Genomic DNA, 573,266 nt, shown 5'->3' on the forward strand with positions numbered 1-573,266 from the left:
CCAGCCAGTGACGCTTAATGGTGGGACACCTACTGCTTGAGACACTGGTTCAATTCTTCCTGGGTTGATGTAGACATTTGGGGATTGGACCTAACAAGCAGCTATAAAACTCCTTCCTTATCTGCCTATTTGGAGTAGGTATATAAAAAAGATCACTTTATAAAGATCACCGTCTCGTTCCTGTGTAACCATCCCTTCATCCCTTCAATTACATCCCTGTGTAATTGCTCCTTCATCTTTTCAATAACTTCCCAAATCACATCCATTATTTTCCCTTTTTCTTCTAAGGGTATAAATTTGGTGGCAATTCTTCAGATAATCCAGCTATGTTGTTTCCTTGTCTGTGAAATAATATGTATATAGTGCCATCTAGTGTGCAGAAAGCAGAAAATTCAATGCAAGCAAGATTCTTCAATTGGTAAAACATATGTTGAGTTTGGGAAATGAAGAGATATAAGGAACAACTATTACCAAATTCGTTGATTCGAATCATGTTTGCACCTCTATGAATAACTACTTGTTCCAGAGGAAAAGACTTGGCTTATTAAAAAATTCAATGCTTATTAAGCCTTTATGGTTAAACATAGAGATTTTTTCTAGTTTTTAATTAGAACTTTGGAACAGTCATGGGCCACTGCTTCTTATATGGTCAAATCTTAAGTTAAAACAAAACAAAACAAACAAATTTTCATTCTTTAGCAGAATCTTTTTTTTTCAGATAATATATTTTCTCACAGATGTATGATACAAGTAGATATTTATTTCCTGTGGAAAATGTTACTTAAATAGACTTAAATGGACTAAGTTAAAACTTTTTGGAGAGACTCCATTAGAATGTGTTCTGATTTTTGACATCCAGATTGAGGAAAACGTTCCCCCCGGGTCCTTGCCAGGACCCTTGGTGGTCCTGGAAGCCTCTTCCTTTGACATCATAGCCCCCGGGATTTTGTAGGGAGGCAGAACTCAGTAGGACTGCTTCCTTTAATAAAACTGGTGAGCGTCCATTTCCAGTTAGGAGGGCAATGAGTGTTGCTAGCTCCAGAAAATGGGGGTAATTCTCAGATAATATTAGCCTTCAAAGTTTTGTTACGCATGTGAGAAGTTGTGATGCTTTCTACTCTCTGGGTCACATTTACCCACGTGAATTGTCCTTCTTCTTTGTATCCCGTCCTGGCTCTCATCACTCTTTTCCAGAGAGGTTTCTTCTCTACATTCCTCATCTGAGTCATTCAGCATCTTGACCTATCACCAAAATTCGATGAATCCAGAATCTCTCTCCAACTGCAACCTCTGTCTCAAATTCCAGCTCCACCCGACAAGTGGAAGTCTCTATAGTTTTTGTCATTCAGAATGGCAGACTTTGCCTCTCCCCAGAATGATCCCCATTTAATCCATGCGCCAATCCTCCTCGGTGTGTTTCATGTCCTGTCGATGCCCACAGCCTCCCTCTTGACTGACCACTTACTCTTCTCTGCCTCCCACAGCCAGTCCTCCCTGGTGTAGAGATTGGAAACTTCACCTCATATGCTCCCTTTCCTCTTTATTCTTGCTATGGGACCGGGTAAAATCTTCTCCTGTGACTCCAGACGTTCCCTCTCTGTTTTACACGGTCCCATTTATGACTACTTCATATTCAGTATTTGGAAGCTGTTCCAGTCTGTTATGGAATGAATTGCCCCTGCCCATTCATCTGTTGACGCCCTAACCCCAGTATCTCAGAATGTGACTGTATTTGAGGGTCTTTGCAGAAGTAGTTAGGAGGGAAATGAGTCATGAGAGAGCGTCTTCTTATTAGAAGAGGAAACTGGGGAAGCACAGATGCAGAGGCAAGATCATGTGAAGACACAGGGAGCACACCCTCAGGCCAAGGAGAGGGGCCTCTGGAGGAGCCGCCTGCCCACTTTCCTCTCAGAGTTCTGCCTCCACTGGCCTTCCGACTCACACTACGTCATCGCTTCCCTGGGTCTCCTACCTGTCAGCCTCTCCTGCAGAATTTGAACTTGCCAGTCCCTGCATTTGCGAGACAATTCCTTAAAGTAAATCTCTCTCTCTCTACCTTTCTCTCTAATGTACACTCCAAGTTAAAACCTGTAATTGTTCCTTTTTAATGCACAATGCAGTGCCAAAGCTTTCCACTAGTATTCAGAATCCTCCATAGCAACGCCCCTAAGTCCCAGTCCAACTAATTTCTTTCTTTCAACTACCCGTTGATCAACATGCTGAGTGTTTATTGACGACCAAATGTTTAACTCTTCACAAACTTCTTCCTGTGCTTTAAAAGCATCAACTAGATTCAGACTGGACTCAAGTCTAGCAGGTGCCCTGGTGAGGGTGGGGGTGGGGAGTGGCGCTGTAACTCCCCACGGCTGGTGCTGTTTACAGGAGGAAGGTTAAGGGAGGAGCAAATTGAGGGAAGGCAGGGACTCCAGAATTGTATTATTTGGGTCATGTCTGGCTTGAAATGCCTCAGACATCTGAGGTGAGATGACAAGAAAGCAGAATATGTTCCAATGGAGCTCTAAGGTTAGGATGGGGCTGGAGATAGAAAACTGAGTGATTTGCCTTAAAATGCATTTATGTAAAGCCATGGGGTTAACACCATGAATTTAGATGTGTGATGGTCCTTGAGCCAAAAGGAGAAAATGCTTCAGAAGGAGTTGGTAATAGGCTCTGTGAAATAAAGGTTCCATGTATGGGATGGCTGCATGAGGAGGTCCAAGGACCCACTGCCCAGGGAAATAAGCACAACTGATGAAAATTAGCTTCTTAAAAGATTTAAAGCCTCTAGGAATTGTCTTGAGTGCACCCAGCAAATACATATTTATTCCAAAAAATACTCAGTCTTGGTAAGAGCAGTGAGTCTGTGGCATGAGCCCTACAGCCTGCTCCCTCCTCCACCCCCACCAGGCTCAGCGGGGCTGAAAAATAGCGAATTTGGAGTCCACTGTACGGTCCATTAATTAAGGCTTCATCTTTCACTGTGTTTGAGCACGTTGGCCTTTTCAAAGCGTATAGAGAGCTTAAACCCAATTATTTTCCATTTATGCTGCAGTACTTAATTTCACCGCTTGTAAACCCATCCTTTTTCTGAATTGATCTGTTAGAGATGTTTTAATACTTCCTATTTCACCTTACACGTATTAACCACTATATTAACCCACTGTATTAACCATGGTTAGCACTGCTTTTAAGTAAGTGCTCATACATTTGTAGAATTCTAACTTTAAAAGAAAATCTCTTCTTTTTGGTGAATGAAAAACTCTTTGCATTTCATTTACAAAGCTCCGATTTCAGATGTCTTCGTCTCCTGTGCTATGTGCATAGTTACAAGGGTGAACAGGTAGGATGTTAGTGACCAGGTACAGGTAGGTCTTTGGAAATTTACCAAAGTTCTCAGTGTTGATTTACTGTCTAATGAAATACAGACAGTACTACTCACCTCACAAATGTTATTACAGAGAACAGGAGGTTCTCTTACAGAGGAACCTAGGAGCTGCTCAACAGAGGCTGAATCTCCCTCCCTCTCTCACGGTAGGGGATGCTTGAATCTGCATGAAATGCTAAGATCTGCTTTGTCACCCAGGCTTTTATCGCTTAGTAAGAATGACCAGCTGTTTGGTGGTTTCTGACTTACACATGTGAACAGTTAACGTGGCTCATTAGTCACATTCCTGTAGCTTCAACGGACAGTTAGTTCTCATACGAACCCCTTGCTGCAAAAGCGTGCTTTCTGAGAAGCTGGACTTGCAGATTCTCACCAGGAAATGCAACTTCTCAATGCATACGTAAACCTTTGAATAACATATTTCACTATCCCTTTAAAAAAGGTATTAGGTTTGTACAGAAGTAACTGTGGTTGTTTCAATTATTTTTAACCTGTTAAACCACAATTACTTTTGCACCAACCTAATATTTAATTCCATAACTCATTTAGTGGTCTTCAGTTTAATCGCCTTCAGTTAACACCTGGCTTATTAAGCATTAGTAATCTTTATTAACATACTGTTCCTAATCGAATACAAAATAAATCATTACAAACTGAATACAAAATAAACTATTACAAACTGTCGTCACAATCATCAGTAGATCAAAGCCACGGGGCAAATGGGCTAGCTATAAAACAAAAAGTTTATTAAAAAAATAGACAATATGTAAACATCTTTTTCACTCACAAGGCTTCATAATACAGCATATTAGGCCCAAGCCTCACCTCTGCAGTGGGAGCACCTTAATTGTTGACTAATAGAAATCAGCTTAATTTATCTTTCAGTGAGCTATTAAGTCTATACGAAAATAAATAACCAGATTCTGCTAAGTATACACAGAGAAAATCGCACATGTACAATAGATCTCGCCCCAAAATAGCTATCTGCAGTAACATGTGAGAGCAAGTCCTTAAATTGCAATTATCTTTTTAAATAGCTTCATTTCTAAATTAATTACAATGTAGAAATGACTAAAATAAAGCTCAACGGGAGCAGGAGTAGAGTAGAGGGACAAGACAGATGACACGCTGCACGCCCCCCACCCCACACAATGTTTGGTAGAAGCAAAACTGAGAACCCAGTTTCCGTACCTCTTCTTTCATGTATATTGTAGGCACCCCCTCCCTTTATTTTTGGCTGGAGCTTACATGCCCGGAAATGACTCAGTACAAAGCAGCCAAACATAGTTTCAAATGAGGTAAAATTTAGAGGAAACCAGATCACGATGGTCTAATTCAACAGCCACCCCAAAATAAACCCAAATCATAGAATGGACAATAATAAAACAAAATGCAATAAGTACCTGAGATTTTGCTGCAATCTTAAACACAAGACTGTTTTCTTTAGGGCAAAATGTGCTTATGTTACTATAATCCTTTTATGCCCTGCTCGTCATCTGCTGGGCCACACCTGCTACGTCATTGAGATGTTCCAAAATGGCCAAATAAAACTTCCCTTTTTCTCTCTATAGGTATTTTATTGTAATTGATTTAATTTAAATTTCTGACATTTCAGTTAGTAAACCTTAACCAAGGTAAATTTTTAAATAAAATATCAAGTAAAGTTTGTGATTTACTTTTTCACTATATGGAAAAATTTAGACATTTATTGTCTGTCATATGAATAACCATATTCTAGTTACAGCAGGGGAGCAAAATAGATTTAGCAAAAGAAACCCAGGCAAATTTACCAAGCTCCTGGATAACCACTTCTGTTTCATAACTCAGTAGTCTCTTCGTATCATCTACGTATGATTCATAAGTCATTCCTTTATAATTTTAAATCATTTAAAATCCTCATCCAAAGGTCCATGTTATAAACCCATATGTGAAAATAATCTGTAATATATTTGTCCTTTCCACCATATCAGCTTATCTCAACAAATGTCTAACATTTGTTCACAATTAAATGAAATGTGAAATAACTACAAAATACTTAAATTCTAACAGCATTGCTATTTCTTGACTTGGCAGTGTTTCTCTCCAATTGTATTTGGGATTATTAATTATGCATTTAAATAGAGAATATCAAACTTAAATGATGTGTTTATAATACATAATATCTGTGTCATTTAAAAATTTTTAAAATTCTACTACAAAATGAAAACACTTTACCCTTCTGGAGACCAAATAAATGGCTCCTGAAGAAGGAAGAACCTTTTACAGTAGGAAGAGCCTATGCTCTGGAGACCAAATAAATGGCTCCTGAAGAAGGAAGAACCTTTTACAGTAGGAAGAGCCTATGCATGAGACTCTCAGGTATACATGATCCGTGCGGATCTTTAAAAAAATCTATTTTGGTCTTCTAATGGTAACATTTTTAAAGTTACATTCAGTAAAACTTTTACAAGTTACATTCAGTAGAATTGCTCAAAGAGAGAAATAGTGCATAATTTAGGTGAGAATTGGGCCTATTTATATATTTTAAACCTGGTACTGAGTTTAGGTAGTTGAAATAGGTCTTGGCATCTATTTTAGACCTCAATTAAAAAAAATAGATACCTTTACTAATATCACATTATTTTTGACTTTTTGTTGCACAAAAGGTGGGAGGGACGGAGGGAGGGAAGAAGGGGGAGAGAGAAAGAGAGAGAGAGAAAGGAAGAAGAAAAGAGAGATGAGAGGAAAGGAAAAGGGAAAGAAAACGAAAGAAGGAAGGAAACAAAACAGTGTACTTCACTGCATTTCTGTGTACTGGCAGACCAGGATCTAAGTGAGAGCAGAGCATGAAAACTGTGCTTAAGGTAATCCTACCAGCATAGTTTTACGTGGCTGCACATTTCTGGTTTTACACCTGTGTGTATTGCAAGTTACTAGGTAGGAATCCAGTGGAAAAAGTACATGCAGACAGTTTACAGTGACCCCATCCATGTTGGGGGAAGTTACACACCCATTACCATGTTAGGAACATGGCCACCGCTTTGAAAACACAGCAGCATGAAGCAGTTCAAAGGTAGACACATTGTTTTAATTTGTTCACCTTAAAAGAAATGCTGGGACAGCATAAGGCACTTAAGACAGAAACTCCTTCTCCAGTTCGTATATGGACGGCCGGCCGCTTCTGCTCTTTATCCTGCACAGAGGCAGCGTGCAGTCCCGACTCTGACCCTCCACGTCAGCGTCCAGTAAGGAAGGCACGTGCGAGGCAGTTCTGCCCCTGGCCCCCTGGCAGCGGTTGGGGCTTGGGCCGGGACCAGCCCCCACGGGGTTGGCCTGTGCGGGCTGAGGTTCCGCTCCCTGGGAGACTGGCAGGGCATCCGCGGGGTGTCTCAGGGACGGAGGGTGAGGCAGTGGCACAGTAGTGATTGCTCTTTGTTTTCCAGGCAGGGTCTCTCGTGGCAGGTTACTGTGAGGGCCGGATGAGGAGGGGGGCGTCCCCAAAACCCACTCAGGTGGCAGTGTGGGGACGCCTGCATCTGAGATGAGAGTCGCAGCAGCTGTGAGAGAGCAAAAACAGTGTGTGATTACACGACCCTGACTTCTAAAACAAGGCGTGTCGGGGAAAATAAGTGCAATGGCGATTCAAGTGGGTAAGAAAAAAATAGCCTTGAACACAAACATTTTAAAACTGTTTGGACATAATGCTTGCTTGATTTCTTATGAAAAAGTCCTGCAAGGCTGGAAAAAAATGCTTTGAACTATGGAAACTGTGTCTGGAAATGGACTAAGTCTCCAACCAAGCGCTTGGACTAGTCGGTGATCATTAGAATTGTTTTATGAACAGGGTAGATTTCAAAATGGATTAGATAAGAGTGAAGTTTGGACTTTTAAAAATGATGGTTAATATGGTTAAACTTCACTCTCAGATTATATTTCAAAAAACTAATGAAAATGGAGAGCGGTCAGGTGTTTACATGTTACACTTTCTCTTTTCCAACTGACTTATTACAACTCTAGCAAATAATTATTGGCTTATAATTAGGAGGGAAAAAAAGGTTTCTTATGGGGTTATTGTGGTAGGATTTCTCCTTGTGCAATTATAAATCACAAATACTTCACTGTATTACAAAAGGGCAATAAACCAATTTATCTAAAGGCAATGAACAATCTGGAAAAAAAATCATGCCTAGATATAGTACTTAAAGAAAGGAGGGAGAGGAAAAGATAAAGAGAATGATACCAGTTTTGGTTTTTAGATACTTTATAAACAACCCTAGTGGAACATGTTACAATCTAAAATGTAAAATTTTTGCACACATGATCTCACTTCATACTCACAACAGATCTATGAAGTAGTTGTAATTATCTTCACATACAGAAGAAATAACAGCTGACCCCCAGGGCACCAAGTGTGCCATTTGACTCTTACACCTGCTAAAATCCATCTGCACACAAACTGAGCCGCAAAGCTGGGTGACACAGAAGTCAGGTGTGACGGGGGAGGTGAGGTGGCCAGTGTTAGTTCTGGCTCTCCCACTCATGACTGATTTGGACAAACGACCTATCTTTTCTACCATGAGGGACGGGACGTAGGGCAGTTCAGTTACTCTCCACATGCTCTTTCTGTTTTAATATGCTGTTACATATTGAAGTTACTGCAATGGAATTATACTTTTCTCAGAATCCAAATGATAGTTAAACTCAAGCCAAATGAAAGAGCAGGGTAAAATTCGAAGACGTATGTGAACAGTGAAAACAAACGTGTAAGTGTCATCAGTTGTGCGGCATCCAGACTGGGAGGCTCCATTCTTATGTCTGCACTGGTGTCTGTACCATGACCCGTTACCTGGATCACTACCTACGTGGAGCCTGAGAAGCACTCCCGTCTGACATGGTCCGTCTGTGGCGTGCTGCTCCTTCCTTTGATGGAGCACCAGGAGGCATGTTCCCACGGGGCTGCTCTACGGAGGGCGGACACAGGTGTCTCCACACTCCACCCTCGGCCTCACGTCTTGGCGTGGAGCTTGGCTCACGACTGCTTCCTCCCACGGCAGGGCGAAACTCTGGAGGAATGTGTGTGCTGCCCTCGAACGAATCTTCACCGTCGGTCTGCAGCAGGCACTTTGTGGAGAGAGAAGGCACAGACAGAAGGCTCAGGGTGCTGGGTGGGGGTAGTGAGGCTGGGCTGCCGGCCCCCTCGCCCGTGGATGGCGGCCTACTGGAGACACTGGCACCACCGCGGGACCTCGGAGCCCGCTGGAAGATTCTCTCGCGTCTCTTCCTTTCTTCCTTGGGCAATGGCTCTTCAGCAGCCTGTGGCCTGTGAAGCTCTCTGATGTCCAGCCCCAGAGCCACCGACGCCAGCAGCACGGTGCAGCCATACAAAGCAGACTCCGTCCTCTTTTTGGGGGGTGACCTGCTCAGAGTATTCGTAGGGGTCACCTGAGGCGTGCCAGCGGCCGGGCTCCCAGAGGCTCCCTCCTCCCAGCTCTCGCTGTCCACTGGGTTCTCCCTCTGGCCATCTTTCCACAGAGGTAGGTCCACGTAGGCTGGACTGGGCAATTTCATTTGCTTTGGTTTTCTGTGTTCTACTCCGTCAGTGCAGAGCTTTGTTTCTTCACAAGTATCTAAATAAAGGTAAAAATAGACACATGGTAGTAGCATTTCACAGTAAAAATCATTTAAACTGTACTGGAAAATAAAGCTAGAATCTAACAAATAAATATTCTAACAGTTGGTCCAGGCGGATCCTAAGGAAGGGACAGGTATTCAAGGTCCCTGCAGAGGAGCCGGCAAGCAGACCACCTGCTGTTTTCGGTCCTTCAGGAAATCGCTCTTCACAAGCATGGAAAATAAAATGATTGCAGAAACGAAGTCATCAAGATACAGAAATGCGCACACAGAGCCAGAAGCCCTGTGGTTTATCAGGCAAAATGTGCCTTTGCCTCAGCTAAAGAAACGTGTCAGGCCCCGTTTCCTGTAGCTGGCCTGTGTGTGAAAGAACCATCATGCATCAGATCAGTGGTTCTCAAAGTGTGTTCCCCAGCCAGCTGTACCGGCATCACCAGGAAACTTCTAGAAGCATGAATTCCCAGCCCCCTCCAGATACGGAGTCACAAAGTCTAGGGCTACAGCCCAGCGATCTGTGTTTTCACGGCCTTTGCTGAAGTTTGGGAGCCACTGCAATGGAGGAAGGTTCTCCAGAGGGGTTCGAGTCCCAAAGGGTAACGGATCCTACTAGCTGAAGAGGAGGCGGTAATTCTTATCAGTTAGGTGCCAGCAGTGAGTGACGGGAACAGCCAACTCCTTGATTGGGTGTTCAAAGCAATCCAAAACAGCGCCTCCAATTATTTTTCTGCTGTTACATCCCCCACTATGGCTGAAACAAGCTCTGTCATCAAGAAAGCCGGATGCCAGCTTTCCCCCATAAGCACATGCTCTTCCCATGGCTGTCTGTTCCTCAGCCTGCCCCACTCTTTCTTCATCTGTCCTCCTTCCACTCTGTAACACTGCTCACCCAGCGCCCTTTGCCCTCACAAGACTCTTTCAGACTACCACGTGCTTGGCTTTTTATCTGCTGAGGGCTCTTCCCTGAGTAGTGCCTTCATCAAATAGGCACAAAATGCACTTTGGTGAATTTGATGCACAGTATATGGAACAACTAACACATAATCAGTCCATCACTTACAAACAGAAGAGGGAAGATGCTATGGCCCGATGACGTCCACAGACTTCTGAGCCTATTGAGCGTTTCCTAATGTGTGCTTCCATGTAGTAAGCATACACTTCCCTCCTCACGACATACACCGATCCATCAGCATCTTTCCCAGCCCTTTTCATGGCCCAGGACAAGCGTTAGCAGCTCCCAAACCAAGGTAAATATAACCAATGTCTCTATAAGGTCGGACAGTCCTTTTAGGACTGACTTAGGCCAACTCTGAATGCTGCTGTGTCCCAGGCACTGGCAGCAGAGTGGCCAGCACAGCAGATAAAATCCCTGCCTTTATGGAGGTGGCTTTCTAGTTTGGGGGTGACAGAGAGCACATACCGTACAGGTACGGGTGTCAATGCAGACACAAATGAATTTCAGATAAGAGCTATGAATAAATAAAAATGGGTAATGAGTCAGCGCGATGGGGCTATTTCAGGAAGGCGTCAGGCAAGGTTTTCAGGAATGGCTCGAGCTGAGACACAGATGCTTAGAAGACAGGTGGGGAGGGGGCCTTGAGGCAGGACAGACAAGTATAAACCTTTCGCTCATCAACCCTTCAAATGAACGGCAGAGTGAACTTGATGGAGACCGAGCTGAGTCAGCGAAATAATATCCTTTTATTTCCTGTACCTGTTCTTTTAATAGGATAAAAATACTCTAAGAAAGTTAAAAAGGATTAAAGGAGAGAAAGCAGGAAAACTTGTCTGATTAATCCCTCTATCGGGACAAACAGTTATAAATAACGAAATATGTACCATAGAAATAACAGGTTTATTAGTTTTAATTGTTCTTCATTAGTCCTCAAAGTGTTTGACAATAAATCGTAGAAACTTGCCTACACAAGGAGTCAGAGTACAATCATAAATCTGACAAGAGAGATGATTTACCCAGGAATTCTGACACAGTACCTGTCTTGTGTATTCCTAAATGTAGTTAAGGGCATATTTACACTGAAAACATGTCCTCATGACAATAACAGAAAAATACTGAATGTGCGTAGTGAGTGATAAAGTGCCTCAGATTGTCAAGTATATAGACTGATTTTCTCTTCCTTGGTGATAACAATTCTTGAAGGTTTTCAACACCTTCCATACCTCTTCAACCTTTTAATATGTGAATATTGAATAGGAAGGCTGAATACTGAAAATAATTGTGATTCATTTAAATAGCGATTCCAATGTATTAGGTTGGCGCAAAAGTAATTGTGGTTTAAAAGGTTAAAAATAATTGCAAAAACTGCAATTGCTTTTGCGCCAACCTAATAACACTCTCCAAGCAGTAGTTTTCCATAACTAACCAGCTTGACAAAATTTCATCACGTCAGGAGGTAGCCATACAGCCAGAAGACCTCACGCTTAATCTAGAGGAATTTCAGCGTGTCTGCATTTTCATATTTACTGTCTCTTTTACTAAATTAAATTGGCTCTGTCTAATTATAACACTAATTTTTCTGGTAAAGGTCAGGAGTGACAAATTCCCAGCAAACAACGTGGAGCCCAATTACCGTCAGCCATGAAGACTTACATGACAGGAACTAACTCTGAACTGAAGTAAAGGTATAAACAACACTGCTACTGGGATGACTATTGAGGCAAAGCTTCTAGAACACTCGGAAGCTAAGTCTAACTCAAACAGATTCTGTTTCCTGAAGCACATACCTGGCTGGTCCACAAATAGTGATGCCAACGGCATGGTTTTCTGGTTTTTTATTAAGAGACTTGACCAAGGACTGTTGCCATCTGAGAGGGGTCTTATTCTACAAGAGAAAGATGTTTATTTTAATATAGTAGAACCACGTGACAAATTAGGTTTTGAAGAGCTAATAAAGCACAAATAAAACCTTAAAACGAGACAAAATATACCAGAGAATTTTTTAGTTGCTTAACTAAATAATAATTGATTTAGTATGATAGACTCATCTTAGAAATTAAATTAATATTCAGGTAGCTTTGTAGTATTCTGATTTCTTTTTAGAACTTAAATCTGGCCAATGTGATATTTTGGAAGGCACTGCTATTTGTCACAGTACATAGTGGAACCACCAGATGTCACACACGTACCTTTCTTTGCAATCAGTTCTTTCCTTCATGTGAATTGAATTTGGTCCCCAGGTACAACCCTTTTTCTTGAAATTCCTTTTTACATCTTCAAATTCTTCTGGGCGACAGACCGTGTTCCTTCCCCAAGTTTTATTGCTTTCATCTGAAGTCACTAAACAGAAAGCATTACTCATTAACCAAGGGGGGAGGGAGATGAGGGTAAAGGGGATCAAATATATGGTGATGGAAGGAGAACTGACTCTGGGTGGTGAGCACACAGTGGGATTTATAGATGATGTGATACAGAATTGTACACCTGAAATCTATGTAATTTCACTAACAATTGTCACCCCAATAAATTAAAAAATAATAACAGAAGACAAATCACCAACAAGAAACTTAACTAGAAAAAAAAATTTAAACTTAAATCAATCAAATCAGTTGTGAAACTATCTTACTCAAAACTTGTAAATGATGAAAAAACAAGAAAACAATGAAGAAATGATTTCTTTCACCTACGAATAGCAAACTTCTTTTTCTAATCATAAAAATAGCAAGAAAAGTGGAATAAATTAGAAGAAAAGACACAAATTCGAGGTAAATTAGTTGCAGCGATCTGATTATCTATTTATTTAACATTTTACAACAGTTAGGATTTCATTTTATTTGGAGAAAACAAAAGAGCCAAATTGAACATTTAAGTTAAAACAAACTTAGTACCCTAACTTTTTAACCAAATTCAAGTTCTAAGGTATATTAAGGTATATTTTAAAATTGTAACTTAAGCCAATTTTTCATTAATAATCAATTTCACTCAGTCATCACAGCACTTTGGCTACAGTTACCCTTGAAAATCTGAAAATACTTAACAGTTTGCCCATGTCTTGTCTTTTTCCCACCTCACTGGGAGGTTTATATTAATGTCTCACGTCCACATCTTGCAGATCCATATATGCTATCCCTCCAGCTTTACATGCATGGAAAGCTTTACATGCTTTACAACTGACATGGAAATAACTATGAAACTGCTATTATTACTATACACTTAGAAACACAATCCTGTAACATATTAGATGTTCCAAAAACACAATTAAAATATCATGACATACCTACATTCTGCAGCCATAAAACATGAGGTACATGTAAAAAATATGTTTGTATAATACACATTTTATTTAACCCATTTTCATTGAAAATTAAGTGTTTATGCATACATGTGTATATCCACACATACACAGAGGAGAAATCAGTAAACCTAGATATCAAACTTTGATTACAGTGTTTACCTTTAAGGGAGGTGAATGCTTATGTAAAGAGGGAAATAGAACTTCTTTATATCATTTTTTAAGCTGGCAGCATAGTGATGCTTGATTTGATTTGCATTTCAATGATTTCTACATTTTAAAATGTGTGTATATATGTACGTGTTTATGGTCTATATGCATGTACATGCATGTGTGCGCACGTGTGTGTCTGACAATCTCGAATGATATGTGCACTTTCATTACGAGTCTTACAGGAGAATTAGAGAGGACTGGGTCAGCCATCTTGGTTTCCCGGAAGCTGCAGAGCAGAGCAGGGAAAGCTTTCGGTTGGAGGGTTTCTCTCAACTACATAGTGTACCAGCGTCTGGCCCAGAGCCAGCAACACTCTCTCAGCTTGTTTCCTCGTCTTCTGTTTTCTCTTCGCTTTCAACGTTAATTGAACTTTTACTGTACTGGAAAGGGGTCAAGAGCCTCCACTCTGGAGACTGTTCAAATCCAGTTTCACTTTGTAGCTGCCGAGTTAGGTCAAGTTTCTTAACTGCTCTGTGCCTCATCGGGAATCACAATAGTACCTACTTGATAAAGATGTTTTGAGAGTTAAATGGACTCACACATGGAAACAGTTTAGAATGGTGCCGACACTTAGCAAGTGTTCAGTGGATGGTAAAGGTCGTAATCGCGCCAGGGGCTGGGTCACAGAGGTCTCTGCCTTTATGGAGCCTATGATTTACTGTGTCTACCTCTCCTAGGCCATCATCTACTCTTCATCACCATGTTTAGTTAGCAGAGCTCTTTAGGTTTCTGTGTGTTACGCAGATTGATGAGTAGAACAGGCTGGAAAGGGGGCGGGTTACTGACATTCACCCTGTATCGACCTCTCTGGAAAACTAAGTGCTCCAAGGTTACTATCACTTATGATACTCTGTCTCTGGGAAACAGGCCCTGGGGGTGCAGTGGCAGCAGGTTCCTGACACAGCAGGAGGCTGTGGCTCACTTTGCCACCATTTGATTCTATTCGACAACAGGGAAGAGGTGGGCTTTGCCCCTTGTTTTAAGACATCAACCATAAGACGTACCTGAAACCTGAAATCCCCAGAGGATTAGTGAATTCTGCTGTTTTTTATTCTCAAAGAGAAGAGTGCCCTAAATATGACATCACTTAACAATACCAATCATTAGAGCAAGCCACAGGAAGTAATAGTAAGAAAAAATGGTAAGAAAAAAATTTGTGCAAATATCAGAAGCTGTTCTTTTCAGCAGACAGTGATTCTTTGCATGATGGTGAAATATCCATGTTTTCATCCAAAGTCAAGCTTACTCTGTAAGGCCCTTCATGTTCCTATTCTTGAAACAATCTTTGGGCTAATCTCTTTGCTGTTCAAGTTCACGGACATGATTTCCATCTCTCTCAATACATACAATTACTCTTTCCTTTAGTTTCAGAGGTTGCATTTTGCTTCTTATAATGCTTCATAATCAGTTTTTCTCACTCAAGTTTACCAACTTTGGTGCAGGGGCAATGGTTCCTGACAACAGCTAGAGGTCAGAGTGAAAGAAGTCCCTTGCCCAGTCAGGTGTGTATGTTAGTGTGCCCTCGTCCACCTGGGAGAGGCAGAATCTGCACAGTGGGTCTAGCCAATGCCACAAACGGCAGATGACAGTGAGAGGCCATAAGTCCACAAAGAGCTTCAGAATAATAATAAAAATGATGATTATAACATCTGCCAACACTTACAGAGCTCTGACCACATGCCAGGTGCCATTCTAAGTGGTTTTTATCCACTCGACCCTGTAACCTGCTATCATGCCCATTTTGTGTGTGTTACGTGCTGTGGAGCCAGCTCTGACTCCCAGCGACCCTGTGAATGAGTGATGTCCACAGGGTCCTGTCCTCACAGCCCTGCTCTGCTCCTATACAGAACAGCTCCCGCAGAGCTCATCTCCAGTTTGCAGAAATCGAATCTGAGGCGTGATGAGGTTATGGGGCTTGTCCCAAGTCACAGCAAGTGGCGGTGGGGTGGAAGCGCAGGCAGTGTGGCTCTAGGGACCCTGCTCTCAGCTGCCACACTATACTGAGTTGTGAAAACGGGACACCTACGCAGGCTAGTGACACAGACACGAAGACGAGAGTAAGCTGTTGGGAGTACCTGGGGACCAAGGTAGAAAGAGGACCAAGACTCAGGCTAACGAACGTGAACAGACAGTTCCTACACACACAGCTGTCCTGTTGGAATATCTGAATTACAGTGTTTCCACCTGTCACATCAGAGAGTGAATGCTGAGGACCCTGATGTTTGGGGAGAAGTGGGTTGCTCCCTGAGATGAACCCCACAATGTTAGAATTGATTTGAAATCCCCAAAGTATTCAATTCAGTACAAATCACGGGCCTCGCCAGGCTTGTCCTGGTGTGAGTTTCCCATCTGAGTGAGACCAGTGTTCCAGTGACAGAATTGTGAAGACAGGACTCTCCTTCACTGTTGGTGGGAATGCAAAATGGAAGAGCCACTATGGAAGACAGTGGTGGTTTTTACAAAACTAAATACGCTCTTAACCATACGATCCAGCAGCCACCCGCCTTGGTATTTATCCAAAGGAACCGAAAATGTATGTCCACACAAAAATCTGCACACGGATGTTTACAGCAGCTTTATTCACAGTTGCCAAAACTAAAACTTGGAAGCAACCAAGACATCCTTCATTGCGTGACGGATAAACAAACTATGGTCCATCCAGACAACGGAACATTATTCAGTGCTAAAAGGAAATTAGCTACCAAGCCATGAAAAGACAGGGAGGAATCTTAAATGCATGTTACTAAGTGAAAGCAGCCAATCTGGAAAGGCCACATACTGTGGGATTCCAACTATACGACATTCTGGAAAAGGTAAAACTGTGGACACAGTAAAAGGATCAGCAGTTGCTAGGAGCTTGGGCTGGTGGGATGAACAGGTAGAGCACAGGGGCTGATAGGACAGTGAAAATACTCCATATGCTATTACGGTCGTGTCCACATAATGGCATTTCAGTCAACGACGGACCCACATATAACACGAGAGTCCTGGAGATTATAATGGAGACGGAAATTTCCTATTGCCCAGTGATGTAACCATCATCATGTGTCAGCACACGTATTCCTCACGTGTTTGTGGTGATGCTGGTGTAAACAAACCTACTGTGCTGCCAGTCGCACAAAAGCACAGCACGTACAGTTACTGTAGGAGGCTGGACCTCTAGGTGTGTGTCCGTGCACTCTGTAATCGCACAAGGATGAAGTTGCCTAAAGATGCATTTCTCAAAACGTGTGCCCCTGGTTAAGCAGCACATGACTGTATAATGTCCGATACACGTCATTACACATTTGTCCAAACCCACAGAATGTACAGCACCAAGAGCGAACCCCGGTGTAAGCTGTGGACTCCGGGTGATAATGGCATGTCAACAAAGGTTCACTGATTGTAACCAACGTTACCACCGAGTCACTGGGTGTTGATAGTGGCGGAGCGGATGGGGGTGCAGTTATGGGAAATCTTTGTTCTTTTCTACTCAAATTTGCTAGGAACCTAAAACTGCTCAAAGAAAGTAATGAAGTCCTAAAGTACAAAGAAAAGAAAAGCATGTGCAGACAACAGGGAAGAGGGCAGAGAACCAGCTGGGCAGAACCAGAGGCGTGGTGACTTCTTGCTCCTTTGTCCCTTCACCAGCGCTGAGAGATAAGCCCCATGCCCTCTGGTTCCTAATTTAATTAAGCCCTTCGTCCACCTGGGCAAAGGCAAGATGCAAAGTATGGCTTCTATGGAAAGCACTTTCTCAGAAAGACAAATTAGTTATAACAAAACGATGGTACTTTAAGTTCTAAGATTATGCATGTATTTAGATTATTATACATTTATTTAGATTATTTTCCTTTAACTGTGAAGAGACTGGTGTCCTGAAGCTTAAAAAAAAAAAAAAAAAGAAAAAGAAAAAAACTGCTGGTGCCAAGGTTTTCATTACCCAACGGGGGAACACACACACACACACACACACACACACACACACACACACACGATTGCAGGCCTGATTAGAGAAAATATTCTTTTGGAATTTTTTTTCTCCAAATAAAGATTGTAAGCAGTGGAGAATTAAATATGGTGGAGAAGGGAGAGGATGTAAATGAATTGATACAGGAATTTAGGCTAAATGCCAGATTAGTCACATACGTATTAGACACACTCTTGCTTAGCCTACTTGTGAGGTTTTTTTTGTTTGTTTGTTTTTGTTTTTTTTATAATTTTACTTGTGAGGGTTTTTGAACTCACTTCTGAAAATAATCACTCATTTTATTTCATCCCACTAAACTCTGATTCAGGGTCTATCTGAAACTCTCCCAGTGCAAAGGTGACAGGAAAATTAACTTCACGTATTTTTTCCATAAAGGCAGAATGCTCTTTCTAAAAAAATACTACAGCGTATTTTGAAGTACTAGGTTGGTCACTAAGAGAGCAAGTTCAAGTTAAATCTCAAAAAGCAAAATACGTTTTTCTTTACAAAACAAGGAAAGCAATGGAAGTCGCCTTGAATTCCTGATTTCATTTTTCAGAATATCCATAAATATGCTACAGATAGAATTAGGTTATGCTAATTTTGTATCCAAGTGTTTAACCCGTTGTCTCAAGGTATGGTCCTTCCTACTCTGTGGCCTGCTCACATCACAAATTGTATAGAATATAAAAATATTGTGAATGTAAGAAAATTAGGTTAAGGAATGTAAGATGAAATTTTGTTTTCCAAATAGTTGTGACAGCTATTACAGAAATGTCATATGCTTAGTTACAACCAGCTACAAAAGCCTGTCTGCTTAAGTTGAATCCTAGTTAATTAATGACAGAAACAGCCCAGAAGGCTGAGCTGGGAGAGAGCTTACGCTGGATGGCTCGCAGCCGAGGGATCACAGTGGGGCTGCTGGGTGGGCTGGAACTGCTGCTGTTCAGACTCCTCCGTTTGTCCAAGTTGGGAGAGGCCTGCACGGTTATTTTGTGCTGGAAATCTGTTAGATGTGAAAAAAAAGGAGGAATTGGGATTTCACGGTTTTAAGTTATTTTCACAGCCATGTCTTTAGCACATAGCAATAAAAGCAAAATTTGCCAGACAGTAAGAATGAAGCATACATATCTCAGCGTCTGTTTTTTACTTATCTTCTATTCAGGGTTCAAATCAATAAATAATAATTCAGAGGCAGTACGTTAGGTAGAGGTAGAGAGAGAGAGAGAGAGAGAGAGAGAGAGAGAGAGAGAGAGAGAGAGAGAGAGAGAGAGAAATACCACTGAGTACTTTAGATTCTACAATCTTTAGATCCAGGAAGAAGGAATTACATCATTCAATCTGACATTGTTAAAAACAAAATTGAATTAGAAGACTGGATTTAGATGAGTCCTGGTTTGTCACTAACAAACTATGAACCTCAAACCAGGAAGGCACCTCTCTGACCCTGTCCCAAGTGTCATAGTGGGGACAACAATACTCAGGGTTGCTGTGGTGATTGAAACAGAAAATGTAGGTTATGATGGGGTACAGGACACGTCATATTTCTACATGACTGCCCACGTTTTACCAAACCTAGCATAAAAATCCAAGTCTCTCTGTTTCTGTAGATTTTCATTTCCTTGCTAAGCGAAATAAGTCAGACAGAAAAAGCAGAGAACCATATGATTTCACTGATATGTGGTATATAAACCAAAAACAACAAAAGAACAAGACAAACAAATGAGAAACAAAAACTCATAGACACAGACAATAGTTTAGTGGTTACCAGAGGGTAAGGGGGGTGGAGGGTGGGAGATGAGGGTAAGGGGGATCAATTATATGGTGATGGAAGGAGAACTGACTCTGGGTGGTGAACACACAATGTGATTTATAGATGATGTATTACAGAATTGTACACTTGAAATCTATGTAACTTTACTAACAATTGTCACCCCAATAAACTTTAATTTAAATAAATAAAAAAAGATTTTCATTTCCTTACAAAGGCTCCCGTGTCATGTAAAACTTACATTAAATACATTTTTGTGCTTTTCCCTTTGTCAGTTTAATTTTCAGACCCTTCCAGGGACCCTAAGTGGATCAAGGAGAACTTTTTGCTCTCCTACAGTTAAAAGCACTTCGTAGTCAAGGCACTCTAGAAATGATAGTTACTATCACCGAACTGTAAGGTAGGGTAGTTGTCATGACAGAGATTCTCTAAGAACTACAGGAATATATGAAAGAAAGAGTAATATTACCAGAAGGGAGAGCAGAGTATCTAAGAAAACTTAGTCAACTGTCAAAAGAAAATACCGAAAACTGACACAGGTAAAGAATTACTAGGTGTTCTTTTGGTGCAGTGCTGAGCTTAATTAACCTTTGATTGATTGCCTATTGATGGGGTTATTTTTACAACCCAGTAGGGGCAGAGGTTAACTTGTAGATTTTGTCTGGTAATAATGCAAATAATTTCTGTCTGGCGAAAAAGACAATCCCAAAGGTTATAGTCTATTGCCACATTGGACAGTCATCAGGTTGGTGTTTAACCTAATGAGCTAATCCTAATATTCTTTAATTAAGTGGCCCATAAATACTTAGCGCCTCAAACTCTCATCTGAACCAATTTTAATTGGTTCCCTTATTAATTAATGAGTCAAATAAAATCTTGGACACATGTTCATATTTGCGAGACAGCTAAAATTTCCTTTTTTCAAAGTGCTACTTTAAAGAACTTTAATGAACCACCTGGTATTTGAAATGAGAAGGAGTTGGAGTTTTGTAGGCAAGACATCAATCCAGTTATTCATGCTAGAAATATGAAAAGTTTTCTTGATATTGTCTTCTCCTGGGCACTCCATAGCCAATCATACACAAAGCGTCTTGTAAATTCCGTGGTATCTATTTTTCTCATAGTTATAGTTGAGAAGTTTATATTCTAGGTTCTGGAGTTAGCAAACTTGGATTTAAACTCCCATTTACTAGCCATATGGATTTGGGGAAAGCAAATTATCCTCTTTAAGTCTCAGTATCTTCACTTACAAGAGTGTAAATAAAATTATTCCTACTTTATAGGACATCTCTGAGAACTTAAATACAAAGAAGTATAAGAAATACTTAGCACAGGATTCAGGACCTAACAAATACTCAATACATGTCTGATTGTTTCTGTTCCCTCCGTCTCCACTGCCACCCTCCTTTCAGGCCGAGGCTGCTACAGTTCCTTGATCCATCCATCTTCCTGCATCTACGTTGGGCCCCTCTGGTCTGCCTCGCAGCAGCTAGGTGTAGTTTTAAAAACACCTGCCTGACCATGTCACTCCCCCACTTCACATCCTCCAGAGGCTTCTCATGATTCTAAAGTTACAGATCAAAATGTAACATACTCTATATGCCCTGGCGAATCTGAGTCGCTCCAGCTCACCCTGGTCACCCTGGGGCAGCACACGTTTTTCTGTAAGTGCCACCGGCAAATGTTTTAGGGTTTGTGGGCCATGTGGTCTCTGTCACAGCGGCTCAAATGTGCAGAGGTAGTAAAAAGCAGTCATCACAGCACAGAAATGAGTGCATTCTAATACAACTTGGGACACTGCAATTTAAATTTCATACAATGTTCGTGTGTCAGGAAATATTCTTTTCAAGTATTTAAAAGTGTATAAACAATTCTTAGCTCGTGGGCTGTACAAACCAGGCTGGATGTGGCCCACGGGGCCTAGTGTGCCAATCCCTGGTCAGATCCCACTGGTCTTTTCTCAGTTCCTGGAAGAAATCAAGCCTTCCTTGCATGTGCTCTCCGCCTGTCCTCTTCCCGCCCCACCCCTCCACCCCCTGCATTTGGTACATTTCTACTTTAAGTCTCAGTTTAAATGTGACTTCTTTAGAAGCCTTCTAAGATCTCCTTAGGCCAGCTGACATCTCTGCTAATCACTGTCATGTGACTGCTCCCTCACAGTAGTTAATAATTATGGCCCGAAAATAAGGATGTTCAGTTATTAGCAGAAGGCTTGCCCTCCCCTAATACAGGGTCAGCTCTGTATGGGCAGGGCCAGTACACCTCACCTCACCTCCATCCCGTTCCAGGCCCACCCGGCTCAGCACCTGGCACATCAAAGGGCCTGGGAACCTTTGCGGAGTGGCTGTCTTCTCTGATTATCAGTAACATGAGGGCAGAACCAGCTTCATTTCACCCCCTAGTACTTGTTCATGGTAGACCCTCAGGTGTTTGTTGAACCAGAAAATTGTACAAGGTTTTGCAACAGGTTCAAACTGATGCTTCAAGTTAATTGCTGAGAAATACAAGTACATGGTAGGGCGGAGGGCGGTCGGAAGATAAAGCAAATGGCAATGAAGTACCAGATGGGGGACTTCTGCCATTTACCAAGTAAGAAATTAGGAAATATGTGGCCAGGCAGAGCTGCTTAAGTAAAGAACAGCAGCAAGAAAACAGTTCAGCAGAACAAGATGCCTGACTGGTGTGGGGGTAGGGAGGTGGTAAAAGAAAGAAATATTCTTATGCATAGATGTGAAAGTCTATTTTAGATGAAGTGCTTTATAAATGAAATGCTTTCATACACTATGAAAGCATTATGTATTTTTTGGTTATATTTTAACTATAATCTTTTATTAAGTGCCACAACATAAATGTGTAACTAAAATGTCCCCTGTATTCTCAGAAAGAGAAAAGCCAAATAGTATAATCCAAAATGACATAAATCTAGCAAAACTAGTCAAATATATTCAGTCTGCTTTGAATAAATGCAAGGTATTAGCCAAGCAACATTTGAGAAGAAAAACCAGATTGAAAGTTTGCCCTCAGCGATCCTGAGATTAAGAATCATTGGAGTGATTTAATGTTTTCTCCCAAGTTTATTTTCCATCAGTTTCTCATTAGCCACACCCCCAAAGTTTCCCAAGTGAATCAATGAATATTACTGACGATAACTTAGTCCCAACACAGACAGAAGAAAGCTAACATAGTTAAGAACTAGAGAGGAAAGCTCACATCTAGTGCCCCTCTAAATTTTTCTATCATCCATACCTGAAAGGAGAAGCCTCATCATAAATAAAATAGATGATTTAAAATTATGTCTGCCCTACAAGACAGTCCAGCCAGTGGTCCTCAAAGTTACAATTTGGCTAAAAGCAAACATCAGAAGAGAACCTGGGAAAGTACTTTTTTCTTTTTCCCAGAGGTTGAAGTAAGATAAATATGAACCCATAGCCTATTCTCACCTCGTCAAACCAAATAATCAATAATGTGTACAATGTACGCATGACTACCCTGTACCAGCACTTTTCTGATCTTGTGAGGGCTTCTGCACGAATCTAAAAAGTCGCAGTAAATTGCAAGGAATCCAGTATTCTGTAATAAGTATTTTTACAGGAGAATGTATTCATACTTCATATAAAACAAAACTGTCGATAGCATTATTTAAATTTCCATGCCATTAGCAGACATCTTAGGAAAACACTAGAATCCCAAAGTACTCTAATAGATAATACATTATAGAAAAATAGAGGTAGATACAGATATATAGATATTTAATGCACATTTTATAAAAGTGTAGTCAGCTCTTGTTCCGTCACCATTCTTCCCCAGTATTAGAAAGAATTACAAAATACAGGGGGCATTTGGTTTTTTCTTAAATATAAAACACAGTAAAGAACTTAATTTGATGAATTAATATATGTTTGCTATTTTCCATTCTGCGTATTTTCTCCTAACACATGTAATCCTTTTATGTTATCATCACAATGTTTTAAAAAATATTTTTAAAAGCTTCCCTAGATGTACTGGCTTATTTTTATACCTGAAGGATTTTCAATCCACAGATGAAAGAAACTGAAGTAATGATATACGGGGGCGCCAAACAAATGTACACAAGTGGACACTTTGGTCAACGTTGCTCAAGCAGTAGTTCGCCATAATCAGAAGTGTCTGGACGCTGATGGGAACCACTTTGAGCCCCTCTTGTGATTGTAGAAGTCAAACGTGACTTGTATTCATCTTTTGTTATCGGTGTATATTGAGTATTACAATTTTAATACAGTTTTCCTTTCTTAAAATGCACATACATTTTTTTGGCACCCTCTGTATTGTGTTGAAGGTGCAAACAGCATCTTCAATGTCCCAAATTAACTCAGTTACCAGGTCCTTGTGGAAGCAATACATTTGATGAAATAGCAGTGGTTTGCTGTTCTGGACTTTCACAGTGCCATGTAATGCCGGTTCAGGGCAATCAGCTAAAATGGAATGCTGCTTCGATTTCAAAGCTGAGAAAGTGCGCTGAGAGTTGGGTCCTCAGCCTGCCATGCACTGCAATGCCCGCCTGATGCAGCTTCCTACACGGAGACGCATTAGGTTGGGACATCACGACCGGGAACTGCAGTAAGCCACCCGAGATACTTACTGGTTTAACGTGTGAGCATCTTGTCCCCCATACCTCCCCACCTCTGACGACACAAAGCAGCTGATTATAGGTGACAGACAAGTACCTTCGGCAACAGGAAGATAGAGTCATACCTGAGGGTAAACTGATTCGGTGTCCGTCTCTGAGCTTTAAACGGCTCCTCCTGAACTTCCCCTTCCTCCTCTTGACGTTGGGCTTCTCCTGGTTTAGCTGGAATATCAGGATGTTGAGCTCCCGCTCCAGCACGTCGATCTCCCGCTCGGCCAGCTGCTGCTCACGCCGCCGGAGCAGCGCCTCCTGGGACTTCTGCTGCAGGGCGGCCCGCGTCAGCTCCTCCTCCCGGGACCGCAGCTCCTGGGACAGACACAGGGCCAGAGGTGTCACCAGCAAGAAGCCCTCCCTCTTCTTCAGCCCCACCGCCTGGTCACCCGGGGCTCACAGCACAGCACTGTCCGCATGCAGACTGTCACAGCCCTTCTGGGCACACCACCAGCTTGGGCTGAAACCCAAGCCCGTGCACACACCTCACCTGACTCTGGGGTTTATGACCCTAACAGAGGCATCGGGAAATTTTCACCTCGATTTCAGCATGTCTCTCTCGTTTCCTCTTGCCTTTATCATCACCTGACACATGAACTGTACATGAACACATAGCAACCAAGTGAGATGCGAATGATCCATTTTGGAATAAAGCCACACATTAGAACTTGGCTAATTAAGGGATAATTATCCTAGTTACAAAAGACTGCAGTTCAGGTTTCTTTGCTTAGGGACTTCTTAGGGTATTTAAAAGTTTGCTTAGAGATCAAAACATCTTGGTGGTGAGATTAAGGGGAAGAACAAAGCTAATGTGTTAGGAGTCAACAGACGGCCCATCAGAAATGAAAATGAGACACCTCTAAAATTATAAGTTGATGGAAAATAAATCAGTTACAAAAAGCTCAGGATCCCATGGATGGGTGGAAAGTATCACTTTATTCACAGATAACATGAATTAACTTTAAAAAGTCTCCCGTCATGATACTTTCTGATTAAAGTCTAAATTCCTCTCGGTTTTGTTTGAGAATTATTGAACTTCTGAGAAATAGAAAATCTGTGAACTGAAGAATACTTTTATCCCTATAAGAAAAAAATTCAATTTTTTGAATAATTCAAAATTAACTCAAACTGAGAACTCTACGAGTTTTTAAAATCACAGCTCTGTTCTTTCATTTCTGCAAAGTGTTTTGTTCTTTATCAGACACATAAATATTCCTGTCAGTCCTGAACTGCTTCCCCTTCTAGTTCCCAGCTCCTAAACGGAGCCCTCACCCAGAAATCAAGGCATCTGCAAACATGGATTGACACTGCTCCAGACAGACTTAATCTAAGGTAGCCTAACACCAAACACCTTTTAGAAACTCCGCCTTCTCAGGTGGAATTTTGGCTCTGAGGCATGAGTGCTGCGCAAACATGGCATACTTCATACAGTCAGGCACACCTCTCACCGGCCCCCCTCAAACAGATGATGTATGAAGAAACTAAGATGGAGGCTTGTGGAATAAACCAGAGTTGAACCTGGGACTAAAGTGCCACCTGAGTCCCACCAAGCACTTGCACTTTTATAGACCGGCTCAAAGACTAACTGGAGGCTGCCAGTACAGTTATCATAAAGGAAAATGAACACAGAAGACCACCCTTCCACAAATAAATATGATACTATCAAGAAAAGACTGGGGAGCTCTAAAAACAAAAAATATATATTTATTCAGATCAAACTAATTCTGAACATAGGGTAATTCTACCAAAGTGAACTGAAATTCACCTTTGAAACATTCTTTAAATTTATTTTTATAAACAAACTTCATAAATAGAATTGCAGGAGAAATAATTTACTTAAGACCAACTGATATTCAAATCGCTTTTGTGTACCAGCTGATTCTTACTTACAGAGCAGACTGGTATTTCTTCATTACATTGTACCAGATATAAATTACTATACATTGCTTGAAAAGAAAAAAAGAAAATGTTACATATTTAAAAAAGAAATTCTGGAATCCATTATTTAACTGCTGGCTTTCTCCAACCAGTTTGTCCAAATTGGAGAGATTACTGTAGTGTATTTGGGGACAGAGGATAATTTCCCATCAACTTCCAATTTCGAACTCATTACTGTCTGCCCTTTTGTTAAGATATTACTTTTCAGTGGTGTTGGTATCAATCCAATTAGTTATTGTGAAATGAAATGGCATGAGGAAGAGATAAGGACAGCAACTTCAATCAGGCTTTTTGTGTGTTACTGCTACATTAATTGAAAAAGAAACCATTTTTATTCCAGGTCCCAGGCTAAAATGTGAATCTCCTTGCAATGATTTCATGAATAAAAACAAACAAACAAACAAACACTTGCTTAAGACTTCACAGGAGAAAAAAAGAAAGCAGCCAAAGCACTCTTCCTTCTGAATGAATTTTACAACATTCAAAAGCAACCCCTTTGAATACTTTGAAATTATGAAGCACATACACACAAAATTCTTTTGGTTACTGAGATTACTAAGCAGTAATATTTGTTTAATTGCTTGGCACAGGCCGTTCTCGTAATGGCCAGTCCAGACTCCTGGCAGAAGATGTTAATCATTAATGGTGACTTGACTTCATACAGGGGTTCAAAGACACTTTGTACACCCAAAGCACAAAGACAGACACACGGAGATAAGAAGCCAAGAATTTAGGGAGGAACCAGCATCCATGGAGGCTGCAGTTTACTGAGTAATGCGGAGCAGGGCCAAGTGACTGACCATTAATTCCAAATCCGATGCCTCCTACCTTAAGCAATGAGTGAGCAACAAAGGGAGATAAAGCACGTACCCTGTGCTCAACTCCATCAAAAAAGACGCAGTCATACAACTTTGGGCAAGAAATGTATTCTATATGCGTTCACTGTAAATCAAAGGCTTACGGGATTCCATAAATGCTGTATTTCAAGGAGCACTGTGCAAAAATCACATAAAAAGAAAAAGCAGACACCACCACAGGATAGCTAAAAAGTGAATCTGAAGAATAACAAAGGAACTACTGTAAAACCTCAAAACAGCAAAAGAGCAAAGCTCAACTCCTGAAGCATGCTTTTTCATTTTTATATCACATATAATAAGAATTAACTCATTGGCTATGTCTCTATTGATAAATAATTATCATTAATTAAAAATACTTAAAATAGCTTAAAATAACAATTAATTATTAGTAACATTACTTCCAATTTTTTTCTTTCTATTTTCTTGTTTTTAATTTTCAATTACAGTTGATATTCAGTATTCTATTAGTTTCAGGTGTACAACATAGCGGTGAAACATTGATATAATTATTACTTACAAATTATAAATCCTGTGATTTTAACTTTTATTTTTCCTCAAAGTCCTCTCTCATTCCCCAAAATCTTTTTTTATTTTTGCTATTAAACATCTGATTTTAGAATTCCTGAAACCAATTTGGGGAAGTGTAAAGAAAAAACGATCAATATTTTCTATATCATATTAAGTTAACAAACTGTATTAAAGTTTCCAAGAAACATATGACTAATATCACCGAAAGTAATCCTTCAAAGAACTGCAGGATTTGTAAAGTAATCCAGTCAGCCATTTTCGAGTATCACTGCCCAGAGCCCAGTTTCTCTGTCACCTGGGCCTGGGAACGGTGCCATCACTTTTTGGTCCCAACACTTAACACTTACTTAGCACTCACTAAGGAACAGGAACCTTTGCTCACCTTTACTCACTCAAGCCTCATACTGCTCCTGAGGGCCACAGTGTTCCTGTGACATTTAAGTAACAAGGCCGGCAGGGCGAGGACCGTCTTCGGTCAGCTAGTGGCAGGGCCCCCATGCCAGCCAGGCTGCCTGGCTCCAGTCCTTGGTCTTAACCAGGACACTAACTGTTATGGATGCTGGCGTTCCGCCTAAGGCTTAACACTGAGAAATGGGGAGGGCCTAGCACAGTTCCACTAGCACTACACAGCTGCATGTGTTAGAAAGCTCTTGATTCAAGGACCAAATTTCAATCCAAATTTTGGGAGTATCCACCTAAACAAACAGCCCTACTTCTGAACTCTGAAAACAACATGAAACGTATTTCTTCCCTCATCTACTTGAAGTTTCTTCCAGTACGTGAGGGCAGTCCCCTTACCCCTCGCCCCCCTACCCTCTGTTCTTTGCTCAGATTTCCAGGCCCCTCTCCTGCCTTCCTGGCCATCTGCTGTGCTTGGGAGGCCGACAGCCAAACACAGCACCATGGATGTGATCATGACAGTCAAACGGATTATTCTTATCACATGAGCTCTATGGATTTATCAGCAGTGTCAGGGTCTAAGGTCGCATTTGCTAGTCTTTTATTTTTAAACTTACAAAATACCGAAAAACCTAAGGAAGACAGTGAATTAATTACCTATAAGTCTACTACTTGATAAAAAGAAGACTTTAGGGAAAAAAATGACTTGTGCAGCTTACATATTTCTCTCTAATCTTTATTTTTAGTCATTGCATATTGAAATATTTAAACCGTACTCTCATTTGCTGTGTTAATTGATTTCAAGTTTTTTCCAAAATATGTCAAATCCACAAAAAATAAAAAGTTGATATTTTGACTATTTTATGCATTTAATAAGAATTTGAGCTGCTTTGTATATAAATGACATCATTTTTATGTAGGAAAATTTCAGATATATTCATTCAGATATTTCTGACCATTGCGGCAAAAGGGCTATAATTAGAATAGCAAATTCCCATGCATTCATCATCAATATTTAACAGATGCTAAATATTTACCATATCTGTGTCAGGTCTGTTAAAGTCATATGCTTGTTAGACTCTGATCCTATCCCTGCCCTCTTCAGATTTGCTGTTCTTAGTTGATATGTGTTCTTCCCCTGTCTATACGGTTAGTCTTTTTGTACATTTGAACAGTTTTGGTTTATGTGATTTTATAAATTTATATAAATGGTACTTAATTATTCTTCTGCAACTCGCTTTTTCCACACAATACTGTGTTTGACACACGTAGCTAGACTTCATTCATTTTAACTACTGTACAGATTTCCACTGTAGGAACACACAACAGTTTAGGCACCTGTTCCCCTATTAATAGATATTGGGGGGCTTCCAGTTTTCCACTATCACAAAAATCCTTCAATGAACAACCTTCATTTCCTTGTGCACATGTGTGGAAGTTTCTCAGGAATATACAATCAGATGTTAAACAGCTGAGTTGCATGCCTGCGTTATAGCGTAAGATTCACAATAGAATTCATAACATTTACACCCTTTTAAATTCCCTTTTCATTTAAAATAGTAATAATAACAATTACTAATACCTCTCATTTATTAACATACATATCAGGAGTATATTAAGAAACTTTAGGCTTATTTAATGCCTACCATGTACTGAGTACTTTGTTCAATGATGTGGATGAAAATGGCTGAGAAGGAAATAGTATAGCTCATGAACTTATTATCTAGCAGAGAAGGCAGACCAAGAACAATTAAACAAACAAGTCATAATGACGTGTGACTTAGTGCCAGCCATGTTCAGGGAGGTGCAGGACACGAAACACACCGTTTCTCTGATGCAGCAGAGCCCAGGAGGGGTGGGGCTCTGAAAGACCGAGAAGGAAGGAGCCAGCGATGGTGAGGTGGGGCCGAATGCTGGGGCGACAGTGTTCTGGACAGAGCAGAGAATGTACACAAAGGCCAGAAGTCAAGAGCATGGCATCAGAGGCACTGGAAGGAATTCAGTACGGCTGGGACAAAGGGAGGCAAACTGTGGAAGAACCAAAGAAGTTAATAAGGAAACGGAGTGGGCCACTGGAGCGAGGATGCTCAGATTTGCGTCTCAGAAAGGTCACCGGTCGCTGAGGGGACAAGCTGGGGAGCAAGACTGGACACCCAGCAGCCAGCTAGGATGCAGCTGCAGTCACGCAGGCGACATGAGGACACAGGGATGAGGGGAGCGAGTTACACCGATGGTCTCTGTCACATAGGAGTCCAAGAGCAACATCTTCCAAGGCCTGTGAGACTGGTACTTAAGAGAACAGTAATCCCATTATCACAAAAAAGGAAGCAAAATGAGGGGAGGCAGCGTGGGGGTGAGGAGAAGGCTGACTTCCATATTTGGCTTGAAAATGTACCAAGGCAGCACATCAAGCCCCTTTAAAATTTGTTAACAAGATCCAGATGCCTGCCTGGCCCTCAAAGGACCACTCAAGGGTGCAGACTGCCATCCCCACCCTTTGCACCCTAACACTGTTCCCAGCACACAGTAGATACTCAATAGAGTTTTGCTGGAAAATAATTAGACACTCCGAACAATTTCCCAATAAATATGTATTTAAATTGTATTATTATTATTTTTTAAGAAAACAATCGCACTTTGGGGAATACCTATGACAAACGTATTAGTTACCAATTCAGCCGGGTAACAGGATAAGTAAGCTACTCAATGGCAGAATTTGGGCATATGATGTCTCATTATCATGCACAGTATTACATATAGTAGCCCAAGGAATGTTTGTGCAGAGGCATTCGGACCACAACTCTGCATCCCCTCTTTTGCCCCTTCCTTTGCACTTAGGTTGGCTGTTGGCCTTTGGTATTGTGGCCAGTGTGAAAGTCCAGAGATGCAATCAGAGCCAAACCACGTAAGTCAAGGTCATGTTACCATGGGAGAATGACCCTCAGCTACATTGTAATCCTACCTTTCAGTGTCATAAACACATGGACTCTTTATTTAGCAAAGCATTACTGCCTACTTAAAAAGAATCATAAATATATGAAGTATGAAAATTCCTTTCTGGACAATTATACAGCTTTATAAAGGTTTTATCAAAAACTTGAAGTGTTCAGGGGGATCACTTCATAGACTGTGTAGATGCCTGACCACCGTGCTGTACACCTGAAGCTGAAGCAGAATAATAGTGAATGTCGACTATAATTAAATATATGTAGAAGGTGCCAAAAAAAGTATGCGTATTTTAAGAAAGGAAAAAACGGTATTAAAACTGTAATACTCTATATATACTGATAAAAAAAGATGAATACAAGTCATGTGTACATTTTTTTGGCACCCTGAAAAAACTGAAACACTGAACGGCAAAATGACATGAGTCTAGGATTTAATTTAAAATACCCCGGTTTAAAAAAAAAATTAAAAAAAGATGATAATGGGCAAAAGAGAGGATCAAAATGACAAAACATTGACAATTACTGAAACATGTTTAATGCATACAAATGGTTTATTACACTATTTTCTCCTCTTTTTTTTTTAACATTTCAAAATGATCCTAAATAAAAGGTTCTTTGTTTTCCAGTTACACATTTCGAGTACAGTTCTGTTTTGTTTTGTCTTAACCAGAGGCAAGAATCAATAAATACTGATATCTGAAAATAGTCCAGAATAATGCTAACAGTGGTTCTTGACTCATGTTTTCCAACGCCTTCCTAAATGTGGGTATATTAGGCAATTCACATGTATCTCGCTCACCTTTTCCTTTGTTCTGAGCTCATCAAACATCTGCTGGATTTCCAGCTTCCAGTCATCTTGCATGGAATGAAAAGATTCCTGAGGCATTTCAGTCATGACTGCCCCTTCAATAGCAGTCAGTTGTTCAAGAATTAAGGCAAATGATGGACGAATATGTGGGTCTTGTTGCCAGCATTCTACAATAAACAAGAATCACATTAATTCCATTTCTCAGCATTGTTCAGCTTATCAGCCCATGCTGATACTGTCTGCTGCATATTTTTAAAATCTCCCGATAATGATGTTGACTATTGTATGTTACACAGTGTACACATCAGCAGCATGCATAATAATTACTATGAGATAGGCCGCTTGTTGTCTCTATTTTATGACATCGGTACATGGACGTGTATTTTCCTTGCCTTACCAGGAACTCTGTTTGGGGCCTCAGATGGCCAGATGATTTACTGAGATAGAGTTCCATTACTCAAGAAAACCAAAGTCTCTAAAATATTATAATCACGAGAGGGGTTCTGAGAAATAGCCTAATAATTAAGTAAGCTAACTTGCTGCTTATAAAAAGTTAGTTAATTTTTAAGAGATAAGGATTGAATAGATAAGGTCATAGCAAACCATGCCAGTTAAGACTGTAAAACATTTTTGATCCTTAGGTAGGATTAAAAAATAGCAGATCGGGAGCCAATTCAGTATTGTCTTTGAACTCTGCTCGTGTACTTGGTGAAAACTTTACTACCAGTCAGTTGAATTTTGTACATAAATGAGTCACTGATGAAACTGGACTGTTTTTAAGTTACTTAGACCTGACATCTTAGATCAAAGATAAGGTTTCTAAGTTTTATGTAAGTCCTTAAAAACATTTGAAAATGAGAATGACAGAAGTTACTCTTTGGGTTAAAAGAATAGAGATGTTCCGATGAGCAATTCCCTGTGCCCCAACAGACACACACAGAGACTGGTGCACAGATACCTTTCATGAGCTTGGCGAATGGCTCGGGACAGGTGGATGGGATGGGCAGCGTGAGCTTGTTGACGGCTACCCCATAGGCCACAGCGAGACCATCAATGCCACGATAGGGGACCTCTCCCGTAAGCAGCTCCCACAGCAGGACTCCATAGCTAGAAAGACAAGTTTTCATAAAGTTAAAAGGGTGAGATGCTGTCTTTTTCTTACGACACACTTGGTGGGACAAATGCATCAGTACCATCCTCCTGCTCCTAGGAAGACTCTTCTGACTTATTCCCTAAGTGGCCCTCATCCCAAGGAGAGATGTGGGCTCCGCTAGTTCCCCTCTCAAACACATTCCTTTGCAGAAATCAGCTATGCATTCGCCAGAGGAATTTAAACGACTTCATGAACAGGAAAGCTTAGGAGTGGTACATGGTTGAATTCAGCAGGGTCCACATCAGGCCACACTTTGGGAGTAAAGTGGTTGCTTTGATGTTTGTCCTTCTATCTCATTTCACCACACTGAGACAAAACCACTGGAGGATTGTTAGGCCATGAAGATTCTAGCCCCAATGAAATCTCACACTACACACCACAGGACTGAGATGGAATCACGTGGATTCTCTTTAAAGGTTTTCAAAAGTGTTTATCTTTCTGCCTCTCCCTTCGTATTTTAGGAGACGTGTTACTAATGTTTTGATCATACTGCTTAATGGTAATGGACAAAAGGAATCAACGTGGGCCTCCCTGTGCCAGCTGGTAGCATGTGACATCTTTTTGTAAGGCAGGAGGCGTAAGTGAAATGGGCATGAAAAGCTAAGAACAACTGTAGTTGCTATGATCTCAGAGTGTCAGCAGATGTGATGTAGGTTTTCTGCTGCTCGGGTCTTCAAGGCAAAAGCAGTTCCAAAAACCGAGAAAATACACAGTACAAGGCCTTGTAAATGAAAATTTAAAATGAAGCTGAAGGACCAAATTTCACATCACACCCTTACCACAAACTTGAAGGTAGCATAGAGGAGCCCAGAAATAAGCGTGTATATTACATATATTTCTTCTCTTCTACAATACCAGTCAGTAACTTAGTTTCCCTTTATCTTCTTCAAAACATAAAGTACACTTTAATACACAAAAAAACGGTCACTCAGACGACTCACTTATCTTTAAATTGAAACACAAAACCATATAAGGAATAATCATATTTACTTTCTTTTTTATTTCTATTAACATAAGTAGTACAGTCCTACAGCCGTATTTGCTTGTCTTATTTTTCAATTACAGTTCATTCCATATTATTTTATACTAGTTTCAAGTGTATAGCATAGTGGTTAGGCATTTGTATAATTTATGAAGTGATCCCCCCAGATCTGTCTGGTACCCACCTGGCACTATACATAGTTATTACAATATTATTGACTATATTCCCTATGCTTTACTTTATATCCCTGTGACTATTTTGTAACTGCCAATTTGAATTTCTTAATCCTTCCACCTTTTTACCCCCAAACCCCTTCCCATCTGGCAACCATCAGTTTGTTCCCTGTATCTATGAGTCTGTTTGTAATTTGTTTGTTCATCTATTTTATTTCTTAGGTTCCACATGTAAGTGAGATCATATGGTATGTGTCTCTGTCTGACTTATTTCACTTAGCATAATACCCTCTAGGTCCATCCATGTTGTTGCAAATGGTTAAGATTTCATTCTTTTTTTATTGCTTAGTAATATTCCATTATATGTATATGTATATATACTGAGGGTGCCAAGATGTTAACACTTTGGTCAATGTTGCTCAAGCAGTAGTTGGCCATAATCAGAATTGTCTGGACACTGATAGTCGCCACTTTGAGCACCTCTTGTAATTGCAAAAGTCAAATGTGACTTGTATTCATCTTTTGTTATCGGTATATATTAATACAGTGTTTTTCCTTTCTTAAAATGTGTATACTCATACATTTTTTAGCATCCTCTGTGTGTGAGTGTGTGTGTGGTGCAAAAAAATGTACATACATATTAATAAAGGAAAACTGTATTAAAATTGTAATATTCAATATATACCGATAACAAAAGATGAATACAAGTCACGTTTGGCTTCTGCAAATACAAGAGGTGTTCAAAGTGGTTCCCATCAGCATCCAGACACTTCTGATTACAGTGAATTACTGCTTGAGCAACGCTGACCAAAGTGTCCACTTGTGTACATTTTTGGCACCCCTGGTATGTGTGTGTATACACACACGCACATGCACGCGTATATATACATCTTCTTTATCCGTTTGTCTATTAATAGGCACTTAGGTTGCTTCCAAATCTTGGCTATTAGTAATAAGCCCTGCAGTGAACATGGGGGTGCATACATCTTTTTGAATTAGTGTGTTTTGGATTTCTTTGGATAAATACCCAGAAGTGGATTGCTGGATCAAAGGTAGGTCTCGTTTTAATTTTTTGAAGAATTACCATACTGTTTTACATAGTGGCTGCACCAATTTGCAGTCCCACCATCAGTGCAAGTTGGCTCCTTTTTCTCCACATCCTCGCCAGCACTTATTGAATTATTGAAGATGGCCATTCTGAGAGGTGTGAGGTGATACCTCATTGTGATTTAAATTTGCATTTCTTTAATAATTAGTGACATTGATCATCTTTTCATATGTCTATTGGCCATCTGTATGTACTCTTTGGAGAAATGTCTATTCAGGTTCTCTGCCCATGTTTAAATTGGATTGTTTGGTTTTTTTTGGTGTTGAGTTGTATAAGTTTTCTATAAATTTTGGATATTAACCCCTTATCAGATATATCATTGACAAATATCTCCTATTCAGTAGGTTGTCTTTTCCTTTTGTTGATAGTTTCCTTTGCTGCACAAAAACTTTTTAGTTTATAGTTCCATTTGTTTACTTTTTCTTTTCTTTTGTTTCCCTTGACCGAGGAGACATTTCAGAAAAAAATATCACTAAGACCAATGTCAGAGTGTTTACTGCCTATGTTTTCTTCTAGGACTTTTATCATTTTGGGTCTTACATTTAAGTCTTTAATCCATTTTGAGTTTATTATTGTATATGGAGTAAGATGTTGGTTCAGTTTCATTTTTTTGCATGTGTCTGTCCAGTTTTCCCAACACCACTTATTGAAGACTGTCTTTACCCCACTGCATGTTCTTGCCTCGTTTGTCATAGATTAATTGACCACAAAGGCATGGGTTTATTTCTGGGCTCTATTCTGTTCCATTGATCTATGTGTCTGTTTTTATGACCATGCAGTTTTGATTACTGTGGCCTTGTAGTATAGTTTGATATCAGGTAGTGTGACACCTACCATTTTGTTCTTCTTTCTTAGGATTGTTTGTTCTAGTATTGTGAAAAATCACACTGGTATTTTGATAGGGATTGCATTGAATCTACAGATTTCTTTGGGCAGTACAGACATTTTAATGATGGTAATTCTTCCTGTCCCTGAGCATGGTATATGCTTCCACTTATTTGTGTCTTGGATACAATTTATTCTTAGGTATTTTTTTTATACAACTGTAAATGGGATTATTTTCTTAATTTCTCTGCCTGATAATCGTTATTGGTGTATAAAAATATAATTGATTTCTGAATAATAATTTTGTATCCTGCTACTTTACTGAATTTATTTATTAGTTCTAATGGTGTTTTGGTGGAATCTTTGGTGTTCTCTACATATAGTATCATGTCTTCTGCAAATAGGACAGTTTTACTTTTTCCTTTCCAATTTGGATGCCTTTTATTTCTTTTTCTTTTTTGATTGCTGGAGGTAGGACTTTCAGCACTATGTTTGAATAAAAGCGGTGAAGTAAGACATCCTGTGTTGTTCCTGATCTTAAGGAAAACGCGTTTAGCTGTTCCCCATTGAGTATGATGTTAGCTATGGATTTGTCATATATGGCATTTATTATGTTGAGATATGATACCTCTATCCCCACTTTGCTGAGAGTTTTCATCATAAATGGATGAGTTTTGTCAAACAACTTTTCTGCATCTATTGATATGGTCATATGACTTTTATCTTTCATTTTATGTAGTGTATTATGTTAATTGATTTGCAGATACTGAAACAACTTTGTATCCCAGGAATAAATCCCTCTTGATTGCAGAATATGCTCTTTTTAATGTATTGATGAATTTGATTTGCTAATATTTTGTTGAGGATTTTTGCATCTATGTTCATCAAGGATATGGGCCTATAATTTTCTTTTTTTTGTAATGTCTTTGTCCAGTTTTGGAATCAGGATAATGGTGACCTCATAGAATGAATTGGGAGCTTTCCCTCCTCTTGAATTTTTTAGAATAGTTTGAGAAGAGTAGGTGTTAATTCTTCTTTAAATGTTTTATAAAATTCACCTGTGAAGCCATCCAGTCCAGTACTTTGTTGGGAGGTTTTTGATTACTCATTCGATTTCATAAGTAGTAATCAACTGTTTCAGATTTCCTTTCTTCTTGATTCAGTCTTGGAAGATTGTAATTTTCTAGGAATTTATCCATTTCTTCCATATTGTCCAATTTGTTTGGCATATAATTGCTTGTAATATTTTCTTATAATCCTTTGTATTTCTGTGATCTCAGCTGTCATATCTCCTGTTTCATTCCTGATCGTATTTATTTGGGTCCTCTCTCTTTTTTTCTTGATGAGTCTGCTTGAAGGTTTATTAATTTTGTTTATCTTTTCAATGAACCAGCTCTTGGTTTCATTGATCTTTTGTATTTTTTTAGACTCTATTTCATTTATTATTTCCCTCCTTCTACTCACTTTCAGCTTTGTTTGCTATTCTTTTTCTAGTTCCTTTGAGGTTGTAAGGTTAGATTGTTTCTTTGAGATTTTTCTTATTTCTTGAGGTATGTCTGTACTGCGAATTTCCTTCTTAGAACTGCTTTTGCTATGCCCATAGATTTGGGGTAGTTGTATTTTCATTTTCATTTTTCTCAAGGTATCTTTTGATTTCTTCCTTTATATCTTTTGATTCTTTATGTCATTGTTAACCCATTCATTGTTCAGTAGCATGTTATTTAACTACATGTGTTTGTGTGTTTTTCAGTTTTTTTTCTTGTAATTGAGTTCTAGTTACATATTATGGTGGTTGGAGAAGTTGCTTGATATGATTTCAATCTTCTTAAATTTATTGAGACTTGTTTTATGGCCTAACATATGGCCTATCTTGGAAAATGTTCCTTGTGCATTTGAAAAGGATATATGTTCTGCTGCCATTGGGTGAAAGGCTCTAACAATGTAAATTAAATCCATCTCGTCTAATGTGTTATTTACGCTGCTGTTTCATTGTTGATTTTCTGTCTAGAAGATTTGTCCATTGGTGTGGATGGGGTGTTAAAGTCCCCTACTATGATTGTATTCCTGTCAATCTCTACCTTTAAGTCAGTCAATGTTTGCTTTATATATTTAGGTGCTCCTATGTTGGGTGCATAAATGTTTACTAGGGTGATGTCCCCTTGTTGGATTGATCATTATTTATGTCCTTCTTTGTCTTTTATTATATATAGTCTTTGTTTTAAAGTCTACTTTGTCTGGTATAAGTATTGCTACCTCAGCTTTTATTTCATTTCCATTTGCATGCAATACCTTTTTCCATCCCTTTACTTTCAGTCTGTGTGTGTCTTTCGACATGAAGTGGGTCTCTTGTAGACACCATATGTAAGGGTCTTGCTTTCTTATCCATTCAGCCACCCTATCCTATGTCTTTTGATTAGAGCATTTAATCCATTTACATTTTAAGTGATTACTTATAGGTACATAGTTATTACTATTTTATTATTCATATTTTGATCTTTTCTTTCTTCTTATTCTTCTTAAAGAAGTCCCTCTAACATTCCTTGTAATACTGGTTTGGCGGTGATGAACTCCTGTAGTTTTTTCTTGTCTGGGAAGCTCTTTATCTGTCCTTCGATTCTAAATGATAGGCTTGCTGGGTAGAGCAATCTTGGTTGTAGGTCTTTGCTTTTCATCACTTTGCCTATTTCCTATCAGTCCCTTCTGGCCTGCAAAGTTTCTGTTGAGAAATAAGCTAATAATCTTATGGGAGTTCCCTTGTAAACAACTAGCTGTCTTTCATCTGGTGCTGTTAGGATTCTCTCTTTGTCTTTAACCTTTAACATTTTAATTATGATGTGTTTTAGTGTGGGCCTCTTTGCATTCCTCTTATTGGACTCTGCACTTCCTGGACTTGTATATCTATTTTCTCTGCCAGATAAGATAAGTTTTCAGTCATTGTTTCTCCAAATAGGATCTCAGTCCCTTGCTGTCTCCTTTCTCCTTCTGGTACCCCTATGATGCTCATGTCGTTACGCTTGATGTTGTCCCGGAGGTCCCTTAAACTATCTTCATTTTTCAAATTCTCTTTTCTTTTTCTTGTTCTGATTGGGTGTTTTCTACTTCCTTGTCTTCCAAATCACTGCTGTGATCCTCTGCTTCATCTAATCTGCTATTGATTCCTTCTAATATAGTCTTCATTAATTTTATTCTTTATTTCTGACTCGTTCTTTTTTATGGTTTCTATGTCCTTTTTTATGCTTATAAAAGCATAAAAGCATATGCTTATTGAAGTTCTCACTAAGTTCCTTGAGTATCCTTATTAACCAGTGTTTTGAATTCTGTATCTGGTAGTTTGCTTATCTCCGTTTCAGTTAGTTCTTTTTCTGGAGTTTTCTCCTATTTCATTTGGGACACATTTGTTTCTTGGCTGCCTACATTTATGCACATTTTGGCTGCCTATCTGTGTTTGTTTCTGTGTATCAGATCTCCTATGTCTCTCAGTCTTAGCCGGGTGGCTTTATGTAGAAGGTGTCTTGTATAGCCGAATGACACTGTCTCCCTGATCACCTGCACCATATGCTCCAGGAGTGTCCCTTGTGTGGGTTGTGTGCGCCCTCCTGTTGTAGTTGAGCCTTCATTGCTGTTGGCAGGTCAGTGGGTGGGACTGACTCTCAGGCTGACTGATTGTGAGGATTGGCCACACCCACAGCATATGAGATGCTGTGTTGGAGCTGACCTCACAAAGTGGGATTCACTCCAGTGAGCTCGTGTGACTGTTGTGACCACCCTTTGGGTGTGCTGCTTGTGGGGCTAATCCGGTAGTGCTCTGCTGTGGTCTAAAGCCAGATTTAGGGTGTGTTGGTTTTGGAGCTTCTTGGGAGGTGTCCCCGTGCAGGCCAAGATCAGCCTCTGCCTGTGATTATCTTGGGGCTATGTGATAGGAGTTACAAAGCTATCTACAGTTTCTCACTGCCTGTGCTGGACCTAGAGTTGTGTGGGAGAGGCCACGCTGCGAACCAAGGCTGGCTGCCATAAGATTCAGGTTTGGTACCAGTGCTGAGCCTGAGCCCCTTGAAAAAGTCTCAGAGCACAGTAAGGTCCACCACCAACAACCACAGACCTCTGAGAGTTGTCCATGAAAGACCGCAGCATGGGTTGGGGCTAGTTACCCATCACCGAAAGTACCTCCAGTGATGCATGAGCCAAAGCCTGGTATTTGCAGCTTAAAGAGCTTCCTGTGGTGCACGGGGTGGGGATGATTGCCCGGCCATCAAAAGTGCCTCCAGTGATCTCGAGTTGGGTGGGGCAGGGCCCTAGGGAGTCATCTGGGTGGCACAAGCAGAGTTTACCAGGCCAGTGCAGTTTCAGATTTGGCCACATGGGTGGAGGGCTCAACATAGGAAAGATGGTGCCTGCCTGTAGGCTACACGGAAGAAATGGTGGCTGTCCCTCTAGCCCTTGCCCTGCCACACAACTTAGTCTCTCCCTGTATGTCTCTGGTGCCTCCTGAGTCACTGTCCCTTCCCTGGAGCTTAGGGTGAGTGTCTCCAAGCAAGTGAGTCTGTGTGCACAGATCCTTTAAGAGGATGTGTGGGTTTCTAGCCACCCTCTTATCTCACCCCAGCAGTCAGAATACTCACTGGTTTTCAAAGCTAGATGTTGTGGGGAAGTCTTCCTCCCGACACTGGGACCCTGGCCTGGGGAGACTGCTGTGGGGCTGGGGTCCCTTGCTCCTCAGGGAGGCCCTCCACTGCCAAGATATCCCTCCCCATCCTCAACCACCACACATGGGTGTGGGGCCTGCCCATTTCCCATCTCCAGCCCCCCTATTAGTTCCGATGTGGCTGTTGCTTTCTATCCTTAGTTATAAGACTTCTGTTCAGCCAACCTTCTGATGGTTCTCCAGGTTTATTGTATTATTATTCAGTTATAATTTTAATGTGGTCATGGGAGGAGGCAAGCACAGAATTTATCTACTCCACCATCTTGCCCGGAACTCCAACCTCTATTTACTTTTCTAATGTTTTAAAACTTCATTAGGTTTAAGTTAAAGAAAAAAATGCTTGAATTTTGGATTATCTTCCAATCTTGAGAGATATGGGGATTCACCCATCACAAATACAATGGAAAAGCCTTCTGTGAAGAAGACCTGGTCTGCACAGAGCTGGGAATTCTCTGGACTCCAGGTTTAGGTATTGCTGGATATGATGACTTTTCATTGAAGACTCTCCGTTAGTGCCTCTTGAACTCCAAACTTAACAATGAACGCATTCAGAAAAAGAATATAGAAACCAAAGAATGTGCCAATTGCAGGATCTCTGTGCCCTCCAACTCATGTTCTGCTGGCCCTGAGCAGAAGTGTTTGAGTCCCAGGTCCCCTGAATCTGGGGCTCCTGCTCTGAACTGGGATAAAAGGTACCAATGAAAGACAACTGGATTGAGAAGCAGCAGACTTGAGTTTGAGCTTTGGGAGTATTACTACCTACTAGCTATGTCTCCACTCATAGGGACCTTAAAGTTGACCTTGAGTTAACTTATCTATAAAATAATAGTGATATCTGTTCAATCATCTCAAAGAACTCTTTTATATTTTTATTTAAATTTGAAAAAAGATTTTTTTGCAATCTAGGTACTAAACTTTTTTTTCAGTTACAGTTGACATACAATATTACATTAGTTTTAGGTATACAACATTATAATTAGACATTTATGTTAACTTACAAAGTGATCACTTCATCAGTCTAGTACCCATCTGAGGTCATACGTAGTTATTACAATATAATTGACTATATTCTCTTTGCTGCACTTCACATCCTCATGACTGTTTTTATAACTCCAATTTGTACTTCTTAATCTGTTCACTTTTTTCATCCGGTCCCCCAACCTCCCTCCCATCTGGAGGCCATCGGTTTGTCTCTGTATCTATGACTCTATTTCTGTTTTGTTTGTTCCTTTATTTCTTAAAAAATAAATATATAGTAGAAAATTATACAATGCTATAACTATTAGCAAGGAAATTGCAGCCAATATTTTTCAAAGGTTATCTGTTGAAAAGTATCTATTATCGTTCATAGGTCAATCAACAAAAGTCACCTCAGAACAGGGAACCAAAAAAATCTTAGAATAACTGAAAACCATCTAAATTTAAAGAAACTTCTTTGCTATTGTCATTAGCAAACAACAAAACTAAAACAAACAGTAACGACCATATAACTTTACTTCTTGAAGGTTTCAGAGAATGAGTACTTCAGGATAGGTCATTTTTGCAGAGAGGAGAGGGCTTATCCTGGTTAAAACCAATGTGAAAATGGAACTATATTTCTATGGTATAATGCATATTTTTCTGTTCCCTGAAACCGGGGAGGGAACAGTATAAATGAAGCCCCGTCCTGAGCACTCACGCAGCTTGAAAGGTTACAGCAGTCAGAGCATGGGTCCATCTCAGGCTTGGGGCCTGCGTCTGCTACTTAACTAGTTTTACAACCTGGGGAAATTTAACCTCTCAGGGCCTTGGATACTTACTCTGCAAGTCTGGGCTAATCACAGGAGATACTGTAAAATTCCGTGATAACAGCCGTCTCAGTTACCTTGCAATATAACATCTAGTACGGAGGAAGGAGGTGGCGGACGATGGTCAGTAAGGACACGAGATGGTCAGTAGCAATTACGGGAATATTAGAAAAAGAGATGCTAAAGCAAAGGTATGTGCAATTCAGAGGTGGCCTTCCGTGCCCTTCCCCATCCTGACGTGCCAGTACTCTAGAATTCTTTACTATAGTAATGCGTCCTGCTGCTGGGTGGGGATGTTTAGCTCCACAGGGAGATGGCTTTAGAAGTTAGCAGTCCCTAGTCCTTTTCATAGCATTTCATGCTTTTTATCTTCCTGCTACCTATTTTGTTTCTAGCTGCCCGTTTTTATTACCAGCTTAGCGTCCCTCTCTCTTCTTCTAATAAGCTGCTTTAACTGAAAATCAGATAATTCAGCTTGTAAAACTGAGAATGAGAAATAAACAAATTTTGAGAGATGACCTCTCCAATGAATGTATAGAGTTGAAGACCCATTTTTTGGCTGGTTTTAGAATTTTTTTTTTCTTACTTCTTAACTCTGTCCTATATTTAAAGTAGATGAAGTTGCTCTGAAGCATTTATATAGATTGTACAGTGGTCCCACTGCTCGCAATTACATACTTTGTAAAGGAAACACACAAAATGAAATGGTTAGTGTCTGAGGTAATGTTTTAAATGTAAAATTGATTTTGATGTATTTTATTTGCTTTTACAGTCTTGAAACAAAACTTCTTAGGAGAATCACCTGTTTCACTTAAGTATTTTGGTAGCATATGGTCAGAAAATTACTGTAAGTAAATCAAGGACACCACTTAATGTTTTATAAAGACACACATGCTCTGGCTCTATCAGCAGATGGCCTAATTCATTCAGGGCTCAGGCATTTGTGTTTTTCAGAATGGCCCCAAGGCACTATAGAACCCCTAATACGGTTGATAAATTTCTTAAAAGTCATAAGTAGAACAATTAAATTACATATTAAATGCAGAGGATGAGCTTTAAATTTAAAGGAATTTTTTGGAACTTATATAAGCTAACAGATTCTGCACTGACCCAATGTGTGATTTGGAGAAAGTAACTTCCAGTGCTTCCAATGGTTAAAGGGGAAATTTTTATTGATCATGACTTTGGAAATCAGATAGATCTGGACTCAAGTAGCAGTTCTGTCACTTATCAGATATGGATTCTTAGCAACTGACATTTCCCATTAGCCCTAGTTTTCTCTTACTGTAAAAAAAACCCTGGAATTTTAACCACAACCAGATACCACTTCACAACTACTAAGATGGCTAGAGTAAAAATGTCATGGAACAACAAGTGTTGGCGAGGATATGGGGAAATCGGAGCCCTCATACACTGCTGGTGGGAATGAGAACAGAGCAGCTGCTTGGGAGACTAGTGTGGCAGCTCCCAAATGATGAACCACAGAATTAGCATATGGCCCAGCAATCAAAGTCCTCAGGAGATGCCCAAGACAACTGAAAACATGACCTCATAAAAACCTGCTCTCGAATGTTCAGAGCACCATTATCCACAACAGCCAAAAAGTGGAAACAACCCTCATGACCATCAACTGATGAAGTGATAAACAAAATGTGGTCAATCTACATGATTGAATACGATTCAGCCTTAAAAAGGAAGGGAATTCTGTCACATACTGCAACGTGGATGAACCTTGGGGACAGCGTGCTCACTGGAAGAAGCCAGTCACAAAGGACCACTGTAGGATTCCATTTGTATGAAATGTCCAGAATAAACAAATCTAAAGATACCAAATGTACATTAGCGGTTGCCTGGAAGGAATGCAGTGTTGGGGTGATGGCTAAAGGGTGTGGTTTCTTTTTGAGGGTTATGAAAATGTTCTAAAATTGATTGTGGTATAAAATGTACTAAAAGTTATTGCATTGTACAGTTTAAATAGGTGAATTCAGCTGTTAAACAACAACAGAAAAAAAGCTGGAATTTTAATACACAGCAGTTAATTTTGGAACAATTTCATAATCCAGAAAATTCTCCACAGGATCTATGAGCATCACAGAACAGTAAATAAGCTCCTGGTGCACAGTCACTATTAACCGGAGATTTTCCTTTGTGGTTCTGCTGCTGACGGCATCTTCATGCCCTGATGGTGCAGAGCTGAAGGGAAAATCCAGTAACTTGGGATCCCATTGGGGTCCAGCTTTCCATTCTCAACTGGAAGCTTTAATCTTTAGAGGATGCAATCTATAAATGAAGGAGCTGATCTCAATCTTTTTCTCAAACTCCTTCCATGCTATTCTGTGAATCATGAGGAATCAAACCTTCGTTTAAAATGAAAATTCCCTTTTAGTTACTGACAAAATCTTGGCATTACTGTTAACTCCAGTTATAACCCGTTTTGGTCAAATCTCAGATTTAACAAGAAGACGCTCCTAACAATGGAAGTCATAACAATGACCTTAAGTTACTTGTTCCACTGTGACGATACTGTGATCAAAACGATCAAACCCTCAAAAAGGCCTCCATTACCCTTTGTGCTCAGAATTACTAAATACTTTGGGACTCCGCAAAGGAAGCAGAACAACCAGTTTCTGCAGACGTTTGCAAAAGCAGAAAGCACGGCGCCTACCTCCAGATGTCACTTCCCTTAGAAAACAAGGAAGACTTGATGACTTCCGGGGCCATCCAGGCGTAGGTGCCCGCTGCACTCATTTTGGTGGTCCTGTGCCATTCTCTCGCTAACCCAAAGTCTGTGATCTTCAGCGTTTTGTTGCACATGTCGTCATGTTCGATCTTCTCAAGCAGCAAAACTAAAGAAAAACCAAAGGGGGCATATTTTCATATTCTTAGGATTTTTCACTCCTCATTTTTCCTTTGCATTTACAAAAACAGTCTTCACTGCAGTTGGCATAGTCCATGCACATGAACTTGTACTTTACCATTTTATCTTCCTGACATTACTTGTATCATAACCTTTAGTGGGTCCCGTGTGCCTAAAGTTATACACATTTTAAAAAAAAACAAAAAACAAAAAAAAACACCACATGCAATAGAGCTTAGCATTCTTCATGAGTGTTTTCTTTATGTGAAAGTAAATGATTTCTGGCAACACGGAACATTTACTGGGATAGCACAGGATGAGAAGTCTGTGAAAGTCTACCTGATAGGAAAAAAACAGATTGTTTTTTTTCCAAGAAGTTAGGTCCTCATCTAAATGCAGAGTTTCTTCTATGGAATATATTAGAGAATATCTCAAATAGATGACTTGTTATCATAAATAATTATTATCAAACATTATATTATACTAAATTTGCAAAATGCTTATTGATACCTTGACTTGTGAAGATGTTTTAGGAGATGATTGCTTTACTGAAGCTTGAAATATAGCAAAAAGTGAAAACTGGAGAAACATTATCCAGAGGCTTCCTGGGCCCCAGACTCCTAACCAAATGCAGGCTGCATGGGGGCAACTATCAAGAGAGCTCACGCCGGTCGGTCAGGGAGCTGTCAGGGAACAGTACCTAAAAGAAAAGTGCTCCCCATCCTCCCCACCTGCACAGCCACCTGCCCTTCTCATCCATCACTCCCCATTTGCCCCGCCCTCCTGCCCTTCCCACCTTGGGTCCCTGTCTCCTCTGGTTGATTTTCCTCTGCCTATAACCACGCAGAAATGTTCCCGGGTCTTCCATGAGGTTCTAATGCAGCTACCTATCCAAGTTCCTTTGTCCCATTTGTTTCAAAGGGAATGGTTTAAACTTCCTGTTTTGTCTAACTTGCCTCTTTACTCCTTAAAATCCTGCATTCCGACTTGTAGCTCTGCTCTTCTACTCCAACTGAATGCTCGCTCGGCAGGTCTGCCCTCTCCATTTTCCTGGTCACTACATTTACCTCTGGTCTCACCACTTTAAAATTGAGACTAGCAAAAGACATTCATCATGTTGGATTTTTGGAACATGATCATAAAGAGGGCCATTTTTTCCAGATGCTATTTATAGGGATAATTAATGTTTACTGAATCCATTCTACTTGTCAGATACACTTTGGGATTTTAATCAGATAACCACACTACAATGTTATAGGTGGCATACTGTTAATTATCTGGACTTAATCGATAAGGAAACTGAGACATAGAGATGTTGCTGAGTCATCTGTCCAAAATCACAAAGCTGAGAAGCAGTGGAGCTCAAGCCATTTGACCCCAGAGCCCATGGCCCTAACTATGTCACTCAGTTGACAGATAGTATCAATTTTTCACAAATGCTGTCTTTATCCTTTGGAAATTTCTCTGTCTCTCTCTGTCTCTCTGTCTCTGTGTTCTGGTGCCCATTCTCCTCCTTTCTGATTTCCTGTCACTGCATAATTATCAGCTGATCTAAGTAGAGGCAGTATGATAAAGAGTGTGCACTCTACGGCCAGACTGCTTGGTTTGGAGTCTGTGCTTGTTTCCTTACCTGTTGCGGGAATTATGATAGTATGTACATCACCAGGTTGTAGTAAGGAGGAAACAAATACATGTAGAGGCATTTCGTAAGGATCTCTCTCTCTCTCTCTCTCTCTCTCTCTCTCTCTCTCACACACACACACACACACACACACACACACACACACCTTTATTAGTGGGTTTGAAAGTGTTTTTAGCCAAAATCAATTTCATGGATGTCAAGAAATTCTGTATCTTTTGCAAAGCTTGAAATTTCACTTGGCTATGGATTCATGTTGTATTTCTATCATATCATCAAACGTTGTAAATGTTTGATGTAAAAGTCAAAGAGTTAATGCAATTGGAGAGAACAATACTAGGTTTAAACATGAAAAGATATCTGAGTGGGGACTTATTATATAAGTCACCAATACTGAATAAATATTGTTGTAACATTTCTTTCCCCAAACAATCTACCCGTGAGATTTAGAGAGCAAGGACGCCCTCTTCTATTTTTACATCCATTACATAGATGACAGGTCAGGTTTTAAGGTGGTTATATATCCATGGTTACACAGTTGGTAGATAAATAGCAAGGCCAAATTCTACCATTTTTCCTACTCTTAATTCCCATGCTATACTGTGTAGTGAAGGATGGGGCAGGAGGCAGGGAGACTCACTTCTGTTTGGAGTGGCCTCTTCTTCTTTCTGTCCATCTATACTGTTCCTATTCAAGGTTCAGCTTTCTTTGGAAACTTTTCTAGAGCATCCTACAAAATAGTGACTATTTCATAATCATTCATCATCCATATATTGTTTTGTCAGTTATCTTTTCACTTAAAACTTATGGCCCTAAATTACATACAAACTATTTAATCCCAGGAATTATATTTTATAACTTGCCCCTGTGTTCTCCAATAATATCACTGTACACAGTACCTTGTATATCAAATTTTCAGTGGAATAGTTTTTATTAATGATAATTCGATAATTATCACCAGTTCTAACAAGAATATTGCCTACCATTGTCTGATCCTCTATAGTTGCTTCCACACATTTAATTTCTCATTTGATCCTCATACCATTCTATAAAGTGGGGATTATAACCTCATTTACAGTTTAGAAATCTTATCCAAGATCATATGAGTATGGTTACAAATACCGACCTTGTGTTTGATGCCATCTGCACGACTACTGTGTTTCCCTGAAAATAAGACCTAGCTAGACAATCAGCTCTAATGTGTCTTTTGGAGCAAAAATTAATATAAGACCCGGTCTTATATTATGTTAGATAAGACCCAGTCTCATGTTAGATAAGACCCGGTCTTATATTAATTTTTGCTCCAGAAGACACATCAGAGCTGATTGTCTGGCTAGGTCTTATTTTCGGGTAAATAGGATACCTCCCCCACCTTCTGTGCTACCAATTACGCTATCAGTTATAGAAAGGGGGCAAAACAAGCAGACATTTCATTTGGTATCTTGCTTCGGAGATTAATTTTTGACTTACCCTTCCTTCCATGTCAGCTTAAGGTATATTTATTTCTCAGTCTTTACGCCTCATATTTATCAAGAAAAGTAAATAGCTAACTATGTGCTTGAACCAGAGCAGAAAAAAAATACATATGATTAGCTACATGTCAGCTGTACTACACTTTCCCCTTATAATACTACTAATTTCACTTTTAAACAATGATTATTCTTACCACCAAAAAAGACCCCGGATTAATGATCAAATGGCTTTGAATTCTATAAATCTTTCTTTTCCAGGACACTTTCATATACATTATGCCCTCATTCTTACAAATATCCAAATGGGAAAGTTTGAGGACTTTATGGATTAAAACAGGCATCAAAACAATTCCACGTCCCCAGTCCCGGCCTGGAAGCCCTTGAGAAGCAAAGGACGAAAAAAGGCAACTCCAAAATAAGTGAAAACATAACTAAAAGTGAGAACTAAAACTTACATATTTAAAATTAATTGCATTTCTAAATAAAAGTCATGGTACCATGTGCTGTTAGCAGCCTTTGTACTGATGGCCTCAGAACACCTCCCCCACCCCAAATCCAAAGTTTCCACAGGAGCTAAGAACCTCCACGCTTTGAACTAACAGAAAACAAGTTAAAATAACACTCTGAATGTCAAACGTTTAGAGTTCCCTGAAAGGCCCATTGTTTTGGAGTCTATTTCAGAGGTGTTCAGCAGAATTCCTGAAATTCCTTATCTTTTGGGCAAAGTGACCGAAACCAAAAATAGCTAGTGTCCCAACAGGTAACATAATGGGGCAGCTGGCCAGGTTTCAGCCTAAGGACACAGGTTGGAGGCCAACTTCCGCTTCCTGTCACTCCCCGGGGAGTGTGACAGGCACTAGCTAGCTACCCACCAGAAGGTACAATGTGCCAACCAAGCAAATCAACTTTTTTGGCCACAGAAATGGCAAATTCCTGTTGGTAACCTAGCGACGTGTGCCTGAGCCCCTTTTGTGCGACTTCAGTGTAGATTTCTGATCCCGGTCAGCCAGGTCCTTCACAATCAGCCTTTACAGCCTGTAGTTAGTCTACTTACTCAGCCGTGGGGCACCCCTTTTCCCGGCTCCTTTGAAGTTTCACTTCAGTATTTTCAGAATTATGGCATACAACGTATATCTTTTTAAAAGCAATTACAATGTATTCATTCTATAATCTCAACATTTAGAGGATTGCTATGTCCAAATTCCATTTCAGTCCAATGAGTTTGTTTCAATTAATCTTTAACTAGGTATATATTACCACCAAAAAAAAAAAAAGTCACAAGAAAGAAAACAAGTTGAGAAAAGCAACAGTGTGAAAGCATGTAGTGGGGACAAAGCCCCAGAAAGCAGTTTCCAGGCTCTCGGCCTCACATAGAAAGGTGCTGGCTCAGGTAGTAAATGGCCATCAACTGTGATTGCATGGCCATCAGCTGTGGCTAGTTGGCCATCAGCTGTAACCAGTGAGCCATTGGCCACAAATATAACTTCTGTGGCTAAGCTAGCAGAAAATGGGGGCCAGCAGGAAGATGGGGGCTGAGCGTGCAAGCAGAGCAGTAGGGGTTGAGAACAGTGTGGCTCCTGCTTCCTGTGTTTCCAACCCAGCCGCCAGTGAGAATATAGTGGTCTGACTCCCCTATTTGTGGCTCCGTGGGTGTTCCTTTTTGGCCTCACCATGTCCTGCGTTCTTATGTGGGGAGCGGGAGCTGAGACCCCGCAGGACACCCTGCATGACACATGTATTAACAAACACCCCTTCTCTCGGTCTAAGATATAAGGTGAATTTCAACTCTGAACAATCAGCCATTAACAGTGAATAAATAACTTTCTACGTTTACCAAATAGCGCTGAATTTTCTCACATTTCCTTCCATTTATCCCCTCATACATACACGACTCACTCACTCTCCTGTCTATGGAATCAAATCCAGACCCTCCTGGCTTTCAAGACTCTTCTCAATCTCATTCTAAATGATCTTTTCAGTTCTTTGCACAACTCTCCAAAATGACCCCTACATTCTAATAATTCTGGGTACTAAAAGCCACTTGTAAGGAACACAACACTGCATCAGTCTGTCGCCAGGCCTCCTTGCACCTGCTGTGTGGACCACCTGCCCCCCACCCTCTGGGAAAACCACACTGGGCACCCCACTTCCCACAAGGCACCAGGGCACCAGGGCTCCCATCGGCCTGAACTGAGACCTCTCCCAAGTCCATCAGCCTTTGGGACCTCAGCTTCTTCCATAAGACAAATGGACACCTTTGCCACTCTCTTCTTGCTCCAATAGCCTATGAATCTATAAATAGCATCTCCCCCCAGCACCTTCCTTCCCGCATAACCTCAGCTAAAAATTCTCGGCCTGTGGAATGCGCCTAAGCCATGCCTCTCCCGTTACACGTAAATGCTGCCTCACCTTACTTTTTAGTCTCAACTGCCCAGATAAGTCATAAGCAACGGAAGGAGACAATCTGTGCTTTGTTCATCTTATTTATTCACTGTTACTACACAGCAACTAGCATTTTTGCACGTTCACTGAATATTTGTTAAATGAACGAGTAAATAGGTACTGTAAGGGAAAGGAGTATGAAAAAGATGAGTTATCGTAAGGTTTTTGAAGAGAAGTCACCTGCTCGTTATAGAAAACCAACTCCCCTCTGCCCTCCTGAAACACTATGAGGAAATGAAGACTGTCTGGAGAATGCTTAGAACAAAACCATTATCTGGATGCTGATCCGTCACCAGCATTTGATACAGGTGATCATTGTTCCCGAAACAGGTTCCCCAGGGGCGTCCAGAGCATCACACCCCTCCTGGGTTTTTCTTCCTTTTCTAGCTGCTCCTTTTTCTGGTTCCTCCTTATCTCCCTGACCTCTAATTACTGGAGCCCTCAAGGACTCAATCCTTGGACCTCTGGTCTCTTCTATCAGCATTCGGCCAACCCCAGATAATGGCACCCAATCTCAGGGCTTAAACACCCTCTATATTCTGATGACTCCCAAATGCGATCTCCACCCTGGCCCTCTCCAGTTTATTCTCAGAACTGCAGGCACTGGAATCCCATTCAAGTGTCAGTCAGATCCCAGTGCTCAGTTCAAAACTCTCCGGTGTCACCGTGAAGTCAGTGGCCTGGCGGGACCTACAAGACCCTGCCTGACCTGCCCCCTCTCCCTCACGTCCTTCATTGCTCTCCTGTCACACCGGCCTCTTGCTTTGGGGGTTTGCAATTTCTGTCCCCAGTACAGGGGTGTCTTCACCGGGGGACCCGCTGCCTCACTCCTTTTGATTTTGTTGCTCATCCATTTCTCCTTCGCGCTACAATCCAAGACTGCAAGTGCATCGCACAACGTATTCAGCCTCCTTTCCAACTCGAGTTTTCTGCTAAGCACTTAGCACTCGCCAACATACTGCATCTATTATTACTTATTGTTTAACGTCTGTGTTACCCACTGGAATGTAAATTCCATGAAGAGAAGAATTTGTTTCTGCTGTGCTCACTTGCGAATACCAGCTTAGGAGAGTTCCTGGCACATAGTATCCCATCAATAAATAACTGTAGTATGAACGAACGAGTGAGCTTACTCAACATAAGAAAGAAACTTCTGTAAAGAAAACCTAGCTGTGGTCAGCTAAACTAGCTTCGTATTGCTCTGACGCCAAAAAACAAACACCACTGTACAAACCTTTTCATAGCCACATTCAATACTCAGTTTTAATGAGACAACGTCTTATATTTCATTGTGTGTGAAAGTCTAGTTCTATAGTTCCATCACCTTAGTATTTTAGCAGTCAAGGTATGTAAAAAAAAAAAAAAACGAACTGAGGGAGGACTCTTCCACAACAGTCTATACTAATATACTAGTAAAGAGAAAGTAATATATTTGATATTATTTGATTCAATATTTGCAGGAAACTTGAAACAAAATAAAGTCCTTAAAAATCACATTAAGCCAGTAGTAACTGAAATGTCCTATATGCAGTCAACATACTTCCCCAAATGGCGTCTGATTTGCTCTTTTTCCCAGAGCTTTAAAAATGTACTAGTATTGACCCTGGGAGTGAAACAGTTACAGTAGCAGTTTAATACTTCATGCCTCCTCCTTGACCCTCAACTTATCAACGCAAGTTACCGGCAGACCTGCCAAAGCATGCAGACGGCTGCACTCCTGCAGAGAACAAAGCTCAGGGCTGCTTCCTCATACTGCTGGCTGGCCTGGAGCAAGCAAGTCACTAAACTGAAAAGACCCTCACCCCCAACCAAGATGAAGAAACATATGGTTCTGTGGCACTATATTTTGCAGAGCTTATAAAGGGTTCTAGAAAACTTTTAGGTATCAATGAGTTCACACACACAAAAATCAGGAAATCGTTAAAGCACTCAAAGTGTTTCCAAACAATATACAAAAATGAGCATTCAGTCACCAGCTTTCATTTAGATCGTGTCATACACTTTACTAATGTTTTGATATAAAGCAGCAGTCAGCAAACTATATCCCACAGGCCAAATCCAGGGCAATGCCTATTTTGTAAATAAAGTTTTATTGGAACACAGACATACTCATTTGTTTACCTACTGTCTTTGGATGCTCTCGGCTACAATAGCAGAGTATAATAACAGTTGCAACAGAGACCCTGTTGCCCGAAAAGCAAAAGTATTTATTCTCTAGACATTTACAGGGAAAGTGTGCCAACTCCAGGCACCCACATATCTCACTCGATCCTCACATCACCCCATTCAGAAAGTGGGGGCCCCTGAGCCCACAGCTGGTGAGTAGTGGGGTCAGAGCTCACACCTCAGACATTTGTCTCCCAATGTCACAGGGACAAATTCTTAAAGATACTCCTTTCCCCAGAGACACAAGCCTAGGATAAGCCACCCACACTCTCACCTGGTGCCATCTGTGACCAACGACCCACCATCATTAGTCAATATTGGATTTGGGGTATAGTCTGTCTGTGGCCCTGGAAGAATTCATGTCAGCCCAGATAACCCTAAGAAGGAACCCAGAAATCTGGTCCTTTAAACAGCACTTTCTAATGTGAGCTCTACATGTGAGTCATCCAGAAGCTTTAACACACACACACACACACACACACACACACGCACAGTGGTGCTTCAAAAGCTCAGATGGGTTGATGGGTGGATAGCATTAGATTTGTGTTAAAGCAACTTAATAAATGTTAATGCAGGTGTGAGTGTATAGATGCTTCCTTACAGCTCCTTCAGCTCTGCATGGTTCAAGGTTTTCAAAATAAAATGTTAGAAAAAAATTCATCACTTATTCCCAACCAAAGTCAACTGAATCCGAACATCCAAAGATGAGACAGGAATTTTACTTCTGATGAGCAGTAGGCATGGAGTGCTATCCTCTGTAGTGGGCCATTCTTCCTCAACAGAAATGATCATCTAGTCTCGGGGTTCTCAAGGCGTGGGCAGGCACCCCTGGGACCCAAGGCGTGGTCAGCGACCCCCTAGGATCCAAGGCGTGGGCAGGGACCACAGGGATCTAAGGTGTGGTCAGGGTCCCCCGGGCGTCCCTAAGGTGGCAACAGATTACATACACAATCGTGTATGAACATCCACCCGTCTTCCCTTAAGTCTGGCATTAAAGTGAGCTTCAAAAGCATAGGCAATGCCATTCTCCTTGCTGAAATTGTCTTGGAAAATAAGAGGTTTATTCCCCCTTGAAAATGCTATGTTAACATGTAATGGGTCTATTGTTATTTTTATATTATTCAATATTTTTAAATTTATCACTTTAAATTTATAATATGGTAAGCATCAATAGCTATACCCCACATAAATCAAAGCTTTTTAGGGTCCTGCTAACAAACATTTGAGGACTACTCACCCAGACCATATTTGGAGAAGATAAAAGCTCAGATTCTGGGATTAGAGGCCCTAGATTCATTTCTCTGATGAGCCCAATGACCTTGATAAAGTCTACTAATTCCTGACTCAGTTTCTTCATCTGTAAAATGAGGATAATTAAATTACCTATTTCAAAAGGTTGCTGTGAGGAATAAATAAGCATAAAGTTTGGGCAGTACCCAGCACCTAATAAGCATTAAATAAATGTTAGCTGTTTTTTCCTGTTACGAGTATTATTTAGTTAAAGAACTTAACATGAAGTGATATTTGAAGAAGACGAATTTCAAGAAATAACTAAATTCACACTGACTAGACGTCAACTGTACAGATTTACATTTCAGGCTTGGAAACAAAATCAGCACAGTTCTCCCAGCCTTCCCGGCAACTCCTGCCCCGGAAAATTCCTTCACTGAGGTGTGTCCGCCTTTTGGGAACCCCTCAAGTGCTACCAAGGGTTTGAGGTTAGTCACATTGACATCTGGAGTCAAAATCATCAGCGAGACATAGTGTCATTATTTTCTAACTCTGGTGACCAGAGGGAGAAAGTGCCCTAAATTAACTCACTAAGTAAACAGTGATTATAAAAACCAGTCTCGGTCATAAATGATAAACAATGTACGTCAAACCAATGTCTAAGTATTTTATATTTTATTACTGCCGCACTGATCACCTATGATAGTAGACTCATAAAGCAAATGATCCCAAGCTTGCATTTTTTCTTTGTAGATGTTTATCTTTCAGCATATCAGAGCACTTTTCCTCCTCAAAACCTTCAATGGCTCACTCTTGCCCTCAGATAGTCTACACATCTTACTTAGCGTGGCATTCAAGGCACTCACTCACGTTTGGCACATGCTAAATGCCTGTTTCCTTCCCACTAACCCCCCTGTCTACCTTTCATCCCAGCCACACCCAGCTACTCATTGTTCCCCAGAAATGCCCTTTGCTTTCATGCCAGTATTTATCCAACTGCCTTGGAAGGGTTAAAGAAACATTAAACAGATTTTTTTCCTACAGGACTTCTGTCCATCTCCAAGAGAGGAATTCAGTAGACAGTATCAAAAATCAAGAAATTCAGGTTCAATGAGGTTATAGAACTTGCTTACAGTCACACAGCTCATAAATGATGACACCAATATTAAACACAGGTCTGAATGACTTCCAGTAACTGCATTATTCTAGAAAAATTCAGCACTCACATGGCTGTGTGTAAGAATGCAGGGCTTGCAGACCGCCTTCTGAAATACATGAAGTGGATTTCCCCTCTTCTCTTTCCTTTTCTGTGCTGATGTACTTGACAATGACTACAAAAATGACCAGATGTGTACACTGAAGAGTACGTATGCACAATCCAGAACTAAATAGCTGCCCCCCTCACAACTATAAAAAATGACAAGTGGCCTGTTGATTTTTAAATACGCAAGCATGAAAATGGTGGATAGGGGATCTTTTGTGATTGCTGTTCTTCTAAAAATCTGTCCTTTAGCTGATTTTGTTTCAGAAGTAGATTAGCTCTTTGTCACCACTGGGAGATCCGGGCTGAGCTCCCTGCGCCCCTGGGAACAGGAAGTGGACATGACAAGAAGCTACACGTCTGGAGAAGGAAGACGACACATGTCTTTTAACGATCATAGCATAATTAATAGCTCCTCCAAAGCACTCTTATAAACTTTTGAAGCACCTTAGAGATTACATTTGTAATAATTTTCTCAGATAGTTCCTTTATTTACATTGTATAAATGAGAAAAGTGGAAAAAAAATTAGGTCCCTTTTGTAGTTTCTTTTAGTTAGAGCTCTAAATTGTATTTCACAATAAGTAATCTGTGTGTATCTATAGATTGTAGAAGCTGTGGTAGATAATGTAGGTATAATTATTCCCAGAAGGCTCAAAATATCAGGATAAAAAGTTGCTTAATCATTGAAATAAAAAGTACAAAAGTAAGCAGCTACTGAAATTTGTGGTTCAGCTTCTCAAGGAATGTTCATTTTCTACTTTTAAAGAGGTAGAACACAGTAAGCGACTGTGTTCTTACAACAAAAAAAGAAAAAAAGGAACCACAAATTACACCACTCAATCTTCCTCCCATCCTAAACTACGCCAGAATAAGCAAAACACTTAGACGAAATTCTAATCATTCATACCATCCTCAGCAATTCCCGTATTGTACTATACTGTATCTTCATTCTTCCGGGTAACTTCCTGAAGACCACGTCCTCTGTGGCCCTCGGCCAAGCCGGTGCCTGCTCTGGCCTGGTCAACCTTGACAGCCTCCACTCAGGCCAAGTCTTTGTCCATTCTCCAGAGTAGCCAGAGTGACCTTGTAGATACGGAAATCAGGTCACACCACTGCTCTGAACAACATGCTCAGGGCTCCTGGAGGCGGCACTCCGAGGGGATCCCAGGTGGGGCACCGCCTGCCAGGGCCACGCACTGACATCTGCTGCCCTCTCCACGCTCCGCCTCAGCCTCTGGCCTTGTCCCGAGGCTTCGTCTTCCCTCTACTTGACTCATGCCTCCTCCTCCTCCACGTCTCTGTGCCACTTCCTTAGAGCAACGTCTCTTGATCACCCTGCACCCATCACTGTCTGCCCCTCACCACGCTTTGTTTTCTTGATCGTACTTGCTAATGTTTGCCACTGCCTGACTGCCGTCTATCTTTCTTACCAGACTAAGCCCTGTGCCATGGGGACATTGTCATCTGCTTCGCCACTGTGTCCCTGGGGCCCAGAAGTGACTGGTACAGGGTGGGCACTCAAAATGTGTTGAATACATGAGTTCCAGCTCACGATGATTTTTCCCTGTTCTCATAATGCATATAAAACTGGCCATTTTCACGGTAACCCGAAGTTGCATTGCCTTGTTCTCTAGTTGTTGCATCGAGATAGATTTAGCAAACTGTTTTCTCCTTACTCTGTGTTCCGGGAGGGACAGGGCCTAGTGCATTTTAACATAAATGATGCTTAAAGCTTGCTAATTTTGTTCAACGTTCAATCTTTTGCTCTCTGTTAGTAAAGGGACAAAGGTACACATCACATATCAGCTCTTATTTCAACATAAACACTGTCTCAAACGATACGATAAAGCTGAAAAAGACCGATGAGAAAAACGGAAAGAAAATCTATCAAGAGCCATATCTTCCTTTGACAAATTTAAACATTTATTTCAAACAATAATTTCCACTACCTTGGTTCCAAGTAGTCTTATATTGGCTCCTTGTTAGCGGTGTAGACTACCAAATGAAAATAAAATTCAATATTGATTTTTAAAACCTTGTTTAATTACCATTAACTCACTACCACCATTAGCAAATAACCAATAAAGTCAAACAAAACAGACTGTAATAGAACAAGAAGTTATGGCTTCGCCTATCCTAAGAGAATTCCAAAGCGTCTAGAGTTATTCCCTGAATAAGTAACCCCGCAGAGCCAGGATAAACAATGTAAGGAGCACTGTGCTTTGCACATTTAGGCCCTATTTTAATGTTCATGCCACAGTAATTTAACAGCTATAATAATGGTCATATTGTAACAAATATTGGGCTAAGCTAGTGACCTACCCAATTAAGTCTTTTAAAAATGGCAACAGTTTAAAACAAAACGCAACCCTGCCTCACGATGACAGAAATTCAAATGCTCCAGGAAGTTTAGCAATTTATTTTGAGGGTGAAAAGTCTTTCAAACACTAAGTTGCAGAATATAATCACCTTCAAATTACATAACGTCTATCATGTGCACAGTCGTCTATGGTTCCACTGCACAAATTTTTTCCAGTGTCAATAAAAGCTCACCATAGTTATTATTCCAAGGTCATGTTCTTTTGTTTTACTATTTAATAGTATTCGTTCTTTAAGAGTTTTAAATTTATATAAAAAGTTGATGATTAGAATGTGGATTGTTCTCTCCCTTTCTGTGCTTTCACAAATGCTAGCAAACATGCTGTCCCTGGTGGTCAGCTGACAGGAGCCCCATGTATTACTACAGCCCAATAACACAGACGTTTTGGTCTAACGACCAATCCAACTGAAATCGTTAGCCTGTGTTGGTGATTTGAGGTTGTGTGACAGAATCACGTCTGTAGAATGCCAGGTTCCGGGTGTATCACAGGAATGCTGCGACTGCTAAGAGCTAGAGCACGCAAGACGTTACTGCAGTCCTTAAAATTCCGGGTTCTGCAGACAACTCTGAGCAGACACAGGCAAGCAGGACGTCACGGGAAGAGAGCTTACAGGACTCATGGGCAGGCCACACAGGCTTTGTTCTCTGGCAGCAGGTTAAACGTTTCTTTGAATAAAAGCATATTTTAGGAAAGAGGCACCAATTGGCAGCGAAGACTGTGTCAGGTTTGAAGCATTTACAAAAATAACTACATTAAAATTCATGCTATGTCTTTACTGTACACAGTCCAAAAGTAAATCTAGAAGAATCATTCATGGGGCCTCTGTCAGAACTCTAAGAATACACACTACCTCTGCCACTTCTCTGCCATATTTTGTTAGAATCTGCTCTTGTTACTTAAGCAGTTGCAATCTAATTAAGACGAAGGCTTAGTGGGAGTCATAAAGGAGAACCTAAAAGAAAAGTATTCAGTGCTTATATGTAGTCACCAACACTCGAATTACTTATAATTCCCATAATCAAAATGCTACACTAGTCATTTTCAAGTAAATTTCAGGGCTGAAGGATTCTGAATAGGCAAAAAAAAAAAAAAAAAAAAAATCTACACAAACATACACCAAGTTTATCATTTCTTCGTGTCACTCTTCTTTCTGCAGACTTGGAGAAGGACAATGTTTCCAGTTGAGTTCGCTCCTGTCCCAGCAGGTTTTACAAGGTTGGGAGACACGCAGCTGTGGTAAGTCAATGCCAGTTCTGACTGCATCCTTTCGTAAGATTTCATCTCCTTCTAAGAATATTAAGTGATTTCCCATATTCAAGAACTAACTTTAAAAAGCAGTTCTATTAGCTCTTTTATATGGTGAAACAATTGATGTCTGGTTCAATTGTCATTTTATTGATATCTGGAAAATCCACCTTGATTTCTAAACAAAGTAAATGATACAGGCTCAGTCTTCAGGGTCTCAGGTACCTGTGCCACGACAATGACCTTGCTCTTAATCAACCCAAATACACACGGTGGCACAAACTGGTGTTTCTGGTCGGGAGACTACTCACGGACACTCAAGCCACCCAACCAATGATAAAAGCATACTTCATGTGCAGAGACGTCTGAATGAAAAGACTGTAGAAACGTCAAAGGACACGAAGTCATATTTAAAGTGGGAGAAGGGCGACTTCAATAAGCACTTGAGAAGCTGCAGGAAAAGGGAGTTGGATGAAGGGCACGAGGCCAGAAGGAGGGCCCCGGGTTCCGCGTAATCCGCGGAAGGCCTCGGTTTGCAACGTTCTCCCCAAAGGAACCACTTGCTCTACCTAAAGGCCAAACAGCACCGTTCAGTTTCCAGAAAATCCAGATTGTTACAACTGTTTCGTCTGCAAGCAAGTCTGATCCTCATTTTTTAAAAAGGCGCCCCAAAGCACCATCTCAAGGTACGAGTCACGGGCTCCACATACCCGGAGGTTCAGCGGGCCCCCTGAACCCTGGCAGGCCTGCGCAGGGGGTGCTGCGGGCGCCCACGCTGGCCCCCACGCTGGCCCCCAGCTCCTTCCGCCGGGCCCTGGGCTCCGGGAGCCCGCCCCGCGCCGGCGGGCGGTGGGCTGCGCGGCCCCGGCTGCGTGCGTGCCCCCCGCCTCGCCCCACTTACTGTTGCTGGACTTGAGGTCCCGGTGCAGGATGGGCACGACGGCCTCCTCGTGCAGGTAGAGCATGCCGCGCGCGATCTGCACGGCCCAGTTGACCAGCACGTGCGGGGGGATGCGGCGCGCGCGGCGCGGGCCGGGAGCGCGCGGGTCCGGGGCGGCGTTGGCGGCGGCCAGCGCGCGGTTGAGCGCCCCGCCGCGGGCGAACTCGAGCACCAGGCAGAGGTGCGGCTGGCGCAGGCACACGCCGCGCAGCTCGATGATGTTGGGGTGCCGCAGCATGGCGAAGAGCCGCGCCTCCCGCCGCACGCTCTCGGCCGCCGCCGCCGCGTCCTGCTCCGGGTCGCGGCGCGCCGCCTTCACCGCCACCTCCTGGCCCTGCCAGGTGGCGCGGTACACCTGCCCGAAGCCGCCGGCGCCGATGAGCTCCTTGAGCTCCAGCCTCTCGAAGTCGACGTGCACCGGCGAGCCGGGCCGCGGCGGCGGCGGGCGGGCGGGCGGGCGGCACGGCGCCACGTAGTTGGCGGGGAAGATGCCCAGGCGCCGCTGCACCTGGCCGGCCCACCAGCCCTCGTCGCCGGACACGGCGGCGTCCTGGGACAGCACCTCCACCAGCTGGCCGCGCCGCAGGCTCAGCTCGTCCTCGCCGCGCGCCTCGTAGTCGTACAGGGCGGCCCACAGCCCCGCGCCCGCCGCGGCCGAGCCGCCGGAGGAGGCGGACGACGACGACGCGGAGCCGGCGGGGGCGCCCCGGGGCGGGCACGCCGGGGTGTCGGCCGCGCCCTCGGCGCCCGGCAGGGCCATGGGGGAGGCCGTGCGGGCGCGGGCGGAGCGCGGGACGGCGGGCTCAGCCGCCCGGGCGGCCGCTCATCGTCCGGCGGGGTCGCCGCCGAGCCCCGGGAAGACACGGAGACGGGATCGGGGCTCCGGGACGGCGGGGAGCGCGGGCCCACTACCCGAGGACCCAGCCTCAGCCCCCGTTCCTCCTCGGCCGCCTCTGCTGCCGCCGCGGTCCCCGAGCCCGCGGGCGCTGTCGCACCATGGTGGCGCGCTGGGCCTGCGGCCGGCCTGCAGCTCGCTCGGCCTGGCCGCCGCCCGCGCCGCTCCCTCCGGGCCCGGCCCGCCCCACCAGGACCCGCCCACCGCGCCGGGGCCGCCACGCCTCCTCTGGGGCCCCGCCACCCCGCGCCTGGGGCTGCGGCTGCGGCTGCGGCTCGGCCGCGCTGCGCCCACGTGGCCCGGGAGGCGGAGCCAGCCGGGGGCAGCAACAGGTTTTCCCCCAAGCTTAAGTGAAGCCAAGGATGAGGCTCCCGGAGTTCACGCTTCTCTAGAAGGTGGTGGCGGTGGGTGAAGACCGTCGGGTGCCGCAGGATGCGACGCGAGGGAGGGGTCATGCTCGCGACTGTCGCCGCGCTCCCCAGAACGGGCTGCGCGGCAAATCTGAGCGCGGCGCCAAACCGGCTCACGGGGCTGCCACCTTTCGACTCCACCGCGCAGCCCAGGAGTGACTAGATAGGGAAGGTGACGGCTCACCGCGCCGTGAGCCGCGCGTCTGTGGAGCCCTGAAGCTCCTCCTGCTGGACAGATAAGCCCCGCGTTGGTCTTGACTGTTTCCGCCAATGGGACAGGACTGCCTGTCCCCTGGAACCCACAGGTTGGGTGTAGGAGGCATTGGCCACGACTGGGTGCTAGAGGCTTAGCCCTACATGTTCCCGGAAAAGGGGAATAGCGCAAGAGAGTCTGTGCGCAGGGACTCCGGTTCTCGCTGGCATGCTGACTTTTTATTTACCTGGTATTTACTGGGCCCAGTTCACAGCGGGTTTCCCTTCTCTGCCTCAATCTCCCTCTATCCTACCCCTTATACAGTTTCCGCCACAATCACACACAGACACGTGGATCTCCTCTATATGATGAGACACATGGATCTCCTCTCTATATGATGGAGGTGTTGGAAGAACCCCGCGAGGTGTGAATCCATCTAATTTCACTAATATTTATTGAGCACTGTGTGTATACAGACACCATGCTAAGGATGGGGGGTTACAAAGCCCCTGCGCTAGAGAAAGAGAAGAGAGAATAAAGTTCTGTGGCAGAAGAATCAGCCACATGTCCTGGGCTCAAGTGAAGGAGCCACTCATTCTGCCTGCTCTCGCCCCGGGGAGCTTTGTGGCACATTCCAGGCACTGAGCAAAGGCAGGCGAGTACCAATAAATCGTGGCCCAGGAAACTGCGAGAGGTAGAAAGCTTCCTGTGGCAGGAGATGAGGCTAGAAGAAAGAAGAGAGCCCAGCTCTAAAAATTCTAAAGAAATGAGAGTGTCCTGTGGAAGCCAGAGTTTCCTGAAGTGTGGGTCCTTTACTATCTGCTAACGGAGAGACTCTTTTGGTTTTATGGCGATAAGATATATAACAATGACTCACATCATGAAAAAATGTATTGCCTTTTCAGTTTCTTTCAGTTCTTTAAATTATACCATTTATTGGCTGTGTGACCTTGAGCAAGTTACTTTACTTCTCTGTGGCTCCGTTTCCTCACTGTCAAGTGGGAATAATAATAAATAGTAGGAAGCTCATAGGGTGGTTGTGAAGACTAAACGAGCTAATAGATGTAAAGGCTTGGGAAGATGCTTAGCACGCATTAAGGTTTTAATAAAAATCAGCTCTTCCAGGCGGATATCAGAGAATCAGTAGTTCAGACAGGAGGGCAGGAACGGAGGAAATTCACTTTTGGAAGTAATTCCCTAAGCCTCTATTACACACTACGGAGGACTCTTCTGGGCCATGTAGACAGCAGGGCGACCCGGCGTTTTCCTTTGAGTTAGGAGGCCGGTGCACAGCTGGGTGACGGTTCCATTCACCCTGGCAGACTCTTTGTGCCCTTCCAGGACTGTCGGTGGCCAGCCAGGATGCAGCCTCTCCAGTTCCAGAGGGATCAGGCTGCAGAGCCTTCTAACTTAGCTAAGCTTGAGACCTCGCTTGACTCACACATCTGGTACTAAGTTGTCCACACACCTCCACTCATCCTGTAGACCCTCCTTGAGCCTCGAGCAATGTGATCCCCTGGGACCTTTTCCCCATTTGGGACCTCTGAGTAGGCAACTCTCCTGGAAGGGAGTCTGCCTAAGCATGATTATCCCAAAATTAATCATTTGTTACTTTTGCGTCTTTTTTTAACCCCCCACATCTTACACTTGGGGAAGTAGCGTGGGTGTCCTGCACTGCTCTGAGGTGCGTACTGTAACCACGCCCACTCTGCCCAGCCCAGCACGTTTCCCAGGAAGACAGTAACGCAAAAATAACAGACTGCTAAGACAGAACTTTGGTGATAAATAGATTGATGAAAATAAAAACCAAGGCAAAAAAATGTAAAAGATCAGACAGAGGACAACAGGTTAGTGTTAGGGAAAACAGAGGGAATAGCTGTATGGAATTGCTCTCCTTAAAAAACAGGGTGGGATTTGTCCATGTTGGCTCTGGAAAGAGAACCAGCCCCTAAGAATCACCTCTCTTTGGGAATCTTCCTCTAGTGAATTACCACTGCCCCTATTATCTTAGCTCAGCAGTTCTCCAAGTGTGGTCTGTGGGCCCCAGGAGATCCCTGAGACTTTCTGGGGTTCACTAGGTCAAAACTATTTCATAATTATACTAAAGTGTAATTTGCTTTTTTTTTTTGACTCTGTTGACATTTGCGCTGATGGTGCAAAAGCAGTGGTTAGTACAGCAAGTCAAGGCAATGGCATCAGATTGTACCAGTAGTTATTATTCAATGTCACACACTTGCAGTGAAAGAAAAAAAAAAGACAGGTTCATTCTGAAATGTCCTTGACAGAGCAGTAAAAATTATTAATTTAATTAAATCTTGACTCTTGACTACAGTTCTTTAATATTTTATGTGACTAAATGGGAAATACATATAAAAAATTCTGCTGCATGCCCTAGTATGATGGCTGTTTTATGAAAAAGCACTTCACACTGATTTTTTTTTTTTAGCTGTATGCCAATTTAGTCACTTTTTTTCACGAAACACCATTTTTACTTGAAAGAATGACTGATAGACACATTTGGATATTTGGAAGATATTTCCTTGAAAGTGAACAAAGTGAGACTATTATATCATGGAAAAGCATGAAATTTGTTGTCAATGATGAATTTGAGCTTCAAAGCAAAAATCAGGATTTTGGAAAACTTGTAGCTACTTTTATAATCTCAACAACTTCCCAAACACTTCAAGACTTCTGATAGGATTGGTAGTGATACTAACAAATGTGATTTCTTGATTGTTTAGTGAACTAGGCCAACAATTGGAAGATCTGTAAGTTCTGTGAACCGATATTTTCCAAAGATCAGTATATTTTGATATCACAAAATTATGAATGGATAAAAGACCATTCAAAGTGGATTATGAAATGTTCATTTATAATGATTTCAGATTCTGCTTTGCAACTAGTCTTTAAAAGACCACCACTTGTCGAGTTTTGGAATAGTATCAAAGAATATCCACAATTACCTAAAGAGGCTATCAAAAATACTTCAGCCTTAGAAAACATCAGTGGTGTCCAGAGTTAGGGAGGTGGGAAGAGAGACTGGAAGGTGGCTACAGTTACAAAAGGGTAGCACAAGAGACGTGTGTGATGAGCTGACCTGTACCTTGACCGGGGTGCTGGTCACACAGACGTGCACGTGTGATAAAATCGCACAAAACTGAACACACACACACACACAACTGCATGTAAAACTGGTGAAGGTGAAATCAGTTTACTGAATTCTATCAATGTTGATTTCTTGGGTGTAATATTGTACTGTACTACCATTGGACAAAATCACGTGAGGGCTGCACAGGCTCTCTTTGTCTTATTTCTTACAACGGCACATAAATCTACAATTTATAGATGATGTAATACAGAATTGTACACTTGAAATTATGTAATTTCATTAACAATTGTCACCCCAATAAAAAAAAAGTATTTTTTTTCACTTTTTATTCGTTTTTACTTCCATTTATTATATTTTACTGTACCAAAGTTCATTTTGTCTGCCAGCCAAAATTAAAAATTTTTCACAGGGTGGTCAAAATGAAACGTTGGAATAGTAATTTCCAAGGCTCTTGGGCATATCACACCGCAATACATAATGCCATTTGAACAAACCAAATATACATGTATGCGACCTGTATTGTCACCAGTATTCTTGTTATTTTTCACCATGAACCATGCTATTATGAAACCAGTAATAGAGAGAGTCTGTAACAGAGATAGGACAGAATATGCAGAAAGAAGGGGGGCGTGTCCAACATCATTTTTTTTTTTTGAATGTCAGGCAGTAATCTAGTATTTGGGATATAAAAGTGAACAAAACAAAGTTGTCTATCATCATGAAGCTTATACTTTAGCAGCAGTCGATGAGAAATAAAATATATAAGTAAATTACACGGTATATTAGAATTTGATAGCTTCTGTATAAGAATAAGGAGAGCTGGACAGGAATGGGTCAGGAATGGGGTGAAGGTGGGCTGTTCACCTGGGTGGACAGGGTGGCTTCGTTGACAAGGTGAGATATGAGCAGAACCTTGAAGGAGATAAAGGAATTGGACAAGCAATTATCTGGAGGAAGAATAAGTGAATATATGCCATAAGGGAGTTCACAATCTACTTTGACTTTCACCTTCTCAGGAAGGCCCAATTCAATACTCCAATATTCTAGTTGAGTGACTCTGAATGAAGGCAGTGTGAGTACAAAGTAGCATGAAGTATTAGGTTGGTGCAAAAGTAATTGTGGTTTTTGCATTTTTAACCTTTTAAACCGCAATCACTTTTGCACCAGCCTAATACTTTTTGAATGTGTTGAGATTGTAAATTAGCCTTTTTCTCTTGAATCTGGTTCTCTGGCTTCCTTTTCTTGAGCTTAAAGATGTAGGGGTAAGTAAATAATAATAACGATAATGTAGCTAACGATAAAGTAGCTAACGTTTACTGGCATGTATTGTAAATATTGATGCTTTTAATTCAGTCTATGTGTTGGCTTACTGTTTATTCTCAAAGGTTCACCTGGCTTCTAGCTTTAGACAGAGTAATCGTGAGTTTCAGTATTTCTGTAACTTTAATCAGAGGGCAAGACTAGAGCTTTGCCTGTCCATGCTTAGACAATGAGCTACTTCATTGAAGAAGACAACAATGTAAAAATCCGAGTGGTTTCAGAAAGCCAAGGTCTGTTTTAAACCCTTGGAGATATGCCTTCTGAGGTAAAGCTACAAAGCTCCTGACCTTGGACCTGAGATAGGAAGATTGCTGTTGCCTTCTGAGTTGCCATTTTTGTACATTTTGTCCTATCAAAATTAGTTTTATATTATTTATAATTTACTGGACTCTTTTCAATTGTAATGACTAATGCCTCGTGACCTGCTAGAAATGTTAAACAGGGGACAAAGACGATAAAAAAAAAAGAAAACGAGCAAGTGTTTACTTTTGAGTAAGTGCCAGCAGCCGGCTAGTTACACTGTGAAACATACAGTGAATCATTCTTGGCTAGAACATCTAACTAACTCTTGGACTCATGGGTCACAGGTGCCTTTTACTCTGAACAAATTTACTCTATAATGCTGTTTTATCTTACTCACTCCATGAAAATGATGGTTTCTTGCATATCAGATCTACGGACACACAACACAAGTCAAACTTACACCACTGTTCTTTCTTGTGACTTTAAGCTTTTATTTCAAATTTACAATATTTTTTTAATCTATATATAAAATTAGAAGAATATTGACATGCCCCTTAAGAAAATGATGACTACCATGAGAATCAATGAGATAATAAAATTAAACAGCTCTTTTGAAATTCTTAGAAGAAAAACACTATATAATTCCAAGCATTTTTTTTTCCTAATTATGCTTCAAATATAGACCAATTCAGCACTGATCTCAGGTTTCTTTCATAAAGTGACCCTTTTTTCTTAGTCTTTTTAAATCTTTGCTGAATTTCCTTCCAAACTCTTAAATTAACCCAGCTGACTTTTCCTTCTTTTATACACAAATGTGGAACATACCGAGTGTAAGTATTCTGCTTTACTCCATTCCTGTTTCAGCCATTCCTCCTGCCTCAATGTTAGTTTAATCTCTGTAGGAATTTCCAGGGCCCAGAGCCTGAGTCATGGTCGATTTTATGGGTGCTATTGTTACCTTATAGGGTTGTTTTTATCCAGAGGAGCTGATGAATGTCAAGTACTTTGAAAACTGTAATGTGCCCTATAAATGTAGCCTTGTTTCCTGTAGGCTACTGAATCACAGGATTATATGAAGTCTCCTACTCTTTCCTTAAGTCACTTGATAAAGTTGAGGGATCAGGGAGTGGAAGCTTCCCGTAAGGATCTCTTTCATGGGTTTTTCTTATCTGATAATGCTCTTGGACAAACTGGTTTCTGTAATAACAGTAAGAACACCCTCAAAAAAAAAAAAACCCTTAGTCTGACTCTCTAAGATTTGAAATTAAATAGTTTGAATAATGAAATAATATTGACAAATTACAGTATTATTCATCAGGTAGCGGCGTCTGAGCCCCCGTTTCCACTTATACTGGATATTGACTCCTTAATACTAACTTTGGAATTGGGAACCTTATTTTTCCTACTTAGATGGATCCTAAGTCTGCTTTTTAAAGTGAAATCAATATTCTTTCAGCAGCTTCTTATTGTCTTGATAAGTTGCCTCCATCTCTTAATGTTTTCTATGTTTACAATCCATCTAGAGGGAAACTAGAAAATCTATGTGTGTGTTCTAATTATTTTATACACACATTTAAAAAAATAAAATTCATAGTTTTTAAAAGTTATGTATAGAGAGGGTAATTTGAAAAGTCAAATGTCCTTCTTACTCTCCCTCCATCCCCCAGCCATCCATTTTCTGGCCTCACAGTATAATTTGTATCTCTCTAGAAATAGATTCATACACATATACATTTATTTATACCTTACTCTTTTCACTTAGTGCACCTTGAGGATCATTTTATAGCAGAACATTTAAAGCAGCTTTATTCTCTTTAATTGTTAGGTTGTACCCACTGTATGCTGTATTGTAACTAGGATTTGCAGTTCAACCGGTGGCTTTCGTAAATTTCCAGGATTTTGAAGTGATTGATTTTAGTTGCTTCACCTGTATTTTCATTATTTTTGTAGAAGAATGAGTTTACCAAAGTCCTTACTCTGTGATGACAGATGTCAATTACCCTAGGATCTGTCTTAATGTTAATTAATTAATTAATTTATTTTGGTTATGGGGCAAGGCATTTACTGTTTAGGTGAAGTCCTCCTTTATTACTGAAAAGTTCTTTAATTACAGTTTAGAATCCACTCTGGGTTCCATTATGTCTATTCTGTTCTTCAGGGACATTAATTTGCATAGACGTTGAAGAAAAAACAATTTTAAAAAGTAAGTAATAATAGTCACCCACAAAACACACACACAATACACACTGTCCTTCACAAGACATGAACAAAATAATCAGGTGAAAAGTAGAACTGTCATTTGGGGGCAAGCTTTCTGGAGTACTGAATTCACCCTTTGTTAAAGTTTTTTCTTGCTGGTAATACCAGCTACTCTACTGCAATTTACTGTATTTGAAGTGGTGTTCTGGGGCCACCTAGTGGTACAAACGAGTAAAGACCACTCTGCTTTTTCTTTTCCATTTTTTCCCCTTACTCCTCCTCCTCCTCCTCATAATAATAATAATAATAATAAAATAATAATAACAAAAAAACAATAATAATTGGTATTTTCTACTTCATACTTGACTGTTTGAGTCATAATAGGAGGTTAAAAGAACCCCAAAATGTTATTTATGTTATATGTTCACTCTCAGGCAGAGATAAGCATATTTGAGAAAATCTCAAATTATCTTGGAGTAAAGGGTGAGTTTTATACATATTAGGAGTTTCCCCTAAACACAGTCTTGTTGTCCTCAATTTCCATACTTCTCAGTGCCTATTGACTGAGGATTAGCCTGCCTTTTCTCCGCTTCTCCAAAGCCTTTCTGCTATGCTCTCTGAAATTCCCACGTCATCATGAAGAACTTTGGCTTTACCTCCAGCGCGTATACAACAGAATGACCCCTACCACATGCCCATATCCACTGTGCTGCTGCCCCACTGTGTCCTCCAATCCTGACATTGTCTGTCGATTGCACAATTCCACCTCCTTTAGGAAGACAACTTACACTTCTGACCCTTTAAGAGAAAGATTTCAGGATTTATGACTTTCAAGCTGATATAGGGAAAGTTTGAATAATAAAATATAATCTATCCCCCAAAATCGAAGAAAAAGAATAGAAGAAGCAGAACTAATTGCAAATCATTTATAAGATGATATTATTAAATCCAAATATATTAATAATTACATTAAATGTAAGCAGACCACGTATCTCAAATATAAGGCAAAGATTATCAGACTAAGGAAAGCTTAAAATTTAACTATATGCTGCTTATAAGAGATAAACCTAGAACATAGGGATACAGAAAAGTTCAAAGTAAAGTGATACAGAAGTTATGCCCATACAAACACTAATGAAAGAAAGCTGGTATAACTAAATTGATAATAGACAAGATTGAATTTAAAGCACAAAATTTATTGGAGGGACTCTGCATGGTTATAAAATATTAATTTATTTAGCAAGATATAAAAAACTTTAATTGGATATGCCCATAAAGTGTATGTATATGTAACATTTATATATATATATATATATATATATATATATATATATATATATATAATCTCCAAAAGAATGTATACACATTTTAAGAAAGGAAAACTGTATTAAAATTGTAATACTCAATATATACAAATAACAAAAGATGAATGCAAGTCACACTTGACTTCTGCAATTACAAGAGGTGCTCAGAGTGGTTCCCATCAGTGTAATTTTAATACAGTTTTTTTCCTTTCTTAAAATGTGTATACATTTCTTTGGCACCCTTTGTATGTGTGTGTATGTGTATATATATACATATATATATTGTGCTTGACACTATGTACATACATATATATATGTTTGGTTTTTTTAAAATAATCTTTGCTTTCTCATGTCATTCCAGACGACCTCCTCTCACTGTTCCTCAGTCCTAGGAGTCTTGCTTCTGCTTTTACTAATCTCTGGGTTATTCATCATCCCTTATTTACTTTCTCAGCTTTTCCATTTCCCGTGTAAAATTATCTTTGCCTCAAAGCCAGAGTTGTTCCTTTCTTATGGCTGGACCTTAATCGACATAGGGAGAGAAGTTGGAGATGCGACACCACCAGGAAACCACTGTGACGATTCAGTGAGAAGTCCTGAGGACTTGACGCGAAGCGCTGGTGGTCAGATCAGCAAAGCATCCGGTTAATAACCAGTAGGAGATCAAGTTGATAGGCCTGATCATTGCCTGGATATGGAGGTAGGAGAGGAGGATGAGAGAGAGCAGGAAGCAGGGATAGCTCTTGGGTTCTGAACGATTGGGTGGACTGTAGTTTTATTAACGGAGATCCAAAATATAGAAGGTATAATACAATGGGAAAGTAACAATAAGACCATGCTGAGGGCTTGGAGGTGGGGGCCCCCAAGTGGATAGAAACCTGAAGTTCAGAAAACAAGTTGGGGCTGGATATAGAGATTTCAGAGTCACCAATGTGTGCGTAATCAGTAGAGCCAGGACAATAGAGTAAGACCGTCCCAGAAAACGCAGAATAGTGGAGGAGAAACATGCTTAATTTCCCCCATATTAAAGGCCAATTAGCCAACAGGAACACGTCGTTGGCCCTGTACCTGCCTTTAGATTACACCTGCCTTCATGGCCGCTAAGGACTACCTTACTTGGCTGCCTCTACTTCTTCATATATGCTCACTCTTCCTAAAAAATGCGTGTAGGGGTCTGCCCACTTTAGCATCTTCAGCCCCTGACGCTGCTGTGACGTACGTCACTCCTAACGATGACTCCATCATTGTATTTGGTCTCTTCTGTGGCACTTGACACTATTAGTCATTTCCTTCTGGAATGGCTCCTTCTCCATTTGGTTAGTTGATGATAACAGGTTCCCCTTGGTCTCCTACTCTCTTCCTCTTTTTCTCCTGCCTGTGCCTTTAATCCTTTTAATCTGTAGTCCTTATGTATCCTTACTCCACACTTTTCCAGGACATTGTCATTCCCGTTCATGGAACTCTATGCTGATTTCTCCCAAGTCCATATCTCTGTTTTAGACATCTGTCTGAACTAAGGTCCAGAACCACACTCTCCCTGCCATGCCTCCCAAGTCCCCAGGCAACTCAAATTCAGTGTAGTCATTTTTTTATGTTAAATTGCCTATATTCCGTAATTTGATTAATTTTACAACATAGCCACAAACCGGAAAGTTACCTAATTCTTTTACCTCTACATTAAATTGGTTTCCAAGTCCTAAGTGGCATTTGATCCCTCAACATCATGTCCATTCCTGGTGGTTTGGGTATCCAACGTTCCGCCTGCACTACTGGTGACGCCACATCCATGTCTAACACCTTTTAGTGCCTGTCCATTGCCTTAGTTAAGGTGAAAAACTTCATATGACCTGCAAAACTGATCTCTGCTTATTGCTCTTGTTAAGTTGCCTACTGTTCCACCTCCTCCCTTCCCAGACCTACCTTCTAGGCACATTAGACTGTGCTGACATTTTCCCCAAATTGCCACGTTTCTCTTTGCTCACATTTATCTGCCTAGAGAACTAGTATTTAGCCTTAAGTGCCAGCTCTCTGGGTCTCATTGACACTACCCCTTCTTCACAGACCTGACCCTGTCTCCTCTTCAGTGCCCCAACTCTTATATATCATAAATCTGTATGTGTTGGTTCACAACCCCAGGAGTTCCCTGAGTGAAATTTGGAACCACTCCCCAAACACAGAGGGCAAAGAGGGACCTGACAAGAGGCAGACCACTCCAGATCGGTAGGTGGCAGGATTAATAAACAGGGGAACTTACATATGAGGCTTATGATGGGCGCAGCAAGACCTACAGATCTCTGCACCCACCTGCCAGAATTTTCATAGAAGACTTATTGGGGTTCAGCCATGTATAGAATCCAGATGGTCTCGATAACACATTGCTCTCTCCAAGCTGCACCCTTGAAGTCTCTGCTGGTGCATGAATGGTGAGCTAAACATACATTCCAAGCATGGGACGGGGACATAAGGAGCCTCTGGTCGCTTGCCCCACGTTCAGCTGTTGGGATAACGCGAGGTCACATTCTCTCGGTGAACTCCAACAGCATATACTCCTATGTATACAATCCTATATAGCACAGAGCACGCTGTTTTGCAAATCTTTATTTTTTGCCTGTCTCCCTTTGTAGTTTGTGAACTTCTTCACGGTAGGGACTATATTTGATTTATATTTGTTTTCTCAGTTTTTAGAAAAATGCCTGGTACACAGAAAGTGCTCAATAAACATTGGGTGACTCAGGTACGAGTGAATAAGGGCACTCTCTCGGTGCAGGGATGGACCAATTACATGGGCATTGCTTGTGGGCCTGTACACGACCCCACATAGCGTGGGGCTTCACTGTGGAGTTGACTGATTCATTCATTCATTAAACATTTATAGAGCACCTGGTAGGTTTCAAGCATTGAGGCCGTATGAAAGCAAGTATCCTCTGTGTCTTTAAGAAAATTATTCTTCCAATACAGAAAGCAGCACTGTTACATTTTGGTTAGCCATTCCTGCAGATGGATGCAGAGCAGATTGAAGAGCGGCTCAGGTTGGAGGCATACATACCAGTCTGAGACTTGACTGTGACCTAGTGGGCTTTCATGTCCCAGACCTGCTCCTTGGGATGGACGCCCCTTATTTCACTTCAGCGTAGGAAGGCTGGCATGCCTTCATTGGGTCTGAGCAAGGCAGCCGTGAGCAGATGCTGCTGCAGATCAGCGCGTGGCCAGGGCACGTACAGGGGCCTGTGTTGGAGAAGAGATGTGTTTGGGGCGGATGAGGCAAGCATGATGCAGGAAGGGCAGCTTTGGGGTCACAGAGCCTTCTAGTCCTTGTTCTTCCGCAAAGGCCCTAATGCACACAGGGCTTCCTCTGCTCGTTTCTAAGGAAGACAAGTTCCCTTTTATCTCCCTCTTTTCCAAACCTGTTCTCTTCAGGAATCTGAAACTCATTTACTTTATCAATTACTAATAACGAGGGCTTCCTTTCCTCTTTCTAAAGATCATGAGTTCCTCTTTGTCTCTTCCCTGTCCAAAACTACTTTCAGAAAGAGAATCTGAAATTTATCTACTGTACACTATAAAGGACTAGGAAAGCTTGAGGATGATTAGTTCAGTGATAGCTTCCTCCCTAAGCAATATATGAGAGATTTACAGTAATGTTTAAGTAGCTGATTGATGTCAGGGACTATAGTCTAGGAAATATACAGAAGACAAGCGGCTCAACTGAGGCTCCTGAAATTACTCCAGGAAGGTCGTTGTCTTCTTCATCTGCCAAATTGGACAACAGGGAGGAGGAGGAGGAGAAAAGCTCAGGGAGGGAAAAAGGTCAGTGCCCAAGGTGCAGGTAGAGCTTAGATTAACGGAACGTCCGGGGTGAGTGGTTAATTAGGGAGAGAGAAGCTGGGCAGGCAGCGCTCAGTGGGAGAAACTAGTGAGTGACCTGGGACGGGATCTGAGTTCCACAAATGTTTTGGTGCCGGTGAAGAAGGCAAAGGGGCATGTCCAGGTTTGTCTCTTGGGACTGCGAGCATCTTTCACGCCCCCGAATAGGAGGAGGGCGCGACAAGGAGGAGGGAGCGGGCAGAGGCCGAAGAGGAGGGGCTGGAGGGACTCCCGAAGCCTTCTCGCCTCGCACCGCAGGCCGGTGGCGGGACGGGGGCGGCGCTGGGCGGAGCCTCGAGCATCCTCTGAGCGGCCGCCGCGGAGCATCATGGGAAAATCCTTCCTCCCGCGGACATGGCGTCTACCTGCCCGGCGGCAGTAGCCGGCTCCGGCGCCGCGGTTCGCGGGTCTGGGCAGACGAGCGGCTCGCGCTTCAGTCGCGGGGCGGAAGGCGGTGGAGGGGGCGGCGGCAGCGCGGCCCGGGGGCCCGGCTGTTAAGGCTGAGGGCGCCCGGGGCCCCGCCGCAGCAGGCATGGTGTCGCAGGTGCTGCAGCTGCTCCGGCAGGGCGTGTGGGCCGCGCTCACCGGGGGCTGGTACCACGACCCCGAGCAGAGCAAGTTCACCAACAGCTGCCACCTGTACCTGTGGCTGTTCCTGCTGCTGCTGCCCCTGGCGCTGCACCTGGTGAGTGGGGAGGCCCAGCCCCGAGAAACGCGGGGCGCAGGGAAGACGCCCGCCCCTGAGCGTCCGCCTCCTGATGGAAAGGGCTGGCAGTGAGTCTTGAAAGGTGGGGTGGGGAAGGTTTCAGGAATTTGAGACAGAGAAAGTCCAGGGACAGGGGAGCGAGGGACTCAATAGCAGGAAAAGGTGTCGAAAGGCCTTTGGGGGCCCTGGGACTCATTAAGAAGTGAAGCTGGCAGTTAGCATGAGTCAGACTCCTTGTCCCTGGGGAATGTTGCACCTCTTTTGTAGGTGGACAATCCTAGGCCTCTTGGCTGTGTAGCTTGGGGTAATGTTTGGTATAAGATACTGTGCATGAGAGCGGTAAGGCCAAATGAAATGCTCAAAGCAGACCTGTTTCAGCTGTTAATCTTTCCCCCACCTCCTCCCTTCCTGTTTTGCTTTGAGAAGGCAGGTTCAATTACCAGTTACTCAACCTGGCATTTCCATGCCGCTCTGTAGAGAAAGATATAATCAAGGGTAAATCTAATGCAGTTTGTGCAAGCAAAATATTAGAGCACCAGGTGGGGCTTGATACTTTCGCAGGGTTACCATAATGGAATACCTGCTGAATAACTGCGTAGAGGTCCTTGTCAGGTAAATTAAACATGCCTAATTGAAACAACGGTTAACCTTAATCTGCAAAGCTGTACAGATGAGATGCTCCATGTCTGGTTAAACTTTATGTGCGAAGAATCTCATTTTGATACGTTTATTGAGAGACTTTATTCCAAAAACATGATGTGATCATGTTCTCACAGCAAAACTCTTCGATGACTTTGCATGACTGAGGGATTCTGAGTTGGAAGTTGTCCATGATTTGGCTCCTGTTTACTCTGCTGCTGGCAGTTTTTCCAGAGGGTGGGAAATCTGGCTCTGAAGTCAGGTTCCTAGGTTAAATTCTGGGTCAACTTCTTACCAGTTCTGTGACCTTGGGGAAGTTACTCTGATTTTTCAATTTCCTACCTGTAAAATGAAACAAATAATACTACGAGATGTATGTACAGTGTTGTTTTGGGGCTTACATGAGATACTGTACGTAAACCCATCTGTCTGTCTGGCTTGATCTGGGTTTGGACTCAGTCTGGTTTCAATTTCTGTTTTGTTACTTATCAGCTGCCTGACCTGATATGTGACCTATCCAAACCTTAGTTTTCTAATCTTTAAAATAGATATGATAATGAGCATTTCACAGGAAAAATAAAATTTCATATGAAAAACACTTAATACAGAGACTGATCATGGAGGCCTGTTAATAAACATAAGTTTCTTCTTTTGTGACTTTGTCCATCCTTTTTCCTTAGTCTTTAGGTCCCCATGTTTTCTCTTTGCCTGGAAGGGTAGCATAGCAGTACTGAGGAACACAAGGCTGGGTTCCAGGGTGGTTATTCTGTGAGCTTGAGCTTCCACGTTTGTAAAACAGGGCAAATGGTACCTCCCAGTAGTGCTAATATGAGGATTGAATGAATTAATGAAAGTACTTCTCACAGTATTTGTTTTTCTTTTCTTTTCCTTTCCCATCATTCACTTGCCAAAATCTTGCCATCCTTCAAAGCCCCGTGGAGTGGCCATCTCTGTGTAGGCCACCCTAATTCCATTTAGCTAGAATTAACTTCTCTTCCCTCTTTCCCTTATACTATTCTGGATTTACTGTCAGTACTACAGCACATTATGGATTTGTCCTTGTACTTAGTTTTGGAACATGTGTTTTACCTCTATTTATAGATTATGAGCTTTTTGAGGAATATGGATTTTGATTTTGTTGATTCATCTTGGCTTTCCTTGTTGTACCTAGCAGAGTGCCCTGCCTTTGGCTGACACTTATGTATAATAAACTGGTGGAAGTAAAATCAACCTGCACCTCTTTCTGTTCCAATGAGCATTATACCATCTACATCATTGTATTTGAATATTTCCTGATAATGACAGCAGCATAGTTCCATTTCTAATCTCACTCCTCAGCAATAGCCACAGTAACCTTTCATGTATATTTCTACAGATGGTTTCTATATATATGAACTCCTTTTTATAATCACTATGCTTAAGATTTGATGTATGCATATGATCAGAACCCTTCAATTCTACCTAATTATGCTGTATTGAGTAGTTTGATTTCTACCTTATTTGTGAATAGGAAATTGTCCTTAGTTAAATTCCTCCTTAGTGATATTTAAAAATTTTTGGCAAAATCTCAAGAGTTTAGAAAGTAAAACCCTATACCTTAAGTAATTTTGTTTTTATATTGAATTTTTGGAATCCAAACAATTATACCAAAATTTTTATATCTTAATGCCAGTGTGCTTTTAACTGTTACAGAATAATTTTATGTGAGTGCAGTTATTGTTATGCTGCTGTTTAATATGTAGCCTATCTTATTAAAAAATGTAGTTTATACTGTTTTGGCCTCTGCTCTCTGAATGTGATCTTAGAAACGAGAGACCCTGTTCCCCAACTGAGGGTTCTGTTCTCTACATCTTGGTGTTAAAATATATTCTTCTGACTTCAGTGCTGCCTGAGAATGTTAACATCTGTTTTAGTTTAATCAATTTACAAGAACTTGGTCCAAAAAGATACCTGGCCACTCACTGATAGGGGCTTCCTCAAAGTTCTGTTTTTTAAGGGGCCCGGAACTTTTCTGAGTTTTGCACAATTTCAGCCTGATTGAAACATGTTCAATCAAGACACTTCCACTGTAGGGAGAATCCACCTTTTAATTTAATGGGGACTGTCGTGTGGGGCAGCCTGTGGGGTCTCTGGTCCCACTCCCCACATAAGAACGCGGGACATGGTGAGGCCAAAAAGGAACACCCACGGAGCCATAGATAGGGGAGTCATATCACTATATTCTCACTGGCGGCATCCGCCTCTCTGCAATCCGCTCTTGCTAGCCCCCATCTTCCTGCTAGCATAGCCATGGCAGTTATATTAGTGGCCAATGGCTCACTGGTTACAGCTGACGGCCAACTAGCCACAGCTGAGGGCCATCCAATCACAGTTGATGGCCATTTACTACCTGAGCCAGTACCTTTCTATGTGAGGCCAAGAGCCTGGAAACTGCTTTTTGGGGCTTTGTCTCCATAGGGACTTTGACTATGTACATTACAATTTTATTATTATCTCTAAGCCCCAGAGTTTACTTAGTTCTGGTTGATATTGTTGGAAAGTTATTTATTAGCACTTATAAACTATTTATATATTTATGAGAAATGCTAAAAAATACACACCCAAAACATTAAGCCAGTTTGGGTAATTTGGAAAGAATTTTACTTTATTATCAACCTAATTTTCTTTGAACAGACTGAAAGATGCATTTGTTCTCAGAGCTCTTTAAACTTTTCGTTTATTACACATGTTCTTGAACTTATTCTTTTGAGATAAGTAACCGAGGTTCATGTAGAGCTTTAGAACGGGGCCACCCCGGACATGACTCTGACCCCAGGTAAATTCTGACAGCCCTAGGTGAGTGCTGATCAGTTGTACCAATTGTGGCCTTGTGCTAGTCACTTCACTTCTCTAGGCCTCAGTTTTATCATCTGTAAAATAGGGATAACAGGTTTAATTTTATAGATTTAGCAACTGAGAGAGTACTTGCCCGTGGCCATCTGGACAATAGGTGGTAAAATTCAGAATTTTAGCTGAGGCCTACGGTGCCCAAGTCTTTGGCTTTTCCACCACACTATGCTACCTGAGCTGGTACACATGAGAACATTTGAACCCCTGGACGCAGCGGAGCAACAGAAAGTGGAATCTGATTATCCTGGTGGCAACATGGTCACCCTGAGTGGGGGAAAGTTGAGTCGTGGAGTAAATGGGGTGGAACCTTCACATTCTCCAAGACCACATTCTGTGTGGTTTTCACACAGAAAGCCTGTCTTTTAAGGTTGCAGCTTTATGTTTTCTTTCATTTCTTTTATTTTAGCCAAACTTGTTCTGCTTCCAGTTCTGCGCTTTCGTTTCCCTGAAAGACTTTCTTTGATAAGAACCACTTCATTTCTAATTGCTATAATTATAATTAAGTGGGATTACCTGTCACCTGCTAGCATAGCACTCTATGTGAACCAGCTATTATTGTGACATTGTAACACCTGGTAGGTAACTCTCCTATTAGAGTGTGTAGACGCTCCCCATCTGGGTGCTTAACTCTTCTTCCTCTGGTTTTGTATTTCATTGGCCACCTCTCCTTCTGCTCCCACTTCTAATTTATAAGACACCTTTGTATGAATTATGGAAAACAGGCACTCTTTCCTGGCTCAGGACTTGGGGACGAGCACCCTTTGACCCCATCAGTTGGAGGACTTTGTGCAAGACGCAACCTGCACAACCTTCCATAGGCTACGTGCACTCAATTGCTGTTACTTTTTTGTACTACTTGGCATGCCGCCGTTCCTAAAATGTTACCTCCCGTGCTGGTCAGTCCTAGCTTTTATATTCAGTTTCTTCATAAGAAAGGCTTGTTTCTGCTGTTGAATCCCATGGTCCATACTTTCCTTCTCTGAACTTGTTATCTGGCCCTTCCACCCACACGGTTCTAACGTCTGATCCTTTGCATTGAGAAACGTGATCCTTTTCACTTTCCCCATAATTCACTCGAATGTCTGAACTTCCTTTCTCTGGCTGTCACCTGCCTGAAACAGTGGTGTCTGCGGTTAAGGGGCTGCCGCTTGCGGGTGCTTAAAGACACTCTTCCCCTGGCCCCCCACAGAGGTGCAGACCCTTCTTTATTTGGGCTGAGGGCCCTGCCTGCAGTGGTCTTTAACATCCTGCTGCTGCAGACAGCTCTTTGGACCGTGTGCGCTCAGGGCGTGCTTGCCTGGCGTAAGCACATTTACTGTTACTGCGACGTCCTCCACCCCCAGGGCATCCTAGAGCAGTCACCTTCAGTCTTTCCAGCTAATAGCTCCTATCTTGAGTGACGACTGCCACCCTTCTGCAAAATCCCTGCTGTGTATCCTCACCTTCTGCCATTTAGACACGTGGGCGTCCACGTGGGGTGGTGTTTTGGTCTCTGGCAAAAGGACCATCCCGCACTGGCCTTGTCCTGGGGTATGGGCCTCGGCCACACCCTCCCAAAATAGCACTTTTAAAAATGTTTCTTTCTGTCCTACTGTTGCAACTTTGTGACTAATTTCCTGGGGGTTAAATTCATGTCTCCCAGGCACTCCCACTTCTCTGAGGGTGTTTTGAGATTTTTCCCGGGTAGTGACTTGGATGCCGCTCTCCCCAGACATACTGTTACCTTTTCCAATTGTACTAAGACTTCAATGCCCTTGGTGTGATTCCTTGTATGGAACTGATACTTGTCAGGTGATTATCGTCTGCTTGTAACCATTTGGTCTCTCAAATGATTACTTTTAATGTTACCAAACATTTCCATTTTACCCAGCCTAAATCTCCTACCTACCTCCTATGGAAGAAAAAACAATGGACTAGTCCATAATGGCATCCAGATTTCCCCTTTTATTCTGAAGGATTTTCCCCTGTTGACATATTATTAATTATTATTATTATTTATGGGAATAGGTCATAAAAAAGCCACACCCCCTGAGCACGGCTGAGGCAGGCAGAGTGGTAAGAGCTGTGTGTGAACGACGTCACCTCATTCTCACAACAGCCAGAGAGCCACTGTCCATTGCTCCCCTTCACAGTGGATAAAACTGGCAGAGACGTTGGTTCACGTGCTTCAGGACACGAGGCGAATCGTGATCCGAACAGAACCAGAGCCCAGGCACTTGGGAGTTCTTACCCTCCGGCCATAGCACGTCTCATACAGTGAACTTCAAGATTGCTCTGAGCTATTATTATTTTAAGAACACACCAGTAATATGCTGTGAGAGTATTCTGTTCTAAAGATAGTCGGATTAATTCTTTTTATATATATTTTTTAAAATTGCGATACAATTGACATATAAAATTATTTTACTTTCAGGTGAACAATGTAATGATTTAATATTTGTATAAATTATTTTTTGATTTGTCTTTATGGTTGTGCTATTAATTTGTTATGTTAGGTTCATCTGTGGGTATATAATTCTAGTTTTTCCCTCCATCCTTGTTGATTTAATGATTTTTAGAGGTATAAAATATTAACAGGGTTCAAAAAACACATTAAAATGATATGCTGTGTACTTTCTCAAAAAACATCTCTGGCTGCTGGGTGGAAAGTAGATTAGAGAAGGAGCGTAAGTAGAAGTGGGAGATTCAGAGACTTAGTAGTCCAGGCAGCAGCTGGCGGGGGCAGTAAGATGGAGAACTGGGAATGCATTTTGGTGAAATTTAGTGATGAGTCCATTTCTGGTGGAGGAGTGAGGATGAGGGAGGAATCCAGGGTGATGCCGGTGGTCTGACTTGAGCAGCAGGTGTTTTGGGGGCCACTGACTGAGATGGGGAAGGGTAGGAGTGGACAGTTGGGAAGGACGGAAAACCAAACATGTTAGTTGGGAGTTTCCTTTTAGAAAGCAAAGTGGAGATGCCGAGAGTTGGATATGAGTGTGGGGAGTTTAAAGGAGCGATCTAAGCTCCAATTCGTATTAGATATGAGTTTGAAAATCATCAGGGTAGAGATTATAGTTACCACCAATGGACTGAGTGACAGCTCCTAGGGAGAGAAGAGGGCTAAGCGGTGATGTCCCAGGAGCTCCATCCCTGGATGTAGGGCAAAGAAGAGTGTGAGTGAGGGGAAGCCAGGAAAGCACAGCATCTTAGGAGTAGAAGAAGAGAGTGAGAAGCGAGTAACTGTGGGGAGTGCTGCTGAGAAAAGAGAAAATTGTATGAAGTGTTTATCTCCAGAGAACATTTTAAGTGGTGTGATGGGGAGGAGATGCCCGATTGCTGTGGGTTTAGAGGCAATGGGAGGTGAGGAAATGGAGACAGCTGGTAAAGACGGTTCTTTCAGTAGGGAGCAGGGAAATGGCACAATATCTGGAGGGAGATTTGGATTCAGGAGAGGCTTATCTCTCCCCCAACACTGTGGGAACCTTGAGGATGGGGATGTGATTTGGACTTCCCCTTGGTCCCTGGGAGGGGGGGGTTGGGGGAGGCTTTGTGCACAGTGGATAATCAAATAGCCTTTTCTGTTAATGGCACCTCACTTGATATGGGAGGACACAGTGGCGGTGGTGCGTGAAGCAGCCTGTGGCCTGGCCGTTTCAGTGTACTCACCGCAAGGTTGTGGCCAGGGTCCGCGTCACTCAAAGTGGAGTTTGAGCACCAAGGTGTTACTCTTTGTATTGAATTGCCTAATCGTTGAAGTTGCTGCTGTTTCCAAGATAACCTTTGTTTTATTACTTATGTGGCAATTAGGTATTTCTTTGTGTCATTTATTTAATAGTTTTTCCCTATCATGGGAAACCTGGACTTAAAAAAAGACCATTGGATCAGATAAAAATGATTTTGGCTCATTTATAGATATTAATTGATCTCACATGTAGGAAACAAATATAGACGTTTTGGACTGTGAGGGACCTTAAGACTTTTCTATATTGGATTATGTGTGTGTTGTAGTCCTTTCTTCAAATCTTTACCGTCTCCAAAGAAAATCGAGCGAACTAATACTTATTTCCTATCGATCTTCCTCATCTTTTAATAACTTATTCTTCCTTTCAAGACTACAACTAGATACTTAATAATCAGGGAACAATAAAAATTCCTGACTATCAGAGGTATCCCTGAGCAATCCCTGAAGCAAATATTTTACCAAGAAAATGTATTAATAAAAGAATTAGAAATCCTGTTAGGAACTCTTATTCCCATTTCACAGAAGAAACAGATTTATAAGGCTAAATCACTTTCCCAAGCTTGCAAAATTGTTAACCTGAGAAAAATTTAAAACATACAAACATACATTACTATCATAAATATTTATCTATTCACCAATATTTTTGAGCAACTACTGGCTGGATAGCAGGTTGGGTGTTGAGCGTATAATGCAGCATAAGGCAGACCTGGTATCTGTCTTCATGGAACTTACCATCTTTACATAGCTCTTATGAATAAGAATATGGAAAATGGAAAACCCTGGAAAGTGACATAAATATACAATTGACAAAGAAATATACACACATATTTAAGAAACATGTGAATGATTATTTTACTAATAATCCAAGAAGTATGTGTACATATTAAAATAATATGGTTTTGGCATATCTAGGTAGCAAAGATTTAAAAGGTAATACCAACGTGCTTTAAGTAAATAGGTGTTCTCAAAAACTCAGAGGGATATTGACAGATCCATTGACTGTTGGGAATATGGTGCTGTGAACATGGGTGTACAAACCCTCTTCAAGACCCCGCTCACTTCTTTGGGATTAAAGTGGAATTCTGGATCATCAGGTGTATTGCACAATGGTCAGGCACCTATTTGTAAGTTTTTAAGGAACTACCGTACTGTTTTCCATAAATGATAACTTTTTAAAACAAAAATCATAGCAGCTTCCTGATTGACGACTCCTGTTCATCTCAGCGTACATTAAAAAAAATGTAAATAAAATGTTAACTTTTATCGTGACCATCTGAAATTGAAAAGACAACATGAATCCAGATTTGACTGTACGAAGCGTTCACTGACTAAGCTATCCCCTCAATATTCTTCATGAGAAGAGAAGGGCGTAGGCCTTGGGTAATTGAGGGGCCAGCTTTCTAAATAGTTTTCAGAGCATTTGGGCCAGCAAAGCCTCTCATTTTGATGATCGTGCCTCAAATCGATCTCTCCAGCCTATGGCTACTTTTCCATCTTATTCCCTGTAGCACTGTCTTAAGGATCCAAACGTTTGCCTACCTTGTCTCTATCCAGTACTTCCCTTATGAAAGGTGCACACAAAGAAAGAGGCCTATGAGCTCAAAGAAACCAGAGCAGATCTAATAAGAAATAGACAGCATTCCCAAGGAACGTCAAGTAGCAGGCCTAGGAGAAAACACCTTTTCTCCTTTTCGTTCATCTTACTTCAAGATAGAAGTGCAAGGAGGGCTGTCTTTTGAGAACCAGTAGTATTTCTTGATTTCCCGGACCTCATCATGTTTAGACCCGTGTTTGCAGGGCTGGCCAACCCTAAGAGCACTGCACTGAGGACTCCCTCCATGTTCTGTCAGGCAGTGTCCTTGTGTCCTGGTGTCAGCATGCACTGTCACACTGCGGCCTCCACAAGTTCTTGACCAGAATCCCCGGGACCCAGACTGCTGCTGAGCTCATCCCAGTTTTCTATTATATAGCCTGAAGTTCCAGATTTCCTGAGAAAGTACTAAATATGTTGATTTTTTGTAAAGGAAATTCATGAAATATTATTATTCAGGCTCTGAAAACTTGTACCTTCTTTTACATATGTAAATGTAGAGAAATGACTGTCCTTCTGTATCTTGTGATCTGATTTTTGCTGTACAGTCCTGTTGCCAGCCCCTGAGGAATACTTAGGAAACAAGAGTACAAGTTGCATGAAGCCATTGGGACTAAGCCTTGACACAGATGAAATACTCAACACTTGTCTGTTGAATGAGTGAATGGAGAATGGACGCTGGATGGACAAAGCTGGTCTCTCCTCATTTGACAGAATGGATGAACAAAATAGCATCTATCTTATTTCTGAAGCAAAGACCACTCAGATTGCTCGGTCTGTACCCTGTCTCTTTGGAATAACCTAGGGTTTTCTGACAGTGGTACAACTGGTCAGGCTTCCAGAAATGTGGTCTAGGAGGTTCCACAACCTGTGTCTTCCCCTCATGGCATGGGGACCCACCTCAGACAGACCCTCACAGGCAGAGGGATTACTCTGCATACAGCAGACTCGTCCTGCTTCTCCTTGATGGGTATATACATGTCAAAAGCCGGTGTGAGTGTTATGTTTGGCACATTAATACCTTATTTATTAGGCCACATTTCCAAGTAAAAACATTTTCCAAATTACTTGAAGCTTAACCTCTAAGCAGGAAAACTCAATTTACTTTAACCTCGTCGATGGATAGTTTTACATGTCCCTGACTTTTCTAACAGTATATTGAATATCATTGAACGTCTTTGTACTTCTAGATTTCTTATTATGGTTTTATAGGGATGGCCTCAGAGGTGACTGAGGTTTGTTTGTGTCTCAGAAAGTGATCACAGATGACTTGCTTTTTCATAGTGTTTCGTGTTTTTTAACTTTTTCAACACTATGCAAGCTGTCACTTATCATGTCTTATTACATTATTATGTTTATTTCTATTTATTTCTCCCCTTCTAATTTCTGCTGTGAGCTAGAAAACCAAGTTTATTAGGCTTGTTATGTGCCACCTACATGAATTATGCCAAGACCAAGAGCATAGAGCTTCCAGCTGATGGTCTGAGTGGCTCCCATTCCAATCAAGTGCATAAACTTTATGCTTAGACTTGACAGCCCGCTAAATAGCACTTCCCTTTTCTGAGCCACTTGAAGGAGATAAGGAGTCAAGCAGAAGGAGTCGTACATGACCTTTATTGCAAATGAAGCTATTATGCAGGACAGTGACTTGATCTGCAGGCAGGTGGGCCTCCTAACTGAACCGCAGTTACGGAGACTACCCTGCCTGGTCAGGCCTGGTGTGGAAAGCCTTGAGCCTGTCTGACTTGGGGCTTGACCCTGGAGACTTTGCCTCATGCCCATGCAGCCCAGACACACACCTCCCTGGTCCCGAGCGGCTCCTGAGAGAGAAGGGGAAGGCATGAGGAAGGGGTACCCAGTTCCTGGTACTCAAAACGCTGCTCAGAAACCACTGAGGGATGGGTGAGTCCGAGGTGCAGAGGCCAGCTGTGTAGAGGAAATTGTGTCCTCTCCTGGAAACTGAGGAGTGCGGAGGAATTGTTTCCCTCTAACAGGGATGTGCTTTGACTGCCCAGAGGCCATTACACATCTGCTGAGTTCTTGTTTCCCCGTCAGGTCTCTGAGGTGGCTAGGGAAGTAGCTTCCAGGTAGGAGGAGATGTGTGTACCTCTCATCTGTAGTGTGACCCAGCTGGTGCTTCAGCCTCTTCATTTTCAAAAGGAAAAGAATCATCTCCAGAAGTCTTCCTTAAAATTAGTGTGTGGAAGTAGCTTGATGACATGTCTTTATGAAGTATACATCAATAAAGCTTGGGCTCCCAGGAGGGTCCTTTTTTATGTCTGCATACTGCAACCTTCAGATGTGCTTTTTCTCACTGGATGCAGCATTATTTCTATCTAGTCCTCACTCAGCCAAATTACTGATCTCTCAGGCTACTCAACAGACGGAAAGTACTAAGCCATCAGCCTAAACAGCGTGGTTTAAAATGGTGCAGCCACTATGGAAAGCAGTATGGAGGTTCTTTAAAAAATTAAACAGAATTACCATCTGATCCAGCAGTTCTACTTCTGATATATTAATTGAAAGCAGGGTCTTGAAGAGCTATGTGCACACCCTTAGTCACAGCAGCGTTATTCACAATGACCAAAGGGTGGAAACAACCCAAATGTTAATTGACAGATGAACAGATAAACAAAATGTGTATAATATTCTTCGGTGCAATATTCTTCAGCCTTAAAAAGGAAGGAAATTCTGACATAGGCTACACATAGTTGAACCTTTAAGACATCATGCTAAGGGAAATAATCCAGTCACAAAAGGGCACATACTGTATGGTTCCACTTACAGGAGTACCAGGGCAGTATTCAAATTCATAGAGACAGAAAGTAGAATGCTGGGTGCCAGGGGGTGGGGGAAGGAGGAAAGGGGAGTTAGTGTTTAATGGGGACAGAGTGTCAGTGTGGGAAGATGAAAAAGTTCTGGAGATGAACTTTGGTGATGGTTGCATAACAATGTAAATGTATTTAATTCTACTGAACTGTATATTTAAAAATGGTTAAAATGGTAAATTTTACATTATATATATTTTACCACAATAAAAAAAATTTAAAGAAAAGAAAAAAGAAGAGTGGTGACTGTGAGACAGCTGGAGCTATGAGCCTAGGAGAACGGTGGGTTCCCCTAGGAGGACACTGAATGGTCTGCGTGTGCAAACAGGCGCTAAATCCTGAGGAATCCAGTTGGCGAGAAATACAAACAACTGTACTTGTAATTGCTTAGTTGGCCCTGGCATGTTGTTTTCCAGGAAATTTTATCAGAAAAGTTTGGTCACGTGAGTTATTATGCTAGTAGTTATTTTAATAATGGGTCAGGGAAAAACATTTAGCTTTTCTTTGGCCAAGGATATAATTTTGATAAATGTTGCCTTCTGTTGTTAATTAGAATGTGTTAAAATGATAAGTTCATGGAAACAAAGAAAAAATTATGATTTGTCTTAGAACAAGTAAACCTCTATTTAAAATTGGAGTGTACGTTATATTGCGGGGGGAGATCTATGATATAAATTAAAAACAAATTTAAAAGTGCTCATCCAAGACACATTCCTCTCTAAACTCTCCTCTTCTTCTCACATTCATACTTCCGTATAAGAAGAGAAAATCCTAGAAGTTGAAGATCTTTTGTTGACTGAGAATAATGATGCCAGCAGAAAAATGGCCTTGACAGGAATTTCGGTGACGTCACTGGGAATATGGCCTTGGAGGACGCTGAGCAGAGCTTAATTACAGAGCAGAAAAAGGGGGGGCTTTGGGAGGATGCCCGATTTGGTTTGGAGGGTCTACTGAGGGAATCATGAGAGCAAAGAGTTTGGGGAGGAATAGAGTGGCATGGAGAACATCTGGCAAAACTGTCCCTCTTTCCCTGCATATTTGCAGTAAAACCTCTGTCTCTCACTGTGGCCTGGTGAGGTGTATAGGCTTTTTGGAAATGTGACAAAGTATCAAGTGGTTCTTCACAGAGGATGAGACAATGGCCTGTACTCACCTGGGTTGCAAACTAGATGCTAATCCTCATGTTAACTTCTAACTTCTTGTCTTCTCAATTTCAACATTACCAAGCTAAAGCTGTAGTCCATACTTGGAGGATAAACTAAAAAGTCATATCTCTTCTTATTTTGGCAAGTCAGTGCTTTTCCAAATGAGTTTCCAGGTATTCATATATAGTATTTTCTCTCTCACCCTTCTTCCCTAGCAGTCTCTTCTCAATACCTTAGAGGTGTTTGTTTTTTTCCTAATTTGTCTTTAACCTAATTTGAATGGAAGCTTCCTCATGGAAATGGAACCCCCGGTATTAATTAGGTTAAGCAATGATAGCTGCCACAGTCGGCAAAACCCCAATCTTAGTGGTCTGATGAATCAAACATTTATGTCGCATTCCATCTCGAGTCAGTAAGGGCCTTGTCCCACAGAATCACCTAAGTACCCAGGCTGCAGGAAGCTCTGTGATACTGTGGATGAATGATCTGGAAAACATGGCTTCTGAGATTACCCACTAAAGAGGAGAAGGGGGAGATGGAGGAAGGCCCTAACTCGTGATTGTCATCCTTAGAAGTGGCACTGGCCACCTTTGCTCATAGTCCATTAACCAAAAGTAGTCATTTGGCCCCAGCGCTACTCCAGGGGAGGCTGGGAAATGTAGGGGAGCATGTGGAATATTTAGTGAGCATTGACTCTCTCTGCTACCCCTACTAACTAAAGCACTGTGAAGCCCAAGTTTCATTATAATTCAAACAACCTTTGAACATAATTTTATATGACGATGTACTAATATATTCTCATGGACATTGCTGTGATTTATTCCTTCTTTATCAATTTCCTCAAACTCAATCACTAGCCTAAATTTTTTAGACCTAAAATATACAGACATGTTAAGAAAAAGTGTTGGGGGCACTTAGTGTCCCCTGTCACTCTTTCTCTCTTTTTTCAACTTCTCTGTATACAGCTTGAGGTGCTTCACAGCTTCTCATTAGGATGTGCTGTGTAAATGTGAACTCATCTGCTTCCGGGTAGGGGACCTGACTTTATCTAGCTAGCTGTCATCATCATCATCATGATCTTGTTTAATCTCTCTCATTCACTTAGTTACTAATTTATATTCATTGTGGACATTTTTCCCCATGAAGTAAAAGCATTTCAGTGAAATGAAGTGAAAATTCCTCACTGCAGCTCTTACGTGTTGGTGATAGTTTTCCTCTTTCTTTGTTGTTCTTTTTGTTTGGCTATTCTCTATTAGGAACAGTCTTACCTAGGCGGAAAACCATCAGGTAGGACCATGGCACGTTGTGCAGGGCTGGGTAGGAGTGGGTTTGGGCTGCGCCATTTGTTTGCAGGCCTAGCTGTTTTCTAGGTCGCAGCATAGACTGGAGTCAGCACTGGATGGCTGGGACCCTTCATTTAGGTGCATTGATAAAATGGCCTTGCCGTTTACTGAGGCTGTCCTTTATATCATGTTGGGACACTCAGAGATCCATTTCCCTCCCCAAAGATAAGAATTTAATTTAGGAGGGACCAGAGAACCTGCCATGGTCCATGGTCCTGGGAGAGAACTTGGAATGAATGTGGGGGATCTTATAACATGGGCCAATTACATAGACTCTGGTGGTTATTTTTGTTTCTTGCGGGAATTAGACAGAATTGAGCTAACCTTCACCATGTTCTTCATGCTTTGACCACAAGAAGAAATACATGCCAAAAAGAACTCCTTGTGATTTACTGGACCCAAAATTCATAACCAGAGTCCAGCAGCCGTTGCTGACAGAGGCGTCTTATGCACAGTGTGTATAAGGGAAAAGCCGCAAACTGAGCTGCCAAGCTTCCTGCACTGTGTTCCTGCCACCTGAGCCAAACTTTATAAAGGAAATTCCTGGCATCATAGTTCCACCCATGGGCTGAGACCTTCCCGGTTTAATTGGAGCCACACAGCTATATCCTCGTTTGCATAGATCCCTCTTCAGTCAGAGGGGCTCCATGATGACCAATCAGAATACATATGATTCCGACCAATCAGGATTGCTATTTGGACCAATCAAACTGCAAATTGTATTCCTTACTTGCATAAAAACAGACCAATCAGAGACCAGGGCGGGTCCTTTTTCTATAGAAGCCCACTTCCCCTTTGTTTCCGAGGTGCGCACTTTCAGTTTTCACCAGAGGGTGCGTTTCCCTGGATGCAAACTGTTTCACCTGAATAAAGTTTCTCCTTTTACTGCATCCCAGACTGGGGACTCCGGTTGGCATTGGATTGGTGGCAGCAACTTTTGTGGACAATGCTAAGATTCTTTGTCACTGCTGGAAACATCCCTCTTCCTTTTAGAAGCAGTGCACCCTTTTGTGTGACGGCGCCTGCATCACACCGGTGTGGAAATCAGGGCCTGATGGTGTTAACCCAGTGGGAGAAGAGGGAGGGAAGGAAGGGGACATTGCACCAACCATTCTCCATCCCTCCTCCTCTGTTCTCCACAAAGCTTGTTGGGTTTTGTTGGAGGAAACAGCACCTCAGAGACCTTTCTCTGGGCCTTTAAGACTAGATGGGCAGGAAGATCCGATTAGGTAAGGAAGAAGGGTAGTAGAAAATGCAGAGGCTCACTAGAATTTACCTATTGGTGGTTCTGTGGGGCCCCTGCCTGCAAGTCAAACGTTGGTCATCGATTCCACTAGTACCAGAACCTGAGAAACAAGAACGACTTCAGAAGAAAGACAAAAAGAGGGCAGCTCTTTCTCCTCAGGTATTACGAACAGGAAAAGTTACAAAACGAATATGATTTGAAATCTTGCCCAACTTACGCTCAACAAATAGTCCGTAAGTGCTTTCAGATTTAAAACAAAAGATAATACTGTCAACAAATGATATTTTGTTTTTCCTTTTCTCATCTTTAGGCTTTTCCTCCAAATGCCGTCACTGTGTTTTTTTACTGCAGTTCAGTGACTCTATTCTTCACAATAATCAAATTGGTCAGCTATCGCCTACATGTCATGTTTGATAGAGGAGAAGTAATTCAGCAAAAGCCCTCCAGAAAGAAAGAAAAGCCAAGGAGAGGCAAAGACGCCAACAGTGAACACATAACTAATCCCAAAAGCCCAAGGTAACATTTCTAATTACTGCATTAGTTCATAATTTAAATGTTTTCATTTTGATAAAAATGATTTTTCTCGTTTATTAGTTTATGAAAATATGCCAACTTTTATACACAAATATATACGCTTTTCTTATATGTAAACACACACTTAAGCATAAAATTGATACTGATGATCAAGATGGTTTAACTATTAATATGACCTTAAACCATGCTCTGGAATTCATTTGCATTAGTCTCAGCACAACAAAATATTTTACTTTAGTGGTTTTAGCTCATCATTTCAATGCTTTGTGTGCCAGAGTATTTTCTAAAAGAACCTTGTGTTTGTTAATATAAAAGTAACATATTGCATAGAACTGAAATATTAAAAGTAATTCTCGAGTATCACTGTCACCATTCATGCCCTTATTTCTGATATTCTTATAGTTCCTTAAGAGAACATGTCTTATTTTAAAGTAATGTTTATTAATTACTCTTTCTTAAAAACAATTTATATGCAGTGATTATGACAAAGTGGACTCTAGGAAAAGAATTATTTGGGATAGGTACCGAAAGAGTCAGCATTCTATATGATGATGTCACCACCCTTTGTTTCTCCTGCTGGATTAGCAATAACAGGCCGATGAACAATGGCAAAAAGGAAGAGGCTGATCAAATCTGCTCCGTGCCTCCACTCCCCGGCAGCACCAGAGGGCAAAGCACCAATTCTCCTCACTCTTCAGGGCTATTGGTTAGTGGTCGGTTTTTATGGTTCTCTTTATTTATGTTGCTGTGTGTGGATCCCACCTCGCGTGGGAGTGTGCAGTGGCCGTGGCTGTCGCTTCCATGCACACGGCTTGTAAATACTGGCCCTTGAGCCTGTGGAACATCCCATCAGCCGGAGGAGGCGATCTGGGGGCGTGCTTGGGCCGTAAGATAAACGTCCAGTCATGTGTTGGTAGCACACCCACTGGCCTCCTGTGTTCTGCCCCACCCTGCCGAGCAGGCCGCTCTGGCCAGAAAAGCCCATTTGCAGACCTTCACTTTCCTGTCCCTTCTCCTGTATTTCATCAAAGTCACCATATTTGCAATGGCTTCCCCTGGAGTCAGCATCACCTCTACACTTTAGACCACGCTTGTGTCTTGGAAAATCAATAAAGTCCCTTTTTTCTAGATAAATTTTATGATAAAGTAGCACATCATTCCTTCTCCTTTTTAGTTTAATTACCAAACTCCCTTTTATCATAGTACAGTGGTCTTAGGTATCTACACTTACATATGTATATTTTTGTATTCATTTTTGCTACCCATTTTATGAGAAACTTAAGCACAGTGGACACTAGCGTCTCTTCCCCAAACGTCCTTTAGAAAAACAGTGGCTGCTCACTCCCTGGAAATGCACAATGAGCTGAATCATGTATTGATTTTCATCCTTTCATTTATTTAGGAGTTGCCAGCACAGGAGACAGCAGAAGATCTCAAAGGTAGTGTTTGTTGTCATCATTTAATATTTTATCATAGCATTATCCGGACTGAAAAATATTTTTTATAAAACAGAATGTCAGTGAAATAATTGAAAATAAGAACTGTATCTAAGACTACATAATTATATTTTAACTTAATTTCTTTTGCTCTTAAGTTTAATTATTTCTCATTAGAATTTGTATCTCATGTCTACATTCAAATTGTGATATTTCATTGTCCTTTTTCCAATCTGTGCCTCACTCCGTATCTCATAACAGATATAAAACAGGATAGATTTATCATCGACATACAAACTTTATTATAGTACATTGAAAAATGACAGAAATTATATCAAATTCTGTATATCTGCATTTCTTTCAAGTTACAAATTTTGTTTCTGGGAACTTTCTTTTAACCCTTCAAGTTTTTGTTTTACCTTTTTACTGAGATTTCATTTTACTGTCTTATGAATACCTTCAGAAGACTTAGAAAAGAACTTTTGGAGGCTGAATTAACCCTTTTCTTTACAATTTTTTTTCCAGTACTACTACAAACAGAAACATAGGCTTTATTTAAATTTTGAAAATAGTGTAAAGTTTTATTTTCTGGAAAACAGCTGAAATTAGCACCATGGCCCTGAAAACCTAAAATGAAGTTTCTTTTTTTATCATTCAGCTAATAATATAATAATATATTATTATTGTATATTATTATATAACAATTATTATAATATAATAATATACAACAATATAATAGTATGTATTATATAATATATAATAATATATAAAGGATTACCCAAATTCTTTTTTCTATACTACCACTACTGAAATAAAATAAATATACCTTACTTAGGCTTCAGATATTTTAGTTATTTACAATGTCTCATAGCAGTGTTGTTTCCTGTCAATTTTTACACACACAGCAACAGACACACGTGCTTTCCTCGTGTTAAATTATATCTTCTTCCAGATGAGCTGTACTGCTGCTATTAACACCCTTCTGTTACATCCTTTCGATATCTCTTCTGGCCTTTAAACTTGACCATTTCAGTTGAAACAGTTCCTTCCTTCCTTCTGTGTACTAAGCATTCCAATAAGGGTTTTTGACACGTCATTCCATTCTGAGTCATAACAAGTAAAATGTAAAATGTGCAGATCCATACCTGACTACTAAATCTAGTATTTCTCAGCAACACTGCACTACAGCAATTTTTTTCATACACCAGTCTCATAATATACCATCCTAGTATCCAATTCCTTTTGTTGTTACAATCGACAATGTCTTTCTTTTTTTAACAGCTCTCTTGAGATATAATTTAGATGCCACACAATTCACCCATTTAAAATGTATAATTCAATGGCTTTTAGTATATTCGCAGAGTTGTGTATGTATCATCACAATCAGTTTTTAGAATATTTTCATTACCTTGAAAAGAAATTCCGAACCACTTAGCTATTACCCATTAACCTCCCCATCTCCATCAGCCCTAGGAAACCACTAATGCACTTTCTGTCTCTATAGATTTGCCTGTTCTGGACATTTCATAGAAATAAAACCATATAATATGCATTTTTTTGGAACTGACTTTTTAAAATTTGAATAACATTTTCAAGGTTCATTCATGTTGTAGCATGTATCAGTACTTCATTTCTTTTTATTGCCAAATAGTCTTCCACTGAATGGGCATACCACATTTTATGTTTCCATTTACTAGTTGATGGACATTTGGTTTGTTTGTACTTGTTGGCTGTTGTGATGACGCTTCAATGAATACTCATGTGCATGTGTTTGTGTGGACATGTGTTTTTATTTTCCTGGGTATATACCTACGAATGGACTTGCTGAGTCATTTAGTATGATGCATAGTATTAAACTTAGAGTCATTAGTACTCTATGTTTAACCATTTGAGGAACTGCGAGACTGTTTTAGAGAGCAGATGTATCACTTTTCATTCCCACCATCAATATATGAGGGTCACGGTTTATCCGTGTCCTTGACAACACTTGTTATTGTCTATATTTTTTATTATGGCCATCCTAGTGGGAGTGAAATGGCATCTCATTGTGGTGTTGATTTGCATTTCCCTAATTAATAATGCTGTTGATGTTTTCTAATGTTGACTGACTAATGGTTTCATTTTGATGTTGGTAAATGTCTATTCAAGTCCTTTGCCCAGCTTTTAATTGCATTGTATTTTTGGTGAGTTGTAAGAGTTCTTTATACATTTTGGGTACAAGTCCCGTATCAGATATATTTGCAAATATTTTCTTCCATTCTGAGGGTTGTTTTGTTACTATTTGTGGGGGTCCTTTGAAGCACAAAAGTTCTTAATTTTCATGAAGTATACTTTATCTATTTTTTATTTTGTTGTTTGGGGTTTTGGTGTCATATGTAAGAAACCATTGCCAAAATCAAGGTGAAGAAGATATATTCCTGTGTTTTGTTCTAAGAGTTTTATAGTTGTAGCTCTTATATTCAGGTCTATGATCCATTTTGAGTTGATTTTTTTGTATGATGTGAAGTAAGGGTCCAACTTAATTCTTTTGCTTATGTTTATGAGTTGTTCTAGCACCATTTATTGAAAAGATTATTGCTTTCTCCATTAACTAGTCCTGGCCCCCTTTTGAAAATCAATTGACCATACGTGTAAGGGTTTATTTTCAGACTTTGAATTCTATTCTTTTAATCTATATATCTATTTTTATGCCAGTATCACACTGTCTTGATTATTGTATCTGTGTAAAATGTTTTGAAATTGTGAATTGTGAGTCCTCTGACTTTATTTTGAATGTTCTGGGTTCCTTACATTTCCATGTGACCTATCAATTTCTGGAAATAGATGGCTGTAATATTGATAAGGATAGTGTTGACTCTAGATAAATTTGGTGAAAATTGCCATCTTAACAACATTAAGTTTCCCACGCCATGAACATGGCATATCTCTCCATTTGGATCGTCTTTGATTTTTTTTTTTTTTTGACAGTGCTTTGTAGTCTTCGATGTACATGGTTTTGCACTTCTTTGTTAAATTTATTCCTAAGTATTTTTTAGATGTTGTTATAACTGGAATTACATTCTTAATTTCATTTTAGGTTGTTCATTGCTTGTGTATAAAAATATTACTGATTTTTGTACATTGATTTTAATTGTACAAACTTCTTGAATGCTTATTAAATCTAGAATGCTTTTAGTAGATTCCTTAGGATTTTCTTTTTTTTTTTTTTTTTTTTTTAATTAATTTTATTGGGGTGACAATTGTTAGTAAATTTACATAGATTTCAGGTGTACAATTCTGTATTACATCGTCTATAAATCCCATTGTGTGTTCACCACCCAGAGTCAGTTCTCCTTCCATCACCATATATTTGATCCCCTTTACCCTCATCACCCACCCCCCACCCCCTTACCCTCTGGTAACCACTAAATTATTGTCTGTGTCTATGAGTTTTTGTTTCTCATTTGTTTGTCTTGTTCTTTTTGGTTTATATACCACATATCAGTGAAATTATAGGGTTCTCTGCTTTTTCTGTCTGACTTGTTTCACTTAGCATTATTCTCTCGAGATCCATCCATGTTGTCACAAATGTTCCTATATCATCTTTCCTTAACGCCGAATAGTATTCCATTGTGTATATGTACCACAACTTCTTTATCCATTCATCTATCGAAGGACATTTTGGTTGTTTCCATGTCTTGGCCACCGTAAACAAAGCCGCAATGAACATTGGCGTACACGTGTCTCTATAGAGAAATGCTTTTATATTTTTGGGGTAGATACCCAGGAGAGCGATTGCTGGGTCATACGGTAATTCTATTCGTAATTTCTTGAGGAACCTCCACACTGCCTTCCATAGCGGCTGCACCAGTCTGCATTCCCACCAACAGTGTATGAGAGTTCCTTTTTCTCCATAGCCTCTCCAACACTTGTTACTATTTGTTTTGTTGATGAAAGCCATTCTGACTGGGGTGAGGTGATATCTCATTGTGGTTTTCATTTGCATTTCTCTGATGATTAGCGATGTTGAGCATTTTTTCATATGTCTATTTGCCATTTGTATATCCTCTTTGGAGAAATGTCTCTTCAGGTCCTCTGTCCATTTTTCAATTGGGTTGTTTGTCTTTTTGTTGTTGAGTTTCATGAGTTCCTTGTATATTTTGGATATTAGCCCCTTATCAGAGGAACTGTTTGCGAAAATCTTCTCCCATTCAGTTGGTTGCCTCATTATTTTGTCAATAGTTTCTTTTGCTGTGCAGAAGCTTTTCAGTTTCATATAATCCCATTTGTTTATTTTAGTTTTTACTTCCATTGCCTTTGGAGTCAAATTCATAAAATGCTCTTTGAACCCAAGGTCCATAAGTTTAGTACCTATGTTTTCTTCAATGCAGTTTATTGTGTCAGGTCTTATGCTTAAGTCTTTGATCCATTTTGAATTAATTTTGGTACATGGTGACAGATAGCAGTCCAGTTTCATTCTTTTGCACGTAGCTATCCAATTCTGCCAGCACCATTTATTGAAGAGGCTGTCTTTCGTCCATTGTATGTTTTTAGCTTCTTTGTCAAAAATTATCTGTCCATATTTATGTGGTTTTATTTCTGGGTTCTCAATTCTATTCCATTGGTCTATGTGTCTGTTTTTCCGCCAATACCAAGCTGTTTTGATTATTGTGGCCCTGTAGTACAAGGAAAAATCAGGGAGTGTGATACCTCCAGTATTGTTCTTTTTTTTTAATATTGCTTTGGCTATTCGGGGTCTTTTGTGGTTCCAAACAAATCTGATGATTTTTTGTTCTATTTCTTTAAAAAATGCCATTGGGATTTTAATGGGGATTGCATTAAATCTGTATATGGCTTTGGGTAATATGGCCATTTTAACTATGTTGATTCTTCCAATCCATGAGCACGGAATGTCTTTCCATTTCTTTGTGTCTTCTTCAATTTCTTTCAAAAATGTCTTATAGTTTTCAGCATATAAATCCTTCACATCCTTGGTTAAGTTTATTCCTAGGTATTTTATTCTTTTTGCTGCAATTGCAAAAGGAATTGTTTTTTCTATCTCTTTTTCTGAGATTTCATTGTTGGTATATAGGAAAGCAATGGACTTTTGTACGTTGATTTTGTAGCCAGCAACTTTACTATATTCATTGATTGTTTCTAATAGCTTTTTTGTGGAGTCTTTAGGGTTTTCTATATATAGCATCATGTCATCTGCAAAGAGTGACAATTTAACTTCTTCATTCCCAATTTGGATGCCTTTTATTTCTTTCTCTTGCCTGATAGCTCTGGCGAGGACTTCCAACACTATGTTGAAAAGCAGAGGTGATAGGGGACAACCTTGTCGTGTTCCTGAACGTAGAGCAAAGGGCTTCAGCTTTTCACCATTAATTATGAGGTTAGCTGAGGGCTTGTCGTATATGGCCTTTATTATGTTGAGGTATTTTCCTTCTATACCAATTTTAGTAAGTGTTTTAATCATAAATGGATGTTGTATCTTATCAAATGCTTTTTCTGCATCAATTGATAGAATCATATGATTTTTGTCCTTTATTTTGTTTATGTGATGTATCACATTGATGGATTTGCGAATGTTGAACCATCCTTGTGCCCCTGGGATGAACCCCACTTGGTCGTGATGAATAATCTTTTTAATGCATTGTTGTATTCGATTTGCTAGAATTTTGTTTAGGATTTTAGCATCTGTATTCATCAGAGATATAGGTCTGTAGTTTTCTTTTTTTGTGTTGTCCTTACCAGGTTTTGGTATCAGGGTAATGTTGGCCTCATAAAATGAGTTAGGGAGTACTGACTCTTCTTCAATTTTTTGGAAGAGTTTGAGCAGGATTGGTATTAGATCCTCTTTGAAGGTTTGGTAGAATTCACTGGTGAAGCCATCTGGTCCAGGACTTTTGATTTTGGGAAGGTTTTTGATGACTGATTCAATTTCCTTACTGGTGATCGGCCTATTAAGATTTTCCAGATCTTCATGATTCAGCCTTGGAAGGCTATATGTTTCTAAGAACTTGTCCATTTCTTCTAAGTTATTAAATTTGGTGGCATATAGTCCTTCATAGTATTCTTGGATAATCCTTTGTATTTCTGTGGTGTCCGTGATAACTTCCCCTTTTTCATTTCTGATTTTGTTAATTAGTGTCTTCTCTCTTTTTATCTTAGTGAGTCTAGCCAAGGGTTTGTCGATTTTGTTAATCTTTTCAAAGAACCAGCTTTTTGTCACATTAATTTTTTCTATTGTCTTTTTGTTCTCTATTTCATTTAGTTCTGCTCTGATTTTTGTTATTTCCTTTCTTCTGCTGACCTTGGGTTTCGCTTGTTCTTCTTTTTCTAGTTTTTTAAGGTGTAACATGAGGTTATTTATTTGGGATTTTTCTTGTTTCTTGAGATAGGCCTGTAATGATATAAATTTCCCTCTTAAAACTGCTTTCGCGGCATCCCAAAAATTTTGGTAGGATGTATTTTCATTGTCATTTGTTTCTATGTATCTTTTGAGCTCTCCTCTAATTTCTTCTTTGACCCAGTCGTTCTTTAAAAGTATGTTGTTTAATCTCCATGTATTTGTGTTTTTTCCTGCTTTCTTTTTGCAGTTGATATCCAATTTCAAAGCTTTGTGATCAGAGAATATGCTTGGTATGATTTCAATCTTCTTAAATTTGCTGAGGCTGATTTTGTGTCCCAATATATGGTCTATCCTTGAGAATGTTCCATGTACACTAGAAAAGAATGTATAGTCTGATGTTTTCGGATGAAGTGCTCTATATATGTCAATTATGTCCAATTCATCTAATGTGTCATTTAGGGCTGCGATTTCGTTATTTATCTTCTGTTTGGATGATCTATCCATAGCTGTCAATGATGTATTTAAGTCCCCTAGTATAATTGTGTTTTGGTCAATTTCTCCCTTTAGTTCTGTTAGTAGTTGCTTGGTATATTTCGGTGCTCCCTGATTGGGGGCATAAATATTGATGACTGTTATGTCTTCTTGTTGTATAGTCCCCTTTACCATTATGAAATGTCCATCTTTGTCTCTTGTTATCTTTTTCACCCTGAAGTCTGTTTCATCGGAAATCATTATGGCTACACCTGATTTTTTCTGGGTACCATTTGCTTGAAGTGTCAATTTCCACCCTTTCACTTTGAGTCTATGCTTGTCCTTGTAGCTGAGATGTGTCTCTTGTAGGCAGCATATGGTTGGGTTTAGTTTTTTGATCCAATCTGCTACTCTGTGTCTCTTTATTGGTGAGTTCAGTCCATTTACATTTAGGGTGATTATTGATATGTGAGGATTTCCTGTCATTCTGTCTTTAGTTTTCTGGTAAGGCTGTGTCTCCATTGTTTCTTTGCCTTTTTGTTGTTGTCTGTTATTTCTGTGTAGTGGTATTCTATGATGTTTCCCTCTGTTTCTTCTTTTATTACAGTATATATTTCAGATTTGGATGTTTTTTGAGTGGTTACCCTTGAGTTTATGTAAAAGAAAGTTTGATATTTAGAGTATTCCAGTTTCTTCAGTACGCTTACTTTCTCTATTCCCATATTCCAGTTCAGGCCTTTACGCTCCCCCTTTTTATGTTTCGGTTGCCACAAGTTGTCCCTGTTGATGGTGGTCTAATAGCCTCCTTTAGTATTTCTTGTAGTGCAGGTCGTGTATTAGAAAATTCCCTCAGCTTCTGGATGTCTGGAAAGGTCTTTATTCCTCCTTCATATCTAAAGGAGATCTTTGCTGGATATATTATTCTTGGCTCATGATTTCTGTCTTTCAATAGTTTGAATATTTGGTTCCATTCCCTCCTAGCTTGTAGAGTTTCTGCTGAAAAATCTGATGATAATCTAATGGGCTTTCCTTTGTAAGTTACCGTCTTCTTTTCCCTGGCTGCCTTGAGGATTCTTTCTTTGTCATTGATTTTAGACAGCTTCAATACAATGTGCCTTGGTGAAGGCCTGTTGGGATTGAGGTAATTAGGTGTTCTGTTTGCTTCTTGGATTCGAGGATCCAGTTCTGTCCACAAGTTTGGGAAGTTCTCATCGACGATTTGTTTGAATATATTCTCTGTTCCCTTCCCTCTTTCTTCTCCTTCTGGTATGCCCATTATTCTTATATTGCTCTTTCTGATGGAGTCAGAAAGTTCTTGTAGAGTTCTTTCATTTCTTTTAAGTCTCAAGTCTCTTTCTTCTTCCCTCTGTGTAAATTCCAGGTTCCTATCTTCGATGTCACTGATTCTTTCCTCCATCTGGTCAACTCTACTACCTAAGCTGGATATTTTATTGTTAATTTCTTCTATTGAGTTCTTAATCTCCAGAAATTCTATTTGGTTCTTTTTCAAGATTTCAATCTCTTTTGTAAAATGCTCATGGTGTTCTTTGATTGTGTTTCTGAGTTCATTAAACTGCCTTTCTGTGTTTTTTTGCATCTCGTTCAGTTTTTTCAGAATTGCGATCTTGAATTCTCTGTCATTTAAATCACAAAGGTCCATATCTCTAAGTTCCTTTTCTGGAGAGTTTTCACTTTCTTTCTGAGCTGTCTTGTTGCCTTGGTTATTCATGGCAATCACTGATTTACTATTTCTCTTCCTAGACATCTACAGGAGTGTCTTCTGCAACAGGTTGATAGGTCTGCGAAGAGCTTTTGGAGTTCCAAAGCTCTTTCTGCACCAGATTCAGAGCCCGTTTGTTTCAGCAGTTCTGTTTACTCCTGCAGGGATCCGCCCAGATAGGTGGGGCCAGGGGCGGGGTGAGCTGTGAGAGGTGGTCCAGAGCAATGGCGGCGAGCACCACCACAGCCAGTCCTGCTTCCACAGCTCCCTCCCCTTTGCCGGAACTAGTTGAGCTGCGAATCTGTGTCTGCGGTCCACAGTTCTCAGAGCAGCAAATATTCTGTCCTTTAATCCGACACTGCTACTTTATAGCTTCTAGCACCGGGCAGGTGGGGGCGGGGCGAGCTCTGGGAGGGTAGGGAGGGGGCGGGTAGTCTCCGTGCTTAGGGCTTCCGTTCTCCGCTCGGCAGTGAGGGCTTAAACCACCGATTTCAGCCCTCTTCCCTCAGTCTTTGCTCCGAGGTCTGCCGTGAGCGAGCGTTGGGTTCAGCGGTTTTGTATGCTGCCCCCTCAGCCCTGTGGGCCGTAAGCGGAGCCCTAGCAGTCCGAGTCCTTCCCTCTCCCGCAGCGGCGGTAGTTCCGGGAGCAGCGGGCTCCCAGCACTGAGCTAGGTCTGTGTCCTGCGCCCGCGCGGCTCCGTCTCCGCACTTCTCCTCTCCCTTCTCCCCCTCTCGCGCGATTCACCCACCTGGAGGTGAATTCAGTAGTCGGCCTCTTCGTCTTGCCTGTCTGCTGTGCAAGGAGTCCTTTGTGGAGTTATTGTTGTCCGATTCGTTGTAAATTCCAGGGGAGCGTTACAGAGGCTCACCTCACGCCGCCATTTTTTTCAGGATTTTCTATATACAAAATGATATTTATGAGTAGAGAGACTTTGCTTTCCCCTTTCTAATCTAGTTGTCTTTTATTTATTTTTCTTAACTAATTGCACTAGCTAGAATTTCCAGTGCAATGTTGATTACAAGTGGTGAGAGTGAACATCATTGCCTTGTTTCAAATCTTACAGAGGAAGCATTCAGTCTTTCACCATTAAATATGATGTTGGCTTTGGGTGTTTCATAAATAGCCTGTATCAGGTTGAGGAAGTTCCCTTCTAATCTTAGTATTTTCACGAAAGGGCATTGGATTTTTGCAAAATGTTTTTTAATGCATTTATTGATATGATCATGTAGTTTTGTCATAGTGTCTTTCTTGATATATTTTTTCTTAGTAATACAGTGTGTTTTTACAATTAAAGAGTGTGAAGGGTAGAAGCCAGATGACTATATTCAGTTAGATTTCATTGTTATGCAATATCTTGGTAGTGTCACTTTAGCCTAACTTTTCTGAGTTTTCCAAGTAGGAAATTAAATTAATTATTACCATTTTTGCTTAGAGTTGAGCAGGCACTGAGATATGACATGATAACATGTTCACAAAAGACGCATTTACCAGCCACAATATGACTATTCATTTCTATGCAATAAATTGTAGTTGTCCAACTTTCTTCTCTTGGCTTTTATGATAGCACATTTTCCTGATTTTCTTTTTTCTCAGTGTCCTTTGATTGGTCCTCCTCTGTTATTTGACAACTAAAGGTTAGAGTGCCCCAATATCGGTCCTCGGCCCCTTTATCTTCCTTAGATACCAGATCTCCCTTGGTGATCTCATAGCTAGCTTTGAATATCATCTATGTGATGATGATGAGTAAATCTGTTTCTCCAATTTTGACGTCTCTCTGGATTTCAATTTCATGCATCGAGCTCCTTATACATATTTCCTCCTGGATAAAATGGTTGTTTTTCTAGAACCATACAATCTAGTTCGGAAAATAATTTAAATGTACATAAATAAAACTACAGTTTAAGGAGTATGTGGTAAGTGAAGTTTAGTTTTACAGACATTAAATGCTTAAGAAATTCAGAAGAAGAGAGCTTATTTCTGGTGTAGGTGATCAAGGGGAGTTCCGTGTTGAAGGAGGGGTAGGAAGAATAAAGCCTTGGTTGGGGTCTTCATTGGGTGAGGAAAGATGATATTCAGGTGGGAGAACCATGCCCAGAGGCTGTGCTGGAGTCAGAGCGGGTTGTTTGACTACAGCATGTAGGTAGGGCAGGGCCTCTCAATTCTTTCTACCCAAGTGCCCCTGCAGGCAGAGAACAGTGTGTATGTACCCCCGCCTGCTCCGGGCCCCTACCCTGTGAGACCCCCAGGGTCATAGACTGAATGGGCCTCTCTAGCAACCAGTAATTAAAAAAATACGTTTGTCTTAAATTTCTTTTCATCCTTTTCCATAATATGACCATTTGTTTTGATAATGTAATATTTTATATTACTCCAAGAGTTGTATTATTTATTTTTTCCTCCAATATCTGAGTAAATGAGAAGTTGCTTATCCTGTTTTCCTTGTGGTTTTGCAGACCCTCAATCAATGCATCTTTTGTGCTCCCAGAGAATATGACAGAAGTGAAGGAAGAACTGAAGGCATTTATTCATTGAATGACCATAGGCTAGGGGAGAAAGAAAAGCCAAAACATAACCCCAGAGTTTCAAGCCTAAGAGGCTCGGGAATGGTAGGCTTGTCAACAGGTATAGGAAAGTTGGGAGCAGGGCAGAGCTCACTGTCAGCCACCTTCATAACTAACTATTGTTTGCAGATGTAATTTATAATGTTTTGAAAATACACAAATCACATCAGAAGTGCGAGGTTGTTATTATTGTCCTTGGGTCAAGGCGCCAGCAAGCCCGTTAACAGTCCTCAGGCTGTTACTTTCCTGGTCCATGCTCACAGATCCCCATGGCAACCTTAGAGATTGGTAAAAGTATCCCCATTTTACAGATAAGGAGGTGGAGGATTAGAGTAGTGGTTCTCAACTGGGGCTGGGGGTTTGCTCCCTGGGAGAACATTTGAGAACGTCTGGAGGCATTTTTCATTGTCATGATTGAGGGCAGGGTTGCTGCTGGCACCCAGTGGGTCAAGGCCAGGGGTGCTGCCAAACATCCTACAATGCACAGGACGCCTCCCACAACAGAGAATTAATTATCTGGTCCAAAATGTCAGTAGTGCCACAGTTGAGACATCTTGGTTTAGAGGGATTCCATCACTTGTCCAAGGGAACAGAGCTAGGAAATAGAGCGAGGAACTTTCTGACTACAAGGCCAGATGTGTTGTTTAAATCATGCCAGTCTGCCTCCCAAGGCCACCAGAAAGTAAAAGCTGAAAGTCTGAATTATTATTTTAAATACAGAGATTTCAAGAACAATTTCGCATGAAGGTGATATTTTTTCAATAAGCATCCAATCGTGTGGGTTGCTGGTGCTATTTTTGGTTTTGTTGTTATTAGGCCTTGCTCTGGGCCATTATTCATCTATCTGAGATGGGGATAAAGTTGGTGTTGTTGTTTATTTTAGGTGTCATTCTGTCAGAAGACCAACCTGTAGCACCAGTGTTGTCTACCTCACCTGGTATCAAAACAGAAAGCTTACCTGCTTCTAAAGCTTACGTGCCAGAAACCATGACCATGTCAGCAATACCAGCAAAACCAGTTGTGGCAGAACAAAGTGATAAAGGGAAGGAAAGAGGAGGCGAGGGGCAGCCCCCTTGCCGCCACAGGTCCGAGGGTGGCCTAGTGGAGAAGGATACCTTCAGGAAGTTGCCACACCTGTCTTTGTCTCAGTATGACTTACTAGAAACAGATGTTTCTTTCCAGCCGTGGGGGAGTGAGAATTCAGTCCTGATTCCAGAACCCGTGAGTTATGCCCAGGACTCCATAAGGGAACAGTTGCAAAGCAGGTCACCTCAGGACAGCGTGAGCAGCAGCTGCCCTCAGTGTGACACTGTTATTGCCAAACCTGAGCCTGAGCCAGTGGTCGCTTCTCGGCAGGTGGACCCTCCATCAAACCAGGAGGTGGACTATTCAGATAGTGACATAGCTGTTACTCTCATCGATACTTCTCAACCTGGCGACCCACTGAGCCTGCACGAACCCATTAAAATAGTCATCACCATGAGCAGTACCCCGAACTCCATGACAGACTTGGAAAGCTCGCTCCACCTGAAGGTGACGGGCACTGAGAGAAGCAGGTTAGAGTCTGAGGCTGAGCCAGCTACCCCAGGGGTGGCCAGTCCTGCAAACCTGGAGCAGAGAAGAATTCCTGTCATCACCCTCGAGCTATCTGAGGATGAGGGAGGAGGCATTATGTGTCCAGAAGGCAGTGGAAAGCAGAGGACTCCAGAGAGTCTGAGGGGGGAGACAGACGCCACTCAGCGTTCTGGCGATGAATGTGGGGAGGGGGAAACTGCTGCAAAGGCCTGCAGTCCTCCCCCAGAAGACCACTGCGAAACAGCCCCTCCACTTACACCCAGTGTGGCCTCTGAGTCCAAGCGGGGGAGGGAAGGCCAGGCTCACCTTGACCCCTCATCTTGTAAAACCAGCCACGAGAAGAGACATGCCCGGGTCCTCAGTGTGGATAGTGGGACAGATGTCTTCCTGAGCAAAAGTTCCACAGAAATTGTTAACGATAAAGACAAAACAATACCAACTTCCAAGTCTGACCTAGAGGCTAAGGAAGGACAAACACCAAATGAATCCAACTTCCTGGAATTTGTCTCCCTGTTAGAATCAATCAATAGTTCCAAGGTGGTGGCAACCAGCCAAAGGAATGGCCCAGCAGAGCCGGACAGAGAAAGCGGGCTTCTCACAGGTAAGGTTCTCCATCAGTTCCGTCCTCATGATACAGAGAAGTCAATACATCTCTTTGTTATTTGCCTTCCGTGATGTGACTTTGCAAATAGTGGGACAACTATCGGGCAGTTGTTTGTGGCCTGGCATTGTCACTGGTATTTGCTGATGTGCCAATATGAAGCTATGGGATGAGCATATATTGAACTTGGCTTACCCCACCAGGAACTTTAAGGCATAGAAAGGAATGTTTGGCTGCCCTAGAAAGCCAGGATATTTATTTCCAAGGAAATAAGCAATTATGTCTTACCACAGTGACAAGAACTTGTGGCAGGTGTCTGTCTCTTCCTGTGTAGACTAGATGCATTCTGGGAAAGCTGATCGTAAAGTGAATTTCTGTTAAGGCAATCCACTTTTCCGTTGAATTCCATTATCAAATCCTGTACGCAGAATTCCCTAATTATCCCATGTTCTATACATCAGTATAACAGACACATGGCTCTTGATTTATGCCAGGTACTCCTAAGCATTTTACGTATGTTAACAGGGTGACCCTATACGGTAGCTTGCCCGGCAGGGTCCTCATTTACACTTGTTTTGACAACATAATTATTAGTAGTACCGACTTTCCCTCTGCAAAGCATTCCCATTTTAAACAATACATTATACAATTATTCTCATATTAACTCATTTACGCCTCACATAACCTTGTGTTGTGGTTACTATCGTCATTCCTTTTATAGGGATGAAGCTCAGATATTTTCACTAACTTTCCCAAGTTAGTCTAGTAAGTATAGGAAGTACCGGAACTGAGCTTTGACCCCTGACAGTCTTGATCCAGAGCCAATGCTCATAAAAATTAAAGTATATTTCCTATGTGAATATAGGATTCATTTATTTTCTGATTGCTTAAAATTAATTGCTTAAAATTGCAAAAATTAATATAAGACCCGGTATTATTTTACTATAATATAAGACCGGGTCTTATAAAACATTAATTTTTGCTCCAAAAGACGCGTTAGAGCTGATTGTCCAGCTAGGTCTTATTTTCGGGGAAACAGGGTATCTCTGGGCCTCAGTTCCCACACTGGTGAAATGATGTTACGGGACTAGAGTTTTCACACAGTCTTTCCACTTTAAATGCCTACGTTTCTGTAATTTTCGAGTACAACATTTCTGCATGGGTCTCTGATGAGACGGCGTCTCTGTGGGAGCAGCCCTTGCTGGAGGTTGTGGTGGCACCGGGCAGCTCCTTTCTTTGCGGTAGGGTGCAGCATCTCCTAGTGCCAGCATTGGCCTTGGCTGCCGGCTGTGCTCTGCTCGCGGGAACCGCCAGGGGGCTCTCTGGCCCCACGTTGGCAGCTCCCAGCTATTTGCTCTGGTTTCTTTTGTCTTTCCTACACTCTGCCGAAAGGACTGCCTGCTTGGTGATTGGTCCATTCTTGCTCAAAAATTCATTACGTTTGAATATTTAAATTATGTAAAATGAATGTGTTCTCCATTTTGTGATGGGTGGATATCTGTGATTTTGTATATAGAGTAATAAGAACAGGAAAAATTCAGTTCAACTTTTTAACAGACATGGGCAGTACAAGAAAGTTCTGGTTACTTGGAGGTAAAAAATCTTTCTGATATAAGATTTGGGTATTCGTCATCTATTATAAAGATTCACACACCTGGACCAGCACTGTCCAGCAGAACTTTCTACAGTGATGGAAATATGCCATATCTCTGTCCACCACAACAGGCTGTAGCCACATGTACCTATTACATACTGGAAATGGGGATTGTGTAACTGAGAAACTGCATTTTTAATTTTACTGAATTTTAATTTATTTAAATAGCCACATGTGGCTACTGGCTACCATATTGGGCGACGCTGGTCCAGATGACATGTGTGTCATCCCGGGAAGCCGTGTGCATGGAGAACTGCCTTTGGGACCTAATAGCCCAGGGCCAAATTCTGGTTTTGTGGTGCCACCTGGGTGAGCTTGGACAACTTACCAAATCCATCTGAGTCACAGTTTCTTCAGTACAGCAGAAATAATAATATGTTACAGATTCACTGTGAGGATCCAATTAGAGAAATATGGAAAAAGTCTTGCTATTTGATCAATTTCAGCCTTTTATTCTGGTTCTCCCCTCAGGCCATATGTAAGGTTTATTTGGTTTGTTTATGTAAATTTCTGCTCTTCTTAAAATTTTCAACCAGCCATGTTCAATCAGAAGAGTGTCAAGTTGGAAATCTAGGGGCCGTTCAAAGCATGGATGCTGTGAGGTTTTCTGTGGAAGGAGGAGGCTTGGTTGTCGGGTACTTGCTAGTACAGCAGGAAGGGAGGAGTTGGAGTAGATCATATGCCTATTCCAGGAAAGGACAGAGGTTTTTAATTGGAGGATGAAAGAGAAGGACAATGAGTCTTTTAGCTCTTGCTGAAGGTGGTCAGTGCTAATGATGGCAAATTAGATGGTTTTCCAGTGGTGCCTTATGTCTTAGAGATTGTTAATGTCTTCTTGCTCCTTTGTCACTAAGTAATTTGTTATTTATTGTAATCTAAAAATCCAATTTGGAGTGTATTTATAAAACAACATGACAGTATTTAGTGATATCAGCAGCCTAGAGAATGTTCCCTAATCTTTCTCCTGCTCGATAGTGAAACAGTGCTTGAGACTGGACATGATTGTAAAGATATGTGATTCCCCAATTCTCTCTACTGTACTCTTATTTCCTACCCAGGTCCTCTCCGCAAGGGCTGGAGGGTTTACTTCAGGACTTGGGGATATCCTAAAGTTCAAAGCTATGGAAAACCACACACTCATCCAAAGACTTTAAAACCATGGCTTTGTTTGGTTTTGATACAGCTTTATTTTACTTTGTGGAGATATAGGAAGACCCACCAAATGAGAAAAGCAAAGGCTGTTATTATTCAAAGCCCCCCGTAGCAAGGGAGTCAGCCTTCATCACTTGTGTGTTGGCAGAGACTCAGAGACACTCAGAGGAGAGGGGAAGCTTCATGGTGGAACATGGAAGGTTCTTGGTGTGCTCCGACTGGGGCTATTGGCCTGGGGAAGCTGGAGGCAGCTGACATATGATTGGTTAGAGACGTGTGTTGGGTTTCTCTGATTGGTCCTAAGTTGGAAGCAGGAACAGAAATTAAGGAAGCTGTCAGTTATTAATGAAGTCCTAGTCATTTGGGTGCTGATTGTTATAGGGGTTATTGTTTGGCTTCCTAGAGAGTTTGCCAAAAATAGTGGTCTGACTTCCTACAAATGTGACTTGTACATAGTATATTGGCTTCCTGGGCTGGTTACTGGAGACAACGGGTTGGTTTATGGGGCAGTTGCTGTATATTGTGGGTCAGAGTTTTATTTTTATATATATATATTGTTTGGCCATTGTCCATTTGTATATTCAGTCTTTTCTAGACTTTCTAAGAAAATAATTATGTATTAATGTAGAGGTGTTTACTGAAGAATTACAGTATAGAAAAATTGAAACAATTTAAATTTACAACACTAGGGGTCTAGTTCAATAAAATATACTGTATCAATGTAACATAGAACTAATATTTTTGGATAATATAGAAGAATGTCTAATGTCATTAAACATTTACAATACTTTAAGATAAATATAACAGTTAGAAAACAACGTCCATATTATGACTTAATTTTTGTAAAAAAACAAGTATGTGTGTGCGTAGAAAAAAAGACTGCTATGACATGTATCAAATTGGCTCCTATATCAGCATGGTGGGGTTAAGAGTGATTTAAATTGTTTTCTTTTCTCTATTTTAAATTTTATAAAATTAATGTGTACGTTTTTATAAGCAGAAAAATTCCTAAAAATATGTTTTTAACAGGAAGAGGAAAAAATAGTCTCTATGTTGGCATATAGGAGTAATGTACCCATTTAAGAGAGGGAGAGTCTAAGCTATAAAAAGATGTGAAGAAATGATTCCCAGTGCTTGCGGTGTGAAGGGGCAGAGCTGTGTCAGTGTGCCTTTCTGCAGCTTGTTATGTGACTTGATTACTGGCTGAAGCTATTTGTTATGAGAGTACTTTTTCACAAATGTGTTTCATGAAAACTGTGAAAACTTCTATCTTGACAAGCTGTCAAATGAAATGGAAACATTTTTGTACCAAAGAAATTCTAGTGGTATTTTGCAGATGTGGTAGGAGTGTTTATCTTCAGGACTCACATGAAGACAGCAATGTTTCTCTAATTACTTGAAGTCTAGCGATGAAAAACTTCGTTATATACATAATGATGTCATTTATAACCCAGGGAAGCTAACGTAATTTTGCTTTTTGAGGTTCTAGGCAGACCTTGGTTTGCTTTCTGAATAGCACGTCTTGAAGGGGGTCTGCGGGTTTAAACCACTCAGTTATGGTCTCAGGCAAAATTTTGCTCAGAAGCAGGTAACTATTGGTGTCTTTGGTCATGGGAACACAGTGGCCACTGTGACCCTGAAAGTGGCCATTGGGGAGTGTCCTCAGACAAAGGAGGGATGACCCTTAGGGGCGGATTCCATTTGGGATAATGGCGTAAGCTAAGACTCTTGTTTTTAGCCCTTCATTTAAAGAGGATTCTAAAAAGCCATCTGTACCTGTTGACCTTGGACTTCTTACTCACCTTAAAATATTCCCAGGGCAAGGAGCAGGTGTAGCGTCTCTTGTGTCTTCTTCCACAGTGCCAAGCGTGGAGTTCCAAATCAGCTCTACTTACCAAGTACCTACTTTATTAAGGGACCAATTCTACCTTTAGCTAGAAAATTTTGATTTGGAGAATGAGTGAGAAGGAAAGACTGATAAGATTTTAAAATGATAAATGGAACCTTGCTCCAAAATAGCCATGTTTGTTTATGTAATTTTTTTTTCATCTGATGCTGTCCATTTATGACTAATGAACCTTTCGGGCCTAAGTCATCTAAATTGATGACTCTCAACCTGATAAGCCAGGGTCAATAGAGTCATTTCAGGCGAGTCCCCAAATCAGTACATAAAGTAGGTGGCTGTGAATGTCTAAACAACATGTCTCCAACACATATAGACTCTTCTGTTTCTCAAATATATTTAGGTACTTACATAGTTAAGAAAGCAAAAATGTATTTAAGTGCATTCTGAATTCATAGGAACTACTTAGATTCTTTATCTATTCTTGTTTCAATTTTGGTAACTTATTTCCAAGTGCTTTCATGTTGGTTTCCTACTTAATATTATATTAACACATAAAGCAATGTTTTTCAGATAAGTGCTCCCAGGAGAAAAAGGAGGAAACCCTGGAAAGTGAAAAGCCCAATGGATGCAATTCCAAGCAAGGAAAACCGGACGTGCTAAGTCAAGACCCTACTAGCACCAGCCCTGTGCTCACTGAGCCTGCCAAGATCACGGCGCTGTAAGGATAACTTACTTATTTAGCTTCGTGTTGGTGCAAAGCATGACACAGCCTCACGTACTGGCTGCGTCTTTTCATGCTTTGTTAAGGACAAGGGGTGTTCCTAATGGTTTTTGAACCTTTTATATATGTTAAGTTTTCAGGGCAACAGACAAAGACAGATAATCTACAGGGTAACTTCCCAACAAGATAGCTCTGTTTTGCAAGTGATCAGTGGGCCGGAAACATCTGTGCAAGACGAGATACCTGTGGATGCTATGCATGTCTTCATTGGTGAACACGGTGAGTCTTTAGAGCTCTTTACAAATGAGGAAGAAGGGGCAAAACGGGCAGCTTTTTTTTATCCTTTTTCTAATTTTTAAAATGTTAAATTATTTATTTATTTATTTTTATTAGTTTCAGGTGTGCAGAACAATGCACTAGTTAGACGTTTCACCCCTCACAAAGTGATAACCTCCCTCCCCCAATCTATTGCCCCTCTTGACAAAACGGGCAGCTTTTGTGGGGTTCTACATGCTCTCTCAACCTGAGTACTAGACTTCGGAGCAGGAAGACTTAGTTCTACGATTGTTCACATATAAAGTTCTTAGAACAGAGTGCGCTCTTTCCTGCCTCAGGGCCTTGACACATACCACATCCCTATGTCAACAATGTGCCTTTCATCCCTGGGATCTCAGTTCTGAAGAAAGTTCTTCAGGACAAACCTTTCCTGAACTCCCCAGACGTAATCAGGCTCTGATTTTTGCTATCTGAACTCCCTATCCTTTTCTTTCTTTCATACTATTACAGCTTATAATTATTTATTGACTTGTAATTATTTGATTAGTGACATTTCCCCCCTCACAATCGTAAACTTCAGAAAGGCAGTGGGCAGCACCTAGTAAATATTTTTTGGATATATATTGAAATATGACCTTGATATATTTTTATCAATCCTTGTTATAAAAAGGACTTAAAACAGAAGAAAGGAAGGAAGGAACGGAGGGAGGGAGGAAGGGAAAGAGGAAGAAAGAAAGAAAAAAAGAAAGATCATTAAGTGGCAAGTTCAGAGACCTATAGATAGGATGGGTCTTGGCTTAAGTCTCTTATGGATCAGTGAATGCATGTCATTTACTCTCAAAAAGATCCTACTTTGGATAGTAAGTCACATGGTACCTGATTATAGATCAGTAGTTGTCGTTTAAGTGCTTTTGAATCTGCAGAAATGCAAAGAGACTTTTACGGTGTACAGCCCACCATTGTCAGGGCCTGCAGTGGTGGGTGGTGGCCATTGGTAATGTGTCCCTTGGTGGGAGGGACCTTACGTGGGGTCCAGCCTCCAGCCTCCATTCTGGCTGCTCATAACAGACAATGTTAACGACATCCCTGTGCCACCTGAAGCAGGTACTCCTAAAGTCTCTTCTGGGAGAGACTGCGTGCATTTACTGAGTGAACTGATTTTCACACCTCAATATCCAGACCCTCTTTAGCAGACTCATTTAACTGCAAATTAATTCCATCTCTTGCTTTTCCTCATTACCAGGCTGACACACCAGTCAGTGCGCTGTGCCACTGCTCAGCTGCAAATTGAAAGGTAGGGCCACCGCACATGGTGCACCAGTCAAAACCACACGCTTAATGAGCCTCGTTTTGCAAATGATACAAAAGAACATCCAATTCCAGCATACACAGATCATACTGATGCATGAAGGGAACATGCAAAAAATGCATTGAAGACAGTATATAAAAAGTGAATTAAGAGATGGTACAAATTAATTGATCAAAAGCAATTAAATACTAAGTCACTTCTCTAAGTGCATTATCGGAGAGGTATGGCAGGAAGATTTCCTTAGTTAAGTTACACATTCTGTGGAGAAATATGAAGAATGGACCTAGATTGCCAATGATTTTTATTAAAATAGTTCAAAATGAGTTCCGTCTAACTTGAAGAAAGCATAGGCTGCAATGATCATATGCAAATAACCGTGTAGTATTTTTTGCTGAAATCTTGTGATTTTGTAGGGGAAATTAGATCCTGTTATTTAAAGTCTGGCAATCAGAAAGAAGGCCCTTTCCAGCATCAGCCATCTGAGTATGACGGTTTCTCTCCTGCTGGGTAAGTGAGCTCTGTTTTCAGGTCTGGAGGCTATTGCCTTGCTGGGGGACATGCAGTTTCTTCTGACTGTGAAGGAAGTGATGGTCCTGGAATGAATGTGCTAATACGTTTGTAGGTGTCAAAGCATGTGTGTTTTGTGTGAAGGAAAATCTGACATTGTAGAACAATCAAAACTAAACAGAACCATTTTCGTAATAGCCACTTCCAAAGGTGAATAGTACCTGTGGTCATAAACAGAGAGCAGGCTGGTGTACGCAGCATTGCCCCGTCAGCGAAGATGCAGGTCTCTATACATTATTAAATTTGCCCCAAGGAATGGATTAGAAATATGCTTAGTTGTCATCTGCACTAATGAAGGCTAGCTGTTTTGTAGATAGATTTTTCTATTAATAAACATCTTTTCTGGTTGCCTTTATAATGCATTGAATAACTCTCTTAATTACATTAGTTAAGTCGTTATTCATTTATCTTGCATATCTAGAGCACACAAGGATTACGGGTGGCGTTGGACAAGCCGTAAGTCTTACCAATGGCAGACTGGACTCATAGCTCAGCCTGGACTGGAGGATTCTTTGAGGCGAATCCATGTGGATATGCCTCAATTGCCTGCTCTAGGTGTGGAAGTACATTTTTCATGTACATTTCTTTAAGGCTCTGTGTCTATTTGAGGGTTTATGAGAGAAGACCTTTGTGGTGTACCTGGAATGCCTTAGTCTGCACGCCTGGGGCGTGTAAAGGGAGTTATAGGAACCTTAATTCTAGATCCTGTGGTTCCATGTCCCTTCAAGGTCCAAGTTTCCTGACCGGGTGTGTATGGGGAATTCAAGGGGAGCCTCCCGGGTGCCTAGAATGAAGGCTGTCCTTGTCCTTGGGTTTACCCTTTGCCTCCGGTGGGATTCTGTCCTGTACCAGCCTTTCAGGTTGTTCCCTCCTTGCCTTCCCTGCCACCTCTGACCTACTTAGGAATGCTGCCATCAGCCTTTCCGGTAGATGGGCACCACAGGCGGTGGCTTCCCAGCCACACATTCACAACTGGGCCCCAATCCTGAAGCAGCTGCTGTGTCCAGAATCACTGCCCCGGGGAACAGGCATATTCTCCATCACCTACATGCTTTCCGCTCTTCCTCTGTTTCCCTCAGGTACCCACATACCAATCAAAACAGAAAACAAATTTCTCCTTCTCCAGCCAAAACGCATGGCAGGTTCGCTGTCCCCATCTTAACTCCAACTTTTAGGCTATTCTGTTGCAATGGTTTGATGAGTTTAGTCACCTAAGGTGGCAGCTTTCTCAGACAAAATGTTTAGTCACATGTGAACACAGCTTTGAAAGCTGCCAGATTATCCTGTGATCCTCAGTTGAAAGCTGTAGTGTTTTAATCTAAATTTAGAACAAATGGAAGCCTCTTATTTTATCCCAAAATAAAGTTACACAACTGTCTGTTTTTCTTTTCCTGGATAAATGGACTTCACCTTTCCCATAAGTAAATACTTGAACGACATTTGCCGGTAAAGGTAATGCCAGTTAGCGTAAGGCCACGTGTCCAGAGCCTTAAAAAGCTAAAATATACAGCGTGCAGATAAGAGTTAGAGAGTGGGCCCCACTTCCTTAAACCATGCCTCACCCAGAGCCTCCCGCTAACTCGTTCTCCCTTAATTTCTCTATGAAGTTTCTTCCAACTCTTGTTTTCTTCGTTTGCTCTGCATTCCTTTCCATATCGGAGCTCTGTTCTCTTTAACCTGCCCTCTCTTTCAAGACTGTCTGGGCTTCGGTTTGCCAGCCTGCATTTGCTGTCAGTGAAAGAGCTTCCTGCGAGGTTAAGATGGGCCTCGCTGGGGTGTTGGGGTGCCGACTGTATTTATGCTGAGCTTTCCTGTGAAGCCGTGAGGGGAGTCCCAGAATGTCAGTTCCACCCTAGCTCTGCCTTTTCTCGCACATACAACTGTTAGATCCTTCCTGTTGTTACACACGAGAGAACTCCAAGTCAAACAGGCTTCATCAACGTGGGGATTTTGGGACCATGTAACTGAGATATCTTGGGTAGATGTCTTCAAGGATGGTATCTCTTTCTACATCACACTCCTCCTGTTCCTGTTTTGGTACCACTCTCAGACATCTCACCCTACTGGTTAAAAGATGCCTATAGCCGCCCCAGACCTTATGTCCCCTCATTCAAGACCAGCAGTAACAGCACGCTTCTTTCCCATGAACCCCAATGTAGGTCTCATCACATCTGATTGATTCTGATCGGACCACGTAGCTTGAGTCCAATCACCAAAGCAAGTACTTGGCTTGGGTCTACGTACAGAGCTGGATTTGTGGGTTCCCTCTGAGGTGGGGGTGACTTTTCAGAGGGAGATTTGGAGTAGGGTGGATGGATGCTGGGCAAAATCAACAGATGAGCCCTGAGGACTCTTTTGGTAAAGTGGCAATTGAATTAATTACCGAGCTTCTTTAGAGAGAATTATGATCAAGACTTATGGAAGAAATTTTGCCCTTCAAGAAAAGCTTTATGAAACTAACATCCCTGGTCTTCTCTAACATTCCTGTCTGGGAACATTCTGATAAAAAAGGCCGTGGTCCACTAGCCTCATTGGTGCCAACTTGCCAAGTTCAAAGTCTTTGAGCACCTACTCTGCCCCCAAGGTAATTTGATATGCATTGGTCTTAAGAGTTCTGGAACACAATGGCACAGAGCCTCCTCTCTTTCTAGTCTTCCGAGATAAAATACAATAATATATGTATTTGCTATTATTTGTAGAGTATACATGCTCTCTACACCATCCTCCCTTTGAAATAAGTTAGTCCTTCAGAGTAGACTCTGTTACAGGTGTTCTGACAATTTAGTGGCCCATTGGGCACGGGAGATGTACAGTGCTTCCTGTCTGGTGCATGAGCACAAAACGAGTCACTACACTTAGCAAAATGATAACATTGAAGCTGTTCTCCAGGCAGTTCTGGAAAAGCAGTTAAGGGGCAGCCATCTGTTTAATAGATGCTCTGTAAAAAGGGCTCGGTCCTATGTAGAGTCAGTGATCTTCTGGATTTAAACTGCTGTCTGACAGGCTTACGATGAATATTCCACCAGCGTCAGACACCTCCCCAGACTTGGAGGTGTTAAAAGCTATGCCACCCCTTCATGGGAGGCTAATTTCTTTGGGTTTGTAATATGCCTCAGATATCGTGAAAGCTCATGATGAAATGATGATTTGGGTATCTTTGAACTCTTTCATGAAAGAAAAATTGTTGTAAAATTGGATAAAAGCAAGCAAGTTGGTTCAATGGAAATATTTTAATCCCTGCATTAACATACCTGTGTGTGTCTGTGTGTCTGAATGTGTCTGTGTGTATGTGCCTGTGTGTGTGTCTGTGTGTGTGTGTGTGTCTTTCTGTGTCTGAGTGTCTGTGTGTCTCTGTGTGTCTGTGTCTGTCTGTGTGTCTGTTTCTGCATATGTGGGGGGGGGCGGACAGTTCACTGTCACTTTATGCAGCAAAAGACCCTGACTTGAGGCCGTTAGAAGCCTCTCCCAGCACTTTTATGAGTCACTTTAGGAGATGTTAAGGTGGGTAAGTACTGTATTTCTTCCTGGTAACCTGGTGTTCCAACATTTGGCAATTTTAGAGGCGGTACTTTAATGTTATATCCTTGCCTTTTAATGCTATTAGATTGTGAGTTTTCCTACTATAGTAAACATCAACTTTGATTTTGAACTTGGAAGGATTCCTAGTTGGGGCTGATTCTAAACCATTCAGCCATGGAAGATACTGGAAAAGTAGCCTTTTCCCTGTAAGGCAACAGCCGGGATTGCCTCCAACTAGGCCATTAAAGCACCGATTCTTCTCATTGGCCAGAAAGTCATTCATTGTCATTGTTAAGCCTGGTTGCCATGTGACAGTTTTATGTCCCTGACTCCCAAGTATGAATAGGGAATTGTTTGCAATGTAACTTCCATGTCTCTTTGGGGATTCCTGGAGGAAACTAGGAGAGGAAACAAATTTCCCTCCTTGGCCCCGCTGTCATTGTGGGAACCAATACATTTCTCATGAGCTGCCAAAGAAACAGAAGCAGCATTTTCCGGTTCTACAATAGCTGTCCGTTAATAGGTACCATAGGTAACATTATCTAACGGAGTTCTGTTTCCACCGGAAACTAGAATGAGGGCATGATGACTTGAATTACAGCATTAGGATTGCTACCTGGAAGAATGTGCAGAAGATAAATTCACTTCAGTGTCTCATTGTCCAGGACACAGGGTTGATTCAGTAGCGCAGAGTCTAAAATGAGCTAATCTAGAAAGTGGAAGGTACTGATCTGCCTTGAAAATCGAAGCTGAAGTGGTCTGTCTGGCTGGAGTGTTGAGGGGTTTTTTTGTGTGTCTAAAGGGTTCATTTTGGAGCAGACTTTTTTATTTCTCCTGTAGGTCTTGCAATTAAAGCTTCATAGTTTCTGGGGGTCTTTTGCTCAGCAAAGATTTACATTTCTCTTGTCTATAAATTCTTCCAAGTCACGTGGCAGAGCTCTTTCTGTGGAAGATATGTAGCCATGCTTCAGAATTAATCCAGCTTTTCCAGCATTATAAGCACTCTAATGAAAATGCATAGAAAATGCATACCGCATGCTCTCCAGGGAAATCCTATGGGAAGACATGATATCCCCATGTACTTTAAGCGTCTATTACTCATAAAGGAGACATGTCGTCGACCGAATGGAAGACTCATTCTGGGGCAAATCGTTTCCAGGACTTTTAATTGGGGGATTTCGTACCTCAGCTTCGTTTTATTTAAAAAGTAGAGTAGCTTGGGTAATAAGGTATTCTTTTATTTGTTTCAGTGGCTGTAGCACATATCGAAGCCGGTATTATTCTGACTCTAAGTTGGGCTTATTTTTGAAAACTGTCCTAAATCTCTAAACCAGCCGTGACGTGTACTCCACACTGAAACTTGTGCTTAGTCTTTGTTGCCTCCTCAGAATTATTGCTCTTTTGTTGACGTTAAGCAGCCTCCACGACTCTCATCTCAGTAAGAACGCCCTTATTATTGGGATCAACTCTCAGGAAAGCCCTTTAAAGCCACAATGCTTAAATATGTGCCTGGTTCCCAAAAAAGGTAAACAGGCAGAAAATTGCAAAAATCATCATCTCTTTCTGGCTGTCTTTTTTACATTAGTCAGAAATATAGTGATCCCTGGTTTGGATTAGCTGAGTCAGAATGGTGAGCCCTGAAGTCAGTCAGTTGGGTCTTCAAAATGTAGAATAAAATGTTGTGAATTCCCATAATAGATATGCCCAGTTCTAACCCCTGCAAGTACAACTTGAAAATTTCATCCCTAATTATAAATATCTGAGAGCACGTGTATAGCTGCGTCACCGTTGACTTGCAGAATAGAGTTGTGTGTTACTGCTTTACATTGAAGAACTTTTGTGGGTTCTTGGTACCTTTGATCACACAGAGGTGGAAGTGATCTGGAAAAAGCAGATGACCATCCAGAGCTTTGCCCATGAGGGGTTTCTGCCGTTCCAAATTTCTGTGCCCTCCCTTGTTTTTCAGGTGTCACTCTTGGACCCTTCCACTGTAGTCCTCATTTTGTTTTCTAAGACACATTAGAGAGAGATGTAGTTTCCAACCAGGCACAGAGTTACAAGGATGGAAGGTATATGAGGTTGATTCTAGAAAGACTTCTGTTCTCTGAGACATGTTGTCTGACTCCCCAGGAAGAATCACTGTGACACAGCGGGGCCGGCTTTCGTGGTTATAGCCCCGGCCGCCATACGGTGGCACTCAGCCCCCATGCTGGTGGCCCTGGCGGCTCCTATTCCGGTGTCTTTATCTCAAATGCGCAGATGAATTTTGCTGTCATGTAAAAGGAGAGCTGTTTGCAGACTTTAAAACAAGAGTCGTTGTGAAAATTCTAAATAACAGGCTGTATTTTTCAAAACAGGGCTGCTTTATTTAAATATCCTACGTATTGAACGTGTTGCTGTGACTTTCCTTTCTAGGCTGCCCTCTGGGTGGCTTGTTCCCATGTCCCCTGAGTAAGCTTGAAAAACAAGGCAGGATCGGCAAAAAAAGAGAGGCCCTCTCCCTCCAGCTACTGGGCTGTAATTTTTGAGATCTCTGGGGAAGATGAAGAATTTCAGGAATTTATTTCCATATCAGTGGAAAATGTAGAAGCACAGGTATTTTGATTATTTGTTACTTGTAGGCACTTAGATGAGTGAAAACCTGGGGGTACAATATGGTGGATGATCATCACCCTCAGTTTGGGACCCACCTCTGCCCATATAGAAGTGCACTATTCCGTCCCAGACTAGATTCTAGCCCCTTGTTCATCCTTATTTCCTTTTTGTAGTTTCCACTCTGCCATTGCTCTGAGCTCAATCTAGTTTAGGTCAATTTATCTATGCTATAACCCTGAACCAAACTAGGTTGCCAGAGATTTACCAGAGAGCAGGCTAATCAAGACCAGATGTGTGCGTGTTGCTGTGTCGTGTGCAGAGTGTACTAACTGCAAGCTTGGAGTATTTCCATTTCCATTGCTATTTCATAGGAAGAAATGTCTGTTGAAGCTCAGCACTTTCACATTATATTGATTGATGTGGGGGTATCTTTGGCTTTCAGTTAGTAAAGCAGACTTTTAGATGATGGTGCAGCTCATGGTCCATGGCTAAAAAATGGCAAATAAGCAACAAATAGTCTGAGATGAGCTACAAGTAAAAGAAGATAGGGAGGCATTCTTCACAGGTTGTTAGGAAGACTCCTGTGCACTCCATAATTTTTGTGCCATCGTGGCCTCTCAGTTCTTGCGTGCACAGGCAAGAACCCGTCTCTGGACCTCAGGCCCCCAGAGAACTGGCTCTAAGTAAGGGGTAAGTCCCTATCAGCTGAGTGATGCTTCCTGTAGCATTTATGGGCGCCTGCTGGCCAGACAGGAAGCTCTCTACAGATGACGACACAGGTTCTCTGGTGACGGCATACTAGTCATAAGGCTCAGACCAGGATGTTTCTTAATGTCATCAGGACTTGTCTGGAATATGCAGCTCTTATCAAAGAGGTTCGTGAAGAGGGTACTTAATGTGCTGTTTGACCCCGTCTTCATAAAATCCAAAGAATTAGGTGTAAGTTGAGGGCAAAACACTCTTCCCCCATTTCTGCTAATAGATAAAACTAGATTTCATGTTATTTGTGGGAAAAGCATAGGAGTCGTGCTGCTATTCAATATGAGAATAAGCAAAGTCAGGTCCTATATCAGCAGGATATAAAAAGATTACGTGTGGATGTTCAGTGTCTCATGTCTTGGGGGCACCATGGTGCTTTACGTCCCTGGTCTGATTTAATTCTCACCACGAGCCCTGTGGGGATCTTCCCTATCTTATAGACAAGGATGTGAGGTAGTAGAACAGCATGCTTTTAGTAAGTAGTAGAGTGAACAATCAAGCCTCTTTCTGTTTAAATCTAGATTTCATCCCAAAGATTTTGAAAAGAAAACCAAGCCCTAGGTTTTTACATAGGATTTTTAAATGGCTTGTATAAGAAAATAATGTTATTTATGACTGTTATTTGGCAATCAGAAACATGCTAAGTAACATGCAAAAATTAAGCTGGAGTATCATGGACACTTCCCTTTGCATCATGTTTCCTGGGAGGAGGCCCCAGCAGGGGGCGGGTTGCTCTGAAACAGACAAGTAGCTCCGCGTTACAGCTCACAAGAGTAAATTATAGTTTGTTTCAGTGGCTATAAAGGGCGCTGTACACGTTCTAGATTTTTCTCACAGAAGCACACGTTTTCCTCCCACACCTGCTTGTTTGTAGTCAACACCTCCAACGAAATAAGATGAATCTTTTGGTTTTTGTGACATTCTGGCATTTGCTGAGTTTTAGATTTCTCTGAATTTGTATTAACAAGGCACTTTCAATCCTATTGTATTTCACTCTGAAATGACAATTACAGTGGTCAGTGGTGTCTCTACAAAGTAGAAACGTTAAAATGAACGTCTTTGTAAAACCTGTTTTCTTGCTCTGTTACTGGAGGTTTTATACCACGAATATGGACAGTAGACAAGAAGCAAAAGTACTGCTTACGGAATAATCACCCATATAACAGAAGGAGAGGGTTTTTCACCCACCTGATTTGTTTTTTAAACCCTGACTTTAACGTATGATGTTTCTTAAATGGTCATTTGCAAGGGGATCTTTACTGAATGTATCATCAAATAGTCATAAATGACATCTTAAACAAATGTAGAGATATCCGTGTGTGTGTGTGAATGAATAGTGGAAATATTTTAAACACTGTTCCTATGGACTATTTGTATATTTATGAATATATCAGTAAGGAGTTAGGATAAAGAAAGATCCAAAAACTTGCCAGAGACACATTAAAACGGGAGATTAGAAACCCGAAGGTGATTGCATTCATGCAGTGTCTGCATTCTTGAGGTGGTTTGGGCTGCAAGTAACATGAGACCCAAATTCAAAGTGGGTTAAATAATAACAAGGTGTGTTGTTTCAGAAAATAGGAAGTCGAAAAGTATGGTCAGTGCACTGTTGGTTGGTCATCAGGAAACCAGTTTTTTTGCATCTCTCCCCTCCGCTGTCCTCAGGGCTCCGTCTGTCCTCGGGCTTGTCCCTCACGATGACAGTGTGGCTACTGCAGTGCCCCGTATTCCTTACTCACAGAAGAGCTAAAAGCCCGGGGAAAGATGGCCTCTTACTTTTATTACCTTTTAAGAATAGAAAACCTTGCCCTTCTTCGTATCTGACTAACCTTTGCTCCACGGTGGCCTCTTAGAATAGTGTTCACTCCCATTCCAAAGGCAGGCACCGGCCGGGGTGAATGCAGTACCTGTGGGCGGTAAGTGACCAGGATTTACCGCTGGTGCTAGAGAGGGACCTGTCCCTCTTCCTGAGCACACGCTCTTGGATGATGAAATGAACTGGAGTTATGTCAGCAGGAGTTCTGTTAGAAAGGAATGTGGGGTGGACAGCCAGCATTGTCTCCTCAAAGTTACCGGCACCTGCTCGAAAGGCAGATGGGAAGTGTGTCCTCATCCTTTGCTTTCTGGGCCAAAGGAAAGATGCCAGGCTTGGACTTGCTTCAGGAATTCTGTTCACTTAAGTCCTGTCAATCTATAGGTGATTAAAGACAATACAACCATTTCGATGGAGGGCACAACTGACTTCATAATGTCCTCTTTTTCAGTTACCGGAGGCATTTCTTTTGCCTAATGTGACATTTCTTTGCTTAGGGGTGTGGTGGGCGTGCCGGGAGGTAGCAGAGATATTAGACAACCGCTCCTTTCTGATGGGTGTCTTGGGAATTATCCAGCCCACTATTTATTGTCTTCATAAAATACGAGGCTGGAACCTGCTGCCGCCACCACCCCACCATCACACATACAGAGTAGTAGGGTGGTGCCTCCCTACCCCGTGGCACACGCAGTCGGAACAGCCTGCATAACTTGTGTGTGTGCAAGAGGACCGCCCTTCTGCTGGAAGGGAGCTCGTACACACGGTTTTCAACTCCTGAGTGCTCGGGGATCCCGAGTGCTCTGGCGCGTGTGTATAATAAACAGGTGCCTTCCGGCCTCCGAGTAACCGAGCTTCTGTTTTGCCCGTCTTCAGAGGGATGCAGAGCAGCTCCGCCAGCACGTCCACCTCTGGCAGTCCAGGTCCCTCTTCCGGGGACCACGCAGTCAGTGCGCTTCAGCAGCAGCTGTTACTGATGGTGGCTCGGAGGACCCAGCCGGAGACCCCACGGGTACGTTCCAGGATCGCTGTGTGAGCGTTCCAGAAGCAGCGACCTTGACAGCTGTTTGCAGGATGGATTAGTTAGCAGCGTTAGCAGGGCTTGCCCTGAATTCTGACTTCACTGGGTTGTGGATATGTGATTGCGGGGTCCTCTGTGTACTGAACGAACGTGCAAAGGAACCATTTAGGTAACAGATACCCTTCTGTGGATACCAGCAGGAGGGCCACTGTCTCAATGGCTCTCCCCAACGGATTAGCAATTCATTCACATTGATCTTTGGGTGCTGGGAGCACACATTCCGTAAGAGCTCACTTGGGTAGGATGCTAAGCTTTTTGGTTTTTCATGGTTTAGAAAATATCTGGGTTTCTATTAATTTATTATGGCCTATCTACTAAGCATTCAGAGAGTGTTAAATATAAATGGTTGACTTCGGAGACTTTGTTCTCGGAGGAAACGACATTATCGAGGGGCTTACAATACAAAACGCTCCATTATTTCACCGGGAGGGAGCTTACTAGTCTCCCTTCACTTGTTCAGTAGACCGTCGGTGAGAGTCGTGGGAGGCAGAGCAAAGGTGACCTGGGGGTAAAACAGCAGCCATGAGCTCAGAGCTACGGATTTAGTCCTGGGCCCTTGGGAGACAGAGTGTGGAGAGGATTCCTGAGAAGACAGGACACAGGCCACGCCGCCAAGAAAGGTGCATTTCAGTTGGTACAGCCTGGGGGAGAGGGTTATCATGGGATACTGTCATGTTAGGTGAAGTTTCTTTTTTGTTGTGTTTACCTTTCTCCTGACAGTGTTTTGATTTCTTCTAGAGAATCTCATGAGAAAGTAATACAGTTTTATTATGATTGCTTAACCAAATTTTTCCAAAAGGTGCTTGATAGTATAGTGGGTTGAAATTTATATGCTATTAGTCAGATGTGTGAAAAAAATGTCGTGCTGTCTTCTGAGGGCATGGGAGTGGGGCTGGTAGGAGGGGCCTCGAAAAGCCAGGAAAACATAACTCAGCCTTTTCAGGCTTGAAGGAGTTTTGGTGGCAGCAAGCTTTCCATTAATTCAAAGAATCAGTCTCCAGGGCTATTTTTTTGCTTCCTTGTATTCACTCTCACCTCTCTCTCCTCCTGCCCAGGATCTCTGGGTGCAGAAAGCTTTCCTAGACCCAGAGGCATGTGGAGGTGGGAGGGTTGCTCAGAGGCCTGGCACCAGCCTAGGCGAGCTGTGTGGTGCCTGCAGAGACGTGGCTGCCCCTGTTCAGTTAGAGTGGAGTGGTGAGGTCCACGACCCAGCCGTTAGTCCCCAGCTCTGAGGGTCCTGTGTTCTCTGCCTCCCATCGCCACCAGTATCTTGGAGGCTTACTCATCTATCCTGTACCTCCACGCGCTCCCATGCACCCTGACCCCAGCATGTGCCCTCCATGCCCTGTGCTCAGCCCCCACCTCAGCTGCCACTACGTTCCCCCCACAAGTCATAGTGCATGGGGGGCCCTGAAGAATGTGGGTTTTCTCTGAGAAATTTGCATTTTCCCTGACTCAGGAAAAATGAGTGCGCACTGCATAAAGTAGCCTGGGGGGGTGGGTCCCAGTAGGGCTGGTCCACTTCTTTTCATATTAGGCTGACAAAGCACAATGTGGGAAGTCTAAGCACTCAATCTGGGGCCCCAAGAAGTGGCACCCTACTGTTAGAATTAACTGAACACACTGGTTATCACCACGCCCCCTGGCCGACTATTTATAGAACTGCCTGCCTCAAACCTCTGTTGGTGAAGGGGGCAGAAATCTCTCTGAAGACTTAGTAACCTCAAGATAACTTCCATGGAGGTTTGCAGCCCTTATTGATAAGACATGGAGGGTCCAAAGACCTCAAACCAAAATTTTGTTTTAAATTGGTACCAGGTTGGTGTTGCCTCTAAGTGTCTCGCAGAAACTAGGGTAAATTTTAATGTGGAAGAACAGAGCTTTGATATTGTTCTCAAAGACTTCATACTAATAAAGATCCAAGGAAAATAAGATTAAGTGAAAAGTTATAAAATATACTAGAAAACACAACAATATGAATACAAGCGTGTAAAATCAACAGAAAACAAATAGACATTCAATGAATTTAGAAATTGTAATGATCAGAATCAGAATATGGATCCAGTAGGTCTAATATGTATAAAGAAACTACAAAAGAGATTGAAATGATAAGAAGCAAAAGGGCATATAATGAATGACCAGGCAGATCTGAAAAAGCACCAAATACTAGAATGAAAAATATAATAATGAAAATAAATCTTTGAAGTATTTAACAGGAAATTTGACACATAAGAGTAGAGAATTGGTAAACTGGAAATGAGAGCTGAAGAAATTATTTAGATGTAGCGCAGAGAGACTAAGAGGAAAATAGGAAAGGAGGTGAAGAAGCATGGAGGTCAGTGTAAGAAGGGCCATCGTACTCCTCATCAGAAATCCAGAAGACGGAGGAAAGAATGGGGTAACAAAAACTAATCGAGAATTTAAAGGCTGCGATAACACACAGACATAGATAATGGTATACCGGAAACCTGGTGAGGAAAGGATGTGCATTTTAATAAATGGCACTTCAACAATCGTTTTGCTTAATGGAAAGAAAATGGACCCCTATCCCCATCTCGTGCACAAAAATTCCTGGTCCCCTCTCCAGAGGCAAAACTATACAACCTTAAAAAAAATGATAAAATCAAATGTTCTTAAAACAAGGGGATCAACTGGGATTGGATAAACAAGGCACAAAAATTGCAAAAATTTTGCCCGTTATAGAAAAAGGTGGATAGTTTCATTTTATTTAAATTAAGAATATATATTAATAACACCATAAAGAAAATGAAAAAAGAAGCCATAAACTGGGAAAATATCTATAGTTCGTATCGCTAATGAAGGTTTTTATTCTATTATGTGCACACATACGAGTATATGTATTACACACACATGCACACAGTTGCACACATACCCATCCATATATATGCACGCACACACGTGCACACACACACATACACACACATGTGCACACACACATGAACACATGCACATACATACATATGTGCGCATACACACAGATACACATGCACATACACACATACGCATACATACACACATGCACACATTCATATATGCACATACATGCACACAGATACACATGCACATACATACACTCATGTACATACACGTACGCAGGTACACACATGCATACACATATACACACACATGCATACACATACATACACACATGCATACACACGTGCAGACACAGTGCACATGCATGTACATACACACATACACATGCACACATGTACACATACATACATGCGTGGACATACCTACACAGATACAATGCACATACACATACGCATGCATACACACATGCACATACATACACACATGCACATACATACACACAGATACACATGCACATACACTCATGTACATACATACACAAACACAGGTACACACGCACACACATACATATATACATGTACACATGCATACACATACATACACACATGCACATATAGACACACACATACACATATAGAAACTAATGAAAGACAGAGACCCAATAGAGAAAATGGCAGATGATTTCATGAAGAAAAACGAAAAATGGACAAAGATGCTCAGCTTCATTAATAGTGAGGGAAGTGCCAATAAAAATAGAAATGAACCATCACCTTATACTTAACAGACTAGCAAAAATTAAAATGACCAGACACTGTCAAATTGTGGTGAGGGTGTGGAGCGGGCAGCATTTATAAGCTGTTGGTGGTAGTGCAAGCTGGTAGAGTCACTTTAGAGCACTTACTTTTTTCTAAACTGTTTTCAAGTAAATTGAACATTTCCATAATTCCATTGCCACAGTTATTCCATTTGTGGCAGATGTGTGTATTTCCTGGAAAAGTCAAACAGTTTGTTTCCTGGTATGGTCAGACATTTGTATTCCTAGCAGTTCCATTCCTAGGTGTATATTCTAAAGAAATTCTGCCATATGTACCAGGAGACATGTCCAAGAATGTTTATAACAGCGTGGTAGCGAAAAAGTTGAAAGAAAAATCCCCTAACTATTCCATGGTAAAATGGATAAGAACATTATGGCATGTCCCTATCATGGAATATTATACAACCGTGAGAATGGATGTTCCAGCTACAAAACAGCATGTTCTCAGTCTCAGGAATGTAATGTGGAAAGGAGGGAAAAAAGCAAAAAGCAAGTTGCAAAAGGATACATCTGATACGGGTTTATATCTATGAAGTTCAAAACCATAAAACTAAACTAAACAGTACAGAAGTTTTGGATATACGCATAGTAAAACAGAAGTAAGAAGGGGAATGATGAACACAAAATTCAGGACAGCTGTGAGCTCTGACGGAGGAGGGGAGAGAAAGATTCACGAGTGGCCCACAGGGGACCTCCATGCTAATGGTTATGCTCTTTTCCTCATACTGAGTGGCGGCCACACCGGTCTTCACTGAATAATTGTTCTTTACACCTCACATACATTTAAAAGACATGTGTTGGCATCAACTCAACTTTTAATAAAACTATTTTTTTTAACTTTTTGGGGCATTTCCCCCACCTCTTCCACCTCCCCTCCCCTACACTCTGGTTCAAGCCGTTGTTTCTCAGTCTAGTTATGTGAGACACAGCTCCCTGGCCCGTGCTGGTATTATGGGCCTTGCGCTCCCCCTGACTGAGGTAGTAGGTTGCCAGTGGTTGGTCACGGTAGCCCATGGCAGCACACAGCAGCCCGAGGCAGGCAGGTCACGCTGACCTCCAGCCCAGCTCCAGGGAGAGCTGTTGTTCACAATCATAGCTGTAGAGGGCGCAGCTCACTGGCCCGTGTGGGAATTGAACTGGTGACCTTGGCGTTAGGAGACCGGGGCTCCAAACACCTGAGCCGCCTGGAGGGATGCATGGTACTTGGTGTCAGTCGGTGTAGGGAAAAATACCCTGAGGGACTTCCGGGTCCTCGGCTCTCTCTGACTGGTGCTGCAGGGTGAACACAGTGTGCACCTGACCTTACCGGAAGTTCAAGTGCACCCTCTAGACTGTGTTTAAGAGCACAAGAAGGTAAAACTGCACATTTTTGGAAGATGGCTATGACAGAGGTCAATAGTAAATACATAAGATTTAAAGTGTAATCTTTAGTCTCCCGAGAAATTTAGCAATATGGAACATTTTATTCCTCATTGACAATAAATAAATGAGTAACTATTAATTGGTACTTAGTTGCCAGTGTAGTCTCTGGAAATGCCACAACAGGCTGTTTTAACTACTTCTGTGTCAAATATTGTGTCAGGTGTCAGAAAAGGTAGGTGTGATTTCTTCCCTCTTCTGTTCTGTCCTCAGTGTTCCCCCACCTGCAGGTCACTGTCCCCTCTGCATTTTAGACGTGGAGTCCAGCTCTCTTTTAGGATGACTAGTGCTGGGCCCGGCCTGCATTCAGGGGTTTTGAGTATGTGTGACCGTTATGATGTCTAAGAGATGTTTTCTTACTGGCATTAGGACCCCAGGGACAGTCCACCATGTTCCTTTTATTTTCCTATTCCCAACATCATGCCAAGCTTCTAAGTCACTCATTACGTATTTGTTAGATAAATCATGAAACCTATTCTTTTATTTCAAAATTGAATTCTTTTCCACTGGATCAGAGCCAATCATAGATGAATTTGGGGTTAAAACATTTTAAACCCACCTATTTCTATTTTATTGGCTTAGATATTTTCTATAAATATTTCAGGTTTTCTTACATTGGTCTCCACCAATGGCCTACATATTGGCAATGGAAATCTTTTTACTCTTATTAAATTTTAATATTTATCTCAACATTACATTAAATAACATCCTTCACAAATTGTCATTTAAGATATTTTGTTGAATTCTGATCTTTCATAAGAATTATTTTCATGGCAGTTTCTAGGCCTTAATGAACTGTTTTGACATGATGAGTAGAATAATCTTTATGGTACATTGTCATGGAAATGGTCTGTTGGTAAGAAAGACCCTTGTTGATCATTATCCTTAGAGTACCGTTTTTATGAAATATGTTCGCTTACTTCGCATGCTGTTTGGACTTTCAAATTGTGAGGTATATTTATGGCAATAACACGTCAGTATGAAACCCTCTCCCTCGTTTCTTTTGGTGTCTAACAGCATCTGAGTCAGCATCTAGAAGACTCGTCATGCTCTTCAACGCAAGGGAAATTGAACCGAGAGCAGTTTTACAAGTTTATCATTTTCCCCGGCAAGTGGATTAAAGTCTGGTATGACCGGCTCACATTGCTGGCATTACTTGATCGGTAAGCCTCCCCTAGGAGCCCGGGGCAGAGGGGGGGGTAGGGGGGGCCGGGAGGGGGGAGGAGCGTGCACGCTTGTCCGAGGAAGCCTGCCGCACTGAGGCTCACGGGAACATTTTCACATTGTACACCTCTGTGTGCAGAGTCCAAGTCAAAGCAGTAGGATGCCGATAGCTGTAGAAATGGTAGTTCAACAGCTGAAACGGAGCACCGAGAGTTGGGTAGGTGATTTAGGTGTAAGGTTAGCTTTGGGGACAACATTGTGCATTGGTGTCCTGACAGCTGGCCACGTTTTTGTAGCAGAACTTGAGGCTCGCCGTGTAGCCCAGGGCCTGGCCTGACTGGATGGGGAGGGAGAGGAGGGAAGAGGAAGTGAGTGATGTCTGCCTCTTCCCTTTGACAACTCCAACTGACCATCTTTCCTGTACACCCTTTCCCTCGTTCTCACCGCTTACCATAAAATGTGTGGGTTGGAGATGTGGTGACTGAATGGGGAGGGGTAGGAGGAGGGGCAGGTTGGTTAAGGCATGATGGAGAGGGGACCAGGTAGGGGACTCCCCACTTCCATCACCCGTCCTCGAGGTAGAAAGGACAAGAATATGATCTTCAAGGGCTGTACAGTTCTAACTGGAGTGTCGGTTTGAAAATTCAAGCTACTGTTCCGAACGCTATCATCAGCCAACGCAGTGTCAGAGTTAAGTGCCAGCCAGCGGGGGGCAGTGGGCAGGCTGGTGGCCTGCCTTGCTGTAGTTGGTCCCCCAGTGACTACTTATTATAGTAATGTCTTAAATGGTGTGATCACATACTCAAAAACTATAGTCATGCAAAATTACAACAGTAAATTTCAGGACCCACAAGTCAAGGAATGGAGTTATAATGTCTTTTCTAACAACACTATGTTACCCGAGAGGCACACACTTAAGATGAATGTTTCATATTTAACTAAAATAATTCAACAGAATACATTCTCTTAGGTGAGGCAGTTTTTTGAAATATGTATATTTTTATGTTAAAAAGGAATTATTGAAATTGGACCAGACGGTGTTGATGGGTGGGGTGTAGGGTGGGGTGTGTGTGTGTGTGTGTGTGTGTGTGTGTGTGTGTGTGTGTTTGGGGGAGGGGCAGTCTGGCAACTCTGTACTTTCTCGTCAATTTTGCTGTGAATCTAAAGCTGCTCTGAATAATAAAGTCTATTAATTTAAAAAGTAATGTTCAGGAGTGCCCACGTGCCAGGAATGAAGTAGCCGGTTGTCCCTTTCTAAAAATGATCATAACTTAATCAGAGAGACCAATATGTACGTGAGCAAAAGGTGGTGAGGTGAAAAGTATTCTCACCATCCCTGAGACGGACCCATGTGTACTCCTCACCTTGTGGTCCACACCATCCTCCTTACTCCGTGCCAGCCCCCCCCCGTAACTCCGTCCTGCATCTTGTCCTCCCATAGCCGTCTTCCACCTCCTAAGGTTTATACACTCTCAGCATCTGCTCATCCTTCATAACCCCTCGAGCCCCCTCACATGTTCCCAAACCATCGCTAGCACTCTGACCCGCCCACTCCCGCCCATCTAGCAGCCCTGCCTGGCCTCCAGGCCTCCCATCCTACTGAGGCTCCATGATCCAGCCTTCAGCCCCTTTGTGCCAGCATCCTAAACTCCCTCACTTGTCCCTCTGCACACGCAATGACAACCAACCACCTCTGGGTGAGCCCACCTCCGCCCCACACCTCTGATGCGGAGTGCCCCGGGAGAAAACCAGTCAATGAGACTGGTCACGACACACCACATTCAGACCCTCTGCATTGTCAGCTCTTCAGCTGGAGCGCTCCAGGCTCCTGAAACTAGGTGGCACATTCTGGCTACAGAGAGTAGATGTGGGAACGATTTCCTGCTTCAGCCAGGTGTGACGCACCCTCCCCCGTTTGCAGGAGACAGTGGAGCTCTGTGAAATGCATTTCACTCTTGTGGATGGAAGAGTTAAATGCCTTCTCCCCGGAAACCCCGTTCAATGGCCAAGGAGACCCGATGAGATTACATTTCCTTCATTTCAATAACAGAAATCTGCGGTTAAAATATAGATTTTGTTTATAAAACGCAGGAAGAAGGAAAGAAAGAAACTTCAAAGTCTTGTTCCCAACTATAACGGCTTGCCCAGGGGAACCATCTGCCGTCATTGTCAGTCTTTTTAGAGGCACACAGGAGTCTCTGTTTAAAAATAGACACTTTTGTTTCTTTCATTTTTATCTGTTTACTTTGCGCAGAACTGAAGACGTCAAGGAAAATGTGCTGGCGGTGTCAGTCGTCGTCCTGGTGTCCCTGCTCGGATTTCTGACCCTGAACCGGGGCTTCTGCACGGATATGTGGGTGTTCCTCTTCTGCCTGGTCATGGCCAGCTGCCAGTACTCCCTGCTCAAGGCAAGGCCGCCTCTCATTCTTACCATCACTGTGTAGCCTTGAAATCATGAGATGATGACACACACACTTCTGGTTTTGTTCTAGAGCGTCCAGCCTGACCCTGCCTCGCCAATACACGTAAGTTTCCAGTAAGACCGGTCACTTGTCTTCTTGTGGTGAAGAGAGGGGAATGGCCAAAATCTATTTAAAAGGCAAAAAATATATATATACACAGAGGGTGCCAAAATGTGTATACACATTTTAAGAAAGAAAAATTGTATTAAAATTGTAATACTCAATATATACCGATAACAAAAGATGAATACAAGTCACATTTGACTTTTGCAATTACAAGAGGTGCTCAAAGTGGTTCCCATCAAGGTACAGACGCTTCTGATTATGGCGAACTACTGTTTGAGCAACGTTGACCAAAGTGTCCACTTCTATATATTTTTTGGCATCCCCTGGCACCCTCAGTGTGTGTGTGTGTGTGTGTGTGTGTGTGTGTGTGTGTGTGTGTGTGTGTGTGTATGTAGAGAGAGAGAGATACTACCAATAGAAATATTAGCTCATGGCGGCCAAATTCAGGCTAGATCTGAGAGCGTGGCATGGAGGACAGTGGGGGGATATTCAGGGTGGGGTCAAAGAGTATGTGAAGGGACTTTTCTGTCCCACTGGAGTCGTGTCAGGAAAGACTGCAGCCTGGTCAGGACTAGTGCAGACTCTGCAGTCAGACTGCCTGCGTTTGTTTCCTGGGTCCTCTGCTTGAGTGATGGACCCTGACCAAGATGTATACCCTCGTGCCTCAGTTTCCTTGTGTAGAAGGAAACAAACACGCCTATGGGGATTAAATAATCCATGTAGTGTACTTAAAACAGTACCTGGCACATAGAAATTATTTAAGACACAGTAGCTCTCATTACTGCTGTTACCAGTTATGTAAGCATACATCATCATTCTCTGACAGAAAGCTGAGCTCTTCCTAGCCACATATTCAAGTGTATTGTTGCCTTTTATCCCCATAGCTTTGGACTTGTTTATAACTCTAGGCTCACTGGGCTCACCAATATGGCCTGTTGGTGCTCTGACATTCGACGGGCTCTGAAGCATGCCCAGTTCCCACTGACCTGGCTGCACCTCGCGCTGCGGGTGCTGTGGGACAGGGCCTGGCACTGTGCCCACCGATACCCGGCCACATGCCTCTGCACCGAGACTTCCCAGCTCTTTGAGAAACCTTCTTTCCATTGTTATGGTGAGCTTCTGCGGGCTCCCGAAAAATCCTTCCAGTGAAAGAAAGCTTGGTCTTCCCTCTATTGTGCTTTTCAAAAATTCATATCCAGGATTTAGGACTGCTTTTAAATCTCTGGTAGCTCATGTTTAGTTCATGGTAATTAAGACAAGCTTATAATTGGACGATCACATGGCACACATTGCTATCTTGTTAAATTCCTCTGTTCCCCATAATTGGTTTACGTATAATACATCTTCTTTTATCCCAGACTCTGAGTGTCAAGATAAGTAGAAGCAGCATAATTAGGGTATTAAGATGTATTGTTGTGATTATAGGCAGAAATCTGGGTTAGGCGGTGGGAGAGAGATGCACGGTTCTGAAAGGTTTTGTTCGAGCCCATCCTAGATACCACACCCCCGTCCTCCTGCTTCAGGGAGCAAGCCCTCCTTTCTAGTGTCGCTGTTTCCTGGCTGACAGCAGGGAGAAGTCTTACAGGCTATGAAACATTCCTTTTCTTTGTGTACTCTCAGGAGTAATGCAGAAAATGCCAGTAAAGGTGGATGGTGAGTACAGCTGCATAATCCCTGTGGGTTTGGATGTCCATTAGCAGGACTCCTGTGTCATCACTCTAGGTTGGCGATACATATTGTCTATATTGATCTAGTTCCTGGAGGACTCAATCAAGCTGCTATTCCTTTATCTGAGCAAGCATGTCACAGAGACAGTAAGAAATGACTGCTCTTGCTGTCATAGGAGGCCATCGTCAGACATCTAATGGTGTTCATGGCAGTAATTAATTCGCTCACACGGATTTCCGAGTGGAGTAGTCCCAGATTTGAGTGGGCATCTCTCTAACAGTTCTAGTGAGGAAAGAAGCAGTGGTAGCTAGAAAATATTTCCTCCTGCAATCTGACAGAGCCGTGCAGCACTCAGAAGGCTGCTTTACCCTCTCTGGTTTGCAGATGACACAGCCTCAGAACGGAGGGCGGAGAGAGAACCAGGTCTGGCAGAGAAGTGATTCTTAAGCCAGCCTCTCTCTCCAGCCTCAGTGTCATTTGTCAGGGGCTGTCAGGTGAACAACAGCGCTTCTCAGGACAACATTACTTTGTACATTGGGGGGGGGGGGCATTGTTATAATCAAATCAGTCAGTTCCTGCTCTTAACAGTGATTGGCTGACTTTTCTTCTTTGTTTCCAAGAGCACAGAGGTGGCAAATTGTGAGCATGTTGTTAAAACTAAAAGATTGCAAAATGAAACGATAAAATTTTTGCATAACATTCTTTATACTTCAGATGTAGATGTAGAATTAATAATGATCTGGTACAATTGGGCCTGAACGAAATGCATCTGGTTATAAAAGAAAACAGGTCTAGAGAGCTTAAAAAACTGAGGGTGGGTGGATTCTGGAAGGAACCTGAGGCTCACAGATGAGCAATTGAGTAACGGGCCCTGATGGTATGAACTGGCTTTCACAGATTCATACCAGGTCTAGCCAGAATAACCACTAATGAAAACCCACCAAGCAGAATGCAGGAGGATATCTGAGAGACGGCGAAAGGCTGGGATGCCCTGCGCAGAGCCGGAGTCATGGCCAGTGGGCAGCACCTCGGAAGCTGCATTTTCACCCCCCAGGTGGTGATGGTGGGGGCAGTCTCAGATCATGTGACAAACTGGAAACATGCAGGTCTTGGGATGTGAATCCAGCTGTGTACAAACTCTCGGGTGTTGGCCAGGTTTCTCCTCTGGACCTCAGCTCTTTCATCTGTAAAAGCGGAAATACGAAAACAGGCCTGTAAGGAGGTTAAACACGCTGCTGCACATGAAGTGCTCAGCACAGTCTGTCACCCGGGAAGCCCCTGACAAATGCTAGCGACTCACACGTGAGTAAAATATGGATGATAGTAGCCACCTCAGTGGGACTTAGTAAATGGCCAGCCCAGGGTCCGGAGTACACTGAGTCCTCTGCAGATGTTTCCAGCCCGTGCTCCTGAACTCTGCATACTATTTCCTCGCTCACAGAACAAACTCCAAAGAGTGAGGGCTCGAAATTATTACGTGTTCTAGCCAATGAACTGTGGCTGCTACACAGCGAAGACACTTGGTACCACTTGTAGTTATGTAGACACCACGGAGGATGATTTTTGTAAATAAGCTTTTAATTTGTTTGATTTTTATTTTAGATTTTTGTTTAGATTTTGTTTTAGACTTATTTTAGATTTTAGAGTTACAGAGTAATTGGGACGACAGTACAGGGAGTTCTCACATACCCCATGCCCAGATCCGCTATTCACCCGTGACTCACGTCAGTGTGCTCCATTTGTCACAATCAGTGAACCAATATCGATACATTATCATTAACTAAAGTCCATATTTTACTCACATTTCCTTCGTGTGTCCTTTTCCTGTTTGAGGATCTCACCCAGGACAACACATTACCTTTAGTCGTTGTGTCTCTTTAGGCTCGTCTTGGCTGTGACAGTTTCTCAGACTTTTCTTGTTTGTGATGACCTGGACAGTTTTTAGGAGTGTTGCTCAGGGATTGTGTAAACTGTCCCTCTGTTGGGACTTATCCAGTGTTTATCTCATGATTAGACTGGGGTTATGGATTTGGGGGAGGAAGACCCAAGGGTAGAGAGCCATTTTCATCACATCATATCGAGGTAGATACTACAGCTATCACTATTGATGTTGATTTTGATCACCTGGTTAAGGTCATGTTTATCAGAAGAATGATTTTGAATGACATAAAACAATTCCTCAGTCCACAGTACTAGAAATAAGGTGGTCAACTTAGTTTTAATGGATCTCAAAAGTTAAATAATATGTATTTAGTTGTGTATTTTACTTTGCTCAAAAAGTACTCTCTGCAGCATGGGCCATCCCATGCTTCAAATGTCTTCATTTTCATATACTAGGTCTCTGCCATTAAATCGGGTTACTCCCCTGCCCATGTCTCCCAGTGCCAGGGAGAGGATTGCTAGGGCCATGGGAATAAGCAGAGTGGACCCCTGGACATCACTGAGGGGTACTTTCACGTCCCTCTCACTGCCCCGCGGTCAGACACCTGCATCTGCCCATTTGTCAAGGTTCACAGACCTGAAAGTCAGGAAGCTGGACCTAAAATAAATTGTTCTGTGGAGTTAAATGATAAACTAAGCTTAGAGAAACTCCTGTGGCTATGTCTTTTCAATTTTTCAAGTAGCGTATCAAATTTCTACCATATTGACTCTGAAGTGGTATCTTACTAGTCAAGAGTTAAGAATTATTTGACCCTTTCATTGCTGCATACCTCCTATACTGCGTTGTCTGACATGTTTTGGATCCCCTTGTGTACACTCAGTGTGAGGCACAGAAGGTGACTCTGCCTAGGGTTTCACTGGGGTTCAGCTGTCCACAGGGCAGAGGGTGCTCACCCCAGCTTTCTTCCTTTTGCTCCACATACAAGGGCAACTGAGGTGTGCGGTTAGAAATGTTCAGGACGACTCTAAATAGGTGAACTGCTGAAGCTAAAGTAAAAGAGAACTTAGCAGCAGCCACGAAGAAGTGATACTTAAGTACACTAACCGGTACCATCACGAGACGCTATAAAAGCAGCAAACCCTGCTGGTGATGAGCCTTCAATGGTACAGGGTCAGAGGGGGGCTGGACAAAGCATCAGGCTATATTTGTCTGCACCCTCTAGAGTCCTTTTCAGAAGAGTCGACACTCCAGAGCTAGTACTCCCTCTGTCTTTGCTTTGCGTGAGTACCTCTCGCATCGTGTGTGTAAAGAATGGTGGTTGTGAACGAGGTCTAGTTAAGTCAGGTCGAGTCCTCGGGCCTGGAAGGATCCAGTGCTAAATGCAGTCACCTCCCTGGAGGTTGCTGGGAGCCAGTGTGTAGCAGCAGGCAGCCAGCAGCCAGGCCCAAGTCCTTGCTCCGCCACACTGTTCTCTGTCTGTGGGCAGATTTCTTAGTCCTCGTGCCAGTTTCCCCCTGGGGAAATGAGAATAATGATATGTAGTTCTTAGAGTGGACCAAGGATTAAGCATGTGAGTCCACTTAAAGTAGGCAGAACGCAGGAGAGGCTGGGTGAACGGGAACTGTTGTTTCCCCTCAGACCTCTGAATGTGGCTGGTCGGGCACATGTGCCAGCTGGGCAGGTGTGAGGCAGCTTTTTGAGGCCCCGTGCACCAAGGGAGCAGGGAACGCCCATTTGCACAAAGCTTGGAGTTGGCTCGTGCAGCCACCTGACGTGGCCCAGCTGTGGACAGCCCTGGTTCAGTCGCCTCCGAGGCCCAGTTACCTAAGATTCTCTCAGACACCCATCTTCCTTATAATCAAACCCTTTGTTTGATTGATTGTTTTCTTAACAAGTTTAAAGCATTTGACCATTCTACTCTTGATAAAAGGATAATGAGAATGGCTTAGCCACATGCCCCACCACTCTCCGTGGGGAGTTCTAGAAGTTTCTGTAGATTCTCTCACCTTCCCCTCTCTCTGCACTGAGAGAGTGTGGGCCATGAAATTGCCTGTGACCGTGGGGCTGAGGAACCCAGATGCACACAGAGACCAGCTCTTGTGGAACAGCCTCCGAGGTGCCCCACAGGTGGGCTCAGTGGTGCTTCCCCGTGTATTTAGGGCTAAAAAACAGATGGGAAATAGTTGGATAAGTTTTAAAAGATTGTGATCAGACTTCACCTGGAGGAGCGAGTGGAATTTTTCTATTAAAAAAAAAATCAGTCCTGGGGGGTTTTGATGATTTATTCATATGTGAAAGAAGGAACTGGAAAGCAGGAAAATTTTATTAGGTGTTTTTATGAACCAAGGCAAATAAATGTGACTTATGTGCCACAAAAAATGGTTTGGGGGTCCCAAAATTTTAATGGGAAGTGGGGTGAAGCAAGAACCTGAGGGTGAGGGCAGGCTCTAAGGGAGCCTCAGGTTTTGTCTCATAAATTACAAATGCAAAGAAAGCATTCCCACACCCAGTAAATAAATCCAAGATGATATCTCAAACTTGTTCAAGACCAAAGACTTTCAGTTCCTAAAAAATCTATTTTTAACCTTTTAAAAAAAGGAAGAATCAGGACAAGGGGGAGGTAAGTATTAAATTATATTTACTAAATGCTGTCAGTTTGAGGAGATGTCTCATATGCTTGTGTATTTGTATACTGAATAGTTTTCTGTACCAACCAATTTATTTTGCTATTGGCTTGATAAGAAATGCATTAAGCTTTAACTTGGGCTTCAGTTTCATTTTTTTTCTTAATGCAGAGAAAGTATTCCCATACCCATTAATCTATGACCTAGTTGGATTCAAAAGGAAATTTCATAAGAGTACAAATACTCCTTCAAGACTGAGCCTGGACTCAGGGCCAAATATCGCCAGTCCCCATGGACAGCCTGTATTCCTTCTTATTAAAAGATGGTCTCAGAATAGGACCATTTCTATTATAGAAGCAGTGGCAATTTAAATTGCATTTCTAAATATAACATGTTCAAGGCAGTGACTAAAAATTCACATCTGAAACCAACCATATCACTTTCATCTTTCTATACTCAAAATACTTCATGGATTGCAAAGAATATTCTCCCCCTAACTCATTTTCGTTGTTATTTTGAACTTTATGAATTATGCATTGATTTGGAAGATGTAAATTCTTCATTGGCTTTGCCCCGGAAAGTTGATGTTATATCTTTTTCTTAATCTTTCTATCCATTCATGGAGGAGAATAAAAAATGTTTCTACTTCTCATAACAATATTTTGAGGGCTAAAATGAGATCTGTTAAGTTTTTGGTTCTCCTGAGAGGAAAGTGTACATAAATAGCAAGATTTTTTTTTTAATTGTGTCATTCCATTGTGCTACCCTACGACATTTTATGAAATTTCTGCAGGTAAAACTTTTGACCTGTATTGTCTTGCTTTCTAACGTATAAGAAGATTGAAACCCACACCCTACAATTCTATTTTTTTATTAATAGTGGAGCGCACATTAGACCACGTAGTGCAAATAATAGTTTACATTAGTTTTGTATGTTAAATGAACAGTTCAAAATGGAAGTTTTGCTGTTGGGGAAGCATTGAATTAGGTCTAGATTGTACCCAAAGATGGTAATTAAATTTTCAGGTAAATCTTGCTGAGTCTGAGGGGCATAGCATTCTATTTGATATTCTCATTCGTATTTGACAGAATAAACATCATTTTTTATTTTTGTAGTGTTTCCTGTGTATGAACTATGGAAGGGGAGGGGAGAGAATACGTTTTAGGGTGTGAATTGTATGATATGCTGTACATGAAGACTATGAAGATTTTGTTCTTTAAGCAAAATAAAGGTACCATTCAAAACCTGTGTTTGTTTTCTAGGGACACAACCAAATCATAACATACAGCAGACCAATCTATTTTTGTGTGCTGTGTGGCCTTATTTTGCTTCTTGATGCAGGGGCCAAGGCCAGCTACCCCCCCACTTACAGTGTGTATGGCCTGAAGCTCTTCTCGCCAGGGTCGCTCCAATCAGCTAGGGATCTCTTAATAGGTGAGTTCCTGTTGGGGTTGCGGGGAGACTGCAGAGGAGGGAGGGTATGTCTTCCCTTCATCTTCTGAACCCCTAGTTGGAGAGACTTCTTCACTTGATTACTGAATGAAGAGATGAGCACCCCCTCTTGGCTGGCCTACGTATAGAAGACGGGGTACCAGAGCCTCCAAGATGGAATTATGCTAAAGGGTTTTGACATTATGACCAAGAAGTTGCAGCATCGTGATACCTGAAGACTGGCCACTGTGCTGCCTGGTGTGGGGTGCCAGTGGGGCTCCCCGGGGTGGGGGTGGTTTTGCTGTTAGGGTGGCAGCCACAGTGCCATCTGCATGGCACAGACGCTCGGGTGACACTTGAGTGGGCATGATCCTCAGTCCAGATAGAGTCCTGGACGGGCGGGTCACCCAGCCTTTCGCTGGTGTCCTTCGCTCACCTTCAAGTCTAGGCAGGGTTGGATATAAAACGGTCCATTTACACAAGTGACCTGCATATTATAATGGTTTAGAGCCCGGAACTGGAGCCAGATGACTGGCTGTCTGAATTCCAGCCCTGCCACTTTACTAGTTGTGTGACCTTGAGCAAAATTCAACTGTAATGTAGGGACTAAAATAGTGCCCACCTCAGAGGTTGTTTAGTAGAGTGTATGAGTTGACTATGTTGGTACACATAGCACAGTGGCTGGCACCAGCTGTTAGCTGTCATTGTTGCTGTTGTGCAAAGAGATTCCCCCCGTATTGGCCCACAGCTCTGAGAATCCTTGTGATGACATCCAGAGGTTTGACACACTCTCGCTTGGATCATGTTGACCAAATGAGTGGCTGCCAGAGAGACCACCCCAGACTGTCAAAGTCGTAGGTCCCACCTTAACCTTTCTCTGACTCCCGTGACAGCATGCTGAGTCTCTCTAGTGGGACCAGAAGGGCCTCGAATATGGCAGAAGTTTCCTTTGAGCTCCTTCTAGGTGAAAACTGTAGCAGCTGTTCCCCTGACTCTCCTTCCCTGACACCAGCTTCCATTCCTCTTCCGGCTCTATTGGCAACAAACTGTTCACTCCCCTCCACCCAACCCAGCCACTTCCACCCTTGTCTGCACTTTCAACACCTAACTTCCGGCTCCAGCCGGGGAGGAACAGAGCAGCTTCTTAATACCAAAGGGTTAGGCAGCCAGTTTCAGATACTCTGAGCTCAAATAGGAGACAGAAACATGTTGGAAAAAAAAACAGAACTGAGCCCATGATTACACTCCCCGGCGGTGCCCTCTTGCTCGAGGGTATTTGCTTGCGTCCTGCCGGATACTTTTCACATTACTTTTTCATATTACTTGAAATATCTGTTGGAGAACACATACACCAACAAAGACTTTTAGTCACTTTAACCTTCTTATAAATGAGATCACCCATCTTCCTCCTGAGACCAGCTGCAATGAAGAAGTCATAATTTGCATAGGCAGAGATACCAGGTCACGATTGCCCACACTTTGGAGGCCCATCCTTTCCTGTTGTCATCTTTTTGCAAACAGCAGTGCTGGAGGGCACAGGAGGACCTGGGGATTGGAGGTGGAGAGGCATCAAAGGATTTGGAAGATGCCCAAGAGGCCTTGGCCTGTATAAGAATGTAGTGCACACTCAGGCCTGTGCCTTGTGGCCACCTTCCCAGGATCTCCAGCATGGAGTAGTGTGCATAGCGTCCTAACTCTTACAGATCACGAGGCTTTGCAGCTCGACGTGGAGCCCTAACTGCCGTGGCTCCTCCATCTGATCCTTGTCCCTTCTGTTCCTGTTATGAGGGGTCCCCCACCTCCCGATTCTGCTAGTTAATAATGGCTCATTTCCCCTAACTTTGGTCCCATCTCCTACTCTCTCAGAACCATACTTTTTATAGCACTTAGCCTATTCGAAGCAGTCGGCTTCATTTGTAAAATGTGAGTAACATCTATCTCCCTCAGCGGCTTATGCACTGGTAAAGGCAAGGCAGAGTCCCTGCTTTGTCACCACGAGTCCCCAGCACCCAGCACAGTGCCTGATATGCACAGGCACTAAAGGAGCGTTTGTTGCGTGGATGAACTAAGGAATACAAGTATGCTTTACGTACTAAAGAAATTCATGTACAGGTGAACTTTTGGAATAGTTTCCCTTCATAAATCAGGGAAAGCTTGTCGTTGTTTTGGACGCCAACTCAGTCCTTACAGGAAGTGGAAGCTGAATAAGCACCTTTCGCAGCTGATTTGTGTAAAGAGACTCAAAGGAAGAAGAGCATGACATATGTCCCATTTAGAAATTGTTCTGTGCATGCATGTCCCCCATTCCTATTCTTCTTTAATTTGCTACTATGAGGAAGCCAGTGCTGTTGAATAAGCATAGTTGTGTTGGCCTAGCAACCTTACCATGGCACCCAAATGTGAGATGTTAGTAAGGCTCAAAAAGTGAGACCTTAATGTCCTTAGTAAAGACTTAAGACCTTATTTTTGGCAGTATTCCTTGTTCTAGAATAAGCTACTGGCTGTGCACATTCTCATTTTATTTTTCTTCAAACCAATTCCACTAGCAAGAGTTGATGGGGCAGGGAGGGAATATGGCATTCCTTATCTTTTTCACTGGAAGTCCTTTTCTCTCATTAAAGAGTCTCAATACGTATTTTTGTCTGCTTGTCAACAGTGACGAGTAAAGATAGTGATAAATAATCCAGCAAATTGGCTGAATAACTCCTGGGGTAAAGAAAAATGGAAAAATAGAGCAATCGCAATCCCTGTGGAATGAATGTATTAAACACACTAATTTGCAGTGAGTCAGAAAACATTGTGGAACAAATTTGGAATTACTGGGAGAGAGAGGAAGGCAGTAGAGGCATCTACCATTTTTCTGGCTTTATGAGGAAAAGCAAAGGCAGTTCACAGGCGTTTATTCTTTGTGGAACCTCTTTGCCTCCTGTCCCGTCAGCTGCCAAGGATTCTGAGTGGTAGTTGGCGATCATGGTTAGGCTCAGAGACCTCTAAGGAGAGAAGACGGAATTTCAGAGGAAACAAAAGGTTACTAGGAAGAAAGAGTGGATTCGTTTCCTACAGCTGCTGTCACAAAGTGCCCCCCACAGGTGACAAACAGGTGTGTTGTCTCAGTTCTGAAGGCCAGAAGTCTGAAATCTCTGGAGGTGGAGGACGAGGGAAAGATCTGGGCTTGTAGGTGCCACCTCTCCCTGTGTCTTCACATCGTCTCCCCTCTGTGCGGTCAGTCTCTGGTCCAACTTCCCCTTTTTATGGAGACATGAGCCATATACGATTGGTGCCCATCCTAATGACCTTGTAACCTCATCAACTATCTGAAAAGACCTCATTTCCACAGGTCACATTTACAAGACCCAGGGGCTAGATTTTCAACACATGTTGGAGGGATGCAATTCAACCCATTCAATAAGGAACAAGAACCAAGTGCCTGAGATGCTGTGTACCATCTTGTGGCCGAAGGTACCACTGTCTGTCACACTGCAAGTGGCGAGCATGGTCCTCCTCTGGCTGTCGCTGGGGAACGTGCAGTGTTTCCTAGTGTTGTGTCTTCTTGGTGATCTTGCTGTTATCCACTGCCACTCCTGGTTTCTGCTCAACCTGTCAGAAGAAGGCTGGGAAGGGGGTCAGGGACCTCCAGCATCTGCTGCTTTCAGGCAGAACTGAGCCGGCCGCACTCAGCCTCCCAGGGCAGACGGTCTGAACACAGGCCCAGGGTGGATGAGTCAGGTGGAAACTGGACAGGTGGGAGAGATGGAGAAGCTCCTCGTCATGTGTAATGCAAAAAGAGAGCATCAGAACAACAGGAGGGGGAGGAAAGTGCAGTGACAGGAGGCGGTGGACTTGGGACAGAAAGTGGCACAAGAAGAAAGCCCATCAGTAACAGGGACTAGGTGCCTTTATAAGCTGGAGTGTGAATTAAGGAGATAGAAACGCTGAGGGTAATATTCTTGCATCGTTTCTTTTCCTTTTATGATCCCTTGTATATATTCAGACTACCACTCTGTGCACTTCTTTCCTTTTTAATAAGGAAAAATTCTTTCCAGGAGTGAGGGGAAAGGTCTTCTTAGTCAGCATTCATTTCCTGTGCTCAGTCAGGGACTGGTGACCTCTGGGCCAGGATTTTTATTACTTTCCAATTGGGCAAATGCTTATGAGTGAGACTGGCTTTGTAATTATCCCATGGATGAGAAAGCCAAGGGGTCTTAGTACCGTATTTCAAGTGGAGGTAGTAAAGCTAGAGTGTGCCCTGAGGCATGTAGCCACACGGGCTACCCTGGCTCTGGAGAGGGGACAAAGGAAGGGGGGTGCCCACTTTAGAGAAGAAAGACGTGGGTGCCAGGGATACACGTGGGGGCTTCAGATCATTAAAAGGCTGCCAGGTGGAAAGGGGAGGGGTTTTGTTCTCTGCTATTGTGCACGAGCCCCAGCAGATGGGAGGTGGATTACAGCTCACTGCAAGTGAGAACTGTAGCGTGGTCTGTTCAGAGCTGCACAGTCGTAGCCTGGGTGCCTAGTGAGGCAAGGACGTCCCGGACTCGGGAGGAGCTCAGGTGAGCTGAGACAGCCGTCACTGTTGAAAGGTTCTGTGCACTGGTGGGTTCTGTAGTAAATGGGCTCCATGATCTTTTCAGATCCGAGTTTTATATTTTCTTTTAGTCCTTAAGACCATAACCCTTAACCTACAATAATGCAACTTCAGTACTATAATCCTGGAAGATAAGTGGAGATTTTTTAAACCGTTTCTGGAGTCTGCACGCTGTCCTGTGCACATTGAGGCCTCACGATTCTCTGGTTAGTGTGAAGATGTGGTTCCTGGGCCCCGTGGTTGACACCAGGATGTTAGTAACCCACAGCGATGGCCCGTTGGGGACACAGTGTCCATTCACTCAACTTCATAGCTTTGGGTTTATTTCCATGTTGTTCTAATTCTGCATGCTTTCACTCCAAAACTACAAATATAGTAATGAATATTATTATTCACATTCAACAAAAGAAATCAGCATGTTACAATATTTTTACTTATGAATCTTTCTTGAAAAGAAATGGAACTCTTCCAGAAGTTGCTGCGTTTATGGTAATTATTAGGGAAAATGAGGAGCATGGGAAGAAGTGAGGGGAAATTATAGACCCTCTCAGCAGTATGCTAAAAAAAAAAAAAAGCAAAACTTTGTTCACAGGGAAAATTGCCAACAGCCACAGGGTCTTTATTTTTTACTTTTGAATAAAAATAATTTCAGCAATTTCAAGTGTAATTTTCCAATCGTCCCACTAATGCAACAAGCTTTTTTGGCTGCTGTTTCATCACGTGAACTGCTACCTGACAGATAGGATCCCTGGACTCCATCTTCCCCTCATTCCACCTGCCAGCTTTGATGTTAAAGACTAGAGCCTTCCTCTTCTAACACATCCTGGACACCTAGATCCTGGGACCCTGGTGGCTGTTCCTCTGCTGTTTCACTCGGTTCCAGTTCCACACGAGCAGCCAGAACACCCTCAGCTGGGCCTTCCTGGTGTCTGGCACCGTTTTATTTTCCTCACGCCATCACTGTTGTGCTCCATTTCTCCTCCCTTCACTAGTTCTGGTTTCATAGCTTAATGTATTTCTTACGGATAACACTCTGCCCATGTTTTGCCAAACACTTTCCAGTCCTTGGCCGCCTTCAATGTGAGTTCATGCCCGTACTTTCCGTATAATTCTTCATTCTCGGTGCAGTTTTTGTCACATGCACAGCACTTGAGAAGGTGAACACATGAAATCTCACGGCCCCTTCCCTCTGCCCCTCTCCTGGTCATAGTGTAGCATACAGGCTTCATGGCTGCGTTTTGAGTCCCAAAGTTAAAGAGAAGAAGAGCTAGTCAGTTGTCTTGAAATGATTTGGACTAAAATTTTGATGCTCAGCGATATGTTGCACAATTGAATTTCTATTTCCTACATCTTTCCTTTCAGATCTCTGAGTTCCTTCCCCCAAAATTGAAAAAACAATAAGTTTCTGTCTTATACAGTTATGTCAACAGATCAGTGTTTGTATCGTATTGCCTACTTTGAGAAACATGTTATTTGCAGGCGCTCAGTGTTTTCACAATATACAGTCGTGCAGCCTGAAGGAAGGGGCTGTGTTCTGGGAAGTGCGTCGTTAGGCGATTTCATCACTGTATGTGTCCTGTAGGGCGACTCGCACCCACACATCTGGACGGCACAGTGTCCTGCACACGTGGCCTAGATGGTATATCACCATCGTACAGGCACTTTGTCATTGACCAAAATGTCATGACGCGGAGCATGACTGTAGTTAAAATCTTGCCACATTCATTGTAATGTTTTCCGTTGAACTCACCACATGTATCAAAGTATGATGCATTGGCCCATTTATTACAGCCATGTCCGTGACCTGACATTTTATTTTCACAAAGTTGGAACAGTTCCTTGGGACGGTTGTAGAGGGGTTTGTGCCATAATTACTTTTAACCCACTGTTAGCCAGAGAATGAGACATACAAAGCGCTTTTTCCCGCAATTTCACTTTGGAAAGTTGGCATTTCTGATTTTTCATCAATAACTGGAAGAGCCTCCACGGCCCTCCCTACTTGCACTGTTCACTGTGGTTTATGTTTAGTGTTAGGACAGAGTTCCAGTGTTGAGGCATGTTGGATTTCAAACCAAATTTCCTTAGTTTTATTAAGGATTACCAGTATCAAATCACTGATACTCTATCCAATAAACAGAAATGAAGACACAATGTATTCCCCATGCGAGTTTCTGTGGCTCTGTGATACCCAACTTAAATGGAACTGAGGAAGGGAATGATAGGGAACTTCCTATGAAATGCAGCTCTGCTTCATTTCATTTCCTCTAACAAGTGAGTTCTGAGAAGCACTGAATTATAGCACATGGAGTCTTATCCAATTGCATTGTCATGTTTTGGGGAAGTGGCAGGGCCACCTTCATCTCCCAGGTGAACGGGTCCACCTGAGAAACAGGCCCTTCAACGTCCCACCATCATGTGTGCTGTTCCTTACTTAATCACCACTCTCCCTTGATCCTCTGTGGGAGTCTGGAGTCCTGACTGAACCCTGAATCTCCAATCGACGTTTAGAATGGAACAGACTCTCAGCAAGTCATGTGCTCAAGGGGACAGACACATGACGCGAGGAGGCCCTGGGCTCCCAGTGTTGCAGCCCCCTCCCATGCAGAAAGAGCCCTTCACTGCTGTCCTTGGGTTTTGCCTGTTCCTGTCGGTTTCCCACTCTGCTTTCTCCCACGCTCATCTCCCTCAAGTCCAAGTTGGCCCTTGAGAGCAAGCTGAAGAGCAGTCTGCTCTCTCACTCGCTGCCATGGAGGTCTCTGTTGAGTCCTGGACCTGTCTGTGTCCTTTCCTTGGGCCTCTGCGTCAGGAGCAGCTCCCCGTCACTTCCACAGGCACGTTTTCAGCTCCGACTGCAGGCCGTCCTCCCCAGTGGGCGAGAGGAGTCCACTAGGACTGCTGGGTGGGGTGAGGTGGGCTGTGGTGGGCTGTGGGGGAGGCAGGGCTGAGTGGGGACCTGGGCACAGCTCCACACACTTACTGTCAATTCTGTCTGTTCACTTGCAGCACTTTTATATTGCTCCCCAGCCATTTCCCTCCTTGGGCTCTTCCCACAGATTAATACTTTCTGCATTTATCTCTTGGAACAAATCGACATGCTGCTTTTCGGAGGTTCTGGTAAGTCTTCTACATTCTACTCTTTCTGTAAAGGGACCTGAGATTCAGATAAAGGCTGAATAGCCTCGGGCTGCAGTAAAAGTCTAGGCAGTTAGGTTCTCTTTGTTCCGAGCATGCAAAGTTCTTCAGGCTGGGTCAGTCAGGTGGATGGTGGGCCCATCTGCACACTTTCGGCCGAATTGAAAGGGGCCCATCTTGCTCGGCAAAGAGACATGGAAGAGTAGAAGAATCTCTGCGCTTTGGAACAGCTTTGGGCCCTTCTAACCATTCTCTGGCAAAACCATGTGTCAATATTTGTGAAGGAGCGTGTGTTTGTGCGTGTGTGTGCGTGTGCCTTTGAACATGTACGTGAGTTTGGGGCTGTGGATGTGAGCGTGTGAATGCGACGCCCGCATATGTGTTGTGCGTGGACCCGTACAGACAGGTGGCCTGTGTCTCTTCCTCATCACAGTGATTCTCTTCTGGCCTAGTGTTGGCCGAGTGCTTGAGATTCAGGCCATGGTGGACGGCAGCTCTCCTGACGTTCACCTACAGACCGCATAACTGCTTAACTTCAAAGCTTACACTTCTCTAAACGGAAATAAGCACGCTGAGCTCGTAGGGCTGCCGTGAGGCTTCAGTGAAATCATGCACTAGAAGATAGGTGGTGACCAATTACTGGTTCCACTGTTACACGCGCACAGAGGAGCACATCTTCTGTCTCCCTGTCTAGCCCTACCTCTGTCCTTAGCGCTCTCCCTGTGTCTGTCTCTGTCTGTATCTCTGTCACTTTCTCTATCTCTATCTCTCTCCCTGTCCCTGTCTCTGTCTCTCTATCTGTGTGTGTCTCCGTCCCACCTCTTCCTTCTGTTGAAATCACTGTCCATGATCGTTACCTTGGCTGGCAGCTTTGAACCGTAAGGAGGTTTCCCACCTCCACACTGACACATTCACACGGTCTCCTGAGAATGTCCAGGTCCTTTCTAAATGCCTTGCTCCTGAATTTTGAGTCAAAGGGTCAGTCTCTTTCTTGTACTAGCGGCCACCAGCGCCTTTTGACGGATCCCATAGATGTATTCTCTGCCCTTTGGCAGGCATTTTGTGTTTGCAAGCTGCATCCTTGTCTTCACATTTATTGGTGGTGAGGCTTGCTGGCCTAGACAAGAACTGTTGATGTTTGTGTTGCAGCCGTTTCTGGAATGATGTCGGCTGTTTACAGCGTGGTCCGCAGCGCCGCAGTTGCCACCGTGCTCCATGTGCTCTGCTTCAACGCTGTGAAGGTAGGTGTGGGGACCGGGCCTCGGCCTTCTTGGCCTCCAATATATCAGCTGATGATCCCAGGAAACAAACATCTTCTCCAGCTATGGGAGCAATGCGGTCTGAGCCCATCCGGAGTGGCAGGGCCTGCTGGGGGAGGCCGCAGTGGTGTGAGAGGGTGTTAAGATACCTGAGTTCCCTGGAGCACAAAGCCCACCTGGTCTGGCCCTCCCCCGACCCCCCCACAGGTGTCTCTAGCCCCCTCAGTTAATGACACTGGGAGGGGCTTCAGCTTAACATGACCAATAGGACCGTTTGTTTACCTTCACTTCCTATTGAAATACCACACAAAAAACCATAAGAGGATAAAATTGCACAAAGGTACAGGAACAGACAGAGAACAGGAGAGGATATGACCACAATAAAACTCTAGAATCTCGAAAACAGATGGTCGGTAGACTTATCCAGATGGAAAAAGCTGAAACCTGGCAGCCAGGGAAGGCTGAGATGATGAGAAACATGATAAGCATTAACTTTAGGAAAAGAAGGTGTTGTGTCATAAAAGAAATGTTACGATTTTGCCTGCATGGCTCATCTGTGAAGCATATTTTATATTTATAATCTAAATAATAGTGATATCGATAATGGAAGAATGGGGAAGGTAAAGAGTGTGTGTGTGTGTGTGTGTGTGAGCGAGAGAGAGAGAGAGAGAGAGAGGCGGGGGGGAAGGTCTTAGTCTTGTCTTTCATATTAGAAAGTCAGCAAATAATATCTGAAATTCAAAAAACTCAAGAAATAAAACATGCATGTTATCTGAAAAAATGGAGGAAAACAGGTGAAGAAGAAATAGCTGAAAGGCACCGCCTTCAGGAAGCAGGAATTGGAGTGGAGGGGTGGTGTGGACAGGGCCTACTGCTGTTCCTCTTCAGTGTGGTAGCGCTACATATCTGGTGCCTGGATAGTCGGAGAACAAGCACACGCTCATGACATCCTCAGGTGTGTCTTCAGTCAGTCAAAAAATTAGTTAATACTATAAAGATTTCTTGATTTGTATGAACACCCTGCATTTACTATTTTAAACCACAGGTTATTTTTTGATAAAATAAAAATTAAATGTAAGAGTAAATAAAAGTAATATATGTTCCAAAGGATTTTATCTATCATAGGCCGTTTCTTAACTAACTTTAAAAAAATATTAGTTCACAATTTTATTAAACTCTCAATGTCAGTGGCAGAAAGATAATTGGTTATGCCCTTTGTGGAAGAGGTATTCAACATTCTTACCTCACACTCCTCATGTCACTGCTGAATTATCTGTGGTAATCACTGGCCTAACCCCTTCCGTCACATTCTGTTCCTTTTGTGGAGATACTTTCTTTCAGATTTCTTTCAGATTTCTTTCTGAGGTGCAGGAAGTTTCCTTTTTCGAATGCACAACAGTAACTTATGTGCTGTAATGGCTCTGTTACCACATTTATTCCATCATGTACAACTATTGTTTTGTACTTATATCACTTGTATATATATGTATATATATATCACTTGTCGTATATGGCATTCTTTCTTTTGAAATCCATTCCTTTCTTCTGTCACCAGAACCCACGTATTTCATTCAGGAAGCATACTTGGATAGGTATTTTCTGAGTCCTTGCAATTCTGAAGACCTCTTTCTATTTATTGCCTTTTGGTCAAATGACTGCGTATAAAATTTTTGGGTCACAAGTTTTCATTTGCAGAACCTTTCATATATCGCTCCATTGTGTACCAGTGTTTGTTTGTTTTTTACATATTTATTGTTCATTTATTTTTTTCAAGTCTGGTTTATTGAGATGTAATTTATATATTGCAACGTTCACTTTTTTGACGTACAGAGTTTGGTAAGTGTTCGTACGTGTATGTAGTCATGCAGCCAACACCATCATCAAGTTATGGAACATTTCCACCAACCCAGGGACCCCTTGTGTCCCTTTCTGGTCAGGCTCTTCTCCCTACCCTAGCCTTTGGCCACCACTGATCTGATTTCTGTGCTTATCACTTTTAAAAATCAACTTTATACAGTAACATTCACTAGTGGAATAGACACATAGATGAGTGTTGACGAATGTGCATGGTGACATAAGCGTCATCATGGTCATGATGGAGAACAGTTCTGCCCAGTTTCTCTTCCGAATTCTGGCCTCTCCCCATACCCAGGTTCTTACAGCATGGTCACACACAGGTTTTCCCAGAAGTTTTAGAGGGATAGCCCTTACGCTTAGATCTGTGATCCATTTTGACTTGATTTTTGTGTATGATATGAGGCAAAGACCAAGATTCACCAGCACAACTGTTGGAAAGATTTGCTTTTCCCCATTGAATTCCCCATTTTGAAACTGTCAAAATTCAATTACTGGCTTCCGGCTTCTTGTCCAATATATAAGGAGTTGGGAAGTCGTACTCCCTCCTAATAATACATGGCTAAACAAACTAGAAAATCACCAGCTTTTCATAGATCCATCAGAGAAGCGGGGGAGGGGCACAAATGACCACCTCCAAAATTAGAGAGACAGGTGGACAGAGAGCCATGATTTATCGGGGCAGGAACCCAGGAGCAGCATCTCTGGGAACCAGCACCAGGGCAGGAAAACCTGAACTGTAACTGCCAAACTGCTGGGGGCTCAGTTTGGACAAGGCTGAGAGAGAGTCACTTTAGGGGGGCCCAGTCACTGGGGGGCCCATACCTTTCTGAATTTTATCTCCAAGGGTTCAACCTGGTTCTCACAGTGAGTATCAGAGAGAAGTCCCCTCGTGCTTTCAGCAGGTGGAGGGAAGAATAACCATTTGGAAATACACGACAGTATTCTTATTCGTGAGGACTGCCCTTAAGATTTTACCAGACACGGGGGTGGCCGGTTAGCTCACTTGGTTAGAGCGTGGTGCTAATAACACCAAGGATGCTGGTCTGATCCCTGCATGGGCCACTGCGAGCTGTGCCCTCCTTAAAAAAAAGAAAAAAAAAAAAAGACTTTATCAGTCTCTAAGCTACTGGGATTTGTTTCAGAGCCTAACTGACCTGAAGGCAGGGGCCCAACTCTAGCCCCGCCCACTCCAGCCACTCTGTCCCCACTGGAGGGGGTGGCGCAGGTAGCTCTGAAGCACTTGTGAAGTTCATAGGCAAGAAGCACAGTCTCACTGCAAGCCTGAGAACTAGGCATAGCACTGTAGAATACTTCTCTCCACACACCTGAACACCACATCACTGAAGGCTTGTTCGCCACCGTTCCTTTTACCCAGTACATCATGCCTGGGTATCAAAACATTTACAAGTCATATTAAAAGGCAAAAAGCACAGTTTGAAAAGTCTGAGCAAGCATCAGAGCCAGACTTCGATATGACAGGGATGTTGGAATTATCAGACCATTAACTTCAAACAACTATGGCGAACGTGCTGCGGGCTCTAGCGGATAAAGCAGACAGCATGCAGTAATAAATTGACAGTATATACGCAGAGAGAGATTCTGAGAGAAAACCAAAGATTAAGATTAAAAACACTGTGACAGAAATGAAAGACACCTTTGATGTGCTCATTAGTAGAGTGGGCACAGCTGAGGAAAGACTTTCTGAGCTTAAAGATATGTCAATAAAAATTTCCAAACTGGAAAAGCACAGAGAAAAAAAAAAAAAAAACTGAATAAAAAACATATCCAAGAACTGGGGCAACCACAAAAGGTGTAATGGGAATACCAGAGGGAAAAAAAAAGAAGAACGGAAGAAATATTTGAAACAATAATGACTGAAAATTTCTCCAAATTGGTATCAGACACTAAACCACAGCCCCAGGGAACTCAGAGAACACCAAGCCAAGGATAAATGCCCCCCCTAAAAAAGACCCACAGTAGTACATAGCATATTCAAACTGCTGAAAATCAAAGATAAAGAAAAATATTAAAGCCACCAGAGGAAAAAAACACCTTACCTATAGAGGAGCAAAGACTAGAATTTCATCTGACTCCGCCTCAGGAACTCCTGTGGACTGAATTGAATCTTCCCCAAATTCACATGTTGAACCCTAACCCCAATGTGATGATATTTGGAGATGAAGCCTGTGAAGATAATTAGATGTAGAGAGGTTGTGAGGGTGGGGACCTCATGATGGGATTAGTTGTTAGAAAGGGTTGTTAGAAAGAGGTATTTCTTTTGTTTTCCTGTAGGTGTTGGTAGAATATTTTAGTGTCCTTATCAGAAGAAGGTATACCAGAGCTCTCTCTCTGCTACCATGTTTTCCTGAAAATACGACCTAGCCAGACAATACGCTCTAATGCATCTTTTGGAGCAAAAATTAATATCAGAACCAGTCTTACTTTACTATAAGACTGGGTCTTTAATATAATATAATAATATAATATAATATAATATAATATAATGTAATATAATACTCAGTCTTATTTTACTGTAATATAAGACTGCATGTAATATAATGTAATATAATATAATATAATATAATATAATATAATATAATATAATATAATATTAGTATAATACTGGGTCTTATATTAATTTTTGCTCCAAAAGACACATTAGATCTGATTATCCGGCTAGGTCATATTTTTGGGGAAACAGAGTATGTGAAGATGCAAAGAGAAGGTGGTTCTTTACAAGCCAGAAAGAGAGCCCTCACCAGCACCTGACCAGACTGGAACCCCGATCTCAAATATCCAGCTTCCAGAGTGCCACACATGAGCTGGTGGCCCCAAGTGATGATGAAAATAAAGACATTAAAAAGTTCCACCAAGTGACTTCCCAAACCACTCCATGAGTGGTCGTACCAAAAACCCCACTTTCCATCAGCTGAGTTCTCCATGCTACTGCTCCACTAAAGCACATCTTACTCTAAATCCTTGACCTGCAGTGAACCTTTGTCTTATGCCTCATGCTTCTCAGCAGATAAGGCTCATTTGACAGTGAAAAATAATTCATGGATAATAGAGACATGGTTAACTCCACGGCAGGCAGAATACTCCCATCCTCAGGAGGCTTTCCATGAAAGAACAACTCACGGGACTTCTTAGAATAATTTCTACAGGAGAGGTTGTATGCTCTGAAAAACCCATTTTACTTAACAAGTGCTGAAGACTCATTATTACCAGTTCAAACATTATCAAGAGTAATGTACACTCCTGGGATTGTTAAATGACTTTTTCTTACAAAATCCTTAGATGGGGTTGTAAGAATCTGGTATTGAAGAAGACAGAGTGTTCGGGATTTTTTACCTAGTGCTGGGACAGCTGTCTTCATTCCTTCACCTCCCCGAGTCCGACTCCCTCCTCATATCAGACATTGCTAATTGATCACCGCAATTTCCTCCCTGAGGTCAGTAGGGCCTTAGGGTGCCCAGACAGTACCACAGGCAGCCAGGACCAACTGATCAGATCTCACCCAAGAAACAGAATCTGTTTATCCTGAGTTGAGACTTGCTTGTTTCCGTTTCCTATTTGTGGCATGTTATAGGCGTAACTGTTGAGTCAGAGTAAGTGGATTCCATTTTGAAAGCACACTGCTAATTCTGTGATGGGCATGAACAGTCAGAGGCTCTCGGGTTTACTTAAGTGTTGAAACAGGCTTTTTACCAGATGGAACCGGAGTACTTGGAAAGGTTTATTTCGTTTCAGAGAGGTATTGCTTCGCATAGAAAAAGCATCACTTGCAAGAAATAATATGGTCTGTTGTTACAGATTCTTAGTGTTCTTATTTGTATTTTGAAATGTCTTGGTAAAAAGAGAGCCATTTGCATTTCTCTCTTCTCTTTTGTAAGTCCTCAGGTTGCTAATGGTCACAGATTGACTCTTCTCTCAAACACCTATTAAATGCTGTGAATTGAATGAATGTGGTGAGCAAATTTGCAAGGGGGTACTTGGGAAACAAGGAAATCTCAGCCCTCTTCCACTTACCCAGAGCTGTCATCCCGCTTCTCCTTTAACCATGCTTTTGTTTATGCCTTTTATGCTTACTCTTCTCGTTGCTGAATTGATTTTTTTCTTTTTATGTCTGCACTGTGATGGATTGATGGGCCCTTGTGAACCATTTCAGCCTGTCAGCTGCCTTGCCGAAGGTGGATTTCTCTATATGGGTCTTGGTATTTATTTATGTCCCTTATTTATATTATTCTCATTTGATAGAAACAGATTAAGAGGCTGTGTGTTAATTTTGCTCTTTGAAATATTAATTAGGGGAGAATTTGATTCCTCTTCTAATTTCATATTCTCTTTGACTCATCCAAGATGGTAACAAGTACCATCTGAATGCAAACCCTCGTTGGCTTAAGTATTCGACAGTGATACACAGAAACAACTGGAATGTCTGCTCCCTGGTGAAATGGCTCAGTGGTTAATTAGCTGGGGTTTCTATATGTCTGGGTAAGCCATGATTTCTATTTTTTATTAGCCCTTACAAAGAGATTCCATTTTATTGATGTCCAGGGGACCCAGAGATCGAGTCACATTATTATAATTTAGTGTTTCCCAACCTCCATTAGTGATTGCTTGTGGGAGTTTTCCTATGTTCTTGTAGTGTGAGCTGCAGATCAAACCATGACATTTCCCCTGCATTTAGGATTTAAAATCTAATTGTAGACATGAAACAAGCTCATTGTTCTAGAATAGTTTTACTACTGAAATGGACCTTAGCTGTGCCCTTGTCCAGCCTCTTCCTTTTACTGTTTAAAATGAGGAAATGGAGGCACAGAAGAAATTCGTGACTTACTCAACGTCACACATCATGGATCCCAGATCTTGTGTCTTTCCAATCTTACTTCTGCGCCATCCTCCCTCACACATTGGAAGTGTAAATATATTTTCTAGTCAGAAGAACAATTCGCAGGTATATATGATACCTTGCAAATCTATGTTACTTTGATTTTTGAAATAATTTCCCAAGTGTTTTCTCTTTTGCCCTTTATTATAGATCCATATTATACATCAAGAAGATAATAGCATTTCTCTATTCCAAGTGGTGTGAATCATAGATGCTTAAGTTATTTGCCTAAGGGCACTGGGCTAATTCACATCGTTTATTCAGTTGTGAAATAGATGGTGACACCTACCTCATGTGAATGCTGTCAGAAGGAAAGGAAGGTAAATTGATAATGTATGTAAAGTGTCTAGCTCAAGGGTTCTCATTAAATGGTGTGGTGGGCGGAATTCTAGGTCGCTCCAAGAGCCCTGTCCCCTGGTCGGCCTCGCTATAATTTCAGCCCCTCGAGCGTGGGCAGGGCCTGTGAGTATGATGGGCTGTCACTCCGGTGATCACGTTCCATTATCTGCCAGAGTTTAAGGGATTTTGCAGATGCACTTAAGGTCCCTAATCAGTTGACTAAGTTAATCAAAAGGACAGGATCTGGATGCTCTGGCCTAATCAGACAAGCCCTTTAAAACGAGTCTAGAGGTCAGAGAAGAAGCAGAAGAGATCCCTCCCCACTGTTGGCCTTGGAGAAGCAGACTGCCCTGTTGTGAACAGCCTTTGGGGAGGGACCCTTGTCAAGGGTGTGAGGTTGGCCACTCAGAGCTGGAGTGGACCCCAGCAGAGAGCCAGCAAGAAAGTAGGGACTTCAGTGAGCTTGGAGGAGGGCCCTAAGTCTCAGGTGAGATGGCAGCCCTGGCCAGCACTGTCATTTCAGCCTGACAAGACCCTGAGCTGAGGCCAGTTGCACCGTGTGCAGACTCCTGACCCGTGGCGCTGTGAGATCATGCATTTGTGTTGTTCAGGCCGCTCATTTTGTGGTAATTGGTTACATTGCAGTAGAAAACTAATACAAATGGTAACTATTATAAGCATAAATAGTCAATGGATATGATGAGGATCGTATCATGGTGATAATGTTAATAGTAATAAGTTTAAAAATTAAATCCAAGTTTTAATGTACTTTTATTATACTGGACTTCCGATTATATTCTATGGCTGGGATCATGTCACTTCCATCTGCAAGGCAGTGGGAATGACAGGTCTCTTAGCTTCTGGTCAACTCATGGGGAAGAAGGGAGAAATGGGTGTTAGGTAGGTCGCTAGTGCTTTGTGTCATACTTCCCTTCCTAGAAAGTTTAAAAGTATAATTGATCTCTAAACCCAGCGAATGCTGGATTGTCATGCTGCTCAAGCTTGGATTGGGTGACTTTGACATTGGTGGTTGATACTGATTTGGGGGAGAAAACAGGAAGAATAATGGTAGCTCAGTTGTTCAAAACGGAATTGGCAATTGTTGAGTGAAGATCTGGATTTGGTCAAATCCAGAAAACACAATGAAATCAATATTGGTACGATTTACTGACCATCCAGTTTGGAGTAATAGATAAGGAGAGGGGAGGGTGGGCGCAATAGAAAATTCTAGGCCGGAGTATGAGCAGTGGTGATCCTAGTAGAGATGGAAGACGATGCTTGTCTTAGCCATGTCAGCTGGAGTTTATCTTCTTCTCTCCCTGTGGATAAAAGTCCTCTGGATAAAACTGTCCTTTTGGTGTTGGTTTAGTACTTATTTTTTCTGTATGTAATCAGTTCTACATGGAAAATACAGGTACTCACCATAATGAGTACAGTAAAATCCTCTGTTATAATTAAAATGAGCAATATGTACCTCGAAGGTGTGCTGTGAACTAAATGTGATAATGTATGCAAAGTAGTTAGTCAAGTCACGGCTCACTTACTGTGGTGGTTTTCTGTGTGTATTTTCTCCACTCCCAGTGTAGCCGTGAGCCCCTCAGAGTCATACACTATGGTTTCCATATGGTTCTTTGTATATCCCATAAAAAGTCCAGTGTCAGTAACGTAAAAGGTGTTCTTTACACTTTTGGATTGAATAAATACAGGTAACTGAGAAGAAGACGATAAGAAAGACAGTAAATGTCAATGATTTTCCAAAAGTATATGCATGTGTGTGTATGTGTGTGTGTGTGTGTGTGTGTGTCTGTGTGTGTTATATCTGTGCTGATATACATAGCTTTGGATGAATGGGACCTATCAGTCTGTCTTGGTACCTAATGATCTAATTTTCCTCAGTGCATATTCAAAAAAGTAAAATATTTTATTGAATTATAAATGTATGCATTTTTTACCTAAATGAAAAAGCATATGAAATAAGAAAAATCTACTTTCAGTAAACGGGAAGACTGATTTGTTGTATTTGTTGGTGAGGTTATGCATTTATTTACTGAACACCTAGCGACTACCGACTGGATTAGACTCAGTGCTGGGCGTTGGGGACCCCTCGGGGTGTTCAGGGTGTGTGAGGGACAGCAGCACCGGCTCGAGTGTGCCCAGTGCTCACGCACAAGTGCTGATCACGTGACACCCAGGACAAGGATGGCGAGACATATCTGATTTTAGTGAATTTCTGGAATTTTAAAGGCACAGAGCTCCTTTTACTTAAAGATGAGCTCATGTTGAAAATACACTTACAACTAGGACTTGTATCACTGTCAAAGTGAGATGATTTAGTTCTTATTTCAGGAGGTCTGAAAACCTGGATCTCAGCAATACCCCTCTGTGTAATGGGCCAAGAAAAATCCATTGCTTTTTGCTTAGAAAGTGTGTGAACCTTATGTGGAGGTTAAAGCAAAGTGAGGTTTTGGTCTGTTTGCATTGACTTATAACCCTCGGTTAGTCTGCCCCATAGATTGCACTGCAGAGATTCTAAAATTTCTAAGAAACGAAAATTCTGAAGCTAAGATTCTCTTTCAAGAGTACTTTTACACAAAGCTGAACTTCCCTGTGCATTTCTATCAAAAGAATTCCCAAATGCATTTGATATCTACCACAGAATTGTAGGACTGTTAGACAGTTTTATTTCTACCTCATAAAAATATTTCAAAACCTATGGGAGTTTTATGAAGCCAGCGCTCATCAATCCACATCATTCCCAATTTGGCCCATGAGATGAATCTCAAAGCAATTAGAGATGTTAATCTTGAAGCAAACTATCACATGGTATATACCCTTCATTATCGGTGGGTGATAGATTGTTTAAAACCGTCTCCCTCCAAAGTCTTTATATATTTGTGCATGTGGGTGTTTGTGTGAGTATAATAAATAACGTATATAAAATAAAATTCAAAACTGATACGTACATGTTTAAAATATAACATTTTATTTTTCTTTAAATCCACTAGAAATGTCAGTCAGCACTTTCCTCTATTTCTTTCTTCTTTTCTTTGGAAGATGAGAGCAGTAGAAAGAGTAAAACAAAGCAAAACAAAACAAACAAAACAAAACAAAAAACAGTAGAAATGAACCTGAACACCACACTAAATCTTTCAGATAAAACACACAGTGCATTTGATCGTTTTCTTTCAAAATCCCTTTTCAGGTTCGTTGTTTTCCTCCAATATCAATATTTCCTTCTCTATCCCAAAATAAAATGAAAATGAAAATGAAAACAACCTAAAGTGCATCTTTTTTCTTAACTGTACCTTTGACTTGACGACCGGAACTCCTTCTAGCAGTTTGGCTTCTAGAAAGACCCCCTCTCCCCCATCTCACTGTCGTCCTTTCCCGGGACCTTTCTGTGCAGAGCAGACCTGCCTGAGGAGCCTCTGGAGACGTGAGTCGGCCCATGGGGGCACGTGTGGGGGTGCGGTGGGATAGGTGGTGATGCGTGAGTGATCAGCCAGCACGGAAGTCTGGAGATTAAGGAGAAAATAATGCAAACATGGGGTCTCTCCACCCCAAATCTTAATTCTGTAAAATAATTCTGAATAGTTCCGTCTTGTACTCAATTTGATTTTTTTAGGGGTGTGTGTGTGTGTGTGTGTGTGCGCTAAATTGTGGAGCTGTTCACACAGTAATATATTCCTATGTGATAAAAGCATGAGAAGAAAAGCTCACAACAAGCGTCTCCTTCCTTCACTTCTAGGCAAGCTTAGATCTTAACTTTCCAAGGAAAATAAGTGTGTTTTTAAAAAAAATTTGGAAAGGGAAATGTTAATGTTTCCCTAATTGTAACTTTATTGAGTCATCAATCTCGGGAAGTTCTTCCTTAAATAACATTCAAATTCCATTGATGTTGAAGCATATTTTCTTTTGTTTGGTCTTAAGAGTTGGTGGCACCCAGCTGCCTGTCTTCCCAGTGCAGAGCATTATGGGTGATAAACCATAAAGGTCATTTCCCTTCAATGTATTTTCTTCAAGCTTAGTTTCCACTCTTATCTATTTCTATAAACTTCATATTTGTGTAAGAGCTGCACCGTTAGAATCCCATGCAGCTGAGCCCATCTGCAGCAAGACCAGGCCGTGCTGGAAAGCTGGGTCGGGCAGCCTTGAAGCCTTGCCCCTCCTGTGACCTGCAATGTGCTGTCCCACATTCATTCCCAGTCCCCTTTGCAATCCACTTCTTATTTGTCCTCCATGAAGCTGCCCCTGACCTGTTCCCAGATCACTGCCTTCTCTGGGCGATCGCTCAGGGAGTTGTACAGACATTCAGGTCAGTGGACATGGGCGAGGGCTTTGCCACCTGGTAATCTCTTCTACTCTTCCAGACTTCTCACTTGATCAGTGATTTGAAAGGCTGAGGCTAGCTCAGCTGTGAGATCTCTTTCAACTCTAAAATAATCTTTACTGAAGATGACATGGTTTTTGCAAACCTTGGCACTTTGCTCATGAAAGAATAACTCATGTTGATATCCAAGAAGTCTTTCCTGTCTTGCTTCCTTGAGAAATTGCCTCCTATTTTCTATATAAATAACTGTTGAAAACATGAACAAGGTTAAGAACGTGGAGCTTGAGGGTGTTTCCAGCAGAGAGCCTGCTGGGAATGCAGGCGGTCTGCCTTGTGCAGTCTGTCAAAGCTCAGGTCAGCCCAGCTTCTTTCTGAGAGGGAGCTGTGTGGGGATCAGAGGCTGGGTGAGAAAATGTGAAAAGCGCACTGAGAATATGGACTCTGCCTCCCTATCTCCCACCCTCTTTGGAAGAATGAGGGCTGTTCTGGACTCACTTTGCTTTTACGTTGTTGAAGGAAGTATTCATACCTTTGGTTCCGCCCCTATGGCCACACGGCCATTCATTCATGTCTAACAGTTTATCCCGAAGCTATTGGTTCTGCTAAAAAGAAATCATATGGATGGATGGATGAATGGAGAGTTTTACTAATACAAGACACACACCACGAGGAATGTAACGGCTTGAAATAAATGAGAATTACCCCTAACAAGATCAGTCAGTTCAGTGTGTGCTGCTTGGAATAATAATAACACTTCTTGGCAAGGTCAGAGTCACAGTTTGCCGAGTTCTGTTTCCTTATTTTCTTCTGCCTTGGTACAGAAACAGAAAGACATAAGGAGTCTACAAAAATCATTGTTCTTCCTTCACGTCCTAGAGAAGGACCGGCTACTCTTAAGGTCGATTCTAGTTTTGTCAGAAAATGTGATTTTACTACAGTCCCGAGTCCCCTGATGTGTCTGCTGTGGTCTGTTTGTGCCCCGCCCCCCGAGTTCATATTTTGAAATCTGAGCCCCAAAGGTGGTAGTATTAGGAGGTGGGGGCCTTTGGGAAGTGGTTGGGTCACGAAGATGGAGCCCTCATAAAGGGGATTAGTGCTTTTATAAAAGAGACCAGAGAACTCCCTCAACCCTTCCTCCATGTGAGGTCAGAGTGAGAAGTCGCCAACTATGAGCAAGAAATCAGGCTCTCACGAGACACCAAACCTGCCAGCACCTTGATCTTGATCTTCTCAGCTTCCAGTACTGAGAGCAATAAATTTCTGCTGTCTATAAGCCACCCAGTCTGTGCTACTTTGTTACAGCAGGCCAAATGGTCTGAGGCAGTGTCTTAGTGAAGCGTGTAGCAATAGGAACATTTACTGAGTGTTTTATACTGGCTACAAAGTATTTAACACACAGTAGTTCATATAACATTTACAACAACCCAATGGGGTTGACTATTAAATTATCTTAGACAAGGAAACTGAGGCTTAGGAGCTTGCCCAGTATTTTAGTGCGAATAATCTACAAATATAGTATCTTAGTGCAAGTAACCCAAAAATAATCAACTGAAGCCAGCGGTGCTATTCCAGAGCCAGGCGTCTGACTCCTGCTCTGCCCCGTGAAGGACTGACGTGTGCACTGGTAGATACTTAAATGCAATGATCTGTTCAATTTCCCTTCCGTCTGCCCTGCACAGGAAGGAAGTAACAGTCGCTCACGTCCAGTGTGTTGGTTCTTTACATACTGATTAACCGCCTTCCAGGGCCCGGGCCTGCACAAGGCATTCAGAATCCACTGGGGTAAAACAGACGAGCCCCTGCTGTCCGTGGGCCCATCCCCTCAGATGGTGATGAGACAGTCACGCAGATACGTTACCACGGGCTGAGATAAATGCGGGGAAGCCATCACTCATCTCCAACCCCACTGTTTCCGATGTGACAGCTTTACCTCCCACTCCCTTTTCTACCAATTGCAATTTTAGTGGGTAAGGATGGAGAGTCCCTCAGGAATAGTGAGGTGGGCTGTCCTTTTGCGTTTGCGTTGAAGAGATTTACTTACGTAGAGAGCAAATGTGAGAAGAATTAGGTAAGGGATGTTTGGTATATAAAAGATAAATCATTTAAATGTATTAGTCTGGCTTTAATTTATTTTCTGCAAAGACCATCCATCATGGGTGCTCTTTCTTTTCCAATTAATGAAAACTAACTTACATATTTACAGCATGCAAGGCTGTTTCAAATTCATTAAGTCATTACAGCAATTCTTTAATAAAGGTATCATTGTCACCTTTTTATAGAAGAGGAGACAAGGCCACTGAGAATGTGCTTCCACAGAATCATTCATTCCTAGAAGTGATGAGGGGGCGTCGGCTTCTGCCCACGCGTGTTCCCTTGGCCTTGTCTCGGTGTTATACAGTGACAGTTATTTCCATGGTCATGGTTAATAAATCCTTCTCACAGTGATTCTTTCCCCAGTGTTCCAGCGTTATTCATTTTTATAAGCTGCACAAAATTGTGAATTAAATACAGTGCATAGGCAAGCAGAGAGGAATCAATGGAAGGAAATAGAATTTAGCAGGTTGTTCCCTTTTGGAAAACGTTTTGTATTTTGTATTTTTATTTTTTGTACCAGCCAAGTCTGAAAAGAAAGAAGAGAATCCTTACGTGGCAGCCACAGCACAGAGTAGAGTGTCAGCAAGTGGGCAGCTCCGCCCATGCACAAGCACCTACGGAGCCAAGCTTGCGCTTTCCAGAAGCCCTGCAGGAGAGGGACCATGTTCTGTGTTTTTCTGTGCAGGGCTCCACTTCAAAGCCTCTCTCTTGACTCACTTGAACCTCTGCCTGGCACTGATGATCACCTCACTGTGACGTCACTTGTCGTGCCTTATTGCAGTGATTAATGTGTTCTTCCTGTCCCAAGACCTGGTGTCTGTCCTCATCGCATGTGTGTTCCTCGGGTCCTGGCACATGCCTGGGAAGTCAAGGAGGCAGCACCAAGCAGACGGGACTTATTCTGCTGGGCACTGAAGCATGGGTAGGAGTTCACCAAGCAGAGGGGAGTGGAGTAGGGCCCGAATGGAAGAGTCCTCTGTGCACATGGAACCCTGTATGTGAAGGCAGGGGGCCAGGAGACAATGTGTCTGAATGGCGTTAGCTGCTCTGCACGTCCTAATTGTGAGGAACGTGGCCAAAACGTTGGGCAAGGTCCAGATCCTGATTGGCTTATGTAGCTTCCTGTGGAGTGGATTTTTTTGGGCAATGAGGAATTATTAAGAAGTACTGGATGATGAGCAATAACGTGACTGATCTGCTTTTTATGAGAGGAGAATCACTTGTTATGTGGGGGATGAATCTGGGGTCTGTGGAGCAGGGCAGGGATGTGGAGACGAAGTTCGATCTTCCCACTGTGAAGCTGTTAACAGCAGTCCTGGAAGAAGACTGTGGAGCCTTGCCGAGTAGGATACACTGAGGGGAATAGACAGATTGGAGAGAGATCTAAAGACGTAGCCATGACACGTGAAGCTCAGCTGACTCGGGAGGCAGGTTTCTGGCTCAGTGCACTGGGTACCGATCACCACATGGGGTTGCATTGAACTCTCCCATGTCAAAAATTTTTTTAAATGGCCCAGGGTAGTGAAAAGTGCTCTCACTACAACTCTTGAGTATGTGTTATTCTCCTGTCCTAAGGAAGAGGAAACCAACCCAGTGCTCAGAGGCGTTAAGTAACTTAGTCAAAGCCACACAGCTCATCCATGACATGGCTGGGATTCAAATCCAGGTCTGCCCCGCTCGAAGCCCACCTGGTAAGGAAGTGGTACTCCCCTGGGTAGGTGCCCGAGTAACAGTAGCTAACGACTCTGGCTGACAAAAGGGCCTCTTGCACTACTGAGCTGGCTTGGAAGGAAAGGGCAGTGAGGGCAGTGACTTGGCGGGTCACTGGATGAAGGGGGCCTTTTTTATTTTTCAAAGATGTCAGCAAATTAAGCCTTTTTACAGGCAGCAGAAACCAGTGAAAAGAGAGGATGTCTTTCCTCTAACGGGGGTGTCTGTAAAATAAGGAGGGCATCGTGGGCTGATCTTAGGACGGAGGGAGTGCCCCTCTCCCTTGGGCACAGGAAAGGAAGCCATTGATGAAACTCGAAGGGGCGAAGAGAGAAGCGGAGAAAGCTGTTATTGCTGCACTGGAGACATATGCGCAGAATCGGGAAAGAAGGAATGAGCGTGGTGCCCGAGGCCGCCGGGGAAGTGACGGCGCAGGTGCCTAGGGAGCTGGTCGGAGGCTCACAGGGCGTCCCCGGAGGGGCTGGTGGTGAATAGTGAACGTGGAGCTCGTCAGTCGCCCCTGACTGTCCGGCTACAGGCTCAGCGGCCTCCGTGAGACTTGGTTTCCACAGTTCCTAGCCACGTGCTGTGCTCAGAATCCTAGACCTTCACCGGGGAGGTCTCATGTGGGGACAGAAAGGAAATGCATTTCACTTGCTAGGAAAGTGAGGCCTGCGAGAATAAAACCACTCACCGCCCAGGGTAACATGCTCCACCAGCGTTATCTCTGCAGTGACAAATGCGATATGAGCACACTGGCCTCGCTCACTCACGTATTTGATTTTATGCATAATTAACAACTCTTCCTTCTCAAACAAAGCACTTGGTGAGCTAAGGGATCAAAATCTTGAGACAAGTACTGAAGTCCTTTTCTAGACCCAGCGTTCAGAAGGCATCAGCGATTCCACTGACGGGGACTGACAAGGCTCAATATCTACAAGTTGTCTTCTTTGTGCGTAAAGACGTGTGTTGGCAGGAATGTCAGGGAGGGGTGGCAGGATAGGGGCCCCAGGTTACCCCGCTGCTTGTGGGGGACGCGAATCACCTGTGATTTGTTTGTACCCCCTGAGTGCTGTGTGTTGGTTACTGCATTGGAGCCTCTGTCAGATTAAACCTGAAGTGTCTTGCTGTCTTGATTTCAAACCATTTTTCTCTTTCCTCAGCGGATTGTCTTTAATTTTTACCTATTAGGTTGATGCAAAAGTCATTGCAGTTTTTGCAGTTATTTTTAACCTTTTGAACCACAATTACTTTTGCACCGACCTAATAGTTTCACTTCTGTCTGCTAGTTGATTGGATCTCTTAATGCCATATTTACAAGTTTTATACCTTTTAAACCATTGATGAAATAAACTGAGAAATACAATTCTTATGGGCATTATTAAGTATTCTATTGTATTCAGAAGAGACATGTTTAATGTTACGTCCTATAAAAATCCTAAACTTAATTTCAGAAAAGATTAAGTAAAATAGTTTCAGAAATAATGTACAATTACTTTGGCATGTCCCCACCCCATCCCTTCTCGGAATCACTGTATATGAACAGGCAGGTTTCCGGCCATCACGTGCCGGTGTGTCCACTGGCAGGAATGACTACAGGACACCACGTCCATCAGCGGAACGCTGGGGATGCCCCTAATCGTTTTGCAGAGCGCAGCCTGCTGCCCTGCCCCCAGCATGGAGTGACGGGCTATCTGCTGTCCTTTCCTCAGGAACCATGGAGCGCACAGCACATCCCAGCAATGTTTTCAGCCTTCTGTGGCCTCCTGGTTTCGCTGTCCTTCCATCTGAGCCGGCACAGCAGCGACCCCTCTGTGCTCCTGTGAGTAACACACACAGTGATATACACGGTTGTGAGTACACACTCTGCCCTGTGACACACATGCACACACATGGCTGTGAGTACACCATCCCATGCTGTTACACAGTTGTGGGTACACACCCCTCACTGTCACACACAGAGCTGTGAGTACACATACATGCTGTAACACACCCCACGCTGTGACACACACATAACTAACACACCCCACGTTGTAACACACACAGAGCTGTGACACACACACACTCACACACTGTGCCTGGGTGCTGGAGTGTTGCTCTCTCACTGAGTGGCCACGGCTGTTCAGTGACAATGGCGGGAGGACTCTTTCTGGCTGGGCACTGGGCAAGGGTGGGAGAAATGCAGGGTGACCAGAGACTTAGGGACTTCTGTGCACATTTAACCTTCTCTCTGTGCTTCTGGAATGAAGGGCAGTGCCCAGGACACATGGCTGCTCTGCTTCACCCTGGGGCAAGGTGTTTGAGAAGCCTCATCCTCAACAAGGACCCTCTCTGGGACAATTGAGCCGCTGCCTTAATTCTAGGAGTCAACTGGGAGACTGGCCCAGCGGTACCTCTGAAAGGAGAGGTCTTTCTTTTGCTCTGTTGCTTTTTGTTCCCAATTCGGCTTGTACCCTCTGGGTTTACAGTGAAGTTTACACCGAAGTTTTAAAATGTATTTAATAATAATCCTTAGTCACTTGAAAATATACTTTGCATTCTTCCCTTTGATCGAATCTTTTAAGTCTTCTATAAATAATGGACTTTGGAACTGAAACCCTTTTGTGTGATGCCCAAGTTTCAGGTATCAGTCAATCAGTCGCAATCAGGTGTCATTTACATTGTGTGATTTGTCCAGACTTAAGGAAGACTTTGACGTCAGAGAACCATAGCTGTTTGGGGGCCAGAGAAACCGTAATTTTAGGCTGTCAGGTGCAGCGAGATGAAAGGCATGGGAGAATGGGGAAACAGTTGAATATGGTTTGCACACTTGTTCATATCACACACTTGACTGGGGTGTTGAGTTTTGCTGCCATTTTTTCCTGTGGCTGAAACCTGCTGGCCTGGCAGAAATAGAGAGTCACCCTGAGCCTAGTTAGCTGCGGACAGTCTGGGTAGGATACCTCCTGAGGTACTCAGCTACTTTAATTAGAATGGGATTTGAAAATCAAAACCTTCTCTCTGTGATCACTTGACTACATACCTTATTTCCTTTGTTACGAAGAAGAGAGCCTTTCTATTGTCATTCATGAGGTGAGGTTGTGTACCTTAAACATTGTGATGGGCACATGTTTTCAAAAGGAAAACCTGTGTGTTTTTCCATTTTCAGATCCTTTATTCAATGCAGATTGTTTCCTAAATTTCTACATCAAAATCTGGAGACACTGGCTGCAGACCCTCTCCCCAAGAAGATGAAAGATTCAGTGGTGAGACATTTGTGTTTTATGATGTTTGCAGGGGACTTGCTTGACAGGGCGTGGAGTTTGTGACACACTCAGCTTCTCAGAGGGGCCCTCGCGAGCCGGGCCCGAGAGCGACGAGAGCCGGAAGCCGAGCCTCGTCCTGACCCTGGCATGTGCACTGCTGAGCCGCCTCTCGACTGTGGCCCTTGCAGAGCCTCGAAGGCGGCTGCTGTACTCGTGTCGAGACACTGAGGTGGCCCTCAGCCGATGGCAGTGTGCCCAGGTATTCCAACGAAGTGCGTTGGGTCAATTCCGCCCATGGCTGGCACCAAGTGGCAGATGGGCTGTGCCTGAATGAAAGCCAGTCAAATAAACATTCGGCCAAACTGAGGTGCTGCACACACACTCGCTCCATGCCTTGCCTCAGCTCCTGCTGAGCTCAGAGCACTCTTTCAAGGGTCTTGATTTCAAGGTTGACGTCTGTACAGCCCTGGTGAGGGGCCCTTGGGCTCTATACCTATGTCTGGGCTGATGGAGGAGGGAGAAGCACACCGTACCTGTGGGAGCACATGAGGGGGAGAAGATGGAGGGAAAGAAGAAAGGAAGAAAAGAGCCCAAAGAATGCAAGGAATGGCACTGTTTCTTTGTTCTCCAGGAAAATGGCGGGGCAGTTTCAAACATCCTTTGAGCGGGACGTTGACATCAACCTCCAAAGAGGAGTATTAATACTTGGGAAGGCACTGCTTACTGGTTAAGTAATCTCCACCTGAGTATTGCGCTTGGTTCAGTGCTATTCCTTTGGGTTGTGCTTTCCCTGTGCTCTGTAGGAATGACAGATCAGAGGAAAAGCACTCAGTGCTGTGTTGATTGCAGGGTGCTCTTGCCAGAGCCATGTTTTGTTTGCCCCCGTCTACACAGCATAGTAGCTGCTCAGTGCATTCCACTGATTCAGACGAGGGGTATTGCTACCTGCCGTCTCAAGACAGCGTGCACGACTCTCTGCCAACATGATAACATTTTCAAAATTCCGACTCAGCCCCTGTGCCTCTGAGAGTCGTCACAGTTCCAGCTAAAAAGCATTGCGCCTCATCACCACAAGGGAATCAAAACACAAATCACTTACTCTGAATAAGGGCATGGTTCATTAATTTGAAAAGTAGAGATATGTTCAAAAGTAGGGTAAGAAGTGACACTTCTAGGGCAGACGAGATGGCAGCGAATAAAGAAGGAAGACATTTGACATTCAAACATAGTATGTTGGAATGAGGGACAAGACCAAACTGACATTCCTAGATCAGTTTCTGTGAAAACCAGAGTGGCCCCAAATCTACCCCAAAGTTTTCCCAAGGGTATCTGAGAAAAACGAGCCCCCCTAAATGTTCCTTAACTTCATGACAGAGGAAGATGCTACCGATTTATTGTGGTAAAAATAATGTATGAATTACAATGAAATGCGACAAGAAATTTGCCTCGCAGACACTTGAAAACATTCATTAGTATAATTAGAGGTGATGGGGTAGGTGTTACTTTACTCAGTTTTTATACACTTTGAAGTGCATACCTTGTAGGAGATTTAATATGATGTGTACTCATTTCTCTGAGAAGTCTTCTGGTCCAATTATAATATTTTAATGGGACTGTGAGGTTCAGTTTTTACAGTTTGACGCGTAATACCTTTTGTGCCATAGAGCAAGTATAAAATTTCCCTTCTCGTCTCTGATTTTCTTTCTCTGTGTCTCTCTCTGACCCTCTTATATTCTCTCTCTCTCTTTCTTTTTTCTTAATTTTCAGTTTGTATGGAAAGTCCTGCGGAGCTTCATTAGATAATTTGTCCAGGCTTCCCTTTTATTCTGACTCATTTGGTCTATGACAGTAGCTGGGGGTCTGCATATTTACAAGACCTTCCACTCAGGACACTGCTCTAGAAAAAGGTACTGAGAGCTCTGTCAGTGGGCTTATTCATTTCCATATGAGCAACATAAGGTATGCACAAAAGCTGATTACCATAATTCAACAGTTAATAAAAATGTCAACTTTCCACTAGTGGTTTGCCAGGTTAGTCTTTTTCCACATGCCTTCTCAGCATGGTCTTTTAGCTTTTACTCTCACTCATCTTTATCATTTTCAACACTTTCACTGTATCTATTTTTCTCAGTTTCTAGAGACAAAAGGTGAACAAACAGAACTACGCAATTTTAATCTGTACAATTCAAACAACTTCTTTTATACCATGGGTTGTATCATCTAGATTTTTTGGGCCCCACACTCTCTAAATCTACTGGATGTGTAGTATTGGACCAGGGATGATTAAGCTTTTTAGGGTCAGAACATGAAGTGCTACGTAAAATGTCACAATGGATTTAAAACAGTCAATATACTAAGAGCTAACATATTCATTAACTAAGCATTCATGGGCTCATCATTAAAATAGGGAACAAAATATTAATATGGTTAAATATTGTTTTAGCAGTTCTGGCTAGCTTAAGTTCTGAAAGAGAAACAAATATAGATCATGTTATTGTATTCATATAGAATAAACAGGAAAGTTTATTAAAATCAAATATGATGAATAAGAATTCATAAAGACCATTAGAGACAAGAAAATGTAGAGAAACAAGAACATTCTAACACATGAAAAACAACTTTAGATAATATAATGAAAACATGACCCAAATCACAATAGCAACAAAATACATGAATTGATAATAGGAATGATTTTAACAAGTAGTGTCAGAAGTAAAGAAAACTACAGCAGTCTATTAAAATGTAAATGAAGTTTTGAATAAGTGGTGATGAATAGATATAACCTGATTTTCCATAGAAAGGCTGAGATTTATTAAATGCTGATTCTTATAAGAAATTTGTAGTTTTAATGTAGTTCCAAACAATTATAAAGGAATGTTATTTACAACTTGGAGAAATGATTCTAAGGTTTATTTAGAGGGATAGCTGTTAATTGTTTTAAAAATCTGCAAAAGAAGAATAAGAAAGAAGAACTTAGCACTTTGAGATTTAAGAGTATATTATGAAGATTGAATAATCAAAAAAATACGAGACTCATCCAAGATTAGAGAATGAGATTAGTGAATGAGTAAAACACAGAAATTCATGTTTTTATGAATTTGTTACATAAAAATTAAATGTCATAATCAAGAATTGATTATCCAGTATATGGTATTGAGGTAATTGTTTAGCAGAGGGAGGGAGAAAAGAATTTTATATGCTAATCCTTTTCCAGACACCAATGTAAGTGAGAGACAGAGAGAGAAAGTGAGAAATCAAATGAGGCTTTTCCATCTCTGACATTATGGCAGGCCAAATTATTATAACCAAACTTAATCCTGATTAAAACTAAAAATTCTGAATAAAATATCAAAAGAAGCTCTTCCTAAATGTGACAAAAAATTGACAAAATAATAAGGAATTTACAGTCTATATTTTAATGTCTGGATGGCATAAAGCTCAATTTATGAGTATAGTTTAAAGTATCCTCCAACTGGAAATACCTCATGGCAGAAACAAACATGAATCCTCTCTAGAGGCCTCCTTCCTCCCAGGTCTCCAACTAATCCCAAAGCCAATTTTCTAAGGGAAATGAGCAGCTTACAATAAAAATTTGAAACCGTACAAGGAAACAAGGAGCAGAAACAGGTCTGCAAATACTTCAGATACAGGAACTATGAGACACAAATTTTAGAACCACTATACTTACTCTGTTTAAAAAAATGAAAGGCTTAAAAATTTATAGATAATAGAAAATGTTTCAAATGATCCAGCATATTTGAATGAAAACCAAATAGATCTTCTAAACAAACAAAAGCTAAACCAAAGCAAAAAGCAGCAATTGAAGTTAAAAAAACAAAAAATCCCAACAAACAAAAAGAAAAAAAACAAAAAACTTACACATGGAGATTAGACACCTCTGAAGAGAGAAATCGTGAACTGAAAGATAAAGACAGAAGAAAGTGTCCAGGATCAACACTGCTTGACAAACAATTAGGAAATATGAGAGATGAAGAAATGTGAAGGACAGAGTAAGAGATCTAACATATATCTAATAAGAATTCCAGAAAAAAAGGGAGAGACTGGACATGATCACTGTTTGATGAGATAATATCTGAGAATTTACCAGAATTGATGAAAAACGCTGATCTAGAAATTTAAAACTCCCAGTGAATCACAAGCAGGGTAAATTAAAGAAGAAAGAATCCCCGCCAGTGAAACCCTTGTGCAGTACACTTAAGCCATGGACCATCTTAAAGCAGTGAAATGGACTGATTACATTTCAAACAGTTGGTCACCCTTATTGAGACCAATTGTAGTAGCCAAAGGACAGTTGTTTGGTGTATTTAATGTTCTATAAAAAAAGTAACTTCTGAGCTAGAATCTGTGCCCAGTGAAAATATCTTTCAAGAATGAGGGCACAATAAAAATATTTTAGACAAAAGCTGAGAGACCCTTACTAACAGTAATTCTGATGGATATTCTTCAACAGAAAGTGATTTCAGATGGAAGATCTAATTAGCAAGAAAGAAGAGAAAAGAAAGTGACGGATACGTTGGTAAATCAAAACACATCAAGTGTATAACACCATAATAAGAGTATATGGTTGGCTTAAAACCACAAAGTAGAATTAAAGTATGTGACTACAATAACAAGTTTGAGTGGGAAGAGAAATGGGCTCCAAGTCTTGAAAGTTTTTAGTAATGTCCAGGAGACGAATAATGATATTGATTAACTTTAGACTGTGATGGTTAATTATGCATGTTGCAATGTTTAGTGTAACTACTGAAGGAATAGAAACAGAGCATATAAATCCCAACCCTGTAAAGAGGGAAAAATGGAATAATTAAAAAAATAGTTCTTTATTCAGTAACAAATGTAATAGGACTCCTCTGTCACACTATTCTTAAAATGAATTATAAACCTAAATATGAGATGACAAAACTGGAAAGCACTTATAACCTTAATAAAGGAAGTTGTCTTTATGATATCAATATAGGAAATAATTTTTTACGATAATGCAAAAATTCAAATTCATTAAAATTTTGACCTTTGATTTATCCAGTAACACTAAAAAAGAGACAAAAAGTCAAGCCACAGCATGCACAGTTTTTAAAATATGGATAGTTGTTAAAGCACGAATGTCAAGATGAATACAAAATTCCTATAAATCAATTAGAAAGCCAGATATCTCAGTTAAAACTAAGGCAAAAGATTTGTACATGCACTTCACAAAAGAAGAAATATTAATGGCCAAAAACACTACGATACAGTAGTCTCCCCTTATCTGCGGTTTTGCTTTCTGTGGTTTCAGTCAACCCCGATCCAAAAATATTAAATAGAAAATTCCAAAAATAAACAATTCATAACTTTTAAACTGAGCACCATTCTGAGGAGCGTGATGAAATCTCTCGCTGTCCGGCTCCATCCCACCCAGGACGTGAATCGTTCCTTTGCCCAGCATCTCCCCACTGCATCCACTTTCTGCCCATTAGGCACTCAGTAGCCACCTCAGTGATCAGATTGACTATCTCAACCTCACAGTGCTTGTGTTCCAGTCACCCTCATTTTACTAATAATGGTCTCAAAGTGCACGAGGAGTGATGATGGCAGGTCAGCTATGCCAAAGAGAAGCCATTAATTGCTTCATTTAAGTGAAAAGGTATGCATATGTATAGGAAAAACTATAGTATATATATATGGTTTGGTGCTATCTGATTTCAGGCATCCACTGGGGGTCTTGGAACACATTCCTTGTGGATAATGGGGGACGACTGTATATCCAAACTAAACTACAAAGTAAAACCACACTAAGTTACCATTTCATACCTACCAGACTGACAAAAAAATCAGAAGTTCTCACAATACAAAAAAAAAAAAAAGTTCTCACCATACTAAGTGTTAAAAGTTTTGAGCAAGGGAGCTCTCGTGTACTGCTAGTGGCAGTGTAAATTAAATTAGTTTATCTGTTTTGGAAACAGTTTGGTACTAGAACATTGAAGATCCATATACACTGCAGCCAGCGATTCTCCTAGACATTTACCCTGGAGCACATCTTGCACGTGCGTACCAGAATACACATACGAGTATAAGATTATTCATAGTAGCACCTGTATGTAGATGAGCCAAAGCTCATGGGAAAGTGCACCATCAGCAGAATGAGAGGAATGTGCATAAGTATATCGCAAAGGGAAAGACCTTACTACAGCTCCAGGCAGTGGGTGCGTGGATCTTACCCACGTCATGTGAGTAAAGGAAGCAAGACAAACAAATATCCAGTCGAGTAACGTGGAGGGTAAAAACAGGCAATAGACTAAACTGTTCACACTTGCTCACTTGAGTAGTAGAATCATTTTAAAAAGCAAGGAGATTATTTTCACCAGGGTCAGGATGGTTGATAGGAACCCCCAAGAGGGAAAGGAGGGTTTGTGATCAGGGAGCTGCATGCAAGGGGCTTCTCAGGTACTGGAAATGCTAGATTTCTTGAAGCGGTTGTTGGTTAATGCACCATTCACTTTATAATTAGTTTTTAAATTGTAAATAGGTATTTTATACACTTTTCTGTATGCATAGCTCACATTTTTTAAATGTAAAAGAAATTTTCAGAAAAGATGACATGTGAAATAAAATCAAATATTTGTTCAAATTCTAGAGAGGGAATGATTTTCCAGACTTGGAATGTGTAAAATAAAAATAAATAAAACCCACACAACCCCCCCCCCACACACAAACACACAGACTTAGATTTAAGTACATAAAATATTTTAACTTTGTGTAAAAAAGCAATACCATTCAAATAATTTATTAAAATATTTGTTTCAAATTTGACAAAATCTAAATGTCTTATACCAATAATTCACATAATTTTAAAAACTATAAGGAAATTATATTATGAAATATACATCATTTAGGAAGAAAATATTTAGTACGTAAATATATATCTACACTTCTTGTAAATAAGGAAATGCACATTAAAATAAGATGGCATTTTTTTGGTCCACTCAGTTAGCACAGGATAAATTAATAATGCCATTGTGACAAGATGAGATCTCTTAGACATTGTATTTGTGTAAATTATTACAGTCATTTGGAAAAGCATAATTTATCAAGGTTTGTAAAATATTCATAACCTATTATACAGTAAATCTATTTGTCACAGTTTTTCTAGAGAATTAATTCAAAATATGAAAAAAGATTTAGGTGTATCAAGATAATGATGCAGCATAATTTGTCAGGGTGGAAAAATGGAAAGCAAGCCAACCTCTCGCAGTCAGGGGTGTTGCACTAACTATGTGTAGGTCATTCAGGTTCATTCACTAAATTAATGTTTTGAGTGTCCACCATGGCGGGGTGTGTGTGTGTGTGTGTGTGTGTGTGTGTGTGTGTGTGTTTGTGTCTATAGCATCACAAGATGGCAAATTATTTAGCCAGTAAGTGTCTATTAGTAAATCATATGCACACTGAAAACAGGCATTTATAAAATAAAAAGCCCATGTACATCATGATTACAACTAGAACCATGGTTCAGCATTCACAGGCAAATATGCTGTCCCAGAAAGCACAAAAATGCTAATATTGTTCGTGTCAGGATGTAATGATTATGAGTGATTTTTCTCCTTTCTGTATGTTCTAGAGTGCTGCAATGTTATGTTATCCTATAATGGAAAAAGTAATTAACAAAAAATTGCAGGGACCTAAATTTTGCTTAGATCTTTTGTACTCTCATTTTTGTAAGGTCTAACATTATGCGGTTCACTCTTTAAGACTTAGGATATTTATCGAAATGAAACAGATTCTAAAACTCTTGCTGAAATCAGTAATTCAACAGAGCCATAGCTTTTTTAGCCTTCCAGCACACGAAGGAAGAGAGTAGTACCAGTAATTCTCCTTTTGCATAACATAATGAAAAACTAAGGGAAAACCCACCCCACAGAACACGTGCAAAGAAACACCCTTTTTATTTTGTTCTCTTGATTTGGTGTATATTTTGTGCCAATCCCATCAATACCCTATTACAGTAGCTTTGTAATAAGCCTTGAGATCAGATATTGTATGTCCTCCAAATTTGTTCTTCTTTTTCAAAGTTGCTTATATCTTTTAGAAACAGATATGTAATAGTATACATTTAAATGAGCAAACATTATTTAACTAGAAAATTAATCAAAATTACAAGATTGTTACTATGTCCTGTGGAAGTAACTATGTTTTCAAGGTTACTTCCACAGGACATAGTAACAATCTGTGAGGTCCAGGTATCTTTCACGATTCCTTTGAAGAAATAATATTTTCAAGAACAAAATTCTTGGAACAGAATAATATCTACTCTTCGGTGGCTGTAGGGAAAGGGGGAACCTTTTCCTTTTTATTTTACTAATGTTACTTTCACCAATATTAAAAGAGTGGTCTGTTGTTTCGTTAATTAGCACCAAGAATGACAGCTCTGTAATTACCTACCATTTACCATCTCCTTTGGTGAAGTCTGTTCAAAACTCTTGCCCATGTGCAGCTGGAAACAGGGAGAGTTGTTTGGCTTGTTATTGAGTTGTAAATTTCTTTATATAATATAATAGGTTGGTACAAAAGTAATTGCGGTTTAAAAGGTTAAAAATATTAATAATTGCAAAAACCGCCATTATTTTTGCACCAATAGATTGAAATCTTGTTGGTTATGTTTTGCAAAGATTTTCTCAAGTCTTTGGCTTGCCTTTTCATTCTATAGCACTGTCTTTTGAAGAGCAAATTGTTTCAGTTTTCATGAAGTCCAATTTAATGACTGTTTTACAGTTGCAACTTTTAGTGTCCTATTTAAGAAAGCTTTGCCAAACTCAAGGTCAATAAGATTTCCTCTTATGTTTCCTTTGAGAAATTTGATCGTGTAAGTTAGGTTTATAATGCACATTAAGTTAATTTTACATGTGATGTGAAGTGTCAAGGTGTTGTTTGTTGTTTTGTTTATTTTAGGTAGTTATCCAGTTGTTCCAGCACCATTTGTTGAAAAAAATTATCCTTTACCTCATTTAGAGGAAAAGTGTCCTGTCACCTGACACTTTCCTTTAAAATCAGTTGACCATATATGTGTTGGTTTGTTTCTCGACTCTTTTTCCGTTCTGTTGATCTCTGTGTGTCTTCGTGCCAATCCCATCGATCCCATCTAGCTTTGCAATAAACCTTGAAATCAGATGTTGTGAAAAGTAAAATCTGTTCTGATCCAAAGCAATAAGAAAATGGGCGAGTGTTTTCTGTTTGTCATGCCCAGGCCGCTTGCACATTAAATAAAATACAAACTACACTAAGGCCCCAGGAGATGATTAGCGCTTCACCCTCCTTCGTGGGACCTGGGGGACTCGTCCCCGACCTGTGTTTGCAGGGAAGAGCTGCGCGCCTCTTCCACGTGTAGCAAACCTCTTCTGGCCGTGCTCAGCAGCAGACGCAGGCTCACCTTGCGGTTCCCTCTCCCCATCCTTCGCCTTGTTTTTCTCATGGTCCCCAAGCAGGAGGTAGTGAAGGGTCCATCTGGTGTGTGTGCCATTGGGTATCAGGTAAGCGTGGGCTGACGGGTAGTGTATCCTGGGTCAGTAGGGTGTCACCTGATTTACCTGGGGACACAGAGCTGCTGAGAGAAACAACAGCTGGTTTCTCTTCACAGAAGGACGTCTTACAGTCGGATCTCCTCATCTGCTTGGTGGCTGCAGTTCTGTCATTTGCAGTCAGTGCCAGCACTGTGTTCCTGTCCTTGCGGGTATGACCCACTGACTGCACCCTCCCCGCCTCCTGGGTCCTTCGCGACAGAGCCCGGGGTGGAGCCTGGGTGCTGACGGGGGGGTGGGGCCACAGGGACAAACAAAGTGCCAGTGGGGGGCGGAAGGCACATACCCACGTGCTGGGAGAGTTACTGCCCAGAGGAGGTCTGGGCCACTGCGCAGATGGGGTTCAGTTTGCCCTTCGTCTTTCCCCAATGGGGGGGGGAGGGGGTGTATGTTGTGGGATCCACCGTGAGGATGGTCGGTAGAAGAAGGACAGCTGGGGGCACAGCAGAGAGGGGAGGGCTTACCACAGCACGAGTGATTCATACACAGCCAAAAAGATATTGGAACATAATTTTATTTAGAAATATAAATGTAGAGAAATCTAGGTGGGATTTCTGGGTTAAGGTCCTCACAGACAGTTGCCATCTCTATATAAAAATATTACACACTTACAAACTCTTCCAATGAGGAAAAATCTGTGAGAGAAATGTGTTATTTACCTCATCTTTTAAGAAAATAAAGAAACACAGTATCCCCGTGGGCAGAATTCCCTGGGCCTGCACTTCCACAGGCCACCTCAATGGTTCTCAGTGGCTCTCTGCAGAGGTGGGTCTCATGTGACGTGGAAACCATGTTCAGAGCCTGAAACAAGAACTGAGTCCAGTTATCCCATCAGAGGAAACGGGAAAGAACAGTCTCGCTGTGTTATTCTGTGTTATTACCCTGTCCTGTCTTGAGCTCAACACAGATTTCTTGCTCTTTCCTTGCAGCCTTTCCTCAGCGTCGTGCTGTTTGCCCTGGCTGGCACCGTGGGGTTTGTCACCCACTATCTGCTTCCTCAGCTCCGCAAGCACCATCCGTGGATGTGGGTTTCACACCCCATTCTGAAGAGTAGAGAGTGTGAGCAACGGGAAGTGACAGGTTAGTAATCGGTCCTCGCAAAGAGACGGGGTGGGGGTGGCACTACTGTGTGAGTGCTGAATGCCACAGAGGTGTGCCTTTAAACGTGGTTATGGTGTGAGTTGTATGTTCTGTTCATGTCACAGTCTGTACGTCTTACCATGCTACAGAGAGGGGGTGCCTTGGAGTATATTGGCTTGTTCCCAGAGCAAGAAAGTTGAAGTGGGGTCACTTAGAGGCATGTTTATGAAAATAGCATTATATTAATTGGTTATTAGGATTGAGGAAAAATTGATTTATATCATTCAGACCTGAAGGTCATGGTGTTCTGCTAAAGTTGACTGTGGACCAGGAAGACCATCATCACTTCACCACCCTCCCATCCTCCACAAAGTGCGGGCACATAGCAGAGACTGACCTTTAACCTTCAGTACCCCGAACCCTTGCTTCGCTCACCTAGACCTGGGCTTGACTGACTGACCTGTTCCCGGTTGTCTCTGGCAGGATCACGTCATAGCCTGTAATCCCGACTGTGTCAGAGCTTCTAGATAAAGACCCTCTCAGGAATTTCTCTGCTAAGTCTCCCTGGCTCTGTGATTAGACAGATGGCAGAAGGATTGATTCATCCCTATTTTCATACGCTTCAAAGTTATTGATCACAATTTATCACTAGCTCATGTTGGTAATTTTGCATAGAAGTCTCTAGCCCATTGTAACTTCTCTGTTGTTAAGTGATTGTCTCCCATGTCCAGACACAAGGGGCCATGAGTGGCACCAAAGTCTGCTGACTCCCAGGAATGTGCTGGACTCGGCCAGGTGCGTCATCGGTAACTTCAGTAGACTATTGCGGCAAAAGGAAGGGGGGTGCGGATAAAACTAGAAAGAAGCAAAAGAATCACCTCAGATACCATCAAGAATAGTGCGTTTCTTCAAGAACATCTGTGGGAGGGTACGAGGAGCTGCCTTAATTTGAAATAGCCAAACCAGGGAAACTGTGGATCATCTAGTGGAGAAACGTAATACAATGGGCCTGCTGCCAGGTGGGGACTGGAAGACGGGGAGGGTAACTCTTCTCACCTACAATAGGCGGGCCTTCAGGATCAGCTACATAATTTCAGGTGCTGCTTAAATGCAAATTACCATCAGTACAATTTATCATGGTTAGCTCATTTTACAGTCCACGTGGAGAGAAAGGTCTATCCAAACAGGTGCCTACTTGTGGGTAGGTAGGTAGAGGAACTGATGAAATGATGAATTCTGCAGAACTTCTGCAGTGTTAAGGTCACATGCCCTTTCAAAATGTTAGAAAGACTAAATTTTGGTGAAATTGACAGAGTACTTGGGGGTTGTTATTTTGGCACCACTGGTAAGTAGTTGACAGAGATTAGAAGGGTGAAGACGGTCTGATTCAGGAAACTGCACGTCTGTGTGTGCTGTCTGGACCTTCTCTGCCTGGATGCTTGGGTGTCATGGTGAGGAGAAAGCTGTGAAACAGAGACAATGGAGAATAGCACAGACGAGGCTGGGTCCCCTTACTATGCCAGTTCAGCATTGAAAGGTAAAAGTGGGCACTCCCCTGAATCCAACAGTGCCCAGTTTAAATTAGAATCAGTAAGAATTCGAGAACAATGATGTGAGTGGGTTTGTGCAGTGCCGGCCCCTCTTTGAGGAGAGTTGAGCAGGTGACACGGGGCGTCTGTCCAGGAGGGCTGGCTGGCGGGACAGGCACACGCCACACACAGGCTCAAGCAGAGGCTCTGTGGAGCTTGTCGCTTGCCTACACTAGCTGTTTATAAGCCATCTGAAATCTAGCCAGGCGTAGCCATTTGACAAATTAGGCAGGTAATGGAAAACAGATTGAATTTTAAAATTACGTGTGTGGAAGGGAAACCCAAATGCTTAAAATGCGTCGGCACGACCTTCCTGAAGTCCTGCCCCCCATTTTGGTATCATCCTCCTCTTCCTGCCCTTCCGCCTGTGAGGTATTTCACTCTTCATTTCTTCTGCAACAAAAAACACAGGCCAGTCGTGTCCTTCTTCATGTGAAAACTGCTCACATCTTCACAGGCTCACAAAACATTGTAAATGAGAAGAAGGTAGAGCACAGCAGGCCTAGCAAGTCTGCAGAAGTCACCGGAATCTGCCGGTCCCACCGCGCTGGTGGCCAGTGAGTGGCCAGAACTCAGGTCGCCTCACCCAGTGCAGTCAGGTGTTCTTTCTGCCACCCGAGCAGCTCTCAGTGTCCTGGGCAGCTGGGGTGCCATCTGCACGTGGCTCTCGGCTGTCGGTGCCGTCACTGTGCCGCTCGCTGTTCCCAGAAGAACCCCGTCACTGCAGTCTGTCCTGCAAGTCTAATGTGCCATAGGCCCACGCTTACTCTCCAAAGCTTCTATCCTTGGTTTGAAAGACTTGCCACAGTATGTTCTGGGCATTCCTGTGTTTCTCGAGTTTCTCTCACTGTCCCTTCCTGACTGTTCCTTTTGCCCAGGATGTTTTTTTCTCAAGCCTCACTACCCTTATGCCACATGCAGCATCCCTTAGCTCTCTGTTTAGCTCCCAGTCCCTCCGGAAGTCCTTCTGTGACCCCCCAGGCCAGACAAGCTTCCCGGCTGCCTCCGAGTTTCTCTTTTCATAACATTCTCTGAGATGACGGAACAACATGTCTGTCAGCTCACACTGACCCTCCAGTCCTTCCCGGGCACAGGGCACAGATGTCATCAGCCCTGTGTTGGCTCCACCAAACTTCAAACTTGGTGCATGTACTTTCTTTCAGTTTATTTTCTTTTCTACATGTCTCTGATATGTAATTTTCTTTGATATGTATAAATACTTGGAGATACAAATTTAATTTTGATATAAAATTCAGACTATGATAAAAATGCACCTGTGTTACAACTCAAGTTGACGACTGTAAATTGTAATATATATCTTAGCCACTTGAGTTATTTTTGAGACTGATTTCAGTAAACATTATCCCATCCCAGCCCAACAAGGTCTTTCAATAATAATTAAGCTAAAAGAATAAAATTCTATCACCTATAATGCAGTTCAGCAGTCCCGTGATTCATGGTGGTGATGTGGACATAATTGACATAGTAAATCAGTATCTGTGAAGTTGCTCTTTCCTTAAAAAAAAAAAAATCACTCTATTTCCCACCAATCTAAGTGAATCATGCTGGAAATAACAGAGTAGACAGTGCTACAACTAGCACAGTGTTAGTCAAGTATGGAATTTTCAAGACTAAATGTTCAAGGAGCACTGGATTTTTTGAAAATGAAAGAAATCTATTATCCTGAATTATGATGATGATTTTAGACAAGTGACTTTGTTGATTCACCCCCATCTGTAAAAGAGTAAGAAGTTGGATCTGAATGAAGATTTGTTTTCCCTAAGAACTTTCCAAAGGAATTAGGTCATTTTGAAAGGGAACAATGGGGTTGAGTCACGTTTTCACGTGGTCCTCCAAGGAGAAATTTCCATAATGTTATCATTCTGGGCTCTGACTAGTTTCAGAAAAATAGAAGTGATCTGATTTGATGGCCATACTCTTACCATAAAAATGGTTTAATGGAGCGACAAGGGAGTGAGGTAAAGAATAAGTGCATTGTTGGCTTTCACTTGTTTATTTACTGTTGCACTCAGAAAATGCATGCAAGTGTACTATTCACTAAAAAAGTAATTATTGAGTTTCTACATGATGCTGCCTGTGAACCAGTGAGCTGGGATGACTGAAACACAGTTTCTGTCTTCTATTGGTTAAGCTTTTCCAACCGGTTAGATATGGATACAAAACGGAAAACATATGCGATTGCATAACTTAATGTTGTTTTTGTCTGGTGCGTAGTAGGTGCTCAGTCATATTGGTTGAATGAACAAATGAATGACTAGTGCTTTGTAAGTTCACTGAAGGAAGAGTTCCCTGTAGGCTGAGGTGGGCAGAACAAGCCTTGTGAGGTGGACGGAGGCTGGTGTGAAGGACCCGAGTGTACAGTGAGACACGTGCAAGCAGGCTCATTCCTCTGCAAAAACGGTTGCTGAGAAAACTTAAGCTGTAATTTTGGGATGCATTAGAATAAATGGATGAAAGATTACAGAAATTATTTTTAAAATCAATTGAAAATCTCTTTAAAATTGTAATGTTACAAATTCACCATTATAAACCTAATTCACCAATGACTCATGAATTTGTAATTCTTAAATGAGATTTACTTTGCATTTTAGCAAATCGTGCCTGTCAGTTCGCAGACGGGTGTCTGCCTGTGAGAGACGTGGTTCTGAGAGATAATGCTTGTTCTAATGTATTTTTCATTTATACCAGAGTAATAATACATAGTGTTGAAAATCAAACAGAACAAGTTGCAATGAGAAGCAGCAGACCGCTGCCAACTTTCTCCTATCTCTGATTCCTCCTCTCCAGAAACAAAAAAAAAGTATTTTCTATTCTACATATTTCTTCTGGTAGTTACCGTAATTCTTCCAAATAATGTGCACACTACTATTCCTTGATGTTTCGGATTTACCTATCTACTGGCTTCCTGTTAATGAAAGGTGAGGTTTGATCTCTCTTACCTTCCCGATACATGAAAATTTTCCCTTTCTCCTTTCTCCTAGTATAATTTTAATATTTGTTGAACACATACTTTTTTTTACTAGTAAGTCTACATGTTCACGTCTAGTGCAATCATATGCTGTGATTACATTTCCTTTCTTGGTCGTACTTCTGTTTTTGCATTTGCTAGCCTTTCCCATAGCTATGTCAGGTACTTCTCAGTTCAGTTTCACACAGGCAAACCTGTCAGATAACCTATGAGCTCCCTCCCCCAGACCCATCCTGGGACCTTCTGCTTGTTTCTTTCCTCTTTTAGAACAAAGCTCACCCTCCAGTCTTTCCAGAAAAAGGGTGCATGGAAAGGAAACTTTTAAACTTGGGCTATGTCAAAGTGTTTTAATTCACTTGGCACTTGCTGGGTAGTTTGCAGTGTATATACGCCTGTCAGATGTAAACGTTCCTTTCAGAAGTCTAAGGCAATGGTCCATTGCCTTCCAGCTTCCACTGCTGCTGTTGAAAAGTCTGATGTCTTTCTGACTCCTGGTCCTTTTATATGGGACTAGGTTTTTCCTGCAGGGAGCTTTTGGAAAGTTTTGGACGGAATTAAAGTGCCAAGGCCCAGAGAACAGGCCTTGGAACAAGACTAGGTGGACTCCAATTCTGGCTTTGTCACATATTAGTTGTGCTGAACTATGATGATTCAACTTTGTCGTCTATGATTGGGAGTTCCTACAGTGAAGGTTTGATGGGGGGTGGAGTTAATCACAGTAATAAATGCAGAGCGTTCGGTTTGGTACTGAGTCAGTCGTCCTCCTCCTCTTCCCCACCACTCTGAAATGCAATCATTTTGCACCTTGCTTTGTGCCCCATGTCACCCATGTGGTAGGCGTTTGGTGGCCCTTTATAATCTGGATGAACCTATCCAAGCTTTTGGAATTTTGTGTCAATAGGTGATAGTTCTACCTGAATAACCTAGTTGACAGAATTTCTCGAGTGATTAAATCAAGTGGATAATATACTTAAAAATCCTTTGATATGTTTATAGCTCTAAATAACTGTCTGATTTGGGGACATAAAGGCTGGAGTCTTTGGGAAGTTCTCATCTGTGTGTGTGATGAGGAGATGCCATAGTTCTGGGAAGAACATATTCTTTGCCCCCTTCTTTCCCCCCATGAAAAGATACTAGTAGCCAGAGTTAGAGACTAGAAAACCCTCTAGAGTAGGGGTGTCTGAACTGCGGCCCGCGGGCCAACTGTGGCCTGCAATCCATTTTTAATTGGGCCGCAGCAAATTCCAAAAAATATATTTAGTTTACTTAAATAAACCAGGTGAGGCAATACATACTTCACCTCAAGTGAGTGGCCCAGCTGTTTGTGTATTTTACCGTATATGGCCCTTGGTAAAAAACGTTGAAAAAAGTTTGGACACCCCTGCTCTAGAGCTTCTTTAATTCAAAGTGATTAAAAGAGCTGGAAGCGTGAACTGAACCAGTGCTGGTGAGTTCCGTAGCCTCATTTGCTGAGATGCTTCTCTAGGCATGTTGATTCCAAATGCCAAAGGAGAGCTTAGAGCCCATATGTCAGACAGCAGCGTGTCGGATGGCAGCCTGCCTTATTAATTATTCTCTGTGTTGTTATTATTTCCTGCACATTCTCTTCCTCTCCTTCTCTTTCCCTCCCTGCCGGGCACTGTGCCTCCTGTACCTCACATTCTGGCTGGTCCCCATCTAGTCCCCTGGGAAACTTATCTTTCTGTGTCAGTGTCCACAGGGCCGGAGGGGGCTGCTGAGATTGGCAGTGAAACCAGCTTCACACCACAGCAGGAAAAAAGAAAAGTGGAATCAAGTTACTTCTGCTCAAAGGAGAATGAGGCAGAGGGTACTGGCGAATCAGAGGCCAGCAGCGACCAACATGAAGAGGGGAAGGGCTTGGGCACAGAGCTCAGAGCTTAGCGGTCAGCTGCCAACCTCAGACTCCAGCTCTCCAGCCAGCCCCAGGTTGTTCACCCAAGTGCCCACTGGGGTTCTTTGCACTGCTGATAAATCCAAAACAATGCAGAAATAAAACAAGTGGTCAGTAGTTGGAGAAGTATTTAAAAATGAACCCTAAAAATCAGGAGCACTTTATGATAGGATAATATATGGAGATGCTAGTGGAAAAAGAGAAGTGGTGTTTTAAAGTAATCTTGTAGTGTAGATGACATACAAATCACATTTTACTGGGGGAGGGATTCTGATTTTGTAAGTTGGACACTCACTGAGCGCCTGCCATGTTCTAGGCGCTGGGCCAGGTGTTGAGAATGCAAAGTGAGTGAGAGCAGTCCTTACTCTTGGCAAGGTGGTTCTGCCTAGAAGTGTCTTCCTCCCCGTGCCAGAGTGAGGACATTGGAAAGGTCCCTCAAAGCTTCTTCACGGGAGAATTTTACAAATGATTTCACTGGTGTTTTCAGTTTCAAACACTACGGTTTGGTATTAATTGAGGACCTTTGCATCAAGACGAGAAAGCGCGTTTCTAGAGAACAGACCACGATGTGTGCACACGTCAGTGCTAAGGACTTCCTGCTCGGAGATTTGGCTTAGCAAGAAAGATGAGAGTGAGAATGGCTCAGAGCAAAAAGCAGTTCCCTGTAATAAGGGTGGATGCTCCCAGCCTGGATAGTAATTCCGTTTTGCAGGGTCTCTCTGCCTTGGACACCTCGGGGTGACAGGCCAGTAGAACCGAGTGGCACCCACACTGAAATGCTTATAAGCACGTCTGGACCCTGTACGGCTGGAAGCCCTGTATCCTTGTAGCCTAATCGTATTCAAGACTTGAATTAGAGAAAATATGTTCCTAAAGTTGAAAACATCCTGAGGATTGTTGATTACCTTTTAATTACTGAGGACTTATTTTAGTAACATAAGCATCTAAGTGAAACACAACCTAAAAAGCCTTTGAGAAAATGTAACGTGTTCGGTTGTAACAAGTCATATATAAACTTGTAAATGGCATAGTTAGTTTGCGTTCTTTTTCTCAAGGGCCTAATATTCCATGGAAAAAAGAAATAGTAATGCTAAAGTAATGTCGTTTTACAGTCTCTTTGCATATATGGGACATTACAGAAAGGCAGTTATAAAATATCATTGCAAAGATTTTTCTTTTTAACTTGACTTTGTATGAATATTGAGACAGTTTGGGGACTCAAGAAGCATATTTGTTATGTTATTGCTTTTCTAAGCTTTCCTTTTTATTAGCTTTTTATGGTAACCCCATGAAAAAGGACTAAGTTTAACCTTTTAGCATTCACAGTTCTGGACTCACACTTTTGTTTAGCTTCTTCTGTGTCATTATTCACCTTTTCAATTTGTTTCCCTTCAACTCTCAAACATGAACATTCAGTGCGAGTTCGATTTATCTGTGAAATGTTTTCTACAATCCAGAGATTGTAGCATCTCATTGGACTAAATTACCAAACTTGGTAGAGGGATTCTAGAGATATGTAAGAATTAAACTGAAATTGATTTTCTTTCAATATATGAATTAGCAGAACCTGATGTCAGAAGTTTGGAGTTGGTGATCTCTGGGGTTTGCGCTCTCTCTCTTTCTGTCATTCCTAGACATTTATTTCAGCTCCATTTCCACCATTCCCCACCCCTGCTTTGGCTGGATGCTGTATGAACACCAGCCAGGGAGTCCATGCCTCGGGGTGAATCTTTTCCTAAAATGCTTTTCCCTTAACGCACGGCGCATACCTATGCTCACCGGTGTACACAGTGTGAAATGCGCCCGCTGTCCTCGCGCTGGGCTGTCGGAGCGAATCAGTGGGAAGCATGCAGGTGCTTCTGCATCACATCTAGCTGTCAGCACTTGTCACTGTCATTTCCCCTGAAGCACCTCAGTGCTGCACCAGTGCTGGCTCCCAGCTCAGTCTTCTTCGCGACTCTGACTAAGGGAACTATAAAAAAATAAAGGATTTTATGACATATGAACGAATTGAGTTCTAGTTCTCTAGAAGTTCCTTCATTCTTCAAAGTCCAACATAGCGTCCTTTGTAGCTGTTGTCTTGTAGCTGGGTCTCTAACAGGAAGCCCAGTTATTACCCAAGAATGCTGGGCTTTCGCTGTTCACACGTCATGGAGGCCTTACTGACCACAGCCCCCAGGACTCGTGGCTCCACAGTCAGACAACAGAATGGCGCTTACAGTCCGTGACTTCTTAGAGCCTAAATGTCTTAGCCACATGCCTCAGAGTTGTGTCCGTGACATAGTTTCATACACACGCATACGCCATACCCCCAACCAGGTACCACAGAGAATAAAGGTCTCACTATAAGTATTTTCGCTCTCAAATATTTGGAAAGACATGGATGGTGAATTCAGAGTTTGTTAGTCATTTCTATATTATTTGAAATTCACTGGAAAAATAGCATCTTCTAAGAGTAAACGTGAGCAGCATTTGAAAGTCTGGACCACCCCCCACCCCATCCATCCACCTGGTATCAGGCCCTTCCATGGGATGAACCAGACAAACATTTCTTTTCATTCCAATGTCCTTCCAACAATACAGCAAGATGAGCGTGGCCTATATTTCTCTTCATTTACGTATTTTTACAGCAATCTAGCTAAGGTTGCCATGTTTCTCTGAATTGGTGACAAATGTTGATAGAACTCTGATAACGTATTCTTATAAGCTGGCTGAAAAGCATTTGATATTATGGCCTCAGTGTGACACTGCTGATCTCTTATAAGTTGAGAAATCAGGAAAAAATGATTTTGTATAAAAGGAAACCTCACTGTAACTGGTTGTACTTTATGAGAGATTGAAATGGAGATGCTGTTTAATATGCTACAGTTAGGATGATTTTTGTTTTGTAATCGAAAAACTAATTCCAGTAGGCTGCTTTTTTAGTACCTCTTTGTTCAATTGAATCATTCAGAGTTCCCGCAGCCACCAAAATGGATAAGATAGCAAAGTTACCACACCCTACCTCTAGGCCAGGCATTCTGCAAGGCACTGGAAATACTAAGCCAGTTAAGACATGACACCTGCTCTTGACAGACTCTGTCTAGTGGGAAGATGAATGTGTAAATAAATACTTCCTCTGAGATGTGACAGGCTCTATACTCATAGAATTCACAGGGTACAGTGATGGCACAAAGCAATAACATACTTTGCCTTAAAACTAAGGGTCATATATACACATGTCTGGCTCAGTGTCTGGCAGACGCCTGAGCTGGATAAAGGGCAGGGCAGTGGGCAGCAAAGGTAGGGAAATGGCGGGGTCCACCGGGAGCAGGCAGAAGAGGGGTGTGTTGTTTATCAAGAATTTAAAAACAATAACAAAGCCAATTAAACGTTGGACTCCTTCTTCCTATCACCATGTGCTGATGGTTCTAAGCAGTGTCAGTGTGGGATGGACACTTTGAACCCTCTCCCCCTGGCAGCCACTGGTAGTGACTGTGTTGGGAATGTCAAGTGGGGGGGGTGTCAAGGAAAGCTCCAGATGGCAGGGTGTGTGGTTCTATAATAAGATCAGGGGTTTCTCAAGTAGGAAAGATGGAAAGACATTCCAGGAAAGCAGCCTGCAAATACAAAGGCGTATAAAACAGCTCGGGTCACTGTAGTGCAGGGGAAATGGAAGTTATTTTCAATAAATGGTGATGGTCAATTAAATATCCAAGTGGGAAAATATCAGCCTCAACCCTGTCCATTATACACAATAACCAATTCTAGATAGCTTGCAGATCTAAATGTGAAAAATAAAACAATAAAGTTTTTCCAGAAAAACATAGGAAAATGTAGTCATGATCTCTGTCTTGTAAACAGAACATAAAAGACTCTAAGAGTACAAAAAATGAGAAGTTGAAGCACATTAAAATTGTTTCTTTTCTACAAACAATGCCATTAAGAGTATGAAAAGCAACCATAAAATAGAAGGTTTTCCCAATGCATGTATCTGACTAAAGACTCATACCTAGGATGTATAAAGCACCCCTAGAAATCAGTAAGGGGAAGACATATGATCCAATTGGAAAAAGAACTAGGCACTAGACTGAAGAACCACTTCACAGCAGTGTGTATCCAAATGCCAGTAAATGTACAAAAAGGTCCTCAACTGCATTAGTCGTTGCGGAAATGCAAAATCAAACCATAATATGATACTGCTGGATACCCACCAGTGTAGCTAAGATGTAGGAGAGAGAAAATGTTTTGTGAAACACACGGAAGGAGCTCTCGTTCTGTTTGTGGGAGTGAAAAATCGGCACAAGAACTCTGAAAAATTATCAGGTGGCATCTCCTGGAGCTTCCTGCGTGCTCACTTTATAACCTAGCAATCCACACCTACATAGATACACCCACAGGACCACACATTTACCGAAAGGCGTGCACAAGGATGCTCGTAACAGCGCTGTCCATCAGAGGTGTAGACTGGAAGCTAACCAGGTGCCCACGCCCAGTAGACTGGAAAAGTGGACCGTGTGTGTTCACACAGTAGATTACTGTACAGCAGTGAGAATGGAAAATGACAGCTACACTGAAAAGTGAGTGGATCTCACAGTGTTGAGCAAAGGGCACCAAAGAATATTAGGCCAAACTACACGGTGTTGTTCAGGGTTTGGGCAGTGGTTCTCTGTGGGCGTGGGGTCCTTTGAGGGCATTTCTTCATCCAGGAGCTCGGGTGACATCAGTACGGAAGTGATACTGCAAGTCCTGGGTGTAGAGGACATCAGCTCAGGACAATGGGTGATGTGATAAAGAGGTCCACAGAGAGCAGGTGTCCCAGGGGCCAAGGAACCTGCTAAGGAAATGGAAGAGTCGTGCGAAAGGGTTGAGCACGGGTAGAAGTTTGGGGGTGGGGAAGCTGAGGGTGGAGAGAGTTTTCAAGGAAGGAAGCCCCAGTGATATTTCATGCCTCACAACGGTCCGGTAAGATAGCCTGAGAAGCGCCAGTTATTGGTCAGTTCGGAGGTCTCACGTGGCCTCGCCATTTCTGTGCGGGAGCCACAAACGCAGGGGCAGAAGTGTCAGCCGTAAGTAGGAGACAAGACTCTGGGGCCGCCAGACACGGACAGCCTTTTCAAGAAGCCTGGCTGTGCCCAGAAGCACAGGCTGAGCACTGGGAGATGCGACGTGGAAGGTGGGTGTTCAGCTACGTAGACACTGTGATCTTGCTGTTTGCCTCTCAGAAAGAGCTACCAGTGAGTCAAGGGAGGGACTCCTGAACCAAGATGGCAAGAAGAATGGGATCCATCGATGGGGGCTCAATCTCAGGAGGAACAAGAAGGTGGATGTGAATACACAGAGGGTGCCAAAAAGTGTGTACACATTTTAAGAAAGGAAAACTGTATTAAAATTGTAATACTCAACATATACCGATAACAAAAGATGAATACAAGTCACATCTGACTTCTGCAATTACAAGAGGTGCTCAAAGTGGTTCCCATCAGCTTCCAGACACTTCTGATGACGGCAAACTACTCCTTGAGCATAGATAACATCTCTTAAAATGTGTTTACATTTTTTTGGCACTGCCGGTCGACATACGCGTAGATGAGGGTTTGGCAAAGTAAGGGAATTTGTACCTAACAGCCACAATTTTCTCTGGGAAGTACATGTTAGAGTCATTTGCTTGGGGAGAGTGGAGAGGGATCTTGAAAATTTGTTTTTCTTAATTTTCATATATTTTCACAAAAGGTAAAAACCCTTTTATCTATGTGTAAAATATACATCGTATACCTAGATTTCATTAATGATATATCAAAAATTTCATCTTATGAAATAATCCACTTCTAAATCTACACCAGAAAACATTATACATTGACTATAAGAATATCCAAAGTTGAATTCCTACCCAACATCTTCACTTTTTTGAACTGAATTTTCCTACGAGTCTTCCTCACTGTTTCATTTATCACTAAAATCTCTTTTTATTCTTATTTTGATAAGTTCTGGTTGTATCTCTCTTCCACTTATTAAGCTGGTGTTTGGGTGTTGCTTCTTACTTCCCGTGTCATGAAGTATTTCACCTCCATCCATCCTCACCATTCCTCTCATTCAAATTAATTTTCGTCAAGCCAGATTTCTAAATGCCCAGCCTCCCCTCATTTTTCATCAAATGAAGATAGCTTTTGTGTTTTGAGTCATACAGATAATACATTCTTATATAGAAATGTCAGCCATACTAAGAAGACAGGAAAATACCGGTTCCTGATTTTGTGTGTGTGGTATTTGTGTTTCTTCCTGAGACCCTTTCCATAAAGTGCCAGGGAAGAATGTTGGAAACAGGTAATTTGTATCCTGGTCCTGAGGGGACTGCTCCTTTTATGTCACTGTTGGGTCACTCTGTGTGGTGAGTGTCTAGTATCTGGAGATCTCAACCAGCGGCTTTTGAATTAAAGGGGAGATATTACTTATTGTCACACGTACTTAAAAAAAAATAATTTGATCCATGGCTATTCTAAGTGGGTTTTGTGTTTCTTTCAGATGTCGCCCATTTAATGTGGTTTGAACGACTCTATGTTTGGCTTCAGTGTTTTGAAAAATATGTCTTGTACCCAGCGATAATTTTGAACGCACTCACCATTGATGCATTTTCAATAAGCAACTACCGGAGACTCGGGACCCAGTAAGTGGATCATGGTTTATTCTCATGATTTGATGACAACGTTTTCAAAATCTAGTGAGTTTTCTCTAAACTGCTGCAGAAGTCAACTTCCATGGTGGTCTTTTACTCAAACTTGCGAGAGCTAGATGGTGATTATAGGGTGACTGGGGTGCAAATGAAGTTAGACCTACTTGAAGTGACACCGAACAACTGTCAGTAGATTGAAAATCATCCTGCAAGGACTTAGTCAGTGAGCCCTAAGAATATGACATTTATCATTTGTACCCCTCACAAAGTGATAACCCCTCCTCCCCCAATCTACTACCCCTCTGACATCACATACAGCCGTTTTTGCAAGCACTGACAATGTACAGTTGAGCCCTTGGTTTCATATGTTAAAATTAACTCTGAACTTACAAATGGAAACCCTCTGGATAATGTACGGCTCTGTCTTTCTGGCAAAAGGTTGAAGTTTCTCGTCAAATAAGTTGTTAGAATAGGAGATTTGCTTATTAGTCACGTTGCTTAAACATTGTGTGCCCAAGTCAACCCTGATGAATAATCTCGAGCCGACGGATTCAAACCTGCTCTTGCTTTCAGGGTGAGATGAGGACAAATCGATGAATACTTGCCAAAGACTGAGCAAGCAAAGATCAAAGGCGTTGGCATACCGGGCTTGGAGTGGATTCGTGGTCCTACAAGGCAGACACTACATGAAATGACCTTGTAACCTTCCTGCCTTTATCAGACTCCACCTTCCTTCCAGCTCAGACCTGTTTCAGTTAGGCCAGGGCAAGACGTCTGTGCCTTTTAGTACTTAAAATCCTAGACTTCAGGTCCAGAGTGAAAATTAGTCTCACTGGATGAAGAAGGCAGGTGATGGGGCCACAGACCTCTTATGCAGTTTGGATGGGGCCCAATCCAGGGGATGACACTACATGTACAACCCCTATTGCTTCTCCTCATGGAAGGCGTTTCCACTCTGGAACTATCCTGGCCGACCCCATGATGACCGCCTAGAACAAGGCAGATCCTTCGTTTCTAGAATGGGGGCTCTTAGTCAGAACCAAGGTAGCAAAGAAGGACCAGTGCTGCCTGGGGTGTGGAGCTAAGGTTTCCAGGTTCCCTCCTACCCCCCAGTCGGCATCAGGATTAGACCTCCAGCCGAGATGTAGGTTGAGAGCAAGCAGTTCTGGCTGTTGAACACAAGGCTGGGGAATTAGAGGCACAGAAACAGTTCGGAGAGAGTCCAGTCTGACCTAATGGTACTCCGTCACCCCTGCAATGTTTTCCCAAACACTAAAGTCAGAAAGTAGCACCTTACCTGTGTACCTCCAGGTATTTTCAACTCCAAGATGATACCAACAGAATTATTTTTCTCAGAGCCCAAAGCTGACAGTCCCTTTATATTCCTGAGGCATCCATCTGAAGACTTAAAAAACACAAAAAAAACAACTCTCAAGATTTCAACCACTCCACTAGACGAGCCGTTCTCAAAAAGGACAGCAGGAGGCTGTGTGTCAGTGTCACCCAGAGGCCTGTTTGAAGCTTTGTGAGCGTCGTTCATTGTGACCACTGTACCAGATGGTCAGATAGCGAACTCTTCACTCGCAGTCACTGTTTCTTCGTCAACTTTCAATAGCAAACCCCTAGTAAATGGTAGAAGGATGGATGGATGCATTGTCAAGTGACTGAATCATAGCTTGTTAGGTGTTTATATTTCCCAGTCTGATCTCAATGCGTCTGTGCCAGGCCACTCACTGTTCACTGATTGCTATGTAAGCCTCTAGGAAACCTTTAGTTACGAATCATTAACTGAAGCCATTACTATTGCAATGTTAGAAAGGCCATAACATCACTCGCTAGATCTCCTCTTGTCTTATCCAGTCACCATTATCAAACACAACACAAATGCCATGCATTTTAATGATAGACACAGAAAACAGAAGGTTTAGAATTAGCCCTCATCTAGTTCGGGCCTGAATAACCCAGAAAATCACCCATCTCCCCTGAAAACCAAACTATCCCTAGTCTTAAGATGCTTGTCATTGGGGTCTTTCCAAGGCTTTGGCTGTCACCCTGGGGATGCTGTACCCTGGGCTGGAAGTCAGGTTTTCACACTGTGTTCTCGTCACGTCACGGGCATTAGTTGTCCAGGAAAAGGAAGGCGAGTTGTGGATTAGTGTTCAGCCTTGTGGCAGGCACACTGAGGGCTTCCTGTGAGCATGCATGAAAATGTTCCCTCTCTCCCAAACCTACGTGTAATCAAGGGCCAGTGTTTCTCAGGAGGGCCTGGGGCAAACCTCTCCGGGCATGTCCAGGGGCAGAGTGGAATGACCGCAGACCCAGGGCTGAAGGCATGCAACATGTCAGATCACAGCACAGAAAAATACCAACATTAGATGTTTTTGATGACACGAATGACAGTTTTGCACCTGATGGTGCAAAGGCTTTGAAGCACTTTTTCAATGCCCTCATCTCAGGATAAGATAATGATGATGGTGTGAGGGTCCAGAGCCCAGGAGCCCTGTAGGCTCGGGGAAATTGAGGCACAGCCCCGGTTTTCTGTATTCAGCCTCTCTCTTTCAAGTGCAACTATTGTCTGCAAAGTATTGGGGGGATGGAGGACCTGGTAATATATGCAAAACCCTCCTGCAGAAAAACAGACCCTTAAGCAGGTGGTTGGCCTGTCAGGCCGTCACTCTCACGGTACGTCGGTGGCTCCCCGCTGACCTCTCCGTCTGGTGGAATTGCACACACAGCGCATGTTCCCTACGCGGTTACTAACCCCGTCCCCTGAACAGGGGCTTTCAGGATTTCAGGGTGCAAAGCAGTGTCCTGGTCTGTCTTTACCAGACTGTTTTGGTCAGCTCCTTAACTGAAAAGCCCTATGCCTTGGGAAGAAAATGTTGATGATAGAATTTTCAGCAGAAAAAAAGGGAGACCAGAACGCTTATGCTTGCTGAGATGACACATATGCTGAGAAACACTGGAAGTTAAAACGTAAAAAAAGTAACAATGGCGTTATTAAGATACGGGCTCTTTTACTCTTTTCACAATTTAATACTGACTATGATTACATCACTGCTTCGGGAAGATTCTTTTATAACAAAAGGTATGCACTGCACAGACCTCACAGGGGCAGCGTGCTCTCTGATTCTCACTCGCCTTCAAGCTTTCCACGGGAGCTGTCATTGCAGCAGTCCTTCACATAAGCCCCAAGGGAGTTCTGCGTCCTTGCCGAAAGACGGGACAGTGCAAAGCATATGGTGGAAAGGAGTCTCCTCTAGCGGCAGAGTCTGTACTCAGGACTCCCTTGCCCTGGGTTTCAATCCTAGCTCCTCCGTGACCCCCTAGACAAGTGACTCCAGCTCTGAGACCCAGTTTACTCTGTCAAACGAGGGTAATCATAGAGCCCCCCACTTTGGCTTTTTGTGCCTGCAAAGTGCAGAATGCACAGTAAATGCTTCAAAAACGTTAGCTAGTGTCACTCCCCCAGTAGTTTGCACACCGCCATTGATCACTCTTCTTTCTTTCCTTTCTAACAGCTGGGACATTTTTCTGGTGACGCTGGCTGGCATGAAGCTTTTGCGGACCTCTTTCTGTAACCCAGCTCACCAATACATTCACTTGAGCTTCACTGTAATCTTCTTCCGTTTTGACTACAAAGATATTTCCGAGAGCTTCTTACTGGATTTCTTCATGATGTCCATTTTGTTCAGCAAGGCAAGTTTATTGGCTATTTTCCTCATCTTAAAATTTAAAAGGTGCATTTCTTATCAAATGTTTTAAGAGTTGTAAACATTTTCTTCTTAAAAAATTATAGCATGAAATGAAATTGAATTACATATGCATGTTACACTCTGGCTGCCATTTGGGGAACATTCCCCATGAAATGTCAATGTGCATGTTATTTGCCAAAAATCACTAATTAATATGAATTAGCTGTTAATGTTGCTTGAGATTTTATGATATTTGTCTCTGCTAACAATCTCATTATAGAACTTCCGTAGATCTCAAATGCTCTGAATTAAAGATTAGCAACCAACCTTTTTTTTTTTTTTTTTTTTTTTAAATCTACCATTCTGCCTGTGGAGGTGAACTTGAGACCTGGTGACAAGAACCCGGTCCCCTGGTGCCTTTCCATTCCCTTAGCTTGTCTCAGGTCAAGATTTCACCTGTTATAAAGTTGAACATGGGCCATGAGAAATCCAAATCACAATTCGGGCAAATGTATGCAATGATATCTAGTGTTTAACATGAGGGGGGTAGAACCCTCTGGGTACTCATCAGAGTGTATAAGCCTGGGTTTGTAAACAGAAATGAGAAGGAATTGTGAGTAACTCTTGGCAGGTGACACCATAAGCCAAGTGACACCAAGCTCCTCACGTCCGCTTCCTCGTGTGCTCAGTTTTCCGCCCTCCCTGAGATCGACCTAACCCAGAACATCCCCTCTCTGTTAACCAGTTTTAAAGCTTAAGCTTTTTTTCCCTCCTAAACTTATTTTCTTACCTTTCTTGGAATCAGTTCTATTAATTTTTCTCTTTTTTATCCTTTTACTGGCTTTCGATCTGCTTTTCTTAGGTAACAAATTCAAAACTCTCAGAGTACTCTGAAGAAACTCCAAAAGTACAATCAGCCCGTCACTGCATATGCATTTCCTGTTATAAATCCAGTTGAGCGCTGGTGTTTCAGTTGTCCACATCCTCCTCATGTCACGTGTCATTTGCTCCTTACTCTTCCTTCCACAGCCTGCCCCATTTTCCCAACGGATTCCGGAACCTGGGCCTTGCACCTTTACCCAGAAACATGTTCTCTGTCTGACTTCTGTTCGATCTTGATAAACTTACCAATTTTTCTGATGGTTCAAATCACAGGCTTCCATGCCCTGTTTTCCTTCATGATGTATAAATTGCCATTATCTCACATAAGAAAAGTAAAATGATATCTTGTGAACTTTCAAGCACATGAGGTCATTGTAAATCATGTTAACTGCTCGCAGGGCTAGGAGTGTAACAGATGCACTGTGCTGGGTTGGGCTGAATTCCTGACCCTGCCGTTGTGCGTATTATGACAAGGTGATGTTTGTATTCCTTTCTCAACCTGTTTCTTTTACCACAGAACTAATGACGCCAGGCTTAGCTGGGTATTGAGAGGGTTCGTGAACATAACTATGATAGACCTTTAAGTAAAATGTGCTGTCCAAATACATGGCAGCATTTTTAAAGCCATCACAGTAAAAGAGAAGTAACCTACTGTTAGTATGTGAAGGAGCGTGGCTGCTTTCCACCCTGAACTCGGTATCATCCTGTAAAGGGAGAGGTCCATTCTGTGAAGCGTGGCAGGGAGCGTGAAGGTCTCTCTGGCAACGTCTTAACAGCACGGCTTCTAAATGGTCCTACATGTGCCATATTGACAGTGACATTCATCTGCAGGAACACAGGTGGCCTGTCCCTACTGGGCTGCCTGTTGGTCAGCTGAGAGGCCAGTGCTGCAAACGTGTGGCTGGCTGCGGTGTTCACAGAGAGGCTTGTGGGGGAAAGAAAGAGGTGACGCAGAGCTGTTGTTCATTCTTCTTGTCACAGGGACACTGGGTGCGTGTTGTGCATGAGTGTGGGGCCTGACAGGACACAGTCTGAAACTAAATCCATAGAAACGTGGTTGCTGCAGGCGTTTCACATTCATTCCCATAACCTTTTGAAGCACCAATTAAAACACTGGAAATTTCAAACAGAACCGTGGTGGCAGGTTCTTACTTTTTCTAGTTGAGGGAGCATTAACACATACACTTTGAGGGTCCGCTTTTAGGCTGGAGGTAATAGCTGAGTCTAAAACAACCACAAAAAGCCAATGAGACAAAAGCTAGAAAGATCAGCACAGGGTGTGGTGATCCGTCCTGACACAGCCCTCTCTCCTTCTCATGCCCGCTCGCTCTTCACCTTGAGAGGGCTGGCAGCAGCATGTTTTCTGGCATGAGGAACAGGATCTGATTCCCTGACCAAAACAACTGTACTTAAAGAAAGAGACGGCATTTGACATCTTCCTGGGGAAAAAAGCCAGTAGAAATTAGTGCCAAGACGGTGGTGGCCCGGAGGAAGCCCCCAGCGAATGCTTCCTGGAAAGATCCCGCCTGCAAATCCCGGCTGGTGCTTTCTGTTCCTCCGCCACATTTTAATATGTCTTTTAAAACATGGTCAGTATTCATGTATTTGCTAGAGGCTTTCTGGAAACCTCTAAGATTGTTCTTGAGGCAGTTGTACTCTTCAGTTATTCATTGCACAGTCTGCAATTTCCTTTGTTCCGTAGACTCATTAGAGTCCTGCTTATGACACGCGCTCTCGTCTGACCGTTGTGGAAATCCCTAAGCCTCCCCGCCCTCTTCTGTTCCGCTAACTACAGAATCCTTGTTAGTGAGCCTGCAGCCCACTCCACGGAAGGGCTGAGGACTAATGGAAGCCACTGGAAGGGCATCCAGTGTCCTTGGAAAAAAGGCACTGTGTGAATATAGGACTCGTTGTTATTATAAGTCCGCTGTTCCTAATCCTCCAGGCTTTATGGTAGAAAGAAAGGAGAGACACTGTTGGAGAGATGATCTACAGAGTGAGACCAAAGCACCAGGGGGCCAGAGAATGGAGTCGATGGCTTCCAGGGGGCCCTGCCTGTGTATGGTTCTCTGTTGCCCAGCATCATCAAACCCCCTGAGGTCTCGAAGATGCATGCTGGCTGGTCGCCTCAGTCTGCCAGACCTGGTGGAAATGGGAAACAAGTTCTAAGGTCAGAGCCTAACGGGAAAGATGAATGTGGCCCATGATTAGCATGAGGTCTGGACGTTGCTAGTGGATGGCGTCCAGGGCACATGGTGGGGGCGTGCGGACAAGCAGAGGGGAAGAAGGGCCCCTGCACATCCCATCCTGAGAGGTGTGACACCCCAAACACACACCCCAAGGGGCTCATTGCCTTTGAGAAGTCAGGTCATCCTTCCTCATCCCCCATTCTCTCAATCGCTTTTCTCTTTTTCTTCTGCGCCGTTAGTCATTCTTCACTTTCAAGAATTAATTAATGTAATTAATTTGTGACATTTCTAGTATGCCTAGGTCTTTGGGGGACATTAAGACACGTTCTAGGTGAAGATACTTGGTTGCAAGTAATATTAGGTTGTTGTAATATTAGGAACAAGGATGACAAAGCATCTTTCGTGCTCTCCCACTGGTCCTGAAAAAGTTCTTAGAAACCATCTTGTTCTAAAATTTTTAGTAATTTTTAGTTGTAGAAGCAGGACTTGAAAAATTGCTGCCAGAGGATAATTTCCAGGACACATTAAGCATGAAATTCTACCGGCCATTAGTTCAACATGGGTACTAGCACTTTTATTATTTAGGAAATTAAAATTAATGGGGGAGGTTGTTTCGATATAAAGCTGTATGAATAATTGCACCAGAGCCATGGCGAGTGGCTGTGTTGCAGATGACTGCAATTAGTATTTGAGTTATTTGAAACCAGTTTCTAAATGGCATTTTCTTTGTTTTCTGTGTACAGGTGGAAAGTCTTAAAACGAACCACTTTTGAGGGAAAGCACACTTTTACAGAAGTGCTTGTTTAAAATACTTCATTCACAGAAATGATTATTTATTGTGCCAGGCAGTGTACTAGGGCACAAAGAGGACTAATCATAAGAATGACGGCAGATCCCCCTTTGGCACTCCCACGCGCCAGGCGCTCTGCACACGTGGGCCTTCTCCTTCTCACAAGAGCTTTGTGGCACAGAAGTTAAGTCTCTTGTCCTGAGGTCTCACATTACAAACTGGTAGCGCAGGACTCTCTCTGAGGCTGCCTCCCCGGCCTGGGAATCTGGAAAGAAGGCAGACAGGTCAAGAGATAATTACAGTCAAATCTGATAAGGGAGGTGGCCGTGGCAGAGAACTTGAACTGCAGAAGTGAGGACGGAGACGGGACACATTCGGGAGCTGGTCACCGTTAGCGACGGTTAGGATGTTGGGGTACGTGCACTGTGGCAGACAGAGGCACGCTGGGAGCGCTCTCGGAGCCAGGGCTCTGGGGACGCGGTGGTGTCAGTAACCAGAGTAAGGGAAAAAGAGAAGTTTTGGGGGAAAAGAGTGTTGTTTTCTGATGTGTTGAATTGTGGAATGAGCAGTGATGAGGATCCAAAGTAAAGACCTATGGAACAGGACTTTTTCCCATTTTAATATCTTAATTTACATAACTAATACATAAACGTACGCTCACTGCAATGAAATTAGATAAGAATGGTAAAATATAGAGAAAGCCTATTTTTATACACATCCGTCACTCCTTAACTCCTCTTCTCTTTAAGGATAACCATTGTGAACATTTCAGAATAATTTCTTCCATTCTGTTTTCCTAAATATTTGCACACACACACACACACACACGCACACTATACGCACACACATATAAAATATTGATAGGATTATTCTTTACATTTTATACTTCCCTAGTTTTTTTACTGTCTCTTAGAGAACTTCCATGACATAACATTGCCCCTTCCTTTTGACGCCTGTGTAATATTCCACAGCACACACCATAATTTGACCAGCCATTTCTCTATTGATAGCCATTTACTTTGTTTCCTTTTTTTTTTTTTGGTCTGTGATTGGGACGCTGTGTTCACAAATTCCAGAAACCAAAATGAAACTGGCTTAATATAAAAAGGGAGTTTAATAGTTCACATAACTGATTGGATGATTCAGAAGCTTAAATTACAGCATTGAAATTCTGTTTTTATTTCTCCTTCTCTCCTCTGCTGGCTTCATTCTTAGATTGGCTGTATCCACATGGTGTAACTGGTCACTAGCAGTTCTAGATTTATAGCATTCTTATAGCTAATAATCCCAGAAAGAAGAGAAAGCATCTTTCCTTATTGTTTCAGCTGACATCCTAAAGGAGAGTCTCATTTGTGTCGTGTGTTCATTGATGAAAGAGGTTCAGGTTCGAGAGGGACGCATGTCCTCTAGTCAGTGAGACCTGGACGTCTTGCCCACCCTTGAGTCCTACCTGAACTGCAAGTCAGGGAGGGAGAAGAAGGAGAGCAGACATGCAGTGTCAGATGCCACTGCATTCGACTTCACAGAGATCACAACCAACACCCTGCTGTGATGAGCACTTAAGAAACACACTTCTGATTGCAATTGCTGGGTCGACCAGATGTACATGAAAGGGCCTCAAAAGAGAATCCTTCCAAAGGACTTCTGTTGCCTCTAATAAGAATGAGCAGCATTTACAAGACAGGCAGAAGAGGAAGATGCAGGAAGAGATTGAAAAGTGACCCATGAAACTAGATAAAGTACAGTGTGATGGGAAGCAAGAAAGGAAACGGTTCAGGAACGAGGGACTGGTCGACACTCTCAGAGGCTTCACAGAGATCAAAAGCCAAGGCGGAAAAGTGGATACTGTATTTAGCAATGAAGAGCTCAGCGCTGGGACTGATGGCACAGGGGGCTGGCGCTGTTCAGGGCGGTTCTCGGCGGTCAGGGCCCCTGCTTACTCCTGTCTGGGCTCCCGTTCCCACTGCACTGCTCCGAGTACAGTGAGCCCTGCCAGTTTGTAGCTGACTGATGACATGCATTGGCCACAGGTCAGTGTATTTCAGTGTGGGCATTTTGGAAAACTTATAGCAGGCTATTCAGTGAAGCTGTCTGTAATAGAAAGCTTCACCGTCACAAGCACGTTAAGGCTGTTGATACTTTATTGGCCTAGAAGAGGTGAATGACTTTAGACATGACGTTCTCGTTATGTATAAAAGGTTTCGTCCACTGCCTTTGCCAGGAATAAACATGCTACATATGTGTGATGTGACAGGCCAGTGTACAGTGTTTATTTAGTGCCACCATCTCTCGATGTAAAATACGGGGCTATTACCTACTACCAGAACAGTTCTCCAGCATCCCGGCCAGAGGATCACGGACACAAATGCCGTGTTCTCTCTTCGCGTGCCTTCCCTCTGCCTCCTCTGAGTTTTCAGATGGTGACATCTGCACCCACGTCTCTCACAGGGTCATTACATGGACTCATCATTTTGGCTAAATAATGTTGACTGATGCTCCATTTTCCACTTCCAGTTTATTTTTAGCTGACTTTCCCCTACTGAGTTGAAGAAGGGACTTGTCAGGTTTATTGATCATTTTCACAATTCTGGAATGGTCAGTAAGGTCATGTCATAGTTTCCTCTCTACAAGACATGACTGACTACTGTTACGGATTGATTATCACATCAATCCATAACGCCTAGCGGGCTCTTCATACCCCACCGTGTCCTGTCTTCAGGAAAGTGAAGTAATAAACTCTGCTCTGATCAAAACTTAAGTCACCTGCAGTGTTCTGTAGGAAATCTATCGGTCACATACTGGGGGCCGCTTGTCATTTACCAGTATGGGTGAGAAAGAAATGGTGAGAGAGAAGAGAACTGGGATGAGTAGGAGAAGAATCAGTGCATTGGAAACTTCATCTCCATCTAAATTTGGCAGGTGCTTGGTTGGTTCATTGAACAAATTAAGCAAGAAATAACAAATGATACCTACATTCTTATCTTTATAATTTTATAATAGCTTAAGACTTGTACATGAACTCTCATTACCAGTCTTTTGGAGAAAAGACCATGCCTTTGAGTACGAATCTACTGAATGAGTACTCTAAGGTCTCATTGCATGAAACAGGCCCGTAATGTGTTTTCAAGGGTGTTCAGTCTCTGTTTCTGTTTCTTACGTTCTACTTGAAGTGAGAAGTTCAAGTTACCTGTGAAGCAGTCTGAGAGCAGCTCACATTTCCTCTGTTGCCAGATCTCTACGCATTCACACCCAAGCCCACAGCATTGTGTTTAGGGACTTGCCCTCATCAGGTCTTCGCATTCAACTTTATTGTGATAAAAGCAAGATTCTTTCATGTGCACTTCTATTGTGTCTGTTTATATAATATTTAATTGAAGTGAAAAGTCATTATAATGAAAGTAAAAGTGTCATAAACAGTTTCGGCAATAGGCATAACCACTTCTTGTTGAACATTGTACTCACGTAGTGGAATTGAGCAGAAGCATACCAATGAATGAAAAAATGACCTCCCAGTCTTGAGTGTTCATTGCGTTATGGAATTCATCAATCAGTTTTACAGTGCAAATATAAATGTCAATCTGAAAGTTAATTAGGTGGATTTTAAAAAGAAAGTGCCTCCTCTAGTAAGGTAAGTAGGAGAGAGTTACATTTGCTTTAGTGTTGAGTTATCAGTATTTTTCGGTACTGATCAGTATTCTGCCCAGTCAGAAGTAAGGAGACCTGCAGTATCCCATCATACAGATAATTTGATTCAATTGTTATTATTTAGTGACTACTAGGTATCAGCACTACTAGCTCCTTAGCTGTCTGAGGAACTGAGATGCTTTGGCAGGAATGCCCTCTTAGAGCTTAGTCTACTGGGGGAGACGGGAAAGTTACAGATACCCAAGAGTTACACTAGCTCATCAGGGACTCTGAAATTCTGATTGCTTTCTCAGTTCCTTACTCAGAGATAAACCTTTGAAAGTATACCCCGTATCTTCTCAATTTCACCACCTCCACTGGTGCCATTTTGGTCCTAGCATCATTACCTCTCACCTGAGTTTAATACAGTAAGAAGTGAGGATAGTACAGAGTTCCCTCACACACGAGGCTCAAGTGCCCCTATTATTCACATGTGAGTACAGTGCGTTTGTCACAATTAATGAACAGAATTGGTCTGTTATTATTAACTAAAGTCCATTCTTAACTCACACTCCTTGAGTTTTTGAATTTGATATGCCTAGGTGTGTGTGTGTGTGTGTGTGTGTGTGTGTGTGTGTGTGTGTGTTCAGTCTTGCTTGGGGTTTTTTGAGTTCTGTGGATTTGTGTTTTGGTGTCTGTCATTAATTTTGCAAATTCTTAGTTATTCAAATGTTTCTTCTGCTCCATTGTCTCTTCTTCCTCTGGTATCACAAGTGAGCGTATGTTAGACGTTCAGAGATCGTCCCACAGTTCTTGGATGTTCTGTTTTGCTTTGGTGTTTCATTTTGCCTTTCACTTAGGGAAATTTCTATTGACATATTTTCCAACTCACTGATTCTTTTCTTGACTTTCCAGTCTACTGATGAGCCAATTAAAGGCCTTCCTCATTTCTGTTACAGTGTTTCTAATCTCTTTTATTTCCTTTTGATAATTTCTTCACATTTCCATTCTTTGTTGACATTATCCATCTGTTCTTGCAGGTTGTCTACTTTTTCCATTAGGGGTATCAACACATCAGTCATAGGTGTTTTTAAGTCCCGTCAGGTTATTCCAACATGTGTGTCATATCTGAGTCTGATTCTGATGCTTGCCTTTGCCTCTTCAGACTGTTTTGTTCTTGCCTTTCTGCTTGCCGTTAATTTGGGGTTGAAAGCTGGACATGTTGTATCAGGCTACAGAAACTGAGGTAAACAGGCCTTTGCTGTGGGTATTTATGTTGATTTTATTAGGAGTTCAACTGTGTTTAATGTTTGCTGTAGGTCCCAGAGGCTTCGATCTTTTCTAGTGTCCTTGTTCTGTCTCCTCTTGATGTTTGGCTTCCCTGAAAACTCCCCCTGAGAGCTTGTGTCTTGCAGTTATGTCAGCTGTAATCGAGTGTCACTGGATCCCTGTGGTGTGCTGCTTAAGGTATAAGGGAGGGGGCATATTCTTTTCTCTCCCAATTAGAGTTCAGTCCTTTTTTGGACCTGTGTCTCAGGACTGTCACCTTCATAAGAGCTTCCAGAATGTTGTAGCTCCCCCGCCCCCAACCCATGCACTTTACGTCCTCCCCCGCAGTAGCATTCTCAGTCTAGTTCCTTGAAGCCCTGACCCTGTTGCCTGTGTTTGTTCCTCTCTTGGGTGAGATAAGCTGGAGTGGAAGGAACTCTTCTTCTAACTGGGATAAGGCCAGGCAAAGCCCTTTACCCTTCAGGGTGGGCCATTGTGTTTCACTGTGGTTGTCTTCCCTCCCCATGCCGGACCCAGAAGGGGGTCTTTCCTGGCTCTTCTCCATGAGAACTACTGGATGTTCTGGAGGCAAATCCCATGGAAGTGGGGGTAGGGGGCCTAAGACTGTGGGGCCCAGGACTTTCTCAGTCTCATGCTATTCCACACTCTCAGACTCCAGCAATACATTAGAATCACCATGTAAGAATCCCCAGCAGTTCATGGCTCCAGAACTTCTGCCCCAGGTGGGCAGGTCTCACTGAGTCTGGACCCCTGGCCCTCCAAATTCCAACGTGGAGGTTTTTCCTGCGATGTAAGTCGTCTGATGGTTAAGAAGAATCGTAGATTTTCAGTTTGTCCAGCCTTTTCTTCTTATAAAAATGGGAGTGACTTATAATCTCTTTTCATGTTGGATCAGAAACTGGAAGTCCTCCAAGTATTTTTTTTTAAAACACAATCCACAATCTTGTCCCCGCTCAGAACCCTGAAATGGCTCCCCGCTTCCTACAAGGTCAAAGCCAGCGTCGCTTGCACTGGCCCCAGACAGACCAACACCAACTGGCTTGCCATCGCTGCTCTGACCTCCCCTCGTCTCCCCATGTGGAATCCGGGTGTCCATGCAATTCCTCCACACTCTAGAACCCTCGCTCTATGTTGCCCTGTCTGAAAGCTCTCCCCTGCAGAAATCCACTGGGCTCACCACATCAGCTCTTTCATGGCTTGGCTGGGAGCTCGGCTTCTGCGGCAGACCTTGCACCCAGTTCCACATTGCACCCTGCCCTCCTCCAGCCTCCGCCCAGCCTTCCAGTCCTTTTCTACTGCCCAGTTTTGCCTGTCAGCCATTCATCACCTTCTAACGTGCTTTGTCATTGGCTTATATATCATGTTCTTGTCTTTCCTGCTAGTATTCCGTTCCACAAGGGCCTGATTTGTGTACTGCTATGTCCCAATATCCAGAACAGACCCAGGCACACAGTAGGTACACATAAACCACTGTGGAACGTTGAATGGTGCTCTCTTACGCTGTCTATTCAGTGACTTACCCAGAATCACTCACAGGGGCACACTTGGTCCTGTTCCCAGTCTGCCCAAGCACAGGAGTAAAGAATGGTTTGCAGAAGGTTCGTGAGGCCCCTGCAGGAACATGGCACACCTTCTGGCTCTCAGGGATACACGTTCACTTGCTGCCACCCAGGATGGCACAGGAGAAGAATTTCACAAGCTCAGTACTATGTCCAGAAACAAAGAACGTAGTCCAGTGCGTCTGTGTTCCCAAGAAAATTGGAAGCCCCTTGGGTGGTAGGCCCAGCCCGCGGCTCTGCTTATTCATTTCCTGCGTCCTGCAGTATTGAACGAAATGCAGAGTCACCGTGATTCCTCATACAAAGCCATTGAGTTCAGTTGCAAGTGCAGACATGGGAAAACTGGTTTTTGAGAAATGAAGTCTTAGCTTGGATGTGGTGGCTGGATGGCATTTTATTATTCTGGAGAGATGGTGACTCACAGGGCAGGGAAGCATGGGGAGGAGAGAGTTTCAGATTGAGCATATAGGTCACTTAGAGGTCCCTCCTTGGGCTTTTCATGGTGTGTGTTTGGATTTTCTTGGCTTCTCATCAATCTTGTTTAGCTGCCTCACTGCTGCCTGCTTTCCTGTTCACAGCGGGGAAGTCTGCACATGAGCAGCAGAGCTGGCTGCTGCCCTGCGACTGTGTGCTCTGTGTCCTACCGTCAGCCAGGCCACTCTGGCAAAGCTGAGAGGGGTAGGACACAGCCTGCTTCTCACTGTAGATTGATCTGCCCCACGGTAACAAGCTGATGCATCCAGATGGCCAGCCCATTACATGTGGCCCAACCATGACTTCACTCTTTATGGTGTCATGTCACTGGCCGGAAGTGCCTGGGCAGCCCCAAACATCCTTCAGTCAAGATTTATAACCCAAGGTATCAACTTCTGTATCTTCCACTCCCAAGTATAGCACCCACACACCAGAGAAGAGTTCCTCTTAACTCGAACCACACACGTTGCTGTAATTCATCTCCTGGAAGGGACGTACGGCTGGAAGGAACACCAACAGCTCCTCTATAGTGACAATCAGGCTTTCCTCCCCACGGGGGACTGTTAGCCTGGGATGAAAGAGTTATGCCTTCTTTTCTTCATTTCCCCCATTAGTGTCATGCAAAAGTGTGTTATCCTAAATACATGGATGTAGGATGTTGTTCAAACATCTGCATAGTCTAATGTGTCCCTGCTGCTATGTCAGAGAGGTATTTGTGGCTCCCATATTGTTTAAAAGTCCACCACTTTCTCTATGGAAGGAGACCGCTCACTGGCGGAATGTCACACCCCTCCCATCAGGACAATGGTGATGTGCCTTCATCACGGCCGAAAATTGACTCTCAGAGAGTCACTCTCGTGACTCTGCAGAATGGGGAAGTGATGTGTGTTTGAGGCACAGAACAGTTACTTAAGTGGCTTCTGGGAGTTCAGGAGAGGTAACGACTCCAGACTCTCTTCACTGAAAGAATTTTGAAAACCTTCCTTACTCAGCAACTAGGAGCCCTTACGAGGCTGACCACTGGCACTTGTCATCCTTTACTGGCTGGAGGCTTCTGGTTCGAGAGGATGTTCATATGGGAACCTGCAGATTCCAAATCGTGTCCTCTACCAGGTGCTAAGATTTAGGACAAGCTCTGCGAGGTCACCCACCTTCCCGTCCTTTGTTTTCTTGAGCTACCAGTTTTGGAAGTACTTTGAATGGACCAAACCATGGTGCTTCTGCCTCAGTTGAAGGAAGGCTGTTGATAAGACTGAGAGGGTTACTATATAAGTTTAAAACATCCAGGGAGAAAAAGTGGAGACCTCTCTTATCAGGAAAATCAGTGACCATGGCAACGATCTGGCAGGTAAATGAGAATCAGGAAGTAATGAGAAAAAGTCCACTGTACACATGGTTCTATCACTTGTTGGGAAAATACCTGAGGCTTTTCTTCACTCATTGTTTCACTTTCTGGAAAACAATATCGTACTTGCACCCATTATGCACCCACACCACTTATCTGGAAATAAGTGGACAAGTAGAAGTAACACCAGGTCAGGCCACCAGTGAGCGTGCACTCTGATGGAGGGTGTGGGAGAGAAAGACACGAAGAACACTTCTCAATGTCATAAGTGCATTAAGTAAAATAACCTATATTTATTGAGCACTTCTATTCTGAGTCCTAAGCTAAAATGTTAACATGCAGCATTTCATTTAATCTTCACCATAAATTTCTGAAACTGGCATCATTACCATACGTGCTTTGCAGATGAGAATCTCAGTGGAGTGAAGCTTGTCCAACATCACATAGCTAGTGAGAGGCAAGGCTGAGACAAGCCAGGTCTGTATAACTCCAAAGCCCATCCCATCCTTGTTACCAGGATGCTATACTGCTTTTCATGTGATATGAAGTTATAAGTCAAATACTAGGTGGGCTTCTAGAGCGGGCAGCTACTTAGAGCAGTAGAGGAAGAGGAGCAGGCAAAACATTGAACCACTCTTTCATCCCATTTTCTTTCTTCTATTGACTTATTATTGACTTATTATTTATGCCTCATTTTTTAAGTCATTGCTTTTACATTAAAAATTAAAACTTTAATCAGAATCGACCTTCAGATAATATTCTGCCACATCATGTGTAGTGTAAGGAATTTCAACAGTTTCCTCCCTCCCATCTTTTGTGCTACTGTCCTGCATTTTATTTTCATATATGCTATAAACACATAGTGCATTGTTACTGTTTTTGCTTTAGATCAAAATTGCTCTTTTAGAGCAATCGAAAATAAGAAAAATTGTACTCATGTTTTTTCCATGTCTGATGCTCTGTTTCTTTGTGTATATCTAAGTTTCCAACCTATATCGTATTTCTCCTACCTAACAACTTCCTTGAACAAGTCTTGTGGTATAGGTCTATTGGCAATGAATTCTGTTAGTTTTGCTTGCCTGAGAAGGTATTTCTCTTTCATTTTTTTTAAAGATATTTTCACTGGGTATAGAATTCTTTATTGACAGCCCCCTCCCCAACCCTGTACTTTAAAAATGCCGTTCCATTATTTCTGGCTTACGCGGTTTTTGATGAAAGTCTTTGTAATTTTTACTTTTCCTCTTCTCTGTGCAGTGTTTTTTTGCTTGTTTGGTTTTGGTTTTTTGTGGTGGTCTTTTTTTTTTCTGCCTTCAAGATTTTATCTTCATCTTTTGTTTCCAGAAGTTGGATTGTGATGGGCCTAATTGTTGTAAGATTGGACGTTATTTGTTTCTTCATTTGCTTGCTTGGGTATTGATCCTCTAGGGTGTAAATCTGATCTTGAATCTGTGGCTTGGTGTCTGTCATTATTTTGGAACTTTCTTGGTCAGTATTTCTTCAAATGCTTCTTTTGGCCTGTTCTCCAAAGCATATTCAAAATATGCTTTAATTAGATTTTGTTCAGCAGCTCTTGGACACTCAGTAATGTTTCCTCTATTGAATTCACTCAATTTTATGTTTGTGTTTCAGTTTAGGTCATTTCTCTTGACCTATGTTCAAGTTCATTGGTTCTTTCTTCGACTGTATTAGTGTGATGAGCCTACGGAAAGCGTTCTATATCTGTTACTGTGCTTTGCATTTCTGTCATTTTCTTTTATTTCTCTTATAGTTTCCATCCATGTGCTGAGATTACCCATCTAATCTCCTGTATCATTGCCTTTTCCATTAGCGCCCTTACCATAGTTCCGACCTATATGTCATGCTCTGATTGTTAGTCTTGCTCTGATTGTTAGTTTGTCTTTTAGTATATTTTTCTTGCCTTTACACATGCTTCATCATTTTTGTTCAAAGCTAGACATCTTATAAAGGACCACAGATAATAAAGTAAAAAGATTTTATGCCTAGAGCATGCCTTTCCTTCTGCTAGATTTTTAATGCAGGCCGGAGAATGAGTTAATCCAGTTGGGAGGTTGGCCGGGTTGGCGTTTCTTGTTGCTGTGTTTACCTGCAGGCCACCACAGGCGTCAGAACTCCTGGAGGGAAACCCTGTGGTTAGGTTGGGAGTTGGTGGCCAGAGCTGTAGGTCTGCACCACACCTCAGTGTACCTCCCTGCTTGCTCTTGTGCTTTCATGTACCCCCCCATCAGTGTCTTAGGCCTTTACAGTGTCCCTTGGTCTCAGGGATGTGTCCTTCTGAGTTCTCTTATACCTCCCCCAGCCATAGCTGTGGGTCCAGCAGGAACCCCTGCCCCTTTCTCAGTAGTGGGGGTCTTTGTTGTTGTCGGTCCCTTCCCCCAGCTGCAGTGAGTTTTCACCAGTACCCTAAAGATGGCAGTGTTTATGACCTTTGCTCCACATACTAACAATGTGTTCCATAGGAGAGGTCAGAGAGAAGGCCCTGCAGTTTGGTGCCCTCCACAGGTCTGGTGCTTCCTTCCTTCCTTCCTTCAGGTCTGTACCACTTGATACACCTTCTCAGGGTTCCCTCCACTCTTTCCTGTGAGCATCTAGTGGAGTTTATGGAGAAAGAACCTCCAATATCTATGGCCCCAGGGGATTCACATTGTCCCACTAGCCCACTCTCCACTGTCACCAGGTCATCACCTCTTCTGTTCAAACTTTCTCTAGCAAGGTCTCATTGTATCTGCCCCAAGTGAGTCAGTACTTATTGTCTCCTCTCTCCCTGAAGGTGCCTGTCTCTCCTTAGACTGTGGGCTAGGCAGCTGCTCTACCATCCAATTCTCCAACAGGTTAAAAATAACAGTCATGAATTTGAAGTTTGGCTTTTTTTTCATTGTAAAGGTAGGAGGAATGCTCTTTTCAGCATTGTGTGTCCCAGAGAAGAAACCAGCAGCCCTTTGAACTACTTTTTAATTTTACATGAAACTTTGAGCAATTTGGGATATTACGCAGAACATTTTGACAGCAAGTGACAAACACTCAAAGTTGGAACTATATTGCTTTATGTTGGTAGTATGCCCAAGGGTGGACCTCATGTGAGACCTAGCCGTCCCCACAGCAAACATGGCAGCAGGCTCTGTCCTTTTGGACTCTCTCTCCTGCTTATTTACGCTCAATTCTGCTTGGTTTCACTCTCTGTTCACCTTTTCTCCATACAAGGAACAAGACTGGTGCCTGAAGCCCCACCTTCACACAGCAGCCCTAGTAGAAATAACATGTCTGTGCCCCAGAATTTTCTTCTGCACCAGTGATTGTGCACCAAGGGGCGTGTCAGACTGTGCGCACACGAGGGCTCAGGGGAGTGCCCTGTGTTAACAGCCTCTGTGCTGGCCTTGTACCACCTCTTAGATAAGTGTGTGACATTTGGTTTTAAATTAACTTTTACAGCCTAGATATCTCTCACTAGTTAGTGACCCAATAGATTGTCTAGCCACACGTGGAGTATTATGCAGCTAACTAGATGTGAGGTAGAGCAATTTATACCATGTGAAAGATGTCCATGGTATCTGAGGTAGAAAAGCCAAGTTTCACAACAGTGTGTACTTCTAATTCAGTTTTGAAACAGAGGACACACACACACACACACACACACACACACACACTGCATACGTTCATGTGCAGAAAATCCCAGGAAAGATACCTCCTCAACCAGGCTATTCACTGTGGCTGGTACTGGAAGTTCGGTCAGCATGAGGTGGGTAACAAGAACTTTCACTTTACAATTTATGCAATTCTGAACTATTTGGAATCTTAAAAGTGAGACTATAGACTATATTATTACATTTGTATTAAAAAACAAACAAATTTTGAAAGGTTAGTACTTAAATCAGAATGCTCTGGTTCTGATTTAAGTACATATAGAACACCACTGTATAAATCACCTTATCCCTCTGTGTACAAGATTGATGAAATGTTTTTACAGGTATAAAATCTCAGGAGAGAACATAAGTTAGACAGTTAGGAGATACGTGGGGGATGGGATGGACACGGGGACATTCACAAAAAGGTGAAGGAAAAGCTGCCTCATAGCTGCATATATTAGCATTGTTTGTTTCTCTTACTAAAATGCTACATGGGTGAAAGCAGCGTGTGTCTTTTATAGAAGACTTATGATCTTCGCCGTCGCACCTGTTTCCGAAAGGCAGCATATGCCACCAGTATGATTATAATAGACCTGCCTTAGAAAGGAAGCCTCCAAAACAGAATCCAGACGCTGTCTTTTCTTCACAGGGAAGAAAAGGCTAATAAAATCTAAGACAAAAGTGGGGAAATTGTATCATATAGAGAGTAGTGGGATGAAGGTAAACATAAGGAATTTAAAAGATTGAAAAATTGTAAAGGAAGGCAGAAAGCACTGTGTTTCCCCGAAAATAAAACCTAGCCGGACAATCAGCTCTAATGCGTCTTTTGGAGCAAAAATTAATATAAGACCCATCTTATATTGTATTATATAAGACCCGGTATTATATTATATTATATTATATTTATTATATTATATTATATTATATTATATTATATTATATTATATTATATTATATTATATTATATTATATTATATTATATTATATACCTGTTCTTATATTACAGTAAAATAAGACCGGGTCTTATATTAATTTTTGCTCTAAAGATGCATTAGAGCTGATTGTCCGGCTAGGTCTTATTTTCGGGGAAACAACACAGTATGCATAAACTGTATTAATCCTACCATGTCATTTCAAGGTCATTTTAGGCCGGATGCTTCAAGAACACCAGTTACTTTCATCGTCTCCTGTTTCTCCCATGTTGAGTCCACCCTTAGCTCCTTCTTCAGTGACTCACCTCCCCACACACCTGAGCCTGCACTCCTATTGTCCACCACAATGAGAAACACCCACAGACTCAGAATGACATTTAATTCCTAATTCTCTGGAGTCTCCACCAGACCTTTTAGATTTATGCATTTCTACCTCTTGGTAGATTATAACATTTTAATGTGCAATGTGACTTCATTTGCATTTATGGATACACTAATTAGCAGTTATGAAATACGAACCTAACTAATACTTTCTGTCATGTTCTCCTAGGGGTCTTTATTTTTCTGGCTGAGTAAGGTCAGCTAATCAGAGAATCAGGGCTGGTTGCATTTTCCTTTATTAGCTCCCATTCATTTGCCTAAGTAGCTCACCCCTGCTGGGCCTCTCACCCCTGCATTAGCCCTATTTCTCTTCTTAGTTACAATTTTCCAAACTGCACTTCACAGGTGATAAACTATTACCACGGTTCCTTTCACCTTCTTTAGATTTTAGTCTCCCTTAATAGTTCTGCTTTCACTTTTCTGCTGTAGGTTAATCAGATTCATCTTGGCTGATAACCTTTCACCTGAATAAGCCTGCTGTTTTGCATTTCACTATTAAGTATGGTGTTTACTGCAATGTAGCACTGCAGTAAACCTCCTTTACCAGGTTTAAGGTAAAGCTTTTATTACTAGTTTGCAGGAGATTCTTTTGAGTGAGTGTTAAATTTATTTTTCATAATTCTTCCAGCATCAATTTATTTTTTACTCTCTTCATTTTATGAATTATATTGACATTTCTCTAATATTAAACCATTTATGAAATGAACCAAATTCGATCATGGTGTATTTTATAGATTCATTTTGTACATATTTTGTCAAGGAGTTTTGCATTTATATTGATAGATGAGAACATCTACATTATCCTTTCTCATAACATTCTTGTTAATTTTTTGTGTTAAAAAATAGCCTCCCATTATAAACTGAAAATTTTCTACAATGCACATTTTAAGACTACATCTTTTTCTCTACAAATTGCTTTAGCTGAGCCACACAAGTTAAGACTGGTTCTAGTGTTTTTTCATTGTCATTCCACTTTAAATATTTTCAAATTTTTATTATCATTTATTCTTAGTTAATTCAGCGTTTGTTGTTATTATATCCAAATGCAAAGTTTGTGGTAGTTTTTTGCTATTGTTATTCTGCTATTTTTTTATTATTGGCTTCTAATTTAATTGCAAAGCAATTCGCATAATATAAGTTCTTAGCATTGGTCAAGACTTCCATTTGTAGTTTAGTAAATCAGCAATTCTTGTAAATGTACATATGCTTAAAAATTCTATTGTTTCTCTTGGGTGCCTGCAAAGTTCTAATACACATATCTCTTAGATAAAGCTTTTTAATTCTGTTGGTCAAATATTTTATACGCTTATTTATTTATTAAACTATCATTTCTAAGATATGTGTCTTAAAATCTCCCGCTGTGACTGTGGATTTTTTAATCTTACCTTGTAATTCTGTCCATTTTTACTTCAGAAGTTTAGAGGCTATGCAATTAAGTACACCATTCCAATTATTTTATCTTCCTAATTACGCTTCCCTTTGGTCATCAAGTGCCGCTTTTATCCTATTTATATCCTATTTATATCTATTTTGTCTAACATTAATATAAGTAAACAAGCCTTCTTTTGATTAGGGTTTACCTGATATGTTTTTTTATTCTCTTATCTAAAACTTTCGAAGTCATTTTAATATTTCTTATAAAAGTATCTAGCAAGATTTTTCTTCTTAAAAAAAGATTTTTCTTCTTAATACAGACTGAGAATCTCTCTATTTTAATAGGCAAGTTTTTTCTGTTTACGTTTACTGTAATTACTGATATGTTTTTTTCTATCACATTTTTTGCTTTATATTCATGATGCTTTATCTTTGTCAGCCTCACCCCTTCTGTTGAATGGAATGCACTTTCTTTGATCCCCCCTCTTTTTCTCTAGGCTTTGGAAATTGAATATTGTATTTCTAGTCTTTTTGAGCCATGAATCTCAGTGTATGGTTCATTCCGTCTTTGACATTTTCCTACTCCTCATATCACCATCTTTGCCTCAAAATATCTTCTAGACTTCCCCAATTCTTTTGTTCCCGGCTTTCACCCCACCTGAATTCATTAACCTGTTTCCCGCTGAGCCCCCAAATGTCTTCCCATCTTTTCTACCCCTTTCCCAGGTGCTCAGGACTCCCCACTGCTGAGTACCTCTGACTTTGAACTCAGTTCACCTTTAATTTGGGAGCCAGTTTCTGAGGCTCCTTCCAGTCTCACATGTCCCTTCAAGTTCAAACCTGGTCACGACAAGTTTTGTGTAAAGTTAACTGAAGTGCATTCTTTCTGCGATGAAGACTAGCTGAATCTGACAACAAAATGGAAAAAATAAAAATTGCAAGTGATAGAACTAATCTGGATGACTAGTAAAGCTGGAGCAGGAGAAAAGGTGGCGACTGGGGTTGGGAGGGAAAGTTCCTGTTTAAGCAAATGGAATAACATAGGTGCAGCTCCCTGAGATGTTATCCAACATAAGGACATTCAGTAAATGTTAAGTGATTTCACTGGGGGGAGGGAGTCCCCAGGGGAGAGATGGCGTATGTCTTATTTCAGATGGTATGAGTGAGGAAATGTGTTGGGTTCATCTGTATTTGGTGACTCTCTCTTAAGACGGTTTGTGGATTTACGCAGATTAGGTTTCCTAAAGTATAGCAGCATGTCTATGCATAATTGAAAAGATATTTCCTAAATAGGTCATTCGAAATGAGAGCATTTATGGTGTCTTTTTTTGGGGGGAAACAGTCAGAATTACTCCACTGTGACTTTCATACTCTTTTCATAGTGTTTTCATGGGAAAAGACCCAAATGATTTTGTTTTCTTTTTCGAGCCATACTTGAGTAACTTGTGAAGTTTATTATGCATTAATAGGGCTGAGATTTAAGATCTTGAAAGCAGAACTTTAGTGAGATAAGCTTCATCAAAACAGGAGCCTCACACTGTCTAAGGAGATGCAAGTTCAAAGCGACTCTAAATAGGATTTCTATTCAAAGTGCTTCAGTGCAGTGTCATGCTGCACGTGGCAGTGCTTACTAGAAAGAGGTTGGTGGTATTGTTTTCATTAATTCTTTTCTTAAATGTTTTATTTTATGCACAGTGGCCTAATGTGGCACCTGAAATGACTCTTCATAGACGCTTCATATTTAGGTTTCCTTTTGTGCTTAGACTTTACTTTTTGACGTTACAAATTTTTCATTCTTTCACCTGATGTCACCCTTGAAGAGAAGGACACAGTATTAAAAGGAAGCTATGAAGTTGGGTCTTTTTAACCTGGGTCACACCTTTAGGAATAAAGCATGTAACCTTATCAATCTCCTTGGAGCTGTACACGCAAGCAGCATGGTAATCCAGTCTTTGTGAGATCCACTTGAGTGTCTTCAGGCTGGTAGGGTGGTGTCGTATTTATTAATTGGGTGTGTGTACTGAAAAAGGCATTCCAGGACACATCAGAACCCCTCATCACTGTGCAGTGGAGAAGAGGTCCCTGAGAGTGGCTGCAGCCGGAATTGTCACATCCACACTAGTGACCCTGCCCCTTACTGTCAGCAGTCAGGCCTAGGTAGAGGACAGCTCTTTAGCTGCTGCATGTCAAGCAGGTTTTCCCGCTGCTGTCATTCACAAAGGCCCTTGGCCTCGAGGAGACACGTGGTAAGACTTGATGGTGGGAATATCACCAGATAGAAAATTGGGAACTTTGACTTCTGCTTTCACTTGGGCCTCCTCTGAAGGCTAAGAGGACCCGGACTTAGTAAGTTTTGGAGGGGGATCTAGAATTTCCTGATTGTGAGCTAAGTACATCCTCAAAATAAGACTTGTTCTGACATTTATTTATCACACTCTCCTATTGCACTAACAGTTGCCAGACACTGTTCTGTGTCCTAAGAAAGATGAAGTCGTTTAATCCTCAAACGACCCGTGAGGAGGTACTGTTATCATCCAAGATAGGTGTGAGCCGGGATTCAACCCCTGGCACCGTGCCCTCAAGCCATCATTGTTAAACATGGTGCTGTGTTGACATCTGACACAGTACGTGCTTTTCTGGTGGCTGTGGAGGAGCAATAAATTACTGTGTTGTGGGGGGATACTAAGTATATAAAGAGCTGGCTTCTTCCATGATGGAGAACAGCAGAGTCTATTCTATGAGCTGCGTATTGAAAATCTTTTACAAAGCTTGTGTTTTATTCTTCACAATGTTTGTGAAAACACCAAGGCATGGAAAGACATAGGAAGAGAGCGGAGATACCTGGGGCCTTGGTGGCAAGGTCTCTTGGTGTCTCTGATTACTGGTTTTGCTTATGTGTAAATACAAGTCGCTGTGCTAAGCAAAAAATAATTGTAATAGATTCATTTAATCACAATGTACAAAGTTTAACTTGTTAGAGCTTTCAACTTGCAAATGAGGCTTTCCCTGGGGCTGCCTGTCTGATTGTAGTTGCTATGCCTGACCTACTTATCAGCCTTTTCAAAAGGCGGCTTAAAAACCTCCCAGGATACAGTCATACCCTGAAAACCCAACAGGAGTTTCCTTTCCATAAGCCGTGGTTTATTTTCAGGGCATTGGAGGGGTTGTACATCACATAAGGTAATCCTGCAGTTTTTACCTAGGCATGAGTCACAAGGCTAATTCTTAATACATAGACTAAGAATTCTTAGTGGGGTGACTAGAAGTTTTCGAATCCAGAGGTGTTTTGTCTTAGAGAGTTTGATTAGGCATAAATGAGCAACTTAATGCGAGAGAACCCACTGCCGCTTCTCAGAACTTTTGCTTTGGGTGTAATCTAGACTCACGTGTTTGAATGTCCCCTCTTTTGTAATTAGAATGTTCCTCTTCTGGTTGGGTTAATGGTGGGGATGGAAGGAAATGATATTGGCCTTTAGAAGAAATCATATTTTTCTTTTTTTAGTATATGTGCTGCCGCAGCGAGCACGAGAAATCATAACTTAACAGAAGTGAGTCAAGCGTTTGAATCTGTGTTAGAACTGTCAATCTCTCAGTCTGTACAAGTCACCTATTGACTGGTAAAAAAAAAAAATATGGTGCTGGAGAGAAGACTGTTTTTTATGTGAACCTAAGAGATGTGACCTCAAGCTGACGTAACAGAGTAAACTGCTGTTCTCTCACTTGTCAGACTCTCCGAGACACTGGGAGCAGTGGAGTCCCATCCGGAATGGATTCAGGAAACTTAAACCAAACCAGGATTAAAACTGAGTGGCTTTTCTGAAAGAACTTGGCAGTTCGTTGAAATCAGCCCTCTGTAGTTGATGCAAGACAGAAAAAGAAAGTGGAAAGTTATTAGCATCTGTTTTTCTCCCAGAATTCATACACTTTTTCAGTTCGTTAAGTCCAATCATATCATCTCTCTCCTCCGTTTATCCCTTATTTTTCACCTTTCCTATGTTATTTCTTTCATGTCTTTCTTGCTCTCTCCTCTTCCCTTCCCTTCCCTTCCCTTCCCTTCCCTTCCCTTCTTCCCCCCCCTCCCCCTCCCCCCCTTCTCTCTGATTTGTCATTGCTAGATCTGTGACAAGAGTCCCTAGTGGACATATTTAGACCCTAGGGATTCTCCTACATAACCAGGTGCTTCCAACTCCTTAAGAACCCCATGTCTGCTGTGCCTTTGAGAAAACTCTTACCTTTGGTTCATCTTGTGTGGCCTGTCCAACAATTCCACTTTCAAGTTTTTCTCTAAAATCAGAATATCTATGAGAATATGATGCGACAAGAAAATTGACAGGAAGATTTGGAGAGGATTCTAATTAACCTCATTTTACCCCATCACACTTTCATGGGACAATTCAGAGTAACCTTATCTTTTGGTCCAAAATCACAAGGTTGGCCTTTCACTGTAGGGTTGAGTTGTCCTTGTTCCTTGAACCTTTCCTTAGTGGCCCTACTTCCCCAACCTTTGTCTTCTTTTCATTGTGGTCTTCTGATGTTCTATGTAACAAACACCTAATGAAGCCTAACTAAGAATTCTAGTTTTCCCCACTTTTTGCATCCACGGGATTGGTGGATGTATTTTATCGTCCTGTGTGCTAGCCAGTCTAGGAGCATTGCATTACAGATGGGGAGTGTACGTGGAGTTTGGGAGAACATCCTGGCAGGATCCTTACTGGCAGTATGTACAAGCAACAGTGGTACGCATCTGCATGTGGAATTCCTCAGGCGCTCCTTCCCACAAGACAGACGTCTACAGCCAGGGCATTCCACTCTTCTCCATGCCGCCTGGCACATTCCTATTCTGACTCTCCCCTAAGACCACTGAAAGCATTTGCCCTTCGTGTTCATCCACGGTCCCGTAAGGTCTCTTCCCCCCACCCCCTGCTTCTCCTCAGAACTCAGACTTCCCCATTCTGGCTTGTCTAACAAATGACAAGTTAACAAATGACATCCTATCCGGTGTCTCAAGTCCTTTGTACCTTGCAGCTCAATGCTGTGGAGCTATTTTCCCCAGCAAGGGCAGCTGAAGAGGTAATTTAATACACAGAACTTGAACGATGTCGATGGTGAGAGGTTTTTAATGAATTTCCCTCTAAGTGACCCAGAATGACGGAAGGAAGACCAAGCTGTGTGTTCCTCGGAGAAAGGCAGAGGTACCTATCCGTCTGGTGGCTGAAATAATCAGCCTGCTGCGATTAACCACACAAACTATTTTCTCACAGTCTTGCTGCTGTTTTAAAATATCCTTCCGCAGCCGCCTTACCGTATGGGACAAAGGAAGGTAAGAGCAAGAGGGCAAACAGGATGTTCACCGCCCCTTCCTAACGTAACAGGCTTTAAATGACCTTGACATCACTGCCACTGTGGCTGTCATCTCTGATGAATCTTTTTCTTCTTTTGCTTTCAGCTCAGGGACCTGCTTCTGAAGTTACAGTTCGTCATAACATATGTGGCTCCTTGGCAGATGGCTTGGGGTTCTTCATTCCACGTGTTTGCTCAGCTCTTTGCAATTCCTCGTATCCTTTCTGCTGTTGTTTTCGTCCCCATTTCACCGACGCAAGCTTTTCCTTGACCCCTGGCAATGAAAGGACTTTAAAGTCTTTATGATTATTTTTGAATGGGGGGCGGGGAGGCACTTTGGATTCCCTTTAGGCCATTTAGCCTTAAAAGATGGTTCTTAATTTGGAACTATGCCTGCTTCTTAATGCATATTCAGGAGTTATTTTATTTTTTGTGGTTCTTCCATTTCCCATGCCCAGACCTGCATTAAGACATCCTGTCTGTTTAAATGATATGGTTGACTTGTACAAAATAGTGCCAATTGGTTTGCTGTATTTAAACATTGTGGATAGGATTGGTGAATTCCTCACATTGTTACAGATTATATAACATTGTGTTATGGTATAGTTTGATTGTCATATACTTGAGTGATATTCAAAAACCCAAAATTAGATACAGATAGAATTACCCAAATATTTTTGAAGACTAAAAAAATAATTTGTGGTTTTGTTTTGTGGTTGCTATTAGCCAAGGAGCCTAGTTTTATCACTTGTAGTTTCATTTGGTTTCTTCGTATGTGTTTAAGTGTTGTGTCATGATAATTAGTTTTAATTTACTTCAAAACAAATTCGAGATGCTACTTCTGAAGATCAGTTTGATGCAGTAAAGTGTGTGTGTGCGCTTGTGCACATGCGTGTGCACGGCTGTATATGTGCATGTGTGTGGATGTGTGTTCATGCTTGTGTATGTTTGGGGAGGAGGGAGGGTATAGACTAGAAATCGTCTTGAAGAGAGAAATTAAACAAAAATATTCATGAGTCAGGCCTAAAATTTGCCCTCAGAGGTTTCCTTCCTCTGATTTTACACTTTCTAACTTGGTTTTCCCTGGGTATGTGTGGTTCAGGGCCTTCTGCACCGGCAGTGCTGGAGGAGTTTGCTAAATAAGCAGGTCCCTCAGCCCAGCAGATGCTTTGAAAATCACATTTCAGGGTCGGACTCTGGGATCACCCCACCTTCACGAACCTCCCTGCTGATCCGTATCCCCTAATGGGCGTGACCCCAGGTCTAGGCCCCGACATCCTAGGGCGTGTGCTGTGGGCTCCTTTTAAGAACTATTCAGTCTTTCATATGCAGTTTACGTAGGGCTCATTAGGACAGCCACAGGGAGTCTCTGGGATCTGAACTTTGTGTACAGGAATGGAAACATACTTGGGCTCATCATGAAGTGATAATATTCCAGATTTTAAAAAAAATAAAAATGTTCTCCATATTTATGTGTTAAAAAAAATTTAGGCATACCAAGAGCCTGCCGCACAATGTACATTGTTCAGTGTTCCTATTCTTAGACCCTCGCTGATATTTCTAGAGTATTTCAAGGTTATTTGGCAGAACAAGCTAAGAGAAAAACGTGGCGAAAGCGTGAGCTCCTGCACCACCCTTTCCCTTTAACTGCAGTCATTTTCTGTAATACAGTAATTTTAGCTTTTCTAAACAGGGTCCTTTAAAACAAAGAATGAGGCGATTTTTATTTATTTCTGAAGTGTGCCTAAGGTATTCTGTCCTGTCTAGAATTTGAAGCCAGTTTATTAAATGAAAATTATTAGATTGATGCAGATTTGCGGTTGAGGAGTTCCACTGAGAATTTCACACTTGAAGTTCTGATTCCCCGTTTTATCCAAACTTTGGCCGCAGATAGAGCGGTGGCACTGCTTGTGCCTGTTTACACCTTGTGAGGCGACTTCAGGGACGCTGATTTCCCCGGGTTGCTCCACAGCTGAAGGAAGGCCCGCCTGGCAGCCGTGACCCTCAGCTGCCTGACCTACGTGTGCGTGGAGTGCCCACATGCAAGCGTTATATCTGGCGCTTAATATCTCCTGCAAAGATCCACGCAGAATTAGCATCTCTCAGATTGCAGAGTGCGCATTCAATCTAAGGACTTCCACGAGGGGCACATTCATTCTCTGGAGAAATTGAACACATTTGAGGTGTAGATTCTCCTGGGTGTTTGGTAGGTCTGTTTTAGAACACGCAGCCAACCCTGTGCTTGGCTCCTCAAACTGTCTCTGTCGGTGACTTCCAGGTCCTCCCTTCTGCTAAGATAAGAGCCTTGAGAGTGACCATGGAGCCAGACTGCTGTGGCTGTGTGACAGCTGACGGGGCCCTCAGCTCCCCTCCGCCTTTCCCAAGGACACCTTCCCGTCCTTGAGCAGTTGTAAAGGTAGACACTTGCTATTTGGAGTCCAATATGCCATGCAGAATATAATGAGGTAGTGTAGGAAACTAGAGATATATATATATATATATCCTCCACCAAGGAAAGCTGTCAGGTACCTAACTGCCAGCCCTGGGTCTTAGTAATTTTGAAATATTAATTATTTATCACTGTATTAAGAAGCTGTGGGTTCCATCCTGGCATTGAGAGGGCACTAATTTGCTCCATTTTGGAATTGAATTAGCTTTCAGGCCAGCAGGGCGCTGTTTAGTAAATTGCTTTTTCCAGTACGAGCATGTTTTCTCCCTCGGTAGCCTCTGTTATTTTCTGAGCTTGTAACCCCCTGGGAAAGACCAGAATGTTCACCCTTTTAATATGTATAGAGATCATGCAAGACCATTGTCTTCAAATAATTAGACTCAGCCGGATTAGCTCTGTTAAATGTGTGTGTTGCAATAGCAGCTTTCTACTTGGTACACATCCTTTTGAGCTTCTGGTGATTGTTTGTTTTTAACTTAAAATATTGACATTGATGTTTTCATTTTACATGTACTCAGATGGAGAACTACAGAACAGTATAGAAGCTTTTAAAGGTGTCACCATTGACCTCTGCGGTTGACCCCTTGGCTCTCTCAGTTAGAAATAAAGATGGCTGCGTGTGCCTGCTGTCCAGGAGTTTCTTGGCAGGGCCTTGGCATCAGGGCACAGTCCTTCACATTTGTCCCAAGCGTGCTGTATTTCCTTATTGATCTTCCCTAAATAAAATGACCTCTGAAGCCATCTATTCACTCTTGCGCTACCTCTGACCTGTCTACCACCATGAACTTTATTTATAGGCTGGCACTGCCTCCCTCACTTACTCCTTAATTTCTGAATCATTGTTTCTGGCATTATGAAATGGACGACATAATCTTTGGGGAAATGTTTAGAATTGAAAAGCAGAGCAATGTCAGCCCCTCTAGCATCCCGCAAGCCCCACAGCGCCCTCTGTCATTGGTGGTGTGGCTGCACCCCTCTGCCCTCCTCCTACCCGGGACTCCCCTGTCACCCCACACTGCCTTCTCACATTTTTTCAGTACCTTTACTCAGTGACATCTCCCATGCAGTTCCCTTCTCTCCCAGTGACAAGGTGTAGTTAATTTGGTACGTCTTGTCACCCTGGGTATGTAGATATTTCCAGTTTGCAGATGAAGAGGAAACTGATGGGTGATAATGGATAACCCAGTAGCATACTGTTCTGTAGTTCTCCATTTAAACCTACGTCAAAATAAAAGGAATTGGATTTAAATGGTAACACGGTAGTGATCTTTTCAATACTCAGACAATTCAACACCAAAATGGATTATTAATGGAGGATGTGTCATGTCACTCCTGAAGGTCTTTAGAAGTAAATAGCAAGTAAGTAAATAAATAAATAAGAAGTCACAGTTACTCCTGAGGCAAAACTCTGAGCTTAAATCCCTGAAAATGTGAATGTAGACAGCACAAGGCTCACTCCCTGTCTTGTGCTTATTTGTAAGTGGGGCTCTAAAGATCCCCACATCCACTCCTCCCTTGTCCCATAACTTGAGCCAAGCCACTGATAATGTTGAAAGGCACTTTGGAGCCTGAGTTACTTCTCCTAGGTTCTGATTGTAATGAGACACAGATCCTCCTCACTGTGCCAGGCATTTCCTTCTTACTGTCTGCTGGAACTTTTTGAACAGGGGCTAAAGAAATAAGACCTCCATTTGTGCAGCAGTGAGAAAGAGGCACATGTCCCCTCCAGGTGGGAAGGGCAGCCTTGTAGTAGATCAGATCAGACCTGTAGTAAAACACTCCAAGCCCTCACCCCAGGGGACAAGCGACAATGTGCATTTGTAAGACTTGAGCAGTCTGGCCCCCACTGACCTCTGCCACCTCAATTCCCTCTTGCTCTTCCAACTGCATGGGTCCTGCCCACACCCCTGTACCAGTGATGTGGATGTGATTGACAGCTGGGAGAAGTTCTCTGATGATGGGGTGAGACAGTGGAGGGACCAGCCCTTCTGGGACCTCCCCCAGATTTCCAGAGACCAATTGGGATTAAGCGAAAAGTTACAGCAGTACTGTTTTTTTATATTGAACAATTATGTTTCTTATCAACTTGGGTGTGTAAAAGTGAGGTGTACCAATAAGTGAAAAACCCGTACAGAGTGCAAAAGAAGTGACGTGGCCCACAACTGCTGCGACTTCACGGGTATCTGTCTTTAGCTTAAAATCCAGACAGGACTTGAATTGAGCCTTTGGCGTTAATGTATAATAAAGCATATATATTTTTGAATAGTGGGAAAACATTCTTTGAGAAACAGACATGCGACTTTCCCAACAATGCTATTATTTATTTTAAAAAATATCATTTGATTTTGGTTATTTATAAAGCTACTTAGTACTTTAGTAAATGAACCACCATGTGTTTTGTTCAGCTAGTATGTCTTACTAAAAAGAAACTGTTATTTTTAAACCTGAGATACTAAATCTTTGCATGAAATATACAGAGACTGCTGGGATTTTTGAGTCATTTAATTTCATGGTGGTGAAATGATAACTCGCAGAATACTACTGAAAGTTTTATAGTTCCAAATATGTACATAGAGCAAGTATGTGCCCTTCTTTCTTTTCTTGATGAGAAAATGGCTTTAATGTAAACTAGTTAAAATCTTAAATGATATTTAGAAATAGAACAATAAAAAAAATTGTTTGCCTTAACTCAAAATTCTCAGATTCTGCCATGCTTTTCTTTCAGACATTTGTCACGTCAGTCTTTTCTACTCCATTGAGCCCATTTCTTGGGAGTGTCATTTTCATCACTTCGTATGTCAGGCCAGTGAAATTCTGGGAGAAAAACTACAAGTAAGGTCCTAAAATTGACGCAAACTGGCTCCGCTAAGACTTGTGTTTCAGGCTGCTCCTGACCTTCCTCTACACGAAGGTCCAGCCTTCTTGCTTCACTCTGCTGTGGGCTGGGTGGGGGGTAGAGTGTGTGTCCGGGTGCCTCCCAAGTTCATGGACTCAGCATAGGGGCTTCCGGGGTCTGGAAAAAACATGACTGATCACAGCTTTGCAATCAGGTACTAGCCCAGGTTTCACCAGTTGTGAAGCAACATGGGCTGTCACTGACGAATGCGAGCCATTGCTTTAAGAAAGGTGTAAGTCCATCGTCATGTCCTACGACATGCGGGGATGGCCCCTGGGTGGCATGTGTTCCCTCTGGGAGCACTCTAAATACAGTGTCCTGTACAAACGTACACACGTCACAGCTCAGCATAAAGGAGACCTCCAGTGTTTCCGAGCACCACTAACCTTGTAGAAGGCATGCACTCCTTTGTGACTGTTTGGACCGGTTGGCCATACATTTTCTCAAGCACAGTGATGGAGTAGGAGCAGTCATTTTTTAAGGGAAGGGGAGAAGAGAGGAATGATGGTTCACTAAGTGATTTTCAAGAACTCTTAATGGTGTGGGTGGGAAGGGTCTGGGAGCAGCAGGAGGAGGCGGAAAGCGCCTTGAGCGGCCTGGCCTCTCCTGGGGGCAGAGGAGTCGCTGTGTGGGCCGGGGGCAGGATCCCACTAAGATCTTCTTGGCCCTAATGCATTAGCCATACCTGTGCTGTGCCATATAAACCCGAATCCATCTTCATTTTGCACAGCTCTGGCTCTTTACAGTGTGCCCTTTCTGTGTCACAGAGGCCAACATTGAGTTAGGAGGTCCTCAGCTTCTGTCTCTCCCGCCAGACGGTTTATGTGAGCCTAATACGTGCGTCCTTCTGGGGGTGGCAGCAGCACCGTCAGCCTGCCTGAGCTCACACCTCACCTCTGCCACTTAACACTGGTGACCTCAGGCCTCCTTCTTCCCTTCTGGAAAATCAGGGGGACACATAAAGCACCTCGACCAGCCTTAAGCAAAGGAGACGCTGTGTGAGCCTATGGTGGTGAGGTTCCTCTCGGACTGCTTCCCATTTGGCCCCTGCTGACAAGTATTCCCACAACTGCGAGCATCACCCCCTGTGAGCTCACATTAGGGGTGCCCCGGCGAAACAAGTCAAAGCGCCCACAGCAGCCAGCGGGACATGGGGAGGTGGGGAAGACCTCGTGTTCCCAGTAGTTTCCTCCTGTTCTCTTAGAGGTGGGCTTTTTGCAAGACAAGGAATGTCATCTTGAATTTTACACATAAACAAGAGTCTCCTTTTGCATTTGTCTATAGAGATACCGTGCATGTTTCTAGAGAATAAGAGTAAACCACCAGCATCCACTCATCTTTAAGCTTTTTTAGGAGAAACAATTTAAGGAGCTTTTTGTAGCTCTGAAAATCCCAGTGCAAAGGTTGTAAATAAGAGGAGGGGCACTCTCTCGTGCTTTGTAGTACACGGGAAAGCACAAGATATTTTAAACTTGGTCTTCAGGACAAAAGATGTCTTCCTGTCTCCTGTTCTCTGATGAGTTAGGAGCCAGTTTTCCCGGCCCGACAGGATGTGATAGAAGCAGCAGACATTCCCGTTGAGCAGGGAGGGGTGCTAGTGTCCAGATAGAAAGGGGAAGGAAGGAATCTTTGTGGGAGGTTTTACTTCAGGGGCCCCCCAACATCTGTGCAGAGCAAGTGGCATGCTTTGCTATCAGCCGCCTCACTTCCGGGACCCAGCCATCCTTTCAGCCCCGACGTGAGGGTGTCTGTGTTGTTTAGCCTGGGCTTCCAGAGCAGCAGTTCTGCTTCCTTATTCATTCTCACAGAGAATTGATTCTGCCGTGGTCCACGTTTCCTCACTGTAGCCATCGTCCTGTGGGAGAGGGGCCTACCTTTGGTCGGCCCGTGCACAGGTGTCGGGGGACATCAGGGTCTGTGGGTGTGTGTAAGGAGATCCAGCCTTTGCCAGATCTCGCCTAAGGAGCCAAGTTGGAGAAAATGTTTGGCCCCCCTGGGGGAAGAGTTCCTGATGCAAAACCCAGTCTGTTAAAGGTCTGCTGTCACCTTGTGTTAAGCTTCGGGATCCAGAGTCCCCTCTGCCTAAAAGATCAGTGATGGAATACAGAGCAGTGAGGGTGGTGGTTCCCAGGAGAGGAAACGGCAGGACATCTCATCGGGATGCCTGCGAAGGCTCTGGGAAGCTCATTCTATCTGAAACTGTTGTTGGGTTTTATTTCCAATACTGGGAACTTCTAGTGTTCTTGAGATTGAGAGTCCACAGTGGGTCTTAGCATCTTTTCCTCAGTCTGATACAAAGGAGCATTTATTGTAATTGATTATGTGTAATTGTTTCCTTTAATGTGTCACGTCACATCACATTAAAAGGCCGGCTAAAACTCCTCCAGAGCTTTGGAGAGTACATGTTCCCACGTGGGGGCCCAGGTCCCCAAGGCCCGACCTGGGAGGTGTGTGAGGGCACGTGCTCCCCTCCCCCTGGCCTCCTCTCCTGTCTCCCTTTCCATCCTCTGGTTTTTCTTTCAGGCCTTCTAAAGCTGGCTCTGTTTTTTGCAAGTCTCCAGGGAGCCCAGCACTGAAATGGAGCCATTTTAATACTCTGAGGAACTGCTAAGTGAATCACCAGCTACCTGACAACTGTGGCCAGTCTCCTTTCCCCAGGCTGGGCTGTCTGGAAATCCGCAGACTCCCTGCCCCCAGCGCAGCTCCTCACGGGGCAGAAGACACATGTGTCTTCTGACCTAACTAAGCTGCTCTCTAGCACTCTCAGTACCAGGTTATGTCCTATCTCAGAACCCTGTAGCTCTTTGCTGCCTAGGGAACAAGGAGAAATCCCACACTGGCCCACGCTGGCTGAATAAGTCCTGCATGGACAGAAGTGCTCCATACCTGCCTGTCCAGTGTGAGCCATGCTGGCTACACGTGGCTGTGAGCTCTGGACACGGGGCTAGTGTGACCGAGGAACTGAATTTTTAATTCTATTGAATTTTAATTAAATTTCAGTAGCCAGTTGTGCCCAGAGGCCACCATATTGGGCAGCACAGATGTGGACCCACCTCGGTCTTCATCTCGCTTTCTAGCCTCTTTATACAGTGCAGACTGTGGTTTTCCTGGGCTATGCCCTTCCCTTCCTCCACCGCCCCACGTCCCATCCACACCCACCCACAGTCACAGGAAGGGGCATTATGTCCCACCTATGGATGGATGGGCGGTGAGGGTCAGGGGACTTGTAGGATGACAGGGATCATACGAGGCATCTTGGGAAAATCAACTGCTCTTTGGCCATCAGTAAAGTCTTCCCATGATAGGTATGTACTGTATGTACCACCACATCTGGGCTTGTGTATGCTTCATCTTTGTGGCTCTGTGGCCATGCACACAGTAAGTGTTCTATAACTATTTCTTAAATGAATTAAGTCTGACAGTATTATGTAAAAGAGAAGGGAAATATTGCGTAAAAGAGAAGAAAAAAAAGAGAAGGGAAAGCCACTGTTAAAAAGTTCACTGTTAAACTGATGTTCCCTTGACAAATAAGGGCTTTAAAATCTGGCTTGATGAGCTCTGCCTGGTATCTCCACTTAAACTGCAGGCAACGACAGCAAATGCACTGTAATAGTGTCTTGTGTTTATAAATCCCCTCATGTCAGAGTATTTTAAAAAGCTTTAGAAACACAGTCTGATATTATGATTTATCGTCCTTCTCTTTATACATAAACAATCACTAAATAACCAAACTTTGTTATTAACAGGAAACAGATGTTTAGGCTAGAAAGTACTGGACTCATGTCCGTCCCTTGGTTCTAAAGGAGTTAACTATCTTCAGCCCAAAAGGATGAAAAGTCCCACTGACAGTGACTTTGTTTTGATACATCAGAGTCTTCTATAAAATGGAAAATGCTACAGCGATAAGAAGACACACGTAACAGCTCCCTGAAAGACAGATAGAGCTTTCCTGCTTGCTACATGGCTGTCATATTCTCCAGATTGATTTTAAGACATTAAATCATCTCGGGCATTGTCCTTGTCAACAAATATACAGTAAGTGTCTAGATGAGGGTGCCGTGCTGGGCTTTTGCTGGTAGGAATCACTCTGTGTGATTGGTCTGCAAACACGTCACTCCTGCCTGGTGTATCCTTGGTCCCGCCCTCATCAGTAAGAAGGAAAGCAGTGTTCCTTGATCCTCAGCTCTTCCCAAGGCGGTGACATTCATCATTGAGCTTTATGGTTGGTCAGACCCTTGACTAAAATCCCAGCCTGGTTGTTTGGTTGGGTATTGGACTTTGGGAAAGGATCTGTCTGTGAGCCTCAGTTAACTTGTCTGTAAAATGGGATGCCATCTCTGTGTGCCTCACAGAGCCAGAAATACCAAGTGAGAAAAACATGGCTGTGGTAAATGTGCAGATCTGTTTGCGGCAGCATTCCCATCCTTATTCGCACCCCTTTGTGTTCTCCTTCCCTCGATTTCTATCTTCTTTCATCCAACTTTAAAATTTAGTTGTGTGTAGACACGTTTTCTGTGGCCTTGCTACCCACCTGCAAGGGCAGGGCGCAGCCGTGTCGGCCAGTGTGCTGGGAGGCACCCCATCGCCGTCCGTCGGTCACCTCCAGGTGCTGAGTTGACGCTGACTCTTCACCGGTCACAGAGCTCGCTCCTGTTCTTTGAGCATCACAGCGGCCTCGGCGGAAAAACAGGCTGTCTAATGCACCACTGTTTTGTGGTTTCTCAAACAACAAAATATCCAACTAAAATATTTCACTAGTCTCAGCGGGCTCCCATGAGTCATACTGTTATTTCCTAGCACCTTCGTGGCTGGCACGTGAGGCTGGCACGGACCCTAGGAATTACAGAAGCCCTCTGTGTATGCTCTTCCTTCTCCTTGCTCCCCACTGGGCAGCCCTCGTGAGCTTTGTCTGGCACGGCTGGGGGCTGTTCAGAGAGCCAGCTGTGCTCCTGGTGGTGTTACCTGGATTCCACAAGCACCTGGGTACTCCTGCTGACCCAGCATCCTCGCCGCCCACACAGCCCACCCTTTACGGTTCGAAGGCAGCTCTCCTTCCTTTGACCCCCTCCTTCAAGCTAAACAGCCCTAACTGTTCTTTGTTGGAAATGACCTTGACCTTGGGTGTCCTAGCCACCCTTATCCAGATGTTCACTGGACTGTCCCTAACCCTCCCCTGCTTAGCCAGCTCCAGATGTCACTTACGTGGCTCGCAATAGAGGGACCTGTGACATCCTGCAAGCCAGATGTTCTGTTCTCATTTATGCCTCTTAAATGTAGAGCCTCTCAATTATTACCCAAGTATGGCCAAGCAGGGCTTCAGCATTTGAGCCTGACGTGTGTTTCACTGACAATCCAATTCCCATTTCCTCTATCAACTCTCAACTTCCTGGCTTTAAGTCAACATTTCCGTCCACAGAGGCTGGCTCAGTCGTGTCTTTCCTCACCCCTCCAGCCCCTTAGGTCTGCTGCCTGCAGATGCTGGGCCTGTCACCACCTGGTCTTCCTTCAGGAATTATCGGTGATGCTGGTCAGGCAGTCAGAGAAAGGAGTTCTCCACTTAACACTGTAGTTTCTAACTTTTTCAGAATGGAGAGGATTTTGCTGGGTGTTCTCTGCCCACTGAGCTGTTCAAAGCATGGTTTGTAAGATCTTTGCTTAAAGCATCAGGCTTCTCCACAGGCAATTTTGTTCTTAAGCCCAAAGCAGGGAGCTTATATGGCGATGGGTTCACAGCGAAATGCAGCACTGTAATGAAACTTCACAGTTATGCAGGGGAGGGGTTTATATTTTTCAGCTTGCGATTACGCTCCCCCTTAATGCATTTGGGTATGTTTTCCAAGCACCTGGATGTGTTTATCTCCTGCTGAGATAAAGGTCACGAAGTCCCCTGTCCGATGTATCAGGGCTGCTGGGCTCTCAGATCCACCCCCAGCGGTGTGATGGGACCTGGCCACGTCATTATCAACCCCGGTGAGAAAGGTGGTGGGACAAGGCTGCACCAGGTGTTCACAGCAGCAGCCCCACCCTGCTCACGCCCCTGCTCACGCCCCTGCTGGCCTCCTCCAGTGTATCCATTCTGGCCCTGCACCCCTTCTGGAAGTGGAATTTCGTCTTTCTCTTTTCACAGATCAGAAAAAGGAAACTCAGGGAACTTAAATAATTGCCCAAGGTCACAGAATAAGGTCCACAGCTGAGCCAACAGCCTACCCTAGCTCTGGTCTTTTCCCAAGCCCCGAGCATGTTCCAATATGTCCTGAAGCCTCTCAAATGCCACACACACATACGTGTACACAGGCACACACACATACACACACACACACACACACACATTGGTGAATACCAGCTACAGGGTTTGCTCAGAATAGAAATAGAGGTGCCTTCGTAAGAGCCCTGTGTGGTGGGAGGAAGCTGTTGGAAGGGAAGGCTGTCACAGCCCAGAACCCAAGGTCAGGTGGGCCTTACTCCAGGAGTGGCCTCCTTCAGTCCCCAAGGGAAGCATACTGCATCCCCCTCCCAGAACGGGACAGTGCCAGGTGCTACTGAGGCACACTGTTCCCTGTCACCTTCAAAGTGCTCCTCAGAAACAGACATTGCTTCCACACCTCATTTCGGACCTCTGGAGGGTCAGAAGCAACACAGCTCACCCAAGACTATTCTTAAAACCGTTAGGCTGAGCTTCCACACCGATAACTGCACCCCTGGAGTCCCTCTTCAGGCCATCAGAGAGCGTGGTGAGGGGCCGCTTTGCACAGTCTGGACAAGCCATCTGCTCTTGAGTCTGTTTTCCCCTGTTCCTACAGGAACTTCGTGGTACTTCCCCGGGTCCCTGAGCCAGGGCGCAGCAGGTCTCAGTGGGGCCATCTCCTTCACGAGGCCCAGGTTGTATGTTGGTTATATCCCAGTAGCTCTAGACCCCAAGCAGGGAGGCATGAGGGCACCCCTTTGGGTGTGGCCCTGCCACCAGCACTACCAAAGCCATCTGTGAGAAGGGTTAGGAAATGCCCTCAGCTTTCCTAGGAGCTAATGGTATGCCTTCGGGGATCCTGTCAGAAGGCACCCCCAGTTGTCTGGATGTATATATAAACGTAAGAGTTTTGAGCAATGTGACAATTCTTAGGAGTCACTCTGAAATTGCCTTTGCGTGTGTTGATAAAAGACAGGTGTTTAGGGATTCACACAGCTTAGCTATTGCAGGAGTGGGTCCTGGGTCTTCCAGACACAGCCAGGTAGGAACATGGACCAACTCTTGAACTTTCCAAAAGAAATAGAAGTAAATATACACCAGCGAGAAACATTCGCTGTTATGTAGAATGAAATGGGCATCAAGGCCGCCTGAGCAACCCGACTAGCTCAGAGTTTAGTATCAGTGCCCCCAGCCAAGTGGCTGGGACGTGTAGGCGGAGCTTACGGCTTTGGGGGCCTGCCGCACATTTCACAACAGCCAGAGAGCGGGGACTCCGGTAGAAGTTAGCTCTGGATGAAATGTTTTCTTGGATTTTGGCCACAGGTAAACAAGAAACAGACAAGCAAGTGAAACTGGCCAAAAGGGCCAAGACATAGAAAGGCAAGGTGTGGAACCCAGAGTCCTGGAGAGCTGTTTCTGCCTGGAACTTTGGGGTGTGGGAGAGCTGCAGGAAGGGAGAACCCCCCTCCCACTGGATGTGGTGGCGTGGGACACAAGCCTGGTGCTGCTGACAGCCTGCTTCTCCCCACAAGTGAGAGTGGCCGGAGAATGCCGCACACACACACACACACACACACACAGAGGGAGCCAGGGCCCAGGGACGTCAAATGGTCCTGATGACACCACCCTAGTCCCTGCGTCCCAATCAGCTGTTCAGCTGTGGGAGCCAATAAATCCCACATTTTGCTTAAGCCATTTCCAGTTAGATTTTCTGTCACTTGGACTCAAAAGACTCCTAATAAAAGCAGGTGATGGCTTTTACTCAGGGGATCCTTCCCCATTCCTTTCAATGTAAAGATAAAAGCTTTATCACCATATCATCAGTGTCCCCAATTCATTGTCCCCAATCAGTGTCCCCAAAGAAGGCCAGAGAAGGTGCCCGGCGTCCCCTGTTGTAGGACCAGGGTCGAGCGGCAGACAGGACATTGAGCGTCCCCCATTCTCTGGCTGATGTGTCCCATGTCGCAGACCAGTCTTCCACCTCCCTCTCTTGAATTTCTCCCACTGGAATTCCAGGCCATTGTGTCTGAGAATCTAAATGGTGATCGCGGCCCACCCCGTTTGCTGACAGCTGAGAAAGCTGTCACACACAGACCTACCCAGGGGTGAGCTTTGACACTTCAGGTGTGGTGATGTGCGATTATGCAGATACATTCCAGAAGGAAGCTGCTTTGGAGGCACTCCATCACGATGAGTTTCTCCACCAGCTCTGGTTTGAGCTCATTCAGTATGCGTGGAGCGTGATTCCACTCGGGGTCCTATTACATTTTGCTGAGCAGTTAAAGAATTTGAAAAGTGCCAAGTCGTGCAGTTGACCGTGCGCCTGCAGGATGGCGTCCAAACTGCCCACCTGCTTCCCAGCCGTCTGGAGCAGCTGACTCGACACATCAAGGTCACCCAGGAGTGCAGCTTTGTGACGGAGTCAGGGTGATGGATGGTGCTGGGAGTGTAAGTCTAGTACAGCAGGAGGCCGAGCAGGGGGTCTCAGCTTTTCCAGCTTTTAAGGAAGTGTTGGAGAGGGGATTGATTTATTCTAAACAAAGGGAGGCGGGAAATAGTCAGCTATTAAATCTGCATCGTCTCAAACCCTTTTACTCCGTGGCTTGAGTGTACGTGGTGCACATGGAGGCACTTTAAAGGGTCTCCCCTGTGATCGGCCCACACTCAGTATGGATGGGTGTCCCGGCCACATTCTCCCCTAACGGAGGCCACGTTGGGTCCGAATCCACTTTTGTATTTGAGGCTCTACATTAACACTCGCTCCTTGCATTCTGGTGATCAGGTGGGGCTTCTTTCATCTGCTTTCCCTGAGCATATTTCCAAGGCTGACTTTAATCCTACTTTACTGAAAGCCAAGCCCTGGCTCGGGCTTCGCGTGCGGTTGCTGCTTCATGGGGCCCAGTCTGTTGACTGATTAACGAAAGTAATGTGTTATGTGAACACAGGAAGCCATGCTCTTTTTTTCTTGTCACTTTGGAAACATTCTGCCATCACTACCACTCCGGAGGGCTTATAATGCTTTTTCATGTCTGGATTGCTGGGTCTGCCTCTCTCCATAAACACAATTAAGTAGACTGATACCCCCCGTCAAGTTTTTTTTAATAAAAAATGACCAGTAATGGAAAAAAAAAAATCACATGCAGGAGAATGAGGAAAAAAATATATTACTTGATAAAAATACAGACAATTTAATGTATTAAATTCCTTTTCCATTTTGTCATGTCTTACTATGTTACATTTAAAAAATTATATGTTTTGGATGTTGTATAGTTGAGCTTATTTTCCTAGAGATGGAAGGCTTTAGAGAGAAGGTATACTTTGAGTTTTGGGAGAAAGAAAGAAGATAAAGTTCTTAGTGGGTTTTAAAGAAAAATGGGTAGAAAATGAAGTTCTTCAACAGCCTAATTTTAAGAGCAATCCAAAATGATAGAACTGTAGCTTTCTAGTTAAAATTATCATTGATAAAGGGGAACCATGTGGAAACTTCTAGCAGGTTTCTCACCACTGTCAAAGAACCCGTTTTGGGGAAAAGGTAGGGCATCTGGAGGACGGCTGGCAGAGACAAATGAACTCATTTTCTGTTGACTCTAGCCCCTGTGAGCCAAGATTCCACACAATCTATTTTCGTGTTTGAAAAATCAAATTTGAAAACATTGTCAGGATAAAAAAATACTACTCCTTTTTTCCCATTAAAAAAAATCTATACCCAGACGTCCTGGTGCAGTGACAAAATTATTTTCTGTTCACCCAGTGTCACTCATCCTTCCCACGGGTGACCAGACTGTTACTGGCTAAAGTGATTCTTTCTTTAGTTTTGCAGAAGGCCGTCATAGGCACGAGTCTGTGTTAATTTCCTACCAAAAGGCCTGGTCTATGGTTAGTTGCTGTTTTTATGCACTCAGAAAACCAGGGTTCAGAAGAATTAAGTGATCCTCTCCTTTATACCCTTCATATAATATAAGTCAATAAGCCTGATTTCTGTTACCAACTTGGTTTATAATTTATTAATGTTGCTGTCCTGTTTTGGGAGACCCCCTGCCTTACCGTTAGTGTAGTGTTTCCAGGCCAAGTTATTTTGCACAAGGCACGCCACCATGACAAATGGAAACATAAGATGTCACACTTCCATATAAGGCGTTCCTTCATTTAGAGTTTTAGTCAGTGTAACTGATTTGATAAGATGCCTCAAGATGATTGTAGAATCAGGAGCATCGTCTAAGTTAGACCTGATTTGTAACAGATTTTAAGATGAATGCAAGCAAAGCATGTGCTTCGAGAGTAAATAAAATAGCAGAGGGAAGGTGGGGTCAGTCTCGGCGGGAGACATTGCTAGTGTCATTTTATTCAGTTCCACGTCATCGCTCGACAGCAGAACGGCACCCTGTGGTAATGGCGTCATGTTTGGAGAACGTCTTTCTTCTCAAGCTGCTCTGTCTCCTGAAACAAGTGGCCACAAAACCGAAGGACCCAAGTTAACTCATTAGGGCCAAGTGTCGCTGCACAAGTACCGTGTTTCCCCGAAAATAAGACTTAGCCGGACCATCAGCTCTAATGTGTCTTGTGGAGCAAAATTAATATAAGACCCAGTATTAATTATAATATTATGTTATGTTATGTTATGTTATGTTATGTTATGTTATGTTATATTATATTATATTATATTATATTATATTATATTATACCCAGTCTTATATTATATTAAAATAAGACCGGGTCTTATATTAATTTTTGTTCCAAAAGACGCATTAGAACTGATGGTCCAGCTAGGTCTTATTTTTGGGGAAACACGGTAGCTGTCAGTTCTCATCATCAGTGACTGCCGTTTCCTTTTGCTGGGGGTGGGGGGCTCATCTTGCTCATCTTGACCCAAATTCTGGTAACTAAGAAAAAAGTAAACATGTCCTCATCTCCAGGAGAAATTTCACCCACAACTCTACATAAGGCACTATCAAATAAGTGATATTGGGCCTCTTTTTACCAGAAAGATATAGCACCCAGGAGTCAAAACCTTAAGTTTGTTAAACCTGGTTTGGAACAGACCAGCAGCACCCTGAGACTTTATCCTTACGAATCGGTTATAACCCTCTGCCTCTCTATTTAATCAGTTCTCCATTTGGCTGACTCTCTGACCAACCACATGCAAGTTGAATTTTTTTACTACTATTTTTATTAGTTGCATTTGCAGAAAGAGAAGATACACTTTTCAACCCTGAATATTCATGACTTTACAGTGAATGAATAGTTGGACTTCATATCCTGTATTTGAAATGTTGGATCCTCTTGGGGTTTTTTGGCTGAAATGGGACAAGCGATCTTAATTTGAGATGCAGGCAAGTTAGGATCAGAGATGAGAATTGCCCACGAATGCATTCAAGTCACTAAATTCAGGCCTCCTAGCTGTGGAGATTTTTTTGATGAAACTGTTTAGGTAATTACAGATTCTCATGCATTTGAGGGACATAATGTAGAGAGCTCCCCACCATGTACCCTGTACCCATTTAACAGGTGTTAACATCGTGCAGAATTATCACAACCAGGATATCGATGTGGACACAGTGACAACACAGGAAGTTTCCGTCGCCACACAGATCTCTCGAGGTGCCCTCATATCACACACACTCGTCCTTCCTGCCCCCACCCTCTGCTTACCTCCCGTCCACCACTAATCTGTTCTCTATGCCTCTGATTTTGTCATTGTAAGAATGGTCCACGAATGGAACTGTACAATATTTAACCTGTAGGATCGGCTGTTTGCATGCAGCCTAATCCAGTGGCTGTGTGATTCGTCCAGGTGACTGTATGTGTCCCGAGTTTGCCCCTTTTCTTTGCTTAGTGGTATCCCATGGTAATGGGCGTGTTGTAATCTGTAACAACTCAGCCACTGCAGGACATCCAGACTCTCTGTAGGTTTGGGTGGTTATGGATAAAGCTGTGGACATTCCTCTATGGATTTTTGTGTGAACATAAATCTTCCCTTGCTGGGGGTAATGGCCAGGAATGCAATTTCTGGGTCATATGGCAGTTGTTTTTGTTTCTTTGTTTGTTTTTAAGAAACTGCCAAACTTTTCTCAGAGGAGCTGCACCATTTTACATCCCCAGCAGCAAGGCATGAGAGATCGAGTGTCTCCACTCCTTTGGCAGTACACTGGCGTTTTTACTACCTTTTATTTTAGCCGAGGTGACAGGTATGCAGTGATGTCTCCTGGTGGTTCTCATTGGCATTTCCCAGATGGCTCATGAGGTTCAGCGTCTTTTCCTGAATTATTTGCCTTTGGGATGTTGTCTTCAGGGAAGTGTTTGTTCATGTCTTTTGCTCATTTTCTAATTGGATTATTTGTTTTTTTACTGTTGAGTCATGAGAGTTCTTTATATATTTTATATACCAGTATTTAACATAACACAGAAAGGTACTTATAATATGTTAAAACATATGGGATACAGCAAAATCAGGGTTCAGAAAATCATAGCTGTTAATGTTTGCATTAAAAATAAGAAAAACAAATCTCAACTCAATAACCCAATCTTCCACTGTAAGAAACTAGAAAAAGAAACAAACTAAACTCAAAGCAAGCAGACAGTAGGAGATAATAAAGATTATAGTAGAGATAAATGAAATTACAGGATATAAAAACAATAAATAACACCCAAAATTGGTTCTTTGAAAAGATTAATAAAATTGATAAACCTTTACCTGGAATGACAAAAGAAAGGAAGGAAAGAAGGAAGGAAGGAAGGAAGGAAGGAAGGAAGGAAGGAAGGAAGGAAGGAAGGAAGGAAGGAAGGGAAAAAGGAAGGAAAAAAGCTCAAATTACTATAATCACAAAAAAAGTGACATTACTACCAACCTTACATAATTAAAAGGGTTATAAGGAAGTTTTATAAATCATTGTATGCCAACAAATTAGAAAACCTGGAGAAATCAGTAAAGACACACAAACTATCAAAACTGACAGGGAGAAATAGAGAATCTGAATAAACCTATAACCAGTAAAGAGAATAAATTATTAATCAAAAAACCCAACAGAGAAAAGCCAAGGACCCGTTGGCTTCACTGGTGAATTCTATAAAATATTTAAAGAAAAATGAACACCAATCCTTCTCAAATCTCCAAAAAAGCAGTGGAGGAAGGAATGGTTTCTACCTCATTCTGTGGGGCCATTATTACCCTGGCACCAAAGTCAGGCAGTTATCACAAGAAAAGAAGAACTTAGACCGATATCCCTTATGAATATATATGCAAAAGAATTCGAAAAGTAGTAGCAAACTAAATTCAGCAACCTATGAAAAGGATTACATAACATGATCAAGTGTGATTTGTCCCAGGAATGCAAGAGGGGTTCAATATGTAAAAATCAGTGTAATGTACTATATTCATAGAATGCAGAGAAGGAAACACAAGCATCTCAGTTGATGCAGAAAAATCATGTAACAAAATATGACACTCTTCAACAATAAAAACACTCAACAAACTAGGAATAAAAGAGAATGTCCTCACCTGATAAAAGGCACCTAGGAAAAACTCACGGTTAATGCCATGTATCAATAGCAATTACTCTAGGCATTGTACATATTATATATAAAGGACTTATCAAAGTCGGCTAGTATTGTCACTGTACCAGTTCAAGTGATTTCAGAAACCTTACCTCCCTGCCATGCCCTCTTACTCTCTCCATTTCTAATAGAGTGCTAGAAATATTTTATCTACATACATGAAGACCCACATTGATAGTTGCATAATTTTGGCTTCAATCATAAACTGTAACTTAGAAGACACGTGAGGAAAGGAAATGTCTATTTGCTCATATGTTTGCTTACGATGGTGTTCCATGGTTCATTCTTGTATTGTGTCTTTTTAAGAATTTATCTATTATTTTAGGATAAATCTCCTCTTGACTATTTCTCTTAGTTTTCCTTCACCTGAGAAAACCTGTTTCTTCTTCATTCCAGAAAGATATTTCCACTGGATATAGGATTCTGGTGGATAGTTATTTTCTTTCAGCACTTAAAAAATGTGCCATTTCCTTCTGACCACCGTGATTTCTAATAGTAATTCACTTTTATTCAAGTTATTTGTCCCCGTAGGTAAGTTGTCCTTTCTCTCTCATTGCTTCCAAGATGTTTTGTGTGTGGGTTTTTCTGTTTGTTTGGTTTGGTTTGGCTTTGGTTTTAGAAACTTGACTATGATCTTTCTTGTGAATTTCTTTGAATTTATTTCCAATTTCTCCTCTCCTTATGGGACTCTAATGACAAGAATGTTAATTTATCATCATAGACCCACAGGCCTTTGCGACCGTTCAATCTTTTTCAGTCTATTTTCTCTCTGTTACTCAGATTATGTAATACCTATTATTTTGTCTTCTAGTTCATTGATTCTTTTCTCTGTCCTCTTTTTTAAAATTTCTATTCTGTTCTTTATATGTTCTATTTTTCTTTGCTGAGACATTCTATTTTTTTTGCTGAGTTTCAATTTTCTCATTTGTTTCAGAAGTCTTTTTAATTGCTCATCGAAGCATTTTATAATGGTTAAGTTTAAATCTTTTCAGATAATACTGTCATCTCACTGTTGCAATCTATTGTTGTCTTTTATCATTCAGTTTGAGATTTTCCTGTTTCTTATGACAATAAATTTTCTGTTGAAATCTGAACATTCTGGGTATTATGTTATGAGACTTTGGATATTATTTTAAGCATTTGTTTCAACTGGCTTTCTCTGACACCACTCTGGGAGGAGAAGGGGGACCACTGTTTTGTGACTTCCAGGTGGGGTTAGAGGTCTGGGTTCCCCACTTTGCCTCTGTTGACACTGAAATGGGATGGAGTTCCTTGTGTGCTTGTCAGGGTAGGAGTTCAGGCACCCCACTAGACCCTCAGTGAGAGTTCCGAGAAGGGAGGGGTTGGAAGAGTACTTCATTACCGCTCCCACTGTGGCCCCCTTCCCCTGGGCAATTAGGAAAAGCTAACCTCTCTAATAGGCCCTTTGGACACCGTCCCAGCAGGTGGAGAAGGGGCACCTTATTACTGCCTGGCAGGGTGGAAGTCTGGTTCCCCACTCAGCCTTTGCTGGTGTGGGAAGGGACGGGGCCACAGTTTGTTCTGTGATGTTGGCTACAGCAGAGAGGTTGTTCTCTAAAACTTTTCTGTCTTGGGAGGCTGTCCCTTTACTGGATGTTAGACTAGAAAGAGCAGGGTTTTGTTGGGGCTTTTTGCTTTTTTTTTTTTTTTTTTTTTTTTTTTTTTTTTTTTTTTTTTGCTGCTGCTGCTTCTGTTTGGGTGCCTGTTTTGGGAATATAAGAGGCAAAAATAAAACCAAGGGAGCTGACCTCAGTGTCCTTCCTTGGGTCTTGAGGTTCTTAGGTAGTGTGCCTTGTCTTTACCTTTTAGAAGGTGTTGGGTTTTTTGTTGTTGTTTTCTTTTTTGGGTTTGTTTTTTAAAATATCATATCCAGAGTTTTGATTATACTTAGTGGAGAAACAAGCAAAAGCATATCAACTCCATCTTCCCAGAAGAATACAATAAAGCTGTATTTATTTGTTTATTTATTCATGCTTAGCTCCTTGTACTGCATATTGTATGGTATTATGAGAACGTTATGTGGTGGGTACAATATATGAGGGATTCTTTCACCACAGGCCTCAGATAGACTTTTCACAGTAACATTAGTGGTTAAGAGAATTGCCTCATTATGCCTAGATGGCTGCATGTGAGCACACATACAGACTTACATAGAATCCCAGAAATTTACCTTTAGGTAGGCTACACAGTGCAGTTACTAAGTATATTTCATAGTTTCTCCATAGGAGAGTAGAACGGACCAGAAAAGAGTTGAGATAATATAAACAGAGACAAAAAAGGCTGATTCAAAATCAGTTATGATAGGCTCCTCATGCAGAGGGTGGTATAAAGCTTGGCAGGCTTTATAAGCGTTAGATGGAGAACTTGAATTCAGTTTTTAAATTAAAAAATGAATTACTTTGGAAAGTTGTATAACTGGAACATATTTTTTCTTTTATAAAAATCTGATTTAGAAATTTTCATTTCCAGAGAAAGAGCAAATTAGAGAAGTTCTAAACTTTTCCTCCTGTTACAAGTTCCAGGGAAATGATAGATAGTAAGAATTTCATTTCAATTCATATTTGAGCATGACAAGAAAGTCAGAAAATTCCCAAGGCCTAGAAACGAAGAGGGAGCAGAAAACAGCCAAATCACTGTTGCTATCTGGGAAGGGTGGGGGTGGGAGATGGTCAAGGTTGTAGGTCTCAGTCACCTAGGGGCTGAGATTTAGAAATGTATGCCAGGCTAGGTGATGAGTCCCACAGAGGCAGGGAGTTGGAGCTGTGACTTCCACATCAAGCCAAAACCCTGAAGGCTTCCCCTTCAGTAAAGGAGTGGAGTGTCTAACACAGAAAACGACACAGAAGCCCAACTGTGTCAGCCAGAGTCCAGATGGGAGAAAGTCCCCCTGGAAATGTGGGTCTGCAGTTCAAAATCACACTACCCACATCTGGAAATCCTCCAGTTGAGAAAGTACCTAAACATGGTAGTGGTATATAACACCCCTAGAGTAACTGACAGAAGCAAACGTGAAAGGACATAATCCCAGTTAAACACTCAGTGGAAATGAGCTCTCAGTCTGAACTACAAAACACAGGAGAAAGACATTTATCTTGAACAAGAGCCAGCCAATCAAATAACCAACAGATTTAGACCCTCCAAAGCTACAGATAATTGCACAAATAAATTGGACATATATTTAGAAAGAAAAGTCATCTAAAAAGAAATAAAACCATAAGGTTGAGATACTATGAAAAAGTGATAAACTGGAGCAAATAGATCTTATAAAAATAAATTGGTACAGGCACTAAATGTATAACACATAAGTTAAATAGTCAATTATACACAACAAGAAAGCAGTCTAAGAAAATTGAGCAGAATGCAACAAAGAAAGATAAAGATGCGGAACTATTCCAGAAAGTTGAAGAGACATGAAAAGTGGAATGAAAGCCGCCAGTTACAAATCTAGAAGGAGTTCTCGGAAGAAGGCATAAAGCAAACAGGGAGAAACATAATTTCAAGAGAATATAATATAAATTTTTCAAAATTGATGCAAGACATGAATCCTTAGATTCAGGAATCTAACAAGTCATGACTACAATAAACAAAAATAAACCCACATTTCTTCACACACAATAATGAAGTTTCAGAGCACTACTAACCTCCTAAGTGTAGTCGCATGACTGATGGAAGACTTTCAGACACAACAGTGCAGTCGTATGTATAGGTGTACTATTTTCCAATATAATTATTTGCGTTGTCTCACCCCTTCTTCATTCTCTCTCTTCCTCTTCCCTTCATCTTTCTTCTTTGGTAAATCATTCTTGTTAGATGTTTGCATTTTCTTATGTGTGGGTAGTTACTTAACTACTGATTTCATCTGTTTAATAGTTATTTGTATATTCTGCTCTTTGATTTCTTCTTGAGTTGATTTTAGTATGTTATACTTTTATAGGAAATTACCTATTTTGTTTAAATTTTCAAATTTATTGCCACAGAGTGGTTCATGGCATTCTTTATGATTTTATAATCAGACCATAGTATAATGTGTTCAGAAAGCAAAGAAACAATAAAATTAGGTAACAGTATAAACTATGAAGACAGAATGTGATGAATATATAATGTCTGCACACCAAATGCAAAGACATAACAAGGAAAAAGGTTAACGTGAAAACTTGAAAATAAAAGAATAGGTAAAAATTTTAGGCAAATGTAAACAAATGAAAGCAGAGGTTGTAGTTTACTATTAAACAAAGATTAAGTTGGGATAAAAAAAAATCATTAAGATCAAGAACAATTATAGTGGTGAAGACTGAAATTCACGGTAAAAATATAAGCTATAAATATCAATGCATTAATTCACATAGAAAAATTTATAAAGAAAAAGATGAAAGGAAATTTGATAAGAAATAGAAACACAGTCATGGTAGGAAATGAACTCTCACTTTTTGCTGTTCATGATGAACCAACTGACCAAAAATTAGGTACAGATATAGGAGACCTAAATAGCATAATTAATAATGTAGCTCTAATATATATTACAGAACACACACACATACATAAATACACACACAGAAAATGGGGTATGCCTTTTAAGTGCCCATGGAATATTGAGACACACTGATTATATATTAGGCAATTAAAAAGAATTCCCTCTTCTCATATTTCCTACAAACTACAATAGTTCAGTTTCTGTTAACAACGTGCTGGGTAATCAAAACCAACTTTCCCTACTGAAGGAAACTAAGAAAAAATAAAGATAAAATATAAAGAAAAAAACAACAGCTTTCTTAAAACTATCAACGTACTGAGGAATTCAGGCCAAAATCTAGAAGGCGAACACCCAGCACTTACACCCATTTTCATGCCAAGAGCATCTGCTGGCCCAGAAGAAGGAACAGCCAAACTGAGCTTTGCTTATGGTCTTGAAGAGCAAATGGAAAGGAAATCAGAGCCCAGGCCCATGGAATGGTGGCTACGTGGACAAAGATGCCACACCTTTAATTTGGGATTCCAAACAGCTACCCGCTAAAGTACTGGGAAACCACAACTAAACCAGACCTCCCATGTGGTAGCAAGACTGGCTGTCACCTGGCTGACCTCAGGCAGAGCCCACCCTGCCAGATGTACGGCACCGTTTCCTCAGGAAATGCCTCTTAGTGCCAAGTCACTGAAATGCATGGTCATTCAGCAGCCAGAAGAGCACCACTGGCTTTGCAAGAACTAATATGGTTGTCGGTGGCAGCCAAAATCAAAGATGAAAAACAAACCCGGGTAATCTTATGTATATTTTCCACTTCAGTGGAGTCAGTATTTTTCTATTTAAGCTCTGCTGCCTTGTCATTGTCCAGTTTTCGCTGAGGCTGTCCTGTCCAGGAATAGAATTCCATCTTGGGGTTCTCACCCCAGCCAGTCATACTTCCCCATCAAAAATGGAATGCTTCTACCATATGGAAATGTGACGCAGAATTAAATTATTGTTACATTATTTAAGCTCCTCAGATGAAGCCATATAAGAGAAGGTGTTTGACTTCGGGACACAGGTCAGGAGGTGGTAAGGCAAAGTTCAAAGGGAGGAAACGCTTTGCCATCTGCATTCCATATCAACATGAGGGAGGGAGGCTTTCGAGTAAGTCAGCTTATCTGGAAAGACTTATTACCAGACTCTTGGCCTCTGGCCTTCAGGACACCTAGCAATTCACCATGACTGCCAAGCAGGGGCTAAGAAGGGTACATGCAGTTGCTCACCAAACACGTAGCAGCATCTGCACTCCCCCTGAGACTGGGGAGTGAGATATAACCCCCCCTTTTCTCTGAGCAGCAGATTTGATGTTCATGCAATAGGACAGTTAAGGCAGAAATCCAATTACTGAGCTAATTAGCACCTTTGAATGGTAAGCACCAGGTTTACAGGAGGAAAGCAGTGGAGACGAGCTCAAATGAACCCATGTGGCTGAAGTTCACATGCTTCGAGGCTGGTGGAGAGCCGGAAGTCCCAGGGTGCACAGGCAGCTTAGCTTAGGGACGGCAGGTCAGAATTAACTCTGTATTGCATAGCTTTTTGAAAAGATAGCTTTCCAGTTAACGTAGTTTTAGAAGGTGTTTTAATTCCCTAAGGAGTTTGGTAAATGACTTTCTTTCGGCTCAGTCCCACTTTAAAAATTGTTTATTCCGCTGCTGAAAATTCCATTTGTCCTGGGTCTTAAGGTGAAATTAAAATTCCATTTAGGGACTAGCTCTGTCCACGTGGGATTTCGGCTTTCATTAGAAAGACTTTTGTTGTTCGCTTTATTTTCTGCCATCCTGGCTCTTTTATTTTCAAAGCTGGTCTGAGGGTATTTGTGAGGAAAACTGAAGCAGTGATAGGACAGCGAGCTGGGTTAACGGCCTTTGTGAGACTACTCCTTCTCACCAACTCCAAGGTCAAACAGAGTGGTGCCAAGGTGCTTCTGGAATATCTGAGACGTATGCGGAAAAGAGAATACTTTTTTCTGAAAACAGACCTTTTCGTTTATTCAAATTACAGTTCCATCTAAGTATCTTTTTATCTGTCCTGATTTCCAAGAGACAAGTTCACAAAAGAAGTCTGCATTTGGTGGTTTCTTCTTAAACACCATTACCAACAAGCGTTCGTCATTTGTTAAATCATAGTCTGTCAATGATCGAGGTTAAATGTCATCTCGTAGCAGTGGCTCTCCTTTCTTCTTAGCAGGTATCATGAGAGAGAAAAACTTTAGATGCAGCATTATCTTGACTATTCATTTCTTCATTCAACAAAGACTTACTGAGTGACTACCGTGCGCCAGTTGTGAGCCAGAGCTTGCCTCGTGATACTTAGGCTCTGGTGTAAGAGACAGGTATAGTGAAATAAATGTGGCATGGGCAAAGGCTCCAGAGCCAGCCTGCCTGGCCTCAGCCTGGCTCTACCACCTGTTAGCTGGGTGACCTTGACTTCATCGCACTGTGTGTCCGACTACTTCTCCGTGAGAATGGGCATAACAACAGTACCTTCTTCAGAAAGTAGTTGTGGAGATATGAGTTAATACATGGAAAGTACTTGCACAAGTAAGTGCTACTTACTTCCTTGTAATTACTCATTTAATAATGAGACATAATAATAATAAAAAATTAGCTAACAGGCATAATAGTAAATAGGCATACTTAGACATATAATAATGCCATTATTATTAGTGGTGTTAACCATGCTCCCCAAAAGAGGCACGCTGCGCGAAAGAGCATGTGATGCGTGGAGCTGACCTGGAGCGGCTTTGCTGAGAAAGTGAGACTTGAGCTGATTTGAAGGATGAGAGTCAAGAAGGAAAAGTGTGTGGAATTGGAGAGGGAGTGGCGGACACAGCAGTCGCAAAAGATGCAGAGGAGAGAGGGGTGGGAGGAAAAGGAGGCCTGGGCGTGCTGAACACCCAGCCAAAGGCCCGTGAGGTTGGAGCAGAAAAGGCCGCTGGCCGAGTGAGCAGTGACAGAGGACAGGCCTGCCGAGATCAGCTTTTCCAGATATTAGTTGGACCCTCGTTATATTCAAATGTGTGTGGAACCCTATGTTCAGTGATGTATTTCCAGTGAAAGCCGTTTATTCATGGCTTAGGTAGGTTTAACCATATGAAATTGCCATTTTTTGTAGGTCATAAGTAGTTGAATATCATCAACTTCGTATGGTCGACATCAATTTCATGCCATACTTCAAAGGATGATGAGACCGCCACTCAATATCTGAACTGGAATGACAAAGCTAGTCAGGCACAGTCTCTCTGAGCACAGCAGACCGTGGCACTTATAAAGGGTTTTGGGGACATGTTCCATGCTGGGATTGGTGAAGTTTTAGAGGCATCAGTGGGGTGATGCCATCTGCACAGGCAGTTACTCGGGGAAACTATTGTAGATCTTTCACCCGTCAGAAGTCTGGAGTGAGTCTGTCCCTCACTGGATGACGTTTAGAAGCAAAGGGCCACCATGGGTTGGCTGGCTTTCAAAAGTTGTGAACTGAGGTGAGTTATAATGGAAGAGGTTTAAAACTGGTACTGGTGACCACTTGTTACCACGGCTACAGACAATCTGTCTTCTCCTAAGTCGGTAAGAGCTGTTTTCCTTTTTGTGGTTTAACCTAAGAAAGGCCTGTAAGTACGCACCCAACTCTTGAAAGCAAATATTAGACTACTCCCCATGACTTTCTGGAATCAGATTGAAAAGACGCTTATGTGCGCCCAGCTCTCAAGTTCCGGAGTGACTGGCATTCCGCGGGCGGTTCAAGTGCTTGCTGTTAGTGTTTGAATCAGGTGCTCCCAATTGACAAGGCACAAGGCCATTGTCTCATCCAGAGAACTCATTATCTCTCCCCCACCATGTGTTCCTTGTATGTTCTCCTCTCTTCTTTACCATGAGACCCTCCCTCCATCATTAGATTGGAGTGGACATCGTAATATGTGAGCTCCATCTCCCCTGCGTTTCCCACTCACCCAGCTGATTGTATAAACCAGCTCTCTCACCTGTACAGATCGAAGCATGACCTTTCACCTTTTTGTGGCCCCTTCTAGTACGAGGCGCATGGATAATTCCAACACGAGACTGGCAGTCCAAATTGAAAGGGATCCAGGTAAGAAGATATCTTCCTCCTCTTTTTAAAGACTATTTATGTTGTCATATAGATGGGTTCCTTCAATCCAAAAAGGGAATTAAGTACTCGCTATTTTTAATTATTGTGGAGACAACGCGTGTCTTGGTAAATATGCCGACTCCAAAGCTCATTTGGTTTGGAAATTCATTCCTCCATTATTTAGAATTGATTATAAATAATGAATTGAACGTCTCTGTTAATTAAGCCTGTTTATATTGCATATGATAAATTTCCAATACACACTATAAACCTTGGTATTTTAGCCAAAAAAAAAAATAATTCTTTGGAATAATATCAGCATGTAATATCCTCAAAGGCAAGCCATTCCGGGATCCACGATCCAGCAGTCTTCAGAAATTTCGTTCAGCATTTATTATCTATGGAAGGATTTACCTGCTAGAAAATTATTTTACTTCTTTTTCTTTCCATACTGTATCTAATTCTTAAACATTCTACCTCTTTTTTCCTCATATCAGAATGCAAATTTGAACTTCTCTATTTTTATCCACCTCACTTTCCCCTGTGCCAACAATTTTGTCTGGGAAGAATTGTATCATGCTCATTATCTGTAATTGAATTGCATATACATGATTAATTTGAAATCATAAGTTGAAATTTTAAAATAGCTAGACAGAGAGTTTTTATTTTGTTTTGTTTTTTGAACTTTATGTCGGTACAGCTTGGGGTGGGTACAAAAATCTCTCAAGTGTAGCTGTGGGACTCGATGACATCGCAGGGCCATTGATATTAGGCATAAGGACGGTTTTGTGAGTGCATTATGCTTGTAATTATTCAGAATTTTGTGTCATTTTAACCTAATTTGTGGTCAGTGTGTTCTGAGAAGATCTCCACTTTTACTGGGTTAAACTGTTTTATTTAAACGTCAAATCGTTTGAACAATTGAGCAAAAGGTAATTCTGTCATTCAGGCCCTTCCTTTAGAAGTGCCAGAGACTCAAAGTAATCTCTAATTAGTGTCTCGGGATGTGAGCTGATTCATCGTAGAAAATGAGTATAATGGCAGGTCAGGCAGGCTTCCTCTGCATAGGAAATCAAGCACACAGATACTTTATCAGATGATATGACATGACTCAGCCTGTAGAACAGTTTCTTTCCATTAATCATAATTAGCTTATAAATATACTAATTTCAATTCAGCTTTTAACTGTCATGAATGCCTAGCAATGAACTTCATAATTTGGTAGTATGACCTTATATTGCTTGGAGGTGGATCGGCACACTTATATGGGTACCCTTGGGGTCAGTCTTTACCTTCCTGTCCCCCCAGTCGTGCTTCGGTTCCCATGGGAGGGAGCCCTGTTCAGCCACAGTGTTTATTTATCTCGACCTACCTCCCTGAATCTCTGTCGCCCTCCAGTAGGCAGCCTAGACTGGAGCCTTGAGTTTTGCTTCAGGCATTTTCTCTTCTGGGCAGCATTATGCTTTCCAGAACCAGAATGTACTCCCCAAAGAAAAGATTCTCCTAAAATAAAAGTTGCATGCAAATGTCTCTCCCAGTACTTCCTCCAGCCACAGGACCAGAATCCAGGAGGATTTCCCAGTTTATTCGTTCTTCTCAAAAACGTTTCTATCCTTCATCATTTGAGATCCAATGGAGGGGGCAAAAGGAGTCAGGGCTCAGCAGGGAGATAAGGGAAGTACACCAGGAACCCCAAATTCTACGCTCCCCCAAACACACAAACCCTGGATTTCCATTGTGAAGCAAGGCAACCCATCACTCCATCACTTTGCTATATCCTTCCTGGACTCTTCCCTTGGTGTCATCATTTACCCACCCAGTAAGAATGGCTAAAATTAAACAAACAGTTGACCACACCAATTGCTGGCAAGGAGGCAGAATGAGCCAGACTCTCAGTCATGGAGGGAGAGGGAGGAGGATGCAATAAGGGTACAGCCCTTTTGGAGCTGGGCAGTGCCACTCCTAGGGATTTCCCCAGGAGAAATGAAAACTGTGTGCACACAAACTTCTGTTCGTGAATATTTTTAGTGGATTTACTCATAATCACCCAAACGGGAAACAACCCACATGTTTTTCAACTGGTGAGTGAATAAACAAACTGCAGTACACGCCAGGGACTTGTGCTCAGCAACAAGACAGAACACGCTGTGTGCAGCATGGCGGCCTCTCAGATGCATTTTCTATGGGGTGATTACTTGGCTGTCGGCATTGTTCGAGAATTATAGGATTCACTCAGAAGACTGAACTTCGCTCTGCATGAACTAGCCCTTAGTAGATCGGAGTTTTATATACATATATAATTTAAACACAATAAATGGCATGTATATTTAATAATTTATGTCTATAGTCATATAATATATAACATATTTGTACATAATATATAATGCTAGCAATAATTATCTACATTATAGCATATAGAGAGAGATGCTGTTTCCTGTCTATAAATTATACTCCAGTGACTTTGAGTACTTAACGGGTATGCTCTTAACAAAATTTCTCTTAGAGAAACTGTGCAATCTATGGTGTTATCTACAATTCAACGGATACTTAGTTAGTCCCCACTCCATGTTAGGAATTCTGTCAGGGTTGAGATATAAAATTAAGCGAAATAGACATAGATCTGTCTTCACTTTATGGTGCGTTGGAGAAATCAGATGTTAATCAAATAATCATAAACACATATATACACACAAGAAAACAAAAGTCAAAGTCCAATTGTAACAAGTGCTTCAAAGCACAGGATCATGGTGACAACGGGAGATAGCAGAGGATTTGGCCCAGCCAAGTGGTCGGAGAAAGTTTCCATAAGTGGTGATAGAGCTGAGGTCCAGAGAATAGTATGGTAATAAACTGGAGAGGTGTGGAAGAGAAACCCAGGCAGAAAGATCAGTGTCGGCCAAGGCCGAGGGTGCGAAGCGGTACATGAGTCACTCAGCGGAAGCCAGTTCTGTGTTGCTGAGCCCACAGGGTGAGGTGAGGATGGAGACAGAAGCAGGAGCAGGTGCGTCTCGTGGGGCCACATATCCTGTGTTGGCTCAGGACCATCCCAGCTTATTCCTGTGGATGGTAAAGTATATGAGACCCTATTACAGGTGATGTGAAGAAGTCTCATCTCCATCTTAAGAGCGCTGAGAAGCGGGCTTGAAGGAATGGGGCCAGGGTGTCTGGGGTAGCACGTCCAGCTGTTCAGTTTGTAAAGCTGTTCTGGTGTGGTTTGATAACACGTCCCAGGGAAGGTGCATACGTGAGTCACATGACTACTGTGGTTGTCCACTTGGGAAATAATGTAGCTTGGAATAGGCTAGAGGTAGTGGAATTAGAGAAAGGTAGAAAGATGTGAAAAATATTAAAAGAAAGTAAAATGGAGAGTGCGAGGAATGGGAACAAAGATGCCGGGGTTACGGCTGACGGGCTGTTGGTGCCATTCACTGAGATGGGGAACAGGGGGGGCCTGGCTTGGACATGCTGAAGGTCAGGAGCGTCCGAGACGTACCAGGGAAGGCGGTCAGTACACAAGGAGGTGTACAGGTCTAGGGCTCAGATGAGAAGACTCGGCTGGAGGTATGAGTCTGTAAGTTTTCTGCATTTAGACAGTAATTCAATCCATTTGTGTAGCTGAGATTGCCTAGAAAAAAGTGTAAAGGGAACAAATTGGAGGGTCTCACGAAATCCTCTAAAACGGGCAAAGTATCTAAAAAGTCTGATTTTAGCCTTAATGAAATGCCAACTCACTGTTCCTAGGTCTGCGTACATAGGAGTGAGCATTCACCGAGCCTGTTTCTCGTTCTGTCTTTAGGGAACGATGACAACAATCTCAATTCCATCTTTTATGAGCACTTGACAAGGGCCCTCCAGGAATCCCTCTGTGGAGACTTAATTCTTGGTCGATGGGGGAGCTACAGCTCTGGTGACTGCTTTATTTTGGCCTCAGATTACCTCAATGCTTTTGTTCACCTGATTGAAATTGGAAACGGGCTTGTCACCTTCCAACTTCGAGGACTGGAATTTCGAGGTAAGGATCTCCTTATTGTGGAAGTTGTGGGAAATCAGTGGCTTGACTTCATCATCATGCAAAGCTTTAATAAGACGTCACCATTAAAGAGGAAGAATGGAATGCCTGTCCTGTAGAATGAGAAGTAGGAGGCTTGCCACATCTGCCTGTGTCCAGTATTCTGATATAAATAAGCCCCAGCCGTCTGAAGGGACAGGAAAGTGAAACGTGAAACCTGGTGTAAAGCTTTGGAGGAGCAAGTCAGTCCTTCGGTTTCAAACCTTCTGGGAAAATCTCAGAAGCAACAGGAAGTCGTGGGACATGCGTGGGCTGCATGTGGAGTCAGCCAGACCTGAAACAGCCTGGGTCTGTGGGTCACAGGGGTTGTGTGCTGTGGGCACGTCATTTGTTGTTCTGAGCCTTTCTCTGTCTCTGTAAAATGATGGGTGTAATAAGGATGGCTGCCTCACAACACTCTTGTGTGATTTAAATGAGATGAGATACATGCAGGCCCTGCATGAACACTCATCACTTTGTGGCTGCCGAGTTGTCCTGAATCTTGAAAGTCTGACCCCGGTTTCTCCATTGATCAGATGCTGGCGTACATGGTGGCGCACGCAGGTGGCACATAACGCGTGCTCGTGTCCCTTCTTCTCTGCTCTTTGTTTATTTCTTTGTTCAATACGTGTTTTCCTAATACCTCCCCTGTGTCCGGCAAAGTTCCAGTGCTGGAGATGCAGTGGGTACCTCACTGGAAAGAGCCTCACGCTGATGGTTTTCACCTTCCCTGGGAGGCATGGAAAGTAACAAGGAAATAAATGGGCAAACTAATTACGGCTTGGAGAAAGTGCCGTGAAGGAGGTAGATGAGGTTCTGTGACCATGATCACTGTAGGGGGTGAGCGTGACGAGCTGCTGCGTTACATGGGATGGTCAGGGAAGGCCTCTAGAGGACACAGGAAGAAGGAAGTTCCCGGCCAGGAACCTATAAGTGCCGAATGGATGAGACGAGAGCCCCTCAGAGGGTTCCTGCACCCGCAGGCCCAGGGTGACTAGAGCTAACTGGCATGCTGGCACCAGGTAAGCTGGAGGCTAGGTCACGTGGGACTGCATTTTGTTCTGTGCATAATGGGGAGCCTTGTAGGGGTGCCTGGAAAGGGGAATGACTGAGCTTATTTGCACGTTATGAGATGGTTTGGGTAGCTGTGTAGAGGATGTACTAGAGGGGGGCAAAAGCAGAAACAGGGAGACCACTTAGGACTGGCTTGTAGTCACCCAGGCAGAGGATGGTGGAGCCACAGAAGAGCAGGGAGGTTTGGGGGTGGGGAAGGCAGGGCTGGATGCTGGGGGGATAGGGAGGGCTGGCCATACTCCCCAGTTTCTAGGTCAGGTGCCTGGGTGGAGAGAGGCACATTTACTGAAACTGGGAACCTGGGATTAGGAGAAGAACTTTTGATTTGGGGGTGTCGTCAAGAGCTCCGTTTCGGATATTTTAATTTAAAATGCCCTTGAGTAATCCAAGTGAATATATCCAGTACTAATTGGACTTAGGCGCCTTGTATTCCTTCAGGAGACATTTATTCAGCACTCGTTATATGTCAAGCACTGGGCTGGGTGCTATGAATACAGAAGTGAAGGCCCCAATTAAGGCACTTGGACCCTCGCTGAGAAGACAGACAGGTAACGAGTAATTAGTGACCAGTGAGCTGAGTATCATGGCTGCGCCGTTTGGGGGGCACCACAGGAACCTGAGAAGGGGCCCTGGAATGAGACCGGATCAGCTTGGCAGAGGAGAGGCCACAGTCGAGAGACGAAAGACACCCGGTGTAATAACAAAGAGGCAAGAAGTAGCCAGATGTGGTTTCCAGGTGATTTGGGAGGAAGGGATCAGAGATAATGCTAGAAAGGTGAGTCGGAGCCAGGCCATAGCCAGCCAGAACCTCCCAGTGACCAAAGGGCATCTTTTAGCCGAGAACAAATTGCCATTACTTCACATCTTTAATATCCTACCCTACAGAGGACCGAGTCTTTTGGTTCTGTGGATGAGAATTTCTAAGCATTGTTTTGTGACTATCCATTCCTAAATGAATTTCTCTGGAGTGGTGCATTGCACAATTTAGGTGTGCTTTCTGTGCACCCTTACAAATTTTAGGAATCTAATTTAGGGAGCTTATTTTGGAAAAGGTCACTGGGCTGAGGGAGCAGTAGTCAGATTCTACAGAACTTGAGAAGCAGCGCTTCCCTAAAATTGTGCACAAATGCCAGAAAATGCCACAGGAGGGGGTGGAAATTAAGTGTCTGTGATACAGTAATGCAACAGAATCGTCTATTTTGAGAGTGTTCCCTTTTTTCTGGAATTCAAAGGCAGAACTTTCAAAGTTAGCCTAGTTGAATCTGAGTTATAGTTTCTATCACAGGTTTCATGCGGCTGACAGCTCCTTTAGCAAACTTAACTGACCTTTGAGTTTAACGGCTCAAAGTTAATCAGATTCTAGAACTTTGCAGCACTTTGTCTGCCAGCTCTTCATTTCACAAAAGAGAGGTTCTGCCTAATCTGTCACTTGGAATGTTTTGGTCTCACCTCAAATCAAGTATTTTGGGGAGCACGACCAACCATCACCAAATGTAATGGTTCAAGACAACAAGGATGTCTTATTCTTTCTCACGATTGTGTGAGTTGGCTGGTAGCTTAGCTCTCTGCCGCTCTCACCCGGTTACTCACACAGCTGCATCCAGCTGATAGATGAGCCACGCTGGAATGTCCAAGGGCCACGTCCGGGGCTGGCTACCACCCCTGTCATGGTGGCTCGTCTCCAGGTCTCCACTGAGCCTCTAGTGGGCTATTCTCACCATCTTCACAACCAGGTGGTCTCGGGGTTCCAAAAGGGGAAACACGAGCCCTCCGAGGCCTCTGACAGCCCAGCCTTCAGGTCAGGCACTGTGTCACCCCCAACGCGTTCTATCAGCCAAAGTCACTCCCAAGGTCAGCTCAGATTCAAGTGATAGAAAAGGGGCTTTGTCACATTGCGTGATTCACCGGGCACCAATATACCAGACCCCAGACACCTCATTGGTTGAACTATGGAAGGGGGCTCAGAACTGACGCCCCGCGGGCAGGCACAGGAGAGAGGCTGGGGTTTTGTGAAGTGAGACTGCCCAGGAGTGTCTCCCCGTTACTGCAAGTCTACCTTCCCTCCTCCTGCCAACCCTGGAAGAAACGCACGCCGACTGTGAGGGTAGCTTAAGCACAGTAGCAACATATTGAGAAGAAAAATGCCGGGTGAGCTGCCCCAGTAACGCTCACCCTTGCACAACGTGTTTTCTTTGACCTAGTCTGGTTGTGGTTTGGAGCACAGGACCCCTGAGAGAACATCTACAGCTTGAAAAATCTACATTGTGCCTTTGTTGCAGGAAGAATCCAGTTGACCTAAAATGACTGTTCCGTTTTCTGTTCTTCCCAACACATAGTACAGTGTTCCCAGGAAAGATCTGGTGTTCTTTCTCCTCCTGGAGTGTTTTCTAAGATACTTCTTGGGCATTCACTTTTATTTCCATTCCCTATTTTCCCAGATAGCAAGATTTATTTTGTTCAAATTTAATCTACTTCAGCACAACCTGGGGCAGTCAAAATACAGATGCCTGAGTTCTCCTCCTGAAGCCAGCAGTGGGAACGTAATCTGCTCCCAGCAGAGGCTGACTTTCTCAGGAAATAACTGGACTCCCCAGGGGAAGGCACCTCTCAAAACCAGGGAGCAGGAAAGTCCGCCTGTCTCTCGCTCACTGAATGGGATGCATTTGCACCAACAGGAATTCTTAGCTGCAAGCAACAGAAATCAACTCTGGTAATTTACGCAGGAGAAGGGTTTCTTGGAAGATCCTGGCAGGGCATAGCTTTGCTGAGAAGGCTGGAGAAGCAGGCATGGTGGGTATCAGACAAGAAACATGTCTAACATCACACCATGAAGAGGTCACATTTCAGCTGGTAGACGCAGGCACGACCCTCACGTCATCAACACGTGACCCTGGTATTGGACGCGGCTGGCCCTGGAAACTAGATGATATGCCCTGCTGCTGCCTCCCTTCCGGCATCCATTCCACATGAGCCCTGCTTCTTTGTGTCACCAGCTCATGGTGTATCTGATGGATACATCTGAGATCACATGCATGTACCCTAGGCGCAAGGGAGGCTGGGAAAGTGTCTGACTTTCCAGTTCCTGTAGTGGGAGGTGATCACCGGCTTTCCCTGAGAGTCATAATATGGTCCATTGGTTGAAGTCCTGCTAGCTGCTGTAACAGTGAGGTTCTAGCTCTCATGGCTGATACAACAGATGTGTGTTTTATACTCAGAGTCCAGTCAGTGGGAGCAGGTGGTGGGGCGATGGTTCTGTTCCAAACCACCAGGGCTCCTGACGAATGGAAGCTCTGCCTGTTCCCCAGCATACTGCTTTTGAGGTCACCCTGGGCTTTAGTATCAAGCAGGGGGGATCGTGTGGAAGATTGTGATGCGCCAGGCCGGGACCTGGGATATGTCATTTGCTCTTGCAGTCTATCCTCAAGAATTGACATAATTATAAGAGAAGCTGTGAAATGCTGTCTAGCTGAATACCCAAGAGAAAAAGAAAAAGGCTTTGGTGAACAGTTACGCAGTCGGTGGCACAGTGGGAAATTTCCCAAATGTAGAATAAGGGTTCAGACTCTCGGTAGCCCAGAAGATTGATCTTTATTTGAATAATCAAGGTCCACGGCACATCCTATTTCCATTGGCTGGTACTGTAGTAAGTGATTATACAAATTCAAATCAAGAATGCAAATAAGGAAAGAAGCCATGTTTTCTATTCTACATCTTTGGCCCATGCTCCCAGAATAGAAATAGTTCTTTTCTTGTTAATAAAAGATAACAGTATCATAGCGGCTGCTGCTGTTAGGATTAGACTATTTCTTGCATCGTCCTAACCAGGGAGCCTTTGAGGCAGGCTGAAGAATTGATGGATTAATTCAACGGTTGACGGATTAATCACTGGCTCTAAATCTAAGTCAGGCTACCAGATAATGTACTTTAGAAGGCAAACAGCGTGAGGGGCACCAAGTTCAAGGTTCTTCAAAAGAAATAGACTCTACTGGGTTATAAGTCGCATATAACCTATCATTCCAGTAGGTGGACACAGAAAAATGGAAAAGCTAGAGTTGATTATCTGTTCAATTCATTTCTGTTCTCCTTTTGTCATCCAGGTGACCTAGAATGATAGGTTTGCTTATTTCTGTTAGAATAGGAGAAAAATGAATGAGGAATCACAATGCTGCCAACAAGACAAGCCAGGCAATTGTCTGAAGAGGTGAAGCACCAAAAATAGGAGCAAAACCGAAAAGGCATTAGAGAGAGTCTTTCATGGGATGCATGTGAACTCCAAGCTAGGGCCAGAGCACTCGCCTGTGAAGTGACATCAACCCTCAGAATGGCCACAGTCCCATCACTTCCTCCCATTCAACTGATGGGAAAAGCCAGGCCCCCGGAGATGTGTGTCTCCCGAGGCTCACAGCCAGTCAGTGGCTGAGCTGGGCAAACCCCATGACTCTCTTAACCAGAACTTCTCTTCCTACCTGACCATTTCACTTTCTTTCACTCCTGTTGGGTGTTTGTTTGAAATGCGTACCCTAGTGTTTATTTGGTTTATTAAATGCTAAGTAACTGGGGTATAATACCTTCGATCACATACGCAGCCTTTCAGAAGGTCCATATCATGAATCTAGTTGCAACCCCACCCCCCACTTTATATCAGGATATTCAACAGAGCATCACAGGTGAGGTGCCCCCGTCCCCGATATTGGAAGGACCTTCTGTGGGTACTGAAATCCCAGGAATGATGGCAGGAGGTGTGTTGGAGAGTGGTGGTGAGCCAGAGCCAATACCTTCATGGAAGGACTGGGAATGACCTCGAGGGGTCATGGAAGACAGCCCAGGAGAGGATGGTGTGAGAATAGTGAGAGAATGGCCTGAAAGCGTCAGTGAGAAACAAGAGGACACCTTCCAGCTGCCTCAGACCCAGTGGTGAGAGGAATGCATGCAAACAGCCCCACTGGGTCTCCAGCCAAGCACCAAGGAAAAGTTGAAGAATGGACCTTGAGTTGCAGAGGGCGCAGTGAAAGGATTTCTGAAGTTCATGGCCTGGGTGAGGGTGGGGCAGTGGAAGATGTGATTTACGGAGCAGTGTGGAAATTCGGCTGCGGAGAGTCTGGCTTCCCAGGGCAGGTGATCTGAACCACAGCAAAGCAGTTCTCTCGTGGGAGGTGAAGCAGATGCTGGGTCCCAGGCGGCGACAGTTTTGACGCTGCTGAAATGAAATCTAATTTGCACGCAGGTATGCAGGCAGCGTTCCTTATTCTCATTAGCAGAGAACTGCTACATTTTTATCACAGCAAGGGGTGTTTTCCAGAAATCTTCTTAGGGGAGGTCTTAGGAAATATTAGAGTCATTTGATAAAGTGGGTTTTTAGAAAGCTCAAGAAAAACTATATCAGAATTGAAGGTGTTATGGCGACATTTACATTTCCTATTACTTGTATCACTACATTTTCTCTGTTAATTTATTCATTTCTCAGTATTTTCCTTACAATGAATGATACTGTATTTGTATATATATTCTACATTCCCATATGGTTAAGTATTTCCAGGTTTTTCTCATATAACTTTGTCAAACAAGGGAACATAACCAATATTGATCACTTTGTCCTTTTACTGAAAACAAAGTTGTGATAAGTGCTAAGTTTGCTCTTGGGTGTTTGCATGTGTGGGTCATGACCCCTGTGACCATTAGCCATGATGTGGCGTGTGGCCTCCCAGGGTGGACGGTCAATAAATGTCTCCTGACAACAAACTAATAAGTAATAATGTGAAAACCAAGGCCAGTTTACATTCAGTTCTTTGTTCCTGAAGGCTATGATAACTCCACCAAACCAGGCGATAAGACCCTCAAAGGACAAGCCTACTTGTCTTATTTGCGTCCCTCCCCAGTGCACTGCCCGCCTCCTACAGGGTAGGACACCCTGTAAACGTCGTTGAGTGAGAAAGTAGAGACAGTTAACATGCTCTGAGCACCCGTTATACGCCAGGTGCCATAGTAAGCACCTCACTTATATCATCAGAAGATTCCTTATTAATAACTCTATAACGGGGGTGTTTTTATCCCTATTTTAGACCTGACAGAATTGGGTAAATGAGGTTCAGCAAGTTGCCCAAAGCTTCACAGTCACCAGTGGTGGGGGAGGAGCAAACACCTAGATGTGCTGACCCCAAAGTCCATGGTCTTCTCCCTGGACCCCATAGCTGGGAGGGGAGGGGAGAGAAGGAGGGAGTGAGGGAAAGGAAGAGAGGGAGGGAGGGGGGAGGCAGAGAGGGAGGAAGAATAAATAAGGAGAGAATATGGGGGAAAAAGAATGAGTAACCGTTTTTTAAAAATCTACTTGGTTGTTGAAACTCAAAAACAAGAGTTTCAGCTGAACGTGCTGCTAGAATTCACCATGGCGGCACCCTGTTCGGCAGCTCGGTTTCTTGGGGTCCTGTCTGCCTCAGCAGCCATGAAACCTGACAGCTCTCACGGAGTGAACGTGAAAGGGAAAGACATGGTTATCAGGAGGTCGCTGCACATTGCCATGGGGTCTGGAAAATATCAGAAGACAGGATTTATGTGCCTGTGTGTGTGAAATGTTATCAGCCATCTCATACTTTGACTAACACCCCATAATCACTGGCATTTGGGGACATTTTAAAAATATCTGTGTAACCTAATCTTATCTAAAGCTAATCCAACCCAAACCTTTATCCTAACTGGCTAATCCATGTAGAGCGATAGCTCTCCCACTAATCTTGGAACTATCTAGAATTCTCTCTTCTCTATGGCAACATTTAGGTCATTAGTGATTCCTTAGTTCTTATGTCTGCATAGCTTGAATAATCTGTTAAATCCTTTTGTTGCAAATTTTACCCATAAAATAACAGGTTCTCCATTCAGAATTCTTAAACCCATATTTTTCTTAATTTCAAATTATGTGATATGTTAGTGGGAGAGACAAAGCCATGCTTGTCTGGATAGCAAGTCTGGGAAGAGAAGGGGCTTTCCTGTGGGACGTTAGCAGAGTCTGCATATTTGAACATCAACACTCAAAAATAAGTTTGTGGGAGGAAAGGAAGATAATTTGACTTTCAATTAAATATGAATAGGAAGTACCAGACTTCTGAGGAAAGTTGAGTGCATTGCTTTTCTCAACTGTAAATGGGGCAGGATTGGGGAAAAAACATCATTCACAGAGATAATTATTATATATTATACCATTTCTCATACTTACGCCTCCATCCTGCCCAACATAAGTTACCATGTGTACTAAGCAATTTGGTTCATTTTACTCTCTCAGCTGGGCTGGTAGAAAAAAGCAAATTCAGGCAACTTTTGCTTGTAAATTGTCAAAAGCTCATTAGACAGTGTGTAATAAAGAAAAAAAAATACTGATTTTAAATTCAAAAGACCAGACCCTTCTAGGGGGTAAGTTTCTTTTGAGACTCAGTCTCCTTATTTACGAAAGAGGAAATTATACCTGCGTAAGCAACTTGATGTGTTTGTGTCCAACAAATGAGATGCTTGCTCTCTGATAAATCACTTTTTAAGTTGATAATTCACGTCTCTACAAAAATAGATGATGTTTTGAAATAAAATTTCTCTGAGAAAATCAATGCTCTTTCATTTAAAGGTATCATATCACATTGTAATTCCTACTTGCCAAACAAGTCCTAGGGAAAAAAAATTGGACTCCTTTGGACAGATCTTAAACCAAATTGAGGCTCCTTGGAATATAAAATTGTGATTAAAAAAAAAATTCTGCTGTGTCCACAAAATTAAACATGTTATAAATTATTCCCACATATTTTGTCTTTTTCCTCTACTGCACAGTGGGTCAATCCACTTCTACGTTCTCAGCATGTATTTAATAGCTGCACGAGCCCAATGCTGCTGAAGGACTGGAACTGGGGACTAGGGGACACGTTGTCCAGTTAAATAATGACGACCTACAGTCATCTGGGGGTCCACAGGCCGATCCTGTCACTGATTTTAGTTCCGCTCCGTAACCTCAGTCATGTCACTAGACTTTAAGGCTGGATTACTTTAAAGGGGTAATTCCCACATGAATGTTTAGCATTTAGGAAATAAAAAGTGTAATGGGAGAATCTCTTGGTGACAGCGGCTGTAGTTACTTCTGCTAAAGTGGGGAGGCTGCCATCAGAGACTGGCCCCAAGTCAAGAGCCTCAGCCTTTCTCTGTCCCTGGTGGCGTCAGGGAAGCTAGACTCTCTGGAAGATAAGTCTTTTCTGGGAAAGCTCAATTCTTCAGAATCAGAATTCAACCGCCAAGAGCTTCTAGGAGAGCTGTAGTTGGGCACGATACTAGAAGGGGCAGTCAGGGGGCTGTATCTCCAATAAGAGTTCTCTGGGTCTGAGCCCCATCTCTCACGTCTTGTGTTTCCTACATGTAATACTCATCCTGTGAAGTCCAAACGTTCACGGACTTGAACTGCTCTGAGCTCAGCGGTGACTTACCTGATGGCCTCCTCCTTTTGTGGCCCTAAGCAATTCAGGAATGACTTTAACTGTGACCTCCGAGGGGAATACATGTTATGTAACAATCTAAGGCCCACACCCCAGTGTGTCTCTACATCCCACCCGCAGCATGAAGAGTACTGGCCAAACCATCTCTGTGCCCAACTGGGATCCACTCCATGGCAGAGATTGACTGTATTTTAAGGGCAGTGCAAGCTTCTCTTCTGCGAGTCCCCTCCTGGGGACCTCATTGCTTGGCCCAGTGCATACTGGGCTGATGAAGGCAGTGACCATTTGAAAACTCAGCTCAAATAAATGTCTAGTAAAATTATTTTAAACCATTATAAATTTTAAAATAACACCAATGTAATAATATTGATGATATTTGGGGTTTTCTGTGGATTCCAGTTAGTCAGATTCTTTGAAACAACTGAGCATTGTTTCTCAAAGTACTCATATCAGATAAGGAGGAAAATTGGAGGGCCAAGAGGCTCCGCTTTAAAATATGTCCTGCATTTAGGCTGTAATATGCACATTCTTGCTGGAAAGTGGTAAAGCACGCTGACATTTTCTTTCAGTGCAGGCTTTCTGCTGCAGGGGACCCTTTCAAATGTGTCCCTTTGAAGTCCCCATCGCATAATGGCCCAGCGTCTCCATCACTTCCTCTGACCTCTTGGTAAACAGCTTACATCCTAGTTCCAGCCCCATCACTCTGCACCTGAATTGGGACTGTGGGGGGCTGACTTCCCACCACTGGTTTCTGTACTTGACTCCAGCAAGGCTGCAGGGGACTCTTAAAAGCCACTTTCCCCACATTTCTTTGGGACTTAAAAAATCCCCATCACTTGCCTGTTACCTACAGAATTAGGTTCCAATGCTTCCATAGGAGTCCAGTTTCCACTCCAGCCACCTGCCCTGAGTCCCACCACCCCTCCCCTTTCAGGGATCCTGCCCTTGGCCCAGGCTTGCCAGCCGAAGCACCTCCCCCACAGGAGCACTTTAAGGTAACTGAAGGTTGCCAGACCTTTTGTTCAGGCAACTATCACCCTTTCATGTCCCAACTTTCCCAAGAGAGGGTCCCCTCTACATCTGGCCAGGCTGACCATTGAGGCAGGCACACCTACACCAACCAGCCACACAGAATATCTGGTGCTTATCAGGGAGAAAACATCAAAATTCCCTGCTGCTCTGGACACAGTAATTGTCAAAACTAGGTGGAGAGACATTATCCACCCCAAGGACATGCTCCCCATGTGCACTCTGAGTCTGAACTCTGCCCTCAGGTGACCACGTCCAGACCCTAGGGCTGGACTGTTTGAGCCACCTACAGAAGTGCTTTTTCTTTGTGCTTTGGCCATGTCAGGATGGCTCCGGGGACCTTTTGTTTGTACTTGCTGTGAAATACTATCAAGGATGGTGTTCCCATAATGCACTGTGTTCTCTTCAGGAGGGTCCTGGGGATATCGTCTCCCTGGTGTCTTTGCCAGAAATAACTGTGATCTTTCCAAACAATGATTTTGTCTTAGGACACAAGAAACTATTCAAGTTTTCTCTCTAGGTTGGCTGCTAGAAAGCCTGCGTGACATCTGTGGCCGACCTTTCGTAAATATGTAGTGCATCATAGAACACAGTTAGGGCCCCTTGACATTATTCTGATGTTATCATGTTTTTCCTGTCCCCATTTCCTCTGAAATTTTATCATTTGTTTTTGTACTGTGTATGCCTTCTTAGATTGACTTCATCCCTTGTTGGAATTAAGTGCGAATAAATACGCCAGGCCTGGCCTGTCTCTGGTAGATATGGCAAACAGAGGTTGGGAGTGGGGTTAGTGCTTGCTTCTTTGGAAACAAGAAAAGGGAGGAGGAAAGGGCCAGGTGGTCAGGAGAGGGCTGCCAGCCATAGTGCCAATGGCTGCCCCACATTTGGCCACACTCAGGAAACTATGTGGCAAGACATCTGGGATCTGACAGATTCATTTTCAGTTCAAAACTGAATTTGCACAGTTTTCACTAGGCATTCTGATCTATCAGAACCCAAAACTCCAGGATACTTTCAACATTAATTTTAAATATATTTATTGAATGCCTTCTATGTCCCATTGAGTTAGACCATGAGAACACAGCAACATAAAAGAAGCCAAGAGTCAGTTTCAGTGGAAACACCAGTCAGCCAGCCATCTTGTCATTCATCTCCAGCAGTGATGCAAAAAGTCAGTGTGGGAGAAGTCGATGTTCAAGTCTCCCAGTTGGAGGGAACATTCTCTAAACTGTGTGAGCCTCTCTGAGAAGAATATGGGCCTTGATTCGCATTTGAATGCAAAATTAGTGCCTGTGCAAAAATAGTTGGATGTCATTATTTTCATATTGTTTTACTATGTGATCCTGACTATGTATCTTTTGTTGCTAAGAGGTGGTACCCAGACCTACCTGAACTAAGTGATTATTAAAAATCTTTCGCAGGTATGACGTCTCTATGAAGCTGAGCAGTTCTTCCCAGCAAACTGTTTCCTCAATTGTTCTTTCATCGATGTAGAAATGCTCCCAGGCTCACAGTGGGTGGTGGTAACTTATTTCACTGGGATGGCAGAAATCCAAACTCTGCATCATTCCATGTACACAAGATAGACGCTCTCGCTCTCGCTCTCTCTCGCTCTCTCTCTCTCTCGCTCTCTCTCTCGCTCTCGCTCTCTCTCTGTCTCTCTCTCTGTCTGTCTCTCTCTCTGTCTGTCTCTCTCTCTCTCTCTCTCTCTCTCTCTCTCTCTCTCTCTCTCTCTCTCACACACACACACACACACACACACTGCTCCCATTTTGTTTGATGTAAGGAAAAAAAAAAACTCTGACATTCATCCCAACATGATAAATGCTAGGCCCAGATGGAAAGGAATGAAGGAGGGAGAAATTGGAAAGAAGCTCATATTTTTGAGGCATCATTTAACATTTCACCAGTTTTGCTAATCTATTTGGGGTGAAAAGTCTCCTTTTTGCTTCTTCCTTGTGTAGTCTCTTTCTAAGAACTGTCTTACTTTATTCATTGGAAGAGAGTTTCCTCCTGAATTACATTATTAACTTGCAGCAAACCACTGATGTTGGTGCGCCATCAACAATATCCAGCATATAATAAAAATCGCTGGGTGTGTAAAGAAGCAGAAAAGAGTGATCCATACACAGGGAAACAGCACAATAAATAGAAATACATCCAAAGATGTTGGAGTTAACAGAAAAGAAGTTTCAAACAGATAGTAAATATGTTCAGGAATTCAAAGGAAAGATTATCATAATGAATGAACTGATGGAGATTATCAATAGAAAAGTATAAACCTGAAATTCCAAAAATGAATAAAACAATGTCTAAAATGAATATGTTAGAGCATAGGCTTAACAGAAGAAAAGATCAATGAACTTTTAGACAAGGCAATAGGCACTATCCAAACTGATGCAAATAATTTAAAAATTAAGGAAAATAAATAGAGACTCAGTGATCTGTGGAACAACATCAAACATTCCAACATATGTGTAATGGGAGTCTCAAAAGGAGAATTAATAAGTAGGGGCAGAAAAATATTGAAGAAATATTATTCAAAACTTTTAAAAGTTTGATAGCAAATATCAATCCATAAATGCCAGGGCATGTCAAGCAAGATAAACGCAAAGAAAACCAACCGTAAGCACATAACCATCAAATTGCTGAAAATTAGAGATAAAAAACATAAGAACATCTGAGATTTTTTAAATCATCCTTTAAAAGACCATGAGAAAGTTTAAAAAACACATTATATATTGAGAAACGGCCATATGAATTTTCACAAACATCTCATAAGAAATAATGCAAATGAGAAAATAATGAAATGATGTTTTTAAGTGCTGAAAGGAAAATAAAACTGTCAATCCAGAATTCTACATTTAGGAAAAAAATCCTTAAAAATGAGGGCAAATTTAAATATTTCCAGGTAGTAAACCACAGTTGACATAATCACAAGCTAACATATACTATATGAAATAGTAAAGGAAATTCTTCAAGCAGAAAGACAGTGATAGCAAATGGAAAGTTGATTCTACCTAAAAGAATAAAGATTGCCAGAAATGGCAAATAGGTGAGCAAAGATGTTTTTTCTCTTTAAAAAGCCTTTTAAAAATTGATTGTTTAAAGCAAAATAATAACATTCTATTGTGGGGTTTAAATGTATGTTAGAGTAAAATGTTTGACAATAACACAAAGGACATGAGGGGATAAATATACCATTATAATAGTCTTACATTACAGGAAGAGTGGTATGAAATCAATCCATGGCAGATTTTGATAAGGTAAAAATGCACATTGTTATTCCTAGAGAAACCGCCAAAAAAAAAAAAAAGACATAGTTAACTGATATAATACTAAAAGTTTTTCAGTCAAAAAAAAAAAAAAGATCAGCAACAATGCAAATGGAAAAAGTTGGACAAATAAAAGCAAATAGCAAGATGGCAGATTTATACTCAATCATATAAATATTCACATTAAATGTAAATAGACTAATCACTATAATTGAAAGACAAATTATCAGACTGATAAAAATAAAGCAAGTCCTAATTACATGTGGTTTACAAGAGACATGTTTTAAATACAATGACATAGATAGGTTAAAAGAAAAATGACAGAAAATTATGTCCCTTCCAAACCCTAATGATAAGAAATCTGAAGTAGCTGTATGAATATCAGACTTCAAGATGAGGTGTATAACTAAAATAAAGAAAAATGTTTCATAATGATTGAAGGTCAATTCTTCAAAGAGACATAACAGTCCTAATGTGCACACACCTCCGGCTGATTGTCTTACATGAGGCTAAAACACCAAATACTTTCCTGCAAGGCTCAGAAACAAGGCAACTCCCACCACTTCTATTCAGCCCCATACAGGAGGTCCCAGCCTTTGCATTGAGGTGCCCAAAAAATTAATAATGAAGTCATAAAGATTTTTAAAACTCCTCAAAAGTGTTGCCTATACTTACTGTCTCTGCTTTTTTTCTCCTTCTCTCTCTTGAATTCACTCCACTCGAGTGTCCTTCCCCACTCGTCATTTCACTGCACGTTCTCTTGCAAAGGTCACAATTCACCTCCATGCTGTCAACCCTGTTAATTCCTTCCTCATGTAACTTGACCTGTAAGCATCATTGGACATAGCCGATGCTCCCTCTTCCTCGAAACTCTTTTACTTGCCTTTTGCTACTGACCTCACAGGCCATTCTGCTCCCTCTGTTAGTGTCACCTCCCCTCCCCAGCCTCTAAATGTTGGCCTGCTCGAAGCCTAGTCCTCAGACCCGTTCTCCATGCTATGTGCACTCTCTCCCAGATTACTTTAAATAGCCCATATGTCTGGATAATTTCCTTGATGTTCTAAATCTCCTCCAGAACCTCCCCCCTGAACTGCCCACTTGCGTTCTCCATTTTGTTTAACAATGGGCAGCAAAAACTTAAGCACATACAAAAGCAAATTCCCCATCTTCCCACCGGCCTCCGCAAACGCTGTTCCCTCTGCAGTCTTCCTCTTCTCAGGAAATGGCAACTTCATTTTTCATCTTGACCAGGTCAGAAAACTGAGCTGACTCTTCTCTCATCTTTTTGCCATCCCTTCTCCACATCGGTCAGCAAATCCTGTAACTGCATCCTGTTTGTGCTCTGCCAGGAACCTATTGCCAGCAGAGAGAGGTGGAAGCCATCATGGAAGGCGACGAGGATGATGGAGGATGGTGCTGCTGCAAACCGGGCCACCTACCACACCTGTTGTCCTGCAACGCGGCCTTTAACCTCCGCTGGCTCACCTGGGAGGTCACGCGGACGCAGTACATCCTGGAGGGCTACAGCGTCATAGACAACAACGCAGCCACCATGCTGCAGGTGTTCGACCTCCGCAGGCTCCTCGTCCGATACTATGTCAAGGTACCACCCTGGGTCCCGGACACTCGGCTGGGGGTGATGGGGGCTGGACCAAGGGGCACCGGAAAAGCTTTGCAGACAGCCTGATTTTGAGGCTGCCCTTGGCTTGTGGATTTGAGGCCCAGCTCGGTGTGGGAACCGCTGGTTTTGTGAGAAATCCCCGGGGGCTTTGCTTCAGCCTGAGGTTCATGCGCCCCGTCGCATTCCAGGCCTGGGCTCTTGCCACTGTGTCCTCGCTTCTAACAGCACGTTGTGCGGTGACAGTAATGATGGTGACAGTAAAGTGAACATCCTGAAGATCCTCCCCAGCCTTGTTAACACGCTGTGAGTGTCTGCCCAGGTCCTCTGCTAATGTCCACTGTAGAACCACAATTACTTTTTAGCTCATGATGAAAACTCAGAACCAAAGCCAGGTGATCCCATCAGGATTAGTTACGACAGCCTTTTCTCCTCACTCGTGTGGGGACTAATCACAAATGTTTTCAGTCTCTCGGCACCCATGTCTGCCTAGTGTATATTGTACTCAGAAAACGTGCCGTTTGGAATAGGTCTCCTGTACAACAAGTGTGAGACGTGACCAAGGATGCAGAGTGACAACTGGGCAAAGGTGTCTTCTAAAGGGAAGGGCCAGGGGAGGGCAGCCATGGCTGAGGAAGTCCTCGTGGGAACCCCTGTTGTGGGGAGCAGTTTGCATGGTAGAAGTCCCGACGGTCGACGGTCCTCTGAGGGGGTCCACATGTTAATGCCATTCAAAGTGAGGAAGCTCATCTGTCTGAGACCCCAAACTCCCTGCCAGCTGACGCTGATACGTGGTCCAACAGAAATGAACAAATACAAAAAAAGGGTGACATGGGCGCCTGAAGTTTCAGGAGTTTCAACCAACTGAAAAGGAGGACATTTCAAAATTCAGAATCTCTATAGTGAGGAGCACCAGTAGCTGCTGAAGTTTACAGGAGATAGAAGGACCTTGAAGGTCAGAATGTTAAGTAACTCTTCATTATCACACCCCAAGGTGATTGCAACAAGGAATGTTTGTGAAACCCTTTTCTGGGGCAGAGTATTTAAAGCAGATTTAGCGGTTCATACTCACCTCCTTCGTGTGTGCTAGAGGCATGCAAAAGTTTACATCCAAATCTCCCCCACAGTACAGCTGTTCTGCCCAGCTTCACGTCACCTGGAGCAGATCTGGAAAGCGAATCAGGGACTTGTGACCTCAGGCCTCCCAGCTTCGTGGTTCGTCCCCTCAGCCATGATAAAAGAGACTGCAGGAAGATTTTCACAGTCAACTCTGGGCACACTCGGCATGTCAGCTGGTATTAAATTTGGCGGAGGGCCATGAAGTAACTGGCACACACGTCAGACGTGTCTTTCTCTCACACACAGACAAAGGCTGGTGTGGCAACTCTGCTCCACAAGTACTAAGACCCAGGTGCCTTCAGCTCCCAGTTCCACCATGTTAAGTGACCCCCCCTTACGGTCTAGGCTTCATCGGATGGAGGGAAGGACACAGAAGATGAATGCCGGGGCCTTCACCAGCTGATCTTTGAGAAGGTCCCTGGATGTCGCCACAGTGTGCTGTTGCTGTATCCCATTGGTCGGAAGGTGTCAGATGCCAGCTACAGGGGTCTGGAAAGTGCAGCCTGGGCAGCCACGGACCCAGATAGAAACTGTGCTCATGGAAGGAGAAACTGTTAAATGGCAACCGGCTATCTCTGGCACCTCCTTCAAAAAACAGAGAAAGGGTAGAATATCCCCTTTAGTTCATAGGTGGCTACGGGTTGGGGCCACTGCAGGAGGGCTGGACCCAGGGGCTGATGGGTCACAGGGGCTGGTGGGCCCATGAAGCAAGTGGCCAGGAGTTCACTCTGGAGGAGCAGGTGGGGCCAGCAGTGTGGACCTAGACTGCCACACAGACGAGCCCTGGAGCCAAACATTTCCTTGTCGCCTCAAGAAGAGGTGACTCTTTGGTTCACCATCCAGTGTCGCGTCCCACTCAACAAGGGCAGTGAGGAGGCGAGAAGGGGCGGTTTGGGTTAAGTTTTTAAGAAAGAAACAAACAGAGACTTAATGCTGTTAAATCTCTCCGAAGGCCAGGGGTCTCTCAGTCTCAGAGGACTGGAGCCCTGAACAAAGCCGACTGGAGGCTTTTATTGATAAGTATACAAGGGAGTAGCAGTGTTTTTGGCACGGTTTGTGAGACTCACTTATCACGTTATAGAAACATCCCAAGCCAATTATTTTAACCTTCAAACAGCCGAAGCACAAGTTCCCATGATGTCTTACCTAAGGTCTGTACCTTCTCAGGGTCAAGTTTCTCATATTGTAACAGCTCCGTAGAGATAAGTAGAGAGGACTGATCTTTGTTGTCCTCATTATTTCTCTCACAAACAGCTGTAAGGGAAAAGCCAGGGCCCATAACAGACTTTCCCAGGCAGGGGGAAGAGGAGGCAAGGCCCCTTCCCTTATTCTTCTAAGGCAGCTCATTAGGGGTCCCCACTCGGCTCCTCCTGGCTTAGGTTGTATCTCCCGTGAGATATATTACCTGTCTTTGGCTGCAAACCATCTTTTGGGGACCAGACAGAGAGACATAATGTGTAAACACAAGGATGGAACAGAGTCCCAGAAAGGCACAATCTCACAGACTCTTCTTTCCTTAAGGAAAGACATGGAGGTACAGTTGGCTAGGCTGTTGTGCCACTACAATCCAGAACCCTCCACTGTTGTTTCTGACTGGGTTTTGACCCCCTTCACAGCAGGTGCACACACTTGCTGTGCTCCCCACCCCTACCCCGGCACTGCTGCCCCCTCCCCCTATTCAACTCCCCTGGCTCAGCCCCCATCCTCACAACCTGGGCTCTTCCCAGCTGAGTCACAGGCAGCACTTCCTCACCCACGGCCCTACCCTGGCATTCACCTCCCCTTGCGCTGCAACTTCTCCACTTCACCTTCCAGGGGCTTCCTAAGCAGAGGAGCCACACACCCCTGCTTCCTATTTGGGTCCCCAGAACGCGTGTGACGACTCGCTTGTGGAGGTACCCAGCATTTTTTGGACGAATGAACAAAGGTCCCAGATAATGTGGAATTGAGTCAGGGCCATACAGTCTGGACAGATGACATCCAGATGTCAGCTAGGGTCTCAGGGACCTACTCCAGACAGCAGTTGCAAAAATGGGGTTCAATGCTGAGCCAGTTCTCTGAATCTGGAGCTCCCCATAAACGGCCTTTCCATGGGCCAGCAGGCCACCTCAAGTGGCGCAGAAGGGACAGAGAAGGCAGGAGGTGCCCTCTCTGGGTCTCTCTGCTGGCTTTTTCAGAGGCCTTGGGCACGCTGTGCCAGGACCTGCTTTTTGATGCTCCTACCCCCACTCCCCCCCCCCCCGCCGCCTTCCCTTGGACTGTTCATTGATGTTCATCTTTCTCCTCTCCTATCACCTGGAAAACTGCCTCCCAGTCCCCTATGTGTTGTCTAAAATGGCACTTTGCAATCTGCTAAACAAATCCAGGGTCATGTACAAAGGGCAGAGGGCTGAAGGGGGCCCCTGAACTTGCCCGGTAATAGTTAGCTTGTGGGAAAACAATACCCTTGACTCTGTTTTCAAAGGCAGGGGACTGATGCTAACAGAGTTTCAGGCGGGGTGGGAGAGGCTCACAGTGTGACGGTTTGTTCCCTAACGGGCACTTCTCATGGCCAGGGGCAGACCTGTGACATCCAGTCTTCCCAGTCAGCCAGGTGAAATTTTCTACAGCTTTTGGGCTCGTCCTGCCCAGAAATTCTGATTCTATGGGCCCAGGTAGGCACCAGAGCGCCTGTATTTTTAAATGAGTTTCCTAAGTGATTTAATATACAACTAGGCATGGGAACCACTACAGACATATTTGTGCCCAATAGAAACAGAGTTTTCTGAACTCCAACGAGGTAAGCAGGAGGGGCAGAGATTTGGAGGCAGATGGGTCCCCATAGTCAATACCTGGCACGTTGGCACACAGGCCTATCCAGGCAAGGCCATCTCCAAACACAGGGCTCCCTGCTCCCCTCCCCTCTGGTGAGGGGTCTCTCCGATCTTGCCCTCATTCCCCTGTGCAGTTAGTTCAAGGAGATTTCCAGAGTGCCGAGAGGCTGTTAGAGCAGAAGAAACGGCATTTTAGAGTAAAGATGAATGGATGTATCCTTCCTTGGTCTTGGTTACATGGTGAAGTATTTTGCCTTTGTAGCTCTGAATTGCTTCATGTTTCACGAGTTCAGTTTTACTCTTTTTATTATTTTTTTATTGGACAAGCGAATCAAAAGAAAAAAGAGTTTGGAATAATGCCTTCACAGAAAAGAATTCTTTTTTTTTTTTTTTTAATCTCCTAATAAACTGGGTCAGTTCCCCCACCCTCCCTGAATATATTTGAAATCATTTCGTTCCTGACGACTTCAGGTTTCCCCCTGTGCCATTTATTCATGTTTCAAACCCTCTTTGCAGTCCAGACATCAGCCTTCTGCGAAGGCCTGGTGTTCCTGCGGCCATTGTCTCTGCCTGACTCCTGGAGACAGGAGATGAGCTTATCGCTGGGCTTGCAGAATGAGGAGTAGAAAACCCGGTATGTTGGTCTGCCTGCCAGGGGCCCCCTTCATGGAAGGAGCTGTCTGATAGGATACGCTGATCTGCAATTAAAATGAGACACCGGGAGAATCCTGCTGGAGGAGCCAGACATAGTGAATTAATTCAGAAGAGGTCCTGCTTTCAGCATGGGTCAGGGTATACGCAATTGATTTTCACCATCCTTACTTATCAGTTTTGCTTAGTATTGTATCCATCTCTTCCTAACAGACTCGGAAGGTTTTCCCACTGTTCACTGTTCGTTGACATGTCTCCCTGACAGAATTTCTGCCCAAATGAAGTGGAAATGGAAATTGGTTTGCAACTAGTTGGGGTGGTTCTGTTTTTTCCCAGTGAGAGGACTGGGTACCGAGTCCCCCCAGGCACAGGAAAACTGGGCGTGGAGTTGGGGTTGTTCTCCAAAGTCAGCACTGCAGGATGTTGCCAGAACTAGAGGAGGAAGCTTTAACTTCTGTGATTTGAACTATTCTGACTTCATCTCGAGGGGCCGTTTCAGTTCCTCACTAGAAAGGAATGGAAAGGTAAACGTTCGTCTTCTGATTTGTTTGTTATTCCATCTGGAAAACGTGATCAGGACATATTGGGGAAGACTAGACCAGATGTTTACTAGGCCAGATGTTTAGACAGACCACATTTCGTTTTTCCTTTTGTCATTGTCAGCTGAAAAGTGGTGACTGTGTCTGTGGCCAGTTGTCATTTGCTTGTGACTTTGGGCCGACAGTTTAAACTGCCAAGCTCACAGGAGTTTTAAGGTGACTAGCCATCAGAGAAGCGCCCAGAGTTGGAATTTACACCTCAGGTGTGTCCTCTGGGTCTCTTGTCCCCTCACCCAAGCTTCAGACCTCAGCGTGGCTGCTGTCACTGCGGCCTCAGGCTTGGCGGGTAGCAAGTGACAGATGCCAAAGGTAGCTGTTATTATTATTTCTTTGTAGTGCCTGCCAAGCCAGAGATGAAGGGCTCCACACCCATTTCTCATTTTAAACCTCAAAGCAATGATGGAAAGCGGCCTCGATAGCACCTGTTTCTCCCTCCTCTGCTTTCGGCTTCCTTTGGCTTCCTCCTCCCTCCCTCCTGACCCTGGAGGGATTTCTCAGGGCCAGCACAGGTGTCCTGGGCACTGTACTACAGAGGTGGGAGAACCTGTGAATTCCTGGGTTCTGCTTATTGTCTGGATGTCATTTCTCTGCCCCCTCCCCCCAGTTTGGGGACAGGAGGACTAAAGCCTATAGAGAATACCAGCCACTCTTGGTCCTGACAGCAGAGCGAGGCTGGCCAGGTGTTTGCCCACATCCAGCTACCGCGTGTGTCTGTCTGCTCACCTGCTCATTCTCCTGAAATAACCTGAAACCAGGCACCTCGGCCACCAACGACCAGGTTCCACATCCCAGCCAAAGGGGGAGGACGACAGTGGCTCTGCCCACTAATTTGCATAGCTTGTCCCCTCAGCCTTGTTCCTGTCTGCTCTACATGCATTATCTCCTGTCTGCTCACTGGGGAAGCATGTGTTTTATAACCGGGGAAGGCCCTTCGTGAAGGGTTTGGTTCTGCAGGAACGTGTGTCACTGCCTCTTTGCATCCGACGCCACCCCGCTTTTTCCACCCTCGTGATTTCCAGATTTGTAGCTGGACGGCACGCAAGGCTCCCGGGCTCACCTGAGCCTCAGGGGCACTGAGGAAATGACAGTGCAGTGAGGGGTGGAGGGGACGCCCCAGCACTCTGGTCCGACCTGCTGCTGATTTTGCCCCCGTCAGACCTGGATTGCCGTTTCCTGTGTCACACTTTTACTTCTCCAGGCCGGGCTAGCCTTTTGGAAGGATGGATGCATTTGAGGACTTCAAGCTGGCCTTCAATAAAGCTGTGACTCTGAATAATAAAGTCTGAGGGTGGCGTTTTCCCCACTGGGCCTCTTAAATAGAGTGTCTGGAGGAGAAGAACATGGGTTGTCTGTGAGCATATCACAGACGTCCTGTGTCTGGGCGCCCAGGATTACGTGTGCATGTGTGTTACCATAATTTTACAGCATAAGTACTACCCCGGAGGACTCTGCTGAGTTAGCTCATTCAGCACTCTGGCTGGGGCCAGAAGTGCGTTTCCCAGTCTCGTTCAGCTGGCTCACCTTAGCCTGGCGTCCACAGAAGCTGTGGTAAGCCATGGGTGCTTTCATGTCCTTCCCTCAGAAAGGATGGGGATGGCTGTCGTTCTTTCTTCCCATAGAAAGTCTGTTCTGGTACATTCTGTGAGCGTTCTGTTTTCGCACTGCCCTCTCCCCTACAGTGACCCTTAAGAGAACATTTCAGAATGTCTCAAGTGGACCACCCCCCATGGGGATTTCATGTCTCATATGTCTCTGATCTCAATTTCCTTTATGAGATATAACAAATGGAAAGTCTTTCTGGCTTTAGAATGGCTGAAAACCTTTCTTTCTCTCTGCAGAGTATAATATACTACATGGTAACATCCCCCAAACTCCTCTCCTGGATCAAAAATGAGTCTCTCCTGAAGTCCCTGCAGCCGTTTGCCAAGTGGCATTACATCGAGCGTGACCTTGCGACGTTCAACATCAACATTGACGACGACTACGTTCCGTGTCTCCAGGGGGTCACACGCGCCAGCTACTGTACCGTCTATCTCGAATGGATCCAGTATTGTGCACGGAAAAGGCAAGAGGTAGGGAGAGGCTGGACGCATGAACATCAGCTTCTAAAACAAGGAAACGGGTAAAGCCCATCTTTTTCCTACCCTCCCTGACAGACTGTAATACAATAAAGGAGAGGAAAACCATTGGTATGTGGATAAATGTCTGCTTAAAGAGTACGCAGAATTAAGTGGGAGAATTTATGTACCACGACTCCCATGAAGGAGCCTTGCAGGTGTATTTTCCCTGTGCACTGGACTCAGGATCGGACAGTCCTAAGTCTCTGTCATAGCTTTAAACTCTGGAAACTGCTTAGTTGAAAACTGCTTTTTGAGATTTCTGCACAACGTGTATCTGTGGGAAATATGGGGGATTTACTGCACATACTGAATCGTGGACAAGAAATTCTGTTTGACAATCAGATAGTCCACGTTCCTCCTCAGTTGTGTTTCGCGTGCGTCGGCTCCTGTGCTGAGGAGGCTTCTGGAGATGACGCAGCCTCTGAGACCAAAACCAAGGACAGTGACAGCTCATAAATGAGAGCGGGAGGGCAGGCAAGGAGGAGGAGCGAGGGGAGACAGACAAAGGGGGAGTGGGCTGACCCCACGGTGGCTTCCTCTTTCCTCAGCTGGGTCATGAAATCATTTCATTTTTCTTGCAAAAGACATTTTGACTTTAATTTCTTCTGCCCTTCCCCCCGCCACGTTTTTTAAGCTGACTCTGGATGACCCCCTTAATTTAGTGGTTGATTGTGAACGTGTGATCACTCAGGGGGCCTCCTCATTGTAGGGATAACAGAAACACTCATCTGACCTTGATTCCTGTGCTTCTCTCCCTGCTAGATGTGCGACTCCCCTGCATTGCACAGTGTGAAAGTGGTCAGTGGGTAGTGAGATAGGCAGTGGGCAGTGTGAGGGTGGGCAGTGAGGTGGGAAGTGACAGTGAGGTGAGCGGTGACAGTGAGGTGGGTGGTGACAGTGAGGTGAGCGGTGACAGTGAGGTGGGCAGTGGGCAGTGAGGTGGGCAGTGGGTAGTGAGGTGAGCAGTGACAGTGAGGTGAGCGGTGACAGTGAGGTGGGCAGTGGGCAGTGAGGTGAGCGGTGACAGTGAGGTGGGCAGTGGGCAGTGAGGTGAGCGGTGACAGTGAGGTGGGCAGTGGGCAGTGAGGTGGGCATTGACAATGAGGTGGGCATTGACAGTGAGGTGGGCGGGAGGTGGGCATTGACAGTGAGGTGGGCAGTGACAGTGAGGTGGGTGGTAGGTAGTGAGGTGGGCAGTGACAGTGAGGTGAGCAGTGACAGTGAGGTGGGCGGTGACAGTGAGGTGGGCATTGACAGTGACGTGAGCAGTGACAGTGAGGTGAGCGGTGACAGTGAGGTGGGCATTGACAGTGAGGTGGGCAGTGACAGTGAGGTGAGCGGTGACAGTGAGGTGGGCATTGACAGTGAGGTGGGCAGTGACAGTGAGGTGGGTGGTGGGTAGTGAGGTGGGCAGTGACAGTGAGGTGAGCAGTGACAGTGAGGTGGGCAGTGGGTAGTGAGGTGAGCAGTGACAGTGAGGTGGGCGGTGACAGTGAGGTGGGCATTGACAGTGACGTGAGCAGTGACAGTGAGGTGAGCGGTGACAGTGAGGTGGGCAGTGGGCAGTGAGGTGAGCGGTGACAGTGAGGTGGGCAGTGGGTAGTGAGGTGAGCAGTGACAGTGAGGTGGGCAGTGGGTAGTGAGGTGAGCAGTGACAGTGAGGTGGGCGGTGACAGTGAGGTGGGCATTGACCGTGAGGTGAGCGGTGACAGTGAGGTGGGCGGTGACAGTGAAGTGGGCATCCGGCTGACTCTAAGTCCTGACCATCTTTATGACCTGAAGCACCATATTCAAAATCCCAGGGAATCAGGTCAGCAAGCTCCATGTTACCCCTCTCCTCCCCTAAAGTAGCTTCTCGTGAAATGTTTCCCCATGTCCATCCACAAGAGAACCTGCTTCAGGAAACTGTCCCCGCCCCCGGGAACAGGGATAGGATGACGCCAGTGGGCACCTTAAAAGCCTCCTATAAGTAACTGACTGCACTGGTAAGGCTGGGCTGTTGCGTTGGCCCCTGTGCGCCAGCTGAATTAACATCCTTGCTCTTCAGCCCTCAAAGGCCCTGGACAGTGATGAGGACTCTCCGTTAGTGACCCTGACCTTCGCCCTGTGCATTCTCGGGAGGAGAGCTCTGGGAACAGCCGCGCACAGCGTCGCTCTCAGGTACCGGGCACTGGCGCTGCATGTTTCTGGCAGATTAGTTTCCCCCATTTTCTTTATTTTAAATTTGGACTGCTTATACTTCTTTCAGATAGTGCTTTCCATAATAAATCATGTTGGGCCTGCAAGAAGACTTTCTTGATCTCTGTGATCTTTCCGAGTACAAGATTTGGAAATGGCAAATGTGAACCAGAAAAAACCCAGAATAATGGATACGGGGGCTTGAGTGTTACAAGCGGCCTGGCAGATTTGCTGGGAAGATTACATTAAATCATACAGATGAGTGCCTAGCAAAATTAATGGTGTCTAGCAAAATTAATGCTCGATGTTAGTTTCTTTTCCCTGTTTTTTCTCACATCTATGCTCTAGTCTAGACCCTACTTGCCTGTCTCTGGGGCTTTGATTAATGGGAGGCCTCTTCTCCTGCTTTTTTAAACTCTCTTTTATTGGACCTTCCCCCTCTGTATGTAAACAGCCAGTTTCTCCTTTTGAAGAACCTAAACAAAATTAGGCTCACTCCTGGCTCTTTCACCCTCCCTCCCTGTCATTGAGGTCTTATCTTGCGTTCACAAAGAGCTCTTGACCTTTCATTCCCAAGTGAGACGCTCAGAGCCCCCACTGCCTCACTGCCAGTTTGCCCTTCACTCGTGGCACTCTGGCAAAACTGTTCTGATGGATTTCATCTGTCACCTTCTCATCATCCAAACCGATGGCCATTTCACAGACTCCTCCGATGGCATCTAGCACCATGGACCATGTTCTGAACTCTGCCTGTCCACTAGAGAGTAAGAAAAGGCCACTCCACCCACCCACCCCCCTCACCCCCCAGACGGGGTCGCTGTCTCTAATCACTAGTGAAAGAGAGACCCCCCTCCGCCCATTCAGGTAGGGCTTATATGTGTTTCTCGTTTCTATGGAAAATTTCTTGGTGTGGGGAAAGGAGGAACGCAGAACAATACTAAGTTTATCTTTCACTTCTGCAAGGTGCCAGAAGAATAGGGGAAGGTTTATCTTTAGCTTTTGTAAGGTACAGTCTGTGGCTGGTTTGTAACAGGTTTAATTACAGGAATCGCCATCGCAATGGAATCTTTTTGCTCACTAGGCCTGGATGGGCTGTTCTATGTGATAAACGTCTGCCTGAGTTCTGTGTCTCGGAGCCCATAGGCAGCAGGCTTAGAATCCAACCTCCTAGTTCCTTCTTCTGTAGAAACAGTCCTCGTGCCCCTTCCCAATATGAGTACCTGTTGTAGGAAATACTCTGGGAGGAGCTGACTGGCCTCCAGCCTCCCTTCCCTCCTGGGCTCAGCCTCATGCTAGACCCAGGCAGCTCCCCCATAGTCATTGGCTGTTTGAAAGCCTAACAGAAGGCTAGTGGGTGGCGTTTTGTAACCCAGGACGATGTGGCTGATAGGCAACACTGTTTGAGGAGGGCTTCAGAGGATGGGGGTCCTGAAATCACAAAATCAGTCTTCAGATACTCAGAGCATCCACATACATGTTCTTTGGTTTGACCAATCTGAAGTTTCTTTAATAAATTTCAAATTTTCTTTACAAATTGCACATGAAATGCTTCAAAGATTTCAGTCTTTCAGTTCCGATCTACGATACTTTCAAAGACTTCTTCAAGTTTGCTCTTTGTGTGACTTGTTCGGAGTCCTGCTCCAGGTGTTTCTTGCTTGCTCTGCTTTATTTATTTTCTCCTTGATTAAGCGTCATGCCTACCAGCTGCTTTTTTCAACCTTGTTTTGATGGGATTTCCTTTGTTTCAAACAGCTCCTCATCCTCCATGACAGCTCTACTTTTTCCAAACAGTGATGAGATAAATCTGGGAACGCTCCTCTTGGTATTCCAGAGGAAGGTGTGATTACTGGGGACTGGTTCACTCTCCTAAGGGGTCCCACAGCACAGTGCTTTCACTTCAGTCTTTGACTTGCAGAAGGTAACTGATTTTCCATGCTGCCCCAGGCCAGTGGTTCAGGGTGACGTCCATGGAGTTCTGACTTCCTTGGCTATGTCACGGGGACAGGGACGGATACTGTGAGGGGGAGGCTGGAGCCTAACAGGACCCGACCTGTGCTTCAGCCAAACAGCTGTGCTCTACTTTCCATATGCTGGAGTTCAATACATGGGTTTGCTTGCAAACAATGCTACCAGAGCTCAAAAAATTTTTATAACATAACTTTTATAGATACTGTGAAATTGCTCACCAAAACAAGCTGTCACAGGCTGTATTCTCACCAAGAGTGTGGTGCCATACCGTCACTAATGCTGGGTATTCAATCTTTTAAATTGTTCTAGTCTCATGGATGAAAAATATCTCATTCTTATTTGAATTTATATGTCCATTATTAATAGTGAGGGTAACAATCTTTTTACATATTTATTGGTCAGTTATACTTTTTTTTATGTGAATTGCCTGCACACTTATCTGCTTTACCCATTTTTGTTAGGTACATACTTGTTTTTAGAAGCAATTTGTAAATTTGCTAAAATATTTTCTAGCAAGGTACTTGTGTCTTTGATAATTATTTGTGACATCTTTTTAAATTTTTTATTTTACTATTTCTCAATTTTGTGTCTCTTAAACCTGTTTTTGCAGCTCCAGGGTATAAAAATTGCAGCCTCCCTTTTCCTCTGATACTTCTGTACTTCTATTTCTTTCAATTTAGTTTTTGAATCCTGTTGGGTCTTGGACTATCTTGTTACCATTTCATGGATTCTGGCAGAGGACATGAGACGCCTGGGTCAGAGACAAAGCACTGTACTGCGCACAGCACGGCCTATTTGTGTCAGTTCCCCTGGCCCCCAAACCCACCGGGCTTGGGGACGAGTTTACAGAACCAGCTATTTTGTAGCAAAGAATGCTGCTATTAACCCTGCCAGGGTGCTTGCTGTGAATAGAACTCTGCGGAGCAGCCTGGGCCTTGCATTCACGGCAACCCCGGAGGCTGTGGTGGAGAATCAGGGGACCCATAGAGTATAGGCTCCCAACAACTCCACAGAGAGTATACTGTCTGCATACATGGTGGGAACTAGGGATCCCAGTGTTTTTCCCAAATGGATGGCCGATAGTTCAACACTGTTTGCTAAGTAGCTCGTCGTTAGTTACTTAGTGAAAATCACCACAAACTTGAAATACCACTGTTGTCGCACACTGCATCCCCACACATAGGATGTGCTCCTCAATTTCCACTTCTCTTAGAGGGATCCATTTCTCTACTCTTACAACAAAACCATACCGTTTGTTTTACTAGAGTGATGCATTGTTTGGTATCTGATAAGCTCAGTCTACTCGTCTTTCTTTTTTTCCTTATCTTTTGTAGTTTCGTGAGGGGGTGCTATTCATGCGTGTTTTCTCCTCAGGTAAAATTTAGAATCACATTCTATAAAATCCTCTGTTGCAATTTTTATTGAGATCATATTGAATTCACAGGTTAATTTGAGAAAAAAATGGACATCAGTCAATAATATGGTGTACTTTGCAATCATTCAGTTTTTTTAATGTCTTTCGGTAAAATTTTTTTTTTTTGAGATTTGTAATCTCTTGATGGATTTATTTCTAAGTATTTTATAGTTTTATTGTACTTTTGAATAGATCTTTTCTGCTGTCACATTTTCTTTTTTTTTTTTTTATATTGACCTCCTTCCGGGCACCTCTACTGAGTTCTATCAGAAACATAATATGTCAATTAATTTTCTTTGATTTTTCTGGTAGAAAGACATATTTGCAAATAACACCAATTTTGGCTCTTTCTTTTCTATATCGATAACAATTCTTTTTCTTGTTTCATTGATTATGACCTCCAGAGCAATGTTGGAAGTGGGCATCTGTATTTGTTTCCTATTGCTGCTGTCACATATTACCACAAACGTGGTGGCCTAAAGCAATACAAATTATTCCGTTACAGTCTGGAGGCCACAAGTCCAAAGGGGCTTCCCTCGGCTAAAATCAAGGTGTCAGCAGGGCTGAGTTCCTGCAGGAGGCTCTGAGGGGACAGCCCGTCCCATTCCAGAGGCTGCCTGTGGTCTAGGCCCGTCTTCTCTCTTCAGAGCCAGTGCTGCAGCGTCTGCAAACCTCCCTCTGACCCAAACTACCTTTCCTATTTCCCTCTCTCACTTATAAGGACCCCTGTGATGACATTGGGCCCACCCCAGATAGTGCAGGACAATATCCCCATGTCACAATTCTCAGACACATCTGCAAAGTCCCTTTGCCATGTAAAGTCACATGTTCACAGCTCAGGATTAGGGCGTGGATGTCTTTGGGGCCATTACTCTGCCTATCACAGCAGCCTTGTCTTAATCCAGACATTCATGGGGACAAGTGTCATACATTAGCATTAAAAATAAGGTGTTTAGGTTTCTATTAGACCATTTTTATCAAGACAGGGAGTTTGCTTCTCTTTCTAGCTGGCTAAAACTTTTATCAGGAAAGGATGTTGAATTCTTTTAAAATTGGAGACACACATTCCAATGATATTCTTCTCTTTAAATCTACTAATATAATGAGTTATTTTAATAGAGTTCTTCATGCTCAAATCTCCTTATAATTCTGAGATAAGTTCTACTCGGTCATGATATATTATTATTATTATACAATGATGGATTCAATTTTCTAATATTTTATTTCATATAGTTATATCTATGTTCATACCTTTATGAATGGCTCATGTGCGTGCGTGTGTGCGCATGTGTGTGCATGCATGAGTGTGCGTGCATGTATGTATGCGTGTGTGTGTATGTGTGCTCTGTCCTTGTATAATTTTAAAATCAGGAGTATGCCCTTAGGTACTTATGAGACCTAACAGTCATTCTCATATATGTAATGTTAAAGAGTAACTTACGATTTTGGACACTGACTCCCCAGGTAAATCTTATACAACAGCCTAATGTCACTCACACGCTCTGCTTCATTTGATGGGTCTGTAAGGGACATAGTTTGACTTTACGACAGTACACAGCTCTGATGGATAATCCTTCATAAATAAAAACATGTGCATACCAGACTAGGGAGGATGAGTAAGTGAGAATCATCTTAAATGATAAGCTGAGTACAAGTGAACAAAAGAGAACAAGTCTCTAAAATGTCTTCAAGTAAAATAAAATGTCGATATTTTATTATCAATAAAATAAAAAAATCTATCTCCATAAGGTACAATGGATTAATATGGATGTGACAAGCAAACACTGATCATTTTGGAAATTTGGAGCTTGGGGCATATCTCTGGTGGAGAACTATGACCCCCGCTGCAGAAAGGCACACGGATGTAACGGGACGTTTCAGTAGGAAGTCAAAATATTCTCACTGACCTCAGAGGCTAAGAGGTGGCTCGGTTACCATCTTCAGGTGCATGGAAGGTGATAAGCAGATCCAGCCGGTGCTCTGTTTGTACATAAAAGGTTAGGATGTGTCTGCATTTCACAGCAGCAACATGTTTGCTTGCAGAAGAAATTTTGCAGATTCTTGGTCTAGAATAGCCTTCCAAGAGGATAGAAACTCAAAATAAATGTAATCTTGAAAAGTGACAGGAAACAAGCCAGCCGAAGATGTGCTCCGCCAAGCCCTGTGCTAGAAGCTGAGCTCTGACATATGACCTTGTAGCAGGAGGTCACTGTCATGGTCTGAGGTCGCATCTCCCATTTACTCACCCCTCTCACCCACAGTGGACAGAGAAAAACAGTGCTGTTCATTAACCCAAGACATAATCTCAGCTTCTCTTCCCAATCTTCTATTGGAGATGAGGCGCCAAACGGGCCAGACATCAGACTGGATCATATTATGGACAAGATTGAGGGCCACTTGCCAGACTGGGGTTGGAAACTCAGAAATCAGGATCTAAAGAGAAATAGATAAAGAAAACATGAGGTAAGAATCTGACCTGGGAGATACAAGTTAGGTCACCAAGCTAAAACCAGAATCTTGAATCTTGGAGTCTAAAGCATAGAAAAAGATTATAACCTAGAAAAATGAGTGAGAATTTCTGGGACCTTAAATTGTAACACCACGCAAAAGCTTGCTTCTGCCTCGGCCTGGAGTCCGGGCTCAGCTCTACAACCCCAGGCCCCTGGCTTCTCTGAAATTTCTGCACATCAATAGGAGACACCCAGGATTTCTGGTGCCTTGAACCCAAAACCCCATTGCACCTCACAATTGGGTGCCTTGTTCAGAATATAGAGCTGGGCCCTCTTCCAAACTGCCAGCTGAGAATCTCTGGGAATTGGGTTGGAGATGTAGTTCTGCTCTTGAGCAAGTTGCCGGTCGTTCAGCAGCCCGCCGGACACTGGTCCCCAGCTGGCCTCAGGAAGCATGGACTCTGTATAATAGCAGTTTATCCCATTGATACGGACACTCAGAAGCCTAGATCTGCCAGGTGGTAAAACGCCAGGAGGGCGAATGTATGTTTTGAAAGTTCATCATCAACTCTTGCCTTTTAATTATTTCTTGCTTGGAGATTATTAATTCACAGTTTATTTGGAATTTATTTGAAAGTGTCACTGAAACCCTTTGGCCACATGGTTGCTTTCCGATGATTATGTGAGATTCTGTGCTATAAACACCCGTGCTGATCACCGCGGCCTGTGTTGCTGGGACAGACCAGGGGAAGGTGAGAAGAAGAACAATCGAGGTGCACACCTGCCGTGTCCTCACTGTGTACTGGGGACGGTCCTGAGCTTTACGTGGTTGATGTGTGTCATCCTCTCTCAAGGCCCGAGGGAGGATGAGGGAGGTGCTGTGACTGGCCTTCCTCAGCATAGCCCGGCTGTGTGGACACCTCCCTGGGAGGACAGCCACTCCACAGCGCCCACCATGTGTTCATCTCCCGAAGCTTCCTTGGTCGATGTGCTCTGTGCTGGGGTTTTGCCAAGAGCTGCCGAAGGCTCCTGCTGATGTCTGCATCAGGGCCCCCGAAGCTCACTGTGTGCTGTGCACCGCCTCCTGTGGCCCAGTGCCCTTTCCTATAGGACTTGCCACCACCTTACGCTCTGAACGCCTCAGCTCTCTTGGAGACGCCGTCTGTGTCTTTCAGGACTCAGGTGTGGGTCTCAGAGGACAGATGAATGCTGGGTACTGGGGTGTCCTTAAACCACACGTGTGTACTCAGTCCCCCATTTAGATTCTTGGCAGGCCCTTCACCCAGCCTGCACACTCCCCTGGACAGGCTTGATCTCAAGGATGAACACAGAAAGAAATAGCTGAGGAGGACAAGAGACTTGCCCAAATATCAAGCACAAGAGTCCAAGCCAAGAGCGGAGCTCACACTTGGAGCTGCTGGCTCGCATCCCTCCAGCCCTGCTGGGCCGTGTGCTGCCTCGCCACTAGGCACCTGAACTCCAAACCCAGGACCTGGGAGCTCCTGCAGGGTGCCGTTGCCCTCTTTCTGAGTGCCCCTTTCCAGGGAAGAGGCTGCTGGGCTGCAAACCAGGGGCCCATAGGGTAGCACCCTGAATAAAGAACACCTGAAAGAGCTATCAATACAGCCGCAGTTCAGGATGTGTACACACACCGATCACACGTTGCAAAGGTGCTGGTGAGCCCCTCAGGAGGGGGAGCTGGGGGTGAGTTCAAGAACTACACTTGGTAGTATGTTTACTGTGTGGGTCACCTGAAGCCTTTGAAGAGATTTGTGGATTGTAACACAACCTCAGAGCTGGTCTTTAAGAAGACGACTCCAGTTACACGTTTCAGAGCAAGTCTGGTTTCCCAGAGAGACAGGTAGCCCAGGGGGCAGCCATGGGTTTGCTCTCGCGCTTCCAGGGTGAGACATGACACACAGAGTATCTGTTTCCACCTGTCTCATCTTCATTCTCAGTTCTGACAGCCTGTTTCCTCGTATGTGAAAGGGTAATAATAATACATCTGTATAGGCATCCAGGAGAAGGACATGAACTGACAGAACCAGTGCTTAGTAACCCACAAACCTGCAGAAAAATATGGCATTGTCCTTTCTCTCTCCCTTCCAGTCGCTCAGAGGTGGGGCCAGTCGCCTGGACTGTAGATTTTGTTTTGGAAACTAGCAGGAGTGTGGTCAGCAGTGATGGGATGAATGGTGAGACCAGTACGTACGTGGGTGCTGGATTCCACAGAGGGGAGTAAAGCATGTGTGCCACGCCGTCCCCAGGGGAGGTGCCTGGGATACTGATTTGGGTAAATAAGCACATACTCTCCTAAGTATCTCCGTTACTGATCAGTGAGCACAGGGAAATGGGCTGCAAATCACACGTAATTGTTCGCATGTGTTCTACAAGCTCCCCAACATGTTGCAACAGACTGTAAACACAGAGGATGCAGACCTATTCGGGAATTCACTAAAGTGAACAAATCATTGCTCTGAAGAGCCCATTGTCAGTCCTACAAAAACTATCCCAGCATTAATGCCGCTTTCCTCTGCATCTTAAGATCCATTAAGTCTGGATCCAAGATAATGACCTCAATCGTCCATCCTTAAAATCTGTATCCTCCGGTCGTCCTCTTTTGTTTCTGGAAGAGCAGGGTTTCTCAATAGTGCACTGTTGCCTTTTGGGGCTGCATGGGTCTTTGTTGGGGGGGGGGGCTGTCCTATGCATTGTACCAGCAGCATCCCTGCCTGGCTTCTCCCCCCTGGATGCCAGTAGCACCCCCACTTGTGACATCCAAAAATGTCTCCACACATTGCCAAATGTCCCCTGGGCAGCAAAATGGCCACCGGTTGAGACCAGTAGGAGAGGGTACAGGTGAAAACTGGGCTGAGCTGGTTAGTGGTTTTGAACAAGAGTCAGACTTAGAGGGGAATAAGCAACCTCTGGCTAGATTAGAGCTGTGAGGACTCCTCTGTGAACAAGGAACACTGACAAAGGGAAGAAAAAGAACCTTTGCTCCAGCTGACCACCCTCAGGTGGCCATTGCCCTGGAAGGTGAAGGCTGAGGACGCTGAAATGGGCTGGACCCGTTAAGGCATAAGCCTTAGGCAGACCTAGAGCTGGAGTGTCGTCAGGGGCTGACAGGCAACAGCCGGAGCCTCGAGGCAGAAAGTGGCCGTTTCCAGGACGGTTGTGAACAACTGCGTCCCGCTGTACCCATCAGCAGTTGTGTCGTCATGGCTTCTGGCTGCATCAGGAACCAGACAGACAGTCAGGTTGGGGTCAGTACAATCAGAGGCAGTGTGACCCTGCTGTATGGACCTTGGTGTCTGCTGGGGTTGCAGGGTCCCTCTGAGGCAGAGGCTGGCACATCCTTTCCAGCGTGCACACACGCGTGCAAGCATACACACGTGCATACACACACATGCACACTCAGCTAAAAAGGCAAGACCATTGCTCAAGTCCTGCCTGGAAGAAGAACTGAGCCGGCAGACGGGAGGCGGGGGGCCGACAAGGAAGCCGAGCAGACCTGGTGTGTCTAACAGACTCCGGCGCAGGCTGAGCCATGCATGTGTTCTAGGTTGAGTGGTGTCTTTTCCAGTGAAAAAGAAAATGCACTCAAGTACCATGCACTTCGCCTCATGTAAAGGAGGAGTGTTGCTAGAGCTATTCTTATTTTTTAACTTTGGCACGCACATGGTGCTGCGTGAGCCCAGCCATCTCAGCACCGCACTCTTCGGTTCTGGACACGTGGACGTGCTTCCCTAATATGCGATTGCATGCACATCAGGTTTCTTCAGGGACCTGCCCTGCCCTGTCCCCTACGTAACCCCATGCACGTGGACATGGTTGTCCCTTCACTGCTGATTGCTTGGCCCACAAACTCCATGACCTCTGTGACTGCCATGGTGAGACAGGATGACAGGGCCTGCTTCAGTGTCCTGGAGTGGAGTGGGGGGAGGGCAGCAGAGGCAGGGGTGGCGGCTGTTTTACTCCCAGGAGGGCCCACCTTGACTGACTCAGATGGAACACTGTTGCCCCACTCCAGCTGTTGGCCTGGGGGTGGGGACTCCGTAGAGTCTTCAAAAGACATGGTTCTAGAGCAGGGGTGTCCAAACTTTTTCAACGTTTTTCACCAAGGGCCATATGCGGTAAAATACACAAACAGCCGGGCCACTCACTCGAGGTGAAGTACATATTGCCTCACCTGGTTTATTTAAGTAAACTAAATATATTTTTGGAATTTGCTGCGAGCCAATAAAAAATGGATTGCGGGCCGCAGCTTGGACACCCCTGTTCTAGAGGCTCCAAATCAGAAACGTGCTGCAGGCCTCCTGGAGACCTGTGCTCTCCTCCCCACACCTTCCCCAGCTTGTCACATCCTCCGCCCTCCTCCTCTTCCTTCTCTTGAGGATAAAGGTGGGTGATGAGCCACCTGACTTTTCAGATGCCTTCAGCTTTAATGTGCTGGGGCCCATACCCCTAGTCTAGTGGAATTCTAATCAGGCCTTATTTGCCGCACTGAGAATCATTTTAATATAACAGAACAGCATTAAGTGCTGCAACGAGTCATTTTTCTCTGAACATGGAAATGACAAGTAGAGGAGCTGTTGCTGGGGGTCTGGGTGGGAAGGCCAGTGCTTTCGGAGGCTCCGTGGACGTCGCTCCTTCCCCACTAAGTGGGCCGTCTGTGGTCACCTGCGCTGCCCCTGAGCAGACAGTGGGCTGGGCCTTGAATTCCTCCCTCTTCCTGTGGTCTGTGGACGGTGCCCTGGGGGTTTGACAAGCCCTTTCATCTTCCTGCGCCACCTTCCCCATCTGTACACCTAGAAGAGCGTTTTAACATGCATGCAAGCAACAGGGCATTTCTGGTTCTTTCCAGAATAAGCCCCACCTGTGTTTTCCAATTGAGCTCCCCCTTTGCAGTACTGAGCTGCTATCTCATGGCAGGAGCATTTTCAAACGTCTTCAGTTGAGAGCAGAGAGTCCCCTGGGCATTCACCCTGCTGCAGCCCAGCTCTGCTGTCCTGTCCCCTTTGTCACTCCCCTCTCAGTGCCTCCCAGGCTGCCCCTAAAGCTCGCAGGAAGTCTGTTCTGTGAGGGGGAGCCTTTCAGCAAGGCTGCCTCCTGGAACTCTCTGGAAGGTTCCAGGCTCCTCCAGGCCACAGCACCTGTGCCCCACCTGGCATTTCCCACAGTCTGCTATGACCTGAAGCCTGAGCCTCTCTCTCCAGGGACTTCTGCACGGAGGTTAATGACAGTTGTACATTTCCAACAAAATGCTGAAGTAGCAGTCAGTGCAGCTGCCATGCGCCGTATGGAAGCAGAAGTCTTGCTCAGTGAGCAGCTCATTAAATCCTCACGAGCAGTCGTTCTCAGAGGTCCCCCTTCACGTACACTTTCCTGCTAGCGGCCTATCAGGGTGCCGTGTCTGGTACCCGCCCCATAACCACCTCTCTGGGGTGTCCGAGGCCAGGTTGTTGGAGGCGGCTGCAAGCGAGCCTATTAATGCAAACAGAGGAAAAGAAATGTACAGTTCTTTCCCTCCGATGCAGGACGAGTCGCTTTCCCCCAGGTTCCCTGTGTGCTCCCAAAATGTAAAGCATGCAGATCATGGAAGATTTCCCTGAGTGACTGCTTTGTCCCCCACCCCGACAATGCTCAATTACATGCAGGAAATGGACACAAAGAAGGAAAAACCTAGAAACGTGAGAATCTGGATGATCCTGAGAAGTCGTGTGGTCGTTCATTTCAACCCTTTCTCACGCTTCTTCCACTGGTTATTAAAAAGAGGACGGAATGGGAAATGGATGTTCTCTGAGAATCTAAATGATCAATTTGAGATTTCATTTGGTCTCATTTTCTCTCCATGTTGTAGAATCCAGGTTTTTACGATGAGTAACGTAGCCCAAAACTGAAATACCAAGGAGAAAATAAAAGCGCCTGGGCTGCGCCCCAGTTAGCCCGTCACTGCCTGACAATGGGAGAGCGGGTGGGAACATTGTGGTAGGTTCACCTGTACGTGGTAGGGCAGTTCTGACCAGGATCTCTACTGTCACTTTGAGAGGTCAAGTACGTCAGTGTCTCCTAAATTACTGACAAGGACCATCACATCAGCTGTGCCCAGGGTCCTATGCGGGCTCTGGGTAGGCATTTGGTACAATGGGATGAGGCCAGGGCCACCTTCCTTTTCCTGTTGGATCCGTCCAGAGATAATCAGTACCATTTATGACATGACAAATAGGAGACTCAGCCCTTGCTCAATGTGACAGGATTCTGAACCCTGTTTGTTCAGTGTGAAAAAACAGTAAGTGGGACTTTGTTTCACAGCCTGGACTCTTTCCTGTATGGGCTTCACGCGCTCTTCAAAGGTGACTTCAGAATAACAGCACGAGATGAGTGGGTGTTCGCTGACATGGACCTTCTGCATAAAGTCGTTGCTCCAGCCATCAGGATGTCCCTCAAGCTTCACCAGGTAAAAATCCATTTTGTAAAAAAGTATGAGCCCGAAACATTAGGAAATAAAATAAGCTTTCAGAAATAGGGTCCCCTTTCTTGGCATGACGTAAGTGAGTGAGTTTATTATTTAGACCACCAAGCACTGAGGCCGTTTGGGTAGTCTTGACACTGGCCACTAGGATGGAACAGTGAAGTTTGCCAGAGGAAATGACGTATCAGAAGTGCCCAAACTGTACCGAAAAGTCCTAAAAACACAGGCCACGAAGCTCTTTCTCTAGGCACGTCCCAGCGTTAGGACCATGGGACGAGGCGCGGTCTCCATCCGGGTCAGGATTCCCACAGAGCGGTGGAGAGTGACATGTGGAAGTGCACTTGGCCCTGCAGGTCACCGGCCCAGTAGCCGTCTCACACTCATCCAAGCATCAGCTCGCTGTCCCCACTGAGCCCATGGGTGGACTTATTTCCCCCAGGACCAGTTCACGTGCCCTGATGAGTACGAGGACCCAGTGGTCCTCTATGAGGCCATCCAGTCCTTTGAGAAGAAGGTGGTCATCTGCCACGAAGGTGACCCGGCCTGGAGGGGCGCAGTGCTGGCCAACAAGGAGGAGCTACTGACACTGAGGCACGTGGTGGACGAGGGCACCGACGAGTACAAGGTCATCATGCTGCACAGGGGCTTCCTGAGCTTCAAGGTGATCAAGGTACGGCGGCCGCACCTCTAGGTGGGCACGAGTCTCCCGTGGGGGGATGTGTGAGAAGGAACCGAGTGGTGGTCGGAACCAACGCCCGAGTCCGAGCCAGCATCGCCTGTTCAGACTCGGTGCTGGCAGCGAGCAGAGGTCGGACCCGCAGCTGCGGCCCTGTCAGGGCCACGTCCCACCTCAGACAGCCGGTGTGTCGGCGGGGGCTTTGGCAAGAAGTCCTGGGAGACGCACATACAATACAGGTGGAGGTCAGGACCCAGCCTGTCCTTTACAGGCTTCCTAATTCCAGACCTTTCCTGTAACCTATTTCCCAGAACTTCCTCCCCAATAATTCTCCTTTAATGTGCTTCAAACCCCTGCGGGGGAACAAAAACCCGAGGCCTCCCCATTTGCTGTGCGTTTCCCGTGAAAATGGCATCATGTCCTCTTGTAGGCCCGCCATTCCCGTGGCTACAGACAGAGCTTTAGGCCGAAGGGTCCTCAGCCCCGGAGCAAGGCTCACTTACTGCACGCTGACCCCACGGGCAGGGAACACACTGCTTTTCCCCGTAGGTCAACAAGGAGTGTGTCCGCGGGCTGTGGGCCGGGCAGCAGCAGGAGCTCATTTTCCTGCGGAACTGCAACCCCGAGCGGGGCAGCATTCAGAACAACAGGCAGGTCCTGCGCAACCTCATCAACTCGTCCTGCGACCAGCCGCTGGGCTACCCCATGTACGTGTCCCCCCTCACCACGTCCTACCTGGGGACCCACCGGCAGCTGAGGAACGTGTGGAGTGGGCCCATCACCGTGGACGGCATCAGGACGTGGCTGCGGACCAAGTGGGTAAGGTAGGTCCCCACGGCCAGGCCTTCACCCGGACGCTGGGGCAGGGGCGTGGGGAGCTCCGTGGGTATCGCTGCCATGGCTGCCGCTTTCTCGTGACGAAAACTGCCGTCCCACGTGTCCTCGCGGTGTCAGGGCCTCTGTCGGTGGGGCCTGTTTCCCGCACGCCCCACGCTGAGCGCCAGGCCGGAGTTCCCACACAGCGCTGCATAGCTTCTGGGTCCTTAGCCCCGAGGTCCCACGTCTGTTGCAGGGAGTCGGTCCAGGACTGCCCCAGCCCTCGGCTCTCGTCCCTAAGTCGTCTTCCCTGGTTGTGAGCGTGTCTCTGCTTAGTTGCAATGAGTTCTAGAAGTCTCACCTGCGCATGGCCGAGCTCCGTGTCAGGCCTCCAAGCCCAGGTTTCTTGTGGACGGTTGAGACTGCAGCTTACTCATCACGGCGCAGGGTTTTCATTCATTAGACACTGGGGTTTGGGGACCCAGAGTCCCCCTGTCCACCTGCATCCTAGGTGTGCACTCACCTGTGGCGTGTGCCTTCCATCCTGACTCAGCGTGGGCGTGTGGGGATGTTTGGGTGAGAACCTTGGGGCGCTTCTGTCTCCCACAGAATTCGGAAGGGCTGCGATGCTGGCCCTCGCCCTGCAGGCACCGCGGAGCATGTGGACGGAAGGGGGCGCCCGTCCACAGGCGGCAGCAGCGCCCCGAGTGGGGAGAGCCCGGAGAGCAGCACAGAACAGCCCAGAAAGCAGGGGGCCCACCACTGGTCACCCCAGGAAGGGCCACGGCGGACAGGTGGGTGCAGCAAGGCCTCACAGTTCCTGATAATGGCACCTTTGGTCCTTGTGGCCGACGCGGAGGGCCGTGCGTGTGTCATTCTAACCTCTGAGAGCGCCTTTTTGCAAAAAAAATCAGTATTAGGACAAAGGACGCCCAAAATTTACCAACTCTTGCACGTCTGTTCAGGAAGCAACTCTCTCTTAAATTCAGCTTTTATCCTTTGTCCATGTCTGTCCGTCACCTCAGCCAGCAGCGTCTGTCTGTCCATCTGCCCAGTCTCTCACTTTCCATCTCATCTCACTCATCCAGGGACCACTTCATCCTGTGCCCTTTGTGGCGGCTGGAGGGGCTCTCGATCCCTGGTGGGATTTTCATCTTCCTGCGAGCTGGTCCCCACCCCCCTCCAAGTCTGTGGTGGCACAGACAGGCCTCCTGCCCTCGCCTTCCTGCTCCTCTCTAGTTTTCACCCCCCTACGTTATACCTGACATTTAAAGGAAGAAGGAGCCAGCAGACGGGAGTGGAGGAGGTGCCTCGGTCAAGATCGGGCAGTTTCAAGTTTAAAATCACATTTAAACTACAGCCCCCCTAGTTAGGCTTGACCCTGTGGAGGGGTGGGAGGCTGGGCCAGGTTAGGGGAGGCGACCCTGAGGCTTACAGAGGACGTGCCAGGCGGATGCAGGAGAGACGCACGCTCCCTCCTGGTTCCCACCAGCACAGGGCGCTGGGCGAGGTGGCTTCATCCTTGGTCTTCGTGCTTCCTCGCCATCCAGAGCATTCGGTAAGTGCCTGTCTGTGACTGCTCCACCTGCCAGCTCCACACCAGTGAGTTAGCAAGGGGCAGTCCTGCCTCCTGGAGGCGCCCAGAGCAAGGCTGAGGGTTTAACTGAAATGGTAAGGATTCATTCCAACATGGGAAAGGCTGTAGGTGGAGAGAAGATGATATAGATAGATGATAGATAGATAGATAGATAGATAGATAGATAGATAGATAGATAGATAGGTAGATAGATAGGTAGATAGATAGATAGATAGATGTGTGTGTGAGAGAGAGAGAGAGAGAGAGAGAGAGAGAGAGAGAGAGAGAGAGAGAGAGAGAATAGACAGATGGAAGGAAGGAAGGAAGGAAGAAAGGAAGGAAGGAAACAAGGGAGGAAGGAAACAAGGGAGGGAAGGTTGAGAGAGAGGGCTGGCAGGGTAGATGAGCAAAGTAGTCGGTATTAGCTGCTCAGCAGGGAAAGGGCCCCCTTCCCCAGCCCGGGCCGCCTGCCTGACCCTGAGCAGAGTGCCTGGCAGCCAGAGGCTGTGGCATGTGGCTGGCTTGCAGGCCGGGCTCTCTCACTGCTTAGTTAACAGTTGTTATCGTATGAGAAATATAAGTTTCAAAATCACATAAGTGACTTTACAGATGGGAAAGTTTAAGTAGGTTCCAAATGGAGAAATGCCTGGGTGTCTGGCGTTTGCTGGTCCAGGTGGCTCGTCTGAACCTGAGGGAGACTGGCATGAGGGGAGGTGGCTGGAGGGGCACAGCTTTGGGAGGTGGAGACGGGGGCTGGCTTAGCGAGAGGCCTCGCCTGTTTCTGACCAGTAAGGCAGCGCCCGCGAAAAGGAGAGCGAGTTCTTTCTTCTCTTGAAACGGGGTAATGAGCAGCCCTCCCTCCCAGCCGAGGCCAGCAGCCTCACACACTCATGTGACACACGTCGGAGCAGGGTGTCTCAGAGCCCAGACGAGCTGCCACTTCTGCATTTTTGCTTCTTACAACTGCCCCCACCAAGGGCACTCCTGGCTTCCTGTGCTCTCAAGGTAAGGAGGCATGCGAGCCCATCTGCAGCTGCCAGCCCCAGGCTCCGAGGCCAGTGTGTCCTGCTCCCGCTCCCACTTCCTGTGAATTCAGCTCCTGTTCACGGCATCCCGGCCACCATGAGAAAGTGCAGTAAGCAGCAGCCGCCTCCAGTGCCCAGTGTGTGCCAAACGCAGTCACTTCATCCTCACCCAAGTGACCCTAAGAGACAGGAACTTTCCCTGTTCTTATCTTGTAGCCGATGAATCTCGACACAGAAGTTAAGCCACTGCCTAGAATCACCCAGCTAGTCAGTTCCTGACCTGGGATTCGAACCCAGGCAGGACGAGCCCAGAGCCTGCGATCCTAACCACCACACAGGGTCCCATCACCTGGGCTAGGACGCTGCCTTTCCTTGTTCCCGAGCTGGGAAGGGGCTGATGGAGCCACCACAGCGCCCTCGCTCCCAGCCCTGCATTTGTTCTATGGGCAGTGCCCCTTCCCACCTGACGTCATCCTGTCTCCTGCTGGCAAGGGCTCCTCTTACAACTGGTCTTCCCTCTGACCCACAGCAGGCAAAGCTGGTGCCGGTTCTTCCTGAAGCAGCCAGTAGGGTTACTTTAGGTCCCCACTGTGGGCGGGGGAGGAAAGGGGACAAGGGACAGCCACAGGTCCCTCCCCTTGCTCAACACACTGACATGCCTGCGGAAGGAAGCACTGTACTCTGGGAGTTTCCCTGAGACCTGGTGGCCCCGCAGAGTCAGAGAGCTGGGAGGAGAGAGGGGAGACGGACAAGACCCCCAGTCCCACCCCCTTCATACAAAGGAAGCATCTCTCCCTTGCGCTTTCTCTCTGGCTGGTCCTACAACCCTGACAACCGCACAAAACCATACAGCTCTTCTCCTTACAGCAGCCAGAGCTCTGTTACCTTATGTTGGTTCAGGTCATTCTTCTGATTAAAAAGAGTTGGCCCCAGAAAGTCGGGGTTAGGGGGGCAGTGTACAGGGCTTACTAACCTTGGCCATTAGAACCGTTTGGGACCTAGAGGCTGAGCCCCTTTGGGGTGGGAGCTGGGAATGTGGTTACCTGGCTGATGCAGTTTTGCAGGGTGGTCCCTCGTGTCCCTTATTGTCAGTCGGTGTGTGTGTGGCGCCTGTAGAAATGATGCAGTCGTCATCCATCACTTTAGAGAGGCGGGGTGAAGGGTAGACAGGGCCATGTGATGCCGCAAAGGCAGTCAGGACAGGTGCGCTAAGTGCCCTGCCGGAGGGAGTCCGGGGCGCTGGAAGTGAAGGACCGCACCCTGGACGGGGCACGACCCAGAAGCTCAGCCAAGGAGTGATGAAGAGCGGGTCTGGACGATGAATGTGAACCAAATTCTAAGAACGGGTCTTGTTTTACTCACGGTGCCCAAGGCTTAATTCCCACAACTGGGCACCCACCTCCTCCCTCCCTTGGTCCCGGCCTCAGTTCCCAGCCAAGTGTCCCAATACTGGGCCCTTGCCAGGCTCTCAGAGGACTAGGGTCCTGCCTGAGTCCCCACAAGCAGGGCCCCCCTCCCAAGATGGGCGACATGTGCTGCTCCCAGCGTGCCCAGCACGTCACCCCAGGTGTGCCCCGGCTGCCAGGCACTCAGTGCAGCTCAGCTGCGGCCCGACAACCCGCAGTCTTCTCGCTGAGGTAAACAGTGTATGGCCCAGCTGGAAGGGGACCTGGTCCGCCTGGCGAAGGCTGGCGACCTACCTGAGAGCAGTTAGGAGAGGAGGAGTCTGCTGTCCTCTTGGTGAGGACCAGCCTGTAGGTGACAATCAAAGATGGAGGCACAGTGCCGGGATGATGAATCAAGAAGGGTCGTTCATGTGGTATTTCAACCAGGTTCTAAGGAGGTTTTCCCTGAAAACACCCAGAATTCAATAATGAAAGAAGTGGCAAAGTTAAATGAAGAAACAGTGGTCCTGAGCAGCACAAAAGCATTTAGCATGGTTTGCTCACTTGTTCCATGTATAAAATTAAATTTACCAAAAAATCAAGCGCAGTAACAATAAAAGCAACAAGCAAACCCGAAGCAATGAGGGTGGGGGGAGGGGGCCTCATCCTGCAGAGAACAGACCCTTCCCCACTCACTGACACACAGGGGTCTTTGTCCCTCTCCTTCTGGAATTTGCTGGGAAGCCCCCACCGAGCCCGGGTGGTCCTCCATCCGGCATCGGAGTCGCTGACTCGCGGATGACTGGACCAGTTCTGGGCAGCAGTCAGCATTACGGTATAAATCACAAACAGATGTTTGGCCTCGCCAGACTCTGAATAAACTAACAAATCACCATCTCTGTTCTTAATTCTGATTCATCAGGGCCCCTCTTTTTTCCTTTCTAAAAGTAACTTATTCAACTATTCAGCAGGGACCATCCAGATGGGCTGAGCCCCGGGTGAAAGCCAATGCCAGGGGCTGCCCACCCTCATCCCAGGGAGGGTAATGCCAGCCCTGCAGGGCTGAGTAGCACCATTGCGGGGGTGGGGGCACCCTGTCTTCTAAGCAGACAAGCAAGAAAGATCCAGGTGCCACCATCACAGTGGCCGCACAGCATGAAGGTCAAAGTGAAGCAAAGGGCCTTTCCAGCCAGTAACCTGCTGTGGGCAGGCGTGGGGCTGGGGTGACCCCGGGAATCTCCATGTTAGCATTTGTTTCATAAGGAGTGCTCTCACAAGATGTGTGTCCTCTCGGGGGGTTCTTCTATAGATACACATAAATGTTCTAGAAACCCTGGGTGCACAATTCATAATTTAGGAATTTAGGGTGAGGTGCAACATGGGAAAATACAGTCCTTTTCGGAGCCCACCCTCCACCCCGTCTTTATGGATTGAATGAGCAGCTTCAGGAGACATGCCCATAAGGCAGTTGGTAGAACTGTGACGTCACTAGCTGCTTCCTTCTAAATAGTATTTTAAAATTCGGCCCTAGTAATTATAGATGCTTAAGAGACGCAATTCAGCATTCTGCTGAGCACAGGTTCCCTCCTACCTGCTTGGTCCTTAAAGCTATAGGGGCAGGTCATGCACAGGACATGCATTTTAAGTCGTCCCTGTCCCAGAGACATCGACAGGACCAAATATTTGGGGCAGTCCAACCCCTTTCGTGAAAAAGTCTCAGCAAGAGCTGGGGCCACGAGGGACCCCGAGGGGAGGGCAGCCGGTACAGGGAGCTGGAGCCACACTAGGCAATGGTTGTGTCCCTGGAGGCCTGGGGCTGGCCAGTAACGCCGCCAGCCCGTGGGGGACCAGGGAAGGCTTCTTCTTAAAGATCTGGATTTCAAGGGAAAACGTTTCTAGAAAACAAAGGCCACAACATGAGGCTCCGCCCTTTTTCCTTCCCTTTTTTAAGGCAACTGAAAATGAGAAAAACCTGCATGTTTTCCCTTTATCACTGCTTAGGGGAGGAGCACAGCAACGTGGGTCCTAAAGCAGGAACAAAACAGGATTTGCTCAAGGGGGGCAGGTTATGCGGCTGGTCCCGTCTGGTCTGCCAGGAAGGTGGGGTGTTAGTGTTAGAGCAGGAAAGTCCTGGGCAAACCAGACAGGTCCATCACCCTGGCCACCACACCCACACCCACGCCTCCCACCCCCTCAGGAGAGCCCCTCAGTGGGGCCGGCAGCTCTTAGGCCGGCCTTGAAAGCGGGGGGCAAAAGGGGGTCACCTGGGTTCCGAGGCCCAGGAAGAGCAGGCCGCCCCTCACTGCGCAAACACTGACGTTGCCATGGCCACCTGTTCTCCTTTCTTTTAAAGGCAGGAGGAAAGGCAGGAGTCAGTCTGTCCAGGCACACGGGGGGTTAAGCCAGAGGCCGACCATTTTGAGCTCGTCCGGCCCGATCTTGGAAAGCCACCAGGCCTTCCTGCAGACGTCCTCATCGGTCCACGGGCTGGCCCCGAGGCTCTCGGGCAGCCGGCTGTCCTTACACACCTCTGCCGCGTCCCTGCACTCGCAGCCCCCGCCCGTCACCACCACCGGCCACCTGAGCGTCCGCGAGCGGGCCGAGGCGCTCATCAGGTCCAGCCTGGGCTCGTCCTCCAGCTCCACCCTGAGCTTCCTCTTCGGCAAGCGGAGCTTCTCCAGTGCTCTGGTCATCTCCGGCCTCTCTGCCGCAGAGGCAGGCAGCACCAGTGATACCCAGTCGTCCAGCAGTGTCAACATCATGATGGGCCCCTCGGCGCGGGCCGCCAGCCAGGCCACACGGGTAAGGGGCTCGCGTGTGGGCGGGCTCCGGGCCTGTGGCCCCCCGCCGGGGGCCTGCAGACTCCCACCGCTGTCTCCACAGTGACAGACGGCTGGGCTCAGACAGGACAGGGTTGGCCGAGCTCTGAAGCAGTCCAGATAGTAGCACATGTCCTGTGGGTAATAATACCCAGGTGGGGTACTGTTGTCATCTGAGCCCTGAGCCCGGGGCATGGGGATGTTCTCCACTCATCCACACAGCACAACATGTGTCACCTTAGTCTCTTTTCACGTTAATCTGGCTCCAGAGGACACACATCAACACTGGAGTTCGATCACCACAGATTTCATCCACCAGATCTGATTTCAAAGCTGCCGAGATGTATTTCTACATATTTACTTCCAAGTATTTAAACATTAAAATGGAGAGTTTTGAGGATTTGCCCCAAATAAACTGTTACTCACCTAGAGTTATGAGCTAGCTGATATTAGATGAAAACTTGAGCTTCATAAGTAATAAATACCCAGCAGTTCTCTTCTGTACTGCAGCAGGGAGGGAAAATAGGAGACATCAAGGCAGACCTCGTGTCAGATGGCAGATTCCCCACGCTCCTCTGGAATGGCTGCGCCTTGTCCTGGCCAAGGGTGCAGTACCTGCAGGTGGATGGTGGGGGGGCCTTCCTCCTTCCCACAGGAGAAGCCCTCCAGGCAGGTGCCTGCCCCAGGGGCAATGGCGGCCACCCTCAGCCACCAAGAAACCGAGGCTGGCACGAACCTCCCTAAGAAGAGCCATGGGACTGCAGCAGTGCCGTGCCACCTGAGGGGGTGGTGGTTCCATGGGCTTCCTGGAACCCCCACCACCCACTCCCTTACCCCGCATCACACCAGCCAAGACAGGGAAACTGGTTACTTTTTGGGATTGTAACTCAATTTAGTTAGATAACTACATGTATTAACAAACTTCCTTTTTTTCATTTACTCAATAAAAATGCACAGAATATAATCACACCTTTCTCACACCCCCAATCTGTGTTTAAGACACAGACTGTGGATGTAATTCTGGGATTCTGGCAAATTCTCTCCAGCATGGATGACCGAGCCCTTGGGACTCTATGCATCCAGAATAAAAGGCCTCTGGATTCCTGTTCGGGGTCAAACCTGCAGGACTCAGCATTTGTGACAGGGGCTAAGTGTCTAGGAAGAGACACTGACCAAAACCCAGGAAATTGAAGCACACAAATGACCTTTTACCCAAGGTCATCTTCTCAGCATGTCCAGATTACCACCGAGTGGGTCCCCACTTTCAGAGGCACCTCCCCAGCCCATGTTACGTCCTGCTCCAAGGCCGCCCTTTTCGTCCTCTGTAATCTGACCCGACTTCGGGTTAGTTGGTCAGTACGCAAGCAGTGAGGTGGTAGTTAGAAGTGGCCACACCGGTCTGCTGAGCCATTTGCTTCTCTTTTCTTTTTGGAAGCACTTCTCCGAGCCATGTGAACCCACCGAGGGCCTGGAGCAGAGGCAGCTTCACGGCCGCCGTCGAGCTGAGGGCCTCGGGGTGGTCTGCAGAAGAGCCAGCCAGGAGGACATCGGCCTGGACGACACGGCTTCCCAGCAGAGCGCCTCCGATGAGCAGTAGGCGACAGGACTGGAAGGGCCCCCACGGCCGGGACAGACGGATCCCCACAGCTTCCCCTTTCTTTTTCTCCCTTCTCCCCAAAACTGAAAAGAGCAAATTTGCCACCCACATGAGGCCCTTCCTGTGGAAAAATGAGAGCTGTTGTAGAAAACTGAATAACTTTATCTCAGGATCTTGAAAAACAAAAACCACTTGACGCCAGGCCTCCTACCCCAATGCTGCTCCAGGCGCTCACTGCGCCCAGGGCTGGGACCCGAAGGCACAAAACGCTTTCCAGAACGTGAAGATTCAGACAAAAGCCATGCACCATCTTCACACAACTGGGCGAGAGGGGCACATAAATAACTACCTGATGGCAGTATGACGGCCGCATGTTATGTAACTGGCGTTTCATAGAATCATACCACCGCCGGTCCAGTGCACTACTGTTATGCCCATGCATAAGGAAAATCTCACTTCTTTATAATATTTATGCAGATGTTAAGTATAAACCGGAGACAGCTACATTGCAGGAAACGTGGTAGTGCATGCAGCCCTGTCCACAATGCCCTGTGCCACAGCCAGCTGTCCCTGGAGAGGGGAGTGTGGGAGTCTGGTCCACGTCCACACGAAGCCGAAAGCCGTCCTGGGAGGACATGACGCTGGGCGGGCAGCTTCCCACAGCTGCCAGGCTGGCCCCGCCCCTGTGCCGCGTGCCGCACGGGACCCGCCCCTTGTACTCCAAGCCAAGCAGTCCCTACGGTGTCACTTGCACACGCCTTTGTTTGGGGAATTAAAAGGTTTATAGTTATTGCTGTGTCCAGTTGCTTGAGTGCTGCTGAAACTGTTATTTCTAAAAACTGAATCTGTGAGAATGACATTTGGGCAAATTGTGAGACATCTTTTCCCATCTTAAGATTTCCATAGGGTAGAACAGAAAGATGGCTGGCTCCTTGCTGACAGGAGGCAGGACAAGGGGCCATGGAAATCTTAAGACACAGCCCACAAGGAATGGCATCCATGACCCGCTGAAAAGACCACAGTTAGAAATACTGAATTTGGAAAGTCTTACAAATTTCAAGGTCTCTAGGGTTTGGCAATGTGGGGCGAGGCCAGGGTATTATACGCAATTCCTTACCCCTTGGAAATAGATGGTAATGTGTTTTTTTTTGTTTTGTTTCAGTGAAAAAAAAAATTATCAATTAATAACAATAGGCAGGCTCTGTAGTCAGAGTGCATTATCCTCAGACCAGCAGCCCTGGAGACAAAAACTTGGTCCTTCCGATTTATATGCAGGTGATTGTCGAATGAGGAGCTGATATAACCTCATGCAGTTCTCAAAGTTGGTCAAACCGACTGAGCTGGAGCGCCTGAAATCCTCTTGGGCAACTTTGCGGCCAAACCCCGGGGGCCATATGGCAGGTCCTGAGCTGTGAATGGGGTCTCCCCATGCAGGTGTCTCCTTGAATTTAGTAAGAAAAATGGTGCACACCTGGCCACTCCTTGTGCATCCAGAAGGAAGAAACAGAAAGCCAGCAGGTCCAACAGAAGTTGAAACCTCCCAGGAGGCCGACCATTCGGATGAGAAGGCCAAGGAGCCCTGGGGGCACAGCAGTTCCTTCCTCGGAAATCTCCCGGGCTCCTCCGACTGCTGGTCCACCCCTATCCCAGTGCTCAGTGCTGGCTTTGGGGAGGCCAGGGGAGAGGGAAATTTGTGGTTTAGCCACAACAGCAGACACTAATGTAACGAGTCGCCAGTGAAGGCGGAGACAGCTGTGAGCCCGTCCTGCTACTTCCGCCCACAGGTACGCGTGCCTGAAAGGGAAGAGCGATGTCCAACTCGCCCCATGACTCTTTGTGGCTTTCACAGATGCAGTCACGTTTTTGTTTTGTTTTCTTAATTGTGAAAAACAACTTTTATCTTTACAACTCATGAGCTTGTGTGGGGACAGAGTCCCAGAGAGCAGTTTCCGGGCTCTTGGCCTCACGTGGAAAGGTGCTGGCTCGGGTAGTAGATGGCCATGAGCTGTGGCTAGTTGGCCATCAGCTGTAACCAGTGAGCCATTGGCCACTGATATAACTGCGGTGGCGAGGCTAGGAAGTGCAGAGTGTAGTTAGCAAGTTGGGTCGGTTGGCAGAGATGCGGATGGCAGATTGCGAATCGTGTGACTCCTGCTCCCTGTGTCTCCAACCCAGCCGCCAGCGAGAATATAGTGGTATGACACCCCTATCTGTGGCTCCGTGGGTGTTCCTTTTTGGCCTCACCATGTCCTGCGTTCCTATGTGGGGAGCGGGAGCTGAGACCCCGCCTGACGCCCTGCTTGTCAATCTGGTCTTCAGCCTGTCGGCTGTTTATCAGAGTAGTCCTTGCAAAATACCGTATTATTAGCCCCCATTTAGAAGAGATATTCCTAACGTGACAGTTCTGGCCAGTTATTCAAATGTTCTGCCAGCATACAGCTAGAGTTATTCTCTGCATGTGGATACTGGCCAAAATTCTCTAAAGATAAAACTGTAGTGCTTGCTTTTATATAAATCATGTGGCTTTCTGGCATTATTGATTCTAAATTTTGCACTGTGTTGAAATCGTCTGTCTAGCAAGTAGTTTTCTGAAATCACGCGATGCTCCAACTTCTCTTTGCCCATAAAACGTGCAACGTGACACCCGTTTACTTAGGCCTCTTCTCTCCAGCCCCTCCACCTTTCCTGTTTTGTCCCAAGTCACCGAGCTTCAGGGACATAAGCATGTCATCAGCAGGAGCGCGCGCGCACACACACTCTTCCCAGACAACCTTGCATGAACAGAAAGGGAACGAGGCCCTTTCCACTACTTCTGGGCTGCCATTGCCCCACACCCGGCTTGATGATCTGAGGGCTGGGAATGGGGTGAGTGACTGAACTGCCAACTTTACTGGGAACCTCTTCCTTTCAGTCACAATCAGATTATTCTCTGAATTTAAGATTCACCCATCTCCCTCCATGTGCTCACTCTTATTCAGAGGTGAAAAGAAACAGTTTATAACACTGTGTGTTGACAACACTGCATGTTAAGCGCTGGTGGTCCCATCGGCGACGGGGGAAGATGACAGGATTTAGGACCCTCATTCCTAAATCAACTCTGCTTTGCACCACTCAACCACGTTGTTCTAGCTCACATCCCTCGTGCAGGAGATGCACGTCAAGCTGCTTTGCAAAGCGAATTCTTCCTCGAAGTCTCCACTCATGACCAAATGTCTGTTGGGTGTCTGGGTTTGTTTGAACAGTAGGCATTTCAAAGTCACGTATGGAAGAGAACCCCCACTCTCCACCCCCATGACACTGCACCCTTCCTCTCCTAGGGCACCCCATCGGCTGGGGGCCCCACGGGGCAGAGGTCAGCCTCTCCTGCTCTGGTCCTGGCCTGTGCTGAGTGGCTGTGCGTGCTGTGCCTCGGCGTCTCTTCCTGACCCCGTCATCGCTTCCTCCTTTAAACCTCAGCAGAAGGCTGCTCCTACAGGCTCCGCACGTTTGGCCCCGAGGCAGAGGTATTTGTGAATTCATCTTACCAGATACCAAGAGCTGCCGAAACAGGAAACACTTATTTCTCACAGTTCTGGGGGCTGCGAAGGCCAACATCAAGGTGCTGGCAGATCCGTGTCTGGTGAGGCCACTTCCTGGGTCATCACCGCTGTCTTCTCGCTGTCCTCACATGGCAGAAAGGGCAAGAGCTCAGTAGGGTCCCTTTTATAAGGGCACCAATCCTAGTCACCTCCAGCTCCCAAAGGTCCACCTGTACAGACCATCACATTGGAGGTTAGGTTTCACACATGAATGGGGGCGGGGAGGCAGACATCGGACTGTCACATGATCCTTTGTGAAATTCCGTTTCTTGAAACACAGACTGTGTCTGAGGTCTTCATGCATGCTCCCTGTCAGTCTACCTGACCAAGTAATCTGAGGGTTATTTAGGGACCTTCTCACAGCTGACAGACAATAACGCTCTTTTGACCTGTAACAGCGAGTTCATCACACTAAATGTCACCTTACATCTGGGGGCACATGACACTGAAAAAGACTGAAAGCCTGAACAGTGGGCGTGATGGAACAAGCATGGGCTTCGGAGCCACGTGGGCTGGGCCTCAAATCCTGTACCTGCCACTATGGCCGAAGCTCCCAGCACCCTACCAACGTCAGGGGCCGTCCTGAGTCTGGTCACAGTCAGACTTCTAGGGGGCCATAACGCTCTTACCCTTCCAGAACCACATTTGGCTTCCGCTCCAAGTGCCCTCAAACTAGCTAGTTTACTTTACTGGAATAGATTTCATTGCTTTCCTTCTAATGTAAGACAAAACCCAAGTCTACTAAACAGTCATGACTGAAAACAAAGACAAGCAGCAAAGGAAAGCTGTCCCTTCGGACTTCAGATGGATGTGAACCCTCATAAACGCAGAGCGCTTTCCGGGAGATGGAGTCCCACATCAGCCAGGCTTGGGTGCGTGCGGGGCCTATTGTCAGGGAGCATGGGGACGAGTTCCCCAGCTGCCTCCTTTCTCGGGTCTCCTGAGGGCTGAGTGGGGCTCACTGGGCTGTGGGAGTTGGGTGAGTGGACTTCGGGCAGGTGGTTCCGAGGCCTGGCACTGTCCCTGCAGGAGGCCGAGGCTGGCAGACACAGCTGTGCTCAGTGCCCCCCAGTCCTGGGAGCAGGCTGCAGTCACACCCACCTGTCACACCTGAGCTCAGCCTCCATGAACAACGCATCCGGACACGGACAGTGAGTCGGTGACGCCCACTTCCTCAGACTGGACAAGGCAGCCTTTTTATTAAGGGATCGGTTCACATTCTAGTGGGCCTGCCAGCTGTGGTCCCTCAGAGGCTTGGCAAATCCAGACCAAGCTTCAGAGGGCGGCTTTGGGAGTCAGGGCCGAGGAGGCACTGACAGAAAGGCCTGTCACAGGCGGCAAGCCGTCCCCTCGGTTTAGAAACACGAGTGCTTCCTTCCCTGTCGTGCGCCCAGAGCCGTCACAGGACACCTCCCTCCACAGATGCTGGACCTGGTACACAGGTACAAAAGGGCACACCTGCCATCAATGCCAGCCAGCTTTGCAGCTAACGCTAGGTGCTAAAAAAAACTCCTGGAAGTTCATTGATCTTCACCAGAAATGACCTAAAAACTGTTCATCACTCCAGTACCATCAACCCCTCAAGGGCAGTTTTTACCCTCTATGAATTCTGGGGTGTCAGCAGTCTTTTCTGCAGTGCCCGGCTGTGAGCTGCCCCTTGTCACCCTACACATTTCCGATAGACCCAGCCCTGCCACTGGACTCTCCCCGGGGACGATGCAGATAGCTGGTGACACTTCCTTCCACGATGTGCCTTCACCTCCCTGTGACCACATTCATTTCCCCCCTTTTCTGGAAGGGAAAAAAGGCACAAAGAGGTTTAACAATATGGCCAAAGTGGGGCTCTGAGGTGCCCCCAGGCCAGGGCCTGCTGAGTACCAAAGACCATCACCATTTCTTTCTTTTTTTTTTTAAATAAGAATTTATTTGATCTAAACTGACAGCATAGGCCAGGGAGCAAGATCTCAAATGGTCTGGCTTCTAAGGCTGCTTATCCCTCCCACACAAGGACTCATGTATCTGCAAACATCACATTCATTTTTAATGTATTAAGCAATACACAAACAGTAAGAGATGGATAGGGGAGAAACTAAATGGTTTGCTTTTGAAATAGTATTTTTTAAAAATCAAAGAACATCACTTGAAGGTGCTGGGACGGCAGCTGCACCTGGAAAGGGACTTGGTGCTCAGGACACGCAGAACCAAGGAGGCGGTGAACACATGTATAAGCTTCAGGGGGGGCAGTCTCCATCGAATACTCTGAAAACCACTTCTCATCTCATATTTACCCAAATCACACGCACAACTGCAAGAGGAAATAAACAAATATCTTGGCATAAATCAGCCCCAGTGGATGGTTAGTCTTAAAGTCAATCCAGCATTAAGGCTAATTCGATCCTTTAAACACTTTATGGAAAACAGCTGTCAGGCGCTTTGGAGAAACCTGCAGGCACAAAACCTTGACAGGCTCCTTGGGAACGGGCACATTTCCCCACGTGCAGGAAAGCGGTGACACAGATCAGCTTCATTTCCGGCCGCTCTGCACACACGTCACAATTTCTGTCAAAAGGTGGTTTCTGTTCTCCTTGGTGACCTGTGGGGAGAAGCGAGAGAGTGGGCTTCAGAGTCCCTTTCCTGTCTTCTGTCCTCTGACAGGTCACATTATACAAGAACAGCCCGGAAGGCGGAGGGGCGAGGTGTGTCCTGTGAGGTATGACCCGGGAGGAAGCCCAGCTCTCCAGAGCTCTGGAAGCAGGACAGGTGTCCTGCTTCCCATCCCACCAGCGGCTTCTGCAAAGCGAAAGGGAGTTTCCAACTTGCAGATTTAACCACAAAAAGAGCTAGGAATGAAGCCCGTGCAAGGCACTCTGGAATGGACGATAGGACGCAGGACGGAACACGGCCCGAAGTGACGTGACCTGACAGGAAGGAACTGCCTGAGTGAGCCAGGTGGGCCCTCGGAGAGCAGCTGGCCGTGTCACATCCACTCATCTACTCATCTCTCTATGAACTTAGGAAACCTGAGTGTTGCCAGGAGCCTGACGTCAGTCAACTCCACCTTCGGAAGATGGGGAAGCTGACACCCGAGAAGTCAGGCGTTCTCCTGAGGTCTCAGAGCCAGTGGGGGACGCACTGCGGACGAGACCTCAGGCCTGCGGACCCCACTGTGCTTGCTCTGCAATCGGTACCATTACAGAAGCAAAAGTAACGAAGAGTTTATCGAGCTTTACTTGACGTTTGTCATTTTTCCTTCTTTCACAGCCACAGTCCCAGTACAACAAAAGCATTCTGACTCCCCCGGGGAGCTGGGCTGCTGCTCCCCTCACGGGTGCCTTCCTGTTTGGCCCCACACAACATTCACCCATTCAGCACTGACGGAGTGTCACCCAGAAATGGCAAGGTGCTGCGGGCAGAGAAAGGGCTCACATGAGGGCTTGACCTCATAGAGCTCGCAGACCAGGACGCAGGGACAGATGTGAACCGCAGCATGTACAGTGAATAGTAAAGGACCGTGAGAACGGGGAGCAGGCAGACTGGGTGGGGGAGGGGTCAGGAAAGGTTCCACAGACTTCATTGTCACAGGTGGACGATGACAGAAGGGCACCCAGACGGAAGGACCTGAGCAGAAACTCACGGTCAGTGGGTGCACCTGGGACACCCGAGTGGGTTCAGGGTGGGTGGCGGGCCCTGAGACGGGCCTGGTCCACTGCAGACTGAATACCCCGTGTCCACCGGATGGCCTGGCACACAGTAGGTGCTGATCAACGTCTGATGAGGAAATGCACAGTGGGTTCCTCCCTCTGGTGCCAGCATCCACTGTCCTTTCCTGTAAGTGGCTGACTTTCTTTTGGGAGACCACCCGTCTAAGAACTAGCCTTCGGGGAAGAGGAACAAGCTGGGCCAGGACCTTCCTGAGCACCCGAGCCCTGACAGCACTGAGCTGAGCAGCCAAGGCTGAGGCTGACACACCAACTGCACTGTCCAGACACTGCCTGCTGGTCCCTGCTGGGTCGCTCCCCGGGCAGCTCTGTGCCCCCTGGAATGAGGACCATTAGCTCTGCCTTCAGCTGGAAGAGAAACCACAGCCATGCAAGGCTTTCTGTGCTGTTTTCACTTAAGTTAGCCAAAGTCCATTTCTGCTGTTGGCACTCAAGGAAGCCCTCCCTGTGGAGGGGGGAGGGGAGGCAGCTGGGCACCCAGTACTGGAACTCAGGGGGCTATGGGGAGGGGTCCTGTGCAGAGTAAGGATGGCGGCCAGAGCCCTCAGTTCCCCTTGTCCTGCCCTCCCCATTTCACCAGGTCTCACACTAGGCTCTGCCTGCAGAGTCTGAGAGGCACCTCAGAAGGAGGACATGAGGGGCATTTGGGGCCCCTTCCTCTTCTCTGAGTAGCCCATCACTTCCTTTATACATGTCAGAGAAAGGAGGTGTCGAGCTGGGAGAGGAGGAGTGCAGAGGAAGAAAGAGGGAAGATAAGTAAACGGGAAGTGGGGAGGAGGAGGAAAGGAAACACTCTGTCCAGCTGCAAAGAGTGAACTGTACCTTGGCAAGGGTGAGGAGGGGCAGGTAGGTGAGCCCCACCTCCAGGTGCCCAGAGGATCTGCGACCTAAGTGAGGTGACGTATAATGAAACCAGGTTACCACCGGCTACTGATGGAAACGAGAATTAAGTTCCTAGGAATCGCGTCGACCTTAGGACGCACACTGAACGAAACGTTATCTGCGGACCTGCGCCCTCAGCACACGCTGCCTGGACGATCCCCGAGGATACACCACGGAAGGGAGCTGTCAGACATGCCCCTTGTGCATCTGATGTCACCAGTTCCGTGTTGGGTGCTTCTGATGTCGCTCATTGTATGTTAAGGTGGTGCAATGAGATACACACGAGAGGAAAGGAGCAGAAGCAGCGAGGATGGAGAAGGCGGGAGGGGACCTTCCTCAGGTCATCCGAAGGCTCCATTTCTGTTCCAGAACCATCAGGGGCATGTGAAGGGACATGAAGGGGAGACAGAGGATGCCATCACCTGAGACATGGTTCTCGTGTGAAGGCTGTTTAGGTGACAGAGCCAAGGAATGCAGAGAAATCGGACGTGGCAGGCGTGAGACTTCAGGGAAGACACAGATACCACAGGCATTCCGCGTTTCAGGGAAATGCCTCATCTTCTCCACCACGGCATCATCTGACAACCCTGGTCCCGGCACTCAGCTTTCGGGCCGAGTCACCTCATTTCAACTCCACACCAGCTCGCAGGGTTGTCCCCGTGTCACATAGGAGCAAACGGCACAGGAGATGCGGTTCAAGGACAGATGAGGACAGAAGGCTCATCCCTCCCCAGGAGTCCTGAGTCCCCGCCCTGCCTCCTCCAGAGCTGCTGGGGGCTCAGGGTGGCCCAGCAGGGACAGTGCCTGCTGCTGCCCACATGCACAGAACACTCTCCAAGCCTCGGTTAGATACAAAAAGAATACAAATTAAAACCAGAAAAGCCCCATTTTGAGAATGTTTTCTCATTACAAGTTAGTGAACGGGATACAAAAATGCCCTTCCTATTCTGCGACACCGTTTGGCTGCCGAAGGACTACTGAAGACCACACAGGAGGGCGGCCGTGTGCTCGGGGATGGCGCTCCCGGTCCAGTCCGGGAAGACAAACCCAAACGCTGAACAAGGACAGCAGCAGCGGTCAGCCTCGGGCCTCCCCCAGCACACGTCTAGTCCACTTGCTATTCAACCACCAGAATGAGCTGCAACAGCGTTCCTGAGAGGCTAATTAGACGAGGAAAGTGGGGGCTGGGAACAGAAAAAGGAGCCCAGGAAGACTGCAGAAAGGAACAAAGCTGCCCCACCTTCCTCCTCCCTGCACTGCAGCCTGATGAGAAAGGAAGGCAGCTGGCCAGAGCCTGAGCCCCCTGTCCTGCCCGGTGGCCTGGGGACCAGGCTGTGTCTCCTTCATCCAGTATCTGGCACGCGGTGGGTACGCAATAAATGCTAAATGCTACGCCGAGGAGGGTCTCTGAAATGTAGCTGAGTTGTTAATAAAGATGATGAGGACTCGCCAGCCTAAGTGTCCGAGTCATTCTGTGCCTCGGGGGCCATGCAAGTACCTCGGAGTTACTAGCGACTTGAAGGCCGTAACCTAAGGAAAGCTGGGAGCGTTGGGCTGAGGAATGGGCAGGCGAAAAAGGTCTTTTGGTATACCTCCTGTATGCAAGAAAGCAAAACAAAACCATACGTGTCCTTGAAACTGCATGGGATGGGCTGTGCAGTTTCTAATAAGCAAGGGATTACAAGAAGAAATTAATTTGCAAATGCTCATGATACTAGCAAGTTCACACATAGCAAAAGTTATTACTAGTCTCTTTGTTACATGTTTTGTCTATTTCATTATATTAAACTGAAAAATAGGATCATTCATGAATCCAAAACCTCTAACTCTACTTTTCCTTGAAGGTTCAAGTTTTTCAATCAAGAATTATCTTGGCAGTGCGGTTTTCAGGAACCCAGTGCGCATGGCCAGGGAGGGACTACATGTCTGCGTCCAATGGCACTGTCACGTGGCCCCAGAGGAGAAAGGTGCGATGGCCCTTTGTTTGGGTGTCCTGCCTACTGACTCCTGTGTGTGAGTATATAAAATAGCTTTACTGAGATATAAATCATATGCCATAAAATTCAACCTCTTCACAGGTAGAATTCAGTGGTTTTTAGTACCCTCCGAGTTGTGCTGTCATCAACACTACCTATTTAGAATATTTTCATCACCGCTCCAATAACCCCATTCCCATTCACTACACCTCCTCCTTCCCCTGAGCCCTGGTGACCCCTCGTCTACTTTCTGCAGCTATAAATTTACCTGTTCTGGCCACGGCCTACAGCTGGAGTCACACAATATGTAACATTGTGACCGGCTTCTTTCACGTAGCATAATGTGATAGTAACTCATCCATGTGTCACCACTTCATTCCTTCTTATTCTCAAAGAATCTCCCACTGTATGTATACAGCACATGTTGCTTATTCCTTCATCAGTTGCACATGTGTGTTATTTCCATTTTGGGGCTAGTATGAATAAGGCTGCTATGAACGTTATTGTACAAGGTTTTGCATGAACATATGTTTCCAATTCTCTTGGGTAAATACGTAGAAACGGACGTTATATAGTTACTCCATTTCCTTTTTGAGGAACGGCAGAACTTTTCCACGACTCCCAGCAGCAGGGTCCAAGGGTTCCAGTTTCTCCACGTCCTCACCAAGACTTGTCATTTTCCATTTCTTTCCTTTCTTTTTACAACAGCCCTCTGGTGGGGGTGACGCGGTCTCTCACTGTGGTTCTCACTTGCAGCCTCTAACAACTAATGACGCTGCACATCTTCTCATGAGCTTATTGGCCACTTGTCTATATTTGGGGAAATATCTTTTCAGATCCTTGGACAATTTTTTAATTGGTTTATTGTCTTTTTATCATTGAGTTATAAAAGTTCTCTATAAATTCTGGGATACAGGTCCTTTACCATATATATTATTTATAAATATTTCCCCCCAGTCTATAGGTTCTACTTTTACTTTCTTGATGGTGTCCTTTGAAGCACAAAAATTTTTAATTCTGATGAAGTCCAACTGATCTATTTCTTTTTTCTTTCATCATTTGTGCATTTGGTATTGTGTCAAATAAGACTTTGCCTAATCCAAGTTGACGAACATTTGCTCCTGTATTTTTTTCCTAAGAGTTGTATCGTTTTAACTCTTAAATTTACGTCTACCAGATATTGAGTTAATTTTCGTGTATAATGTGAGGTAAGTCAGACTTCATTCTTTTGCATGTGGATGTCCAGTTTTCCAGCGCCAGTTGTTGAAAACATATTTTTCCTCATTCAATTATCCTGGCACTCTTATCCAAAACCAACTGATCATAGATGTAAGGGTTTATTTCTCGACTTTGAATTCTATTCCATTGATTTACGTGTCTATTCTTATGCTAGTACTAGACTGTGTTGATTACTATAGTAGTAAGTTTTGAAATCAGGAAGGGTGAGTCCTCCAACATTGTTCTTCTTTTCAAGATTGTGTTAGCTGGGTCTTTTTCATTTCCATAAGAATTTTAGGACTAGCTTATCGATTTCTATAAAAACCTCTACCTGATTTTGACCTAGAGGTTGACAGATGTACTCTCACCCCTGTATCTACAGAACAGAGTGGACCAGAGGACCAGAGGACAGCACAAAATTCCTGGTGAGATTAAAATGTTTGATGCTTTGCTTGATTTAAAAAAGAAAAGAAAAGAAAAAAAAAGAACACGGGAGGGAAGAGTAAGAGGAGGTCTAAAATGTCCGAATTGGAGGGAAGTTGGGACCTTGTTCCTATTATTCTTGTGATCTTGCAATCCACATATAAAAACTAAAACTATGAAAACCACTTTATGGAAAGAGCAAGTTTAAATGGCTCTGAGTTCAGAATAGTGAAATAGATTTGAGTTACAGTAACATTTTTATATGGTAGAAAAATCAAAATAATTTCTAGGAATCTGAGTTTCACAGCCCAATCATCTGCACCAGCCCTGTCAGTGAAGGCTCAGGCTCAGGCTTTGGAGTCCGAGCTGTGCCACCTAATTGAATGACCTTGGACAAGTTGTGCGACCTCCGACCGATACACGGAGATGCTGAGACATCCTCAACAGGTTACCATGACAACTGTATGCACTGAGGCAGCACAGTGCTGAGCGCGGCACCCAGATCCCGGGCCCGTGACAGCTGGCCTCCCTGACGACCTCAGTGAGTGCTCAGCGGACTCCAGCTGCGTCCTCGGTCCCCTAACAGGTAACATTCTCCAGCATTTCCATCAAGGAAATAGTTCAAAGGAAATCCAATGACATGTGCTTCCTAAATGCCACTAAGATGACCAAACTCCTATTTTTCCTTTTTTTGAGCAGTGACTAGCAGGGATAAAAATCTTGTTTTCATGCTATTAATTCGAGGACGATGAAAACAGCACACACGGCTCTTTTGAGTATTCTCGATCCATGAAAGTCTCCCTCAGCTGCCTCTACAGCACTTAACATCGTCGGTAAATGTTTTCTGACAATTAGCCTCAGGGAACCCACTATCAAAATAAATTAAAAACATTTTTCATGGCTATCTTTAGAGAGCAATAAACTCTAGACACATGAGAAAAAAATGTAACCAAGTTCTGAAAGAGAAGCGTAACTTTCAGGAAGGCCAGTGTACCGGCACATATACCACAACAGAAGTTTCTAAATTACCAAAACCATCCTCCAAAGATATGAAGGTTAGATCTTTTGTGATAGCCCCACAGGTCCGAGGCTCGACTCTTCACATTTATTTGTTTTTGGTCGTTCTTTGTTGCGTAATTTCTATTGTCCTACGTTCAAATTCACTGAGTCTTTGTCAAATTCACCATTCTGCTGGTGAGTCCATCCAGACTTTTTCATTCAGTGATTGTATTTTACAGTTCTAAAATTTTCATTTGATGCTTTTTTATATCTTCCATATCTTTGCTGAGACTTTCTATTTTTCATTTATTTCAAACATGTCTGTACTTGATCACTGATGTATTTTCATGATAGTTGCTTTAAAACCTCTGCCCAGGTGTTCTTCTGAAAAGTAATGCTGTGTTTACCTGACACTATTGAGAATGGTGAGTCCAGAGCCTATGAATTACTCCGAGTGGAGGAATGTCCCCCATGTCATGGGTTCAGTCCTGTCCCCACATGCAGGATGCGCTCACCCGTTAGCAGGGCGAGGCGGCTCTCCACACTGTATAGAACTTATTTCCTGCCCTGGAATGCTCTCCCTTCTCTTCCCTACTTCCTCCTTTGAAAACCCACCCAAGAACCACTCTCCTCAGGACACCACCGTCCACTCCTGCTGCTCATACAACTCCTCCCTGTTATGCCCCCAATTTTGACTGTCCCCAGGTATGCTTTTCTTGAGAGGCATGATCATGCATCCCGTGTGCCTGTTATGTGGACTGAGTGTCAGGGACAAAGAGTGCACTCAAAACTGGACTCGGGTAACTTCACTGCATGTTAGAAAAGGAAGGACCCAGATACAGCTGATCTAACCCCTACATTTGCAGAGAAGGAAAATGAGATTCTTCATTTATAAAACAGGAACAGAAAGACCACACAAGCCCCAGAAGAACACAAGAGAGACAGGAAGACCGGGGCGGGCTAAGCCAGCTCCTTTCTCTTATATCATCAACCCAAAGCTAATCACTTTATTTATACATCATTCAGTCAGAGCAGTGATTACCTTGCCTGGACAATAATTTCCAGGCTTAGAGAGCAGAGAAAATGTGCTGTTATCTTGAGATAAAACATTTTTTCCTGGACAGAACAGTCAGCTCCCCTCCATCGCACCTTAGGACCTTTAGATTAGATTTGTTTGCAGAGACAGCAATCCCTGGAGCTTAACACCAGCAATTTCCCAGCCTCCCAGCCTGGGAGCTAGCTGGCCTGAAAACTAATTGTCTTTCATAATCTTTCACTACTCATTGCTTCTATTTCTACAGAAACTCTAGAATCACAACTAAAAACTAATATGGAGGCCACGTAAAATAACGGGTAGAAAAGGCAACATAAAACTCTGAAGACAGGTGCCCCACAGACTTTTCAAAGACGCCACTGAGGACGTGACCTTGCATGGCTGTCAGGGCTCAGCTCATGTCAACTCCTTAGAGACCTTTCCTGATCACCACCTCCCTCCCCCACCTCCAGCCCCCAACGACCTCAGTGCCCTAGTTTATTCTCTCTTTATTTCTTGATTCATGAAATTGCCTAACTCTGGCTTACATTTTTCCTATCTGCTCCCCCATTAGAATGGGGGACTTGGTCAGTATTGTCCATCAGCAAGATTTAGAATGATGCCTAGCACAGAGTAGATGGAAGGAAGGAAGTGGGGGAAGCAGGGAGAAAAAGAGGAAGGGGGACGGGAAGGGAGAGAGGGAGGGAGGATTTTCCAAGTGTGACTGGTCTAACCCTAACGGTTGTTTACTGTATCCAAAGTAGCCCAGGATACTTTGGTGATAACAATTCGGACGTCCCACTAGGGCCAGCTGGTCATGGTGACATTTGAACCATGATGTAAGGTGCTCATTGTTGCTCTGCAGCTAGAGCTCACATTCCACTCTCCGATGGGGGTGGCCCTGCCAGCCTGACCTGTTCACTTGGCACCTGCAGGGTCAGTGAACTTTTAAACTGGGGGTGGGAGGAAAGGGGTACGGGCAGAGCTCAGCCAAGGGCGTGGCTATCGCTGGCACAAACTGAGGGGGAAGAGGGCAAGACAGTGTCTGACTAAAGGATAAGGAGCAACCATGGGGAAAGAAAAGGCAAGTATTTAAGCCAACGCCAGCAGCCCTAGCAGAGTCCCGTACAACAGGATTTGCCACTGGTGAACGCGACAAAACTACGCACCTCACGTGCTATCACAAAGCTTCTCCCACTGTAGGGGCTTCTTAGCACAGACTACCGGGCCGCGGTCAGGGCAGGGCCTCCAAGTGCCTGTTGCACAAGCTCCCCGATGAGGCCCACACTGGGCTGCAAACCTCACTGTGCTGAGCAAGACGCCACAGCTGAATCATCCGTGGGGCCGTCGAGGGACGGGCGAAGTGGCCAGTGTGCCTAAGGGACCGAGTGTTTCATCTTATTTAAGTGTAAACAGCAGCTAGGACTGTGCACCGTGCCAATAGTAGTTCCATCATCGTAGAAAATTCTACTCGCCGGTGCCATGCCATAGCACCTGGTAGCCATGGCCTCTCCTCCCCAAAGTGGGTCAGTCCAAAAGGAAAACTTTAAAGTAACAGGGCACTTATATGCCTCTATATACCAGCCTGACGTCACCCTGATTACAGCCACTCAGGCGATTCAGATCCCAGAGAGGTCCTGTGTCCGGAGCCGCTGACCCATCAGACGGCTCCCTCACAGCAGGTTTGTGTTTTAATGGAGAGAGGTACACTCTAAGTGTATAAACTCCTAGAAAATAAGACTCCCCTACATTCTACCGTAAGGGGAAAAAACGGTAAGTTCAAGCCAGAGGTGGATTCTAGAGCCCCCTGCTGTGTGAGGTCCTGCCCGTGTGAGGTCCTGCCCGTGTGAGATCCTGCCCTTGTGCAGTCCTGCCCGTGTGAGGTCCTGCCCTTGTGAGGTCCTGCCTGTGTGAGGTCCTGCCCTTGTGAGGTCCTGCCCATGTGTGCAGGCCTGGGGCCCTGGCTACTCACACTGAACACCATGACGTCGGACCTGTTCCGTATCTCTTCCACAAGGGCCAGCGGTTTCCCTTTGGGGACGGGGATGGTGCCGAGGACCACGATCCCTGGGGTGGACAGTGTGTGACGAGTGGCCTCGATGAAAGGCTGGCTGAAGAGCTCCATTTTCCCAATCTCATCGATGACACACACTCTCTGCCCTGGGCCATTGCTGGAACCTGCCTGAAAATGACAAAGACATTCACTGGGACACCGATGACATACTCAGCAAAGGGCTCAGGGGTCCCGCTCCCCAATCATTCGCCAACCAATAGTCATACCAGGGAGAATCAACCACACTTTGGGAGACAGAAGACCATGTCACAGTCCACACGAAAAATTAACTGGCCACCCAGACTCTCCCACCCAGAACACTCACTTCCCCGAGCCTCCCAGTTTTCCTGGCAATTTGTACTCCTCTAGAAAGGTTCCAGTAATAACCAAGCTTTATATTTATATACACCCAGAAAATAAGCAGGACCCGAATGCCTCGGGATTCAAAGAAATGAATCAACAAGCCTGGCAGCCATTAATAACATTGGCCTCTTCTCTTTCGGTGTCGAGTCAATGAGATTCCCTGTCTGGCAGGAGGACGTAACTGTTGCAGATGAATGCCTGTGTATTTCATATTCTGCGCTATGAGTGTGGTGGAAAGAAGTGAAAATGAAAAGAAAAGGAGTCGCAGTTAAAAGAAAAAAAGTGAGCAGGCTGTGCCCCTTATATCCAACATGCCCTTTCTAATATCTTGATTCCAACTCGTGTCCGTCATTGCTTTGACACCCCACTAGAACAGGTCTGGGGCCAGGAGTCCTAACGACTCCCAGCTCCTGGGACTCGCACCTGTGGAGACCCCCCACCTCCAACGCAGTACTAGGCTGGTCTGTGTGACCACTAGAATACGGCAGAAGTGATGGCACATTGCTTCTGAGGTCAGGTAAAGGGGGTTACTGTTTCCATATTGGTTTCTCTTGATATCTGTTTCTCTCTCCCCCGCTCTTTGGGATCACTCATTCTGTGGGAAGACAGCTGCCATGCTGTAAGGACATCCAAGTAGCTGATGGTCCATGTGGAAAGAACTGAGGCCTCCCACCAACCATGAGAGTGGGTGTGAAGCAGCCCCTTCCCAGTCTAGCCTCAGATCTCACAACCCCCTGAGACACCCCGAGCCTGACCACACAGCAAAGCCACTTCTGGATTCCTGACCCAGAGAATCCATGTGAGACACTAAGTGTTTGCTGTGACAATCCACTGCATGGGGATAATTTGTTACATACAGAGACCGGTAACTAACATACATGTCCTCTCTCGGAAACACCCCCAGAGGAAGCTGCCACGACTTGGAGTAGTCCTGCCACAGCAGTGGCACACAGAACACACAATAGACACTTCCATGAATGCTGAGTGACACATTATAATATCTGTACAGATAATTACTCTGAAGAGTGTATGTAAGCTGAATTACAAAGTACTTTTCATTAAGTTCTTAGACCCCATAAATAGCATCAATCCTCTCTCAGAAGTCATGTCTGAGTTGAGCTCGGTCTGGCTGCACTGCAAACACCAGAGCTGAACTGTCCCTGGTGCAGGGTGGCTGGCGGTGGCAGGCATGGCTCAGGCGGGCCAGGGCAGGTGCCGAAGGCCTGTGCGGTGCACTGAAGGGTGGGGTTTTGTCCACCCGCTGGGAGGGTCTAAATGGGGGGGCTCACAAATCCTACAAAGGCCGTTGGCCCCCCGTGTGGGGTCAAGAACACATGCTACACAACTTTTAGGAGACAAGACTGGGGGTGCTAAAGCCGGCAGTGACTGGTGACTGCAGGGAGCAGCAGAGCAGTGGTTTTCAAACTTTCAAGGAGGTGGCACTCTTTTTATTTTCCTTCCTATTATCCACACATGTCACTTATTTTCTACGCATTTTGTTAGCAGAAGACCAGGAAGGGGGTCCTTTGTGATCCAAGAGAGGTCTAAACAATTAAACTTCCGTGTTTCTAACGCACCTCATTTTCACCTTTCAGTTAGTTATGTGTGTGTGTGTGTCCACACACACACGGACAAGGTCGTATTAACTTTTTCCTTTCCAATGGCAGTGAATGATGCTGCAAAGTTGAGCCGCAGCAGCTCACGCTGCCCTCCACTGCGGGGGAGAAGGAAGAGGCGAGTGTCCGTGGAGGAAGTCACTATTCATTCCAAACTTGTTCTTCAAAAATGAAGGCCAAATTGGGGAGAAACGAAACAGCTGTCAGCCACCTGCTTGTGAGCATAAAAACAGATGATCCCACAAGTGCAAGCCATTCCAAGTGACCAGACTCTTCCCAAGGAGTGTGTGGGGCATTCTGCTGCCTACGGAGACCATGAACAGTGGTGCGCCGTCCTTCTGGAGGCCACCACGGGAAAGTCAAACAGAACTCTACTCTGGCATATCAAAATGACAGTTTTGAAAGCATCAATTCAGACAAAGAGGGACAATACGAAGAACATGTGTGTGCCGGTTGTACACAGGCATCCAGTTGGGCACATACATGTGGGTGGTCCAATCACATGGGCGCGCATGCGCAAGTGCCAGCAGCGGGCATGGAGGAGTACAGTGGCTCTCGGACACCCTTCCCGCCATTCTTCACCAGTCACTACGGACAGCTCACCCACTCCAACTCCCGCCAGAGGTATCGGACACACACACACACACACACTATGTTCTACCAACTCCGAGTGCTCGTGTGCAAACCTGAGCTTATCTAAAACCCCTCATCTGCCCACAGGTAGGGACTTTTATTTATCATCTAGGAACTACTGCAATCTCAAAAAGAAGTCTTGGATTTTTCACGAAAAGTGGAAGCTATTCATGCTCAGTTAACAGACAGCTCTCAGACGTGAAGCCACCGGAAGCCTGTCAACACTCAGCTTGTTTCTCTAAATAACATGAACATTCATTCAAGGGCTTAAGAAAAGAACCACTATTATGTTCAAATTGGGTTTATTTCTATATAAATGCAAGCAATTTTAGAGAAAAACAAAAAAAAAGCCAATGAACAAACAATCCCGTTCGCACTGTCCCAAACTCTGCGCTGAGTTGAGACAGACGCAGCCTCCCGGCGGTAGGGCCCAGGTCTGAGAACTGTCAGGAGCACGCTTACCCCCGGCTGCGGGGACTAACAAGGCTCGGGAGGAACTGGAGCTGATGGCACCGGGTAAGGAGCGCGAGAACTGCGGCAGTTTGAGGCCGTGGGTTCCCATTACGGGCACACTCGGTGTGCGGCGCGGCCTTCCTCCCTCGCTCAGCCTCTCGGCGTCTGTACACTCATCACACTCCTCCCTTAGGCTAATGCTGCAGCCGATCGTACATTTTCATTGTCACAAAGAGTGAGCAAAGCTTTGTGCGGGCGTATTTTAGTTCCTGTGTGTTCTGAGGGGAAAGATGGTTCCTCGGGGTAGAGTCCTGAAATTGACCAGTTGGGGAAGAGAACCATGAATAATGTTACAGGCTGGGCTGCACTCAGCGCTTTGCTTTCTGGAAAAATTAAATAGATTTATAACAACAAAATATCTTGGTACCAGTTATGCCAGAGACCTGAAAATAGTGTGTTTCCTTTGGCCCTTTGTTTGATCTTTAGATGTGCTTGTAAGTATACAAAGTATAAACATAAAGCAATTTCATTTAACCAAAATACTGAACCGAGAGAAAGCTAATTAAAGTGATTTTTGCCTTATTCTGAATGACTCACTTCATCACTATCTCTAGGGGTATTAACGTTAACTGTTTGTTAAAAATCAGCCACACAGACTGCCTTCTGAGCTTGTCGGTCAGGGTCGGCCGGTATAAGTCACGGGAGGAACCGGGCTGCCTGCGGCTGGCAGTCAGGCCGCAGATCTGTAGCCCTGCCCACAAACAGCCACGGAGCTGGGGGCCAGAAAGGCCAATGGTGGGAACAGCAGCCACCGCCGAGCCAGCCCACGGTTCCTCAACCCTCTTACGTTATTAGTTAAAAATGCAGGGCTCCAATTAGCCTTTTAAGTGTGTTTATTCCAAGCCTAGTTTCAGAATCCCTTCAGAATGCAGATTGGTGGCAGGTCGACTGTGTGTCCCCAGGGGATACAATCCAGGCTGGCAGCCAGGACAAGATGTCTAGACAGCCCGACGCACCCGGCAGCCCAGCCCTTCCCCACTGAGGCATGCTCGGGGTGGAGCCCCCCGCCCCCCCCTCCCCCGCCACACCAGTTCTCAGGCTCCTCCTGATGCCCTACCTGGCCTCTCGGGGGGGGGGGGGGGTCCTCCACTTGGCACCTGACCACAGAGTACCACAAAGGCACCCCTGGAATTTTCCGAGCTACGAGAACCATGCTGGAGTGAAACAGCATCCACTAGCTGACTGCCCAATGGATGGAGAGCCTGGGTATCTGGGCTGAGTCTCCATGCCAGGTGGATGGCTCGCTTTGGCCCCGGGGCTCCTGGCAGACACACATCAGAGTGCTGCGCCCACCACCTCACTCACCTCACCAGACCACCCCTGCTTTGCATCCACGGGCAGCCCAGGACTAATGCGTTTTACACACTTTACTGCAGCTGAGTCCTACGTAATAACTTCATGTGGCAAGTGTCAGCCCCTCTGTTCTACCAACAAGGAAAGGAAGTAATTCGTGCAGTCACTGAGCTCCCGAGACAGAGCTGGAGTCCAATCCGACGTCACCTGCTGCCCAAGCTCCCTGCCACACCCTACGTGCATGGGATACCCCCTGCACACTTCCAATATGAAATAGGAAAATAATGAACCTAAGAAATTCCTCTAACCACGAAGAAACTGCCTGGCTTTCCAATGAGAAGCAATAGCAGTTTAGTTTCTAGGGGCCTACAGAGGGACAACCACGAAAACTCAAGTTTTGGATACTAATCCTATTACTTTCAGTACTCTAAAAGAACTATATATTTGGGGTCTCAGAACAATTTCTATCACCAACATCATTTTATCGAGTAGAGCACAGCCCACTTTTGTAGGAGGTGTGACCTGCAGGTGAAGGGACCGCCACCCCCTACCCTGAGCACAGCTCTTTACACACAGGGGCAGACACACGACCAGGTCTCCCAAGTGGGCTAACTCCTGCCACTCCTGCCACGTCCGTATCACCTGACAGTGTTTACAACAACTAATTTGCTTTTAAATTTCACTTGCTTAGTAAAAATTGTAGTCAATATTTAAACTTTTGATAAAAGTTTGGTATTTTTTGATGTGTGATATAGTCTTTTGTTAGAAATTGCCTGGGGGAGAGAAAGCTGATTATTTTTGCTCTAGTAAAATGGTGATGGCTTTTTTCCTAACTAATGAGGTAACTGGATACAAATGTAGGAGTACAACTTAGATTAGGAAAAATCAACCATTCCGGCTCTTTGAGTTCAGCTTTTGGATGCAGTCATATTATGTTTGTTAATTACTACTCACCTTATTGCAGAAAGTATTTCAAAAGGCAGTAGTTACATGTGCTTTTCTAATGAAGTTTTAAAAAATTAGAATCAACTAGGAGAAATCTGGATGAGGAGGATATGCGGGTCTTTAAGTGTCTCCCCATTCACTGCTCCTTAGTTTTAAAGGAAAAAACAGTAAACGAACAGGGAAAAAATGGACAATTCTTGAATCCATCAGGTGACCTAAATCCTATCACCAAACATCACATACCTCCAGATGCCCTGCCCGAGAAAGATGCGTCACCATTTACATGGTTCTGGCCGAATCTAACACAAAGAACCATCAGAAACCCCCCAAAGAGGAATGTCCTATTCAAATTGAAGTGTATTCCTAAAAATGTTAATGTCATAAAAGACAAAGAATGACTGTGGAACTATTCCAGAAAAAAAGGAGATATCATGGCAGTATCTAAGGAGATATGACAACTAAATGTAACAGCTGACCCCAGGTTGGAGAAGAAATGTGACAAAGACCCTGTAAAGTCAACTGACAAAACTGGCATAGGAATGGTAGATTAGACCAAAGTACATTCTCAGAGCAGATAACCGTACAGACACATAAGAGCATATCCTTGTTCGTAGAAAAAAATATACTGAACACTTTGAAGAGAAGTACCCTGGTGACTGAAACATACTCTCAACTGGTCCCCTGCAATTTTGTATGTTTACACACACAAACACACACACACACACACACACAAACAACAATAGGGCAAATGCTAAAAATAGGTGACTCTGGGTAACGGATAACAAGTACACAGGTGATCTTGCAATTTAGTCTTGTAATTTTCTCTATGAATAAAATTACATCCAAATAAAGTTTTAAAAAATTAGAATCAATATAAAAAAGAAAACACTCACATGCACACGTATACTTTCTCTGCATCAGATTCAAGAAAATCTACTCATCACACGCAAACCTCCTCCGGAAGGAGTGCGGGGGCCTAGACAGACACATAGAGGAGACAGCCAAAGGAAGTGTTGGGAACGGGACCCAGTGGATTACCCAAAGGGAGAGACCGCAGTTTATACCAACTCTCCCCCACCGTGTTCTTGGCAGTGGGCTGCAGAATGGTGCGAAGTTATGGAAACCCAAAGCAGAAGCCGGCTCAGCACCTAAGCCACAGGACCTCAGCGAGGCCAGCAGTGGGGACACTGAAGCCGCAGACCCTGCCCAGTGGGGTTAGGTCCCAGGAAGGCTGCCTGACGAATCCTGTAAGACGACTGCAGAGCCAACCGTATACTGAACTCAGTTCATCGCCTGTTCTGATTGACTGCAGGCATGCTCTTACTGACAATTTTTAAATTAATTTTTATGTTTGCACCAGAGAGCTTTTAATTTCCCTGGTTGCAGTTGCAATGCGTGTGACAGTGAGGGACAGAAATAGAAGGAGAGGAGGAACGGGGCAACAAATGTCACATTTGCTAATAAAGGAAATTCTAAAGTGATATTTGGGCTCTTGTCAACCTTTCAAGAATGACCCTGAGTAGAACTGGATTTTTCTAAATCCTCTCTAAAGCCTGGTGAGCTGTAAACCTAAGTGGCACTTCCAGGTCAAGTGATAAAAAAAATAGCATTTCCCTGGACAGTTCTCTCACCTTCAAACGAAGTTTCAAAGATTTGAAGCAAAGTCTTATTTCAGAACCAAAAGCAGATCCTGCTCTCAAAAGCAAACATACACAAAGAGCCTTATTTTGATCAAAACAGGGAAATACAAGGTTCAAACTATGTTGACTTTCATTGGGTGTTCTGGTTCAGGTCACTATTCCTTCCACGGATCTTTATTAAAAACGATACTGATACTGTTCAGCCTAGAAAATAGGGCTCTGAGTAGGTGTCCTTTGCTCTTTAGAACATCATAATCTGTTATTATCTGTTTGTGTCAGTAGGAGATATAATGGGAACCAAGAAAATGTTACATCCTACATCAAATTCTAATAAAGCATTCAGTGGGGTTGTCAGAAGGACCATTATGAAAAAGGCCAGTTATCCTACCAGACTTGATCATCAGAAAACTAAAAAAACAATCCTAATTACAGCAGCATTGGAAAATAAAAGAGACATACAAATAACCTTACCAAAAATTGTTTAACGAAACAAATAAAAAGGGAGAGAAAGACTGTTTTTGAGTGTGAACAATGAAGGCTGTCTGCATAGTTAAGATATTCTTTATATCTAAATAACTATAATTTTGTATAATTCCTATCACTCCATATTAAGACTTTTTATGATTGATAATAAGGTCTTGATTCTACAATTCATTCCAGTTCTACCACGTACAAGCTGCATGTCCCTGGGCAAGTTAATTTCTATTATATGCCTCAGTTTCCTCATCTGTAAAACAGGAATACAGATAGCGTCACTCTGAGGATTAAATGAGTTAGTACCTGGCACAGTGTTTACTCCACCACCACCACCACCATTACCATCAATACTACCACAGTTTGGAAAAATGAACAAATAAGGAAGGAAAAGACAATTTTAGAAGAATAATAACGCAAGTAATCACCATGGTAAGTAACACAGTATGGCACTGATGCAAGAATCAAACAGATCAATGGAAGAGAACAGATAATACTAAAACATTACACACATACTTTTTAATATAATTAATGAAGCATAATAAACTAATGAGAAATGGGTTATTTAATAAATGGTTTTGGTAAACCAGCTAAGTATTCGGAAGAAAATCAATTGAGAGTGTCATTGTACATTATATTCAAAATAAATCCAGATGGATTTAAAACATAAATGTTAAAAAAAAAAGGGCATAGGCAGAAGAAGAAATACATTTTATAACTTGGAATAGGGACAAACTTTCTCAATGTTGAAAAAAAGAAATCACCAAAGTGATAACTGAGAAAAATATAATCGATCAATATAAAAAGATTATTCACCTTATAAAAGATCTCTTTTAAGCCAAAAGAAAAGAAATTGGAAAAGGAATGAATGAACAATTTAGATTAAAAAAAAAAATACCCAATAAGCAACTGAAAAACATTTAACCTCATTACTAACTTAAAAATGCAAATCAGAGCATAGAAGTGTGTTTTGGTATGGAAAACCTGTGTAGTGTTCAGTATGGGCCAAAGTGCAGCAAGATAATCGCTCTCGCACTGGCAGTGGGGTGCAAAGTGACAGCTGTCACAGGAGCACCTCGGCAGCACCAGGCAGGCTTAAAACTCAACACTCACAATCCTTCAGCTCGAATTCTCACCTTCCAGTCCTTCCCGGAGACACAACCGCGGCTGCAGAAAAAGGCTGATGTACTGATGTTTGTCGCAGGGTTACCTACACTAGTGATAAATAACCTAAGTGTCCAACATTGAGGGAATAATGGTTAAATCCATACCGTGAAACATTGTACAATCATTAAAATATCAATTTTGAGGATTCAAGATTATCATGTCGTAAGACCATTCCCGTCTCCCAGTCATACTAAGGGAAAAAAACCCAAGCCTGGAAAACTATACACAGTGTTTTCCCAATTTTGGATGACTGAACAAATAAACTAGGTATAGAAAAGGGGCAGAGACAAACCATGCTAACAGTAGTTAACTCAGTGGTAAGGTGATGAGTTATTCACATTTTCTTTTTAATTTTCATTTTATATTTTTTACCAATTTCCTACCTTGAATATGTACAATTTAAATACTCAAGAAGAAAATAAATGATGTCAAATAAGGAAAGATGTTACCCATGGAGTGAAAAAATTCAACAACAATCAACCCTACAAAGGTTTTTCTATACACCTTACTGAGTCTAGACTGTTTACCAGTCTTACTGGAGTTTTCTTGATTTCCTATGTGTGCCCCTATGGGTCCCCATTCCTGCCTCAGGAAATAAAACTCAAGCCTGTCCTCCAGGCCTGTCCAGAGCCCCAAGCTGCTTCCGGCTGGCAGCCACATTCTATCTCCCAACATAACACGTGTGCCCCTGCCTGCCCAAAGAATTATTTTTACTTTTTTCTTAAGAAACAACTCAAAATATTTTTCACCCATAATGCAATTTCTTACATATAGGAAGCACTTAAGAGCTATTTCTTCACTTGTCAGGGTCTGTGTCTTCCATATCCCAGGCACCACAAACTCACAGGCTGTCTATCTGATTGCAGACTTTCACCTGCCCAAACGTGGTCACCAAAGCTTTCAGTTTACTTTAGTTGGTCAGTCCAATTTCCAGTAATAGAAACTGCCTTTTTATATTCCTCTATTTTTGTTGCATAGTTACTTTCATATTTCTCTCTTTTTTAGTATAAAGACAAAACACTAATTTCTTTTCCTTTCTTCATCCCAATGAAATATATGAGATGGGACAAAAATTTCTGCTTCAGAAACGAAATCCATGACCTTGACTGGGTAAGAACCAGCAGTCTGGGAATTTTTCCTACCTAAAGTATGAATGTGTAGGTTTGGTAATAAAATTGGGAGGTCTGCTTTTCTTTATTTTTTAATTTAAAAAAAAAATGGATTCAATTCTTATTCCAGTCAGCACACGATTTCTTACATAATCTTGCAGCTAGACATAAGAATGTTGTGTGCACTGCTCTCCCAGGATTCCGTCTCCTCTGAGCAAGGTTAGTAAAAATCAATTTTCTGTATTGACCAGGGCCCAAAGGCAGAGTCTTCACCTGGAAGTTCATTTGAAGTATCTCACTTTCCTTTTGAACATTGAAGTAGAGAGGCATGTATTCGATGGGAAAAGAACTAAAGAGAAAAAATATCATGTTCTCTGACGGCTGCCATGCAACACGACGTCCCCAGCCCCGGGAACCAGGAAGTTCCAAGAGGAAGGACTTAGAAAAGAAGGAGGTGGGAGGCGCAGGCACGAGAAGACTGAGGGAGCAAAGAGAAGCTGGGCTCTGAGGGGCAGTAGCCCCCTACCATCCCGGAGTGCACGACACCACCAGCCCTCTGAAATCAGAAACTGCCCTTGGCAGGCTACAGCTTAAATTTTCAACATCCTCTCACTGCACATTTTTGCTGAGCCCTGAATGTCAGAAAAGAGCAAAAGAGCAAAGATACGAGGAGTGTGCCAACCAAAGGAAGTACTAGCCCAGGCTGTTATAGCCCTGGCATGTGTGGGGAACCTGCTCGTATGGCTGGAGAACAGTGAGATGAGGTCGGAGGTTAGTACAGTCAGATAGTACAGGGCTTTCCAGGCCATGACAAAGACCGTGGACTTAACTGCTGGTGCAACGGAAACTTCCAGGAGGTTTATATTGCCCTTTGAGACAGGTCTGCACCAGTCAACTTGCACAAATCAAAGTCGTAACTCTGTAACAGATTAAATTAAACCCACATTCCTTAATATGGTCCTCAAGGCCCTGCATCACACAGCCTCAACCATCTCACCAACCTTGTCTTCCTTCTTCTTCCCCTGCTGACCCTGCCCCAGGGCTAGGAGGCCTCAGTGTATTTGCTCCCGTCTCCAGAATATTCTTCCCAGACTACACCCCCAACACACACACATACCCCAGTATTCTCTCTCCAACGTGATGGTGCCTTCTGATCTTTTCATGTCGATTTAAATGTCACTCCTGAGAGCTCTTTCCTGGTCACCTGATCTAAAGTCAGTTCCTCTTACCTCTGGCACAGCACCTTGCTTTTCCCTTCACAGCGTTTATGACAGTTGTACATTTGTTTAATGCCTTCTACATTTCTCACTAGAATGAGAGTTTTGAGAGAGTAGAAAACATGTCTGCCTTGTTCAAGGCTGTCAATCCAGGATTTAATAAATATTCGATGAATGAGTGCAAAAAACAAGTAATACATAATTAACTAAACCAAAAGTTGGTTCTTTGAAAAGATCAACTAAACAGACAAACTTTTAGCTAGACTGGCCAAAAAACAAACCAACAAACAAAAAAAACCAGAGAAGACTTAAGTAAATAACTAAAATAAGGCATGAATGAAGAGAAAGTACTAGAGACCTTACAAAATAAAAAGGATTACAAGGAAATACCCACCAGCTGTAGGCCAACAAATTAGATAACTTAGATGAAATGAACAAATAACTAAAACATACAAATTATCACAACTGACTCAATAAGAAATTTAAAAAAATCAGCAGACCTGTAACAAGAGATTGAATTTGTAATTAGAAAGTTTCCCATGAAGAAAAGCCCAGGCCCACATGGCTTCACTGGTGAATTCTATCAAACACTCAAAGAAAAAATTAACCAATCAGTTAAAGACTCTTCCAAAAATTAAAAGAGGAAGGAACACTTCCCAACTCATTCTTTGGCATCAGTATTACGCTGATGCCAAAAAAAGACATCACAAGAAAAGAAAGCTACAGATCACATCCCTTATGAATATAGATGCAGAAATCTTCAAAAGAAATTAGCAAGCAGAATCCAGCAATATGTAAGGATTCTACACAATAAACACACAATTTATTCCAAGAAAGCAAAGTTGGTTTAACATTAAAAAATCAATTAATGTAATACACTATATTAATAAAGGACAAAATTACATAATCACGTTGACTCGTAAACGCAGAAAAATAATTTGACAAAACTCAACACTTTTTCACTGTAAAACACTAAAGACCTAGGAATAAAAAGTACCTTCCTTCACCTGGTAATGGCCAAGTACAAATAACCCAAAGCTAACATCATACTTAATGGTGAAAGACAAAATGCTTTCTCCCTAAGATCAGGACCAAAACAAGAATGTCCACTCTCTCCACTTTTATTCAACACTGTACTGGAGGCGCTAGCTAGGGCAACTAGCAAGAAAATGAAATAAAAGGTATCCAAAGTGGAAAGCAAGGAGTAAAACGATCTCTATTTCAGATGACATGATTTTGTATATAGAAAATTCTAAGGAAATCACTAAAAAACTATTAGAACTAATAAACAAGTTTAGCAAGTTTGCAGGATACAAGATCAATTTACAAAAATCAATTGTATTTCTATATATTAGTAAGGAATATTCCAAAAATGAAATTAAAAAAACATTTTGTAAATGTTTTAAAATTAAAAAGACACTGTAAATTTCATTTACAATAGCATCAAAAAGTATACAATAATAAGGTATAATATTATTTTTAAAGGTGCGTTGAGACTTGTATGCTGGAAACTACGAAACAACATTGTTGAAAATAAATGAAAGATCTACGTAAATAGAAAGACATCTCACGTTCATGGATCAAAAGACTTAATATTGTTAAAATGACAATACTCCCCAAATTTATCTTCAGATTTAATACAATCCTTATCAGAATCCTAGCTTCAGTAATCAAGACAGTGTGGTACTGACATAAGAATAGATGAAATTGACTTAATATACGGAATAGAATTGAGAGTCCAAAATTAATCCTTACATTTATGGTCAATTGAATTTGACAAGAGTGCCAAGATAACAAAATGGAGAAAGAATAGTGTTTTCAATAAATGGTGGTAGAACAACTGGATATTTACATGCAAAAGAATGAATTTGGATCCATACCTCATATCATATATAAAACTTAATTCAAAGTAGACCAAAGGCCTAATTTATGGTAAAACTATAAACTTCTAGGAGAACACACAGGAATAAATCTTCACGAAACTGCATCAGGCAAAGAAATCCTTTTTTGATAAACCACCAAAAACACAAACAACATAAGAAAAATTGATAAACTAGATTTCTCAAAATTAAAAACATTTGTGCTTCAAAGGACACCATCAAGAAAGTGAAGACAACTACAGAATGGAAGAATGTACTTGCAAATCATATATCTGATAACAGACTGGTATTCAGAACTTACAAGGGAATCTTACAACTCAGTAATAAAAAGACAACTAAGCCAATTAAAAAATGGGCAAAGGAAATGAACAGACATTTTCCCACAGATGTACAAATGGCCAATTAACATATGAGAAGAAGCTCAGCATCACCAGCCATGAGGGAAACACAAATCAAAACCACAATGTGATACTGCCCCAAACCGACTAGAATGAAAATTTAAAAGACAGACAATAATAGGTGTTGATAAGGATGTGGAGAAACTGGAACCCTCACCCATTGCTGGTAGGAATGTAAAATGGTGTAACTAGTTTGGAAAACAGTCTGATAATTTCTCTAAAAGTTGTACGTAGAATTAACATACGACCCAGCATGTCCACTCCTAGGTGTATACAAAGAAAACGGAAAATGGATGTCTACCCAAAAACTTGTACACAAATGTTCAGAGCAGCATTATTCACAACAGCCAAAAAGTGGAAACGATCCAAATGCCATCAACTGATGAACAGATAAATAAAAGTGGTATATCAGTATAATGCAATACCATTCAGCCATAAAAAGGAATGAAGTTCTAATAGGTGCTACGATATAGATGAACCCTGAAAAAACAATGCGATGTGAAAAAAAGCTAGTCACAAAAGACCACATACAATATGGTTCCCTTTTTAGACAATGTCCGGAATGTGCAAATCTACAGTAGAGCTGTCAGGGACTGGGGCGGGGGTGGGGAAGGAAGGCACAGGAATGAGGAATGACTGCTTAATGGGTATGGAGCTTCTTTTGGAGGTGATGAAAATGTTCTAAAATTAAATTATGATTGGTTGCACAATCCTGTGAATATGCTAAAAAAAATCAAATTCTCCATTTTAAATTGGTGAATTATATGTTATGTGAATTATATATGAAAAAGCTGGTTAAAAAAATAACAGGTAATACAGTGATATGTTTTAGGTGCTCCATTATGTTGATATGACATTTTCCCTTCCTAAACGTTTATTTGTTGTGCTGTGAAAACTGGGTTGAAGTATTTAATGAAAATAGAGGAAAGACTTATCTTTGGACACCTTGGTAGCTGGGCAGCAGAGCCCCCCCAATATAAAGTATTTCTATGTGCGGAATTTATGTGACAAAGAAAGAACTTCTTTATGGTTCAGAGTGACAGCAAATTACGTTGTATATTAAGGATCAATCACTTGAAGACTTTAAAACTATAAAATGCAAAACTGGCCTCCCAGTAAGAGCACAAGGCCCTCTGCTCCAGGGCCAGGAATTCCCACAATGCACAAGGAACAGGTAGGTTCAACAAGCAGAAAGACACTCACATTCCTCAAGACCGGAAGTGCCAACTGCTCAAAGGACGTCACATCCACCACATACTGCCCAACTCGGCATTCCCGTCTTCCTGGCAGAGGCTCTGACCTGAATGAAAAGACAATGAGTTCTCTTGCAAAGACCTCTGCACTGGTTTCTGGCTTTTGGCTGCATCACTGACCCTCTGGCCTTCCACCTATGCTAAAGCCTCCCTAAAAGCCACCTGTACAGAAAGTGCTGGTGTGCAAAGCTGATGTGAATCCATGTCTTCGCCCGAGTGCGCCAGTCACCTTGGTGGGGCCAACTGGAAGCTCGCGGGAGCTGGTGCACCAACTATGTTTGAAAAGTTGTACGAGAAACAGGGCTACGAATCACAAAGTGAGGAGAGCTTATCCTTCAATGGAATCCGTTTTAAGTGAAACACGGTATTTTTATGCTCTGTTTTTCATATGATGGTTTCAATCTGCTTCCTTTCTCCGAGAAATCCACCCAGACCTAAGAGTCTTCAAGACAGAAGACATCACATGGCTCACCCTGTGCCCCTGGGGAATAAAACACCATAGAAATGAAATCTCAGTACCCAACTCTAGATAAAGGTCCTCGCAGGCCGGATAAGGTGACCACATCGAATCCTACTCTTCTCCCTCCCTGTCTGACCTCTTCTGTGTAAAATCCATCCACAGGCATACCAGAGGACTTCAAAACCTCACTGGCTTTCTGGATCAGTGTTGTTTTTCCAACTCCTAAAAAGGGGGGAAAAAAAAAGCCCATTAGAAAGCACTCGCTCCCTTGCGAGTAAGCGCAGCGCTCACTGACTCTGAGAGGCAATCACGGTGGGGGAGAGACGGGCGGCAAACGGGTTTTCTGAATATTAACTTCACTTTAATTCTGATTGCTCCAGGTGTTAAAACTTTTAATTTCAAGTAGAAATAAGCATAACAAAAATGAGTGGTATCTTTATTTCAAATTCTGAAACATTATTAGTTTTGTCACATACACAATCCTGGAACCAACTGGCAGTTTTCTGATGACAGTCTCAAGTGCCATTTGCATCTTATGTGACAAGCTTAATTTTCTCCTAGGTTTGCTCTCTTTCTTGGGTGGCCACACTTTTTCACCTAGGAAACAAAACTGGTCGTGCTCGGGTCAAAGGCTGGGCACTTTAAACCAGGACTTCAACCTTCAAGACACTCTGACCTATATTCAGCCACGGGAAAATCACTCACTCCAGTGGACTAGCGTTGCTGTGGCTCCTGAAAACATCTCTTCAACACTACGAACCCCCTACAAACAGCAGTGTTTACACTTTTTCACAAGAACAATGGCAAATAGCGGTGTTTACACTTTTTCACAAGAACAACGGGATCAGGCTCTCAATCCCTCCTATCACCTCCTCCAGTGTCCCTAAGTATTCCTTCAGCTTCACCCAACCCTTCCCAAATTGTAACTGCATGCCTCCACGCCCTCATCCTGCTCACCCCTGACGATTCCTTTCCTCCCAGCCTGTCTGTCCACTATGCTAACTCTTGTGTATTTATCAGCACCAACAGGTACCACCTTGTATAAGAGCACTGACCACTGACGTAGAGCCAGGCGCTGTGCTAGCACGCTTCACAAGCATTTTCTTGGTTAAATCCTCACAACCATCCTCTGAGGTAGTTACCATTCTTGTCCCTGTTTTACAGATGAAGAAACTGAGGCACAGAGAGGTAAGGTAACTTACCCAAGGTCACACAACTAGTAAGGACCATACATTTTAACAAGGGCCTTTACCTGTCACCATGACTGTTTATATGAGCCTTGTTCCCAAGTACACTTAAATCAGGGGCATAATAATTACCCCAAAACTGGAAAAACAGAGAAAACTTGTAGCAGGTCTTCAACAGGGCTAATTTTGAGATAGCACAGGGATGGTAATAATATTATAGTTCAAACTGGGCAGGTCCACTTACAGGTGGAATTTTTTTGATTGGCCCGAGTACTTCAAACCCGCATCCTTCAAGGGTCAACTGGCAGTTGGGAATGGACATTTGCAGAGTGTTGATTTAAGTTCTACACGGACTTTCCAATGTGAGGGCAGTCAGCACCCTTACCCCTGTGTTGTTCACGGTCAACTGTATTTTTATGGCTGCCCACACGTTTCTCTCCTCCACATCTCACACAAATAATGGCATCTGGCCTTGTGTTACACGAACAGCAGCAGAGGGTCCCAGCCACATGCTCATGGTGGCAAATAGGAGGACTGCGTCAGGTTCTAAGCCCAGCTGCGTCCCTCGGTAACTGCTGAAGCACCTGTCTGGCGCAGTTAAGTGGTAAACTGGCACTTTTCTGAAGGGTAATTTCAGTGTGAAAAGCAGGTCAGGGGCCAGCCGGGTGGCGCAGGCGGTTGGAGCTCCATGTTCCTAACTCCGAAGGCTGCCGGTTCTATTCTCACATGGGCCAGTGGGCTCTCAACAAAAAAAAAAAAAAAAAAAAAAAAGCAAAAGCAGGTCAGAACGCTCCAGAATTATTTTGGTTCCGGATCCTCCATAAAGTCGGCCCTGAGATAAAGACAGGCTGGTAACTGCATTATTAAGCAAGTTACCACTGTGAATAGCTGGAGCTCAGTCCCACTGGGGAAGCTGAGGAGACAGTCGTGGACACGTGGCTCAGAGTTCTCCTGTCAAAGGGATGAGGACACAGGCAGCTTCCTTCCATCTGCCATGGGTTGGAGGCTGCTCCTGGGGGACAAGAAGGCCTGGGCCCATCAGACCTGTCCCTGTGCACAGGGTGAGTGGGCTCCAGTGACCTGAGAAAGCCCTCCAAGGTGGGTCACAGGTGGGACAGCTGAAGTCGGGAAAAATGCTAAGTGCCAAGGAGACGAGGTGGGGCACTGACACATATACAACAAAAAGTGACCCCTTTGACAAGATGCATTACCTGATGGTCTGAACAGGTAGAGCAAATTTAGACAGCAAGCAGTTTTGGTTTGAGTTGGTGTGGGAAAGAAACTGAAGTCAATGAAAAAAAAAAGACAAGAATTCCAAAGGGGAAAAAAAGTTGTACATAAAAAGAAATGATATATTACTACATGGCTCTTGGGTGATTAGTTTTTACATAGTCGTGATACTGTAAATACTGACAACTGACATTAAATATGACATTGTAACTGCTGTAGGAAGATGGGCCGAAAGAGAAGGTGAGTGGGTTTGGGAACAGACCTAAGAGAACTGTACTGTAGAATTATTTGAGTCTTTTCAACTCTGTGTACATAAAACTTTTATAAAGTAGGAAACGAAAAGAAGAACCACTGCCGGCCTGGCCAGCACCTGTGGCCGCCCACCTGCAGTGCTCAGGCAGGTACAATCACAATGACAGGTCACCTGCTGTGAGACACGCAGGTGTCTTAGGACCAGCATGCGGGAGAACTACATTCCGAATCTCAAATAAAGGACGGACCGATCAACTTTCAGAAGACAGTTCTTTGCAATATTAGCGAGTACCTTTCTTTGGGTATTAGAAAGTTCTCAAAGCACCTTCCTCCTCATCACTTTCGCACTGCCTGGAGAAAAAACAATTCCAAACTGGGAGCCAATATCGGGATTCCCTGCGGTGTGAAGTGCAGCCTTCGCGGCTAAACAGAATCGTTGAAATAAAGTGACGGAGGATTCCAGGCCCGGGTTCCAGGCTTTGGTGTGTGGACTCACAGCTCCCTGGACGTCAGGCCCACGTGCCAAGGCGCAGGGAAACCCTTCTCCGGTCTCAGCGCGCTCCTCCCTCGGATGAGCCCGCGTCCTCCCGCCCCCTCGCCCGTCCCCCGTCCCCCGTGTCGCGCCTGGGTTAACAGGCCTGTCCACCTGCGGCCCCTCACCTGCGCGCACCCAGCCCGTTCACAGGTGAGCAGCCCAGCGCCGGGACCCAGGGCTCCGCCCGATGGCAGGGCCGGGGTCTGGGAGGGGGGTCTGGGAGGGGGGTCTGGGAGGGGGTCTGGGAAGGGGGGTCTGAGAGGGGGGTCTGGGAGGGGGGTCTGAGAGGGGGGGTCTGAGAGGGGGGGTCTGGGAGGGGGGTCTGGGAGGGGGGGTCTGGGAGGGGGGGTCTGGGAGGGGAGGTCTGAGAGGGGGGGTCTGGGAGGGGGGGTCTGAGAGGGGGGTCTGGGAGGGGGGTCTGGGAGGGGGGTCTGGGAGGGGGGTCTGGGAGGGGAGGTCTGGGAGGGGAGGTCTGGGAGGGGAGGTCTGAGAGGGGGGTCTGGGAGGGGGGGTCTGGGAGGGGGGGTCTGAGAGGGGGGTCTGGGAGGGGGGGTCTGAGAGGGGAGGTCTGAGAGGGGGGGTCTGGGAGGGGGGGTCTGGGAGGGGGGGTCTGAGAGGGGGGTCTGGGAGGGGGGGTCTGGGAGGGGGGTCTGGGAGGGGGGTCTGAGAGGGGGTCTGGGAGGGGGGGTCTGGGAGGGGGGTCTGGGAGGGGGGGTCTGGGAGGGGGGGTCTGAGAGGGGGGTCTGGGAGGGGGGTCTGGGAGGGGGGTCTGGGAGGGGGGGTCTGGGAGGGGGGTCTGAGAGGGGGGTCTGGGAGGGGGGGTCTGAGAGGGGGGTCTGGGAGGGGGGTCTGAGAGGGGGGTCTGGGAGGGGGGGTCTGAGAGGGGGGTCTGGGAGGGGGGGTCTGGGAGGGGGGTCTCGGAGGGGGGTCTGAGAGGGGGTCTGGGAGGGGGGTCTGAGAGGGGGGTCTGGGAGGGGGGGTCTGGGAGGGGGGTCTGGGAGGGGGGGTCTGGGAGGGGGGTCTGGGAGGGGGGTCTGAGAGGGGGTCTGGGAGGGGGGTCTGAGAGGGGGGTCTGGGAGGGGGGTCTGGGAGAGGGGTCTGAGAGGGGGGGTCTGAGAGGGGGTCTGGGAGGGGGGGTCTGGGAGGGGGGGTCTGGGAGGGGCGGGTCTGGGAGGGGGGTCTGGGAGGGGGGGTCTGAGAGGGGGGTCTGGGAGGGGGGTCTGAGAGGGGGGTCTGGGAGGGGGGGTCTGAGAGGGGGGTCTGGGAGGGGGGGTCTGGGAGGGGGGTCTGAGAGGGGGTCTGGGAGGGGGGTCTGAGAGGGGGGTCTGGGAGGGGGGGTCTGGGAGAGGGGTCTGAGAGGGGGGTCTGAGAGGGGGTCTGGGAGGGGGTGTCTGGGAGGGGGGTCTGGGAGGGGGGGTCTGGGAGGGGGGGTCTGGGAGGGGTGGGTCTGGGAGGGGGGTCTGGGAGGGGGGGTCTGAGAGGGGGGTCTGGGAGGGGCGGGTCTGGGAGGGGAGGTCTGAGAGGGGGGTCTGGGAGGGGGGGGTCTGAGAGGGGGGTCTGGGAGGGGGGGTCTGGGAGGGGGGTCTGGGAGGGGGGGTCTGAGAGGGGGGTCTGAGAGGGGGGTCTGGGAGGGGGGGTCTGAGAGGGGGGTCTGGGAGGGGGGTCTGGGAGGGGCGGGTCTGGGAGGGGGGTCTGGGAGGGGAGGTCTGAGAGGGGGGTCTGGGAGGGGGGGTCTGGGAGGGGGGGTCTGAGAGGGGGGTCTGGGAGGGGAGGTCTGAGAGGGGGGTCTGGGAGGGGGGGTCTGAGAGGGGGGTCTGGGAGGGGAGGTCTGAGAGGGGGGTCTGGGAGGGGGGGTCTGAGAGGGGGGTCTGGGAGGGGGGGTCTGGGAGGGGGGTCTGGGAGGGGCGGGTCTGGGAGGGGAGGTCTGAGAGGGGGGTCTGGGAGGGGGGTCTGGGAGGGGGGTCTGGGAGGGGGGGTCTGGGAGGGGGGTCTGGGAGGGGGGGTCTGAGAGGGGGGTCTGGGAGGGGGGGTCTGGGAGGGGGGTCTGGGAGGGGGGGTCTGAGAGGGGGGTCTGAGAGGGGGGTCTGGGAGGGGGGGTCTGGGAGGGGGGTCTGGGAGGGGGGGTCTGAGAGGGGGGTCTGAGAGGGGGGTCTGGGAGGGGGGTCTGAGAGGGGGGTCTGGGAGGGGGGTCTGGGAGGGGCGGGTCTGGGAGGGGAGGTCTGAGAGGGGGGTCTGGGAGGGGGGGTCTGGGAGGGGGGTCTGGGAGGGGAGGTCTGAGAGGGGGGTCTGGGAGGGGGGGTCTGAGAGGGGGGTCTGAGAGGGGGGTCTGAGAGGGGGGTCTGGGAGGGGGGGTCTGAGAGGGGGGTCTGAGAGGGGGGTCTGGGAGGGGGGGTCTGAGAGGGGGGTCTGGGAGGGGGGTCTGGGAGGGGGGGTCTGGGAGGGGGGGTCTGAGAGGGGGCTCCCGGCACCTGGGCTTCCCGACCCGCGGCCCCGCGTGGGGCGGATGCAGGGTCCGCGAGCGCGGACGAGGGCAGGTTCTCTTCCCGGCCTCCCACGCGCCCCCCGAAACCCCCACTGCCCTTCACTCGGAACGTGGGCTCGAGCCGCACCGGCGGCAGCGCGATCCCCACGGACACCGGACCCTGTGCCCCTCGCGGCTGCGGGCCCCCCCGCAGCACCGCCCGCGCGCATCGCACCGTGGGCACTGCCGCGCGGCCCCGGCTGCTCGCGGCCGTGACAGACGCCCGGTGTCCCCGTCACAGCCGTGTCCTTACCACGGTGGGCCTCGCCGCTTGCGCTCTATCCTGGGGACTTCAGTCCCGTTTTCCGGGAAAGGACACGCAGGCTTCAGACGACCATCCGCGACTTCCATTCGGAACTTCAGCGGCCGGAAGCCAGGGCCCGCGGCCGGCCCCCCACCCGCGCGCCCCCACGCGCGCCCCTCGGCCTCCCGGAGGCGGAGACCAGGCGGCTTACCTGGGGACCCCGTCAGGAACACGTGCCGGGCCATGCGGAAGGGCCGCGGGGGACGCTGCCCGGATCCCGTGAGGGTCAGTCCGGGATTGGGGTCACCACCCACGCTCCCGCCACCGCGGGCGCAGACCCACCTCCCCGGCCGGAAGTACCGCCCCCAGGGCCGCGCGTGCGCGCTCAGCTCTCGCTCCGGTCGCCGGGAGCTTGGTCCCGCCCTCTCTGCGCGCAGGTGCTTGAGCCCCGCAGGCGGGCGCGTGTGCGGTGTTTGCAAGGAAACTGGCCTGAGCCTATGAAAACCAGTTTCCCCTTTTTACCCCCACAGCACAAGCGTGCAATAACCCAGCCGGAGGACCTCCCTGTGCAGGGAATTCAGGGGCTTTCCCCCTCCCTTCGCCACTTGATGTGGTTCAGCCAACGAAATGAAGTGGCCATGGCCTTGGGCCAGATTTACCTGTAAACTCTCCCAGCCTGACATGTGTGGAGTTTGACTTGTGATCAATCACGCTCCATCCCGGCTGAGAAAGCAATTTCAGTGAGTGCTCAACTTAATTGGTTTGTGGCCACATGGGACCTGCAGGGCTCCCCTGAGCCCGTGATGTACTCCAGTCGGATGGCCTCCATTTCTTGCTGTTTAAAACATAATCATCAAAAAATATATAGACTTGTACACTGTAGCCATCACCTCCGGCAACATTTGTAAGGCTGCATCGCTGGTAATGTAAAGATAATCTATGTTTATCTTTCACCTCCATGCAAACTGGAATCAAGAATAGCCAATGTAGCCAAATAAACCCATGGGAGTGGTTTCCAAAAGAAAGAACTTGTGCACAGTCATGTATGCTCTTGTTTCATCAAAAAACATATTTAAATGCTAATTATCTTACATTTTCCATCACTAAAAAGCAGTTTATATTTGCAAGGCTCACCAGAGGTTGGACTATTTTCTTTTGATACTATACCCGGAATTCTTGTAGCTACTAGCAGACATCTGTTCAGGTGGCTCAAGGAACATAGAGATTCCAGGTGTAGAAGATTGATGTCTTAGAGAACAAAAATCCATTCTTCCAGAATTGGACATTCTTTTTCTGTTAAGCACTATTCCTTTGGGCCGTGATTATATGGCTGTCTTCACTTTATGATAATTCATTGATCTGAGTATTTTGATTTGCACAGTTTCCTCCATGGGTTTCACATCAATAACAAAGATGAATGTCACGCAGGGTGTCATGCGGGGTGTCTGGTCCCACTCCCCACATAAGAACGCAGGACACGGTGAGGCCAAAAAGGAACACCCACGGAGCCATAGGTAGGGGAATCAGACCACTATAGTCTCACTGGCAGCTGGGCTGGAGACACAGGAAACAGGAGCCACACGATCTGCAACCCTCACTCCGCTGCTTGCTGGCTCAGCCACCATCCCCTTGCTAGCACCCATTCCTTTCTGCTAGTGTAGCCACGGCAGTTATGTTAGTGGCCAATGGCTCACTGGTTACAGCTGACGGCCAACTAGCCACAGCTGATGGCCATCCAATCACAGTTTATGGCCATTTACTACCTGAGCCAGCACCTTTCTAGTGAAGCTGAAAGCCTGGGAACTGCTCGCCTGTCCCCACAATGAAATACCTTATATTAGAGATTAACAACAAAAGAGAGGAGGACATAATTAGGAACATATTTTAAAATAAATCGGCTATTAAAGTACTGTCCTGAATCTAAGTTTTGCTTACTATACAATCAAGGTAGAATCACCTGTGGAACAGGTGATTCTAATTATTTCTTCTCACAGCACCTAGGTGCAGGTTTCCTTTGATAGGATGCAATGCGGTTCTTTATCAAAGCAGTCTATGAGTACATGTTGTGGAGATAGCATCGCAGAGAGCAGTTTCCAGGCTCTTGGCCTCACTTGAAAAGTGCTGGCTCGGGTAGTAGATGGCTGTCAGCTGTGGCTAATTGACCATCAGCTGTTACCAGATAGTCAATTAGCCCCTGCTATAACTGCCGCGGCTGCGCGGGTTGGTCAGTTGGTTGGTCACTTGGTCGGGCGGCAGGCAGAAAAATGGACAGCAGATTGCAAGTCGTGTGGCTCCAGCCTCCAGTGAAACTATAATGGTATGACTACCCTATCTATGGCTCCGTGGATGTTCCTTGTTGCCCACACCATATCCTGCGTTCTTATGTGGGGAGCTGGAGCAGAGACCCCACAGGCAGCCCTGCACGACACATGGCACAGCGAGCAGGGTCTCCCGCATGACACACGTCTAACCTTTACAATTCCAAAAGTCCTAAAAACTCAGTGGGTTTTTTTGTTTGTTTGTTTTCGTATCTCTGCCTTGCCAAAACTGACCTAGTTTTAAAACTGTCCATGTCTTTGGAACACCCCTCAGTTCCAGGCAAACCTAGATGGTTGGCCATTCTACAGTTAGAGGACAGAGGAGCATTTGGGAAGCAAAGCAAAGAGTTTTAACAAGGTAAATGCTATATCCTGAATGTTTGTGTCTCCCCAAAATTCAGATGTTGAAAACCGAATGCCCAAGGTGCTATATTAGGAGATGTGGCCTTTAGGGGGCGATTAGGTCACGAAGGCAGAGCCCTCGTGATGGGATTAGTGCCCGTATGAGAGATCCTGGGAGATTCTCAGCCCCTTTGTCCACCTTTGAGGATACAATGAGAAGTCTGCCACCCAGAAGAGGTCCCTCACCCGATCGTACTGGCACCCTGATCTCACACGTTCAGCCTCCAGAACTGTGAGAAGTAAATTTCTATTGTTTATAAATGACTCTATCTTGGTATTTTGCTATTACAGCTTGAATGGACTATGACAGAAAACAAGCAGTTTCTTTAAAAAAAAATATTCATTATACGCCGATTTTTCTGGATATGGGATCTTTTTCCTGAACAAGTAATCTTGCCAGCGGTGATAACTAGAAAGCCTGTTCATCGCTGTGCAGAAGCAGAGATGACACTACACCTTCACCTACCTCTTCCTGCACAGCATGTCTGAGTACACCCTCCCCTCCGCACACCTACCCCCACACACACCCTGCTATCCCTGACCTGGACATAGAACAAGGGTTCTGACATGTAGTTTGGGATAAGTCCTGAGTGCAAGGAAACAGAACAGAACAAATATGGCTACTGGGGATATGAAAAGATGAAAGTGAGGAAAAAGGACAAATGTAGTGACCCTGGTGTTTTGCCAGCCTGGCATTCATTTCCCCCTATGGAAATAGCACTGAAATTCTCCTTTGGGAAACAACCCTCCCTCAGGCTCAGTCTCTGAAGGGAAAGGAATGGTCCCCCGGTGCCCCCTCCGGCAGGGAAGAAGTTGGCACAAGTCTGGCCAATGAGATCAGTCCATCTCCTGGCTCAGTGATTGGCTCCAGAACACACATAACTCAAGCTAGTCAGCCCCTCCTAAACTCAGGATGTATCTGACCTCTTCCTCCTCTTAACCATGTCACTCCCTGCGTTTGGGGATTGAAGACAGTCACCATCCAGTGAGAGGAGCAGAGGAACAAGGGGAGTGGGGATCTGAGATGCTTCCCCAGTCACCTCTTACTCATCCTCCAAGACAGCCTCAACTGTCACTGCCAGGAAGGCTTTTCTGATTCTTGGAGCCCCTCACCAGTGCTCTCTCAACACCCCCGCAATTGTGACAGTGCAGGGATCATCTACCTCTTCTTCTGCCACCCACCTAGAAATTCCCCAAAAGGCAAGGATCTAAAGGATCTTTTCTTATTCATTTCTTTATGCACAACACGTAGCATGGTTACTTATAACACTTCATCCAGCGCTGTGTGCCAGGGACTGTTCTATGCAGCAGGGGTAGAGGCACACAGAAACCAGCCTCTGCCCTAGTAGAGCTTATATTCTCTTGGGAACAGACAGACAATAGGCAAGTAAATGCAGAAGGTGACATTGTGGTCAGGCTGTGGGAGAAGGATGTGGATGAAAAGGGAGGTGTGCATGCACTTTATACAGGGCAATCAGGGAAGATGGCCCTGCGAAGGCATTGATTGAAGACCTCTGAAGGAAGGGAGCCTGTAGAAATCTGGGGGAAGGCAGATAAGAAGAGAGATCAGTGTGTGCAAAGGTCCTGAGGCAGGCGTGCTTGGGCTGAAGGAGGGGCAGCAGCAAGCCAGCGTGGCTAGAGCAGATGGGGAGAGAGATGGACAGGAGATGAGGTCAGAGGGGCAGCACGGGCGTTAAGGCTGAGGTGAGGACTCTGGCTTTTACTGTAGCAGAGTGGAACAGCCCTTGCAGGGTTTTGAACGGAGCAGCAGCATTATGCAAGTTCGTTTTGGGAAAAGATCCTTAGACATCTGTGTGGACAAAGGTGGAAACAGGAAGCCCAGCTGGGAGGCTACTGTAAAAATCCAGATGAGAGATGATCGTGTGTTTCCTGGCACACGTTTCCTGGGGTTTTAAGCTGTTCAGTTGCTAATTAGTGATGCAGCCACGGAGAACTAATCAGACCGCTCACACATCTGCATGTGTACACTCCCCTGCACCCCTATTCTAGAACTTTCCAGGCCAATGCCAGTGCCAGGCCCTGGTACTCTGCTAGTCATACTTGAAGTGATATTGGGGACATAGACCCTGTATTCCCTGGATGGCTGCCAAAGAATTTGTGAACATGTTTTAAAACTATCACACCTTAAAATAGACCTCCCCTGAGCTAAGCACGTGACATACTCCCCCTGAATTCTGGGTGGCAAAGATTCTTCCACCCACCCATCCCCACTTTATAGGTAAATACCAAGCCTCAGAGAAAGTCACCTGCCCAACCAAAGTCAGAGAACTAAAGTGCTGTGGGTGAGACCTGAACCAGGTTTGGTGCCTTCGAAACCTTTGCTATGTTACTCACTGACTTTGGTGATAGACTTTGTTTATAGTTTTCAGACAAATTGTGGTATTGTGTTCATTTATAGCCAACTGCATATTGAATTTCTATAATTAGTGGAATTCCTTTTCTCACTACACATTCACATTGTTGTACAAATACTAAAGTTAGAAGTGATAATCGCATGTGTGTGCATGTGTGCTCGTGTGTAGGCGTGTGGGTTTGGGGACTATTTGTATTCATGCCATCTCATCTAACCAGGTGCTGCGCGTTTATGGGCCCCATGTCCAGGTGTAGGGATGTGGAAAATGGAGCTTTGCAGAAGCTCTTGCTCAGAGGAAGAGGGAGAGGGAGAACTGGAAGTAGAGGCGAGTCTCTGGCTTTCTGACTGTGGCCACTGGCTCTGGCTCTGGGCTACAGTTTGGGCCCACTCCTTTGACTGTGCTGTGTGCACTTTAAAAAGTGTGGCTATTTTCAGAGTAAATGCAGAAAGCCCACGCAGATGGGAATCAACCAAGTCTGCGAGATTCCATGAAGAATGGTGAACCAGGAAAAGAAGGGGATTCTGCTGAGCCTCGTCACAAATGACGGAAGTGAACGAGGAAGGTTGTAAGAGTGACAGCCAAGGACAGGCCGAGAGGTACGGGGAAAAGGAGCTTCTCTTTGGCTTTCTGTCACTTCCCCAGGAATGCTAACACTGCACAGCTCTTTGGGTCAGGTTCATATTCATTTTTTCCACCCATATCCCATCAGTGGAGAATCCATTGTTTGCAAAATAATATGACACTTGTTCTGGTTTGAGTCTGCCTCTGATGGGTAGGAACCAAAAATTGCTGCATCTAATGAATATTCAACAGCTGATATAAATAGAGCTGTATTTTAAATATTCCCTGCCTTTCTCCTTCCTTCCTTCCTTCTTCTGTTTTATTCCAGACACTGTGCACTGTGGTAAACAGTAAGGACCAACGATACTTTTGAAATAACTTCTGTCCTGAGAAGACTAACACAACCCCAAACTCCGGTGAGCAGCCTTTTATACCTTAGGTCCAAATTAAAATGTATATATGTGTATGTACATCCATGAGTTACAAAGTTTTCTCATTCAAAGTGAAAATACTTTTATTGGCTCTCTCGGGGGAAGAATTACTTTCCCATGCCTTTAGATTACTTACCTTATTAACTGAAATATGCCATTAAGAGCTGGCTTTGCATTTTAGCCACCAACCTTTGTTCATACTTGGACACATTTAACACATGATAATGGCTAACATTCAGCAATGTTTACTAAGTGTCAGGCTTTCTTCTCAGAGCAGTGTACATTATATTATCTCCTTTAATCCTCACAGAAACGTAGTTTTACACGTGGAGAAGCCAAGGTACAGAGAAGCTAAGGGACTTGTATGCATGCACCTAAGTGTGCGTCTGTGTATTATGTGTGTGCATCCGTATATCTGTAGATGTGGGTGTACATGTGTGCACACGTGACTCAAGTTCAGGTGTTTGGGCACCAGAGTCTGTCAGATGCCGATTTCTAACTTTTGTCCTGAAAACAGATCGTGGGCAATGTCACAAAGCCAGAAGGATCACATGAGGATTGCAGACACGGTCCAGGTCTCCTCTTCCCTCTTCCAGGAAAACAAGAATCATGTTACAGTGTGATAAGAGCTCGAAAGTAGCTCTGACGGTAGTATGACGGCGGATCACGGAGGGACTCTCTGCCCGACTCTATCTAGTCTCATTTTTCTTCCCAGGGCTTCCCAGAACGACAGCTACTGCCACACGCATCCCTATACACTGGCTCACTTGGAGCCCCTGGGGTAATCAAGTGGGCCAAGCAGGCACACTGTTTCACCCCAAAGGCACTCTGGGTGTGAGGGTGCATGTCCTTGGAGGGACAGTGCCACGTCCTCCCTCTGAAGCAGAATCACACACACCCCTGCCTGTCTCAGCCAGCTCGGCTACGTCACGGAGTGTGTCTTCCAACCGGTACATGCTCAGCAGTGTTTATTCAAGGTTCACTGTCTCTCTCCCTATCAGTCATTTGCAGCGGAAGCCAATTGCCTTTTAATTTGGTTGAAATAAATCATCCCAAGAATTGTTTGCACAATGGAGCCCAGGCAAAGTAGGCTGTTGGTTTTAATCAGCCATATTCGCTCCCCCTTCATCCCCGGGAGCCTCCCTCTGCCCTCCTCGCTGTCTAAGCTGCCCTTGTACATTCCTAGTTAAGTGGCTGATTTCAGCTCCATCTGTCCGACAAGTTGATAAAGGTCCTGCTGACTGAAAATTAAGGGGAAACTTCAGGAAGAAGTCATTTCCCCTTTGATTATATATGTTTATCTCCCCGGAGAGTCCATGTACATTGATTCCTGTCCCAGGTCAAACTCCATCACCCCCTCCTAATACCAATGTGAGATCTGAACGCTAGTGAAGTTGGAAGTAAGAGGTGTTACATTTTGGCAACTAGTAAATAATTTGGGGCATTTTTAAGGCAGGTTCTGTCTTCCCGACCATGAACACCCCCACACTGGCTAGAAACAAAGATCCTGTATTCTTGATTTGGGTCACTTCAGTGTGAGACGGAGCAGATTTTCATAGAGATGTGAACAGATAGGACCCGTTCCACCTGAAGGCCCCTCCCCCCAGCCCTTATTTCATAGTGATGCTCCAAGCCAAGGCGAGAGCAGGGAAAGCGTTGTTGGGAAAAGGAAGTCCTGTTCACTGCTCCAGAGACCCTTACGTTGGAAGACCTGAGGACGATTGGCTCCTGGGCTGTCCTGCCCGATGCCAAGAATGCCCCAGGCCACCTGGGGCCAGGAGAGTAGAAACGGCAGCCTTGTTGTATTGAGGGCTAAGTCGCCCTTCAGTTTCCTAGGGCTACTGCTCAGTATGGAGGAGACGCAAAATATTCTCACATGCTCAAAGGGATCACAGGACCTTTGCACATGCTGTTTCTTCGGCTTCAGTCTCTCTCCATCACCATCTTCCCCTAGTTAACATTTATTCACCATTCCTGTCCCCACAGACATGGCAACTATCCCTGATATATGCTCCCTTGGCTTCCTGAACATCTAGTTCATTTCATTTACCATAACTGTAACTGAATCATTAGTTGCTTAAATGCATTTAATGACTGTCTCCTCTGCTGAAATGAAAGCTTTATGAGAGGGAACTGTGTCAGGTTTACTCACCACTACATTCCCAGCATCTAGGAGTTCAATTAATGCTGGCCAAATAAGTGAATTTCTGCCTCAATCATGTATTTTTCAGTGGAACACCTTTGAAAATTTCCCTTTGTGGTAAAGATATTTTGGAAAGAAATACAAATGAATGGTAGCAGTCTACTGTACATATCAGCATTGTGAAGAAGTTCGGTGTCTTCAATTGTATTTATCACTTCTGCTTACAGAGTACTTATTAGGTGTTCAAAGTTAACAAGGGATTGTTGCCCTAAAGATACGTATCATCTACTTTGGAAACCACGCCAACATACGTAACACAATTAGATCATGATACAGATAAAACCGATACGAAAATCAACACTCTGGCTATGAACAGCTCACACTATTAGGATGGCTACTATCAGAAAACATAATCATAATAACAGCAGAAAAGATGCTGTTGGAAGGGATGTGAAGAAATTGCAGGCAACCAGCCCTTGTACACTGCGGCTGGGAACGCAAGATGGTGCAGCTGCTGTTGCAAACAATATGGCAGGCAGTCCCTCCCCAAATTACAATTACAGTAATTCTTCTTCTGGGTCTGCACCCAAAAGGGTTGAAAGCAGAGACTCAAAGAGATATTTTATAGCAGCATTATTTACAACAGCCGCGAAGGATAAACAACCCAAATGTTCATCAGTGGATGAATGGATAAGCCAAATGTCGTGTGTGCGTCCAATAGAATAGTATTCAGTTTTAAAAAGGAAGAAAACTCTGATACAGGCTACAACATGGATAAGCCCTGAGGACATTATGCTAAGTGAAGCAAGGCAGACACGAAGGGACGAATACTGTATGCCACCACTTATAAGAGGCACCTAGAACAGTCACATTCACAGAGACAGCAAGTAGAACGGTGGTGCCAAGGGCTGGGGGAGAGGCAATGGGCATTCCTGGTTCATGGGGACAGAGTTCAGTTTTGCAAGATGCAGAGTCCTGGAGATCATAGTGGTGATGGTAGCACCACAGTGTGGGTGTACTTGATGCCACTGAACTGTCCCCTTGAAAACTGTTAAGATGGCACATTGTATGTTATCTGTACATTACCAAAATGAAACATTTAAAAAAAATCAATGTATGGAAAGTCAGGCAGAAGAAAAAAGATCACTAAAGGCTGGAGTGGGTAGAGAAAGGCTTTTGGAGAAGATGCGGCTTGAGCGGGCCTCTGGGGGTCATGTCACTTGAACGGGTGAGACAGAGGGGACGGAGCCTGGAGAGAGAACGCTGTTCTCCGAGCATGACCCCGGCGTCCAAGGGCGGATCTTCTATCCAGCGAGGGCTTTCACTAGAGCCGGAATCCTGGCACACTGGCTCCTGAAATTAAGGACTGGCCAAGATCCTTGCGAAGAATGGTTCCAGAGTTTTTAATATGGCCCCACATGCCTGGCTGGGACAAAGACATGCACGTCCACTCTTAGTCCATAGGAAACAGCCCCCCCCTAGAGACTTCCAGCAGAGATTGCTGGAAGATCCTGGGTTGTCCTTAGCCCTTCTCTCCTTCTTTCTTGCAGCTGCCGCAAGTCAGATTATGTAAATCGCTGACAGATGGCCAAATGCACTGGCTGGCCTGGCAGGGGAGTGAGGGCGGATGGGAAAGTGGGAAAGGGTAGGGCTGCTGGGGGTGATGGAGCTTGAGCTCCTTGGTTTGGGAAAGTTGGGCTGTGTGGATGCCAGATTGGTTTCACGTAATTATCCCCACCCCCGCGCACGCGCACACAGTCCACCACCCCACTGCGGATCCACAGCCCCCGCAGACCTGAGGCGTGGCAATGGGGACACTGCCCATCTTTACCAAACAGAGCGGGACACTCCAGACTTGCATAAGCAAAACCAGGGCCTTTTAGCCCGGCTTCCCACCCTGTCACAGGTACCCTAGTGACAACTGGCCACTTTCAATAGAAATAAACATTTGGAAAGACATGGAACTGGGAATTGAAGCCGCTGAGCTGAGACCAGGTTGTTATTTTACCCTAGGCAGGTGGTTCAACTTCTTTGGACCTCAGTGTTCCTATGAAGTGCAATTATTTATGGAGGAGGTTTTAAAAAGTATGGAGTCAACCAGCCCCTGTGATGTCTTCCAAGTTCCTATGAGAACCTTCTCTCAGGTCTTGCATTCCTCTGAGAAGTGCTTGTCAGACTTCTCACAGCCCTGGGTGGATTTTTTTTCTTTTTCTTTTTTTCCCCTAAAGTCTTATTATGTAAAATTTCAAACGTGTAAAAATGTAGAGAGAATAGAATAATAAGCCCCATGGACCCAGACCCAGATTCAGCCACTATCAACGCATGCCTGATCTCGTTTCCTCTCCACCTCCCTCCTGAACCCACACTGGATATTTTCAAGCAAAATCTCAGACATCGAACCATTTCATTGATAAACATTTTAATATGCCTTTGAAAAATAGTAGGACACTTTAAAAACATAACCACAACACCATTACCACACCCAAACTATTATTTTTTTATATAAAATAGCAACTCACTGTTCAAAGTTTCTTAATTAGCTTATTAATCTTTTTAGTTTGTTTGAGTAGGATTTATATAAGGTTCCTATGTTGTAATTAATTGAAATAGCTTGTTTTTCTTTAATATGAAGGACCCTTCCCATCCCTACCCCTTTTTCCCCTGTAGTTTCTTTAACAAAGAAATTGGCATTCCAGCAGGAGACCATCCCACTGCCTCTCCCTGATGTCAGTCAGGTTTGTGGAGTTTCATCTTCCTCAGGTAGCAGCTTCTCCTTCTCCTCATCCTCATCACAAAACATAAAGTTAATTACACTCACTTCCTGTGTTCCTGGCACTGAGCTAGGTTATTCTCCCAGCACCTCCCCAGTCGGAACCTCTCCTTTTGGGTTTTCACATAAGCATGATTGATCAAATCATTGACCATTGGTGATGGAACTCAATCTCCAGCCCCTCGTCCTCCCCGGAGGTCAGGAATGGGATTGAAAATTCCAACCTCTAGTCACCCGGTTGGCTGCCCTGGCCCCAGCCTTTCCTAGCATAACATCCTCACTCCAGAGATCAGGGGACCAATGTGAGGAGTTCGCCTGTTGCTGAGTATGTCTCTCTCAATTGTACATTCCAAACTGGGGAAATCTCCAGTGGGGCTTGGGACCCACTGGGTCCACTACGAAGGGGACTTATACCAAAACTTCATTGGCGACCTGCCCATCATAAGCCCTAATACTGACTAGTGGAGCACGGTGGGGTTGGACTCCAGGAATTAGTTTTAGTTTAGAGCCAGTGTGCTGTAATTTCTGAGAAGTTTGATTATTTACCTTTCTTCGATGCACAGTCATTGGATAAATAGCCACAGATATTTTGGAGGGAAGTTTACAGCATTAAATGTTTGCTGTGTAGCAAGGCCCTTCCTCTAGAGGGCGTGACCTCCCTTTCATTCTCGGGCTCTGTTGCCTGGGGCTAGCATGAGGCAAGAGCAGGCCTCCTGCGCAAAATTGAAGGAGATGACTCTCAGGGTTTCGTCCATGCCGTGCCCCTACATTTGCACAAGCCTGAGAGCGAGCACCTCACTTTACTTTGCATCCTACTGGTCTTTCCTGTCTCCCTCTAGTCCTGGCCCTGGGCTAGGCTTGAACTGACTCAAGTCTGGGAACTGGGTGAGAAGCCGTACCAGTCTATTGTGGTGACTTAGCTCAGACTTCTGTTAGTAGAGCCTTTCCACTCATACAGATTCAGACTTTAGTACGTGCCCACCTATGTCAGTTCTAGGACCATCATGAGCAATACAGAGATACCGCAGGTCACACTGTTCTGATTATCGAGGGGTCTTATTACTGAATAGCTTTGGCTCTGCTGTATGTTACCACATGTCGTCGTCTGTGACTCAGTGCTTGAGGTGACCCTGGGCCCCTAAGTCCCCCGTGGATGAATGCAGGGCATCCAGTTCGATGACAACAGTTCCCACTGTCACTTCTGGCTTAAAGGTAATTACACCACACATCTCCTCTACCATCCAGCCTCACAAAACAGTGATTTAGTAAGCTGACTCCAGTAGAAGTCCAAACGGGAACAGAGGCATGGTCTACATGCCATAGAATTTTGTGTCAGTGCAAAGACGACGCTGCTTCGGTGCACAATACCTACTTGTAAAACATGTCAAGTTCGCAGCCCAGTGCTGTTGACATACTGACACGTGACACGTGTAGGGCCATCTGGTCATCTGGCCGGTCTGCTTACTGCCTGCTGGGGTTGCTCTGCGCTGTAGGGGCACAGTCCATTCCTGGCTGGTTAGAAGATGTCAAGCGCCTACAATGGCGCCCAGGAACCATCTGCAGCACCTTTATCCCAGGACCCGTTGACAAGACAAAATAGTAACAAGCCCTAGTTTGTTCAGAGCCTGCAGTGGTCTGGGCCGCATCTTGGGGGGCCCATCTGTGTAAACGCGGCTACACAAGCTAGAGAAAACAAAAAGAGGAAGAAGGGACACAGGCTGGCATTGCACGGGGTTCAGAAATAAATAGCTCTGTGAATTTATTTCCAACAGCTTTTCAGAAGCACATTTATACCAAGAAATATGGCAGAAGTCTCCACTTTGGCTCCAACTCTCTCCTTCTTTCTGGACGGTGTAAGCACTCTCAAATCCCCTTCCACATTATATGGGCTGATTTAGTTGCCTCTGAGCCAGGGGTGAATTGTTCCAGAGGCCGGATTTCAGAGCATCTTAGCATCTGTGTAGGTTTAAATGGACATAAATGACTTTCAAGCTACTCATGATATTTAAGCCTGGAGTCCTTTTTAGAAAACTAAAGGATTTTATTAAACCACCTCATAATCTCCCACTGTCATTTAAACAAAAAATCAAACGTATAATTAATGCTTTTCTTGCTTTCATCAAAACATGTTTTGTTAAATTGAAAATTGTGTATGTGCACATTTTGCCTGTCTTCTAGGTCTTACAAATAAGTGGTAGTTTAATTATACAAACAAAGGCACTATTTTAAGTTGGAGAGAAAATGAATCTTCCCTTCTTTCTCATCTTTTGAAGAGAAGCTATTGTCCATCTTCTCCCCTTAATTCATTTCCCTTAAAGCTCTTGGACTTGCTTTCACAATACCCCAAGTGTTTCGGATTTGTGGAGAAGTTTTAAACTGATAGATAATTTTTATAATACGTGTTTTTCTCCAGCTCATTATGGTTTCCATTTTGAAGCCAGAAGCTTCCAATACAAGTTCAGAAATGGAGTCTATTGCGTATTGGGCTCAATGTGTAAAGTTTTACTGGCATCATCTCATTTAATCCACATATCAGTACTGAGATGGGCACGTTTTAAGGGGATACACACACTTTGATCAATTTTGATTGAAAATGCATGACAGCATTTTCATCGCCCCATAAAGTTCCCTTGTGCCCCGTCCCAGACAATTCCACTGCCACACATACACCAAACAACCCCCTATCTGATTCTAACAAGATAGTTTAGTTTTCCCTATTTAGAGTGCCGTGTAGTCTATATTTTTCTGTGTATTTGGCTTTATTCACTTATCATATCCATGTTGTTGGTTCCATGAGTTAAAATAGCATCTTCATAAGCTCAGCTGCAAAGCTTGAGAAAATAAAGAGGAAGAAGAGACACAGGCTGACATTGCACAAGGTACAGAAATAAATAGCTCTGTGAACTTGGTTCAAGAAGCGTTTTATTGACCCTTTTTATTTTCTTTTCTTTTCCTTGCCGAATAGTGTTCTATTTTATGAACATGTTAAGCTTTGTTCATCTGTTGATGGACATATGAGTTCTTTTCAATTTGAGGCTATTACAAAAAGAGCTGCTGTAAATATTTGTATATCCATCTTTGTGTGGATATGTTTTCATTGCTTGGGTGCATTCCTGGGAGTAGATGGCTGCACGGCGTGGTTGGTGTATGCTGACTTTATAAGAAACTGCCAAACAACCACTGTGGTTTTAAAATTTACATTGCTATGGAATGAATCCTTGCTGACACTTGGTATTGTCAGGTCTTTAAAAAAAGTGCTATCCATTAAATGATACCTTGTGTTTTCAATTTGTATTTCCGAATGACTAATGACATTGAGCATCTTCCATCTGCTAACTGCCTATTCATAAATCTTCTTTTGAAAGTGTCTATATAGTTTTTCCCCATGTTTTATTGGATTGCTTGTCTTTTTGTTACTGAATTACAATGGTTTTTACATGTACTGGGATACAAAGCCTTTGATAGATAAGTAATGAACATTGGCTCTGGCACTTATTAGCTGTGGTAGGATTTAAACAAAGCGTTAAGTGGATATACTGGAAACTTGTTGAAGTCATTATCAATTAAACTTTTGTAGATCTAAGGTTACACATTGCAGGTGGGAGGATTGTAAGACAGGAGTCAGATTTACCAGTTCAGACTGCTTTTGTGACTGCAATAGACAAGAGGTCACAAGCAGAGCCCTTTGCTGCTGAAATGAAAGATCCTGACTCCTGCCATGGCCATATGAAAGTTAATTTAGCAAGATTTTTATGCAAATACATTCTGGTTAAATCTAGAGCAGGGGAAAAGAGCATGCTCCTTGAGGTCAGAGCAGTTAGTTATGTAGGAAGCAAAAGGTTCAAAGTGAGTACGTTGTTTTCGTCTACATCCACAGAAATTAAGCAAAGAGGAATCATCAAAGGGCACATGGTGCAGAGGCATATAACACATGCACATATAATATGTGTAGTGTATGCACGTAACCAACGGGAAACCAATGAGGGGGCCATTCAGTAAAGAATTATGCAATAAAATAACAGAGAAGGTGGTGGGAAAATCATGGTGACGGTGCACTCACTACCAGTCTTCTTCTCTTCCAGGAGCTGTTGAGCAATGAAGACGCCTTTTAAAGAACAGAACTTGCCTTGAAATTGTTGCTGAACTTGGACATCTTCTGACTGCCTGTAGCCCTCTTGTTTGCATAACAGACCAAAGGGATTTTTACGGATGACTTTGACTATTGAGATTTATCTCCTTTAAGTCTGACTTTCAGGGTCCAGGGCTTTTCCAAAAAGGTGACGTTTCTTCGTGCCTTCTGAATCTGTGGTCCAGACGTCGGTATAGAGATCAGTCAGGACAGTCAGTACATGAAGGACAGTGGGCCTGGATTTGTTCAAGTGATACAAGTAATTATAAAGGGAGGTGTTTCAAGTATAAGGGGCATATTTTCCTCTCCTTCTTATTTATGACTCAGATCTGACCTCCCAGTGGTTTTCCAAAACTATTACATGTACGTATTTGAAGTACAGATAACATTAAGTTTCAAATGGAATTTTAAAACGACAGTGCTTTGCAACCACCAGACTTTTAGGTAAACACTCTTCACATGGGATGCATTCTATCTGTTTAGCCTTGGTCATCTGTGCCTGGGGGTCCACCCCAGAATCCAGGGCTCTGCCGGTCCACGCCGACAGCCGTGAGCACGCACAGGCCTCACAATTGCTGTGTGGAGGGCGTGGCTCGACGGATGACAAGCTCGTGCCGCCGAGGTTGCAGGGGCACGTGTCCCGCATTCTCAGAGAGGTGCTGCTTCGTTCTCGGGAAGCCTTGTGCTTTGGAGGACTTTTCTACCACCATGTTTCTCCAATGGGGTGCACGTGCCTTTAAGGGAACACAGGGGAAGACAGCTAATGGATTGAGCAGTCATCACTTGCCAGGCATTGTCCTAAGCACTTGGACATGTGTTAACTCGTGCTGTCCTTGCACCATGTCCTGGGAGGCGGGTGCCATTACAATCTCCGTTACAACCGAGAAACAGGCCGCTGTTTGTCTTCCTGTGGGGTTGAACCGCTGAGCCTGTGCTCTTCTTCTGCTTATCTATGAATCAAAGGCCATTTGCGTTTTTTGCTTCTCCCCTCAGACGAAAGCTACGTGGACTGCTGTTGGTTTACTAAGATTCTGCAGAGAGTGAGTGAGTTAGTGCAGCACGTTCTGTCATGGTCCTGGGTGGCTGTGTTTCAGGAGGCAGGATAAGAGATATCCAAAGCCTCGACATTCAACATCGCCACTTGCGCAATATATTCTGATTAAGTTTCAATCAAGCAGTTTGGATTTTTTGTGGGTTTTTTTTATAATCACTTAAAGAATTTATACCATGTATTAACCTGGCTCTGCTTGGACAGTGCATTCATTGCACCCTTATCACATTTCCCCTCCTGTCACGGACTCCGCTGACTTTCAGCTTCCACTTTGGCTCTCATTGACCTTGGTAATCTGTCACCTCCATGTATCTCAGGTTTCCTCACCTGTAAAATGAGAAAACCCTCCGTTCCTTTGTGTGCCTGCAAAGCCTTCACTGGGATATGATCATTTCTTTAAAATGCTGAGAGAGAAGAAAATTCCCAGTGAGTGTTAAATGGCAAGTCACCGTGAGCTTGTCATGCCCAAGAGCTCTCAGCTTGTCATTAGCTTCCAGTCACCCTGATGACAGAGTCAAGTCTTGACATTCTTCCGAGGCCTTCAGCCACAGGCCCCTGCTCACCTGCACGGCCTCACATTTGCTCCGGCTTCTGAAACATCTGAGCTTCTGCAGCCTCCAGGCCCTTTCACATTCCGTCCTCTCTGGGCAGAACCCCTCTCCTCCATCTGCCCTTGCCCAACCACCTCCTGCTCATTCAGGCTCAGCTTTGATGTCACTTCTCTGGGATATGTTCCTTATACCCCAAGTCGGGGACGCTGCATGTAATGGACTATTTTCACAGACTCTTTACTTCCCTATATCCCTAACTTGACTCTAGAATCCAGTGTTTTTATTGAATTATCTGCATAGTGTTTGCCATGTGGTTTGTGCTCAATAAAGATTATTGAAAGAAAGGAAGGAAGGAAGGAAGAAAGAAAGAGAATAGAAAAGTTATTGCTAGTTCTCCCAAGAGAGAAAAACGTAAGAGCTCCATAAATGTCCATTTGTGATAAGAGATAGATGAGAGCTCCATAAATGTCCACTTCTGTGAGCCTGACAAATTGTCTGGCAGGTGAGGAGGTGGGGCAAGGCAGGGGAGAACCTGAATCAGAGCAATCGAGCATGCTCAGGAGCAAACCTGAGGAAGCACACGGGGAGAGTGAGCTGAGACCCAGCGCAGGCTTTGCTGTCTGTGGGGGCCTGTTAGCTGGGGAATCCATACAGTCACACACGTGAAGCTGAAAGATTGTTGTACCCTCCTGAGAATAAGACCAGCCCCTCATTCATCATGTGTTTTGTTTGTACTGGATCCCGTCACAAAGGAATTGCTATCTGTGACAATCAGGTGGCTCTTATTTCCTTAACAGAACTTATAAAGTCTTACTCACTCACAGGAGAGGGTGTAACAGAAACTAACATCATCCAGGAAAGTGGAAGCCCAGTGCCTCCCACCAGGAGGGCCCTCTTCTGGAAAGCTGGACCCAGCCCCCCAGCCTCTCCCTCCCTGACCTGTGGCAAACACACACTACTCACTCAGTGAATCACTGTACTTGAATACCTCTCCTCGAAATATTAGTTTAGCCTTCATTTTGTAGTTACTAACACGTTCATGTTTCAGCTAGCTGCCTGGGTGATGAGGGAGTGGGTTTAAAATGACAGTCACCTCTTAAAAGCAAACAGTGCCCAGCCTTTTGCGTTGAGCCCATGGGAGTTACTCTGAACCTTTGTCGATCTGATTCAGTGGAGTCCTCTCGCAGTCTCAGCCTGCCTGGGTCACAATGGACAGTCATTTTTCATCTTACTACTCGGCTTTGTAACAGCCCTTTCTTAAATGGAGCCCGCTGGCCTGTGTGAAGCGGATCCACAGAGACAGGCATGAAGAATTCCGCTGCTCCTACCCCCTTTCCAGGCCCTGGCTATGGGCTCTGCCCGGGAGGCCCTCTGTCACTGTGTTTTGCCAGCTCACTTCAAAGCAAGGTCACCCTTTGGAACAAAAGGCACGACAGGCCTAGCAGGACGGGCCCGCCTGCATCATAGCCGAACACAAACACGTCTGAGAATGAGCTGCAGACACTGCCACACACCGCAGCCCTGCACGTCGGGGGCGGTGGGCGGGCTCGCAGACCCCAGCCCCTTCCTCTCTGGGAGCTTTGATGTGCCACTGTAACCCCTGCACCGTGGGCACGGCGCCCTGGTTTGAATTTAAGCCGTCCTGTTGAATTTGAGCAAAGCTCTCTTTACAGGAGAATTAAACAATAACCACATTATGGGGAAGACTTCAACCAGCAGCAAACATCTGCTGTGGGCACATGGCCCGCGTGGCCCCCACCCCAAAGAGGGGCAGATGTCTGTAGAAAGGAAGAATTTTGTTCATGAGATGCTTTTGGTCTGGACTTGTTCTCTGGCACTTGTTAAATGCAGAACTTAGCAATCTACCGAGAGAAGCCATTTCGTCTCCACCCTGTAGGGCTGACTGTTTCCTTGCCCCTCCGGCTCCCTCATCGATGAAGTAAGTGTTGGTCCAGCTCAGCTGGTTATGGAGGGTGGTCCAAATGGCCAACAGGGCACGTCAGCCGTGGTGTCCCTACCAGGGCGGCACAGTCTTTCAGCAGATCACAGAGCTGCCTGTTCAGACCTGGGCTCCAGTCCCTCGTTGCCACCAGTCGCCATGTGGTTCTGGGGAAGTCATTACCTGACTGCATGTGATTTTGCCCTTGCAAAAATCTGCAGCGGGACCCAGCGATGTCTGAGGTCCTTTCCAGCTCTGACATCTGGTGTTTCTCTCTTATGTACGTCTCCAGGCTAGAGAATTATTAGGAAATTTCAACTTCACTCACACCACCCTGACATGGCGTTTACCCATGGAGTGGTAACACAGGGCTGTAACAATTATCTGGGAAAGTTAGTCAATTCATAATAAATTGCCAAAGAGTAGATCTTTGCTAGCTCTGAATAGTCTTTCTATTGTCTGCCCTGGAGACATCCATGAGATATGTTCTGTACACATTCCCCAGAGTGGTGTGGTCTCTGCGTGACTTCAGGAGCAACAGAAGCAGATGTCACCGGCACGTTAGGTCACTGAGTCACTGCAGTTTCTCCACAATCATGCATGAGTCACAACCCAGGCGTGAACAAAGCAGAATTTTCAGTTTCATCGGCTCTGTCCTCGCTCACACAGACACAGCCAGGCAGACACCTCCGTGACCTCTGACCCTGACATGCTAGGTATCCATGTCACAGGGACATGTCCATGTCCATGTTCTGTCATCCTGAACCCAGCATGAAAATGTTTGAAATTTTACCCCTTCCGTAGAGGCCTGTAAATGGCCCATGCAGTGCCATTTAACAAATAGTCCCTATTAACACGGAAGACGGTGGCTTGTGGTCTCTTTATGTTCTGCTACAGCAAACTCCAAGGCCTAGCTCAATGCCATTGCTTTGAGAGATCCTAATGACAGTGTCCGCATTTGTAGACACCCATGAAGGGTCTTCAGTGCCTAAATGTGACACCGACGTCCGTCTTCTTTGCTGCCGTGAGCCAAGGAGGATTTCCTTACACAATACCTGGTGCTTTCCTCCTTTCTGAACTGTGGTTTGGTTTAGTGCTCAGCTCAGGAATTGAGGATGGTTTTGCTTACCGCCACCAGCTTTTGGAGGCTGAAATGTTAACTGTACACCAGCCCAAAAGTGAGAAGAAAAAAGAGGGCAAGATGTACACCCCTGAGTTGGTCTCTGGTGAACTTTAACCTCATCCATGCCTAACATCATGTCTGTGCCTGACTTAACAAGTAACACCAATCAATATCACAGGATCTAATCTGGTCATCAGAAGCCACTCCTCTTTTGGAAGAGCATTCCTCCACCTTTACTTCAACCTCACAATAAATGCCATCTTCCATCTCTTCACAGCCACAGCAGAGAAAGAGGTAGCAGCCCAATACCCCTGGGGTGGGGGAAGAGGGCTGGCACGGTCCCTTTGCCACAGGGTTGGTGGCGTGTCCTTACGCGCCTGTGCTCCAGACCTGCTACTTACTCTCAGCAGATGATCAAAGCTGAGTGAGTCAGGTTCCCTCTTGAACCCAAGGGACCTAAGTAAGAATTTACGAAGTGGGACCAGAAGAGTGGTCTGGAAGAATTAATGAGAGTCTACCATTGCTTGACTCTACTTCCAGACTCAGTCTTCTTTGCTGGGGGAATCTGACTCAGGATTTGTCAAGAGCTTTCACGCAGCACATTTGAAATAAAAGTTCCCCGGAAGTCCTTTTATTATGAGGGGAGGAAGATAAAAATGGGAGGAAGACAGCCATTTTTCAAAAAAGGAAAATAAGTGCTCTTGGAGCATGACCCACCTTGCTTAAAACACAAATGGAATACATGACCTATCACTGGATTGGCAGAACTTGCCATCATTGTGAGAAAATGTGAATTTATTTGGTCAATTACATCCATAACCAATCAAGTTAGGAAATTAAAAAATCGATTAAACTTTTGCTTGACTAAGTCGTCAGGCAAATTTATTCAAAACAGTCAAATTACTACTCCTGAATTGAGACATACAAGATACTTTTGAGAATTAGAAAACTTATATGTCAATATCTCTAGTAAAATTCTGAATTCTTGAAGCCAGTGTCCACAGGTTTTGCTTAATTTTGTTTGTTTGTTTGTTTTTCTGTTTTTTTCTCATTTTTATTTTAGTATTGCTGAGTTTTTAATCTCTACATCTTCCTGTCAAGTGTGAGGATGCAGTGCATTGTCTTTAATAGTGTTTTACTTCCTGAAAAATTAAATGATCAATCTCAAGATTTTAACACAATATTTTATATCCAGGAAGGAACTCTAAAACTGTATCTGGACTTTATTGTAAGAAAAGTAACATTTGCAAACAAGTTTATTAAGAAGTAAATATCTTCAGATTTTTACCACATCACCACTCCTTTTCTCCAACTTTGTAAGTATTAATAGTTCTCTTTGTTAGATTCTTACATCTTTAATAAGCAGCGTTATTTCCTAGTCTAACTGGCACCTTTGTTGGAAACATTATAAATCCTTTTTTCTCAAAAGATGAAGAGCTTTAATAATGGAATTGAACATCCTGTGACATGAAACCTCCCTCCTCTCCCTTTTCTCTCGTCAGGCAAATCCTCTAGGGAATGTGAATAGGAGTTACCATATTGTGCTTTATAATGAGTATTTTACCCTTCTGTTCTCCTCCAATGGAACAACATTTCATGGAGTCTCGGCCATTCACAATAAGATGTAAGTAGGCCAACTCCAAACATAAATCATAGGAACAACTGCAGAGAACAACACCCAGCCTTCATTTACATTCATGCTGACAATGGCCACGACCAGGATATTATTTATAGGAAATCGCAGCACCTCCAGTCCCAACAGTCATATAACCAAGGCACCGCTTTCCAAATCAAGCTCTTTGAGTTCTTACGATGACAAGCAGAATCCTGGGGGTGCAAAAATGGGCACCTGTGATTCTAGTGCCCCCTCCATGACCAAGGAAGATTGTCACAGACTGGTCCCTTTCTCTCAGAACCCAAGGGCTTCGCAGAGCCCTTCCCACACAGGACTGCTCCAGGCAGGCACAGGCATGTGACCCCAGTTGGCATATGAGTTCAAGTCTCCTTGTCATCTCTTCCCTGCAGTGTATCTAAAACTCTGGTTAGTAAAGGAAATAGATTGTATAGCTCATCTTTAAAAAGAGCCATTCACGCCCTGTGAACTAAGGTGTTCTTTTCACTCATAGAGGAAACTAAAGCTCCAAAACACAGATGGTTATTTTTATTTGTACAAAAGTCTTGCAGCTTCTAGCAGATTGCTCAGCAGATAGTAGGTGTTCAAAATTATTTACAGAATAAATGAAAGCAGAATTAGTATTACCAACTAGAGCTAATGATGACAATAACCAGTTATAGGCCCAGCTTATTCATGGGTCGCACAGAAAGCCATGGACATGATGTATGTATTAATCAGGGTTCTCTAGAGAAATGGGACCTACAGCACCAGCAGCAGGGTGCCAAAAGAATGAATCACATTTTAAGAAAGGAAAACTATTAAAATTGTAATAGTCAATATATTCCAATAACAAAAGTGAATACAAGTCACGTTTGTCTTCTGCAATTACAAGAGGTGCTCAAAATGGTTACCATCAGGGTAATTTTAATACAGTTTTTTCCTTTCTTTAAACATGTATACATTTTTTTGGCACCCTCTGTGTGTGTGTGTGTGTGTGTGTGTGTGTGTGTGTGTGAGAGAGAGAGAGAGAGAGAGAGAGAGAGAGAGAGAGAGAGAGACAGAGAGACAGAGAGAGAGAGAGAGAGAGAGAGAGAGAGAGAGAGAGACAAATTGATTTATTTTAAGGAACTGGCTCACATGATTGTGGAGTTGGCAAGTCTGAAATCTGCAGGGTGGGCCAGCAGGCAAGGGACCCGGGGAAGAGCTGGTGTTGCAGCTTCAGCCTGAAAGCAATCTGAAGGCAGAATTTCTTCTTCTTTAGGGGGAAAGTCAGTCTTTTCTCTTAAAGCCTTCAACTGATTGGATGAGGCCCACCCACCTTAAACTGTTTTACTCAAAGTCAACCAATTTAAATGTCCACCTTATCATTAAAAAATGCCTTCATAGCCACATCGAGAGTGCTATTTGACCAAACACCTGGACACCACAGCATAGCCAAGTTGACAACTGGAATTAACCATCAGAATGTAATTTGAGTTGCACAGGGCAGAATGCCCAAGTGAGAAAAGAAATATCGCTCTTCCAGTGACTAAAAGTCTATATTTAAATCAGTGGTTCGCAAACTAATGTGCATCAAAACCACTGGGGAGCATAATAAAAACACAGATTCCTGGACCCCCCTATAGGACAATCTTTCTCAGGAGCTCATAGATGGGGTCCAGGTGTTTCAGCATTCCAGGTAACTCTAATGAAGACAATTCTGTACGTATACTCTGTGCAATACCACATTATAAAGCCATTATTTATCTCAGTGACTCCTTAATGCTCATAAACTCACTTTTAAATTACAACCAGTAAATAAAAACCACATAATATTCTCTGTTGCTGGTAAGACGAGGAAAGCAAAATATGGTTGCACTATTTAGCTAGAGCATCCATAACAAAGTACCACAGACTGGGGGTCTTAAAAGCAGAAATGGATTGTCTCATTATCCTGGAAGTGAGATGTTCAAGACCAAGTATCCGCAGGGTTGGTTCTGGCTAAGGCTGAGGGAGGGAGTTGTCCCGCCCTCTCTCCTAGCTTCTAGACACCTTTGACATTCCTTGGCTCTTAGAAGCGTCAGTCCAATTTCTGCCTTCTTCCTCACACGACATTCTCCTTGTATGTGTGTCTCTGTGTCCAAATTTTCTCCTTTTATAAGGGCACCGGTCGTATCTGATTAGGACCAACCCTAATGACCTCATCTTAAGCGATTACATCTGCAATGACCCTTTTTCTAAATAAGGTCACATTCTGAGGTATAGGGGTGAGAGCTTTAGCATCAGAGTTTTGGGGGACACGAGTCAACCCATAACAATTGTGTTGTACCAGTTTCCCTAAGCTACATTCAGTAAATATTTGGAGACTTTGTGAAGACCACATTTGTAGGAGATGGTGCTAGCAGAGATGGTGCACCCAACATGGTGTGGAGGTCAGGTTGGGCACTCTCTGTGGTCTCTTTAGACTCTTCGTCTGCCAGGATGCACGGACCCCAGTGGGAACTGGAGGACATGGGCCACATGAGTCTTCCTGGGAAGGCAGCCAGTTTACGTACTGACGCACACTGGAACCAACTCGCATCAGCCATCCGGGCAGCCATCCAGCCAGCAACAGTTTTGAACCCCAGCTACTGGGCAGAGATTTGCTGAGTGCTGCACGCTTGATAAAGGGAATCTAGAAGCAGCTTCGACACCTAGCTCTAAACCTCCCTTTGAGTCCCCTTCGTCCCCTACCAATCTGACATAAAAATACAATATAAGTCTATAAGCTATGAAACGGTGAGAATTCATCTTTTCCCTACGCTTTCACCTGCCCAAATACATACTCCTTCTTTACCTGCAGAAACTGTACACTCAACAGTGACACCTTTTAAACACACTCTTTTCTTGATGTGATACATCAAAACAGCCTCCCTCAGGTGTTTGTCTTGGGTGTTTGTCACTTGAGGGTTTCTTTTCTTTTCTTTTCTTTTATAGTTTTTTTTTTTTAATTTTTATTGGGGAAAATTGGGGAACAGTGTGTTTCTCCAGGACCCATCAGCTCCAAGTCAAGTGGTTGTCTTTCAATCTAGTTGTGCAGGGCGCAGCTCACTGGCCCATGTGGGAATTGAACCGGCAACCCTGTTGTTCAGAGCTCATGCGTTCTAACAACTGAGCAATCTGACCGCCCCTGAGGGTTTCTGTCTCATGAACAATTCCCAAGCTGTTTCGTATAGCAGATTAATTAACAGAGTGGCGGTTCTTTCTGTCACCCAATAGCGTTGGCAGCAAGAGCAGGAGCCCAGTTTTGGTGGAGTATGAATGTGAGACTGGGGTTTGGTTCCTCGTCCTATCTTAATGAACGTAGTTAATTGTTCTCTGATTCAGTTTACCATTCCTTTCCCTGATAGGTTTTTGGATGTCCTCAAGGGAATAAACATCATTTTATTCATCTTCATTTTTTCCCTTTAATGCGTACCAAATTGCCCATAATATAGCAAGTGCTCAAAAATATTTCTTTTTGAATTAATGAATTGAGTAAACTTAGCCCACTTGGCAATCCTATGACTGTAACCCACCCCCACCCCATGTTCTCAGCGAGAGCGTTGTCTTTTATTTACTAAGTTCTCTGTTGAGTTTCCCCTCCTGACTCTGTCACATTAGTTTCCCGTTGATTTACTGTTTCTCCTCCTGACTCTGTGTTCCACTCATTCCTTTGACTGTAGCCTTAAGGCTGGGATTCTCGGCCCACTGTAATAGCTCCCATTATGTAAAATCATATTATAAAATTTTTTTAAAATTCTCAGAACAATAACAATTTAAATTCCCACCCTTAAACACTAAAAAATAAAGCATGTTTAATTTGGGTGGAGGGAATTGGAGAGAAAGTTGGGGAATCAAAACAACAGCAGGATGACGCAACTTTCAGAAAGTTGGGAAACGCCTGCTTCAGAGGACCAGAGACAAACCACATGCTTCTCCTAAAACTGGGCCCAGGATTGGAAGCAGACCCTGAAGATATCAATTTTGTTCAAATAATATTTTGTACTTTTTTTTTATTTTATTTTATCGATTCAGAGGACACTGTCTGCTAGGATTTTGTCACAGAGGCTTAAAAACAAAGCAAAAAGCAAAATAAGAATAGCGAACTACTTTATATGAGCTTGCTGGAAAGCATCATGCTCTTGCTAAAACTGTAGGAGAAACATGCTGTTCTCCTTTGCTGGGTGTTGGAGTCACGACAGTCACAATCGCAAAGTGGCCTCGCGGCTCCAGTGGCCGTTTTAACAATACGCAGAAGGGTTCCTAAATTCAATTATTCTGAAGCCAACAAAGGTTCCTGGAAAATGAGTGCTGTTCTATCTAGAATCCATCCTATTTTCACTCTATTAGTGGTGACACACAGGAAGTGGATCAGAAATGAGTTTTTCCCTTATTATCAACATCTAGATAAAACAACATTGTTTCTCTCCTCTGCAGTTTTTATTTTTTGAGGTGTCTTCCTTTCCCAAACTCTCATCTGAGACCTGAGAATGGCCACCTCCACCAGGAGCCCAGGAATGGAACCACTGCAGCCCCTTGCTCCCTGGCCCCAGCCTGTGGGCCAAGCCACTTGCACATGCATGGGCCTTGGCTGGGCTCAGCCACAATCCCTGCTCTGGCATTTCATTCTATTTCTTCTGAATATAATCAGAATACAATCAACCAAAATTGGGTTACTTTTGTAGCATGTCTTTCAATGATATGTATCATATTATAACAGACTCAAACGAATTAGGCTTGACTAATCCTGTTTCACTAGTATTATGCTTAACACAGTTCTTTTTTAAAGTTCATTTGAATTCATTATTGAATTGGCTGCAATGTAGAGAGAGATGATTGTTTCTGGGAGAGCACAGGATAATGAACTTTCTAGATCTTGGCACAGTGGGAGATGTCTTCCCATCAGCTTCACGCACCAAGGACAATCTGGCTGGATCTAGCATTGCATAGTATGTAGCTCCATTGTTTTGGAAGGAAATGCGAAAAGAGACCTGTTCTCTCCTTTGCAGATAGCTTTTTTATTCTCTTTATTTCCTCTGCTATTCCTGCCTGGATACATAAACATTTTTTTTTTTTTACTTTGTGCTTAAAATTCAAATTATTGCCCCAGCTAACACAAAATATTAGTCTCGTTTTTTTTTTGTTTGTTTCCTCTAGTACTCAGGAAGCCTTTTGCTACCATTTTCTCCATCTTTCCTTTGTTTGCAAAGCTTCCTTCCAGTAATAATGGTCTCTGCATTCACTCTCTTTTTCTGGGATTCCTCCTTATTTCTTATACTTTACCCTTCATTTTTGTATCATTTTCCCCTTTTGTGCATATGTGATCTGGTGGTGTTTCTCACTCTTGGTTAATTGTCACTTAGTTGGTACTCTGTGACACCACACCTGGTCAGCACGGCCTCCATTGGGGTTCTCCACTTAGCAGTCATTTTGTCATCTCCATTCCATTTTTTATGATTTCAGCAAGTCATCTTGTCTAGGGTTATAGACATAAAGTTCTCTTAATTTTTGTGAGTACCTGTATTTGAAAATATCCAAAATTTCCTTGTGTTTAAGTAGCATCTTCAGAAACCTTTGTTCTAACTCCTGGGAGTGTGGCTCTAAGCTTTAACTGCATCACCTCTCAGTGTGTCTGATGGGTTTTGCATTTGGTTGCCCTGACAGGGAGGGCTGTACTCATTTAAGTCCCTGTCTATGCTTGTGTAGCTCCATGTTTAAATTCTTCAGCCACAGACAAAGGGAGGAAGAGAAGAATACATTTTTCTGTAATTTTCCATTGCCAGGTCAAAGACTCAAAAATGGGAGAGAAAAGAGAAGGAAGTGGAAATTGAGCCATTTGCTACAGGAAACCTCACCACTGGGGTGGCTTTTCTTTTGGTCTAGCAGTCAGGAATTAGCTGTGATAGTGTCCTTTCAATTTCCCTGAATGTCACTCTTATCAAATCCAGCTATAAGTTAGCCCAACTCTCTGACTAGCACTGACTGAGAGTAAGTGCCACTCTTCAGGGAGATGGGGTAAATTCAAGGTCAGAATCAGGGAGACTCTTTAGAAGTTCTCTGCAATCACCGTGGCACAGATGAGGACACAGGTAGTGGGACTGATCAATGCTGGGTACATTTTGAAGCTCAGTGGACAGGATTTGCTGACGATTGGGATGTGGAGATGGAGATTGCAGAATTTTTTTTTTTCCCTCTGAGCCACTTGAAGAATGAATTTTCCATTAACTGAGATGGGACAGGACAATGGAGAGAACATATTTATGGATTAAAAAATCAAGAGTTTGTCTTTGAACATGTCAAATTTGAGAGGCTTCTAGAACCTCCGAGAGATGTCAAGTATGGAGTGTGGAATTCAGAAGACAGGTCTAAAAATGGAGACATAAATATGGAAGTCTTCCTCCTACGTGTGCCTTTAAAGGGGGATGGGAGTGAGAACAGAAAGAACAAAGGACTCTTTTTAAAAAGGACTCTCTAACAAAGAGCAAGGGACTGCTGAGAAGCTAGTGCTTACAAGTTGGGAAAAAGAGGAGAAACTAGCAAATGAGCCAAGGCTGAGAAGGAGGAGAGGATCACGGAGAATGGAAGAAAGTGTTTCGAGACGGCAGAAGTTATCAATCAAGACTGAGACACTGACCACTGTGTTCAGCCAACGTGAAGGTCACTGGCTATCTGGACTGGACAGATGTTCAAAGAACGAGTGGGATGGAGGCCTGGCCAGGGTGGGTTTATGAGACAACGAAGGAAGGGGAAGTGGGATAGGCAGGTGTTATCATAACTGATCCCAATGTGGCTGGAAGGGGGGCAGGGAAAACTCACAGCAGTGGGAAGAGGACTGGGATTGAGGGTTTGGTTGTAATCCTTGTGCTGTTGTTAAGATGAGAGCTGTTCCAGCGTCAGCTGCTCCCTGTAGTAAAGCCTCAAAGACAAATTTAGCCGGAGACTTAAAAAGCACCATTTAAAAAAGTAGACGCGATTCACGTCGCTTTGCACCTACTTACCACTGCTGGCTACCATCCAGAAAACATGAAATAGTTTTACAATTACAGTTTTAAAGAAGGCTATACTTGATAATATATCCTCTTATTCATTACTGAGACCTGAAGGGTAAGCCATTTGAAAATGTTTCTTTTGAGTAATAGAGGGAGAGAGAGACAGAGAGACAGAGAGAGAGAGGGAGAGAGAGAGAAGAGAAAGGAGGAGTAAGAAGGAAGAGGGAGGAAGAAGGAGGGAGAGAGAGAAATACAGATACAGACACAAAGAGAGACAGAGACAGAGGGAAAAGAGAAAATACAAGTTGATCTATTTGATTAGGGGCAGACCCTTTTAGAAGAGCTGCAAATAAAAAAAATATGGAGATAATAAAATAGCTATTGGAAAATGGACTCATCTTGAATTATTAGAAATCATTTTATTTACTAATGAAATAGCTCCACTTGCAGCTGCCATCATGACTGATACTATTGAGGGGAAAGGAAATATTTTACTTGTAGGCATCATTTAAAGTAGCTTTTAAAAGTCAAATAACAAAAGCATGGAAGGAGCAAATTAAAGTACCAGAAAAAAGAAAATCCAATTTGTGACTACATTTCCAACAGAATGATTCTTCTCCCCCATCCTTTTTTTTTTTTTTTTTTAAGAGTATGCTGCTTCTGCCCAGGTTTATTCCAAATTAAGTTGTGGTTTTCATCCATTTAAATGCAGACTCCTGAAAAGCAAATAACTCAACGTTAACAAAGAACAAGAAATGCTGGTTCCAAAATTATCCACTTTGAAATTGCCTTCTCCCAGGAGTGCAAGGCATGTTGGGTGTAATAACACAACAGAGAGCAGCTCCATCTACTTCTCCATCACTGCCTTCGGACAAGTTAGTAAGATATGAACCTGGGAATTTATCACGGCAAAGGAAAACCCTGTCACAAACACAAGCAGCGTGCGTGTTTGCTGCCTGGATTTTCCCCAGTTCCACAATGCCTACTGGGGACAGCTCTGTGCCAGGTGTGGGGTAGCTGCTGGGAGGAGATACAGAGGTGGCTGACACGTCCTGTTTCCCAGAGGCTCATGGTGTAGCAGGGAGATGGACATGTGTGTAAATGACCATGTGGAGGAAGAACAAAATTTCCTCTACCCTCTATATTCCTACCACTGGTGCAATAATCAGGTCAACGTGAGACAGATTAACAAGAGAAAACAACCAAATTTAATTACATGTGTACATATGTGAACCTCACATACACATACATGAGAGGTAGCCTTATAAGCTAGGGCAATGTTTGGTGGTATTATTAATAAACTCCTGCCTCCCCTTGTCTCTAAGGAATCACCGAGACCTCTAGCGAGATGCAGCCCAGTGCAGCCCTTCCAAATTCCTGTTTCTCCTCATCCCTGTTCTGCGTCTCAGTGACTCGCCTCTGAGTCCTCTGAGAAACTGTGCCCATGCAGGGGGGCATTGAAATGACATTTCCCTGTACTTTCAAGAGAGACAGGAGTGGGAGATGTGGTGTTTTAAAGTGTCATTTTCCGGTCTCCACCTCACCGTTAGAGGCAGGTTGTAATGCCTGCAAAGGTTGAGCTGGCTTGGAGGACCCCAGAAAGGGCAGATGCTGGTGATTTCTATTCCTAAATTAACAGCATAGAGTAGATGCAATCTGGGCTTTTCTCTTGTGCATTCTCTAAAGTGAAAGCTGCAGTTGCTTATTACCAGAAAATGTCTCTCTCTCTCTCTCTCTCTCTCTCTCTCTCTCTCTCTCTCTCTCTCTCTCTCTCTCTCTCTCTCTCTCTCCCCTCCCGCCCCCTCTTTCTCCTTCCCTCCATAGTTTTAACAGTTGGGATGGTAACATGGGCTGCTCTGGCTTTGACAAAGAGAGCCGCTTCTAGGTCGTGGAGCCTAGAAAAGGGATGACACTTGGCAGGCTCAAACAATCCAACATCCCTCACTGTCTTGTGGGTTTGTTCTCTAATGTGTGCATTATATATAGGCCATGGGGCTCCCATAGCTCTCTAGAATCAGCAGGACACACCCGGAAATCTACACAGAATAAAACACTGTGGCTCCCACAAGGAAATAGATCAAGTGTCCAAGTTTAACAGAGACTCAGCCTTGGCACAGAGATTTGCAGATAGCCTCATCCTCTCTTCCAGTTAGAAGCTCCCACCCTGCAGCGTCGCAGCAAAGCTGGCAGCTCACACTCTTTCCAGGTGGGTGACAGAAGTTGTCCCTGTCCATTTTCATTCTTGCTTCTCAACCACTGAGTGCAGTGGGTCCAGCTCCGTCCAAGAAAGGCAGTGTCCTGGGACCTCCTGCTAGACCCCAGGGAGGGAGCTGCAGGAAGATCACCAGCTCCCAGGACTTGCTGTGGTCGCCAGCCTGTCCCCTCACGGGCTGCATTCTAACTGGCTCCTCAATATTGATGCTCTGAGGGTTTGTATTCAGTCTCCTTGGGTGGGGGTGGAGGGGAGGCTGAAGAGCAGAGCTCTGAAGCCTAGCTCTGGTAAATTACTATTAAATTTCATAAGAAACTCCTTTTCCTGTCCTTAATTTTCACTGGGTGAAGAAAAAATACTCGATTTGTTCCTTAAAGCTTAGATTTCCCCAAGAGATTTAAAGTCTCTGTTTTTTTCCAGAGCAGTTATTATGTGGCTGCATTTCCACATAGAAATACCTCATGGATATATCTCTTCCATTTCCTGGGCTTATTTGTTGATTCCCTGAAAACCATATTAATTAACGTATCCTCTCACCAGAATGCTTTACAGTGTGGTGATCATATTTCTGAAACCCCAAATCAGGATTCATTATGTAATGCATGTTTAGACAACGAATCATTAAATTGGTAAACTAGGGCATTTGGTTGAGAAATCCCTTGGGTCCAGCTAGTCAAAACCGTGTTTGAGGCTCTGTCCTGTGGGATGAGTAATTGTAACATTTACTGTGTACTTCCCACGTTCCAGGTAGTGGGATAAATTCTTTAAAGAGAACACTTTGACAGAAATATTGTTACTGGCTTGGTACAGGCAATGGAAATGGCCTCCTACATGTCACATGTCCCCTCATCTTTCTCAAATGCAGAGGTGGGCAGCAAACAGACCAGTCTTTCCATACTTCCCTGCAGCCAGGGATGACCATGTGACATACTTCTGACTAATGTAGTATACGCTGAAATTTCTTCTCCTCTTGAGAAAATGACAAAGCTTTACAGCAGAATGCTTGTTTTTTTTCTTCCTCTTTCCTGGCTGGGCTGCAGACACAAAGCCTAGAGAGGCAGCGTGAAGTGAAAATTACAAATCAAAGATAGTGGCAAAGGAGGTAACCCGAGTCCTTGATGACGCTGCTGGGCCTCCTATTATACCAGCCCGGGACCACTCACCCCGAGACGTCTAGTTGTATGAGACACTAACACCCTTTCTGTGTAAGTCTGCAGTAACTGAGTGTTCTTTTAGCTGCCGCTAAATAGTAGCACATATACAACTTGTATTCGCAGAAGGAGTCAGGGTACTAGAGAGTGTCCTTTGCTCCATCCACACAGCCCACCAGTGCTAACACTAGGGGCGCAGGTGTGTCCAACTCCAGCACCTGTGCTGGACCAGCATGCTCTTTTCCTTTTTAGGAACCAGAAATCTGGAATGATCGGGGTGCCAGAGCCCCCTGCAAACAATCACCTCCCTGTTCCCCTCACAGTCCTGCAGCTGCAGCTTCCCCAAGGAAGTACACTCCAGAACCTTCTCAGGATTGGTTGGGCATATCTGCCCTATCAGTGTGCCCTGGAGAAGGCATGTGTCCCCAGTCTCAGCTCAGCTCAGGTTAGCAGTCTCCCTTGTCCCTTTACTAATCCCAAGGCTCACCCTTCCTTGTGTGTGGCCTTCAGGTAAATGTCTTTTCTAAGCGGAGGAACCCAGTGTTTGGTTACCTTGAAAGAAGTCTTGGAACCTTTTCAAAAGCCCCTCAGGAGTCCACAGGAAGGCAGAACTCTTGCTACTGGCCTTTCTATGTCCCTTGGAATAGCTCGGCATATTCAAGCCCATGGGCCTGGGCTGCCTGGGCCCTGTTAAACAAATCGGGCTGAGGAGCTCCATCTATGTCACACCAGCCCTCAGGGGTTCCTGACTTCCAGCACTACAACACTGGTCACCCCAGTATTTATGTCAAGAGATCTGTGAGGAGCCTGTTCACAATATTATGAGGTATGTACCCTCTGTGAGGACCCGCGAGAAAAATCTGTGTCCAAGCCTAACAGTGGGAAAAAATGCTCTTCTCCTGAGGAACTGATGGAATTTTATGTCATGAACACTGGAACTCATAGAATTATTTATATTTTTCTGATTGATTTGCCTAACAGGAAAATCAGTGCCCAATTAGTGTTTCACTAGTTCTTCTCACCCCTATTTTCCTTTCACTCTGATTTATTTTTAAAATTCTGTTATACATATATTTTTAGAGGCTACCTGAAACCCCCATTCTGTGAGAGTGATATGTGAATAAATAAAATTTCACTTGTCCCAGGACTTCACTGACCACTCCTTACACAGGTGCTCCTTTTTCCAACGTCAGTTATCCTCAAATCTAAGAGAATATCCAGGTATCATCCAAAATCTAGCGGGTGATGACAGTTTGTCCACAGAGTGAAGCCAGAATTAGCTGATTGTCCGAGATCTAGGAAAAGGAGTCTGAGGACACCTGTCAGAAAGAAAGATGGACACTAGGTTTTTCAGGTGCAATTAAGTGTATTGACAGGCAATTATTTTTCTCATTTAACCCAACTTAAGCATTCACGGCTCAGCAGTCAGTTTTCAGGTAAGCTTTACACTCTCTGTCTCATCACTGACACGTGGCTGGGAGATTAGGTGGCATCTCAGGGAGCTTTGCCAAAAAGGATTGCTGCAGCCTGAGTCCAAGAGAGGCGAGTGGAGTCACCCTGTTTGCCAGGTGGCTCTACCATTGGAATATATATACACATACACACAAGGATTTATTTCTGGGCTTTCAATTCTAGTCCATTGGTCTATATGTCTTTATGCCAGTAGCGCACTGTTTTGATTACTATAGCTTTGGAGTAAGTTTTGAAATCAAGAAATGTGAGTCCTCCAGCTTTGTTCTTTTCTATAGAGAGTATTTTTGATGTTTAGTGTTCCTTGAGATTCCATATGAATTTTATCATTTATCATTTCTGCAAAAAACTTCTATGAGATTTTGATAGAGATTGCATTGACTCTGTAGACGACTTTGGGTGGTGTTGGCATCTTTTTTTTAAATTAAATTTATTGGGGTGACAATGGTTAGTAAAATTACATAGATTTAAAGTGTGCATTTCTACAATACATCATCTATATATCACATTGTGTGCTCACCACCTAGAGTCAGTTCTTCTTCTATCACCATATATTTGACCCTCTTTACCCTTTTTTATCACCCCTCTACTCCCTTAACCTCTGGTAACCACTAAACTATTGTCTGTGTCTATGAGTTTTTGTTTCATTGTTTATTTGTCTTGTTCTTTTGTTTCTTTCAGTTTTATATTCAATTATGAGTGAAGTTATGTGGTTTTCGACTTTTTCTGTCTGACTTATTTTGCTTAGCATAATAATCTCAAGACTCATCCATATTGTCCCAAATGGCAGTATTTTATATTTTCTTATGGCTGAGTAGTATTCCATTGTGTATATATACCACATCTTCTTTATCCAATCATCTATCGAAGGTCACTTTTGTTGGTTCTATGTCTTGGCCACTGTAAATAATACTGCAATGAACATCAGAATACTGCAAAAAACATATATGGATAAACGTTTTCAGATTTTGGGGATAGATACACAGGAGAGGTAATTCTGGGTTATGTGGTAATTCTATTCTTAATTTTTTGAGGAAACTCTATACTGTTTTCCATAGTGGCTGTACCAATTTACATTCCCACCAACAGTGTATGAGGGTTCCTTTTTCTCCACAGGCCCTCCAACACTTGTTATTATTTGTCTTATTGTTGATAGCCATTCTAACAGGTGTGAGTTGATATCTCATTGTGGTTCTGATTTGCATTCCTTTTGCAATTGCAACAAAAAGAATAAAATACCGAGGAATAAATTTAACAAAGGATGTAAAGAACTGAAAACTATAAGACATTTTTAAAAGAAATTGAAAAAGACACAAAGAAATGGAAAGACATTCCATGTTCATGGATTGGAAGAATCAACATAGTTAAAATGGCCATATTACCCAAAGCAATATACAGATTTAATGTAATCCCCATCAAAATCCCAATGGCATTTTTTAAAGAAATAGAACCCCCAAAAAAGCATCAGATTTATATGGAATCACAAATGTCCCTGAATAGCCAAAGCAAATCCTAAGAAAAAAGAACAAGGCTGAGGATATCACACTCCCTGACTCCAGCTTGTACTACAAAGTGACAATAATCGAAACAGCATGGTATTGGCAGAAAAACAGACACAGAGGCCAATGGAATAGAATTGAAAACCCAGAAATAAACCCCCATATATATGGGCAGATAATTTTTGACAAAAGAGCAAAAAACATACAATAGAGAAAAGAAAGCCTCTTCAATAAATGGTGCTAGGAAAATTGGAAAGCCATGTGCAAAAGAATGAAACTAGACTATCTGTCACCATGTACCAAAATTAACTCAAAATGGATCAAAGACTTGAAACAATTAACTGCATAGAAGAAAGCATACGGGTAAGTACTAAACTTATGGACCTTGGGATCAAAGAGGATTTTATGAATTTGACCTCAAAGGCAAGGGAAGTAAAAGCTAAAATAAATGAATGGCACTGTAGCAAACTAAAAAGCTTCTACACAGCAAAAAAAACCATCAACAAAACAAAGAGTCAACCAACCAAATAGTATTGACATCTTAACAATATGAAATCCTCCCATTCATGAACATAATAAATGGGGTGGGTATGTTTCCTTTTATTTATGTCTTCTTTAATTTATTTCAGCAACGTTTTGTAGGTTTCATTGTACAAGTTTTTACTTCTTGGTTAAGTTGCATACTAAGTATTTTATTCTTTTTAATGCTATTGTATATGGGATTGTTGTTGTAATTTCCTTTTCTCTATTTAATTTATCTCTATTTAATTTAATCTCTATTTATCTCTATTTAATTTATTAATCTGTTTTTCTCTATTTAATTTATCTCTGTTCTAATTCTTATCATTTCCTTCCTTCTGGTAGCTTCAGGTTTACTTTGTTCTTCTTCTATTCCTTAAGTTGTAAAATGAGAGAGTTGATTTGATATCTTTCTTCTTTAATGTAAACATTTATAGTTATTAATAAAAGTTGTGTCCTATGAGGTTTTGTAAGTTGTGTTTTCATTTTCATTTATCTTTAAGTATTTTCTCATTTCCCTTGTGATGTCTTCTTTGGTATGCTGGTTGTTAAAGAATGTGTTGTTTAATTTGCACAAATTTGTGAATTTTCCAGTTTTCCTTCTGTTATTGATTTCTAACTTCATCCTATTGGAATCAGAGAGGATACTTTATATGATATCTAGCTTTTTAAATCTATCGAGACTTAATTTGTGACCTAACATATGGTCTATCCAGTGCATGTCTCATGTGCACTTGAAAAGAATGTGTATGCTTTTGTTGTTGGGTAGAGTGTTTTGTATTTGTCTGTCAGATCCAGTTGGTTTATTGTTGTTTAAGTCCTTTATTTCCTTACTTATATCTGTGTGTTTGTTCTATTCATTATTGATAGTGGGGTGGGATATTGAAGCCCCCAACTATTAATGTAAAACTGTCTCTTTCTCCCTTCAAGTCTGTCAGCTTTTGCTTCATATATTTTGGTGGTCTATGATTAGATGCATAAATATTTATAATAGTTATACTTTCTTGCTGTATTGAAATTCTATTGATATATCATGTCCTTCTTTTTCTCTTGTAATTTGTTTTTAAATTTAAAGTCTATTTTCTCTGATAGCGTAATGACTCCTGTTATCTTTTGGTTAGCATTTGCATGAAATATCTTTTTCTATTCTTTCATTTTCAAATTATTTTCATCTTGGATCTTAAGTGAGTCTCTTGTAGATACTATATAATTGGATCATGTGTTTTTCTGCCATTCTGCCAATCTTTATCTTTTGATTGAAGAGATTAAAACATTTACAGCTAAAGTAATACTGAGAAGGAAGGACTTACTTCTGTATTGTGTTATTTATTTTTTAAATGCCTTATAACTTTCTTTGTCCTTATGTCCTGCATTACTGTTCTCTTTTTGTGTTTTGGTAAACTTTAGTGTAGTAAACATTTAACTTCTTTTCTCATTTCCTTTTGCGTATACTCTATAGCTACTTTCTTTGTAATTACCAAGGGGATTACATTTAACATCCTAAAGTTATAACACTCTAATTTGAATTAATATTGGTGTAACTTCAATGACATACACAAACTGCTCATTTACAGCTCTGTCCTCACCCTTTTTGGTTGTGTATGTCTCAAAATTATATCTTTATATATTGGGTGCCCCCAAACATAAACTAATAATTTGTTTTAATGCATTCATCTCTTAAATTGTCTACAAAACAAGATTTGGACTACAAACCAAAGTTACAATAATTTTAGCTTTTAGACTAATAATTATTTTTTCTTTAAATATATTAAACTTTTAAATCATGTTGAAAAGTAAATGTAGAGTTACAAACCATTGTTGCAATAATGAAATAATACAAACATTTTATAATTGCCCATGTACTTACCTCTGTTGAGTTCGTTATTTCTACATACGACTTTGAGTTACTTCTAGTGTCCTTTCATTTTACCTTGTAAAACTTACTTGGACATTTCTTGTAAGACAGGTATAGTGGTAATGAAATCCCTCAGCTTTAGATTATCTGGAGATGTCTCAATTTCTCCCTCATTCTGAAAAATAATTTCATTGAATATACGATTCTTGGTTGACAGGATTTGGTTTTTGTTTTTGTTTTGTTAGCATTTTTAATATATCAGCCCACTGCCTTCTGGTCTCCAAAGTTTTTGATGAAAAATATGCTGATAATCTTATTGAGGACCCCTTTATGTGATGAATCACTTCTTCCTTGGTGTTTTCAGAATTCTCTCTTTGTCCTTCAAAAGTTTGATTATAATGTGTCTAGATGTGGGTCTCTTTGAGTTCATTTTACTGCGCTTCCTGGATGTTTCTATTCATGTCTTTCATCAAATTTGGGAAGTTTTCAGCCATCATTTCTTCAAATACTCTTTTGTCTCTTTGTTTCTTTACCTTTTGGAACTCCTACATGGAGTTCTTTAGTTCTCTTCATTTTTCCTCAGTCTTTTTTCTTTCTGTTTCTCAGACTTGATGATTTTCATTGCCCTACCTTTCTTTGTGGATTCTTTCTTCTGTCTGCTCAATCTACCTTCGAGTAGTAAATTTTTTATTTCAGTTATTGTACTTTTCAGGTCTAGAATTGTGTTTTTGGTTTCCTGTTAGGTTTTCAATCTCTTTATTAATATTTACATTTTGTTCATACATAATTTTATTAACTTTCTCCACATCTTGCTGTAGTTCTTCGAGCATCTTTTATACAATTATTTTAAAGTCTTTACTATGTCTGTAATCAGGTCTTTTTTCAGAGACAGTTTCTATGGACTTTTTTTTCCTTTGAATAGGCCATAATTTTCTAGGCTTTGTATGCCTTGTGATTTTTGTTGTTGAAAACTGGACAGTTGAATCTAATAAAGTAATAACTCTGGGAATCAGATTCTTCCCCTTTCTGAGGGTTTGGTGTTGATTATTATTAGCTTGGTGCAAAAGTAATTACAGTTTAAAAGGTTTAAAATAACTGCAAAAACTGCAATTACTTTTGCACCAACCTAACATTATTATTATTATTATTATTATTACTATACTATTGTCATTTTGATGCCAAGGATCCGTTTAGGTATTAAATTTAAGATCTTCTAAGGTTCTTTCTGAATCTGCACCATTCCCTGGACATGCATGATCACTTTCTAACTTTCCCCATATGTGGAGAAATTCCCCAGCTGGCATTTTAAATGTCCTAGTCTTTAATGTCTGGGTCCCAAAAGGTGAAAAGGAGAAAATTGAAGAATTGGAGAAATGCACTGGCCTTTTGTATTCTCTGAGTTTCCTCAGCTGGAGGGGGAGGGGCTTACAACAATAGGGGAGGTTCAACAACAATGGCTGCCTGCCTCTTTGCATATCTGTGATCAGGAGCAACCACCAACAATAATAGCATAGACTATTATTTGGAATAGCAAGTTCTTTTTCCCCCAATCTGTGTGTAAACTGCTCCTGGAACACAGGCGCCACTCCTGCCACAGGGGAGGGGAGAGGGTAGCTACTACTATGCTGAGAGCTGAAATTGACAAAAAATAACTGAAATTTATGGTCCGAGCTTTTTTCTGGAAGTTACAAGCCTTCGACAAACTCCAGAGTTCCAAAATAGTTCCATCAGAAAGATTTTGGCAATGTGATTGTTGTCTAGGTAGAAGACAGCTTCTTGGTGTCTCTTAATCTGCCATCTTCCCATAATCCTCTCCTAGTAGTTTTAATATTCGCTGTCAGCTCTGAGCAGTGGTTACAAACTTCTGTGCAGTGTTTATATATTTCCACTCGGTATTACTTATGACCAGTCTTCTTTGGTTCACAGCAGTCCAAGAACTTATGGAAGAGAGAGACTGCTAATTTTCTTCCAGGACCCACTCTTACCTTTTGAAGGACTGGAGCCAGAATACCTGGTGATTCAAATGTCATTCCACTACTTATAAGCTGTGTAATCTTGGACAAATTATTAATTATCTCTATGCCTGTGTGTCACACGTGGCAGCCTGCGGGGTCTCAGCTCCCGTTCTCCACATAAGAACGCAGGACATGGTGAGGCCAAAAAGGAACACCCACGGAGCCATAGGTAGGGGAGTCATATCACTATATTCTCACCGGTGGCATCCGCCTCTCTGCAATCCACTCTTACTAGCCCCCTTTTGCTGCTAGCGTAGCCACGGCAGTTATATTAGTGGCCAATGGCTCACTGGTTACAGCTGATGGCCAAGAAGCCACAGCTGATGGCCATCCAATTACAGTTGATGGCCATTTACTACCTGAGCCAGCACTTTTCTATGTGAGGCCGAGAGCCTGGAAACTGCTTTCTGGGGCTCTGTCCCCACACTGTGTTTCCTCATTTGCAAAATAGTGATAATAATAGTATCTCCCTTACTGGTTGTTGTGAGGATAAGGAGATAAAACAGTAAAAGCTTGCCATTTCATAATAAGTGGTGTCCAAAAAAAAATTCAGTCACAGGAAACATAGGTCAAAGTTTTTACAAGGTTAATGAAATGACAGGGAAGTCTGTGCAGAGATCTGGCTGGGATTTAGAGAGATGGGTTGTGCAATATGAATGCTTCCTGGCCCTGGCCACGATTGGTGTCAGGTGACACCATCTGATAGATCTACATTATAAACATTAATGGGAACAACTTCGAGTCCTGTGTATAGCTACATATTGCAGGACGGTGGTAGCAATTCCTGGAATCTCTCAGCTACTTGGTGCCTGCTTCGTCAGCCTGATCCAGAGAGATTGGGAGGAATAATTCTAAGAATGCTGGGATCTGACCTCTGATCCCTCCCCTTGTAGAGCTGGGCTGCCTGCTGTCTCCCTGCTTAGTCTCTCTTCTTCCCAGTCAAGTCTCTATGAGGAAGAACAACTTCACATCCCCTTCAGTTGTTAGAGTCCAGAGAATAGTGGGGAGCTATTTTCAGCAATGCCAGTGAGGGCAGTCTCCTTGAGGAATGGTGAAGCCACTGATAGAAGGAGCCTGGGTCTCTGGAGGGCCTTGTGGACAAAGTCCAGTTACCCCCAGAAGCTATCCATGTAGACTATTACATGAGAGAAATAAACATCTACCTTATTGAAGCCACTATTGTTTCGATCTCTGTCAGCCAAACCACTATCCTAATTAACACAGCACTATTTTCATAATTAATGTCGTTTTTATGAGTAAGTAGGGAGGCTGGATACATTAGTTTCTTATTACTGCTGCTGTAACAAATTACCACAACTCAGTGGCTTAAAAAACACAAATTTATTATCTTATAGTTCTGGAGGTCAGAAGTCCTAAAATCAAGGTTTCAGCAGGGCTGTGTTCCTTCTTGGAGCTCCAAGGAAGGATGTGTTTCCCTGCCTTTTCTAGGTTCTAGAGGCTATTTGCTCACAGCTCCTTCCTCCATCTTGAAAGCCAGCAGTGGTGAATTGAGTCCTCACATTATGTCTAACCTTACTTCCAGCATCACATCTCCCTCTGACTGTCTTTGTCTGCCTCCCTCTTCTACTTGTAAGGATCCTTGTGACTATACTGGGCTCACCTCAATAATCCAGAATAATCCCCTCATCTCAAGGTCATCTGATTAGCAAACTTAACTCCACCTGCAACCTTAATTCCCCTTTGCCATGTAATCTACATATTCACAGATTCCAGGACACAGACGTCTTTGGAGGCCATTATTCTGCTTACAAAATTGGACAAACCATGCCTTTGTTTTAAGAACCCCTTTTACCTCATGTGCGTGGAAGCCTGGAATTTTTTTAACCTCAGAGAGCCATTCCTTTTTGTCAAGGGTTCCCGTTAGGAGATATCAGTGAGCCTTCAAGACCCTTAAATTGTTTAGCACCTATGATTCCGATTTCCATATTTTAAGTAACACTAGTAATGGAGAATTATAACCCACACAAACAAGTACAGTTGACCCTTGAACAACCCAGGGGTTGGGGGTGACGATCCCCTGCACAGTTAAAAATCAATGTATAACTTTTGACTCCCCCAAAACTTAATTACAAATTGCTTACTGTTGACCAGAAGCCTTACTGATAACACAAACAATTGAGTAACACATATTTTGTGTGTTATATGTGTTGTATACCGTATTCTTACAATAAAGTAGGCTAGAGAAAAGAAAATATTATTAAGACAATCATAAAAAGAGAAAATACATTTACAGTATTTATTGAAAAAAATCCTGGTATAACCCCAGTGCAATTCAAACCCGTGTTGTTCAAGAGTCAACTGTATAGATGAAATCATATTTTCTTCCAACCTCTTCATCCTTCAGCCCTCAGACTTGTAAAGCTTATTTTTTTGGTTGGTTGATATTCTTGGTTACAAGCTGTTTACAAGCTGTGAGTCTTCAGCTCTCTGAAGCTAATATTAGAGTCTAGGCCACATAGCTGTCAGTAAAAAGACACAGACTGAACCAGGTTTCTGCTCTTGAAAATTTAAGAATTCTAACTGCATCTTTAAAACTTATAGTGCTGGCGAGTCAGAATGATATTGAGGGCAAAGCATGCACTTTTGAGGTTGAAAGAACTGGGTTGAAACCCTTCTCTATGATTTATCGCTTGTGTGACTTTTATCCAGTTGCTTAAGCTCTCTCATGTGTGGCATGTATTTCTTACACACATTGTAGAGCTATTAAGAGGATTATAGATTATATAATAAAACCACCTCTAACAGCTCATGTTCAACAAACAGTACCCATTGTTACTATTTAACCTCCCCAAATTGTGTATATATACCCAATAGAATATGACCATTTCCCAAGCCAGTCTCTGTGAAGACATCAAAGAAGTAGAAAACACAAGACCTGCCATGGGAGGCAATTGCTGTGTAATGTTCAGAACTCTTGATGAAGACAAAAAAGGGAAGTGAGTGATCTTGACCAGTGTGTTTTCCTGGGCTTTCATTTCCTAACCTAAGAAACAATCCACTAGACTAGATGATCTTTGATGTTTCTTCCTGTGCTGACATTCTGTGGTTGTAAGAAGCATCCTGACTGTTGGTAAACATGGCTACCCCAGGAGCTAATTCCACCAGTTGAATGTACTGGCTATGTGTTAATCCCACAGGCATGTGCAAAGTATGAAATTGTCACACCCAGCGCTAACCTCGGGGCCTAGCAGACACCACACTGCCAATTTAACCACTTCATCTTCAATGTCTCCTTTGGACCTACAATATGTTTTTGTGCCCAAAGCACTGTGAACTGGAACAAAATGGCAAACAGCTAATCTGAAGAGAAATTACACACAGAACACATAGGAGGCAGTCACTCTGGCCATGAAAATGGGCCAAAGGGGAAGCATTTAATACAATTGGCTGAGCATGGAGCTAAATTGTTGACCCTAGAATTCAAGCAGTGCTAAGCTGGCCATCCAACACTAATGAAAATCTTCCATTTGTTCCCAATATTTTCTGATACATTTTGCATTTTGTCCTTCTCTTTGAGAAATAGCAGGAGAATTTCAACTTGGATGCCGTTGTACTGAAGACTTCCTTTTAATGTACAATTGTATATCAGGTCACAGCAAGAACAAATTATATGTCAACCAATGATTTCATAGCAGAATTCACTTCCATTTGAGGAAAGGGATAAAAGGTGGCAATGCACTGTTTCTCAGAGCATCCTTTCATGCAGAGTGATGGGCTCAAATACAAAGCTTGGGCATATCAAGCCCAGAAACAGGAGAGAGAGAGAGAGAGAGAGAGAGAGAGAGAGAGAGAGAGAGAGAGAGAGAGAGAGAGAGAGAGAGAGAGAGAGACTGTGAATTAGAGGCTGCCCATGGTGACAGCTCCCTGACGGAATGAGAAGGGCTGGGAAGATAAGCTTGGGGAAAACGACTGACATCTGTTTGTGTAAATACTAACAGGAGATCAGCAAACTCAAACTCCGTGGCAAATGAGAGTCCATGTGTGATACCCCAACGCAGAGGGGCTTGTCGTCAATGCGGGATGTCAGTAGTTTGGGAATTCAGAGCTTCTAGTTGCTAGGGATACACAATAAATGCTGGCTGGTAAATGTGTACAATCAATCCTGTTGTGTTGTCTCTCTGTGTCCCATGGGGAGGCCCTGGTATAAGCAGTAACCCGCCCACTATGTGAACGAAGCTTTTGAAAACTCGAGAAACAAAGCAGACTTTCTGATTTTCCTTCTACATCTTATTCTGATTCTCTTATGGCTAACAATGACAGGCAGTTGATTAGAAACTATTTCTGAAGGTAATATCAGCACAAGAATTAGTTATAGAAACAACCTATATTTCCCTGTCCTTGGGCTTTGCCTCTTCTATGACCCCAGTTGTCACTTTTCATTTTTGTTGAGGTGTTTCCAAAGGGCGAGTTAGAAACAGCTTAGCACAGTTTAGAGTTTTACTTTTAAAACAATTGCAATTGCTCTTTGCTGAGTTAGCAATGCTATTAGATTGTTGTAGGAACAGGGCCTAAATCAACAAAACTGGCCTCTTTTTTTCTAACCCCTTCTTCCCCAGGTCCCATGGGGTACATAGAAGTTTATTTATGCGATTCTCATTTTTTTTTAACGACTGAGAAAAAGATACAATTGGATAAGAGTGAAAAAAATGAACTTTTTTTTTTTTGCCCAGAATCAATCACCAATAAATATTTACTCATTGAAAAAAGTGAGCAAAGGAAAGAAGGAGAAAGAAAACAAAGAGGAAGGAAGGAAAAGGGAGGCAGGGAGGGAGGAGCTAAGGGAAGGAGCAGGGAACTTCCCGCCTAATTTTAACTGCTTCTGATCACCATTATTATTTTAAGAAAATAGCTTCCCGTTTAATCCGAACCACATCTTATGCTGGAAAGTCCACTGGACTCAGGGTTGATTCAGTTCCGAGTCCTTTTTTTTTAAGGTAGCTTTCACATCCAAGCCTTTTTAAACTTCTTCCCTTCAGCTATCCAGAAAGAAAACATCCATTTCCCTGCACCTTCCTGTTCACTTCTTTCGTATCCTGTGTCTCTTATCTCTTAATTATTACGGGGGCTTAGGGGAAGCCTTCCTAGTACAATTGCACGATAAAAATGACACCAAGTTAAATTTGAATTTCCAATAAACAGCAGAATTTTTTTTGGGGGGGTATAAGTAGGTCCCAAATATTACATGGGACATACTCATACTAAAAAAGTATTTGTTGTTTGTCGGACATTCAAATTTAACTGGGAGTTCTACATTTTTATTTGCTAAATTCGGCGACCCTTTCAAGGCTTTCCCTTGCCGGTGTTTACTGTGGAGGCTGCCATTAAGCGGTTCACCTGGAATCACATGGCCAGCCTCCCCACCCCTAGACTCAGAAGAGGCTCCCCCATATCTTGGAGGCTCTGCAAACCTGGCAAAACTCCTAACCCAGGGAAGAAACGTTCTCCCTCTAGCACCCTGTTTTTCCTACAGACTTTCCTGTCCTTTATAATCAGATTTGTACAAAGTGCATCTTATTACATGGCATAATGTTACACAGAAATCATCCCAACTGGAGTTTTTTTCAATGCTCTTAGTCTCTTTTCCCATAATCTGAATTTGAAAACACACATGCTTGTAAGTGTCTGAGATCTTAAAGACACACAGTGTTTCCTTTCCTGTCTTTCCACCTGGTGGCCCCAGTCATGCCACCTGGATGCACCTGGCCCTGTGCTCTGCCCCAAGGTGGCTGTGAGGAGTGTCCCATACAGCCCGGCACACATGGCATCGCTCAGCTGCAAGATGAGGAGAGACAATCGGCTGCTAGGAGTCTCTCGTGTGCTCAACTTCTGCATGGAAGGCTGGACGAAAGCAAGAGAGGCCATTAGACTCGTCACTTTCCTTCTTAGTGGGAAGGGGTTAATGAGCCCTTTCATTATTTTTACCAACTTGGAGTCTATATAACATATTCATTAAGAGTGGCATGAACAAAAGCGTCAATAATTTGATAATATTTATGAATGAAAAGCTATGCACACATATATGCGTGTGTATTACATGCTTCTAAGATGGTTCATTTGCTAGACAAGGCAGTGATGGGGACCAAGCTCCTGTAGGGGGAAACTCCCTGGCTGAGACAGGGAAGGGATTGTTGAGGGACAGAATTTGAGGCCACAAAAGGAAATGGTGTAGTGACTATTTCTTCGTTGGTGAGGATACAGGTGAAGCAGCTGTCCTTGGGGTTTGTCATAGCAGGTTCCCACTCAGACTGCAGAGCAGCACAAGTGGACAGGTCTGTCCAAGGAGGCCCTGGGGTCACGATGCCCCAGTGTGGGCTAACAGGACACATCTTAGGAAGGCAGAGTGGGCGGCTGCAGCCGCCAAGGTGGGAGGACGAGGCTGACCTGGGCGCATGGGAGGGAGGAGGCCATGGCTCCCGGTGCTCGGTCCCTCCTCGCCACATCAGATGGGTGGCATCTGCTCAGGTCACTGGGTTTAGGTGCGAGCAAGATGTAGGCAGGGCTGGGGGTTGGGGGTGAGGCCCGCAGATTGAATGCAGGCTGGGGAGGCAGATCTTTTGGCCTTACCATTTTCTAGCAGTTTGACCTCCCCTAAATCTGCAGCCAGTTTGCAGAGAATCTGTTAAATAAACTAAAAATAACTGAAAACAAACAAAACCTCTTGGCATGAATCCGGTCAGAGGAGCCAGCCTTCTAGCTGTAAGTGGAGACCAAAGTGTCAGAGCACACAGAGGACCAAGCTGGTGAGCAGGGGCCGCTGGCTACATGGGCTTATCCTGGGACCAGTCGTTTCACATGTGAAGCCTCAGAGTCCTCATTTGCAAGTAAAGGAGCAAATGACATGAATAATCCGCTTACTGGACGGATAGTGTGAGGTCATGAAAGGAAAGCACTAGCTTAGCGAGTGGCCTTGAGGGAGCGCTCCAAGAAGGTCACCAGGATTATTATAACCCAGCGATGGCAGGGTCCCCATTTTCTGTGTCCAAGCGGTTACTTGGTCATTTAGGGGGAATAATCAGGAGTCGGGGGTTATGCAAGTTGCTCCATTAAAGGGGAAAAAGTGGCTTGAATCCCCCCAGCCTCCTGCACTCCTGGAGCTGCGTCATCTGCCCAGACTGCATGGGCTCCCACTGTGGGCACCTTTCTCTGAGTAGAGGCCCTGGGATTAGCTCACTCTGCCACCCTTAGTGTTATCTGGGACAGGAATACAGCTTGACCCTCCAGCCACATTTTACTAAAGTGAGGATGATTCTAAGTGGTACCCTATTTCCCTGAGCTCCTCTGGTTTTACTAGTCTCCCTGTCCTCCCCCTTCCACCCCCACCTGGCCAGCTACAATGAAGGTAATTCATAGTTCTTGACCAAAGAGACATGAAATCTCCAAGCAGATGTAACCTGGTCCAGTACAGCTGTTCCCTCATATCACGTGAGAGCAGGGATCCACAGTGCAGGTTACGGAAGGGGGCACCTCTCAAGTCTCTCTCTCTCTCTCTCCAACACCACTTCCTTTCAGTCCCTCAGCCTAGTGCTGTTAGCCCCTCCCTCAGGAAAGCCCACCTTTTTCCAAAGGAGAAAGAGGTTCTGACCCCTTCCCAAAGACTGGAGCTTCAGGTTTGATGCAGGTCCCCTTTTTCAGGCATGCACATTAGGAAAGGGGGAGAAGAGGTGCTCCAGTCCCAGGAGTTGGAGGGAGGGCTCCAGTTCTATACCTCCCACACCTGCCACCTGGAGGTTGGTCCTCATGAGTATAGAAGCAGCACACAGAGCCAGGCCAGCATCTCCTGTCTCTGAGAGACGTCACAATCTCATTCTGCAATGTGGAAAGAATACTTTCTTCATCCACGTGGGTGTGACCCTGGCCTTTGCGCGATAAAAATCCCAGCGTCATTGGGCTAAGGGGCACTTGAATCTTTCCTGCCTGGCTTTGGCTCTAAGTAAGGGCTCATTGGCTGATATGGTGCTGTATCTACTTGCCATCTGGCTGGGTGGCCCAGCTCGTATTAGATTATATGCTTTTTATTCCAAAATGCTCTTCTTAGTTAACGGGTTTTCAGTTTTTTCCCTTCGCTACCATTAATGACAATCTGTCACGAACTTACAGTCCATACACTGAATGAGTCTAGGAAAGATGAAAAGTCGTCTTTGCCCGTCAGTAGTACAGAGATGGCTCCAGGTGGAGGTCTAAGCTTCCGTCTGTAAAACAGAGGAGAGAACTGTGTCCTTCCTGTCCCCCATGACACGGGAACTCATGAGGGTGAGTAGGTGTAGACCTGGGGGTCCTCAGAAGCCCAGTGAAGATGAAGGATTATGGCTATTAGGTTAAAATGGGCATGGAGACTGTGTGCTCCACCCAAGTGATGCATCAGCCGGTCAGTGCCTGGGCCAAGGTCAGTGCTGACATAGGAATCATGGCTGCTCACCTGATAAAAATTTCTCAGGTGACCTGCAATGAGGTAAGTGTTGGATGAGGAGCAGCTTCTCAGGAATTAGAGGGGTGCCATTTTTGAAGGATGTTACTGCAGGGTCCCCAGGGTACAGGCTCCCAGCTATGTTGTGTTGTTCCCTCACACAGATTCTGGACTTGGCCACGTGACTAGCTTTGGCCAATGGCACATCAGCTAGCAGAGCCTTGAATTCAGCTCTTCTGAGGAAGTCCAGGCAGTCATATGGAGAGGCCCATGTGGAGGAAAGCTGAAGCCCCAAGCTGTGGCCCCAGCTCAGCATCACACTGGGGGTGGCCATGGGCACCTACCAGCTACCTCAGCACCCCAGCACCCCAACAAAGTTCACACAATCACATATAGCACAATTGCCCAGTCAACCTACAATCATGAAATATTAATCCATTGTTGTTTGGGGGTGTTTATCTGTTTCTTGCCACTATAGATGATTGCAACACCATTCCACTTAATTCAATTCAACCGATGTTTCTTGAGTGTGTACTAGGTGCAAGTTATGACTCTAGGATTGCACGCCAGCTCACCGCCAAGGTGCCCAGCCAGGGAGGATAGAGGCAGAGATGGGGGTCTCAGGCAGAGTACCACATGGGTCCTTGTTCAATCTGGAGGACCAGGTGTAACGACCAGACAAAGCTTCCAAGTGAAGATCTGCAGTGACACATTTGCTGGGCATCAACATAGATGGAGAAGCAGCATTTGAAGGTGAGAGCAAGATCCAGGGTCTTGACACCAGACTGATGAGTTATTCAGGGGCAGTTCTCAGAAACTAGATGAGGCCGACAGGAGGAGAGTCAGGCTGGCAATGTGACTGTCACTGGCCATCTTGCTAGGAGGGTGTCACTAAAGTCGTGGGCATGAAAGTCTGATTAGAGTGGGCTCGGGAGAGGGTGGACTTCTCCTCAAGGACGTCAGCTACCAAAGGGAGCAGAAAAATGGTCCAATAACTGGAAGACAAGGGCATATGTTTACTTAAGATGGAAGGTATTTCAGCAAGTTTGTCAGCTAATGGGAATAATATAGCAGATAAGATGCAATGACAGGGAAATGGGAAAGGAAAAGTATTGAAGCGTCGTCCCTCGGTACGTGGCAGTACAGAGATTTAGGAGTCATGGAGAAGTGCTCTCTAACATAATAGCACGCACAGTCCGCCAAGTAACTTAACCTTCCCATGCCTCAGTTTCCTCATGTGAGAAATAAAAACGATGAAGCATCTATCACACAGGGTTGTGATGGGATTGAGTTGATGATGTCAGGCACTAGGACTTTTCTTGGAATAGGAAGCACTCAACAAAGGTCAGTTCTGTCTCTTCTTACCATAGTCATCCATTGTCACAAGAGGGAGAAAGAAAATAGGAGCAGAGGACACAGATGGGGGATGAAGAAACCTTCCCCTGCAAGCTTCTACTTTCCTAAAGGGATAAGAAACCAGATCACCAGAGGGAGGAGGAGTTGTGTGGCCAGGGGACTGCAGGAGGATGGTGAGGCCGAGGCCCCTAGAGCTCCCTCCGTGCTCGGAACATTGAAGTAAGACTCCTCGCATGGCGCTGTTTCTCCACAGCTACATTCAGCGGCTCCAATGTAGGTGTGCAGAAGGTGGAGAGTAAGATTCAACTGCATTTGGGGTTTTTCCTGGTGAGTGTGACAGGGGAAGTGAGTGGCAAGGAGCTTGAGTTTTCATAATGGGCCATAGCATCTAAGCTCGGCAGGAAGGAAGTGAGGCTGCTGGGGAGGGGCTGGCCAGATCGTGGGAAGTGGCGGGCCACTCGATCAGAGGTCCCAGCAGAGCAAAGAAGTGTTGGAGCCGGAAGCTACGGCAGGTGAGCCCCAAAGAGGAAAGGCAGTGCTCAGAGAATTGGATGCTGGGAATTACGATGTTGGAGCTGATGTAGCTTAGGTCATGACAAGACAGGACATGACATGAGGTGGGAGGCTGGGGAGCAAGAGAGGTAGGAAGCAAAGGATTGAGGAGGCTGCGGGTGCTCAGGGTGGATGCTGAAGTCTCCAAGCAGCAGACAGGAGTCGTGGGAGAGACTGAAAGTGGTCAGGTGTCAAGTTGTTCACGAAGCGGGCCATGGCCACGGGAGGTGGTGACTGTGGAAGGGAGGAGCAGCACACGGCACAATCAGGTGGCACGTTCTCCGAAGGGGCTGCGTAGGTTTGTGTTTTGTTTCTTTGCTTTTGTTTGTGAGGACAGAGAAGCAATGTTCTGGAAGTGACATTGGAGAAAAGGAGGGCTCTTGTGTTACTCCAGATCAAAGGATGTGGGGTGCAGGAGAAATACACAAGCAAACAAAGAGGCATCGTGTAAGAGGGCAGCCGGGGAAGCAGTGTCCTCTGAGAACAGCTATGTTTTAATTGGAGTGCGGAGTGGAGAGAGATTTGATCCAAGCTGTTACAAACTTAACTGATGACAGTTCCACAGGGCTCCCTGCAGAGTTTTAGGAGACTGAGGAGGGCTGTACAAAGCCACATGGGGACAAAAGTCCAGGTGTTGGTGGAAGACCCTGAAGCCTCGGGCTGGGGCGCTAACTGGAGAGAACAGGGATGTAGGTCACTAAGGAATTAGTCCAGATGGCTTCTTAGGGACAGATTAGGAAGGTGCTCTGCAGCTTGCATGTACCAGCCTTGCAAAGCTATCCTGCAAATCTTCCCACGCAGCGTGGAGATCAAACATACAGGTATTGGCTGCAATTACCAGGCAGTCTGGCCAGGAAAAGAACAGCCAAACAGAGCCAAAGATAATTACTGGACATTAGAGACTCTGCAGTGCCATGTGGATAGGCGGAGCTGGAGTCAAGTTGTCATGCAAGTTAACGGTGTGACACCCTGTTACTTAATGTCCAGTTAGTTCATTCACTTTGGGTCATGAGACCCTGGGCCCAAACTACTGTCTGGAGTCCATGGGAAGTCCAGGAGCCTGAAGGATCCCTGATGAAGAGGGTGGTTGAGGTCCCCATAATCAGTTATGCAGTAAACAAACACCCCGTTTCTGATTAGGCATGACGCAGCTCCTATAAGGGCAGGAGGAAGTTCTAGTGGCCATGACTCTGCACCATCGGGCCAGTTTGGAGACCGGCTAGCTCCCAGATTATGGAGACTTGGCAAGCTGCAGTCTAATTCCTCCTTGGGAACCCAAAGTGCCATATCTGCGCCCCGGTGCTCACCAGACTGGCAGAGGGGAAGGTGGCTGGCCATGTCCAGGTGCCCCAACACTGCTGGCCTGGAGGGGCTCTTAACGACCCTCCGGGTTCGTTAATGACCCTCCAGGTCGCCTCTTGCTTCAGGCCTTGTTGGGGTTCATCCTCCAGGTGGCATCACTAAGGCCTGTGGGGCAGCTGCCACAGGTAGATGCTGGGAGATGTGGCCCTCTCCAGCTGAGAAAGGTGTTTAGCAAATGAACATAAGGGGGGGAGCTTGTGGTATATTTTGAAGAATAGGAAGGAGTCTAGTAACGTAGCCCACAGGGTCTCTGAAGGAAGTCATGAGTCTGGATATGATTCAGAGAGCCTGAACGCAGGGCGATGCGTTTCTATTTTTAATTATAACAAGCTCTGCTTTTCTTCCTGGCATGAGCAGGATCCAGGTAGGGACTGGGAGGGAAAGTACTGAGGAAGTTCAAATTCAGCATGTGAAGTGCACGTCCAAGTCCACTGAACAGATGTCAGAGTAACAGGCCGTGGAACCACTTCCTTCGTGGTGTGTGGGTGCTCCGAGCTCACCCTAACCCCTCCTGGTGCCAACACCCACCCATTCCAAGCCGGCACAGAGTGGGATCAGTCTTCTTCTGGTGAGGGCTGAAGCAGGGTAGATTCTTGGCCTCCTGTCAAAGAGCCCGACAGAGTCAGGTGGACACCTTGACATTTAGTAAAGAATAGATGGGGAGTGAAACTGTGTGGGCAGAAATGTAGGAGAATGGCAGGGGAAAAGAAAGAGGAGACTCTAGGGGTTCGCAAGCTGTTTTTAGCAGCAGAACCCTTTTTCCTCTGCCAAAAGCTTACACAGAAGCTCAGTACTGGATTGATGAGGACAGCTGCTCTGGGAGAGGAAATGAGAGGTCCTGCCTCCCCCCGCCCAGCCACCCCTGTCGTCACCCAGGCAGCAGCCCCTGAGGCTTCTTAGTCAGCCCTCAGCGGACCTGACGACACACTGGTTTTCCTCTTAAAGAAAGGAGGAACATTTTTACAATTTTCATCTGTAAAATTCTGTGATGTATTCACCCTTTAGAAAGAAGGGAATTCTGACACTTGCAACAGCAGTGACGAAGCGTGAAGACACGACCCCGAGTGAAGTGAGCCAGTCCCGTAAGGACCACTACTGTGTGATTCCACTCGCATGAGGCGCCCAGAGGAGCCACAGTCACAGAGGCGGAAAGTGGAAAGGTGGCTGCCAGGGGCTGGGGGCAGGGCGGAGGGGAATGAGGAGTCAGTACTCAATGGGGACGGCTTAAATGTTGGATGATGAGAAAGAGATGGATAGTGGTGATGGCAGCACAACAAACAAGGTGAATGTACTTCATGCCACTGAACTGTGCACTAGAAAATGTTTAAGATGGTAAATTTTATGTTGTGTGTATTTTACCCCAATGAAACAAAATCTATAATTAAGAGTTGGTGAAGAATATAAAGGAGTGAAGGCACAATATCACCTGAGATTTCCCCTTCAGTCACATTTTCAGAACTGAAACCCAGGAGGCTTGTCTTTCTGCTGAAGATGGCCAGCCTGTTCTTAAGCTTCCCCAATGCTTAGTGTGGTGCCCTGCTTGCTGTCCGCTGGCCCTCGCCCCACCTGTCCTTTCTCCCTGGGCAGGAGGGGTTGAGCACGTGCTAAAGAGCTGACTCTACACCCCTGGGCAGCCCATGCCAAGGGCGGGGTATATCCTACTTAAGTAGTCAGAATTTAAAAATATTTTAAAGGAAGCATTTCATTGCTTTTACATTTACTGACTAGTAGCAAAACACTACCACAGATTCTGTGCAGCAATTAGGGTTCTTTCTGTTGCAGGTGCTAGAAACTCTGACCCTTGGCGTAGGGAGAGAAGAGATGTATTTTCTCCCATGACTTGGCAGCATGAGGGCAAGGCATGCTGGGATGGCATCTTGGTGCAGACGCTCAGCTGATCTCATCAGAACCCTACACTTCCTCACCTTTAAGCTCTCATAGGAAAAGGAAAAGTGCATGAACAACGCAGAATATATTGGGAGGTATTAATAAAATTTATGTGTTCTCCTTACTCAGAAACAATGAAAAAGCATCATTGTACATCAAGAAAGAAAACAAAGACAGAGACGCCTGTAAGCACCCTTTGGAAGAGGCTCACTAGGGTGGTCAGCCCCTCAGCTCCTCCCTGCTCCCAAGATGTCTCCTCCTAAGCTTAGCCACACCCACTCCCCCGCCCCATTTACTGGATCCTGGAACTCACCTCCAAGTTTCTGTCTGGGCTTGGCTCCAACACACTCTGAAGCAGGGAGGTGGGAAGTGACAGATCCTCTTAGCCTGAGTTCTTCAGAAAGTGGTGCCCGAGGTCAAAGTTAATGTGCACCTGTTTCATTAGGCGTTATACTCCCAGGGAAGCAGGGAAGAGGGGAAAGGTGGAGAGAAGGATGGAGAGCCATACCAGGGCGCATCACTCACGGATCCTACACCATTGGTCTCATGGGGCCGTCTTCCCAGAGGCTGTAAAAATGAATATGTCGCAGGGCAACCGTTCCAGAAGAGGGAAAGGAGAGAACTGGTCCTTGGACCCTTGTGTCTCATTGGTCTTGATTTGTCTTGCAGGCTTTAACCCTCCGTCCACTCAGGCCGAGCAGATGTGGGCACCTAGTGGGTTGTGTAGCGTCTCACGGGAAGGGGCTGCAGGGCCCAGGCCTGGGCTGTTGGCTACAGCATGTGCACAGCTGGCTGCCACAGGCTCACTGGGCAGAACAGAGGACAAAGGCCCCAGAGGAATGTGACAAAGACACCTGAAGGCATGTGAGCTGTCTGACACCCAGGGGTACAGGACTGACTACAGCAGTGGCAAATGCAGGCCAAAGAGGCGACAAGTACAAACTGCCACCAGGATCAAAGGAGGGGAGGTTGGGAGGTCAGCCCAGGGTGACGAGGAGGGAGGGTGTCAAGAAGAGGAAGAGAAGAGGCCAGGCATGTACCGCACACCAGACACACATCTGCCAAGGAGCTCCATCGAGGCCCCAAAGCACGGACAGCGTTTTGGTCGATTGTCTGCTTAGTAAACCAAACATCCATATAATTTTGTTGTCAGTATTTATTTGTTTTATGGAAACCTTTCTTCATAAAGTATAAGTCATGATACAAATCAGCTCAGCCCAGACAGAACTCTCAGGAATTCCAAGTGAATGGGATCGGAATCACACGTGTGCTCAGGGCTGGGCTTCAGGATGCAGGGAGCCCAGGGCACAGGGGCTGATGGTGGTGACTGAGGCAGGTGGAGCTGGACAAGGAAAGAACCTCCAGGGAGGCAGGTGTTTTACTGAGTTGAATGGGGAGGGACAGGAATGAAGCTTGGGGGACATCCAGTCTATGGGAATAAAAAGGTTGCTGAAAAGACGCCCTGGCAAGGATAACTAATCATTTTTTCTTCAAGATAACTTCAGGGAATATTCAAGTAGGGTGACCGGTAAACTGGAAACCAGATGGAAAACAGGCCACGCAACTTTCTTCTGTGTCACTGCTGTCCTCTCCAGATCCCAAGGTGCCCTTCACATGGCTCCCAGCCATCTCTCCATCTCAGAGAGAGACTGGAGTCAGATTCTGAGCTAGAAGCAAACTGAATTGGATAGCGATTTGGGGCTTTCTCGAAGGAACCCCAAGCCTAAACTCACAGCTAGGTCTGTTCTGGGAGGGGCCCACCATGTCATTCGTGTTCTGTCCTTAGTGGTGAGTGAGATCACAGATCCCAGGGAACTAGGCTTTTCTGGGCTCAGGAGAGTGAAAGGGGCAGATAGCCACTGTTGTCTCTGGGCAAAGTTGTGACAAGGCGGGGCTCCTGTAGCAGTCCCTCTACCCACTCCCGAATCTGCTTTGAGGGTGACTGACCACGTAAGTTTACCAGGAATTTCTTGGATTTCACACTGAAAGTTCTGTATGCCAGGAAACCCCTCAGATCTGGGAAACCAGGACAGTTGGTCACCTGACCTCCTCCTCAATTCCAGAAGCCCTTTTTTGCGAGCCCAGAAACTTGCCCTTCCCCCAATAGCTCAAAATGTCCCCCAAACTCATTAAAAATACGGTTTACAAAGTCAAACACCAACGAGGCCAGGGAGATAATATAAATGGGTAGAGTTGTCAAATTTGTTTCATAAAAGCTCCTTAAGCTGTGTTCTTTCAATATTCTCTGTTTAGATATTAAACATGTATGATTCACTCCCACCAGGTGGCTTCCCTCTGATCTTCAGGGTGAGACAAATACTAGAACACGTGGAGTGATAACAGAGCCTGACCTTTGGGATCCGTGTCAAGGAGACAACAGAGCAATGAGGTTGAACCCCTGGAGAACCCCACAGAGAGAGGCCTATGAGGGGGCAGCATGTGGGAATGGGGACTCAGGGTGACCAGGTTTTCTGATTCTTTGAGATAAGCTGGAATTTGCAAATGTTATGTGAAATCTGTTTTGAAATGGAGAGGCACAGTGAATTTTTGTTGTTGTTTGTTTTTTTAAAATGACATCCAATGTTGTCGGGCAAAACCAAAATATGTCTATGGGGGACATCTAGCCTGTGGACTAACCCCCACAAGCAGTCCAACTGCTTATACTTCCTCCCCAGTCTCTGAATTATGACACTGGCACCTTGACATTTTAAGTTTTGTCCACAGATAGCTGCTGGTTTTCAGAAAGGGTCACTAAGGTGTCCTTGGGAGGCACACCTGCGGCCGTCACTCAACATTGGGCTTTCTCACTGTGCTGTCTTCCCCCAAGGACAGCCACGAACACATCTGCAGCCCCAGAGCACACCTGCTCTGCTTTAATAGCCTTCAAAGGAACAAAAGGATGAGCAAGTGAACCGTCTCAGGCTGGGGACGCCATCAACAGTCACTCCGAGCCCCTTCACTACCCATAGAGGCTCACACCACACCCCCAAGGTTAGAGCTGCTCTCCTCCCACTGAACAAGTAGAGGGCTGTGCTTCCAAGGTCATGGCCCAGGGAGCTGCCCCGACAGGCAGGCACTAACTCCCTCCAGTCTGGGGAGAAATGATTTGAGGACGCAGCTATTAATGTAGCGTGGAGGAGGCTGGCTTATCTGGATATTTAATGATGTTAGCTTAAGGTAGGAGGGGAGGAAGGGAGCCAAAAGAACTTTACACTTAAACATAGTTAAAAGAATTTCGTGTTGAAATGATCTCTAGTTGGCAAAGAAGGTATTCTCTCCTCCAGCAAAACAGTCATCATTACCCCAATTTGGGATTGCTCAGCTAATGCGCCAATGGGATAGGCTGAACATCTGTAAATGCTTTGTAAAAATAATCATTAAAAACTCATTTCAAAGATCATGTCATAATAGAAAATTAGCTTATTATGCTGTGCTGACTGGGATCAGTCTCCTATGACTAGGAGCCAGCGGTTACATCATGATATTTAACGAGTTAATCAAATCAGCTCCCTGTGGTTGTTAATCCATGCCTGTCTCCGAACATCACCTGTGTTCATAAGAGGCTAACACCTTCTGCCAACATTATCTTATTGGTTTAGGAAAGCATGACCCCGTGTGTGGTCAGCCGGCATCAAAGACAGCCCTCCGTCTACATATCTAGGGAAATGAGACACAGGGACTCCCCCTGCCCCCACCTCACATTGGCAAGCTCCAGCAAGCGCAGACAGCAGCCTGGGTGTTTTCATGGAGGTGCAAAGGCTGCTCCATCCTGCAGAATGCCATTCTAGGAACAGTAGACCATACTCCCAAGATTAGATTGGATAACTACCTGGCCATTTTGTCAGGCTTCCCCTTAAATTTAGCCTTCCTTCTTCAATCTCCATTGAACACATCAGCTTCATTCCATAGAAGTTATTACTTAAAATTCATTCCTGACAGGCAAGATACTCTCTTGGCATTTTTTAGTGTGTAATACAATTCCCTCACTTGCAAATAGCCCAATGTATTTGTGATACTGGTGGTAGGTGATTGCCATAGCCTGCATGGACCAAATATTCCAAGATCTACTGAATTCAATGAATATTTCTGCATGGATAAGTTTGCATTTTATGCCACAATGAATGGAAAATTGAGTACTGATAAATTGAACATCAGATGAATAACAATATACCAGGTCAAACAGCCTCCACTCTGTGCTACTGTTTGGGAGTGAACCAGGAAAGTGGTGGGATCCGTTTCCATCTGGAATAGTCCTGAGACCACATCTGCTTTTATCTCTGGTCTAGTACGCACATGTGTGCACAGCACACACAAACACTACTATTGCTTGTGTCAGGTGCTCAATAAATACAGATGAATTGAAACGATCTCAGCAAGTTATCAAGTAGATATTTGTCTGATGAGTAAATCGCACGATAACTACACTTAAACAATTCAAGAGTAGCTCTTTCACGTGCCATGCATTTGCACTGTGCTGTGCACGCTCATGGATGAAAAGGAAGAAAAAAAAGAGGCAGAGTTCTTGATCTTATGGAGTTGAGAGTTGTATCAGCCAGGGTTTAACTAGAGGCAGAACCAGTAGGATGGATGAAGAGATGATAGATAGATAGATAGATAGATAGATAGATAGATAGATAGATAGATAGATATTGGACAGATGAACAGATAGATGGATGGATGGGCCTATTACAAGGAATTGGCTTGTGCAGTTGATGGGGCTGATGAAACAAATCTTCAGTCTATTGGGCCAGTCATCAGAACCGGAAGTTCAGGGGCAGCTGGAATCCCATGGGCATGAGCTGAAAGTTATTCAAAGGAAGGAGTCTCTCTGCAGGGAAGGCCTAAGTGCCCTTTTCAGACCTTCCTACTGATTAAGTAAGGCCCACCTAGGAAAATTTCCCTAACTTAAAGTCAATTGATTAGAGACTTTAATTCATCTGCAGAGCACCTAGATTAGTGTTTGATTGAAAAGGCTGGGAAAAGGTGTGTGGATATGCTGCAAAATACCTCTGCTTCCTTTTTCCACCACTCATGAGAGAGTATCTCTTATAGCCCACCCTTCCCACATCTATAAAGGGAATTCTGGGGAATGTAGTTTACCTAGCCAAGTTGACACATGACAAAACCATTATAACAGCATAGTGAAGAAAAAAAAAGATACAGAGATATATATCCAAACAAGACAAGAAATAGCACAAGACAATGGACCTACCAAAATGGACGGAGCATAAAACGGGTGAATGTGTGTGTACATGAGCATTTGGGATCTAGTTGCCTCTGGTCCTTGCAGGAGCAGGGTCCCCTCCGTCTGACTGAAGGGAAGAACGGAAATGCCGCTGTGCTGGCCATTCTCAGAAGGCGAAAGAGCCTCACTGACTCCAGCTCGTCCATCTGGGAGCCTTGCTTATGGGTAGCAGATGGTTGTCATTTTGTACAACAATAACCATAAAATACATGGCGAAACATATTGAAAACGTCCACAATGGCTCCACTGGGTATGGTCCGACCTACCAAGCATGCGTTTCTCTCAGAAAATGGCCTCTCTTTCTGGCTGGAGCACGTTTGTCCTGATTTTTCTGCCGAGCCAGGGACAGACTGTTTTTCTTCTGTCAATCAACCCCTGCTGTTGGTACCCAGGGTTGTTGCAACTTGTCACGGGGCTGAAACTCGAATCCCAAGATCAGCATAAATCCCAGGTGCTTCACAGCACATCCACTCCTATTTCTGTTTGGAGAGAAAGGAACTGCAGTGTTTCTTGTGATTAAACACCGTATCAGGTCATAGAATTCAAACACAGCACTCAGAAGGGCGGAGGCAGAGGGACCCCAGCTCTCCCAGGTTGGGGTAATAATTTTAGCATACAGGAAGTAGTCTCAGGGAGAAAGCAGGTGGGCCCTACTGCCCTCTGCCTCCCTGCACGTCTTGGAGCTCCCTAACTTAATTAAGGGGCTGTTCACCCATTAACAGGGCTCTTCCACTAGATGAGACAACAGCTGCAATGCTGTGAGAAGCCACACGAAGGGCAAAATATTTGTTGGTTGCTGCTACCTGCAGCCTTACCAGAATAAACCGTGATGGGCATAGCCTATCGACTCAATGCAAGAATGTATCTTGTAAGATGCGGGCGTGCTCCATGTGACACACATGTCACTGTGATGCCACGACAAGGGCATGGGCTTGTTGAAGAATTTCAGTGGGAGGTGTTGGGGCCTGACCTGTCCCCCTGGAGTCAGATGGGCCTGGGGACAAATTGGGCATTTGGTTCTAATCAGGAAAAGCACACAAAGCAGAGTCTTCAGCCTTACAATGCATATAGGTACAACCTGCAGGTTTCTGGGTACCTCCAGGGATTCTGATTCAGGTTTTGGGCAGGCATAAGAATGTGCATTTTTACAAGTATTTTATCATGTGATTCCCATGAAGGTGGTTTGAGGAACATTAGTCTAAAGAATAGGGTCTACAGTGTTAAAACTGAATAGAATCTTGAAAGACTTTTACATTTTAAATATTGTTTTAACATTTAGCAGGAAAGGGATGGGACCCACAGAAGCAAGCTATGAAATCGTATGGAAGGACACAAAACAAGAGCTGAAGTTAATTTGGATGTTTACATTGTGCCTGATGGGAGAACTTATAATTCAGAGAGAGAGAGAGAGAGAGAAAGCAAAAGAGAGAAAGGAGAGACAGAGATTTACATATATAAAGTGGTGAAAGGATGAACACCAAAGTGATATTATCAGGTAAGACTGAAGGGGAAATAGGTGAGATTAATAACTGTTTTCTTGGTTAACTTTCAACTATAGGCACCATGCGTTAACATTTTCGCTGCGATGTTCGTCTTAGTCGAATGATATTTCCATGCCGCTGACTGCAGTGTTTGACGTTAGCCCACAAACAGTGTTTGTTCCAGAAAGGAAGTTTAGGAAAGCAGATGTACATTTTTCTTTATTTTTGTGTTTTTCAAAAATGAATAACAATAGGAAATTTTTATACTTTAATCATTTATTTTAATAAAACGTAGCACCTTAACTATATTTACTTAAAAATACAAATACTGTAATTGTTTTCTGTGGATTTTGACACATTTTGGAGAACAAACTTGAAATCAATTAACACAGTGGAAAGGTTAAAACACTTTTGTCAAACTATAATATGATTGAAAGACAGTGACGAGGATGGATAGGGGTCTGGAAACCATTATACTTTCCCCACAGGGATGTATGAGAATAAAGAGATGATATAAGAAGAATACATAGTAAGCACTCAACAAGAATTCACTTAAATAGGTTTAAAGAAACTGCAAGTTTAACCCGGACAAGTGACAACATTAGAGGGAGACCCAATAACAGTTTCCAGACAATGGAAGACTTGTATTCTGTCCATCTTGAGTGGTGATTGCAAGAAAGTAGGCTGCAGGTCGATAAAAGAAAGGATTTCCCAACTCTTGGCGAGTTCCCACAGCGTGCCGCCATGTCCGTCACTGATGGGGCTCCTATGGCGACCTCCGGTCAGGGCTGTGGCGTGGTTAGGTTGGACCATCCTATGGGGCACCTTCCAAGTCACGCTTCACACCACTGTGCTCCAGGTCAAAATACGTTAGCTAATTGGAGAGTGGATCAATGTTTCATCCCACACTTGTCCATTCACTTGTGGTCACTTAGTGTCAGGAAAGCAGAATAAGGACCCATCAATGGTTTCATGCCAAGGTTTTCTGAGTTGCCTTGAATGGTTATTTCCACTCTGAGAGTAAGCTAGTCAACACATACTGTACTACAGTATACGCTGGAACCTCAATGTGTATGCACGGGGGGGTTTATCAAAGGTCCCAAAGGATTTTACTAATTGGGTGGGTTTGCAACTAAAACGGTAATGAATGGATGGTCTTAGAAAGAGTTCAGAGGGCATTTACTTCCCAATGTCAAGAGAAATCATAACAAAATAGTCACAGGAATGTAAAGTACAGTGTTAGAGAATGTAGTCAATAACATTGTAATAACTAAGTATGGTGCCAGGTGGGTGCCAGACTTATGGGGGGGATCGCTTGTTAAATTACATAAATGTCTAACCATAACTGTCTATGTTGTACACCTGAAACTAATATAATATTGAATGTCAACTATGATTGAAAACTAAAAATTAAAAACAGAGAGAGAAGTCATGATAGGAAAGTCCTAGAAAACCAGTGGTTACAGGTGACTGACAAGTTGTCTGTGTTATGTTGGTCTGCCTAACTTTCTCTAGAGATTGGGGAGCAGCTCACAGTGGGGTAGAGTGAAAAGCACTTCAGTTACTAGGATCAGTTTAAACCCTGGCTCTGCCATAGGTTAGTGAGTCACCATGAGAAACTCAATGTCAGCGATCTTATCTGCAAAACAGGAATGACGCTGGGTTATGAAGAAAAAAATGAGACAATACACAATCAAATATCTAGGCCATAAATAGGCACTTGTTACAAATTAGTTTCTTTCTACTCCCTTTTTGTAGTACATTCCTACCCACCACTATTTTCTTAGGAAATCCAAGTGGAAGATTGCAATGGCTCCGCCTGACCCCAATATACTCCTTCCTCAGCATCTGCCAGGGCTTTTGGGGAGAACAGCGATAGGTGCAACACTCACATACATGCCCACTGTATACACCATGGGAGAGGCAGACAGAGGCTGTCTTTGGATTCCCATGGCTTTTGTAACTGGGGTACACATACGTCACTTAGGCTCACATAGAGATCCCACAAGTTTAGAAAGGGTTGCTTTAACATTTAAAGGTAAAGTTATGCAAGTAAAGCATACTCTTGGTTAAAAAATTTAAACTACCTAAAAGCAAATAGGAGGAAATAAAACTCATCTCATCAGGAAAAGCACACAAAGCACCTATATACAATTATACCACCTAGAGAGAAATACTTTTAATATTTAAGTAGGTATCCTTCGGTATATACATATATATGTATACATATGTATATATATATATACATATATATATATATATATATATATATATATTTGCAGTAGAAATATACATGCACTATTTGATATGTATGCTGATTTTAAAATACTACAAACAGAAAGTACAAACAATTCTGCCTCTGGGAAAATGTAAGCTTTATGATCCATTTACCTGTTTTCTCTCCACGAAGTGCCAAATCTGAGTGATGACTTTCAATAGGGAAACATGAAAGAAAAATCACTATATGGACTTTCAGTGGCCCAAGGATTCTTTTTTCCCCCACACAGAATGTGATTTCTTCTTACTGGTCAACCTGTAACAGGGCTAGAACAGTTGAGCCTAGAAAGAGTGGAAAGTCAGATTCTAGTCAATAGTTCATGGTCATTTTACTGCAGATACATATTTAAGCAACAACTTCCTTTCTGGCTCCCTTTGAAGTGAGAACAGAATTTCCATGTTCAATAAAAGTGTTTAAGAACATATGCTAACCTAAAAGGAGATGATTAAGGATATTTTGTAGAATTCCAGGGGTCTAGGTGCTTCCAAACATGCTGATGGTTGACAACAAGGAATTACCCAGATGGATGGACAAATGAAATACCACAACAACACGGAGGAAGCCCTCTGCACTGGGAAAAAAACACTGTTGTAGATGAAAGAGAAAAACTGATGCATGGGGTCCCTCAGCATCTCACCATCGAAATGGGCTTTAGAGACCAGAAAAATAAAATATCTATTTTGGTAACTAACGATAAGATAGCATACGGGCATGTATCCTGTGAGACGAATATTTTATGTACTTAACCTTATTAAAACAGCTCGGGTGAGGAGATTCCTTCAGGCAGTTTGAAAGCATTATCCCATATCCAGGAAAACTAACATCTTCTGGCTATTGTGTGAGCAGATGGGAAATGCTGAGAAAATCTGGATATCAGACAATTTGGCAACTATTACATCCTATTAAATTGGTTTATACAGTGATGGATACTCAAAGTAAACTAACAAGGTGGTTTCTGACATTACCAGAACTTGCTTTTTTGGTACTTCCATTAATAAAGAAGTACAAATAACCTGTAGATTTGGCTTTGGGTTATACTATAAACGTGAGACAAAAAGTAAGGGAACTTAAGGACTTTCTCTTAATTCTTAGGTCACCACTGTCCTGTTATGCTTTATCAGCTCTATGCTGCCCAGCCCTCTGCTGGCTCAGCTAAAGGAAGTGGTGTACACCCACCATACAACTCCAGAAGACAGTCAACCATTTAATTCTTATTAATTATGAAAAGGGAACTGTGTCGTTCTTAAAGATAAGAACTGGTGTAGGACAAATTTCTACACTTCTAGAGCCTACCTCCAGTGGATCGCTTATGTTTAATGACTAATTAGAGGTCAAAGGTATCAAAGTTGCTGATGAGGTCTAATCGGATCAGTACTATTACAAAGCTAACTTAGATGGAAGCCAAATACCCTCTTCAAGACGTTTCACTGAGGAGGGAACTTCAACCAGCACATTGCTTGTTCTGCCTGTATGAAGCCATTAGCTTAGCCGACCCTTCAAAGCGATCGCTTGTATGGAAATGATCTGTTTAGCAGACTGATCAGACACAACTTAAAGGCTATCATGGATATTAGAGATTTTATAGACCCCAGGGTTGATTCCTAAATGATCATGAACCTGCTTTATTTTATACACAACGTAGTAAATCATAGGCCCTCAGTTCTACCCTAGCTTCACACAGAGAGAGAGCCAAGAAGTAAGTGGTTACTTAAATATCTGCAGCTGGACGTTACAAAGACCATACACTGTTATAGAATCCATTTTCCACTGTTTCTGAGAATCAGACCTCTACCACTTCTATAGGTTTGGCCGCAGAAAAGAACTGCATTCAATATGGGGAACACAGCATTCCTGGGCTACAGGAAACCTCAAATATTAAACAATTATGAATTAAATGAGGACTAGGCCTTCTGGAAGAATGGCATTCCTAAATAGATCATTTCCTCATTGGACAGTTGAGTATATTATATGCTCTGGCTTGTTTAAGTGGAACCAGCCATGCACCATCCTGCTCTGCTCAGTGGCTCACTGACTACTGTTAAAGAGAGCCTTAGCAGTCAGGATTTCAGACATTTGTCTGTCACTGGGCATTTTTGTACTTTCAGGGCAGAGCTGGGAGAAACAAAGCATTGATTTGCCACTGTACAAACTACCACATATGGTCATGACATTTTACCCAGCCTGCTTTGTGAAATGCCGGCAAACCCTGTAGAGGTACTGCCTGTTTGGTCTGTGGGTCTCCCTCCCAAGTCTCTGCAACTGCCCCGCCCCATGGCCCGAGCCAGGCCCTCCTGACCATCAGGCTCAGCAATGTGCTCTAGCCTCAGGAAACATTAGGCCCGTTCCCAAGGTGATATTCCAAGGAGATTATGGTAATGATAGATAGACAGACGGACAGACGGACGGACGGACGGACAGACAGACAGACAGATGATAGAAGATAGACACATGTGTGATAAAAAATACGGCGAATGCTTAAATATAAAAAATGTATTACAATAAAAGATACATTGCCGTTAATCCCCCTCAAAATACTCCCTTCACTTCAAACACACTTATCCCATCGTTCTTGTCACTTTCTGAAGCACTTCTGGAAGTCCTCTTTTGTGACTGTCTTTAGTTGCATTGTCGTGACTGCCTTGATATCCTGAGTCGATTCAAAATGTTTATCTTTCATGTTCATTTTGACTTTGGGGAAGAGCCAGAAGTCACATGGTGCCAGATCCCGTGAATAAGGTGGATGAGGGCACACCGTAATATTTTTCTTTGACAGCAATTGCCATATACCAGAAGCAATGTGTGACATGGAGCGTTGTCATGATGGAGGCTCAAGTAAAGACACTCATGGAAAAGGACTTCCAGAACTGCTTCAGAAAGTGGCAAGAACGATGGGATAAGTGTGTTCGTAGTGAGGGGGAGTATTTTGAGGGGGATTAATGGCAATGTGTTTTTTACTGTAACAATTTTTTTTAAATTTAAACATTCACCGTATTTTTTTATCACCTCATAGATAGATAGATAGATAGACAGATAGATGACAAATAGACAGAGGTATAAGTATGTATGTAGTTGCTGTTGCTGCTAGTTTGGCCCGCTGTTGTGGTTCCCCAGTTCTACTAAAGAAGCTTCTGTCTTAGCCTTAATTTTAGGTTCCACTCTAGGATCCCAGCACACTGCTCTTTCTGGGTCTCTACTTGGATCTTGTTAGGCCTTCTCCTAGGACCAGAGTCTGCAGCCTGTTGACAGATGTCCTATGTACTGACTACACACTCCAGAGTACCTTCCTTTTATGAGGTCTTCCTATTAGAAGACGCTAACATCTCTTTTGGAAACCATTTTCAAGTGTGTGCTTACAGTGGAAACTATGGCTGTACCTACAGGACATTCTGTCTTTCCCATTAGACCACCACTGTACAGCACTCTGTTCATCTGGTGCCCAGGTGGGACTTGCTCCATTACTCAGAGTTCCAGTTTTCTAGACCAGCCTTTTAGAGACTATTACTAGAAAGTCACTAGGAATAAAGTTGCCAGACTTAAGAGTAGAGAATGCCCAGTTAAATTTGCATTTCACGTAGACCCAGTCCATTATTTTTAATATAGGTATGTCCAATGCAATTCTAAAACTGCATCATTGTTTCTGTAAAATTCAAATTCATCAGGATGTCCCGTGATTTACCTGGCAACCCTAACTGGAATGCCATGTTGAATTCTTAAATAGCTTTTGAAGAAAGTTTTGATTGCTGAAGTTGGCTCTCCCAACCTCCTCATTGCCTCCTCCAGGAAGAACGTGTTCTGCCCTACCTGGGGACCATTGCTTTGAAGAACCATGGAGAAATCCTGGTTCTTCAAAGCTTAGCTCACCATTGCGTTTGTTAGAGTTCTTTGGAGTTGCAAAGACTCTTAAGATCTTCGTCTGAAGGAACTGTCATCCACTGCACTTTAAAGCTTCTTAGGGACACCTCTGTTCTAGAAGTTTAACAGCATCGTAGCTCCTTTGCTGGTGCTGGGGAAAGTGATGCTCTAGTCTCTTTCCCACTCTGGAAAAAATGTGAGCATTCTTCGGCTACTCAGTCAGAAACCTACCATGTCCTTCTCTCTCGTATTTATTTTTTCTGGCCCCTCTGCCCACTAGTCTCATCTCTGTTCTTTTGTCACAGTCAGTCCCACAGGCAATTTCATTTTCTGTGTGGCTTCTCCCAAGGGCAACGGTTCTCAGCTCCTTCTGTAAATTGTAATCGCCTGGAGAGACTTGAGAAAGTAACAACACCTGGTTCCCATCCCCCCAAATACTATTTAATTGGTGCAGAGTGAGCCCCAGGCACTGAAAACTGCAAAAGCTCCCCGGATTATTCTAACAGGCAGTGGAGTTTGGAAACCCGGCCTCGGGGCATCTTTCCAGAGTGAGGACACGCGGGTGCAGTTGTGTCCAGGTGTGGAGGCAGCCTGCTGACCCAGCAAGACACAGCAGTCACACTCCCAGGAGAGTGTAACCACGCTCCCCCAGTGCAGTTACAGGTGATTCCCCACTATTATGGCAAACATCCTAAAACTTATCCCAATAGAACAAATGCAGAAAATTGTAGAATTACAATCCTTCAGTATTTTTCAGTAGATTCCATTGCAATTTGCGTACAATTATTCAAATTTTTGGTATGAACTGAACAATCCATGTCTACACCCCAATTTAAGACTGGACTTGCGTATTTAACAAAATAAAGTACCTATTCTTTTAGAAATTGTTACATTCTAAAATGTATCCAACCGTATATTAATTCAAGTAAGATCTTTATAGCTTGATTCACAGTCTTCTCCTGTGCTACATTATTTTCTATTCCACTCTCTCTCACTCACTCTCTTTCGGACATTTTAAACATTTCTCTTCAAAAAGGTTTTCCATAAATAATTCATGATTTCCCAGGCTTGCTGCTGTTTTTGTCCAATCCACAAAGTAGTTCTTTTCATCTCGGGCTCTTTTATAACTTTCAACAGCCCAAACACTCACAGAAAGAACTATTTTACCCATAAAGAGACCACGTAAGTTCCTGGAGATCACCTGCTCTCAGCCCAGCTGTTCCCTCATCGTCTTGCTAACTAACCATGATTAGGGAATAGTTGTCTTCCTCTCCACTAACTGCTACTCAACTAACAAGGCCCCAAACCCATTCACTGCACACGTCTCCACTCCTTTCTGTCTCTGAGGCTGAAGGATTTCTGGGCAGTTGATTGTTGTATAATCCTGTTTTTCCTTCATCAAATACTGGAGCAATATTTTCTGAAAGAAAGAGAGAAAAAGGAAGAAAAGAAGGAAGGAAGGGAGGAAGGGAGGAAGTAAGTAAAGAAAGGAGGAAGGAAGGAAAGAAAGAAAGAAGGGTGGAAGGAAAGGAGAAAAGGAAGAAAGGAAGGAAGGGAGGAAAGAAGGTTGCTCAGTAAAACCTGGAAATTAATAATATGTATTAAAGATAAAATCCAGTTTTTAATAACTTCTTATATTCCACTGGTCTTAGAATTTTAGCATTCTCCAGAAATGTATTTGGGTTGAGATACACAGAACTATCAATGTCCCATAGCTGAAACTTGAAAAACCTTCATCAGTTTGATCAGAAAAAAGTGACAGGTCTTCAGACAAATTAGCCAAAACTAAAATTCCAACATACCACACACATACTTGCCATACAGGTGTGAATTCAAACCAGAAATGGCTATCATTCTACATTCGTGTTTCTAGGCCAATGCGTGGCACATAATAGATACTCAGTGTTTTTGAAGGAAAGAAGAAATATTGATTGTATCTTACCATCACTATTTTTCCAGTTCACCCTCTCGGAGCTCAAAACTGTCCCTCCCAGGCTCGGCCCTTTCTTAACCCCAACACTGCAACTGAGATTTCTATTTATTGGATTTCCCTACGACTGTCCCTTTCCTGTCTGATTTCCCTTTAGAAGCCCCCTCGGGCACCCATGCCTGTGGTCCTGTTCATCTGGCTGCTGCTCTATTCTGGCTGAGGTATAGGCTATGGCCTAAACCAGGTAGTAGTCAGACTCTGTTTGGGGGGGGATTGGGGATCTGGGAGGAGTAAATCACTGTTGTTCTGTCCATTCATCCCCCACTACCCATCCCAAGATCTTGAAGCAAAGCTGGCCTGTGGTCCAGCTTCTTGCACTAAATTAAGAGCAGATGCTATTTTCAATACCATCCTTGGGTTTGAATCCCCCACACTCTGTTTCAAATAAAGTCAGTTCATCTGGAGAGCTTTGGAGTTCTCTTCTCATTGATGGCAGCTCCCCACAGACAAACATCCCAGCCACTACTGGGAACGCTGTTGGGGAAGTATCTCTGGTCTTCTCCCCTTTCCCCTGCTGATGTGGAATCTCTTTATTATCAAGGCGGGTGAGGCACCCAGGGCTCCCCTACTTTCAGCTTATCCTGCCTCTGACAGGTACTGACTGAGAGAAAGCAGGTAGCCTCCAACTTCTTCGCCACACTCTCCAGTAACTCAGCCTCTTCAGCTGGGTGGGAGGACATGAGAAATGCTGGCAGCCTGACTCTCCCAGTGAAATATGGTAACCCTTCACTGGGAGCTGAGAGGAGAGGGAGCCCTGTCTTTCTGGCCACAGCCTACCTTGCTACCTGGAGGAAAGACTCTGTCAAACTGAGCTGCATGGGTGCAGGGGGTGGGGTGGGGTAGTGGGTCATTGTTCAAATACCACAGACGTGCTGTTCTCAAGGAGTTTTAGTAGCTTTTCTTGAATAAATGTTTCTTCATTTGCTTTATGCCCTTTGGAAATTTTTCAGAGACTTTAAATGGCTGGATTATTTCATAGTTTGCGTCAGTTTGCTGTTTCACTGGGGAGGGCTCCACAGAGCTCCTCACACTGCCACCCAGAAGTAGAACTCCATGCTAAGAAGTTGTGTTTTCCGTGCTGTGTTCATTACGAGCATAGGCTTGGGCGTCTAATGCATCTGGGTGTGGTTCTTGGCACGGATGTGACGTGTGAGTCTGGAAAAACACTTACATTCCCCAAGCATTAGTTTCAACATATGTATGTGGGGCTAATCTGAATCTTACTTCAAAGAGTGATTATGGCGGTGTAATATGATAATCAAATAAAAACCTAATATGGTGCATACCACGTCACAATTCCTTAACCAATGTCAGCTGTTATTTACTTCACTCTCATAGAAAGTGAGATGTCATTGAAGGAGTTTAAATAGAAAAGTGTCAAAAGCAGATCTACATTTTAGAAAGATTGCTCAGGGGGTAGATTAGATGATTAGGAACCTCTTGCAGTAATTCAGATGAGAAATAACGAAGGACCAAATTAGAAGCTTCCTTTTCTTTCCCTTGTCATCTGCTCATTCTTTTCAAAAGGTAATACCGAAAAAGAAAGAGAAAGAAGGGAAGAAAGAAGGGGGGTGGGGTGGAGAGGAAGGAAGGAAGGAAGGAAAGAAAAAAAGAAAAAGAAGAAAAAAATCCACTCCCCATTAAAAGCTAAAAGAGCTGAATTAACAGGATAAGTCACTGAAGAATCACTTTCTAGATATGATACCCATTCAGTAACCTTGAAATGTGGAGGTATCTGGGCTCAGAGGGGACAGGTCACCCAGCTCGCAGATGCCTCTGGCAAATCCTGCCCAGGCTACTGACAGCACAGACATTACTCAGCAGAAGTCCTGGAAGAGTTTGAATAACTTTTCAAGGGTCCACAGCTGTGGATTATGCCTTCCATGATGAATGAGAGTGCTACTTAATTATATGTTTTTCAGAAGTACACCGAAAAGAAATGGCTTGAGATTATTTTTAGCTTATTTTATGGGAATGAAAATTGGACTTCATTTTGACAACTCTCCAAGTTACCACTTGAGCAAGTAGAATTTTGGTATGATTTCTTTTTTCTTGACTAACCCTTGCAATAACAGATATGAATGACGGTAACAGATTAGAAAATGAGGACCTTATTTTATGAGTTATGAGGCATTTCACTGCTAAATGCTCTGAGCCCATTTGAATTCCCATTAGTAACCCAGACCCTTGTCCTGAGACTTGCTGATAGTGGCAGACATTCTCCCCCCTGGAATGACTCAAAACACAGCCTGCTGGGTCATGACATCAGTTCCTCAGAGTTGTGAATTGGTCTTTAGGCCATGGAGGCCTGGCTTCTAGCAAATCAAATTTATTAGAGACTTTGTAGATATGATTTTTGTTTCTCCCCTTTCAAATCATTCTTTTATCTCATGAATGATTTAATTTCAGTCACTCCAGCTCAAGTGATGAATCAACATTAACCAGATAACTCTGGACCGGGTCAACCATTCCCATTTACCTTCCATACGGGCAGCACTTGAAACAAAGTGCTCACCAGTAGTACTCATTTCCAAGAGCTGGTGAACAAACACATTATTGACAAAGTATGGAATCAGGGAACCTGATCCAACTCATTAATTGTATGACATCCCACTCTTTATTTAGACAGTTTACTGGCCATGGACTTTTATATGGGATCTGTCATTTACACTTCCTGACAATAAAACTTAATTGAAATTTCATTCCTGTACAAGCAAGATGCCAGTTTAACAGATGGTCTGTAGTTGTTATGTCCTCATATTTTATGTTGGATGGTATCACACACAATTTCACACAACTGCTATTTATTTAAATGCTGCATTCATTGAATGCATTTCTTTCACATTAAAAACCTTACTGTTTAATATGACTGTAAAATCCGTCATTAAAATTAATCAGTTAAAATTATTAAAATGATTAAAACAGTCATACTGAAACTAAAGAATAATTAATGATTAAAGCCTGAGCTTTGTTCTGAGGAGAGTGAGAATATTTGTACAGAAACATCTAGGTTTGTGTGTATAAGGCAGGAATTGACATGACAGAATAGCAAAGTACATACCGAGTGTAGCACATGTGAACAAGTAATGTGTCTCAAGATTTTAATGCTTTTGATTATTCCAAAATCCCTTTCATGTTCTCCTTTAATCTTGATTTTCAGTCCACTGACTTCATACTCTGTACTCAGAATGCTAAGAATCCTTCATCCTCAAGATTGGGGTGGGAAGAGGTTTATAGGAAGGAATGCATCAGAGGCACTGAATATATAGAGAGGAATTCCAGATCTTTTCATATACTCAAGCGTCATTCTATCCCAAGTGTTATATTCAGTGAAATTTTAATGCTTGTCATGAAGCTAACTACAATTGTTAATGTCATATATCAGAGCACATTTTAAAGGAACTTAGAAATATAGTTTGAAAGTACTGTAAATCTATTTCAGCTTGAAAGCTGACTTTTTCTCTTTTGTAATGATGGTATCTTCCTTCTCTACCTGCCCCCCTAATAATTTTGGTTACCATTTTTCTGTCTTTCTCACCCAAAATCTGTTCTCAGAAAAAGGCTTAAATAAACTCATTCACTCCCATACAGAAATAACGTATGAGACTCAAAACAACCATTTGCCCAGGGATATTTACATTTTAGCCAAAGTCCACACTTTTCTGAAACAAGAATCTCTAATGGACATCCTGGAGGCCTTGGAGTCACTTCATCCCCTTGGTGGTTTTCCTTATACTGTGGGTGCCAAAAAAATGAATACAAGTGGACACTTTGGTCAACATTGCTCAAGCAGTAGTTCACCATAATCAGAAGTGTCTGGATGCTGATGGGAACCACTTTGAGCACCTCTTGTAATTGCAGAAGTCAAACATGACTTGTTTTCATCTTTTATTATCAGTATATGTTGAGTATTACAATTTTAATACAGTTTTCCTTTCTGAAAATGTATATACGTATTTTTGGCACTCTGTATATTCTTCCATCATACCTTGTGATCCACATTTAAGAAGCAAAGCATTTAAATAAGGCTTTTTCTAGAAAGAATGAGGAAGAACAAAGTAAGTGAAAAAATAAGAAAAGTGTAAAGAGTCTAGAGAAGGTGTGGGAAATCCACACCAGCATTTTTGGAGAAATGAGATACTGAGCGATGAAGAGAAAAGAGAGTAAATCAGGGAAATGATTTGAAAATGTTTTCCACCTCTTGTAAGAACTGAGTGTGTGCCAGAAGACACTCTATTGATATTAACTGCAGTAAATATTTGTCCAGAGTGGTCGTGAATGAGGTACTCTGATAACCTCATTTTCTGCTTGGATTCGAGCTGTCATTTACTTCCTAAGAGGGAAGGAGACCATGCTTGCCTTAGTTATCAGACTATCCCCAGCATTTATCATAATGCCTGGCACAGAGTAAGTATTCAATAAATATTTGTTATAGAAATAAATGAATAAATGAGTTTAATGGTTATTAAAGAATTATAACATATAAAACAATCTTGAAAGGGTTTCCCTCTATTATTTTTAAAAATATATTTCAGAATGTATTTCAGGCTTTTAAAGGGTTTCAATCTCATTATTAAAGCGATTGTTATTGTAAATGTATAGTACGGAGAATCAGGAAATTGAGCTAAATCTATTACTAACCCAGATATAGGCTGAGGCATTCAGCACTTATATAAAAAAAAATATCCAAACTGAAAAGTCTGTAAAATTCCCACACATAATTGACAGTTGGCCTGATATCTAACAGAATTCACAGGCATGACCCATGGTTGCCCCAGGGACCTTCTCTTTTCCAGTTGAATTATAAACTGCTGAGCACAGGGCTGAGGAGACTCGTCGAGTATGTGAACAAACAACCAGGTTAACTTTTTGTTGCACACTTGACATGTGCCAGACCCAGTACTAGGATCTGTGGATAAACAGTGAGCAAGAAAAAGTCCCTTCTATTAAGGATCGCCAAGCTGAGAAAATCTTGCAACCTTTTAAATTCAGAAGAGAGAAACCTCATCTTCTATTTTTCAAGTGTACACCTATAAAATTAGAGCGATGGACTGGATAAAATTCTAAGGTTACTCCCAGCTATGACATATAAAACTAAATTTTTGAAATGATGGAATGTCCTAGTAAGAATATCTGAAAATCTACTCCTCCATCAAAGCAGTAAAAAATGTCACGTAAACATGTTGAGAACACTGAAAATTAATCAAAGGTTTCCAATAATATGAAGAACATTTATTCAACAAAAATGACTTTTTTTTTTGTAAAAACAGTAAGGTTTGGAGTGGTTTAAGTTGCCCTTTCTCCAGAATCCTCTCCCCAATTCTGTGTAGCCTTGAAAGCCAACAAATGCTCAACCAAGCTCTTATGGGTACAACAGCAGTAGCTCAACCTCCAGAAGGGGAACAATGGGTTCCTATATCAAGAATAAATCAAAAATCTAAATAACTCTAGAACAGATAAAGATATTGGGTTAGTAAGCAAAAATAATTTCAAAAGGAAAAGCTCGGGTCCAGATGGCTTCAGTAGTAAATTCTAACAAAGCTTTAGAAAAGAATTAACACTAATCCTTCACAAACCTGTCTAAAAAATTACAAAAGCAAGGAACAGTTCCCACATCATGCTATGAGGTCAATATTGTCCTGAAAACAAAGCCAACAAAAACATCCTAAAAAAAACTACAAAACCTTATGAATATAGATGCAAAAATTCTCCAAAAAATATAAGTAAACAAAATCCACCAACATTTAAATGATTATACCCTATACCAAGTAGGATTAACAGACAACCATCAATTGTATTTCCATACTCTATCAATGAACAGTCCAAAAATAATAGTAAGAAACAGTTCAATTTACAATAGCTTCAGACAGAATAAGATGTTTTGGGATAAATTTTAGTTATGAAGTGTAAGACTGGTAAACGAAAAACTTCAAAACATCATTGAAAGAAATTAAAGAGGATCTAAACAAATGAAAAGCTATGCTATGTTGTGTACTGGAAGGCTTCCTATATTATTAAAATGGCCCTCTTCCTTGTGGCAGCCAAACTATCTTATATTTTGGGCATGTGTCATGCGTGAGTTTCCTCCAGTGGTAGGAGACTTCTAATGATCTGAGCTATGATGGGTCTTCTCCTGTGTCCTGGGGACAAAGGGTCTGTTGTCCTTCCCCGAGGTGCTCAAATCTTCTGTTCCATGCGGGCAATGGGGAAGAGGGCTCTGGGGAAAGAGCGCTTGATGTCTTTCCTGGAATGGTGGCTGCTCCCCTCTTCCCATCCTGCACCACTGGGAAGCTTCATCTGATCACCTGCTCGGCCCTGAATCTTTCTTGTCAGCCCATGTGAGGTCCATTAGTGGGTGGGGATGCCTCTTGTATCTGTGACTCCCAACCGCTGAGCCTATCCTCAACGTTTCTCAATTTGATAACAATTTTAGCTGAAATCCTTTGAAGTACTTCTATGGCTGCTCTCCTTCTCCCTCACACCTCCTTGGAGGTGACTGTCTTTTCTTTAGGTTCAAACAGTTGGTTGCCATGTGACTTCAGCTCTCTGACAGATTCAAGAGAAGTTATGATTTTGTAGGTTATCTGTCATTGTCTTGTTGTTAGAGTGGGAGCAGCTCTCTTTCCAGATTTCTGCATCCTCAGCAGAGGCCCAATGGCCGCAGAAATTTTTGTAAGCTTCCCTAGATCTTTTGGAATGAGGAATGATAGCAAATAACAGATAAACGAAACAAAATAATACTGCCATCAAAGACACAAATAAAAGGATGCTTTAATATGTAAAAAAAAATAACAGAAAATAGAAGCCATGTTCTAAAAATGTTATTAAATATGAACTATAATGTAGTAAAAGTACAAACTATGACAGACAGCTACTAAAAATAAAGTTAAGATTAATTTTACCTTTTAATTTTAAAATGTATAATGCTGTACACCTGAAATCTATGTAATTTCACTAACAATTGTCACCCCAATAAATTTAAAAAAATGTATAATGCTACATAATTATAGAGTATACCTTCCTATCAATATGCATAAGGTGACGAGTACCAGTAGAAATTGCAATGTTAGGCTGAATGATCTGGCCAAAACTCAGTTCTGGGGCTACAGTTGGGAGACATAAAATAGATTTATCATCAATATAACTCCTTTCCTCTCCAGATCTTTTGCCTTTGAAACTCAAAATTAAGTCAAAACGAATTTCCTTTAAATTGTTTTAAATTGTGCTTTCAACATGCTAGACTGGTGTTTCTCAAACTTCGGTGTGTATTAGAATCACAGGGGACTTCTGGTAAAAATACAAAGAACCTTATCCTACCTCAAATGCATATGGGCTTCTGTATTCTTTATTCATTTCTAGGTGATTACAATACACAGCAACATTTGTGTATTGTTTCTTTATGTATGCATTATTTCATTTAATCATCTATTGCACTAAACAGTAGTATAGTTATTTTACAGATGGAGAAACTGAGGCTCAGAGTAACTAAGGAGCTGGCCCGATGCCACAAAGCAAATGAGTGGCAGACCCAGGATGAACGCCCGAGTGTGTCCACCTTTAACTCTTACTCTCCCAGCTCTCATACAAAGACCCAGCATTGTCACTATCTGCTTCTTAAAGTAGGTGGTAAAGGACGATCTGTTCCCACTGGGCCTGCAAAACAAACCAACACCGTTTCTGAAGACTTATGACAATTATTTTGTTTTGCCTTTTTAAAAATACAAACACAGTGGATTATAAAGTTCTTCTTTCCTAGAGGATCCATTAATTGAAACCCCCACTGCATTGCCATCCACACATCTGTAAGAAAGCTGACGGGTTTTCAGAAACACGTAATTGAGACCCAGAGGGGAAGCCAAGATTGAAGAGCTTCTAAGGGACCAGCGGCCACACAGGGGAATTCCTGAGACCAATGAGGTGTGAACACAGGTGGTTTTCTTAAAGAACTACCAGGAAGGAAGAGGGGTAAAGAGTCCCCATGGGTATGAAAAACATCAATTAAGGACAAGAAAGGAAAAGGAGATACTATTGTCAGCCAGAGGGATGAAGGGAAGTAGATGCCCTTTTATTGTTGTGTCAGGAGAGAAATGAATACCAGAGAGGATCATTCTAAACCTATCAAGAAATGAAAAGAGAATTAGATCAACAAGCCCATTAGGAAGCTAAGACAGCAAAATATCTGCCAGTGGGAAGAGCAACAGAAAACTAGAGCAATTTATAGACATTTTTATCCAAAAGATTTGGGCTACAAGGAATTGTAAAGATCACAAAAAGAGATTGTCATTGAAAAAACAATATGAAATATGAGAAGCCTGATGTGATTAATATTTAACCTTCAAATTCAATTCAACTCTGTCCTAGATTAGAAGTCTCACAATATATTTTCTGCCAACAATAAAAAATAAAAGAAAACCTTTTTCTTTTGAGATTGTTGCAGTGCACAGGCATTATTCTGAGTTATACAAACAATCCATTGGGTATCTAACTGATTCCCATACCCAGAGTCCCTAGTAAATTTCCTGAAAATGTTCTGAGTGCAGTGTTTGGAAGGTTCTAGGAATATAACCAAGGCCCTGGCAGGTTTAAGTGGACAATTTTCACAGCTCCTCTGAGGTAACAACACCTTTACTCCACGTGACCTGACTGAATCTCCAGCATCTGACCAGGGGATTTCCCACTTTGAGGAAAGCTGTACTTCACTATGCTCTTCAAGAATGTATCCTGCTTTTTGTGTCTTATTTGACTCTAGTTAACTGTACATTTATCTCCACATTAGTGCTTTTGAAACTACAAGTTGTGACCCCTTAGCATTAGCCAGTCATCAAATCAACTGAGTGCATCCCAGCCAGCATTTAAAAAAAAGAAAAGAAATTGAATACCAAAAATAATTTCACGCCCCATCGTATGTAATATTATTTTGTAGATTGTGTGTGTGTGTGTGTGTGTGTGTGTGTGTACTGAGTCAGAACAAAACACATATTTCTTAGTTGGACAATTGAAAGCCAGTGTTCCACGTCATGTTCCAAGAGGCTTCTCGATGGCTGCTCTAACCCTCGCTTCTCCCTCTTAGTTTGGCCTGCACCTATGGCAAAACTAATCTCTACAACTATGCTCTGAGGATGTAATTCTTAGCCATTCATTCTTCCCTTCATTCAATAAATGTTCAGCAACTATTGCTTCTCCGCCAGATACTAGGCTTACAGAAGCAAGTGCCAGCTTGTCCCTCCCTATCCCCATGCAATCCTCCCACAAGGAGGGAGACCAGGGGTCTCTCGTGTAGGGCTCATTTTTCCTTCAGAAGCCTACACTTGCTGCCGATTACCCATTGTATCACAATTAAACTATTTCCATCCATCAAGTAAGTTCCTCTTTGTTCTAGATCTATTGTCTCCACCCAAACTTTTTGTTGTTGTTTTTGATGTTTATAGCAGTTTTCTTCATAATCACCCAAACTTAGCATCAACCAAATTGTGCTTTAGTAGATGAATAGATAAACATGGTCCATCCAGATAACGGGATATTATTCAGTATTTAAAAGAAATGAGCTATGAAGCCATGAAAAGACAGGGAGGAACCTTAAATGCATATGACTAAGTGAAAGGAGACAATCTGAAATGATTCTAGCACTATGACATACTGTATGATTCTAATCATATGGCATTCTGGAAAGGCAAAACTATGGAGAAAGTGAAAAGATTTGTGGTTGCCAGGGGTGAAGAATGGGAGGCGGACAGATGAATAGGTGTAGCACAGAGGATTTTTAGGGCAGTGAAATACTCTGTACGACACTGTAATGGTGGACACACGTCATTAGATATTTGCCCAAACCCCCAGAATGTCAAGCCAAGCAAGAGCCCTAATGGAAACTATGGACTGTGGGTGACTAGGTATTGGTGTAGGTTTGTCAGCTGTAACCGAGGTACCATTATGGTGTGGGGATGTCAACAGTTGGGGAGGCTCTGGGGCTGTGGGGGCAATGAACCCAAACTTCTTTTCCATGGTCAAGATTTGGATCCAGCTGGCTTTTTCTGTAAAGCTGGAAGGACCTGCCTGTGTACCATGTTAATTCTGACTCTCATGTTCCTCCGCCCGTTACTGACGCCGTCTTTGCTTCTCTCCTTCTGGATTTCAGCTCACCCTCCTCCCTTCCGAGTACACGGCCTCTCTGCGGGCCACATCTGGTCGTCATCCCGTTTCTCTCCGCCTTCCTGCCCCAGCTATCAACACAGAATTCCTCTCTGCAAAGGACTTTCTAGCTCATTGTCCTTTATTTAGAATGTCTCCAGGGACTGTGTTTCCATCACTTTACTTGAAAGCCTATTTCACAGTCTAGTAGGTCTCACTGTCTAGAGAATTTTTATCTTCCTCTAAAAATGTTCTTTTCTTAATTTTAATCTATTATTCCTAGTTATATCACTGATGCCATCATAAATAATACTTCAACTTTTGGCAAATATATATATGTGTACATCTTTTCCTCACTTAACTTAAGACTGTATTTAAATTATTCCTCAGTCATCACTTAATCTCACTGTTCATTATTGAATTCTAGCAGTTAATCATCATACATATTACTGAAAACAGGGAAACTCAAACGAGAAGCAGCTGCAGTCTAACATCAGTACTGGCTCTTTCTCTTGCTGGAAAAATCCAGGAATGAAAGTGGACTGTCCAATGGTTGATGACCTGACCTCATTTGATTTCCTTCTGGCTTAATCATAAAAGGAAATAAAAACATTGAAATAAAACATTTAAAAAATTGTTACGACATATTTTCTTTACATGTCACCATCCGCCTGCTTCACTTGACATTAATTGAGCTTCTACGTGGTCCCAGGGCCTTTAGTAAGTGCTTGGGGGTCAAAGGCGAGTACGGCCACTCAAGCTGCTCACTCTGTGGTTGGGGAAACAGACCTGTCCCGCCAGGAGACCCTCACAGCACAATATTGGATAACTTTAAACAGGAACAGAGTGGCTGCTACGGTGGGGAAAAAAATCAGCTCTGGTTATGAGAGTCAGGGCAATTTCCTCAGAATAGCTGACATTTTCACTGGGTTTTGAAGGACAAGTAGAAACTCCTCAGGTAGAAAGAGGAGGAACAATATTCCAGACAAAGGAGGACACCATATGCGGATGGGCAGACCTGGAAGCAGCTCCATACCCAGCGACTGGTGAAAAGGAGAGCAAGGCTGGAACCCATAGTGTAGAACTAGGAAAGATGGGAAATGACCCTGAAGGAGTCTATGCAGGCTGAGGAATTTAGCACCCAGCCTCATGCCAGCTGCCAACCCACGGAGGTCTTTTAACGGGGGATAGAGGTGGGGCTGGTGCAGGGTCATTTTAGGGAAGCCCATTGTGAAAGCAGACAGAGCAGACTGGAGAGAGCAGGATACAAGTACGATCAACTTGGAGGTCGTTGCAATATTGTAGTCCAGATCATATTTTATAAAGAAAGAAAACACAATCTGCCCTTCAGCGAACGAAAGGTTATTTTTTAAAAATAATAAATTTCTTATATGGAAAGAGCATCTTGAAAATGGATGTTTTGAAATAAATGTTTCCATTGGTGTGTAATTTCATTGCCAAAAGTGTGTGCCATCTATAACAACTCTCGTCAGATACAGAATTTTCTAACATATTCAAGGATCTTCCATTTTCAGACTTGCAATGGGTTTTGTCTGTGTGTATATGTGCACTTGTGCATGTGCATTTGTGTGTACACACACTGGATAAGAAATGCACACATACAAAACATACATAAGTACCTCCTTCTCTTTCTCTCTCCATATAGATGCACTTTCAGAAAACTGCAGTAATCTTTTTCTAAGGGTAAACAAAGAGTAGTAGACATAGGTAATCCTGAATGAATGAAATTCCACAGAAAAACAAGCTCTTTACAGCTGAACAAAGAGCTGGAACAGCATCTTTGCCCGAGGGTGGCAGACATAGAAATAGGTCCGCCACAGACAAAAGGTTTTGAGGGGACGGGGAGAAATCATGTGAGCCTTAGATGACAGTGTAGGCTAGCAGGACATTTTGGAATCTGAAAAGCCCCAAATACAGAAACAAATCACTCAGTCTAAATATTCTCCCATTTTACTCAAAATTATACCAAAACCATATCAATGTGTGGAAAACAGTATGGGGTTCCTCAAAAATTAAAAATAGAATTACCATAGGATTTAGCAATTCCACTTTTGGATATATACCCAAAAGAATTGAAAGCAGAGTCTGGAAGCAGAACATTTGTACACTAATGTTCATAGCAGCAGCATTCAGAAAAGCTGAAATGTGGAAGTCACCCAAATGCCCAACCATGGATGAATGGATAACCAAAATGTGGTTTATACAAACACTGGGATGTTATTCAGTTTTAGAAATGGTTGAGATGGTAAATTTTATGTTATGTGTACTGTACCACAATTTAAAAAATTGAAAAGAAAAAAAATCATTAAGGAAAAATAGAACCATGTCTGGTATTTATGCATAGAGGTATGGTATTTTAAAAACCTAAACAAATACAAATAGCTTAATCATGAACAATAACAAACAAAACGGTCAGGAATCTGGTGATCAAAATGCCACATTTTCTCCTTTTCTTCTATAAAATTAAAGATGCAAATTGATCATATCTGTAAATCCTGAATGGGAATACCTAAATATGGAGAAATCAGCTTTCCTTTATTTAGGCTTATTTCAAGATTCGGTAGATACCTAAGTGTATAAAAAATAAACCCGTTGCTGACAGGTTATGAAGCTAAAAAATAATTCCAAATTGAGATGAGCTTTAGTAAATGATAATGAGTAAAGATGAGCTTTACTAAATTTGTATGCAGACTTGTATCAATAAATGTGACTTACACTTACTTAATTTCTAGGTGACAGACTTGTAGTACTTCATACTAGAATGCACTTTGTTGATCCTACTAGTCCTTAAAAATCAGCTTTTAAATGGAATCCCCATTGCACATCAAGGGTTTTGAGCATGTTTGAGATAGTATGCAGACCCGCCTTGGGAAGTGTGCTGATACCTACCACCTGCTCTGGGCTCCCAGCAGAAGTCTTGCGCACTCCAGTCACAGACCTAGGAGGTCCGGCCATTAAGTTTACGAACTTGTTGCAACGATGTCGCTAACCTTTTTTGCTGTCAGAGGGATTATTCATTATGAATTTATACCAACTGGACAAACAGTTCACCAAGTTTACTATTTGGAAGTGTTGAAAAGTCTCCATGAAAAAGTTAGACGACCTGAACTTCTCGCCAACAATTCATGACTCTTGCATCACAACCATGCACCAGCTCCCACGGCACTGTCTGTGAGGGAGTTTTTAGCCAGTACACAAATTACTATATTGAAACACCCTCCCTACTCACCTGATCTGGCCCCCAATGACTTCTTTCTTTATCCAAAGATAAAGGAAATATTGAAAGGAAGATATTTTGATGACATTCAGGACATCAAGGTAATACGATGACAGCTCTGCTGGCCATTCCAGAAAAAGAGTTCCAACATTGCTTTGAAGGGTGGACTAGGTGCTGGTATCGGTGCATAGCTTCCCAAGGGGAGCACTTCGAAGGTGACCGTAGTGATATTCAGCAGTGAGGTATGTAGCACTTTTTCTGGGATGAGTTCGCAAACGTAATTGTCTGACCGTGTATGTTTGTATCTCCAGTGTGCAGAATGGCATAGCCTGTGTTAAAGCTGAAGACTATTAAGTAAAGGAGGAGAGCAGAGTGCTAGGAGCCCCATGTGAGGCCATATGGGGAAGTGGGACAAGAAAAGGGATGTGGCAGAAGTGGGGAAAAGTCATTTCTAAAAGATGCTATTCTTAGCTGATGGGAAAATATGCACCTAGGGAAAGTAAAACCACAAAAATAAGTCTACAATGAGTTTTCAGGAGGCCACAAAAGGAGATTATTTGAATTGGAACAGGATTACAAGAGAAGTTTACTGGTTAAAGGTGAGAGGGGTAAGAGAAGAGGAAACTCAGAAACGCCAATTGATCACATTGATCCCCTGGGCCAAAGGCTGAAGTGAACTAAACCATAAACCAATAAAAAATAAAAGCCCACCAAACCCCTCTATCCTAGTAAAGCAAAATAAATCAGTATTTTAGGCAACACTAGAATGTGGCAGCTATTAGAATTTTGCCAAGAGTGAGACAGACTGAGATTAGGACAAAGTCAATGAGTGACAACTGGATTTTCTATTCTTGAATTGTGTTCGTTCTTAACATTACTGACCCACAGAATAAAATATGATGATCAGTAAAGAGCGTCACAGTGGAGCTTTTATTATGCTTAGGTCTCAGAGCTAACCAACCGTGAGACAGAGAAGCCTCAGTCTCCCTGCTTTGTGGAGAGAATGGCTAGCAGTAGGGCTCTGGACGTGACCTCAGGCTTGTTCAAAGGAACCCCAACCAAGTCTGCTCCCTCGTGCCCTACTTTTTCCCCATCAAAACGAGCAGAAACCCTGGGTGGTGCTGAACAGGTAGGATGGTGGTGAGAGAGAGAAAAGCAGCATCTGGGTGCTGAGCCCTCCCCGTGGAGAGGAGAGCTGGGCTTTCCCCTCTTCACTCCGTGGGATGTGTCCCCAGCGCCTGTGTCAAACCAAGTGGGGATGGTCTGGGACCCGGTCAGCGAGCTACGGCTTGCAGCCCAAACACAGCCCACACCTGTTTTTGTAAGAGAAGTTGTGTTGGAACACAGCCGTGCTCACTCAGTTCATACTTCCTGTGGCTGCTTTCTCACCACAAACGCAGAGTTGAGTTGTCAAAACAGAAACCATATGGCTCACAAAGCTGATGGTGTTTACTCTCTGGCCGTGACAGAAAAAGGTTGTGACCCTGCTCTAGGAGAGTCACACGCAGAGATTACAGGTGCTGGTAAAGGGAAGACTCGATTCCATCCCGGATTGGACGTCTGCCGATGCCATTGGCATCTGCGCCTATACAAATACAGGAAAGGAGGAGCAGAAGAAAGTGGCAGAGTGGGGAGATAGGTATGGCCAAAGCCTCTCCTGCAGCCTCTCTTGCATGGGAAAGATGTGAGAACGTCCCCCAAAGTGGGTAAAATGATGGAAGGTGTGGAGCTTGAAGCCATGCTGGTCCAAGCCCAGAGGTCTGTCATTTGGGAAGGGGTACAAGCAACAAGGTGTCCTGTAGGGGAGAGCTGGCAAAGGGTGAACTGATGTCAGGGTCTTGGGGAAGTCTCTTTCATCCAACAAGGTCCCTCAAAGAACTCACACTTGAACACCTTGAGAGCTAACTAACATTTGCACACCTGTGACACTGGTCCCTGATGGTCCCAGGCATTAGCCAGGGAAGAAGGGACGGCCAGTGAAGGACTATGATGGTCCCAACTACATAAGAGGCACTGTGCTTTTTCATACATCCCTTCTTCACCTCAACCCAGAAGAAGGATCAGGGAGGAATGAAAGAGCCAAGCCTTTCCTCATCGGCTTCAAATCGCTCCTGCAGAGGCCTGGCTGTGCCGGGGAGGAAAAGACTGAGCAGGTGGCTGGTGAGGACAGTGAAGTGTTCGGCTGGGCCACCTACGGGATGAGGCTGAGCAGTCACTGGGAAATGCTGAGGGGATCTGATGAAGCACAGGGCATCATTGGACATCTGTATCCCACCTACCCAACTCTTACTTCCAGGATTTTAGCTGGTCAGCTGCATTGGTGACCTTAGTGTGGGCTGTGTTGAATAATTTATTATAATTTTTTATTCATTTCCCTTACTAGTTTTCTTGGTTTCCTGATTGGGTAAAAATAATTTTCTTTTATGTATAAATTACAAGGATTCTGTCTCTGCCTACCTTACTTAATCAATTGTGAGCTTCTCGTTGCTGAATACCTGGTACCTGGCAACATAGGGCACTGGAAACCAAAGGGCTGAGCAAAATTCTTAGCTTCAATTTTAAAAGCTAAGAATACAAACAAACAAACAACAACTAAGGTAAAAGATAAGAATTCCTGCAATGCCTCAAAATAATAATAGCTGGTACCTAGGGCATCACAGCCAGTGTGTCATCGGTCACTAAATGCTGCACAGGATATGAGGTTACACCTGGCTTCCGCCAGAGATTCATAGAACAAGCTCATTATGCATTCCGTTTCGTTCACATCAGTGGGCATCTAGGAGAGGCAGGCAACAGGACTGCAGGCATGTTTTCTTACTTAATAGTTATTAAATAGAAACTTATTGAAGTTTTCAGAAGGTGGAATTCAGAAAAATTTACTGTCTTCTCAGAAAATATGTTTTTAAAACCTTGTTATGCTGAGTGTCATGAGGGGTCTCAGCTCCCGCTCCCCACATAAGAACGCAGGATATGATGAAGCCAAAAAGGGACACCCCCGGAGCAATAGATAGGGGAGTCATACCTCTATATTCTCACTGGCGGCTGGGTTGGAGACACAGGAAGCAGGAGCCACACTATCTGCAACCTGTGGTCCACTTCTCTGTGCCAACCAACCTCACTTGCTAGCTGCAATCCACCGTGCTAACTTCAATTCGCCCTTGCTAGCTCAGCCACCATCTTCCTGCTAGCCCCCATTTGCTGCTAGCGTAGCCACGGTAGTTATATTAGTGGCCAATGGCTCACTGGTTACAGCTGACGGCTAACTAGCCACAGATGATGGCCATCCAATCACAGTTGATGGCCATTTACTACCTGAGCCAGCACCTTTCCACGTGAGGCCGAGAGCCTGGAAACTACACTCCTGCCTCTATCCCCACAAACCTCTAATACAGAACCATCTCTTTAAGGAAGGCCATTTTGTATTTAGCTTCTCAGAATGGATTTGTCAAACTATTAAGAAAGATATTCCAGATCATTCATTCTATTCTGGCCAGGGTTTTGCAAGATTAAAACAGTGCGCTTACGAAACAGAAGGAAGACTTCATAAACTAGGAGGAGCCTGGACACCGATGAGCACTGGCATCCAGAAGGAGCATTAAGGCAGCAACACAACATGTGTCACCTATTGCAAGTTACATTTCATTCTCTATGCTTCCCCCAAGCTAAGCAAAACTAAATAAATACATAAATTTCTTCTAACTCAAGATATTTTCTTGCAGTTACTTTCTAATGTTACAAAAATATCCAGCATCAGAAGCAAAAATTCAGTAAAGAATATTCTGATCATGTTGTTATTATGACCTGCTTAATTATCTGTATCTCACAGCAACAGAATGTAAAGCATGTGACAGCAGGGACAGTGTCTGACTTGCTTCTTGTGTATCCCTAGTGACTTTCACAGCATCTCACATGTGGTGAGTACTCCATATTTGTTGAACAAACGAGTGATGATGAGAAATATTAAGAATAGGTACCATGGCTAGGGATAGTTGGAATCATTTAAAACTCACAATTACTGCACACTGCTTAGGAATCAGTAGAGATAAAAAAATATATGTGTAGCCTAGTCACTTGACTATATGTTTCTTCAAGTATTCTTTCAGTAAGAAGAGTGTTGTATTCAAAATAGGATATTTGGATTCTCAGCATCTAGATTTTGTTTTCATTCTGAATGACTCCTTGCTGAACATGGCATATCTCTGTGAAATAAAAGTACACTAAACCCCAGGATCTCAGCACTAGAAAAATGTTCAGGGACAAATTTTAAAGAAAATTTCCTGGACATGAAAACTCTCTTTTGAAAGTTTTTCCCACTGGGCAATATATTGTTATCAGAACCTGGGAAGTAATAAGGAAAGTGTATTTGAAAGGGGAAAAAAAATTACTCCTTTCAGTATTTCTAACTTTCAAGATGTGTATAGGAAGAAATTCAGAGCTAATGAATTGATTTTAGTGAGCCTATGCCAAAGCTGATCTGGAAAACCCACACTTCGATTAACTGGAAATCAAAACTAATGTTGGCAGGGCGGCCAGATGGCTCAGTTTGTTAAAGCTCAAACTTTCAACAAGGTTGCCAGTTCAATTCCCACATGGGATGGTGGGCTGCGCCCTCTGCAACTACAGATTGAAAACAGCGACTGGACTTGGAGCTGAGCAGCACCCTTCACAACTAGATTGAAGGACAATGACTTGGAGCTGATGGGCCCTGGAGAAACACACTGTTTCCCAATATGTAAAAAAAAGAAGAAGAAGAAGAAGAAGAAGAAGAAGAAGAAGAAGAAGAAGAAGAAGAAGAAGAAGAAGAAGAAGAAGAAGGAGAAGAATGTTCTCTTTCTCTTGAAAACAAAAACAAAAACAAAAACTAGTGTTGGCAGAAAAAGGATACAGCTAAGGCAGACATTAAATTGATGTTTTGTTAACCCAGAGAAATAAATCTATCACGATCTACCCCTCACATTGAGAAAAACTCCGAATACTTTCCAAAACATATGTTTGTTTTAAAAATGCTAAATGGAAGTTTTGGTCTCCTCACTCTATATCGATCTAAAGAAAGCATGTATGGTAGATTGTCTGAAAATAACAACTCCAATTATTTTCTCCCTGTGTCCACTCCCCCTTTGCAGTTTGTGTTTGTAGCTCCTTGCCTAAGTGGTAAAATCTCTTTTTCCACCCTTTGAATCTCACCAGACCTTGTGACTTGAGATGGTTTTTACACAGCAATAAAAAACTGGTTCACCCATTTTTTAAAAAAAAAAAGTTCCACCTATTAGTTATCAAAGAAGTTCAAACTAACACAGCAAAATATGACCATTTATCACCTATGAGATGGGTAAAAATAAAGAATGCTCATACACTGGGTTTGTGCTTACATAAAAAGCTGAATAGTACGACTTTTTGGAAGATAATTTGGCACTATGTATCAAATTTTGGAATGCGCCAGCTGTTACACTTCTTGGATTTTATTCTTAAAAGATTATACAAATATGTGATGATTTATCAACCTCATTTGTAATGCTAAAGTTAGGGAATGAATTGGAATGTTCTTTAACAAGGGAGAGGTCTTAGAAATACATTATGGGGCATCCATTCAATAGAATACTAAGTGGTCATTCAAAATGAAATTTATCTATGCTGACATGGAAAGACTATATTATTATTATTATTATTATTATTATTATTATTATTATTATTATTGGAAGAAACACACAGAGTATAAGAGGGTGATTCAATTTTTCTCATTAAACAAAAAATCTCTACAAATTGAAATTGTACAAAGATATGTGTCAAAATGTCAGTGATTATCTCTGGGGACGGGATTGCAAGTGGTTTTCATTTTCCATTTACACATCTGAATCATTGAGTGTTAAATAAAAGTATTTGTCATATTTAAATTCTAAAAAATCAATTCTAGTTTTTAAATGGTTTTAGACTCTTTTGCAAAGTACAGTATCAAATGAAATTGACCTGTTTGATTTCAAACATAATTGTTGACAAAACAAAGAAATGCTTTTCTAATTTTCCAAAGAGCAGTCTTCAGAATAAAGAAACACATTCTAAATTTAAACGGGTATAAAATTCAGAGATTTACTCCCCCAGCCATCAGAAATAACAGAGGGGAAGTTTTCCAGATATCAGGAATAACCTGGAAATAACAATATATTATTAAATAATTTTTGGTATTTTAAATCAAGATGATTGACTCAGAAGAACTAAGGGACATTAATAATGACAAAGATTTATTTTTCCATTTTAGTCAAATCAAGAGAACATTTTTAAATCTTTGTAAGAGGTCTGGAAATGAATAGGGGGAAAAAACAAAACCAAAACTTAACCACAGATGGTAACGGAGTACCTACTGTATACAGGAATTATTTTGGTTGAAATGGACAAACCTAATAATCTAAAATGGTCTTTATTTTTTTAAGTGAATTTACTTGCATGTGTAATGTCAGTGTCCAAGAACTAACTCTTTTCAGATGTGTGACCCAGGACCCAAACGTGACCGGGACCCAGTTTCCTTGTTTCTGTTTTTGAGTGTTTTCTCCATTTCCAGGATCTCTCTCTCCTGATTGCTTCCAAGATGGCTTCCAATATATGTCATCATTCAGACCCAGTGGGAAAAAGAATGTTTTCTCCAGAACAGTTTTAAAACATTTCCTGATGTGGAATCATGTGCCCATCCAATTAATGTTGCCGGGGAGAGAAAATATGCTTGTTGCTTTAAACTAGTGGTGGGATTAAGCTCATCAAATCACATTGCTTAAGAGTCAGGGTTCAGACGCCTCCCCAGAAGAAGATTGTGGTAAAAATCAAAACAAAACAAAACAAAACAAAAAACAGCGAATGGACTTTGAGTAGAAAGATTAATAGATGCTCATTCACCACAGCTCTCTAAAAGATAATTTAGGCAATAAAAAAGAAGTTTAAAACACATCCTTAGCCACAAAATTTATTACATAGAAGTGAGGACTAAGTCACAGATATGTGAAAAAAAATATCGCATTTCAAGGTTAAGAATACTAAGTGGTAAGTTCATTATACAAATAACAAATACCTCCCAGAGGAGTAAACATTGCTGTGTGTTCTGAAAATTAGCCAGACTACATCCTTGTGTTTAACGGTTCTGGTGATAGCATGATGGTTTCAAATATTCCTGCCCATCCAAGTGTTTTTTGGATTCGTGAGTTTTTAAACACATTATTAAGTGATTAGTCTTCGGGCCTTAGACCAAAGATCTGAGGCTTTGAAATAATATTCCTGTGATTGCAATAAAGGTAATAATTTGATTACCATTTGAAATGCTTTCCCATTGGGTTTGCATGTCTTTTTTTTTCTTTGAGCATATATAATGGAAAACGTCTTTGTAATTATCCCCAAGTGCTGAAACTTTAATCTCCACTGTGTAATTGAAATTTCCTCTGCAGCTAAGTGGTTTTTCTGGGCCTTCAACAGCCTAAGAACATCTAAATGTTGATCATTCCCTCAAGGGGAAAAAAGGAATATATATGATCTCTCTCTCTCTCTCTCTCTCTCTCTCTCTCTCTCTCTCTCTCTCTCTGTTGTTAAGAAAACTATCACTTAGGTTTCCATTGCCATTTATTGTGAACCTCTTAAGGAAACACTGCTTGCTTTATTCCCACTTGCATATTTAAGTATCTATCAACAAACAAACATTTATCAAGTGCACTCATGTGACAGAATACAAGGAGCTGTATTAGAAGCTGGATATATAATGGGGAACCAAACACTCATAAGTCTGTCATCAAAAAGGTTACAGCCTATCAAAAAGGATAGAAATAAATAGGTGAAGAACAAAACCAAACAGAAAAAAAGCTGTTAACATGCATAATTACATCTCATAATAAACTCTAAAGGAATCAACAAGATGCAATGATAAGAAATAATGGGGCGTGGGCAAATAGGGTAGGGAACCCTAACTTGATAGGATTGTCATAAGGCCTCTGTGAGGAAGTGACACAAGATGGAAGTGGACGGATAAAAAGGCACATGTGAAAAGTAGAGTACTACGTGTTCTAGGTAGGCAGCGGGTCAAGAGTTCTCTACAAAGGGAAAAGCATGAGCAACAGTCCTGAGGTGTGAACGAGTTCACCATGTTTAAGCACCAACAGGCAGGAGGGTGTGCCTGGAGCACCACTGGCCAAGTTGGAGTGACCTGTGAGATGGATTTGGAGAGGTGGGCAGAATTTGGATTTTACTCAAAATCTGAGAATGAGATTCTGACTTATATCTTTAAATTTTGTCTGCCATGCAGTAAATACAACTTAGTCATGGCGAGGAGAGAAATGGAGGATTCAAGATGCATGTAAGAAGTAGCATCGACAGGATGGAGTGATGGGTTGGATACGGAAGGTGAACAGAAGGGCAGATGAAGCAGACTTTCTGGCCTGAGCAACCAGAGAGGTGGGGGTGAGTTACTGAAGCTGGGAAATCCTATCAGTCGGGATCTTTACAGGAAATAGATGGTACATTCAAGCAGTGCAACTGAGTTTAATGAAGGGATTACTTATGAAGACATGGCAGAGTTACACGAGACCAACAAGGAATGGTGGAGGACCCTAGAACTAGCAATGCAAGGGGCCATTGCCATCCCAAGGCCTGAAATGAAAGGGGGACACTGGGTTCCTGGAACTCAGAAAGAGTATAGTTATGGCCACAGCTATGGAAGGATGTGATCTTCTCCTTATACTGAAATGCAGCCTCTGCCAACCCTGCCAAGGCTGGCAGGAATGGAGTCAGGGAACTCAATCTCCCAACTTCCCTCTCCTTTCACCCTCGAATCTCCCGCTAGTGCCTCCCATCTAAGGAAGCCAGAATCCACAGTTTGTGCACTGATGCATTTTTGCAAGGTGGCAGAGTGGGGTGTAGAAAGGTACAGGGTACATACGAAGGGGCAACACGGAAAGCTAATATACAAACTGGGGGGAAGAAATGAAAAGTCACATTCTGTAGCTGTTCAACTTGGGACACTTTTCTGAAACTAAAACTCAGAAGAGAGATTTGTGATGGAAATTAAACCTGGAATGTTCGCACCATCTAGGTAGTTTTAGCAGCCATTGGAAGGGAAAGTGTACGTGAGAGTAAAACGAAGGGCAGGAGGAGAGCTGGGAATCCAGTGTTTAGATGCAGAGTAAAAGGAAACGAGCAGAGCCTAAAAAGATTGGTTCTGATGGTCCTAGGCCTACAGCTTCCTTGACAAAGGTCCATTTTTACCTTTAGTGAGCCTGTCTATTGTCTTTGTGCATCTAAGATAACATACCTTTGGAATGTCAGAGTCATCCCTTTTTCCAGACCCGTCAGGTCACAGCCCATCACGCCACAGCCCCAGAGCGCAGAACCCCTCATGGTTGTCTTGTTCCCCAAATACCATCTCTATGTGTTAATTATTAACTATCCTGTGCCCACCCATGAAAAGAAATCTGTGTCTTTCCATGTTACTTTTTATCCAATCCCTGAGATTTCCCTGCTTTGCTTTCTCCTTCCGCTCCCTTATCAACCACCAATGGATTTCATGTGACCAGACCCCCAACATCTCCTCCTTTGACTCTAATGCATAAAATAAGCTGCAAAACTGCAGAGCATTTGTCTCAGTCCATTGAGATTTTCTTCTGGGCAATTGTCATCTGTTTGGCTCAAATAAACTTTTATAAGACTTTTTCTTAGGCTGGACATTCTTTTGTGGACAATACTTATTGTGAAACTAGAATAGTTATAATACAGGAACAAATGTTTTAATGTCTAATATTTACCAAGTTTTGTGGTAGAAGATGAAGAAAGAGAAGCTTTCCTGTGCCACTAGTGGCACAAGACATTGGTCTGAGTACTTTGGCGAAAGACGTGGTGATGCTGAAGTTGTGTTCATGACAGCACCTGGCAATGCCGAGCCAGGGTATAAAACCCCAAGGGAATTCCAGCCTATGTGTGCAGAGGGACAAGAATAATAATTGCAGCATTGTTGGTAATAAGAAAAATATGGAAACAACCTGTCTCCTAATGGGAACTGGAAGGGAACACGATAACCCCGGAGTGATGGTTACCCCGTGGGTGGGAGGGCAAAGAAATGGGGAGAGGAAACTAAGGGGCTTTCTCTTATAGCTGTATGTTTTGTTTATGGGAGAGGGAGCAAGAGAGGAAGAGGAAGGGAGGGTCTGTCAGAGAGGGAGAGAGTGGGGCAAGGGGGGGAGGGGAGGGAGAGGGAAAAAAGGGAGGGATGGGGAGGGAGAGAGAGCGAGAGCGAGAGAGAGAGCAAGAGAGAGAGAGAGAGAGAGAGAGAGAGAGAGAGAGAGAGAGAGACTCAAGCAGAGCAGGATGCCGACACTAATTTAAATCTGGGTAATGTGTACATAGGACTTTGTTGTATTATTTATTCTTCTGTGTGTTTAAAATATTACATAATAAGAAGTGAATGGGTCCACAGATTTGACATCAAACATAGTCATTTATTCTGTTCTTTAAAATGTACACAATAAAACTGGTTGCCTATAAAAAGAATATTACAAATTTTAATTCAGGTGCAAAGTGGTCTAAATACACACCAGAGTCTAGTTCTTCCTAACACTCTGAGAGTGTTAAAGGAAGTTTTATTTGTTGTGAGTTTTATAACCAAGCTATTTCAAGAAATGCAGTTGAAGCATGGGGATCAGAATACTTCAATCTTCTGGTGCATCTTAGGAGGTGCCATATGTTGGGACTGTGATCAGCCAGAAAAACACCGGCTACAACATTGAACCCAGGCTTTTGGGGAGTCCATTGCATAACGGATTGAGAGTAAATTCAGACAACAGGAGTGACATCAAGAATGGCAGGGGCATCTCCCTGGTCTGTGGTCATCTCCATGCTTAACCCAAGTGGACCTAAAGATTATCAGCCAAATGAATTGGTTGGAGGAATCTACCAGTTTTGACCTTGTTTTACTCCTTAGGGGATCAGGGGACCAAGTTCATTAGTTTCAGGGATCACCATTTCCAGTGCCAGCCCCCAGATTTCTGGACGGCAGTCAGAGTAGCTCTCAGCTGAGCAGTGGGACAGACACAGTAGAGAAACTATGACTAGATGCTAGCTTTAATCATTGTTTGTACTCAATTCTTCTACCATCCACTAAGCATAGGCTTTGGGAAAGCCCTGTGGTGGGCGGGCTCCTTGCTGGGGATGAGGGAGGAAAACAAAACTGAATAAGACATTCTCAGCAGATGCGTGCGTGGAAGATGCCTGGCACAGTAAAGTTAGTCTTATTGAAGGCAGAGCTTCCAACTGTGTCCCCATAACAGGACACAGGAAATTCTCTAGAAAAGTTCTGGGACCCTTCTCACAACAATACAAAGTTCTCTCTTAGTTATGTAGATATAAATAGAACATACATCCATTGGCCTTAAGAATCAAATTCTTTTTTGTGATTTGATGGAAATGGAGAGAGGAAAGTAAATTTGCATCGGATTAAGTAGGCTTCAGAGAATGGGATCAAGACCAGGACTCCTTCCCGTTAGATGTGGGAAATTATTGGTGTCAACTGATGGTCATTGGCATCATTCAGCACTAACAGGAATCCCCGATTTGTGGTGCAGTGAAGAAGCAAACTTTATTCAGTGCAAACAGCTCAACTGTGATATGGAATAGCTGTGGGACAGCATGGCTATGAGGCGGCCAGGGCTTTCTCTGGCTAGACAGCTCTGCTCTGCTCAGCCTGTTCTTGTCCACTCTGGTCCCGGGAGATCTTTTTGGTGTTTCATCTTTAGTATTTCAGCTCCAGTCAGGGAAACACAATGGAAAAGGAAAGTAAGCTCTCTGAGCAAGAAAGGAGCTGGTTGATATACACAGAAGTCCCCAACCCGTCCCCTAATTGGTCTGTCCTCATGCAAATGAGGACTCCAAATCCTCACATTTTGATTGGTCCAAAAGACACTGTTCTGATTGGTCAGAATGGAACCACTTTGATTGGTCAGTGAAGATGTGGAGATATAGCTGCATAGCTCCAATTGGACAGGCAAAGCCTCAGTCCTATTGGTTGAAATACTATTGCAGGAACTCTTTATAAGGGCTGGTTCTGATGGCCAGAAAACAGTGCAGACAGTCAGCTCAGTGCAGTCTTCTGCCTGAAGTGCAGATTACATGAGAGGCCACTGTGTAGAAATGGCTTCTAGCTCTGTTTTTTGTGCGTTTGTTTTATTTTGTTTTGAGCTCAGTTAGACATCAGGAGACCCTTCTTAGTAGATGTCTTCTTTCTCAGGGTCCACATTAAGAACTCGGATGTTTTAGGATAGAGTCAGTCAAAATTCTCTGACAGGAAAGGACCCTGAAGACCCTCAAAGAAAATCTGAAAAGTAAGAACCTGTCCTAGTGATCTCTGCTTTGCACAGACTACCCAGCTCATCAGGGGGAGGGGCCTTACGACAACTCCATACCAGTCATCCCGTGGATGTGAGCTTGTATAAAAACCTAAATAACAGGTACATTTGCCAACTGTGCTGCTATCAGGACCAGGGAGGGGACTGGTCTTCAGACGCAACATTGGTCACAGCAGTAGGAACCACAGCAGCTGAAAGCCAAGGCCAACTGGTGGGCAGATTCCACGGCCTGGCATTTGTAAGCAGGAAAAGTCACTTAAGGAACCAAGCTTCTTAGGACGTTGGGGCACCTGGGATGGCAGTTGCTAAGTCTGATGCTGGATTTCCTGCTCACATGACTATGTGGAGCTGGCATAAGCTACTGGGATAGAAAAGGAGAGTCATTATGTCTGTAGCCCAAATGAGGGGAGTGGGCCACATCAGATACACACACATATTGTGAGAACGTCCGCAAAACATACCATGGACACAATGGAAACTATAAAACCATGAGACAGATGAACCTCGCTGATGCGCTGTGATGTAAGCTACTCTCACAAACAGAAGACTGAGCAGAAGCAGCCCACACAGAAGCCTGCACCGCATGTCCAGGGGAACTGACCTAGCTGTTGGGTTTCAGGGGAGCATTTCCTTTGTGATGGCTGCGGGCTGGGGGAACATTGCATTTCTTCACCTGGATGCTGTTACACAAAAGGGTTATTTTGGGAAATTTGCAAAGCTGTACACTTGTCACCTGCGGACTTTTATGTGTGAATGCTATACTCCAATGAAAACCTGCATCAAACACATATGCTACACAAAATGTAAAGTGAAGGGAGAGGGAAAGAAAGAGGAGAGGCAGAGGAGAAGGGGAGGGGGAGGGAGGGAGGGCGGGAGGAAGAGAAAGAGGATGAACTCCCACATCTCCAAATGAGTGAAGTTCTGATTAGTGTTTTCAATATAAATGTTACACAATGTCTGCAGACACACAGTTTGGGTGTGCTGGGTCCCCAATCTGACACATGAAATGGCATTTTCTTGTGGAAAGAATCTTGTAGTAGGGACAAGCAACTAGCAAACTCCATTTTTCTGGGCCTCGTTCTGTATTTATAAAATGAAGGAGCTAAACTAAATGATTTCTAAAGTCTCCTCTAGCTCCAAATTCATATGCATTCAAGCTTTCTTTTCTGACAAGAATCATCTAAGAATTTCAGCTGCTTTTTAATCCCACACCTGGATTCATGATAGTATAATCATATTCTCAGCATAGAGATGGATACTTTTTTTGTGCAGCAAAGCATACATCCGGTTTAGTAAAAACAGCTGACTTAGAAAATAAAAACAAAAGACACAAATAATAGGGAGGGTGCTAAAATACAGCAGTTTTATAATGTTTAAAACTGGAATTTTAGCTGTTTATAGACTATTACTATCCATTCTGACTCTGGAAATTACAGGTATTGAAAGAACGTTCACTTTATGAGATTTATGCCAAGAGCCTTTCATTTTTTCTATGAAAGTGAGAAAGGCATGAATATGGGCGAAACAGCCTGTTTCCTCATCTATATTCATCCTGAACTCAGATTTGTGAAGATGAAGTGAGACGTGGCAGTCTGTCATCAGCTCTAAGAGCTACTCTGTCAGGAGTCAGTAGTGTTAAACTAATGACAATAATGGAGACCATATAATCCAAACGCACACATTTTTTTTTTTTTTTTTTTTAGCAATCCTATTTTCCAGTGAAAAGCAAGGCCATATTTTAGCAAAATCCTAACACCAGTTTTTAGAGGTTTACAGTATGAGCTCACACTGTGATCAGTGGAGTGGGAAGACAGCACCGAGAAATCGTATATTCCAGAAAAGGAGCACTAGTATGGAAGGGAGTCCCATACTAGTTCTGCTCCCTAAATACATGGTTTCTGGCTATTTATTACAGAGAATGTCAGGATATGGAGTACCTTGCTAACAAGAAGTGAATGTTTATACTCCAGACTTTTTCAGAAGAATAGAAAGAACTTTCCCCTCAGGTTAACAAACGCTGTTCCAAAGTACTTGGAAATATTCTGAAGAACTCTGGATTTGCAAGCAAAGAATTTTTGGACCAAATCTTCTGACAATAGGTTCCTCCAAAGCTAAAGCAATCCATTATTTTTAGGTCATTCTGAGTCCAGAATTCAGTCCCAATTCACGCACAGTGTTGACACCTAAATCACAAATTCTGAAATACCGGGTTCCAGTAGTTGTTGGATGTGGGACTTTGTAATTGAACAGCCTCCCTTAGGAAAACAAAGCACAAAACCCTGCAGGGTGGTTAGGAGAGAAGAGCTAAAGGAGCTATCTCTGGGTGGCAAGGAGGGGCTGTGTGGGGACAGAGCCCCAGAAAGCAGTTTCCAGGCTCTCGGCCTCATGTGGAGAGGTGCTGGCTCAGATAGTGGATGGCCGTCAGCTGTAGCCATTAAGCCATTGGTCACTGATATAACTGCCTTGGCTACGGAGGGGAGCCGAGGAGAGTGAAGGAGGAGACTGAAGGAGAGTAAGGAGAGTCGAGGAGAGTTGGTCGGTTGGCAGCAAAGCGGACAGCAGGTCGCACGTCGTGTAAACCCAGCCTCCAGTGAGACCATAGTGGTATGACTTTCCTACCTATGGCTCCGTGGGTGTTCCTTTTTGGCCTCACCATGTCCTGTGTTCTTATGTGGGGAGCAGGAGCAGAGACCCCGCAGGCCGCCCCGCCGGACACTCTGCACGACAGGCTGTCAAGGGCCCCCACCTCTTGTCTCTCCCTCTTTCAATATGTAGATCCTGGGGGTGCACTGCTCCTCCTATAGGATTTCTGCCACAACCAAATCCATTTCTTAATCTTGTTACAGGTCAGCCAGAAAATCCTTCAAAAAGAACTATATTATAACCAAGAAGAAAACAACAACAAAAAATGGGCAAATAAAACATGCGATATTCTAAATAGTCAGGCTTACAATAACAGGTTTCTGATTCTGCAATCACTCACTCACTCACTGCAGCATGGAGGGACCCATCACGTTCCACATTCTTTTCATCTTAGGACCATCAGCCATTATCTTATTCTCTTGTCTTACTACTACTCAGAGCTTGTCTAAGCTATCCTAGCCATTCCAGGACAAGCTCGAACATTCTTTATTAAAACCCAAAATTAACTTTCCATTGACTTCTGCTGCCAGGATTCTACTCAGTTACAATAGCTGGTCTGAAGGTAAGCTTCATCCCTTCCCAACTCGTTCTTTGTAAAAGTTTCTGGCTCTTTTATGATGATGCATTGTTGACAGCTCCTTCCCCAACACCTCATGCCCATGTCTGAGGCATACAGAGGAAAGGGACAAACATGCTTGTGCACCTACCATGGAAAGATGTGAACTATCCAGACAGAAAAATGTTTAAACTTTTAAGGTTTTTCTAAGTGACCTCCTGTAGGCAGGGCTGCCTGGGTTTGCAGGACACGTTCTGTGTTCCCAGCACTGACACTGCTTTCTTACTGTTCTAGAAAAATGTGCCTTTATGTATGCCCTGGCTCTAAGCTGCCTGGCCTAGTGAATAGGGAAGTCCTGTTTGCCTCCCTCCTGTTCTGCTCCTCTTCAAAGCCAGATGTCCCACTTTGCTTAGCATTCTGAGAAGGGCTCCTGCTGGCTTGGCTCTGGGCCTCTGACCTCTGGCCTAAGCAATCCCCCCACCTACCCCATACGCACCCCTCCATCCCATACCGGCCCAAAGTCTTAGTGCCACTTCTTTCACCCCCTTGGCTTCTCTGCCTTGCTGCACCATGGGAAGTTTGTTTAAACCTTTTGGAAGGAAGTGCTAATTTCCTGGCTAAGGCTTTAATTGAAAAGATGTCTCCTGAGGGCAGGAATCCAGATGCCATGGTACAATCTCTGCACCATTAAATACACACCCCAGCACTCACAGGAACATTCACTGTCATATATGCTAGAAAGTGTTACTGGAGTCAATCCTCAAATCAATCCAGTAATGAAGAAATAATCTCCAAAACATAATATAACACGATCACAGATGCAAACACCATTCATGTCTCCAAAGACCAGGATCACAGCACTTCAGTCTCCCCAGTAAAATTTAATCAAGACACTTTTAATATGTGTTGGTGTCAAAAGCAAAAGAACACCTTTTCTCTTTGATCCGACACCTTTCCTAGTAGGTAACCTTAGCCTAGCCTGGCTTTTCCCTCAAAATGAGGATTCTGTCTGGCCCCCACTGTCCCTAGGCCTGCCAACTGAGCCTGAAGTTTATCTGGCGCTCTGTGAGAAAACAAAGGCTCTCGTCTCTCCTCCAGCGGCATCCACATTGCGTGTAGAGACTAGGTCTCTCATCCATTCTCCATCAACTTAATCCCATCCGCTTTGTACCTTTCAGAATGTCTTCAAACGGCCTTGTTCTCTAGGGCTACCAATGGCTCATTCTTATTTTTACATCTCTTCTGTCATTTCAGTGGGATTTGGGAAGTAAAGGACCATAACCATTCCTTAATAAATAATTTTGAACTAAAAATTCTTATCTAAGTTTTCTATTTTTTTTCTAGAATAATTAGTACACCAGAGATAAGAAGTGTTTGGGAAATAAGGAAATACTTCTATGACTATGGCTTGGCATGCCAACCTACTACGTTCATCCCGAAGTCTGTTATTTCCTGCCATGACAGTTAGATCTCTGGAATAAAACAGTACATGGGCCTTGGTCCTTGACCAGTAAGTTTTCTTTGTATCGTTTTGGGTTAAAAATGAGAAGGATCCAGCAAGTCTCAGCCCATAAATTGTCATTCTGTAAAATTCTCTAGATATTTTAATCCAAACTGAAACATAAATAGCCTGAAGGGTGGCTATATCTGTAGGCCCAAGGGCAGTTTATGACTGGATGAATAGAAATATTATCTTCTTTATATACCGCTTTCTTTGTTATAAAATTTCTTTGCCTTACCAACAACACGATCTGGTAATTAAAAAGTTGGTTTTTAACTTATGGTCTTGACCTATATCTTTGCAACAAATACAAGTTTGGTTCCTAAATTGAATTCCATAATAAATGCACTGCTGGTACAAGTAGGAAAATATCAGTTAACAGAAATGTGAAAGACATGAAGGAGTGGCTCTCAACAGAAAGCCGTAGAAGTGTATGACAGGAGTTCAGTATCATTATCCTTTGTATCTGAAGATACCAAGAGTATGGATGGAGGGGGAAAACATTGTATGCATCTGTACAGTCAAATCTGCTATGGTGACAGTTCACAGGACTTACCATCATTGACAGCTGCCTCCTGAGCTGCAAGTATTAATACTACACAGAGGTAGGTCCTGACAGCATTCCCATGGCTCACTTTGCTTCTTACACCCTCTCCCATTTAATTTTCCCCACAGCAGTTTAGACACCTGTGCTATTCAGAAAAAGCTGGATCGCAGTAGCTTAGTTTTACAATTAAATGACAGGTATCCCTTATTTGTGATTCTGAAATATTAGGTTGGGGCAAAAGTAATTGTGGTTTAAAAGGTTAAAAATAATTGCAGAAATCACAATTACTTTTGCACCAACCTAATACTATTTCATGTTTCAATTATTTAAGCAATTAAGGAGATAAGGCTTCGGTAGTAATAGCTGTTATGATATTTTTTAAAAACTAAGTTTATAGGTTATAGAATTAAAATAAAGTAGAATGTGAAGATAGGATGGAAATAGGAAGTGCTAAATACATACATGAAAGCAGGTTTTTTTCCACTTGAGTTAAGCTAGAAAAACCAACACCATAATTCTATTATAGAAATGAGTATTTACGGGGCCAGCCGGTTGGCTCAGGCAGTTGGAACTCCGTGCGCCTAACTCCGAAGGCTGCAGGTTCGATTCCCACATGGGCCAGTGGGCTTTCAACCACAAGGCTGCCAGTTCAATTCCTTGAGTCCTGCAAGGGATGGTGGGCTCCGCCCCCTGCAACTAAAATTGAACACAAAACCTTGAGCTGAGCAGCCGCTGACTTCTTGGATGGCTCTGTTGGTTGGAGGGCGTCTTCTCAACCACAAGGTTGCCGGTTTGACTCCCGCAAGGGATGGTGGGCTATGCCCTCTGCAACTAGCAATGGCAACTGGACCTGGAGCTGAGCTGTACCCTCCACAACTAAGACTGAAAGGACAACAACTTGAAGCTGAATGGCACCCTCCACAACTAAGATTGAAAGGACAACTTGACTTGGAAGGAGTCCTCGAAGTACACACTGTTCCCCAACAAAGTCCTGTTCCCTTTCCCCAATGAAATCTTAAATAAAAAAAAAGAAATGAGTATTTATGGAATAACTCAAAGCTTATTCAGCTCCCATTTTATAGTCTAAAGGACATTGGGCTTTAGTTTTCACTGTACCTTCAACACAGTGAATTCATTTTCCTCACTTATTCTCATCTTAGACAATGACTTATTCTCAAACAAACCAGTTATATATATTTGTGTTTTTCCAGGACCCATCAGCTCCAAGTCAAGTAGTTGTTTCAATCTAGTTGTGGAGGCTGCAGCTCACACTGGCCCATGTGGGGATCGAACTGGCAACCTTGCTGTTAAGAGCACTGCGCTCTAACCAACTGAGCTAACCGGCTATCCTGACAGTTGGTTTTTTAAGAAATGATTTCTCTGATGAATCTGATGCAATTGCTTATATTTTTGTCTCTTTCATAGTAATGAACAATTGCTACCAATTTACACACTACGTTGACGCATTTGAGTATCTAGCTATAGTACCCAACATGGAATTATTTTGATTTTGTGAAATGATTTACTGTATGCTTTACACTCATTGAAAAATTAAGATTATAGCCATTAGCCATTAAAAGCCTTTCATATTTCAAGCCTTTTACTGGTATAATTTCTGTACCACTCAGAAATTATTTCAATCATTTAAAATCCTCAAAATGTAGTAATGACTTCTGACTGGCGCTCACTTGTAACGTAAACTATTCTCCTGTATCTACTGCTTAGGGCTTCACTAGTATGTTTGGCATTTGAAGCTCCCTACAATCTGGGACTTCTCTTAACAAATTTCCTTTCCACTATTCCAATCAAGATACTATTTTCACAGTCCCATGAATACATCATGCTCATTCTTTTATTCATATTTTTTCCTCATTCTTACCATCTTTCTAAATTCTATTAGTATGATCAGTCCAAAGATAATGGCTGCATAATTATTTAATTACTTATAAAGGAAAATTAGGGCCTTACCTCACACATCGAAAATGTCACATTTATTAAAAAGTTAAGTGTAAAAATTAAAATGTAACACAGATAGAAGAAAACATATGTAATTATTGGAACATAGAATAAGGTCTAAGCATAAAATCAGTGGAAGAAATATAAAGAAATGATCATTAGCCGTCATAAAAACAAGATTTCATACATTGAGAATAACTACTAAACAACCTGAAATGACAAAAATAAACTGCGTTTCTATACAAGAAACTGTACAGAAGACACCTTTTTTAGTTCCCTTCTCCAAATACTTCAGAGGACACCTGAGGACTATTTATATCCACCCAAACAAAAATATTACAGTTGAATAACTATAGCTTCAATAAAGATTTTCTGCAGGTTTATTTTTAGGGTTTCTGCTTGTTTTTACTGCTTAATTCTACTCTCTCCTGTTAGGTAATTTAAATACATGGCCTTCATTAATTTGTTCAACAAATGCTTTTACTGCACCCCAACCATACTCCAGAGACTAAGTGTTAGATACCAAGAATGTATTAGTATCCAAAACAGATACGGTATCTCCCATCACAGAACTTAGGCCCAACAGAATGTAAACATTAATCAAGTAATTACACAAATTGTGGTTAAAACAAAGGCCCAACAGAATGCAAACATTAATCAAGTAATTACACAAATTGTGGTTAAAACAAACAGAATACTTAGAGCTCTATGACAGCATATGAAAAGGACTTCACTGACTGGGGATATGGATGTGTGTGTCTCCAGAAAGATTTCCCTAAAGAATTCAGATATAAATAAAACAGTAAGATCTTATAACTGCAGAGGCTATATATTAAGTATTTTTATACCTTTCTGCATCTTACACAGTAAGTCTTTATTTGTTCATTTATTCTCATTCAAATCCAAGACTATCCTTATTAACCGGCCTTCTTTTTTCAATGGTGTACATGAAGTCAGCTTTAGGATGATCGGTAGGATACTTTAAGAGAGATAGTTTAGGAAGATACTTTTATTCTTACATGACTAAACAACTTAAATCTTACCTAGGTGATAAGGTGATTTCTTGATCAATAACCGTCAGATTTAATGGCAGAACACTAAAAGTCAAAGAAGTGACATTTCTATTTCTTACAAAGAACTATTCGTATAATTCACATACTAAAAATAATATAGGTATTAAAATTGTTTCACTAACAGTACACATAGGTTATAAAAAAATTGAATGTGTTTTAAAACCACATTTTTACACTGTATATCCTGGAAGTTTATTTATTACTAATTCGCAAATATCTTTGCATTGCTTGGATATATTTAGTGAACCAACTTCATCGTCTTCTCCAAAGTGATCTGATGTACTGCAATCCAGGATATTAAGTTCTAGTTCTGACAAATTAGATGGCAGATAAGAACTCACTTGAGATGTCCGAGGTGACTGGCTTTTTTCTGAAGACTTGAAACCAGTTCTTGTCTCAGGTTTAACAGAGATGTCTTGACCCCTCTTTATAGCTTCAGAATTATGCATGCTATTTTGGTCTATTTGGTTTTCTTTTTCTTCAGTCCAACATGAAGATAAGTCACTGGTAGACATAGTAGATGCTTCCTCCAGACTTTTATCTGGAGTCTTTGAAATATGAGATTTTTTATATGAGTGTACTGGTGATCCAGCCGAATAAGGTGGGCTAAGGATAGAACTCCTTTCACTGTTATTTTTCTTTATAGACAATCTTGTTTCAATAGACTTACTTGTATATTGACTATGTTTTGTATTTTCTGAACTTCTATCATGAGCTTGTAAAATTCTGCTGGTGCCCTCAGTGGTACAGACATCTTCAGAATAGCCAGGGCTGGTGAAGTCATCTGAATACTTTAGTTCTGAGATGCTTTCAGAGCAACTAGTTTTACTTGGTTTATTTTCACTCACACCAGCAGTAAGAATGTCATTAGCAGTGGTTTTGACCTGCTTGCCATCCATTTCTTTATCTACTACAATTCTGTCAACAACTGCAACCTGTTGGAAAACAAATGGACTTTGGAATTTCATTTCCACTTTTTCTTCCAAAATGTTTGTATGAGTAAAACTTTCTGGAATAATGGAATGTGCAAGACTTACAATTTCTCCCAATAAACCATTATTGGTTCTGTTTTCACCACTGTCAACTGTCTCTTCAGTTGCACATTTCAGTTCAGTTTCTTTAGTTGTGCTGAGTTCATCAAAAACACTGATTTGCTTTGAGGTATCACTATTTTCAGCAAAAGCAGCATCTGATTCTACATACTTATCTTTAGGCAGTTGGTGTGGTTTCTGATGTTGTTCTGCAAAGCTTAACACTTTAACTTTGGATGATGGAATTCTGAATTTTGCACCCATCATTTGTGCTTGCATTTTTCTATACTGTTCTCTCTTTTCATGTACTACCAACATATCAGGATTTGTTTGTTTTAAGCGTAGTTTAAGTGTATTTGTTAAGCCATAGAGTAGCTTCCCCCTTGGAACTCTTTTTTTGGGGGTATCACTGTTCTTTTCAAAATGTTTACCTTCCTTTAGATTTTCAACTTGGTTTTTTTTATACTGAAGACTCACTGACTTTCCCTTTTCCTCCATAGGAAGCTTATTTTTCTTATATTCAGATTTACATGTGGATTTGGCAGAAGATTCCGGTGACTTCTTATCCTCAGATCTATATAACCAGGCTAAGTGAGGATGTATATGAGCAGGGCTTGCCATGGGTTGGTTGTTTAACAAGGACAGCTCAACTAACAAAGCATTTAACAAAGGCAACTGCCTTATTGTACTAATTGTATTTTGTTCAGTTTGAGGGTGAGATGTACTTTGATTACTTGCTGCTACATCCTGAACATGTGGAGGATTTATAAGCATTGGAGGACTCTCTTGTGTTGCAGAACTTGTGTGTTTTAGAGAATTAATATGTATTGGGGTATTTGTAAGTTTTTTTTCCAGAAAAGCACCATCCAGTTTCTCAGGTACATTCACTTGAGGTTTAATGGTGATTTTACCCTGGACAGGAGGCGTCTTTGCTTGGGTCAGGTGAGTGTAATACAGAGGAGGAGGGCAAAATGTGTTCGTTTCAATGTCCAACTCTGTGACTTCCTGGTTGGGGGGGCTAACACGCTCTGCACTGTTAGCATTTGAACATAGAGAGCTGCTTTTGCCATTGGCAACAGAACCCAGGTTATGAGAGTTGGCCTTACTGTGGACAACGACTTCCTTCAAACCCTTCTGTGCCTTTGCGATTTTAAAACCCGCCAGAGGCCTATCAGCACCTCCTGGGCTTGGCTCTGGGTCTGGCTGCTGTAGCTGTGTTTCCTGCGGGGTTTGGAATGCGATCTGTACAGCCTCCTGTGCCTCCATACCCCCCACTCCGCCGCCTGTGGAACCGACTGGCCGCTCAAGACGGCCCAGCAAGCGGCTTCCCAGGTCCGTCAGGCGGTAGCCCAGCGCAATGTCCCCGATCCGCTTCCCCACTTGGTCATGCAGAGGGAAACTTCCTCGATGAGCCCGGGAGCAGCCGGAGGCGGCGGGCCCCAGGACCTCGCGGGCCGCGGCGGCCAGGGAGACGCTGCAGACCCCCAGGAGCTGCGGGGCGGGCGTCGGGCGTCCGGGGGGCAGCTGCAGCAGCAAGGTGTAAAGCGGGGTGCCAAGGAGCCCGCGGCGCAGCGTGGCGGGCTGCAGGCGGAACACACAGGACTTGCCGCGACCGAAGCAGAGCAGGCCGGGCCGGGGTTCCGGGGCGGGGGCGGCGGGGCCGCCGGGAGGGTACACCAGCAGCGTGGGGAAGTCCAGCAGGCGGAAGGCCACGGCAGGGGAGAGAGGCGGCGACAGCGGCGGCGGCGGCGACGTCTCCTCCTCCTCCTCCTCCTCCTCCTCCTCCTCCTCCTGCTCCTGCTTCACCGCGCCCGCCGGCGGCGGCGGCAGCCCGGCTTCAAGGCGCACCCATTCCACCAGCAGCTCCAGAGAGAAGAGCCCCTCGGGCAAGGAGGCCGCCATTGCTGTTGCCCGAGGAGACGCTGCCGCGGACGAAGGGGAAGTCGAAGCCCTTGGTTCTCGCGAGAGCCGTGCAGAAGCCGGCGCCTGGACGCGACCTCTCGCGAGACCTGAAGTGACGCCCCCGAAGGTCTGAGGTGCAGCCCTGGGAATCCGGGCTGGATGTCTTTTGCCTTTCAGGCTTGTGTTACACGGTTGCTTATGATAATACCAAGGCTATGAATGGGAAGAAAAGAAAAGGCTTATTTTTCGGTTTTGGTCATGTTTTTATCACTGCCAATACCATGCAATTTTGGAGCCTGGGCAAATCTGTCTGAAACACGTTCTAAAGGAGAACAGTCCAGCCTTTCCAGACCAGGCTGCAGACGGCCGGTTAGCTGTCCGCAGTCGGCCTTCTCCAGCTGCCGGTCCACCCAAAAGATGATGGCAAGGCTGGGAAGCGCCCGGAGGCCTGTCTGGGTCAATGGCGGCAGCGCTGAGACCGTGCGCAGCGATTGTGGCCACGTTTCCGGCTGAGCCGTCACCATGTACGAGGGTAATGTTGACGAGGCCATTCAACACAACAAACACATGCGTGAACACACAGGGGAGCAGATCTTATAGCACTATCCCCGATTTCCAAGGAGACAGACTCTTAACCTCAATGGGCGTATCAACTCTGTTGAAACCAAGTGTGATATGGGAGAGCCTTCAATGTCATATTAAGGAATTTGTACTTTATTCTGTATAAGTTGCTTTGAATGAATGTGCTCATATCCATGTTTGGAAATGTAGCCGTACAAATACAAAGAATGGATTCTACTAATGAATGAATTCAGAGCAATCTATTGGGAGGCTATTGCAGTGGTTTAAGAGATAATTGTGGCCTGAAGGTGTTCAGGGTCAGTGGAGATGAAGAAGTGACAGACAGAAGAGGCACTATTGATGGCAGAATTTGGTGACTGGAAGAAGTTACGGGTGAAAACTTTGCTACTGAAAGGGAAAGAATGGAGGGCATCGATTTGATTTTAAAAAGAGGCTGTCAAGAGAATGAAAAGATAAGCCACATACTTAGAGAAAATATTTTCAGGAGACATATTTGATAAAGAACTTGTCACACAGGGTGTCATGTGGAGTCTCTGGTCCCGCTCCCCACATAAGAATGCAGGATATGGTGAGGCCAAAAAAGGAACACCCACGGAGCCATAGATGGGGGAGTCATACCACTATACTCTCGCTGGAGGCTGACTTGGAGACACAGGAAGCAGGAGCCACACGATCCACAACCTGCCGTCCGCTTTTCTGCCAACCAACCAACCAACCCCTTGCTAACTGCACTCTGCCGTGCTAACTACAATCAGCGCTTGCCGGCCACCATCTTCTTGCCAGCTCCCATTTGCAGCTAGCGTAGCCACAGCAGTTACATTAGTGGCCAATGGCTCACTGGTTACAGCTGATGGCCAACTAGCCACAACTGATGGTCATCCAATCACAGTTGATGGCCGTTTACCACCTGAGCCAGCACCTTTCCATGTGAGGCCGAGAGCCTGGAAACTGTACTCCTGGCTCTGTCCCCACAGAACTGTGGTTCAAAATATACAAAGAACTCTTAAAATGCAACAGTAAAACCACAGAATAACAACACCAGAGTGAACCCTAATGTAAACTATGGACTCTGGGTGAGATTGTCCTGTCAATGTAGGTTCATCCATTGTAACAAGTATACCACTCTGGTGGAGGTTGATCATGGGGGAGACTGTGCCTATATGGGGCTCGGGGATCTATGGGATGTCTCTATACCTTCAGCTCATTTTTGCTGTGAACCTAAGCCTGCTTTAAAAAATAAACCCTATTTAAAAAAAGAACATAATGAAAAGATGGAAGATTTAATAAAAATAATTCAAGAGCTGAAACGAGAAAAAGGAAAATGGAAAAATACAGGAAATGCAATCTGCATTCTTAAAAAACAAATGTAAAGGGGGTAAGTTAAAGCCCTTTTCCCTTTACTGTAGTGACAAACCCCTTGCAAATGCTTATCTGGCATGACAAGTCTGGGAGCCTTGGTTCTGACAATTGCTTAAGAGACAACTGGGATTCCTTATGCAGCTCTGGCCCTTAGGTTTTCCCCCATAGTCTTTCAGAAGCTTGTATTTCATGGTTCTAGATACATATTGTATTTCTGGAGCAAGAAAATTTCAATTAGAAGAAGCAGACTCCCACAACCATTCATTCGGGACCTAAGATAAAAGCCTAGACAGAAGGACGCCTTGCCCCAGGACCCAATTAGAGGCTTCTGAAATCTAAGCCAAATATCCCCTTCTCTCCTAACTGGGTCACAAATGGACTTCATGCAGATTAAACACCAGAACTTCAGTAACAGTCACCTTGACATATTGGTAAAGATGACGTTACTTTAATCCTCAGGAGGTGTGCAGTATTTAAATGAGGATATCTTTTATTCTGTTTGTTTCTAGTGTTTTCACCGCTTTCTGTTTCTAAATGTCTGTATAGGGGATTCATAGATTTTCCATTATGCTGTCATTAAGTCAGGGACAGAATGACAACCAGAACCATGATTACCACTTCCCATATCACAGATATGAAATAGCTGTTGTAAGTAAGTGCAAATAATCTAAAGAAATTCTGTAAATTGGTACTAAGCCTCTGCATTTCATTTTCAATTCTTATTTTAAACTTGCCAGGACTTGATATCAGAAATTCTTTCACTTAAGAAGAAGGAGAAAGAAAAAGATTAGAACGTGGGAGAGAAGGGAGGGGTTAGGGGTTGGTGAGTGAGCAGAAGAACTACGAGTGAGTAAAGGGAAAGCGTGGCCTGAACCCCACTTTGATCTCTCTTTCAGAAAGAGATGGGTAAGAGAAATCAGGCAGCATCTCAAGGCACTGAAAGCACGGGTTCATTAATAAGCTAAGTGGTAGGTAAAATTGGTAGGAGTAGTTTAGTGAGAGATATATGACCACCATTGGCAATTAGAAATGTGGATTAAAATATCAGCTTCTCCATTTCATAACTGTGAAACTCTGGGCCAAGTCCATCACCTCTGGGAAGTTTCCTCCCAGAATATCTCATAGAATCTCAAACTACAGTGTGCATGTTAAAATGCAGGTTCTTGGATTCTACTTCCAGAAGTTTCGATTCACTACGTCTGAAGCAGGGCCCAGAAGTGCACATTTTAACTAGCGTCCCCAAAGACTGATGCAGGGAGCCCCACGAGTAGACTTTAAGAATCATCCCCTAGTTTCTGGCACATTGCAGACAGCTGTGTTACTGTGTCAGTGTTTGTGAAGTTTATAACAAGTAGAACGTTATTATCATCAAGTGGATAGAATAGCAGAAGGATTTATGCATTTATGTAATCAGAGCTCCCTCCTTGACAATTTCCATGTGAAATGGAGGAAATGAAACGGTGGCCTTTAGCCATGAAGCATTACTTTCAGCATGCAGCAGCAGCAACAGCTCAAGCACTGAGAAGATGTTTCAGAAAGCCCCTGGGGGATAGATGACAAGAAACCCCGTGAATAGACTGAAACTTGTTCTTGTCCAGGGAAGACTGGTTGTTTTATGGACAGAGTACCCTCCTGCCTTCAGTTTTGGGGGTGGGCTGAAAGCTATAATTTAACTCATGAATTCTTTTTTCCCATACAAATAAACACTGTTAGTCCTTTTGGCCTGGACCATCTTGTCAGGACTAATGTAAATAGCTTCTCCATTTAATGGAACTGGGTTTTAAATTGGGTTTATTTTAAATGACAACCCATATAACTTAGACTCCTCCAGAAGAGAGCCTGCTGTTGTTTTCATAATGCATAAGATACCTACCTATCTTTTGAAATCTGGGAAATAAACCAAGAGTCTTGATAACTTCAAGCAGAAGGTTCTGAGCGGAAACTGGCCATAGGTATCCATGAGAACAGCTCTGTACGTAGTTCCAGGCTTGTTGTGCCTCTTGTGTGTGCATTACGGGCCTTTACAAAGTCTCTTTAGTTAATCCCCACAGTAACCCCGTGAAATGATTGGGTGTTCATAATGAAACTAACGGGAAGAAGTTAAATATATACAAACACGAACACAGCAAGTAAGTGAGCGATAAAGCTGGCATTAAAATTTTTTAAAAAGCTTGTGTTTATTCCAATAAATTCCCTTGAGTTGTTCGTCTGTGCCCAAGGAAAACGTTAATATATAGAACACTGACAGTGTTCAATTCAAAAATATATTTCACGGTACAGAAGAACTGCTAAATAATACCACAAGGAAGCTGTGGGGACAAAGCCCCAAAGAACAGTTTCCAGGCTCTCGGCCTCACATGGAAAGGTGCTGGCTCGGGTCGTAAATGGCCATCAACTGTGATCAGATGGCCAGCAGCTGTGGCTAGTTGGCTGTCAGCTGGAACCCATAAGCCATTGGCCACTAATATAACTGCCGTGGCTACGCTAGCAGAAAGGAATGGGGGCTAGCAAGAAGATGGTGGCTGGCAAGCGCGAACTGCTGTTAGGCAGATTATGTAGATCCTGCTTCCTGTGTCTCCAGCCCAGCCGCCAGCGAGAATATATTGGTTTGACTCCCCTATCTATGGCTCTGTGAGTGTTCCTTTTTGGCCTTACCGTGTCCTGCGTTCTTGGGTGGGGAGTGGGAGCTGAGACCCTGCACGACAAATGGCGCAGCGAGCAGGGTCCCCTGCACAACAGAAGCTAAAAGACAAAGGCAGAAGGTGGTATGTTCTATGAGAAAACTGACCCAGTTTAAGTAAGTCAAGGTCATGGAGAACGAGCAGAGAAGGTAGGGGGCTGCTCCAAATGAGGAATCTTAAGAGACATGGCCACCAAATGTCAAGTGTGGACCTTCCTTAAATTCTTAGTCAAACAAACCTTTTTAAAAGAACAGCATGTTTGAGACAATAGGGGCAATTTGATTATAAATTAGATGACACAGAAGAATTTTAGCATTAGGTGTGTTTATCGCATTAAGATTATTTTAGAAAATGTTCCTATGTATCAATGATGCCAACTGCAGTGGTAGGAATGAAATGGCAATACCTGGAATGCTTCATAATGCCTCAGGACTTTTTAAAAATTGAATAGGTAAGGCAAATGTGGCAAAATCTTGATCGTTATTGAACCTATGTGATAGGTATATATAAGTTCATTGTATTATCTTTCTGTACTTTCATGTATGTTTGTACCTTAAAATAATAATAAAAATATTATAACAAAATGTAGATTTTATTATAATAAAAATATTAGTGTGTTTTGTTTCACAAATTTCACACCAGATCAGCCATAAAAGACAATAGATTTATAACAGTTCAATACTGGACTGCCAGCACTGTAGAAACTAACTGGCAGGTATGACCAGGTTTCCTTGCTGGAGCTGTGAGCTTCTGGCCTGCCCAGAATTACCGTGTTTCCCTGAAAATAAGACCTACCCCCAAAATAAGCCCTAGTTAGGATCATCAGCCAGACAGATGCATTTAGTACGTTTTGACGATGTTTCAGAAAAAGATGACATGACTATAATTGAATAAATGTAGATTGTTGTACATGAAAAAATAAGACATCCCCTGAAAATACGCCCTAATGCATCTTCGGGAGCAAAAATTAATATAAGACCCAGTCTTATTTTCAGGGAAATATGCTAAGTACCCATGGCTGTCCCAGGTAGGCACTTCAAATAAGGAGTGTTTAGAAGTAGGTTATATGCAAATAACATGCCTCCTATTTATAGATCTTAAAGGCCAAGCATACTTGCAATTCCTTCTGGCTGTGCTTCATGTCTGAATACCAGCTGCTCACAAGGGTAGGAAGGTGGTTCTGAACAGTTACAGCACAGACCCCCCGCACCTGTCCTTCTATAGGCACATATTATCTTTTAATTTACTTCTCCAGCTTTCCACCAGCCATTTTAGGGCAGCTGGCACCATTTACCTCTAAAAGTTTACTTTTTTTTTACAATATGCATGTGTTTATCATATTAGGTTGGTGCAAAAGTAATTGTGGTTTAAAAGGTTAAAAATAATTGCAAAACCGCAATTACTTTTGCACCAACCTAATATCTTGAACTGGAACTTCAAAAGGAAATTTGTTTCTGTAGGTACCATGATACATCCATGTGTCTCATCATAAAATGTTAAGTACAGAGTGACATTTCCAAATTTTAAATAACAATACAGGAATTTCCAAGACCGGACTCTACCAACTTTCTCACTTTTATTTCTACCAGCTAAATTGAACTGTATTTTTCCTCTTTCACACACAGAGGTTCCTAGTCTCAGTGCTGGATTTATGGTTTCCTTTCCCTCTCTGCCTGAAGTACTCTTCCTCTACTTCTCCACGGGTCTCAGACTCGATCTCTCTTTAAAGTCTAACTCAAATATCATGTCCTTTTTAAAATTCTTTCCTGGTCATCCTGGCTGGAAGTGGTCTTTCTTTTCCCGTAGTGCTGAATCTCTTCTGTGAACTGTTCTTCTGTTTTGTAGTATTATTCTTAGCACTTGAGTTATTGCCCCTAATTCTCTATGAGCTCCTTGATAATGTTATTTTTTGCAGTTAATACAGTGCCTTGGTCCTCTACAGAGGTTTTGTATATGTTTGATGTATTTATAAATTCAGAATGTAATCCCTTATATACCTTGCTTGTGTAGAACACAAAGTTTGGAAAATATCCTGAGCTAAAAATTTACAAAGCGAATATTTCAAGAAATCTCTGCTGCCTCCCAATTTGCAGGGTTCTTTCTGTGGAATAGTGTTATATAGAAACCCAGGACAACTCCACAGAATGTATGGGCCTTTTCAAAGAGACCCTACTGGGTTCAATTTGCCTTAGATTTTGAAGTCATGGTTGACTAAATCCAAGGCCTCAGGTAGTTAGATTAAAGCAAACGGGATTGAGTGCTCTTCTCTCCATGCCAACTTTATGATGCACGGCTCCTCTGCAGGCTTCCTTTTGTTCAGGCAGCGAGTATAAATGTTCACTGAAGACTGCTCAGTGCCCGCCCCACAGCAGGGGAATGGGTCCTGCTGCAGCCTCAGCTGAGGTTGGAAATGATCCCATGCAGTTGTGAGCCCTGCCTTCTTTTAAACGATTATTTGAAACGTATGCGACCTCTGAAGGAAACTAATCCAGCCCCGCTAAAAATAGACTATATTCACTTAGCTTAGATTTTCTGAAGTCGTTCTTTTCCTCTTTGCAATGTCAGTCTTCTCTTTTGTTTCTCTACTTCCCACCTGAAAAGCCTGACAAATTGGGCATTGCTACTTATCATAAATAAAGAGAATCTGATATATAAGCATGCTACTCAACTCATATTCCCCAGGTCCCACAAAAAGGGGCATGGTCACATCTCACATCCATTAGGATGACTACTGTCAAAAAAAAGAAAGAAAGAAAGAAGGAAAGAAGGAAAAGAGAGAAAGAGAGAAAGAAAGAAAGAAAGAGAGAGAGAGAGAGAGAGAGAGAGAGAGAGAGAGAGAGAGAGAAAGAAAGAAAGAAAGAAAGAAAGAAAGAAAGAAAGAAAGAAAGAAAGAAAGAAAGAAAGAGAGAAAGAAAGAAAGAAAGAAAGAGAAAGAAAGGAAGAAAGGAAGAAAAGAAAGAAGGAAAGAAAGAGACAAGTATTGGCCAGTTGTGGAGAAATTGGAACTCTATGCACTCGGTAGGATTATCAAATGTTACATCACTATGGAAAAAGAGTACAGCAGTGTTAAGGACTCAATTGTATCCCCTCAGAATTCATATTGCAGCCCTAACCTCCAATATGACTTTTGGAAATAGTGCCTTTAAGGAGGCAATGAATGTAATAATAAATGAGGTCATCAGGGTAGAGCCATAATCCAACTGGATTGGTGTCCTTACAAGAAGAAAAGAAGTACCAGGAGTGCGCACACACAAGGAGACAGCTTTCACCAGAAACCAATCATGCCTGTACCTTAATCTTGGACATCCAGCCTCCAGAACTGTGAGAAAATAAATTTCTGGTGTTTAAGCCACCCAGTCTGTGGTATTTTGTTATGGCAGTCCTAGCTGACTAGTACAGGTGGTTCCTCAAAAAATTAAAAATAGAATTAGCCTGTGATTTAGCAATCCCACTTCTGAGCGTGCATCCAAAAGAATTGAAAGCAGAGTCTTGAAATGATATTTGCATGAACATGTTCATAGCATCACTGTTAACAATAGCCAAGAGGTGGAAACAACCCAAATGTTCATCAACAGATGAATGGATACACAAAATGTGATCTGTCTATACAGTGGAATATTATTTAGCCTTTTCAAAAAGGAAAAAAGTTCTGCCACATGGATGAACTTGAACAATTAGTCAAAGTAAAATAATTCAGTCACAAAAAGGACAAATACTATATGATTTCACCTACATAAGGTTTCTAAACTAGTTAAAATCATAAAAGCAAAAATAGCGTGGTTACCAGTGGTAGGAGGAAGGGAAAAGGGGAGTTATTTAAATTTTGAAAGATAAAAGAGTTCTGGATATTTGTTTCACAGTGATGTGAATACAGTTAACATTACGCTGAAAAATGGTTCAGATGGTAAACATTATGTGGTTTTCAAATAAAATAATAAAAAATTAAAAATATAGTAAAAGGCAAGGGTGGCATGGTTAAAGAAAAGGAAGACTCTAGAAATGTGGGCTATGATGATTCTTCCGTACCCAAGAATGAATATAATTAGTCATCTGAACAAGAGGTCTTTCGAACACATCCAATGAGGATTTTTTGTCAACATAGTGAGGAATATGGTCGCAACTCATAGGATGGCGATATTTGGGACTTGTTCCAGGAAAAATTGTCACAAGGCAAGACACATGAGCTCACCATCTTCTGTGTCCCCACGACATGCAAAGTCCTCTTACCAAGATGTACCTGCTTAGACCACCCTCCACCCACACTCCCAGCTGCCTCCATTTTCTTTTTCCTTTTTGCCTCACTCATAGCCCCTCTGTTCTACAGAGCCCTTTAGATTTTTCATTTAACTAACATTTAATTTGGAGGTGTATATGAATGATGACTGTTCTGTCTCTCAAATAACAATTAAAATACTTATAAGGCTTTTTAAAAATGTCTTCCAAAAAGAGTAAATAGTATTGTATTTCATTTAGTAGAACATGCATTAGAAGAAGTGTTCCTGTCCTCACCCTTGAAATTATGTTGCTACTGAATAGTCATCTTGTCCCCCAAATCTAGATACTTTTGCTTTGATTTCTGACCTCATGATTTTCATGAAGAAAACTTTACAACCCATTCTGTAGGGTTTTATTTGCAATAGCATATATGTCATCATGAAAACATTTGCTATAAATTTGTGTTATAATTTATATTTCTCATGAATTTAAGTTTTGTGATAACTGTCTCCTAAAACCTGATGACGTAAAAGTGACTAACTTAATTAGTGTATACTCAAAGGAAAGGGGGAAAGATATATTTGGGATCTACATCGTGCTAAATTTTATCAACTCAACTAATAAATACAATGCACAATTGAATTAAAACCACAGTCTGGATTTTTATTGATGGATACTTAATTTAATAAAAACCATGAAGTCTGAGTGCTTTTATATTGTTGCTTCTCTCAAACATTCAATCTATATTGATAGATGGAATTGTCCCAAAGACTTTCCCCCAAATAGTAGCTCTATTAGGTTTTCATATATAAATGACAATCTATGCAAAAATATTTAACTTGGAACTCACTTCACAGTACAGAAAACAAGTATTTAGTGTATTGAAACAAACGTTCTGGCAAAATCTAAATGTGTAAAGTGAACATATTTGCAAAACTTGGGCATTGTGAACATTTACAAAGAACTTCACATTTTAGAACTGAGTTGGTCGCCTCGTTTGAAGTTCCAGTGCCCTTCATGTCATTTTCTGTTGTCTCCTCTGTGCGATATCAGAGCCCGTGAAACTGTTCAGTTTGACCCCGTCTGAATCTGAAAGGTGGTCAGGCTCCATAATACCTGAATCAAAGGGCACTTACGTATTTAGTTTTGATGCATACTCTAAACTTATTATCCAAAGAATTGGATCAATTCATATTCTCACCAGCTTTGGATAGTATCAATATTTTTATTTTTTGTAATATTGTGGATAAAAAAAATCGTATCTCATTGCTTTCAATTCGCATTTTTCTGATTATTAGTGAAATTAATATCTTGTTATGGTTATCTCTCAATATCATCTGACTATCTGTTTATGGATTGTTTTTTTTTCCTATTAATTTATAGGAGCTTTAAATAAATATATGTGTTTATGTGTATGTGTGTATAAACATGTATATGTGTGTGTGCTTGTAATATTTACAAATTCTAGATTATGTTTTAATTTTCTTTATAGTAAACTTTTATGGACAGCTATTCTTAATTAAAATATAGTGACATTTTTACCCTTTGTGTTTTAGTAACTTTTGTGACATATAATAAATCTGCTCTTCTCTGAGATCATAGATATATTATCCTATATTTTCTTTGAAAATATATTAAGTTTTACCTTTTACATATGAATATAGCTGGAAGTGATTTTTATGTTTGGTGTAAGATAGCAATCCAATTTTATTATTTCATTATAATTAATAGTTATAACACTATTTACATAAAAGTCCATCCTTTCCCACAATAACCTGCCATGTCACCTCTGTCATATGTCATTTTAATATACACAAAATTGTGCTTCTTAGTTTTCTACTCTGTTTTGTTATTTATTTTCTCTATCCTTGTGTCAATACCAATACTGTTCTTTTCTTTTCTTTCCTTTTCTTATCTTTTCTTTTAATTAAATGTATTGGGGTGACAATGGTTAGTAAAATTACATAGGTTTCAAGTGTACAATTCTGTAATACATCATCGATATAGTGCATTGTGTGTTTACCACCCAGAGTCAGTCCTCCTTCCGTCACCATATATTGTACCTCCTTTACTTTCTTCTACTACCTCTCTGCCCCCTCACCCTTTTAATTACTATAACTTCTTTAAAAATTTTGCTATCCAAGTGGGAAAAATCCATTTTATTTTTATTATTAAAAATGGCTTAACTAATCCTGGGCTTTTGTTCTGATACTTATTTTAGAGTTGATTTGAATTCCTAAAAAAGCACTGTTGAGATTTTTATTGGAATATCATTTTGGGGAGAAATTAAGACATGTCAACATTATTGAATCTTTCTATAGATTACCATAATACGTCTCTCCATTTAGTCTTTCTTTAATGTCTCAATAATTCTCCATAGACATCTGGCACAGCTTTTCTTAGATTTATTTCTAGGTACCTTAATTATTTCTTTCTATTATAAATGATATCTTTTAATAAGCTATGTTTTTAACTGTTGCTGATGTGTAGAAGTACAATAGATTTTTGAATATTGATTTTCTACCAGCCACCTTGCTAACTGTCTTATTAATTCTAATAATTTATTTGTATTTATTATGTATAAAATAATATCTGTGAAAAATCATATATTTATTCCTTCCTTTCCAAACCTTATGCTTCTTACTTTTTCTTATCTTACCACACTTATTAGGACCTCCAGTAAAATGCTGACTAAATGGAAAATGGTAGGTATATCACAACAGTTCTTAGGGACTCATAGTCTTTTTAAAAAGCCAAAGATAATTCCATCCAGTTTCTCCACACCCTAAGTAAAAATAATAGTAATATTACAATCCCATGAACGCATGTGGCTTCTCTTTCTACCTCCTGACAGTTCTCTGCAATATTCTTTTCCAAAAAGCAATGAATTACAGAATCCTTTAGAGAGTAAAGCAGAGTTCCCCCACTTGGGGCTTGGGGTACATGCAACAGATTTTCTGCCTGGAAGCAAGGGAGAGCCAAACAGATATTAATTTTTTAACTTCCCTATAGAATTTTTTTTCTTTCTTTAAACATTAAATTTAGAGGTAAGTACTTTACCATGGAAACCTAGCACAGATAATTCTCCAGAGATAGAACACTGTTTGGCAGAGTAATGCTTCAGAGTCCAGGGTTGTAAGTCCTACTTGTGGGTCCATTGCTGGCTTGCCTGGAGCCGTGCGGATTCTCGGGACTGCAGCTTCTGGCGTATGCACTGGACACAAGAACACACAAGGTCATCTCACTTCACGAAGATGATGTGAAAACCAGGAACTTAAAGTTTGGGAAAAATTTAAATTCCCTGAGAAAAATGAGTACGATAAAAACTTGAGTATTATTATAGCAATTATAATGATATATAATTCTGCCAAGCAATGACATAGCCTCGTGGTGCTTACTAAATATTAATTGAATGAATTAATGAATGAATAAAAGATTCACAGTTAAAACATAGTCTAATAAATAACTTCATTGTTTTCAAGATTTAAATGTATTAGTTTTTTATTGTTGCTTTTAAAATAGATGTGCTTTCGCACAACCTATTTAGCCAGATTTCTAAAATGCTACATTTGACATTATGCTGTGCATTTTGGGACTTTATCATGGCTGAGCTAATAATGGCCGTGTTCACGAGCCTCACACCCGGAAGATAAGACACGCGTGACATTGGAGAAGTCATGACAAGATTATCTAACGAGTATTCCCCAAATGTATGATATTTGGACACTGTAATTTAACACGTGGAAATGTCATGCATTCCCACGTGATGGCAGCTGTCATTTTACTCAGAGGCTACATCTCAGCACAGTGGTTACCAAGGGTGGGACAATGGCATCGGCATCGCCTGGACATCTGTTAAAATACGAATCTTTGGGCCCCAACTCAGACCTAGTGCATCAGAAATCCCAGGAGTGGAGGCCACCACCTGTGCTCTAATAAGCCCTTCGGATGAGTCTGGTGCTCAAGTTTGAGAAGCACTGGCCTGGTGATTGACATCATAGGCTCTGAAGTAAGACTGTGCTTTAGCAAATCACTGGAGTAATACTAGTGTCAGCAATAAGGTTGTCATGAATTAATTGTCATGAAGTGCCTGCCACTTCATAAGCACAAAATCAGTGTAGGGCATTATGAATTTTCCAGGATAAAAACAATGCTCATCATCACACTGATTTGAAAGTGCTTTGGGCCATCATTGTGTCCCATGAATCCACATTTGGGATTCCTTGAGCCAAGTATGACAACAGGGCACATCTAGTTGTGAAGGAAGAAGCAGGACTGTCTAGTCTGTTAGAATTAGTACACAGTGGGGCAGCCAGTATAGTACAGTCAGTCTGGGAGTAAAGACAGGGTCGTAGTGGGGCTCTCTGAAAGCAAAGGCTGAGATGAAGTTAGGGGTGCAAGGTATTCATTAGAGATCAAACCCATGAGAGGAAGGGGGTGTCCAAGTCTGTTCCAGTTGTTCTAATAGAATTCCATGAACTGGGTGGCGTATAAACAACAGACATTTATTTCTCACAGTTCTGGAGACTAGGAAGTCCAAGATCCAAGTGCCTGCAGATTTGATGTCTGGTGAGAGCTGCATTCTGGTTAGATGGCCGACTTCTTGCTGTGTCCTCACATGGTAGGACGGGCAAGGGAGCTTTCTGGGGTCTCTTTTACAAGGGCATAATCCATTTATGAGGGCCAATCCCTTCCCAAATGGCCACCTCCAAATGCCACTACAGCGGGGATTCAATTTCCACATACAGATGTGGGAGGAGACACAAAAGAGCCCAGAATGAGGAGGAGAGCGGTAGGCAGGGAAGACAGTGAACTATGACGCACATGCAAAGACTCTTTGACTGACTTGGCAGGGAGCTCTGAAGCACCGCGTCCCTGGCTGGCCAACATGGTCAGTAGGTGCAGGCTGCCTCAGGAAGGCCATGGCCTCGGGCCAGGCAGCCTCTGAGAGAGAGGCAGACCCTGCAGAAGCTGGCAACTGGGCAGCAAGGCTTTCCTTGAAGGAAGATCTGCGCAGCCCGCTCCCTGTCCACCCCAATCAGAATCAGAAGACTCAAAGTCAAGGCAGAAGCAACGCTGAGAACCAGATAGGCAATTAATTGAATTACAGATTCAACAGAAGTGCTTCTCTCTGCATTTTAGCAACTAGACTATACACAGACCATTATGTTGAGCTCTGGGTCCTATACTGAAGGGGGTTGGCATTCTAAAGCCATCATTTTTGCCCTCTTTTCCACCCTGGTATTCGAGGCACATCACATATTCCACTGCTAAAGTGCATTACTATGGCAGAGCTTCTCAGCAGTGGAAAATGCACCCTCAGAAAGGAGCATTTCAGAATGTGTGGTGGTGGCACCACCCGAGAGATGATTCCAATATGCCTCCCAAAGATGTCACTCTCCACTGGGAACCCCTAGTGCAAGCGAACTCAGAATTATATCGTATGAAACACGGTTGAAGGAATCCCAGTGGTTAACCTGAAAAGGGAAAATAGTGGATCTCAGATGAAATGGATGCGCTAGCAAGGCTTCTGGGAACGGGTAATGCGTGGAGCCCTTGCAAAGGAAGACTACTCAAGCCTGATAAGCTTGAAGTTATCTTCACGATAATATTAGCAAAATACATAAACCAGGTATACAATTGCTGAACAAAAATTAAAAAAAAATATTTACTGGTTAAATACGATAAAAACCAAAAGAGAAAACAATTTAATAACATTAGTGTGGAGGCAGATAGAGTTTTAGTAGAGCTACATCACACTAGCAGTACAAACATGGCACCGATGCTATAAAGCCATGCGTTTAAACTTGACATGTCACCACGTGCCATGAGTTCACTTAATTTTGCCACCACTTCTTTCTATTCAACCGACTGCAAAGTCTTGAATTACATACCAGGCTGTGATGCCATCTGGCATTCATTCAGCTCCAATGCATCACTTTGAACTGTCTGCCTGGCTCTCCCTTTGCCTATGTACAGAGCATCAGCTGATTCTTTTCTTCCTAATGTCCCACCTTTCAGATAACTGTCCTTTCCAGCCTCCTGCGTGGTGATAAGCAACAAAGCACCGTAACTCACCTTCAAAGGAGTGGCCACGTGACCCAGACGTGGCCAGTCACAGCACTCATTCTCCCCATGGATGCGCAAGAGGCCCAGGCAGACTCAGTTAGAGCCCTGTCGGTGTACTTTCTACACGGCCGACGTAAAAATGAAGCTCTTCCTTTCTTCTGAGGTTGCTTCATGTGGCTATGGCAATCCTCTGCTCTTATGTGGCCATCCTCATCACACCTCACCCTTGACCTACGCTCGCCTCTGCTGCACAAAACCTGTTCTCTGGTGTGGTCCACACTCAGCAAGCAACAGAACTCAGAGGTAGTCTCCGGTGAGATGGGTTAGGTCTCTGAAGTGAGTTGCACCTCTGACCTTCCGAGTTAGGGCAGCCAATACGTTACTATTTAGCTTAGGCTAGTGAGGACGACAAATCCAGCCAGCCTTGGAGGTTCATTTCTTATGCCTTTTTGGTAGCTTAGCAGAGAGCTGGCTTTGCAGGTCTGAGAAAGCTCAACAGAAGAAGAGCTGACACTGGCCCCTCGGCCCCCAAGATTCTTCCTTCCTAACAATGGCAGTTCTCTAGCAGGAAACTTCCACTGTTACATGGCCACATGGATGTTCCCTTCCTCTCCCCCTGTGAATATGTAGAGACTTGTAGGGGCGGGGTCCCTCCCCAGTAGGACATCTCATGCTTCCAGAACTCCAGCACTGCCTGACAGAGGCACACCTCCCGGTGGGATGAAAGCTTGGGGGGTTGTATGTATCACGCTACTTCTGGCTTGAAAGGCTCCACTCCATTAACCATATGGGTATGGGACTTATGGGTAGGGTCCATGTATTTTTTGCAAGGCAGCTAATTCGGAATGGGTTTTTTAATCATGAATGACAGGGTCCTGCCTCCTTCAGCGCACAATAATTAGAGCAGCCCTACTTTGCGCTGCTGCACTCACAAACCCAAATGCCAATCCCAGCACTGAAATTCCACGACGATAGTTAAGTCTAAGACGACCGTTCAGGTGACCCAGAAAATGTAGCCCAGATTATCCCCCTATGAAAGCATGTACACACACCCACGTGCATGCATGCACTCACACCACACATACACACAGATCCTGAATGAGAGCTCAGAACCTAAACCTTGAACTGGAAGCCTGGTCTGAGAAACCCAGAGCTAGCTGGAATGGAACACGCTGTGCATGGGGCTCTGGTGAAGATACTGAGGCAGACAGCTGATCCAAGTACCAAGGCGATAATGGTCCATGAGCCCTGTAGCCTTTTTGTTTTTCTTAGCTCTTTCTAAAACATAAAAGCTCCAGTTTTAGAACATTTCGTTTAGGAGAATTCTGGTCGTAGAAGCCAGGTATATTTCAGAAATTCAGTTTATGAGATTGTAATGTTATTTGCAACTCTGGAGAGACATGGATTAGAAAAACACATCTACTTTTTTCCCCAAAAGCAAGAAGACAAAATCATGTTCCTAAAGAAATGTCTTTGTGTTATAATTTTAGGATTTTTAAAGTTGGTTCAGTGCCTTGTGGTAGGGGTGGAGGGTGCTTTCTAAGAATATACTAGAGGTTTAAGCCTGGATTATAAAAGACTGGCAGGAAATTAATCATTTGCAACTTGCCCTCTGATAGAATCTTAAAGTCGTTTTGGGGAATTCCCAGTTAACAAAAAAAAACATGCCTTTAATATTAGCCTTAAATCTAAAGTTCAGTTATTTATGGTAATAGATATTTCAAAGGACAGAGTTTCCGGGAGTGGAAACTCTTAACCCAGGCAACCTTGGCCCAGTTCTCACTTGAGTGTATATTTGGAAGGGAACAGGTCAATACAGCAGCAATAAACGCACTGTGGAACCAGGAGACCGTGATTCTAGTTCTGTTCCACCACGCACAGGACCATGAACAAGGCAGTTCCACACTTTTGGCTGCTCCGAAGTGCCTATCCGTGGAATGAGCCATCGGGCTGAGGTAGGGCGCTATCAGAATCTCTACAGCTATTTTCATTGAGAAATCTTAGTATGTGTGTTGTGTTTTACAAAGCACATTAGACTTTAACAAATAGTACGTGCATATGATTCAGGATATATATGACCATTTTTATTAAAACTGTGTAATTAAAAATATTTAGACTATAGTCCTAGCCTCAGTTTCTTCCTTTGTAATTTAGGATGTTGCATTGGGGTCCTTAATGTTTGGAAAAAATAAATCCATATATATATATATATATATATATATATATATATATATATATATATATAACATTTATAAAATATATTTATATATTCTTTTAATTAGCAAGATAATTCGCTTACCTTCCCAGGAGTTCTAAGAAAATACGGTACCACATAACTGAGGTTTCTTCGTGGTTCACCCCAACAGGATTCTCATCAGTAAAAGCTGATTTCGTTCATGATTTTGTAGCAAATAAGCAATGTGATAACTTTTAGAGAAAGCTGTTGATATTGAAATTGAAAAACAAATGAAATATTGTTACATTTGATAAATGTTTTCTTACTTGAGAGGCCAAAATCTAGTAAGTCTTCATATAGCTGACCTTCCTGGATTTCAGTATATTGAGAAAATGTTTTCAATATTTTGAGAAAATGATTTCCAAATGATAAAAACTTTTGCCCCTATGGTTTTAGTTAAGTCCAGACTTAAGGAAATATATTCATCTCTTGTGTTGTTGATATTTTCTGGCTACTGATTTAATTCCATGACTTCCTGTGTTTGCAAAACTTTGAAACTTGAATTGAAAACCCTTATGGCCCAGATTTGCGTCTCTACCCTTATCCACATGGCAAGAGGCCTTTGTATCACAGACAACTTAGAAGAATAAAGTTAACTTACTCTAAACATCCAGGAAACTCTAGATGGGTTAAAGCTTTAAATGAAGCTGTAGAAGTACTTTATTTGACTATGGAAGAATTTCAGATATTTTCTAAATGTTCTGACAAGTTCAATATGAAAATGGGCAAAAAGCAAAACAAACAGTTCTTCAAAAAAAGCAATAATAAGCAATAGTTTATGAAAATGTTTAACCTCATTAGTAATTAAAGAAATAAAAATTAAAACAAGATGCCATATTTGCCTATATAAATGGCCAATTAAAAAACTATAAATTATCAAAAATCTGGTAAGGAAAAGGAGCGAAAACCATCTCATATACCTCAGATAAAAGCAACTTTACTACTTTGCTAATATCTCCAGGTGTAAAGTTAGCAATACCAAATATCAAAAATGTATGAATATACCTTTGATTCAACTATTTTACCTCTAAGATTTCATCTTAACCAAAACATCATAAATACACACAAAAATGTTTCTATAAATATGTCCATGCCAATTTTTGAATAAAATTAGCTGTCATTCGTTCAGTGCTTACCATGTGCCAGGTGCTATGCTAAACTTTTACATCCTTCATCTCTTTCCAGCCTTGTGAAAACCCCTGAGGCACTCCCTGTGGTTTCCATGTAAGGGTCACGAGGGACATCTTGGTTTACCAGTTAGCTGAGTTAGCCGAGCAAGCACAAGTGGCCGGTGTAGATCAATCATCAGTCTTCAGAGGCTGATACAACAATGAAAGAGCAGGAAAAACAACCACCAGAACAGGAAGTTTCTTCAATAAATTATGGCATATCGAATAGTGGATTATTATGAAGGCATTTACAAATGATAATGCAGAGGAGTAATTAAGAACATTGGAAAATGTTTCCAATGTATTATGAAATTGTGAAAATGTATTACGAAAAGAAGATGATCCAAAATAGTATAAGCTTTGTAATCTTAGTGTTGATAACATGTACAATAAAATGCTAATAGGTTCTGGACCCAGATGTGGGTTTGTAGGGGATTGTTACTTGTTTCTGTAAACATGTCTACCTGTATTAACTAATTTAATCCTAATCCAGGTTTAGGAGATGCTACTTTATTACCCCAGTTTGCAGGTATGGATATATGCTCCGAGAGATGAAGTTGCCTAAAATCACAGACCTAGTGGATGGTCAAATTGTGATTCAAATCCAGGTCTCTCTGACATCAGAGCTCTAGCTGTTGATTTAATTAACATTATTTTTTTTTAATTACTAGGGAAAAGGATAGGTTTTCAATGCACAGCATTAGGAAAACTGGGATTTCATTTAGAATAAAATTATCTCTAACTTAGACCAATGATTTGTAATTATTTACAGTTCTTAAACCACTAAAAGAATCTGATGAGAGATATTGATCCTTTCCACACACACTCACACACACATTCATATACACACACACTCACACACACTACAAGTGTGTGTGAGTGTGTGTGTGTGTGTGTGTGTGTGTATATACATATATGCAGTTCTTATGGATTTTAGACCTCAGAAGCCATGAACTTGAATAGAACCGCTACCAGACACCAACATAAATTCCGGACTGATTGAAACTTAGAATCTAAATACGAAACATAAAAATAGTCTTTGTGTGAATATAGAGTAGTCACCTAAATCTTGGTTCCTTTCATCTGGAAAAAAAAATGAGGGTACTCCTATCCACCACAAAGCCTTGTGAAGATAAATGAGAAAACACAGAAAATATTTAACGCAGTGTCTGGCACGTAGAACTTACTTGGTAAAATGTAATCATCTCTCTCTCTCCCTCTCTCTATACATATATATGCATGTACCTTATATATAACATATATAAATATATGTATTATGCAAATATTTGTAAATAAATATACGCACTTATGAAAATTTTTTCACAAATTTGGAGATGTTAATGAATTCCAACCCTAACACTGAAACAGGCACCATAAGGGAAAGGTGAGTAGATTTCATTATGCTTAAATGTAAAATTCTTCTTTGTTAAGAATGTAATATACCAGTGCATCTACTTTTTCCATTTAACAAATACTTACTGAGCATTGAGTATTTTCCAGGCCCCATTCTAGATACTGGGGACATGTTTGCAACAAAACAAACCTCAGTCGCTGCAGGTGTGGAGCTGACACTTCAGTGGGCAGCTAAGACTGAACTCTGGGTGCCAGTCGTGCTGTGAGCTCAGCTGGGTGCCCGGGGACCCGGGCAAAAGGCAGGTGGTTGGGTTTTGTCCCCCAAGGCTGAGAGGGAGCAATTCACAACAGAAAGGGAGGTGGAGAGAACCACCTCCCAACACAGTGGGAAGGGTGCACAATGAGAGAGGTGAGAGCCAGGGAGAGGTGTAAGCTGAGCGTGGGTCAGCGGTGAGTGCTCAGAAACAGTTTATGGTCAGCTGGGCCAGACGAGCTTGAAAACACTGTTTCTGCATGTTGCTTCCTTGGGACAGTACTGCTGGGATGCAGGGAGGGCTTGGGTCAGGATATTCCATATACTCCTGGATAATCAACTCTGATTTCAGGGCTGAATGTGAAATTTGCTTGTTAAAGAGTTGTGTCCATAGAAGATGGGAACATTTTATGTGAGCTTTAATGACTTTGGTTATATAGATAGAGTTTATTTCCATCTCATAAATAATAAACAGTCCTCATGGTGCTAATTCCAACTCCCCTTTCAATTGCTCATGTTCATCTTGCAAAGAAAATAATCAAGAAAAATATGGAAAATGCCACCTTCCAGTTGGAATAAAACATCTCTTGTATGGTACAACATCTGTGCTCCAAGGTTTAGAACTTATCTGCTTCATTGGTTTTTCTATTTAGACAATCCCTCCCCCACAAACTAATCAATGTTAAAATGAAACATGACTTTAGTTGAAGAAAACATGTTTGTCCTAATAAGATTTGTTAAACTCTAAGTAGATTAGTATGCCTAAGATTAAAACTAAGACAGAAACCAAGAAATTATTTCTCTGTATTTTCTATAGTTACTCACCTATCTCTATTGATTATTTTACTGTAGTATCTTTTTTGTTTGTTTGTTTGTTTGTTTTACTGTGAAAGATGTTCATTGATAACAGGAAGAGATCAACTCTATTGTATCACCTGGGAAGACAATTTAAATGGATGGACAGGAAATCACTAGGTTCTCTTTCTCTTCATTTCCTAAATATTTGACTTTGTCCTTTTCTCTTCATCCCAGCGCTCCTGCCTGAGATCAAATCTAACTCCCATGCGTGCTGTCTGTCTATCCTCATGCTCTGACTCCCTTCCTCTCCATACGTGATTCACAACGAGCACCTGAGCTATGGGTTCATGGAGCACTTGCAGTGCCTCAAACAGTATTTTCTCTTGTATCCTGTATGTCTCTGCACACACTATTTCTTCTACCTGAGATTCTCACCTGCCTTTCCTGTCTGTCTCCTGAGGGTAACAATTAAAAAGAGGCTAGTTTTGGAGTCCAGATGACCTCCACTCAAATGCCTCTGCTATCGTTGCCTAGCTGTGTGAGCTAAAGCGAGTTCATCTCGACAGTCTCATTTTCCTCCGCTAAAACTAGAATAATAAGAATATGCACTTCATGGAGTTGTTATGAAGTTTAAATTGGATAATTCATTTGATTGGCCAGTGCATAATATATTTGAAATACTCAATATTGTTTTCGCTGTTAGTAGGGTTACCATTATTATTGTTATTCATCCATGACAATTATACATATCTTCTCCATGGAGCAATCTTGCTTCCTAGAGGCCAGGGGTAACAGATCCGATTCCCTTGCTACCCTCGAATACCAAACAAGCAGCACATTGCAGTGAGTAGGAAGCATCCAAACCGAGGGTAAGGAGTTTGACCTCCAGCTTTCACTCATCCAATAAGCAGGTGTTACCCTTGGGCAAATGACTTCACTTCCCAGGATCCAGCTCCTGATTTATAAGAAAAACAAGAGGGTTGCCTTATGGGATCTCTAAGTATCTTTCCAACTCTGGAGTTCTGTGATTATAAATGGGAAAACTCATTCAGTATTTGCTATGTTTAGATTCATGAGGTGTCATGGGGTATGCTGGGTCAGGCCCCGCTCCCTCCGGGTAGAGGGAGAAGCCAGTCTGTCATCCCTGCTTGAATCCCTGCTTGAATGAGAACTGGCTTCAGAGTCTGTGGGAGGGAAAAGGAGGGGCCCAGCCTTTCTAATAGACTGCCTTCTAGATGTGTGTGTGTGTGTGTGTGTGTGTGTGTGTACACACATATGCGAGGTCTGACAATTAAGTTGACGAACTTGTTGCAACGAGGTTGCTAACCTTTTTTGATATCAGAGGGATTGATTGTTCATTATGAATTTGTACCAACTGGACAAACTGTTACTATTTGAAAGTGCTGAAAAGGCTGCATAAAAAAGTTACATGACCTGAACTTTTCACCAATAATTCATGGCTCTTGCATCACGACGATGCAGCAGCTCACACGGCATTGTCTGTGAGGAAATTTTTAGCCAATAAATAAATAACTGTATTAAAAGACCCTCCCTACTCACTGATCTGGGCTCCAATGACTTCTTTCTTTACCCGAACATAAAGGAAATATTGAAAGAAAAACATTTTGATGACATTCAGGGCATCAAGGGTAATACGATGACAGCTCTGATGGCCATTCCAGAAAAAGAGTTCCAGAATTGCTTTGAAAGGTGGACTAGGCACTGGCATCGGTGCATAGCTTCCCAAGGGGAGTAGTTCGAAGGTGACCATAGTGATATTCAACAATGAGGTATGTAGCACTTTTTCTAGGATGTTCGTGAACCTAATTGTAAGAACTTGTATAATAATTTATGTTATAAATATAAATAAAGCACAATACTATATAACTGAGGTTGACTATATATCCTCTCATAGAAGTTTCTAGAATCTAACAAAGAAAGATAGAGTACACCAGAGAACACCAGTATCTTTCTTATTTAATTCAGTTTTTCTTTTACTCTTTGTCCACCTGGCAGTTCCTTCGCAGAAGGGGCAACACAAATGTTTTATCATGTTATTTAAGATTCAAGGAGTCAAAACAAACAAACAAACAACCTCTACAAACACTTCTAACAAGCCATTAAACAGCATTCCTTGAAGGGTGCAGAAGCTTTAGGAAACAAGAATTTTCTATCAGAGATCCTTGATGTATGTCTTCTTGGTTACAACAAAGAGTGAAAAACAAAAATAGAAACCACTTTGAAGAAACTCAGGGGCCCTAAGCACAAATCCGCTTGTAAGACATCTTTATTAACACTAAAGATCCTCTAAGGTTCCTCCCCTACAGTCATGACAGATGCTTTGGAAAGTCTCCCCACAGTGGGAAGACTCCTGAAGATTTCTTCCTGCATTTCATGGAGTTTACAGAAACTACACAAGTACCTTCCACTGCATTTATCAAGCAAGAAGTAATTGAAAACAGCAGGTAATTGTGCCTTCGTCTCTAAAAGAGGTCTGTTTGCCAATTGATACATGGAGTGCTAAGGCTGGGAACTCTGATTATGGCTCCTAGGTGGCTATTAGGTTCAGTAAATCCCCTGCTTGTCTGGGTAACTGGATTCCTACATCCTAAGTCTATTCTCATCCACTAAGGAAAGAATTGGAGTAGAATGGAACTTACCTAGAAAACTTCTTTTACTTCTAAATATTTGTTGAATTGGACAGTATCGGTAGGATTTTGGAAGGTCTTATTTAACTGTACATTGAACAAACCCTCTTCTGTCTGATATGTAAGATGCAAAACAAAACAAAAAGAAAATGTAGCAATAGGATTTAGAAACACAATAGGAGAACCATATGTCTCAGGGTTTCTGGGCCAGTCCTATTTCCAATTACAGTATTGGATACTGAGGTCTCACAAATCTTAAAATGTCAGTGAAGTTCTAATACAACAGCATCTAGATTATACACTTAGGGCTGCCTCTTGTATACAAATATGGCACATAAATTTCTTGTTCAATCTTTCTCCCTGATGTGAAATTCAGAAAATGGCCAGCACAATGGGAGACCAAGAAATTGTCTCAACACCATACGCAGCATTGGCTAGTCCCCTAAAGGTGTTGGTTGGGGAAGTTCAATCTTAACCCTTATGTATCTTAGGAAACGACTTAAGGGTAAATCAGGTGAGAGGCAAAAAGTAACCAAAGAAATTGAAAGTTGATTATAACCAGAAAGACTGAAAGTCTTTGGGTTATTTAATCTAGAGAAGAAAATATTTTAAAAGATATGTAATAATTTCCACAAACAAATGATATTGTTGACAATGAAGCTTGTCACTTTGATTATTAAACTTGATGTTTGGTCGGAGTTGGCTTGCTGCACATAGTAACAGATTTGTGCAAATTTATACACATGCTTTTGAGCTGGGTCCTTTGTGACAATCCATATACCACAAAGTGGTAGCAGCTGAAGGACAGGCGCCTGACTCCAGAACGGAGATAGATGTCCTATCTCTCTCGGATGCTGGAGCCCACCTTTATAGATATTAATTAATGTGGCAGTGGGTCTCCATTTATCTTTAAGTATAGGAAAAGGAATTATGGGATTCACCACAGCACAGAAAATTGGTAGAAACATTAGGAGGGAATTTGAGGCTCAAACAATAGCAAAATGCAATTCTACTAGGGTGGTTTCTCGTAGACTACACAATTGTCCATCAAGAGGGAGGAGGGAGCAGATATTGTGAGGATACCTCTATAGCCTTAGGCTGCTGTGGTATTTTGAGGAAGGATAAACACAACTTGGGACAAAGCTCAACTGACATTGCCTCTTTATCTGTGGCTGACTTTATGGAGAAAGTACAGCCAGAATCTAACTCAAGAGAAAAGAATCCTGAGGGAAATATGGACCCAAGTTCTTGTGTCCTTGGGTCCTGAAGCTGAAGAGCTGACACCAAATGGAGCTGAAGAGCTGACACCATATTACAGGCTTCTCTTAGACTAGAGGAATTTGAAGAGCGAACACTTGTGAAATGCCTGTCCAGTCTGAAGATTGCACCTCATCAAGGCTGTGGTCCAATACTGATAATATGGTGCCAGAAATGCTTGTGGGAGCACATTCAGTCCATTCATGCTCCTTATGTCAAGTATAAACAGTGCTTTAAGCAACGTGGCTAACCTTCTCAAGAGGGTATGAATTTTCTTAACAGGACAAGTATTTAAAGACTTAACTGCAATAACGGATTTTTTCCCCCCTCAAAACCAGCTTTCTTACTTCAGATTTTGGAGTAAGTCCTCCCCAACCTCTTGCCTATCCGAAGCCTGATGCATACTTCTGATGGCTTATGACATTCCGACGTCTTCTGAGACCTGGGGCTTCGGGATGTGCTGGCGTGTGGACGCCAGTGCTTTCTTCCTGCTAGTGGCTCCCCCAGATCGACCTTTACCAAGAAGCAAGTGAGGACCATCTGCAGCTCTTGGCCCCGGCTGAGCTGATGGCTCTGTGTCATCACACGACTGACAGACCCTGCTCTGACAATGGCCACTGCAGTCTGCTGGCACTTGCGGCAGCACGATAAACTGAGCAAAGAACAGTACTCCTCCCCACCCCCAGAAAAAACACACCACAGCAACCCAAACTCTTTAATTTCACTAACACCTCTTTCAGACACAGGTCTGAACTTTTCAGAGGCTTCTGGGAAGGAAGAGTAGACTCTGACTTCGTTGAATGTGTCAGGAAAAAAGACGAGGTGATGCCTGTATTGCAGACAGTGGGCGGTGATGTCGCCTTCACAACCGGTGCTCCTGGCAGAGGAGGTGCAAACCCTGTGGGCCGACGTGGACTTGGACCTTTCTTGCTGTGCCCCTCCTAGTCCCCTGTCCAGACCCTCCACACCTCGCCCGCCTGACACACACACATATGGTGGCCGTCCGGAGCCCGCTGAGTCACCACCCCTCCCCAAACTCTCCCAGTTAGAAGTCACGACCCTGCTTTGGAACTCCAGGAGCCCCCAGTCTGGATCTTTCTGTCTTGCTTTAGAACTACTGTCTGCAACAACCTGGGTAGACAGTTTGCTCCTTGAGGCTCTGCTCTGGACTCTGTTTATTCATTTTTTACCTTCTTAGTTCCCAGGTGCTCAGTGAAATGCTTGTTACACACATGAACAGGACGGTGATATGCTCTTTGTGGATTCTTAGAATGAACTACTAGGGAATAGCAAAGGACAGAGAAAGCAGCTCACACTCACAGGCTCCCCACTTGCCAAGGGGATGCTTTGTTTTCTTTTGTTTAGAAAGATTTAGCTTAAGAGCCAGGGCATGTCTTCTTTTGGGCAAATTAGTGTATGGCTCCTGCAGCAGCAGCGCCACGAGACCCTGACTTACTGCTGACACACGGCCAGGAGGACAGGGGCGCCGGCCCTGAGTACTCACACCCCTGGGTGCCCCGTCAGTGTGGGGTGCGCCCGAAAGTCTGCGATGGCCAGGCGAGCCCTACCGCAGAGGGCTTATCTGGGTTAAGCAATGTTACGGCACCCAGAGTGGAAATGCTAAGCAGATGGGCGTGGTGTCCAAGATGTCAGCACCACATCTGGTAAATGAACACTCGGTGCCCTTCCTTCTCCCATTTGACTCCAATACAGGGCCTTTACATGCAAATCACTTCACATCAAACAGTAAATATAAAAGGACTTGTCCCAGGCAAGGAAATAGAACAGATCTTTATAGAAAGGAAAAGAAGAAAGATTTAAAAAAAAAAAAAAAAGATAAGGGAATTTCCAGCGGATGTCTGGAACCTGATACCCACTTGCACCTCAGGTTCCTGCCTCTGGCCCCATCTCCCCACTTCTTGTTTGTTTCTGGAAGCTGTGCTTCATGAGAACAAGGTTCTTTTCTATTTCATATGGGAATCATGGTGTGGATTTGATGATTTCCTGTGTCTAGAGGGTAGTTTCCCCATCTAGGAAGTGGGATAGTAAATCTGTCATTTCCCAGTGACACTGAGACAGAAGAATGGCTTCTAGCTCAATGTGAAAGGGACAGGGGCTGTTCCCAGCCTCAGGGTGCCTGTAATGGATGCCTGCATCCTGGCAGCCTGATACTTTACCAATATAGGAAATACACTCTGGAGAAAGTTCTTCTCATTCAATTTCAGTTGGGAAAGTTCAATGTCAGCCTGAAACACTGAGTGCTGACCCTGACCCCTGAAGGTTGCTCTCGTTGGTTATTCACTCATAAAGGGTGTTAAGTGAGTGTATTACTGGGACAGCCACTGATGTACAATGGCTGAGGTCAAAATGTATTGTGTGCATTAGGTAATGGATTAAGGTTAGCAGTAAAATCATTAGTAAACTGCTGTCCACTACGTGACCTGACAGAATAGGTACTGCTGCCCCAAAGGCCACCTTACTCCTGGGTATAAACTGCACACTGGGGAAACTTGGAGCAGGCTTTACAAAGGTGCTGTGGGTGCTGGACAGTCAGGTGATGCCGACCACGCGAGCTCAAAGCAAAGCATGGCCTCTCCCAAAAGGCCTGACGCTGACGCTCAGGCTGGGTGACGTTAAGGCAGAAGGAAGGCCAACTTGTAATATGTCATTGCTGCAGCAGGATGATAATGCCTTGCCTATAAAAGCACCTCTGTTGTTATGAGATCATTAACCTTAACTACGTCACGTTCCCAGTTACGTACCTGCACTGGTAGGGCTGAAGAATATCCCGCCACCACAGAAAAAAAACGTTCCAGGTCCATGCTTTACAGGTGCCTAAGCAAAGCTCCAATCCTAGTCATCCAGCCCAGTGCTCACAACTACCTGGGTGCTGTGAAGAGGGTTGGAGGGGAGGCTGTGAAACCCACAATTAATAAAACAGAAGTTGAACAAGGAACTGTGCACCAGATCCTGCCGACAAAGCCCAAGGTCAAAGTCCAATTGGCTTTGTTTGAAGAATTAAAAAGCAAAATAAATCTCAAAGGAAAACAGATGAAACTGCCAAACTGGAGCCCTGAATACACTAAAGTCTGACTTGGTGCCAATCTGAAACTGGCAATTCTCCCCAGAATTTTTTCAAGACGTCAACCGAAATGGGTGACTGTAAGCCATGCTTTTCACAAAGGTACTCTGTACCTGGTTTTGGTTGACATTGTCGCAAAAACAAACACAGATGCTATTTGGCGAACGAGCAACATACGTTTAATAATCAGCTTATCAAGGACCAGCCTAGATCATTGGTAAACACTCCATTACCTAAGATGAGAAGGAAGGGGCTGGGGTTATAACTATCTTTACCTACCTGGATAAGGTAACTAGACACCGACAGTAAAGGACGAGGTAGGCAGATTACATGACATTTGATAATAAAATTTAATAATTTTTTCTTAAACTATGTAACAATGTAAGGCCTTTTGGAGTCAGTGGTTCTTCCTTGTTCTTGAACTTTCTGCTTTCAACTTCGTAGGACAGAAAACTAAAGATGGAAGAGAAATAGCACAGTGTCTGAGGCAGGCCTACGATTCTTTCTCACTGGCTTTGTGCCTGCTGATAATTCACATAGCCTCTCTGAACTTCAGTTTTCCATCTACAAAAAAATTGAGGAAGTTAGATGAGTTGATCCCAAATCCATTCTAGTCCTTTATTTGTAAACGTCTCCAAGCATGGTCTTTAAAGACAATGATGGAAAAGCAAATAGGCAAATACTCGGACAGAAAGCAATTCCTCATCCTAAATTCTCCTTTCTCAAATCACAACTTTGTTAACTGCTTTGTTGTTTGATTCGGAAGCAGAGATTCTAATTTGTGATTTTGGATCAGCTAAGAATTTTTGTAGGCGCACATGGGATCGAAAGATACACGAGGCTCTTTGCATGGAGGACCATGACCTTGGCTCAGGAGCTGGTGGTTTAAGATACCACGCTCACTTGAGCAGTTCAGTAAACATTTAAAAAACAATTTTTTTTCCTAGAAATATCTTATCAGTTTGCTGACAAAACAAGCAGATGTACTCAAGTTTGTAGAGAAGACAGTCGTCAGGGAACTTAGTTTTACAGATGAGGGTTGGTTTTGAGTCTACCTTTAGGGTAATTCTCAGAAGCACACGTGAAGATAGGCTTCTAGCCTGGACTTTTCAGGGAGTTATTAAATTAGCTTTTTAATCCCATCCCTCCCAGCAAGAAGACAAGGTTAGTGCCAGAGTAGGGGGCCCAGGGCCAGCAGAGCTATTTGATTCTGGAATGGACCACATCAGGAGGGACCCAGCTCGACGGGTTTCTCCATTAGGTGCCTTAGCCAAGTTTTGGAGTTTTCTTCGCATAGATTCTGCACATTTCTTAAGACTATTTTAAGATATGTTATAGGTTACTGTTATGAATGGCATACACTTAGGTATTTAAATGATTTCTTTGTTCTCAGCTATATTTTCCAGCCTCAGTGAATGCCCAGGGTGGGCAGACAGAGGGCATGAGGCCAGAAGAAAATTGCAGCAAAGAAAATCCTGTGTGATCTTCTCCACCTTTTTAATCTACTTCCTAATGTGTTGTCTTGTTTCTTCTTAAATTTTTCTTTATCCCATTTTTAATCCTCGATGCTGTATGTGTGGTTTTTCTCAGTTTCATTAATCAATCTTTAAAACATATGAATATTATACTTTAAAAATATTAACAGGAAGAGAATTTTTTCACATTCAAAAACTTAGAAAGTTATTCTTTTTGATAATCAGCAACTTTCTTGCTAACCAACATGTGTAGTGATACTCCTTCACTAGTGTCCATTGTTTAAATCTAATTCATAGAGGGAAATAAAAAGGAACGAGTTTTTTAGCTTTTGCCATATTCCTGCAGGAGCTGGGTGGGATGGTGAATGGAATGGGGGTAAAAGCAGGTGAGTGAACACATCAATTACGACTTAAGCTCACAGAGCCAGTGAGTCCCAAATTCCCAGCTACAGACAAAAACCCACCAGAAATGAAGCTTCCATCAAGACTGTTGCAAAATGAGAACAAGGATATTATTTGAGTTTTTAAAAATGTAAATGTATTCAAGTGAAAGAGCTATTTTTTACAGATAACTTTCATGTTAAATGTCCTTTTTTATGAATTGATAATGATAACATAACAGGATTTTTTGTCTTTCTTGTTACTTTGGAAATAAATAATTGGCCAATCCAGTGTTGGTTGCCAGATTGTATTTCACTCGCCTGTAATCCAGAATCTGGAAACCACTGCCCCAGTAACACACTGGGGAAGTTACACGGGTTTGTACAGTGTGCATTTATCTACGGTACTTTCCTGTGGCTGCTGTGCCAATTTACTATAAACTGGGTGACTGAAAACACCAGAAATCTATTCTCTCACAGTTTTGGAGGCCAGAAGTCTGAGATGAAGGTGTTGGCAGGGCCACTGTCCTCTCCAGCCCAATCTCTGCCTCCATCATTGTATCTTTCTCTTCTGTGTCTCTCTCTGGGTCTAATCTCCCTCTTTCATAAGGGTAATCTTTATCTAATCTGCCATTCACTCTCTTATAAAAAGATTGTGGCAAGTTTTCCATAGTTTAAGTGTATTCAAGCTAAAGAACTGTCCTTTATAAATATCTTTCACGTTCTCTCCCACTTTTGATAATCTCCCAATTTCAAACTCCTGAACTTCATCACATCTGCACAGACCCTTTCTCCGAGTAAGGTAAGATATACACGTTCCAGAGATGAGGATGTGGACATATATTTGGGAACTATCCTCAACCTACCTCATGCATCAAACCTTATTCTGGCTGAGGTCACGCCCATGTCATCTGGGTGTGGTTCCGGTGGGGACAAACCGATCTAGGCACCGGTGTAGAGATTTCTTCAGGTGGTACCATGACTGTTCTTTTTAAGTGTTACTTTAAGACTGTTAAGACTGATGAAGAAATTATGGAAGTTTATTTCTAAAAATACTGTTTTAATATTTTTCAATTATACGGGTGTTTTTGTAATAAGAAATAAATCAATAGTTTAAAAAGTATGTTTAAAACATGCTTCAACCAGTTACTACCTTCGAGTTATGGGTGAAAATGGTAATTCCCTAAAGATGAAGCAGACTGGGCTAAGGGGTCTCCTTTGCATGTGGGGGTCAGGAGGCTGAGCAGAGAGGCTGACTATAAGTCCGTCACAATGTATGTGTGCTAACATGCCTCAACATTTATTTTTTTTATTTTTTATTTTTATTAAATTTATTGGGGTGACAATTGTTAGTAAATTTACATAGATTTCAGGTGTACAATTCTGTATTACATCGTCTATAAATCCCATTGTGTGTTATGCCTCAACATTTAACTTAGGGCTAAATGTATGTAATTTTTTAACCTGACATGAAAAAAATATATAAAATACGTGACTGTGTTCTCCACATGTAAAGGTTAAACAATACAAAAGCCCGTCAACTTCTAAGCCCCACATTTCATTCCTAGGCCCCTCTAACCTCCAAAGGTAATGGCTATAGAATAGACCTCTGTATATTCTCAGTGCTTTTACACGCATATACAATTTGAAAACATTTGACATTTAGCCCACTTATATTTATTGCAGTTTCTGATATGTCCAGGTGCCATCGTCTCTTATATCAGTCTATATACCACGATTTCTTATTTCTTTTATTTCCCTTTTCCTCTTTTTATTACATGGATCACTTTTTTGGTTGCGTTTTTTTCTCTCCAGTAGGTTTGGAGGTTTAGAAGTTATTCTATCGTCTACTGCAAAGTGGTTATTCTTACATTTGTATCATGCCCGTTTAAAGATGTATGACTCTATACATGTCTAAAATTAATTAATTTTTATCTTCTTCCTTACCAAAAGGGCAAAATCTTAGCACACTATTATTTTCCCCTTCTCTCTCATTACTTTCATTGGCATAATTATTTAAGAATTTAGTTTTAGATTTTTTAAACTTTATTAATTACCATATATTTGAACTTATCTATAAGTTTTACTAGGTTCTTTGCTTACTACTATTTAGCCTATATTTTATTTCGATTTTTTTCCTTGCGTCAAACTTTCATTTTGCTGTAAATCATCCTTCAGCAAATGTTCACTCTATAGAAAACTTATTTCTAAGTCCTTGTATGTCTACAAATCGTTTTACATCACTGTGCTTCCATTTGAGTGCTCTCTGACTGGGTACAGAATTCTTGGTTTCAAATAATTTCTCCTCAGAACATCTTAGGATTTCTTCTAACATTCAGCTTTGCTGATGAGAATTTCAATAATGTGATTCTAATTCTATGTAGATAATCCATTTTTCCTTTGGGAGCTTTCAAAAATCTCTATTTACTCTAAAGCTCTGAGACTTCATAAATCTTGTCAATTTATATCTCTCCTACATGGTACTCGTGGCCCTTTCTATGTAAAAACAGCTATATACATTTTCATTTATTTTTCTTTATATTTCACCATATTCAATTATCTGATTCTGGAATTCTTATTAGATATGTTGGAACTCTTAAAACGAGCTTTCAAGTCTTTTAACTCTTCTTAATCCGATCTTCCACAGAAAAAGTTGGCAAACTTCAGTTTAGATCACCAATTTGTTCATTATTGTGTCCATTCTTTTTTTCATTTCTTTCATTAAATGTTTGTTTTTGTAATTTGAGAATCCTGAGATTTCTGACTTGTTCTTTTTCTCTTTTTCACAGCTGCATGTTCTTGTGAAATGTCATCTCAAATCTCTCTGATGTTAGTAATCAGAATGCCTAGAAGTTTCTCTGTCAGGAATTGTCTCCGGGGTCAGTATTCTGTCTCTTCCTCCCTTGTTAGTGCAATGCCCCTCCGCCCACCACACACATGACTTGTGTCCATTTTCACCTCAGGAGGGAGAGATTAATCGGTCCTCTAGGAAGCTGGTGTGGGTTTGCTCTTCCCTGAGGAGGTCTGGCTGGTAACGGACTCCACGTTCCTCGTGTGGTTCTTTAATTACCCCAATGGTTGCTGAAGGCCCCTTCTGCTCTCTAATTGTTGACACTGAGCTGGCGGTTTTTCTCCATCTGTTCTTATCTTCCTAGAAGGTTTTTCTGTGCATATGTTGGGCTGTGGTCTCGATTCTTGTCAATTTTATCCCATCTGCTTTCTATCTTCCAGGAATTCCTCACAAGTTCAGGACCCCTCAATGTCACCCCTTATTCTCCCAGTGCTGTCACGAATTTATTCTTTAAAAGATTTCTTTTTCCTGTCACTTAAAAGGATTTGGGGGCGGTGGGGAGGTGTAGGGTGGTAGACACATGTGCTCAGCCCACTCTCTTTACCCACTCCACTCGCCCCAGCGGATAAAAAACAGTCAGTATTGTAATCTCTCTTAGACTTCAGTTTTAGGAAATAAGTTATTTCCCACCAGCAAATTTTATAATTAAAACTTGTTTAGTCACAGATGAAAGTGTGAACATTTAACCATTTTGGTAAATGGCATTCAAACATAGATTCACTTCTCTGATTCCTTAGTGGCGAATACTCAGCGGAACGAGCCACGCGCTCACGAAGGATGGTGGCCTCTGTGTGCTCTACTCGATGGGTGGTAAGAGTCTTTGGTTCTTTCGCCACATCAAGCAGTTTTTCTGCTTTTGGTTTATGACTCATAGCACTACCCTTTGTTTTCTTTGAACTTGCCACTTCTAATTTTCTGTGGAACGGGAAACCACATAGCTAAGCATTTTATAAAGTATACGCTGTAGATGACATGGAGACTGAAAGCTAAAGGAAGAAAAACATGACGTGGTGGAGTGGCTTTTGTAAACCATTGCAGGCACGCAGAAAGTTCTGGCATACTTTTAGACCCAGGGTTTTTCTCCAGGTAGGTAAGTACTTACTAGAAGTCTGACTGACAAATAGGGATATTTTTGTGCTAATAGCCTTGTCATTAAATAAAAAGTTTTATCACTGTATACATATATATGTATATATACATATATATACAAATTATTATATATCACATAAAATACTGTATTAATGCAGGTTATATAAAATACGATACATATTTCATATAAATATATAAAATATATAAAAAAATGTATAATATGTATATAAACATACATACATACTCTCTCAGAAACAAAAACTAGTTTGTCTCTTGCTGAAGCAGCCACCTACGGAGAAAAAAATTATTTTCTACCTATTAGTATAAATCTCTACGCACAAAATATGGGCGAGTAACCTGAACTTTAAGCATCCAGCATAAAGCACAATGCTAATAAAAAATGTTGCAGATGCTTCTCACAGTGTTTTTACTTGAACAGATTAACTATCCTCAACAACATATATGCCCAAATCAGTTATAATGACTGCAACGGTTGGCGTGTGTCCATTTACTCTCATTCAGAAACACTTACTTAATCAGGGTGGCCAGATATGTGGAGGTGATGCCCAGCGAGGGTCCAGTTAAGTATATTTCCTTCTTCCGATTTCTCTCTCTTCTAATGCTTCCCGTTTTCCTGAAGCAGATTCATGGTTTAAGTATCCATCCCCTTGTAACCCACAGAAGTAGAAGGGAGGTGTGGTCAAATGGCTAGAGCATGGCTTTGGAACCAAACTGACCTGGTTTAGACCCCAAGCCCACCACGGGACTTTGGCGAACTTGGATGAATTACTGAGCCTCTCTTAACCTCGTTTCTCGAGTATAAATGTAGAAAAATGATACTTAGGTGATGCACTCCGGTCTGTAATCTCTTGTCGAGTCGTGTTGGTCTGACGTTCAAGGTCTCGTCCCTGTGGCACCCGGTCGCTCAGGCCCCACTCCCAGGATGACTCCCCAGTAAGTGCAGCCACGTGCGCAGGAGCGCGGAGCTGCAGCCAGGCCCTCGGGGGCCCACACAGCGCTGCTGCAGGAGGGCGAGCTGGGGGTTATGCATGTGATTTGACCCACATGCAGTGATGAAACCGCACTTGTAGGAGGATGACCTTCCTCCGTGACGCTCCATACACACGTCCCCAACCACTCACTGGAAACCCCCCTCGTGATTTCTCCTCAACTCTCTTCCCACGGCTTTCCCAGCAGAGTAAATAATTCCCCCTTCCAGCCAATTGTTCAAGCCCGGAAGGCCTGCCTGACTCCTCGTTCCCCCTGGTTCTGCGTGTTCCTTACCTGTCACTGTGTAACGTGGGACACAGCGGCCTCAGACACGCCTGTCTCAGTCTCCGGGCAGGAATACAGGCACAGCCTCACTGCTGCAGGCTCTCGGAGGCTGCAGTCGGGTGGAGGTGTCAGCCCAGCCGGGGGCTGGTCTCAGGTTCCCCGGGGGGGACGACGTTGCCACCGTAGTTATTGGCAGGATTCCGTTCCTGGTGGGTTACCCGACGGAGGGCCCCACTCCTTGCTCCTCACCGCATGGGCCCCTCCACGTGGCAGCTCACCCCATGACAACCAGCCGGCAGGAGCCAATAGCGTCGGCAAGCAAGACTGACGTCACAGACTTATGTGATGTAATCTTGGAAGTGGCATCCATCACTGCTGTCATAATGTGTTGGTGAGAAGCAAGTCACAAGCCTGTCCACACTCAAGGAAGGGCATAACCACACAAGAGCATGAACCCCCAGAGGCAGGGTTAACTGGGGCCGCCCTAATATCTGTCTACACTCCATCCCCTAGTTCATTGCTAAGTCTCATGAAGCTACCTGAGAAATGTCCCCGTATTTGTTCTACCTCTCTCCATTGCCACGGCCACCACCCCGTGTGTTACTTGGATTATTCTATTCACTGGTCTCCTCGGTTTCATTCTTTCCTCGCCGAATTCTATTCCATACACATAAGGGTTATATAATTTCTCTTCCATCCTTTAAAAACCCTCCCAAAAGTTCCCACCGATGACAGCACAGAACTGAAATTCCAGCAAGACCCTACTTGACCTGGCCTTTTACCCTTTGATTTCCCTTCAGTCCATGGTCCCCCACTCAGCGTATTCAGATGTCCAGGCCTCTTACATTCCTCAGACTCTGGAGTTTATTCTTGCTTTGTGGAATTTACACTTAATGTTTTCCCTGCCTGAAATGTTCTTTCCCCAGTTTTTGCAAAACTGGCTCTTTCTTGTCATTCAGCTCAAGTGGCTGAATTATAGCCACTTAGAGAGGCGTGTCCCACCCAAGGAGAAAGAGAGAAATCAAGGGTAATGTTCAATGAACCATCTAAGCTCTATTACATTGGCTGTTTTAGTTTTATTAAAGCCCTTATCACTCATTTTCTTTTTTATTTAACTCTAATTTTCTTTTTATTTATTAACTCTTTCTCTTACTAAAATTTAAGCTCTATTAAGAACAAAAACCTTGATGTATTTGTTTTCTGCTATATATCTCCATCATATAAAAGGAGGTCAGACATATAACAGACACTGGGTAACTATTACTAAATGAATGAATGATCAACCAACTTAATGAATGAATGAATGAAATTACACCTTCTGCCTTATATATTTTTTATTATTTTAAAAAGATATTTATTAAAAATATAGTTAACATACAATATTATATTAGTTTCAGGTGTACATCATAGTTATTCAACATTTAAATACCTAAAGAAGTGATCACCATAAGTCCAGCCACCATCTGACACCGTACCACGCCATCACAATAGTATTGACTATATTCCCTATGCTGTACATTACATCCCCGTGACTTATTTGTTAATACCTGTACTATCCTGTCTTTAGATGTCAGCAAACCTTTAGTAATGATAAAACTGGAGCCCTTTTCATGCCCTGACTTTAGTGCCATGTAGAGCCAGCCAGAGAAAGTTCCCATCTCCATTATTTTGGGAAGATTTGCACAGTGCATTCATTGACCATTATTCACTCCCCATGCACCCCACCATTCACTTTATAGAAGATATTATCCTTGGAATGAGATACCTCCCCAAGTGGTGCTTTGTCAAGGTCCACAGGGAGCCAAATCAGTGGAGTGAACCCAGAGAGAAAACATTTCCATGCGGTTGGAGACTAAAGTCAGGAAAGCCACGCCCAACCAGGGAGCTCAAGGGAAGGACTTCAATAAAGGGAAGTTCTAGTTTAGGAAGGTGCTGTAAGAGCTGAAATGACCAACAGGGGGCAGTGAAAGAACACAGAAATGCCTAACAGTAGTTGGCTGCCACCACAAAGGAAGAAGGGTGTTACGGATTCAATCGTGTTCCCCCAAAATGATATGTTGAATTCCTAACACCCAGTACTGCAGAATGGGACCTTGTTTGGAAATAGGGCTATTGCAGATGTCACAAGTTAAGGTGAGGTTTTACTGGAGTAGCGAGGCCCCTAACCCAATGAGTGTTGTCCTTATAAGAAGAGAAGAGACAAAGTGACAGACACAAGAGGAAGAGGCCATGTGATGGTGGAGATGGACATTGGAATGGTGCAACTGCAAACATTGGAATGGTGCAACTGCAAACAGGGAGGCCAGGCCTGTGGTTGGCACCAGAAGCTAGGGAAAGCTAAGGCAGGATTCTACCCAGAGTCTCAGAGGAACTGTGGCCTTAATGACCCAGACCTTGATCTTGGGCTTCCTACCTCCAGAACTGTGATGGGGGTGCTGCGGTTTTTAGCCACCTGGCTTGTGGTATCTTGTTAGCCAAGCTTTAAGAAACTAATACAAATGGTGCACTCAGAATCCAAGTTCAGAGCCGCCCGGGGGTAGTGGATCCATGAGGCGGCCCAGAAGCTAGGACCATGGAGGGAGGCCCGATCCAAGGAGATGCCACTGTTACTGGTGGCGGGCTTCAGGGGAAGGAGAGTAGAAATGTCTGGCCTCCTCCTTCGTCCTGTTCTCCTGTCTCCTGCCTGTGCCTCCTTTTTTTGAAATGAAATTAGAAGCCAGTTGACACGGGAGCCCCAAGAACGTAGCTTTCAGGGAAAGGGTGTGGGACAGACCTGAGTACAAAAGACAAAGGCTGGCCTATAGGGGACTGTCACCTTAGGGTGGCACAGGTGGCAGATGGATATCTGCCCTCTGGCCAACCCTGGAAATACAGGATATCAAATCCTGCACTACTTCACCCTAAAAGTGGGATCATTAAGATTGTTTAAAGTGGGGGCAGCCGGTTAGCTCAGTTGTTTAGAGCACAGTGCTCATAGCACCAGGGTTGCTGGTTCGATCCCCACGTGGGCCAGTGTGAGCTGCGCCCTCCACAACTAGATAGAAACAACTACTTGACTCGGAGCTGGTGGATCCTGGAAAAGCACACTTAAATAAATAAAAGTTTTTAAAAATTTATTTAAATTGAACAAGCTCCTAAACACAGAGACAAAATATTACAATATGCGATGGTTTAATGACTAAAACCATTGGTTAAATGACGTAGAGTCAAGAAAACTGGCACAGATTGTATTTTGGAATTTTGGACATTTGGATTTTAGATAAAAGAGATTTTAAAAATATCACTAGTTCTACCTGGCTTTCATTATTATTATTATGAGAAGGAATTGAAACTATAGTATTTGACATTATGAACAAATAGAGAGGAAATTTAGGGCTTAAGCCTACAAAAAAATTTAAAAAGAGAGAAGTTGAACCCAGGTAAAATCTACCAAAATCAAGAGGGAAGAGAGTTGGGGGGCCGGGGGCTAGAGTGGTCTTTATACCATGACCTCTCTAGGACTCCCCTATACATCATGTTTTGCAATAAAAATTAAATCAGTATTTGTGCTGTGGTTGTTTCCAAAAGGATCTGAAACACTTAAGGGTTAAAACAAGTTATTTAAAATAAAATCCCTGCCATTCTTTAAAGGAAGCAGTACTTGGTAATGAATTTGACATAAAGCTTTCTTTCATGTAGAACAGAATATATATACATATATTTATATAGTATAATTTTACGTCATATATATTTATATATGATATTTTAAAGTTTTTGATAAGAGAAAGCATGTAAGTCCATTTGCAGGAAGAAAAACCCTTCTTAGAACATAAAATTTATCAAATTAGTCTTTGCATAAAGAATGCTGGGCAATCTCTTTAATCATCTTGTTTTGAATGCTAATAAAGAAGAGAACATTACATTAAATCACTTGTCAAAAATAACATTCTGCAAAGGACTGAGGTAGTGTTGTCTTGGCTTTCCAGTGTTTTAAATCAGTATAGAAATAGAACGAAGGAAATCGCGCCACTGAGCAACCATTTGACCTTGGCAAACGTTAGGGCTCATGAGGAAGCCTGGGCTGTGTGTGGGATTTTAGTAAGTTCAGAATTATTACATCTCATAGGTACTCCTTGGCCTTGCTGATTGTAATGAGGGTTACGGATTATCATAAATATGATATTCTGTTAAAGAATGAGCTCGTCGCACAAATTAATCAGTGCCAGGCTCAAACCACAACAAACACGAAATGAAAACTGGAAACCTACCATGAGGCCTGGAAAGTTCCCACACAGCACCACTAGGTGTGGGTGGCATGGAGCAGTACACAGGAATGGATGGCCTCAGTGGACGAGATAAATTGCTCTAAGTCTGTATTGCTGAACTGTAAAGTAAGAGGAGGGAGAAATAGACAACCTAAGCTGGTAATGGCGCTCAGGCATGGAGCAGATGGATCCTGAGCAGAAACTTCAAATAGGACAGGAATCTAAGAGGAAGAGAAAAATAAATGTGAGTTGCAAATACAAAACAGTATAACCCAAGAGAACAGACTTTGTATGTATAATGAGGAGGGTGAGTATTTCTCCTGGAACGTCCATGATTGTCACGTCTGGAGAGTGTTATGGACCCTTTCTCTGAGCACCCCAAAGGCTACACAATAGACAATTTATTTTAATGGTCAGGTAGGCACAGAGAGTTTAAGTGTCTTGCCCAAAGCAACCCAGTGTTAGTCGTAAAACTAAAACTGGCCTTCTCAGCCCTGTCATTTCAAGGATTTTGATCATTTCACTGAGTCATGTTGTGGCTCGCAGAGGGCCCGGAGCTTCCAGATGACGAGGCCTCCTCCAGGCTCAAAGCACGTAACCAACCTATTGAGTGACCCTGTGAGAGCTCACAGCGATGACGCGTGCACCATTCCTATGGCCAGTGTCCCCGTACAACGATTGCAGCTTTGCATTGCTAGAAGATGGAGAGGGGAGATGCAACACAAGAATCAAGGTGGGCAGAGCAATGCCCATGTGCTTTAAATACCAGGGTGCCCAAAAAATGTATACACAGGACTTGTATTCATCTTTTGTTATTGGTATATATTGAACACTACAATTTAATACAGTTTTTTCCCTTCTTAAAGTGTGTATACATTTTTTGGCACCCTGTGTGGTGTGTGTGTGTGTGTGTGTGTGTGTGTGTGTGTGTTTCATTTTTTATTTCTACTGCTTTATTTAAAGTTAATAATACAGTTACAATTGCAAAATTTAAAAAGAAGATACATTTCAATGACAAAAATATACAATGATCATGAAAATCTGCTGTACACTTGCCAAAGTCAACAGAATGAAAGATGATATGATATGTATACTGGGGGTGCCAAAAAAAGGACGCTGATGGGAACCACTTTGAGCACCTCTTGTAATTGCAGAAGTCAAACGTGACTTGTATTCATCTTTACTATCCGTATATATTGAGTATTACAATTTTAATAGTTTTTTCCTTCCTTAAAATGTGTATATATTTTTTATATTTATATATGTCTTTAGTTATGCTGTCATGGCTGCCTCAATGTCCTGAATCATTTGGACTTTGGGGAAGAGCCAGAAGTCACATGGTGCCAGATCTGGTAAATAAGGTAGATGAGGACACACCATAATGATTTTATTTCGCAGAAATTGCTGTACCAGAAGCGATGTGTGACACAGAGCATTGTTATGATGGAGGAGGAAGTAAAGACACTCACAAAAGAGGACTTTCAGAGCTGCTTCAGAAAGTGGCAAGAATGAGGGATAAATGTGTTCAAAGTGAGGGAAAGATTTTGAAGGCGATTAATGGCAATGTGTCTTTCACTGTAATACATTTTTAAAAAATTTAAACATTCACCATATTTTTTTTAATCACACCTTGTACAATAAAATCAAAGGAGGAGATATGAAGAGGGTTACATGACATCCACTGGTGGTAGATTAAGGGGGTAGGAGAAAGGAAAGCAGAGAAACCTCTGGGATTGGATAAAAGGTAACACGGAGAGACACATATGCCTTTTACATGGGTGGGTACAGGAGAGTTAATAATTAACATTTACAGCACATAGAGATGGTATTTGGGGAACAAGATAACAGTGAGGGGTCCTGTGGTCTCCTGCTCTGGTGAGGTGGGTTGTACCCTGAGGGATCTGGAAAAAGGAATGCCTCTGATAGTCTAAAGGTATGTTATCTTAGATGCAAAAAGACAGTAGAAAGGCTCACTTAAGGTAAAGACTGACTTTTCTGAAGGATGGAACTACCCGCCATGACCTGCTTTCAGTTATGAATTTTTATGTTCAGACCATCCTGTGTGGTTACTTTCAGTCTCTGAGTTTGTGGGGCCTACCATGCTTCCCTCCCCTGAGCTCCTCAGGTTTAGTATGGGGCCCCTTTTTCATCCCCAAATTGGCTATATCATTATGCTCGTGAGATATTTTTTTTCTTTTAAAAATGCTTATTTTCTGGCTTTGTCTACTGAAAGAACCAAAAACAAAATCAAAAACAAACAAACAATAAAACACAACAAAACAAAACAAAACACACCCCAGAGCAGTGAGCATCTCGGGTGCTCATATTGCCATCTTATTTCATCCCGTCACCAGGCTCTTTGGGGAAATGCCTACTTCAGCTCCGGTCCAGGAAACAGACAAGGTGAGCCTGGACTCTCTCATACCAGAAAATAAGAGAATCTATTTAAGACCACTGAGGTTGTGTCAAAGGCCTTAGTTTCCTGCTCTAAGAGGCCATCGCCCACCAAAGATGGAACCGTTCCATTTTCAAAGAGAATAGTAACTGCAAAGAACTTAAGGATGTCAAATGTCATGAATCCAACATGATACTGAAAAGAAAAACCACCACTAGTTGCTGTTGGCAGATGCTAAGGAACTAAGTCACTATGCTAAACACTGGAAAAGAGGACAAGTATTAGACTTTTGTCCCCTTTTCCCATGTTTAGGGTAATTATACAGTTCATGAAGAAAAGCCTTTCCTTACAGCAGAACTCCAGCTAATAAATGCAGAAGGATTAATATAGCATCAGCATTTCTCGGGCCTTCGTGAAATAATGGATATGGCAATGGAGACCATCATGGTTGCTAAAATGTTAGAAGAAGAACTGACAGGGAACTAAAAATGACGGAAAGACTGACAGTACTGGAACCAGTAATCAATGGTTACATCACAGAGAGACAATTAGACATTGTGTGTCTCCCAAAGGAAGTACACAATCATAAATTGTTCTTTCTAAAAAATGGAAACTTAATCTGATAAAGCCTCTAGATATCTAATTACCAGTTGTCGTGCAGGGCGTCCAGCGGGTCTCTGGTCCCGCTCCCCACATAAGAATGCAGGACATGGTGAGGCCAAAAAGGAACACCCATGGAGCCATAAGTAGGGGAGTCAAACCAATATATTCTCGCTGGTGGCTGGGCTGAAGACACAGGAAGCAGGATCTACATAATCTGCCTAATAGCACTCCGCGCTTGCCAGCCACCATCTTCTCGCTAGCGTAGCCACAGCAGTTATATTAGTGGCTATGGCTTACGGGTAACAGCTGACAGCCAACTAGCCACAGCTGCTGGCCATCTGATCACAGTTGATGGCCATTTACTACCCGAGCCTGCACCTTTCTATGTGAGGCCGAGAGCCTGGAAACTGCTTTTTGGGGCTTTGTCCCCACACCCGTTTTTAAGAAATATGGAAGGCTGAAGAACATGGGAAATGAGACCATGAGAATGCAACTAGCAAAATTTATACGAAAAAGGACCTAGTTTTTTTTAATGTTTTCAATAAATAAATTGAAAGGAAAATGTAGAGAGGGGACCTCTCAGGGTTAAAAGATACTTAAGAGTTGTATCAGCCAAACACAATGTGTACATACTAATCCTGATTCCAGTAAACCAACCATAAAAACATTTTGAGATACTCTTAGAAATTTGAATAATGACTGAATAATTTATGATATTAATGAATTATTGCTAATTCAGATGTGATAATTATGTTGTGATCGTATTTTTAAAAAGTCCTTAACTACTAGAAATGCATGATGAAATATTTGCAGATGAAAAATGTTGACAGGGATTTTTCTTGAAAATCTAGTTTGGGAGGGAGGGTTGGGGGAGGTATCTAGGCAACGAGATTCACCATGAGTTAATAATTATTGAAACTAAGTGATAGACACATGAGATTTATTATACTGCTCCCTCGTTCTCTACTATTGTATGTTTTTAATAATTTTATAACAAAGAGTTAAAACAGACATTGTTTAAATGCTTAATTTTTGCTTTTGTATTTTATTTCTATATTAACAGAAGTTAAAAGTATATGCACATTACTCTACTCCTGTTTCTGTCCCATTGTCTAAGGCCATTTTATTTATTTGAAATATCATCAAGGAAAATTTGATAATAGCTCCCTGGCTTCTTTAATGATTAAAGAATAGAACTGATGTCTCAGGGGCACTTGTAAAAATAGAATGAGACAATAAAAGAAAAGTTAGGCTGGTGTTGCCTTGCATTTGCAAACACAGCTTTTTAAATAAGTGGTGCCTTAAAATACCTTGCTTTGTGGATCACACTTGGTGGATATAAAATAATGAAACGACAATCCTTAAGCTGCTACAGCTGGGGTGGGAAGGAGTATTATCGTATTATGTAGTGAGTACCGTAAAATCAATGACTGCAGGATGGTAGAGGAGAGGGACTTTTCAGGTCTTTCTCAACCTGAAAGATGCACTTATCCTGCTTCCCTCACAGAATACAATGATCTATAGATGTCTTCTCACTACCTCACTGTGGGGAGGGAGAAAAGAGAATGAAGATCTATTATTGTAAAGGAATCAGCTGAATGCTTTGAAGGTCGGGCAAGGCCAGGGTGTCTGGGGCACAGAGAACAAAGCCAGGAAGAGAAGGAGGAGGAGGGTGTACAAGGGGCAGGAGTCATGGAGACTGTGACCTCCACGGGAGATGAGAGGTTTGGACTTTATCCCACGTGCAATACGAAGCTCTTGTTGGGGTTTTAAGCTGGCGAGTGCAGTGACCAGATTTGCATTATTAAAAATTCACTCTGTCTACACTAACTAAGAGAAATGAGAGTGGGAGAAGCACAGAAATCCTGTTAGGCATGTCACCTTCTCATTAGACGTGATGGCAGGTGTTAGAGGTAGTGGAAATGGAGAGAAGTAGGCAGAAATGAGATGTATTTTAGAGGTGGATGTAGCAGGGCTTTTTGTTAGATAAGGATGTGTTGGACATGGAGGGTCAGGGAGAAAGATTTCAGGGGTAGCTCCCAGATTTTGTGGCATGAGCAACCAGAAGGAGAAGTGTGCATCTAACTAAAAGAAGGACACAAGAAAAGAGTCCCAGATCCGAGCGTCAAGTTCTCGCACGTATGTGTGAGACACTCATTAGACACCCAAATCACAGCCACATGGTGCCACGGAATAGAGAGAGGTTAGGATGTGGGCCTGAAGAAGCACCATCTTTTGCGCAGAGTGGAGGGGAGTGTCTTACGATGCTGGTCAGAGCAGGAAGATCGGAAGACTGGGTAGAGTTCCCGGGAGAGGCAACTGGACGCAGAAACCCACTGAATTGGCGAGTTCCACCATAAAGAGGGTCTTACATCGGGACGTCCAGCTCTCAGTCCCACTAGCATATAGACACCCCTCTCGTGAGTTCTGCCACCCCCCATACATAGGAAGCCTTCTCAACTTTCTGAGGAAGCTTTCCTAGGATTGAGTCATCCTTCCACCATTCTAGAGGCACTGGTCCTAATCTCTCAACATAAGGGGACCAGGGGAAGACCAGGTCTGGGGCGGAGTAAAGTTAGGTCTTTGAGAATCTCCAAGAACCAAACACATCTTTTGTCTTCCTTAAAGAGTCTGCTCTTATCAAGGCAGTTGTGAAAATGATCTGTAGTACTTACTATCCACTCAACCTCAGAATTTTCTGGAAATCATAGTCATATCAAGGTGAAGGAGTGCCTCACCCACCTCTCAACTGCTCGTGCCTTCTTCCACACACAGACGGGCCCAGAAATTCCACCCGGACACTGTCACACTCTCAGATGAAGCGTTTTTAGGTTTGGGTTTGGTGGGAAAGCGGCAAATGTGATCAGAGTCTCCTAGGATGTCAGAATGAGACAAATAGTGCGAGAAAACATCTGTTTTTAATCTTTTCAGTATTGCAGACCTCTTTGAATACAAGATGGACGCTAGATTCTCACCTCTGGGAAATAAAATCACATATGGAACAACTCACATGCAATTTAAAGGAGTGTGAGGAGTCCCTGCTCTTTGTACATCTATTTGGGGGTCGATGGATTCCTGACCAGGACTCTTGGGTCCAGGAAGTCATGGAAGATGTGCTTTAACAAACACTGGAAGATAAATGGGGCAGTCTGAAGATAAACAGCACCTCCATGCATCATTTTTCAGGATACCCTGGACACGGACCAGCTCACAGGAAGGTCTGTTCATACGGGGCAGTTCCGGGAGCTCAAAGATTTCCAGGAGAGGCTAATCATCATGGATGGGTACAGCTGGAGACAGCTGGGAAAGAAGCACACTTAGCCTCTGTTTTCTTTATACAAATCCTCTAGGTCCCCAGGAGCAGGAAGGAAGAAGGAGAAGAGTGGGTAAGCTCCCTGGAATTGTTGTGCTTACAGAGGACCTGAGCACCAGCCTTGGGTAAGGACACCCATTAGGCAGGAATTCGGGTTCTGGCTTTCATTAAGTTCTCTTGCTCCCAATAGGGAGAAAGGACTGAGGTCCTCTCTCAGTCTGAGATCAATTGCTGTCAGGGATGTACCTTCCAGGACCCCATGGAACAGAGGCAGCAGTGACCTCGCAAATGTTGCTGGCAAGTCCACAATGAAGCTGAAGGGACAGTGGCTTCCTGTTGAAGGTCATGTGCGGGACTCAGCAATCAGAAGGACAGCTCTGAGCATCAAGGGATGAACCAAGATACAAAATACATGTCCGGCTGAAGGAGAAAGGAAGCTTTATTCAAGGTACCACAGGAGGCAGCCATCAAGAGTCCCAAGCCTACTTTATCAGAGGCACATAATTTTATTTCCTTCTCGCCAAGAGATGCCAGGAAACCTGTGATCTTATGCCAGGGAAAAGAAAGTGAACTCTTTCTAAGGATTAGTTCTGAAAGCTTTTCAGACAGTGCCAATGAAATAAGAATGGCCTTTCGTGGTGAAGCCATTTCAAACTCTCCTGATTGACATTCCAGGTAAACCTGATTACTACTTTTTCTGTGTATTTCCCAAGGCAGGGCCCTTCTAGAAAGGCTCAGGTTACTTACAAATATGTGCATGTACCTTGTTTTCAGTTCTTTAATGACCGCAGTCACGTCAGCTAGGTGTTCACAAAGCAGCCTGGGTGTGTGTGCTCACGTTCCCTCAGGAGAGACCGCTGGGCACAAAACGCAGAACAGGGTCATTTTTACTGAACTTTAAGAGAACTAGTTAATTTAACTAGTTTGGATTGCCTGTAATAAATGAGGAAATGAAAACTGAGACCCAATTGGAAACGGGGTTCTGAGTTTGACTTCCTTCCGGTTTTGTGTGGTGTCCGTGGTAGGGGAGCTGTCACCGCAGTTTGACCTTTAGGAGCAAAACTGATCAGGGAGAACTTTATTAGCTCTGTTTTATCAGTGAAACGAATCTGGACCTCCTTTCTTCTGCCAAATCCTTTAGGTTAAATACAAACTGGAAAGAGTCCTTCTGCCTCTTGGCTCAGGGAAGTTAGGAAGATGTTACTTGAGGGACTCAGGGCTTTGGAGAGAGGAAGGGAACAGGACAGAATTCGGCTGAAAGCGTCGGCTCCTATAGGCAGTGTCTGGGCTTTTTGAAACCAATGGGAAAAAAGGTTCCCTACAGAAAAACAAGTGTTGTCTTACTTTACGGCTCTATGGAGGCCCCTTCCTGAGAAAACAAGCCAGGTCTGTGATTCTTGCCTTGGGTAGTTCCCGCGAGCAGCGGTGAAGTGCTCTCCTGGGGCTGGAAGGGTAGGTGAGAAGTAGAGGGTGCTGCCAACACACGTGGTCATTTAGGGCCGTCCAGGGAGCATTTGCAAAACACACACCTGAAAATTACAAGGTGACAGCTTCCCCCAGTGATGTGGGGACGACACGCGGCAACGTCCGCTGTCAAATGTCCCCTTCCTCAGAATGCTTCCAGATGGAACAAGGTCTCGCCTGCAGGAAGGTGTGCCTCGCTTTGAAGCTGGGCCCACACAGCACATATGGCTCGCCTTGGGGACCGGAGACACTGAGAGGTAAGACAGTGAGCCTTTGAGTGTGAGACACAAGCGCTCAAGTTATCTGCTCGTCTGGGGCCACACTCTGCCCTATAGTCCGAGAGCCCGTGACAGTTCAAGGCCATCCTTTCAGTAGCTCAGGAAGTGAGGCACAAGTAAGAGACCGCACAACCACTTTGTAGAAGCACTGTGTTCTCAGCAAGGGAGAGAAAAGGGAGACAGTTTTGTCTCCCCAGACAATACAAGTTGTTGGGTCTTCCTCAAGGCTTGTAGAAATCTCATTGTTTTGCGTGCAGTCAAAGGGACCTCTTTGAGTGTCCTTTGCACTTGGCATTGTCCCAAGCAAAATGGGGCCAAGTGTACAACTTAAAAAATGCTTGGCCAGGGGGGAGTGGCCGGAGGGAGTCCTGGGGAAGTAGGTAAGCTCCCTTTGACAGGGCTCTCTTCTCTCCCTCACCCTTGGCTTTTTACAGAACTGCTATTGGAAATTCGAGGAACTAGAGGCTCAAGGCGGGAGGAAGGCAGGGGCCAGTTTTGTTCTGTCCTCCAGTACCAGTCCCACGGAGAGCAACCCAAGCCCTCATGGTAGGAAACGACCACTCCAGAGAGCCAAGCATATTTGTCACCAATATGTTGATAATCTGCTGTAAAGGGCAGATGGTCTCAGGGGAATGTACGATGAGAGTCTGGGAGCAGCAGGTGTGCTGGAGAGTCTGGGCCACCTTTCCACCTGCTGCCTAGATGGTCACACAGTTAGCTTCCCCTCCGCTCCCGCTCCAGGGCCTTTCTTCGTTTCCCTGACGCTGTCAGAGACACCCTGTTGCCAGCTCACAAGGCCCAGTTTCTCTGACCCCTTGTCAGTCAGTCAGCGGGGAACAGGACTAGCTGAGTGGAAGAAAGGGGAGTGATAGAAGTTATGGAATTGCTTATGTCTTCAGAAGTCATCTTCCAAAGTTCTCTGTGATTTCTGAAGAGAATTTCAGCAAATACATACATTCATCTTAAGCATTTTTTAAGAAAACATTTATTTTGCAATTCAGTATGTCATCTTAGGATCTCTCCCCCCACCCCCACCAGCAACACAAGGTAAGGAATTTAAAAATAATCATAAAATGAGAGAAAATGGAGATTGCCAGCGTTCACTTCCTTCACCTCCTCATGTTTGTCTAGTTGTTCATATTATATTTTGAAGCCATTATAGTGTCTAAAAATTTCAAGAAATACATAACACATGGTCTCATTTTTAATCATTATTTTTATTTACTTTGTTAAATATTTTAAAAACTAATATAGTAATATCAGGTAAATTTCAAATACAGGAAATAACCCAATATGCCACCTGACATGCTCTACAATTTCCAATTTACCACGATGCCTGCTCATCTCTCTGCATCTCTGTATGTTTTACTTAGAGGCAACCATAGGTGATGTTTGACTTTATAACCATTGTTTCCTTATTATAATAGGTCACATTACAAAAATGTCCTATATTGCTTAATAATCATTCATTATTTCTAATTTCATTTATCCTCACATGTAATTTTACATAATGGGACAATATCACACATGTTGGCTGTTTTGTACAGTCCATTCTTCCTTTTCCTTTCCTTGTCAAATTGCTGACCAAGCAGCTAGCCCCAAATTTAGCTTTCTTACCAACATAATGTGAATTCTTCCTTTCTTTTCTCTGGACCCATAAAATATAATCACACACACACACACACACACACACACACACACACACACACACGTTGTTTTGTTTTACCAAAATGGGACACATTATGCTAGTCTTTACATCTTCTTTTCTTGCTCAGTGATAGCTTTCAGAAATTCCACAGAGTAGATGTATCAGGAATTAGTCAACAATTTCTCTATCCAAAGTTGTACACAATGCTTACAATTTTTGACTCTGCAAACAACACCTTAGATAAACATTTAATACACTAGCCTTGTGATGTTGGTACTTTTATCTTTATGGGAAATATTTCCATTAATGGGATTGCAATTTTACTTTTTAATAGGTATTGCCAAATTACTTTGCCCCCACCAAGGCTGTACATATTCACATTTCCACCAGGAAATGGGAGAGTACGACCATCTCTTCTTCATGCCTGCCAGCAAAAGCCTCTTCCTTAAACCTGGCATCATGGACTTGAGTCATTTCACTGTTACTTTAACTTGCGGTTTTCCCACTATCAATGAATTCAAATGTCCTTTTGTATGTACATCAAGCCTTGGCAGTTGTTTTTGCATCAATTGCTTCTTCATAATCTGTGTCCACTTTCCTGTCGGGTTGTAGGTCTTTCTCTTATCAATTTATAAGAGCGCTTTGTATAATTTTTATTTTGCCATCAGATTTCAAATAAATGCTCTGTTTACTTGACCTATATCCTATCTTCTCCTATGTGAAAGCGCTTAAGTTTTACATGAATACATCTACTTTTCCTTAACAGCTTCTGGAGTTCCTGCCTTGGTTAAGAAGGTACTCCCAATTCTATGTGCGATCTCTTACATTTTTTTCTGAAGCTTTTTATGGTTATATGTTAACATTTCAGTCTTTGGTCCACCTGGAATTTAGACTTTCATGTGATTTGACACAGGGGTGCAATTTCATGTTCTTTCAGGTAGATAGGCAGTGGTAACAGCACACTGATTACATGAACCAGTACTTCCCCACACAATTAAAAAATCACATTTGTTTTATCTTAAGTTCTTCTATATCCTTGCGTGTCTTTCTAGCTTACCTAGATATTGTGGTTTATAATAATACATACATATTTGGCTTTCATCCCCAGACTCTGACAGAAGGGTTCTAAAACCCGTATAAATTCCTAAGTGATAAGAGTACTACCATGTTTCCCTGAAAATAAGACTGGGTCTAGACGCATTAGGGCTTATGTTCAGGGGATGTCATCCTGAAAAATCATAGTAGGGCTTATTTTCCAGTTTGGTCTTATTTTCGGGAAAACAAAGTAGAAACATCTTTTGTTCTACTCTGGGTGGGCTCCCAAATGAAAATTGAAATTTTACCACCACCACCACTCCCTTCTCTAGCGATGGAAGAGGGGCTGGAAATAGAGTGAATCGTGGATCATGCCTACATGAAGAAGACTCCATAAATCCCAATAGTATGGGTTTCAGAGAACTTCCAGCTTGGTGAGCACATCCACATACCAGAAGGGTGACGCACCCCAACTCTATGGGGACAGAAGTTCCCGCACTCGAGACCCTCCCAGTTCTCACCCTATGTATCTGTTCATCTGGCTGTTTATCTGTATCTTTTGTCACATCCTTGAATAAATGGGTAAATGTAAGTGTTTCTCTGAGTTCTGTGAGCTATTCCAGCAAATAATTGAATCCGATGGGGAGGAAGTCATGGGAACCTCCGATTTGTAGTTAACTTAACAGAAGTTGTAAGTAACCCAAGGACCTACTACTTGTGATTCAGTTTTATGGGTCTGATGTTATCTCTATGTAGATAGTGTCAGAATTGAGTTAAATTGTCGGATACACATTTAGTGTCCCAGAATAGCTTGGTGTGTGGAGAAAAAACAAAAACCTACACATCTGTAGACCAGAAGTGTCAGAGGTAAAGTGTTCTGTGTTAAAGCAAAGGAGGAAAACAAAGGAGGAGAACCGTAGGTTTTTTTCAATACATTGGTAAATACAGTTTTATTAGAAATAGCCATGCGTTCTTATTAAGAAAAGAGAATGAATATTGGAGGATAAAACATTCTCTATCATAGGATTCTAATTAGAGTTGCACTAACCATGGACTGACTATAAAAACAAAAAAATACAAGGTATGATCAAAAAATAAGGTGAATGCTGCTGCCGAGTGCCATCCAACGGAAAGGCAAGGATCTTCAATACAGGAAGCGGTGCGTGGAACCTTAGTAACAATGTGTGTGACAGGTTTCAACTTGTTTGATGCTGTCAGTCAGGTGTGAGTTACGGTTGAGAAAAGCTGTGTTTTAAAGTGTGCCGTAAATCATGGATCAAGAGCAATGCATTAATATGAAATGGGCAAATGGTTTCATCCTCCATCATGACAACACTCCGCGTCACACATCGCTTCTGGTATGGAAATTTCTGTCAAATAAAAACATTACAAGTGTGTCCTCATTCACCCTATTCCCAGATCTGACACTGCGCAACTTCTGGCTCTTTCCCAAAGTCAAAATAACCATGAAAGGTAAATGTTTTGAATCTATTCAGGACACTGAGGCAGACACAACAGCGCAACTAAAGACATAAAAGAGGACTTCCAGAACTGCTTCAGAAAGTGGCAAGAAGGATGGGATAAGTGTGTGAAGTGAGGAAGAGTATTTTGAGGGGGATTAACGGCAATGTGTCTTTTACTGAAATATTTTTAAAATTTAAATATTCACCATATTTATTGATCACACCTGTACATTTTATGAAATTGAATTTTCTAATTCAGAAAGCTTATGCCTTCTCATTGTTCAGTATTTAGTTTATCTCCTTCAATATGATTTTATAGTTTTCTTTATTTAGGACCTCTACCTTTCATATTAAATTTATTCCTAGCTCTATTGCTAAACTATTGTAAACATCTTTTTTAAATTTTCATTTGCAGGTTTTTATTGGTAATATAAAGAAAAGCTGTTGAATTTTGTATGTTTATCATGTATCCAGCCAAATTTCCAATTTTTCATTCTCATTAAAGCAGCGTTTTGAGAGACTCCTCTGGTTTTTCTAAGTATAAAATTACATTGTCAGTGAAAACACATAGTTATTATTTCTTCTTTTCCAATGTTCTTATGAATTATGTTATTGCATTGTATTACCGTGTTTACTAGAACATACAACATCATGTTGGTTTATAACCAACATTTATAGCAGGAAAGGCAAGATATTTATGATTTTAACTAAAATGATTTTGTTTCACCATTTAGAATATTTTCTGTTAGTTTTTGATAGGTAGGCTTTTCAAATGGTTGCCATTTGTTCTGAATTTATTCATAGTTTTTATTAAGAATGACGATTAGATTTTGCCTCTTGAGGATTTGTTGATATGATAATATTTTCCCCCTAATATTTACTGATGTTATGAATTATGTTGACAGATTTTGTAGATTTTTGAAGCATCCTTGCAATGTACGAATAAGTCCAAAATGACCATAGTGTATTAATCTTTGGAAACACTGAAAATATTAAATTATATTTGCTACATTTTTGTTTATAACTTTTGCTTTTTAGTCACATATAATATTGGCTGATATTTTTTGAAATGTTGGTTAATGTTTAAAGAAATAGTTACCTTTACCAGAATTTGGTATTAAAATTATGTTAGCTTTATAACTTTAGTCATAGGGGACTTTCCATCTTTTTATATGGTTTAGAGTTGACAGTTTAAAGAACAATGAAATCATCTAAGCTTTAAAGATGAGATGAAACTCAGCTGTGGAACCATCTAGATATGGGACCTTTTGTAAAGATAGCTCTTTAAACACCTTTCCAAACCTCTGTGGTACTCGCTCTGTGTATGTTCTCTACTTTGTCTTGGCTCAATTGTGGCAATTTATACTTTGTTACACAATTAAGCATTTTCCCTACATTTTTGAAATTTGTTTTCAAGAGGTTATATGAGGTACTATATTGCAGTTCTTTTTCATTTGTTCTGTTTCGATGTTATCTTCTGAGTCAATAGTTATATCTTTTTCCATATTCCTAATCATGCATACTTCTCCTCATTTTTATTTCAACTTTTATTTTTAATATTTTTAAATAATTAAACTCACAATAGATTTATCTAACATACTGGTATTTTTTACAAAACAAGCCCTTAGAGTTATTTATCCTAATTTTTTGTTTATTATTTTCACTTTTATCTTTAGTAATTCCCTCTTCACATTTTATTTGTTATTTCTATAATTTTTTAATGATACAGACTAAATTTCATTATTTCTAATCACTCTCTTATAATAAAAAGATTTAAGTTTCTAAAATTTCCTGTGAATACAACTTATTCTATTTTTCAGTTTTGATTGCCTCTTTGTTCCAAAGTTTGTCAAACGTTGTATTTCTTAATTTCTAAGGATTAATTTTATCACTTTTTATTATTTATTCTATCTCATTGGATGATAGTAAGAAACATGGACTTAGAATCTCTCCTTTCTTCGTTTCATTGATTTAGAAAATAATTTTTATTACCTACATAAAGGGTTATAGATTCATAAAATCCTTTATGTTTTCAATTTTTGTCTGTTGACTGATTTTGAAAGGGTTATATTAAAATCTCCCACTAATATTACCTTTTCATATAATTTCTCTTCTATTTCTAATAGGTTTTGCTTTATGTCTTTAGCTGCTCTTTTTTCTGCACAGAAGTTTATGAGTTGTGATGTTTGTCTAGGATGTCTGAGAAATAGACACTAAGATGGAATTAAATATGGAAGAAATCTGTTAGGGGAAATGCTTGTGAGAGAAAATGGGGAGGGACATAAGAAAGGCTGGAAGAGGCATCAGACCATAATGCAAGTCTGACTGAGAAAAGGAGAACATGCAGGATGGTTGAGCTGAAATGTTCTAGATGGCCCTTAAGTCTAATGAGAAGTTCAGCAAGCCTGCCAGGCACTCCTTGATCCAAAGCTGTCTCAGAGGAGTCTGGTGTCTTCAGGTAATGGGTTTACCTAGTACCTCACTGCTCTGTCATTGCCTGGGAGCAGCTGCTGGGAAACTTGGCCTCACCGCAGAGATGACGATGGAGTTTGAGGGCAGCAGCTGGTGTTCACCATCAATTATGCTCTGTGTAGTTGGAGGTCAGTGAGGTGTACTCTGATGACAATCACTTCCACGAATCTTCTTTAAAAAGAAACACATTCAACTTTTATTAGCTGAGTAGTCTAGCATTTCCTACACCTATTAGGTCATACAATCTTTTCTTTTTCCTACAGAAGCCATGGAACATTCTCTGCAGCTGATACAGAACAAAATGGAATACAAATCCAATGGATTGACAGAAGTTTCTCTTCTTATGTACCGATTCAGTTGTAGAAGGCATTTGCTCATACATCCCAAATGAGAAAGGCTGTTTTAAGTTTAAAATTTCTGGACACATTCCCATCAAAATGAGCATGGGTCAAGACTTTGAAGCATTAAAATTAGGCACACACTTTTCCCAGCTGATATTTGTTCTGTGCGCCTCTAAAGGTTTCGAGGTAGTTAATACCCATTAAGACCTGAGGATCTTTGAAAATGCCTCTGTTAACTCCTTAGACGCCATGCAGCCCAACATAGACGCCATGCAGGCGCCATGCAGCCCAACATACATCTGTCACTTCTCACGTTGACTTCGTGCAGATGAAAATCATGATAAACCCACTCAACCATTCATGACTTGTGAATGGTTTCCTTAGCAGTAACTTCATCAACTACTTCATATTAAGTTTAATAAAGACTAAAAAGTCTACTTGGTATACTAATAGCACATGATCCTAAGGCTGATTTTTCAACCATAAAAATCTCTTTTCCTCGTCTTTCCTGTGATTGTCAATTGCATAGGCCTGGACCTTTTCATTCATGGGTGACTCACTTCTTATCCTTGAGAATAATTCCTATTGTCAAACGATTCATCCTCAGGTGCATGTGCTGTGTTTTTCATTTCAATTTCAATTTTAAAAGGTTACTTCCTCTGTTTTCCTTTTAATTGTAAGTCTTTGGTATGAACACTTTCAATATTTTCTCAATGGTATTTTTCAAATATGAGTTTAATGATATTCTCAAAATAGTTCAATAATAAACATAGATTAATGAAGAGTGTGAAGCTGAGTCAAAAATGATTATGCAGGCACTAACATCATCTATTGGTAGCAGTGGGACCTGAAACAATTTCTTCTGGAAAAAAGTTTTGCTTATGTCTGTAGAAGTTTATTGGTTGAAAACTTGTAAAGAGAATCAATTCTGTATTAATCTATATAGCTAAAGGAAATATTTTGATAATGTCACATATGGCTGTCTGGCCCTTCTAAGAGACAGATCTTTTAGGTACAAATAGGGGGATGGAATGGCAGCTATGGACTTCAGTCTCCTTTAATTCAATTTTGATCACCAGTCCTGGCTCATTGGTAACCTGGGTTTTATTTCTATAGTGATTCAGGTAGCTTTAACCTATATGAGAAAAGTACCAATCTTCATCTAATTATCCATGCTTCATTCTTGTGTACAAATAATAAGTGCTAACCTCAATCAAGTTGGTGCTGTCTTGCCTAAGGTCCTTTTAATAAAAGGCTAGAATTTCTTCCAGAACCAGCGTTTGACTGCACGGTCCTTAGATGACTCCTCGAGTGCCTGGTGGCACTCTACCAGGTACTTCTTAGTACTTAAATAGTGGCTCAAATTCCTTATAGAAGAAATGAAATTAATCTCTAATCTTCTTATATGTGACTCAGTCAAAAATGCCAGGAACTTAAATAGTTCTCAGCTTTGGCATTCCTTCTTTCACCACTGCTGGGATCATTTGGCCTTCATCAATTGGCCTAGGCCTACCTCAGTCTCCATGACAAATGTGTTCTTTAGGCAAGAGAAAAGGAAGTACCTCAATTTGCCCAAAATTCTTATCCCGTAGGGCTCAACATCAATCCCCTTGATGCAGTGCTTTGACCTCATATGTCTGTTCTGATAACTGGGCTGCCCCCATCGCCATGATTCCTTTTAAGCCTTTTACCACTTCTGTAACTGATCCTGTAAAGAAACAGCGTAAGGGAATGTCAAGAGTACCCAGCTGGCTCATAAGACATGATGAATAGAGTGAAAAGGCAACCGATGGAATGGGAGAAAATATTTGCAAAGGATATATCTGATAAGGGGTAATATCCAGAATATATAACTATAACACAACAAACATCAAATAACCCAATTAGAAAATGGGCAAAGGACTTGGATAAACATTTTTCCAAAGAATATAGGGCCAACAAGTATATGAAAAGATGCTCAATGTTATTAATCATTAGGGAAATGCAAATGAAAACTACACTGAAATATTGTTTCACACCCATTAGGATGACCGGTATCAAAAAACAGAAAATAATTGTTGGTGAGGATATGGAGAAATTAGAACCATTGTGTATTGTTGTTGGGAAGGTAAAATGGTGCAGCTGCAATGGAAAATAGTACAGCAGTTCCTAAAAAAACTAAAAATAGAATTACCGTATGATCCAGCAATTCCACTTCTGGGTATACACCCAAAAGAACTGAAAGCAGGGGCTCAAAGAGATGTTTATATATCCATGTTCACAGTAACAGCATAACTCACAATAGCCAAAAGGTGGAAGCCACCCAAATGTCCATCAACAAGTGAATGGGTCAACACTATATGATATGTACACACGGTTAATATAAGCCAGCATTAAAAGAGAAGAAAATTCTGATCTATATTCTACATGGATAAACTTTGAAGACATCACGCTAAGTAAAATAAGCCAATCACAAGAAGAAAAATACTGTCTGATTCCACTTACATGAAGTCCCTGGAGCAGTTAAATTTATAGATATAGAAAGTAAGGTGGTGGTTACCAGAAGCTGGGAAAAGGAGAGAATGAAAAATAGTATAGCTGGTATAGAGTTTCAACTTTGCAAAGTGAAAAGAGTTATAGAGATGAGTTGCACAACAGTGTGAATATACTTAACACGACTGAACTGTGCACTTAGAAATGATTAAGATGGTAAATTTTATGTTATTTTGCCACAATTGAGAAAAAAGAAGAAGAGTGCGTGATTAAAAGACCTAAATAGATGTCCTGACTCTGGTCTTTTTGTGCATATTACTGACTCCTTTGGAACTTGGTTGTCTCACTGTAGAATGGGAAGCCTGATTTATTCCTACTTATGTCCCAGGGACACTGAGAGAGTCAAATGAGATAGTCTGTGGGAAATTACCTTGTAAACAATATAGGATTATTTTAATGTAAGATGTCAGTAGTAGAGTGTAAAGAGTTGGGGATGTTTAGGTGGTCTCTAAGAAGCTAATGAATGAGGAATTTGAAAGAAATTTACAGGTGAAAGAAACTCAGGAACCCAAAGTATGGGATGGACATGCAATTCAAGTCAACATATTCCATGGAGGACTTACCCTACATCAGGCACATCCTAGATACAGGCTACAAGAACAGCCCCCATCTTGGCTGAGCATACTGAAATCAAAGATAACAAAACAAACATCCATAAAATGCTGTACTGAGGAGGAAATACAGGGGCTGTGAGGGCACAAGGCAGGATTCCCAGAGGAAATCACTTCTAATCTGAATATTGAGTAAAATTTCACCAAGCCAAGAGAGAGGCAAATGTGTTCCAGGAAGAAGAGACAACTTGTGAGAAAGTACGAAGGAAAGAGAAAACCTGATGTATTTGAGGAGCTAGAAGAAATTCCTCCAAGGTATTTGGGAGGGGAAATGCTAAGAGTTAACAGGAACCAGATCACCCACAGACTTGTAAGCCATATTAAGGCATCAACATGTAATCCAAAGTGCAATAAGATGTCATTAAAGAGTTTTAAGTAGGTAGCGATATCATCAGATTTTCATCTTATGAAAATAACTCAGAATGTAGGTAGAAGAGTATGGCAGGGAGAAGACCAGACATAAAAAGGTCTAGACATGATATGATGGAGAGAAAACAGCACAGACAGTCACATCAAATTTGGGAAGAAAAATTGAAGGACATGGTATTATATTAGAAGTAGTGGAAAAAGGAGAGGGGGGAGTCAAAGGGATAGGTTGGGCAACTGTGAAGATGGTGGTATCATTCCTGGAGAAAAGGTACACCAAGTGTTCAGTGTTGGATATGCTGAGTTGGAAATACCCAAAGAGCACGTAAATGGGATGTCCAGGTCAGTTGAATGCTCAGGTTTAAGATTGAGATAGAAATTAGATACAGATGTGGCGCTCATTAACATATAGAGGGTGGTAGCCATGAATGTATAAAAGCACCATGTAGAAATGTAGATGTTATACAATGATGATAAAAACGGCTATGATATGTTTGTTTCATGAATAAGAAATAGTAGACATGTTGGGAAAAGGAAAGGGCATGTTTTCTTAAAAAGTTAGGTGCAATTAATTGTTTATGTTTTCAGTTGGGAGAAAATACAGTATATCCAAGTAAAATAGGAAATGAAGGAAAACTTTTAAAAGGTACAGTAAATGGAAGATATTAAGTAAAATGGCAGAAATATGCCTAATATAGTTAAAGTATTTAGAGTGAATGTAAACGGAATTAAACACCCATAAAACGGACTCTGAAATTTAAAAATAGAGGAAGAACATAATATGTTGTTAGTAATAGACCAACTTGAAATAAAATCAAACAGAAATAGCTGGAACCAAGATTTTATTTTTTTGTGTAGCTTCCTACTTCTATAGCACATACTATGTGCCAAGCACTGTTCTGAGCACTTTGTAAGTATTTACCCACTGGATGCTCATAATGACAATATGAGGTAGTTACTATTAGTATTCCCACTTAATGGATAAGGAAATTGAAGCATAGAAGTAAATCAATTCAAGATCAAACAACTAGTAAGGGTCATAGCTGGCATTCAAACCCAGCTGGTAGGCCAAGCTCAAGAAAGATACACAAATAGGAATTGAAAGAAAACAGGTATCCAAATTTTAATATCTGACAAAACAGAATTCAAGACAAAACATATTATACTAGTGAAAAAGGAACATCAGATACTGGTGAAAAGAAAACAATGGTGGGTGGCCGGTTACCTCTGTTGGTTACAGCGTGATGCTGATAACACCAGGGTTGCTGGTTCAATCCCCACATGGGCCACTGTGAGCTGCGTCCTCCTTTAAAAAAAAAAAGAAAACAATGGTATTTGGTTGTTTTTAACATACCCGTTTCAAATTGATAGATCAAGCAAAGAAAAATAAACAAATATATAAAGATATGTTTAAATATCTTGACCCATCCTTTATGAATTAACTCTTGCTACATATCTCCTAAATTCTCTATCACCTTTATGCTGCTTTATTTTTCTCCAAAAATAAAGAGAAAAATTTATTATCACTATGAAGTGTGTGTGTGTGTGTGTGTGTGTGTGTGTGTGTGCGTTTAACATGCTATCACAGTTCACTTATTTATTATTAGCCCTACTAGGATGTAAGTTGGCAAATTCCTCCATGAAAGGCAGGCACTGTTTTGTTTACACTGTATCTCTAGGCCTAGAACAGTATCCAGCAAATAATATGTATTGAATAAATATTCATTACGAACTTTAACAAATAAAATAATCTAAATAATATAATTAATAAGATTGAAGTACTATGTGCATAGCTTACTGTGTGTACATATTCGTACCCAACAGATGTAGAATACAGACTCTATTGAGTGAAAACAGAATAGTCACAAAAATTGACCATATATTAGCCATAATGAAAGTTTCGATTCAAATTCAAATTCAATTCAAATTCCAAAGAAAAACATCCTAAGACAATATTTCTAAATCTAATGTAATAATCACAATAATAGTAATAATAAATATAATGATAATTGCAAATCAATATAGAAGAATATCTAAAAATCTAAGTGACATGTTAAAATTAACTAAGTAATAAAACTAAATATTTAAATAGTTAAATAATTTAAAAACTGAATAAATAAAAAAACAAATTAGTAACCAACTAATAATTACACTAAATATTACCAAAATATTTGAGATAAAGATAAACCATTGAAAAATGCTGTAATACATAGAACTGAATAACAATTAGTTATTTACTTGTCAAAATTAAAGGGACATAATAAAATCATACCTAGAGAAAATTTTATAGTTTTAATACCTTTATCAGAAAAAAATAATAATAAAAACAAATGAACCCAGCCTTCAACTCAGGAATTTTCAAAAAAAGAACTACAGAACACAAAGAAATGAAAAAGAAAACAATATAAAAAGGCAGAAAAAATTCAATTCTGCTTCTTCTTAGGAAGAGGCTTAATACTATTTGAAGATTGACTATAATAAATACATACAGCCTCCCCTTATCTGTGGGGGATATATTACAGACCCTCAGTGGATGTCTGAAACCATGAACAGTACCGAACTCTATATATACGGCTTTTTCCTATCCATATATACCTATGGTAAAGTTTAATGTATAAATTAGGCACAGTCAGAGATTAACAACAGTAACTAATAATAAAATAGAACAGTTATAACAATATACTGTAATAAAAGTTTATGTGAATGTGGTTTCTCTCAGAACATCTCATTGTACCGTACTCACCCTTCTTGTGATGATGGGAGAGGATACAGTGCCAGCGTGAGATGAAGTGAGATGAATGACGTGGGCACTGTGACATAACACCAGGTGACTATAAGGGTGACTTGAACACAGTCAATCTGATCACCAAGATGCTACTAAGTGACTAACGAGCAGGGAGTATGTACAGTGTGGAGACGCTGGACACAGGGGTAACGTGTGTGTTGGGAACATGGTGAGACCCAAATCCCACCTTTTACGATATAAAGTTAATAGATAATGTCTAAATTTGAAAAATGAAAACTCTTTTTTACAGAATGCTGTTTGAAACAGCAAGGTATCAACCACAAAAAATGGTAGAGAAAGTTAAAGGTGATTTCATCTGGGGAGCAGGAACTAGGAAAGAACAAAGTGTGGAGAGGGGACTGCTCTTTTACGATAAGCTGTACAGAAATGTTTGACTTGCTAAACTGTTTCTGTGTTATTTTAACAAAAAAAAATGACAATTTAACTGCAATTAGACGAAATCATGGGATTGCTGATAGTGAATATCGTTGTAATCCTAAAAGACCGATCCAAAATGACTCTGACTTCTAGAATAAAGAAATCAAATAAGCCTTAGCAGTGAAGTAACACATGATATATTCTGGGGGAAGGACAAACCGGGTTTTAACAAAGAACAGCCAGGCAACGCCACTGTGTTCCACACCCACCTGGGCGCTATGTATGTCCTGTTTTCCAATGACATTTTGGCAGAGGAAATATTGATTTATCCCCATGTTACAAAGAAATAAACTGGCAGAGGCTATGGACTAAAGAATGTACAGAATGCACAGAATATACATCAAACACTGTAAAATTTCCACCTGGACTTGAAGAGAACTGTAGCTAAATGGGGTAGTTAGTCATTCAATAAGGACATAATGAGGATGTAAGTAGAAAGCATGTGCTAGACTTTGGGTGGGAGGTGCTTATTCTCCCTTTAGGAGAATAGGTTGCAGACAGGAAGAACTTATCTACTGGGGACAATATGAGCACATGGAGATTAAATACAATGTCACAGTTAGTATATCAAGTCACTTAAGCAGGGCGTCATGAGCAGTTTAATTTGACCTGATTTTCTCATACATTTTGAATGAAGAGGATACCCACACAGTGATGTGTTTTCACATTCCTAATTGTGTCGTCTCAATGGAAAGAGAATGAGGATACGCTCTGTAAAGTTGAACTAATCTATTCCAGAGCTGTCTTTGCACTGAATGGAGGAGAGAGAAAGCCAACACCCCAAAAACAGAAAAGGAAGAGGAATCGAGAGAGAAAGAGAGAGAGAGAATATGAATTAAGAATAAGTACACTAGGACCTAAGATTGCTAATCCAATGGATACAACCTATAGAACCAGTTTGAGGAAATAAGGGAATGGAGGGGTCCGACCGTCATGCCTTGTGTATGTTGAAATTGATTCCCACACAGTGTTACAAAAGCAACGTGACATAAATCAAGTCCCACCACAATGGGGTGGTCTGTCCATACCTTGAAATTCTCATGTACTGACTTTTTGGTTAAAATAAACAAGCTGTAAGTGGGTGCTTGCCACTTTGATGTTACTTCTGTATTTTTGTTGCAACCTATATTTTTATTTGGATTTTAATTAATATTTGAGTTGTATTTGGAAAAAAACCTTTTCACTGCCTTTTACTTAAACTACTAGTCAAATGTGGCTTTCAGCACCACAGAGAAGACTATAAATTGGGAAAATCTGAAGATAAAAAAATAATTGATAACTGGTAAATGAAGATGACAAAAGTAAGGAAGAAATAAAGTGCAACCACATAATGGAATGGGGGAAGCAGAGTTAGAAAGCCCTGCGAACTTGGGAAAACATCTGACGCCCAAGAGGCATTCTGGTTTGGGTGAGAGAGATTGCCATGCTAATTGGGTGGTTCAAAGAAGGGTAACAGGACTGGGCTCCGGGAATTAAGATTTGCTGAAAATACCAGGACATTTCAAGTACAGATACAGGATTAGAAAAAGATACGTGGCAATTCTTCAGCTAAAGACTTTATTAAACAACAATAATATAAGCAGTATGCATGGAAACTTCAAGAAAGGAATGCAGAAAACTTAAAAAAAAAAAAAACAACCTACGTATCCTTGTACCCATGTCTGTTAAATGAAATCACAGAGCTAGTGAAAGGCACGGCCATTAGTCTATCCAAAGGGGGCAATTCAGAAATAAATTAAGAAAACCAATGAGCATTCAATAAGGACAGATAAAGCAGCAGTGGTCTAAGTAAGAAAAGCAACATCGGGGAAGGGCTTCATGTTACTGTTTTTGTTTTGTTTTTCTGTGGCAGCTCTTTGGCTTTTCTCTGTGGCATACAGAATCTAGGAACACAGACATGTGGTCATTTGAGCCAATAAAGAATGCACACTGGGGACTGAGCCCCTACTGAGTGTTGTGTAGGCCGCTTTAAGCGCGGCTGAAGCACCGTGACGTTAGTACAGTCACACAGCCCTGCTGTGCTAAGGAGCAGTGCCGGTTCAGCTCTGTGGGCTCCTCTGCTGAAGCAGCTGCGTGAGCACCGGATGTGATACTAGGCTGGACCAGTAGATTCCATTTTAGTCCCAGAGCCCCCAAATCAGGCACACTATTAGACTAGGGGTGCAGAAAGCTCCATGAAGGGCCTAAAGCAACCATCTCTGATGGTCCGAGACTAGGAAGTCATTTCTCAGATTCCCAGTGTCTTCCTTGTTCTGCCTCCAGGGAGGGATGCTGGCCCCCTGCAGGTCCCCCACCCGGAGTCTCCCCATGGAGCGGTGCTGCACTAACGTGGGCGTGGCTGTTCCCCCCAGGGCCACTGTTGCCGTGGGATGCAGCTGGTCCCAGTACTCCACGTCTTCCTGGAAAAGGTCCTTGATGTTCCCCCACTCCCCCAACCGTGAACTTGGCCGGGAAGTAGGAAAATGCCCTGTGGAACGTTAACTGAACAACCAGCTAAAGCAGATCACACAGGTCAAGTGATGACTCACACTTTGGAGCTCATTTCACCCCGTTGGGAATATCCACACTCTGCCTGAATACTCTGAAATAAATTGCAAGGGTTTAGAAAGTCTAAAAATAAGTGCTTCCCCACTCCAGAGCTGTCACTAGGAGCGAATTCCCACATTGGCTTTAATTTCCTGTCTTGTAGTATTTTCTAAATATATCCTGCCCTATGCCATCTCTTTGGAAGCTGCTACTAAACCTTGATTTGTGTTTAATGAAGAAACTGAATCATAAAAGGTCAAACGACGTTTCCAAGGTCACACACAGCAAGGAAGGGGGCTGGGATTCCAGCGCTGGTCTCTCTGCCTCTGCCCCCACCTCTCCCAGCATCATTTCCCAGGAACTTCTGTCTGCATCATCCCTCGCCTCCCTGAATTACTCCAGCGCTTCTGCACCCAACGCTCTGCTCTGTATCTCTTCCTCTCGTTTTCCTTTGCTCCTTGCAACCTAACCCGAACTTAAGTTAGATGTTGTCCAGTCTGGTACAGGAGCTGGTCCAAACTCCAAAGAAGGAGCAGGCCGGGGGCAAGTGACTGTCTAGCTCCACTCTAATCCCCTCAAAGGCCAGGAGCCCCCACCCCAGCCCCCACCATATACTTCAGTACCCACTGCAGTCCCGAACCCAGTACTGAGCCGAAGTATGTGGGATTCATGTTTCCATTTGGATTTTAAATTCAAATAAATCCCATTATTACTCTAATTTCAAATATATTCATTGATGATGTTTTAAATGTTTCTCCTATTCCTCAAGATGCTTGTGGTGTCTCAGAATGATCACTGGGGTTGCAGGGCAGGCACTGGGAGCTCTCTGTGTGTGTGCAGACAAGACTTGAGGATGTTGGGAGGGTGAGGGGGTCTGGAGCGCTGGGTGCTGCACACATTCCCAGGGGGTGGGGGTGGGGGAGTTAAAGTGCTTCCAAGGGAACTGTGGCTGCCAGTTGGATGGTTATAGTACGTGCCTCTTTTCAGCTGCTGGGACTCTGGCAGAGATGCCCAGAGAGAGAAACGTTTCCACTGAACTATGAAAGCTTTGTCCCCAATATTGGTATGTCCTTCAGATACCAATAAAAACATATCTCCTTCACGGCACCACCAATAATTCTTTCCACAGATGTCATGTTGATGGCTCACCATGTAGTTCAGTCTCCACTTCCTGCTTTTGCTCAGAGCACACGTGTGAGGAATTGGGTCCTAAACAGACTCTGCACTGCTTTTTTATGCTCTGGAACTATCACATCACATTCTGATGGAAGGCAAACACCAATAGTGACAACTGGTTACTACTTGTAGTAATAAACATCCGGACTCTGTGATGGCCCTACGCTCTAACTCTTTCCAGAATTCCCCCCGGGTACCAGCCTCCCTCCAGCCTGTCAGTTTCTCCATTATTCTGTTCCCTAAACCGAGCCCCACATGATCGTCCCATTCTTAGGTAGACAAGTGATCTTGGAAGGACTGGTTCCTCACCTATAACTGAGTCTTTTCTCCCTTCCTGGCTCCACTTCCTTTTCTAGTAATAGTCTTCTGCACACTTCCTCTTTATGTAGAGTTTCTTCTTCCAGCAGATGGGGCACCAAATTGTGAATCAGGAAAATTTGGTTTGAAGTGCCAGGTTGCCACTTCCCAGCTAATGAGCCTAGCCAAGTCCCTGCACGTCTCTGAGTCTTGATTTCCTTATCTACAAAATAAAGATCCAAAATATACTCCTGAGAATGCATTAACCCCATGATGTAATATATGTGAATACCTTTAAAAATTCTACAATGACGCACATGTGGAACGGGCCGACGTCTTTATGACGTCTTTTCTTCCATGGGTCCTTAGCAGCAGCAAAGCGTCTGTGAGCATCCCGGGCTCAAGACTACATGGGGTGTGAGGGAGCTGAAAATGCCTCTGCTTTGTCATGTTTTCTTGTTCACTGGAACTACTACTGCAACTGTTCTTAGATTATATTCATTTTACTTTCTTAGATTATATTCATTTCTGTCAGCTATCTCAAATCTTTTGCAGATCAGGGGTAATGATTCCTTACCAAATAACTAATAAAATGAATAGAATAATCAATTAACAGCATAGGGCACAGTCCCTGCTCTTAAGTGGTGTGTGTTGCAATGGGAGCTTGGGCCAATACTGCTAAAGACATCTAACAACACCAGGGACATTTTTGAAGCCCTGGATGAGTGGGAGAGAAGACAGGTGATGGGGGTGGAGGCGAGAGAGCTCCCCTAGGCTGGGGGAAGCGGGAAGAGGCTTCAGCGAGCTGGTAGTGCCCAAATAGCCTTCCAGCAGGTGGAGGAACAGAGAGATTTTAGGAACAGGGAAGGAGATGAGCAAAGGTGTGATCACAGGGAGAGGGGCGGGCGGGTGGTCAGGAGAAGGACAGTGGCCTGATCTGTTTGGAGTCGAGGAAAAGGAAAGTGAAATACAAGACAGAGCAATGACTTCACACACTGCCGGCTCTCATACAGCCACACCCTATTTGCACAGTGTCTGCTGCATGATCTGTGGCACTCAGAGACAACCACTTGGGCTCGAGTCACCGTGCCTGGCTTTCTGCACTAGCTGTGCCTGTCACACAACATCTCTGAGCTCCACTTGCTTTTCCTGAAGAGCAGTTCTCAGCATCAGGGCTGCGAGGAGCAGCAATGCTGCACAAGTCATTTGTTATGATTGTTCACGTATTCAAGTTGGTGACTACTGTATTTCATTGGAAATCACTCGTTGCAGTATTTCTTGAGTGGAAGGAAAAGGGATGGGGATAAATGGCCTGTGCTGAGGTACCGGGAGTGTGCACCCTCATGAGAGGTGATTACCCACATGACCAATTGGGTTGTTCCAATGGGGGAGGAAGGTGAAACTACTGTCCTAGAACCTGGCAACATGGTTCTATATTTCAATGCTCCCCTTAACAAAAAAGTATTAGCATGACTAGGTGGGTTGTACCTGTGAAGGTAGAAAATCTGAAGACACGCACCTGCCCCTGGAGAACGTGTCCTGGCTCAGAATGTCGGGCCACATATGAATAAGGGCCACAGAGAAGGACGAAGGGGTGGGGGCACCTGTTGTTTCCACAGCAGCCCATCCCGGGACCTCAGGCTTGGCCGGCACGTGCTCGCTCACCTTTGACCCCATACTTGGTTTGTGTAGCTCCGGGTCTGCGGTTCTGATGCCCTTGCCTCTGGGATTTACCGGTGTGAGCTTCTCTTCCTCCTTCCTGGGCTCAGATTCTGGAGGCTGACCTTGACCCCTGCCCCGGGCCTCTGCCCCAGGTTCTTCTCTCTCCATTTCCCATTCCAGATAGATCCTGAGAAATGTGTGATGTGAATCACACTTCAAGTGGTGTCTGAAATTATTCGAAGGAACCCTTTTATTATGGGAAACATCTTATTAGTGATAGGAAAGCCCTGTAATTAAACTGTGCCAGTCGATAGCTGTGCATGCAGTATGAGTTTTCTTGGAAAGAAACACATCTGCATTGCTAAGTGCACATTACACTGTGAGGGTTGCACAATGCTGATTGTTTCGTTTTTCCTAGTTTTGTACCCCACTTCTGTGTACCTGCGGGCAAACCCCAACCCTGACTCATCCAAGCCCAGCCATCTTTTTTGTCTCTTGCCCATGGGATACAACAAATAATATCACATTTTACACAAGAAGAAAGATGAGTCTTTCAAGTTCACTAGCCAAAACTCAACTGCGAACATTCTGGAAAAAAACACACACACACCAAAAACTTGCACTTCCTCTTAATTTCATAATAGTTGACAAAGTATAGTGGGTTGTGTTTTCCTCCCTGCTTGATTGAGATACGGACATATAATGTATGTAAGTTTAAGGTGTATAATGTGATGATTTATTCATATATACATTATGAAGCGACTATCACAACATATGTTAGGGGATAGAGGTATTAACATTATTGTGGAAATCATTTCTCAGGATATAAACGTATCAAATGATCACGTTGTATACCTTAAACTTACATGTTATATGTGAATAATATCTCACTTAAACTGGGAGGAGGGCACTCTCCAGTGCAGTATTTGTCTTTCTCTGTCTGACTTATTTCGCTGACCACAATGCCTTCAAGGACCATCCATGTTGTCGCAAAAGGAAGGCGTGGGTTCTTCGAAGATGGGATGCTTTATGCAATGCATTAGGTCACAAGTTCTCAGCAGAGGCCAAAAGGGACACATGTACATCAGATGGCATCATTTTCCTCCAACACTCTCGGGAAAGAGCAGATTTGCTGTTACTGAGGTGATGCTGAGTCACTGAGCAGCTGACCCGTCAGCAGCCATTAGCTAGCCCACAGCCGACAGAAAATGAGCACAACTGTGCAATCTATACACAAGAGAATTTACAGATTAGGGTTGGCAGCCACACTGACAGACCTAGGACTGTTAGTAAACACACAGGACCTTCTGCCTGCTGACTGTTGTGGAGACTTGCACCCAGCAACATGAATGTTTAGACCCAAGACACCGTTGGTCTCCAGGGACAGGCCCAAGCAGACCCCTTTCAGTTGGAGCTTCTCTCCCTCCGTGTGCTCCTCACGTGAGATCATACAGTTACACTCATGCTAAGCAGACAGATGGTACAGAGCTCTGATTTCAATTGGCCCCTTAAACAAAACACTATTTAGTAATGGAACTATTTTAACACATATTGACTCTTCTGTGTGTCACACCACGGTATAGGTGATAATGGAAGACAGGGTTGGGGACTTAGCTGAGTATAGATGGTCCATTAAGAAGAGGACGTCATTCACTTAAAAAGAAAATGAGAACCATAAAGCCAGCCAAGGAAGCACAAAGTGTTGCCCACGCTCTTGGAAGTGTAACGTGCTGTCCTGGAACCCCCACATCTTCCTTCTTCTCACTCTATATCCCAACTTTACCTGATCCCCACCTTTCGTCCACCTGTAGCCACCAGGCCTACGTCAGGCAGTATGTTAACAGCTCCTCTGGTGGGGCTTTCCTGCTAATTAGTCAGATTTCTGGCCAGTCCTGCCTCTCCCTTGGTCCCTGCTCCCTCCATGTCTGGTTTCCTTGCCTGGTCACCAGCCTGGTAGGTGACTGGGCACCTGTCTAAACCCCAGGTCCTGAATGAGAAGTTCTGACATCTAATTCAGTCTTACCAAGTGAGGATATTCTGCCTGGCACCCCGGGCTCCCAGCTACTGGGTTTCTGTGCCATGGACTCCAGCTCCCTGTCACTTACTGGTGACATTTTCATGTTCTTCACCACATATTATGAGCCTGGCACAGGTCTAGACACTAAAGGTACAGGGGTAAACTATTAACTCTACAGATGAGGTTCATGCTTGCATGGAATTGACATGTTCTAAGGAGGAATGGGGGTGTGGGACGCAGACAATAAGCAAAGCATAGATTTACAGGACAATTTTAGACAGTGATCAATGCTAGGAGACAAGAAGTGCAGAAGAGGATGACAGGAGAGCGTGCCTGGAAGGAGCGTGGTGAGTTAGGGCAGGGCAGGTCCACTGAGGGGCAGCGTTTTCAGTGAGACACTGTGCAAAGGAAGCCAGCTTTGTGGGCGTCTGGAGGCAGCGGGGAGAGGAGGAGCAGGGTCTTCAGGCAGACTGAGCTTGACTGGCTCTCGGAACGTGCGGTGGGGCTTAGGGACAGGCGGGCACGGGACAGGGCACGAAGGGCAGACGACGGCAGGGGCGGGCCTGCAGGGCGAGGCCACGCAGAGCCCAATCTTCTGTCTGCGTCTGCGAGCTGCGGTGGACGGAGTCACACAGGGGCTTGAGCAGCAAAGTCTGCTTCAGAGGACGGGAATTACAGGCGGACACGAGTGAGAACACTTAGGGGACCGTGCGGAAGGTAGGCCAGGAATCCTGGTCGTTTGGCTTGGACGAGAATGGTGCACACAGATGGAGAGAAGTTAGCACAGTGGGGATTCGTCGTGGAGGTAAAAGTGACAGGCTGTGCTGATGGACTGGATGGGAGGAGGAGAGGGGAAGGAATTCGGGAAAATGCCTTGATTCTTGGTTAAGCATCTCGGTGGATGGTGGTGCCTTTAAATGAAATGGGGAGACTGAGTCAGGACCGTGTGGGAGCCGGGTTGGTGGCAGTCAGGCTCTAAGGCCATGTTATTGGTCATTCTTGTTAGATAGCCAGGTGAGGCTGTCAGGTCGGCAGTGAAATCTACTGCATGTTTGCAGCTCAGTGAAAAACAACCAGCAATGGAAATGTGTAAGTACAGGGACTGTTTTGGGCCAAGCCCTGTGTTAAGACAATTCATATGATCATTCACTCATTCATTCATTCATTCAACACTCCCTGCTCCAGGCATCAGATTTACAGCCATGAAGAAAACAGACAAAAATCCCCTTCCTCATGGAGCAGACATTCTAGTGGCAAGAGAAGGACAACAAAGACACATTAAAAAAAAAAAGAACCGGAATGATAGACGTCAAGATGGAGGTTGGAGGTGGGGGAACAAATGTGAATTCAGTGGTTGGCGAAGGCATCCTTGAAAAGGCGCAGACCTGAATGCAGTGCCATGTGTCACCTGGGGAACTGTTCTGGAGGAGCCTGGCTGGGAAATGCAGGGACAGGCTGGGGAAGTCCAAAGGGAAGCCACAGGCTCCCTGACAGTGTCCACAGGAGAAAGGACCCAGCTCGTTCCTCTCTGCAGTTTGAAGCCTTCAGGAATTCTCTGAACACTTTTAAATTAGAAGCTATAATAACGGAAAGAAGTATGTTTGTACTTCATTTGTATTTAAATGGCTTCTATGGCATTTTTAACTATGGTAAATATGGTAATGGTTATGGTAAATGTGCTAAGTATTCAATTCTAGATCAGATTTAAAAAAATGAAACATTTAGATGAGGTGCAAAAACTCCTGTTTTTGTTTCTTTCTATCCCACATGACTATTTTCACTCAGCTCACTCAGGATGGAAAAGGGTACCTGAGACAGGATTTGGAGTTTCAGGATTCAGTACTACCCAAGGCCAACTTCTGGATGCCTACACTGACCCCTTCCAAGCTTGGTGAGGCCACGTGACTTGCTATGGCTGTTGGAACAAGAGCCTTTGTGTAAAGCTGGGTGGTGTCATATAATGATGGGTCCCCTGCCAGCATGTGTCCCTTAGTAGTTACGAAAGGCAGAGAGCCTGCTAGTCAGTGGTAGACATGTAGCACAAGCAGAAATAAACTTTGAGGGCTTTAAACCCAAGATTTGGAAATTATTCATTACAGCAGATAATCAACCCTATTCTAATACATATGAAAAATAAATATGAAAAATTCATTAAATCTAATTAATAAACATGAAAAATTCACTAAATCACTGGCAGCTTTCTTCCTCTGCCTCACATCTCCAAACTTCTCCCCTAACCACCACCACAAACAATCGAGAAAATTCTGGAAAAACCCTATGGGTCGAATTCTACCATTCTGGTCCTGTTGTTTTCCAGTTCAGAGTTGGTGATGCAACGAGCTGTGAAGCTGACTGTTCTGAAGCTGTAATCCTCCACGCTAATACTGTTATTAGCAGCTATTAGTGTCTGGACGCAGCTGTCTCGCACTCATCCGCCTGACATTCCCATGTCATTCTCACTACGGATATTCTGCGGCTGGAAAATGATTTGCTTTATTTTTTTCAAGTTAGAGACAATACGTTGCTATGTGAGTCAATTAATTCTCTTTCTAATTCAAATCTACAAGCTAGACACTTTCCAGAGTGAAGATGCGAATACAGGAAGGTCGCTGGCCACTCGGAGAAGAGGGAGGGAAACCTCCTGAAAACCAAAGAACTTCTCTCCATAAAATGTATACAAAAAAGAGAACCATCACAAACCTCAGAAGGTCCACGGCACTCCCAGGTGACATTTCTACCTGCCCTAGAGATGTCGTGTGGCACAGCAGTATAATTAAAGGAAATGCCACAGAGTTAAAAACAAAAAACAAAACACAGTCCAAGTCCCACACTGCCACTTACTTGCCATGAAATCTGAGTCTCGTCTCCTGTTAAGGTTGAGAAATCTCTCTGAGTCTTCGCTATGTCACACAGCATGCTATTTGGATGGTGATGGAGCTAAGGATGGTTGAGGCTGGTCTCCTGCCCGCAGGAAGCTCCCGGGCTAGGAATACAAACACAGAGAAGCCGCCTCCCCCTCTCCCTCTCCCAATAAGAATCCCAGAGAGCAGGTGTGCAGGACATTTCCTGGGCTCGTTCACCAGTGGGTGGGGGTGCCATGCATTAAAAGGTTCCCTTCCGGGAAGTCCTCTGATTCTCCCTGCTCCTGCACTCGGGCTGGGGACATACTCTTCCTGCCCTGTGTGCTCACGTCATCGCATGTCACTCTCCTGGCTTGAGAGAAAGGCAGAGCCTGCCCCACTGGGAGCAGCCTCTTGCTCTCTTTTATCTTCACAAATCTGTGGGCTTGTCACTTGGGGTTCAGCACTGGATTCTTGCTTAGGGAGCAGGAGAGGCCCCCTGCCTGGGTCTGGAGGCTCCTCCATGCGCTGCAGTCCAAAAGGAGCCCAGCTGAAAATAACACCGGTCTCCTGTGTCTCGTCCATTACCCTGGATTGTACCTCTCCCTCAGGGTATCAGCATGGAGGAAGTATGCTTGGTGGATCAAATTTATGAATCCCTGAGTCCTCTAGCCAAGTACCAACAATGCCCAGAAGCTGCCCCCACCACTCTGTGGGTTGAACTGTGCAGTGCGATTTGCAAACTGAAAAGACAAAAGCAAGACATTATCATCATATTCCACCAGCGACAGCAGTCACTCCAATTTATCTCAAGGGAAATGGGGCTGGCTTGGGTGTTCGTTTCTCCCAGGGCTACCTTCCCTCCATGAGGTCTCAGTAAAGGGGAAACGAGTATCTTCCCTTCAATATGCTTTCCGGGCTCTTGTGAGATTTTTCTTTTCTTTTTTGAGGAGAAATAAGATTCTGGATTAGAAAGTCTTCTGCATTTGAAGAACTTACTTGGAGAGCATCTTGTTTCCCTGCTAAGGCTGAGAGCAAACCCGAAACGCTGATGATAACAATCCATTTGAGGCAGAGTGTGCCTCAACTACAAGCTGTCCTCATCTCCCCCCGCGCCCCTTCATCTGCTCTCCTACTCAGATTTCCTGAACTGTCAGGTCACATGACACAGGAGAGTCCCACCGCAAATGCAGACTCCCCAGCCACCTGTGACCCAGCCTGCATCCCTGACTCTCCCCACCTGGTCCAAGAAATGTGCAGACCCCTCCTCTGTTCTCTTTACCTTGGGAAGGGTTCCTATGGATCCCCTAGCCTCTGATTTCCCAGATCCGGGGGCTCATCATTTACCGGTTGGATTTGCTACTCTCTCAAGTGTTTTTGTGTCATCAGGAGCAGGAGTCCTGTGTGTTCGTGTGCCAGTTCAGAGTCAAGACATGACGACAAATAATTCAGCACGTGGGCAGGAGTTGCAGATGCTTTCACATGAGCTTTGGGCCTCCCCAGCTGAGTTTCCAGTGCAGTCTGCAGCTTATCTCACTCTTGCTCCCCGCAGAGGAAGCCTGAAGCTTGGGACCAGCTAGGTGGCCTTGGACTCAGTCCTAAGTTGATGGCACAGGGCCGAGGGGAAGCAGCTTGATTTTTTCATCTCATCTGCAAAACAGGACTAAGGCTGCCCCTCTCCCTGTGATATGAGATACGGAGACTAGAATTTACATCAGTTTGCAAGTTAATTGTCCAGAAGAGAAAGAGAAGCCTTGCACTGTGAGCATTTCTGATGGAAGATCAGTGACTGAGTGTAGCTTAGGCGGTGCCTCATGTGAAAAACGATCAGGATCAAAGCCATCTTGGATTAACCCAAGACCCAGCCTCTGACACAGTAAACATGGTATCCGTTTATTCATTCCTTCCATCAAACTGTAGCACCTACTTGCATGCCAAGCTGGGGTCTGGGAACTGACCAAGAGGCACCATGTGCCCTCATGGAATTCGATCTTGGGGAAGACTGAGACAGGTGAACAGCAAGTCACAACGCAGTGAGGTAGAAAACAACTCATGGGAAATCAGTAACACACAGCAGTTTGGAGTCACAGGAAATGACACAACCCTTTTCCATAACTGAAATAATTCTGGGACAAAGAATCTATAGAATACCCACAAAATCTAGGAGGTTAAATATATATCCTTTTATAAATGTGACTTACATGTATCTGTTTTTCATGCGGGGTGGGGGGAGTCATTACTTAGGTATTTATTAATAAGATATTAAGATATTAAGAATCTTATATTAATCAGATTATTAAGATATTCCTGAAAACAATTAAACAATTTGTAAAAAGCAGATGCCATAACAGGTTTTTGAGGCTCAAGTAGCACTGTTTCCTACGAGGGACATCATCTTTCCTTTATTCAAGCCCATGCAGGCACCTTCAGTCACGGCTCTGTGACAGCTCGCTGCAGGCTGGCATGAGGATTAGCCGACGTGGAGCCTGACTGGGGGAAAACGACTACTGAGCAGAACTGGCCACATGACCAAATTGCTCTGTACGGCCACACGCTCAAACGAGTGTGGATGGTGAGTCCGCCCCTGCCTACTGGGCACCAAGTGGCTGCCGGTGGGGCCGTGCTCTTCCCTCCAGCTGCTGCTGTGAGCAGGCTCTGGCCTGGCACCCTGGGCCCTGGGACTAGTGCCCCCGGTCGGCATCCTCAGCCAGGGGCAAGGCAGCCTGCTGCAGCCCTGGCTCCCCAGAGTCTGCCTTGGGGCTTCCTGGTCGCTGGCTGATGTGGTCAGTGTCTCAGGGCGGACTTCTGTATTTCCTCAGACCAAAGAGCGCAACGCGATCTAAAAGCCGCTCTACAGGCCTTGCCCTCGCTTGCATATTTTTTCATTAGGCTGTGACATGCTTCTTGAACTTTGTGCTGACACAGCACTTGGGCCTCTTTTCTGTCAGCTGTCCCTCCCGCCCCTCTGAGAGCTTCTCACCATCGTCCCTTACTGCACCTGCCCTGGACTACAGCCTGGCCGCAGGCAGCCGGCGCCACTACAGGGGGCGAACGCCAGGGTACAACAGGCTGATTCTGCTCATCAGGGCTTCAAAGCCAGTTTGGGACAGCAAACTGGGACACAAATTTACAAAGACAGAAATAAAAAATGATTTCAATTCATAAGGAGATGAGTTGTCTTCCGCGCTGCGGCCGACCCAGCTGCTGGTGGCAGTGGTGTTCCCATCCCAGGAGCACCCGGCTCCTGCCTCTGGTGAGGAGAAGCTCTGTAGGTCAGGAGCCAGGTCTGTTCTTCCATCCTTCCTTCCATCCTTCTTTCCTTCCTTCCTTCCTTCCTTCCTTCCTTCCTTCCTTCCTTCCTTCCTTCCTTCTTTCCTTCTTTCCTTTTTTCTTCCTTCCTTTCCTTTCCTTTGTTTCTTTCGTTTCTTTCCTTCCTTCCTTTTTTTTAGCGTATTTTTCAATTACAGTTGACATTCATTACTATATTAGTTTCAGGGGTACAGCATAGTGGCTAGACATTGATATAATTTACGAAGTAATCCCCCCAATTAGTCTAGTACCCACCTACACCGTATTGTTGATTATGGTGTACTTTCCATCCACATGCCGCATGACTATATCGTAACTACCAATTTGTACTTCCTAATCCCCTCACCTTTCTAACCCAACCCCCAAACCCACTCCCCTCTGGGAAGCCTCAGTTTGTTCCCTGTATCTATGAGTTTGTTTCTATTTTGTTTGCTTCTTTATTCTGTTCTTTAGACTCCACATATAAGTGACATCATGTGGTATTCATCTTTCTCAGTCTCACTTATTTCACTCAGCTTAATATCCTCTAAATCCATCCATGTTGTCGCAAATGGTAAGATTTCATTCTTTTTCATAGCCAATAGCCATTGCATAAATGTACCACGTCTTGTTTATTCAATAGTTTACTAAGGGACATGTAGGTTGCTTCCATATCTTGGCTATTGTAAGTAATGTTGCAATAAGCACAGGGATACATATATATTTTTCGAATTAGTGTTTGGATTTCTTTGGATAAATACCCAGAATTGGGATTGCTGGGTCTTAAAGATAGTTCTATTTTTAATTTTATGGAGGAACCTCCATATTGTTTTTCATAGCGGCTGCACCAGGCTGCAATCCCACCAACAGTGCACGAGGGTTCCCTTTTCTCCGCATGCTCGCCAATTGTTGGTTGTTGATTTACTGATGAAGGCCATTCTGACAGGTGTGAAGAATGATGTCTTTTCAGCTTTGCATCCCCAGTGCCTGTTATGGTGCGTGTTACCTACTAGAGTTCTAGAAGTAGTTATTGGATGCTAAATTTGTTGAGTGCTAATGTGACGGAACCAACTTTTTCTCACTAACTGTGATGGGACACTAATAGTGTCCCTGCCCAGTTACCTACCTATGTATTCAGAAGTCTGTTGCACATGTTGATAAAGCAGAATAATGTGAACATCATAATGTTAACGCCAGACAAGATTTCCTCATTCCCCAAAGGTAACACTTGCACACCGTCCAGCGCAATAGAATGGCAAGGACAACTCTCTCCATCAACTGTTAGGTGGCATATACAAAGGTCTGGCAATTAAGTTCATGAACTCAGCCTAGAAAAAGTGCTCCATGCCTCATTGCTGAATGCCACTATGGTCACCTTCGAAGGACTCCCCTTGGGAAGCTATGCACCGATGCCAGCGCCTAGTCCACCCTTCAAAGCAATTCGGGAACTCTTTCTGGAATGCCCATCAGAGCTGTCATCGTATTACCCTTGATGTCCTGAATGTCATCAAAATGTCTTCCTTTCAATATTTCCTTTATCTTCAGGTAAAGAAAGAAGTCATTGGGGGTCCAGATCAGGTGAGTAGGGAGGGTGTTCCAACACAGTTATTTGTATACTGGCTAAAAACTCCCTCACAGACAGTGCCGTGTGAGCTGGTGCCTTGTTGTGATGCAAGAGCCATGAATTGTTGGTGAAAAGTTCAGGTCGTCTAAATTTTTCATGCAGCCTTTTCAGAGCTTCCAAATAGTAAACTTGGTTAACTGTTTGTCCAGTTGGTACAAATTCATAATGAACAATCCCTCTAATACCAAAAAAGGTTAGCGACATCGCTGCAACAAGTTCGCGAATTTAATTGTCACACCTCGTGCACGTGTGTGTGTAGTGTGTGTGTACACACATAGAGAGCTTTCTATGTACACACAGTCACACATTTAAACATGTATAATGTGATTTGAGTAAATACTGAGACAACCTCTAATAAAAATATATTTTCCCATTACCTCCCCCTAGCCAAGGGCCGCGGAGAGTGTGGTCCAGGACATAAGTGCTCAGAAGCAGAAGTACCATCCTGGGAAAGGAGAACAGGAACAAAGGGATTCAGAGTAGAGTACACAGTCATGACCCCACACCCCAGATTCCAGAGACCCAGTGTCAAGGCTTGTCAGTGATCCTGTGTATGTAGAGGACCCTGGAAAAAGAGGGTCCAGGAGGCTCACCTGTGTGGGTGGCTAAGCGGCACCCTGATCTCCTGCATTTATTTGCCATCTGTTCCAGCTGGGCAGCCAGGCTGGACTCCTGGCAGAAAGTGTGTGGAGTCATCAAAAGCACACGCTTTGGAGTTTGACAGAAACTTGGTTCAAATTCCAGCTCTGCCATCCATCAATTGGGAATTAAACACACTCAGACTTTTTCCTAAAATGGAGCTACTACTTGACCTCATAGGCTGTTGAAATAATTAAGTAACAGAAAGCACTCAATACAGCATCAGACACATAGAAAAAAAAGTCATATATGGTAACTCTCATAAAAAGTTATTATTGCAGGGAGAGGCAGGGCCTCTGAAGATGGCTGGATTCTCATTGTGAACAGCCGAGATGGGGCTGGGCCTGGGCCAGCAACGAAACTTCAGGAGACATTTTATACTTACTCACATTCAGAGACTCAGAGAAGGCTAACATCCTCAGCTCCATCAGGCACTCATACCTCAGTGAAAAAGAACTTGTCCTGAGAGCTGATTTTAATGAAGAAAAGGGGAGGGAGACGGGAGAGAGGATGTGGGCAATTGCATGGGGGTGATACCATGGGAGGAATTTTAAGTTACAAGATGTAAACGGTTGTTGGAAGAGATATTATGGTATAAATAAGCCCCTCCTACTTCACCACATTGCTGCGGAGTGGAGGCGTCACGCTTGCCCCCAGTCCGGCCCCCGTCTCCCCTAGTGATGGAACCAGAGGCACTGTTTATCCTGGCCAAGTCTGCTGCGCAGATTCCTAGACAGCAGAGTGAAACCCTGCCTCTTCTTTCTTTTTCTGCTACCCAGATGTGATTCAGAATGCTTCATTCTCTTTTCTCTGTTGGAATTAGGACTGAATAGATGGCATTAAACCAAACTGAAGCTCTGTCCACTTGGGAGTCAAATCTTAAGAATATTTTCTGGAGACTGATGAAAAACCCCAAATACGCAAAAGGCAGTTATTCTTGGGGTACTTTTGATTTATCTGGAGCCAGAAAATGGAAGACATTTATAAAAGGCAGATTTCTATGGGAAAAAGTTCTTTTTTAAATCATCGCTTTACCTGAAAGCCAGATTGTATTTAAAATGTGCAAATTGGAAGCAGACTGAGTAAGTCAGTGCTGCTGTTTCTGGCTGGGGCCTTTTGAAGTTGAGAAAAAGTCCAAATATGAACCAATCGATTTGTCTGCTCTCAGGAGGCTTATCTGTCATGAGCTATTATCTTATGCTGTGGTAATAAACACGCCCTGCCTACTGAAGAGAGAGGTGTAGAGTTCTACAAAACCTTCCCAGAGGAGATTCACAAGAGCAACACTTCCCAACATATGTACCAGGAGAAGCCAGTTCCCTGCGATGATAACACACTATCTGTGCCAACCAAGCTTGGAAAAACACCAGATTAAACAAAGTAAAAACTCAGTTTCTTTTCCTCAGGAATTTTCGGTCTTTTATAAAAACTTAAGGCCTGTATTTAATACTCCTTCATTGTGATTTTTTAAGGGTGAGGAGTAAATATTTAGCATTTTCTAAACTTATTTGACAAGAGAGTCTTTTTCTCTGAAAATAATTTTCGAAGGTCACATGTTGGGAAATACTGTACAAGTCATTACTTAATCTACTGATGGTTAAATGCATGAGCAGACGTTTGAAATGATACATTTGCTAACATTCTAGTTTTAGCCTTCAATTCTTTGAGAGACAAAAAGCCATCACTAATCTAGAAAAATTAACCATCTCTTATTAGAATTAATGGAATATAAAACCAGCATAATTTCTTCATGGGAGATAAATTCAGTACATATAGAAATAACTCTTGTTGTTTCGGTGTGTGGAGGGGTGAATAGGACCTGGCAATGGTCAACTGAGCAGTAATTTTTCTTTATAGAAGATTTCAGCCATATGATAGACAACTTGAAATCCAAAGTTAATAGAGTACTTGTCATCAAAATGGGGGCATGAGGTGAGCCTCTGTAAAGCTCCCCTGGAATTTACAACTAATCGAACAACAATAACTCCACAAGGACTCCCTGCACAGCAGACAGGCAAGACAAAAGGCCCACTATTGAATTCACCTAAAGGTGGGCGAATCGCGTGAGCAGAAAAGGAGGGAAGGGAAAAGTGCAGAGACGGAGCCGCGCGGGCGCAGGACGCAGACCTAGCTCAGTGCTCCAAGCTCGCTGCTCCCGGAACTACTGTAGCTGCGGGAGAGGGAAGAACTCAGACTGCTAGGGCTCCTCTTATGGCCCACAGGGCTGAGGGGGCAGCATATAACACATCTGAACCCAACGCTCACAGCAGAAACCTCGGAGCAAAGACTGAGGGAAGAAGGCTGAAAATGGTGGTTTAAGCCCTCACTTCTGAGCAGAGAATGGAAGCCTTAGGCACTGAGACTAGCCGCGCCCTCCCTACCCTCCCAGAGCTCGCCCCGCCCCCACCTGCCCGGTGCTAGAAGTGGAAAAGCAGCAGTGTCAGATCAAAGGACAGAATATTTGCTGTTCTGAGAACTGTGGACCGCAGACACAGATTCGCAGCCCAACTAGTTCCGGCAAAGGGGAGGGAGCAGTGGAAGCGGGACCGGCTGTGGTGGTGGTCGCCGCCATTGCTCTGAGCCACCTCTCACAACTCACCCCGCCCCTGGCCCCACCTATCTGGGAAGATCCCTGCAGGAGGAAACAGAACTGCTGAAACATACGGGCTCTGAATCTGGTGCAGAAACAGCTTTGGAATTTCAAAAGTTCTCTGCACCCCCACAGGGACGTGGCGCCCTATGACCCAGGCGAACTGTTAACAGAGGAGAAGCCCGTCTCCCAGGCAATCTCCCCATTGTGTAAGAAGCAGGAATAGTGCAGAGAAAACATAGCACTACCGTGTGAGAGAGAATAAAAAGGCTGCAGTTGGACAGCAAATAAAACATTCTACCAATAAGTACTGGAAAACAAAAGAAATACCTCTTCCTATCAACCTGTTGCAGAAGCCACTCCTGTAGATGTCTAGGAAGAGAAATAATAAATCAGTAATTGCCATGAATGACCAAGGCAACAAGACAGCTCAGAAAGAAAGTGAAAAGACTCCAGAAAAAGAATTTAAAGATATGGAAATACGTGACTTAAATGACAGAGAATTCAAGATTGCCGTTCTGAAGAAACTCAACGAGATGCAAGAAAACACAGAAAGGCAGTTTAAAGAACTCAGAAACACAATCAAAGAACAACATGAGCATTTTATGAAATAGATTGAAATTTTAAAAAAGAACCAAATAGAACTTCTGGAGATTAAGAACTCAATAGAAGAAATTAAGAATGAAATAACCAGCTTAGGTAGTAAAGTTGACCAGATGGAGGAAAGAATCAGTAGACATCGAAGATAGAAACTTGGAAATTACATAGATGGAAGAAGAAAGAGACTTGAGACTTAAAAGAAATGAAAGAACTCTACAAGAATTTTCTGACTCCATCAGAAAGAGCAATATAAGAATAATGGACATACCAGAAGGAGAAGAAAGAGAGAAGGGAACAGAGAATATATTCAAACAAATTGTTGATGAGAACTTCCCAAACTTGTGGAGAGAACTGGATCCTCGAATCCAAGAAGCAAATAGAACACCTAATTACCTCAATCCCAACAGGCCTTCTCCAAGGCACATTGTATTGAAGCTATCTAAAATCAATGCCAAAGAAAGAATCCTCAAGGCAGACAGGGAAAAGAAGACGGTAACCTACAAAGGAAAGCCCATTAGATTATCATCAGATTTTTCAGCAGAAACTACAAGCCAGGAGGGAGTGGAACAAAATATTCAAACTATTGAAAGAGAGAAATTATGAGCCAAGAATAATATATCCAGAAAAGATATCCTTTAGATATGTAGGAGGAATAAACCTTTCCAGACATATAGAAGCTGAGGGAATTTTCTAACACACGACCTGCACTACAAGAAATACTAAAGGAGGCTATTCAACCACCATCAACAGGGACAATTTGTGGCAACCAAAACACAAAAAGGGGGAGAGTAAAGGCCTGTACTGGAAAAAGGGAATGGAGAAAGTAAGTGTGCTGAAGAAAATGGAATACTCTAAATATCAATCTTTCTTTTACATAAATTTAAGGGTAACAACTCAAAAAAAAAACCAGAACTGAAATATATACTGTAATAAAAGAAGAAACAGAGGGAAACATCATAGAATACCACCACACAGAAATCATAGACAACAACAAAAAGGCAAAGAAACAATGGAGACATAGACTTATCAGAAAACTAAAGATAGAATGACAGAAAACCCTCACATATCAATAATCACCCTAACTGTAAATGGACTGAACTCACCAATAAAAAGGCACAGAGTAGCAGATTGGATCAAAAAACTAAACCCAACCATATGCTGTCTCCAAGAGACACATCTCAGCTACAAGGACAAGCATAGACTCAAAGTGAAAGGGTGGAAATTGATACTCCAAGCAAATGGTACCCAGAGAAAATGAGGTGTAGCCATTATGATATCTGATGAAACAGACTTCAGGGTGAAAAAGATAACAAGAGACAAAGATGGACATTTCATAATGGTAAAGGGGACTATACAACAAGAAGACATAACAGTCATCAATATTTATGCCCCCAATCAGGGAGCACCGAAATATACTAAGCAACTACTAACAGAACTAAAGGGAGAAATTGACCTAAACACAATTATACTTGGGGACTTAAATACATTAGTGACAGCTATGGATAGATCATCCAAACAGAAAATAAATAACGAAATAGCAGCCCTAAATCACACATTAGATGAAATAGACATAATTGACATATATAGAGCACATCAGACTATACATTCTTTTCTAGTGTACATGGAACATTCTCACGGATAGACCATATATTGGGACATAAAATCAGCCGCAGCAAATTTAAGAAGATTGAAATCATACCGAGCATATTCTCTGATCACAGGGTAAGGGGGATCAAATATATGATGATGGAAGGAGAACTGACTCTGGGTGGTGAACACACAATGGGATTTATAGATGATGTAATACAGAATTGTACACCTGAAATTATGTAATTTCATTAACAATTGTCACTCCAAGAAATAAAATTAAAAAAAAAGAAATTGGATATCAACTGCAAAAAGAAAGCAGGAAAAAACATAAATACATGGAGATTAAACAACATACTTTTAAAGAACGACTGTGTCAAAGAAGAAATTAGAGAATAGATCAAAAGATACATAGAAACAAATGACAATGAAAATACATCCTACCAAAACTTTTGGGATGCAGCGAAAGCAGTTTAAGAGGGAAATTTATATCATTACAGGCCTATCTCAAAAAACAAGAAGAATCCCAAATAAATAACCTCATGTTACACCTTAAAGAGCTAGAAAAAGAAGAACAAGCGAAACCCAAGGTCAGCAGAAGAAAGGAAATAACAAAAATCAGAGCAGAACTAAATGAAATAGAGAACAAAAAGACAATAGAAAAAATTAATGTGACAAAGAGCTGGTTCTTTGAAAAAATTAACAAAATCGACAAACCCTTCGCTAGACTCACTAAGATAAAAAGAGAGAAGACACTAATTAACAAAATCAGAAATGAAAAAGGGGAAGTTATCACGGACACCACAGAAATACATAGGATCATCCAAAAATACTATGAAGGACTATATGCCACCAAATTCAATAACCTAGAAGAAATGGACAAGTTCTTAGAAACATATAGCCTTCCAACACTGAACCATGAAGAACTAGAAAATCTAAACAGACCGATCACCAGTAATGAAATTGAATCAGACATCCAAAACCTTCTCAAAAGCAAAAGTCCGGGACCAGATGGCTTCACTAGTGAATTCTACCAAACCTCCAAACCTAATACTAATCCTGCTCAAACTCTTCCCAAAAATTGAAGAAGAGACAGTACTCCCTAACTCGTTAAATGAGGCCAACATTACCCTGATACCATCCCTGGTAAGGAGAACACAAAAAAAGAAAACTACAGACCAATATCTCTGGTGAATACTGATACAAAAATCCTAAACAAAATTCTAGCAAATCAAATACAACAATGCATTAAAAAGATTATTCATCATGGCAAAGTGGGGTTCATCCCCGGGCCAAAAGGATGGTTCAACATCCGCAAATCCATCAATGTGATACATCACATAAACAAAATAAAGGAATAAAATCATATGATTATATCAATTGATGCAGAAAAAACATTTGACAAGATATAGCATCCATTTATGATTAAAACACTTAATAAAATAGGTATAGAAGGAAAATACCTTAACATATATGACAAGTCCTCAGCTAATTTCATAATTAATGGTGAAAAACCGAAGCCCTTTGCTCTACATTCAGGAACACGACAGGGCTGTCCCCTATCACCTCTGCTTTTCAACATAGTGTTGGAAGTCCTTGCCAGAGCAATCAGGCAAGAGAAAGAAATAAAAGGCCTCCAAATTGGGAATGAAGAAGTTAAATTATCACTCTTTGCAGATGACCTGATGCTATATATAGAAAACCCTAAAGACTCCACCAAAAAGCTGTTAGAAACAATCAACGAATACAGTAAAGTTGTTGGCTACAAAATCAACGTACAAAAGTCCATTGCATTCCTATATACTAACAATGAAATCTCAGAAAAAGAAATACAAAAAACAATTCCCTTTGCAATTGCAGCAAAAAGAATAAAATACCTAGGAATAAACTTCACCAAGGATCTGAAGGACCTATATGCTGAAAACTATAAGACATTTTTGAAAGAAATTGAAGAAGACACAAAGAAATGGAAAGACATTCCGTGCTCATGGATTGGAAGAATCAACATAGTTAAAATGGCCATATTACCCAAAGCAATATACAGATTTAATGCAATTCCCATCAAAATCCCAATGGCATTTTTTAAAGAAATAGAACAAAAAATCATCAGATTTGTTTAGAACCACAAAAGACCCCAAATAGCCAAAGCAATCTTAAGAAAAAAGAATAATACTGGAGGTATCACACTCCTTGACTTTAGCTTGTACTGCAGGGCTACAATAATCGAAACAGCATGGTATTGGCAGAATAACAGACACATAGACCAATGGAATAGAATTGAGAACCCAGAAATAAAACCACATAAACATGGACAGATAATTTTTGACAAAGAAGCTAAAACCATACAATGGAGGAAAGACAGCCTCTTCTATAAATGGTGCTGGGAGAATTGGACAGCCATGTGGAAAAGAATGAAACTGGACTGCTATCTGTCACCATGTACCAAAATTAATTCAAAATGGATCAAAGACTTAAGCATAAGACCTGACACAATAAACTGCATTGAAGAAAATATAGGTACTAAACTTATGGAACTTGGGTTCAAAGAGCATTTTATGAATTTGACTCCAAAGACAATGGAAGTAAAAGCTAAAATAAACGAATGGGACTATATGAAACTTAAAAGCTTCTGCACAGCAAAAGAAACCATCGACAAAACTAAAGAGGCAACCAACTGAATGGGAGATTTTTGCAAACAGTGCCTCTGATAAGGGGTTAATATCCAAAATACACAAGGAACTCATGAAACTCAACAACAAAAAAACAAACAACCCAATTGAAAAATGGGCAGAGGACCTGAAGAGACATTTCTCCAAAGAGGACATACAAATGGCAAATAGACATATGAAAAAATGCTCAACATCACTAATCATCAGAGAAATGCAAATAAAAACCACAATGAGATATCATCTCACCCCAGTCAGAATGGCTATCATTAACAAGACAAATAGTAACAAGTGTTGGAGAGGCTGTGGAGAAAAAGCAACCCTCATACACTGTTGGTGGCAATGCAGACTGGTGCAGCCACTATGGAAGGCAGTGTGGAGGTTCCTCAAAAATTTACAAATAGAATTACCATATGACCCAGCAATCCCTCTCCTGGGTATCTACCAAAAAAATCTGAAAACATTTATACATAAAGACACGTGTGCTCCAACGTTCATTGCAGCTTTGTTTACGGTGGCCAAAACGTGGAAACAACCAAAATGTCCTTCGATAGATGAATAGATAAAGAAGTTGTGGTATATATACACAATGGAATACTATTCGGCGGTAAGAAAAGATGATATAGGAACATTTGTGACAACATGGATGGATCTTGAGAGTATAATGCTAAGCGAAATAAGTCAGACAGAAAAAGCAGAGAACCATATGATTTCACTGATATGTTGTTTATAAACCAAAAACAACAAAAGAACAAAACAAACAAATGAGAAACAAAAACTCATAGACACAGACAATAGTTTAGTGGTTCCCAGAGGGTAAGGGGTGGGGGGTGGTAGATGAGGGTAAGGGGGATCAAATATATGGTGATGGAAGGAGAACTGACTCTGGGTGGTGAACACGCAATGGGATTTATAGATGATGTAATACAGAATTGTACACCTGAAATCTATGTAATTTCACTAACATTTGTCACCCCAATAAATTTAAAAAAAAAATCCAAAGTTAATAGTTTCCTTTATATTGATTAATATTCATTTTCATTCAAAAGAAGAAATTCAGTATAATATATATTTCTGACTAAAGAGAGTGTAGTCTCCAAGATGATATTCATTACAGTGATACTGCTTAAAGATGTAAATACCCTTAGATCACCATCATACTATTGGGAAACAACACACACACACACACACACACACACACACACACACACACAATCCACTCCAGGCTGTCAAAGATGAGCAAAACAAAACCTAAATATGCTTGCCACTAGAGTAGTACGAGCGAGAATTTTAAGCTTAGTACCTCTGATTCTCATTCCACTGAGTTTTTTCACTTATAGATAGCCAAAGCACAAGGAGATACAAACTTGTTAAAAGTGAGAAAATCAGACTGTGTTTCTCAAAAGTGAGAAAATCGGAGTGTGCTTCTTAATTTTCTGTTCAGAGGGTTACTCTGCTCCAACTCAGTGGTCATTTTATTTGGCAGCCTTTACAACCCCTGCATAGTAAAGGCTGCTGTGGAAAAAATAAATAAACAAAAGTTTGCTCTCAAAAAGGTCCAAATCTAAACATAAATTATATGGAGCTGCTTATTAATATTTCAGCAGGGGTAAATTATGTACTAGAAACATAAACAAATTATTATATGGAGAAGGGAAATGTTAATGCACACATGAAACCTGAGTTTGTCTTCGACTGTTGGGTAGAATTTGAAGATGCGCAGAAGAGAATGCTTGTTTACCAGCTGCCCAGAGGGGCACAGCAAGGTAGAACACGGGCGTGCACTGGGTTAGAAACGGGACGTCACTGGGGACTGACAGACTCAGCCTGAGAAGCAAGTGGGCTCCAGTGTCAATTCCCAGCCATCTATATGGAAGACAGAGCGGAGAGGGAGGTGACAAACTGGAAGTCATGCAACAGAATCCCAAACTACAGACTGCTCAGGCATAGGAGGCATAGGAGATAAGCACGTAGGGAGGAAGGTGAGCAGACAAGGAGAGAAGGCAGATGGACGATTCCAGGTTCCTGGTTCGCTCAGGACTTTAAGGAACTGGCCTTATTGCTCCCTCTAAGCACCACTGGACAGTGACAGGACAACGCCTAGTGAGCAAAGTCACAGAGGCGAAAAATGCCACAGGCCTGGGGACAAGGTATTCAGGGGTCAGTGAGTAACACTGGGCTCTGTCCTCCTCCACTCTAGGAAAATCTGGATGTGCCTCTAAGAGAAAATAGTGCAATTACAGACCAGAACCCAGTCTCTGCTGAGGGAGGGACCCTCTCAGAGGTCAGGTCTCTCCACCGGTGAGCCGAGCAAGACTGAACGTCTCTCCCAGAAGAGCCTTCACCCGAAGGAGCCGCCATGACTGTGCCATGGATGACATCCACATGTGGATCCTGACGCGCTTGGGAAGAGTGAATGCCATTTGTAAGGGGAAGCGGGGCTGGTCCTGAGGGAAATTAAGAAGCGAGAGCTCTTGAAGAACCGCCTAGATTGCCCCAGATCTTTTCTGTTCGGAAGATATGAATAATGGATTCACCCTGAAGTGCCAACCACTTCACAGGATAACCTCCTATTGGTAGTGAGTCTGGAAAGAGCAGGGAAGAATTCCAGGAACGAACTGCAATAAAGAAATTTTAGGCATGACTGTGTGTGGGAGCACTCTGACAGGGGGAGACCTTTGTGTGGCCCCTCACAATATGGGAGGGGAGCCCCACCAGCTTGTGAACAGGTGCTGCACCCTACAGCACCCAGGGCCTTGCTGCTGTGTGCATAGTCCTGGACAGGTGCTGATGACTGCTGAGCTGAGTCACGGCCCTGAAAGCAGCGTGAGGCGGACGAGGGCTGTCGTCAGAATGGAGCATCTTCCCAGCACTGACTCAGGGACAGCTGGCTCCCAGGGAAGGCTGGGACATGAGGACCACAGCTCCTTCTTTGTTCAGAATTAGTTCAGATAACTTACTGAGTGTGTTTCCGGGGCAATGGGATGTCAGCAATAAGCCCAGTCCTGATGACGCTCACTGGGAAAGGTTATCAAGGCGACATCAGGCTTCCCGAGGAAGGAAGTCAGGATGAGAGGAGAACGTGGGCCCCCAGAGTCAGCACTCAGCTTTCCAGCCAGGAGAAGTGTTCTGGATCCCTGGTCAGATTTCCTGAGGGTTTGCGTCCTGTTTAGAAATGTGTTCAGTCATGTCCCAACCAAGAGACACTGTCATCAAAAAGTCTTGCAACTAGGCCAACTGGACACTTGGTTTCTTCCGGGTTTTTAATAAAAACCTGGAAAATAGCATATGGCTGGGACATCTGGCTGTTCCACTGAGTCTTAAAAAAGACAGCTGACAATAACTAGCCATCCCCTGTAATTACAGTCACGTCTCTGCCAGGACACAGTTTTCATTCCTTAACGACTCATGTCAAGAGCCATTTTCCAAGGAAGCTGAGTTCTTCCTCCTGAATGCCCATGAGACAGTTACCACACTGGTGTTTGCTCTTGGGGAACAGTGGCCTGGCGTTCCCCCTGGAGCGCTTCAGCGGTTCTCTGAGGACCCCGATGTATGGAGGTCTGATGGGAAGCTGTTACACTCACATTCACTATTGATTCCAGGGTGTGGAACTGACAGCGGCCTAACACTGTCACCAGCCAGCAGGGGCTCCTCGGGGGGCCCGGAAATCGGCATATCCACTGTCACGGGTCTGTCTGATTTCTTCACTCATTGACTCACCACGTTTAGCAAATACTTACTGTGTGTCAGGCACTGTTCTGAGTGGTAGAAACTCAAAGATAAATAGAACATAGTCTGTTTGGACACAGCTTACATCTGTACACTTTCAAAGGGGGCAGACCCTTTACAATGAGCAAGGTATTTGAAGGTGCAAGGCCGCACTAGATTTGGAATATGGGACATGTGGTTCTCAGTCGCCCGGTGACCAGTCTGAACTACGTGTTTTATGACCCAGCCTTCTCCTTTTTCAAAATGAGGGGATTCGACCGAGTGAGCTACTTCAGACCATCCAGTCTCCACCTGTGCTCCTCAGAGAGGCAGCTGCTAAGACAGGGCTTTGTCACTCTCTCCGGAGGAATTGCCAACCCCCTGGAGCAACACTGAGCGTGCGACTGGAGCTTTCCATCGTCTGTGTTTGCATGTGGCCCTGTCCTGTCCTTGTACGCAGGATGGAAGAGAAAGACTCGTGAGCTCCCAGCAGGCCTGGGACACATGAAGAGTGAGCTCCTCAGGAAATGAAAGAAGCTGTATTTGCTGAGCCCTTCTATGTGCCAGACCCCCTCCCTTAGTTTGTTTATATTAATATCACAGTACTCTTTCCAGATATAATTCCCTCATCTTCAAAGATAAGAAAATCAAGGTCAAGGGTCTAAGTAGCCTGCACAGGCTCATCCAGCTAGAACACGGCAGGGCCTGGGGCTCCAGAGCTCACGACGGGGTCACATACCACAGCCAATGAACGCACGAGCTGTGGGTCAAGCAGCAGACCGCAGTGCACTGCGCCACAGCTGCTGTGGAGGCTGGAAGCGAGCTGCGTGGGGGTCAGGGCCCCAGTTGTTGGCATTAAGATATCCGGGGGGCAAAGTAGATGAAGCTAGGCGTAGAGCACCAAGCTGGTTTGCTACAGTGGCCAGTGGGAGCTGCTGAAGATGGAGAGTGTTACTGTTACACCCCCAGGAAGGTCACCTGGCAGCACAGGGTCTGAGGGAGGTGAAGAGACTGGGAGAAGTTCTCTGAGGTCGGTGAAGAGGGTATGAGGAAGGGGAAAGGGAGGATGTAGTGAAAGCTGGATATTTGTGGGATAATTAACAAAACTTTCTGAGCGAGCAAGAAAGATAAGGGATCAAATCCAACCCTAGAGTTATTTCTTTTAGCTTCAGCTTCTAAGTGCTTGTGGTGAGCCAAGCACTGTGACAAACACTTTACTAACACTGTCTTATCTGAGATAGATAAGACACGGTAATGACCCCATGAGATAGGCCTTCTTATTATCCCATTGTACAGATAACACCAAGGCACACAGAGGTCAATGAAGTTTTCAGGTGCTGGTAGACAGCTCCACCTTGATGGCCTGCATCTCACACTAACACTTTATAAGCTACAGTCACCACTGCACCCCAAACTGCTCCTCCCCTTAGCTTCCCAATTGTAATTAACATCATCACCATCCTTTCAGAGACTCAGTGCTAAAGCTTAGAAGAAATGTGTCATGTCTGTTCATTTATCGTATGTACCTCCTATGAGTCAGGCACTATGCTAGGTGCTGGGACTACAGGTATGAAAGGTATGGTCCTGGGCCTCCAGGCACTTACGGGGTGCTGAGGGGGCCAAGACAGGAGAGCGCTGCAGTCCAGCCACGCAGAAGAGGGGCCGGGTCGCTTCCCAAGGAGGCCAGGTGCTCTCTGTGGCCCTCTCTTCACAGCCCCTCTCAGTGCAATTGTGTGAGAAAAGTGGTCACAGCATCCCCAATTCCAACTCCATCCCTAATTCCAACCCATGAAGCAAATGCCACTAGAAGTCTCCATAAAACTTGTGATGCAATTCCGCTTCCTAGAAGAGCATTCCTAGCAGAGCCACAAATGTGATGAAGGGAGCCAGGCTCTAATGCCTTCATAGTTGCCACACTCCTGGGAGGCACTCATATACGGTCCACTTAGGCCCCGCCTACTTCCAAAAATGTGTGGCGCACAAGTGCCATGAAACTACTTGAATGGCACTTGTGGGTTAAGTTCTGGGTAACAAAAATGCCAGAAATCTAGAACTAGGAGAAGACCACTGGGCATAGACCTTCACTCCAACCTCCAGGCAGCCAAGAGAACAGGAGGGAAGAGGAACTCTATTTTTTTTAACTACTTAATTTAAAAGCTGGTTTTGTGCTGAGAACACGTCACATGAGCCCTGCCGTCCTAACAGTTTTAAGTGTACGATGCAGTACTGCTGACTACAGGCAGAGGGGTGTGCAGCAAATCCCTAGCTCTTTCCCTCTGCTTTTTCTTGGGAGAATAGGGCTAATAAGCGAGCGCAAGTGGAAAGGAATCCAGACTGACTGGACGTGACTCACTGAAAATGGCAAAGGGTTAGGGTGGAAGACAACTGAATAGAGCTGAATGGAGTGTGGGGAGTGAGAAGGAAGTCAGTGCACACTGGGTGGGTGGACAGATTCAGAGGCAAAACTCTGAGGGATTTGGGCTGGCATTACCAGCTGTGAGACAGAGACAGAGACGGCGGAAGATCGCTAGACATTTTCCTGAGTAAAATGAATGAAATTTCTTGTAATACTTGGTGAGAACTTCCATAATGAATTAAACTGATTTATAAAATTTGGGCCATCACAAAGTGTTTGCTTCTCAGATGAGACACTAACTCGGGATCCATGTATGTGAAACAGACAGCATTCTTGGTTGCAGGTTCTAAGTCACATTGGTCAAGCACCAAAGGAGTTTAATAAAAGGAGCGGGAATGCTAGGCGAGCCAGATAACCAGACAACTTCCAGGAACCATGGCCCAAATTATGCTGCGGGACGGGCCTGAGGAGAAGCCATTGCTGCCTGTGCCCTACTTTGCCCTAGAGAAAAACTACATGCGTCACCCACTGATGCGACCTCTGCCCAAGGTTCACAACCTTACCAATAACGCCGCTTTCCAGAGCTGATGGCCCTGCCTCCACAGGCCCTCACAGTGAATCCACATGTACCTTCTCTAATGTCCAGGTCGGTGGTCTGACCCGTGAAGCCTGCATCTCACACCCACCCCTCAGCTCCAAGGAAGGAGAGAAAGATGAGCGTTCTATGTTCTTCCTTGCAAAAGCAGGGTCACTAAGACTGGACATTCCCCAAAGACAGCTTCTAGGCAGCCCGCCAGTGGGCAGACCCACTGGAGGAGCTGCTCACTGAAGCCCCGACGGAGGTTGGTGGGTGAACTAGGCAGACAGGCTGACGCCTGTACAAGACCCATGGGGAGCGCGGGCCCTGATAGCGGGGCTGAGCGGACACTGACCAAGGCACTCGGTGACCTGCCACAACAGGAGAAAGAACCACTTTGCTCCTCAGTGTGGCCCTTGCCCTCCAAACTTTGACCTGAGGTAAGCCCTTCAAGCAGAGCTCCTGCAAATGGGAATCAGGTAGGGGAAAGGCGGCTGAGGGTGTGGGGAGGGCTGGGCTCCGTGGGCTGCAGCCTGTGCTCCGAACTAGTCTCCCCTGCGGGAGCAGCCTCCTGACCGCACTGAGGTTCAATTCCCAGGTGCCTTTCTCATTGATGGGCGAACCTGCAACTGCAGAAATGACTTTCATCAGGTACCAAGGCAGCCACCCTGCTGGTCTTTGGTAAGTTTATTCCCACCACTAAGAGAACGGGGAAAAGCACTTACCATCCTTGATCTTCTCCCCAACTATTTCCTTCTCATCACCAAGTGCCCAAGAATCTCATTCTTGCTTTGCAAAACCCACTTCCTCAAGAAAAAAAAAGAGAGACAGAAATCCTTGCCAACCTCAAAGCAATTTTCAAAGGGAACTCCTTCATGAAAACTTCTGATGACTCCAACCAGAATGAACGAGCAACTTCCGATGCCATCTTAGTATACTTTTATCTTTGATTACAGCGTTCTGGCACCTACCGAAGTGCCTTAGCTCTTCTTGCTGTAACTCAGGCGTCCCAGGCTAGATAAGCACCAGGCCCGTGTTTACCACCTCCATTACTTTGCAATTCATTAACCTGGGGTCAGAGTCTACCTTCATGACGGATGGTCAAAAGGAGGTGACAGATTTTAATGGCCATTCCACGTGAGGAGTTTCAAATTATGTTTTGAAAAAGGTCAGCACTTGGAGGTGAACTGGAGAACTCCTTCCCTTGACTCTTCTGGAGACCCAGCACTTATCTGGGTGTGTAAGTTTTGGGTGTTTGTCTGAAAAGAAAGAGGTCTTCGTACTTAAGGTCCTTGTTATCTTTGGGCTCCATCCAACTGAAAGTGTGCGGGAGGCCAAACCCTGGCCCCCCGCCGCAGCCTTGCAGTGTGTATGGTCTCACCTCTAAGGCCTGTCCCTCCTCTACTCCCCGGGGAATCCCGGGGTGCTCAGGCTTCCTCCAACTTCCTAGGCCAAACCCACTCCCTGGGGAGGATGAGGACAGGCCACGTGCAATGGGGTTTCAGTGACTTGCACACTCAAAGTGCTCCCCTCTCTGTACACGTGGGCACAGAGGCAGGTAGCCCTCACATCTGTCTGTCTGCTTTGTTCAGATGTGGGAATTATTCTTAAGCAGGGCCAGCTGAAAGGGTGGCCAGCTGGGCAGCTCCCTAAGGGAAAGTCGGAACAGAGCATAGAATATCATTGAAATAAATTTAAGTGATGGTGCTTATTCACTCAGCTTCTTAGCTAGTCGGTGAGATGAAAGTTGGTCCTTTTTCAGGGGAATATGACAAATCCTTAGAGAAGAAATATTTCAAAACACCCCCTTCCTGTGCTACCAGGACTGCTAAGAATTTTGAGGTGAACAGGCATGGGGCACATCAGCCTAAGGCCAGAAGTTAGCTGAAACCCTGAACCTCAGTAATGCCTGGCACAGTACTGTTTTGGGGAATGACAGCCTTCATGTTCAGTCATTCAGTGTGCCTCCCAAGGAGGGCTCAGTTCAAGACAGATTCTGGAAAAGTGGAAGAGTCTTGCCAACTGTTTTGAAATTGTTGATTCTGTTTTGACCACTCACAATGTATTTATTACTAAACTAACATGTTTCTATATAAAATTTTTTACTAAGGGAAAATTAGTTTCTTCCTATCTCCCATTAATGAATATTGAACATGAATTTTAAGAATATCAGGCTCCAAAACCAGTGGCTCTGGCCGGAATCTCAGCACCCCTTTGTCCTATAACCCACTGCTGTGGGCCAGGATCGTTCAGACATGCAAGATGGAAACCCGAAATTGGACAGGACTGCAGAGCTTAGCTCTGACTTGCCATGCTTTTCCTGTCACCCACCTACAGCCTGTAGACCAGCCTGTTCTGACATCCATGAATATCTCACCTCCCCTCAGGCTGTCCCTGCTGTGACTCAGTCATTCTTACCTCAGCACATCCAGTCGTCTGCTGTCACCTGTCACACGCCTGTATACATGTTGCCTGCTTTTGCCCATCTATAAGCTCTTTGAGGACAGGGATCACTTATTATTTTTCTTTATATTCCCCAAGAGCTAGCACAATGTCAAAAACATAGTAGACATTAAATACACATGTGTTGAATGAAAAAATAAGTGGATGAATTAGTTATACAGACTTGACCCTTTGCCTGCCTACACTTGCAGCTTCTGCCAAAGCCACCTACATATTGGAACTTCCAGTTCTGGCTCCAACAACCTGCCTTATTGCTGTCTACACCCTAGATAAACATAGAAACTCCAACCAAAGGAAGGGTGGGACTTCAGTCACCACTTCAAAGGTAAGGAAGGTTTGGATGGGATGGGCAGGGGGCAGGAAGGAAGGAAAAGTAGGGAAAACCTTCCAGCGGTCCCTGACAGGCCTTCATGGTATCTACCGTTTCCTCTGATTTGAATGCACTTTACATCTCCTCCCATTACACCTTCCCCTCACGAAGATAACAATATTACCACCTTTCAGAGCTTTCACCTAAGGACAGCTCTTTCACAAAACCTTGCTGAGGCCCCAGCCAAACTTTTTACGAACGTCCTTCCTTGGCCATCTTAGTATTTTGTTTGAACCTCAATTTTAGCACCTATCCCAGGGCCTTGTTTGTGTTCGTGTCTCAGCTCCACAGCCAGATTGCAGCTTCCCTGCAAATGAGTATCTTTTTATCCTTTATTCCCAATGTGCCTAGCACGGTTGCTGTTCAATAAATATTTATTGCATTGTATTGGATAAGAGCAAAGCCTTCCAGAGTGACTGCTTTGAAGGACAACCCTTAATTGTATGCTAATTTATGTGACGTTTGCTTAGAACTACCCTCGTCTGTACACCATGAATGTACTCCAGCTTCTGGTTATCCCATGCAGATTTCAAACAACCTTAAGTATTTTAATGATTTCTGCATATTGAATTAGATTAACAAATGAAGTGACTTCCTTTGAAATACCAAAATAGTAGCTGGCAGAGCTCGGAACCCTCCCCTTCTCTGACAACTGCAGCCATGACAGTAATAACAACGTCCTCCACTTCGATTGCACCTTTCCCCGTAGGCTTTTCATGGAGTTCTATAAACAGTAATTAATGCAGTTTAGACGTTAGACTCAACTGTTTACCCTGGCTCTCAATTAATTAGTTAATTGCCACGCTAGGAAGACAGGGCTTGCATATAATTTTACAGCGCAGATCTGCTCTTTATAGTGAAGCACAAGACACACACATGCTGTGGCAGCGGAAACAGGGTGCCAGCCAGGGAGCCTCACAGGGGCCTCGGGGCAGGAGCTGTTTTTTATATGTCCCCACCTCGCAGTGGGTGGAATGAATCACCCAAGGCCAAACAGCTTTTCCAAGGTGTGAGGAGACCTCTCTCCAACTTTGTTTAAAGACTGTTCTGTTTGTTCAAATGTGTTTGAAAATGTTCAGAGGAAAGGGCTTGTCCTCCTAAAACAACCTGTGTTGACAGAAAACTAAGCTGTGCAATTCCCATAGGGCCTTGCAGTGTTCAGGGAGCACTGATGATGGCGGCAGAGGGAGGGGCTTTCAGGCTGATTCCCTGTCACTGTGTCCGGCTGAGATGGGTAGGTCTCAGGGTGGCTGTGGGGACCCTACATTTTGCAGATGTGTGGCTGGGGTGCAGGGGAGCTCTGAGGAGGCCTTTCTGCTCTGCCCTGGACAGAATGCAAAACCAGAGAGCCCAGTGAGCTCCAGAACTAATGAGCGAGGCCAGGAGGCAAAGGTTGGCCTGCAGGAGTCTGTGAAAGAAAGCAGGACTGGGCTGCGTGCAGTCAGGCTCTGGGCAGGTTACAGTGAGAACCTGGGGGCGCTGGAGTGAACAGCAGAGCTGAGGGTGAGGTGAATTCTAACCTTAGCAGCGCATCTGTGTGCTTTCAGGCACTTGTTCTTCACTCACAATACCAGGTATTCACTGTAGCTGATTGTAACACATTCCATATTGAACATTTTGATGTTAACCATTATGAGAAACAAACTATATGTGCTTATATAAATATATATTTCTATATTTATTTAATATATTTATTACAAATACATATTTATTTTACCTATAAATAGATATTATGTATAACATATGCCATATATATGTGTGTATATATATATATATGTATATATATATATACATATATATATATATATATATATATATAGATTCTCATAATGGTTAAGTTTCTTTAGTAAGATATTAGGGCATTTGCAATCTCAGCATGTGTTTTTTATTATTAAGTTTTTTATTATTGTCTCTAGTCCATGACAACATTCTGCGTACAGTTTTCACTTGATTTGACTCTATTTCATTCTCCAGGATATTTCCGTAGCTTAGCTGTGCTTCACAATAAAAACCTCAAAGGCCTGTATGGTAGGGATACTGAGGAAGACAGGGCAGGGATACAGCCGTGATCCCCGAGCCCCCTCAGCCAGGGAGTAGCCTGAGTCAGGAGCCAGTCTAATAATGAGAAGTGCCTAGAGGGGCCAGGGGGACCTGGCTTTGAGCTGGTACCACACTTAAGGCAGCCCAAAATAGCAAGGGGGTCAGAGCAACGCGTGCCAGAGAAGAAAGGCTTTCCTCTCTGGCAGGCAGCATTCATAGGGGTTCTGAGTGAGAAGTCCACTGAAAGCAGGGCCTCAGCCAGTGGCTGTGGGTTTGCGGGGCAAATTAAGCTGCCTGAGAAGGAGGACCAACTTTCAGTTTCAACCAAACAGTACACACTTCAGCAGGATTCCATTTGCATCAGGAAACTGGAGTTACTATTCAGAAACCATGTATACAGGGTCAACCAGTCAGAAATTTGGGTAAGGAGACAACTTAAAGGGCACACATAGGCCCATGACTCACCTTCTGGGCCCAGGAGACCAAGTCGCACCCAGGTTTAGGACATCACTCACTTCTGATGTCCTGGTCAGAACTGGTGAGGAATGGTGAGGGGTGGTGGGAGCAGAGGCCATCCATCCAGCGAGCGGAGCTGGGCAGCAGGAGAAGTAGAAGCCTTCAGAGATTCATATCACGTCTAAATGCTCTGCCTTTTTGCTGCCTCGAGAATCAAAACAGTAGTTACCTTGCTCGAAACTAATTCTAAGCTGTATATTTCTTTAAGAGTTGTTAGTTAAACAAAGATAGCAATTAGTGTTGAGTTAAATTATGTTGTGATCTTAATGAAGGGTTATATTTTTCTGGAGAAAGTAATAGCAGTTGAATTGTGGACTGTTATTGGTTATCTCAATGAGCCATGTATGAAGAAAACTGACTTGTTTTATATATATATATATATATACATATATATATATATATATGTATATGAATGAGATGGAGTAAAATCAAGTGAAAACTGTACGCAGAATGTTGTCATGGACTAGAGACAATAATAAAAAACTTAATAATAAAAAATACATGCTGAGATTACAAATGCCCTAATATCTTACTAAAGAAACTTAACCATTATGAGAATCTATCTATCTATCTATCTATCTATCTATCTATCTATCTATCTATATATATATATACATACACACATATATATGTAGATATATATACACACATATATGTAGATATATATATATATATATATATATATATATCCATTAGCTGTCCCCAATTGGCTGCTCACCTGGGTAAAATTATTAGCTTTTCTACAACTGGACTTTAAAATTAAACCCATTTAGAGACTACAAGTCTGAGTGTGTAGCAAACCCTTCCTTCTTTTTCCCTTTCATTGATATTTTTCTTCCTGATGTCCATCATTTCCCTCCCTCCCTCCCTTCTTTTTTGTCTCATCCTTTCAGTTCCTCCCACATGCCAAGGGATAACTGCCTGATAAGAGCTGACAGAGGGAGCCCCTCACTCAGTCCCACAGGAAAAATAACAGGAATGTGTGTCTGGGTCAGGAGTCTCCGAGAACGCTTCCAGAAGAGGTGAGTCTTTCAAGGGTCTAGGATTTGGCCACGTGGTGAAGGGCATTGTAAGTAGAGGACATCACAAATAAGGAGACCCAGCAGTGTGAAAGAGCACGGCCCATTCCAAGGTGGGCCAAGTGTGGGCAAGGCTGGTGCAAAACCACAGTGAGAGGCAGCTGGTCTGGGCATCTCGCTTGTGGGGCAGCTGGTTTCACGACCAGCCCTGGCTGGGGCTTCCTCTCCTACTTGTAGTCTCTGAGTGTGAGCCTTTATGATCATTAAGGCCTTTTCTATGTCACATTTGTTCATAAAAGACATACTAAAAAGCTTCTATGACGGAGAACCACTCCTCTCACATCCTAAGTTTATTGCGATAGAGCTCGCCTGAGAGCCAGATGGCGCAGCACAGGCAGACGCGAGGCTCGCCCCTCCGCTGAGCAAAATCAAACATACACGTACATAGAAGCAATGACCTACATACTGAGACAACGGACCACTGAAAGAACAGCTTCTGACCAACAAACAACAGAAGGAGGCAGACTCGGGAGGCTGGGGCCCAGCGGGAGCCCTGCAGAACCTGCGGGAACTCGTCCCCTGCACTTTGACAGGGTGGCGGGAGCTGCACTGGGGGCTTTGGCCTACCTGGAAGGTCACCCCCGCGCAGTCCGCAGCTACCCCGCCTGGAGCAGGAGGAACACCCGGCGCCAGCCCACAAACGCCCTCCCCGCCGGAGCGGCTGCTCCTGCAAGCTCTGCCCGGCGCCCTGCGTGCACGCTGGGCTCCTAGCAGCTTCCCAAGCTACCAGCACGTGGAACTTGCATAGAGGTGCTTCTACACGGGACCACTTTGGCTGCAACAAATGAGAGAGACGGTATACAGAAGGCTGGGAGCCAGGAGCTCTTCAGGGACTTCAGGAATTCCCAGGGGATGAAGCAACAAGTAAGCGCCTCTGCTTACATCCCCCTCAATCTCCATAGGGTGGCCAGGGGCTCTATCCAGGTGCTCCCGGAGTGCTTGCAAGGTCATTGCAGTGTGTTTCTGGACATATTGCTTGGCGGGAAGAAAGGGAGCACGCAGAATCAACAGGGCACCACTACACACACTTGGTCTCCTACCGGAAACCTCTCCAGCTCCGTGGGCCAGTGCCCCAGAAGCCTTAGGCACCCTCTCTGCTCCTACTTGCCTTCCAAATCAACCCTGCACACACAGCCCACACAGAGCCTGCTTCTGTATAAGGCCGGTTTTCCAAGACTAGAAGAGACAGCTTTTGTCTAATAAACAATAAACAAACATAGGAAGTCAAACAAAAGACAGAAGAATATCTCTGAAATAAATGAACAAGAAAAATCCCCAGAAAAATAACCCTAAGGAAATGGAAATAAGTAATTTGCCTGATAAAGAATTCAAAGAAACAATCATAAGGATGTCAATGGCATCTTTCTCAGAATTACAACAACTACTCCTGAAATTTATATGAAACCACAAAACACCCTCAGTAACCAAAGAAATACTGAGACAGAACAAAGTGGGAGGTATTACGCTCCCTGATATCAAACTATATTACAAAGCTACAATAATCAAAGCAGCATGTTACTGGCATAAAAACAGATATATAGATCAATGGAAGAGAAGAGAGAGCCCAGAAGTAGATCCTCACTTATATGGTCAATTAATATACAACAAAGGAGGCAAGGATATACAATGGGGTAAAGACAGTCCCTCCAATAAATGGTGTTGGGAAAACTAGACAGATACATGCAAAAAAAAATGAAATTGGACCACTTTCTTACATCATATATACAAAAATAAACAAAATGGATTAAACACTTAAATGTTAGACCTGGAACTATAAGACTCCTAGAAGAAAACATAGGCAGTAAACTCTAACATTGCTCTTAGTGATATTTTTTATATATGTCTCCTTGGACAAGGGAAACAAAAGAACAACTAAACAAATGGGACTACATCAAACTAAAGTTTTTGCACAGCAAAGGAAGCCATCAACGAAACAAAAAGATATCCTAATGAATGGGAGAAGATGTCGCAAATAATACATCCGAAAGGGGTTAGTATCCAAAATGTATAAGGAAATCAACTGAACACTGAAAAAATGTACATTCCAAGTAAAAAGTGGGCAGAGGACCTGAACAGATATTTCTCCAAAGGCGACTACAGATGGCCAACAGACATATGAGAAGATGCTCAACATCACTAATCATCAGAGAAATACAAATTGAAACCACAATGAGATATCACCTCACATCTGTCAGAATGGCTATCATCAATAAATCAACAAACAACAAGTGTTGGCAAGGGTGTGGAGTAAAGGGAATCCGTGTGCTCTGTTGGTGGGGTTGAAAATTGGTACAGCCACTATGGAAAACAGTATGGAGATTCCTCAAAAAATTAAAAATGAAGCTGCCATACTATTCTGCAATTCCACATCTGGGTATTTATCCAAAGGATAAAATAAACACACTAATTTGAAAAGATATATGCACCCCCAGGCTCATTGAAGCATTATTTACAATAGCCAAGATATGGAAACAAACTAAGGCCCATCAATAGATCATTGCATAAAGAAAATGTGGTGCATATATATACAATGGAATGTTACTCAGCAATAAAAATAAGAAAAAGAATAAAATCTTCCCATTTGGAACAACACGGATGGACCTAGAGGGTATTATGCTAAGTGAAATAAGTCAAAGAAGGACAAATACCATGTGATTTCATTTATATGTGGAATCTGAAAAAACAATAAAATAAAAATGAACAAATAAACAGAAACCAGAGAGCTCTCTGGCCAACATGGCATGCCCTGTTGACTTTACATACGATCAGGGTCATTGAGACAGTGGCTCCGTTCCCACAATAAGCAGGAGGGTGTAGGTAACCTGGAGATGCTCTTTTTATTTTGACGTATGGATGCTGCATGTCAGGGACGGATAGGCAGGAACGTGACGAGCACACTCAGCTCCTAGACGTCAGGAGAGCCTGGCAGTGTCAGCACCATCAGTCCCGATGGATAGTGTTCTGGATCCCTAGATGCCAATGGCTCATAAGAAGACAATGAGAACACCAGGGGAGCACCAAAAATGAATGTCTAAGGCCCCATCTCTCTCCTTTGTTGATAATGTCCCCAACTCTGTAATTGGCTGTGAGAAGTGCTATTGATGGGGAGAATAAGGATTAGGAGAATATGGATTAGTATAACACCTAGGAAGATACTGGTAAAATGTGCACAAGGATGCCATCTGTAAGATCTGCGTGAGAGTTTCCTTCTGTAAGGTGGGTCTGAGCTGTTGTAGTGTCTGCTCTTTTGTTACCTGGCTCTACAAGAAAATAAAACTTAAGTTCCTTTCAGTCTCTCTTAAATTATCCCCAAGATGTTATAGAGGCTGAGACCATTGAACCGGAGGGAGACGGGTACCAGTAGCTGGGTCTTGGAGCAAGGGTTGGAGTTGGGAAGTGATAAGACATACATTCACAAATGCAACCAAGACCAGAGCTTCAGGAAGGGCTCTAGGAGTTACTGTTTTCTTTTAGTGTCATCACAATTCCAGACTGCTTATAATACAAAAAGGGTGATTTGGGGTAGGGGCAAGCAGTCTCATTTCTGGGATAACATTCCAGGGACAATGAGAAAAGCACAGGTTTTGGGACTCATCAATGTAAAATGCCTTCAACACTAATAGCTCATTACTTTTACCTAAGATTTCTTCAAATTAGTATGCCCACTTGCTTCTCAAAAAACAAAACAAACAAACAAAAAAACAGTTTGAACTTTATCGGTCTAGTATTTTATTTGAGGAACAAGAAGGCTTTGCCAATCACTACTCCACCATTGATCATTGTTACATTTTCTATCACTTTTTAGAGAAATACGAAGAGAACAACACAAGGTAACGCAACGTTTAATGACTTTCTGTCATCCTTTGGCTCTGATGCCAGGAAGAGGTGTCACTTTTTCATGCTAATACAGATTCCGAAGTTCAATGATGCCATTGAAAACGTCAGGATTGGCAGGAACAGACTTCTCAGTCCGGGTAATAATCATCAATGGCATAAAAAAAGGCTGCGTCCCACTACCTACTCTTTTACTTCCTTTTTAATAATATAAAATCGCCCTTAGGTGAACTAGACACATACCCTCAGCCATAGAGAAATGGAACTTGTATTTTTTTCTGTGGTCAGGTTAACCAAGAATAGTCTTGAAAGACATTAGATTCTAGTAAAAAATTTTGTCATAACCATTCTTTAAAAAGATCATTACTCATTCAAGAGAGGTTTTGAGAATTCTGTTAATTTTAGTCAAATAACTGCTCACAGTTGTTATCTGTTCAGTTACCTGGGGCACAGTTTGTGGCTAATCCATGCTGACGGGTTCACAAGGAAGCCATTTTGCTCCACAGACATTTCACAGAAGCATTTTAAAGATTTTCCCATAGGCCTGGTTGGGATAGATTAGTAAAACCCATTTTGAACATTTTCCAAGACGATGTCATCTGAGCCATGTTGTATGCTGCAGCACCTCAGGGACACAATCCAGTTCTTGTCCTTTTGCTGAAACAGACCCAAGACTGCTTCCTGAGGAAAATCGTGGCTTTACCTGCAGAAAGGAAGAGTAAAGGCATTTGGGGCAGAAAACCAGAAGCCCAGAGTTGATCGTGTACACCAAAGTCAATAAGAAGTTTAGAAGTGAGCTTTTTATGATGCATTTCTCAGAGGAGGAGGTTAGCATTCTGTACTAGGTATAACACCTAGAAAGTTAATCAGTCACGGGTCGTAATGGAATACTTGGTGGTGAATGTGACCACATGGGGCAGAACAAGCTACATAATTTGCAGGATCCCATGGAAAACAAAAGGACAGGGACTCTCGTTCAAAAATTAGGAGTTTCAAGATAGCGACAGCAGAACACGGACCTCAGGGCAGAGTTCTTCGAGGCACCGGCCTTTTGCAGCCTCGCAGACCACATGCCCATAAAGTGGACCCGGCCTGCGGGAAGCAGATAGAGTGAAAATAAGTGTTAATTATGGAATTCTAGGGAAAACCAACCTCTAACAGAGGGTGAAAGAGAAGCCACCAAAGACCCTGAGATGTGAGATCAGAGAGGGAGAAAAAGAGCCAAGGGCTAATAGCATCTCAGAAGCCAAGGGAAGGCGTGCTTCTAAATAGAAACCACAGGAACCTTCTGTGTCCTTGTACCTCACCTGTCTAATATTACAAGAGGCCAAACGATGGAACAACGCCAAAGCATCCTTTGCATTTTTTTCATATTTGATAAATATTTACTAATATTGTTCATTAAAGGCCATACAAATTGTACTAAGTTTTCCACTAATAACATTTAGACAACCCGTAAGTGAACCTCTGTTTGCTGGGGGTTTTGTGAGGGTAGCAAAATAAAAATGTTGAATGACAAGAATCAAATGAGAGCACTGTGAGATTTTATTATTATTATTATTATTATTATTATTATTAGTTTCAGGTGCACAAAACAACATAGTGATTAGACATTTATGTACCTCACAAAGTGATCACCCCAAGAAGTCTATTACCCACCTGACACTGTACATAGTACAATGTTATTGACTATATTCCCTTGCTTCCTTTGTCTTTTATAGCCAAGAGGTAGTCGTTGACCTGATGAAAAAGAGGAACAGGTGCCAGATTGCTCTGTACTGAATGGAAAGGGAGGTGAGATGGTGGAGATGTCTCCACAGAACTCCCTGATGAGCTCAAGGAGAAAGGATAGAAAGAGAGCACTGCCTGGAGGGAGGTACTGAGCTGGGAGGGTGGTGGTGGTGTTTCGTGTTTGTGTTTAAGATGGGAGAGACATAAGCATGTTGAAGTGCAGATGAAAAGGAGTCCATAGTAGGAAGTGAAAAGTTGGGGGAGGGAGGAGAAAGGAAAAAGAAAAGATGATGGAGAAAGACAAAGATTGGAAGAGAAAATCCCTGAGGGGTTGAAAGGCTTCTCACCCAGCACTCTGGGGAAGCTATTTACCTTGGGAAGAAAGGGACAGTGGGCATTCAGGAAAAGAAAGTAGGAATGGGGCTGAATGGTAAATGTAGATATATTTTTAGGAATATGCTTGCATTTTGGGAGGCTTGAGGTAGGAATTGAAGTATTTCATGCCCTTGTTCTTCCTTCATCTTCTGTATGAAGCAGGAAACGAGGTCGTTTGCTGAGGATAAGTACTGAAATTCTTGCCTAGTGATAAAAAACTTATTTTGATTTATATAGTTCCTTTCCTCCAGACATTTCAAAGTCCGTTAGCAACTACTACTCTCAAGCAACTTATTCTGGTATTTTGATATACCCTTTCATTGTGGTATTAATTTTCTTCTCTAACTAATTATTTCTTTATATCAAAGAAAAACTTGGAAACTTGAAATATTTCTACAAAGACTTAACCACAATCAGAAATAGATTTTTCTTTCTATAAATTTTATAGGGCAATCATTTCAGAACACATAGAACTCTGAATCAGAACATGATGTCTGCAAATATAAACCCATTAGGACAAGCGCCTTGCAATGCTGGCTTTCCTGGGAAAGAATATTCCCTTTGAAATGTAGCTCTGGGTGAGGAGTATTCTTTGAATTTCACTCCCATAATTCAGTTGTTTCAATTTATTTTCTGCTAAAGGGTTATATCTTAGTCCAAATGGCAGGTCACTCACTATGATTTAATATGCACAACAATTAAGTAAAAATCCTAACGTAAAAGGCTACACTGCCAGGATTGAGTCTTTATTATTCTTATTTTCTGATTGATGTAACACCTGTCATAAAGCTCAGAAATATTTGCAAGTTACCAACATATTTAACACTAATTCATTCAGCATTCCCAGCCCCTTAACTATGCTATTTTATAGACTGATTTCCTTCACTTCTATATAGTTTACCTATTTATTATACTTGTATCCACACATACACGCACCCCACGAGAATGTAGTTTCTGAGAGAGTAGGTCTGTATTTTCCACACCTAGAACCAGTTCTGGCTATAATAGGCATTCGGTGAATATTTGTTGAATTAATAACTGAAAATACATGGGGAATATTTTCTATTTCATTGTATCATATGTAGATATCCAGGATAATTTTCTATTCTGATTTCATTTCCCTTTGCTTACATCCATGACAGCCAGCCTTTTTTAAACCTTGCGTTTAAGTCTCGGTGAGGAGGTAGATATCCCGACGGAGTTGCTTACCTCCAAATCACAGACAGGAGAGGACAGGCTCCACTGGGAAAGGTGCTTTACATTTGTGAAGTCATTTATTTTTCAAAATAACTTTACAAGGTTATTATTATTTTCATCTCCTAACAGTAGAAACTTAAGCTCTAAAGGGGTTAAGTTGCCCAAAGTTATAAAGCTAAAAAGCAAAAAGCCTGAATTTGAGCACAACCTTATTCCCAAATCAGAATTCTCCCCAAACTGAGAATCATTCAGTGATGCTTATCGCATTGTGAAAGAAAGAAATAGAACAAAACAGCATGTATTTTACCTTTAAAAAAAAAAAAAGAGGAGGGGGAAACTTACGCCTGCAGTTTTCATTAGTAATTCCAACATGGAAAACAAATCTATTTCCAATTTGGCAAAGTATCTAGGTCTCTTGGAGAACTGATATCTTGGCTTGGACCTGAGAAAACATAAATACAATTCAAAAATTATGAGTAATTGAAAAATAATTTCTAGATACAAAAAAGTCTGAGGCAACCTTCCATTTTTCCTCCATGCAACGAAGGTCACGTCTCTTCGTTCAGGGCTCAGTTCCAAAAGTGATCCCTTTAATTCCACCTTCTCAACAATGACTCACAGTTTCATTTCCCGCAGACTAAGAGATGTGTGTGGATAGCTACATTGTAAGCCGCTGCCCACTCTCTTACCAAGTTTTTCTTTTTTCCTTTCTGGCTTTTATTTATAAACCACCAAAACATCTGGCCAATTTACTTAATATCCAGATGTTTGGGTCTCATTTACATTGCTAATTTTTTTTAAACTGAATGTATTGGCTTAAAGGGTAAATATAGCCTAAGTGAAAGTGAGTGAAGGTTGCCAGCTGATGAAAAATGGAACTAACTGGTAATCAACAATCAACATCTGCTCTTCATTTCTTTATTGCTTCCTGGCTCAATCAAAAATAACGTGCCTAATCTTTGAAGAAATTCCTAGAGAAGTTGAAAAAAATCACTTGACAATCTTTACATTCTCAGTATCCCAACCAGAACAAAGCAAGACAAAGACACGGCCAGAGGCAGAACAGGACCCATGTCAGGACAGTGGCCTGGGTAGATACACACAGTACCGTGAGGATCAAATTAGGATAAGAATTCAGATCCCAAATCCTTAAAACTGTCTTTCACAGTGTCCACCATCCATGTTTTCTCTCTAACTTATCCCAGCATGCTCACTATAAACTTTTTTAGGCACCTTGGTACAATGCCATCCCGGGGAGCCATGCACAAGTGAAAAATATACTTCCTTTTCAAGTTTACATGGAACATTCACCACAGCTGACCATGTGTCACGACAAAGTGCAATCTCAACAAATTATAATGGACTGTTATACAGATTGTGTCCTCTGACCACTGTAAAATGTCAATAACAAATTAGAAAATCGCCATATATTTGAAAATTAAGCAATAACTTCTAAATAGCACATTAGTAAAATAAGAAATCACACTAGAAATTAGAAAACGTTTTCAACTAAATGATAAAAAAAGTTACTATATGACAAAATGTGGTATGGAACTAAAGCCACTCTTAAAAGGAAACTTATGGTTTAATATTAGAAAAGAAGAAAGGCTATATAAACAATTTAGTCATCCATTTCATGAGTTAGAAAGACTGAAGGAAAGTTTAAAGAAGGGAATAATGAAAGGGGCAGAATTTAAAAAGAAAAGAAACACACAATAGAGAGAATCAGCAAGCTAAACTTTAGATCTTTAAAAAGAATAATTAAATGTAATAAATTCCAAGCAAAAGACAGATAAAAGAATACAGAAGACACAAATAACCAGTATCAAGGCAAAATTGCGTATTCGTATACCACAGATATTAAAATAATCATAAGAGGATATAATGAACCACCTTATTCTAATGTGTTTGATGATTTAGTTGAATTAGACACGTTCTTAGAAAACCACAACCTAATAAAATTGACAAAAAAGAAAAGTTAATTCATGGTTTAAAACCTCCTCAAAACAAAATTACAGATGAATTCACTAGTGAATTCTTCCAAACATTAACAGAAAAAGTAACGCCTATTTCATATAAATGCTCCCCAAGAATAGAAAGAGAAGAAACTTTCCACATCTTTTAAGGAGTCCAGTCTAAGAGTATATTGAAAAGTCCCAAGCAAACATCTTTCTTAATGGTAAAATGTTGAAAGCTTTTACCAGAGATCAAGAAGGAGACACAAATATCCACTATCACCACTTCTATTCAACATTTTCTGGAAGATTGTAGCCAGAGAAATAAGACAAGGAACATAAAATATAGAAGAACTGGAAAGGAAAAAAAAGAAACAAGCTCATTATTCACAGGTGACAAGATTGTTATGTAGATAATCCAAAAGTACCTGTACATAAAGTATTGAAACTAATAAATGAATTTACCGAAGAGCTTAAATTCAATATTAAAACGTTGTTTTTCTTACACCAACAATAAGCAGAAAATAAAATTATACCATTTACATTAATATTCAAAACCATCAAACACTTAGTAATAAATATAAAGACGTGCAAGATCTTTACCCAGAAACTACAAAACATTATTGAGAGAAATTCAATAAGAACTAAACAAATGGAGGAATATACCACACGTACGGGGGAAGAGGTCTTCTGAGGAGCTGGGAATGTTCTGTGTGTTGTCCTAGGTGATAATTACCTCCGGCAGAATGGGTCAGTGCTTTATATGTTATAAGGTGAAGTCTGTTAATCCGCGTTGTTCAGATTTTCTACATTCTTATAGACTTTTGTATGTGCACTCTATCAGTTACTGAGTGACAAATGTTAAAATCTTATAAAAATCTCCCATTATGATTTCAAGTTTTTCTGTTTCTATTTTCAGGTCTGTCACTTTTTGCTTTATCTAGTATGAGTGTTGTTATTAATGTGATATGAATGTAAAATTTTTATATCTTCTGCATCCCTCTTAATTTTTAGTAATACTTCTTGCTTTAGTGTCTGTTATGTCTGATAAAAAAACATAGTGAATTCACCTTTCTTATGCTTGGAGTTCACATAGTTTGTCTTTCTCTATCCTTTTCTTTTGACATTCAATATTATTTGACATTAGTTTCAGATGCATAGCACAGTAGTTAGGCATTCATATAATCTATGCAATGAACCCCCCAATTAGCCTAGTACTCAGCTGGCACCATACATAGTTATTACAATATTATTGACTATATTCTCTATGCCGTACTTTACATCCCCATGGCTATTTTGTGACTACCAATTTGTATTTCTTAATCCCTTCTCATTTTTCACCCAGCTCCTCAACCCCCCTCCCTTCTAGCAACCATCAGTTTGTTCTCTGTATCTATGAATCTATTTCCATTTTGTTTATTCATTTGTTTTGTTTTTTAGATTCCACATATAAGTGAGATCATACAGTATTTGTCCTTCTCTATCTGACTTACCCACTTAGCATAATATCGTCTCTGTCCATCCATGTTGTCGTAAATGGTAAGATTTCATTCTTATTTATGGCCTAGTAATATTCCATTGTATATAGGTGTGGACCTCATCTATCCTTTTATTTTGAGTCTCTCAGGTCCTTATATTTAAGATGTGTCTCTTGTAAGCAGAATATAATTTTTTAAATCCAGTCTGAATACTTTTGTCCTTTAATTGAAGCATTTAAATTTAGTGTAATTACTTTGTGTTTCCTATTTGTCACACCTTTTTTTCTGTTCTTATTTTCTTCTTTCTTACCTATCTATGAATTGATTAAGTATACTTATTTTATCTATGCCCATCATCTCATTGTTTTAATACTCTTGTTGTGGCAATCTAGAGATCAAAACATTACTTCTTGATTTATTAAATCTAATATAAATCAATACTACTCCCATTTCCAGGAAAATAGAAAAGCCTCAGTATTTTTTCACGTCTTTTATACCATCTCATCATATATACCACTATTCTCAAACTTTCCATATACTTTAAATCATATAAAACATTATTGTTGTTGATTTGTATGTTCAATGTTCATTTAGATTTAACCATTTATTTTGCTGCTCATTACTTCCTGAATCTCTGAGATGTCATATGAAATCATTTTCCTCATCCCAGAATTAATTCCTTTGATATTTATGTGGACCTATTGGTGATGAATCCCCTCAATTTATTGTTTATCTGAAAATATATTACCTTAATTTTTAAAGACTTTCTCACTGGATATTTTTATTCAGCATTTTGAAAACATAATCATTTTCTTGCGCAAACAACTGAATGAATGAAAGAAATACTGAATAAATAAATAAATGAATAAAATAGTGAAGGGGTGGGGTTATATAGGTTACAATGAGTAATCCCATTTTGAGGAGTGTAAGGAATTCAGAATATGGAAGGGAGGCCAAAAGCATGTAGAGTTGTGCACACACACACGCACACACACACAAACACACCCTTAAGAACAAGGTCATATATTCAACGCATTCATTAATAAATGTCCACTAATTTATTTTTAAAAATTCCTATTTGTAACTAGAATCTTACTGTGCTAGATTCTGGCAATACAAAATATGCAAAATGTTCCTTTAATTGTCCTTGGGGAGCTTATAATCTAGTAGAGAAGTATATATTTGCTTATTTAAAAGATAACTTCATGCGACTTTGAATCTTTCTTAAAGACCAACCACACTTGAATAATTTTTGAAGAAAAATCACCATATCCATTCATATAGACCCATACAACAAGTCTATAGATGAAAGCAGAATAAATATTTTCGTAATTGTGGAAGGAAAAAGGAAGTCATTCAGTACTTAGTCTACATTCGACAGTCTGATACTTGGAAAAATAATAAAATGTATAAGTATGAAGGAAAGGAAACAATAGAATGAAATAAAATACTTTTTAGAAACGAAAAACATAATGTGCTTTTGTTTAGCTTTTAATTTTTCTATGCTTTCATTTAGAATAATAGTTTTTACAAATGCTTATCTTTGGATAAAGAAAAGACAATATGGAAAAAACTAGAGTATTTGTGTTTGCTATATATGTGTTCAATAGCTAATTCATACTTACTCAGATAAACTTTGAATTCGGCACAAATTGAGGTGATGAATATTGGATATAGTCATAGTGAAGAGACAGAAAAATAAATATTCAGGCCAAATGCAAGGGAGCTGATAAGAAAAGCACTCCTAGAGAGAATGAATTTAGAACAGTCTTTTCTAAAAGACAAGCATGCTACAGGCCTAGTAGAAGAAGGAAAGCATTACAAACAGAGTGCTTCTTTCGTCTTGTTTCCTTTCCACGACTCCATCCTGTGAATCACTTGCTGCTAAGAACAATAGTCAGAAGTCTCAAGCATTGCATGGCTGTGCCCTCCATTCTCACTTATTTAATTCACAGGTTCTCATCTTGGTTCTCCCTGTGTCTCCACCCCTTTGACCCTATACTCTAGCTTTCCCAAACCAATCCAGGCCCTTGCTTCTGTGTTTCCTGTTTGTGGGCTGTGGATATGCTCTTTTGGACATGATTTGGTATTTGTTCTCTGGCTCCCTGCTCTGTGGTTGCCCCTAATGATACACTACCGTTTTACCACATGTGCTTCATGGGGAGATGGAAAGAAAAGTGGGGATATGTGTATACACAAGATTTTAATAAGTCTACAGCATAGATATAGGAAAATTAACATTATTTCATCTTTTGCTTATATTTTTCAAGTCTATGAAATTAGTGTCCTTTTTCCAGACCCTGCTATCAAAAAGTATATATGTTAGACTGTTATAATTTCATTGTCAAAAATTTGAAAACAAAAACTTCAGTAAAAAAGGCTTAAGTGATGGAGTTGTTTTCTTTATAAGAAAAAATTCATATGAAGACAGAGCAGTCTTTAACATTAACCATCAGTGTTTCCTTCTAGCCTACATTTGGGTTTCAGTGAGTTTTTCCTAAAATAAAGAATAAAGATCTATATGCCTTATCTCATGTTACCTAATAGCCTGGATTCATCTGTGTTCTCTTCTTTATGGTTTAATGACTTTCTCTAGGACAATAAATTACATGGAGGTAATAGGTCCTTCCAGAAGAAAGGGACAAAATGAGATAATCTCCCCGATCTTATAGCACTTGGGTTTAATTATTCTCTTCTGTAATGGACCTTTCCCCTACTCTCCTTCCTCCTAACATAAATCATGTGCTATATGCATTTCCAATTAGCTAGGGAAGTCAGCTTCTGGATCTAAATAAGAGTGAGCAGAAAGAAGGAGAGCTGATTCCTAGCAGCCGTCTAATAGTTATCTAACTGCCATCCACAGCAGCCCTCTAATAGTTATCCAACAGTTTTCTCTGCGTCCACCAGTCTCATGGGAAGGTGCCTCCCCCCAGCCCCCACCACCCCGGACAGATAGCAGGGCACCTTTGGTATTGGTCCTTGATTGTCTTGCCAAGCTCTAGTGCAATATCCTACAGCCATAGAAAGGACGATTTATCACAAGGAACTCCAATCTATCGTACTGGCTGCTGCAGCCCAATGATAAGCATTCTCCAGGTGGCTTGCCAAGTTCTACATAGACCGTTTCAAAGGTCATGTTTCTCTCCTGAGTATCTTATACTCTAGGGGGCAAAAACACTCCTCTGTTATTATTAATGTAATGTAACTTGGCTTGGGCTTCAGTTTAGGAAGGTAAATATCTCTCACTTGAGGTCATTCATATATTAGATGGTTCTGTCCATTACAATGAATTATAGCTGTTGGCCGAGCAGCACATTATTTAGAATACTCTTAAACTTAACCGTAGCTGCAGCACAGAAATCCCTTAGGATAGATGAGGGCAGGCTGAGTCAGGTAAATAATTCGTTTATAATCACTTACTAATGAGCTCATATCAATGTAATGGTCCAGGGGATAATGTTTACCACCCGAGACATCATTGGTTGCTAAACCACATATGTTCTCTGTCTGAGATCCCAGGTAACATACATCACCATCAAGTACTGGGAACTACCCAAGCAGAGGTCACAAAGTCACAAATAGCAGTTAATTCTTAAACATCATAACATTTCACATAAAAGTTTCCACTGATAGCTTTTCCTTGAAAAATGGAGAGTTCTGGGAGCATTAGGCAGCGTGGCCTCCGTCAACTAAAGGAAAGGAGATAGTACCTTCTTTAGACAGGCATGTGCCCTCAGGTCACATGTCTGGCTTCCCTGGACACCTGAGCCTGTGATTCTCATAACTTTTTTCCTAGAGTCCAGTTACAAAGTATAAACTTGGCTGCATAGAATTAGGGGTCTGAAGGTGTATGGGAATGAACAGATGGGCATTAAATCAAAAACCAGGAATGCTTGAATTTTGTCTCATGCTCTCCCCATAGGATCTGACCCATTGTGGCCAGTTCCTTTTGTGGAATTGCAGAACCATAGAGATCATTTACCTTCTTATCCCTCAACCACATGGAACAACCAGTTTTCTTATGTCTAACATCACTTTCATTCTCTGCCATAGGATTGCATTCTGTAACACTGCTTTCTTTTTTTTGTTTTTCATGCATGCTAGTCTTGCCACCTTTCAACATAAATGTAAATTCGTGCAGAAGGGGATGTATCCTACAGTTTCTTTGTAATTTGATATTATTTAGTATGTATTTAATGTTCATTATGCGTTGAATGGGCCAATTTAAGACAAGTTACTTCAATTTTCCATGGCTTGATTTACTCACTCACAAAAGAGAATGCTTCTTGTCAGCCTCCTGAATGTCATTTATTTCATTGAACCTACGAGAGACACAGTGAGAGATGATTTTATAGAAATAGCTTCTTCACTGAAAGCTGCTTCATACATGCAATGCATTGTATTAAACATAAAATCCTGGGACATTTCAGTAAGCAGTTCTGGCCTAAATGCTTTGGAATGCTCTGGTGGTTAGAATTAATCTTGAATGGGGGAGGGGAGCGTAGAATGTGATTTTTGTGTTCATTTTGAAAAAGTCAATTGGTCTGGAGCAAATAACTTGTAATCGTCGTGAAAAGTACCTCTCTAGATATGTTGATGATTTTTGTGTGGGTTGCAAAAAAGCTTTTTTTGAGGAAGAGGATAAATGCGAGCTGTGAAAGAATAGCTAAAATTTGGTGAGGCAGGACTTTTGTACTCCTCCCATTCCAAGTTTTTCTGGGAAGTGACTATAAACTTCAGTGTGGAGATTCCAATTGCTGTTTTGAGTTTCAAAGTGCGAGGTCACGAGCTTAGACATGACTGGGAAATCTCATCTCATTTAGTAGTTCTCGCCAGATAAGCTGTTCTGTTACCTCTGCTGCCATTATGGTGAAGTCGATTTGGAAGCCTGAGAAGGTATCACGACCACTGAGGCATCACGTGCCGACTTACCGAGCCAGCAGCTGATTCAAAATGTCCCCCCAGTGTTAACTACAACCATTCTTTTTTTCATTCAGAGCATGTGGCTTTCACTGAATTAATAAATCAAAGTTTATTTCATCTGTTAACAAGATTGTAGTGGTTAGTGGTTGTGGAGGAAATGGAGAAAGGATACATTTTTCCCTGCTCTTATCATAAGAGACTATGGTTACCATCCCATTGTTCAATGGGACAGGTTCTGAGATGATGCCTATTTCTGCCTAAGTCACTCACCTTTCTTTCTGCAAGTGAGCAAAGTGTCAACTCAAAGCAAAAAGTTGTAAGTCCTCAAGAGTCAGTGTTGAATCTATTCTATTCAGTAAATACCGGAGGTGCCAAAAAACGTATGTAAGTGGACACTTTGGTCAACGTTGCTCAAGCAGTAGTTTGCCGTAATCAGAAGTGTCAGGATGCTGATGGGAACCACTTTGAGCCCCTCTTGTAATTGCAGAAGTCAAATGTGACTTGTATTCATCTTTCCTTATGGGCATATATTGAGTATTACAATTTTATACAGTTTTCCTTTCTTAAAATATGTATACATTTTTTGGCACCCTCTGTATTAACTATTTGACTTACATCCCAGAAAAACTCTCTTTGAAATTGCCTTAAAGAGGCCCGAAGTCCTGGTTAGCCATCGGCACAGCTTGGTGAAGCACACACTTGGTCAAACCAATCAAGTCCTCTTCTTTGACAAAAGTCAGCCAGGAGATCCCGGGAGAACCACAGGTGTCTGAGCCTCACTGAGACCTTTATTCTGGACTGTGTACTATATTATAATACCAGGACTACAGGAGCTAAGTTACATAACTATTATTTGAGCATACATAAAACATTCATATATAAGAGGGATATTTTAAAAATAGCAAAACCAACTTAAAATTGCATAACACCTCTTATTCCAAGGTACTGGTTGTAGACCCAGCACTGAATAATCCCTGGATGGGGGAATGAGGGCACCCTTCATTAGCTTCACAGTTAACAGTTAGACAGGTCGGACAGAGACCTTGGAAGACAGAAATATAGGGATTTAATGTGTCCTCAGTAAATTGGCACCTTGGATTAGAAAAGTACATCAAGGACAGAGAAAAATGCATGAATACAAGACCAAACAATTATATGCATTAAAGGCAGGGAAAGATTGAGAAGTTAGAGTAGGTAAGGAGCTGACGCTCTGTCGGCAGTGTAAAAATGCTGAAAGAATGGCGAGTGGGAACCAAGAAGGACGGCATCAGAATGAGAACAGAATTCATACTTAGAGAATTCTGGGCCCGGGAGAAAGGAACTAGAGAGCTTGAAGAGAGCATAGTACATACCTACAGGCATGATTTTAAGAAACATTTTCCGGTTTGGGCAGCATTCTGTCTCTAAAAAATGGTTAAAGAGTGACGCTACAGGCTACAGGCCATTCATTATATGGTCACTTTTCCATCTTTACAAGGTGGGAAGAAAGGAACAGGGACTTCAGCCATGACGTAAAGGATCTGTATCACATACTTGGAATGTGACCGTTGTGGATTCTTCTCTGAACTCGTTTAACTCAATCCATGAAAACTGCGATGTAATTCTACTGAGAGTTAAAGGGTGGCTCAGATGGTTTTTCATGGTCTTTTCTAGACCAATATTTGCATAGCATTTTCACAATCCTTGTGACCTTTAATCATCAAGATACTTCCATTAGGAAGGGACTATTAGCCCCTGGTTATAGATGTGGATAGCAAATCTCAGAGAGATTAAGGTTTTTCTGTCTGGCCTTGAACCCAATTTACTGACTGCAATTCTCATGCATTTTCAACTGTGTCATGTTGCCCACAATTATGTGAAAATATGTGTCTCTCTTTATGTAAGTCCTTGCAAAGAAGAAATAAACAGTGATGTATTTCAAGAGAGAAATGGCTCCCAGAGGCTTCTCTCTCTAAGTCAGGGATTGAGACAGCTTGAGCAAGTGGATAGCTCTCTGGTTTAGGGGAAGTGCTGGTGGAATGTGGACTTTGGGGAATCTTCTAGTTTGTTTCTGTTCATTTGTTTTTTCTCTAGCACAATCTATTCCTGGACCGTTTGTATTTTCTATTCATGGAGGATGTTCAGAAACAAGAGACAGTGCCTGTATCTTCCTGAGGGCTGTCCTCACCTTCTCAGTTTGCACAGCTGTTTGTCTTTATTTTTCTTCATGTCTGAATTTAGCTAGCCAGCTTCTGCATTACTACGTGGCATAGAGATGCTAAGTCTGGACCAGTTGTCCCATGAAAACATCACCATGTCCTTTTTGCTCACTTGGAATTGATCTGAAGATAGTCAAACAGTTTTTAAAAATTCTCTCCACAATTACTTTATGTAGAATTCAAAGTTTTCTATTATCTATTTTGGAGAAAAATTCAGTTTATAAAGAGGCTTTCATTTATTTTGTAGAGCGAGCAGTACAACTTGACATACATTCTCATAATATTTATGGAAAGATTATCTGATGACCATCTCGTCGTCTGCAATATATAGGGGAATTTCCTTTCTATTCACAACTTTCCTTTCAACACATATATTGCAGGTATTCTAAATTAACCATAGGCTCCTCTCTTAAATCCGGATCTTACATTATTCCTACTAACAGAGAAACTCCTCTGAATGCTTGTATTTTGCTGCTAGCCTGGCTGCCTGCTGCCCCTCATTTGTGCCTGGGATATAGCCATTGTGAATGTTAATAATTCAGAACACTGGCCATCCTCCATCCTCATAGATGTGGGCTCCTCCTCCTGCGAACTCAGCCGCTTCTTTGCACTATTTTCTCCCTAGACTATCCTCTCGTCTGGATGTGGGATGGGCTCTAGTAAGCACATAGTAGCCTAGAAATCTAAATGGATGATTGAGTTATCCTAATATGATACATTGCAGCTGGAAGTGTATGGAAGAAAAGACAACCCATGGTGAATATTTCTTTTTAAGATTTCTTCCAATTCTGAGAATCTGTGATGCTTCAGAAACTTTGTTAGGAACAGGAAGTAAAAGGAAATTGAACATCTTTCTCCAATCTTCCTCAGTTTGGGGTCAATGAATAGACGGTCTTTTTATTTGATTTTTAGATAGTATTCCACAATAACATGGATATCTCTTGAGAAATGCCATAGTTCATTTGCTTGGAGGAAGCTGGTTCAATAACACAGTTATATATTTATGTGGTTTGTGGGGAGGTAAAGATCAATAGAGGTCTTTCCAGCCATGTGACCATAATGATGGTTTTCTTTTCCTGCCCTATTTATTATTTATTAAATGCCTCTTTGTGGATAACACGGTCCTCATTCTTGAGTGTGATTGAATGAGAGGACTGCAGGGGCCTCTGTGTGGTGATATCACTATGAAACTTTGATTTTATTGAAATACGTTTAACATTATGGAAGACATGTCCATGAAAAACTACCATGTTTCAAGATAACATTGAAACAAATTCAGTGTAATACATATCCTTATATCCTTTAGAAAGGTACCAAATTTAATTAGAAACACTCAAGCTTTTCTTAAGTTATCACAGAAAAGCAGCAGGCAGAGGAACACTACAGGAGCAGGCCTGAGCTGAAGTAAATCTCACTTCTTTGGGTCAACCATCTCATAAACCGTGTACGCTGGATTCATTCCATGTAGATATTTCCCTCATAAGCATAAGGGAGAGAAGTGCATTTTCACCACTTGTTAGAGAAGGAATGTCGTGGTGGTGAGTGTGAAGTGTGGAGGTTAGAAAGCGAGTATCTCACCCCAAACGTACCAACTTTGACCTTGCACAAACCACTAGCTGGGTCTGTCGGTGTTCCAGAACTAGACAGAGAAGTTCAGGAATTGGAGAGATTCCTGAATTGGCTCGGGTTCTTTCCCATGAGTAATCGGAAGCCTTTGGCATGGGACAAGAGACGGATATGCAGTTAGTCTGAGCACGAGTTTTCACCCGGGACTGCAGGCTGTCTCTTCATGGGCAAGGTGTCTCTGGGCTCCTGCTCCTCCACCAGCTTCACACCCTTGATCATCCTTTCACCTGCTCTTGGAGGAAGAGAGGGAGCTTCTGGCTTTGTTCTCCCTGTGATGATGAAGACGGAGGGATGCCTTGGGAATGTTCGCCAAATGGTAACCTGAAGTCTTGAAGGGTCCTCTCCTTCAGCTTGGGATTTAGAAGCTTCATGAAGGACTGGCGTTAACAAAACATGATGCCTGATCAACCAGGTTGTCAGAGGTCACTTGCGTAGCTTTATTTACATCGTGTTTGACTTTTACACAGATGATCTCATCAGTCATTTACTGCCCAAGTGGAGGCGAGTTCTGCTGATTCTGACTTTATTCTTCTCTGGTGATGGCTGTCCTAGTGACAGGGACATATGCAGCGTGTCCTTGATTCCTCATGGAGAAAAAGCAGCCGCCCCCTGCTGCTATTTGCTTGTCCCTATGAGTGTCTCCAGCAGGTTCTCCCTGGTGCCTTTGTTGCTATTGTTGGTCCTGAACACACACAAAATGCTAAAAATAAATTCCAAGTGAAACTTTCCAGCTGCCTGGGAAAAAAAGAGTTTTCTGCTCTCTTTGTACTTACATCCAATTGGCTCGCAGTTGATATGCTCTGAGAAGCTGGATCAGATACAGATGCCATGCCCAGAAGCAGCAGATGGGCTGGGGGTGGAGAGAAATTTTATAGGTTAAGGACTGCCAGGGGAGTCAAAGCCTGGTTCCAAGGTTCCCTGACCTGGCCTAACTGTGTGCCTCGGGGGAAACTAGCATTTCTCCCGGTCTCGGTTTCTTTTAGGTGGAGAATGCAAAGAGCATCAAAGGAGCATTCTAATTTTAAGAGCATGATTATGCTTTCTGGTTTTGAGTTGACAATACTTCTGTGTACTAAATTAACTCCTATATCAACTGTGTAAGCTTTGGCTGCTGGTCATCATTGCCTCAAATTATTGTCAAATGGAACTTAAGAATTAGGTTTCATGTGACCTGACGTTAGAATTCATATGACAACAATTATACACAGACACACAGACTCTGGTTTTTGTTTTTGTGTTTGTTTTCATTCATCCACTCCTTTCTTCATTCAACAAACCGTGAGTGAGTTTTTACTGGGCATTAGGCCTTTATACAGCAGGCACTGAGCTCAGTGCTACTAAGAAAAGTAAGTGCTGGGGAGGCTTAAGTATAAAATTTAAAGAATATAAACGAGAATGAGATGATACTAACACAGCAGATAAAATAAACATAAAATAGATGTTTTCTGATTATAAAAGATGCTGTGCTAATTCTTAAATTAGAAAATCTCTAAAGTAAACATTATTTGCTTTTCTACTAATAGTAGTTCTGACATTGTTATTTAATTTCTGAGTTATAGTAATTATATTAACCTGAGTATAGAAATCTCACACTTTGTTATATAGCTGATTAGTGCCAATAATGTTTAATACACATTAAATGTGAAGGATTCAGTGATTCCACTAAGTCCTCTCAGGGCAACAGCTCACTACAGTTCTCTAGTGACGGAAAAGGAACAGAGGCAAAAAAAAAGGTTACATGGGATCCTACAATCGGCAGATATTGTTGTCAGAAATGATATGCTGTCTTCTGGTTTTATATGCTCTGTATCTTTAAGTGGAGGGAAGATTGCCTCCATTTTAAAGAGAGTGCAATGGATGATCTTTTGTTATTAGCTGTATGCAAAGAAATTTTAACATGGTAAACCTGTAGCTTTTGTGTTCCAAAATTAACTCTCCTGGGCTTAGAAACCCTTCCTACATTACGGGGGCCCAAGGCAGTGCAGGAATCTCGGTGGGAGGCCACGGAAGAACACAGACCCGAAGAAGGATGGAACTTGGGGGCCTCCAGGCTTTGCAAGCAAATTTAGAAACAGAGGATTCCTTGGGAACTTTGAAAGCTATTCAAATGGAGGGTCGTGCTTTGAAACAGGGAGACACTGGAGGCTTCTGCTAGCTGCTGAATAAGGCGGAGAAAGTTCCGGAAAGGATAAATGTTGACATGTTTAATACCTCCTAACCACAAAGAAGCCTTGGCATCCACTCTGTGCAGCTGAGAACCAGACGGGAAGGAGCTGATTTAATTTGGGTGTGTCCAGTCATGTAGCTGTAGAGGACCTGCTTGTGTTGTGGAGCAGGTCAGGGCTGAGACTGTACTCAGAGAAGGCCCAGCATGGGCCTGTGTGCAAGGGGCAGAACTGTGGTCGTCCACACATGCCTATGCCTCCCTTCCAAACGGCCCCTCACACTCACCTTCTGTTGTGGTCTGAGTATGTAAACATGTGGGGAAATTAATGGCAAGTGAGTGACCCACGCATGGTCGGTAGGCAGTTTGTGTCAGTGCGATCGCAGTAAACTATAATGCAGGACAAAGTGGCAGGTGGCACGTCACAGAGTGCAGAGGACAACTAATTAACCGAGTAATCATTACAAGCATCTTCTAAGTTAGAATCTGTCTGTTTCATAGATGAAGGACCTTCAATTCATTTTTTCAACGAATATTCATTGAGTACCAAATTTATATAAGATATTATGATAAAACCCATACTATAAAGATGATCATTTATGTCCTTACAGATGACTTACATAAATCAATATCCCTTCCTTCTATGATATCACACATTTTTGAACTGGATGTTGTTAAGAGGGAGGAATGTGGTTGAAACACGAGCCGCAGCCTGAGCCAAAGGGAGATGGCAGGGAAACATGGGCACACACTGGAAGCGAGAGCATGGCTGGGTAACACAGAGAAGAGCATGGGCGGTCAGGCCTTAGCCCCTCATGGAGGGCAGTGCAGAAGGTGAAGATGGCAGAGAAGGAGGTGCCATTAAAATTTGTGAACAGAGAAGTGGCAAGACCCAAGGTGTGTGCAGACTTAATCTGGTAATGTGTATCACAGTGAGTGGTACCAGTTTGTTCACATGGATAAGTCTGGAGGGAAAGGGGTAAAAATGATTCCATGTGCTCATAGACTGAAGTAGACACAGGGTTATTGGACACTCAGATGGGAAATTCACTTCGGAACAATTCCCCACATGACAGAAGAGGATTTAGAGAAAAGTCATCCTCGGGCATTTGTTTTTTGTGTGAAAGACCCTGCTATCTGTCAGCTAAGGTAGAATCTTCTTTCTTGTGCTTGTGGAAGCTGCTGGGAGAGTATTTCACTGGTAAAATTGACTCTGCCTCCCTGCAGCTCTATGTTTTGAAGTATTAAAACTGAGCCTGCTCTTATACCCGTAGGTCCTGGCCCAGGACCCTTAGATGAGTAAACAATGTGTTTACTTATGAAAGGGCAGATAACATTGCTCGAGAAACCCCTCATGTAGCCCATATTATCTTCCCAGGAAATTACAAAACTATATCAAACCATATAAAAGTCATTCCTAATATCCCAACTGAGGATAGGATGGATGAGAAGGAAAAGAAAGGAGGTGAAAAAGCCAATCAGGAGTTTATTGTACTGGTTCTGGAGAGAGTTAGTTGGAACCTGAATTACACTGGTGACAGAGAGAATGGAAAAGCAGAGACATCTCACAAAGGGAGAAGAGAGCCAAGTTGGGTAGGCAGGGGAGAGCGCTAAATGATAACTGAAGTTTAGTTCTAATGGCGAGATGAGAGGGGACCTGATCGGAGGGCAGGTAGTCAGTGTTAGGCCCTGGTCCCCAAGTGTGAGGAGGCCATCGGCTTGACTTGAGTGGGTGGTGAATGTGGAACCGGAATTCAGGGAAAGGCTGAGAGAAATGTGGGCAATATCTGCAAAGAGATATCTGAAGAACTGGAGGAAATACCTGAGCCAGTCATTTGGATATGGAGCTTTGCCAATATTTGAAACTATTAAATATGTGACAATGAAATCTGAATTGTATTTTTCCTGACTGTATCGCTCACTGGAAGTCTCCTCCTGCCTGGCCAAGACCCCCTTGCAAAGTCCGAGGCAAATACTTTGTTTGGCTGCCCCAGAGCCCAACCCACCCCCTCTCCTTTGTCACCTGTCCCTGCTGCAGTGGCCTAAAGGTAAATGCTGTTTATTCTTGCCTCACTTCCGGCTGGAGGCTCACTGGGGACCCAGAGGCCCAGAGAGCTTGAGGAGAAGCTTCAAGAGGCTAATGGGCCTGAAAGGACTCTCTCCCTTTCTTCTTCCAGACAGTGTGCCTGCAGCCAGGACAGGTGTCCTGTGACACGGGGGCCACAAGGACGAGGGAAACTCAGTGGCAATGGCCCCAGTGGAGCTGAGCCTTCAGACGCATGCCACAGCCTCCACTTCTCTGTTTCCTGCCGTGCGAGCCAAGTGCATCCTAAGGCTGCAGGTCCGGTCTCTTGCTACTTCCAGCCAAACACATTTCCTAATCCATGTCCTCTAGCCCAATTGCTGGGGACTTCCCCAAAGGGTGTGCTTCAGTTTTCTGTTGTTGTGTAACAAGCTACCTGAAAGCACAGCAGCTTATAGAGCACCAACCACCATTTGTTTTGCTCACAAACCTGTGATTTGGACAGGGCTCAGAGGGGATGGTTTGTCTCTGTTCCAAGCGATGTCAGCTGGAGAAGGTCAACAGGAACTGAAGAATGTGCCTCAAAGTGGTTCACTCATATCACTAGTTTGTCTGGGCAGTTGGCTGGGGAAAATGGGGGTCTGGTGCCAGAGGTCCCTGTTCTCCAGCAGCTGCCTGGCCTTTCTCACAACTTGGTAGCTGGATTCTAAGAGCGAGTGTAGCAAGAGGACAAGTGCCACTGCCTGGCATGTTTATGATGTAACCGTAGATGTCACACAGTAGCACTCTACCATGTTGTGGTCAAGGCAGCCACAAACACCGGCCCAGGTTCAAGGGGACTGGACACAAACATTGCCTCCTAACGGGGGGGTAGCAAGTCTCTGAGCAGGTGGGATGAACGATATGGCTGCAGCTATCTTTGCAAAATACAATCTAGTAGCAGGTGTCTTATAACACCAGCTGGTCATGCTTACTGTTACTTTTATTGTTACATTCTAGAGACCGTATGCACCCACTTATATTATAGGAAAGAGGAATAAATCAAAATCAGAATATTGATTTATTGCAAAAATCCTGCCAAAGTTTTCAAATAAGAGACATCTAAATGGACTCACCTAGCTTCTCTGTCATGCATCAACCAGGTAGCCCAAGATTCGTCTTATGACCAAATGCAGTTTGGGGCGGGCAGGGGGCACAATTAAATCCTATTCAGTTAATTCAGTTAAAGGTATCCTCTCTGGGCTGTAGGGGTACGGAGGGCTACTATATTTTGTCTGCCCCCAACCAAGTAAGGAAACTCCACTATGTGGGCAAGAATTGGAGCTCATGTGCATGTGTGTGCGTGTGCATGTGTGCATGCGTGCATGTGTGTGTGTGTGTATGTGCATGTACTTGGGACTTTTTGGTGAGTAGAAAGGTTGGACTATATCACAGGATTTCCTTATAAGAGAGCAAAAATTATATCCTTTGGTTCCAGAAAGAACCACAATTACCATGAACAGTTCTCTTTAGAAAACTAATCTTGTGTTGTTTGTCCAGTTATGTCAGAAAATATAAAAGGATACTATAGGGTCAGGGGCAGTTGCCCTCCAATACCTCCGTGCCCTTGCACTGCTCTGCTGTGGCCATGGAACTACACTTCCCAGACTCTCCTGACAGGTAGCGGCCCTAGTGGGAGGTTAGAGCTAGAGAGGGAGAAGCCAGGGCATTTCCTCCCCTCTCTGCTTCGTCCAGCAGTCGCTGTGCGACTGTGCTCCTTGTGTGGCAGTGGCATGTGAGGACCCGCATTCCTGGTGTAATCCCTTCCCCTCGGTGTAAGCTGCACATATTCTGATGAATAGAACCTGCATGAATGATGGGCTATCACTTCCAGAGGAGGTGAAAACAAGACTGTGACTTCTGTCTTGTTCATATACTTGCCCTCTCACCTGCTTACTCTGGTCAAGTTAGTGGCTGTGTTGTGAGCTGCCGCACAGGCCCAAGGCCACAAGGAGCCGAGTCCTGCCAACAATCATTTCTGTTGGCCTTCAGGTAACTGCAGCCCTGGCCACCACTTAGATGGCAGCCTGCAGAGCCGAAGCCAGGGGACCCCACTGAGCTGTGCCTGGATTCTTCCCTCACAGAAACTGAGAGATAATACACGTGGTTTTAAGCCACGGTGTTTGGGTAATTTGTTGCAAAACCATAGATAACTAATACACGTGGCTCCAGTTTCTACCAGCAGCTTCTTCCTCTGTCGTCCACAGATGGAACTGGGCCTGGGTTTTGGTGACTTCACCCGCTGTCACTCCAGCCCTGGAGGTGTAAAGCCTGTCTGTTCTTGCTAATTGCTATGTTGCCTCACTGTTTGGGTTCTGAGATCCTGTATCACTTGGATAATGTCTTATCTTGAATAGTTTTTGTTTTTATAGGTTAAAAGTTACAGCTCACTAATTTGGTAAAATGCCTCTTTTGTGTCCATCAGGTTTTTTCTCTTTGTATAATGGTTAGAGGGTTGAGGGTGCTGGGCTAGGGTTTGTATCCCAGGAGGAGTGAGACCTACAGTATCCAGCCCCAGAAGTATGTAGACAGTGACAGAAAACCAAAGGAGACTTTCCTCCCTAATTTTATATTTGTAATTTTGTGATCTTTTTCTTAAAGGGAGCACGTACATTTCTTTAAGCTTCATTTCTCATGAACTTGGGTCTGCCCCCTAGTTCAAACACATTGGGTCCCCAAACCCTTGAAGACCTAAAAATATCCCTTTAATCCAATTAAAACAGCACTTTAACTAGAAACAAAAAATTTAGAATAAATATTTTACTGCCAGTTGCCTAAAGCTTTGGTCGTTTTTATTTTCCTCTTATCACCAAAGCTTCCTTTTCTATTTTCATTGGAGTTGGTCTTAAAAAGAAGCACGTAACAACGTGAAGATCAATAGGATTAACCTTTGTTGTAGGAGATAAACTCACATAGTTGGTCGTTTTCCTTGGGTGACCAAACTCATAAGCCTCTGCTCAGAGAAGCAGGCCCGTGAATCTTCTCTTACTTGTCATGTATCAGGTCAGATTCCTAATAAAATCACTTTCGTTTAGGGAGAGGTTGGTCATGAATGAAAGATGCGCAAGTGAGAGTGAAAACTACCATGTGGAGAAAAGCAGAAGTGACTAGAGAAGACAATTTCTACTAGGCGATCACTTTATTAGCGACAGATAAGGAGGTGAGGGGCTGTGATTGTGAAGAGCCCATGACCCTAAAAAGAATATTCTTGCTCAGGCACAATTAGTGCGAGACTGACACAGAGCAATATCAATGAAAAGACATGAAAAGTTATAAAGGAAAATAATATTTTAAAGAACTTAAAGAAAAACTCAACAACAAAATAACATTGACAACAAAGGTGATTGTTGGCCTTAGGTTGTAGCAGGAAACACCAGGAAAACTTTTATAGTTTCCCTTTAGACTTTTAGATTCTGGCATCTAGGAGTTCATTGCTCAAAAATAGTTTCCACTCCACTCAACCAACTTTTAAAATGAAATAAAAATGATTACATACTCTAGCTGAAACAGCCTTAATTGCTCAGAAACAGCAAGTTTCAAAAGAATTTCAACTCTTTTGAATGATTGGTTTTTAGGAGAAACATTCTGCTTTCGATATGCTTTTATCAGAACAAATGCAGTGGCACAACAAATTATGTTTAGAAAGAGGCGTTGTGTTGAAGAATCAGAAATATGCCGCTCCTGGAACTGAGCAGAAACCTCTCAGGCTATAGTTGCTTCTGCTAACCTGAGGGATTATATCCCTCCCCCCACCTCCTTGCTTACAGGCTCCTACAAAGTAAAAGCCAAGAGGTCCTTAGACGTTATTGATTCTCTGTCCATAGTTGGGAGAGGGAATTGAGGTGCTCAGAGATGGAGTGAAGTCCCTAAGTCCCTCAGCAAGTCTGAGGCAGAGCCAGGCTCAACCCTGGACCACCTGGCTTCCTGTTCGACGGGAGATGAAATTGCATCGCCTGGCAAGTATTGCAGTAACATGTAAGATTGACTTAAAGCAAATTCAGGACTCCATAGAGGAGAGTCTCAATTGTCAACTTTTTGGTAGCAAGACCCGTCTTTCTTGAATGAGAAACGTCCTGTCATGAAGAGCAACCATCGTGGGAGTGAAAATGGTCACAGGTGAATCAGTGGGTTGCAACAAAGATGAAGATGAATAATATTGTCATACTCTCTGTGTTGTCCAAACTACTCCCAAACTAGAAGCCAGATTTGCAGTCTCTTCTCTCTGTGTGTTTTTTGTTTTCTTAATTAGCCTTATCTATTTTCCTGCTTATAAATGGGATAAACTTTTCTCACGGCAGCCACAAAAAGTAACATAGCATTATGTTTTGATGTCATGTCTTGTTTCCTTTGGAAAGAACTGAAAAGATTTAGTTAGCCAAGTTTTATATTGTGAAGGAGGATGGAAATGCAGGTTCAAGTTTTGTAGGTGCACAATAGTGGAAGCTGCACACAGCAGGAGTAACGACTTCGGTCTTCTCCCCAGCTAAAACAGAATTTCTCTAGAAAGTTCAATAACTCTGTCAGACAAACGCTGACTGAAAATTTCAAGTGGTTATACTAAGGTTGCTTTTTTTAAAAAAAATTAAAAAAATGCTCATTCAGATTGAAAACACTGAATGGGTCAGACAATATTTAAGAATTTAAGGATTGAAAATTATGCCCGTGTCATGTGTAGAAGGACTTATATCACATTCAGGGACTTTAATGTTTACATTTCCTCGGATCTGTCAGATTTGATTTTTCTCACTCTTGTTGGCAATCAGGATGTAAAAATGGATGAACTAATAAAACAAAGGAAAAGCTGTAACCTTAATGAAACAACAGTTTCAGATGAAAAGACCAGCTTAAAATCTTTAGGTGGTAAATGTCGATTTAGGTTCAGGAGATTTCATCTTAAAGAGTAAAAGAATTCTTTCTGCATTATTGCTAAACTGGAAAATATTTCATTGGATTTGGTTGAAAAACAACCTCGATATATTATAACCTTGAGCTGAGGCCAGTGGAAAAGTTAAAATACAGGGAAGTATTGCCTTCATCAGAGTTAGGGAGTGAATAGGTGAAAATCAGAGAGAAGTGACAGCTAAAAAGGAACCGGGAAAGGCATCTTAATCCAAAACAGGCTTCTTTCCCACTGGTTAATATATCGCATTTTTGGAGGCTGACTTTTGAGCCGACTTTAGCATCGTATCTCGTCCAGACTGCCGGAGTGGATTCAAGTCCTAGCAGCAGTCCTATTTATTTTAGAATTATTTATCTAGTTATTGTCTCTCCCACTAATGACTGAGCTCTAATTTATCTTTGCAACCACAGTGCCTGGCACAATGCTTGGCACGTAACCAGGGATATTTCATGGATTGATGGATGAATGGATGAGTGGATGAATGGACGGCAAAGAAAATGAATGAATAGGCATTGGCACCGTGTTTCCCCCAAAATAAGACCTCACTGGACAATCAGCTCTAATGCATCTTTTGGAACAAAAATTAATGTAAGACCTGGCCTTATTTTACTATAATATATAACTTATATAACTACAATATAAGACCCGGTCTTATATAACATAACATAACATAACATAACATAACATAACATAACATAACATAACACAATACAATATAATACAATACAATGTAATATAGTGTAATACCGTGTCTTATAGTAATTTTTGCTCCAAAAGACGCATTAGAGCTGATTTTCCAGCTAGGTCTTATTTTAGGGGAAACATGGCATTTATCGCAGGTTGTTCTGTATCCTTGTTGTATGTTCTGTACTCTTTGGGGGTTTTCTAGCCCAAATTAGATGCAAAGCAGTTTCACCTCTGCAATGGACCTATGGCATTGCACCCCTGTCCCCCAGGAAGGTGTCCTGCACACAGTAAGAGTTTCATACCTACATGTTTGTTAAGTGACAGCGCTAGAGCGAGAATGTCTGATCTCCAAATACCATGTAAGAAACCAAGATTACTGATATTACTTTACAGGAAAGAGGAAAAACAGACTATTTGCAACAAATGAGTTCAGCACTTAAATTGTATGTTTACAGTAGATACAGAAGCACTTTCCACTTTTGTGTCTCCCCTCCCCCCCCATACAGTGACCTTCCGTACCCCAGATCCTCTCTTTATACCCATGAGTTGGGAGTAAAGTACCAGCAAATTTGATTTTATTGTTCCACATGCATACCAGTCAATTTTCCAAGTGGGAATACTAAAGATGATAATTGTATGTTGTCAACCTTGTCTGGATAGGTCCTCTCTGGTGGTTTCCTGCTGCTAAACCGCTGAAAGCATGAAAGGATGGGAACAAGAGCCAATGAAATGTAATGTGGTATGTTCTTTGAATGAATGGAGGCCCCCACTAATTTGTATAGATATATAGATAGGCATAAACATAGTTATAAGTTTTTTTCCTTGGGGTTAAGTTTTACTCAGGGAGTAGACTGAGTAATAGTCAGGGGCAGGTAGGATAATAAATGGCCAGGCTGCGTATTTTGGACACCTGAGTAAACATCTTGGTCATCGATTCTGTACGATGCCTGTGCTGGTGCCACAAAGCTTCAGGTGCCACTTTCATCCCCTTCCTGAAGAATGCAGCTGCCAGCGCTGGCCTTTGGTGGGTGATTAGTAGGTCATCAGAAACAGTCTCGACAATACATTAACACAAAAAGTCATGTCTGAGGCTACGTTGCTTTGTGTTTTATTTCATATAAATTGTCTTTGGGGAAGAAACAATCACACTCTATTATTGAGGACTTGTGCTATTGCATGCAGGAGAGGTGTGGATAATGAGCATAATAGGTGACCCTAAAGCAATTGCTTCTTGTTATTAGAACACAGCTAGAGAGATCACTTTATCATAATTACTTGCCCACACACACCTTCAACACTCACCCTTCACACCTTCTTCTCTAATTTCCTATGGGAAATAGCTGGGTAGATAATGGAGAGAATAAATACAAAGGAGAAATGACAATGTTTGAAACATAGCAAGACCATGAAGAAATTGGGGTTCTGGCCCTATGTACTCAAGAGACAAAAAGCCCATTTGCGTTTTCCAGGTTTTACACCCTCAGAGGTGCAAAAACTTATGAGTACAGCTTCCCTCTGTGCTCTACTCTCAAAAAAAATACCCTACATGCACAGCATTCCTCAAAACTCCTTAAACAGGGGCCAAGTTGCTCAGACAGATTTATCTCCACCTCTTCTCAAATGTGGTTAGAGAGACAAGACATAGGTTGTACCTATCACAATGATGATGAAGAGTTTGAGATATTATCTGTAAAACCCAGTGACACACATGATCGTAGATTCCCCAGACCAGTTGCAGATACGAGGGGCCACGCTCAGAGTAATCAGTGGTCATTCTTTGGACCTCGCCCCCGTCTGCTAAGATCGAATACCACCTGTCTACAAGATCATTGGCTGGCTCACACATTTCTGGGCAAGTTCAGGGGATGAGTCTCAAGTGCCCAGACTGATTTTACGGGTAGCTCTGTGGCTTCTACCACGTGCATCGTGGCTCCTGGGCCACTGCAGCTGGTAGGAGCCATAGCTTCCTTTACGGCCTGGGTAAAGCCACACCTGCTAAATACCACTACCTCCATGGGCCTCTTTTGCTCTCTTCCCTGCCCTAGGACCCTGACCGGCCCTGCTGAGGCCTCTGCCACCTCATGCAACACACTGCTACAGGGTGCCAGTGTTATTTGGAGACCTGGTCTGAATCTGGGGACAATCTTGCTGTGTGGGGTCACATTGTAATAGAAGAAAACAAAAACAACAGGCTTGTGTCCTAATGCTACACTGGTTTCCAATTGATAATTTTCAAGTATGGCCCTATTTCTCCCTTTTATACAGCTATATAGGTAAATTGGCATGAGTGGCAGCCATCATTTGGTCCTGAGAATCAGGCCTCCCCTCGAATTCTGAGGTTCTATAAGTGGCCAACTGTGTCCTTTTCTCTGGGATGAACTGGTTCCCTATAGGTATGTTTGACCCCCTGCAGGGGCAATAAACTGCCGCTGGGCCCATCTCCCCATTCACCAGGTAAAGTTGGGTTTTTGGGAAAAACTATTAGGAATTCAGATGTAGATTAGGCGGTGAAGGAGCCTTCACAGTTTTCATTTTATTAGGAAAGACAGAACACACACACACACACACACACATACACACACGCACACACAGGAGGTTGATGATGGGCCGGTTTGGGGTGCCATGAGAAGAAATAGGGGTGACCTAACCTAGTGTAGGGATCAAGGAGGGTCTTTCTGAGGGAGATCTTTGAGACCTGAAGAATGAGTAGGAGTCAGCCAGACGAAGGTGGAAGGAGAGCGGAGCTGTACGCAGACAGAGAGGGCAGTGGGGACCAGGTCAAGGGGGTAATGTTTGGTCCTGGGTTCATAGGATGGATGCCTTTGAAGGTACGGAAGCCAGGGAGGGAGGTGATCTGACTTGTGTGGATGAAAGACTGCAGTGGGGCAGATGGATTCGAGAAAAGCTAGACAGGAGACACAAGATCATTTAGGAAGCTGTTGCTATTGTCTTGGCAAGATGTGGGTGCAGGAAGGAGAAGGAGAAGCAGATATAGGCAACAGATATTTAGGAGGTCGAGTTACAAGCCTGGTCTCTGATTGAATGAGTGCAAGAGAAAGAAGCAGGTGTTAAGACGCTCTAGGTCTCTGACATGACAGATAAATGAGTGGTGATGCCATCCCTGAAATAGGGATCCCAGGAAAAGGAGTTGTGGAAGGCAAACGATGGTCAAATTTCAGATATATGGTATTTGAGGTATAATGATTTTAAGTGACCGTTGAGATAGCTCAAAGTCAAGACACTAACTAAGCACACGTATGTCAGGGCTGCCCACACAGGTGCGGGCGTGAATAGCACAAGGACGACAGTCATTGTAAACACTGGAAGCTTGGGACTTCCTAGGGAGAGGGGATGTGTAGGAGGTAATCCTGAGGAACATCCAATGTGAATGAAGATGGAGGAGGAGAAGAATCGGAGCTTCAGGAAATGAGCACTGGGTGGAGAGGCAAGAGGGGCTCCAGGAGAAAGTAGCAGCTGAGGCAAAGAAAGTGAGTGTTCCAAGAAGGGGAAAGTGGTCTTCAGTGGCAAATAGTATCGAGAGATCCAGGAAGCTCATGGAGCCAGACTGTGGAAGGTCTACACGTTAGGAAAGTGAGGGGAATTTGGCGACTAGACAGTAAGCACCAGGAAAATTCAGGAAGGATTTTGAGCTGGAAGTCTATATATTTAAAGTACTGTGCATCCAGTGGTTTGGAAGTTGAGGAGCAGAGGATAAGGAGAGTTGTCCACATTCGAGGAGAAAAACAACCAAGGGGGATGGTGACACTGGCAGGGAAAGGGGTCTGGTGGGAGAGACCTTCGGGGAAATCCAGAGGGGTTCCATGTTGCATCAGGGAAGGCAGAGAAAGGGGGACGTCCAAGGAGACCCTATGGTGTCTAGTATTTAGCAGAGTGACAGCATTGTTGTTACAAATGTCAAGGTTAGCAAGAGGAGCCAGTCTTTGCGGAAGAGTGATAGATTTGGTTTTAGACATGTTGAGATGCAGGCAATAATGTGAAACCGTGATGGAGGGGTTTTTTGTAGATGGATGAAAATGATGCCCGCTTCAGGGTCTCAGCTCAGATACTTCTCTGCATTTCTGAAAATAAGGAAGTAAAATTCCATAGTAGTCAAAACTCATTTTTGCAACTGCTGCACTTGATTTTACAATTTTGGGGACCACTAGAATTAGGAGTCCTGAGCTGCTTTGATTTCATTTTATGGTACTTTTGCTTGACTTAGTCTTCCCACCTTAAAATATGGACTTACTCTCTTCCTATCAAAGATTGAACGTTCAGATTTTGTAGAAAGAATTTACACTGTTGATTGGTGGCCACTGCTCCCATGTTTCTCTTTGATTGCCTCCTCACCCACTGTTCCTACTCCTACTTGCCCATCTCTCCCTCTATTCTCTCTCCACTAGGTCTCTCCCTAAGAACGCTCCAGTGCGGCTACTCTCGGCCTAGGCGCCACAGACAAACAAATGTCAGAATGAGGAAACAGTAATCCACCTGGGACCTGGAAAGCAGAACCTACCTAGTCTTGATCAGACATTCTAAATTGATCCCTATTTCTCTCTTATAACTCCTAACAATTTCTAAGAAACACCTGTCCACTTATATGATTTAAATGTCTGATTATAAACATTTGTATCTTAATATTCTGGTGGGTTTTCTTCATGGGATAACAAGCACATCCTCAAAGGTAAGTCTTATTTCTCACTATAACCTCAGAGACTTGTGCAGCACTGCAGTCTCTAGGTGCCCGATCCCTGCTTGTTGAATGAAAGATGATTAACGCAGGCAGAAGACTTTGCCTTTTTGTTTTCACCCGATTGCTTTCAACTTTTCCTCTTTTTTTTTTTACCAAGGGGGTGAATTGTTCCATCCACTTTGCAGAAAGGTTTGGAGAGTAGTCACCCGGTACTGTGAAACGTCTTGCACATTGAGGCCACTTGGAGTTTAATTAACTAAAACTATGCTTACAGGAGACTTAAAATTAGGAAAGCAAAGGCTTGCCAAACTATAGGGGGTTTGGCTGCTCTAGATTCATAACCAACATTAAAACATAATAAAATGTAAAAGGTTACCATACATGTATATATGTGTGTGTATATACATATATATGCCTCTTCTGTATTAATTTCTTTAGAATTATTACCTATCGAGGATGTGTGGTGCCTTTCAGTGCTACTATTGATAGACGCCATCTAGTGGTGTAGAATAGCAGCTGCTCATAGATCAATTCTATTTACATGTTATCATTACCCTGTTATTTCTTAAAAGTAGAACCCAAAACGTTAGTTAAAGAATACTGTTAAGTCCCAGGTAGGAATAAAAAAAGTAGAGGATTCAGATGTAAATCTCCTCTGGCAAAAAACAGAAAACAAAAATACAGGACTTCATCTCTCAGTGCAATGCATCCACTCACCCCTTTCTTCATTCATCAGCTATTTATAGGACCCTACCCTGTTCCTGGTGCTGTGTGAGGGGCTGGAATGAAATCCCAGCCCTACCTTGAAGGCTAAGTGGCCATGGTACACGCTGGGATCCACGCTGCTTTCAGCACGCACTGCAGACTGGCCAGCATGCTGAGCACTTCAGAGCCAGATCCCATGGATTCATCACCACATCTCTGAGGTAGGAAAGCCCATTCTTCAGACGAGGAAAATGGTACTTTGAGATGAAATCATCTACGGTCATGTATCTAAGGAGCTTTCAAACCAGATTCCAGGCTGTCTGACATCAAAGTGTGTCCTAAAAAAATCCACTATTTTGTCTATCAAAGCAAGGCGAAGTGAAAGATGCTTTTCAATTTCATACAGTTTAGGGCTTTTTGTTGTTGTTTGTGTCAGTCATTTAGCTGTGGGTCTGGATTGGAGAGGGTAAAGGGTAGAAAATGTGAAGAGCTATGGCCAAGAATTTGAATCATCAGAAAAGAAATAACCTATCTGTTTTGGAAGATTCTTGGAGGAACCTGAATTGAGCACATTACAGAGAATACCAACATATGGGAATTCTTATCTGGGAAATGGATGGTTAAGAAAACAAGAAACTTCCCTTCTGTAGGATATTTGGCGCTGATTTTTGGTCACTCCATCAACACTGTCTTTCTAGATCTCCGTGGCACATATCTGTACAACACTAAATTTTTAATGCACTGCCTTTGCACTGTTCTTAGAATTGTGTCCTATGTAAAAATCCCAGCTCAGCTGTATTGTACTTCCTTGAGGATGGTCTTGTTATTTATGTGTAATAATCTTCTGCATCCCTAGAGCAGAACTGAGCACTGAGTAGTCCTCCAAATATAATTGCAAAATTGATTTTTTTTATTACCAGGGTTTCTTCTTTGGCTCCTACGGATGGTATGTGATATTTAGCATATTATTTGATAATTCTTACATTATTTTGTTGGGTTTTACTTGAATAGGAACATGTGCTTTATTTTTAGCAGGAGTCCTGGTATACCAGGGCCAGTAACCCAGCTTTCTCAGCTGCAGCTTAGCCTTTTTTTTTTTTTTTTAAATTGCTGCAGAACTTGGCATTTCTTACTTCACAAGTTTCTGTTGCAAGATGTTTCTGTTTTGAAGGAAAGGTGAAGCTGTGCCCTTGTGCTCATCCGCTGGGAAGATTTCCCCTGTAAGAAGAAAACGAGACCTGGCATGGATGCAGCTCCATGTAAGTGTTATGTAGGCGAATAAGCCTGTGCTTGGCCATAGGGCATGGCTGATTCCCACACACGCCTGGCACAGGTGGCTCCTGTGTCTTTGCCCACTGTGCTTCCTCTCACCAACAGGGCTGTCTTTTCTTTGCCAGGCAGGTTTGATATCCTAGGTGAAGCCTTCCCCATTGCCCAAGCTTTGCCTGCTGATGGCTGTTTCTCCTGCTCTCCCTGTGGGTCCCACTCATTGGTGGTCTTGAGCACTTTCTCCCAAGTTCTGTTCCTTATGAAATGCACAGATTCTGGTGTACAACCCTCTGGGTGCTTTGAGTTTACCATAATGCCCTGAATGTAGCATGCAATTCACACATATTTGTTGCAAATTATGAATATTCATTTGACGTAAAAGAAACACTTTAAAAAAGAGGGCTGAAAGTAGAAAAGGGAAGGAGGACATTATGGTGGGACTCGAACCCCTTACTTAACTTAGCCATTCAGGTTCATCGCAGTGCATGCATAACATCTATAAGTAGACTCTTGCTGTAATGTGTCAAGGAAATAAAACTCCTGGTTTGCTAAGTTCAGAGGTAAATAGACACAACTACCAACCTAGGTCAGCCAACAAGCTCAAAACCTTGGAACAAGGTAGACAGCTGGTATGTCTTTGAACTCTGCCTCTTTACAGCTTTTAGAAAAAAAACAGGTAAGACTGACGGAATTATTTCAGAAGGAGTTGATGTGCTTATTCACAGTTGTAAAGAGAATTAATCCCCTGAGTTTGTTTCTTTAGGAACTCCGGGAGGGTGATGAAATTCACAAGAGAAAAGAGAAAAAGTGAGGCTTAGGAAGTCTTCACCTCAGGGAACGTGAAAGTGAGAAGATAAACATGTGATAGTTCACTCTACTTTTCAGGCAAATACAAATTTTATGCGTCATAGTTGATATTTTTTCTTTAAAACTTTAGCAAAAATGTATAGCCGTAATAGCAAAAGATTTTTTTTCTCAGTAAGGTATCCTAAAGCCAAAATGATAAACTATCTTAACAGGTGCCACAATTCCAATCTCTACCCTCAGTTCACCTTTCCCTAAAAAAGCAAGCAAGAAAGGACACGAGCGTTAAATCTGGTAATATTTCTACAATATTTTATTTGGTAGGGAAGATCCAAAATCATTCTTGAGCTTTGTCTCTTGAGTATCTCTCACAGTCTGCCATAAGACCCTCTGGATCTTGCCTGGGGCCATCTTGCCACTGTCCCCATTGACCAGGCACCACACAGGGGCTCAGTAGGTGTGCTGAGGCCAGGAACATTCTGATGAGGGAGGGCTGCATGGCATCTGGGCTCTGGGCAAATCAGCTCTCGCAGACTTTCATAAACACACACATACCTCTTGACTGCACTGTCAATTACAAACATTTTTAAAAATGCTGTCAACTTTGTTAGTGACCAAAGGACTTGGCATATTTCCATTTTAGTTTGCAAACCCCAAGAACAGGGATGGTAAGGTGGGAGAGGAAGAGAATGTCGTCATTGAGAGTGTCTGGTCTGACTTCCCCAAAAGACCATTATGTATTGGGCATTAAGGAACACACCAAAGGTGTCTATCAGACAATGGACAATTGGCTCAGGCAGTCACTGCCTCAGGGGTCAAAAGCCTGGGGGAGAAGACTTTTTTTTCCTCATGGCCCTTATAGAACAGTGGGAAAGCCAATGACATGTGCCATTATGAGAGTGGGAGAAGTGCTGTGATAACATGCTATGAAGAGAAGTGCGTCCTCTTTAGGAGCCCCAGAAAATGTCCCTCCACGGCTGCCCCTGTGGGATTTTGTTCAGACCTGCGTATAGCATTTACAATGTGTGAGGTGGGGAGCTCCTGGAGAGCAGAGCCTATTCGTATGCGTTTTTATACCTCCCACACCCAGCGCCTCTGGAACACGACAGGGTCTTCATAACTGTTGAATAAATAAATGACAATTTTATAAAGGCTGAGAATGAAGGGACAGTTGGGAAGCCCATTCAAACCTGGAGAAGGCAAGAATTTTGTCACGTCACAGTATTACTCTTTAAGACGTTTTATTATACCCATTCCCATATATTACAGCCATGTGTTAAAAGAGATAAAAAAGATTTTACAATGTGTACATGCTTTAGATCACAGAGAAATACAGCATGGGAGGGCCTGCCTCGAATGTTTCACAGGGTTCTGTTCTAGGGCGTGTTGTGATAGGGAAGTATAGGCATTATCTATACAGGAAGAATTTCACCTCTAGAAAGGGCAGAACTGAAAGCCCTGAATCCAGTCTCAAGAAGTGCGGTGCAACGTGAAGCCGGCTCAGGAACCCCTGGAAGGTAAGTCAGAGGCTACCTACACCAGTCTATTCCCGCCTGTAGCTGAATCATTAGGCAGAGTCAACTCCAGTGTAGCTTAGAAGAGTCAGTTTCCGGTGATCCTTTCAACTCAGCAACCAATGCAAGTTTCAAGCAATTTACATGAATAGTTAGTGTCAAGTAATGCTTCCTCCTGGGCAATCAACACCTCCTAGGAAAGTAGAGACGATGGGTATAAAAAGTTGATTTCCTCCCCTTCTGGATAAGGATCCAAGAGCATTCTTCCTTGGGGCTGAGGGCTGCCCGAAGGGGAAGGGGAAGGGCGGGGTGAGCGGGTCCGGGAGACCCTGGGCGGCGAGCTCCTTTCAGCTCCCTCCTGGCTCCTAAGGTCTCATCTCCGTAGCATTTCTGCGCACAGGCTCCCACCTACCCTCATTCGAACGTCCTACTTATTAACATTTGTGCCTTTCTCTGTGCAACCTTCCGCCACAGTCACCGGGGACAGGGACACCAGCTGGGCGACACACAGGAGGGGCACCACCGCGGTGGTCCGGGGGCACCCTTCGGGGCCGGCTCACAGTCGCGGCTTCGCCCGAGCGGTCGGGGGCGCTCCCCGGGGCTGGCACACCGTACGGGCTGCCCTTCTGCCCGCTTCCCGTGAACACGGCGACGGCGACGC

At 43.2% G+C, this 573,266-nt stretch overlaps 4 protein-coding genes across 14 annotated transcripts; 1 reads left to right on the forward strand and 3 right to left on the reverse strand.

Moving 5' to 3' along the window:
• Positions 1–4,110: 4,110 nt before the first annotated feature.
• On the reverse strand, positions 4,111–60,552 carry MAP3K21 (mitogen-activated protein kinase kinase kinase 21). 2 transcript variants are annotated; one of them, XM_081039162.1, is made up of 10 exons: positions 59,633–60,552; positions 44,703–44,883; positions 32,266–32,414; positions 31,299–31,474; positions 23,904–24,144; positions 18,285–18,407; positions 12,137–12,287; positions 11,735–11,832; positions 8,227–8,991; positions 4,111–6,921 (listed from the first exon to the last, which is right to left on the reverse strand). In XM_081039162.1, exons 1-10 carry the CDS (start codon positions 60,429–60,431, stop codon positions 6,497–6,499), a joined length of 3,108 nt encoding a protein of 1,035 aa, XP_080895288.1. In that variant the 5' UTR covers positions 60,432–60,552; the 3' UTR covers positions 4,111–6,496. The 2 variants fall into 2 exon arrangements, with proteins under 2 accessions (XP_080895288.1, XP_080895289.1); XM_081039163.1 differs by having other exon boundaries at positions 8,211–8,991.
• A 13,001-nt stretch (positions 60,553–73,553) lies between these two features.
• PCNX2 (pecanex 2) lies at positions 73,554–296,611 on the forward strand. Of its 2 annotated transcripts, XM_081038977.1 has the most exons (34): positions 73,554–73,893; positions 89,627–89,832; positions 90,436–90,556; positions 91,253–91,289; positions 103,256–104,548; positions 109,771–109,918; positions 110,055–110,200; positions 111,920–112,013; positions 121,633–121,768; positions 127,926–128,071; positions 130,327–130,480; positions 130,565–130,597; positions 138,038–138,209; positions 145,795–145,905; positions 147,073–147,164; positions 164,116–164,225; positions 165,552–165,648; positions 175,274–175,366; positions 176,144–176,294; positions 189,286–189,427; positions 192,955–193,132; positions 217,056–217,164; positions 222,101–222,230; positions 244,579–244,637; positions 248,434–248,649; positions 263,872–264,125; positions 271,161–271,394; positions 273,490–273,602; positions 285,768–285,912; positions 286,367–286,597; positions 287,153–287,427; positions 288,029–288,213; positions 293,759–294,207; positions 295,660–296,611. In XM_081038977.1, the coding sequence occupies exons 1-34, from the start codon at positions 73,741–73,743 to the stop codon at positions 295,819–295,821; spliced, it is 6,375 nt and encodes a 2,124-aa protein (XP_080895103.1). In that variant the 5' UTR covers positions 73,554–73,740; the 3' UTR covers positions 295,822–296,611. The 2 variants fall into 2 exon arrangements, with proteins under 2 accessions (XP_080895103.1, XP_080895104.1); XM_081038978.1 differs by lacking the exons at positions 164,116–164,225; positions 165,552–165,648.
• Positions 296,612–301,419: 4,808 nt separating this feature from the next.
• Positions 301,420–333,001, reverse strand: NTPCR (nucleoside-triphosphatase, cancer-related). 9 transcript variants are annotated; one of them, XM_081038987.1, is made up of 7 exons: positions 332,844–332,985; positions 329,625–329,683; positions 328,095–328,591; positions 326,723–326,885; positions 326,154–326,250; positions 311,622–311,831; positions 301,420–301,992 (listed from the first exon to the last, which is right to left on the reverse strand). In XM_081038987.1, the coding sequence occupies exons 4-7, from the start codon at positions 326,827–326,829 to the stop codon at positions 301,924–301,926; spliced, it is 483 nt and encodes a 160-aa protein (XP_080895113.1). In that variant the 5' UTR covers positions 326,830–326,885; positions 328,095–328,591; positions 329,625–329,683; positions 332,844–332,985; the 3' UTR covers positions 301,420–301,923. The 9 variants fall into 9 exon arrangements, with proteins under 9 accessions (XP_080895113.1, XP_080895110.1, XP_080895109.1 ...); XM_081038984.1 differs by having other exon boundaries at positions 328,236–328,591; positions 332,844–332,984; XM_081038983.1 differs by having other exon boundaries at positions 328,236–328,591; positions 329,625–329,755; positions 332,844–332,980.
• Positions 333,002–433,119: 100,118 nt separating this feature from the next.
• On the reverse strand, positions 433,120–437,134 carry MAP10 (microtubule associated protein 10). Its single transcript, XM_081039047.1, has one exon. The coding sequence runs from the start codon at positions 437,107–437,109 to the stop codon at positions 434,347–434,349; it is 2,763 nt and encodes a 920-aa protein (XP_080895173.1). The 5' UTR covers positions 437,110–437,134; the 3' UTR covers positions 433,120–434,346.
• Positions 437,135–573,266: the final 136,132 nt, after the last annotated feature.

Source organism: Rhinolophus hipposideros (genome assembly GCF_964194185.1).
Source record: "Rhinolophus hipposideros genome assembly, chromosome: 26".
Lineage (NCBI taxonomy): Eukaryota > Metazoa > Chordata > Mammalia > Chiroptera > Rhinolophidae > Rhinolophus > Rhinolophus hipposideros.

Bases quoted from the DNA above. Each gene is read 5' to 3' on its own strand.
- MAP3K21 (XM_081039162.1), bottom strand. From the start codon at position 60,431: ATGGCCCTGCCGGGCGCCGAGGGCGCGGCCGACACCCCGGCGTGCCCG. The intron at 44,884-59,632 runs GTAAGTGGGGCG...GTTTTTCTTTAG, and splicing joins GGACCTCAAGTCCAGCAACA to TTTTGCTGCTTGAGAAGATC. The intron at 18,408-23,903 runs GTATGACTCTAT...CACATCTAACAG, and splicing joins CCGAATCAGTTTACCCTCAG to ATTTCCAGCACAAAATAACC.
- PCNX2 (XM_081038977.1), top strand. From the start codon at position 73,741: ATGGTGTCGCAGGTGCTGCAGCTGCTCCGGCAGGGCGTGTGGGCCGCG. The intron at 273,603-285,767 runs GTACCGGGCACT...TTTGTTTCACAG, and splicing joins GCGCACAGCGTCGCTCTCAG to CCTGGACTCTTTCCTGTATG. The intron at 294,208-295,659 runs GTAAGGGGCTCG...TCTTTTTGGAAG, and splicing joins CCGCCAGCCAGGCCACACGG to CACTTCTCCGAGCCATGTGA.
- NTPCR (XM_081038979.1), bottom strand. From the start codon at position 332,877: ATGGCCCGGCACGTGTTCCTGACGGGGTCCCCAG. The intron at 326,251-326,722 runs GTACTGAGATTT...CTTTTCATTCAG, and splicing joins GGACCTTTATCTAGAGTTGG to GTCAGAGCCTCTGCCAGGAA. The intron at 301,993-311,621 runs GTGAGTAGCCAG...TTCTCCCCACAG, and splicing joins CCGACGTCATGGTGTTCAGT to GTCACCAAGGAGAACAGAAA.
- MAP10 (XM_081039047.1), bottom strand. From the start codon at position 437,109: ATGGCGGCCTCCTTGCCCGAGGGGCTCTTCTCTCTGGAGCTGCTGGTG.